This window comes from Helicoverpa zea, chromosome 23 (assembly GCF_022581195.2).
Source record: "Helicoverpa zea isolate HzStark_Cry1AcR chromosome 23, ilHelZeax1.1, whole genome shotgun sequence".
In the NCBI taxonomy this organism is placed as follows: Eukaryota; Metazoa; Arthropoda; class Insecta; order Lepidoptera; family Noctuidae; genus Helicoverpa; species Helicoverpa zea.
In genome coordinates, this window is record NC_061474.1 from 2869239 (window position 1) to 3421542 (window position 552304).

The following is a 552304-nucleotide window of genomic DNA, read 5'->3' on the forward strand; positions in this document are numbered from 1 at the left end:
TTCTGATGCAAAATATGTAAACTTAATCCTAGAAGAAATGAGGATCTATCTCTCGCAAGCGCTGCTAAGCGTGAGGTAGGTAATGTAGGATTCTGTAGCTTTAAAAACAAGCCCAGATACAAAGTGCAGATAAGAAATGGGAGCTTTCTCGATTTAATACCTCGATTTAAAAATGCTTTATGCGTCTGAAAACGTACAAATTACGCGTCGCATACCAGAGACATGCTTACTTTCAACTTCTGATCGCAAATACACCGTTCACGATGATGACTCATTTTATCATCCATCCAGCTATTCCCCAACTATGTTGGTGTTGGCTTCCAGTCAATCTGTTTGAGTACCAATATTTTGCTTGGAGCGACTACCTATCTACCTATCTTCAATCCAGTCAACTACACAAGACGATATCCATGGTAAGACTGACAGACTTTCTGGCTTCTGATTAGTCGCAGCAGCTGCAGAAAATATACAAATGACAGCTTTGTCAGACGCAAAGCATATATACATAGATTATAGCTGTTTCCTGTGAAAATTACTTACGCACCATACGTAATAATTTTCCAAATTGGCTGACTAGATCCAGAGACATCCACAACGTCACAAACTTTACTTCTTTTGTTTAGATAAATGGTCACATCCACAACACAACCTTGATCAATGAATCTATGCTACTGCTAAGTGGTAATCCTAATTATACTGTCACGTGAAAGAATGCACCTACGGGATAAGTAGTATTTTGACGATTCTATATTGCCGACGCAGACGAAGTTGCGGGCAACAGCTAGTCTAAAGAGTAAATACGGTTGTTTGACATATTTTCTATACAAAAGCTGTCAAAACGTCAAACATATTCTTTTGATAAAAGTTATCTGGCGATTGAGAAATCGGCCCTCAAAAATATATCAATAGATTATGAAAAGAATTTTAATTCAATAGAGCATTTTACTCATCAACACCATGTTTTGACTCTTAACCTAGGCTACATTTATCCCCCACACGGGAATCAAACCGACAACTTTACACGTAACTGTAGCTTCATTCATCTGACATTTAAAACTCATTTACAAGTCAAATGTGAGTTCAAATAAATTAACAGTTATTACTGCCTCGTAACCATTGTATTTCACAAAAGGGTAACTTTAATGGCTTTCGTTTCAACGTAAATGTTTTTTTTTTAACCATGATTTGGTTATGTGTACTTTCCTGCTTTGTATTAATTTTTTGATGTAAGGAAAAGTATATGTATGTCGACATATATGTGTGAATAAAAATAAGTACATTGTACATGTAAATTATCTTTGTATTATTCGGCTACTCTACTAACGGCCAGTTTCTTCATCAAAAGTTAAAGTTAAAGTAATGTCTAAAGTAAAAGTAACGGTCAAATACGTTTTTTCAAGGCTAAAGTGACAGCAAAACTAATAGAAAAATTGAATTTGACCGTTACTTTTACTGTAGACATTACTTTGACTTTTACTTTGGCTTTAACTTTTGATGAAGAAACTGGCTGTTAGTGCTCTCGAGCTAGCCATGTATTTTAAATTCTTTCGGGATAAATGAGCTATCTAACACTGTTTTTTTTTCTTTCAAATCGGATCAGTATTTCCTGTAGCGCATTCAACCAAAACAAACAAATTCTCTCAAAGAAACTCTTCAGCCTATATCTATAGTTTTTTTTCAGCTACAGCCATTTTGACTAGAAGTCCATCCATTCCAGTCCAGTTAAAAAACAAAGTTATTTTAACACCGAAAAAATAACTTTGGAAACTCGAAAAACAGAAAGTGACGAGCTAACTGAAAAATCACGTGCCATGCCGACACAGTTAACTAACAAACTGTTAAAAACTGTTAAAATAAACTATATAACTTTCAAACAAAAATTGATAGTTAAAACAGTCAGTCAACATCACGTTTGTTGAAATAACAGTTAACGTTAGTTTCAGTTAGAGCTTCACACTAGCGGATTTGCCGCTCAGTTCTCAGAATTACAACTACTACAAATTATTACATTTGTAACGGGCGACTGGTGGTATGTTTCGTGGGGCGAAAATCCGAGCGTATGTTGTGGTCTGTATTAGTTATAAAGCTAGCCTATAAATGACCTTTTTTTTTGAGATTGTATTCAGTTTAGACAACATCCGAGCAAGTTTTATTTACGTGGCCACCCTTCCAGGACAAACGCGCGTCAAAATCCGCTAGTGTGAAAGTGGTCTTATTGTTGCAGTGCTCTTAACATAAAATTATTACCTACCTATGTAATAAAAATTTGATCACGACATTTTGCCTTTATTTACCTGACTTTCGAAGCGTAAATAAGAAAACTTATTTACACTGCATTTTTTCATGTTAAGAAGTTTTTTTTAGGTTGTTAACTTTTTAAACTCATGCAAATAAAAATAAATATTTGAAAAAGCTTAAAAATTAAAACGTTTTTAGTAGCTAAAAGAGTTCTCTCGCTCGCTACGTCCTAATTTTGAAGTAACAATTAAGTAGTAGTGTAAGTAGTTAGTGGAACCGCTTAGTTAAGTTATGAACTAACTTAATTAACCCAGTTTTCTATACTTAGTCAGGAAATTGTTGGTTTTTGACGATATTTTTTACATATACCAATTTTTTAACTTGACCACTTTTTCGAGTAGGTACCATTATTAAATATTTTTTTTATGTAACCCTATACTGTTTATCATTTGCCTCCTTAAACAATTTCGTCAGAATTGGTGCAATTTATCGTCAAAACCGTCACAATAATGAGAAACCCTCAAGCTTTTTAATGCAATTTGATTTTTAAACGAAAATACTAATACGTAGGTATTTTTTTAATCGTGGGAAAACATACTCAAAAAATCAAAATATGTACCCAAATCATATTATAATATCATCTACCAAACTGCAACAATGACATCAACTTCACATTCCGTTTTTTTCCAATCAAGAGCAAAAATGTAATCATCATTTTTCAATACACACACCATTCTATTTTACACCCTATACCTACAAACATAAAGTTGGTTTTACACTAGTGTATAGAAACAAACAATTCAATATGTGAAGTCATTTGCGACGAAACAGATATTTAGGTCAAACGATGTGACGGTCTGTGTGTTCCTTGTTTGATATTGTTAAGGAGACACCATAAAAGATACAAGATACTTTATTTGTATAAACATGGGTGTATATAGAATTATGCAGGTAGTTATACAAAATAATGAACGTAGCCATTCATGATTGGCCTCGTAGGTGTACAAGTATAAAAAAATAAAATAAGGAACATTATTAACCATATTTAAGGTAAGTACGTGTTTGAAGACAACACATTACCCTCCTTTGTGTGGCGCAGTCGAGTAATAAAGTCTTCAGGTGCAGTGGTCTACACTCCTGTGCCTGGGACGGTACGTAAATTCGGCGTTTCTGAATGCTACTGAGTAGACAAATGCTAATGAGTTGTTAGGTGATTGAACCTTCAGCTCATTTAATAAGCAGATAAGGTCTTTTAGTAAAAAAATATCTATTGCAAATGTCGCCATCTCCATACTTCTAGGTTTTTTTTGTCATCTCATAAGTCGTATTATTTTCAGCCATATGGTCTTTCGGACAATCCATCTATTGTTTTTGTTTGCCGTATTTGGATTTGAGTATGTTACAAAAGCCATTTTTTAAGTAAATGTTTAAAATTTTGCTGTATCAAGTTTCAATAGGTAGCATTTTCTACAAAAAAATACATAAATTGAATAAGCGATTGCTCCAAAACTGATACCTACTGATATAGAGGTACCTATTCCTGAATAGTTTCGCAAAATTCACCAAATACTAGGAAATGCAACCAATGGTTTACAGTTCTTCATGCGAAAACACGTAGGTACTCAGTACCAACAAGGATTGTGGCATTACAAAGGCTTATTTGCAGTGCGTGCTCGGTTCATACGGGCCTTCACACAAGATGAAAATGAGAGAGAGATACCTAATTTCAGTATCGTTAAGTTGTTTTGAAGGGAAAACCTATAACTACGTACTAAGTTACCTAATATCATGAAGTAGGAGAAATCGCATATAATTGCCTCAGGAATTCCTACACTGATACGAAAAATTATGTCAGTGGTAGATAGCCCATTGATCGAGGAAGTACATAATATGATTTAAAGGTTACTTTTAATATGAGTCACAGTTTGCGGATGAACCCGCTGGTGGAAGCTAATGTATAGATAAATAATCTGCCAATAAAGACCCTGCCGTAAGAAAAATAATATTAGTTGTATACTGTTACAGCCTATCGTCCCACTGCTGGGCACAGTCCTCCTGTCACACGGAGAAGGATTGAGCGTTAATCACCACGCTTGCTCAATGCGGGTTGCTGATTTCAGACTATAGTCCAGGTTTCCTCAAGATGTTTTCCTTCACATTTTTATCAGCCATTGGTGTCCAAGATATACTTAGAAAGTACATACAAACTTAGAAGAGTTGCATTGGTACTTGCCTGACCTGGAATCGAACCCGAAATCGAAAGACTATTTGTTATTAATATTTTTTACTATTTGGATTATTTGCATATTAGTATTGTAATATTAGTATTTAAAATGTGAACTATTTACGTCATTTTGACTGACCTATTTTAAACTAATTAATTGATGTGATTAGGCTTGTTTTGAACCGTGATTCATTTGAAAATGAAATTAATGGACTAGATAAAACTGTAGCAGCTAATTTATGTTTTATTGATTTGTTAAAATTATGAATGGTTATTATTGGTTATATGAGATTGTTAAGTTGATTATGTCCATACTAATTAGAACTGCACATCATGCTGAAAGAATTAGTTTACCTGTATGCTGTGTGATAATTTAAAAATATCCAATTCCTAGATACAGCACCACGGGAAGGTAAAACTGATATGAAATTGAAATGGAAATAAATATGAAGACATATTTATTATTTTTATATTAGTGCATACAATTAGTGCGGAAAAGTAATTTACCAGACAAATGAAGAACAAGCAACATTGTTACTACTAAGTTTTTAGACCACGGAAGAAGGAAAAATAGCAGAGATGCCATTAGGAAGGTAGGTCAGGCGCCTTCTTGTAGGTCAAGCAACGTACGGTAGGTGTGATCGGTTGCTTACGAGACGCCCGGGTTCCTTGGTGATTTTATTTTGAAAGAAATGATCGGGATTACCCGCATTTTTGCATGCTACTTTCTTAGTAGATCTTTTTGTTATTTTTTAACGACGTCAAAAATCATCAAATGACCCCTCCCGCTATAGGTTAGCAGCGGTGAGGGAGTGTCAGACTCTTACTGACTAAAAACCGTCGTCTTCCGTCGTAGGCCTTTTATGCACCAGGGTCGCGGTAACTCTTTCGAACAATCCCGCAGCCCATGTTATAACACCATTATGAATATTATTACAACCCAAAAAATAATGTTTACGATTAACATCACTATGATATCATAATGACATACATTATTATCAAAATTAAAGAACATGGTATTATATTGTTCAATGCATTTGTTGATAAAACAACTAGGTAGGTACCTACTCTACTAGCTATTGAAATAAGTAGTAAGTTTTCTACTACTAGACCTATTGGGTGCCCGTTCTCATACAATTTAAATAGCAATTTTTTTAACAATAAGGATTTAGTTAAAACGAAAGACGCTATTATACATAATGCTAGAGTAATTGTTAATGCTAATATTAATGTTAAAATAGTGAATGATATTTTTTATTTTTGAAAAGATTCTTGGTTGTGATTTGAAACTTCAAATAGAAGTGAGCGTATACTCCTTAAATAAATTAAAATTACGGGCATGTGGCGAACTAGGCACCATATATCATGACATTGAACTAATAATTATGTGGCATTCATAGCAATAGAACAAATGAAGAGCATCAGTTGTTACTAAGACGCGGTTAGTGAACACATTTCGATCGATTTCTTTAAATATCTTGAAATATATTGGACTAGAAATATGTATTTAGTGTTGTGATATAATATTTTAAAATACCAAAAAAAATATTCATCAAAAAATTATCAATTAGCATTGATTTCGTATGGTGTCTCACAAGGAGACATTTTGAGGCCAACTTCATTTTAATTAATAGAAATAGTGGATTATAAAAACTTGAAATTGTGAAATATATTGTTGAATAATACAAAAAAAATGGTGTTTATGAAATACAGGTTGAATTTAATAGTTATTATAATCTTGTTGATACGGACAGTCAAAGTGTTTGCTAGAGATGTGAGCATACAAGAAAGATCTTTGAGAGCAGAATTTATTCAAAATTTGTTAAATAGACACCACAAATTAGAAGGGAAAATCAAGCTCTTGGGAGGTGCAAGTAAATATGAAGGTAAGCCAAAAAATGTGTAACGTACTGTTGTAACAGCATTGTAATATTATGGTATGCAAATAAATATTAATATGAATACTCAAGTAAAAATTGAAAATAACTTGTACCAGCTGTATGTTAAATAAAATTACAGTGAAATAAATATAATAAAAATGCCATGCCATGTATAGGATACCTATTGTAGGCTTTAAAATAGTTAAGTGTAATGAAAAAACAACATTCCTTTAAATGCTATATTCTGCCGCACTAATAATTTTGCAGCTATCGTCACACTTTTCTGGTATCTCTTGTTTAACATCCAAAATATGGAATTATTCACCATTTACATTGAACTTGAACAAATTCTCCTTCATGACGATTGCTAATGCTAGATCAGGCAGGCGTAAAAACAGATTCATAATTACCTCATTTCAGGCAATGTGTACATTTTCCACGCTGGTCGTTGGGGGGCTGTGTGCGATGACTCCTGGGATGATGAAGCCGCTACCGTGGTCTGCAGAGCCTTTAACAGAACTGGAATAGCTACTGTAGGAGGACAGTATGGAGAAGCTCAAGGTTTTTCATCGTTTTCTAGTATTTAAATAGTCGTCGTCGTCGTCCATCCCGGACATAGGCCTCCCCCGAGGAAGGCTACTTTTCTCAATCTTTAGCAACCAAAATTTTGTTTTCATTTTCGACCTAGAGTCCACCAGAAGTAGGGTTGTAAAATAGATTTCTTAAAGTTATTTATTTTCTATTCATTTTTTCAATTTCCCTTGAATCTTGGCCCATTTTATGCAAGGTACAGAACCTAGATCCTCCTCTAGAACCTAGGAATTGTCCCATTTATGTACTTACTTCATAGTAGTAACACTCTAAAATTCAAGTTATTTATTATTTGGTTTACTGAAATCAACTCTATGGAGCATTTTGCTCCCATTAGACCAACATCTACTAATCTTATACTTACTTATACTATTCCTTTCAGAAAAATTCTGGCTAGACGATGTAATATGCCAAGGAGATGAGTCATCTTTATCTAAATGTGTATTCAATCGATGGGGAGCAGCCGATTGTGAACGAGACGAGGCTGCAGGAGTTATATGTCTCGATGAATCTGATGCTCGGCTCAAGGAAAACTCTGCTAAAGATATAACTCTGCCAACGAGACAGCTGAGAGAAGCTTTGGATTTGAAAACTACTAAGTTAAGGCTGGTTGGCGGAAAAACTCTTAGGGAAGGTCGGGTTGAGGTAAGAAGATAACAATAAATTACTCAATGATAATGTTTTGCTGTAAAAATCACAAGGATTGGGATAGTAAATCGAGTATCAGGAACTATGCAAAAGTATTTAAAATTGTACATCAATTAGATAATTGTCTACAATCATTTTTTAATCATGCAATATATGAGGAAACTTTTACTTAAGCATAGAGTACTCAGACGCTCGAATGACAATTACCTACTTTATTGTAATCTAACCAAATTAAACGTGCGAATGTTCTAAGTCAACATAATTATATGGACCCACTCTTTGAAAACGTACAACTAGTTTGGAGTTTCGGAAAAGCTGTTATAGACCTATTTGCGATAAAAAATCGCCTTTGACTTTAATTAACCCGAATGGCAACTTTTGTAACCACATTTTTATATTCTCTAGATCTTCCACAACGATGCTTGGGGCAGCATCTGCCCAGACGGCTGGACTATATACGAAGCCAACACAGTCTGTCGTCACTTAGGCCTAGGGTATGCTGAACAGGCTCTGCAGACCTATGTCTTCGGGTTCTCAAGTATTGCGGTCAGTGGTATCAGCTGTGAGGGCAATGAGAAGAGCCTGTTTGACTGTAAGCTCAAACAGAAGGGGGAAGATGTGAAATGTCCTGGTGATATTGGTGAGTTTCTGTAGGCTTTTGTATCCTATTCATTTTATTTTTTTGAAATATTTATTAACTTACATAGACACATACTAATGCTTCTAGTCGTTAGAGATTCCATTTTTTAAACTTAGTTTATGGTCTAGGCGTTATACCATCAGCATTTAAGGTAGTAAAATCATCTGCTTTATAAACAGATTAGCTGTTCCAATCAGTTCCGAAGGGGTCCCATGTGAGGCACTTCGTCCCGTACAGTAAATAGTAACATACCTTATACCATATATAGGCTCTAGACTACCTGCTATTGTGCCTAATTTCATTTGAATCAGGTAAGTAAGTAGTTTTGGTGTGACAGTGTGATAGACAAATAGTCGGACAGAATTATTAATTTTATTAAGTGTGTCAGCTTCATGCATATATATTGCGAAATGAAAGCTTTTTATTTTGTAGAGCAAAATAAATAAAAAAATATTATTCAAGTCTCTTTGTACATAAAATTCCAATAATCCAACGATCGCACTACCCAGTTAAAATGTCAAACGTAACAGCGAAGATAAGACAATTAACACTCACTTTACCCCTAGAATTGTAAACTAGAATAGTAATTTAATATACTTAATGTTCATGCAAATTGAATCACGTTTGATACGCAAAGATTAGGTACATAGTTAATAATAATTTATAACGAGGTATTATTGTATTACTAGGTTATGCCCGCGAAATGCGTGCTTAGATTTTGAATTTCAGTCTAGATATTGAAGTGAAATATAGGTATTATGTAATACTACGAAATAATTATTTGTGTCGTAGCACATAAAATCTATACCGAGGTTTAAGAGTTTTGTGAGAGTGATCCTTCTTTATAATATTTCACCGGTACATAATACTTCTTCACTTAATAGAAAAAGTAGATTAACAGGTAGTTCTCTGAAAAAAATACTAGTAGCTGGGTATTGGTTACTTTAAATAATACTAGGAGGTGGTGAAAAGGTATCAATGGGTGTAACTGATGAAAAAAGCAGTTTTTAGCAGTTTCAATAAATTGTTTGGACTGTGAATTACAAATTGGGAACTACAATACAATTCTAGGATTTACCTCATAGTGAAAAGTCAAGGAATATTTTCAATAAGTTTGTAAAAAACTCCAATGGACATACCGCATAATATATATGTGGGAACGTCAGAAGGAGCCTCGCGGCGGTTCTGGCTGTCATCTTCCATCGTTTGTGTTGCAACGACCGGAATCCAAAAATAAAGGCACGCTTGTGTAGTCCAATGGTCCATTATTTGGTTTCCTCACCACTTTATTCACAATCGCACACAATCAGTAAGATGGAATGAGATTTCGAGCCAATAGGTTAGTATGTGCGCACTTCAGTTGGCACCTGTCACCAGAATGACCGCTGCCATTACTCGTCGTGACACTTACTACTCTATTCGGGGTTACCCGCTCATAATTTTAATGTTATAAACGCGCCGACACGGCCGTCCTGCATTATCACACGTCCTCGTGTGTACCGGTTTCATCTTACAGTCTACTCCGTTCGGCCTCCCTGACCCCTCAAATGACTCCCTTTGCTCATGTTATACAACAACTTACAGTGGTTACCAATTTGAAGTCCAAACGCAAAAAAAAATGTTTCCCTAAAGTCACACATTTCTGAAAGTCAATGCCACACGGGCCAATAGCTGCCACACAGGTTAGTCATTGCCACAGAGGGTAATCATTGGCACACAGGATACTCATTGCCACGCAGGCTATTCGTTGCCACACAGGCTAGTTATTGCTACACAGGCTAGTCGGTGCCACACAGGCTAGTCGGTGCCACACAGGCTAGTCGTTGCCACACAGGCTAGTCGTTGCCACACAGGCCAGTTATTGCCACACAGGCTAGTCGTTGCCACACAGGCTAGTCATTGCACACAGGCCAGTTATTGTCACACAGGCTAGTCGTTGCCACACAGGCTAGTCATTGCCACACAGGCCAGTTATTGCCACACAGGCTAGTCGTTGCCACACAGGCTAGTCATTGCCACACAGGCCAACGAGTCTCTTCCAGGTCACCTCGGTATCCGTCATTGGTACAACTTACCGCCAAATGTTACCAAAAATCTATAGTCTGATGCACATTCAATCAATCAATGACGCAAAAACTGAAATATTCTAACTTGAGGTTTTAATTTTTAACGCGACTGAAACTGCCTCTCAAGTTTATAAATGTCGTATGACAAATAACCTCAACATAAAGCAAAAACGGATCGGTCTCACCGGGTTTCCACTCAAAGTGCGTGACGCGCGTATGGCGCGCAGTACAGCGGCTTCACGTTCGCAGACACCACGAAGATGCACGAGCACCGACACTCTAAACTCACGATGACACGTCAAGCTCCGCAGGCAGCTGGGAAGCTCCATTCACGACCGTAATTTTGTCGCCATATTGCACAATAATCACCGTCTTTGTTGAAACATGAAAATTAGATAAATTCGGTTAATTTTCTAGCATACCTTCGATAACAAGCTTGACTTGTAAAAAAAAAATGGAAATCGATACCATAACCGTGGTTACCATACTTGTACCTTCGCTGAAATTCTTCATAAATCTTCTCCTAAAAACACCATTTTAAATAATCGACGTTCCATTTTTTTTTGAGTGGTTATTTAGCACTTTAAGGATTGCAATCTTCACGTGGCAAATTCTCCCGAAACCAATCTGTTCACAACCTTCTTGTTCTACATAGACAGCTCCATGAACATCATGTTGCAGTACGAGATGTTTCCACACAGGATTCTTCCTTGTGATAGCAGTATCTTATCAGACATAATTTTTTCGCTACTAGCGTTTTCAATTTTTTTTTGAACACGAAGCAGGGCAATCCTTAACACATGTGGGCGTTCGGATTACATCCCACTTCTGATGTGGGATCGTCTGAAGGAGCCTCGCGGCGGTTCTGGCTGTCATCTTCCATCGTTTGCGTTGCAACGACCGAAATTCAAAAATAAAGGCACGCTTGTGTAGTCCAATGTTCCATTATTTGGTTTCCTCACCACTTTAAGGCTCCAGCAGACCGGATGCGTATGCGTAGACGTAAGCGTAAATGTATGAGACAGGCCACACCGCTTGCGTAACGACGCGCACGTCTACGTTACGCAAGCGGTGTGGCCTGTCTCATACATTTCCATACATTACAACTCATGGTTACGCCGTAACTACGCGCGTGACTACGACGTGGTTACGCATACGCATCCGGTCTGCTCGAGCCTTTATTCACAATCGCACACAATCAGTAAGATGGAATGAGATTTCGAGCTAATAGGTTAGTATGTGCGCACTTCAGTTGGCACCTGTCACCAGAATGACCGCTGCCATTACTCGTCGTGACACTTACTACTCTATTCGGGGTTACCCGCTCATAATTTTAATGTTATAAACGCGCCGACATATATTTTTACCATCGCATGAATTACGAAATAAGAGGAAACTCCAAAAAATAATTATATTTACATTCAATTCGCGAAAATCCGATACAGGATCCGACTTATCGAATTATGAAAATTTCATCAGATTACCGACCTTACGAAATGAGTATAGGAGGTGAAAAGTTTCTTCTCACATATTTTCGCGGTTCTACCCGCTTTCCGATTGATTATCTTCCCGCTCCTAGATAAAAAGTAGTCCTATATTTTATGTCCTTTATCTGCCTAAAAATATTCAAAAACGGAGCAACATTTTTGGGTAAAAATAGACAGACAGATAGATAGACAGACCTAAGTTCTGTGATCGATATAGTAGGAATAGGTACGAAAGAAAATATTTTTAAAGATGTTTCGTACAGAGAAATAGCCTTTTTTTTAGGGGACCTAGGTATTTTTCTAGTTAAAATAACTATAAAACTTTGTAAGTTACAGAAGTAATGTTGTTAATATTCCTCTCGTTTACACACAAAAATAATAGTTTCTTCTCGTCTCATATTACAAAACGCCTACGGAACCCACACATATTGAAGGCGTTTACCTATATTTACACACACAGCCACGAAAACTTCCAATACATTATATCTCCTGCCATAAATATGATGTGTCATAGTTTTTCATCATTCTGACACATCTCGAACTGTAATGATAAGATGTAGGACTAGATTATTATGAACTTTCTCCAATGGTACAAGTTTTTGTAAAGGCAAGATTCCACTAAAATCGCGCACATTTGTTCGCGAACAATTAATGATGTGTACGCCTTGGCACTTATCCTTTTTTACCAGGCAACCTGGACTACAATGCCTGAAAACACCAAACTGCATTGTAAGCGTGCTCATTGTCGCTCAATTCTTCTCCATGTGAGAGGGGGCCTGTGACCAGCAGTGAAACGATAAAAAGGTTGGCAACTATGGCTCAATCAAAGATATAAAAAATGTTAGCACGCAATTCGTTACCACATAAACCCATTTGTGCTCCTTCTCAGTGAGGTACATTGCTACACATTGGTGGAATTTCGCCCTTAAGAATATTTGAGAGTCCTTCAAAGTTGGTGGAATAAGTTTTATGTTCTATTCCATCAATGTTCTTGATGTCTCCTCAAGTTTTGTGGTGTTGAAGTGGAATACTGATGCCGTGGTTTATGGTAAAAAGAAAATGTTTTTTTCCGTTAGTCCTTTGGTGTATATCGTTTTCTAGTATTTATGTATTGAGCTCAGGCTCCAGCTGTCGCATTTATCCTTAGATCTAGCTTTGAATAAATCATAACCATCTGTTTTTTTTTACTGTGACTGTTTTTTGAATGTCGTCATTACTCCTCAGCGTCTGTTCGTTTGTTAATGGTAAACTCAAAACGCACGGATGTTCATGAGATTTTTGCCACTAGATACTGATTGATGACGACAGTTTATTTTATTTATACCTGAACTGCTAATTAATAGGTACATAAGGCCTATGGTTAACTCACCAGAACCCTTCATCTAAGTCCAGGTCACGCAGCAGCCGTGGTATGCACACACTTCCTAGCAGACCTGGTGCTAGACACGCTGGCTATAGAGCGCTCAGCACACCTGGCAGATGTCATGATGTTCCAACTGCAGTGCGCTATGGAGGAGAACTGTCTCAGCAGGAGTGCTTATGAGGTCAGTTCCAACTATACTGTCGATCCTTTATCAAGTTGTTGGGACTCAATTGTAGATTTCCAATTATAAGTCCTAATAGATGAAGGAAGAGACAAGCATGCCTAGTGCAGTGAGTAAGAGCAAATACCACAGCTTTGGGGAGACCTTTATCCAGCAGTAGACTTTATCGGCTATGACGACGAATAGTTGAGTGGTGAGTAAGAGGAGCTCATGGTTTAGACAAGTAACTGAGGACGTATAGATAAGTGAGTAGGGAGACAAGCTGTGGCCGTGGTGGTGGTGGTGGTGGTCTGCACGCACTTCCTAGCAGACCTAGTGCTGGACATGCTAGCTATAGAGCGCTCAGCACACCTGGCAGATGTCATGATGTTCCAGCTTCAGTGCGCTATGGAGGAGAACTGTCTCAGCAGGAGCGCTTATGAGGTCAGAACAAATTGTATAATTGATCTTTCATTAAGTAACTAGGACAAATTGTATAATATATAATAGATGAAGGGACACGAATGCACCAGCGTGGTGAGTGTGAACAAATCACTCAGGTTTGGGGAGACCTTTGTCCAGCAGTAGACTTTATCGACTGTGACGACGAATAGTTGAGTGGTAAGTAGGAGAAGCTCAGAGAAGTTAAGTGAGGACGTATAGATAGAAAAGGAATAAGTTAAGTTAGTGATGAAGGAGCAGCCGTGGCATGCACGCACTTCCGCGAGCGCTTTTCGAGCGCTCAGCACACCTGGCAGATGTCATGATGTTCCAGCTGCAGTGCGCTATGGAGGAGAACTGTCTCAGCAGGAGTGCTTATGAGGTCAGTACACATGATATTGTATTATTGTATTGTATATACTTTGTGTCAATTTAAGTTCTAATAGATGAAGGGGTACGCATGCACAGCGAGGTGAGTATGAGCAAGTCTCCCCAGCTTGGGGAGGCCTTTGTCCAGCAGGAGACTTTATCAGCTGTGACGACGAATACATAGATGAGTGGTAAGTAAAAGGAACTCAGGGTTTAGATAAGTACGTGAGAACTTATAGATACTTAAGTAAGTAGTTTTGGGACGCCTTTGTTCAGCAGTGGACGTTTTAAATAGTTGAACTCTCGGTGGAAGGAAAGATGAGCAGAGATGCCATAAGGCAGGGAGGTCAAGCGCCTTCTTGTAAGTTAAGTAACCTACAGTAGGCGTGACCGTAGCAATCAGTTACTATTTTACTATCGAGGCGTTCGGGTTCCTTGAGACATCTGTCAAAGATTGGGCTTGATTGATTGGTGATTTGCTTCTAAAAAATATAAGTAGCTTCCAAGGAAGGCGTATGTGCTAGTAAAGTTCTATGACCCCTGATCACCCACATATTGGCGCGCTAAGACTCTTTCTGACAAGATTTTACGTTATGACATCTCCGCAAACTATTTTGTTCTTCATGGTTGAAATATACGTTTTCATTACAAAACTTTAAAAATATCAATTTAAATGTAAATGTGAGTTTGGAAGACTAGATAAACTTAGTCGCTACTGAATGAATTCGGAACTGTTTCAATCATATTTTATTTTTATTTATCAGGTCCAGAAATTAATTCCGGATTGGCAGTACGAAACCCGACGACTATTGCGCTTCACAGCGGGATCACTGAACGCTGGCAATGCTGATTTCAGACCTTACCTGCCGAAACATCTGTGGCAATGGCATTTGTGTCATATGTGAGTATTATGTCAATAAATTATTGATTGTAGAACACTTAGAGCTTTGAGCTAAGTAGCTTAGATTCTACTAATATTATGTATAATGTTGCGAAAGCTCAGATCGAGATTCCCACAAAGTGAATTGATAGATAGGTATGATAAGGGTCCGTTCAGACAGACCGGCTCGGAGAGGAGAGCAATAAATTCTTAACACGTTGAAAATCGAGTACCTAGTGTTTGAAGTAAGGTTTATTTTTGCATGCGCACTCCTTTTGTCTTTAGGAATGCTCGAAGGCGCTCGGTGTGAAATAATAAGAGGAGCCGACCAGCTCCGATCACGTACTTTTTCACGGTCTTGCAGACGTTTGGCTCCGAATGCATCTCACGCTGCCGATCGGAGCCGACTCCGGTCTGTATGAAAAGAAAAATGAGCCGGTCTGTCTGAATAGACCCTAATAGGTAGTTATGTAATCGTCAGAATAGCTCTCACTCCTCATGGATCCCCTAAAATACATATGTATAAGGAGTTGCTATATACCTAATCGCTACCAGCCATTAGTGGTTTTCAACAAATAAAAAAGTAATTTGGTATCTACAAAACTTATTTATGTTAAGGTACTTACTAATATTAAAAAATAAGAATTAATTAGTTTTATCTTACGAATTACAAAAATTTATCTCCCAACCTCCCAAGATTTAGTTAGAAATTAAAAAAAAATTGAAAGCCGATAGCTGCGTGATACATGATTTATTTTGGTAAAGAATGATGACCACATTTTATTTTGGTAAAGAAAGTATTTAATTTCATACGCTGGTGAAACCATGCAAAACCGCTAGTATTGGATAGAGGCCAAATATTCTTTGCAACAATCCATTCACACTGGAAGACCAACTTTTAGAAAAAAACCGGCCAAGTGCCGGTCGGAATCGCGCACGAAGGGTTCCGTATTTAGAAAATGAGCAAAAAAAAAACACATTTGTTGTATGGGAGCCCCCCAATATATTTATTTTATTTTAATTTTCAGTATTTTTTGTTATAGCGGCAACAGAAATACATCATCTGTGAAAATTTCAACTCTCTAACTATCACGGTTCATGAGATACAGCCTGGTGACAGACGGACAGATGGACGGACGGACAGAGGAGCGAAAACAATAGGGTCCCGTTTGACCTTTTGGGTACGGAACCCTAAAAGCTATTCATGTAATAATGACCTTTCACTTTCAGGCACTACCACAGTATGGAAGTATTCGCCACATTCGATGTACTAGACGCGAATGGTCAAAGAGTGGCTGAAGGTCACAAGGCCTCTTTCTGTTTAGAAGACAACACTTGCAACCCTGGTGCCGAAAGACAATACTCCTGCAAGAATTATGGTGATCAAGGTATCGTGAAAAAGCTTTAAGACAGTGAAGATATTGTACCTACTTATTGTAGTTTCTTTAGGGATCTATTTGATTATCTTTATCTATACTAATATGTATTACAAAGCTGAAGAGTTTGTAGTGTTTGTTTATTTATATTAACACTCTCTCGAATTAATGGTCCTGGATTGTTAAATAGCGTATTTATTGAGGAAGACTGTAGGTTTTATACCGGGGTGCGTGAAATAATTTCTTACAAATATAAAATGACGTCTACATATAAAATGTTGACTTTCTGAGTTCAAAGTTTCAAGTGATCTTGCACCCAAGCAAACATACATACATTCGCATTATTACTTTGACTTGAACAATGACTTTAATACGCCCACAGCTCTGTTTTAAGAATTGCAAAGATCAAAGCCCTTTCATAATCCGTGCAATATTAAAGATTCGATTTTATCAAAGTAATCTTCTCGGTCAATACAGAAAATTCTTAATTTAAGCATGAGGAGGCAGGAGCTGGATGCGAGAAGCCGAAAATCGATCTCAGTGGCATGCACTTGGAGAGGCCTATGTCCAGCAGTGGACTGCGATAGTCTGATGGTGATGATGATGATGAAGCATGAAGGGTTATTCAAACACCGTGCAGATTTTAAGATTATATTTTTAGGCTCTTTAATACCTAAGGTCATTGATCCTTAAAACTTCAGAAAATGATGTTAATGAAAGTTTTGTCTTTTCAGGAATTTCAGTGAATTGTTCAGATGTATACATGTACAATATTGACTGTCAGTGGGTCGATGTTACTGATCTGGCACCCGGTGATTATCGTTTTAAGGTAAAGTATCTCTTAAACCATTTTAACTTCTTAAAAAAAAATACACAAATCTATTAACATACATATAAGCTAAAGATTTTGTTTGTTTCTTTAAACACACTAATCTCAGGAACTCGACCGATTCGAAAAACTATTTCTATGATAGATACATAGTCCATTTAACGAGGAAGGCTGGTCCACTTTTTAATCGGGTGCGAAAAGTGGTTTTCTCGCGACGTGGGCGGTAACGTGGAGAACAGTTTGTACTTACTGTACTTATGTACATAAAAAGTCAGCAAAACCCGACTACTCACGACTAGACCAAGTACTATGTTGAAGCATTATAAGTTTTCAGCAAGCCTCGAAAACTGTCTGCCGACTCTCGAGCTTATTCTATATGACTTACTAGCTTCCGCCCGCGTAGAGTTCGGTTATATCGCGTTTCCAAGAGAATTCTTCAAAAGTCCGGGATAAAAACTATCCTATGTTCTTTCTCAAGGTCAACTCTATCTCTGTACCAAATTTTATTAAAATCAGTTCAGTGGTTTAAACGTGTAAGGGTAACAGACAGACATACAGACAGACAGAGTTACTTTCGCATTTATAATATTATAGTAGGGATTTTTAAACCCATTTGCAGTCTGTTCAATATATTTACTCAAAAATCGTCTCTAATTCTGATTTGATGGTGGGTGATATAACTTAACTTTGACATATCTTAACATGGACCTTAGGTGCCGTAAATTTTAATAGCGGTCCTTCGAGCATTATGGACAGTCTTACGATTCCTTGCAGTGCAAGTACTTGATGTATCGGTCACCAGAGACCTATTAAAATATAGAGACGGTCGTTACTTATAGCTACGTGTCACGATATACACATGCCATATTCAAATTGCACGCACAAGCATGAGAGTCCCGGGTAGGGCTGAAATTACTATGAGGGTCTTAAAAAAATCACAAAGCAGGTCGGAATTTATAATTGTAGATTGATACACCCGTGCGTCGAAGAGCATATTAAATCATCATCATCCTCCGAGCCTTTTTCCCAATCATGTTGGGGTCGGCTTCCAGTCTAACCGGATTCAGCTGAGTACCAGTGCTTTACAAGAAGCGACTGCCTATCTGACCTCCTCAACCCAGTTACCCGGGCAACCCGATACCCCTTGGTTAGACTGGTGTCAGACTTACTGGCTTCTGACTACCCGTAACGACTGCCAAGGATGTTCAATGACAGCCGGGACCTACAGTTTAACGTGCCATCCGAAACACAGTCAGTGGTGTCTAAGATATACTTAGAAAGTACATACAAACTTAGAAAAGTTGCATTGGTACTTGCCTGACCTGGGATCGAACCCGCGCCCTCATACTTGAGAGGTTGGTCCTTTACCCACTAGGCCACCACGAAGAGCATATTAAATAAATAAATAATAATTAACATTTATTACCTTAAAAACTATTTTTAATTTTAAAAATTGCTTTACCTTAAATGTTATTGTCAGTCTTGCACCTAATCTCTCTGTGGTCGAGTCAGGTTGCCGTTCCATCGGGCTATGAGAGTGAAGGAATAGAGAATGCACCTGTGTATGCGCAAATGCTTGTGCACTATGTCCTGTGCAGCTGGCACCATTGTCTTTATAGTTTTCAAATACGTTTTTTTTTGTTTATTTTTCCAGGTAGCAGTGAATCCTCATGCAAGAGTGGCTGAACAGAGTTACCATAACAATGCAGCGTCATGCACGTTAAGGTTATCTACTACTTTCGCCATGGTCTATGGATGTCAACTTGAAAGACCTTGATACTGGTTGAATTATACTGCTTAGTATTCAAAAATGAGTTTTATTAACCGACTTACGAATAAGAAGGTTCTCAGTTTAATATCAACTATGCTTATAGATATTGTATAAATTTTTGGCCTGCATTTAGTTTAAAAACAATTTTATTTTCAAAACATTTTTACTCTTGTGAAGTATAAAACTTAGCTGCATGCCGCATGCATAGTGCTATTTATTTTTGTTGAATGTAGATATCTTATTAGTATTTCGGGAGCTAGAAAAAAAAAACAAAATAATGATTAATTTCTATGATTTTATTCATGACTTATTAATTACTATCACAATGTCATTGTACAAATTAACAAATACATATTGAGCTGACAGAGATTACCTACTCCAAATTAACTTAAAATAACCTACAAGGGCATAAATTAAATGAACTTTCGCTTTATTACACTTTATGCACTTTAATGTTACAATTACAAATCCAAAAAAAGTAAAAACATTTTTTTTAAGATCCTGTTGTGTTTTTATTTTTTATAAAAAAAATTAGGTTTTGTCCATTCATTAAAAGCATACAACTATGTATCTATAACCTAATATTACTACGTAAACACAATATTTACAATTCACAAAACATTAAAAAAAAACCTTTACCTAATTCGTACCTAAATAAATACATCCAAGTTTTACATCTACATTTCTAAGGAGGCAAAAAACACAGAATTAGTTAACCAAGAAAAGCAGAATTTAGAAAAACATAGAGCACTTATTATGCCCAAAAAAATACTATTATGAAAACGCTCTTAATTTTGAAGACAATTTTTAAAATTCGTCGTTGTTATATATTATAATTATACCACATCATGCATTTTCATCAAATTGATGTATTTAAACCTTTCTTGCAAAATGTATGTCAAACAAAAATCAAAACTGCCACTCTATATTTTTCTATTCTATGGAAAACGGCAGGATATCTACTAGTGTACCTTTATTATATCCTTATAATAATACCTCGTAATTAAAAGGAAAATTCAAGTCGGATATACAAACCCACCCCTTTGCAATTTACCTGCACCAAAACGAAAATAGCCATAGATTATAATAGTAAGGTATAAATAGTCCAAAAATAGAAAAAAAAAACTTTTGAGCTGGTCCGTCTAAGAAAAAATATTCATAACTCTGGACCAAGTTTTAATATTTCAAAAAATTTGATTAGAATTCAAATCTAAACTTAAATTAATTGGTTTTCTACCTACTTCACACTCTGAAAATCTAACCCAAAACTAGACTAAGACATGACTAAACTAACTTCTACAAATCAAGCATTGAGCAAATTCACAAAACCCTTAACTATTAACCCTTGAAGACACTTCAGCCTTTCTTAAACTTGAGGAGTAGAATACTTGTGGTGAGATAGACTGCAATCCAGGTAGCTATGGAGATGAAGCCAGCGGAGACAGTTGGGGTGCTGATGCCCCAACCTCGTTGGAGCATGGAACGAAGACCCTCGGTGGATAACGTAAGGGGCAGGAAGTAGCTGATCCACTGGAGGATGAAGTGCATACCTGGAAGAGAATGAATGAATTAATAAAACTTTGAAATTAATCTGATACTTCTGATGATAGTTACTCTAGAGAGGCACGCTTAAATGATGTTTATCACTAAGCAAGTACAGCGGCAAGTAACTTTGCAATTCTGAAGTTAGCCACTTGATGTGTCCTTAATGTCAGTAGTAATGTGTTCATATTTTTTTGACTTTTTGTTATCAAAAGTACCCAACTTCGGACAAACAAAACTTCACAGCGAGATCTGTGTGAAGTACAGGACAAGAAGTCAAGTGACTAACTTCAGAATTGCAAAGATAACTCTACATTGCAACTTTTACTAAAAACGCTGAAGTACAGGTCTTACCTTCAATAGGCCAGATGATTCCACAAAGCAGCACCATAGGCAAGAATGAACCCAGAGCCAAGTACGTGGCTGTTCTGTCAGTGTCACAAATTGTGGATACCACGAAACCTGCAAACAAAAAATATATTTAATTACATAAAGAATAAGTCCAAAGTTGCTTGAGAAGCTCGTGGCTAAGTAACAAGAGCACTGTTTGATAAGGTCGCATAAAATGGTCAGTTTGCTAATGGGGACCATTTTGTCATGTCAAGTCCCTCCATGTTTCGGAAAGCGCATTTAATTGGTATATTCAGCAGTCATTTGAACATCTCTAGTAGTCGTTGCGTGTAGAAACCAGGTTGCCGGCTGAATAAAATAGGTGGAGGTGGTCACAAAGGTAATAGGGCCATGTAAAACGCTGGTATTCAGCTGCATTCTGTTAGATTGGAGGCCAACCCGACTAGTTGATAAGAGCCTAGACAGATGATTTTATATCGAGGTTACATCTGAAAGGTGCTATTCACATCTTCTTCAAAAAACCCATGATCAACTTACCGAAAGTCATGCCACAGAGTCCAGTCAACACGGTGAGGAAGATCACCCATCCTACTGGACCCTTGATGGTCAGGCCGAAGAGTAGGAAGCCCAGGAGTAGCACCATACCGGACTGGAGGAACATGATCAACATCTGAACGATGACGTGGGAGAACAGGATCTCGGTACCTGAGAAAAAATTATAAAATTCAGTAACTACAATAATGATGAGACAAAAAAATACTGAGTAAGGTCTGAAAAAATGTCAATAAAATAAGTGGTGCAGAAACGGTTTTATTGTGAGATTAATATATTTTTTTTATTATTTACAAACTGTACTTATAAACTTAAAATCACCTTCTATTATTATTACTTAAAATCTACAAACTAAAATAAATAGCCGAGTGTTAGGCGTCAAATATTTTAACTAGGTATTTTTTTCTTCGCATGGAGCGAAGGTAAATGATATTTCAACGTAATCTCGTTTTTATTTTTAATATTTTATTATTATATTTCAGCTATTGGAGTTATTAGATTTTTCGCGGAAAACTCACTTTTATTTTGCGAAAATGCCAACTTTGTAATTCTCCGAAAGTACGCCATAGGTTATTGACCCTTACGTTTCTCTCGACAAAAAAAAAACAAAACACTTCTAATTTTAATATCAAACCCACGAATAAAGATAAAACCTACCACCATTTGTACCTATACAACACCTTTAGAGTACCTGCACACCGCAAACTTTTAGTCGGCCGATAGTTTGTTTGAGCTCATAAATCAGTATGAAGATGAATGGTAGTATGCACATTACAGAGATCAGTTATTTGGCCGGTATCAGACCGACTGAAAACTTTAATGCCGACACTTCTAGTGATCCAAAGGCAGGTTTTTTTATTTTGGTCAAAAAGTAAGCATAGCCATCCAACGTGGCAATGCTGCCAGCCTCTTGGGTACACTTCCGGTGGGCGGCGATGATGAGGAGTTTTTTGATGCAATTTTTTAAATATTTATAGTAAGTGTACATATAATTTTATTATTAAGATTATGTAAAAAGTTTGCCAACCATCGGGTCAACGGTCGGCCGATTTTTTAGTCTGCAGTTTGTTATTCTTTACTCTTCAGCAATCAAAATTAATAGCTACATTAAAAGGGCTAAAACACCCAATTCTTTGCACGCGGTTATCCGCCCTTTCATTCCGTACAACAGTTTGGTCTAATAAAATTATATTGAGGTGAAAATGTTAGTTCTCGCTTAACCTTGGATAAGATAGGATGGCCTTGGTTAAATTCAGAAAACTTTGGAATTAATTATAATAACTATTTGGACTTTTTGTTGATGATAAGTAGTAAAGAAGTATTTGCTAGCATAGTTTTTGCGATATTTTTGGCTTATGAAAATATTCTTAAAATAATTATTTTAAAACTGATCCTATGTACGACACAAACTGATTACCATAGGTTCACCCGCGCCCTGAGGGAGCGATTTTCCCAACCAAATAATAAATAACGTACTACTCTCCCAAATATAATAACTTTCTATTAGAAAAAGTATCTTCAGATTCGGTTCCGTAGATCAAGATCTAAAACTACTACATCACAAACTGATAACTCACAAAATCGCATATAAGTATCGGTATCGATCACTAAAGCATAAATTTATTTATATTGCTAACTAAATCCTTCCGTTACAATAATAACATTAACCTCCTTATAAAGCCATCTTAAAACAACCATTCTTCAAACCCAAAACGAAAATACATTTATTTACCCCAAAAACAAGGGTAAAAAAACTTCCCCAAAGTCAACAGAGTTATTAATTTTTATTAATTCAACCGCAATAATTGGCCGGATAGGGTGAAAATCTGATTAGGAGTTTATCTCAAAGAGTAATTGGGTGCCACTTACAATAAGCCAGTTTTGAACACTGATTAAAGTTGGGTTCCGTAACAGACTTCTACACTGACTCCTGTACTATTAAACTAGTTAAAACAGTTTAAATAGGTTAGGAGCCTATGAGGAATGTGAGGCTAATTTGTTAATGTTTGTGTAAGATATTTTTGTGGTAGATTTATCGAATAAAATATGTATTTTTATTTTTTACTAGCAAACCACTGGTTCCGCATGAGTATCTATACTAATATTATAAAGCTGAAGAGTTTGTTTGTTTGTTTGTTTGAACGAGCTAATCTCAGGAACTACTGGTCCGATTTGAACAATTCTTTCGGTGTTAGATAGCCCATTTATTCACTCTGCTGCTTAGACGACAGACCCGTGTCGACGGCGCGCGTTGTTCCACGCACTCTTCAAAGAGATGTCAGCAACCCCAGCGGGGCCCAGCAGGGCCAAGGCCTGCCGGGGCTGCGGGTTGTTCGAAAGAGATACCGCGGCCCTGGTACATAAAAGGCCTATGACGGAACACGACGGTTTTTAGTCAGTAAGAGTCTGACACTCCCTCACCGCTGCTAACCCACAGCGGGAGGGGTCATTTGATGATTTTTGACGTCGTTAAAAAAAAAGATAGCCCATTTATCGAGGAAGGCTATAGGCTACTTTTTATCCGGGTTCGTGCAGAGGTTCACGGGATGCGGGTGAAACCGCTGGTAAAATATATTCATAAACCTTCCTTTTTAAATTCCACTACCTACTAGTAAAATCCGTTAATTTGTTTTGGAATTTATCACAAACAGACAGACAGTCGGACGTGTTGGAGATTGATCTTTATTGTATATCAATTCGATGTATTATTTAGTGGTCTCTTTAGTACATCTTAATAGCATCCTTTTCAACACAGAGAAACTTACATAATATTCGATGTCCATTCACCTTATCTATACTAATATTATAAAACTGAAGAGTTTGTTTGTTTGTTTGTTTGTTTGAACGCGCTAATCTCAGGAACTACTGGTCCGATTTGAAAATTTCTTTCAGTGTTAGATAGCCCATTTATCGAGGAAGGCTATAGGCTACTTTTTATCCCGGTACGGGAAGTAGTTCCCAAGGGATGCGAGAGAAACCGCTGGCAGAAGCTAGTTATGTTTATAAAACTTACCAGTAATTCCTGAAACTAATGATCTCTCCAGGATTCCTTCGTTTCTTTCAGCCAACATGGAGCCTGAAGTCAGGGCAACAGCTAAGAAGAACACAATCCTGTGGACAAGACATAGATTCTTAATATTTTCATTTTTTTTTATTGTAGCATATCTTCTGTGAACAACAGTACCCTTCTAGCTATCACGGTTTATGATATAGGTACATAGTCTAATCAGACGGACAGACAAAGAAGTCTCAATACCTTATAGCGTCCCATTCTACTTTGGTTAAAGAACCCTAAAAATCACCTTTAACAGCCGATAATCTTACAACTCAAAATTCCTATCATGTCTTACCTTAGACTAAAATTCTAGCCAACACGAAGACTCAAGTCTTCAAACCAAAGATTTTAAAACCGCCAGCAGTTTAAAAACTAAAAACTTATAAGCTATGATAAAATATGTTAATACTTACGTCAGAATAACACCGGGACCGGCGAAGTCTGTGAAGTTTGGTACGTCTAATCCGTAGATAGGCTTGTTGAACTGAAAAAATAGGTAAGCTTTAGAAAATCCTCACTTAAACTTATGTAGTAAGGTCTCAAGGATCTTGAGCTATAAATTAGCTTAATTAATTAGCTTATTAATTAGCTTAACTATTTATAAATCGACGCCTAAGCGAGAAAACCTCGTGAATTAAAAATAACAACTTTTTTAATCGGAAGATCGGATTCGAAACTGAATATTGAGCAAAAACTAATTTCCGAGGTTTTCACTCTAAGGCGACGAAATGCGAAAGTAAATATGTGCAAAGGTAACTGTGTGTTATGCAGAGACGATACGATAAAACGCCTGAATCGTTGGGGATGATATTGAGTGAGTGAAACCACGAGCATAGGCTAGTATTTAAAATCGGTTTAGTCTTTTTCTAAAGCGTAACCAAACTAACTTTTGCCATATTGAAGTTCATTCAATATTACAATTCATTGAACCTTCAGAATACCTAATAAGTATTCTCATTTTCTGAATGAAATTTATTTTAAGGAATCATAATTTATTAACAGTGATCTAACGGCCTTCCCTTTTGACTTATAAATTTTCAACAAAATAAGCCGATTACAAGGGAATTTTGATTAATTCAAGTTGGTTCATTCAAAAGCAATATTGACCAAACCAGTGGTATTATTTTCTGATTAGCAACCTGCTTTGGAAAGCAATACACCGTGTGGTTTGGTCATCATTGCTGATTTTGCGGGATCAGAATGGAGATATACTGTGTGCATGATTTTTGATTGGAATCATAAATTTACTGACGCAAAATCATTTTGCACGGTTACACAAACACACGCCCACACTCGCAGAAAGAGGAAAATACAGCCACACACACAGTGCAACACCAGCTTTCATAAAAATTGTATTAAAATCAATTTATCCCTTTAAAGCTAAGATGCATAAGATAAACACATAGCAATCATAACAGTAACAGAGTAACAGTTTTTACATAGTTATACCTACCCATATTTCTGTGTGGATCAGAAAAGTTCAATATAAAGTAATTTCTCATGTTTACAAACAACGTCAGTTCATAAAGAAATTGTACCTGTTCTTTTTTTAACTTCTTCTTTATTTTGATTTCATTAAGCAAGGTTTACTTAGATACTTACGTGTACAGGAATAGACATGATCCTGGGAGGCAGCTCGCAGACCTCGGCCAGATGCTCAGTGGCTTCCATGAAGGCTAGCTGCAGGTCTCTGCTCAACATCCACTCCACTTGCTTGTCTGTTAACAAGAGATATACAGATAAATTAGGTATATTAAAACAAGTTAGGCTACACTCTTGATTGGCGGCGATCAGTATTTTGACGCCATATTTTATTTAGATTATTAATTTAAATGATATATGGTTTTAATACATGGTTTTAAGTAGCTATTGTTAATTTAATACAGGTGGTGTGGTAAATCAAACAGCTGTATTAAAATTGCAGTTTTTCCATCAATTTCTAAACTCGATGTGAAGTTTTAAGCTACTTGTATGCTAAGGTTGTCAATTAGTGTTTTAACTTTTAATTAGTGAAATATGGCCTTACTACAAAAACTTAAACGTCTGTTTTACACTTGTCTAAAAAAATTATGGCTGCAAAATGAACCATATGTCAACGTCATAATTTAACATTTTTTTAGACAAGTCTTAAACTGAAGTTTAAAAGTTTTTGTGGTAACACGGATAGTTTCCATTTTAACTCAAACAGCCAAAAATAAGATGAAACATCTTCATCCCCATCAAGGGTTAATACCATCCACTAGTTACAGAAAACCACAAACAAACCCCTACCGACCCCATACATATAACCCGTTGCCTTCAGTAAACAAGAAAGCAAGGGGTATTTGTTACCCCCAGCAATAAAAGTCACCCGGAAACCTCTAATAACGGCACATTAATTTTAAGAAAACCCAAAACTAGGGGGTCGAAGAGACCTCGTGATTGACTGTTTAATTAAAGGTAGATAGATTTTCTGAGGGAAGACTGAATGGTTAAATTCATATTAAGTTTATGAATTACATAATTTGTAGACTCTTATGGCCTTACTACAAAAACTTTAACAACTGTTTTACACTTGTCTAAAAAAAATGTGGCTCCAAAATGAACCTTATGTCAACGTCATAATTTGTCATTTTTTTAGACAAGTCTTAAACTGACGGTAAAAAGTTTTTGTGGTAAGACGGTTAAGGTGGTAGTATGTTTTTAATATTAAGGTTTACAATGGTAAAGAATTGGATAAGCCAAACACAATGCAAACTTTTAGTCGGCCAATAGTTTGTTTCTGCTCATAAATCAGAGTGCTTAGTGCGAGTTTTCGTGAATTTTTTTACGGACTCACATGAGAGCGCGTATACTAAGATTTGTATGCAGTGTTGCCAACTTAGTGGATTTTCCACTAATACTGGTGGTTTAAGTCCCCTATTTAGTGGCGAAATGTTGAAAGTACTGCGGGTCAAGTAGCGAAATGTAAGTTTTGTGGTACAACTTTAAGGAGTTACTATGGAGATTTGAAGTCTCACGGAATGTCAAAAAAGCATCTACAAAACAAAAAGGTGAACGACTACTATATAATTATATTAAGTACTCATTCATTGGTCAAATGCGTAACTAAACAATTTGTGAAACTACTACGCCGATTATAATTTGTGAAGGATTCGGATCGGGTCGGATGAATTGCTAAACAGATGTAATGCTTTGTCTGTTTTAATTTTCTATCGTTGCCGAGTTACATCTTTGGATGATTAAATTGTTTTAGGTTACAATAAAATATAAACAATATTTTTTTAGTGGTGAATTTGGTGATTTTAAGTGTGGGATAAATTTTTGTTAGTGGTTTTCTGGTGGTTTTAAAAGTTGACTCTGGTGGTAAGCTTCTACAACTGTTGGCAACACTGTTTGTATGGAACAAAAACAGGTTCCAATTTTTGACACTAGGTGGAGCTGTTTTTGTTCCATACAAATCTTAGTATACGCGCTCTCATGTGAGTCCGTAAAAAAATTCACGAAAACTCGCACTAAGCACTCAGTATGAAGATGAATGGTAGTAGGTACGCCTATTACAAAGATCAGGTACATATTAATACTTATTTTTAACAAAGGTTAGAGATATCTGGCCGATATCAGATTGACTAAAATGTTTATGAACCTCTCTGTAAACACTGAAATTGTAAACCACAATACCGTGGTACCATAATAATGTGGGAATAAATAAAAAAACTCTCCAAGGAGGTTGAATGTGCTCTTTGGTATGTTATGGGAACTTTTTGGTAGAAAACTTATTACATACTCAAGGTTTGTTAGATACGAATAATTTATAAATTACCTTTCGTGTGTAAGATGTTTTACCTAACATTATGTAGATACGAGAATTCCACTCGCGTCCTAAGGGAACTATTTATTGCACCCGGATAAAAAGATAAAAAATGTAGCATTTGTGTCGCAATTTCTATTTATTATTATCAAGAAGAAACATTGTTTGTTAGTTTGTTTGTACCGTATAGGCTCCAAAACTACTGAACCGATTACAAAAATTCTTGTACTGTTAAAAAACTACATTATAACCGAACTACGTAGGCTAAAACAGCGGGAAACAGTTACTCGCAATATAAAATTCGCAATTTTTTTTTCAGACACAAAAACAATTGAAAAACGCAACTGGGAACATTTGTACCATTAATTCGAAGGTCTCTTAGTCCCTTCCGTAGTCGTGTCATCATAAACACCCCATTCGTTATCAATGAGTGCCAGTTGTCTTAATTTTCGTGGAGTACCACTTTAGGAAAAAAAAAAGAAACTTGAGGTAAAAGGAATTTTTCTCACCATTTTTTTATTGTGGAGTTTACCTTTTGTGTTTGTAATAAATATTTTGTGGTATGAGTAACCCTTTGGGAAATACTGTCATAATCTTTCATGTATTTTATCTTTCGCTAATATAAATACTTACTCATATTATGAATACCAAAATTAAGCATGTAATATACCCGGTTTGTTACTCTTTCACGCTAAAAGGCTATGTATGTCTGTTACGCAAAAATTGCGTGATGGTTTTTGATGAAACTTAGGAATAACATAGATTAATGTTATTTCAGTTTAAGAAACACATAATGACAAATTTTCATATATCCCTCGAGACGCATGCAGGCTACGTTTTATCTATCTATCCCTCGAGATGCGGGTAAATCCATGGGTGGAAGCTAGTAAAAAAAAGAAAACCTCTTTCCTACTGATTTTTATAAAAAAATATATATATTTAACTGAAAAAAGAGAAATAAAAAACCAAATCTAAATTGATTCCCATAATTTGCATGACCGTATCTACTACCATTCTAAATTAGACCCTACTAACAAGAATTTAAAGTCTATTATTTTTATAGCATATTTTAATAGGAAAAAAAACATCAGCAGAAAGCTCCAATCACAGTGATTAGGGTGTAAAAATCTTATTAAAATGCAAATTGTAGGGAAGCCCTTAATTTTAATCACTGACCTGCGTTTAATTAAGGCAGCGTACACAACATCCGTAAAATCCTTACTAATATTATAAATGCGAAAGTAATTCTGTCTGTCTGTCGCGCTTTCACGTTAAAACTACTGAATCGATTAAAATAAAAGGTACATAGATAGCATAAAATCCAATAAAAGGACATACTAGGCTACCCTTTAACCAAGTTCAGGAAGTAGTGCCCTCGAATAGTGGGTAAAAAAATATCCAGGAATCGAACCCATGACCAACTAGAACAACGAAGCTTATTTTACTAAGATAGAATTTTGAAATTAACCTTTTGAAATATCAAGAATTCTATTTCCAGTAAATACACACACTTTATTGAATAAAGTTGTAAATATAGATTTCTGTACATAAGCGTCTATATTTTGCTAAGACATCGCTTCATAACACGACATAAAATAATTCAATCATTCATTCACAACATCAGCCACTTAGCCACCCACATTTACTTGTAAACAAATTAACATGTTTTATTAGCTTAGGATCTCGTAAAGGGATTGCGCACATTCAAACAAACATGTCTGTTTGTTCGTTCGCTTGTTTGTGCCAAATACGGCAATATGGCGGATCCATGGAGTAACGAAAGATGAGTGAAGATGCCATAAGGCAGGTAGGTCAGGCGCCTTCTTCTAGGTGAAAATACGTACGATGGGCATGACCAAAACGATCAGTTAAAAGTGAACTAGCGAGGGCGTTTGGGTCCTTTGAGACATCTGTCAACGATTTTCGGTATTACAAAAAAAATTCGGGACCAAAGAAGGTGTATAAGGGCATGTCGTATTGCCGTCCCATCGTTGCTATGAAAGTAAAGGAATAGTGAATGCACCTGTGTCTGCAAATGCTTGTGCACTATAATATGTCCTGCGCAGTTGGCTAATCTCCTTACATGAGAACAGTCGCCGTAGCCGATAATCAGCTAGGAGGACATCATCATCATTAAAAGGGCAGAGACAGTTACGTTCCTCGTCCCTCGCTGACATTTTGGCGCGCTACTTTCTTAGGAGATTTTAAGTTATGACATCTCCGCTAGTCATTTTGTTCTCCATGATTTGTACCAAATACGGCATATGGTGGATCGGAATCCGCTCAAACGTTTCGACGCGAATTGGGACGATCATTCGGGTGTACGATTATTTGTAAGTATGTGGGCTATGTCTTTGAAAATTACGTACTTATGAGATTGTGTTACGTAGAAATGTGTTTTTCTTTGTTTCATTCCATGAGAATAATCAATATCATCAATGAGATTGATGATATAGGTAAACCTACAACGTTAGTTTTTAAAGATATCTGTCCTTTTATTTTACTTGTATATTAAACACACTCTTCTTGAACCATCTGTTCTACGCAGTTCCAACCTCATCACGAGGGAATTATGTCCCGCACCCGGACATTAACGCCTATGTCCCTTTTCAGGCTCTAGACTAACCTACGTACTAAATTTCATCCCAATCCATTCAGTAGTTTTGGCGTGAAAGCCGGCACAGACAGACAGAGTTACTTCAGCATTTGCTATACTTAGATATCGATAAATATTATTGTAAATAACTTCAGAAAATACAAATGCTCCTCAGAAAAATTACCAAACCATCGACCATTAATTAAAAACTATCTTTAAACTCTAATTAACTACTGACCCAATTATAAATTAAAGCAGAAAATTCAAAACAAACGTGGGTACCTAATGAAAAAATGTGAAATTCCAATACTGCATACAGGAACTCGAAGACACACGTTTGAATTACAAATGGGTACTGGGGGTGGGGAGGTTATTTTTTCATGTCTTTTGTTTGAACCCCTTCAGTATAAAATTTTAATTAAAATGGAGCTTTATGAATTTCTATGAGTTTTGTTTCATTGTTGGGGTTTATGAAGCTGACGAACAAAAATTATTTGCAGCAGAAGGGTTGTTTGGAAAGCTGTTTTTAATTTTGCGAGGTTTTTTGGTTGAAATTAGAGAGCTCGAAGAAAAGAAGCAAAATGTGAGTTTGTGGATCGATATAGAAAGGTTTGTCTGTGTGTACGATTGTAAAATCAAAGCCTCACAATTCGTAGGTATATCAGTAGATCTCAATCTACAGATTCAGTTTGTTTAGTCCGGGTTTTTACTACGTAATTATATTTCCTTCTTATTACATTATAATGCATGGGTCTCGTGTCATTTAGAGCTTATGGACAATGGAAGCCGACCCCAACATAGTTGGGAAACAGGCTCGGAGGAGGATGATGATGATGGAAAATATATAAATCACAAAATCTAGCTTATTCAATGAAACTGCTCATTATAGTTCGGCCATTCAGAGAATGCGTTCCTGACACGTCGCGATTGAACTGACGACGTAACTACATTCATTGATTATTGATATAATAATGTTGTTTTAATGCTCCTCAATTGTTAAAACGGTAAACAACCAGCAAAAATTTTTTTCATCGTAACTGCAACGCCATTGCAAAGTTACGTCGTCAGTTCAATCGCGACGTGTCAGGAACGCATTCTCTGAATGGCCGAACCATAAACTTCTACTATATAATCAGTAATCAGTATTCAGTCGTTAAGCACAAAAAAACAATTGAAAATCATCCATCTTCAACACTTTTTTTCTACTGTTCTTTCCAAACTTTTTAAATGTTAGGCTATTAGAATATGACTCACCAGTCTCATCCATATGGGCTTCCATGTCAGAATTCTTCACAGTCCAGAAGTTAGCGTGTCTTGGGTCCGTGATCCTCAGCTGCAAGGACTCGGAGAAGTTAGAGTGGAACACCAGCACTGCTCTCGCTTTGCCGTGAGCTGATTCTTCCATTGCCAACTCTTTTGATGGGTAGTATATCTGGTAGATATGAAAAAATATTAGTGCATGATATTTTTTCGAGTCCCAATTTCACAAAAATACTAAAATTTTCTTTAGATAATGCTGCTATCAAAAAATGCTACTGAAAATCACAATTTTAATGTTTTTGTGAGACAGTAGTGAAAATATGTAGATAAAGTAGTGAATTTTAAATATACCTAGTAATATTTAAAAAAGTTATTAGATCGTTTACTCAAATGAAACTTATAGTCCAATTTGAAAAATCCTTTTAGTATTAAATAGCTCACTTATCAAGAAAGTTTTCTAAATCTAGGTATGTGAAGTAATTATATCCGTGGAATGCGAGTGAAACCACTGTCAATAGCTAGAACCTATTCACATATTATAGATCTGATATTTTGTAATTTATCACTTACCAAATTCGATTGCCGTTTCGACAAAAAGTCCAGATACTCGCAACTGAATCTCGTCAAGTTCCATTCATAGGTGTTAGGGTCCTGAGGGCAGAGGTTCTTGTTGTAATCGCAGAGGGGTTCCGTAGAGTTGACTTCGTAGTTCACCACAGCAATGGGCAGACCCACTGGATAGTGACCGATGGCGAGGCAGAAGAATATCATCTGGGAGACTGGGAGGCCGAGGAGGAAGGCTAGAGCACTAGAAAAAATAATAATTGGATTAGCAATATTTTAATTTTCAACTGACTTAAATATAGAGGAGCTAAGGCAAATGAGGAGCTTCAACTGGCTAAAATAGCCCATCATTTATATATAACCTACTTAAAAAAAGGAGCTAAGCTAATAGTAAAGTTTCAGCTGTCCAAAATACCATATGGATGTGGAATGGTTTGTATTTCAATACATTTCTTACTTCAATTTTGGTCTTGAACGGATGTAACTATGAATCATCAGGGTAGGCCCGAAAAGATTCCAGATCTCAGATAGAACTAGTTGCCAAAATCGTATTATATAAATAATTGCTAAATCCAAACATAACCATATTTGACTGAATTTAAAATAAGCCTATTCAACATCGACTCTTAATTATTTCCTTACCCGAAATTCCTAAACAAACTCAAGAAGTTCTTCCAAATCAAAGCTTTCATATGATGCCACTTCATCGGCATGTAGCTCTCCATGCTCCTCCGAGGCTTCTCCTCAGGAGGCATGGCTTCAACTGGAGCCAGCAGCTCCGGAGTCACAACCACTCGACCCTTACTGCTCATGGACACGTTATCTCCAAACTCGCCTGATATTTCTCCGATTTCTGCTTCTTCTAAGTCTACTGCGGCAGGGTTCTGAAAGAATGTAGAAGAATTTATGAAATTGTAAGTTAAGTTCGCCACGTAAAGTATTCCGTAATTTCGCTGATAATTAATACTTGAATTCTTGCAACTAAAATTTAACATTAATTTAACATATATATTATAATTTACGTGGTCTCAATTTCAACAAAATTTATTAAATTAGGCACATTACGCCACTTTGTCGACTTCTACGTTGCTTATATTGATCATCATCTTTGACAAATCCACGTAGTTTCTCAGATTCCATAAGCTCTCTATTTTACCATGTTTCATCAAAGAACGTTTAATATTCACAGCATTACTTCTATTCCTCTCATCATCTCTCCTATTCTACTCACCGGTATAGCTGGCAGTTCCACTCTCTCCACAACATCAGCCAGAATGCTGGACCTTCTCCTCTTGCCCAAGTTCTGCAGCACCGACAGCTTCAAGAACACGTCTTCTAAACTCTCGCCCTGGTAGCGACGGATCAGTTCTGTTGGTGATTCTTCGGCTAGGAATCTACCTCCTCGCATTAGCCCAATCTGTGAGGAAATGAAAATAAACGTTAATTTGAAAGATTCGGCTACGAGTCTGCTTGGAAACCACGTTAGCATCGACTTCGAGTCCAACCAGTATTTTTTATGGACTGACTGTTTATCTGATCTCCTCAATATGATACTCCTTCTCTCCGTCCGTCTCCGTCTCTGGTGCCTGACTATCCACAACAATAGCTACATTAAATAGGTGAATCCTATTCAATGTGTTCCGAACCTAATTCTATAAAACCCTAATATTATTATTAACAACATTTCTCAGAACACCTCCCAATTTTTTTTTGTAAAAGCACTAAGAGATTAGCTGCCATGGCTCAAACAAACGCATTAAACATAATAAACAGCCCATAAATACATATTTTATGCTCTACTTAATAAACATGATAAATAATACCTTGCATTTTCAATCACAATAAATGTTCAAAGATTAAAATGCAAACAAAAACTATCACCTAACTACTTAGATACCTGAATGAAAATTTAAACGAAGTGTTTGTAAAACATTACTTACAATGTCAGCCTGTTTGGTTTCATCAATATAATGGGTCGTTATAATAACCGTAGTGCGACCACCCCTTGTGATCTCCACCAAATGGTCCCAGATGCTGCAAACAAAAACATTTTTAATAAATTAAAAAACTCTAACAAAACTACTAGTTTTAAGCACCAATCCATACTTACTAATATTATAAATGCGAAAATAACTCTGTCTGTCTGTCTGTTACGCTTTCACGTCTAAACCACTGAACTGATTTCAATAAAATTTGGTACAGAGATAGAGTTGACTTTGAGAAAGAACATAGGATAGTTTTTATCCCGGACTTTTGAAGAATTCTCTTGGAATCGCGATATAACCGGCCTCTACGCAGGCGAAGCCGCGGGCAGAAGCTAGTATTGAAATATTCCAAAATAGTTGTCCAACTTCGCAATTAATTCAGATTTTGGATAACGCTAAAGTTGTTCCATATCGTCAATTAAGTTAAGCTTGGTTGATTCCCAAATTAATGTTTTAAGGTATTTTTGCTTTTGAGGTAATTGAATTGAATTAGCAAACTTAAAATTCAAGACTTGGAAATACAATGAGTTTCAACTTAATTAAAATGCATTAAATTTAGCAATGTTCTGTGGCTTTAAAACAAATTATATTAATTAAGCATATTTCTTTAAATTACATTATATGTATAGCTTGCAAAATATTTTATTTAGACGACGACTACGACTATCAATACGTAGTTCTCTGCATCTCACAATCATAAACAAGCTCTATTCTTATAAAGGTTACAAGCAAACAAACCAGTATATATCGTATACTCAAGAAACAAAAAATCTGATATAAAGATGTATAGTTAGCGGCACGAATCTTGAGCTCTGACCTTCACCTGCGCAGAAGTAATTTATTGGGTCCCTTTTGTGGTATGAAGTGAGGCGCGGGGGCGGGCTAATGCGGTGATTGGCCCGCAGTGCATCGCGTCATAGCCGTCACTCGGGATTGGTTCTTTGCTAATAAATCACTTCTGCGCAGATGTAGGTCAGAGCTCAAGATTCGAGCCGATAACTATACCTACTGATATTCCATAAAAGTTTAATCAATTTGCCAAACATTATCTCTCAAAACGTAGCCAGACGGAACATATTGAAACAAATCTAATAAGTGAAGTGCTACTAACATAGCTTTAAGTTTTATTTACTAACAAATTTTGAACATAACATAGACCTACATATCATTATGTTAGTTTAAGGTCTATTCTATATCTATTTGCCATTGATGCATGATAATAAAGTTTAAATCAAATAAAATAAATCTTACCTCTGTCGTAACACAGGGTCGACTCCAACAGTTGGTTCATCCAGGATCAACAGCTCAGGGTCATGGATGAGGGCTGCAGCCAACGACGTCCTTCTCTGCTGACCTCCTGACAGGTTCTTGACTTGTCTGCAATTATCAATATTCTTTATTAGCTACTAGCGACCCACCCCGGCTTCGCACGGGATAACAGTATTTTCCCACTATTTAATGGATGCTATTTTACATATAAACTCTCTCTCTTTCCAGCTATTTATCCCACATTGTGGTGGGGTCACCTTCCCTAATTTGTCTTCTCCACTTCGCTCTATCTACGACATTGTTCTCGGACATGCACTATTTTACATATAAAGCTTCTTCTTTAATCACTCTATCTATAAAAAAAAACCGCAAGAAAATCGGTTGCGTAGTTTTGAGGATTTAAGCGTACAAAGGGACATAGGGATATAGGGACAGAAAAAGCGACTTTGTTTTATACTATGCAGTGATTATATAAGCCTTCAAGTATTATTAGATTCGGTTGGTTAAAATCGTTCAGGCTCAAAGATGTATTTTATCGATAGACTAGTTTCCGTTAGTGGTCCCATCCGCATCCCATAGAATTCACTCCACACAACCGGATAAGTGATACCAGATAAATTAGTCGGAATCGAGAAAGAGGGAGGGCGTGAGGTAGATTTACGAATATTATCTGTACACATTTTACATCAAGATAAAACCAGTTTGTCTTGGATTCGCTTTATATGATTTTTTCTGAAAATTTAACAAACTCAAAATCATATGTTTTTTTTATCTCAAATAGGCTTTGCAGGCTCTTATGAAACGTCACACTAGTTGCACGGTTCCAAAAAGTTGGTCTCATGGAGAAGAGCCGGCAAGAAACTCCAAGGACACTCTTTTAAAAAAGTAATATGTTCTGTAACATAACTAGACTGTAAACTGATAAAGTTGAGACTGAGAACGGTGAGCTTATACTAATTTTGTATACCTCGATGTAGCCGTGTGTACCTACATAAATACAAGGCGACTGTCTACTACTCATACATCAGTCTCATCCCACAAAATTCAAAAAAACCTTTTTCACTCCTTACCTAGTAGGGTTGGGAAGCTGCAACAACTGGATAAGGAAGTCAATACGCTCTTCCACGACCTTGGTCTTCATGTTGGCAATCCATCCGAAGTAGATCAGTGTCTCCCTGATGGTAAACTCTCCGAACAGTGCTATTTCCTAAAACAAAACAAAAAACTAATTGAAAAATGGGAAAAACAAGTGACTGTAGAACAAGAAAGTACTTACCTACCTACCAAATTAAAGATGTAGAAATCTTCAGTTCAGTTAAAAAAAATCAATTGTGTCATCCCATGAGAAAAGGTACCTTATGGACTTTGGTGCTTAAGTCATTTAGAAGTATTAATTTTACAAATTTGCTTAGACTATAGAAACCCCGCAGTAAGGAGATGTCATAGTGCAGGCAAATACGTATACGTATGGTGAACAAAGAGATCAGTTACGACAACTTTCAATGATTATTAGCGTTAGAAAAAATGGAGTTAAAAAACCTATCTAGAAAGGAAAAACTATTTCGTGTTTGAAATAACAAAACTAATTAATTTAAATAATATTACAAAAAAAAGGAAAGAAGACAGTAACATGACAGTTCCAAACCCACAGTATTTTATTCATTTAAAATTATTACACTGCGTAACAAAATTTATATTTAACTAAGGGTCTCAGCACACATATGGGATCGGAAAGGGATCGTCACCGTATCGCCTCGAGCCGTTCAGAATGGTTTGTATTAAACTCCCTACTGCAACGCACACTAATCGGAATAATAACGTAATCGCCTCGCCTCGGAACAGGCTCCGAACTTGAATTCCCGCGCTTACGGCTCATCGTCCCCGCGCTTACGTTTCTCCGTCCCCGCGCTTACGTCTCTCCGTACCCGAGCTCACATCTCTTCGTCCACCCTTTCCCCTTTCCCCTCCCGCGACTTGCCTGCTAAAGACGCCGCCATTCGCAAGGAGAATTTCATTCGTGTTGCGCGTCAGCCAGGGGGCGGCGAGGCGTAAGCGCGGTGTCGCCTAGCCGTAGCCGAGTTGACGTACAGGCGCTGCTGATACACTTTCGTTACGTGCATACAGTAGGTTGACGCCTGGTTGACAGCGAGGCGAAAGGCGTTACGGTTACGATCCCTTTCCGATCCCATATGTGTGCTGAGACCTTAAGGCATTTAAAACATATTCTACAGGTCAAGACTTTATTATTTAATCCTTAACCGGTTACATAATAACACAAACAATATTGTGTATAGTTTATATTATAATGCACAATATTGTTTCTACGACAAAGTGTTAAATATTAGTACGCCAATAACAAAACATACGTGGTCTCACCTTCATTGTATGGTTAGGATGGGATGGGATCACAGCGACAATAACCAAACAATCTATTTGAGATTTAAAACAATAAATAAGTCCTCAGCCACTTGCATCAGTAGAAAATCATAATATTTTGCTTCTAAAAATAGCTATAATAGTTTAAAAACCAATGAATTTTAAAATTATGATTCTGAAGATGTGTATCTAAAATCCACGGCTGGAACACAAAAAACCGAATCGAAATCGGTTCATTCGTTTAAGGACTACAGTGCCTCAAACTTATAACACTCCTCTTTCTGCGTCGGCCGGTTAAAACTGGGCATGATTTTCAAGTAAGTAGTACATTATTTAACGCAGTTAAAGCATCTCTTCATTTAACTTTTACATTATTTCCGACCCTTATCTTCTAGTTTTCAATATCTTAAAACTATAGTTTTAACAGATGGGTACAGATAAATGCAGAATTAGTTGATACGCGGTTAGTACTTCAATAACAAAATATTTATATTTTCTATTTATTTCCTCTCCACAAACAAAAGCATTTCTAAATTGTTTGACAATTTGAAAAACAAACCATTCAAACAATAATTGGCCACAAACAACAAAACTGTTGGAGTACCCGCACACTGACAACTTTTTAGTCGACTATTTGATCGGGCACTTGATAAGTATGAAGATGTATGGTAGTCATCATCATCATGTCGTCCAAGCCGTATCCGTCGTCGGCGACTTCTAAATGTCTAACCCGGGTCGTTGTTATGATAGGCTCTAATGTGGCTAGCGAAACCGAATTTAGATCTAAAGAGCTTTCTAGCGGGAAACGAAAAAAAGGTGGGCGTTACAAAGACGTGCTTAAACGCAATCTTGTGGCTTGTGATATTCCACCAGATAGTTGGGAGGAGCGCGCTCGTCTTAAATCGGAATGGCGTATGGTAGTACGCACATTACAATGATCATGTGTTTAGCCGGTATCAGATCTACTGAAAACTTTGATTAGAATCTTGATTAAAAAAAAACCTTGGTTTTCTTTAAAAAATATTTTGCCAACCACAGGGTCAACTGTCGGCCGACTTTTAGTCTACAGTATGCTAGCTACTCTTATATAACACAAATAAATTACTGACCACATATCATATGAATGCGCTTCGCCGATCACAACGCTATCATTTTATTTTTCACACGGCAATTTTCCGAATTGTTCCTATCAACCTTATTTCTTCCACATAAGGTCGAGTTTCCTTTAACAATATGCCATCATATGATCGCGATATATTAAGTAAATGGTATATGGACAAATAGCCCTAACATTAGTAGTAAGTTTGAAACAATAACAAGTCGTGTGTCTTCTAAGTTTTATCAAAAAGCTTGGAGAGCTCTAAAATTTTAACATGACAATCAATTAATCAGAGGATATTTTTCTAAGAGATTTTAGGTTGTATTCAAAGTGTAGTTCTGTCTTTTCTAGTCGTTAAAAGTTGAGAGGATGCATCAGCGTAGTAAATGTTATCATATTATGTCATTTCAATGCAGTTATGTTCATCAAATGACGCCCCTGCTGTGTCAGACTCCACCATGTTCCTTCTGGAGCCCTTCATTTACCAGGGCCGAGGTATCTCTTTCGAACAACACTCAGCACTGAGGTTTTCTTAGTTATTGGCATTTCAGTTTTTTTTTTTTGGGAAAGCATACGTTTCATCCCACAGAACATCAAAATATAGCAAAATAACAGTAAATAGTCTACAAACCTGAGGCATATACCCGATCCTGGGTCCAGGAACTCCACTGCCAGGGCTACCTGGCTTTCCTCCAAGCACCCAGATCTCACCAGAGTTGAGCCTCCGTCTACCCACGATACATGACAGTAAGGTGGTCTTACCACAACCTGATGCTCCAAGAAGACCGTATCTGAAAAGGAAGAGATATAAATTAAAGATTTTACGAGAATTAAGAAAGTGAAGTTATCATGTTAATGGATTTTTTTATAGTTAAGTTATTATATGCCTTAGCTCTTATGATTTATTTGGCACCTCGGGCGATCAATAGTGGATATTTATAACACCGGACGCAAAAGGAGCCAAAGTGAGATTTTGACATCTATGTAATTCCATCTATCTATAAATGAGCCCCGAACACTTAACGTAACATACAAAGATAAGCCCAGAATACAGCCAATAGAATAGACGGAAAAAACCTAGCTTTAGCTTTTTTCAAAACACATTCAAGATGAAATTTTAGTTTAAGCTAAACCGCCTAGAACTAATTTTAACACCACTTTTTGAGTACCAACATTAATTTCAATGGAATCTTTGATATATTTTTCTCAGTTTTTCCGCCTCTGGTCGCAAATTGAAAACATTATAGTTCGGCCATTCAGAGAATGCGTTCCTGACACGTCGCGATTGAACTGACGACGTAACTTTGCAATGGCGTTGCAGTTACGATAAAAATATTTTTGCTGGTTGTTTACCGTTTTAACAATTGAGGAGCATTAAAACAACATTATTATATCAATAATCAATGAATGTAGTTACGTCGTCAGTTCAATCGCGACGTGTCAGGAACGCATTCTCTGAATGGCCGAACTATAACGCTTTAGACTCACGCCATTTGCTTCAAATTATTTAAAAAGCTTCCTTGCCTATTCCACAGAATGCCAGCCGTTTGTCAAATTGAAAATGGCCCCTTTTGACATTAGATATCTTTGGCGCCATTTTCCTGGCATCTTATAAATGTAAAATGAAAAGGTGACCGTTGATTTTTAAATAAAAAATTACGATTAGGAAATAGCCAATTAATTACTTAGTAATACCAATTTAATTTAAATGTTTAATGTGGCTTAGCCAATGTCACTTTTCTTCGTAATACGTTTGAATAAATACTGGTTTGATTAAGCGCAAATTATTATAAGAACAAATCTTTATTACATTGAATATTAGAAATATATGTTTCTCGCGACTTCACCTGCGCTTCGGACCTTGTGCCCGTGCCTGGTAAAATACAGCCTATGTCACCGGGGATAATGTAGCTTGCCAAAAGTGAAAGAAGTTTTTGAATCGGTTAGGTAAGTAGTTTCAGAGCCGAGAAAAATAGAAAAATCTTGTTTATAATATTAATTTAGATGACGAATTACTCTATACTTGATTTCTATTAATTAAAGAATAATAACTTACATGGACCCCTTTGGCACGGTCATGTTCAATCCATCCAGGATGATGTTTGGGTTCTTCTGTGTGCCATATCTCTTGTGTGCTCTTCTTACACATACTGCTTGCTGTTTCCTGAATACAAAGAAAAATAATTAAATAACGTGATTTTCAAGATCATAGCATAGTCCCCTAACAGGTAAAAGAACATTTATTCTATACACAAGTAATATGCCTCCTGCTCTCCTGGATCGACGGCAATGACTAAAAATTTTATTGATTGATGGTATAAAAGTGCAGTTCCTTAGATTTTTGAAAACCACCTAGGTATACGGCTTATTTATCACGGATATAAATTATACAATACCAAAACCTTCCTCTTGAAACACTGTCTATTCAGTAAAAACCAACATCAGAATTATATTGTGTAGATTTTTAAGTTCTAAGCAAGGATAGATACAGACAACGGAAAGTGACTTTAAGTGATAAGTACTATTTTTTATTTGCCTAACACAAATAGTGCTATATTTTTTACGCTAATCTTACCTAGAAGCGACAGTAGACTTCTGAGTTTTGAACATCTTATGTCTCCTGGCTATCAGTTCTTCCTCTATGGTACTGATAGTGATCGGGGCCTCCGGGGCCCGAACATCCTCCATCGATATCGTGGCCCCCTCATTGTCGTATGCAGGCATTTTTTACTGTAACAAAAGAAGAAAGGATATCAATATTGGTTTTATTATCAAAAATATTGAGAATTGAAACGGTATTGAACTTAAAGGGTTTAAGAAATGTAGTGAAACAGTGGGCTCGAATATTACACAGAGTGGAAAGTGCATCACATACGCGATTCAATTGGTTCGTGGAGAATTTTAAAGAATTTCGAATTGTAATAATTTATTAATGCACGGTAAATTCACTGTGTACTTTTGAATTTTGTTAACATTAGCAGTTTTTTTTTTTGACTGAATAGTATATTATGTACCTACTCTTTATTTCAGTTAATATTATATTGTTTAATTGTGTTTAGTTTTACCGAACTGTAAGGAAAAACTGTATAAATGACCGCTAGATTTTACGTTAGCACTCAGACTGATTTTACCAATGTCAATGTCAAGGGTTGGATAGCCTTTCAAGGTAACACACCATATGCACGCTATTTGAAAAATATAGGTATACATAATTTAGCTATGAAAGTTTTAATTTATGTAGTCAGTTATGTAAGGTCGAATTCAATACCTGATAAAAATAAATAATCATAATGTATCAAGATATCCTAATTACTATCATTTTCAAGTCCTCCACTGTTTTAATACAACAGCTATATGTCTATAAAAGCTGATTAATTTAATTAAGTTGGTTCGGGCTTACGAAAACTTATTGATTTTCTTTGCTAACTGTCCTTACTGAAAGTCACGGAGACATTTTTTTTTATCATGTCAAATATATCAAAGAATAAAGAAGAAGAAAGCTAATATAAGTAAATACGAACCAACAAACCAGTTCATATCGAACTTTGGAACAATTCACAAAAAATCTCCCACGTACGAGAAGTGATATACGCTCAGGGTTCCGTATCACTTGCCCCAAATAATACCTACTTAGAAAAAGAATACTTATTTTATAATAAATGCTGAATATTGAAATATTTTTTCAGATCGGTTCAGTATATTAAGCCTTTGGGGTGCAAACAGAAAAGTCCACTTTATAGTATATTTAATACAGATTTATTCCAATTAGCACACACTGTTGTCAGAATTTTCAGTAAAATTGAAGTTTGTCCCGTGAAAAATGACAAAAGCAAAGGCTCCATTAGCATGGAAACTGAACTCTAAAAAAGCGAAAATTCATTAAAAATAACGAATACATGCCTTTCCGAGGTAAAATAAATTGTTTTCTATGGAATTTATTTATTAATACTTATGTAATATCTATAAATAAACTGTGTTGGTAATGTTCCGCCATTAAAAAGGTTAAGGCGCAAGGTCGTCAACCTTTTGACAGTAAGCATGTATTTAATCAGTGTTGTCAATTTTATTTAATTTATCGTTGTTTTACAAGGGAATTTAATAATATAATCATTTATTTGTTATGTTAAATTAAAATAGTATTGTTTTTTTTTGTTGCAATAATTAAATGAATTATGGCAGAACAATTTCTTAATTTTTAAAAGATGATAGAATATTAATTCCTATTACCTACTACTTTCTTTCTTAGTAAATTAATTTTAGTTTTAGTGGAACTCTGAACTTTAAGTTTCGATGTACGGAACCTATTTATTTGGCTAATGTATTCTCCCTCGTATTGTCTGTATTTCCCGTATTTTTGTCATGTCAGTTAGCTTGTGTAGCTTAATCCTTAAATTATATTACCTATAAAGTATTAACAACTATACAACATGTAACGTAATTAACGCACACCCTCAAACACCCCAATTAGAATATTATGTTATATTCATAATACATACACTGAATTTTTAATTTAACATGTATATGTGTTATGGACCATGTGATTAATTCGGGCATTATTAATAATGCCCGAGCATTATGAATAATGTCTAGCTTTATCGGGCCAAGTGATTAATAACTATCTTAACTTCATTATTTATCACATTGCACGGGCATTATTATATTGCTACATGACAGTTGGGCAATTTGATAATAAAGCAAAAAATTGAAGTTAGTGACGAAAACGTATCCCACGTAACAGTTGCCCGGGTAACTGGGTTGAGGAGGTCAGATAGGGCAGTCGCTCCTTGTAAAGCACTGGTACTCAGCTACATCCGGTTAGACTGGAAGCCGACCCCAACATAGTTTGGGAAAAAGGCTCGGAGGATGATGTGACGAAAACGTATCGCTGCAAAACCGACTCCACGTAGTCTTGTCTGTCCTACCCCTAGAGTGCAATTCAAAACCGCGTAAGTGTGGAGGGGCGAGGCGGCCTGCGAGCTGAGGCGCAGGTAGTTTTAACGCTCGCCGACGCGGCTGAGGCTGGCCGGCTGAGCCGGCCAGCAAGCCGAAGCTGCGGCGGTGAGCGTGAAAACCATCTGCGACGATAAGCTCGCATGGGACCGCCGGAGCCCCGCAGCACCGGAGCCGTGACAGAAGCCATGCTTGCTGCATGTTGCTTGCTTACATTTTAAACGTACTGAGTTAAAAAATTAGAAGCTAAATAAATAAATTTTATGATGTCATTTAATAGTATTTTAGAAGTTTACTGTTAGAATGCATGCTACAAATTTAGATGCTAAAAAATAACCATCATGCGGAGTTGTATTTAGAGCGGTTTACTTAGAAGATAACGAGTGGCTGAGATAGTATTATTTAGATGCTCGTTAATTGTGGCTGACTTAGTAATTTAGAAGGCAACATACATTATTCGGGGCGAATAATTATATTAAAAAGGAGCCTGTTTAATAAGCACCCTTTAAATATGACTTTCCTTAACTTTTAAATGCAAAAACTAGTGGATTTTTAAGGCAGAAGTCCTTCATAATTAATCCAAATCATGAGGCTGATTATTTAAGTGGTTTAATATTTAGTTTATTTTAAATTAAATGGCAATAACAATAAAAAAATGAATATAAATATGTTATTACTTTGCTTGTATTACTTTGCCCAAAAGGTCACGGGCAATATGTATAGTGCCCGGTCAATTTGATTATTTGAATAATTATTATCAAATTGCGCTCTCATATTGGGCATTTTTCATAATGACCGGGCATTGTGTATACTGCTCAATTTATCACTTGGTCCATAACATATGCATTGTTATTTACTAAATTAGTTATACCAATTCTTGGAGAACTTTTTGGTCATACTACTACGCACGCAAATATCGCGCCGCGCGCCGCTCGACTCGACACAACATAACGAAACTACGGAAAAAGCCGACAATACACGAAGTCTTATTACTTTGAGTCACGGTCTATTTGAATTTGTTTTGACTGTACAGGGTTAATATGACAATAATTTCCGTAGTTTTAATTATTTTTGGGATAAAAAATTACCTATATTAAAAATGATATAAATCGATTCAGTAAACGATTCTGAACAAACTAATTTCAGGATGTGCGTTAATTAAGTTACATGTTGTATACATTCAATTCTTACACAAACTCATTAATGGAAAGACAGATTGTAGCGAATTAGTTCATCACATTAAACTTGCTGTTCCCACCAGAATACCGCGATACCCAATCACCAAACCATTCCACATTCCATTTTACAGAACCAATGTTGGTAAACGCTCGCCTATGGCACGAATTTGCAGTGAATATAACTCTTTGTGCGGGAGCTCGGACAATTTTGACATTTTCCATGATCCCTATAATAAATTTAAGCGCAATGTAAATGCCTCCTATAAATTAAATTTTGCACAAAATTGACCAATTTGAATAGTACCTTGTCATTTGCCTCTATCGATTCTTCTTCTTTTTTTTTATTATTATTTTTGTTATGCATAGTTTGGTTTAGTTTAATTTAAGTTATTTTTAATTTGAACGTTGTGCGCACCTGTAATTAACATATTTACGCAGGACTTATTACAATTATAAACTTATATATGTGAAAGTATTTGTAAATAAGTTGTTGGTGTGCCTAAATAAATAAATAAATAAATATTATTATTTTACTATATTGTTGTCATTAAAACAACAAGAAAAGTCAAGTAACAGTTATAAAAATATAAACAATTTTCCTTTAAACAAAACAACAAGAAACGTTAGACATTACATTGCATTATTATCATTATGCGCAAACGCAGACTATTGTGAGGTTATATGTCAATTACTGGGCGGCCATTACTGTAAGATGACATTAGCATGCGGAAACTATTATTGTAAGATATGTAGGAAAAAATTGCATAACTGTAGGGTATTTTTTAAGTGCTTTTTGATGGTAGAGGGGATTTGTAAATGTCGCCTTATGTGAAAAGTAGATACAATTTTTAATAAAGTATCTATGGGTTATAGAAACTTATCTATGCTAATCTATGCATCTCTAAAGGAAAATATCATCTGCGTAGCCTTTTCCCAACTATATTGGGGTCGGCTTCCAGTCTAAACAAATGCAGCTGAATACTAGTGTTTTCATGGAGCCACTGCCTATCTGACCTCCTAAACTGTAAAGAAAAATAATTATCTAGAAAATAGATAAAATGAGTTTACTATTGATGATTGATACGATTAACATTAAACATTAATTAAAACAAAATTAATAAAATCATCGTCATCAGCTTTTTTTCTCAGTTACTAATACCTACATGCCTTAAATACTTCCTAAAAAACTATGTTTGTTACGGAAATACACCCACCAAAATTCTAAAAATAAAACCATATAATATAACATGATACATTAATCAATTAACAACTTCATCTATGTTACTTAATTGATCTTAATATTTCCTGAACTACGTATAATATGTATAAAAAGTTGTTTTGATCATCTTGGGCAATACTTATTGTGATCACTACAAAGTACGAGCGTGGAAAATAACTGGAAAATATTCTCCTATTACTGAAGATAACAAAGAAAACGGAATAAACATTGAAATGTCTCTAAGAACAAGGTTTTTCTGTCAATAATAGGAAACGGAAAACCCAATTGATCAATACGTAGTTTTTTTTTTTACTGGCTGTTTCCCGCGGTTTCACCCATCTATCTCCCTTTGGGATTTTTTCCCGGTGTCCAGATAAAATAGGTATATGCCGATGAGACCCAGAGATCATGAAGCTTCCCAAATAACAGTAAAAGAGTTTTTCAAATTAGTGCAGTAGTTTCGGAGTTGTTTACAAATAAAGAAAATAAATGTACTTACTTCATAATATTAATGTAGAAGTTTGTGAGACGATACAGTTTTTTTTTAATTAATTCTAAAGCTCTTACTTATGCATTTCCAAATGCCACCATTTTTTTGTCAAACCTACAGTCGTTTGTAGTTTATTTGTAGGTAGGTATGCCATTTTTGTGGATCGAATCAATTTTATGTAAAAAAAAAGAAAAATAACTTCATACAAAATTTCCATTCAGACTAATTCTACACCACATTTAATTCAAAGAACACGCAATTTACATGAAACACTAATAAAAATATTACAATGTAAATGATTTTCTTTGAAATATAATATTCTTCATCAGACCGATTAATTAACAGCCTAGCGGTCAAAGTCCGTGACCACAGACCGGTTGGTCCGACATGGTCTGACGTCATCAGAAATACCCAAACGCTTATCGAAATTATTTAAATCATGAATATAATCTGCTTTTTTATACTTTTTAGCTTTCGTCCTTTGAAAAAAAAACACGTATTTTAACAGTTATTAACGATTTTGAACCATTCTTTGAAGTATGAAAGGTTATGGCACCCAGACTAAAAGCGCTCGTACATTGCAAACTTGTAGTCCACCGATTAATATATTTATGCATCAGATTAACATTATAGGCTACTTATTATTGGCTTATGTTTAACTGATCACCAGAAATAGTAACAAATAGCAGACAAAAATAGTAAATGATCACCAAAATGAAACTCGCATTTTAATGTAAAATGATAACCAAAGTTTTAACACTTTGCTATCCCATTTAAGTGAAATTACTCCAAAATAAATCATGCGCAAGCCAAAAATAGTAAATGATCACCAAAATTAAACCACCATTTTAAAGTAAAATGATAACCAAAGTTTTTACATTCTGCTATCCTATTTAAGCAAAATGAGTCCAAATAAATCATTGTTATCCCAAAAGTAGTAAATGATCACCAAAAGTAGTGAATGATCATCAAAATTATACCAGCGTTTTAATATAAAATGATAATCAAAGTTTTTACATCTTGCTATCCTGTTTAAGTAAACTGACTCCAAAAAAATAAGTTCGGCCTGATACAATAAATGTAATTACATTATGGGGACCCTTTTCCTGCACTAGGGTGGAAAATTGTCTATTGCATGCCTCTAAACAGTGCGATAAGAGTGTGTTTTCGAGGGAGTGTATTGAGAAACACATTCTTCTTCTTCTTTCTCCTGCCCTGTTCCCAATTTTACTTGGGGTCGGCGCAATATGTCATTTTCTTCCATTTTCCCCTGTCACTCGTCATACTGACACTCACGCATGCATTGCAAGCCGGACACATAACTTAATATGGCATCATAATACTTTATTTGATAATAAGCCTACATTTTATGGCAATCACAGTGACTTATTTAGGCAAAAATAATACATTAATTTGGTCGTCAAGAGTTGGTGATCATTTACTAAATTTGGTGGTCGAATACAATTTAAAGTGAAGTCGTGACTAAAATAGCTGGTACTATTACATTTTTAGACTTTATTTTTCTGGTGTTCAGTAGATTTTTCTGGTTGCAAAACTAAGGGTATCAAAGCATTTTATGGTGGTCATTATATTTGTTCCCCTTATTATTCCATCCTCCGAGCCTTTTTCCCAACTATGTTGGGGTCGGCTTCCAGTCTAACCGGATGTAGCTGAGTACCAGTGCTTTACAAGGAACGACTGCCCTGTCTGACCTCCTCAACCCAGTTACCCGGGCAACCCAATACCCCTTGGTTAGACTATTGGTTAGGCTACTTATTAATCGAGTGCAATTTAAAGCCTACAAACTGAACGATGTCGTAGATAGAGTGAAGTAGAGAAGAAAAATTAGGAAAGCTGACTTCAACACGATGCATGATTTAGCAGAAAAGAGAGAAAGATAAAGCCCACAACTGCTGACAAAACGCAAACTATTTCTTAACAAAATTTCCTTAAAATCAGTCCAAATGTTTCTGTGAAAAGATACAAACTAACTTACATTAACGCTTATAATGTTAGAATAAGAAGCTAGTGTCTATTAATAACATTAATGACTATTTACAACAATAAGCTAATGTTTTACCGACCATAAATAAAAGACTACAGGCGGTCACACATAAAAGTTTTATCGCTTTTGAAACAGCACTTTGTTAAAGCCTTTTCGTTACTTTGTCCAATTTATAGTTTGACCAAGTCATTCAAGTATCAAGATTAGTTAGGCTCCTGTGGATTAAGTAGTAATATTATAAGTGATGTCTAGAGTTGAGTGTGCTGAAAACTGGGACTGAGTGCACTAAAAGAAAGGCCGTTAAGGACCCACTAATAGCACTGATCAAAAGGGACATTATTAAGCGCCAATAACCAGCAGTGATTGAAAACAACTAGACTGCATTTATGATTCACTTGAATTAAAAAATAAAAAACTGTATACATTTAAAAATTACAAAAGACTTTGCATTCTAGACACTTCAATTATTTCTATCCCCATTGTAAGTTTCTTTTTTTGTACTTAATTAATGTTTCCTATTTCTATTTGATAAAAAGCAATATACTTGCCGCTATTTATTAAAAATAAAGTCTCATCCAGTACTCTATCTATGTAGGTAAATACATTAATGAACCTGGTCATAAAGGCAGCGCAAAAAAAAACCTGGTCCCGGCAAATTACGTGAGCAAAAATAACCTGCAATTTAATCCCATAGTTCAGATAACTACTCACCCAACTACTTTTTGCCTATAAGTGCACATATACGTTTATACGTCATTCATGGAAAATTCTAAATTATACCTACATACATATATTGGTATTTCTGACGTCGAAGTAACGTCAGCAAATAACATAAAACCGGTTTAAACGAGTTACTGATTACTGAACATTGATCGTCGGTTCAAAAAAACGATAAAGGTTACCCCGGTTCAAGTTTTTGTCGTGCGTTCTGTTTTTGTAGGCTATTATTTGTTATTTGTGTTGTTGCGATGGTGGCTCGTGTAAGAATAATGTATTGTAGAGATATATTAAAGGAATTTATGGGAAATGGAACTAAAAAATCTGCGATTTTCTCGAGGGATTTAAAAGAATATTGATTGAACTGCTCGAGTACCTATGCATATTTCAGCACATGATTTACCTATTGTTCAAACTATGAAATATTTTACGAATATGTATGCATTTGCAGGGATAAATATTTATTTTACATCGATTATTATTTATAAATTATCATAGTATAATGTTAGTTGATATAGTTTAATATAAATTTATAGCCGATATGGTATTTTTTAATATATTATATTATAATATATTTTGATAAATGGAAAAACCGTACAAAATTTTTAAAAACACTTAAATCTTTCAATCACATTTTCATATCATACACACATAACACAAGACAGCACAGCTAGCATGCACAAACACAAGACTATTATTTGCTCGCGAGGCTGCGCCCGCGTCGTATCCCGACGCAATGACCTTTGCAAGCGGTAATTTCCACACTGAGATGCAAAAATAACAGAAAATATTATACGGAACGACAGAATGTCTTTCTTTATGTGTGAACTGGGTTTTATTTATAACTAAGTAGTATAAATATTTATGAAGTTATCATATGCATTTGTTGATTGAGTATTTTCCCACATGGCTATTTGACGTTCTTCTGTGACCTTAATCTGTATTTTGAGTACTCTTATAATCGTTTTCAAAATACGCATTATTTGGGCTCGTTTTGGTACATATTCACACAAATGTATGTATTTTATTTAAATACATACCATTTTAAAGAAGTAAAAAGTAAATAAGTGGCCAACTAAGTTTTAAGTTTAAAACACAAAGCACCTAGGTAATATAAAAATGTATACTGCAAGTCCAAGGAAATATGTATGAACCACAGAAAACGAAGTATTAGCTACAGGAAATCAGCCCCAGAGAAAATTACACAATATACCTATATCAAACGAATTCGAAGAAAGCCACTAGCTCCCAAAACCCCGTAAAATATCAAAGTCACATGAAAAGGATTTCTGAATGAAAGGCGGAAGTTTATTTTAACGAAATTCTCAATTAGTCTGGCATTCTCTCAAACTTGAAGTTGGTACAAAATTTTCGACTCCAACTAAGTTATACTTAAGCCACTCTCATACTGAAGGAACTTTACCAAGTATTCTTGGAGCACTTTGACAATTTCATTTTTATGAATGGAAACTTTTTCGGATATTGTTCGGATTTTTTAAATTCAAGACTTGCTCATACCAGAGGTTTCACCCACGTCTTGTAGAAACTACTTATTCCATGCATCTGAATAAATTCATTGGTAAACTACTTACCTATACTACCAAAACCATTTGTTAAGTTGGGCCAGTAATCCCTGAAATTAGCGAGTTCAAACGAACAAACTCTTCAGCTTTATTGTAGAAGTAATATTTGAGTAAAGTTAGGCCACAAGTAAAACTTTACAAGTAACTAGCCGTTTTCCCGCGGTTTCACCCGTGTCCCGTGGGAGCTACTGCCCGCACCGGGATAAAATATAGCCTATGTTACTAGCAGATAATATAGCTTTCTAATGGTGAAAGAATATTTAAAATCGGTCCAGTAGTTTTTAAGTTTATTCATTACAACCAAACAAACAAAGTTTTCCTCTTTATAATATTAGTATAGACTATAAAAAGGCAGTACCTAAACCCAAAAAAGATTCTCCTAAGAGTTTAAACAATGTTTACCTCTACTAACGCCATCTATCAAACGCAGCAAACAACGCTCAGAATCTTGGAAATTAGTTCAAAAAAATAATATATTCAGATCAAAGTCGTGGACTACCTCACAACATTTTTGATCTTATTTTCATATGTGTGTAGTCCTTCAAAAGCTTAATTAATGACTTTTAACTGCTTTAAAACTGGTTTCAAACCCGTTATAGACACATCTCACAGTTTTTGGTTTTGTTAGCATAACAAGTCCTTCAAAATCTCAATGACGTACGGAAAACGGCTTTCGAAAAAATATTAATTTTCGAAAAAAACTTGACTTTTGTAGCACGCTATAGCATTTTTTTTTTGTTTAATATTCGTCTTGACTTGTTGGAATTATGTTGCCATCCAAAATGTAAAAAATAAGTTGAAAAAATATCTTATGATTATTCGTAACTAGCTGTTGTCCGTGGTTTTGCCCGTGTCCCCTGGAAACTACTTTCCCTAGCCGGATAAAATCTAGCCTATGCCATATCATATCTTCTTACCAAAGAAATTAATTTTTAAATCGCTTAAGTGTTTTCGGCGCCTTTAATTACAAAAAAGATATTTAATATTCTTAAATAAAATATCCAAAATTACCCATCATCCTTGTATTTATCAATAACACATTAAAAGAAAATGACTATTCCGCTTATAAGGAAGAACCATTAAGAGTTGACACTGAACTTTATGGTCACCAGACATCTTCACCTTGACACAGATCGGCTATGGTTTCATAATTATGCAATTGATTGAGCCTCCAATAAATATGGGACCAATTATGGACAGATGGACAATGTAATTTATGTAACTACTGGCTTTTTTTATTGATGTATGTAATTTAAGGAGTCGTGTATCATCTGCCAAGCCTTTTTTCAAAAATAATTTACAAGGCTCATCATCATCCTAGCCCTTTATTTCCAAAATGACGTTGCAAGGTTAAACACAGGTTTTTATGGAATATGAATATATGTTCCCTTTTGCGACCATGAAATTTTTCTCGCGTATACAATGTTTAAATTATTTAATGTCATTTAGTATTAAAAAATATATATAACTTCGAAGGAGCGAGTCCAGATTCAATTTCAATATTTATTGAGCTAAAATGAAAATTAAAACAAATGTTTTTCTCCCAGTCTTAATAACGAACAGTTAAAAACGACTTATATATTCGATTCATTGGTTTAATTTACCCATTAATTAATAACTCATTAACATTATTACACTATTGAACTCACAGACAATCCATGTCTATGACACAATGATCATCAGTCGGCTAAGGAAACTTAATAGTTAAGTATAACCTTGAAATAATCCATGCGGAAACAAAATGGAAGTTATTAGCAAACAATGCAATAACATCTCTATTATAGTTCGGCCATTCAGAGAATGCGTTCCTGACACGTCGCGATTGAACTGACGACGTAACTTTGCAATGGCGTTGCAGTTACGATAAAAATATTTTTGCTGGTTGTTTACCGTTTTAACAATTGAGGAGCATTAAAACAACATTATTATATCAATAATCAATGAATGTTATTACGTCGTCAGTTCAATCGCGACGTGTCAGGAACGCATTCTCTGAATGGCCGAACTATAGCATTTGTAATTTTATAAAGGACTGTTGAGAACTATATCTTTAGATAAGTGCCCATCTTAAATAATAAAATAGTGTCCAGAAACTACTGAACTGAATTTAAAAATTGTTTACTGTTGAAAAGCTAGACTATCCTCAAGTAATATAGGCTATATTTTGTCTAAACCGCAGAAAAACGGCTAGTCTTACATAATAATATTAAAAGGATATTTTGCTTGTTTGTATTCTAAAGACTCTAAAACTTCTAAATTGATTTGAAAAATTGTTACACAGTTCGGTAGCTAGACTTCGACTACGACTTTGTTCGGTGATTTACTTTCCTTAAGATGCAAGTGAAACCGAAGGAAACAGCTAGTACGGTAGGAGCAGAAAGCTATTTATGTTTACTACATTCAGCTATTCTAAGCTGTATAATAAAAGTTCTGTATTTAATACAAACTCATTCAACTAAACAGCAACTGGATGACTGCATCCATTGAACTAGTTTAATTTCAAAATATGGCTTCTCATTGAGACTAGTTTGTAGCCCAATTTAAGTTAATTCATAGAGTACTTTATCGTTAATGTATACTTATGTTTACTAAACATAGACTTTTATTAAAAGTTAAGAGTACAGACTAAACAGTCGACCGACAGTTAATCCGATAGTTGACAATTATTTTCTTTAAGAAAATCCTGATTCCATTCAAAATTTTCAATTGGTCTGATACCAGCTAGGTACGTGGTCTATGTAATGTGTGTACTATACCATTCACCGAATACTTTACCCTGTTTTATTTAATTTCGATATGTACATAAATTTAAGTCCTTCCCTACTTATAACTCCAAAGATATTATGTAACTTTATACTTTTAAGACTAATTATCGCACTCGGAGCCATAAGATACAAGCTGCGCTTAGTTTGTGGCTCAACGACAATGTTAGCTATGTAAGGTTAATTTTTTCAATAAACATTATTTTATTTTTTATTTATTTTTATTTTATTCATCTTCATGTTGATTTATGGGTTCAAACAAACTATCAGCCGACTAAAAGTTTGTAGTGTGCTCTTAAAAGTTCATAACCTAGCAAGTATCAATTTGTCTAGTTCAAAAAGGTATACAATTTTGTAGCTAGCTACTTTCTTGACGACAGTTAGGTGAATTAACATTACAACAAATTGTAATTTTGATGATAAATTTATCGTTCTTTTTAGGATTTCGTACTTAAAGGGTTAAATGGGGCCTATTACTAAGATTCGACTATCCGCCGTTTAAAATATCACAGAAGCATGTTTTATTGTTGTAAAAATTTCAGGGGTTTTCCGTACAAAAAACGTGATTTCCAAATATCATGTAGATATTTTCAAAGATGGTATGGAACGGAACCCTCAGTACGCAAGTCCGACTGGCACATGGCCGATTTTTAACATTGTATAATAATGTACTTTTTATACAAACTGTTGATTTGCATCCGTGCCATAGTCAAGGACGAAATTATACTAATGATTCTCGACCCAAATCAACAAAAAAATTGGTACGTAATTTTTTTATTTTTTATTTTTTTCGGAATTCCGTCAATGTCATCTAGCCGTATTTAAACTTGGCGCGTGTGTTACTGGCCATAAAACCGTGCTGCACCCTCACACAAACGCAAACACAAAGCATACGCAACGATTATTCATAAATTTCATTCATAAAATTGGATTACTTCTGAAATACTACGACATTACAATGACAAAAAAAGTAGTGCATATTAGCTATTTCCCGTCTACTGTAATTCCAATCGATTATTTACGTATTTTATGTCCTCCTCCTGACGCATGGCACAAATGCAAATCAACACCTTGTATAGTATATTCATGTATTTTTGGAAATCTGTTTCCAATTAATTTTAAACATTATTTATTTATTTGGAGATGTAGTTAGAAGACATTATGTAGTTAGAAGATCTGGCGCTCTGAAACGGTCCACAAAATTCTCCATGTATTTACTTTCTCCGTTTAAAACTTTAAAAGGATGCCCTTACCAAAAAAACTACAAAATAAAAGAGGTCAACATTTTAATTGGAAACCAGTACTTATTAGTAAATTCGGTTGCTTCATCAAGCAGTTTGTGGTAACGCATGGCCACCGGTTAACCTTGTGTTCAGAAAGGCTTAAACAGTCATTATGTGGGGTTTCACCATATTATTGTAATCTGGTCGAAAACTTCCATTGGTTGTCATGAGTCATCGGCGGGACTTGGGTTTGTAAATAACTGGGTAGACTGTGATATTGTTAACATTACATGTATCTGCAAAAACCCCAAAAATTGTTACTAATTCTACTTTATAAACTACCGAATGGATAACCTCCTCCTTTTTGAGAAATCGGTTAAAAAAATCTAGAGTTTGTTTGTTTGTTAGCTTGAATGCATGAATCTGAAAACTACTGGTTCAATTTTGAAGAATATTACTGTATTGAAAAGCCCTTTAACGAAGAAAGGTATCCGGGTGTGCGAAAGTTCTCAGGATGCGAGTGAATCCGCTGGGGGAGCTAGTTATTTATAAAGATATGAATAACAAAATAAATAACCCAAGTATATTGCCAGTGACCTACCTGTAAAAGATTCGATCTATATATAGAATTTAGATCTACATAATAATGTCGAACCATTAAGACTTATGGGGATTATTTCAATAAGCACATACATCTTCAAATAATATCTTAATACAATATTAGTATCATTACCCCTCACTAGACTAATTAATAAGGTTCCTTACCCAGAAATGTGGTTAATTACTCAAACCTAGGTTCTAGTAATTATGGTACTTACGTCACAATATAATTAATTCCCGTGAGCAAACATTGAGTGGCTTCGTATTTAACCATGTGTAGTGGAAATGTATGCAATTAATATTACTGGGTTGCCCCTACTCATTATGCAGCTAATCTCGACAGGTTGCAAGACCTGGGTTTAAAAACAATAGTAATTACAGTCTCAGATAGAAACATCTTAACCGACTTTCCAGAAAGAATGATGAAACGATACAAATCAAATCATCAAATCCAATCTATTAAATCTTATTAAAATGTCAGTTGGATTATTGATAAGACCAACAAATTTTCTTAAACATTTTTGTTAACTTTTGTCTCAAAGTAGTTTCCGCCAAACATTTCACTCGCTATTTGGGGGAACTACTCAGAGGACTTGGATAAAAAATATCCTACAGCTTTCTTGGTTAAATAGTTGAGTAACCTTCGCGTTCAAACAAACAAACAAATAATTCTTCCTATAAGTATATATAAGTTTATTTTATTTTATTTTCAATTAATGTAAATATGTATATTGTGAATAATTAGTTATTAAAGACCGCTCAGGAAAAAAAAAAAAAAAAAAAATTCTTCCTATCTATAATATAAGTAAGCATATTATCTATCCCTAATCTATTTACCTATACCTGTATCTGTAGAAAAAGAAAATCTGTCATCCGAACCAACGCAGTCAAAATATTTAAGAAGTTTTATGAGTTGATAAAACCGAGCAAATATGTACAGCGTCACAAGATCAAAAGGTATCATGCCAAGTACAAGAACAATCCAGCTAATTAATTATGACAAGTTAATAACCCCTCGTTTTCCAATCATTTGTTGACGCATTTCCTTGTAATTTTGTCATAACAGTGACGAATCAATCTGGAGACACGATCTTAAAACTTTACTTTATATATGAAAATACAAATATGATTTGAATTCATAACTCTTTGTGGTGCATTCTTGTACATTTTTTCACTGACTTTCCGAAATAACTTCTTAATGAACTATTATTATATAAAAACCTATTTATAAACCTAATTATGTATGTATATTATAAACCCAAAAATGTTTGGTATGTATAAAAGTTTGCACCTCTTTCGCGAAAAACTCTTGGCAGGATTTTGATGAAGCTTGGCGATATAGTTAAACTATCGCTGTGCGGAAAGTTGTTAAATCTGCGGGCCAGTGGATACTGAGAACAAGCCAGAAGTAGTTTCTTAATATAATTATCATCAATCAATTCATCATCCTCATCATCCTCCGAGCCTTTTCCCAATCATGTTGGGGTCGGCTTCCAGTCTATCCGGATTCAGCTGAGTACCAGTGCTTTACAAGAAGCGACTGCCTATCTGACCTCCTCAACCCAGTTGCCCGGGCAACCCGATACCCCTTGGTTAGACTGGTGTCAGACTTACTGGCTTCTGACTACCCGTAACGACTGCCAAGGATGTTCAATGACAGCCGGGACCTACAGTTTAACGTGCCATCCGAAACACTGCCAATGGCGTCTAAGATATACTTAGAAAGTACATACAAACTTAGGAAAGTTGCATTGGTACTTGCCTGACCTGGGATCGAACCCGCGCCCTCATACTTGAGAGGTTGGTCCTTTACCCACTAGGCCACCACGACTACCCTCAACACACTACACTCAACTACAATCAATTATTATTATTAAATAAAAAACAAATAAGCACGGCTCATTAAATACCATACAAATGGTAATCCCATACAAACTGTTACGTTAACCGCTATAGTTAAGTTATGGGACTTCCAAATTAACTATTTGACACACCTGCTCACAGATTTAACTGCTGTGCTCTTATTAAATGTGGTTTGAAGTTTATTTATTGTTTTTCATAATGGTTAACGTAGGCTTGGAGATAGTGTCTTGAAAATCGGACTTGAAAAAGTGAAATGTGATATGCATTCATCATCATTTTACCTTATCAAAATTGGTTTTGGATATTCTTGCCATTTAAACATCTCTGGCAGTCAGAAGTCAAAAAGTCTGACAACCAGTCTAACCAAGGGGTATCGGGTTGCCCGGAGTGGAGGAAGTCAGATAGGCAGCCGCCCCTTTTAAAACACTGGTGCTCACCTGCGTCCAATCAGACTGGAAGCCGACCCCAATACAGATGAGAAAAGGCTATTCGGTTGACGAAACATACAGAAGTTTAATCAATAAACATCCGGGTACTAACCACGAAGAAAGTTGTTAACCCTCAAAAAGTCAGGAAAAGAAAGAAAATTGCTACCATTCTTTCCTCTATACTGAAGGTTAAACATATGATAAACATGTTTAAACTTTTCCTTCCGTATAGTAGATGAGTCAAACAATTTATTGTAGGTACCTATAGGTTATTTCCTGCAGACCAGTCTATCGTTTTTTATTATTATGTATTGTAATTTTATTGTCTAAGTGAATAATGTTACATTAGATTATTCACTTAGACAATAACAATAAACAGTGCATACATTAGATACTGCAATTTACACTGAGAGTGCTTTGTTTCTTTTTATTATACTTCCCACGAATTTGTACAGTATTATAGCTTTATTTGTAAACATATCATCTTATTATTCTTGCTTTAAAGACAGGATCTATTTAATCTGTTTAAATATAAAGAATATAACATTTTTGGGACAAAAATACCTATTCTAAGTAAACAATTAGGTAGAGCTATCAAAATACATTCTGAGTCATAATATAAAAATAGTTATTTTTGAGCAACAATGACCTTACTTTAAAAACATGTATTTAGATTTATTTATCTATACAAAACAAAATAAGACTGTCCATTTGTAATATTAAAATAAACGCATTTCACTAAGTGCGTAGACACGTATGCAGTAAATACAATATATTACATATGTGGATATGCCTACCAAAACATAATTTTTATTGAATTACAAATACAGTTACAAAAATACAATAAAAAATACAACTATTCTATTAAAAACCTAAAACTAAAAATGTAGTTATCTGCTCTTTAAATATCTATGTAATTTTTTTTATTTTTTTTTGTCTTTCTGTACGTCTGTTTCTAGCTAATCTTTGACTATTCTCTGCTCGATCCAGCTCATTTCATATTTAAACGCATTATTATTACAATGTCATGATAAAATGTCATTTGCTTGGCTATGTGTCATAAATCATAACTCATCTTAAGTCCGCTAAATAGGGTAACAACTTAGATAATGTCAGTTTCTACATACATACATTTGTATGTACTTTCTAAGTATATCTTAGACACCAATGACTGTGTTTCGGATGGCACGTTAAACTGTAGGTCCCGGCTGTCATTGAACATCCTTGGCAGTCGTTACGGGTAGTCAGACGCCAGTGAGTCTGACACCAGTCTAACCAAAGGGTTGCCCGGGCAACTGGGTTGAGGAGGTCAGATAGTCGCTCTTTGTAAAACACTAGTACTCAGCTGAATCCGGTTGGACTGGAAGGCGACCACAACATAGTTGGGAAAAGGCTCGGAGGATGATGATCGCGAGCTATGATAATTATCCAGTGGAATACTACCTACTTCAAATGAGATAAAAAAGCCATTAAGAATACTTAGGTAATTTTTGTCAGCCATCTTGAGTCAGCGGATAACAATTTTGACAAAAATCTTTGTAATAAATAGTCACAAATTATTTCAGAAAAAAAAAACAATCAAAAAAAACCTACGTAAATAAAAAGTTGGGAATAATACCCCTTTTTTTCCTCCCATAAGATACCCTAGACTAATAGTAAATAGCAAGTTTACTTCGAAGACTCGTAATTCGTTTGTTCTTCACCAAGTCACGGTCGTTACAAGTTATAAAGTCGAGTCTTGAACAACATTAACAAAATTACCCAACTGCTCACGTGTCTGTATAACTCACGTGCACAAACAACTATGCAATCTCAATAATAAGAGATAAAAATCTAGAAAATGGCCGCCATTTTCCTTTATCGGACAACAGAATAAATAAGGTATTCAGTTATGTATTTGTATTGTTGTTTACTTACTTTTAAAGTTACCTTAATTTACTAAGTTATAAAAAAAAACATATATCACAAAAAAATCTTGTAGTAGTTAACATTAATATAACTCTATCTTGAATTTTGTCATTAAATATCGAAATTATTCAATTTCTTAATAGTTATCTAAATTATACATACCTGTCCATTTTTATGTCAATTTATCAAAAAAGTCAATTTCGTGACCAAGCGTTAAACAAGCATATTTTTACTAAAAGTATCGCAATAATACTTAAGACAAAAGATTCACATTGACTTTGAAACTGGTAATAAATATCTTTAGTAAAAAAATATGGGTATTGGACAAAATTGCAAAAAAATCTTAAGCTTGACTTCAGCTAAAAGCAATTTATTAATACGTCAATCACACGACCTTCGATAAATCTAATATTAAGACATACATTATCGGTCCAATAAACGTCTTTTAAGATTTAAAAAAAAATTATACTAGCTTGAACATATTATTAAACCGTATTGCATTAGAAAAAAAAAACCTGTTTTTCACAAAATATTTGTCAAAAAAATCTGACATCACGTAACGAAAATTAGAGGCTTATAAAACTAAAAAAATCACTATTAAACAAAATGAAACATGTTTAAATAGACATAACAATAAAAAACCGCTATTTGAACGAAAAAATATAAGAAAAAAACTGTAGTTTGTGAGTGGCGTCTAGACATAGAGAACAAAATGACTAGCGGAGGTGCCATAACGGAAAATCTCCTAAGAAAGTAGCGCGCCAAAATGCGGGTGTGTGGAGAACGTTACTGTCTTCGCCCTTACACGCCTTCTTTGGATCCGATCATTTTCTAATCGTTGTCTCAAAGAGCCCGAACACCTCGTTAGTTCACTCATAACTGATCATTTTTATCATGCCTACCGAACGTAAGTCTTCTTTCCTCCTGCCCTGGGACCCAATTTTATTTAGGGTTGGCGCAATATGTCTTTCGCTTCCATTTTTCCGTATCACTTGTCATACTGACACTCACCCCCTTCCTATTCATGTCACCCTTCGGGGAATCCATCCATCTTTTCTTAGGCCTAGCGTACGTAAGTACTTGGCCTAAAAGAAGGCCTACCTACATTATGGCATCTCCGCTAATTCCTTACTCCGTCTACATCACTAGTTGACCGACTTGCTTCATGCTGCGATTCAGGGCATGAACACATTACTATTACACAATTATTACACGAACAACTCGTGTGATGATCGTATTTTTTGTTCAAATGCTAAGAATTGCGGATTCTGATGATGAATTGGGAAAGATGAGTTATCGGTCACTGTGTTTTGTGGACATTAAATATACGTTAACCCCGTTTTTCTAGACTTTAGATTTAAATGCATCTGAGAATCTTTAGATGTCTACTAAATTATTTTTGTAAGCCATTTTGGATTTAGCAAATCACATGATATTTTTTATTGCTCAGTTATTAATTATTACGTTTTGCCGGGCGCAATATAGTCATAGCCTAATTATTAGATGATACTATTTCAAACGCACTGCAGATCCTTAAAATGTTACCGTCTTACCACAAAAACTTTTAAACGTCAGTTTATGCCTTGTCTAAAAAAATGTCAAATTATGACGTTGACATATGGTTCATTTTGCAGCCAAAATTTTATTAGACAAGTGTAAAACAGGGTTTAAAGTTTTTGTAGTAAGGCCCATAGTCTTTTATATGCATGGAAAATCATCGAGTGACCCCTTCTGCTATCGTTGAAGTGTGAAAAAATTGAACCTTTACGTAGTAAAAACCCGTTCATGGTCCTTCACTTGCCCTTTTACTCCAAGGCCGAGGTAATTCTTTCGAATAGTACCATAACTGTGGTGAATTACCATTAATCGAGAGTGTTAGGCAATTTTTATGACTAACTAAAGGTACAAAGTACAAAGGTTACTATTGTAACTTAAGAGTACTCGAACACTGCAAATTTTTAGTCGGCCGATAGTTTGTTTGGGCTCAAAAATCAGTACGGAAATGAATGGTAGTACGCAAAGCAACGATCAGTATTTAGCCGGTATCAGACAGACAATAAACTTAGGTTGAATTCACGATTTTCTTAAAAGAAACATCGGGCCAACTATCGGCCGACTGTTAGTCTGAATTATTTACTAGGTAATAAGTGGCGTGCACTTGGAGAGGCCTATGTCCAGCAGTGGACTGCTATAGGCTGATGATGATGATGATGAGGTAATAAGTACAAAGGTTGCTATTGTAACTTAGCTCTAACTTAAGAAATACGTAAATAATTATTTCCTTTTCAAATGAAGTAGCGGTAAAGCGATTTGGTAATAGAAAAAAACCCTAATACAGTTTCGTAAATCGCATTGGAATTTGACCGAAATTTCGTTGAGCTGAATTTTGTCTGTGGTCGATTTTTTTTTAACATTATTAATGTTTCTATTTGAAGATTTTTCCTCCTAATTTTTTTACATGGATGACCTTTTTAAAAAGTGTCTTAGACGTAGCAAAAATATTGGAACTTTTTTCTTTAAGTTATCCTTATTTGGTTGACGCAATCATCAGACTACACAGAATAGTTAAATATTTATTTTTAGAACAGTTAAAAAAATGTGTTGTATCTGAATTTTATGAACGGAATATATTAACCTTCTCACATAATATGTTTAAGTTTAAAATTAATTTACATTTCTCATATAAAAGATCTCATAACAACACAGGATTTTATCTCGAAATAAATAAACTACCGAATATATGAATTTGTACTTGTTACCAAAATATCAGGAATTTAACTGAGTCACAGTTCTTTAAATGTCATCAGAATTTATTTTTAACTTTTGTTATTACGATATTTATTATACAAATAGATATATACATAAAATATAAAAAATATAAGTCCTTTTTACGCATTTTGAATCCATTCCATGTCTACAGGCATATATTTGCCAAATTATAAAATTAGTTTCAACCAATCAAATACCTACCTTCTTTGTACTCCTAAAGATCAAATCTCAAGTATTCTGTAATACGAACCTTATATTAAAGGCATTAAGTAATATACAAGCTGTTGATTTGCATCCGTGCCATAGTCAAGAACGTAATTATGCTAATGATTCTCGACCCAAATCAATAAGAAAATTGGTACGTATTTTTTTTTTTTTCGGAATTCCGTCAACGTCATCTAGCCGTATTTGAACTTGACGCGTGTGTTACTGGCCTTAAAACCGTGCTGCGCCCTCACACAAACGCAAACACAAAGCATACGCAACGATTATTCATAATTTTCATTCATAAAATTGGATTACTTCTGAAATACTACGACATTACAATAACAAAAAAAGCAGTACATATTAGCTATTTCCCGTCCACTGTAATTCCAATCGATTATTTACGTATTTTATGACCTCCTCTTGAAGTATGGCACAAATGCAAATCAACACCTTGTATTACAACATTCGTTTATCACTTGCAAGTAGGCACGCCAATGTTCGCCTATTGGGGCCAAGGTTTGTTCCAACGGAACTTGCAAACAAAAATTAAATTGTTTTTGTACTATTATGTTGGTTATGTCATTGGTTATGCGAAATTATTTAAACATAATTGAAATTGTTGGTTAATATTGTTGTTAATGTTTGTTATTTTATTAATAGTAAGTAACTTGAACAAAGTGAGTTCATCTGTCTAGGCTTTCCTCTACTATGTTGGGGCGGCTTCCTAACAGTCTAACTGGATATAGCTGAAGTACCAATGTTTTACATGAATCGAATGCCTATCTGAGTTCCATAATAGGCGGTTTTAAAAGACATTCTTGCAGTCTTGATGTGTAAAACTGGCATAGATGCTCAAATTAAGATCAATTTACTAACGCGTTTCCGAAACACGGAGGAACTCGTCATTACAAGATGGTCGGATCAACCGCGATCAATTTACTACTAGAACAAAATCATTTTAACTTTTGGACAAAATATTGGCCCAATATATTTTTTCATTTATGATAACATTAGCCGTGATGTTTTAAAATATGATCAAAAACGGAATAAGGACACTTGCCATACATCGATCGTTCAAGGATAAATATTAACAAGATGTAGTAATTAACTAATACATCATTAATTTATACATTGTAAATAGTTGCTTACCTAGGTAATTATATATAGATTATAAACTGGTCCGAGGAGTTTGAAATCTATACACGTGCCGATTGGTTACATTATAAGTTAATAGCTAGGTTAAGCTGCAGTAGCCATGGTCAGAACATGGATGGGGAATCAATGACATGGTAATTTATTACTTAAATAAAGACTCCACTTATGAAGATAATTGTAATGACAAAAAATATTTAAATAACCAGAAACATAGGTCAAATTAAATATTTTAATTTTTTTTTTTTTTTTTTATCGTCCCACTGCTGGGCACAGGCCTCCTCCCACACGGAGAAGGAAGGAAGAATAATATAATATATTATGCTATTTAGAATTGACTGCCAAGAAAGATCATATTACGATACTCTGTCTCTAAATACGGGAATAAAATACAAAATGGCCGACAGAACGGAATGAGCACTTCGCTTTCGTATTGTCTGAAACTAAAACTATGAAAATGTATTAATCGATATTACAAATTACCTGAGCGTCGAAAGCTATAAATATAAACTATGATCACAAAAGGTTTCCCCTAAACAAGTTGTTTATGGTTTTGCAACCCCATAGAATTTATGAGGGGTCTATTAATTGGCATGACTATCTTATCTTAAACTAACGGGATTTCAACTGCATTCTGTGTGTATAACATAAAATATAGCCTACATGGCAATGGTGAAAAAAAAATATAGCCCAGTTTGTAGCTATATTAAGGCGAATATTTTACAAATTGTTCAATAGTTTTAGATAATATTACGATTAGGTATATATTTCTTTTTTCTTTATGTCATGTGTAAAGTAATAAGGATCAGCCAGTGTGACAGGAAAAAATATGTTTTATAACCATAACGTACCGGAATAAATACATCGGTTTTTTTGCAAAACTACGTTTTTATGTTTAAATAAATATGGTGTCCAAATATTTGACCTTGGCTGCCGGAACAAACACGCATAAGTTAAAATGTTTAACAATTTGTACAATGAACAGGAAAAGTGTTACGAAAAATATTTTTTATCCTATTATCTGATATTAAAAAATACTACATTCAAATGCACACTCATTTTTTTAGTAATAGGTACTTATTAACTGTCTAATTTATTATCTGAACATTTATTTTTTTTTTGCATTTAAGATACAAGTTTACTTTTTCAGTTTTTGTAATGTAAATATTATATAATACTGGTACTCAGCTGCATCCCGTTACACTGGTTAGTAAAAAGCTAGGCAAATGATATGTAAATATCATATTACAAAATAAATATTTGCATAGTAGAGCAGTTTAATACCTACCTATAAATAAACTACCGACAAAATTAAGCCAAACTCCGAAGGTTAGATGCATCCTAACTTTCATTTCTGTCCGTTAGAATTATGAGTCAGCAGAACTAGTCAAACGTAAAGTATTGCACAAAATCTTGATATGCAAACTGTATTAAGAAATTTTAATGCTCCGCTTCTAAGATTTAATGAAGCAATACTTCTATATAAATTAGCTTAAAATATTTTAGTATGTATTAGGTCTTTGGTGAAAGAAAGGTTTGTTAAATAGAATCAGTCAGTATGTACTTACATAAAAAAATAAAGCTTTAGCAAAAAAAACGATAAAAAGCATTTGATGTTTATAGTACGTGTCTTTAGCTGCAGGTACTTAAGTACTTACCTTTAGCAAGGGAAAGCCCCGGTTCAATCCACCAAGACATATGATTTTTTACTAGCATATAAAAACGAAATACTACAGACTTAGAACTGTGCCAAGATTATATAGGTACTCTAATAAAAAAATATTCTGTAGAGCATAAACTCTTTAGCACAGTTTAGTCTTAAGATTTTATTTAATACATTTAATACCTGGCTGGACAGTTACTTAAATGTGTTGCATGTAATAGAATACGTTTTTAAACGGTAGTTGTCACTTCGCTCCCAGTCAAAATAAACCAAAATTAAAGTTTTTCAATGTTTCAATATAAAAGATCCCTGGTACTATGCAAAGAATATTCATAAAATATTGAAAGAAAAAAAAATACATCCAGCTTAAACAAAAATCACAGTGGCCTACGCCATCTTGTAACGAACAATTGTGATTCCCCCAAAGGTGAATGAACTACAATAAAAAAGGATTTTTGCGTACCGTTACTGGTACAAAAAATATCTGCAAGTCTTTGACGTTAAATAATCGAAGGTGCATTTGTTTGAAATAAGATTGGTATGGTTAAGAAGATTATTTTGTGGGTTATTAATGGTTAAAAAGTTGAGGGAGAAGTTTAGTTACTAACTACACTTACACGTCTGTTTTTAGGTAAGTTAAATAAAATCGAAAGATCCTGCAATATGATGTTTAATTTTTTTAATGCCTATTATTTAGCCAATAATACCTATTATGATAATAAGATGTTAAGTAAATAAATACGACATTAATTAGTGAAGAAAGGATTAAAATTAAGATTGCTATGGATTTTCTTTCTCAGAAGAGAAATTATTTACAGAAACTAACTACAAAATAGACTTTGTAAAACAATCCATGTCCTTTATTAACATATAGAATACTTTTTTCTATTTTATTTATAGGCATGTAGTTCCGATTCTCTGAAATATATCAAAATAAATTCAAGACAAAATAAAGAGCAATAAACCAATGTCGATCTCAACAATAATTCCTAGAACCTAAAATAAATTTATCCTGAAATAATATCTAAATATCTAGATTTTAGTTAGCCAACTAGTTTAGGTAAATTGTTATTTCAAAACTTTAAACTATTCTTGTTTGATTCATAAGTTGTTTTTGAATTCTTGTTGTTCTAGAAATTTTGAATAATGCATTTTAAATTAAACGTACTATAATTGTTTTTAGATTTTGTCAAAATTTCAAAATTCTAAAATCATGAATGCAAAAATACGAAAAGTAAAATATTAATTATCGAAACTGGTTAAAATAAAAACTACTCTTTACTTTTACAATTGCAACAACAAAATTGTGTTCCGTTATTTGAAAAAAAAATACTGATAAACAGTTAAATACTGATTATATGATGTGTGTCACTGTCTAAGTATTTTGGCATCACCTGTACCTAACTTTTATTTATTTTATAAACTTCGTAAGTCCATACCTAGAAATACGAAGTTTGTCAAACTCATTAGCAACTCGATGTTCGGATAAATAAAGCTGACTTTAAAGCTGAGTTTTTGACGTTGTAATCTCAGGAACAACTGGTCCAATTTAAAAATAATCTTTCACTTTCAGATAGGCTATTCATCGAGTAAAGCGCTGGTACTCAGCTACATCCAGTTAGACTGGAAGCCGACCCCAACATAGTTGGGAAAAGGCTCGGAAGAAGAAGATTCTATTCATCGAGGAAGGCTTTACTTGCCAATGGCTGGAGGCCTTAAATTCTAGGCACTCAGAGGGAATTGTCCGATTAATTGCGAGATACCATTTTAAGAAAAGTATACTTAGGCTACTCTTTATCCAGGCACGCGCAATAGTCTCCTCCACAGATTGCGAATGAAACTGGTAGTATAGCTAATTAATCAATATTTTTTCATCAAACAAACAGTTGAATATTACATGTTCTATGTATCTGAAATTCCCCAATGAAAAACCAAGCATTCCCCGTTCACAAAATACCTTTGTGCGCAGCCGGTTATGTTGGCCTTTTTCAATTTCACGTTTCGCCTCTCTTTGTGAAATACTGAAAGTTAATAGTTCTGTAGTTCTGTAGTTCTGTGAATTCTCATCAAAAACCATTGCTATGATTTTCATAACTGTTGGTTATTTTTAATTTGATTAAAATTTTGGACCAAAAAATGAGTGATACATTTTTGTCATTCAGCGAATAGCATTTTTATTCAAATATTTTCCCTTCAACAACACTTTTAAATATGGAGAATAAAATAACTAGCTAACCCAATTTCAGTTTAGTTAATACTACGAAAGGCCCACGCACTTCCTACCAAGAATTAGTCCAAAACAACGTATAACCAGATTGTAAGCAATTCTACAAAATTCAAATTCAGAATACACTCTCACGCATGCTTGGCTAACCCTTTTGATGCACGTAAAGTCCTTAAAACCTAGATTTCACATAGGTGCCCGCTTTTTGCAAAAGAGTATACTATTATTATCCCATCTGATCTTCAAATAAACTTTGAATAAAGCAATTCCATGTTTTTCTCGTTGAATCGTTGTTCTTGCAGGGACTGAAGTGCATTATATGCAAATAAGATCCCATTGTAATTTTAGTTTTCACAGAGGTCTTTACGTCTTAACTTAATATTATTTGAATGGAGATGTTTTAAATACAAGGTTGGTCCAAATCTAATCTCTGTTGAAATATCTCTTTAAGTTGTACTGCCAACTTAAACAACATTCAAGATTAAATTGTAATTTGTGTTTAGATGTGTAATTTAAATTTTATAAGTATTTCATTAATTTAGAAGCCAATGTTTTTATTTTTACATAATTCATACAAACTTAAGTTACTAAACAAAATGAAAAAAAATATATGTATCAAAAAATTCATCCGCATATCTGTCAAAAGGAAAACATAGGTACGCACTTATATGTAAGCATAAAAAGCGTAGAATACTCAATTAGCACATTTGCCAAATGCTAGAATGCATTTGGATTAGTATCATTCATGAATATCAGGATTTAAATCCGCCAAAATAAAGAAAGAAAACCACGAATCCATTTGTATGCAAATTATATAAAATGCAAGTACTTTAGACTATTTCCCACGGAGGAACGAAAGATAGCGGAGATGCTATAAGGAAGGTAGGTCAGGCGCCTTCTTGTAGGTCAAGTAACGTACGGTAGACGTGATCAGTTACTAGAACCACAGATTACTTAATAGTAACTAACGACGAGTTCGGGTTCCTTGTCAAATCAACACCAATTTTTTAAAAATTGGTCTTGATTGAGTGGTGATTTTATTTTGAAAAATAGTGGGTTTGTTCCAAAGTAGGCGTGTAAGGGCGGAGCTAGTAACGTTCCTCGTCACTCGAACACCCGCATTTTGGCGCGCTACTTTCTTCGGAAATTTTGCGTTATGACATCTCCGCTAGTCATTTTGTTCTTAATGCTATTTCCTTTCATAAAACATTTGAATGTGACACTAATGTTTTTTCCTTCCACGATTTTGTTACAATCTTTTCTCTGCATTGAATGAAAAAACCATAAGTGGGTAAACGATGCAAGTTCTATGGTTTTAGAGCCATCATTTGTTTTTAATGGCTTGATTTACTTAATTTATGGGTCTTAAACATCCTTAATTTTTGGAGCCAAAAATAGTAGAAGAAGCTTTTATATAGGAACTAGCTTTTTACTGCTATTTTGCCCTTTCTCTGGTAAAACTATTTGAAGTTCTCGGTTCGTCTTATCTTTAAATTCCACAGAAATCAGTTGAGCTATTTTAACATTATGACTACCATTAATTCAGAATTCCAGTAATGTTTTAGCTAACTTATGGCAGGTTTATCTAAATCACTATGTCCCGCCAGCGGATCCATTCGCTCATAGCATAGGTCGCCTTTAGACTTTCTCGATGAACGCTATCCAACACTGAAACAATGGTTCAAATCAGTAGTTCGTGAAGCAAGTCTACTCAATCAAACAAAGAAACTTTTCGGCTTTTTAATATAACTAATTACAGGTTTTCTCTTAAAAAATCACAATCAATCTGACAAAGTTACTCAGAAAGCAGCCGCTAAACATTTTATATAACTGGACGTAAGAAACAGCAAGATATCAGTGCTTAACGATCATAATATAATTAATGTGTACACGAATTATAACAGGTTGGAATTCACAACTCAAATGCTATTAGGAAAACTGGTTCTTCTAGTCTATTCTGTTTGAATACTACTAACTTAAGTTGACACATACATTTTGATAATGATAATATTGTCGTAGGCCCGGTATCCTATGCTAGGCCGAGATAATTCGAAACATAGTATTTGCGTAAAAGAGTAAATAAACATTGGAGCACATCCACATATTACCAACCAATCAATTATATTTTTTCCTAATGATTTTTATTTATTTATTTACAAGTGCATACTTAAATCTAATTCGACATAGTACTTACACATATTTCATTAACTATAACTTAACTATACCTTTATCCTTACATACTACACAGTATTTGATTATAAAATGTATTTAAGTAGATACTACTAATAAACAAATAAATGAAGTATTTCAACTACAACACTTTTAATGCTGTATATGGAATGCTCAAAATAAATTGGTTTCTTTAAAACTTCAAAAATTCCCATAACAGTTTTAAGAAACCGTGACATTAAAAAAAACCGAATACTCGTTTTGCGAATAGGTGGTATTTCCAAACATTCACGATTTTGCTGTGAATAACCATTTTTAAGTATAATAGGTTTGGCAACTAGGTGATAATTATTTTCTAAATAATTATTTTTTGGGATTCTACACCAACTAATGTTTGTCTATTTGACACAAGTCTTCCGAACTTCAAAATATTTTTTTGTTTTTACGTAAGTGGTTATGTAGTTCGGAGGATGGTGATTTATTTATTTATGAGAGGTAGCAAAGATGACAGTACCAAAGATGACAGTACATTACATTAAATTACCATACCAAACATTATGATGAGTTTGAGATTCTCACTCACCTTTATTCTTTCCGCGAAATAGCAAGTGTTTAGTATTAACTTAAAAAATACTTCCAATCGTCTTAACAAAAGGCTCAATACCATTTTCCTATCATTTCATTTAGCATCTGCATTTCATTCTGCGATAATCTCTCTCCGGTCGTGTCGGATTGCCGTCCCATCGGGCTATGAGAGTGAAGGAATAGTGAGTGCACCTGTGTCTGCGCAAATGCTTGTGCTCTATAATATGTCCTGCAGTTGGCTGATCTCGGCTAGGACGCCATTGCTATTTTGATTTTTATACTTCGCCGACACAACTTCTACACATAGTAATATTCTAAACACAAAAATAAACAACGTATGTCACAATTGCGTAAGTTCCAACGTTTTTATGTGACTCTGCTAATTTATTGTTTGGTGAGAAAACCTCGCTATTGTTTGGCGAAGTACGTACATTTAATGTTGAAGACATTTCTTAACCAATAACTTTATTGCAACTTCAATGTTGGCAAAATATTAAGTTTTACTTTGATTTGTTCCATCCGTATTTATTTATGTAAAAAAATATTTGTACATAATTAAAAAATATTATAAAATCGGAATCGGCGGTTGTCAGGGAAACAAAGAAAAACTTCCTGCATTTTATATTTACATATTACCTTAGGGAAATAATGTAATAATGCAGATTTCCAAGTGCATTGACAAGGCTAGTTGATAGTTTACTCTATAAATTAGTTTATATAAACACTAGATAGGTATTACTAGGTAGGTAAAATAAACTACTATCTGCACACCCGGTGGGCTATCTGACGAACTTTTCATATCAGATGAGGTTTCTGAAATTAGCTCTACTGCAAACAAACCAACTCTTCGGCTTTATTTTGTTAGTATAAATAATAAAAAATACCTTTATCATAATCTACTTTCAATAAACCTAAAAAATCTTAAACTAATTTTGATTTTGAAATCATCGATTACCCTTCACTTCACTGAACTCTTTATAAACCCTTTGATGGTTACCACAAAGGGCCCAATGTCATAACTAGATCGTTAGGAACAAGGAAATTATCGTTAGCAATTATGATTTTACTTTGAATGTTCACGACATTAAGGTAGCTACAGATGGGCGAAAAAACGTAGTTGCGTTCTTTTAGTAAGCAAGAGTTGCGATTCTTAAATAAATATTATAAGAATGACGAATTGAATAACTTATAAAAAAAAGCTATACTAAGCTTAACAATTTTAAATACATTGTTAAGCTTAGTATAGCTTTTTTTTAAATCGCTAATCCCAGAAAGAAGGTCCTGGTACAGTTCGAATTAAAAAACTCTTTTAGTGTGAGATGGCACATTTTTGATATGGTTATCGGAGCTAATGAGTAATTAAGGAAAAAAAAGACAAAAATAAAAGAGCGGATCAATAAACGATTAATTTGAATTCACCAGGTAAGAGTAAAAGCCGATGAAATCGACCTATGAGCAAAAGTTTATTGCAATATAATTTTTTATTTATTTCACCTTACCATAACCAGCTGACAACGACAAGAACTCTAGGAAATATTTAAAAGAATGTTATAAATCAAATGAGTATCAATGACGTCCTTTGGATCGAAACAGGTTCTATCCAATTAAATATTAAGAAAAAACTGCAAGTCACCGCCCAATCTCAATAGCATTCCTATTAAAAATTATAACCGATATCATGGCCAATATTTAAAAAAAAAAAACTTAAATATTCTAATAAATATAACTTGAAAAAATATGTACAAAAAAGTTTGACGTAATACAAATTATAGTTAGTTAATTAAAACATACAAATCTTGGACAAATGACGTATTTGTTACGTGGGCAATTAATCTTGTCCACCATATTATTATTATGTATTACACGGGTATTATAAAAATAACGATAACATCAAAAAAAAAAATGTGATTTTTATAGAACCTTGTTCTATGATTTTATCATATTAACGCACATTTTAATGCATGATACGTAAGCGGTTTATAATTATGACAAAACTTTACATCAAGATTGAATTTTATTTTTTCAACGATAGCCGAGATTTTGATACCGAAAATGAATTTTGAGTATTCTACCATCACTACGGGGGGACTACTTTCAAAACGAAGGTACAAATTAGTTTATAGCCTTCCTCCTCCATAAGGCTTTAAATCACAGAAGGTATTTTCTAAATTAGACTAGTAGTTAATATATAAAATATTAAGCTATACGAGTATTAAATTAGTACTAGCTTCTGCCAGCGGTTTCACCCGCATCCCGTGGGAACCTCTGCACGAACCCGGATAAAAAGCCTATAGCCTTCCTCGATAAATGGGCTATCTAACACCGAAAGAATTGTTCAAATCGGACCAGTAGTTCCTGAGATTAGCTCGTTCAAACAAGCAAAATTTTCAGCTTTATTATACTAGTATATAGAATATAGATAGAACTATGAATGGGTTCATGTATAGGTACACACTGCATATTAATCCTTTGTTAACCAAGCTATTAAGTATCTATTGTTAGACATAGGACTATCCTAACGTGTGACACGCCTTTTCTCACCTTTATTTATCTTCATTATAACTTGGATTACCCTATGACTAACCCTTCGACGAATAGATCACTAACGCAAACATTTGTAGTATTTGCTCTGCTGTTACGCACCTGCCCTTTTCCGTTACAGATTAAATTCGAAGATTCGAGATTTTTATAAGTAACGCTGTTGATGTGTGAAATAACCGCTCGTATCTGAGGCATCTAAAGTGCACCATTTGAGCATGGTGTACAAGTTGAGAAATGCACCAAATGCGTCAAACCCATCTAAAATAGCAAACTTATTTGGCAACAAAAACGCCCAGTGCAAACTAACCCTAATGAACCCGCAACAATAGTCGCAAGTCTGTAACGACTTTCCTTATTAAAAAGATTTTTTAATGTCATTAGGCAACAGTGTAACAATCGGCATTGTTTTAATTGCTCAGCACAATAATTGTTGAAGTACAAGTGAACTTGCTTTGTTTTGCTTGCTTTGTCTCAGGTAGTGCAGGGTCATTGTTGGTGGTTTATGACCTTTAAGTATGTAGGTATATAATATTAATATTGTGTGACATTTTTTAAGAATGTATGTTGGTATGTTTGTTACACTTTCACCCTAAAACTAATTGATAGATTTTGATAAAACTTGGCATAAATAAGGATTATGTATCAGACAATATGTTAGGCTACTTTTATCTATGTGTGTGAAGTAGTTTGCAGGTGAAAATGGAATAGATTGATAGAGCTCCCTCCGGTCATGTCGCGCGGCGGCGCGGGCAGTTAAGGAAACATACCTTTTTATAAGTACTATGTCGAATTAGTTTAAGATATCTGTAAGGGCAAAGTAACTTTGTGATAAATAAATAAATAAACGTCCCAACGGGTTGTGACAGTGAAGGAATAGGGAGTGCACACTCGTGCACTAAAATATGTTTTGCACAGCTGGCTGATCTCCTTATATGAGAACAGCCTCCATGGTCATTATAATTTTGTGGCCATCTCACCTAACACAAATGTCACAGTTTTCCGAAAATACTATTGATAAATCGAAATGCTCAATTTAGGAATTTACCAAGTTAGGAAGTCGACCCCAACCCAGTTAGAGAAAGGCATCACAGGATGTTGGTCATAAAACCAACACCTACAATGTTGAATAAGCTAGAGCCAAGGCGAACTACACATAATTAAGAATTAAGGCTAAACTAGATTAGTAATCATTTCTATGTTCTAGTAGATTGAAAACGTTTATAGGCAATTATTAAAATCATATCTTTATATATTTTCCAATATTTCAATAATCGGCAATATCCTAAAACGTTTTCATAAGTCTGACAAATACTACGCTGAAAACCGCATCAAAATTGTACAACCAATCGTGAGATAATTGCGTACAAGCATACGTATACATGAGTATATAAGTACTACTAAATTGAACTGAGAACCTCCTTTTTTTGAAAAGAGTCCACGAGGTATCGGGCAGCAAGAATTACTTTAGCATATTTTAATGTTGGTTAGAATTGCAAGAAACTATGAGACTGCTGGACTTCTAAGAAAATGTATGTAAAGCTGGACCCCTGTATCTTTCAAAATAGTTACTTACGTGTTACCAGTAACTTAAGTCATAATGTTACTACTAGTTAATACCGGTATTCTGAACTTAGACCACTTAAGACTACCTCAGACTCTGATACCTATATGCACATGGTTTCAGGTTGTTACAATATTATAGTATATATTTAAACATGTATATAAACATTTAAATTTTACATTGCACGATTATTTGAGACTTTCAATGTTATTAAACGTCTCATTAATTAATTAACTAGTAAAAAAAACATCATATTAATTACCGACAAAATATGACATTTAAATCTTAAAATAAATAGATAAGCAAGATTAACAAATTCCAACACAGACCTAAATAAAAAAAGATGGAACATCATAAAATACATAAATTGCTATAAAAAACCTTATCCAGACCAAAAAAGGAGGTACTTCAGAACAGGACTTTAGTAATTTTTCAAAACTGGTTTCGTATGACGCAGTAGACCCAAGACCTTACGAAGGTCTAGACCACGGAGTGAGGATGATGAACGGAGATGCCATAATGCAGGTAGGTCAGGCGTTTTCTAGGTCATATACGTACAGTGGGATCAATTACGAGTGGACTAACGAGGCGTTCGGTTTCTCTGGGACATCTGTCAACGACTTTTGGTATTACAAAAAATGATCGGGTTCAAAGACGGCGTATAAGGGCGAAGACAGTAACGTTCCTCGTCCCCTACACGCTTGCGTTTTAGCGAGCCACATTCTTAGGAGATTTTCCGTTATGGCACCTCCGCTAGTCATTTTGTTCTCCATGGTCTAGAACTAAACAGGTTGTAGGTACAAGTTTGTAAATACTAGGGTCTTTTATGTTAAGAATAAATATATTTTTAAACCCAGACGAAAAGAGAAGAGTTAAATTTTGACCTCTATATCTGCCCGTTTGTGGCACCATAGTTCTTAAACGGGTGAACTGACTTAGATGCGTTTTTTAAAATAAAAGTTGTGTTTTACAGCGGTGGTTCTAAGAGATTTTTTTGTAATCTGTGATAAAACTGAAAATATATTTTCTACAAGTCTAACAAGAAAATTGCGAATTATTTATAAAATTAGAAATACCTAAAGATATTTAAAGTATATTAAAGAAACTTGTTTATTTCCTTCTTAGAAAATATATTTTAATACAAATATTTTTACGTTACCTAAATTTTTATTAGGCTTTTCCTTATTTTTAAAATCCGTGTTTATATTAAAATCAAATATTATTAACATCCCACTAGATTTTTTTTCACGTGGTTCAAGCAAAAAGCAGGATAATAATTTTAATTTTTCGCGATTTTTTCATTTGCATGAAATCGCATGAATAATATTTATAATTAATCCTTACATTTTTTTTACCTGTTCTGTGTATATTATAAAGAGGTTTAATTTTTGAGTTTGTTAGTTTGTGGTTTAATCTCCACATCCACTGATTGATATTTAGAAAAGTTCTTGTAATTATTCGTCCCTCGGGACGCAAGTGAAACCGAGAAGCATAGCTAGTCAAAACTAAGATAAATTAAAGCAATACTATACGTAACTCATACGAAAGAGAGCATGGAAAAGGCCTCATACGAAAGAGGCCGTAGCTTTTTTTGCTTTAAAATGTTTTTGGGAGTCGGTTTATTTTTGTATTTTTTATTTTATTTTAAGCTCACTCACACAAGTCACTATCCGCATAAGTGGAAAGTTCTCAAGTTCGAATTGAGAACCTCCTCCTTTTTGGGAAGTCGGTTAAAAAATAACAAGAGGTTTTCTTACCACAAATTATTATGACCATGATCACCGGACGTACTTATGTGGAAATAGTGACGTCTCAACTACCAGTACGTAATATGCCAACAAATAATGTATTTGTAAGTAAACAATAATTTACTTGAAGGTCGATGAGGATTTTCCTTAAGATTATATACATTGATGGGTTTGGTTTAGATTAGGGTTATGTGTTAGTTAAAGGAGAAATGTATTTGAATTGATGTTGGGAGGACTTTTTTGTAGTTTTGTGAATGGAAATAAATTGGTCATTTAATATGACATGCCAGTTAAGTGTTCGTGAAAAATATAGCGTGTGCTATTTCTTTTCCATACATACTATTAATTTGCTCGATTTTTGAGAAAAAATCTTATTATTACGTTTAGATTAGGTTTTGATTTTTCTTAATAATAGTTAATCACATAAAAATCACCGCAGTACTTTTTGTCTTCATCGCGAACGGACAGACCAAGTTAAGGACTACGTTTTATATGAAACTAGCTTCTGCCAGCGGTTTCACCCGCATCCCGTAGGAACTACTTCCCGTACCGGGATAAAAAGTAGCCTATAGCCTTTCTCGATAAATGGGCTATCTAACACTGAAAGAAATTTTCAAATCGGACCAGTTCCTGAGATTAGCGCGTTCAAACAAACAAACTCTTCAGCTTTATAATATTAGTATCGATTATAGTGAAAGTTACACATAGATGATTTTGAGAACAAAAACATTCCCATTTACATAATCTGTAACTTCTTATTTTTCGGAATCATTGTGTAAGTGTAATATAGTAATATTTGCAGAAATAATCATCATTACAAATATAGCACCCACATTACACAAAGTCAAAGTCCACTGTCGGTCTGTCTGTATTGACTTTAAAGTCATTCTACAATGATCTTAGATGGCTCGGTAGTTCTAAGAAAAAATAATAAAAAAAAAACTTGTTTTTGTAATATCATGATGATTAAGCAGAATATTGGAGTTAGGATATTAAAATGCAATTTTATAGATGCTGTCTATTTTTCAAAATTCTGTAGGAGCAGGGAGCTACTTCTTGAACCCGGATAAAATATGTCACCCTATGTCCTATGTCACCGAGAGATAGTGTAGCTTCCGAACAGCGAAAGAATTTTGCAAATCGGCCCAGTAATTTTGTTTGATTACTTACTTAGTCTATTACTGTGTTCATAAACCAGATTACTGCTGTTTCTTAGTACCTAATACAGTTTTTTTACCTTTTAATACCTACAATAGGTATTTATTAACTTTATTACCTTTTATACATACATACAATATTTTTTTCATTTTTCTGCCAAAACAGGCGTAGATCTTTTTACCTCTTCGAACTTTTTAGAACAACAAGCCAATCAAATTACCACCTTATTACATTTAAAAGAAGCTACAACATCAATTGCCAATATCCAGTACAAAATAAAACGCAACTATTTCCCGATAAAAAGCTTGACTTTCAAACAAAAGCTTCACAAAACTGCTATCGTAGTAACCCCTTTTGAAAAAACTGTCAACATTTCAATGGGCTTAAACCCGTATGCATAAAACGTACGATAAACCTGCAAACAAAACTGCAATGAACAATTGCTTGGAACACTAAACCAACTGGAATCGAAGAGCACAAATCTCTACGCAAAAGGGTCCGTTCAGATAGACCGGGTCGGAGAGCATCGGCGCGCATTTTTCTTTTCACACAGACCGGAGCCGATCGGCTGCGCGAGCATTAAAGAGCATGCAAACGGAGCCAAACGTCAAGAAAAAATACACTATCGGAGCCGGTCGGCTCCTCTTATTATTTCACACCGAGCGCATTCGAGCATTCTCAATGACAAAAGCAGTGCGCATGCAAAAATAAACCTTACTTCAAATACTAAGTACTCAATTTTTAACGTGTTAAGAATTTGCTGTGCTCTCCGAGCCGGTCTGTCTGAACGGACCCTAAATCATCATCTACCTTACCCCACTATGTTGAGGTCCCACCACCAGTATTTTACAAGGAGCGACTGTCTATCTGATCTCCTCAACCCGGGCAACCCGATATCCCATAGGAAGACTGGTTGTCAGTCTTTTTGGCTTCTGAGTAATCGTAATTACTGCCAAATATTTTCAAATGACAGCCATGACCTACCATTTTATCGTGCCTTCACGCGTCTACTTTGGCCACCTAGTCTTCGTTCTTAACTGGACACCCTCTATATGAAATTGACTTTCAGTTAACAAGCAAGGGGCAAAGTAACCCAACAAATAGTGAACACTTACGCGTTTTCGATTCGGCAATAGCGTCTTCAATAGGTTGTACAATCTAAGAACAAATTGACGTTTGACTGCCAGCAAGAGTACCTCTGTGAGGCATTGTGCAAGTATTTACACTGTCGTGCAGAATTATTGACGAAGTGTGGGATGTCAAGGTGACTGCCATCTGACATCAGCCGTGACCGCTTCATGTTCTAGGAAGCTATTGCTCATTTTGTGTATTAATGTGACAGCTTTGAAGATTAAGTAATAAGTTTGCATCTTTATGAGTATTGTGAAGAAGTTAACTTGTGGATTTGTAATTAAGGAAACCTGGACTTTAAAGTCAGAAATCACCAACCCGCATTGAGCAAGCGTGGTGATTAACGCTTAATCCTTCTCTGTGAGAGAGGAGGCCGCAGCCCAGCAGTGTGACGGTAAAATGGCCGAACCAAATGGAGATAAAAACTAATTTTGATTCAGCTCTGACATTATTTAACTAAAGGAAAAAAAGTGTTTTGTAGCTGATCCAGTTTTGTACACAGCGCAACTTTTACCTAATTATACTCAATTATGAAACTGTACATTAAAAAGGTGTTAATCACCAGCCATTACCTAAAAACTAATGATTTATTATACAAGTAACAATTAATAATTTTATGCATTTTATCACGTACACATCTAGAATCATTGTGAACTGTGTCCGTCTCTACAGGGTTAATTTTCAACCACCATCCAAATTTTCAGAAATGATTTAGAATCGGTAACCTAATCAATTAATCAAATAAAAAAATATAAAAAATATTAGATGATTTTCATCATTGTCCGCTACTAAAATCACAACGTGTGGAATACACACAGTTCGGTTGTTGAACATGGCGCGCTTGCCTCAAGATTCGGGAAACGCACACAAAAAACAGCATGCACTACGCCCGACATCGTACTACCGGCACTACGCCCCCCTCCCTCATACCCCGCACCCCGCACAGCCCCCGGTCGGCCAAGCGCCGGTGACTTTTTGTTTAGTTGACCGTGACCTAGTTACGTGCGAACGTGTGCCATATTTTTGTCGCTCTCGCTGCATTTTCGATTCCGAATTCCGGTCGGTTATCATCGCACGACATGGCGACTTTTTATTCTAATGCAGAGTATTTTGAAATGGTCAGGTGCTACATTTTAAGTGGCGAAAGTTTAAATGGTGCGCAAAGAATGTACAGTGCAGAAAGTTTACCGCGTTTACAAAGACGAGGTATTAATTCGCGAGTGCCTAATAGACAAACAATTTTAGCCGCAAACCAAAGGTTGTTAGATTATGGGCAGTTTATCACACCAGCCCATGCAACAAGTCGTGGCGGTCACAACGAAATAACACCAGCAGTCGAAAATTCTGTACTCGAGTTTTTCGAACGTGACCCCTGCGCTAGCACTAACGACGCTGCTCGGCGCTTCGGTGTCAGTCAGTATTACGTGTGGAAGCTGCTGAATTCATCTGGTTATCACCCATACCATTACCAACCAGTGCAATCTCTTCACGATAACGATGGACCCGCTAGAATCGTGTTTTGTGAATGGCTGTTAAGAAACATTAATTGTAACATTTTGTGGACTGATGAAGCATTATTTACGCGAATCGGAATTTATAACAGCCGAAACGAACATTATTGGGCGTTAAGCAACCCCCACGTTATTAGAAATAACTACCATCAAGTGCGTTTTAGTGCGAATGTTTGGGCAGGTATTATCGGTAATGTTATCGTGGGACCGATTTTTATTGAAGGACGCTTGACGGGTACTAATTATTTAAACATGTTACGTGGTGTTATTGAAGACTTAATAGACGAGGTGCCACTTTCATACTACAACAATCATTATTATCAGCATGACGGTGCACCACCTCATTACACAAGTGCAGTGCGTGAGTTTTTAAATAATAAGTATGGCGATAGATGGATTGGTCGCGGAGGGCCTGTCCTATGGCCTGCCAGGTCACCAGATTTAACGCCACTTGATTTTTTTTTATGGGGTGAAGTTAAAAGACGTGTTTACGTTGAAGAAGCACAAAGTGTTGAGGACCTCCGTAGTAAAATAATAAATGCATTTAATGAAATTAAAAATCAAACAGATACTTTAAACTTATTAAAAAATAGTTTAGAAAAACGTGCACGTTTGTGTATTGATGATCATTACGTTTTGACAATAAAACACATTAAGGCGTGTGGTTATTTTGTATGTTCGACTAATAGATTAATGTTTTGACAGCGTGGTCGGTGATTTTGGCCTGAAGTGTAGCTAGAGATTACATAACGTATTTCTCTTTTTGGGTCTGTTATCTTAATATTTTTATTTGTAAAGGTTGGCTGGCAAATTTCTTCTGTATGATAATTTACATAGAGACCCCACTCGAAACAGACTAAAACAGAACTGTGGGCCTATAAGTGGAACGATGGTTGAAAATTACGATAAATAAAAGTGATTTAAGATCATTTATAAAGGTTCATCTTAAAGTTCTGTACTTACAGTTACCGGCACGGATGTCGGGCTCTCGGCGGAAGAGTGGGGATCGCTTTGCGCACCCGTACGCATAAGGCAATAAGGCAGTAAATCGCTTGTGCGCAGGTGAAGGTCAGGGCCCGACATCCGTGCCGGTAACTGTACCTATGTATATAGAAAATACCTACGCTAATACATAGTAAAGCTGAATCAAAGAGTTTGTTTCTGGCTTAGGTACTTCGTACTTTTGTCTTTTTATCGAAATAGTATATTCAGGTCCAGGGCTGAACCGTTTTCATTAGCCAGTTAACAAATAGATGGACACTATGTAAAACGTCGTTTTTACTCAATACTTATCTATTATAAAATACCTATAGATGTCGCTAGAATTACTGTAACATCATAATAATCTTGAGATCTAGTGATTGCAATGTATCCTACTTCGGTCATATTTCATTTCATTATGCGTCACTCAATTTATTGGTGAAAACCTCATGAAAATATGTACTTTCAGCTTATTTTGAGTTTGTCACAAACAGATGAACAGACAGACAGGATTACTTTGATATTTAATGTTTTGATTTGGTTTCGTTTTCCTTCTTTTCAGAAAATGTGTACGTAACAAGAGTCATGGCAAGTAGGTATATTAAAATTTCTCATCTCCAAGAAAAACCTTAAAAGTAATATTTTGAAAGGTTATTTTTATTTCTATAGCGTTAATTTTAGCAAGTCTATTTTAGCATTTCAATGAAATTCAAATTGCTCTGAAATATACGCATTATTGCAATGATTGCGATATTGATATTATTTCGTGGAATTAATCATTTCTCTTATTGCAATGTACCAACGAATGTCCAAATCGATGCATAGAAACATGATGGAATCAATATGTATTCATTTTAATATTTACATATCTAGCTATAAGAGCTATAAGAATCTAGCTTTTCGACATTTAATTTAAGTAAAAAAAAAAAACAAAATATTTGTATCGATAATTTTCAGATATTGTAGATCCTTAAGGTATTGTTTTATTGAATAATCCAAGATATACAATAGCTATCTTCCGCCAGCGGTTTTACCTGCGTCCCATGAAAAATACTCCGAGTTCCTAAAAAAGTAGCCTATAGCCTTCCTCGATAAACGCTACTTTTTATTAAATACAAACTGTGACATATCAAGATGATACCAAAATTATAAATCGTTTATTTGAAGGAGCTAATTTCAAGAATTTCTTTCTGGACCCATGTGAAAAATTCCTTCAGTGTCACACAACCCATTTATTAAGGAAGGCTATAGTATAGACTATTTTATCAGGTATCTTTGGAGATCAAAGGGGGTGGCCTATGTTCAGCAGTGGACGTCCCATGGCTGTGATGATGATGATGATAGACAATTTTTTACCGAGTACGATTGCCACGGGATGCGGCACTGGCGGAAGCTAGTTAGATATATTTATATTATGACCGATTTTAAATACAGACAAAACCGTAGGATTAAGTTACTTATATGCTGATAAATCTCTTTTGCCCACTGATGCACGAATTACGTGCGTTCGTGATAGGTCTGAGCCGCGTTTCGACACTGCTCCATGACTCATTGAAACAATGGCAATCGTTACCTATTGCGTTTTGTTATTGCCGTTGTGTTGTCTTTCGTAGGTCATTACATACAGGTACTTGTATTATAACTGTGATTGTTATTTTTTATCTTGAGAAGAAAATATTGTCTGTATGTATGTCTGTAGTGGTACTGGGTGTTGCTGGGGAGTTTGATGCTTTATTTCTTCTTCTTCCCAGTAATAACAGACAGGAAGTGGTAACAGACAAGAGTGGGCGTTTTGGGAGGCTAACTCATGTAATCCTGACGTTCGAAAAGTGCTGATATTCAGCCTTTTTTCAGCTTTTTGATTTAGACCGTAGTTTTTATCGATATAATTTTTTGAGGTTTTTTAGGATACCAATGCAATGCAATTTGGTCGGCGTTTCTATACATTTGACATTTTTATCATCATACACATACAGCCAATCAAAAAATTAGATTCAATCAATAAAAAACATCCCCCTTTAAGACTCAATTTCATCAAAAATGGTTCACTAGTACTCTGGAAAATATGACACAAACATTTGAATATATTGTGTTAATTGTGTTGTTGCAATTAATGGTTTAATTGCAATAAACTTCACTAAGGTTAGAGGATAAATTGAACTATAAACATAACAATACTATATAATTTGTATAACGATTAACTTCCATACGTCATTCTACATTAGGGCATGCAATTTCGGTAAAATCAAAATTACCGGTAAAAAATCGGTAATTAAAATATTTTTACCGGTTAACCGGTAAAACGGTAAAATTTGTATTTTTTAAAAAATGTGATAATAAATCAATAAGATTGGGTAGTCCAAAAGCAAACAATAATTAAAAATTCAAGGTATAAGGTGGTAAACATTTTTTGTGACGTAGGCCGTAACAAAAAAACATGGCAGTACCATCCGTACGCGATGTCGTCGACAAAATGCAAGAGAAACGGCTGCGATGGTTCGGCCATGTAAAAAGGAGACCACCTGAATACATCGCCAATGTTGTGTACTCAATCTCGATATACCCGGTCAAAGGCGCAGAGGCAGGCCGAAACGGTGGTGGTTGAGTGTCGTAATAAATGACATGAAAATCTACGAACTCGAAGAGGAAGATGTCTTGGATAGATTGAAGTGGAAGAAGAAGATACAGAAAGCGGACCCCGTCACAAGACGGGATAAACGCTAAGAATTACCATGAAAAAAAATCATTTTTTTTTCATTTACTTGAAAGACCTTTTTTATGGTAGATCGTAGCCATTTTATGGACCAGGGTTGCGGTAACTCTTTAGAACAATCCCGCAGCTCCGGCAGGCCTTGGCCCTGCGCGTGGAACAACTCGGGCTACCGACACGGGTCAGTTGTCTATGCAGACGTCGGAACGATGAGCCACCCAAACTCACCGTCCACAGACCGACGCCTGCGGTGACCGGGAGACGTCTCTCGACACTCGGCGCCCGTGGTGTCTTCCTGGTCCACTACAGCGGCTGGGATGAGAGGTGCAAACTCGCAGGCGCTCCACAGTCTCCTTCTCGAGCATGACTGCTTCGCAGAAGGAGGCGACGGCTTCCCATTCCCTCTCGCTCCGGACCATGGCTTGAACCAGAGCCGGACGCGAGAGGTTGCCGCTGCCTATTGGCTCAACGACGACACAGCGGTACCCTTCCCAGGCAGTGCACACCTGGACTGTGTGCTCCACCGTGTCCTCAGAGCTGTCCGCATGGTAGTGAAGTAAAAGCCCTTTCTCAATAAGGTCATAGAGTAGGTAAAATAAGCATAAGCTATATGTTTACCTAATAGGAGCAGACATCTATGAGGAAATTCAGAATAACCGAATGAATATTTGTTTAGATATTATAAATTAAGATGAGAATGAAGATTTGTATCTAACCTAGAGATAGTTAAGGAGCCACATAAGTTTACTTTCCTAAAAAACAGCAACTTTAACTTTCTTACAATATATATTGTATGCAATATTACGTTATGTTCAGGTTACATAATGAAGATTTGACGTTAAATAAACAATTGCTATATATTATCACAAAAACGTAAAAACCGGTAAATTACCGGTTACATAATATTTTTACCGGTAAATTAAAAATCGCGAAAATGGGCGGTTTTACCGGTAAAACCGAAACCGGTAAACCGGTATTGCATGCCCTATTCTACATGTCTAATTATAACAAATAAACTTGTCAAATATTTAAGGATTTTTTGATCGCATTTTTTCACCTTTTTAGCCGGTTAGAGCTCCCGCACATTGCAAACTTTTAGTCGGTCGATAGTTTTTTTGGTTTTATAAATCACTATGAAGATGAATGGTAGTGCGCACATTACAAAAGCCAGGTTTAATCGCTGCCTAGGGAGTGAATTTTATTTTTGTTCTAATTATTTAAATCTTCTTTATTATTAACTTGATTGAGAGGCTACACGTTTGAATTTTTCCATTCAGAATTAATGTTGATTGTCATAACAAAAATTCTTGTTTTTTTTTTCTGTTTTCATAAAAATTGCTGGCCAGGCTTTTCTTTAATTAAGAGACAAAAACTACCTCTATATGTAACTATGGATAATTATCTTAAATGTATGTTTGTAAAAAAAAACTTATTTTTCAACGTTTCGTCACAATGATTGTGTGGTAACCACCACAATTATCATTAAGGTATATCTGCGTCTTTAATGTCCGGTAATTTGTATAAATGACGATATTTTTTCAATAAACCACTACATAGTCATTTGAAGATCATAAAAAAAAACTTGACGGTCACCCTGTATATCCGTTTGAGGCTAAAAATAATATTAACCTCATAAATGCCGACGACATGGTGCTGCTGGCTCCATCGATCAGCGCTCTCAAAACGCTATTGTCGGTGTGTGAGCGTTATGCGGAGGCCCATGGACTTAGATATAATGCGAAGAAGAGCGAGTGTCTGCTGTTCAAGGCAGGCACTAAAAGCTATGATGTACCACCTATTACACTTGTAGGGACTGCTTTAGAGTGGGTCACTTCTTTTAAATATCTGGGGCACTGGGTCACTGCTACGCAGACTGATAATAATGACATTGAAAGGGAACGTAGGGCGCTGTCAGTCAGGAGCAATATGTTGATCCGTAGGTTTGCAAAGTGCTCAAGGGATGTCAAGAATACTCTGTTCAGAGCGTACTGCACATCTCTCTACACTTGCAGCCTATGGGTCGACTATACGCAGAGGACCTACAGCGCCTTACGAATCCAATTCAATAACGCATACAGGGCACTATTGAGATTGCCGCGACACTGCAGTGCATCAGGGATGTTTGCGGAGGCGCGTATTGATGACTTTCACGCTATCATCCGAAAGAGAATCGCATCCCTGATGTGTCGGGTGCGGGGCAGCGCTAACAGTCTCTTGAGGACTGTGGCAGATCGGACTGATGGCCTCATATTAAAACACTGGACAAAGACGCAAGTGTTGTCTACAAACCGTGCCCAGAAGTAGTGTTGAGTTGTGTACGTTTTTTAATGAATTGTATTTTGTTTATTTGTCATGACATGATTATATAAAATTTTTATTTAATGTGTTGCCTAAATGTATGTGTTTATGTACTAATACTAGATTATAAGCTGTGTATGTCTTTACTAACAATAATGGATTGTTTTTATCTGAATTAAAATTGATTATTATAAATAATCTTTCTTATCTAAATATTCTTTGAAAAAAACTCACGTTCAAAATTCCAATCTTCGTGAACACAAAAACATGAACAGTAATAATGTTATTACAAATAATTAAAAAATAAATGCACAACACAACACAAGCACTGCGGTATTATTAATTTAATAATATTCGCGTTATTATTTCGAGAACAGACCCACGTCCGATCTCCTCGAACGCTGGTATAACACTGAACTTGAATTTAAAAATCGAACACGCCCGCGCAAGTTGTGGTCTTGATTACCTTCAGATCGTTTACTTTAAAAAATGAACCTATAGGCCTAGAAAATAGGGTTTATAATTACTTGTGATAAATGAGTCTAGTAATCAGATGCTCGTCTAATAAATTAATTTATTTAGCGGATTTTCCACTTAAAGGCATTAATGTTGGGTGCTCTTTGTTGAAGATCTACTGTGATGTTTGTTGTTTGCGATGGTTCTTAAATCCAACGTATAGTGGTAATTTTTCCTAAAATATGTATAGAAATACTTAGGATAATTAAATACTATATACCTAATAGTTTTTTTTATTTTCTCTTATTATGGTAGATATTTTATTATCTTTATTTTCAATAATTTTACATTTTAATTAAAAACTACCTAAAACTAAAAGGCATCAATCAAACAAATATTAATTGTAAGTAGGTACTATGTCGAATTAGATTAAGTCTGTAAAGGCATAGTAACTTTGAGAGATGAATAAATGAATAAAAAACCTTCTCACTGTCAACTGGGATTTTGTTATCTGGCTCTTACGGTTTTAAAGACTTAGACTAGCCTAATTTCAAAACGGTGTTAGTTAGAACATTTTATAAAGGATGCTATAAGTTTGCCAAAAACTACAAAATACAGCCTTCAAAACCTATCTTACATCAGATACTAGTGCTTTATCTAAATTGCGAAGATATTTCATATTAAGCACGATTTTGCAATGTACCTCTACTATTGATGCATTTTCTCCTTGAATGTTACCTCTCTAAACTAAATAATTAAATTGAATTCAATCGAATCCTTTTAAAGCGATTTATATTGGTCCAATACTTACATGATTCCTTATTTAGAGATAGCCATTTTTGGAAGACATAGTATTTACGAAATCCTTAAATTTTGGAATCTCCCAAGGCTTATCCTGTGCCATTCGTGTCAAGGGATTGAAACAAATAAACATATAGGTATATTGTAAATATTGGTACCTAGAGTTAAATTTGCATAGTATACATCATCTGCCTAGCCTTTTCCATAACATACAATGACGTTTTTTTTCCAGAAAGACATCTAGTCTCCTCGAGTTTCGCAAAAAAAGTTTTCCGTAGGTACATAGCCGGGGAATAAACATACTAAATGATGTTTATAACGATAGAGTTTTTCTTTACGGTTTTATTTAGTATACACCAGCTGTTTCAAACGGTGTAACCGGAGTCCCGAGGAAACCACTTCCTTGATGCTTATAAAAAGCCTGCATGCATCTATATATTATTCTCACTTATTTTGTTTTTCTGTCCTGATCCTAATCTCTCTCCGGTCGTGTCGGATTGCCGTCCCATCGAGCAACGATAGTGAAGGAATAGTGAGTGCACCTGTGTCTGCGCGAACACTTATGCACTATATATGTTATGGACCATGTGATTAATTCGGGCATTATTTATAATGCCCGAGCATTATGAATAATGTCTAGCTTTATCGGGCCAAGTGATTAATAACTATCTTAACTTCATTATTTATCACATTGCACGGGCATTATTATATTGCTACATGACAGTTGGGCAATTTGATAATAAAGCTATATTTTATGCGGTGCGAGGGTGGCAGTTGTTCTAATAAATAAATCCTGTTACTTGCTACATATTTTATGATTATTGTTTTAAATTATATGTTCTATTTTAATGGGAAATTATAAGTCTAGGCACAAAACTATTAATTGGACAATTGTCATCTAATTTACTAACTCGGCCTCGTTTTTCTTGATCGCATTTTTCTTGGCTCGTTTTTTTATGGTAGAATTTAATTTGGATTCAAAACATTGTATTAAAAACTGAACTTAGTGACGAAAACGAATCGCTGCAAAACCGACTCCACGTAGTCTTGTCTGCCCTACCCCTAGAGTGCAATTCAAAACCGCGTAGGCACGAAGGGGCGAGGCGGCCTGCGAGCTGAGGCGCAGGTAGTTGAAGCGCTCGCCGCCGCGGCTGAGGCTGGCCGGGAGCCGGCCAGCAAGCCGAAGCTGCGGTGGTGAGCGTGAAAACCATCTGCGACGATAAGCTCGCATGGGACCGCCGGAGCCCCGCAGCGCCGGAGCCGTGACAGAAGCCATGCTTGCTGCATGTTGCATGCCTACTTCTATACTCTGTCAATTGATATGGGATGTGTTATATTTAGTTTATTTTAAGTGAAATGTCTATAACAATAAAAAAATGAAATTAAATATGTTTGTATTACTTTGCCCAAAAGGTCACGGGCAATATGTATAGTGCCCGGTCAATTTGATTGTTTGAATAATTATTAGCAAATTGCACTCTCATATTGGGCATTATTCATAATGACCGGGCATTATGTATACTGCCCAATTTATCACTTGGTCCATAACATATATACTAACCGTCTTACCACAAAAACTTTAAACGTCAGTTTATGCCTTGTCTAAAAAAAATGACAAATTATGACGTTGACATATGTTCATTTTGCAGCCAAAATTTTATTAGACAAGTGTAAAACAGGGTTTAAAGTTTTTGTAGTAAGGCCATTAATGTCTTGCGTAGATCTCTTTCGAAAACAGACAGAACTTTTAATTATAAATAACATTAATAATAATTCTTTAATCTAGTCGACATAGAACCCATGTTCAACATCAATTTTTTTTTAACAGATTTTAACAATTACAAATATCATTTTTTTTTTTACAAAATAAGATTATTAATCTAACGTGTTATATCAAAATGTTACAAAGATTTAATACGTGCTTAATTACTTCTGTCACAAGGTTGCATGTTGGATACAAATAATTATATTTCCGCATACATAATCGAGTTTTTATGCTGAATGAGCTAAAGAGGTTCAAATGTTCTGAACCTCTGTGAAGGTGAGCTGCTTGGAATTCGAGACTAGTTATAATTTATAATTATTGGATATTATTTTTATTAATAGTTCTTCTTCCTGGATAGTTCTTAATCCTTGTATGCATGTAGAGAAGTTTGTCTAAAATAAAACATTCACCAATTTTCAGACGGTAAATTCTACTCCGTATCAAAATCAAAAATCCTTTATTCAAACTTGGCTGCAAAACAGCACTTTTTGAACGTCAGGAATTTACAAAAGACAACCCCCAAAACGCCCACCCTTCACCACTTCCTATGTGTTTTTGCTGGGAAAAAGAAGTGAGACGCAACAAACTCCCCAGCATGTATTCACTTTTTTCGATTTTCAGGATTATCAATAGTTAGGACATAATTGCGAAACTGTATATAAGGTATCGTACATTTGTATAAACAATATCGCTTGTAAGTCCCGATTATTTATGAATATGTGTACAAATCGCAAAAGTTTAAAAACCTTTGGATCTAACTCTCGAAGTAGTTTCCAATTAGGTACGTCCTAGGCGTATTTTATTACCTTCTTGAGAGCGAACAAATTGAATTAGTCTCAAAACTTATTAGTTACTAAGTACCTAGCTTAGATATCTTCTACGTATCCAGACTCATTACAAAATTATGTTTCATTAAATTCGTGGTGGCCTAGTGGGTAAAGGACCAACCTCTCGAGTATGAGGGCGCGGGTTCGATCCCAGGTCAGGCAAGTACCAATGCAACTTTTCTAAGTTTGTATGTACTTTCTAAGTATATCTTAGACACCATTGGCTGTGTTTCGGATGGCACGTTAAACTGTAGATCCCGGCTGTCATTGAACATCTTTGGCAGTCGTTACGGGTAGTCAGAAGCCAGTAAGTCTGACACCGTTCTAACCAAGGGGTATCGGGTTGTCGAGCTAACTGGGTTGAGGAGGTCAGATAGGCAGTCGCTTCTTGTAAAGCACTGGTACTCAGCTGAATCCGGTTAGACTGGAAGCCGACCCCAACATGATTGGGAAAAGGCTCGGAGGATGATGATGACTTTTCAAGAGTCTTTTGTTTGTTTGGACGCGCTAATCTCAGGAACTATTGATTTTAAATTTCCTGGCCACTTTTATCCCGGTGCATGAAGAAGTTAGCGATGGTTTTGATGATTTCATTAATGTTCTCAAAGAAATGGATTTACCCATATTTTACGTTCCTATCTGTTTCAACAAAATCACTAAAATTCTTCTTAAAATACGCACAATCCTATTCTTAGAATTGTAAATACATATTATGTTTGACCGTGACCCTACCTCACAGGTTGTCTGTTATTTATGTTAAAACTTTAAAGGTGAACATAAGTTTATCATGAGATGAATTAATTAAGAATATTTTAATATGTAGCTTATTCACAGAATTAAACTTAGGGCTTTTACAAACAACCAAACAAACAAATAAACAAACTATTCACATAGGCCTATTTTTATCCTCATGCAGGAAGAAAGCCACATACTTTATGGTATAGGCACAGAGAAATACAAAAGGGCTGGATCCCGTAACCAATATTAAGATTTTAAAATATGTAAGTATAGAGCAAGATTAGGAGATTGCTTCGGGCGCACAAAATTCTATTTACTTACGGCAATGTTCTAAGTTATTCTTCATATCGAGTGAACATTAGGTTTATTATCTAACAAGCCCTAGTGTCGGAGTTTAATTTTCTCAAATCCACTGTAAGCCTCTGACTCAGTAGCATTCTTCCACCAACTCATCCTTCTACGGGAATCGGAAAAAATATACAATGATTAGTCAATATGGATATACGAATCATGAACTGACCTCATAGAAGTCCAATTTTCCTTATCCCTTAAACGCAGTGAAAAACCAATTCATTGTTATGGTCACAAGAATTTTATAGACACATACTTAGTGGGTATGCAAATTAACTCCTATACAGTTACCTGTATGACTAAGCCTTGATATGTGATAAGGATAAAAGTTGCATAAATCGGACTATCGAAAAAGGACTCGATAAGAATTAATTGCATTGCTGTTTCAACGTGTTTTTTTTTACCAAAATTATCTTCTGAACAAAAGCCATTCCTTCTTTCTTCTGTCTTGAAGAATCCAGGTGTTTCTGCTAAATCTTCCGAGGTCTACCTGGTCTGCCATATATTTATCCGTCTTGTAGTATTCACTTGGTGACGGTTAGTTCTGATTTTATACAATCAGGATACTTTTGGCTGAAATAAATTTAAATAAAGAACATTTGCATTGTTTTTTAATTACGTAGGTACCTATTTGAATGACAGTTAGTTTCAGTTAATAATAAACTACTTTGCATAATTGTAGTCAAATAAAACGTGTTTTTTTGTAAAGAGTCTCTGTTACCATAATTCAAAAACCGTTATCTGGTAAAACCATAAATTACAGAGTTTTTCATTTAAGAAAATCTTATATTCCGATCACGTAGTCATGATTTATAACAAGGCATATAAGAACATTGACCTTTGCCCTTGTAGGAAACCTGAGGGCAAATTATCTAAACAATAAAAAATAAATACATAATATCAATCATCTTGATCCTTGATGTGTCAGTCTTTTTGAAATCAGCGCCATCTATTATCAGAAGCTCAAACTATTATATAACATTGAAGGCTTTAAAACGAAGGCTTGAGCGGTTTGCTTTTAACGCCATCTATGTTTGTGATATAAAACTAAGCAGATGCAAGGCTGTATCAAAGCCTCATTGATTCGTAGTTTTCATACATTGCGATAGATGGCACTACAGGTATTTTTTTTTTCATTTATGAAAGACTATCAATATAAGTTTCCATTGCCTCTAATCATCATCATCCTCCGAGCCTTCTCCCAATCATGTTGGTGTCGGCTTCCATTGCCTCTAATCACTGTCGCAATAGTCTAGTTTGTGTGACTTTGGTCTCCTAAAAATATAACTTCTATGATTTATTCAATACTTGTGAAGTATTTTCAATTTTAACTGATATCATACCTCTATTATAGTAATTAAACTTCCGTAGGATTTTTAATTTGAAAAAACGATCATTTTTATGCTATCCTGAATGTAGGATTCATTCGCAGATTCTAATCCAAAATATATCTGAACTGGATTTTCAAAATTTCTATTAAAACTCCAGTGATAAATCTTATGGGTACCAAAGTCGTTTCGGAATAAATTTTTGACATCGCACACGCAACAATTTATCCTTGAAAAGGTATCCCACGACCGTGGGTTCAATAAAACCCAAAACAGTTAACAAAACCTGTTTTTAAATAATTTGCAAACTTTAGAATATTTTTGGTTACTAAATGGTTTAATAAAGGTTCTACCTGATTATCTAAGGCTCTAAAAAATGGGTGATATTATGTAGCTTTGAATTTTAATTTTAGTGTTTAATCACGTGTTTTGCACGCGTATATCTGGGTTTTCCGAAACCTAAATCGTTCCTTTAAATACCTTACATACATGAATAAACAAAGTAAAATTCCATGGGCAGATAAATAAAGGTCCCAAGAAGCAGGTAGCAAATGGTTTGTGCTCCCCCGTATCCCAATGGAAAAATTAGGCCCCGTTCAAAAAGGTCAATGAACTGTATTATTTTTGGAAGGACTTGAGCCTTCCAGCGCAGATATGGAACGTCCATAAACCACTTACAAAATTAGATAGTGAGTGCCTTTTTGTCACGGAACCGCTTAATTTAGACACTCAAATGGTATTGAAATCATTTATATTTTTTAAAGCTTAATGGTTTGCTCATTCATAAGCAATCTCAGGTGCTGGGTTGACTCGGGCTGCGGATTGTTCGAAAGAGATATATGTGATAGGTACATAAAAGGCCTATGACGGAACACGACGGTTCTTAGTCAGTAAAAGTCTGCTAACTCACAGCGGCAGGGGGCATTTGATGATTTTTGACATCGTTAAAAAAAGGTACTGGGTTGACTTAAAATGAAATCCAGTGGTCATTGGTCCGATTTGAGAAATAGTTTCAGAAAATAGTGAAATTACTAGCATAAAGAAGCTAGCCTTAACATTAGATATAATAAGCAGAATAGAGCTTTCAAAAGCATTTCGTCTTCTATAAGTCCTACGTACTGATTTATCTTTTGTTTCTTTGACAAATACATTGACTTATAGATAACTAATAAAATCAGTAAGCCAAGGTTCAAACACCTATATCAAATATCAACAAAATGAATGCCAAACCACTCATGGTTGCGGAAGTTTCAATTTCAACAGAGTCTTGCGAAAAATATAATTATATAATCTGTGCTGCGCGCCGGACAAACTATAAGTTCATATTTTATGCGCCGTCTTTAATGAGTTGAAAGATTTCAATGGTGATGACGTTTTTTTATGGTTTATGACATTCTAGCTTCAGCCCCTAGTTCGTTATGTTATGTTCTTTCCCTAGTCAACTCTATCTCTGTACCAAATTTTATTAAAATCAGTTCAGTGGTTTAGACGTGAAAGCGTAACAGACAGATAGACAGACAGACAGAACGTACAGACAGACAGACAGAATTACTTTCGCATTAATAATATTAGTAGGGATTATCCTGAATGGGATGGATCTATGAAGGTGATAGGATTTTTTTTTACCCGACTGCCAAAGAAGGAGGGTAATGTTTTTTAACAATAAGTTTATTTCACACATAGTTTACAATGTTAAACTAAGACTATGAAACGTAAAGGTTTATTAAGCTCAACAATATGAGTTACCCTGACTCCTAAACTAGGTATAGGCCTGTAACTTAGAAGTCAATGATTCTCCTATCAGTATAGAAAGTTTCTCAGTAAGGAACTATCAAAATGCATTCCAAACGAGTAATTTCTCTATTGCCACTTTAGGGCCGCGGTAATTAAAACTACAGTATCTATGCAAATTTTAGAAAAAATATTTGTTCAGAATTTTTCGGAATTTGAAAAGTTATTGAATAGTATTGAGAACCTATAAGTTCGAATTTTATGCGCCATGTTTAATGAGCGGATTTTAACGATTCTTTATTTATTTATTTCACAGTTTATATACACAGCTACACACAAAACACAGACAATAATAAAAATTACAAAGGCATCAATTATTTCAAAAGAAATCTCTTCCAGCAGGCCAGTTATGGGAGAGTTAGAATAAAAAACACAATACATACATACAATTAATAGTATACGCATCTATGACAAATTATCTAGGTTATATGTCGGATAGGCGAAACATCAGGATGGCACTATTGCCCGACATCAGCTAGGGTAATCGCACAAAGAGATAACTCAAAAGAACTCAAAACTCAAAAACGTTTATTCAAATTAGTCAGAACAAAAGACAGCCCCCAAAACGCCCGCCCTTCGCCACTTCCTGTGTTTTGGCTGGGGAGAAGAAGTGGCGGAACAAACTCCCCAGCAAAACATGTCTGTCTGTTAGGTTAGAAGAACCTCTACACTTTAATTTCAAAAGACACTTTACACACTTTACAATATGGATCTACAACGGTACTACTACACTAGGTACACTAGACGTGACGTAGGGCAGTTTCGAGATGTGTGCAACACGACGACTCAACGAACCCTGAGCTCCGTCGACGCCACGCTGACCACCACGACTCTGCCAAGCGCGCCAAAATGTTGTTTCACTAAAAGCGCCACCAGATGAGGCGCTTGCGTCTCGTTTAGTGTCCGTACTATTGACCGTCTCCGACATATATATGTCGCAGGGATATGATAAAAACGGGGATTTACCCCGTTCAATTCACTAGATTTGTTTAGAGAAAAGATAAAATCGTGTTGTTATTTTAACATAATCGGTGATTTGATCAAATCCCTTAGGGAATCTCCGTTTTTATCATATCCCTGCGACATATACATTCATCATGGTTTACCTAGGTGGAATGAAACTTTATGATCATCATCTGCCTAGCCGTTTCCAGTCTAACCGGATGCAGAGGAGTAGGTAGCATTATATGGGCTTTACCTTTACGTTGGTGATGTGATGGGAAGTTTATTAGAGGGAAAAGTGTAAATTAAATAACTAATAAAAAATTTATTGCGGTTTTACGAAATAGTAATATAATCAATATTGTATGGTCAAGCGATTTTTTACGGCTGCGAAGTACAAAGCACCTATTAAAAAACTGCGTAGTTCATTTCAAAAATTGATCCTTAAATCAATTATTCCAAGGTAAGCAGTTATTACCAATTCGTTTATGCAAACCTATTTATCATACGAAAAACATAAATATTTCATGACCAAATTATATAATATATTGCTTCCCCCAGTCGTTATATTTGCTGCATAAATAACATATGATAGTGTCAAAACTTGTCAAGTCGTGGTGGCCTCAGATGGGTAAAGAACTAACCTTTCAAGTATGAAGGCGCGGGTTCGATTCCAGGTCAGGCAAGTACCAATGCAACTTTTCTAAGTTTGTATGTACTTTCTAAGTATATCTTAGACACCATTGGCTGTGTTTCGGATGGCACGTTAAACTGTAGGTCCCGGCTGCCATTGAACATCCTTGACAGTCGTTACGGGTAGTCAGAAGCCAGTAAGTCTGACACTAATCTAACCAAGGGGTTGCCCGGATAACTGGGTTGAGGAGGTCAGATAGGCAGTCGCTTCTTGTAAAGCACTGGTACTCAGCTGAATCCGGTCATACATCGGAGAATTCAGAACCTTAACAGTTATGGTACGGTAGACTGCACATCAGTGGTAACTGTTATGCACCTTAACTAAATAATAATAAGAACGATTTTCCTATAAAACTGTTACCACTGACCTGAAGTTGACTGTACTTTTGCCACACTAAGATATCAAATAGGTTTCTGAACTCTATAGAAAAAAATGACAAACTTGAGATTGGTCATCTCAAAACTGTTTGCTAAAAACTTAAAATGATCACTTATCGTTAAACACACGAGTTAATGTAATGCTTCTTATAAACTTGTAAACATACATATTTACATAGGTATACATAGATGTGACGTCTGTATGTTCAGAGCTGTAAACTGTAAACAGTCTTAGATCTACAGCACATCCTATTCCTGTTTACCTATGTAAAGCAAATGTCTTCGAAATGCTTTAAGGTTTTATGACCCGAAATTGGATCTCTTGATTGTTTCGTTATCTCGTAGCGCAGCCAGCTACGTTTTCCAAAGAATCTTAAACCTGGTAAAGAATAGGTACTTCGTGGTACTCTTAACTTAGTACACGCACAGAAAGTTCTACTAGGTATCAAGATTTATCAACGTTGATTTGGATGTGTTAATGTGTGGGTGTTTGTTAGTACTCTTACGCAACATTGCACTATTCTTATAGCATGCATTCTGTAAGAAATTTGCAGTGTCATAACCTATAGGTAAGACAAAATATAATATAGGTACGCTAATATTTATTCGGGTGCGAGAACTGGTTCTCTCAAGTGAAACCACGGGGAACTACTGAACCGAATCAGATTGGATAGCAATAAAACCTTTTTCCTCGTGCTAAAACTTAATAAACCTTTTTCCAAACACAGAATCGAAATCAAAACCTCTAAGCGGAAAATCCAGAGAAATCTCGATAAATGCATGCCTAACTATGACCTATCAGTTCTAAGTATTAATGAATAGTTACCATTGACACTAAGTACTTTCTAAGACATTGACTAACCGTGAAGGAAAACATGGTGATGAAACCTGAACATAGCTACAAAAAATTGCTGAAATCATCGACCTTGAAGAGTCTTAGTGATAAATGTACTAGAAAACCTTATCTGTATGAATTTTTACACGATATGATTTCTTCAACTGAGAATATTATTTAATTTTTAACCGTATCGGCTATTTCTCTCATAGGAGAGCAGCCAGCTGCGCAGGACCTATTATAGTGCACGAACATTTGCGCAGACTCAGGTGAACTCAATATTCCTTCACTCTCATAGCCCGATGTGACGGCAATCCGACACGACCGGAGAGAGATTGGACGCATGACCAACATGCTTTCCGATGCATTGGTGTATCACCACCTACATATAGAGTTCGGACTGCTTTTTAAAGGTTAGGTACTTAAAGCCCACAAAGTGATTTTGTTTGACTTGTCTACAGTAGCCAGGCTTGGCGACCTCTAGACCAATGTGAGAGTCAAACACATTTCAGTGACTATAGTTACATCGTAAGGAAGTATCAGGGAAATCCAAACAGGTCTTTTTGCTATTTCAGGGTCTCGGTAATTAAAACTGCAGTTTGCTATTTTAAGGAGTTGGCGCTAGATAGGCGTAAATGGAAGGAGCTGCACCGATAAGAGCTGGGCTCTTTAATTGAGAATGATGGTGCTAATTTTAGAAAAATAATACCTAACTAAAAATACATTTATTTAACTGACCATATGAATGCATTTATACTTAGATTGATATAAATACTATATTATACAAGGTGTTGATTTGCATTCGTGCCATACTTCAGGAGGAGGTCATAAAATACGTAAATAATCGATTGGAATTACAGTGGACGGGAAATAGCTAACACGTACTGCTTTTTTTGTTATTGTAATGTTGTAGTATTTCAGAAGTAATCCAATTTTATGAATGAAAATTATGAATAATCGTTGCGTATGCTTTGTGTTTGCGTTTGTGTGAGGGCGTAGCACGATTTTAAGGCCAGTAACACACGCGTCAAGTTCAAATACGGCTAGATGACACTGACGGAATTCCGAAAAAAAAAAATACGTACCAATTTTCTTATTGATTTGGGTCGAGAATCATTAGCATAAGTACGTCCTTGACTATGGCACGGATGCAAATCAACAGCTTGTATAGCTCGCCTTCCTTGTGATTGGAGACGAATTGTGATCTGGCTCTGCTAACTTTAAATTTGTTTTGTCGCAGCCCAAAGTACTGATACTCCTCTAAATTGTGTTTATTTATGAGAAAGGGATATTTTAAACCGTATGGGTACAATATCTAAACAATAGAACGCTTTACACAAAAATACTGAAACTCTTAACATTGCCATCAATCATCAGCATAGACCATTTAGAGCAGGTGAAAATTTGATCCAATACGCATAGTTTTACAAAAATGTTTTGATTTAACAGAAAGGTACATTAATCATCAATTAAAACTGTATTATCAGTTTTTTTGAAAATCACGTCAAAAACTTTTCAAAACTCCCACGAACTTTCTACCAGGAATTAGTCCAAAACAAGGTTTAACCAGCTTCTTAGCAAATCTACGAAATTTAAATTTAGAATACACTCTCACGCATGCTTGGCTAACCCTTTTGATGCTAGTAACATACTACAGTCATAAAAACCCTTAGAAATACACTTGCAGTCCTTAAAACCAAGATTTCGCATAGGTGCCCGCTTTTTTTGCAAAAGAGTGTATATGTCTTAGATAGCCTATTTTTTATTGTTTATTTATTTTCAGTTTTGGATGGAGAGGAAGAGGAAGACCTAAGAAAAGATGGATGGATTGCTTGAAAGATGACATGTAAAGGAAAGGAGTGAGTGTCAGTATGACGAGTCACAGGGAAAAATGGAAGAGGATGACATCTTGCCCGGACCCCAAATAAAATTGGGAACAGGGCAGGAGGAAGAAGAGTTTTGGAAAGCACGATAAACTGGTGGGTCACGGCTAACATTTAACATCTTTGAAGCCAGTCTGACAACCAGTCTTTCCATAGGAGGTTAGATAGACAGTTGCTCCTTGTAAAACACTGGTATCCGGATCGAATCCGGGGCGCTTCGCTAGTTTCTAAGTTATACATATTCTTGTGCATATTTTTTTAGGAATTTAATATGACAAGGCTATCGACACATTATTTATGTTATTTATGCAGATTTTCATAAATAAATAATAAAATCATAAACGATTAGAAAAATACATGAAGGTGTAACACTTAAATAAATATGTTTTTTACGTATCCTTGAAACACGTTTTCCAAAATATTCTACTTGGTGATTTTTGAATTGCGGTTTTGTCATGTGGCTAAATTGCTTCGGTGGTTTCCAAAAAATAAAGCTGAGGAATTTTATTGCGGTTTTATTAGTATCAAAAGCCAAAAACCTTCAAGGAAACTATTAATTTTTATTACGGTCAAGGAGCTTACAATAAGCTTACTTCTAATTTAATTTACAATGTTTGTCTGATCAGCGCAACTGCTATGCACGGCTTTGATTCGCTGGTCAATCCGAATTTTGGCTCGTTTGGAAGTAAGTACATAGTTGGTAAAATAACACCATGTAAGACTGGGAAACTCCTTGACTGTTACCCAGAAGCAGCCCCTGTTTCACGTCAGAGGCTATTGGACGGAGTTGGAGTAAGGCTTGGTGGCTAGTGCACATGTATAAGATGAACAAAAAAAAACTAGAAATGCACTCAGCTGAATGATGTTCAGGACACTGCGAAGGCGAGTTCAAAAACTCTGAAGTTACAAGGGACTTTACTTCAATAAGAAATAAACAGTTTTTTTTAAGATGTCAAATTTACTAACAAAATACCAATACGCATGCGCAAGGCATCAACTTTAGAGGCAAGGGAAAAATTATTATTTAACGAAAACTGTTTCGCATCGCTTCTTCAAATATTTAGCCTATGCCTAAAATTCAAAACCATTCTTCAAAAGTAGGTTACAATACACAATACACCTAATTGTGTCATTAAAAATGCTAAATAGTTTATAAATAAAATCGTGTAGTTGCATTCCCATGTATCAGACATCAGTGCGTTTAGTACGGAGAAAGGTGTCTCATAGTCGTGACGTCACGCGCTGTCTTTGTGTAGACCTGTGAACGTTTAGATGTGGCCAATGGCTAGTTGTGATGATCGATTGATTAAAAAAAATGAAAATCTAGAATAATATTACATAGATCTCGGAGAGTAATGATGGGTATGTAATAGAATGAAGAAATGACAAATATATTTTTTTGATGGAAAAATACGTCGTTCAGAGATTTAAAAAAAAATGGTTACATGTTTGCGTTGAAGTGATACTAAAGATTTTTGCTAGCCGTGACAAATGAAAATCTTGTTCAAGAAGTTTATTTGAGGATCTAATCTTCTAAAGCCTTCCTTTGTTACTCGACAATGATATCAAAAATACGCATAGTATTCCTCCCTATCTTTTCTGCATTAATACATTCCAGGGATCAGATTTCACACTTTCCTAGACTTCTGATATAACGATGTAGATAACACAGTCTAAAAGTATTTGGCCTTGCTAGGACATAATTGTATAACTTAAATGATGCACTTAGATAAAAATAACAAGTCCTATATTTGGGTTTTTTACGAGGGTTATTTATTTGTAAATGTGGTTAAGGTGATTTCGGTTATTTTTTGTGCTATGTTTGCGTTAAGCTAATAAACAGTATAAATTAATGGGCACTATAATGGTCAGAATTATAAAAAAAAAATAAGCACAGAAATAGGTGGTATGTGCTGGGGACGAGCATAGTATACGTACTTTTGTCCAGGTGTTGGAAGTAGTTCCCTTTCTGAAGTAGCTTATAGCTAACAAAATTTAGATATTGTTTCTTTTGTTCTGTTGGGGAAAAAAATCTGGAAATTGTTATTTGCAATACCTATAAAATATTTTATCTTTACTAGCAGTAAAAAAAACTTTAAAAGGAGTTGTCATAATTATGTTGTCAGCTAGGTACCTACGTAAACACAGCGATCTTTTTCTAATTTAAGTATAAATAATATTCACAGACTTCTAGCTCCCAACCACCATTTTCCGCAAGTAAATATACGATAGGTAAGACTTAAACATAACAAATGACGACAATTTATAATTAAGGATTTAATAAATATACTTGTCGATGACAGTGTCCCCTCTCAAAGTTTATGGTTCTACATCGCCTGGAGAGAGCGATCTGCTTGCTGGCTGGCAGTGCGTTCTCGGTCTCGACTCTTGCGCGACGTTTAAAAAAAAACGCGTTCCATTTTCGAACCGCTGTCAAATCGCGCGCCGTTTTTCGTAATTATTTTTCACATAACCATCTGTAGGCCATCTTGGTTTTACTAAGAGTGATTTTGTAATTTTCTTTGATTTTTCGTGGTAATTAAATACAATTTTTTGTGCAAGTGTTGTTGTACGAAAGTAAAAGGAGGTGAAACGTTTGTTGCTTTTTCGGTGAGTTTGAACGTTCTCATTTTTATGTAATATTATTTTATTATACATCGATAGTGTTGTGAGCATACGATTACAATATAAAAAAGTATTTGGTAATAAAAATATTTTATGAACACACGTCACAAAATACTATTTTAAAAAAGTAATTTTTCTCCATGACAGATTAATCTCTATCATGAATACGTAGGTAATTGGCCTAGATTGAAACTTGTAATTAAAAATTCATGTCATAAAATTTAATTATTCGGTAATTGGATTTTTATCTCTACAAACAATAAATTTCATAACGTTTAACATAGCAATTAGAAACGAGCATGAATAATTTTCATTATTTCAGTCATTTTCGACGTTCCACTTACAAAAAGTGTTTCGCTATCTTAAAACGAGAGAGAATTTGTATATTTTGGTGACTCTTTTCGAATATGAAATGTCCTATTTTCTGGACTCTTAAATCTTTTTTATTTTTCTCACAATATTTTTGTAACTTTTGTCAATTAATTTCCCAATTCTCTTAGATCAACCTCAATCTGTTAAAAAGTAGCACATAAATCGTTAAGTAGGACGTCGTAACAAAAATACGACGCGCCGAAATGCTTGCAATATTGTCGATTCATAAAAACCTTCACTTAATTTTTCTACCGTAGGTGATATGAAAAAACTAAAATCTCAGTCCTATGAATCTAACTGCATATGTAGGTACTTACTCTATTTCAGTAATTCATTTTATGTATACCCACAGTGCTACAATAAACTGACTTTGCATTGCATTTAAAACAAGCCTTTCGACACAAGAACCAAAGTTTTGGTCATTGCCAGCCTATTTACTGCTGCTGCTACTTTTTTATCGGCTGGGTAACCATCAATATTGACAAGGCCTACTCACGATGTACGATAGTAAGTCCAACTAAAAACTGAAACTAAGGCTTTCTTACCAACTTACTAAGCCACCGTCTTTTCGCTGATTTGTATAAATCCACATTTGTCTAGTTATGTATTAATTTCTTCGTATTCCAATTACCTATTATCTACACTTAATGCTTGGTACAGTCAGCCACAAATTCCAGTGTCCTCTAAATTAGGAGTTCGACGTTCTCACGACGCGACGTTTTCCTCAACAGTTCTGATTAAATTGCGTAAACTAGTGTGATAACTTTTTGAAGTTGAATCAACGACCGACTGTGTAACAAGGCCGTTACTGCCACTGTTCAAAATAAATTAAAAAGTCTACTGCATAGAAATGCAGTAGACTTTTTGTGTAGTGCAGATGCACTATCACTCTTGTCTATCTACAAAATTACTAGACTATCAAAATTTCGATCTTCAAATAAAAAGGTTAACTAAGCAAAATATAGTGGCGCCTAAAAAACGCAACACCCTTTAGAACGCTTCCTAAGAATGTTTTTTTCTTCCTAATAAAGGTAGCAGATAGATTTGCTGAATTGCTCATAATTATTTGCTGTTGACTGTACCCTACTTCACTAGATTGCACATGCAAGTTAAGACAAAAATATAATAATTATGATCATTTATCATTTGATAAATTTAAAAACTAATCTGACCTTCACCTTATTTAAAGGTCCACACGGGGTCTCAGATAAAATTTAATTTATTTCGTCATCTTTTACTAATCCTATTAATTAACTCTTTTGGCTGTGTAAAACCGCTTGTCTTACCTTGTCTACTTGCTACTCAAATACTCAGCATTAATATAGTGGATTTTTTGTTTCGAAATATTTATCTCCTGGCATGCAGCAAAAATGCTGAAAATATGTATTCCATGCCTACCTTTATTCTATGCACCATCACTTGGCATATAAAAATTGACTTTCGGCCAGTTTCTTCATCAAAAGTAAAATTCAAAGTAATGTCTAAAGTAAAAGTAACGGTCAAATTCGTTTTTTCAAGGCTAAAGTGACAGCAATGACAGCAAAACGAATAGAAAAAATTAATTTGACCGTTACTTTTACTTTAGACATTACTTTGACTTTTACTTTGGCTTTTACTTTTGATGAAGAAACTGACTGTTTGTCAAAACTCTGCATTATCTCAATCAGAAATCGACAAATGACTGCCCGTTGAGACGTAGCATTTTTAATCGTCTTACGCAATCTAGGGCTGCGATAAGTATCTTAAAAATCTCAACGATTTTTAAGACTTTTGACAAAAACATGTGAGCATACACGTGACCAACCGTTTCACATAATATAAGGTAATAGATACCTATGATGGGTAAAGGTATGCAAATGGTCAATTTTATAGCTAGATAAAATATATTGTGTAGAAAAACCGGAATACAAAATAGGCTTTTTAGTCAAATATTACCAAAAAAAATTGTTGATATCGTTAAATAGGCCTCTAGCAGCATAATTAATTATTAAAACACTCAAATTAGTAATTATAAAAATCAAAATGACCCTTTTAATGTGTTTTTAGATTTTTTGCTTAAAAAATCACATCATTATTTATTCTTATAAGGCCTCTAATTAAATTCAGGCCGGTTTCGAAACTAGTTAAGTAGGTATGCTAAAATTTTCAAAAAACTGATCTTGAGAAATAGGATAATGCTGTTTTTTGATACATTATTTTATTTCCTCTTTATGTGGTTTGTAATAAATTGGCACGTGATTTTTTGTATCACGTTTTTATTGTATAAGTAGGTGCTTACTATTCTTTTCCATAATATTATGTATTTTAAAAATCGTATTATCTCAGTCGTAAAAATTCTATTCAGTGGATGAGTGACTTGCGATAACTTCAAGTGGTTTTGCATTTTCTTTAACAAAAGCAAGGAAGGGCATGGTATCCAACGTTATTACCTATGTCCACGTATATCTTTGCACCTTTTGAAGAAAGCCATTGCTATGTGACGACGCCCATATGCAGTAATTTTTTGTTTAGAAGTCTATCACAACACAATTTTTTGACAAGAATTCTGGGTTATTTAAAAAGCAATATATAGGCAAGACCACAGAATTCCGAGCTGCTTGTTAACCACCAACAAAGCGGCACAACCCGCGAATCGAACCCACGTGCCTCCTCGTGCACATAGTCGCACTATGCGACTTCTAAATCAACGAGGCCAGACCACAGATTACTAAATATGTATTTACAAGTATATAATTAGATTAAAGGTAGGTATCAGATGCTGAAATTGTTTATCTAAGAATAGATCGGTTCACATAAAAATGAAGGTAACCAAATGTTTGCTAAATAGTAGCAATTAATTAACTTGAAGGTTCGTTATTAAACAAACCTTTTCATCATGGCTTCCAAAATTGAAGGGCATTTTGTGTTTGCGTAAATTTATTTTGGTAGCCAGGTAGATTAAATATTTGCAAAAGGGTTTTAATCATTTTTAAATTGATGTACACAAAATTATTATACAATTTAGGTACTGTAGCGCGTTGCATGTTGTACCAGGATATTCTACTTGAATAAAAAAAAACATCAGCTTTTAAGCTTGTGTTTATTCTGTTCTGGAAAATTATCAAATCAATGTAAAAACCTATGAAAAATCGATTTTCAATCTATTTTATATTAAAAGAACATCATTTAAATGCCCTGTTCGGCTTTAATACGTGAAAAACCTCTACAGTACCTACTTCAAAGTCAAAGACCAAAACTGCTGAAATAAACGTTCTGTTTTCATAGACATAAATAATTTTAAGTCCACTTATGAAAGGTTTTCGGAAGTAAGTATATTCTTTATAGTCTTCAAAGCCCGTTCGGTTAGTTATTCAATATTTACAGTTCATCTAAAATTTACCATCCGTTCCACAAACGCTGCTAAATAGCTTATCTAAATCAATTATTTCGTAATCTTGTCCCAGTCGATTGTAATGTCTCAATAATTTTGATGACTTCATTGTAAGTGGTAAATAACCAATAGCTTCTCTATCAATCATTAGTAAAATTATGAATGCGAAAGTCACTCTGTTTATCTGACAGTCTGTCTGTGCGTCTGGCTTGCCTAAATTACTGAACGGATTTAGCTAAATGATAGGACAATGTGAAAAATGGAAGTGAAAAAAGAAACTCAAACTAATTCAAACTGTGGTCAATGGTGGTCTGAAACGCATGAGTCAAGTATTTTGTGTTTTCGTCCAAAACAACAATTTTTTCACTGTTACTTACATACATACAACAGGGGTGAAAGTTAAACTGTTAAGATTGAAATTACCGAAATTACAGTAATACGAAAACGTTGGACAATACTTTCTATACGTTTTTGAAGGAAAACTTTCTCACACATACCTTCTTTTAAGCTTCACATGGCATTCGTGTCAAATGTGTTTTAGAAAACAATTTCGTTAATTCGATGCAAAATAAGAACTTGCAGTAATATAACCGACTTTTTTTAAAATCAATATCTGATCTATATCAATCTGCTCTCTCACGATTACACGTCACTGCCCAAGTACCCTGGGCATTCTATGCGTTCGTGTTTTTTTACTAAGTAACTATTAAGGTAATCTATGGCCATTAAATCTTACTAAAATAGCAAAGGTTTGTAACAGTATCCACCTAACCAGTATCAGACCTTTGATTAATTTTTCAGAATTAGGCTTCACCAAGAAACGTAATTCCATGGGTTTATAGTCGTTCGCTACTTCTAAATGTCCATCACAAGTTGTTTTCACGTGATGAACGGGATAAAATATAATCAGGAATAATGTAACTTTCCAACATTGAAAGAATTTTCCAAATCGATTCAGTACTTTTAGAGCCTCTAGCTGTCATTGAACATCCTTGGCAGTCGTTACGGGTAGTCAGAAGCCAGTAAGTCTGACGCCAGTCTAACCAAGGGGTATCGGGTCGCCCGGGTAACTGGGTTGAGGGGGCCAGATAGATCAGTCGCTCCTTGTAAAGCACTGGTACTCAGCTACATCCGGTTAGACTGGAAGCCGACCCCAACATAATTGGGAAAAGGCTCGGAGGATGATGAGAGCCTCTAGGGTACAAACAATCAAAAAAGTGTTTGCTCTTTGTTACATCAGTATAGGTTTGTAAAGATAACTGTGCAATATAAAGTAAAACTATAGCAATTATGTATATCAATAAAATAACTGTGATCTTAAACAATGGAATACCAATAAACAAACAAAAGATGTTCTCACTTCTTTGTTAACTATTTTACTACTATTAGTCTATTGTTAAACGTTACACATCTTGTTTAGAATGCATGTGAAAAAAATGTTTTATGTTCCATAATCATGGGTTCCAATTTATACATAGATTACATTAATTAATTAAAGATGGTATCCTAATAAATAAATAATAGATGTAAACGCTATATATGGCAGCTGAAATAATGGATATATAATTTGGCAAAACATAACAATTGGATCAGAATCGTGAAATCGGTTGTACGCTACTTTTTATCCAAATGCGGGATTGTCTCCCAAGCAAGAATGTTAAAATCCAGCTTTAAAAAGATGGCCAATGCATGTGTTTTCAGACATATAAAAATACTATTTTGTGCCAACCACGCAAAGGATGCTTTTATGGTACTTATAACAAGATAGATGGCGTGATATTTTGGCCTATAAAATCGCATGTAACAAAATTATATTGAACAAGTTAATTGTCCCGCGGTTTTCCTTGCATTGTTAGTAGGGCCTGGGTGCAATAAACAATGTCTAGATGTTAGTTGGAAATACTTTGTTAGAGTTAAAATACTAGCTTCTGTTGGCAGTTTCATACATGTCCCTTGGGTTGGGAACTAATTCCCGGATAAAAAGTTGCCTATCTCTATAGCATTTCTCATTAAATGGCATAATTAACACTTAAAGACTAACTCTTCGGCTTTATAATATTATAGTAGGTATGTTTAAATACCAACATATCATCAAACTATAAATGAATAAATCCCCCATGAATTGTACGATATATATCATGGCGACTTAAAAAATGCCATGCAAACATTTTTTTTATCCTCCTCAACTACTCTACAGCACACGTTGATCAAACATTTAAGTATTCACATCAAGTATGATCTCTTGAACATCTGTGTTTCGTAAAGGAAGTCCAATAGTTTGTATGTCTGTCACGGATAAGTTGAAGTTTGCTAAACTTAGGACTTTAGCAGCTTCGGGAGATACATTGTGACATTTGTTTAGAATTTTGAAGGAAGATGATAGCCATGAAGAATAAAATCACTAGTGCAACTAGATTGACGCTTCGTAAGAGCTTTTATAGGCCCAAAAAAATTGACTTTGACCAGGTGATAGCTCTTTTACTTATCATCATATTCCTCTTAGGTAAAGTCCATTGTTAAGCTTAGACCTCCTCCAATGAGCGCCAAACCTATAGGTTTTGGGCGCACTTCGTCCATCCATCCATTGCTCGCTATACATACTCACAAGGCTAAAAAAATACTTTATGTCTTATTGAAGCAAAATGTTCATAGTATAGGTAATCAACCATACTCTGCTTATGTATTAAAACAGTAAATTAGCACAAAATGTAAAAGAAAAAGACAAAATTTTTGCTACAAGCTAGCGTCATGAATGTATTCGTCAGCATCTCACATTTCATTTACAAACAACTCGATTCACGAACTAGAACACGACGATTTCGTTTTACGAATGAATCATATACCTACATAATATTATTTTTATTTCTCAGAAAGTCTAGACTTAGAATAAATAAGACATTATTATAACGGAGCACCATATACAAAATATTTGTGAAATTTCTTTATTCATGTTGTGGATACAACTATTATGCTACTGAAGACAAACATTTCTTCGCCTAAACACTGAATATTTTTCATGATCTAGTAGATACTGTTAAGATACTTTGTTCAATCCAAATGTTTTCGCGATGTACATATTGTACATACTTCTTATATTTGGTTTTTGTACCCATAAAGACTTACACAATTTGCCAGGTCCTAACCCAGGCAGGAATTCGATACTCGTGTCTCAAACTCTGTCACCACGACCGTCTTAACGGTATCTAAATCGTCACCAAAACCTCTACCCAGCACCAATGAATAACCCAGCCGAATTGCCCAACATAACCATTCAAAACACGAGCATGGAAGTGTCATTAAACTGTAGGACTCCCCACAAAAATGTTGCATATCGTATTCTACGACCAGCGCCAGTGAAATTAACCTTGGTTCAACTGATGCGACTCACGTAGTCCGGTGTAACCCGCCCTTGAGCCAACTAAACTGCGGATATATATGTGTGTGCTTCGATTCTTGTGCAAATGCGTTTTATGTAGATGATTTGCCAATTGGGATTGTCAGACTAGCAAGTTGGGGGTAACTGGTGCAAAAACAAATGCTATATAGTGGTATTCTTTTTTAGAGCCGAGGGCTGTACACGATCTTTACGTATTTCTGGTATAAACGAAAGGCAGCTTAAATTATACAGTGTAAAAGTTTTTGAAATCTACGGTAAAAAATATTTAATTTTTTCGGATTATGCAAAATGATGTGATTGTATTCCGTTTTTTTTTTTTGTTTTGGTATCTCAAGTTATGACTGCGATTTTTTAAGTCACCTTCATCAATGAAGATTCCTGAATAAATTGTCACAATATACGAGTGCATTTGTGTACAAAGATTGAATAGGTAAAATATCCAATTTAAATTCAATAACATCTTTACACCCGGATTTTATTACATTCCTAACATTTACGACTTATAATTATAATCATAATCATAATCATCGTTTATTTATTTAACATAGGTAGAAAATACAGTTCTTAAATTAAAGTAAAAGGTCGCTATGTTATGCTCGGAAGCGTACAAATATTGTGGTTGCATGCAAAAAAACTTATCGTGCAAGAGGTATGCAAAAATTATTATTTGTATGTTAAAAAAATAAAAATAATTAGGTGTTATTTTATGTTAAGATTAGTAAAATAATAAATTATTACATAAGAAAGAAAACAAAAATACAATTATCTAATAAAGTAAAAATAAATCGGTTTACAGTAAGTTATCACTTAGAAATTCATCAATCTTATAATAACATTTTTCAATTAATAACGATTTTAATTTATTTTTAAATTGTGTTACATTTAATTAAATTGTCTTATCACATCTGGCAATTTATTGTAAATGCGTGGTGCCATGCCCAACACGCTCTTACTAACTAAGGCAGTCCTACAACACTGGTTTCTTAGTGAGTTTGCATATTGGCTACGAATAGCAACATCTCGCAACGTTGACACTTTTTCGAATAGCGCCATGTTTGTTTTGACAAAAACACTAATTTCAAAAATATATAATGAAGGTAAGGTAAGTATCTTCAGCGACTTAAAGAATGGTACACAGCTGTCATCAGATTTAAGCCCACACATTGCTCTTATGCATCTTTTTTTGTGCCTTAAAAATTATATCCTTGTATATCTTTGATATCCTTCTTAAAGAAGGATGAGTTTATTTGCTTAAAAGAGCTTATCTCAGGAACTACTGGTCGGATTTGAAAAGTGCTTTCAAGACAGCAATTTTTTGAGGCTATAGGCCACTATTTATCTGAATGCACGTATAGATCCAACGAAACGCGGATGGAACCACTGGCAGAAGCTGGTGTCCAATTATTCTCACAAACATCAAACACACTATAATATGGAAACTTACTTGTCTTTAACGACAGCTAATGAGGTATACAAACAATCCTTGAAGCCAGCCTTGATAATAAACTGCGAATTGTTAAAACCAATAATAGGTAAATACATAGATGTTAGATATTTGCTTTAACATATCGATGGGAAGAGACAATATAATATTTTTTTGCTTTTCATAACTTTACGTAAAATATAGTAATTTTATGTGATAAGAAATATCATTGGTGCGATTTCCGCATAAAGTCTTTTCCCAACTATGTTGGGGTCGGCTTCCAGTCTACCTGCCTATATGATCTCCTCAACCCAGTCACTAGAGCAAGCCGAAACCCAGATTTACTAGCTTCTGACTACCTTAAACGACTGCCAAAGATATTCAAATGACGTTTTCGTGTAATGTCTGATTACTATTTATTTTTGAAAAAAAGAATACTTAGATTATTTTTACGATTCCTCGAACTGATTTTTTGTAGACCTATAGTTATAGTTAGTTCTCACACCGAGAACGATTGAGCGTAGCAGAAGCATTTTTTATTAAATCTTCATCGTCGTCCATAGATATATACCTAACTTAGTTCGTACCTAATGAGTTTGCTCTTGCTATGCGCAAGAAAATATCATAATGTGGATATTAGCAAAGATTTCCGTTTCCTATACATTTTGCAGCAGATGATTTCCGCTATATTGTAAGAGAAAGCGTGTTGAATAATTTTGTTGTGGATGCTCCACATTGTGGGGTTTAACCGACTTTCAAAGAGGGGGTGTGTGTTTACATGTCTGATTAAGTTGGTACAAAAAGAAGTTTGGTAAATAATGCTGAATGCATTCAAAATATTTTTCTTTACTTAAAACTTAAAGGTTGTTTGAGACAAATAGCTAACCCACAAATATTTATTATCTTCATTTACCCCAAAATGCATATTTTTGGTAAAAACATTCACGGTTTGTGCTCAAAATTTTTTGATCTGTCAATATTCATTTAGGTTTGTGATCTTTACGTCCTACTGTGGATTTCAATATCCTGTCTCATCGTTCATTTGTTTGTCGTTCAATGTTGTCTTTAGCCCCAGACAAGCACAGACAAATTCTCTCTATTAGGGATAGTCAAAAAAAATCAAAATCAAAAAAGGTAAATAAAGTAGGCAAATGAACAGATACATGAGTTTATTGAAATCCGCTGCTAGACCTTCCCCTAGTTCAGGAGCTAGCCAAATCCCGATATATGTACCTCTTAAACTTACCCTTGTACCCCAATTTCCTAAATTTAGGGAAGCAAGAATAGCTTACGCATTCATACTTGCATCTTTGCTATAAATCCACGTCTACTTTCACAGTCGGAAACTCTGGTAGTCTCATCATCATCAGCTTATGTCCGCTAACGAGCGAACAAAAAATGTAAGTGCATAATAATAATAATTTGATGTTGTTTTGTAGCAATTTGCTTCATAAGCTTCGTGTCTTACGGAGAAAATATAATATGGTGCATCACGGAGACCTGTAACTTGGCAAATTTCTTCACTCTTAGGACATATTCTTTGAGAATTTTCTTCAAAAAATTGTCTGTACCATATCTTCCGAAACATCCTGATTGCAGTTATTATTTCTTACTAATGGTTTAACTGTTTTAGCTGAATTATTTTGCCACTAGCTGCTCATTTGCACCATCCCCTGCCCTACTTGTGGAAACTACTAGTGCACTCGTGTAAAAAATATCCTATAGCCTTTATCGATAGATAGGCTATCTAACACTGAAATATTTTTTTTTTAACCGGATCAGTTCCTGACGGATTCAAACAAACAATCATTATAATATCAGTATAGTCTGGATGAAGTAGCTTGCAAAACCACGACTTCGTCCGCGTTAACTCTTAATATATGGATTTACGTTGCAATTTTGGTAAATAAGTTCTAATCAGGCTATTTGTATAAAAATGTCATCAAAATTAATCCAGTTGTTTGAGTTTCAAATATAACAAAATACAAAATCATTCTTATAAGATTCGAGAACAATCCTGAGAAGACAAAACAATAAAGCATTTTCCAAAAGGACATCGTCATTCGTCAGTTCCGCGTTGCATCTTCCTTGCATTGACAATCTTATTGATCAAACTACAATTAAAAGTGTCGAGTAATTAACATGGTTAGCACGTTTACAGGACGTAAAGTGCATCCATTGTTTCGCTTTGTACTTACGTGGTCTTACAAACATGCTCTTGGTTTCCTATAGCTCTGAAGCTGGCATTATTTTAAAACTTACGAACTGAGAACCTCTTCATTTTTGGGAAGTCGGTTAAAAATTTCTCTATCGTGTCGAAATCTTAATTCATTACAAATGTTGATTCCGCACACTTAGGCAAGTTTACCGACCATATCAATACATACTCGTCCATTTTTCTTAAAACAACTGTTAACTTTGAAAATTGAAAATAAAAAAGTCTTCAGACTACTATTTATCCGGGTAAATGCAGCAGTCCCAGGAAACAGTAAACCCGCTGATGGACTCCGGTAAAAATAAACTGATGACTTAAACCAGGTTTTAAATCTACTACGTGCCTGCGCATACGATTAAGAACAAAATAATTACCTTCCTTCTAATGTGTTCATTGTTTAACGGTTAGATTTAAACCGTTAGCGATAACACATAAAAACTCAATGTTACATAACATCACACCTACTTTTGTAATGGTTTAGACTAAATTTCCGTATAGAAAAATATATTAATGTCCATTTTCACCTACATTTAGGGATCCCCTAAGAGCATTTAGTGAACACACCAAAGTTTAAGTGTCCCTTATAACCTTTAAATATAGGGGGAGCCGTTATTCTATGTGACGCTTAGTTAGTGAAAAGTTAAGAGATTCTTGGTGGAAACGGGTATGAGGCTATGCTCATACTCCTAATAATTTAGTTAGATGTTCTTATTTAAAATGTCCGACTGTCATTTGAACATCATTTAAATCGTTACACAGTTTAGATATATTTTCTCAGATAGTCAGAAATCAGAAGCCAGTAACTCAGACAATCAGTTTTACCCAGTATTGGGATGCCTGGGTAACTGGGTTGAGGAGGTCAGATAGACAGTCGCTCCCTATAAAACCACTGCTGACTCCGGTTAGACTGGAAGCGGACCCCAACGTAGTTGAGAAAAGGCAGATGATAATGTTTTTATAAAATGTGGATATTAAGCTTAACCACCTGCTTTCTGAGGGAACTATTTCCACACCCTCGACTGCCTCGTTGGTCTAGTGGTCGCAAGTGCAGCACAAGATTCCTGGGTCGGGCCTTTCACAATGCAGCCCGCAGTATGGAAGTTGGTGATTGATTCACCCGTGCATCGGAGAGCACCTAAATGTCGGTCCTGCGCCTGATCTCTTTCCGGTCGTGTCGGATTGCCGTCCCATCGGGCTATGAAAGTGAAGGAATATTGAGTGCATCTGTGTCTGCGCAAATCCTCGTGTACTATAATATGTCCTGCGCAGCTGGCCGATCCCCTTAAGTGACTGGATGCCATTATTTCCACACCCGGATAAAACGCAGTCCATATGCTTTTTCAGACTTGGACTATGTGTACCGGTTCAGTAATTTTGGCGTCAAAGTCAAAGTAGACAAGACAAAGTTATATGTATTTCGTAATATTAAGTTTAAATGATTAATTTTTTTGCGCTTCCTGCTTATAACACTAGGTATTCTCTATTTGTCTAACTCAAGGATTAAATCTAAGATTAGATTAAGAACTTTAAATACATAGACTAAAAAACTTTGAATGCATTAGGTATAGATATAATGAGAATTAACTTTTTAGGTGCTAAATTAATTATATTTAACCCAAAAAGAGCAACAATTTTTTCAAAAAATAAAATTAGTCATGCTTAAATCTAAACTAATATAATTAAGAGGAAACATCGTTTTGTTGTCACAGGTATCTGTGGAAATCTAAGGGAGAGGCCTATGTTCAGCAGTGGACGTCCTATGGCTGAGATGATGATGATGATGATGATGATGATGATGATGATCGTTTTGTTTATTTGTACCTTAAAGGCTCCGGAACTACTGACTTTAGTGAGACTAAGGAACAGCAATTCACTCTTATATATAAGATGATAAATATTATAGGTACCTAATATAAATATGTAATTAAAAAAATATACGTATGTTGACTAAACAAATACGAAATAAATACATTCTAGAACAATTTGAAATAAAAACTTTTGACTTTGATTTATTGCACAATCTTGCAATAATATACCTAAGACTTTTTGGTTTCATAGAGATGACTTTGCAAGTATTTAGCTAGGTACTAGGAAATATTTATTTATTGACCCACCAGTAATGAGCTAATGACTACACATTGAGCTAACTGATGACGAATCCGTCGGCATTATGCAGATAAATCAACTTTGTAAACACTACGCTAACCAATTCAATTGTTCATTGAAACAATAGTTTAAACTATGGCACGTATTAAAGACTAATTGGTTGTTTATTTATTGTATTTTAATTTGCTTTATTGCACTTATAAATGTTGTAAAACGTGATGTAACTGTCGTGTTTTGTTTTGATATGCATAGTTTGTGTGCAATGCTATTTTTATGGGGATCAAAAGTCAATTGTGACATACATATTATTAGTCATCATGTGGTATCCTGGGTTCCATTTTTAGATCTTTGACATTCCTTGGTCGGAAATGGTAAATGTGATAAATGGTCTAACCAAAGTATATCGAGTTATCATAGTAAATAGGCTGAGGATATTTCAGGGAAAAGGCTAGGCTGATGATTTATAAGAAGCATCGAGTTGGGAGCTCTGTTCATCTCAGGATTTATAATCCAGGGTGGTCTGTCTAAGACTATTTATCGGACTTTCTGGCTTCTGACTATCCATGATTACCCATCCACGGACCAATCGCGTCAAGCGTATATTAACCTTATGATCAAAAATGTGGCTACATATTTTGTGCTTTTAATCAAACGACTATTAGCTCTTCTACTGTTTAAAAAATAAATTCCAAAAACGTTAACCCAACCAGTTTTCGTAACACAAAATGCAGTAATATGACGAAAGCGGGGTTTCAGTCAGCTGCAAAAGTATCATAACAAAAGTGCAATTGTTATACATTGGCAACTGTAAGCTAGGAAACACCGTCGTATCGGATGTGTAATTTGAGTAACACATAACATGGGTAAGTACTGTGTATTGGCTTAGGAAGTATAGATATTTGATATTGCTATTACGATTTACTAGCTGTTGACCGCTGTTTTGCCTGCATTTTATGAGAACTCTGAAATCGGGTACCTTCATCTTTCCTCCTCAACTAATTTACCTGAGCAAAATACCCCGGCTTCTGACTGCCCATAATGACTTCCAAAGGTGTTCAGTGACAGCCAGAATCCAACAATTTAACGTGTCTGTCTTCCGTAAGATGGTCCCCACGGATCGACCGCGCTAAGCCTTGTTTACCCATATTTTAACTGATCTAAAAGTGCAAACAGTGTTTTAACCAGTGTCTAGCTTACTTCCAAAATTCCATTCCCACGGTACACTCAAGTGCATAAAAATGGACTCCACTGAAATGCATTGAATAACAATGATATCGGACAGTCGATAACTTGCAAACACACATCCCAACTCGCCCACAGATTTTTTTTTTTATATTTTGTTTAAATGGATATAACTAGCACTCAAAATATGGTATTGTCATATCCAAAAATTACGAATGACGACATCAGAACTATATTTGATATTGTAGCAAGACGATTACGATTCAAAACACATCCTTAATTCCTGCTTGAAAAAACCCGAATATTTAAGTACCTATGTCTGGGAAAACCCCAGACTTTGAAGGTATAAATAGATTTAGTTATTGTAACTTCGACAAAAAGAGGAACATTTTATTCAGCTGCATAAGTTTATCAATAAAATTTATGGTGAACTATATACTATATAGGTAGTAATTATTTCCTAGAATTTATAGAAATTAGTTTTTTGCCCCATATTTAGATTCAAAAGATCAAATCACCTCTTATGTTCAAGTGAGCACGAGTTCCTAGATCCAAATTAGTTTCACATAATAATATACTGGATTAGCTTCTTTAGATCAATTTGCTGTAAACTAAACTTTATCTTCTTGTTTTTAATTAAAAACATTCAAACCCTTATTCATTTATTTATTTTTAAATTACAATTACGTTAGTCAGATTATTATATTTTTACTCCTAACCCGGAATTCATAGCCCAAACTTTACATGTGTCAAAGACCATTTTGCCCACAAAGTTCCTTTTAAAGTTACGTTAAAAACTGTTGTATCACCGACCTCATCGCGTTATGAGTCGGCAAAATAAGATTTCGCACACGAGATGAACATATGTTGTTACGAAGCCGGAATTCCATAGTGAAAGTTGATATAGTAACATATAGTGCTTATTTCAACGGAATCGTATGAGCGTTTTGTATGTACTCGTAACTGTTAAATATTTTGGTGGTCTGTTTTTTTGCAATTGTGTGTAATGGTTTTAATTTGATGTTATTGTCTTCGAAAAAGATTCTTAGCTTATAACTTTATATGAATTGGCTCTTTCAGTTAAGTAGAGGTATTATAATATCCGCATATAAATGACCAAGTGCTTGACTTCTATAATTAAAAGTATAAATGAAGGGTACGATTTTTGTAAAGACCAGACCCAAAATTAGGTAGGACATAAATAACATCAAAAGATATATTTATAATCCTTTTTTCGTGTATCTGGGTTATACCAATACCTGAGACCCAAATTGTGTATGACGCATCACTTGTATACGACAAAAACATACTTATACAAATGGAAAAAAGGTTGCACCTTTTGACGAAGCGATAAGAATATTTTTATAGGTAAAGTTCTTGTCAAATAACTGGACAAACCGATTATACCCTTCAGTAAGATTGGTCGTCAAACTTTCTGGCTTCCCGTAATGACTACCAAAGATGTCCAAATGACAACCGAGACCAACTTATCAAACGTGCCTCTCGAAATACGGAGGAATTTGTCAAGATTGTCACCCATCCACGACCGCTCCATGCGTTGCTTCTAAAATTCAAAATCATTTTTGAACGTCAAAAAATACAAAAGACAGCCCACCCTACATCCACTTCCTATGTGTTTTTGCTGAGAAGAAGAAGTGGCACATCAAACTCCCGAGCAAAAACAATAACTTGGACACACCACTTCAAAAATCTCAAAAATTACCTCCATCAAAATCTTTTCAACCCACACAAACAAACAGACAACAGGTTCTAAATAATCGTAATTGAATGCATTCATGACGTAACGAGTTACGTTCCATTCGTCTGTAGGTCGCGCCAACCGGTTACCAGGGAGCACTGTGTCAAACGGAATGAGGTTACCGTAATCTTTACCGGTAATCGCAGTTTGAGAGTTATTTTTAACTGCTGTATGGTTTTAATCGTTCTTTGCGGATTTGCTTTGAGTAAGGATGGTGATTGACGATCATTTTTCTCTGTTTGAGAAGAAGCCTGTGCCCTACAGTGGGATGATAAAAAGACTGATGATGATGATTACAATAAAGGTATTTTTAACTTGGTTAGGAGTGGTTTTACCGCGCCGAAATTCTTCGCGCACCCGGAGACTGGTCTAAAGCATTCGTCGATAAACGTGCTATTCAACACTGAAACAGAAATTGTCTTATGGTCCCACGATTCTTTCTAGAAATTTGCAGGTTCTACCAAATAAACAAATCGACTTCTTAGGCTTTTAATACGTGCCTATTATTAAAACTACGGATTCTTCTTTTCCAAAAGGAACAAGAAAAAAAGTTGAATATTTTACACGTATATAACACGCCATGTAAAAGAAGTCCACGCCACGCGCATAGAAAATCAAGAAAGAGGGGGGAGTGGCGTGACTGCCGAGTGTCATGCTGTCTGCCGTCACTCTATTCTTCTATACATAATTTGTATACGTATGGCGAAGTTAATGTTACTCAAAGGTGAAGTATGGGTGTCAATTACCTATCTAGTTACTGGCTGCCCCGAGAGATCATCGGCCAAAGCAGCTATTCTTTCCAAAGGGACACAGGTGCACTAATTATTCCTTTACTCTCATACTCTGGTAGGATTCTTTTCAAGGAGTCCGTGGACACAGGTGCACTCTTTATAACCTTAGGTACCTACTCCCATAGTCCAATAGGATGGCAATCCAATGTCGAAAAAAGAATCAGACGCAGAATTAAGGATGTGTCTATAACGATTTTATTTATCATAATAAAATGTATTTTTCTCATTCTTTTAAATACATGCACAGTAAAAGCTATACACCTATGCACTAAATTACCTCTTATCTTGTTTTTCTTCAGAAACTTTTTAAGCTTTTTACTGCCATGTGTATAATTAATTTAAAAAACTGGAAATGCAAATTAAAAAAAGACTTAATTAGGATGACAGTGACGCACTTGAATATAAAGCAGTAGAGGATAACTACCTATTTCTTAGGTCCCAATAGTCATTTAACATCTTTGGCAGTCGTTACGAGTAGTCAGAAGCCAGAATGTATGACAACCAGTCTTACCATGGAATATCAGGTTACCCGGGTAACTGGGTTGAAGAGTCCAGATAGGCAGTTGCTCCATGTAAAATATTAGTACACTTTTAGACAGAAAGCCGACCCCAATCTACTTGCGAAAAGGCTATACAGATTTTAGATGGAATATCTCAAAGTACGACGATATGAATTATCGTTTAATTACAAAAAGGTACAAAAGCAAAGAGTTTGCGTGTTATATCAGTAGATCTTTGTGCCCGTTACGGTGGCATGGTGGCACGGTCGAATGCCTTCAAACCATAGTTTTGCATGCTGACCGCAAATGGACCTATTATGTCTGCCACGTAACTTGCAACAATATTTAATCGGGTGATGATTGCAAGTTAGTACAGTTACAAATAACTTGCAAAAACGACTCAGAGATGATAATTACCTGTAGGTACATGCATTGAGGAAAAACTATTACGAACATGCGAATCACGAAAATCAAGAATAATATGTAGGTACTTAAATTTTTATTTAAGCTTACTTCTACTTCCACCCACCGTTGCACCGGTTAACTGTAACGATAACCAAACCAAAACCAGCCTTGAAATTACCGTGATTTCGACAGTCCAATCTTGCTGACTAAATTAACCAACCAAGTTCCAACGTATTAAATAAATAAAAGTAAAAATGTAGGTTTCGTAGATCATTTTGGAACCTGAAAATTGGATCTCAAGATTCTGTATATGCAAATGGTTGATATAAAAATTGTGGCAGCTAAGAACATTAAACGATTGTGTGTGCAGCTGTTTTAAACCTTCGAGAAAAAACACCTGGTTCAATGTTTACAAAAGGGCCAATTCTCAAATAATTATCTACCATAATGCATTTAATTATACAGTTAAATTGTCAACAAAAACTATGACTAAGATTCAGTAATAGCGTGTTTAAATACACTTATCTTTGTTGTAATTGCAGCTAGGTATAATTATTGTTTTGCTGCTAAAATTTAAATACGTATTACCTAATAATACCCAACAGTGTTTTAATAATATAATCTACTATTTGAACTAGATCTTTTGACGTCAATGTTCTAAAATTATTACATAAATTAATAAACATTTAAAATAAGATATGCAGGAACGCATTAAGAGTTCAGCATGTCGATTCTATAAAATATCACAACTCACTTCGACATCACTCTCACTTCGACTTCGATCTAAAGGTAGAATTCCGTGGACGCGACAATAGTCAACCTTTGAAAATGTATGGCACCGTTGTCGAGGCCCGTGACAGTCGCGCGCGGCCGACGAATTTCGTAAGCTGCTCGCGGCATTGTCAAAAATTTAATTCTGGTTTTACTAAAATTCTATAGATGTTATTAAGCGCTAGACCATGTTGAGAAGCGTACGGCCGCGAGCGGCTCACGAAATTCGTCGTCCGCGCGCGACTGTCGCAGCCCTCGGCAGCGGTGCCATACATTTTCATAGGTTGACTTTTGTCGCGCGCGGCTGCGACAATCGCGACCCACGGAATTCTACCTTAAAGTTTCGTGATTGACATTGTCAAACTACACTAGCGCTTCACTATCGAGCGTGTTGACAAGTTGAACTAAATCAAAGTCGAGATTTTGACAGATTTGTCAAAATCTGTCTATCTATAGGGGAGGTAGGGGAGAGATGGGCAGTTGGGAGACATGATCAAATCAGAATAAAAGGGGGGTCCTTTTATTCTGATTTCTGATCATAGTTTTGTTTTTTTTTAATTGGGTAGTTTACGTTACCGACTGGTAACGGTGTTCATCCATAGACTATCTGTCATTTCTGTGAGTTGTCAAGAACAAACACTCGTAAAAGTACTTAAATATTTTGTTGCGGTTTCGGATCGTTATAAAGAGAAAACTAATGAAAGGTATGTGTATTTTCTATTATTAATTATTGATTGTCAAAATCTCCAGTTACAATTATAGTAAGTCGATGCAATCCACACCTATTATACCTTTAGAAGAGAGTACTACAGCAATAGTTAATGGGCCCCACGTTTTTATTTTAGTCTAATATGACCGGGACCACCTACGTAGGTTGACAGGTAAGTAACTATTTTTTATTTTCTAGTTTTCAGTGCACATAAGATAAAACCGTTTAACTTAAAAGTTTTTTTACCGATTTTTTTTTCATAAACTAAGTCAAAAGTGTCCAATGCTCTCTATGGTAGGGAGGCTTTTCTTCGTCAGTGAAAATTTGTGAGGTTATAAATCTGCGCGAAAAATCCTTTATAGAATCTTGTTTCAGGTACCGTTGCCAACTTGATCTAGAGACTATTATATTTAAAATAGTGTTTAAATAAAGTTCTAAGTGTTTTAAAGTGTTTTAAACAAACGGGGTGAGCTAAATAAAACCGTTTAAATATCTCGTAATGTTGAAACTGATTGTAATTTTTAGGAAAGCTCTTTCATTATATCTAGCCGAATATAAGAAATGGCAATAAAAGTTGATAATGATCTGTAAAATCTGATTTTTTATGCAATAAATTGTGAAAAAGTGCCCATCCCTCCCCTACCTCCCCTAAAGTATGAAATGACATTACGAATCGAAGTGAAATGCGAGTTGTTGATCGAGTTTTATAGAATCCCAGTACAGATTTCAAAACAAAAGTCTTAAATAAAAAATAGAACAGGATCAATTAACATTATAAAAGCTTTTATTTAACTTTATTATATGTAGATAAGACACAAAAAATTTGTTGACTCATGCTTAAACTGTTTTCTAGATGTCATGTTATATAATATACTGATTTGTTTTCGCAAAATTCATTGGCTGTTCGCAAGTTAAATCCTCACATAAGTATGCGCAATTTGCTCATACCCCTCCGGCACGTCCCTTTGAAACCCTTTTTTTGGTGGGAAATCATCAAATGATCCCGCTGTGAGTGCAGCGTGAGTGACTGTCAGACTCTTCCTGACTAAAACCCACCATATTCCTTCTTAAACTAAGGCTGCGGTGCCTAACTCTTTCGAACAATCCCGCAGGCTCCCCTGGTAGGCTTTGGCCCTGGTGCGCCCCACTGTCTTGATAATACCTGAAAATTGTTTCTGTGCAGTTACTCTCCCTAAGTAAATTTCGTGACAACAAAAAGTTTGGCGAGGAACAACACACTTAAAACCCTGCTACAGTGGATGATGATGTATTTAATTAAAAGTCCCTAAAAACTAGCTTTAACTCTATACGATCACAATGACAACTCCAGTTAATTTCTTTACAAACCAACTACTTAAACAATGCCTTGTCCTAGCTAGCTGTCACAGTACAATGACCCCAATCCTAACAGTATTGAGTAGACATTAGAAATTAGATGCGTGCGCGCAAGTGTTAATACTAGTAGTCTCGTTATTGGTGATTTATTGAGGTTATCAAAATACTTAGATATGTCTTTTTATTAGTAGTTAGTGATTGAACTGTTAAGGATGTTATTCTGTAGGCGGATCGGCGACGTCGAATTTTTAAGTTCAATTCTGCTCAAGATGTTTTTCTTCACATTTTTTAGTTCTTAGTGTTCAAGATACACTTGGAAAGTACATCAAACTTAGAAGAGTTACATTTGTACTTTCCTGACCTGGGACTAATACTTTTTGGCAGATGCTTTTTAGCTACTAGGCCACTAAAACTTCAAGAGTCAGTAGTTTTTACTCCAGTATCCTTGGCGTGGCTACAAACAATGAGATTGTTTATGAGGTGTTACATAACTTACACTATACTGTATAAAATATCGTTATTGTATTGAGTCACGCGTCTGTTTGTCTGTGTAGTCCTCATATTCTCTTAAGTTTTATGGTCATATTCATGACGTGAATAATATCTCTTGCATTTTTTATATATGTCACCGGAAAATAACAAGATCCGTAAGTTTATCAATTTACTAGGAAGTTTATAAACTTTCGTAAGATTCTAAACGGGAGATAAATTGTAATATTTTACGTCCACATTTTCGTAAATTTATCAATTTCCGACGTCATACGGTAAATTTATAAACTAACGAATATCTATTCGTAAGATTTTATATGGTTCGACCAATCACAGAAACTCTTTTAAATATACGATCTTTGAAATACGTAAAATAACACACTGCTCTCTGATTGGTCAATGTTCATAGAAGCAATGCTTGTGTCCATAGGGCGGCCGCGAGGAAGGAGAAGTGACACGTGACAGCCAACCAATCAGATCGCGCGTAGTGATATGTTTACTGCTTACTTTTTATTTTACGAGTGAGTTCAGTAAGTTTATCAATTTACGAAAATGTGGTCGTAAAATATTACAATTTATCTCCCGTTTAGAATTTTACGAAAGTTTATAAACTTCCTAGTAAATTGATAAACTTACGGATCTTCTTATTTTCCGGTGACATATACGTACCAAAATTATGGCATTACTAGTATTTTAGTTTAAGTACAAGAAAATACTACTATACTCAATAAATCTATATTTTACTACAGTTTAATCACCCATTCAAAATCGTTATAAAAATGTTTTGTTTAATTTATGAGTAATATTAAGCTATTTAATTAATATTAACCATAGTCCTAATTAAACAAAGGTGGGACAAAAAACAGTGATTTTGTCACACGGTATATTTTCTTAGATTTTCACAAGACACTTTAAAAACCACACCATTAAGGAAACAAAAAAAAACGTACCTACTAAGATAATTACTAGAAAAAATATTCTACTTAAGATACATTATTAGTATGTTTGAAACCACAATCCGAAACTTAAACCAACATTAATATTTTTGAAGTTATTTTTTGTGATCATTTACTGTTTTGAATTTATTTACCAATTCTCACAATGCCACACAAACACACACACACACGAACAAATTGTGAGTTGATGTGCTATTTTTTCACTCTGCTTGAAATATTTTACTACTACACTTTAAGATTTTTTATTTCCATTACTTAATAATGGGATACAAACCTAATGGTAGCATTAGCAACATTTTTTTTAACTTCAAAACGTCAAAAATATGTTTTTTACATACATTTCCAAGGGCCGAGTCAAATGTACATAGGTAATTATCAAGCATTAGTAAGTCAACAATGAAATAGGTACCTACCTACTTCTCGTGTTTTTATGCTCAAAAACAGTGTAAAACGTGTAAAAACAAATATAGCGAGATCTTGATGTTTTAAGAGGTTCTTAGAATTAAGTTTCAATGTTTGCATCGATTTTAACATGACTGGTCCCTAATTCTTAATTAAAATTACTCTGATAGTTTAATAAAGAACCCTAAGTATGTACTTAAGCCTAAGTTCAGCAGTGGACGGTAATTGGCTAATGAGACGATGATGAGGTACTCGAATTGTGACTTTTAAGAATTTGTACAGACGATAATTTATAATAATTAAAAAATATATTTTATCACAGTTATTGAAAAGATTTGCGTCAGATTGGCCGAGGTCAATGTACCTACTGTAAATAAAATCACCAGACAAAGTTCTCATCTCATAGAATGTTGCATAATGCATAGGTAATTTTAATAAAATTTAACTACAAAAATGAACAAAATATATTCCAAAAACCTAAACTGCCCGTTCACTAGTATTTTCGCCAAAAAAGCAAAGAGGTGAATACCCCATTAACGATCTCCTTTTACATTAATCCAAAAATGCATATTTTTACCAAAAAATTGCCACATATGAAATCTTTACGACCAAAACCAACGTTTGTAAGGCCAGAGTTGCTCAATAGAGTGGCAATCTAATTTTTCTCATGAATAATTGATATATTAATAGAACTTGTGATATGACCCCGTTCATTTTTGAATGTTTTTTGACCTCTGAACATGATAGTTTTGACTACCGAGTGTCCTTAGGTATTGTTAATTAAATTAAAAGTGAGATAATCTGATGACATTAGCTGTTTATTTTTGTCATTAGAGGATAAGGTCAAATACGTTTTATAACACCAAATCTTTCAAAAAAAATGATATCTACTTATATTTTTATCAGAATACGTTGCAGACAGACCAAACAGTCAGCCCATGATGAGAATTTTTTTTTAAGAAAATCTTGATACTAATCAAACTTTTCAGTCAGTCTGATACCGGCTAAATACCTGATCTTTGTAAAGTGCTTACTACCATTCATCTTCATACTGATTTACGAGCTCAAATTAACTAATTGCCAACGAAAAGTTGGTAGTGTGGACTCCTAAGGCTATGAAGCAAGATGATAGAGCCTTATTTTAACCCTTTACCTAGTTTCCGGCGTAATCTTTCGAGGAAAATAAGTAATTAACATATGAAAATACCACCCAAATCGCTTCCTTAAAATTCAAACGTGACCCAAATATGAATAGCCGCCATTTTGTACAAGTATATGAGGAAGGAAATAAATGTGTTACATTTTATTTCAATGCTAGTTATAATTTAGTTATCGAATATTGGTGTCACGATCGATTCAGCCGTGTTAACGATTTAGCGAATTAGATCTACAGAATACAATTATTCTAAACTTCCTCTATTTTGTCGATGGCATGTATTTTATGACTTTATACGTTAACTACCTGTTTACCGCGGTTTCACCTGCGTCTCGTAGGCATTACTGTCACCACCGGGATAAAATATAGCGTTTCAGTAAAATAATTTTTCAAATCGGTTCAGCAATTTCGAAAACTTTATGGTACAAACAAAAAACTGTTTCCTCTGTATTACATTAATACGGATAAAAAGTTTGAATGGCACGTTAAACTGTAGGTCCCGGCTGTCATTGAACATCCTTGGCAGTCGTTACGGGTAGTCAGAAGCCAGTAAGTCTGACACCAGTCTAACCAAGGGGTATTGGGTTGCCCAGGTAACTGGGTTGAGGAGGCCAGATAGATCAGTCGCTCCTTGTAAAGCACTGGTACTCAGCTACATCCGGTTAGACTGGAAGCCGACCCCGACATAGTTGGGAAAAAAGGCTCGGAGGATGATGATGATGGATAAAAACATTGGGTACCCATACTTGGAAATAGGAATGTTAGTTACACAGATTGCATAATAAATATCTATCAATTTCTGGAAATTGGAGATTGGGCAAGAATGTATGAAGTTTGGTCCAAATGTCCACCACGAACGAGACCTATATAATTAAATAGTCCACTTAATTTAGAGTAACTTTTACTAAGAAAGTAAAAAAAAAACAATGCCAAAAAAAAGTTATAGCCAAAAATGTATTCTTAATTTTCGGTAGTTTTTGTATGTTGTCATTATTATTTTTTATTTTATTCCACTTTCATTTCCGCACTTAATCTAAAACTAAGATGAGTAAGACACATTTGCATATAAACCCATATTTATTTGCCCGATGGATGTACGAATCACGAACCAATTGAGGTGCCAGAAGGGCTTGAATATACTCAACGGTGCCTGGATCTAAGATAGTTCGAAGTAACTGGTGGTGTCTTCTCTCTAATAATGAACAATTCTATTTTGTCAGAAGTTACAGAAAGTACGAAAATCGAACATCACGAAAAGTAATTGAAAAAATTAAATTGAAAAAATCTATAAAATGTTTTATTTTATTTTGCTATAACTTTTTTCTGGCATTATATTTTTTTTTACTTTCATAACAAAATATGTTCTATATTTAACGGGCTATCTAGCCATATAGGTCTCGTTCGTGGTGGACATTTGGACCGGAATCGCCCATTGTCCTTTATGCATAGGTAAGCTTTGCATAAATTGACCTCTAAAAGGCTGCCCTTCCACGTCTTACGTTTAAGTCCTAAAGTTTATTCTAGAAAACAGGTTTGTATCGTAATTTAATATTTTCAGTCACGGTCGCTAACCTGAACTGACTAGATATTGACGTAAGAGATAAGACCTAGACTAGGTACTTATTTATTAGTTTTATTACAATAGTTCACATATGTTAAATGTACTGTGTTTTCTATATATAATAAATCCCTTGAGGTAGACGGAGTCGGAAATCTACACGAAGTCGGAAGGTACACGGAAGTCTACCTTTAGACTTTCCGAGTACCACCCCAAAAACGACGCAATAATTTTCAAAGATGACATCTTCAATTCAATTAGTTTTACTTTCTTCCGTTTTTCCTCTTAATCCATAGTTTTACTTAATTACGTGCCTAAATCTCTAGCTACCTTTCCGAGGCTATTAACAAAGAATTTCCCTAATACACATATGAAGTAACATTTCTAAATCGTTGCACATAACAGCTTTGTTTCAAGGCTGACCTTTATAAACCGCGGCGACAGCTTTAACCTTATCTAATCAAAATACTTATTAAGTACCTAAACATATGTGTAAGGTCGACAAGCCACTCTCTTGTGGTCACCGAAATCTATGTATACTAAAATTATGAAAACAATTTTTTCTCTCTGTTTGTTTGTTCCCATAAGGCTCCGAAACTACTGAACTAATTTGAAACATTCTTTCACTGTTGTGAAGCTACACTCTTCCCGAGTAACATAGGCTGTATTTTATCCCGGTACGGGCAGTACTTACGACGGGACGCGGGGAAAACCGCGGGAAAACAGCTGGTGTTGAGATATTTTGAACGCATATCTTGCAATAATATTCATTATGTTATATGCAAATATTTCGTCTACGATATGATTTATGACTCAAGTATTTTTAAGCAGTTTGGTGCTATTTATAGTTATTTTTGCCCTTCTATTGCTGCCTTGGTCTATGATGAAATGTAAATGACTAAAAATAAAGTCGCAACGTCTTCTTTAAGTGAACTAATTTTGATATCGATTAGTGTTTCGGCATTCTCATTTAAATTATAAGCTGAAATGTCCCTTTATTTATAATCTCAGTAACTATTGATCCGATTTTAAAAACTCTTTCAGTGTTAAATAGCCCATTTATCACGCAAGAACATAAGCTACATTTGTCCTGATTGCTTCGGTAACGTCGCCAATTTAAACTGTATTCATAAAAAACCCAAGTTCCTACCTAACATAGCCTCATTATCTAAACACATAGGAAGCCCATACCTCTTCACTATGGATCCCTAATCACGTATTCAGAACTCCCTGTACATTGACCGTCTATCACACCGTGACGAGCCTTGCCTGTCACTTTCTCCGATCATACCGTGTGACATTTCAATTAGTTATAAAGTCATGTATGTACTTACTTATTAATTACGATGATGATGATAGTCGTTATAGGTAGTCAGAAGCCAGTAAGTCTGACACCAGTCTTACCAAGGGGTATTGGGTTGCCCGGGCAACTGGGTTGAGGAGGTTAGATAGGCAGTCGCTCCTTGTAAGACACCGGTACTCAGCTGCATCCGGTTAGACTGGAAGCCCAACATAGTTGGGAAAAGGCTCGGGAAATGATGATGACTTATTATGATAATGTTTGCGTCATTGTTTTCTTAATTTAGACGGTGTCTCTATAAGCCTAAGAACAATTAACCCATGGGTGACGTAGGTCAATTCATGAAGTTATTTTTGGCAGTCTTTTTTCGCATGAAGATTGGTGTTCATGACGGTACCAATTGGTTTAATGATGTAAACTGTAGAGAACTCAAAGCATAGTAAATGGGTAGATACTACGTACGTACCAAAGGTTGATTCATTAAATAAGTTTGCATATTAGTCATAAAAAGCATTCCGATATGTGGTCTAATTAAATAACATAACAATACAAAATAATTTTAAACTGTAATATTTTCAAAACTAAGTAAGTATCTACTTGAATTGCATAGAAAAGAACTTTGATCTTTGAAGATTATTCAAAGGAATATTAATTGTTATCTTAACTGAATTAATTATCCTTATTAAAATAAAAAAATAATTAAAGTTAATTAATTTAAAATTAGGTATAACTTGTTAATATTCTAGCCTATATATATTGGACTTGTTTTGTATAAATCTGATTCTTCAAACCTAACAGACAGACATGTGTTGCTGGGGAGTTTGTTGCGCCACTTCTTCTTCCTAGCAAAAACACATAGGAAGTGGTAAAGGGGAAATCGTACTTGTTAATATTCTAGCTAAGCCTATAATATTGGACTTGTTTTGTATAGGTAGATTTGATTCTTCAAGCCTAACAGACAGACATGTGTTGCTGGGGAGTTTGTTGCGCCACTTCTTCTTCCTAGCAAAAACACATAGGAAGTGGTAAAGGGGAAATCGTACTTGTTAATATTCTAGCTAAGCCTATAATATTGGACTTGTTTTGTATAGGTAGATTTGATTCTTCAAGCCTAACAGACAGACATGTGTTGCTGGGGAGTTTGTTGCGCCACTTCTTCTTCCTAGCAAAAACACATAGGAAGTGGTAAAGGGGAAATCGTACTTGTTAATATTCTAGCTAAGCCTATAATATTGGACTTGTTTTGTATAGGTAGATTTGATTCTTCAAGCCTAACAGACAGACATGTGTTGCTGGGGAGTTTGTTGCGCCACTTCTTCTTCCTAGCAAAAACACATAGGAAGTGGTAAAGGGTGGGCCTGTTGGGGGCTGTCTTCTATTTTTGACGTTCGAAAGTGCTGATTTATCAGTCTAATTTGAATAAACGTTTTTGAGTTTTATTGCAAATATGCTACTATCAATATCAGAAGATATATAATGAAGATAAGGGACATAGTTAAATTACAGTGTCTAGTTTATGTTATTCTAGAAACTATAAAGATAGTTTGTTTATCATTCGAGTGTTAGTTACACTCAGACCACGTGTTATAACGTCACAGAGTTATGCATTCGTGCATAACGTAATGCGTATATAGCAATATTTACCAAACACCTTTTTTTTTAGATGGCTAAACTCATAATAAATGGTATTTTTATAGAATCTGGTTATTTATATTGATTTCTAGCTATTTCTCGCTGGTCCTATGAATACTTCTTTCCGAACCTACTCGGCTAACGCGGTGTCCTGCGTGAGCGACGAACGCGACGCGACGCGACGCTGCGAACGCGACGAACGCGATCAACTCAAAGGAATTCCCTACATGCGGCCTATGTGACAGTCTGCGGCGAGACGCGACGTAACGCGTACTTGTTTTGAGGGCGACCAGACGCGACACCGCGAACTATTCAGAAGCGTTGATTGTTGTGGGACAAAAAAAACATAAATATTAAAGAAATCGTTTATTAGTACAAACAAGTTGGAAGATTGTTGCTGTCTGTACTTTAAATATGAACTTTCAAGCAAAATTGTAACACAACTTCTCCATGATTTGAGAAGTAATGACCAAAATCACGTAGGACATCTGTCGCGTATAGCATCGCGTCGCATTACGTCGCGTCGTGTTGCGTCGCGTCGCGTCGCGTTCGTCGCTCACGCAGGACACCGCGTAAGATATCGCCTATATTACTCGGAGATAGTGTACATTTCCTCCTCCGTGTAGTGTACTTTTCCGATAGTGAAAGAACTTTTCAAATTAGTTCAGTAGTTTCGGAGCACAGCTCTAGAAGGTACAAACAAGAATATGATTCCTCTACATTATATTAGTATAGATGTAGGTACACCTATGTACATGCAGATTAGGTATAAAAAGATCATCATAATTTAATTAATACCATTATATGTGAGGAATATAAATGTCAGACTAAAAAACTACTGCCTGTAATGTTTAACTTTCTTAGTTTTTATAGTGGTTTAATCATCATATAAAAGAGAAGGTTGAATCTGTTGGAAATCCTTCTTCTGTTATTTCACCTCATAATCTCTCTGGTATTTTGATTATATAATAATTGGCCAACTGTCTACCAAAGGTCGAGGAAAACCGCTGACCGCAACGTAATATCGGTCTTTGTGTTAAGGCCTATATCAAGTGAACCTCATTGTAACCAACTTCAAACAAAGGAGTTCTACATGTAATGTTCAAAACACCTCGCTTTCACTTCCCACGTCCTAGGCCTAACTTTTAGTACTAAGCAATGATTAACAAAAATGTCGTTATCCACTTGTGTCGACAATTTGCCGAGATACGAGGTCGATGACATAACTAAGGTTGGCTCACAGTGTTCCGGTCATCCAAGATCACACGTAACGCATTGCATCAAGTATCTACGAAGGTGCGCGTGTCCACTGATTCCGACACGGTTTTTACGACACGGATTTTTTGTGGGGGCCTAGTCGATTGATTTGTTGACAATTTATCATGGTCAGTTTTGTGCGAAGCAGCTCTCGGCTTTGGTCCATTCACGCCTCTGTGTTCTACTGTAACAGTACAGTCTTTAAATAAATAAAAACGGATCTTTAGAGTTTTAGTGAAACATAATGTGTAAACATAGTCTTGCTGCCGTGCCCTCAGATAGTTTTTGTGTATACGTCAAACTAAAAATTGGTATGCTAACTATGCCCCGATTATCTTATTTGATCTTTGATCAATCAATGTTTGAATCTTTGACGTCCGTATGGGGATGGATTTAAATAATTATTTGTATAGACAGTGTATGAATACTTCACGTCATCATAATTACATACAATAGTTACAAGTTCAAAGTTTAAGTTCAAGGCCTAACCATTTAATTGACAGAAATCTATTCTTAAACTATAAGCACTAAAAACATTACATATACTGCTTACAATCGCACGTGTTCTACAACTATTAATACCTAACATACCCAAACAAAACCATTAGATAATCATCATTACACAAATGGGCAAAAAATATTGACGCATTAAAAATCGACACGTCACAATTCCTACGACAATGGACAAGCGCATCAATCAACACGCACACACGTACATTCATTAAATAAAGGCTCGGTGTTCAAGTAAACACACGTTTACGTCTGTGTGCGTGAAGAAGGAGTTCACTGGGCCAAACTAACAGGTTTGTTCGCTTAAGTATGGATACGACCCCGTTTCCGTTGTCGAAGTTGTATGGGTAATGGTATACGATTATTGTATTAAAATTCGTCTACTAAATTTATTCTTTGTAGTTTCTGGATGATGTTAAATGGAGTGTAGGGGAGGTAGACCGAAGAAGAAATGGAAAGGTTGTCTGAAAGAAGACGTAAATAATAAATGAATGGATGTTAGTATGACGACTGACAGAGAGGAATGGAAGCGGAGAACATAGATTACGCTGATCTTAAATAGATTGGGAACAGGCACCCTGAAGAAAAAGAAGAAGACAATCCCACGGTTTTTATCACACCATTAGTCGATATTTATTTATTTATTTAATAAGTACAGTGACAGACTACAGGTTAAGACAATCAAGAAAAACAATAGTTAGCATACAGTACATAAATCTGAAGTCCAATTATTCCTGTACATAACATTCAAGTATTAATATGCTTCGTTAAAATTTACTGATATTCAAAATGTTTATGCACCGGCTTTGTAAGGCTTGACGTGCCTCATTTACCGTATCCTAAGGACTAAATTGATCTCCATACTAGGGAAATAAATCCGTTTCAACGTAAAAGCGTTATAAATAAATGGATTTCTTGCGCTCATTTACTTGAGATTTGTTTATTTATTACGGTTTTTCTATACGGTTATATTACAGAGATAAGTCTTAAATAGTCCTCTTAATATCCTCAGTTGACACAATTTAAGGCACACTTATAAAAACTATTCGCAAAGATGCGATCACACACTAACAGTGAGAATTGCGGACACTTATAAACGTGTTCTTACATTCGTAACACGGTTACGTAATAAATAACATGATGTGTGATAACACTCGGTCTACGATCTTGAATCGATACATTCCGTTGGAAAATTGGTGCCAATAAACTAGGTTTGATAAAAAAAGGAGGTCTTTAGTGGAATTTAAGGAATAGGGATGGTGTTTTGATAGCAGTTTCTTTCGGATTTACCCACTTCTGGTACTTTTCCCGTTTCTGGATGAAATTTAGCTAGTGTTACTCGGGAATAGTGTATAGCTTTCTAACAGTGAAATATTTTTTCAAATTGGTTCAGTAGATCCGGAGTTAACAAAAAATACTCCTAATTGTTATTGGTTGAGATAGTATTGGATCACTTTCTGCCAGTCCGCCGGGTGAAAAGTGATTTGTTCTGGTTAGATAAATAAGTCCAGACAGGATTCGGGCCACGACGACTGTTCTAAAAAGACAGCCAGCTGCGTAAGACATTACTTAGCGTTCGCGCAGACACAGGTGCACTGTCTATTCCTTCACTCTCATAGCCCGATAGGACGGCAATCCGACACCACCGGAGTGAGATGACGCGCAGGACCGATATTTACATGCTCTCAGATACACTGTTTTATCACTACCAACTTCCAGACTCTATATTACTATGTAAAAGTTGCTTATATTTACCAAGATAAGATATCATAAACATACATGCGTAATTTCGCCACACTCTTCGCCAAAACCACTGCTTACGTACTAAACATTTGAATGAAACGTCTATCATGCGTAGACAACAATCGCATTTCCTTCTAAATACTGTATTATAATTAGCAATGTAAATGTACACTCAATAAGGGGTCGCACTCACTGACTCACTGACTCATTGTGTCCTAAAACGTTGGAGTCTTTCTAGAAGATTCGGTAAGTCATCTCTTATGGAAATGCAATGCTCGCGCAATCATTTGTGACTATTGTGAGGATGAATATTAATTGATATTGTAACGTAGGTATACTTTTTTTAATGAAAGATACCTAAGTGTTGTTGAAAGGACCATTGGTCCTTTTCAGTCCCGAGGTTTGGTCTTATAACGTTGTAAAATAAAATAAAGTGTTATTTTAAAACCGCTTGGTTTACACTGTTCCAAAGGGAATTTGTTCCCGTACCCGGATAAATGCCATGTTTTATCAAAATCCGTTGAGCTGTTTTGGGCGTGAAGAATTAACGAACACACTCACAAACTCGCCTTTATGATATTCGTGTGACAGATAAAAGAACTATACCTACTGTTTCACTGCCATGTAAATATTTACAGTTTCTTTACATTTTTCGCTATCTAAAACACACAATATTTACACAGTTTTAGAACAAAACAAATCAAAACCATTGTTATCAACATCTGTGCAAACAAATCTATTAACATATAATAAGTCTGTATCTTTTATTGTAGAATTTTAGCAATGAATCATGTAGCTGAGGTGTCCGAGTGGTTAAGGAGTTGGACTTGAAATCCAATGGGTTCTACCCGCGCAGGTTCGAATCCTGTCCTCAGCGGTTTTTTTTAATTTTGATAATAAGTTTGTTTGGGGTAATCGATATTTTATTGTTGAAGCTGAAATTAATGAAGTTTTTTTTTTAAATTACTAAACAACTATTATTTTGTCGTTTTTACCAAGGCAATGATATTTTCTTTTTTACGTTTTTGTCTGGATAAGTGTTTGTCTGTAAAATGTAAACATGGTACAGTTACTTATGTCACGTGAACAGCAATTCAAATACATTATTTTATTTGTTCTATCCAAATAAGTTTTTAAATAACAGGCATAATTATTATATACCTTGCAACTTAGGAGGTTAAAATAAGTAAATTAATTTGATCACAAGAAAGTTATCAGTACGAATTATGAATCAAGCAAATGAAATCCCTGAAAAATAACTTTAATTAAATCTTTCAGTAACCCATCTTTTAGTTGGCCATTTACCGAGGAAAGTTACTTTTAAAACCGCTGGCAGCAAATGCAAAAGACGTCATACTTAATGTGAAAATTAGCAATTATTTTAATGCAATTATCTGTTCCGTGCAGCTCATAAAATGACGGACAGCCATACATAATTTCTTTATTACGAAACTGATCACATCGTATGTTCGTCATTGCCGTAGAATGTCAATTGTAATCATATGGACTCTTGAACGTCATTAATTAAAGTACCTACTGTAATTATTATCCGTACCTACATCAACGGTAACTTATGTGAGCGTTTGGCTAATGGTACGTACTTCTTTCTCCATATTAATAAAGTTAACATAATATTTTATGTATAAACAAAAAACATTTAAAGATTCCCACTCGCATCGGAACAAAGCTACCGGCGATCAAGGTTCTATAGAGAGAAACCTCCCGACGATGCATACCGTATCCAGAAGGACAGCTTTATACCTTTAATTATCAAAGTTAAAAGGAATATGATGATGTCTGATGAAAATAAATAACCTAAAGTTTACAATACTCTAGGCTGTACAGACCTGGTAATACACTGGTACTCAACTCGACTGCAACTGGAAAGCATTCAGTTAGACTGGAAGCTGACCCTAATCTAGCATGGGAAAAGGCTAGGCTGATGATGACTCTATATTATAAAAAAAAACTTGGTCCAAGCACCGAAGCTGAAACCTGGACCTTCAAACCGCGAAACTTATCAACACTATGACAAATTACATTATTTACACAACGATAATTAATGGATCTAGCAAAACCCAGTCTTTACAGATCTATATCAAAACCCAACAAATCCAACAGTTCTAAACACTAACAAAACCTATAATCAAGACTTCTAAATCTTCTCTCAGTTCGCATGTTCTAGAATTATCCGCAAACCATATAATTCACGAAATAACAGTTAAATGCTAGAAACCTTGGCAGCTATGTATAATTGCCACTTCACTACTATGTGGTACCGGATACTCATACAAACACTATGTGAATGCTCAATTGCCCACTTCCCTTTATTTTTTTTGTTGTCACTCAAATTTTATATGCATTTATCTTTAATAGTTGTGATTTGAATCTATGTATTATATATTTAAATGTAATTGAAGTGTAATCGCTACATTTAATTTTCAAAGAGATTTGCTATATATAAGCTATGCAACATGGCATAAATAGAATTTCCACTATACGTATTCAAAGACTAATTTTACTTTTTTAGCCTTCGAAGTTTTTAGCATTTCGGCAAATCAATGCATTGGCCATGCAGTTTATTTCGGAGACTATTGGTTGAATCAGATGCATATTTACTTCATTTATGACCGAATTTTTATCCGCTTTATACTTGGTTATCTCCTAAAAACTAAAAAAACCTCCGCGCGAAGATGGTCAGACGAACCAATAGTTTAACGACCCTTACAACATATATTATAGTCTTATAATAATCGGAACTGTCATACATTGTGATCAAGCACGCTTGCAGTTTTTCTTTACTGATGATTGATGATGATTACAGCAGCTCAATTTACTCATTACTTTGTCCAATATTAATTAATACAATCACCCTCAACATAATCAACTTGGCACAAAACATTGTATGCAAATATTCTACGGACTGCTAATCAATTGTGTATGCAACACACACCAAGATAACTCAATCGATTAATTATTAATTACCAACAAGGTCTGCAAGGATTTTACCATGTTAGTCACAGTCTTCAAAAACCCAAGTTTATGAGGTCACTCTTCTGGTCTTGGTTTCTTTTTAGCCAAATAAAGGTTAGGGAGCAGAAATAAGAAAATATATTTGACTACTTATAGGATGGTAACAATTTATATCTTACAACAATGACTCTTCCCTCCGTTGTTTGTAAATCATCAACACCAATCTATTAAATCTCTCACCTGTACCTACAAAATCTACTGGCAAAGAAATCACTAGCACTATTTACCACAATCTTACTAAGGGTGACCCAACCCTTCTAGTTCTCTAGAAGCCCAGGTTTCTTCGCAAAGTTACCTTCATAATTAGCAAAGTAGTGTAATAAGACAGTACCTATCACTCGGACTTTAAAAATATCACCAAAATTCAACAACCGAGCTACTTTTCTTGAATTTGTAAATATACCAAATAGCAATGCTACGTAATCTTTAATAATAAAATTCATTTTCTTTGTCAACAGAAATAAGATGTCATCAGTCTAAAGAAGACCAGCACACAATAATCCAAGATGGCGGTCTGTTCCGCCGCTGTCATCATCGAGAAAGCCAACAAGTACTATGGCAGACCCGACAAGGCGGACTTCAAGCCGGTGCTCAAAGATATGGACATGGTCGTCGATAGGGGTATCATGTAAGTATTAGCAATACAGAAATGAAGAATTAAGTTCATAAATAATCCTAGGATTTTTGGTAGGAATACAACACACGTAACCGATAACTCCACCTATAAACTTATTCCATGTTCAAAATAATGAAACAAAATAGAACATTACTTTGTTTTCACCAATGAATCGTTAATCACTATTTTAGTAAAATAAAAAAAGAAGGAATATACTATAGTACACATATTATCACATGTCTGTCTACACAGGAGCAAATTGTTTCATATTTTTGTGTTTGATGTTCGAACTATTGCAAAACCACTAAAAGGAAATGTATGTCAATATCTATTTACAATCTCCAAGAAATAATGATCTCTTTACTTGGGTGTTTCTGCAGATTAGTGTAACTTGGTAATATTACTAAAACCATAATTTGATCCACAGATACGGTCTACTCGGCCCTTCAGGATGTGGCAAGACCACGTTACTGTCCTGCATAGTGGGCAGGAGGAAACTGGACAGTGGCAATGTCTGGGTCCTCGGCGGCAGACCTGGAGAGAAAGGCAGCGGAGTACCCGGTCCTAGGGTCGGGTATATGCCTCAGGTAATTTTTCATTCATTTTTCCACCGCTAGACGCAGGCTGGAAATAGTCGTGGTGGCCTAGTGGGTAAAGAACCAACTTCTCACGTATGAGTGCGTGGGTTCGATTCCAGGTCAGGCAAGTACCAATGCAACTTTTCTAAGTTTTTATATATTTTCTAAGCATATCTCGGACACCAATGGTTGATAAAAAGATAAGGAAAACATCATGAGGAAACCTGGACTATTAAGCCTGAAATAAGCAACCCGCATTGAGCAACGTGATGGTTAAAGCTCAATCCTTCTCTATATGAGAAGAGGCCGCAGCACAGTAGTGGGAAGATAAAAAAAGGCGAACGAACGGACACACTAAATGCGGCTTGCTAATTTAAAACTTTATGATCTAAGTTTCCTCGAAATGTTTTCGTTCACCTTTAATCACTACTGTCTAAAATATACCGAGAAAGTGCGTATACCTACAACCCACGAAAAGTTGGACCTTGCCTGAGTTGGAATCGAACCCACATACTCATATTCAATAATTGAAAATCTCCTAATAATGACATGAGAACTAGATTCAGATCCCTATATCGCCTGAATGTATCCATTTTAATTATAAAGTCGTAAACGGCGACTTATTTGTGTTTATTATACTTAAGAAGGTAAAAACAAGATATGAGACTATTGAAATCAGGGCTTAGCTTTGACCATGCGTCAATAGGCGTCAATATTGTTTTAGTAGATCCAGAAATAATTCCATATTCAATATTTCGCATAAGTTACTAGTAACCTTCCTCTTTAATCACTCTATCAATTAAAAAAACCGCATCAAAATCCGTTGCGTAGTTTTGAAAATTTAAGCGTACAAAGGGACATAGGGATATAGAGACAGAAAAAGCGACTTTGTTTTATACTAAGTAGAAATATTAAAATCTTTCATTTTTCCATCCACAGGACATAGCTCTAGTCGGAGAATTCACAGTACGCGACGCAATATACTACTTCGGTAGAATCTACGGCATGCATATGGAGAAGATGGTGGAACGCTTTGAGTTCCTCAGCAATCTTCTCGACCTGCCCAGTGGAGGCCGGCTGATCAAGACCCTGTCTGGTGGTCAGCAGAGAAGGGTCTCTTTAGCGGCTGCCCTGGTACATGAGCCTGAACTCCTCATATTGGATGAGCCTACAGTTGGATTAGATCCTGTGTTGAGAGAACGGTAGGTTCTTTTGTTTTTTTAGAATATTTTTTTTAAGATTTCAAAATGCAGGTTCTATGTGACTTTCACTCAGTCCTACGATTGGTAGTTTATCATCTGCCAAATCTATGTGATTATTAATGATACTTTTAGTTGTTGCATCAAAGGACCAATATTTTCTAGTAGGTAGTGATTTCTGGGAAGAGTACTTTTATTCATAGGTGTAATAAATTAGCATGTTTCTTGCAAAACTCAATTCTTTGGAATGATGGTGATGACATGATTTATACCGATAGTTATGACGATATCTTCATGTTAAATTATAATTATTACCTACTACGACTACCTACTGCCATCTTAGTCTTTCTGTACCTACTTTTTTCTACACCATTAGTCAATGAAATATTCATGATATAATAAATCCTATTCACATAAAACATCGTATGTCAAAACGTTTTTTATATTGACGCTAATGATCATAATTATACGCATTACTTAATACTAAATAATGCCATTAGGTATGTCAAAAGGAAACGAAAATTATCACTTAATTATGCTTTAGAGGACATCGTTTTTTTTCCTAGCACTTTTTAGTCGTAATGTACTAAACGATTTTGTTTGTAAAGTATGATAAATGACATAGGTAGTTGAAAGCTTTGTACGACGGTAACTAATTGTACAAAAAACAGCTATACTTAGTAGGTATACATAAGTATATATGTTAATGTATACCTAAGTACCTACGCTAATGTGTATCGCTCTTAGAAGAGTTTTATAAGTAGCTAGACATGTTTAGGATCGTAAAAAAATCATTCGGGATCATTAACCCGTTGTATGTCGGAGCGCAGATATACACGTTACCCAATTGATTTTCTTTTGTTTTCAAGCAGTTAACCGATTATTGTGTTAATCAGATTGTTTCCCTGTATATTTCGGGCATTTTAACCTTTCTCACCTTATCCAGCCTTTTTCCAAATATATTGGTATCGGCTTCCAGTCTAACTGGATGTAACAGATAGTCAATGTTTTACAAGGAGCAGCAGGACTGATTGTCAGACTTTCTGATTCCGGTAATGACTTCCAGAGATGTTGAAACGACAGACAGGTCTCACCAATTTAACGTGCCTTCCCAAAACACTCCCTCTGAAAACCATATACACAATATACGGAACTCAACCTGTTACAAATAAACTTTGCTTTACGATTCAAGTGCTCACATTACGCAAGCCAACAAAAAAGTGTCATCTTATAAAAGACCGACATGTGAATCGTCTCATGTACATTTATCAGTATACAAAGAAACTAAATGCTCAAGGTTCAAGCACTTTGCAAAAAAATATTCAGTATATTTCCACTAGAAAATAGCATTGAAAAAATGGACATTTCGTCTTGAAAAAATATTTGCATTTCTCTTCTAGCTTACGTCATACAGCCGATAACTATAACAATCGTTACATCTTTTGGTACCTATTCATTTTCGAATCTATCTCCATATCTTTTTTTTTCATTCATTTCCACATAGATAGCTAACTCCAAAAAAACAAAAGCAGTACACACCCAGCCTAAAACCGACTTTTCTCAACCATAACAAACAATGCAGCCGAAACAACATAATCAGTATTGTTTCTACCGCGGATATCCATTGTTTTAATCACAATACCTTCCCCGATTACTGATAGCCCTGTAGCACACACAAATATTACGTCAAAGCGTCAGGCCATTGAATTTCTTTTGGAAAAGGTTTTCGTAAAAGGTATTGTTGACTTTACTTGGAATATGACCTTTGAGGATGTTGTTTAAGGACTTTTAAGCCCTTTATTTAGCACGTCTTTGGTTGCAAATTGCGTCATGTTATGACACTAGTGTTTGGCAGTGACTTCGCCTTTCCACCTTAGTATAAAACATGGTTTTAAGAAGTACCCGCTTTACTAATAGGTTTAGTCCACTGATTTTGTTCGGGACGGTGGTTTGAAGGTGGTACTTTTTTAAAACCACGTTTTATAATAAGTTAGTTTATGTCGGAAGAACGGATTAAAGGTATCTTGTAGCAGTCTCATATGTAGTTTATAAAGCTGCTTCTGCTTTAGCATTAGATAAAACAATTCTTGGATCAAAAGTCATAGCGATCTTTTGGGACGTTCTGACTAGAATTTTCTTCTTTTCTTCTGACCGACTTTTTTTAGGACGCATGCATCGCACTATTGCTTTCAGTGTGTTCTATTTTTCCCCTACAAAAAATTGGTAACCGACACCTTAGCTTATTAGAAAAATCCTATATATTTCTTAATTATCTTTAATTTAGATTTACCTAACAAGCAAAGGGCACTCATAAAATAAACAATGAATAATCCTTTAATAATACGCAATTACGTTGTCCTATTGTTCGGAAATATCATATTATGGTGTTTATTAGAAGTCACGTAGTTTCAGTTTTTATATGCTATTAATTCAGGACAATCATATAATTAAGTATATTGTATATGTACTTAATAATTATATTTTTATTGGTTTTAAGCATAGAAGATAATTTTCCTTTGTTAATCAACCATTCTCGTTGTCGTCAGTCTTCAGTCTAGTTTGATCGAATTTTTATAGAATCATACTTATTTCATTGTTATTGTTTAAGAGGAAATCATCAATCATCATCATCATCATCCTCCTAGCCTTTTTCCTAACTATTATGGGGTCGGCTTCCATTAAATGATATCTTTTATTTGTTAAAATACTTATTTAATATACATAATATCCTCAGTCGACCATGACACAAAATAATTTGAATTCTCATAATCATTTCGCGAGTATTTTATTTATTTATTTTGATTACACGATGCCTTGGAATTTCGCGAGGCTGCCAAAACACTTCATCATAATAAACTTAAAGTTCAACATAACGCTTGCCTTATTTCAAGGTGTTTTCTCTACATTGAAAAACGTGTAACCGTTAAATGCGCGAAACCTGAAAAAGTTTGATCAATGAACAGAATAATTTAAATAACTTTCTAGTAGGTTTATTTTTCCAAAATTCTTCATTAAAATATTGTTCCGTCTATTTTTTTATAGGTTAAACCTACGACAAACAGAAATTATAATATTTGACACGCAATACAAACAAACTATCTTAATATTAGTTACATACATACGTTAACTCTCTTGTTATGTTCGTAAATTGGAAATTAAAAATCAAAACTAGTTAAGATCAAAAAAATCTGCATAAAAATGGTGACGATGAATCGTTTTGGTCTTTTTCATTCAATACCATTTTTTTTTATTTTATTTAATTTTTAAGAAAAATAATGTAGTGTTTTTCGTTACCTACGCATCAATAAGGATAAAAAATTGAGAAATCGCATTTTTTTTTATTTCTTGATTTTGAAAAACATGTATTTTTCCTGGTTTTAAAACCATGTTTTACATTTATATACCTAATTAGTTATTTAGCATACTTGAAAAACAAGTGTTCAACATTCTTATGTTTTAAACTACATTGATTCTAGCTTTTTATGACGCCTTCAAAATCTTAATTAGCATTTCTTCCGCCAATAAAGTTCAACAACTTAAACCAATTAAAAATTCAAATAAAACTCCTTGGAAAGGACCTTCGCCAAAAGTCATATCTTTGCATATACAAAGATGACATAATAAATACGAATTACATAACAAATAACTTGGTAATAAAATAAATATTTAAAAACCTTGCTATTCAATGTCGCTGGGAAACTAATACATTTGACCCTTTAATAAATATCAATGCCTCACTAGTAATAAAGGTTTGGCGAATGCCAAATAATATGTATAAGTCGTAAAAATAAACCTTGGTCCTGAACCTAAAACGTCTTTTAAATACATTTTTTTTAGAAGCGAATAAAACTTCGCAAAATGATGTGACTTAATTTCTCTCTGTATTTTAGACTCTCTCTTTCTAAAAAGTCAAAGTTTCAAAGTCAAAAGTCAAATCATTTATTTCATTTAGGCTTTCACAAGCACTTATGAACGTCAAAAAATATAAATAAAGTTGATTCTAGTTGCCCATTCCAAAAGTAGCTCCCTATGGAGAAGAACGGGCAAGAAACTCCATGGTTACTCTTTTTAAAAATAATAGGTATTACAGCTTGTATGTATTGATACATACTATAATAACATGCAAAGATCATGTAGAATCACAATAGACAAAGAATATGAGAATAAATAATAAAAAAAAAGATTAAAATGCTACATGGTGTTCACATTTACAAATCAGTTTATATTTTTGTACAAAGTCACAAACAAACAATCAAAACAATAACACAATCTTACTAGCGGGTGTAATTTTAAATTCGCTAAAATTTGATACTGTCAGTGCGTCCTATGGAGCAGGACCAGCATGTTTCCAAGCATTTTTATCTTGAATATAATCTTCTAATTTATAATATGCGTTTTTACAAAGTGTGGCTTTTATATGAGCTTTAAACCGCATGTCATTTAGTTCTAGAATGTTGTCTGGTATTTTATTATAACATTTGACACAATATCCCATGAAAGATGTATGTACTTTAGATAGTCTAAACTGCGGGATAGCTATTTTATTTTTATTTCGAGTGTTATAATTATGTCTATCACATATTTTATCAAACAAATGTAGGTTTTTCCTAACATACATGATATTTTCATATATAAATTGGCAAGGCAAGGTCATAATATTAATGTTTTTAAACAGTTCCCTAAGAGATTCACGACCACGTAAGTTGTACATAGCTCTGACAGGTCGCTTTTGCAAGATAAATATGCATTCAATGTCAGCAGCTCGTCCCCACAGCAGAATGCGTACGACATGATGCTGTGGAAGTAACTAAAATATACCAGTCTAGCTGTTTCTACGTCCGCTAGCTGCCTCATCTTTCTAATAGCATAGGCGGCCGAGCTAAGACGACCCGCAAGAGATGTTATTTGGGGTCCCCATTGTAGTTTTTTGTCAAGAGTGATTCCCAGGAAAACTGTCTGATTTATAAATTCTAGTTTTTGACTGTTGAGTATTATGTCACATTCACTACTTTTTACATTTGGCAATGAAAATCGAATGCATTTGGTTTTTTTTTTTCATTAAGAGCCAAGTTATTTGCGTTGAACCAATTTTGGACCTGGATAATGGAATTGTTTACGTCGTCTAGGTTACGTCTACGCCTATCAATTGTTAAAAGTTAAAAATAAGAGAGGTATCATCGGCAAACAACGCATGCGGCAATCACTGTATGTGTGCCTGCATATGTATTTCTCAATTCGTTCTCAGACGCAGCAATTTGTATAACCTCAATAAGGTCTTCTTTCGAGCTTCTTCTCTCGGTAGCAGACGTTTTAGTTCTCATGAGGCAGAAAACTCTTTTTTACCTTAGAACTAAATCCAAACAATTTATTTAATAACAGCAATTTCTTAACACTGGGTGCTGTAAGTTGCTCATTGATGCACGTCAGCTATTATTACAAAATCAGAATCTATCTCGTCATTGTGATCGCAATCCGTTGAGAAATGGCGCCAATTTTACTGTTTACCTTTTTTATGGGCTGTACGATGTTGTCGTTGCCAAAACGATCAGTTAAAATGACGGCCCCTATCAAAAATGACATAATTTCTTTATGACATTGACAGCTGTCACCGTTGTACGGTAACAACCGACTGTATCACGGAATCCCGAAGTTCAAAATGCCGAAGTACTGAAGCCATAAAGTACACAAGATCGATGCACGTGACTTAGAATGTACGCTACATCGAAGTACTGAATTGCGAATGTTCATGATACCGATGTACGGAATATCGAAAGTTTGTTATAGCGAAGTACGTGATTGCGATTGTTCTGAATCCCGATGTACGGAATATCGAAAGTTTGTGACACCGAAGTACCTAATATCGAAGGGTTTAAAATCACGGAATCTGCGGTAATTGGTAATATCAACCGGAAATGCTTTAAATATCTTATTTTGATCAATTTCCAGTAAAAAATGCATTGCTTTAATGTACTTGTGTTAAATCTACGAGATCTTATGTTGTTATTCCACGACTTTGTTTTCGATTTCTGTCGTGGTTCACATTTATTCATCATTATTTGCCGAGCCTTTCCCAACAACCACACACCCACCTAACATTGTATTGAGGTCTGCATTATATATTATATACACTTTTTGTTTTCAGCATTGTATTGGGGCCAGGGGAGCATCAATGTTTTACAAGGAGCGACAACATAAGATCTCGTAGACCGACCCCAACATTGTTGTTGGGGAAAGGCTAGGCTCAATATAATGCAGACCTCAATACAATGTTAGGTGGGTGGGTGGTTGTTGGGAAAGGCTCGGCAAATAATGATGAATAAATGTGAACCACGACAGAAATCGAAAACAAAGTCGTGGAATAACAACATAAGATCTCGTAGATTTAACACAAGTACATTAAAGCAATGCATTTTTTACTGGAAATTGATCAAAATACGATATTTTAAGCATTTCCGGTTGATATTACCAATTACAGCAGATTCCGTGATTTTAAACCCTTCGATATTAGGTACTTCGGTGTCACAAACTTTCGATATTCCGTACATCGGGATTCAGAACAATCGCAATCACGTACTTCGCTATAACAAACTTTCGATATTCCGTAAATCGGTATCATGAACATTCGCAATTCAGTACTTCGATGTAGCGTACATTCTAAGTCACGTGCATCGATCTTGTGTACTTTATGGCTTCAGTACTTCGGCATTTTGAACTTCGAGATTCCGTGATACAGTCGTAACAACCGGACTAGTTCTTGCTAACAGTAACATTATTTTGAATCTTATTAAGTATCGTTAACGGAAATCGATAGACTAAAGGAGATGGCCAAATTTTCATAGAAAAAAAACCCAGAATCGACAGCAATGAAATGGTTACCAATAGGTTCTTTATGATAGACCTTTGATGGTGCCAAAAAATCCAGACTGAAATCCATGGGGTATAGGAGCTATTTCATATTATCGCAAAAATAGATTATGTTGAATATATGTTGATTTTAAAGATTATTAACATCAAGGGACATAAAAAAGCAAAGTAAACTAACATTATACAAGCCACTAGTAATAACCCCATAGTTTCAGAGTTGGCCTGGTGATTGGTGGTCTTGTATTTAACCACTCCAGATACGATTAAGCACCGACCTTACCTACTTGGAGAGGTTTCGCAGTTCCATGCAACCTTCACAACTGGCTATGAAATGTTTTTGGAGAAATTGTCTTTGAAAATCGCGCCATGTGACATTGTCAAATATAACAAATGACTTAGCAATGTAAAACGGTCCAATCACGAGTCTGCATTCAACTTCTAACGAACATCAAACAGTAAAAGTAAACTTTTTTGTGAACTAAAATCTTGATCGAAAAAACGTTATAAAAAGAGAACCCCATGGTTTTTAGATGATTTGAAATACTTTTTAAAATCCACAAATTATACTGAATCCAATCATACATATGAAGTTCCTGTCGACTCTGGGTGTTTTTTTGGCCATCTCCTTTTTATGAGTCTTTTAATTAGTGCAAATTGGCGAAAAATATATTAAAATATGACGTAGGTAAATAGTAATTTTATTACGTCTCCGCCATATTTCCCCATCATCAAAATTCAAATTATGGATTTGAATACGATTACCAATTTAAAAATTGCAGGAAATATTTCAGGTAGTATAATTAACCTGCAGTCAGAACGAATTATTTATACGAATTTAAAACAAATAATCCTTTTAATTCTCCTTGAAATTCCTTTTAATCCTTTTCTTTGCAAATTATGTACATAATTTAGCGAATTATATAATATTCTATAACCAGATAATTCTATATAAATAAAGAAAAAATCACAACGTTTGTAGGTGTTTTCTAACTATTCGTTATAATTAAAATAAACAAATGACTTCTGATCAATACTAAGGAAACAAAATATAAAAACAAATGTATTTCACTAGAACAGAATATTATCCTGTTCGTAATGATCCTGCACAAATTACCTGCACAAAATGCCTGCGCTCCTTTAAAAATAGATAACGAACAAAATTAAGGAAAAATAAACCATAAATTAAAAAATAATGTATTTTATGTATTATTGTTGATGTACCTTATTAAATAAATAAATAAACCGTGTAGTAATTAAACCAAGAAAAACAATCAACTTTAATCTTACTATCAGAGATTTGTATCGAGATTCAGCAAAGGCGCAACAGTTGCGCAAACGCACGTAATTGCGATCGGTTGCAAAAGCTGACAATTGACGACCGAGACATTGCCAAGTGACGAGGAATTTTAACTGCTGTTTTATACGTAGTTAAAACAAGACAAGCCTTAGGACAAATTATGGAATCAGGCTTTACTTTTCAGAAATAGGTATATGTAGCATTAATTCCGCGAGACAATAGCCTCTGAGCTTCAATTATATATATTTACTATATATTTTTCCTAATATTTTAAGACAAGCCTTTTCATTCCCCTAGAACCCCTTAATCCATAAAATATCATATGGAATCGAAACAGATTATATTGGGGCCAATTCGTGATCTTCATACTCACATCTTTCATGTTCTGGAGTGCTTTGGCTAATGATTGGTAGTAAGACTTTTCGGTTTCTTCAACCGATAAAGATGTTCAATTAGACAGCTAGGAAATACTTATTTCATGAAAATGGAAACAAGACGGTGACCTATTCACGGTTCAACCGCGCCAATAAGGCGTTGCTGAACTAATTAAATCTTAAATAACACTTTCCTTTTTGGAATGGAACACCTACTGGTAAGGGTTACTAAACAATCAACTGTTAAACTCTCCAACTTCTTTAAGCTGTGCCCTATATGGTCCATATTGTGTCTAGACTATAAAATGTACCACCTGTAAAACATATGGAATGCTAATAAAGACTATGGAATCCAGCAGTATTGAGTATTATCCAGCTTTTTTGAAGGAATATTCAATCAAAACATGATCTGTCCTCATAGAACCCAACCTAATTGCAATCCGTCGTGATGCCATCACTTACCATGTGGCAACTAGTCACCGTTTAGTATTCCTATAGCGTGACATCTGAACATAAAGATGGGTTGCAACAACCATTCAGGCTATAACAGTAACTATTTGCATAACTAGGATCACTGTGGGTTAGGTTAGATCACTTAGGTATGACAGCAAAAATCCGATGGAAAGTGTTACTGATTAGAAGAATTCCTAATTTTAAGTGCTAAGTAATGGAATCAAAAAGCAAACTTATAGGAAAGTGTAAAAAAGTCTAAAATAGATAGAGCCAAAAGTTGTCCCGTTGGTTGACTAATGGATAATTTTGAAGGTACTTCAAACTAGTCGACAAGCAGCCGTCCCAAAGTGTGCAGTGTGCGGGGGCTCAATTTAAAGAGCCTGTTGTAAACATGCTATGATATAACTTTACATCATCATCTTAAGACCAAGTTATCGTATGATCAAAATAAATTAACATAATCACATAGTTATTCACAACCATAGCTGGGCATTAACTCGTTAATCCGTTAATCGTTAATTAACGAAGTTAACATTTTGATTAGCGGATTAACTTTTAAGTTAACTTTAAAAAATGTTAACGGACATGTTAACTTCCGTTATTTATGCAGAAGTCCGTTAATCGTTAATCCAATGCCTACTGTTAATTTACCGCACGGCTTCGCGGGACGAGGCGCGAAAAGCAGGTTCAGACAAGTGCCGGGCGCGGCGAGCGCGGCGCGTGGCAGCGAGTGAAACACCAGATTTCAACCGAGTCAAAGGCCTTCTTATAGTCCACAAATGCTAGACACAGGGGCTGATTTTACTCCTCGGTCTTCTGTATAATCTGCCGCACTGTGTGGATGTGGTCTATGGTGCCTTCTTCCAAGAGACTGTACGAACACCTTTGACCCCCGATTCAGCTTAATTGCTCTTTCAATGTCAAGAGTAGGTATTGGAGCACCGGATTCCTCGGGGAACAGATATTTATAAATCTATTTATTAAATACAATACTGCTATACCCTCAAGCGCTGCAGTAGAACGTCTGTTTTCCACGGGTGAAGACATTTTAACACCAAAACGAGCCCCGCTTTCAGACGAGAACTTCAACATGTTAATGTTTATGAAGGGGAATATGCACCTTATGTCCAACGATTAAATTACACATTTATTTATTTACGATATAAAAATGCAATTTTACACGTAGTTAACGGATTAACGATTAACTTTAACTTGCGTTAATTCTTCCGAAATGTAACGCTTTAACGTTTAACGAAGCAAACTTTTTTGTAGCGGATTAACGATTAGCTAAGTTAACAATTTTATTAACGGTGCCCAGCTATGTTCACAACACAACACGGTTAAAGGTACAACAATGGTTAATAATTAATACCTTAAAATGTATTATTTTGGGCAATTAAAGGTAATTGTAAACCACATAGTAACACGTTAATTTGTTTTTGAACTGACGGGTTTTTTAATGTTTTCAAATAGTACCTATGGTACCTAGAATAAACCATATAGAGTTGAATGAAAAGCGCCGATAACCACGGTCAACTCTATTGGATGAGTGGTTATTTTAAGATAGAGAAGCCCCTTCGTGCAGTGGCTGATCTACCATAGTGACCACCGTGCCCACCGCCATTCAATATTGCCGTCCCGTCGGGCTATGAGAGTGAAGGAATAGTGAGTGCACCTGTCTCTGTGCAAATGCTTGTGCACTATAATATGTCCTGCGCAGCTGGCTGATCTCCTTACACGAGAAGAGCCACCATATCCGATAATCGGCTAGCTAGGAGGACATCATTAAACTAGAGACATAAGGCATACGTGTAATTCCTATTATTTTGTTTACTATGAAACAATGTATGCGCACGTGTTATTTATATTATTTAAAATCAATAGAGCTTATGCTAACACTTAGTGCAAATGTCATATTTGTGCATTTGTTCTTCAAACAGCACATTATTAATATCACGTGGCTAAGGTCCTTAGGTATGCTAAGAAAACATTCATAAAATTATACTAATTGGATACGACATATTGACAAGAAAATGCAACCACAAGTAGGAAACACTTAACTTTGTGTTTTGAACATCTTTTACAATTAGAACATCTTCCATTGCTTATGGTTTATAGTTTTAAGTACAAATGACTCCATTGATTGCAGACTATTTTACATAGTTTACAGGAAATTGTATATGCCATCAAACTTTTTTGTCGGCATATCTTCATACTGAATAGGAGTTCGAACGAACTATCGGTCGACGAAAACTTTGCAAACGGCGGAGGATCAACTTTTTCTAAGAAACCTGCAGACCCAATTCCAATCATTGTTATAAATATGAAGTACACAAAACAGTGAATATTTTTAGCAAACGCTCCAATTCCCATAGTTAGTGATATAAGAAACTGATTGAGATCAGTATGCAGAGTAACGATTCCCACTGTCTTTTAGTATTATGAAGTAACTCTAACCTAAATTACTTTACTGTTATGTTTTATGAAAATCATTTCATAAGAGTTGACACTTATTATTAAGATTTATGCCCCGCTTTCGCAGATATATACTGATGACAAGTGAACACTTACGTCCTAGTTGTGTTTTGTTGGAGTTCCAATTTTAGGAAAATCCTGAAATTATTGAATGTGTCAATCACGCTTATGACTGAAGGTTAACAAATTGCTTAGAGAAGCACATGTAATCATAACATGTCATTGTCTATGAAAATGCAATTCATTTTGCCAGTTTGATTACAGCTGATAATGGCATCCAAGCCATCCGGTCGTTCTCGAAGGAGATCAGAGATGAGACGGCAATCCAACACGACTTTACACATTACTTGAATCAAGCTTTTTATGTAAAACATTGCTACCGTCTTAACTAAGTTGAACATTATGTACTACACATAAATACATTAAATAGGTAGACTATTTAAAATTTTATCCGATTGGGTCGCTTTGCTCATGATTTTTTTAGATCAACTATTTTTCAAAATTGGCGAATAAAATGCGATAGAAGCAAAGACCACTTTGTCTAACTATTAGGGCCTTACTACAAAAACTTTAAACCCTGTTTTACACTTGTCTAATAAAATTTTGGCTGCAAAATGAACCATATGTCAACGTCAGAATTTGACATTTTTTTAGACAAGGCATAAACTGACGTTTAAAAGTTTTTGTGGTAAGACGGTTATGGTCTTACTACAAAAACTTTAGCAACTGTTTTACACTTGTCTAAAAAAAATGTGGCTCCAAAATGAACCATATGTCAACGTCATAATTTGACATTTTTTTAGACAAGTCTTAAACTGACGTTAAAAAGTTTTTGTGGTAAGACGGTTAAGGTTTAACTAGAGAACTACCTCTATTTATGAAAAATCTGACTCATAGATCTCGCCAAACTTTTTGTCGCCAAGAAGCATTGCGCAATTATGTTTTTTAGCCACATTTTATGTGTGTGGTCCTTTTATTGTTAAATTAAATATTGTATTTTATTATTTTCAGGATATGGGACTTCCTAGCGGAGCAAGCGCGCCGAGGGACCACAGTCATCATCACGACACATTACATAGACGAAACAAAACAAGCACACAAGGTGAGTGCCTTTCTAGTCTAAATCTAGTAATAAAGTAATCTAGTAAGTTTAATGAAATGTATAAGTATGTAATACTTAGATACTGATCTCTGAAGAAAAAATCTTGGGAAAAAAACCTTACCGCGTGATCAATTTCACAAAAATCTATTAACGAACTGTCAAGGGAGAAAAAAGTTGAACAATCATAGTTGGGGAACTGTTTTGAGAGAGACCTCCTTACTGCTTGTCTAGCGGGGGATAGGAATTTCTTCAAAGAGGAAACTCATTTCGGCTATAGTTACTTTCATATTTCTTCAATATGTATTAGTTTATTTAATCGGATGTTTTTTTAATTGAAGTGTACTGTTACTTTCATAGCTATTAATTTTGCGCGATCCTTCTTACTTTTTCCCTCCTGAAAGGTTTTGGGAAGTTATCAATTCAGATTCAAGCCTATGGAATCATTAGCTGAAAACCTGTCCACTATTAACCTACCTACTTAGTTCACAGAAAAAAACATCCTGACCCATTAAAGATTTTTCCGATATCACTTCCATTGTTTACATCTACGCAACTTCTCAACCGTCGCATCACCATCATGTTGTAATATAATATAATTGCCAACGATAAAACTTCCACATCAGAACCCTATCAAGGTCACCGCAGTAATTATGTTAAATAACCACTCATTATTAACGCAGTTGCAAGCTGGTGTAACGCAATCATTGATTTTAATTGGTTTCTCTTAAGCATTTGATAGCAAAGAAATAAAGGAAAGGCAATCAATTTTGTGTTGGGTGATGATAGACATGACTACGTGACAACTTTTTGATAAAGTGACCTTATAAGTAGGGCTACCATTTATTGGACACCAAGGACTTCATTATATTGGACTTCATTCAAGCCAAAGCTAGAAAGAGTATAAAATTTTCACATAATTTGTATCGACAACCCTCTCGCTCTCTTCTTTTGGTTGTTTACCGCCAGCATCACATAAAATTACAAAAAAAAAACATACTGAAATTAAATCAAATCAAAAAAATCTTTATCGTCAGGCTACATTCCACATGGATATCGACTGCTTAGTTCAATTAGGTCATGTATCCACAATTCTTTACTTTCTGATCCCTACCGTTCCTATCATCGTTACCCAAAACGATGTTAGGAACTACCAGACCATACGACCATACTTTAGCTAACCCACTGTGTTTCCAGATTGGTCTTCTCCGAGACGGTCAGCTCTTAGCCGAGGACTCACCAGAGGATCTACTAAGGAAGTGCGACTGTGACACCTTGGAGGAGGCATTCTTGAAGCTCGCGATGAGACAGCATGAAATGCCTAGAAGGCGGTCTAGTAAGTAGATAGTCTTATATAGCAGATAGATTTTACAGAGTTGGGAACAGAATAGACTTGACGTATTAATGAAATAATTTTACAAAAATATTAACTTATTTTAGCCTAATATTTAACTGGGTTTGAAAGAAAACACAATTCTCTTTAAAAAAAAACTTAGTTTATTTACTGATGACGGATTAAAATAACCTTCACAAATTAAAGTTACACTTGGATTGTTTTCTTTATGAAGATTATTTTTTCTTGACAAACTTATCATATATGCATATTGCACATGAAGGTATATTTTCCGAAATCAATAGCGAGCCGCCATAAAGTTTGGTTCCAACCAAACATATTCGTAATACCTTCACATGAACATTGCAGCGCTCACGGCATCGCCCGACGTGATCCCCGAGAGCGGGATGTGCAACGGCGTGGACAGCCGCTACCACTCGCGAGACGACTTCCCCACCATCACCAGTAGTACTGACGTGAGTATACTCATATACTGGGTATCACCCATACCTCTTTTTCTTCCCAATTTTATTTGAGGTCATGTGTATCCCCCATACCTAAATAGTAAAATACAGACGGCTACACATCAAGCTATAAGAAACTAGTACATGGTGACCGTTCAATTTGTAGAAAGATCAAATGAAGCGAGTCCAAGACAAATTGGTTTTGTAAAGCTTGATGTGTAGCCCTGTGTACCAAGATAACCTAATTAAAATCTTAAAAAACCTACCTTTGTTGTATCTAACGCCCTTTATTTATAAGAACTAAGGTATTTTTTTTTCAAATAACCCTTCAGCCTAAGCAAGCTTCGGCTCTTAAGAGATATTTTCTGTTTTCAAAGTTTAGTATTTTCTCTGTCAGTGTTCAGTTTTTAATACATGCGCTGCAAATGATTCCACCGTATTAAATGTTGACATGATGAATTTTCCAGGTATTAACAAAGAAAGAAAAAAGACCAAAGGATAGCAAGAGATTAACGAAGTCGAGGTATAAAGCCGTCTTCATCAAGAGTATACAACAGTTCTCAAGGCATCCAGGGTAAGTCTTTCAACCCTTACAACAATCAATACTTTAACGTTAGTACATCTAATATTAAAACTATTGAATTTGACAAATCTCACCTGTCTTTGAAAATGTTTTCTTCACCCTAAAATACATCGAAGTTTGAATATTAAGCTACTTTCTCGTAGAAATTCTCTAAGAATACGTCTTAAAAATATTTTGAAAGTCCAAATTCCAAGCTTTTGCTCATTATAGATTTTTACATACTACCAAAGGTAGTAGACCAAAGTTCTCAGCACACCTTTCTGAATAATATCTGAATTAGTTATATGATCTATGTATCTCTACAAATATCTCATGTAATAAATTAATAATATTTTTATTTTCAATTCCAGCGGTTTAATCTTCTCCATCCTATTCCCCATCATCCAAGTGGTAGCGTTCTTCGCTGCCGTAGGACACGACCCGAGAGATCTGCACATCGGTGTGGTCAACGATGAAGCTGCTTTTTCACCACGTATGTAGAAGTTATTTACTTTGTATTATTCTTGGTAATTACTGATGCAACAAGTCTTTCTTCATTTAAGTTCTAATCTTCATTCCTCTTCTTGTGGTTTTCCATTCTTCCATTCTGCCATTTTTCCTTTCTTTCTTTTCTTCGACCACAATTCTTCTTATTCTTTATTTTCTTTAACTTGATATTTATTTCTTCTGACTTTTATTTCTTAACAAACAATGAGTATTCGTCAATATTATGTAGTAACATATTGTAATGTTCTGTACATGTATATTTATCCACAATCCATTCTTTCTCTTGATTCTCCGTCTTCATAAGGTGCCTCTTCTAAATGTTGTAAACTATCGTTTCTATATTTCCAGTTGGACTAGACATCTGCAGAAATACGAGTTTAAAAACGGTGTCAGTATTGGAAGACGAAACTTGTGACCTCTACATGATGAGCTGTTGGTTCTTAGAGGAAATGGAGCAGAAAAAACTATTCCCGGTAAGTATTACTTTCGATAAAAAAAAAAAACAGTTTTTATATCTCGTCATCCTCCGAGCCTTTTCCCAATCATGTTGGGGTCGGCTTCCAGTCTAACCGGATTCAGCTGAGTACCAGTGCTTTACAAGAAGCGACTGCCTATCTGACCTCCTCAGCTCAGTTACCCGGGCAACCCAATAGATACCCCTTGGTTAGACTGGTGTCAGACTTACTGACTACCCGTAACGACTGCCAAGGATGTTTAATGACAGCCGGGACCTACAGTTTAAAGTGCCATCCGAAACACAGTCAATAGTGTCTACGATATACTTAGAAAAGTTGCATTGGTACTTGCCTGACCTGGGATCGAACCCGCGCCCTCATAATTGAGAGGTTGGTCCTTTACCCACCACGACCTATATACCCTTATATCTCGTATTCTATGGAATTTAGCGCACTGGTGATTGATGCCTTCCAACTAAATCACTTCTGCAGTTTGATCTCCACAGAGTTAAGTCTGTTTAGAGAGGGCATTAAAATAAAATTTTCGTTTGAAAACCATCAAAGAATTTCTATACATTTTCGATATATTCTTCAAATCTTTTTTACTTTCGCAGACAACATTCAACACAACAGAAGAAGCGCGGTTAGCAGTATCAACGGGTAAACTGTACGGCGCTCTACACTTCTCTCAGAACTTCAGTAGTGCACTCGGCAAGCGAGTGTCGGAGGGAGAGGTGGACGACGATATTGTTGATGACAGCAGCATCAGTGTGTGGCTTGACATGACGAGTGAGTGCTGCACATAATACAGAATTGACAATTTTGGAAATTACTCTGTCTACTGTCATTGAACACCTTTGGCACTTTTTTGTCGCTTTTTTGTCGCTTTGTCGTTACGGGTAATCCACCTGGGTTTCCCGGGTAACTAGGTTGAGGAGGTTAGATAGGCAGTCGCTCCTTGTAAAACACTGGTACTCAGCTATATCCGGTCAGACTTTAAGCCGACCCCAAACATAGTTGGGAAAAGGCTCAGGAGATGATGGTGATATCTATATTAGAAGTATTTTAAGGCAGTTTAGATCAGGTTAGGCAAGTTGTACGGCGCCCTACATTTCTCTCAGAACTGCAGTAGTGCACTCGGCAAGCGCGTGTCGGAGGGGGAAGTGGACGACGATGTTGATGATAGCAGCATCAGTGTGTGGCTTGACATGACCAGTGAGTAAACAGTAGCTAAAAGACCATCATCTGCCTAGCCTTTTTAGGGTTCCGTAACCAAAGGATAAAACGAGACCCTATTGTTTTCGCTCCTCTGTTCGTCCGTCTGTCCGTCCGTCCGTCCGTCCGACCGTCCGTCCATCCGTCTGTCACCAGGCTGTATCTCATGAACCGTGATAGTTAGAGAGCTGAAATTTTCACAGATGATGTATTTTTGTTGCCGCTATAACAACAAATGAAAAAAAATAGAATTAAATCAATATTTTGGGGGGCTCCCATACAAAAAACGTGATTTCTTGCTCATTTTTGCTCTGGTGCGGAACCCTTTGTGTGCGAGTCCGACTCGCACTTGGCTGTTTTTTTTCAACTATGTTGGCGACAGCTTCCAGTCTAACCAGACGCGTATTAGTCTCAGTACCAGTGTACCCCATGGATCGACTGCCTATCTGTTCAGTTACCCGGACAATACGAATTACTATATAAAAAGTAGCCACTCCACACAACTAAGTTTGGTCCAGAAAGATAATAGAAATTTGAAATTTTTTTTGTCATTTAGACTTATTTTTCAATACAAAAATACTCCTTATCTCATAATTTCTTCATATGAATAATTTCACCTACAATTTAAACTTATTTGAATTATTTTTCTCCACAGATCATCAAATATCGAACTTCATGAAAAGTCAACTGCACAAAGCGTATGAAAGTTTCACGAGGAGAGCAATGAAGGCTTGTGGAAGACCAGAAAACTTAGTACAGGTATTTTAGCTATTTTTGCTATAGTATTATTTCAGTTACGAAAGTTATTTCAGTCATTTTTATCATAAATGTAACTTTTGACATTGCTTGTTCTTAATTATACATATGTCCCCTCTATCCGTTTATAGGTCTGTATTATTTTTTTAAGTTATTATTTTTATTTATTTAACTATTTTATGCTAGTATTTTCGAGTTATTCCCAATTTGTCATTAGTACCGATTGGTCACCAACTATTTTTTCCATACATCAAATCCCAATTGGTCATTCGAGCAAAATAAATAATTTAATATTTAAATTTTGAGTTCCGATTCGTCACCCGCATAAAATTTCACGTCAGAAATAAAAGTGTTAGAAGAAATTTTAAATGAAAAACTTTGATGTAGGTAAAGGTATAGCTCTCATATAAATATAATAAAATTTACATTAAAACACAGGTGTAGACAACATGGGCATTTTATAAACCCGAAAATGTGACTCGATACTTTTTGTGCCGGTAATAAAAGTACCAGGGGCCCATAACTAGAAAAGAGATTGTATACATAAAAATGATGAATGATGGTGTAAATTGGTATGTTTATCTACAATAAGGAAAAAAACGTAAAATCCTGACACTCTTGACTGCTATACTCTTGTAAGTTATGCGGTCTTAGTACACGGTGGGCAGTTCCATGGACACTCGTTGATTGGTATATTACTCATCTGATTTATGCGATCCTGGTATTTTGGTTTTGGCCGTGCGGTGTGTGACGCCGTTGAAATCGCGATTTTATTAATAGCGTCTTGCCATGTTCGGAAAAAACATAACCAAAATAAATAAAAAAAAACATATTACAATATTGTAAAGCTTATCTTGTTGACAGTACTTTTTACAAAATAAAGTACGGATGACCAATTGGGACTAAGCAAAATAAAATATTTTATTGAATGACCAACTGGGACACGTTTTTTATGGATGCCAAATCACTAAAATGACGAATCGGGCATAACTCGTATTTTCGACATAAACTTTATTTTTTTTATTTCCAAAAAACACAAAATCTCTCGTACTAACTTAAAATAAGTAATTTATTTTAATGTTTTTTTTTTTTTTTTTTGTAAACCCGTTACGTTTCCGTTGGTGTAGATATTTTTTCACAGCTTGTCACGAAATTTTCATTAATTATTACACATATGATTTGATTTTTTATATTTTATTTAATATTTTATTTGTACCTATATTTTTTGTATTTATTGAATATTTATGCACCAAAAAATAAACATCCTTCTCAATTTTCTATTGCAAATAATATAAAATTTAATGCTTTTCAACTTATTGCAAAAACTACCCAAGTGTGAAAAATATTCAGAACTTCATAATTATTATTTTTATTGTCATTATTTATGCACAACAGCTTTGGACATTTTCTTATCGATCGCACACATCATCATCATTATGTTCATACGAGTAAGTATATGTATTTGACATCATAATTAAAGTAGGTGAATACAGGGAATAAATTGGCCAAATGGCAGTTTTTATTTTTTTATTTTATAGGTATTTAAAAAGCCAACCTAATTTAAAACCTTTTTTTGTCGTCTCGCCATACTTTCAATCAAATCAAATCTCTTTATTTTCAGGCTGGATTGGCCCATAGATAACCTTAAAGACTTACATACCTACATATTATATTATATAGACATTATTACTGAATAAAAAAAAACTTAAATCTATGTTAGAAACTTCAATCTGTAACTTCTTTCAATGCTGAGTCATAGACCAAATAAAGTTCTACAAATGACTAATCGCGTTGTCCTTTTATTCTTATTCGCCTTACTGCCCATTTCTAGTCATTCTATAATTTAATTATTTATACTTATATATGTACATTCTACAACGTTGGTTAAAGCCATCGGCGTCCTTTACCATCTGTGGGTAATGGAAAAATATATGTATTTTAGATAAATGATAGAATTATCTATGTATTTTAATACATATCTACTTAAATGCATGCATGCACAACTATAAAGTGCAGTAAGTAATATATATTCCATCAGATTCCAGTGCACTTCCAAAAGCCGGTGTACGGTAAGAGTGAACCGCAAGTCGTCAGCTTCATGGCTCCCGGGATACTCATCACGTGAGTATTACAAAAATACTACGTTATTTTTATTAAATAAAAAAAGAATATATCTAATATCTCGTGTTATTTTTTGTATCTTATGTATTTTCAAGAAGAGGGCAAGTTAAGTAGCGTCAAAAAAATCAACTTAGGCCTAAGCTCACCGTCAACAGAAACGTCAGGTTTTCTTAAAATAACTGTTTACTTCAAAAATTAGACGTCGAAAATCAAAGAAGAAAACTGACAATGACATGTATGTTAACGGTGAACTTGGGCCTGATTACTTTAACTTCGCCATTTAAATTATGGCACGTTAAACAAAACTAAAATAACCCGTCAAACGACCACATTCGCGAAGCACACATTTTCTCAAAAAATGGCTTAACAGATGTTTCGACTCGTTAAAAAAAACCTCTAGTAAAAAAAGACTTAAAAGTACCCCTTGGACTGCGCTGAAATACTGTATTTCCACTACATATTATTCTAAAATATCTTTTAAACACATTCCAGTATAATATTCTTCCTATCCGCGATCGTGACATCGACGCTGATGATCTCCGACCGGCTGGAGGGAGTGTGGGAACGCAGCGCGGTGGCGGGCGTCAAGCCTAAAGAGATGCTCAACGTTCATATTACGCTGCAGAGTACTATTATATTTGTGCAGGTAAGGTTTTAAATTGTTTTGAGATATTTGATTAATTTTGAGAAACGAGAGTAATATATAAAATTAAAAAAAAAAAAACACCCTTTTAGCACAGCCAGTCCGCCACTTTGGAGAGGCCACCATATTGGATTTGTAATGACGTTTCTTAGCTAGTCATGTATTGTCATCAGAACTCAGAGCTTGTGCAAAATTTCAAACCAGTAGAAGACCGGGAAGTGGGTCAAATTAAGATTCTAAGAATTTCTGTAAATACACAGATAAGCGTGTTAATAATAAAAAAATGAAGATGGTCTTATATTATTCATTAGCTGTTCCCCCACGATTTCACCCGCTTCCCGTTGAAACTACTACCCATACCCGAATAAAATATAGCCTGTGTTCATCAGGCATAATGTAGCTTCCTAACAGTGAGATAATTTTTCCAATCGGTTGAGTAATAACGGAACCTATTCATGTCAAACAATCAAATCTTTTCTCTTCATAACATTAGTTTAGAATAAGATTACAATCCCAAAAGTACCAATATAAAAAAGAAGTGCCTGCGCTATTATGCATTTTTTTTACCGATTTCTCCAAAAAAAGAGGATCTCAATTCGACTCTTTTTTATATTCTAAAGCATATATTTCAAATTAAATTTCTCCTCCACAGACTATAGAAATGATGGCCCTCGCATTCATCGGCTACGGCATCCCCTCAGTGGGCTCCAAGCTGATCTGCGGCCTTCTACTGTTCCTACAAGGCATCTGCGGCATGTGCTATGGCTTCCTACTGTCAGTCTACTGTCCAAGCCACACTATGTCCTTCTTCGTCGCTACTGGCAGTTTTTACCCTATGATTCTGTTGTGTGGTAAGTGGAACTCGTATTTTTTTGGAAAGTACCAGTGTAAAAAATTTAAAAATGGTATAGATCCATTTTTTTACATTTTTGAAGATGAAACTATTTGAATTTGAAAGTGTTATTTTCATGACTTACCGTCAAGACATAAGGGTTACTTTTTAACTGCGTGTCACTAGAGTGTTTGGTCAAAGTCATGATGATTATTTCAAATAGTTCAATGTTAGGTCAAAAGGTTCTTATGAAAAATTAAGCTAGTTGCACGGTTTCAAGGTGTTGGTCTCGTCGAAACTAACCGGCAAGAAAGACCATGGAGACTTAAAAATAAATACCTTACAATACATTTTTTTGAGTAATGTGAACATCACGTCGGAAGATGAGTTAGGTGACACTCACATTTTATAAACGGTACTTCTAGTGTAGGTAAAAATGGCAAAAAAAAACGTGGGTTGAAGTTATTATGATATACAATACAATTGATATACACTCTAGAAGTAAAAGATTCTGGTACAAGCCTGTCAAAAACTGTACCTAATTTTACATGTAGGTATTAATACTTATATTTTTCATTCCAGGTATCCTATGGCCTCTAGAAGGTATGTCCTACACACTTCGTATCATAGCCCTTACTCTCCCCTTCACAATTCCCTCCAAATCTCTCAGAGACATCATGGAGAAAGGAGCCTCGTTCGCCGACCTGTCAGTGGTCTATGGTTTCCTCACTACCATAGCGTGGATTGCCATAACTTTGGCTTTAATATACTTGAGGTTACGGTTCAAAAAAACGTAGTTTAATTTAGGAGTTTAAAACATCCGAAATGAGAATCGTTTTTTTTTTTTTGGAAAGTCGGTTAAAAAATTCAAAAATTGTAACTGTCAAAATTAGTTTTGGTTACATGGAGTAATGATAGGGTAAGAGAATATTTTGAGTTGGGACTTTTAAAGATTTATTTTGCTGTGTGTACAATTACAACAGGTCGAAGTTAAATGTATAATGCTTTTGTAATTAAATTGAAGTAAATGCTTTATTACAAAAAAAATATTTATTACAAAAGCATTAACTATACACAAAATGATATGTGGTAATCTGTTATTACATACTTTACCTTTGAAAGCTAAAACAGCTTAAGCTATGTACCCTAATGGGTCATTCATAGTTTCAACCCCTATCTAAAGGGTAAATAAGGTACCTAAACAATTACTAGGCACTGTTATTCTTGATAAATGTACGAAATACGTGTAACACAAGGCCTTAATATTAAGGTCGATTCACACATCCTCTGTATTCATACAGTAATATTGCTGAAACTAGTACGAACTGGTTGAGTCGAAAAAAACATACAAACCAATATTTATTATTAAGAATTATCTTAATCTTAATAACGAACGAATAGTACAAGTTTGCAATAACTTGCGCGTTTACACTTACAAAATGCAGCATTTATGTTCTTTTTATTTTTATTAAAGAGGTATCAAGGGTTTTTTGATGTGGTTGCAGAAAATTAACATGCTCAAGGGTTGTTCTTGTGTGAAATTAACCCCTCAAATGACCACCAACGAAGACGTAACGTCTGTGAGGAGTCACAAATTGCTGATAACTAAAGGATTGATGTTTTCCACAGAAATATATAAAATAAAGTATACAAGATAAAAAGCTATAAGCCTATTTGAGCATACTTATTTTTTATACATAATAGAAATAAATATTTTCAATTGCTCACACAACTTAGGTACTAAAGTATGTCTAGTGTGAATCGATCCTTACAATAACCGGTTTAAAACTGTGACTAATCTATATTTTCGGTTTAGTGGTTTTATTTAGTTTAATCGGGTAACTTTCACAATACCAAAATATTATGTACGTAAGGTAAAAAATGGTAGAAGATTATTTTTAAATTCAGTTTTTAGTGAATTTTATTGTGAAAGAAATCCTATCTGTCGGGTAGCTTGTATATAGCGAATAACTATATTATATTGTCTCTCTGGTGTTACAGAATATTATGTGATAATTTACTTAAATAATCTGTAAAACCTAGCAGTATATTACTGCTAGAAAACTTAGTTAAATCATGACAAATGATTATAAACCATTTAAATTGTATGAATTAAAAGCATATGTAAGCAATGTTGAAATGTGCACATTTTTTATCTTAGTCCTTATTTGGCCTTAATACAAGATTTTTTAAGGTGGTACTTTTTGAAAAAAATGCCTTAGCGACTCTTAATATTTCAATGTAATTAGTCATCTAAAATATTGTAATATTGAATGTATAAATCAAAGTATATTTTTCTGTACCGTTACGTAAAATTATGCCGTAGTTTTAAGCAATATTAAATTACCGTTAGTGGCACTTTACAAAATATACTAGAATACTAGGAAAGTATTTTAGTTGAACGCATTTCTATTGTTTAGTTAATAAGTATGAATAATTAGTATATTTTGTTGTTTTTCTTTCTTTCGAGAGAATATTGCCGATGTGGTGACGTGATACCATGTGATTTGGGTACTTATTTATGAATAAAGATTTTTTTTCTAATTTTCTGTTTCATTTATTATGTACCTTTGTTGAATCCTTACCATATTAAGTAATGTAGACTATCGCCAACATATATTGAGGGAAAAATACAATATGTCTAATGTACTCTTATGTACTCTTCTTATGTACTCCCTCATGTACTCCGTCTCTTATGTACTTCTCTTACGTACTCCTTTTATGTTATTCTCTTATGTAGTGTCTTATATACTCCTCTTATGAACTCTCTTATGTACTCCTTTTATGTATTCATCTTATGTAGTGTCTTATGTACTTCTCTTATGTACTCCTCTTATGTACTTCTCTTATGTACTCCTCTTATGTACTTCTCTTATGTACTCCTCTTATGTACTTCTCTTATGTAGTGTCTTATGTACTCCTCTTATGTACTCCTCTTATGTACTCCTCTTATGTAGTGTCTTATATACTCCTCTTATGTACTCCTCTTATATAGTGTCATATATGCTCCTCTTATGTAGTGTCTTATGTACTTCTCTTATGTACTTCTCTTATGTAGTGTCTTATATACTCCTCTTATGTAGTGTCTTATATACTCCTCTTATGTACTCCTCTTATGTAGTGTCTTATATACTCCTCTTATGTAGTGTCTCATATACTCCTCTTATGTAGTGTCTTATGTACTCCTCTTATGTAGTGTCTTATATACTCCTCTTATGTAGTGTCTTATATACTCCTCTTATGTACCTCTCTTATGTAGTGTCTTATATACTCCTCTTATATACTCCTCTTATGTAGTGTCTTATATACTCCTCTTATGTACTCCTCTTATGTAGTGTCTTATATACTCCTCTTATGTAGTGTCTTATGTACTCCTCTTATGTACTCCTCTTATGTAGTGTCTTATATACTCCTCTTATGTACTCCTCTTATGTAATGTCTTATATACTCCTCTTATGTACTCCTCTTATGTAATGTCTTATATACTCTTCATAAGAGGAGTACATAAGAGGAGTACAGGAGTACTTATGTACTCCTCTTATATACTCCTCTTATGTAGTGTCTTATATACTCCTCTTATGTACTCCTCTTATGTAGTGTCTTATATACTCCTCTTATGTAGTGTCTTATGTACTCCTCTTATGTACTTCTCTTATGTAGTGTCTTATATACTCCTCTTATGTACTCCTCTTATGTAGTGTCTTATATACTCCTCTTATGTACTCCACTTATATAGTGTCTTATATACTCCTCTTATGTAGTGTCTTATGTACTCCTCTTATGTACTTCTCGTATGTAGTGTCTTATATACTCCTCTTATGTACTCCTCTTATGTACTCCTCTTATGTAGTGTCATATATGCTCCTCTTATGTAGTGTCTTATGTACTCCTCTTATGTACTTCTCTTATGTAGTGTCTTATATACTCCTCTTATGTAGTGTCTTATATACTCCTCTTATGTACTCCTCTTATGTAGTGTCTTATATACTCCTCTTATGTAGTTTCTTATATACTCCTCTTATGTACTTCTCTTATGTAGTGTCTTATGTACTCCTCTTATGTACTCCTCTTATGTACTTCTCTTATGTAGTGTCTTATATACTCCTCTTATGTACTTCTCTTATGTAGTGTCTTATATACTCCTCTTATGTAGTGTCTTATGTACTCCTCTTATGTATTTCTCTTATGTAGTGTCTTATGTACCCCTCTTATGTACTCCTCTTATGTACTCCTCTTATGTAGTGTCTTATGTACTCCTCTTATGGACTCCTCTTATGTTCTCCTCCTATATACTCCTTTTGTGTACTCCTCTAATGTACGTATGTAACAGTCCTCGTATGTACAGAAGGATTTTTTTTTTTTGCCAATTAGATAAGATCTTTATTCTGTTCTTTATTTTGTGAACATAGGTAGGTTACAAGGTGTTGGTATAAATGTTTAGTTTCACTATGCCCTGCTCGTAGAGCGTACAGATATAATACTAGTTAATTAAAATTACCTAATACTAGTTAAAATTTATATGGTTACTTACATTAATCTTTCTAATATATTGAATTATCACTAACAAATCTTACTAAAACTATAATAAATCTAACAAAACTTATAATATCTCTACTAAACTTATAATAAATCATAACAATTTTAACTAACTATCATCTAAGTATTCTGAAATTGAATAATAAGCCTTATCAATTAGAAATGTTTGTAATTTTTTCTTAAAATCATTTAAACCTAAAGTTTTCAAAATTTTTACAGGTAATTTATTATATATTCTGGTAGACATGCTAAAAAAACTTTTATCAAAAAGCGCGGTTTTATGCGGTAATGAACTAATTTTTAGCGCATTTCGCCTGGATTGCGGTTTTGCGAACATATTAATATTAGTCTTGACAAAAACAGCTACCTCATAAATATATAAGCAAGGAAAAGTCAATATTTTTAAATTCTGGAAATGAGGCTTACAACTACTTACGAACACATTTTTTTTGTGCTTTAAATACATAATCAGCATTAGTGGCATTACCCCAAAATATGACACCATATTTAAGAGTAGATGCCACATAGGCATGATATGCTGTTAGTACAACAGATGGATCCACTACCCTAGCTAATTTGAATAATGCATATGAATATTGGTTTAATTTTGTACATACTGTATCGATGTGCGTCTGCCATTTCATGTCGCTATCAATCCAAATTCCCAGAAATTTGGTGCTGTTCACCTCTTCAATTTGTGTTTCTTTATATTCTATATTTAGGGAATGTTGCACTTCTTGTGGATACGTGACAATTTTAGTTTTTTTTTAAATTAATAATTAAATTATTTTTTCTTAACCATTCTATTAATAATTTGAGGGTAGTGTTGATAGCGGCCTCTAACGACTTTAGCTCTTTTTCTGTGAAAATGACTGTACTGTCATCAGCAAATAGAATCATTGGATGCTCTATTGATTTTGGGAAGTCATTAATATAGATAAGAAAAAGAAGCGGCCCTAATACGCTTCCTTGAGGTACACCAGAATGCACTTTCCTGTAATCTGAAGGGTAGTTTTTTACTGTTTTGCTAATAGGACATATGTTATCTATTTCTACTCTTTGATATCTGTCGTTCGAGTTCGGTTCGAGTGGTTAAGCGTTTATCTTTTATAAAACCATCGCAAGGTCTACACATTAGTTACAAAATGCTAAACTTATTATAATAAAGATCGTTCAAATACCTAAATAGTGTGCTTTTATTTGTATTATAGTGTTCCGTGTCACTTATTGATGAAAGCTGCATATGGAACGTAGTGTAAGTTTTGATCTGTCAAGTGTCAAGCCCAAGGTTGTCATTGCTGTCAAAATTCAAATTCGAACGAAACTTATTTTAACGATCTTTGAAAAGTTCATCGTCAGAGTGCTTTAGCATTGTAAACGGGAAATCCTGTAAGTACTAAGTACCTATTTTGTAAAGAACTAATGAGAATCCTTGTGCGCTTGTACAGTGATTGAGCCATGGAGTTTCGTGCGCTCGTACTTAATTACATGTAATTAAGCGTAGCAATTGTATTATTGCTTAGGTCAGTGAGTCGTCTATAAAAGCGAATAAAATCAAAGGACATCATTGTCTAGCTCCAAGACGAAGTAGTTAGAGATTATCCTATTACAGGTATTTTTTAAGCGTTCAGATAGTAGCAAAAATTAGTAACTTTATACCAAAGAGTAAAGTAATATATAGGGAAAAGAGAGCCCACTCACGTGTTATTCTTGCAACCCAATTTGACAATGCGCCATCTTTCTCTAAATTGGCCCCGAACTACCTACATAGCTATAGCTATAAAAATATTATAATTATGCATCATATTCATAACATTTTCTATTAGGGTAAGTAGCACCATATAACTATAACATTGGTTATCGTTATAGTTACATGGTGCTACTTACCCTAATAGAAAATGTCATCGTTAATATAGTAAAAGGTCGAAGGAAAACAAATAATTATTATATATTACTTTTTATTTACGCGTGTATGCGGAATGCAAAAAACCGCCATATTGATATTATTATGATCGGTTTTGTTAAGTTACTTGGAATACTGACACCAGGTCTTTTTAGATGAAATTTGATATTTGTGCTTTTTTAAACCGTATTTAATTTATTCGCCTATTTTATCTTTTTTTAAAGTGTCTAATATTTTCCTCATACTTTTCTCTAATTAATATTGCATAAATAATTTTATATTAACAAACAAAATCGATTATAGTGTAGTGCCATCTGTTGGTAATTTAAGGTATCTTTTAGATAGTAAATAGTTTCCGGGCCAAATAAAAGGTGGCGACTCTTCGTTTACTTAGCTGTCAAAATGTACGGAGTGTCCCCTCCCTGCTTTATACAAAAACACACTAGGAAAGGCTCAGATTAAAGGTATACTCGTTAAGCGTTCTAAAGTTTCCGCAAATAATGGAAACTACTTCCTAATTTTATTCTCTGAGAATAGTAATGGTATGGTATATAATGGTAACAACGTATTTTGCAGTGGATAATCCGTAAAGGTGTTAAGTTATAAAAGTTTATAACACCTAGCTTGCAAATTATGCATGATAAGAAGCTTTTGTTTTAAGTTAATACTTAGAAGTTTGTATTTGTGTGAGGCTATATATTTTACAATGGAACTCACTATATAACAAACTAGCATAAAAACAATAGATGTATGTATAATCCTATTCTGTATTACCTGTTGTTTTTAAGTATTTATTAATAATGCTTAGTTTTTGGTTTTTCAAAATTGTAGCAGGTAACAAGAATTATGTAGTGGGGGCCTACTTGCTAGGGTATAAAGAGTAGTATTTTGACATTTAATTCACTTTACTTTGATACCTTACAGTGATCAATTCACCTACCCCAGAAAAGGTACTTTACATAGAGACGGAAATTGGGCTTCAGTCGGCATCGAAGACCATAATCATGGTAAAACAGAAAAAGTCGAGCAAAACAGAGGAAGCAGACCCATATAGCACGAGGCTTATAATGAACTCTCAATTCTTCAAAATTGAGGCAAGGTTTAGAAACTTTCTGACACCGAAGCCAGATCTGATAAGCAACGAAACGGACCCACTGCCCCGCCTTCAGTACATGCCTGAGTACATAACAGATCTCATCTGCAAAAAGAAAAAGTTGAAGAAAAAGTGTGAACAAATGCCTCAGGACAACAAATATCTAGAGCGGTACAACAATGTAAGACAAGAAATAAGGACCTGGATTCGACTCCATGCAACCGTTCTCAAGTGGTTTGACATGATAACAGAGCCTGACCAAACTGGGAATAAAAATCACTTTTCTACTTCGCTTGATGTAGCCCGCGTTGAAAGTTTAATTAATGACTTCAGAGAGCATGAACACGAGCCTCTTCATATCGCTCGAATGATGATGACTAAAGAGTACACCAAAGACTTGATCACTGGAAAGGTATTAAAGGATAAATCGGAGGCTATCCACTTTCACTATTACTGGTACGCATTATTTGCAACTTATGAAGATTTCGTATTAGCACACCCAGATTATCGCGAGAATTTTATATGTCATAAAATAGAAAGAGACTGGTACAACATATTACAAAAGGAACATAAAAGACAGAAGTCAAGTTGGTCACATTTAGTACAAAAATATAATTTAAGAAAAAACCCTCGCTGAGTAAACCCCAATGATTGTACTTACCCCTACTTATAATAATTAAACTGGGTTTACCAATTTTATTGTCTTTAATTACCCACCTTTGTTTCATTTCTTACTGTGTATCTTTGCAATGTATTTTTGTTCGTGCTGAAATAAAAGTTTTATCTCTCTATTAGCAAAGCAAACCATTCAAAAGTAAGTTGCGAAGTGCCATTAGGTTTGGAGAGAACCGCACCTACCGTCCCAGGCCATGAAAATAAAAACTCAGTAAATTCAGATATAAAAATTTTATTATTTATAGGAAATATTTTGATTTAACAACAACTCTTTCCGTGTGAAGCGCCCGCGCCACCGAGCCGACGTAGATCATGGCACATTGATTTTAACTCCCTCTTTTTTTACCGCGAAATACCGAATCAGTAACCCTTAGCTATGGTAGTTATGAAATTACCGCCAGTAAATTATCAATTTCAACTACAGATTTAGATTTACGAGCCCAACAAAGTTTTCAGTACCAAGATATAACGAAAACATTGGTCCGGTAGCTTGTAGTTCGCAACGTGCGCCTGCGCAGGGACGCGAGCGCTCACACTGACAGCACGAGGTTTCGTTGTCAGCAAACTGTCCGAGGTTCGTCACAGCGCAAAACGGTACCTCAAAAAGAAAAAAAAAAGTCTATCCACATCATCATTTCGTCCGCAGACCACAACACACCGCTTATTGCGACATTATCACATTTATCAAGCATTATCTGTTGATCCCTCGATACAGGAAAAAAAACTGATTTTTTAATTCTGTGTTTTCACAGTTTTCGCCTAACTATAAACTAGTACTTAAATTATAGCTCACTCATCACCTGTTTCGCTCGCATTCTCGCTTCGCAACCACACTCTATACAAGATGTCTTTGCATTTATACTACAGAGCGACATATTTTACATTGGATCTCGCGGGGAACAGTCAATTCCTATACTATTTATTGCTTTTGAAGCAATTATATATTTTAAAAATAACACTCTTCCCCTTACAACCGGCTGAGACAATGTGCATTATTTGCAGACGTTTATAAGAGGAAACAGTTCAAGCTGCATAGGCATATTTTTAAATATCACACATTTTTTAAATGACATAGCGAAACAGCGTGTTCAGCTATTATCGGAACATCTAGAAGGAATTGACCGGCCCCTTACAAATTAGACGACAAGAAATAAAAATAAAACTTAACGCAGTTCCTATACAAATCGATGAACATAAAAAAAAATGTTGTGGAGATTATGGAGGGGGCCTGAATACACCCGAATATTAAAATAATGTTAGCCGTTACGTGTCTATGTACAGAACCAAATGATTGGGGGTCCGCCTTGCAAAACTATCATAACAATCGGAACACATGACTTATGTACAAAAATTTAGATAAGTACAGGATACTAGCGATCACAAACAGATGATAAACACACGATGCACGATTTATGGACATAACACTAGGCCTTTTGTAAAGGTTTGATTCAATTTCAAAATCCTATTGATATCTTTACGCAGACTTATAAGTTTTGCAGAAACAGACACCGCGGGTACGTTCTATCGAGCGACACTTCGACTTATCTCAATAAGTGGCTAGCTTCATAACACTACCATTTAACTATTAACACAGAATTATGTATTCTAGGAAGATTCCGCTCGATGCAACGTTGGTTTAAAGCCTCGATTAACATTTATTAAAACAAATTTTCAGTTACAAAATTATGTATAAGTGTAGATACATTAATCTAGCTGTTAACGAAGACACATGTTAAAAACAAATTCATATCGTATAGTCGAACATAATTTCCAAGCTTTACACAAAATACATATAATATTAACTGTACAGTTGTGACATAGTCTATCTGTTCAGGCCTCCATTCAACACTACATATTTACATTATATAATAACCATACTGTTAAGCTTCGAATCACAATTTTTCAATAAGTAATATACGCCGAAATTACAAATAACGGTAGTCTTGATGAGTTTAGTGGGTACTCATTTTGAAAAGTCTTTGTAAGTTTGAATAAAGTGAAATATTGAGACTATTTGAGATTCACAAATCTATAAGAAATATTAGCTTGACTTTAAAGAATGAAATAAATTGAAAGTATGAAATCAAAAAATAATTATTACAGAATGTGAAAAGAGGAAAAATAACTACTTCAAATAAGTACCGCGACACAAACACATCAAGACTTAAAAAAAAAACTTTAAATCATAATCGTAACAAGAAACGTTAATCGCCAATGATTGCAAAATAAAAACAAATCACAAAGAACTTAGAAAAATACATAATAATATTGTAATAAATAAAATATTATATCAATAAGTTCGAGCGTAAGGCACAATGCCCAACTTTGAACGGCTATATCACGCAGAAGTCTCAATTACGTATGTTAGCTGTCCTATTTGTACTGACATTGAGAATTTTATTAGAAAATGTTATTTAATCATTGATTTGACTTTTAGAGAAAACACTTAGCAAGGAGTTTTGGACGAAACTGTGAGAAACAACCAACCAACAATTTTAAGTAAGAGCATCAAATAACAATAGATAGGTATAGTTGCATCTCACGACACAACCACACTCAGACATTTTTGTTTATAAGACGCCTTTTACTTTACTTTTGACCAGACACAATGTCTATTAGGGCAGATGAGAAATTCCACATAAAGAAAAACGAATCCTACAGTTAACAAATAAGGATTTTTTTACAATAACTCACAATGACAGTACAAACCAGACTTTCAAATATGGCGGTGGATTCCTTCAAGTAAAACCATTCCGGTTAACATTACCTTGAGTTGACCGATCTTTCAGCGCAGCACTAATGTATGAGATCTGAACATTTGTGGAGAGATCATTCATTAAGCTTGAAGATATGTACGAATGAAACTGCTAAGTCTATTTAAATTATGGATTTCAAGATTATATTGTCGACGTTTACTAACTTAAAATGCGAAATTCATAAGATATTTTCAAAAAACAAAAAACTGACCGACCGCAGTTTTATGTTACCTTCATAATATACTCAAAAAATTAAATTCCTACATAATGGATACAGGGAAGTTACATAATTATTAATGACGTATCGCTGACAAAGAAAATCTCATACATATCATACAAAATGGAGACATACATAGTCTGCCGATCTCATACATTCGTTAATCCACGCCAAGACATTCGTTACACCTAACTAATCTCATACAAAGGATGTGTCCAGTCCTTAAAAAAGGATCGTTTTTAATGTTTAAACAATAAATACTTAATTACCGCTTAGAACCTTAAGTAAGAAAAGCGTATAAATTACTTTTTTTCTCAGAAAATTTGAATTAACGGACTTAGTTCCTATCTACCTACATGCTGTGTTATATTGTATGGGGCAAAGATATTACAAAATCACTGGTATCAGTATGAAATGCTTTTCAAAAGCGTATCAAGCTGTCTTATATTTTTTTCTCACAAATTTTTCTTGTTTCACAATTTCAAGATGAATGTGTAAATTGAAGAAACAAACAGGTCAAATAAACTCACTTTTTTGAGAAAACATTTGGGAAAGACATTGACCCTCGCTACAATAAAACACAGCACATACAAGGGCGGCTTTCAACGACTTAAGTTTTAAAGCAGATGCGCAAACGACGGATTCAGTACATAGATGCTCTAAATTATCGTATTTTTTACTTACATTTTAAAGTTTTAAGTGGTACGTAAAAATGGGATATTCTGTGTTTTTGATTGCCAAAACCTTATCGGTATTTCAGACCTTTTTAATTTTTTTTTTACTTTTATTTTTGACAAACAATGTCGATGTTTGTGTCAACTTCTGCCAATGAGGAGTAAAATGTGAGAACCAAGTAGGGGTGAACAAAAATAATATGGTTGGGACAATTTTAACTCTATCTGTATGCCACAAGATTATGTTGTCAAGTGACTTTATTATTTTTTAATGAATTGTAATTTACTATGTTCCCAGACTGAGTTTGGCAATCAAAAACATTAGAACACCTACATTTCTTCAGACTACAATTATTTAAATCAAGACCAGTTTTAAAGCATCATTCGGGCTAAACACTAAGGCGGCTAAACAAATTGTGATGCTGCTCCGATATGTGACGTCACGAAAGCCGCGCTTGTAAATAACAAGTTTTAATCGATATCGCCCGCACCGAGAACTCGATACATCGCCTATGTATTACAATGAGCTTAATGTGGAGAAAATATTGAGCACAGTATTTGTTAATCGTCAACTGAATTAGAAAAAAACTAAATTAACACGAATTATTCCCGCATGCGGTTTTGTGTTTTTCAAAAGGGTATTTGTGAGGGTTTTTACATCTAAATTTTTCAACAAGAAACGCAACATATCACTATAGGTACGGACATAGTTCCCGCATGCGGTTGAGTCCACATACAACACAAATTATTGCTATCATTGCGTATACGCACATTATAAGAGTAGTCCCGCATGCGGTGACACAGAGTTAATAACGCACAGAAGCGGCACGGCCACGCGGCGGAGTGCTACGTACGTATTTATTAGTACTAGTGCAAATCTGCTGTTGATTGATTACTTTTCTAACTATTTAGCGTATTACTATCATTGTTTTCTTTCGCAGTAAATGCTTTTGAATTCGCCAAACAATTAATTACCAATCGATCACCAAATAATCGACTAACTTTGGCTTACAATAACCGATTCCTTGTCTAACGATTACAGATTGAAAGGAGATTGGGCAAGAATGTATGAAGTTTGGTCCAAATGTCCACCACGAACGAGACCTATATAATTAAATAGTCCACTTAATTTAGAGTAACTTTTACTAAGAAAGTAAAAAAAAAACAATGCCAAAAAAAAGTTATAGCCAAAAATGTATTCTTAATTTTCGGTAGTTTTTGTATGTTGTCATTATTATTTTTTATTTTATTCCACTTTCATTTCCGCACTTTATCTAAAACTAAGATGAGTAAGACACATTTGCATATAAACCCATATTTATTTGCCCGATGGATGTACGAATCACGAACCAATTGAGGTGCCAGAAGGGCTTGAATATACTCAACGGTGCCTGGATCTAAGATAGTTCGAAGTAACTGGTGGTGTCTTCTCTCTAATAATGAACAATTCTATTTTGTCAGAAGTTACAGAAAGTACGAAAATCGAACATCACGAAAAGTAATTGAAAAAATTAAATTGAAAAAATCTATAAAATGTTTTATTTTATTTTGCTATAACTTTTTTCTGGCATTATATTTTTTTTTACTTTCATAACAAAATATGTTCTATATTTAACGGGCTATCTAGCCATATAGGTCTCGTTCGTGGTGGACATTTGGACCGGAATCGCCCATTGTCCTTTGACATAATTTACATGAAGCTAATATCAAATTTAGATCTCTATTCAACAAACGGATCGATTACTGCAACCCACAGTTAAAATCGACCGACAATCGATCCTAAAACTCTTAAAAATATCAACCAACAGCACATTTGGACAGTAACAGTGTAATATTGCGCAAACAAAGCACAGAGTGACGTAATTCGGGCGGGCGGGTATGGGGCCGCTAGAACTTGTCCTGGAATATGAATAGGTTGTTGGTGGCGGCGACGGCGATTATACTCTCGTGGGGATGCCATGCTGTGTGCAGGATTTTCTTGTTGAAGTCCAGACAGTCTACGCTTATCTCGTCCTGGGGGTGAGAAAGTCATGGTAAGTTTGTGTGCTTGCGAGTAAGTGGGGTTTGTCTGTTAAATTGATTTGATGGAATGTTAATAAAAGTGAAATATGGAGTTAAAGGTTTTTACTTTCTTTAGACCTATACTAGGTTTTTACGAAACATCAAAAGCTAGGTGCACGGTTTTGATGAGTGAGTCTTATGACAAAGTATTGGTATGAGAAACTCTATAGATACTTATTAAATAGTCATATTTGACTTACATTATAGATTGATATGGCGGGTAAATAGAGATTGTATTTTCTTTCAGAGTGCTAGAGAAGGCTTTTACATGCGGCCTTGGAGTAAATGCCCATATGTGTACCTACGCATTTCATACCACCTACTTTTTAATGTAAATAAAATAGTAATGAGTCACCTAATCTATTCCAAAGAGGGTGTATATCTGCTATGTAAATACGAGAGTAATTATGTTAAGAATACGGTACCTTCTTCCTCTTGGCGGTGGTGGCGACGCGCCTGGCGCGCAGGGGTTGCCGCGGGCGGGCGGCGGCATCTCTGGCCGCCTCCAGCGTGAGCTCCGGCCGCCGCGCCGCGCCGCACGCGCCCGCGCCGCACCCGCCGCGCTCGAATATCCTGACCACACAACTTACATTCACTAACAAGCCCCCAAACTTCAAAAGCAATCTATAAATGATATTTATTTTCAAAATAGTGTTTTGAAAGCGAAATTAAATAGGTAGAAAAGAAACAACGAAACCAATTCAAGAAAGAAAACTTCTAACGCTGTTGAGTCAGTGGCGAAGGGTGGTTTAATGAAATAGGGAAGCCGCAGCAAAAAAAAACTGGGGGGGGAGTACTCAGGGATGGGGGGGAGAGGTAATGGAGGTAATTTCTCAGTCCACCTTTTAGCACTGACTGAGAGACTGATAGTTTGAACATGTTTTCTCGAGGAATTCGGCAGATTATTAATATCTATAAAACTTTATTATCTTTAGTTAGGTATATTAATTACTAGAATCTGAGAAATCTTGGCACTAGAAACAATACATTTTAAGTATTTAATTTACAACGGCCTGTTAGCCATTGATATTTATCGTAGGTATTTATCCGTCAGGACGTTAGTAATTTTAATATAGACATAATATTGGTAGGTAATTCACCCGAGCGGCGTGCCCGAGTTTTATAACACGTTTTTATTTTCAAAACTTAACCTTGAAAAATAAGTTCCTTCCTAAAGTAAATAATCTGTCGGAAAACAGTCTAATGCGATAAATGCTATCCTAGTTAAGTTTTAAAAGTAGGTACACTAAAACGAAACCTGATGCCAACTGTCTACGTATTAAAATAACTCAATTCAACGAAGGTATCTCTATTTTCACTAGGTACACACGCTCTGTAGTACTGTACTTGTACTGAGTACTAGGAGTGGGTGATACAAAACGTATATAGATATTGAATCTATATATTGGTGCAATATCTAAAATCCGATATCGGCTTAATCTGAATCTATATATCGGGCGAAACACTATATTGCTCCAAAACGTATCCGAGGGCGAGTATGAGCTTGTCGTACGTATCGTATTAAACCGATTTACCGAATAAAGACCGAGTATACACGATGTGACACGATCTCTAGTCTCTACACCGACGAAATAACTTAGCAGCCGGCCGAGAGAGGGAGCGCGTGATTAATAAAACCAACGTAGAACGTAGCTTAATAATCCGTAGGTACTATTCTGAACCTTATGTCAAATGCAATAAGTCTGTTTGAAGAATTGTTTTAGTATTTTGGCAAGATTGTTAAAGGAATTTCAACTTTCTTTTAAAGTAATAATGATGCATATTACATTACATAATTTGCAAGGATTTATTAACTTCGCGCATGACGCTTGTTGTCCTCTGGCCTTGAACTAGAAAGCAAAGAAATTTTAAAATTCTATTTTTTAGTTTCGTGCTAGCAATTATTGAGTGAGCGCATTATTGTTGTTCCTCATTATTACTTACTTACGATTTGATTTTCTGTTAATTTGTGTTAGTTTAGTATTTAAAATAGTTTAATTTCTTAACTTGAGTATTAATGTGTGTAGGTATTAAGGTGTAAATAAAATTTAAGTGTAAAAATTAGAGTAGGTTAGGTACTTATATTGAAACATTTTGTGACTCGTGTTAAAAACTATTTTTAAAAATGTCTCGTATAAATTCGAGTATTTTATGGGACTATTTTGACAAAACAAATTTAGTGGACAAAAAAGCCAAATGTCGTGTTTGTGGTGACAGTTATAGTTATAAAGGTACGACAGGCAATCTAAAGGCACATTTAAAAAAAAAGCATTTAGATGCATATACGAGAGTTGCTACCGGGCAGCAAGATATTACGACTTTCCAAACTGCCTCAGCAAGTCAGATTATTGCCGCAGATTCATCTGCAACACCGTCAACATCGGCTACAATAACTACGTTAGCAAACCCAATCGCCTCAACTTCAACAGCAGCGAATCCAACAGTTTCACCCCCACGTCACGTAAGACAACAAGGTATAGAAAGATATGGCGCCACTAAAAAAATATCAGGTGACTTGAAAAGAAAGATCGACAATGATGTACTAGACTTATTCATAGATAGTTATCACCCCTTTACATTAGTAGAGGAACGAGCTTTTAAAAAAGTTATGCGCTGGATCCCTGGCTATCAACTCCCGACTAGAAAAACTATTTCTAACGTCATGATTCCTGCCTTGTACAATAAAAACGAAGAAACTTTAAAAACGACATTGGGTAGCATTGAACATTTGTGTCTTACAGCTGACTTATGGACGTCAAGAGCCAATGAATCGTATTTGGCTGTTACCGGTCATTTTATCACGGAGGAGTTCGAGCTAAAGACCATCTTGCTGGACTGTTCTAATTTCGAAGATTCTCATACGAGTGAAAACATTCAGAGTGTGTTAAATGATGTAATGAGTAAATATGAATTAACATTAAACAAAATTAATTTTATAGTAACTGATAATGCGGCCAATATTCAAAGAGCGGTTACTAACATCGGTTGGAAGCATTATGGATGCTATGGACACACGCTTAATTTGATTTTACAGAATGCCATTACAAGAGAGCAGACTCTACAGTCCGTATTAGATAAAGTAAAAAAAATTGTGCGCTTTTTTAAAAAAAACAGTACCGCCTTAGAGAAATTATTAAAAGCACAAACTAATGATCAGCCAAACTGCGTACCAAAACGTTTGATTCAAGAAGTTCCGACGCGCTGGAACTCCAGCTTTCACATGATACGGCGCTTCGTGGAACTGGAACATTGCATTAGGTCTACAGTTGCAGTCATCAGAAAAGACCTTCCCATTATTACCAACGAAGAGTGGTTGCTACTTGCCGAAGTCACAAAAATATTGAAACCGTTCGAGGACGCGACAGAATCGATGAGCGGCGAAAAGTATATGACTGGTAGTTCAGTCATAGTCATGACACGGTGTCTAATATCATCATGTGATAAACTCCTGGACGAAGAATTCTGTGATGTATCTAAAGAGCTAATTTACACTTTAAGGACAGGACTAATAACCAGATTCTCCAATCTTGAAAGAAGTGGAACATTTTCGGTATGTACATTTTTAGATCCTCGATACAAACTGGCTGTCTTTTCTGACGAAAATGAAATTATAAATACTAAGAAACGAGTCCAGGACTTAGTAAGTGGTATTATAGCGCAGGAGAGAGCGCGAGAAGAGGCACCCGTCTCGGCATCTGAGGACCACAATGCTGATAAGTTTTCACCATGGACAATTTTAAACGAAATAGTGGGAAAAAAGCAAAATGTCGGGACACCGGTGTCAAAAGCCATTAAAGAAATAGATGGCTATTTGAATGACGACCTGTTGCCAGTTTTCACAGGAACTACGTGGAACTGCCCTCTCGAATGGTGGCGCAAACATAAGTTTACATATCCATACTTGGCGAAACTATTAAAAAGATATGGAAACATCATGGCGACGTCAGTTCCATGCGAGAGGATCTTTAGCAAAACGGGACTAATTATAAATGATCGTCGCACTCGGCTGACAACATCAAAAGTAAACCAGCTCGTATCTTTGAACGTAAATCTAGATGAAAACAGATTTAAATAAATGCTGAACAAACAACGTAAATAGTTGAAAATGTAAAAAGACAATGTAAATAGTGTAAATATAAAAAGTTTGTATATATCATCAAATGAACTGTTAAATACGCCTGCATTATTTTATCGTTCGGCACCTACATTTAGGTATAATTTATTATAAAACTTTTCATAACAGACAATAATGCAGCCAGTCCTAAGCCTGGTAAAAGTATGAAGGACAGTTCATTGATGATGACGATTGTATGTTTTCTCTAACTACGTAATAGGCTTTTTCATCACGTGAAATTAGTGATGTTTAAACTTCAGCTAAGTATCTAGACAAAACCGTTGTTTGTAATTTAGCTCCTTAGAGATACATCGTATTACGATATTTACAATATCGCATGCCTAGGTGGTTCTCACTCACAATACGCTTTATGGAATGATACAACATCATGAGACGGATTACGCGTATCTGTTAATATATAGTTTCAGAAAATATATAGTTTCGAAATCCGATATCAAATATCAATATATAGTTTCGATTTGATATTGTGAAAAAGCTATATTACCCACTCCTACTGAGTACCAGGTCACACAGTGCGATCGCGGGGATTAGGTAGGGAGTAATGATACTGCCAACTACTTACTTAAACAAAATTATATACTTGGTGAATTCAAAAAAATATAAATTCCCAACTAGGGTCATTAAATCGCGGAGAATCTTAACACCGCGATTCAGGATTTGCATAAAAATGCACAACGCCATCTATGTTGACATAATGTAACTAAAACACTTAAACTAACATAAAATATTGTACACACACGAACTATGTTATTTCCAAATGATACACACACTATAGTTCGGCCATTCAGAGAATGCGTTCCTGACACGTCGCGATTGAACTGACGACGTAACTTTGCAATGGCGTTGCAGTTACGATAAAAATATTTTTGCTGGTTGTTTACCGTTTTAACAATTGAGGAGCATTAAAACAACATTATTATATCAATAATCAATGAATGTAGTTACGTCGTCAGTTCAATCGCGACGTGTCAGGAACGCATTCTCTGAATGGCCGAACTATAATAAATTCAATTAAATAATACAAAGAACAAATTGTTATAGTTCGGCCATTCAGAGAATGCGTTCCTGACACGTCGCGATTGAACTGACGACGTAACTTTGCAATGGCGTTGCAGTTACGATAAAAATATTTTTGCTGGTTGTTTACCGTTTTAACAATTGAGGAGCATTAAAACAACATTATTATATCAATAATCAATGAATGTTATAATTTTGTGCCAAACTGAGTGTCAAATAACTTGGTAAACAATATTTTTCTAAATCTATACTGCGCTATTACAAGGTTATGTCAGCGGTTTATATTTTGTAGTGCTGTGCTAAAAATAACAGGCAAGTATCGTAATCTGTTCTTATACAGTTATAATATAAAATAATACGTTTTGATTTTCTTTTTAAGAATTGGAAAATAATGGACTATAAGACTTAATTATAACGTTTATGAAATATAAAAATAAAACTATGACCAAACCGCATTTTTATACTTAGATTAAAAATGGTAACCCCAAATGGCGTTATGGGCCGCCATTTTGTGACGCTAAAACAGTCGTCCGTTGTCGTTTCGTGCGCATAGACCACGTTTTTCAAGTGTTTTCGATCTGTTTTTATTTGATTACCCGGCTTTTGTTAGACCGAGATATCAGGATTGATTCTGTTATTGATAATAATATAATTATACATGTAGGCGAAGATGATGATGAAGACACCACCTCCTCAAGCAAATCGGAGTCTGATTAATATTCTGTTCGCACATTCAATTCAATGTATTTGTAACAAAGAATAAATAAAACAATTTTATTATATGAATATTACCTTTTTTTGGTTTCCACTTAAATAACTAAAATATAAAACAAATGATTCCGCCAATTTAAAACGAAAATAATCTTAAAATAATGCGGCGGTTCATTTTGAAGGAACGGTAACGAACTCAGTGTTATGTTGTGCCCATCACTAGTCGTGACTAACTGATAGGTGTCAGGAACGCATTCTCTGAACGGCCGAAGTATAATGGTATTATCTAAAAAAAATAAGAACAATGAGAGTGAATTTGTCTGATTTGTTTGTTTACATATTTGAGAGCTCTAAGCGCTGTCACTCGCGCGTAGACAGATATAGCTACTCTACTCTTGACGCGTTCTTTCTCGTTCACTCGCGAGTTTTGATTGGCTGGAAGCCGCTCCGTGAGCCGGCTTACCGCTCGCCCATATGCCGCGAACATCGCGCGGCGCGGCGTGGATGACGTCACGCAAGCGTAGTTTTGTATGGAGGAGGAAGCCGCGGCTTGTTTAGTAGGAGCAAAATGTTTCAAGTAATTTATAGACAATTTTTTTTACGGTGGTAGGCGTTTTGTTATACCTACATATTTAAATTGTGTGGTTTAAATGATTATATTAATTATACCTATATTATAACTTATACCTATGCTATGCTTCTTTCTTGAAATTCGAAAGGGAAGCCGATGGGAATCGGCTTATAAGGACGCCTCGCCACTTCTGTTGAGTACAGCAAATAGTTTCCACGAGATGCAGATTAACCCGCAGTAAATAACTAGTTATGATTAACCAGTATAGCTTTATCTTTACCGCTCAGAACACCCGATACACTCAATTTTTCGTATAAATAATTATTATGAAATTCTTCTATGACACAATATATTCCAAAGAAGTGTACAAAGACCATTTCAACAGTCAAACCAAAATACTATTCCAAACATATAAATACCTATTAAAATACCTAAATTATATATTTGGAACTCATAAAATATCTACTACAAATACAAAACTATAATATACATACCTAAAGAATCCATTATAAGAGCCCGTCATGAGCCTCTGGTCGTCCCCACTCCAGCAGCACTCGAACTTGTCGAAGATACAATCGTTCTCGTACAGCGAGCACAGCTTGGAGCGCAGGTACTCGTGCACTGGGTACGTCTCCACCGGCTTGGTTTCCATGCGAAGATCCCAAACTTTTAAACCTAGGTAGTCGCGTGACATCATGTATCTGGAATTTGATGAGAGATATTAGTTGGTTATAGGAATCTTTATTTAGATTTTATATTATATAGTACATAATACTATTGCCTATAGTCCCTTTTTTAAGAATAATGGGTGTTGAATGTCAATGTTTCTTTCAAAAGGAAAATACAACTGAAACGGTATGTTTGATTATCAGGAATAGAGAATTGGAAGATTATCTCTTGAACTAAATTTCAATCATAACATCCTTCAAATATCTTAAATACGTCAATTTGGCGGGTCCCAACTGTCACCTGAACATCATTATCAGTCGTTACGGGTAGTCAAGATGCCAGAAAGTCGGTCACAACCACACAGTACGAGGTTACTGGGTTGAGGAGGTCAAATAGGCAGTCGTTCTTCATAAAACACTGGTACTCAGCTGCATCCGTTGAGGCTGGAAACTGACCCCAACATAGTTGTGAAAAGGCTCGGCAGATGATGATCATGACAAGAGCGGTAAGGTACTGACCTGCCGGAATTGCTGAGCTTGACGTCGCTGATGGAGGAGATGATCTCGGAGAAGAAGGACCTAGCGTGGGGGTCCTCGGGCTCCTCGAACAGCTTGGCGTGGCGGTCGCACAGCGCCGCAGCCCGCATGTCGCACAGCCTTATCGTACCTGAGAGTATAGGCATAAGGGTTATAATCGCTTGCAGTTTTAAGAACTGAATATAGGGTATTGTAGCTTGAGCCTTATCTATACTAATATTATAAAGCTGAAGAGTTTGTTTGTTTGTTTGAACGCGCTAATCTCAGGAACTACTGGTCCGATTTGAAAAATTCTTTTTATCCGGGTTCGTGCAGAGGTTTCCACGGGATGCGGGTGAAACCGCTGGCAGAAGCTAATCAGATCTATGGCGAACGAAATAAGAGTAATTTTCGGGGTCAATATTGGATAATGCACCCTGTATTCAATTCTCATTGGCAAGAAGTATTGAGAAGGCATAGTTAGAGAATGGATGGCGAACCTTCATTTACTAACGTGGAAGATCTGACACAAGCGATTTAAAAACTACTTTCACTGTTGGTAAGGCAGACTATCCTCAAGTTACATAGAATATGTGTATTTTATCTTGATACTGGCAGTATTTCTCAAGGGACGCTGGTAAACAGCTAACATATAATAAAGCATTGATAGCACTTACCCTTACTACTAGAATAGACGAAGAGATTGCATTCAGTCGGATGAAACTCCGCCGCGGTTATCACCTGAAACAATTCACATACAACATTATACTTACATTATTAACAGAGCAGATATCAAAACATGTATACATAATGATTTTTTTTTAAATTTAACAAAGATGAGGTGTAAAATAGTGATCAGATATTTTCTATCCTAATACATATATTTTTTACAATTTTATTGGAACAGACTAATATCGGAAAATACTGGTCCGATTTGAAATAATTATTCGAAAGTCCATAGAGAAAGGCTTTTTATACGAGTCCGCGAAGAAGTTCCAAGGAACGTTAAAACTTTTGGCGAAGCTAGTACATTTTATGAAGCCTCCTTTTTTAACATTGGTTAAAAGCGGTACATTATTCCCGCGCAAGAAATACCGGCATCTATTTAATTAGTTTAAGTGCACCTAGTGATGTTCTCATTATATTGTATAAACAATATATCGATAAATAAATAAACACGAGCTAATCAAATGATAAGTCACGATTAATACGATAACCTTTTGATAATATACTTGATACTTTGTAGAGTTCTAACAAGAAATGATAAATTATCAGCAAACGTGATATTTAGTGATTTCTGTTAGTAAATCAATCATGGGACTACATTTTAGTTTTTATCAATAGAAACATGATATTGATTTTTAATCTTATTTTTTTTAAGTTTTTTTTTTTTCTTACATCGCATTGACGTGTAAGAGTTTTATACTCGTCGTCATCCTGTGGGAGAAAGAAAAAGTACGTCGTTACACTGCTGAACCGATTTGGCTAGGAATTGGTAGGGATCTCAGAACTAAGAATAAATAAATATCAATAATATACAACGTTATTTTTTGTTTATGCGAAACCTGATACACCTATCTAGTATTTTTATATAAAGAATCTATGTACGAAATTTCAAAACCGTATCATGAAAAATCACAAAGTTATAAGCTTGTTAAGTTACGGGACTGTCCGTAAAAATACATAATCACCACAAAACGCACACATGCCGCGCAACGCGATAGCACTGTGCGCTCGCGCCCGCTATGAACTCGCCGTGACTTGTTGTGCGAGAATAAATACCTATTTGTGGTGTCCAACATTCAAAGTTTTTTAGATAATTTTGGGAAAAAATATAACATGGTGTAAAAACTATTGGAATCGATTCAGTTACTGATTCTGAACAAACTATATTCAGGTTTCGCACAAACAAAAAATAACGTTGTATATCGGTTACTTTTATCCCCCATCCAAGTACGGGAAGTAGTACCCTCGTCACGAGAGTGAAACCGCTAGTCTTTAGGACAGGCTAATTTCTTTTTAGTATCATTTCTAACGGAGAATGTTGACATCAGCCTCATAGTAAGATTCCTATCTCCAGTAAGCAAATCACCAGATACGTTAGGCCTGATTCACACCGAAATGGCAGCGATTTTAAGCGATACTGGTCTTGAGTTGAAAAGTTGATAATTTTTCACACTGCAAGTGCTGTTTCGTCGCTGCCGGTCGCTACCGTTCCGGTGTGACTCGGGCCTTATAGAAATCCACCGGTCACCCTATCCCAATAAACTAACCTCAGTAAGCTCCTCCATGTTAGCAGGCTTAATATCAACGATGTTGAAGCTCTGGTCCGTGATCTCCAAGTGCCACAGGTTGATGCGGAGATCGTCCGCGGACAGGTACGTCTCTTGGTCAGAGTTCAACGATATTGAGTTTATGTGGTAAGTGTGGGCGTTCGCGAATATCCTCCTGTGAATAACAACATTTTGTTAGCAAATATTTACTAATACAACAACCAAACCATAGTTGGATTTACAATTAGAAATAACAACAACTGTCCTAAGAGCTAGTGGTTTCTTAACTGCCGCATAAGTCGGTCAATCATAAGATAGGTATGTGTAGGGTGACATAACGAGACATCTTGTCATGTCATGAGGAGTTGCTCGGTGTTTCGTTAGGCAAGACAAACTGGTGGGTTATTTGAACATCTTTGGAAGACGTGACGAGTAGATGCCAGAAAGTCTGACAACCAGTCTTACTGAGGAGTCCTAGGTTACCCAGGTAACTGGGTTAACAAATTCAGACAGGCAACCCCTTCATGTAAAACACTTGTTAGCTGCTTACTAATCTCTAAACACCAGAGAAATGTGGTAGCCATCCCGTATGACAGTTGTAACATTTAATTTTTCTTATGTATTTTATTATTATGTGAAAATGACTTCCCAAAAAAGACATTCTCAATTCGGATAATGGTTTTTTGTTCTGATGCCCTTTTAAGGACACAGACAACTAGGTAATATCAGAAAGTCAACCCATGCTGAGCAATAATACGAAGTCCATCATAACAAAGTGAAAATGGGTTACTTTGTTCCATAGATAACTATTCTATATATTAAACCGATGGTCAGATAAACGCCATATTAAAAACATTTCATAATCCCACAGCTATACTCAAGTGTTAAGGTAAATATACTTGAATATATAATTAAATTAGACCTGGGTCGCTTATCGAACAGCAAACATTGTGAATATTAAAAGCTGTCTGTTTTGCAATATCGTGATAAACTACTATATAGATATGGGAAAAGGTGAAGTTTGCGTATATTTGTGCGTGATGATCATGAGGACTAAAATGGCAATTGATATATTTTTTGTGTCTAAGGTGACCTGTACGTATAAAATGTCTAACAATATAATTACGCTACCAAATTCTATCAAGAAATCTTTCTCCAATAGTCGTTATTTTAGGCGTTGTTTAAAGAAAAAACGGACATTTAAGTTGTCAGCGAATTTGGACCTTAGTTGAGTAATAATATGTTTGTTGATATTTATGCCGATTTATATCAAGTTGATCAAATTAAAGACGGATGAGTAAGCTTTAGGCCTCCTCCCCTACATCCGGCGTGCGCGTTGCTGAGTCGTGTGAGTATCGCGGCCACTGCTTCGCGTGCAGCCTGCTATGTACTTATCCCTCCTCGCGCGTGTTGTACCCGTCACTCCGACTCCTGCAGTTGTTGCTGCTTACCTAGGCGAGGCCTCGACCATGAGCTCGGCAGGCCGCACGGTGGGCACGCGCAGCTGCGTGACGCGCGCCGGCTCCCGCGCCCGCCCGCCCTCCTCGCGCGTGTTGTACCCCGTCACGCGCTTGTCACGCTCCGATACCTGGAAATTATTGCACATTAGTACATAATAATACGTCCAAGGCTCTCATATAAGCAAATCAGCCAGCTGCGCAGGACATACTATAGTGCCCGAGCAATCGCGCAGACACAAGTGCACTCACTATTCCTTCACTCTCATAGCCCGATGGGACGGCAATCCGACCGGAGAGGTGTCAGGCGCAGGACCGAGCTATTTCACAAAACCGTGCACCTCGCTTATTGACGATTCGTGAGAACCATTGACAGATCTGTCTATATGATATTAAAACCTTTGACTTTGATAATTGACAAGCATGCCCATAGTTACTATAGTTCGGCCATTCAGAGAATGCGTTCCTGACACGTCGCGATTGAACTGACGACGTAACTTTGCAATGGCGTTGCAGTTACGATAAAAATATTTTTGCTGGTTGTTTACCGTTTTAACAATTGAGGAGCATTAAAACAACATTATTATATCAATAATCAATGAATGTAGTTACGTCGTCAGTTCAATCGCGACGTGTCAGGAACGCATTCTCTGAATGGCCGAACTATACAATAACAGCGCTAAGCTAAATATGCACTACTAATGTTTGGTACACAATGCATCCTATCCCCATTAGAACTGCCATATTGGATGACGTCACAAATCGCGTCAATAGTTACCTCCGATCATCAAAAATAGGCCAGGAGATCATATACGAAGGAATGTCAGTCTCCAATTAAGTTTTTGCGAGCAAAGTACCAAATTAATTGCGCATTTTAAACAAAAACAGGGTTAATAAAATTAACCTGGATCAACTTAGGAATTGGAACTGAAAATGCTGAAAAACCAGAATTTTGGCTTAAAAATAAAATTCATTTTTGTGCCTGCATGGTGACCATTGATCCATAAATACATTTGGTAAACAGGACGATGGATAATGGATAAATCGAATCCAAAGGGCATGGACGCATGTATAGCGTCCACTAACTTAATTTTCTATGTATTTCTTTCTACCTTCTAAAATACTGTTATTTTACGTGATAAATAACTTCCCTGTCCCATGAGCCATATGTGATACGTACGATACTGATTGTTTGACTAATGTTTGCTTTGTGAACAGTGAAGTGGTTAAAGGCCACATCATTCCACAACCATAACTTTCACACTAGCGGATTTTCTGACAGTTTTTCCGATCGGATCATACAGCAAAACAATTGACAGCTACCTACTAGTTGAAACGATGACCGCACGACAGGATTTTTATGTTTAAAAAATCCGAGCGATAAATCCGCTAGTTTGAAAACCTTAAAAGCTAATATAAAAAAAGAAATAAAAAATCCATACATACAAGACTAACCTTCCACAATTTGATGGTCTTGTCGTTGGTAGAGAGGAGGAAGTGGGCCTGGTTCTTGCGCTTCAGCCACCGGATCTTGTTGATTTTCTCCTCGATTTCCAAAGACTTGAGGTAGTCGAATTCCGGCTCGTGTGACTGAAATGTCGAGTACACATTGTACTCCCCCTTTTTCGGCACGCATTGCTTTGATGCCGGGTCTCTCTGGAAGAAAAAACGAGAAAAATAAGTAACCCGACAGTTAGCAAGTTTCTAATGGGTATTTTCTGAATCAACAACGCTTAACAAGGTCCGTTGCTTGGACCATCTTGTCATGGCGAGTTCTTCCTTTTTTGGAAAGAATGTTAAATTGGCGTGAACATTTTTGGTCGTCATTACGGGATACATCCGTGTGACATAGTTGAATCTATTTACTGAAGGCGTGATTTTCATAAAGTTTTTCTTTTGCATCTTTGAACATTCATTCATTCAACAGTAATACAACAATCAATTGGTGACGAACCATATTTTTTAAGACATTACATTACATAGATACTTACCATAGCCACAAGTTTTGTCAGTCACAGAAGTGTTTATTTTGATGTAGGTATTTTTGAATGATGAGGTATTAAAAGAAGGTGCATAAATCATATGCGACCGCATTGAGAACTTTCTTCTCTTTGGGAAGTCGGCTCAAAAATGTAAGTAAACTTACCTGAAATATAACAACTCTGCCCCCTTTATCCCCGGTGGCGAGCAGTTCCCCGTCATGGTTGAACTCGACGCAGGAGATGAGGTCAGCCTCAGTCACATCGTCCTCCAAGGTGCCTTTCACCTGGCTGAAACACCATGTCGTCTCCCCACCATTGCCTGAAATGTACACCCACATTATTAGATTGATTTCCCCTAAAAGTGGGGAGATTTTGCGATTTTTTTGTGGGTTATTAATGCTCACTTTGTTTTTTTTATACCTACTTTATTCACAGACTCTAACAGTACAACCAAACTTAAGGAGGGAATTCTATAGGAGAAAATACGCTTAAAATATCCTTTAACTAGTCCATGTTCATTCATAACTTCAAAAAATATTTTCGTTGCAAATTCTTATTCTATGAGGGGATTTTAATTATTGTACTATATTTGCTACCTGCTTTAACAAATCCTACCTTAGATTATTCAAGAAGCTTTGAACTTATAAAATGCGCAAAAATGGTCATTAATAAGATCAGCTTTTGAGCAAGTTTTAACACCGACAAACATTTATTTATGAGTATGTCCTTGTTTTTATGGTAATTTATAAGTTTGTACAAATTCAAGAGCTTTAAAAAACCGTCAAAACTCGTTTGGGTTAGACATCATACGTAGTACAGATGTTAGTTGTTTTCATTAAATAAATCTGGTCCAGTTGGCTCATGAGCCAGTGTTAGAGACAACATATTTTTTAAATATCAAAATAATGGTTTTCTTTCAGGTATTATCAGGTACCTTTGGAATGTGTGGTTCTCCAAATTTGGATTGAAAATCTAGCTATATTTCTACACAATATTTTGTCAATTTAGTTGACCCTGCTTTTCTGACCGCTACAATATAGCTGACACTTTAAAGAGAACTCGCTTACACGAGATTTTAGCAATATCAATATGAAAACCTTACACGAAAAATTATTAGCAACATATCAATACAAAAAAAAAATCCTTACAGAAAAAATTTGGCAAAAATCTCGTGGATCAGTCTTTCTGACCACTTGAATAAATAAAGTTAGTAAAACACACTTAAATAATACAGACAGACATATTAGTAAACAAACGAGCACAAGAAATCGTAAATGCAATGTATTATACGAAAGAGAAACATCTCCAGATAGCGTTAAAATATAATCATTCCGTTTTAATTGTTACCAAAAGTTTTGTGTTAATTTCTCTAAGGTATTAAAAAATTAGAATGTCTAAAATAAACTACTTACGTAATATTTACGTTAATTAATTAAAATAAAACTGTTCTCTCAATGGTCTTTCTTACGTATCAAATCTAGATTATTCTTTTATCTAACCCGACTTAAGTACCTGAGTTCTATCGAAGAATAAAATGTTCCTATTTTTTTTTCCTATAATAAGTATCCACCAAACAATGATTACCATATAAGAATCAATTGATATTACTTTAGACACTATATGAAAAAAATATAGAGGCGTCAGCCAATTAGGAACATTTCAATCGGCACTTCGAACGATAGAAAAATTGACCCACTTATAAAAAACGTACGTACAGTCACAAGTCGTGTTCCAATGCACCCGACACGAGTGATGTCTCCAATTGGCGAAATTATCCTGAATCCTAATACGATGATTGGAATACCACGGTACTTCCTTCTTCTTCAACATCTCTACACTAACTTACTATACGAAACAACATTAAAAAACGCATTTTACTAATTAATTTAAAAAAGTTAAACAGTACAGTTCTGTAACATGTCCTGATGCTAAATGGTGGAAAGCTCTGGATTCAGGAACCAGTTCTTTGGAACGGTAATACTATACTCGTGAATGGGAACAGGGCTTGGTAACATTACACCTTTCTTTTGAGTGTTCGCAGGGTGGCTTTAGACAATGGACCCACGATGCTTGACGCGTAACAATTGGAGGAAGCACCTTGTACATGTGTATACGTAATAGAAAGATATAAATAGCGATGCAATGATAATTAGTGCTGGCAGTTGCGTGCAAACCGTGATGATAGTTCTTATATTGAAATACTTAGAAACTGTCCATTCTTTTTTGCGATTACCAGCTCTAGAAAGATATTTGTAATTTTCCGTTTGAATTATAACGTTACAGCTGCCATATTTTTTGTCAAAGAAGTTCATGTATTACAATATTATATACAAGACATTTAAATGTCTTTTGTGCATGTATTGTCATACAAAAGGGTGACTAAATAAAGTCACGCTTAAAATTCGACGTCAGACGACTGACGAGTGTTGTGACGCAAATCGTTCCGTAATGATCGACTTGACTGTCTGGATTTTTATAGACACACTAAATAATGGAAGTTAAGTTTATTAGCCTTATTTTGGGGTTGACACGAAAACTGTTTCTATGCTAGGTTTATAAGTAGGCTTAGTGTTCAAAGTATAGGACTAAAGGGACAGAATAAAGGTCATTCTGGGTACTAAAAATAGGTAACTTGTTAATCTAAAATTAAGATTCGGTACCTGCCTAAATTATTATTCAACAAGGGACGAGACTAAGCAAATAATAATAAACTCTAAAAATATTGTACGAAATACTTGTTCGTTAGACAAAATGATAATGACAGGGTACTGAGTACCGACTTGACTTTGACTTTGGATACATTTTATTATTACAACAAGTAGGTAAAACCATACATTTTGAGACAAGCAAGCCATACAAAATTCCATACCAATTTATTCGCCCAAGATTCTAGAAAGCCATACTATTTAATATCAATCTCCTTTGAAATCAAGATACGTTCAGGTCATCACAGTTCAAGGTCATTTGAGTGGCATACATACTTATCGCAGTGTAAACAGAGTTGGGTTGTTTACTTATAGATAAGATTGCGCGCGTCAATCTTCCTTCTAGCCTTCGGGAGGCAGGTGACCAGAATATTGATATTGAGGAAATATCGCCAATTATGTTAGAAATTGTTTTTATAGGAGCTTATGTTAGATTTGCTGTTTATTTTGCAATTTTGTAAAGGTCCTTAAAAATATATTCTATGTGACAAAAAACCCGACTTCAAAAATGTTGAACAATTGCAGTTTTGTCGATGGTCCTTTGGAAAATCTACTTGCTTCTAGGACCATAAACTTTGACTGTTCCATTATTTCCTTATTTAAAAAAAAGGAAGGTTATAAATAGGTACTTTTTCCGTTTGAATATTCGAAATGTTAAAATATTTCGTTGTCAAGCTAATAACAAAAATGCATACATATTAGATACTGTACGGAACTAATTAATTTTCTAGTCCACATTTCAGTTATTGCGTATTTCTTTGTAATGAATTTCCTCGAAGTAACGCCTGAACCTATTATGTTAACTTATCTTGTTGTCAATAGATAAAATTCTATTTGTGATAGAATACGTGTGTGATATTCATTGTTCAATGAATTTTCTATAGAAATGTTTTTAGGCGTCCTATCAATAGGAAGATAATAGATATTGTTGTGCAGGTAAAATATCTAATACACTGACTTCTGTTGTACCATACTGCTAACTTACGAGTTTTTTTTACATTTTACGTCATGTTGTAATGATATACAGCCTATTTTGAGCAAAGTTCAAGCTATGCTCTATCTTACTAAAATGATTAATATTTTTTTATGAATAATTTGTTGACTAATACCTATAAACAAGAAACAATTCAGATAAAGGTGAGATAATAAGTATATAAGGTGATAAGTACTGGTTACACTTGGTTTGTGCTAATGGTAGGTAGTTCTTTGTCCTATTTTTATCCTATTAGGCATATGTCAGATGAACTACAAACAGATATAGGAACTGGGCATTACAAGTACTATTTCCATTTGTTTACTATTTTTTACCGACTTCCCAAAAAAGAAAGAGGTTCTCAATCCTTCAGAATCCTTCTTGCTTTTATATGATATTTCTGTCAATTTCTGAAGGTTTTTTTCTTAAGAAAAATTTTGTGCTTTATAGTGTCACTCCTAACCTACAACTTGCGATATAAGATGTGAAACAAGGCCAGTCTTACTTATTATTCATTACACCGTTCATGTAGTGTGTTCTAAACTTGGTGTACTGCCAAATTAGCAAAGTATTAGTGCAATAGTTTATTTTCCTGGTGTCTTGTAGTGTCTAATCATTCTTAGTAAAGTATTAATTGGTGATAGATTAATTTTCTTAAAGATTTCATAGTATGATGTAGGTTATTTTGAAACAAAATAAGACCAATATTTTTATATAATTTGATGCTAAAACCTGAACAACAGTGTCATACCTACGGAACCAAACCGGATAATATTTATTGTATCTAAAATTCTAAACACTGATACCTGAATTTTAATTTCATAGATAATCACATGCACAAGTCATTATCACTATCATAATGAATTGTTATAATTTTATTTATTGTCATCATGTGTCATGTTTTCAAATTCACAAACATTGTAAATATTTAACCAACTTCTCAAAAGAGAGGAGGTTCTCAATTCATGTTGATGCATGTTTTTTAGTAATTCATTTTAATAGGTATCAATGATTGTTAAAGGCAACAAATCACTGAGTACCCAGTAAAAATGAAATACTACCAGACAATATACTTAAAACAATGATTTCAAAAACATATTAGTCTTTTTACACCCAAATAAACTATGTCATTTAAATGACATTTGAATGAAAATAAGGCATCGTTCAGACCAAACGTATTGTCGGCCGCTGACTGTGAGCGCGCGTTACGCAGTTTATTGCTTTTCCATATATATTGAAATTGTCGTTCACACCGAACCGACTATACGCTGTTACGTCGTCTGTTATAGCTGACTCTCAGTGGCCGATTATTTTACTACGCGACTATGCACGGCGGACGCGGATTGGCTACGCGGACGCAGTTGCCGAATAGCGCCGCTCCGCCGCGTACGCACCGCCGCGCCTCGGTACAGCACGTCGATGATTAGTGTCCCTTTTATATAAACTTAAACGTATTAAAGATAGTAACTCATCGAATGTTTTACTGTCATACGAAAATATTTCTTGAACTTATTTGGATAAAGTCTATATTCGAAATATAAAGTATGAAATTGACCAAGAAAACATTTCTTCAAATTTAAGGGATGTACCCACAATCACTTCTTTTTATTATTTTCGTCTTCCTCTAGAGCTTCGCAAATGGCAACTTTCTGAATGCGCATCATTTAATTGAAATATCAGTAAAACGTCTGATTTGAAAAAAATAAATTACGCTAGTTTTATCGTTTATAAAATACTACGAGCAACTTCAAATACTGAGCCCTTTTATGTGTAGAATAGTCAGCCGCTCAGCGTACGCATCTAGTGTGAACCTACACGAGCCTATTCTTTTGTTCACACATGTAGCGCATCGTACGCTATAGCCTATTGTCGGCTTGGTGAGTACGCGTACTGCAGATTGAGTCGACGTTCACACTGGGGCAGACAGTGAGTATACTCACAGTCAGCGGCGGACAATACGTTTGGTGTGAACAATCCCTAATAATAGCCCACTTATTTTCATAGATTGCTAGCGCATGCATAGTTGTACCATGAGTCCATGACACTTGATATGACAATTATGACACCATATTTTAAATTAATATGATTCACCAATCATATGCTACACACCTCTGCAAATGAGGAATATTTTTAGACTATCAAACAAACATTGTTTACCATTCCACCATTTTAACTAACTTCCCAAAAAGGAGGAGGTTATCAATTTGGATGTTTATATTGTTTGTGAGTTACCATTTATGGAAGATTACTGTCAAAAGATACACTAAGCTATACAGCCAGTGTTGCTTAGGATTACTTAATAATTATTTAAGGAAATCTTGTAAACTATGTCTGCCAATTTTAATGAAAATATCAACATTTAATGCAGATGTCCAATAAAACTATGGGGAAACTCTATTCATATAAAGGCTTACACATATGCTAACACAATAAACATTGCATGTTAGTCTACACATTTTTATTCCTATAACACCATAATTAGTTGCAAAAACCCTTCCAACCAGCAACATTTACAGGTATTAAAACCTTTTCTTTATGCAAACGAGCTTGAACATCACAAATGGCCTCAATCAGTCCCATTTAATGGCGATCACAGGTCTTAATTGATTCCAGTCACATAAACACAAGCATTAATTACCTCAGTAAACTATGGAACCTTCATATAATTCCTTATTAACCAGACAGTCCTTAATTGAAAGTAATTAAATCAGTGAGGCTAAATGTACATATTATGTAGCTGTTGCGTGAGCTGTTATTTTATTACACAATTGTTTTTCAGAAAGGATAGACAGAAGTGCTTATCCTTCATTATATTTAACCAGCTTCTTTAAAAAAGAGGGTAATGTTGGCTATCAAATGTGTGCAAACCCAGACCATTATCTCCTGGGCTTTTTCCAACATATTGGGGTCAGCTTACAGTCTTACTGCATACAGCTGGCAGGAGCTGGATGCGAGAAGCCGAAAATCTATCTCAGTGTCATGCACTTGGAGAGGCTATGTCCAGCAGTGGACTGTGATAGGCTGATGATGATAATGAGCATACAGCTGAGAACCAGTGTTTTATTTGTACCTACAATTTAGTCAAGGTGTTAAGTAACCAAATTGTATCTTATAAACCAAATTTTATAAAACAGCGATTTACATTACCTAATAATAATTTTCAGTTATCCATTTTCCTTGTCTGTGACATAGTAACGTTTAAGGAAACTGATACAATATTGTTTAGAGGTGTGTTTTATAATAAAGTGACCTCTGTAATAGAAACTGTGCAGTCAGTCAAATACAGCATTCCTTTGTTATATTTTGTTTTGAAAGCATATCTTTATGCCTCCCTTGAAAGTATAGTTGTGTTTATTAAGCATTTTTAACTAATTTCTTACTGGATTTATTTCACAAACTCCCAGTGGCATTTCTTCTTATAACAAGATAAAATATAGCCAAAGACAACTTAGGACAGTGTCAGATTTGAAAAACAAGTCACAATTGGGACTGTTTTTAAACGGTTTTATTTAGCTCACCCTGTGTTTTATTATTTTTTAAATAAGTTCAGTTATTTTTGAAGCCTTTAAAAATTATACACCTTTTTAATATTAAGGAATATTCATTCTTTCACAATTTTTTCCTTCATTTTTGTTGTTGGTTTATAAGTATTGAATAATAAATTTATAAGATAGATATCTTTGTAAACGCTTTTGTTTGATAGTGTCTCCACAAACGTGCGCGATTCTGTCTTAGAAAAATTTGTCATGTCTTGTCAAGTTGTGCTCTTAAAAATAAAACAAATATTATAGAAATCTAACGACTTTTAATTAAAATATTGCCGAATCCCAATAGGTTATGGGCCCAGGCACATAACTAGGCATATATTTTAATTATTAGTTCGTTAAGAGCAAGGATTATTTCCGATATAAAAGTGACCGTAAAATGGAGGTTTCAAACGGAATGAAAATCGAGAAGTTTGATGGAAGAAATTTCAAACAATGGAAATTTCAAGTGAAATGCGCATTAAGAGCGAAGGGATTAAATATAGAGAAGGCAAGACCTTTAGAAGCCGGTTCGCAAGTGCAGTGGGATAAAGATGATGGTATGGCCATGTTTATCTTAACCTCTTCGATGGATTTAAACCAGATATCGTTAATAGAAAACTGCGAAACCGCAAAACAAGTGATGACAAAACTAGAAGCTATCTATGAACAGAAGTCAGAATACAACAAGATGTTAATTCATGAGCAGTTTTATCAATACTCGTATAGTGCCAGTGACACGATGGCACAGCACGTGTCAAAGGTTGAAAGTTTGGCAAAGCAGCTGCGAGAGACGGGTGAGAAAATAAGTGACACCGCCATTATGACGAAGATTCTAAGCACGTTGCCATCAACGTATCGTTCTCTTAGACAAGCATGGTTGTCACTCGATGAAGATCGTCAGACCATACAAACTCTTACGTCGCGTTTAGTTGACGAAGAAGCCAGCCTAGCCAATGAATCGAGTAGTGAAAACGCGTTAGTTACGTCAAAAAGAAATTTTAAACCTAGAAATGAGGACAAACAAAAGACGTCAGAACCAACGTCAGAACAAAGAACTCACAGATTCGTGTGCTACAATTGTAACAAAAGGGGTCATTTCGCAAGAGAATGCAGGATGCCTAAGAAAAGGTACAATGAGAAGAAAACCAACAACATGGCGTTCAGCGCAGAAGGTTGCTCATCTGAACATGATGAAGACGCATGGATTTTAGATAGTGGAGCATCGAAGCATATGACCTACAGGAGAGAATACTTCTGCGAGTTGAACGAATCTCAATGCAACAATTCCGTTAAATTGGGCAACAAGCAGAGTATAAAGGTATGTGGCGAAGGAACTGTATTAATAGATAAGAAGGTTAATGGTACATGGGAGAGATGTAGACTTGAGCATGTGTTGTATGTACCTGATTTACGAAGAAATCTGTTTTCTGAAGGTGCAGCTACTAGAAGAGGATATGTCATAGTGAAGAACAATAAGAATGCTATGATAATGAAGAGCAATGTTGTTGTTATGTGTGCACAGTTGCAAGAGAACAATTTATATGAATTGGATATAAAAACAATCAAACAAGAATATTGTAATGTTGTGCAAACGGATATAAAAGTTTGGCATGAAAGATTAGGACACTTAAATGTCAAGGAACTTCAAAATATGTCAAAGAATGGTGTGATTCCAGTTACATTGAGCGGTGATCAGAATTTTGTTTGTGAAGCATGTCAATATGGAAAGCAAGCAAGACGCCCCTTCTTGAAATCTACCCGAGGTCCAACACAACCTGGTGAAATTGTGTACAGCGATGTGTGCGGTCCTATAGAAGAACCTTCTGTATCGGGTATGAAGTACTTTGTGTTGTTCAAAGATGGAGCTACAAGCTATCGCCATGTTTACTTTATGAAGCATAAGAGTGAAGTATTTCAATGCTTTCTGAAGTACAATGCCATTGTGAAGAATAGATTTCAGCGTGATTTGCAGATACTACATACAGATAATGGTACTGAATATGTAAACCAAGAATTCACATCTTTTTTGGAGAGTAAAGGGATAACGCATGAACGTACTGCGCCGTATACTCCACAACAGAACGGGAGAGCAGAAAGAGAGATGCGTTCTATCATGGAATCTGCAAGAACAATGTTATATGCAAAGGATATTCCTTTAAACTTGTGGGCAGAAGCTGTTAACTGTGCGGTATATTTGTTGAATAGAAATACATCAAGCCAGACGGGAGATGTTACGCCATTTGAACTGTGGCATGGAGTGAAGCCTAACTTACAACATATTAGAATATTTGGATCAATTGGTTATGTACATGTTCCAAAGGAAAAGCGAAAGAAGCTTGCCAAGAAAAGTGTGAAGATGTTGTTAGTTGGATATGACCACGACAATTATAGAATGTATGATCAAAATACCAAGAAGATTACAATATCACGAGATGTTAAGTTTGATGAATGTAGTATGCTGGAAGAAAGAAAAAGATATGTAGAAATGACAGTTGAACAAGAAGAAAAAGAACATTCTACAGTATCTACCCCGCTAAATGAAACCCAAACTCAAAATGTTGAACCTGAAGAAATATCATCAGATGAAAGTATGAAGAGTTTAGAAGATATGGATGAAAGTTATGTTCCTCCAAGAGGTATAAATTTGATGCAGGAAGAACCAAGAACCATCTCATTACGTCCTCGTCGAGACAAAAGATTAGAAGCAAATTTCACAGAATATGAACTTCCAAACAGTTATGAAGAAGCTATGAAAAGTCCAAATTCTCATCTGTGGAAGAAAGCTGTAGCTGAAGAGCTTCAATCACATGAAGAAAATCAGACATGGATACTGACCGACAAAAGTGAAAAGAAGCCTGTATCGTGCAAATGGGTGTTTGCTATAAAGAAGAATAGAGATGGAGAAATAGTACGATACAAAGCACGACTGTGTGCACGAGGGTTCACACAAGTCAAGGGCTTGGACTATAATGAGACCTTTTCCCCCACAAGCAGGTACGACTCGATTAGGGTGCTGCTGAGCATCGCTGCTAGAGACGAGCTTCACATCGAGCAGTTTGATGTGAAGACGGCCTTCTTGTACGGTGAGCTCTCTGAGGACATATACATGGAGGTGCCAGAGGGATTGAAAACTCAGCCTTCCAAAGTCTGTAAGTTGATTAAATCTATATATGGTCTTAAACAATCGTCGAGATGTTGGAATGAGAAGTTTAGTTCTTTTCTAACTAGTTATGGTTTCCAACCGTGTCCGTCTGATAATTGTGTTTTTGTAGGATGTTTTAACGATGTCAAAGTAATATTAGTTATTTATGTTGATGACGGATTATTATTATCGAAAAGTAAAGATGTTTTGTCAGATATATTAAATGGTCTTAAACAAAAGTTTGATATTAAGCTTTTAGAATGTAATTCATTTATTGGTATGGAAATAACTAGAGAAAAAGATTGTATAAGTATTAGTCAGAAACAGTATATTAAAACGATAATAAATAAATTTAATATGTTTGATGCTAAGAGTAGTAGTACTCCTGCTGATGTAAATGTACATTTGTCTAAGAATACAAGTAAAGAGTCTGTTAATTTCCCATATAGAGAAGCAGTGGGAGCTTTTCTATTCTTGTCGTCTGTTTCTAGACCTGACATAGCTTATGCTGTCAATGTTGTTAGTAGGTATGTTAATGACCCAGGTCCTTCACATGTTGTAGCTGTGAAAAGAATCTTGCGCTATCTAATTAATTCTAAAGATATGTGTATTGTTTATAAAGGTAATGGTGAATTAGTTGGGTACTCAGATTCTGATTTTGCAGGTGACTTGGACACTAGGAAGTCTAATACTGGTTATATATTTTTGATGAATGGAGGTCCTGTCACTTGGTCTAGTCGTAGACAAAGTACTGTAGCATTATCCACAACTGAGTCTGAGTACATGGCGGCAAGTGAAGCTGCTAAAGAAATATTATGGCTTAGACAATTTCTGTGTGACATCAAAGAACCACAAGAGTCAATTATTTTAAATGTTGATAACCAGAGTGCAATTAAGTTGATTAACAACCCTGTATTTCATAGAAGAAGTAAGCACTTAGATATTAAATATAATTTTGTTAGAGAAAATGTGGCAAAGAATGTTGTTGTTATTAAATATGTTGAGAGTTCAAATCAGTTGGCTGATTTCTTAACTAAAGCTTTGCCAGTACAAAAATTTAATACAATTAGAGATAAGGTTTTGAGAATTGTGTAATATGGTTAGTGTTTGTTAATTAATTAAAAGTTTTGTTTCTAGAGAAAAGTTTTAAGTTGTAGTAACTTATAGTGATGAGTGTAGCCTATAAGTTGTAAGTTGTTTTTGAGATATGTGCCTGATAAATTGTAACGTCTACCTTATAAATTTAAGTGGGAGTATTGAATAATAAATTTATAAGATAGATATCTTTGTAAACGCTTTTGTTTGATAGTGTCTCCACAAACGTGCGCGATTCTGTCTTAGAAAAATTTGTCATGTCTTGTCAAGTTGTGCTCTTAAAAATAAAACAAATATTATAGAAATCTAACGACTTTTAATTAAAATATTGCCGAATCCCAATAATAAGGCATATTTCTATTGCACTATGACCAAGGGTTTGACTAAGCTTTACCTGGGAAAGGGATATTCCTCATTATTGGAAAGAGATATGTATGGGTATAATAAGTAAAATTTGCAAATAACATATTAACGGATAGCTAAACATCTGCCTATAATGTTCAACTGTAGGTCACAAGTAACTTCTCTTAAACAGAAATTAGAAACTTCATAATTGACCTCCTTAGAGCATGCAGTTCTGGGAATAATTCCATTGCCTTTGTTACCAACTTTAGATATCAACAAGTATTAATAGTCTGTGGTGTTTATGAGCCATAAAACTGATGCCAGTCTGACCTAAATCAATGTTATAGCTTAAAAGAGAAATTTTCATGATATAATCTATAGATTTCTTTCTCTTTGTGCAAAATTATCGTTAAATCATAATTAATTACTAGCTTTGTTCTGAAGATATTGAGGTTATCAAAACTGACAATGACTGCACAAAAATTTATATAAATTGTAGGTTATTTTCATATTTTGTTTGCTCTCAAATGTTTGCATATAAATGTTATTGCAAATTATTGCTGCACAAGAGCAATATGACCTTTAAGTTGTTTATTCCAATTAGAAACGTTAATGCTTGCGTCTCTTTCTGACACAGCTGTTCAAAACTGTAGTAGGACATCTCACTTTTAACTAATTTAAATAATGTCCCGATGTGAATGTGATAATCCGGTATTTAGAGGGTAGATTATTACGAAATAACGTTATTTTCTACCCGGTGGACAAGGCAGGTTAACAAATTGATTAGAAAAAAACACTTTGACGAAAAGATGTACGAGTGTAGGCTTCCAAAAATTTGCAATATACGTAAGTGACAAAAAAAACGCTTACCTGAATTTAACTTCATTATTATACCGTAATGTCTTGATAAAGATTGATATCTTGGCAGTCGGCGATGACTAGATACTTGTTTCAACGAAAGTACGCTAGGTTTACGCTAAATACACAAGCGCAAAGAATTACAATCATATGTTCCCGCAAACATTCCGAGCCGCCCGCATTTTTATGTAACAGTGACGTTTTTTATCACAAAACAGACGCCGAAAGACCGTTGCGAGAACTTCCCCACATCTACATCTCTAGCAATAGTGAATTCAGAGAGCAAAAGGTTAAAACTATCGGCGTAAGTAATGATAACCAAACATTATACCAAACAAGCTATCGTCACAAGATGTAAACACTAAATACTAAAAACCAAACTAATGACAATAACATTGCATTTACCGTCGGAGTTCGAACGATAAAACATCTTCGACTTATTGCGATTCCCAAATCCGATTTCGCCCTTGACTAGCGGGCGCAAAAAGTCACCACTTACCGGCCATGACAAAGCCCAGCACAAAAACTTTAAGAAGTTCGATAGTTTTAGTACACAATCACTTGAGTGTTTTGCTAAAACATCACACAGATTTGCCGATTAAAACGGATTAGAATCATTTCAACATTACATCGGTAAAAAGTAATGGCGCTGAGAAATACATACAAATAATTACTGCAGAATTTTGTGTTGCCATACTAACATTCACAAAATCTACTAACCAACCGCTAACAGAGAATAAACAAGTCATGGTAACAGCAGTCATATCCTTTTATACGTTTTTATTTTAGTATTTAAAGGTACTTTTGAATTTATACACACACATTAGATTCTTGACCGTTATTTGAAGCTACATTTATCTTTACAAAAACGATCACCCTAATTATTTGCTTTGAAAATCTAAATTAAAAAGACTAATCATATGAAAACACTATTCATGGACACAGAAAAATTCAGGGCTGTATACTTTTATTGATAGAAACAAATAATCAGTCAGGCAAGTACCAATGCAACTTTTCTAAGTTTGTATGTACTTTCTAAGTATATCTTAGACACCAATGACTGTGTTTCGGATGGCACGTTAAACTGTAGGTCCCGGCTGTCATTGAACATCCTTGGCAGTCGTTACGGGTAGTCAGAAGCCAGTAAGTCTGACACCAGTCTAACCAAGGGGTATCGGGTTGCCCGGGTAACTGGGTTCAGGAGGTCAGATAGGCAGTCGCTTCTTGTAAAGCTCTGGTACTCAGCTGAATCCGGTTAGACTGGAAGCCGACCCCAACATAGTGTGGGAAAAGGCTCGGAAGATGATGATATTTTTATTGTCAAATCAAATTCATTATGCAATTTATGTACCTGTTCTATTTTTATATAAAATACTTTTCTATTTTGTATTTAATGCCACCATAATATTGGTTTCAATTATTTAAAATATGGAGTAACGACCGGATAAAAATAATCAAATTTTACTGAGAAGAAATTATGAATACAGAATTCTTTGCATTGGAACTAATTTGAAAGATGAACAAAAAAAACAATTCAGTTCTAATAAAAAAATGACTTTAATTGTTGTACTTTATTCATAGAAGATAATTAAATGGCTATCTGATCCTGCTTTAAAATCAATAACTGATGTGATGGTAGAATTATGTCGTAGTAGCAACACTGCGCCTCTAAATGTCAACATGGACGTTATGCGAAAAAAACAGTCATGAAAAAGCGCGCATTTCATTCGTCATCTCTGCTGCCATCTAGTAGCGACGGTGGAAACGATATCCTGTTTCACCGACGTTACGAATCATACGAATGTTGTGATTGGTACATATTCGCACAAACAAAATATTTCAAGGAGAAAAATCATGTTGTAAATTAAACATCTTTCTTGTTTACTGTAACACAATATTAGTATTCAGTTATCACAGTCATTTTTTTTTATCAGCATGCTCTAATAAAGATATACACATTTATTAGTTTATATAGGCGTTTCCGTTTTCCGGTGATCCATTTTAAAATCTTGAACTTGAAATAACGTTTATCGTCAAGCGGGAATGTCAATGTCATTTTTTTCGAAACATTTTGTGCGAAGTCTACAGGAAAACTAATATTGTTATAGAAATATTATAGAAAATACTACAAAATGAGTGTGGACGTGAAAATGTTTGACTCGGTAAGAATATTATCGAAATAACCGTAGATATTGCCGTTTATGATAGGCGGGATTTCCGCTCCTACAAAGCGAATACAGTAATTTACTTTTCTCCGTATTCCGTAGATAGCAAAAAAGTAGGTAATTAGTTCGGATTATCGTAAAAGCTTTTAACCAGAGAGGGTCATTCCAAGGTTTTTCCTCTATACCTTTATAAAAACTTAATAGAAACCAAAGACCCACGGCTTAAATTATTTAACCGCTGGCCCAATGACTTTTGATTTAAATTTTGACTGCAATCACAAAAAAGTTTATACTTATGCGTAAAGTTTTACGAACTACAACAGCCGGCTGCAAAAATGTGCACCTTTCCTTTGTCTGTCGACCATTTGCTAAGCGGAGTCGGGCAGGTGCATTAGCGAACACACTGCGAGAACCCTGACCATCATACATTGGACTGCGGTGGAAAATGGAACTAACTTTTATAGAACAATATTTGCCTGATACTTAAGCGAGTGGCGCCACACCTAGGTGTCAGGTTAAGATGGTGGATAGCTACCGGATAAGGGCGCCTTTTTCCAACAAAGCCATTGTAATTAGACGTCTTTTAACCGCATCTTCAATTAAATTGTCAAGTCAGTCTCTTAATTATTAAGTTTTTACACCAGCTTCCATGAGAAAAGGAGCTAAAATTATATGTGATTCGCAGAAGTTCTTTTCGGCCATTCAGAGAATGCGTTCCTGACACGTCGCGATTGAACTGACGACGTAACTACATTCATTGATTATTGATATAATAATGTTGTTTTAATGCTCCTCAATTGTTAAAACGGTAAACAACCAGCAAAAATATTTTTATCGTAACTGCAACGCCATTGCAAAGTTACGTCGTCAGTTCAATCGCGACGTGTCAGGAACGCATTCTCTGAATGGCCGAACTATAATTGCTATTTTCTCACATGCAATTAGTGGCTGTTGTTTCTAGAAAGATATACGGGTCGGTGTTATTTTTCTAACGAGCTACGCTTCACTGAAGTCTATTGTGTAAACAAGCAATTTAGAGCTGGATAAACCTAGGTCATTATAGACTTCCTTAATCCTACTAACCAGTATTTTAAAGCTGAAGAGTTTGTTTGTTTATGTTGGCTCAAATGCGCTATTGTTAGAAATTTCTAGTCCTATTTGGACAATTGATTCAGTATTATTTATATAGCCCATTTATCGCGGCTATAGGTTACGTTTATCCGAAAATAAATGTTTACGTTTATTTCTGGGCCTCCATATTTTAGGTGCTATTTACCAGAGTAGTTACCAAAGTAAATAGCACCTTAAATATTTTTTCAAATCGGCTGTGGTTCTGAAATAGTGCGAGTATAGAAACAAACCCTTCCTCTTTCTACTTACCATTTTTGTTTCCATGGTCAAATATGATGCTGAGCTTCTGTAAGCTGTTCTGTCTAGCTTCGGCAAACAACCGCCTCTTGTTCTTCGGCGATGGTTGGGTTGCTAACGGTGAAACTACCATCGTGGTGGTCGCCATCATATTGTCATATCAGCATGACACCGGTATACTGAGAACAAATGAGGCTGACTATAGATTCTGTTTGTGAGGGAACGGAAATGTTGGATAATGTTTCTACAATTGCTTTTTTACCCCCGGCGCATAAAGAGAGTGTTGAGTATCATTTTGACTACTTGTCTGTCCGTGGCACTTATCAACGTATCAACCGATTTCGAAGCAGTTGAATGCTTTTTTTGAGTTTAAGCGAATTCGTTTGTAGTTTCCTATCTATCTGGAGTCTGATTGACAACTACAATTTTAACTCCTGATATGACTAAATATTTGTATTCTCCCGAGGATGAAAAGACCTGACACAATCATATCTTCAGTTCACAATTAAACATTGACGTTTGTCCTCTCCCGTTCCTATTTCTGTCTCCATTGATTTGACTCTAATTACAAGATTGAGTTCAATGTGTAAGACAATGATTAAATTGACTGCTACATCAAATGACCTTCCGAAACGCAACTTAATCATTTCAGTACCTACTGAGTTGATGAAAGCAAGATTGAACTGGATAATATTACATGTATGCAGTTTCGAGCTGGATTTTTTGTTGAATGTTCTGTTCGAAATACTAAAAGACCTATCCTTCCTTATGTTTTTAAATCTTGGAGTTATTACTGCAACTACTAATTAAAGTGACCAACGTGACGAAAGGCAATTAAAGTGACCTCAACATAATCCATGTTCTGTGTAATTTCCACAAATTCATGCTGATTGTGCATAAAATAATTTAAAATGGAAATTTTTCAGCATAACCAAACACAAATGGCAGAATGAAACACTTATACTTTATGCAAACGATTATCCATGTGCGATAATGAGCACACCAAACAGTGGTACACAGGAATAATATTTTGCTACAGTTTAATAAAACTGCAAATACTTATACGTGAGTGGTTCATTAACAACGGTTATAATATGTTTGTGTTTCCTCTTATGAAAGTCGAACACTATGAAATATGTTGTGCGAAAAATTCGCAAATGGATAAGTGGAGTATTCGGGGTAGGGATGCCATTAATGTTGGGTTCAATGTCATATTTATTGCCTCAACGTGTTCTTATGTCGACTCTAATGTATTAAAAAAATATAGTAGAGATGTATTAGGTACAGAAGACAAATTCGTGTGAAAATTACGACCTCAAAGTTAACGATAATAATGCTACTATATTTGAGAACAATGCGTTTTGAAGATTCGCCGCAACTCCGTAAATATGAAGATAATTTCGTCACGATTCTGGGCATACAGGGGCCCGGTTCTCCTAATTTTACTTAAGCGACATACGATTCACGTTCGACTCGATTCGACTGCGATCCGATCCCGACTCGATTACGATTGAAGCGTATGTGGCATTCCGCTATTTTTTCTTTGATATAAACGTTTTTATCCTTTTCTGTCATTCAATGAATCATTTTGTTTGCAAATGATTTACGATTGCAAAATGATTGTACAGCAAACTACCGTATAGACCAAAATTACCAAAATAGCAGACCAATCGCACACCAATCAAATGTCAATCGAATACGATTGGTCTTTTATTAGTAGCAGAATGCCCGATATGGTTAAAAGTGCTATTGCGATCATATTGCGATTCGATTTCTATTCGATTTTGACATTATTAACTTAGGAGAATCGGGCCTCAGGTGTTTAATGGATGAGAAGTGTACGAAGAGTGGTACGGAATTCTTCTTGGTGCTAAGATATTGACACAGGAATGAACGTTGAGTCTTACAATGAGAGAAACACCATGGAAAGACAAGATGAACAGATGTTGTCAAGTTGTCAAATTGCAGATTCTGGCATCAGAGCTCAGAGTAAATTTATCAGTTATAAATGTATGAATGCCCGCATCTAAGAACACCATTGCACGTGTACTATATTTAATTTATTAATTTTGCAATATCGACAAGATTTACCAAGACAGCTAATAGAGATAAATCTTTAAGTTTAATTATTGTTTTGCCCTTGAATCGTATTGGTTCTAAATTCCAATGTATTTGAAAGATTCACATACAAATGCCATCAGATATTGATACCTTTTCTTAGCTACTCTATTGCAGAGTTTATTTTATTTTTGTTTATTGTCCCTTCATTTTAGTAGGTAATCGCTTCTGTGTACCTTTACCTACGTAAGCAAATATGACTATAGGTGGGGGACCAGACATAGTACGTTGTTATTTACTACAAACATAGTAAATAAGACACGAAACACGGAAATAAACGTAACTCGATCAGCTGACATTTATTCATCAGTAAATTGTATGTTTATGTCCACAGATGTATTAGTTGGATGATTTCCCTCGGGAATTGTAAACGGCGGATTATGTTATTGTCTTGCACGCAACTAACGAGCGGTTTGTGGCGTTTGTTCGTTTGTTCGTTTTAAGTGGCTAGAAACTATTGGAAGATGTAATCTTATGATGGAGTGGATTTATCCTTCTTCACACATAAAACCGCTCTGGGTTTTGCCCCAGAGGAAGTAAGAAGTGTATCTAAAATATCGTAACCTCCAATTTCCCGACACGTCAGCAATGTGATGAGTTACGATTGCTATCCATTTTTTCTGACCGTTCATTATGAAATTGGACAAGTATTGATCGCAAGCTTTTGCAAATAGAATCCACTATTGCAATCCTATTAATACGCCAAGCTGATGTTACTGAAACTAGATCCAATCCAAAAGGTCGGTCAACATAAATTACGAAATTAGTCCAAAATGAAGAATGTATCGAAGGATTAATTTTGAATGATACAAAATCATCATGGAGATTAAGAGGTTGACACTGTAAACAAGCTAACCAGAACAAGGTTGTTTAGCAGACAGTGATTATTATCAAACGAAAGCACACAACGGATTGTTGGCCCAAATTCAAGGAAAGTACGCTTTTGTATTAATAAAGTGACTAATTCTCACGTTTGTATGGCTTCACAGAAGAGTTAATTGGAGAATTTTGTACGGTTGCAGTGTGTCATCTTGTCGCAGACGTAAATAAGGTTAAGTGCAGTGATTGTCGCCTCTGACGGTGAAGTAGTCACAGATTCTATGATTGATTGCTGGGATTTATATCTACGTCACCTATTTGTGTTGATTCTTTAGTGAACTGTTGAATTTGATTTGTATGAGAAGCAAGGGATTCTAAAGACACCCATATATCTTGCTCTAATCCATAAAATTACATATTTAAGACAAACCCTGTATAGGTACTTGAATACCTGTTGGTCTATTCAGCGGCATACAATAATTAGAAGTTATATTTAAACTTCTTTAATGCTTAAAAATATGAACAAGTAAAAAATATGAAACATGTATTTAAAACTGGAGGGAAACTTCGAGAATATCAAAGAAGTAAACACATGAGTGCTCATTTTTTTGGTGCTTCAATTTATCATTTTGTCATATACGCCTATAGTATTTTTATATAAAGTTTGACGTCAATATAACCGGTCTAGGATTGATGTGGATTTCAATAACAAATAAAATGGCGTAATATTCTCTAAGATATGCGTTGTTAACAGTTACTTCATCGTACGGTGAATTAACATAGCTTATGAATTGGCTGATAAGAATTTGAATGTCCAAAAACGTATGAGGTACAATGTTTTTTGAAGCCTTCAACAGAACTTTTATTTCTTTGCTGTTGATCTAATTTTGGCATGTTTTTCTTATCATCATCATACTAAGTCTATTGCCACAGCTGAACTTAGGTCTTCCCCAATGAGGGCCAACCATTACGGCCTAGGGCAGCCCGCATCTATCCTTAAAATAATATAATTTGCAATATATTAAACTGCTTATTGATCTTCAATGGCATATTTTTGATTCCTCCTTACTTCTTCTTCTTCTTCTTGGCGTTTATCCCGTCTTGTGACGGGGTCCGCTTTCCGTATTCCTCCATATTTCTCTATCGTGAAAAACGTAAAAACGCAGAAGAGTAAGTCTTCTACGTTTTTACGTTTTTCCCGATTCATCATATTTCCAGAATTTTTCTGCAATCTTTGCAGTGTCGTTGACTCGTGCGCAGTTATTTTGGGCGAAACGAAATCGACGCTTTGCTCTGAATTAAACCTTGAATGAAATGTCATTAAGCTTGATAAATGTCGAGACTCGAGACTGCGTATGAAATATTATTTTCACTGTGTTTCAATCGCAGAGTTTTGTCCAAATTTTATCAGGATAATGCTTCATTCATGCATCTAAATAAGAAAAAATAAGCATCGCTAATTGTTAGTTGCTTCATCTTTAATAAATATACCCTGGATGATGATTCCTAAGACCCCAAGAACTCAAGAGAGTACCAGACCGAGAAACAATTACTTTCGCATATTGACAAAGATGCATAATTAGATTCGTACATACGAGCACTAAGAGACTCGTGTAAGAAATACAGCACGAGGCACGCAAAACACGTGGCAATCAAAAATTATGGTTTCACGTGACCGACATCTTATGACGCAGGCTCAGACAGAACCGTTTTGAAGCCAAGCCGATCCAGATTAACCTACATCCTTGTCCCCAAATATTATTTCATGTTCCAATTATCGATTTTGTTTACCTGTAACTAATCTACATTTTATGGACGCGATAAATTATATTGTAAGGGTTAGGTCAGCTTATCCCAATGTCAAATTGGAGTTTGGAAAGCTCATTGGGTAGTTGATATCGGTGACAGTTTTATCGTGATAGCAAAATCATATTTGTGATAAAGTGTCTTTATCATAATTTTTGGGTGGGCCACAGTAGAAGCTTTTTATACAAAAATCTATCTATCATTGCTAACCAAAACTACCAGAAGGCGAAAATAAATATGGAAAACTGGGTCTTTTACCAATGAGGTTCCTTTTCATCTGTTAAAGTAAAGCTTTGAACACCATTGGTCCTGTCCTGGATACAACAGAAAAACTATAGTTTGTCAGACACTTGACGTTCAAAGTGTTAAGAAGCCTGAAAACTTCTCCCTTATTAAACTTCTATTATACGCGATATATTTCGATAGAGCAAAGCCCTCACACGAGCATTTTCGCTACATTAATCCCAGGTTTGTCTTCACCACAAGTGGTTGTTAGCACAGCATTTAGAGAGACGAATAATTCAACAATGTCATCCCCGTAAGGACGATAATAATTACCTCAGTCCAATGATCGAACCCGTGGTTAGGGTTGACTGATATTACATAATTCATCAACTTAATTACAATACAGCTGTGTCTTCTAATGGACGAATAAAAGAAATTAATAAAGTAGAGGTACCTACACGTACATTTTGATTACAGAATTTATTCATGCTGACTAGGTCCATTGGTCTTTTTAGATTTATTTTCGCGCTGCGGCAATTTCTTTGGAATATAATTAGATTTAGATGAGATTTTTATGATCTATTGCAGGAGGAATGAAGGACTTATAACAAGCATGATCTGACTGAAGTGAAATAGGGGTGAATTGATGACAATACTGAAGTAATTTGCATGATGAAAAGGATATGAGAGACCTTTTCCATTTCATTTTTTAGACCTCCATGAATGTCAGTACCATGTGTTTATGAAACAAAGAATTTATAACAGATTTTCCAACCTGCAAACCCTAACATTTGAATTGCACATTGACCTGAATGCTTCATTTATGGGTGTAATGACATACAATTTAATGTATGTAATAATAAGTCCGTACCATTGTTTTTGTAACAATGAATAACCCACGTTTCATATTTTGTTTTAACTTCTTTTTCATAAGTATGAAGTTTGATGAATTTGTAATTTGCATTGAATTTTAATGCGACGTTTTCTAAACTGTTCTTTTTTATTTCTTTTTATTCTACGATGATAATTTATTCTGGTCTTCTACGATTTTGTATTGTAATATCCAATGTTATACCTAAGTCTTTAACTCATACCTCAACATATTTATTCGGAAAAGGGGCGTGGCACTCCGTGTGGCTTATGACAGCGGTTCTACTTCATATCAGATTCGTGCCGGGAATAATCAAATATGAAACGACTTGTGCTCAGAATAATAGAACAATAGGTACATTTAAAAAATGTTCTTAAAGGACGTCACATCATCTGCCCAGACTATTCCCGCCTGCTTTGGGGCTTCCAGTATTATGTGTTGCAGCTGAGTACCAATTTTTTTAAAGAACATCTATTATTCGTAAAAATAACATCTTTTGTTCTTGATGTTCATCATCTGCCTAGCCTTTTCCTAAATATTTTGAGTCGGCTTCTAGTCGAACCGAGTGCAGTGTTTTACAAGGAGTGACTGCCTATCTGGCCTCCTCAACCCAGTGAGCCGGACAACCCAATACGCCTAGGTAAGACTGGTTGTCAGACTTGCTGGCTTCTAACTTCCCGTAACGACTGTTCTTAATGTGGTCCAATAAAAATATCTTGTTAGTTCAATTTACCCCCATATGGTCGTTCATAATATTGTCTCGTAGCGACTAATTATTATTTCTCTGGTAAAGAAATAAACAGTAGAGAATTGAAACCAATTCGAACCGATTCGATGCGATGCACTACAGATGTATTGAATAATGAATTGCTTGTTAATACTATTGTAACGTATTTTCGCGACTCAATATACTTATTGTTAATTATAATAATCAGGTACCTACTTAAGAACCTAAGTCTAGACCGCTAAGAAATACCGGTTCAGAGATAGCTCATAATGTTGCACCAAGGGGTTTCAGGTAACCGAATATAACCTAGGATATACCAAGATAATTTTGATCCCTAGAGTCTTGATCCTTAGAAAAGCAAACATTTCTCTCGACCGTACCTGACGGAGTGTGTATTAATAAGATTTGCTAGACTTTATTTTTATTTTTTATCACTTGTTTCAGGAGTCCAAAGACCAACTTACTAGAGAGAGAGGATTGTGTCTAGAAAGTACGTTTTGTGTATATATTTTTTTTGTTTCATTTGTAGATCGTCATAGTTAGAATTGACACTGGAATATTGGTGTCGTAATGTAGTCAGGTCACCAGAAGCTATGCATTTACCATTTATTTTTTCTCCATCTTAAACAGATGAAGATCATTCTATTATAGATTCATTAGATACACATAGAAAATTGCATCAGGTGCATGACGCTGCAGGATTTAAAATCCATAAAAATCTAATTTATATTAATAGTGAAAGCCCAGCTTTTTGTACAAGTCATAAACAAACACTGACAGACAGAAGAAAAATATCAATCAGTCACCGGCCAAAGCAAAAACATTCGTCATTTGACCTTGTAGGTACCATTTTCGTTGTGACACTCATAACTGCCATTGTTATGCACCCAAAAATAATATGAACCGTAAACGGAGTATACTGATGATTGAAGACATAAAGGTTACAAGGCTTTCACCCCATATTGTCCTAATCCTGACCTTGAAAGACAATGTAAGCTCGGCCAAACCTTCTTGACTATTAAATATACACCAATCAACGGGGTAATTACTTATTCGTCAGACCCATTCTAATGAATTTATAATGGGTAAGTCTTCTGTAAGAAATTTAATTGAGTGGTGCTTAATTTAACAAGAAGTTCTTATTTGATGGAACTAAAGCGATTCAGTGTCAAAAATGGCAGAACAAAAGAGGAACTTGAAAAGCCTTACTTAGCTTATGTGATTTAGCTTGGTAATAGAAAAATTTTACTTATCAAAAAACTTCAATAACACATCAGTTGGTGTGTAAAAAAAATAATATTTGAAAGAAGGCTTAGGTATTATATAACAGAATTAGTAAGTATACCTATCGATGTTATAATATTTATGTAAGATATTTTATACGGGCCTTAGATGCCTGATACAAATAAATAAAAAAAGAAAATTACTAGTATTTATGAAAGCAAAAATCTAAGCTCAAAGTCCCGAGAGGGTTTGGCTATTTTCACAATCAGTTGAAATCAGCCATTCGGCAACTTCTACTCGGTAATATCGTAGTGCGGTACTACCCGGAATCAACCAAGAAGAAATTGCGGAAAAAAGCTGCGGACTGAAAAAACTACTAAACTTTCTTCTAGTAGTATTTAGCTCCATTTAGATGAATACTAATAGAAGAAAATATTTTAATTTTCAACTACAGTGATTTAGAATTAAATGGGTAATGAAATGTCGTATATACCCATAACATGGTATGTGTTCACAAAAAATAAAGATAGTTAAAGTACAACGAGAAATCCCACTCTATTTTTAGAATGACGATAAAAGACGGACAAAAGAACAAAGTAATTATCATCATGAATATGAATATAAGCATTGTCTAAACTGGTCATATTAGTAATCTTAATATAGCAAAATTATTAACATTTTATATGCCAAACTCTTTGAAATTCCTATGTAAGAAAAAAATATGTCGTTATAGTTACAATATTACGCGACCTTTTGTAATAATCATCTATTATGTTCTCAGTTACATAACTATGACGCTCTGAAGTTATGCGGTTAGAACCAGCAAAAAGTATTAAGGTAAACGTACCAATACTCGTCGGATTTCGGAAATCACTGACTTTGAAGCGCTACTGTGTGTTAAATATTCAATAGAAAATGACAATTTTTGCATGACATGATAGAGAATTTATTCGTTATTCTAAGTAACTAATGTTTTTTTAATCATTTTGATGGGTTTATGTACTTATTCAGGCAATCGTAAAAAAAGGGCGATTTGTACCAATAGTCGTCTGATTTGTACGGATACTCGTCAAATATTCCCAGTACTCGTCAACTTTTAATGCTAATGTAAACTCTCTGCTCTTGAACATAAAGTTCAAGTTATGTACATTTTTTGTGGTTGAATTTGTTAAGCATACTTGTGCCTTTGAAACATTAGATAGATAGATAGAAAATCAAATCCCTATTTAGTATTCAATAAAACAGATACTTAGTTGCATTTTAATTTATATTCCTAACTATCAAACGCTTGGAATCACAAAATCAGTCTATAAAATATGTATATGTTATATTTCTTAGTCATAATAACCATGGAGTCATGTGCATATTGTAGCACGAGTAAAATTATTACTATAAAAATATTTAAATTGTAAAATAAAATAATCAGTTTTCACAAAAAATAAAAGTCACATTCATTTATCATCATCTCAGCCATAGGACGTCCACTGCTGAACATAGGCCTCCCCCTTGGATTTCCACGGATACCTGTTGGGGGCGACCTGCATCCAGCGTCTTCTTTCGTCTGTCCACCTTGTTGGTAGACGTCCTACGCTGCGTGCGCTTACTAGTCCGTGGTCGCCACTCCAACACTTTTCAACCCCATCGACCATCTGCTCTGCGAGCAATATGGCCTGCCTATTGCCACATCAACTTGCTAATCCGGTGGCCTATATCGGTGACTTTAGTTAGTCTACGGATCTCCTCATTTCGGATTCGATCGCGTAGAGAAACTCCGAGCATAGCCCTCTCCACAGCTCGTTGAGCGACTTTGAGCTTTGAGATGAGACCGATAGTGAGAGACCACGTTTCGGTGCCGTAAGTCATCACTGGTAACACACATTGATTGAAGACTTTCGTCTTGAGGCACTGAGGTATGTCGGACGAAAAGATATTGCGTAGTTTCCCGAACGCTGCCCAGCCGAGTTGGATTCGGCGGTTGACCTCTTTCTCGAAGTTGGAGCTACCTAATTAGACTACTTGTCCTAGGTAGATATATGAGTCAACTACTTCGAGTACCGAGCTTCCAACAGAGACCGGGGTGGGCTCAACATGGACATTTGACATAATTTTCGTCTTGTCCATGTTCATTTTCAGGCCCACCCGTTGTGAAACTCGGTCGAGGCCATCGAGCATCATACTGAGTTCCTCCATCGACTTTGCCATGACTACGATGTCATCGGCAAACCGAAGGTGAGTGATGTATTCGCCGTTGATGTTGATGCCAAGTCCTTCGCATTCCAGGAGCTTGAAGGCGTTGGTTTCGCTGTATGGTCTCTTTAACACGATTTGTATTAAAGAGAGGCAGACCATGTCGCAAGGACTTAGGTATTCGTCTATTGAGCTGCCTATATGACTTCGCGTCGCTGGAATACTGCAACTGTAGCAAGCGTCGTTATGCCATGAGGTTTAAGGTTTGGTCGGTCAGTTTTTGTGGTCTATTTTTACGGCAGGGTCTAAAAAACTTAGACCCTACTGTGCGGACAGTTTCCACTAGCCCGTCTTTGATCTCGTCCACTGATGCTAGGTTCTCAAGGCAAGCAAAGCGATTAGAGAGCTCGAGTTGAAAGCTTTCGAATATGGGACCGAGTAGGTCGGAGCGTAGACTTCATCAGACTGGACCTTTCAAGTTGTTAAACTTGAATTAATATTCAGCGAGGCTCTTACGATTCGGTGATCGCTACCGGTTTTTACCCTATTGATCACAGAGACGTCGCTGAATACCCGTTTCTTATCGGTCATGAAAAAGTCTTTCTCGTTTCTCGTAAAACCATCGGGACTTAACCAGGTCCATTTCCTGTGAGGCGGCTTCTGGAAGAAAGAGTTCATCATGAAGGGTCCCTCTTTCTCTAGAAAGTCGGCCAGCCTCTGTCCCCTAGGGTTCCGTTACCCATACCCAAATTGCCCCACTCTCAACTCATCGCCGTTTTTCTTTCCAAACTTAGCATTAAAGTCCCCCATGACAACAGTGAAGTGGGTTTTGGAACTATGTATGGCTCTACTTGCGTCCTCATACATAGTCTCCACCTCATCATCGGAGTGTGACGAGGTCGGTGCGTACAACTGAATGACCTTCAGCGAATATCTTTCTGATATTCTGAGTATTAGGTATACCACCCTGTTCGACACACTGTCGATGGTTGTTATGTTGCTCACGAGGGACTTGTAAACGAGAAACCGGACACCACCTTGGGACTGTTGGTCGCCCTCCCGGTAGTAGAGCAAGTTACCAGACTTTCCCTCTCTACGGACCTCGCGTAACCCTATAATGTCCCAATGTAACTTGCTCAACTCCTCTTCCAGCTCGCAGATCCTTTCGTCAGTCCTCAATGTGCGTATGTTGTGTGTTACCAGGGCCAGTCATCGTGGGGGTGGGTAGCCGGATCTCTTCCGGGGATTCTTAGCTCCCACTGCTCCGCCGTTACCTTGACAGCTACCCGCGCCAGGGATAGCGGAGCTGCCGGGGACTGGGGGCCTGCTTGCTGTGCCTATCATAATCATAGTTTGCCGTTAATCGCCACGCTTGGCAGGCGGGTTGGCGATCGTAGTGAGGGTGTGCGGTACACGGAGGGCGTTGCTGCCCGACCTTCGGTTTGTCCCTTAGACACCCACGGGATGATTTGGGGGAACGCAATTCTAGGCCGGCGTTCCACGGCGGTTTAGAATTTCATTATTCTATTCTAAACAGCTTCCATGACTTTGAAAAGGCCCTCTTGCTTGTAGTTTCTTACAGTCATGATCTGCTATTAAAATTACAATCATGCAATCACTAGATACACTTTAAAATAAAAAAATCTTACTTAAAATTACTCTTTACCCATCAATATCGAATACGACAAGCAAAGAAGTGACAGCGCTGGAAGCTATGTCATCTAAGTTTTAAAACCGATTTTAATATTTTTTGCGTCAAAAGAGTTAGCTAGTTGAATGACATATTTTTTTTATACAGGCGCTTATTAAGGCACGTTAGGGAGACGCGGTACAATACGCGTGACGACATGCAGTTATTTCGAACAAAAAGCATAGTGTAAGAACAGTGAAGTCAAACAGAGTTTTATCAACAAATGTAGTCTAAACCTTAAATATGTTTGTTCTAGAGAGTTAACAATTTTGTAAAAGTCCCGATATTAACTATTTATTCGCATTTTGTACTGTAAAACACAAAATATCCTCAATATGACGAGTTTAGGTGCAACTTTTGAGCATGTCCCAGTACTCGTCATAATAATTCTAAAATTGACGAGTTTTGGGTCAAATGGGAGTTTTAAAGTACCAATAGATGTCACATTAAAAAAATATATCTTCTATGTTAAAAGTATTCCAAATTGCATATTACATCGTTAGCAAATAAACTTAACTATCTAATTAAACAAAGAAACATACCACAGACCACAGTGGAGTTATGTAAATCAAAATACAAAACCACGTGCTGAGTTTCACTTTTGACAGCTGAACTTCATGAAAAAACGATTTTGTTAGGGCACACACGTTTCGATTAACATATCTCCGATGCCATGACTGTTAAAACCCCGTATTGTCATTTAAATCGTGCAATATGTTATCAACAATACGTTGACATATAAACCGGCCCATTTTAAGTTCAATAGAAATAATAAATAAAAGTTTTGTAGATTGACTGACGACTATTGGGGCATGACGACTTCACCCGCGTTTACCTTAATTACTTTTATGTATTATATCCTTGCATAAACTCTGCGAAGACGCAGTTATTAAATCGCAAAATCCTTGACGTTGTGTTACGCATACAAATTTTCATTTGTTAAGAAAAAAGTCAAGAATTGTTATAAAAATATCTAAATACGCATCAGAATTTTCTACAATGTTTAGAAGGCATTTATTTTCAGGAGATTCAGAACAGTATTTAAATTGACCGAAAGACTTTAAAACAAATTTATTTTTATTATACTCGTAGATATATATTTTTTTATAAAAACTAAATAAAATCTGAATAAGTTTCCATCCATTTTCCGACATCCTAAAAAGTAAAAGGTCAGCCAGCAGCCTCGCGCCAGCCCGCCATTTTCGATACACCACATTTTTGCGGTAAACCATCTGTTAGCATTATCAGCCAGCCACAAAACCGCAACAGGTTATCCATCCATCAATAGCTTTAGTTTAATTAGCTTGATAAAATTCATTACATAAATTCAAATTCATTTCTTCAAACCTGGCTGCAAAACAGCACTTTTTGAACGTCAAAAAATTACAAAAGTCGGCCCCCAAAACACTCGCCCTTTTTCTTGCTGGGAAGAAGAAGTGGCGCAACAACTGACCGAGTCATGATAATCGCTAAAGACTTTATCGCCCATTCTTCTAGATTCTTGGTTGTAGAGGTTCATCAGCGTTCACTAGCAAACCAGCATAAGTATTGTTTAGTAAAAATGCTGCCGTTTGCACTCATGATGCTGTGCATAGGGATCCATTTGTCATTTCATTGTATTCACAACATTTTCACATTTTTTACATTACACAAACTAGGTTGTCAATTAAAATGCTTCTTCAGAATAATAAAAGCCATTTTCCACAGAGGATTGTGCAACAAGACCATTTTTCCTTGCCCTAAGAGAGTGCGCGAGGAGGGTCGCGAAAAAGGCAGCATACACTGCCGAGACCTGTCACCAAGAAACTGTTGAACTCATGGAGGCTATAGACAGATGTGTCAAGGATAAAGCTTTCGTCAAATTGCTTTAAACACCTTTTATAATAAGGGACTCAATTATTACAACCTTTTTGAGAGAGTACTGCGAGGTTAGCCAAGAAGATTTTCTATGATAGTATCTCAGATAGTATACGCAAAATATGGAAATGACATTCCAAACCACGTTATGCACGTTATGCCCACGTGATTTGTCCATTTCATATCCATAGAGTTAACGATTATAGAAAGTCTTTTAACCTAATCTTGAACGTGATACATCTGTAGTCATTCATAGCTTTTTGCTGCCAATCCTGGTCCCAACTCATAGATATATAAATACCTATATTATAATATTGTAAAATAGTTATTTATTAATAAATACTTATCTTGAGTTTTTCTAGTTTTTTTTGCAAGCTTATACTTTTTTAAAAGCTCTTGTTGATCTAGCAAAATTCGTTGAAGAAGTAATTGTTTAACAGTTTCATATAAAAGAGACAATTGAACGCCTTTTATGTTTCTGTGAAATCGATGATTAAGTTAGGCATAAAAGCTTTATTAGGTACAATTGGAAGAAACTTTTCTCGAGTACCTATATTGAAGGGCATTGTTACAACTTGTTGCTTTTCAGGTATTTAACCTTTATACAGAGATGTTCATTGTTTAGGAAAATATTATTTCAGTCAATTAGTTCAGAAAATCTGTAACAGCGAATCATTTTTACTAATATTACAAACGTGAAAGTAACTGTTTTTCTGTCGCGCTTTCACGCCAAAACTAAAGAAACGACGTAAATAATATTTGGTAGACAGATAGCTCAGAGCCTGAAGAAGAACATCGCCTTCTTTTTATCCAGGTGCGGTAAGTAGCTCCCTCGAAATGCAGGTGGATCCGTGGAGATCAGCTAGTTATCTATACTAATATTATAAAGCTGAAGAGTTTGTTTGTTCGAACGCGCTAATCTCAAGAACTACTGGACCGATTTGAAAAATTCTTTCAGTGTTAGATAGCCCATTTATCGAGGAAGGCTATAGGCTACTTTTTATCCGGGTTCGTGCCGTGGTTCCTACGCGATGCGGGTGAAACCGCTGACAGAAGCTAGTTATTCAATAAAGCATATACAATTATACATTGCCGTAACTTACCTTTGATCGATCGTTAAATCCTTGAACTTTATGCGTTATAACGTGATATCTTTTGCAGATAATCTGCACATAATATGAGAAATGAGAGATTCTTTAAGATGCAGCCATTATCCTTGTACATTATAACGCGGTAAGCGGAATATCAGTTGGTTTATGGGTTTTTAAGTACTTCATGGTAACTAACACCGTGCGTTATAAAAATCATCATGTATAAGTGCTTGTCCTAATTTTTTTATGAACTTATTATAAAAAAAAACAAACACTAGAACATAGGTGGTTCCACTTTTTACAATGGTCAAAAGTTCGAGCTATGTTCTGCCTAACTTGACATGCAAATATTTTTACTTGCAAAATAATTTAATTAGTTAAATTATAAAACTGTGTGTAGGCCTTTGTCCAGCAGTGGACATCTTACTACTGATACGACGACTACGATGAAGAAAGTTACAGTAAAACCTTATTAATTTTTGTAGACTTCATAACCTTTTATTTTTCAACTAGCTGTCCCCCGTGGATAAACTCATCCCCGGGGAACTTCTTGCTGTGTCCGGATAAAATAAGTACTATAGCCTAACTAAGTTATTCAGGGTTCTAGCATTCTCCCTAACAATGAGATTTGCAATAGCTCTAGTAGTTTTTTAGCTTATTCGTTACACCTTACTTACACCATACGTATTGCATAAAATCTCTCCTCTTTATAATAATATTGTAAAATGTGAGTTTATTCAATTTATAGTTTATTTGCTGTGTAAATAAACACAATACACACATATGATTGTGCGCAATAAACTCACATAACCTGCTTAGCTTGCCGGAAGCGGAGTAACTACAGCCGGAAGTCAGTCCCGCCTGATCGCCTGTTTACGAGGAAGAGAAAATAACATCTATGTTCTGTTGTATAGTCATCATACTCGTGTGATCTAGTTATGAGTACCTACCTATTTACAGAAGGAATTATCAAATATTATTATCGTTAAAATAGCGTTTTACCGCTTCAACGGCTGAATACTGAAACGCTAGTCAACTCAAAGAATTGCTCAAACATCATTCCATTTCTATTACTTACAGTCATGTAGGATTGTAGACCACTAACAAATACTAAGTAAGATTGGTATATTATATGTATTTATGTAGGTACTTCTCTAAATCCAACCTGCTAGCTAGAGCAACTCACTGTGAGCAACATCTTTGCATAAAATAATCTATAAAACATATAGGTTTCGTGTTGGTTACCTGAAATTTCTTGTACTTAGGTATAGGTAGATGTGTTTATTTGTAAAATAAAAAAAATTGACGAAGGTTTTTCTCCGAACCGAAAAATTCTTTCCTAAAACCGTGTTCTGCCAACATCATCTCAAATTGAAACCGAATTTCCAATTTTTCAATCGAGATACACGTGCATATAAGCCGGTCTAATTCCCAATCGTAGAACATATCGATCGCTAGTCTATATTCGTCTGCAATTACAGAACATTCCGATATCACCTTGATATTGCACCTGGGTTTATAACTGAGCTAGTTAATTAGTGGTAGAGGTTCCTAAATTATTAACGGCCAGTTTCTTCATCAAAAGTTAAAGTTAAAGTTATGGCTAAAGTAATGTCTAAAGTAAAAGTAACGGTTAAATTAAATTTTTCTATTCGTTTTGCTGTCACTTTAGCCTTGAAAAAACGAATTTGACCGTTACTTTAACTTTAGACATTACTTTAACTTTAACTTTTGATGAAAAAACTGGCCGTTAGTGTGAACTTTTTTGTATGTCACATCATTACATATCACCATCCCTATATCTTTACCACGATGTGTAAAAACGTGTCGTGTGTCTTTACTAAACTAATTTAGTAGTATTTAAGTAACTGGGCATAGGTAAGTACATATAAAAAAAAAAAACAAAGTTCTTTGCCGCATAAACTCAAACACTGCTGAACGGATTTTCATGAGGACTGACCACAGAGATGAAGAAAAAGTTTGAACTTAGGTAGTTACTCACGGCCAGTTTCTTCATCAAAAGTAAAAGTCAAAGTAATGTCTAAAGTAAAAATAACGGTCAAATTCGTTTTTTCAAGGCTAAAGTGACAGCAAAACTAATAGAACAAATTAATTTGACCGTTACTTTTGCTTGAGACATTACTTTGACTTTTACTTTGGCTTTTATTTTTGATGAAGAAACTGGCTGTTAGAAATCATTTACGGTACAGCCAGACTAATGTGATACGTTTTTGACTAGTGCGAAAATAATGACGCAATGGCTCGGGAAATCTGCTTTTGAAACAAGCCATGAACCAATGTGACTTTTTCAAAGTCGTTTGATTTTATTTGTTTATCTTGGACGCTACAGACTAACGCTGAAGCATTCCTTAAAAAAATCGACCGCTTTTACGCATTTACATTGGCAGATTCGAGAAACACAAACGCGTTTTAATGCAATTTCGCAAACACATACTTACACAAGGACTCTTTTTAAAAGGCAAATAAACAGGATAAAGTTAGCATAACTAAAACAAAGATTCGTTAATAATGAGGTAATAATTAATCTCGTAACAACAGCCTCAAAGAAACCATAATAATGTAGAAATATTTAAAATTGTTCATCCAACATTGAATATTCTACTTCTTACTCAAAACTCAAATTCCCTGAATTTCTGAGAGCCGCGACAAGGGTTGGCAACGCAATTTATTTCAATATCAAATAGCTTATATTATCCTCATTTTATTTACTTTCTTTCATAATAAACTATCAAGGAAAATACTGAGAATAAAGGTTGTTGACGCGTAATAAAAAGCACTAACATTTGTACCGTATAACCGCTGAAAGGGAAATTAAGTAAACTGCTTTCAACAGGTGCGTTGTAGGTACCCACTAAGTAGCTGAATAGTAGTTGAACCTAATTTCCTTAGTTTATGAACACTTTCTATAATGAAGTCGACTTTAAGTACAGGATATGTCTCGTTAGAAAAACCGTCAGATATTACCCCTTGATTTATCTTAATAGGTGCGTCCCGAAGAATTTTCATCGATGGAACTTTAACAGTAAACTAATTACCTAAGAAAACCTAGGTAATGACCAACCCTAACGAAACAAGGTCAAAGTTTATTTTTTTATTACTTAAGCATCCTCTTTTATTTATTAAAGAGTATTTACTCGTTCCAACTTTATAATCTGTGGTTCAAGTGAAACCTTTGAGTTTCTTTGATCTAGCGCGCTCTTCTGTTTTATTTAATTTAATTTATTCATTCGGTATTTGATGTTAATTAATGTTTTAATAATTAACATGTTTGAGGAGCAACTTTGCCAAAGCTTTAGGCAAACATTCTCGTGGTCTTAAAGAACTAACTAATTAATCGATAGGCGATAAATTGCAAAATTGAGAGGGAACGTGCTCTTAAAGTACTAAATGGTTCTTAGTACTTAGTAGCAAGAGCTCGATTTTTTGACTACATAAACCTTTGGGACGCAAAAAAAAACTATCAGTCACCTATTCTTCATAATTGAATGATTTATGAACGTGTTTTACATGACAGTAATTTTTCTCTGAGCTCTACCTGACAAGATTTCTCATTTAATTTTTCCGTCATATTAATTTATTCATCAGTTTCCTTCTCGCATCTCACGTAGCGGTTTCTACACGGAACTCTTAGTATATAAGAAGCACATAATAGATACATATACTGAGGGTACGTACCTATGTTTGTTTGTACCAAGGCTGTTCGTGGCTGGTCAACCTTGTTTGTAGAGTTGTGACTTGTCAAGATATCAACATGTTTACTTATAATGGTTTGTATACAAAAAAGCTGTGATTCATTTGTTTTTGTTGTCGGTTCAGTTTGGAAGGTTCGATTCTAGTGATTGTTTTGTTTTTAGAAGCTGTGCAGTTAGGTAGTACGTATTACTAAACCAATGCACTGTCCACGATGGAGACACAATAGTTTAATAATAGGTGTGTATCATATATATGACTCATGGGGCATGGAAATTATTAAGTATTGGATAAGTATTGGATTAAGTATACTCATTACAGGATCTGTATACAAAATAGCATGGTTCAAAAAACAAGGATAATTTTTATTTCAAATAGGTCTATGAAAGCTCTTCCGAAACGTCAAAGTTAGGTGCACGGTTCCAAAGAGTTGGTCTCATGGAGAAGAACCGGCAAGAAACTCCATCTGCTGTTTCCCGAATTCCCACGGTTTCAGATAAGTACCTAAGTAAGTATGTATCTACTCGTAGGTAGGTAACCAGATAAAATATAGAGAGAAAAGTGTATATTTTCCAATAGTGAGGAAAATTTTCAAATTAGTTCAGTCATAGCCTTTAGAGTGCAAACAAACAAAATTTTCTCTTTTGGTATGTTTCAGTAGGGTAAAGGCGGGATAGATGCCCCACTTTTTGAAATATGCTTATAATTTAATAAATATTGGTTCTACATTAATAACACCTATGAATGTAACTAGTTTAATCCTTTATGTTTATTTGTGATTTGTCTTTTTGGACCCATATACTAAACGTTTTGCAGATTTTAGCTTTTTGTAGACCTCGATTTTTGGGGATAGATGCCTACCCCTATGGATAGTTGCCCCACCTTGAAAATACTAGCGAGGATAGACGCCTACGGTGCGGGATAGCTGCCCTTCATACTGTTTAAGTATAAAGGGGTGACATAAATTAAAGTAAAGTGCCCTTCATACTTAAACAGTATGAAGGGCATTTTACTTTAATTTATTTGAAATGAAAAGTATTTTGCAGTTTTTTAAATCTTTTTATATTCATTATCAGATTAATTAAAATTAACACAATAAAATTCTAAAAGTATTTGTTCAACAAAAATAATGTATTTTATACATATTTTAAACCCTTATTATAAAATATTAATTATTTAGTTTCAACATACAAAATCATAAAAATAATTCTTTCTTAAAAACTAAAATAACACAATATACTTAGCATCATAATATTTAACCGGACAGTGCTTTAAGTTTTCTACAACTCGAGCAAAAATTTCTGAAAAGTCTACAGGTTTCATGTAACCAACACTGACACATTACACATTGAATCCAGTCGGATTTAGACTTTGTTTGTTCATAGTTTTCAAAGCATTCTATGCAGTTATTTTTATTTGTATCTTTAGGCTCATCCTGTCCATCTCTTTTAGTCTTCTTCACCGGCAAACCTTTGGTTTTCTATTCCTTAACTTTGTTCTTAGGTGAATCGTCTTCATCTTCACTGTTTGAACTGTAATTCATTCGTTATCAATAAAAAGTGTAAATACCTATACATGAAAAATATAAAAAATATATATTCAAAGCACTTATAATACATTCAGGGTACACGTGGTGTATGGAGGGATAGATGCCCCTAGGGGCACCTATACCGTAAAAAATCAGGGCAACTATCCTTTTTGACAGGGTTAGATGCCCTAATATTTTTTTAAATAAATAAATACAATAGAGCAACTATTTACATCAAAATGTGTACTTCATGAAACAATATACATACGTAATAAAAAATTTTATGGAATTAATATCTACTTATAAAGTTATACAACAGCAAATACTCACCTTTAAAAATTTTACGCTCGCTGTAAGTTCGCCGCGGAGATGAATTCACACACGAGCGAAACGCGACCTCACCCCTCGATGGCGCGTGGCTAATTTAGGTGCGGGGTGCTTGTGGCTTCTAGTTAAACGGTTGTTTCTTAATCGCGAGCATGGGAAGTTAGGTTTTTTAAAAATGGGGCATCTATCCCACTGCGGCATCTATCCCGCCTTTACCCTAGTAATGAATTCGATCACGTCCATTTACCTGTAGCTGCGTAATTCTATGAATAAGTAATTCCATGAATTAATGAAAATAATATTTTCTGCTGTAACAATTTTCCTGGATATTTATAATAACTGTTGGCTAAATAGGTCACCTGTTTTTAAGCAGAGCTTTTACCAAAAAATAGTAAGCATTTAATTCATTTATGTATTTTATCCAAAGAAAACAGATTTTCCACGTAACGATAACGTAATACACAAAAAAGCACCCACACAAATATGCATATAGGTACTACATTTTCCACAACTTAGAAAATACTAGCTTATTAATTTATCGAAAAGAAATAAAGTTTTTGAACTTAAACACAGATAGCACAAACTATCTTCTTCTTCTTCTAAAGACTGCTTATTACTTGACAATACTCATAGTTTCATACTTATGTATGACACTTATGATGTCATAAGTTAGTGAGTAGTGACACAATAGACCACAAAAAATATGGATGTTATGATCTCATAGCAGTTCAAGTGTGAATTATCTATTGTTTTCCTCTCTGTCGTGTCTATACCTACTCATATCATAGACCCCAACCGTCTTACCACAAAAACTTTTTAACGTCAGTTTAAGACTTGTCTAAAAAAATGTCAAATTATGACGTTGACATATGGTTCATTTTGGAGCCACATTTTTTTTAGACAAGTGTAAAACAGAAGAAAATTTTGTTTGTTTGCACTCTAAAGGCTATGACTGAACTAATTTGAAAATTTTCCTCACTATTGGAAAATATACACTTTTCTCTCTATATTTTATCTGGTTACCTACCTACGAGTAGATACATACTTACTTAGGTACTTATCTGAAACCGTGGGAATTCGGGAAACAGCAGATGGAGTTTCTTGCCGGTTCTTCTCCATGAGACCAACTCTTTGGAACCGTGCACCTAACTTTGACGTTTCGGAAGAGCTTTCATAGACCTATTTGAAATAAAAATTATCCTTGTTTTTTGAACCATGCTATTTTGTATACAGATCCTGTAATGAGTATACTTAATCCAATACTTATCCAATACTTAATAATTTCCATGCCCCATGAGTCATATATATGATACACACCTATTATTAAACTATTGTGTCTCCATCGTGGACAGTGCATTGGTTTAGTAATACGTACTACCTAACTGCACAGCCTCTAAAAACAAAACAATCACTAGAATCGAACCTTCCAAACTGAACCGACAACAAAAACAAATGAATCACAGCTTTTTTGTATACAAACCATTAGTAAACATGTTGATATCTTGACAAGTCACAACTCTACAAACAAGGTTGACCAGCCACGAACAGCCTTGGTACAAACAAACATAGGTACGTACCCTCAGTATATGTATCTATTATGTGCTTCTTATATACTAAGAGTTCCGTGTAGAAACCGCTACGTGAGATGCGAGAAGGAAACTGATGAATAAATTAATATGACGGAAAAATTAAATGAGAAATCTTGTCAGGTAGAGCTCAGAGAAAAATTACTGTCATGTAAAACACGTTCATAAATCATTCAATTATGAAGAATAGGTGACTGATAGTTTTTTTTTGCGTCCCAAAGGTTTATGTAGTCAAAAAATCGAGCTCTTGCTACTAAGTACTAAGAACCATTTAGTACTTTAAGAGCACGTTCCCTCTCAATTTTGCAATTTATCGCCTATCGATTAATTAGTTAGTTCTTTAAGACCACGAGAATGTTTGCCTAAAGCTTTGGCAAAGTTGCTCCTCAAACATGTTAATTATTAAAACATTAATTAACATCAAATACCGAATGAATAAATTAAATTAAATAAAACAGAAGAGCGCGCTAGATCAAAGAAACTCAAAGGTTTCACTTGAACCACAGATTATAAAGTTGGAACGAGTAAATACTCTTTAATAAATAAAAGAGGATGCTTAAGTAATAAAAAAATAAACTTTGACCTTGTTGCGTTAGGGTTGGTCATTACCTAGGTTTTCTTAGGTAATTAGTTTACTGTTAAAGTTCCATCGATGAAAATTCTTCGGGACGCACCTATTTAGATAAATCAAGGGGTAATATCTGACGGTTTTTCTAACGAGACATATCCTGTACTTAAAGTCGACTTCATTATAGAAAGTGTTCATAAACTAAGGAAATTAGGTTCAACTACTATTCAGCTACTTAGTGGGTACCTACAACGCACCTGTTGAAAGCAGTTTACTTAATTTCCCTTTCAGCGGTTATACGGTACAAATGTTAAAGTGCTTTTTATTACGCGTCAACAACCTTTATTCTCAGTATTTTCCTTGATAGTTTATTATGAAAGAAAGTAAATAAAATGAGGATAATATAAGCTATTTGATATTGAAATAAATTGCGTTGCCAACCCTTGTCGCGGCTCTCAGAAATTCAGGGAATTTGAGTTTTGAGTAAGAAGTAGAATATTCAATGTTGGATGAACAATTTTAAATATTTCTACATTATTATGGTTTCTTTGAGGCTGTTGTTACGAGATTAATTATTACCTCATTATTAACGAATCTTTGTTTTAGTTATGCTAACTTTATCCTGTTTATTTGCCTTTTAAAAAGAGTCCTTGTGTAAGTATGTGTTTGCGAAATTGCATTAAAACGCGTTTGTGTTTCTCGAATCTGCCAATGTAAATGCGTAAAAAGCGGTCGATTTTTTTAAGGAATGCTTCAGCGTTAGTCTGTAGCGTCCAAGATAAACAAATAAAATCAAACGACTTTGAAAAAGTCACATTGGTTCATGGCTTGTTTCAAAAGCAGATTTCCCGAGCCATTGCGTCATTATTTTCGCACTAGTCAAAAACGTATCACATTAGTCTGGCTGTACCGTAAATGATTTCTAACAGCCAGTTTCTTCATCAAAAATAAAAGCCAAAGTAAAAGTCAAAGTAATGTCTCAAGCAAAAGTAACGGTCAAATTAATTTGTTCTATTAGTTTTGCTGTCACTTTAGCCTTGAAAAAACGAATTTGACCGTTATTTTTACTTTAGACATTACTTTGACTTTTACTTTTGATGAAGAAACTGGCCGTGAGTAACTACCTAAGTTCAAACTTTTTCTTCATCTCTGTGGTCAGTCCTCATGAAAATCCGTTCAGCAGTGTTTGAGTTTATGCGGCAAAGAACTTTGTTTTTTTTTTATATGTACTTACCTATGCCCAGTTACTTAAATACTACTAAATTAGTTTAGTAAAGACACACGACACGTTTTTACACATCGTGGTAAAGATATAGGGATGGTGATATGTAATGATGTGACATACAAAAAAGTTCACACTAACGGCCAGTTTTTTCATCAAAAGTTAAAGTTAAAGTAATGTCTAAAGTTAAAGTAACGGTCAAATTCGTTTTTTCAAGGCTAAAGTGACAGCAAAACGAATAGAAAAATTTAATTTAACCGTTACTTTTACTTTAGACATTACTTTAGCCATAACTTTAACTTTAACTTTTGATGAAGAAACTGGCCGTTAATAATTTAGGAACCTCTACCACTAATTAACTAGCTCAGTTATAAACCCAGGTGCAATATCAAGGTGATATCGGAATGTTCTGTAATTGCAGACGAATATAGACTAGCGATCGATATGTTCTACGATTGGGAATTAGACCGGCTTATATGCACGTGTATCTCGATTGAAAAATTGGAAATTCGGTTTCAATTTGAGATGATGTTGGCAGAACACGGTTTTAGGAAAGAATTTTTCGGTTCGGAGAAAAACCTTCGTCAATTTTTTTTATTTTACAAATAAACACATCTACCTATACCTAAGTACAAGAAATTTCAGGTAACCAACACAAAACCTATATGTTTTATAGATTATTTTATGCAAAGATATTGCTCACAGTGAGTTGCTCTAGCTAGCAGGTTGGATTTAGAGAAGTACCTACATAAATACATATAATATACCAATCTTACTTAGTATTTGTTAGTAGTCTACAATCCTACATGACTGTAAGTAATAGAAATGGAATGATGTTTGAGCAATTCTTTGAGTTGACTAGCGTTTCAGTATTCAGCCGTTGAAGCGGTAAAACGCCATTTTAACGATAATAATATTTGATAATTCCTTCTGTAAATAGGTAGGTACTCATAACTAGATCACACGAGTATGATGACTATACAACAGAACATAGATGTTATTTTCTCTTCCTCGTAAACAGGCGATCAGGCGGGACTGACTTCCGGCTGTAGTTACTCCGCTTCCGGCAAGCTAAGCAGGTTATGTGAGTTTATTGCGCACAATCATATGTGTGTATTGTGTTTATTTACACAGCAAATAAACTATAAATTGAATAAACTCACATTTTACAATATTATTATAAAGAGGAGAGATTTTATGCAATACGTATGGTGTAAGGAATAACGAATAAGCTAAAAAACTACTAGAGCTATTGCAAATCTCATTGTTAGGGAGAATGCTAGAACCCTGAATAACTTAGGCTATAGTACTTATTTTATCCGGACACAGCAAGTAGTTCCCCGGGGATGAGTTTATCCACGGGGGACAGCTAGTTGAAAAATAAAAGGTTATGAAGTCTACAAAAATTAATAAGGTTTTACTGTAACTTTCTTCGTCGTAGTCGTCGTATCAGTAGTAAGATGTCCACTGCTGGACAAAGGCCTACACACAGTTTTATAATTTAACTAATTAAATTATTTTGCAAGTAAAAATATTTGCATGTCAAGTTAGGCAGAACATAGCTCGAACTTTTGACCATTGTAAAAAGTGGAACCACCTATGTTCTAGTGTTTGTTTTTTTTTATAATAAGTTCATAAAAAAATTAGGACAAGCACTTATACATGATGATTTTTATAACGCACGGTGTTAGTTACCATGAAGTACTTAAAAACCCATAAACCAACTGATATTCCGCTTACCGCGTTATAATGTACAAGGATAATGGCTGCATCATAAAGAATCTCTCATTTCTCATATTATGTGCAGATTATCTGCAAAAGATATCACGTTATCTATATCTATATCTATATCTATATCTATATCTATACTATATAATAAATCTGTAAAAAAACTGTGTCTGTACATTGAATATATTAAAAAAATAATAATTGGGTGCCGTTTAGAAACAGTAATGGAGCACAAATCCAAAAAAAAAAATCTGTCTGTATGTCTGTATGTCTGTATGTCTGTATGTCTGTATGTCTGTTTGTTTGTACACGCTAATCTTCCGAACTACTGAACGGATTTCAATGATTTTTTCTTTGTTGTATCAGTATTAAGCCTGGTCAACATATAGGCTATAATTTATCTTCGAAACTTGAAGACCTGATGCAGAACTCCAACAGACCAATAAAACTATAAGAGATACAAATATGGTGCCGTGGCAAAAATTGTTTCATTTGATGAGCATTTTCAGCTGAGATAATAAATTTTAAGATCTGGAACACCTGATGTGGAACCCCAAGAGCCCAGCTTCTCTGTACCATATACAGGTATGACGTTTTAGCAAAAGTTGTTCAATTTGATAAGCACTTTCTATTGACTTATACAAATTGAAGATCTAAAACATCTGATGTGGAACTCCAGGGGCCCAGCTAGACTATAGCATATAGAGGTATGACGTTTTAGCAAAAGTTGTTCAATCTGATAAGCACTCTCTGTTGACTTATAAAAATTGAAGATGTAAAACACCTGATGTGGAACTCCAGGAGCCCTGCTAGACTATATGAAGCATATGAAGATATGACGTTTTAGCAAAAGTGGTTCAATCTGATAAGCACTCTCTATTGACGCATTTTTCTTTTCTCTCTCACACAAACAAATAATAACGAAGATACAACAACGCTTGAATTTTGTGTTAAGTCACTGCTTAGTACAAATTTTACATACCTAGACGTGGCGTCACGAGCCCCCGCTCTCTAACTTTGTTGCGTTATATCTCATTATTATTTTGTATGTCTCTTCCAGACCTCGGGACTACAGAGTTCCGAATTTTTGGGAGGCAAACGTGGGGCCGAAGCCAACACGCTGAAGTCCTTTTGAGACAACTTTAATGAAATGGTGACACAAAACCGACGATTATTCCTTTATACACTATAGAAATGAACCCAAGGACAATCCCCGGTGGACGTCGTTAAAAAAAAAGACAATCCCCGGTTCTGTGCTAAACTATTGCTAACTATGGAGGAAAACTACTTGGGCTATTGTGATGGGATGTTAGTGGATGACAATGTATTAGGTAATGTATTTTGTTTATCTGTCCAAGAATAGTGAAGAAGTATGTGTTTGTTAATTTTTGTTGTTAGTTTTTAGCCTTTTTAGACATGTAGTAGGATGCTGTTGACCCCAGTCCTATGCAAACTCACGCGATCTAAAAAGAAGTTTGTCATTTGAAGTGCAATGCCTAGCTTTATAAAGCTGGGTACTCACTTAGCAGTGTAGCACGTAACGTATCAGATACGGTATCAAGTGAGTACGTAGGCACGAGCCCGCTGCAAGCCGCTCGCGCGTGGAGCGCTGGACCCTCGCAGTGACCCGCCGAGTGGCGGTTTCGCTGAGAACACAAAGGCGGCTCGCAGTGTGCTCGTGAGGACCGTGGACGAGCCGTACCCACTTGCAGGTTGATACAGTATCTGATACGTACGTGCTACACTTCTAAGTGAGTACCCAGCTTTAGACGCGCGGCACAGCTCCGATTTATTAACTAATGCGCAACGTTCCTTGAACCCTGGACAATTTGTTGAAAAAACAATCGAAGGTAAACTTTCTGACAAAGATATACATTCAAATTCAGATCGTAACTCAACTTTGATTAAGTAAGGACTTTAGATGTACATATAACCTCAACGCATTCGATTCTTCTGGTTATGCGGGTGTTCATGGGCAATAATCGCGTCTAGGGTCTCGTTTGCAATTTGCAAAAATTCATAAAACAACGCAACTTGGGGCTAATATTCTAACTAGACCATAATTGAATGCGATGACGACATTTATTAACCATTTGTTATTTAGATTATATCAATCAAGTGGGTCAAATTAAATTAATTGTTCATTTAAATATTATTTATTCAATTTTACTAATTGATTTCTGATTGATTCTCATTAGAAGTGCGTGTGCCTACGTGACATGGTGCCAGTACTTACGACTTAATTAATGACGTATTGTATCAATTTGATAGACTTATAAGCAACCCTGGCAGGAGCTGGATGCGAGCAGCCGAAAATCGATCTCAGTGGCGTGCACTTGGAGAGGCCTATGTCCAGTAGTGGACTGCTATAGGCTGATGATGATGATGATGATGATAAGCAACCCTATCACCTATGTATATGGAAAAGAAATACATATAATAACGATAACTACACAATCCATTCCTTGCCCAATTTTCATATTAAATCTACAATCCCCGATTCACCTACATTCCCACAATCAGAAGCCAACCAAACCCCTAATTAGCATTTCCACTAAAATTATAGATAATCCTTCTAAAACACGATAATCCGTCATCAATCCAATTTCAAGCCTCGCTGCACACCATTTGTCCTGACATCCACGCGGTGACGCTGAGACCACACGACTGCCCTCGTGGGTAGACACGTGTCGACTGACCTTCTCGAAATTGCACTGTCATAATTTCATAGCTGTAGTGCAAGGGACAGGAAGGGATGACAAGGGAAACTTAAGTATGTCACCGGAAGATAAGAAGTGTAAATTCCCTATGAAGTTTATAAACTTTTGTAAGATTCCAAACATGAGATTTGTAGTATTTAACATTACCATATTACAATTTGTCTCTCGTTTAGAATTTACGAAAGTTTATTTTCCTAGGAAATTTGTATCTAATAGGTATTCTTCGCTTATTATTTTCCGTCGTGGGGCTGACCATGTCTTCCTTTATGATGTAAGAATGTGCCCTTTTTATCCACAGAATGAAATTATTTGTATGTCCAATCTTGTGTATCAAAAACTCAATCTTAACTAGTCGAAAACAATAAAAAAGTGGTTTCAGGAAAAAGTTTAGGTAGGCTAATTAATCGGGGAAATACTCTATTGAGGTTTGTCCCGTTTAATCTATTAGATGCCGTAAAAAGGCAAATTAATTAATTGTATAGCGGACTTAGGTTTTAGTGCATAATTTGATAATGATATCGCTTTTTTGCTAGTCAAACTTGATTTTAAAAGATGAACCGGCTCTTTCCCGCATTCATTTTCCTGACTTTAAGCCGACATAAATGTACCCTGTATCCATTACAGGAAAATGTACCAAAGTTAGTGCAGTAGTTTTGCACTTTCGCTCGATCACATATCAACAAATAAATAAAAGGCCTAAGAACAGGACCAATCACATTAATCAATTACATTGCATTGCAATCTAAAATCTGTCCGCGTCACTGCAACTCAGTGCGCTATGGCAGGACGCCAAGCCTGATAGTTCCGCTAAGATATTTAATTTGCTCTGCTACAGGAAATCACTGCACTGGACAGCGAATACACGTGACCATGTTTTATTGCACTCAACATTACACGACTTGTATATGAAATTATGAGAAACTCGGAAAATCTAGTGACCTTGCTATTGACTGTTTATGTAGTGCTACAAAATACCTAAAAACTATTATTTTGTGGTAGTGCGCACATTCTAGGCCGATATCAGACCGACTAAATAATTTGATTGAATTCACGATTTCGTGCATAAACATTGTGTTTTTTTGTCTTTTTGGCAACTATACAGACAGTTTACCTAGTGGACAGTGCAGTGCAAGCTGGGCTCTTACTCAAACACAGAACTACTGAACTCGAAAGCAATAATTTCGAAAAAGTTTAAGACTTTAATTTTGTGCTTGTGATCCCCGTAGTTCAAGGTGGCAGTAACCTTTAGATTCTAATTTAGACACAATTTAACTTAAAGGAACATATTAGAAAACATCCAAAAGTATACGCAAAAAACCCTCAGTCAATCTCACAATTCATATGCATTTGGCGTAGACTTCAGAATCAGTTTTTGCCGCCAATTCCGTTCCGACCAAACGCAACCATTAGTGACAATATGGCGCCAACATCGTCACTGCATTAGCGTCAGCTAAACTGTGATAATTACAAACACAAAGTAGATATCTTACGATTGCAAAGACTAACAAAACGCGGAAACATTTCAGAAGGACTTTGCGAGGAAAACTAAGATACTTAGCTGAGTACATATCGCAAAGGGGATTGAAACTAGATCAAGGTTTCTTAAAAGAATGATACTCACGTCGTTCTTTTTAAACTAAGATAATTATTTTACAACTTGATTGATTGGCCATTTTGGATAGGGTGCGCATAATCTGAAGTTTTTATCATTTTGCGCTAATAAGACTTTGTTTTGGCGGTTTGGCAAGTTTAAATTAGATTTTTTTAGATAATAAATGATTAGCGACGAAGCTAAGTTCGATTTCCTCGGGCACCTAACTGGAGCAAGGAAATTACATAGGATAAGCTGACGCTCCTAGGAAACACTGGATACTCAGAATTCCGTCCGGTGGCTGGAAGCCGACCCCAACATAATTGAGAAAAAGCTAGGTGATGAAAGGTAGCGATGAAGTTGGATAGTATTGAAAGAATACGTTATCATCTATACCTAATGAGTATCTTGTTAAACACTAAAGATATAGTAAATTGTATGGCAGTTTAATCCCTTAAAGAAAGAATCGATATCTGAAATCAATGCTAGCTAGTTTCCCCTGACGCCATGCTGCGAAATAAAGTGCAGACAAATAATAACCAGGTAAGATACCTACAATTAATTATTCCATAACCCAGACACAGATAACTAGCATCGATCAACTCATAAACGGCTGACGGAACTAACATTATTACACTTGTTTTACCTTTAAAAGTCTAGCGGCCACAATTTATTGCAAGAATGTGTCTTGCGACAATAAATGTTTTACTGTGGTTGATTAAAAATGTACTTGGTCACATAACTGAGTCTATGGATAGACTTTTATAGATTCTAGAGTGTGTTAAGTATGAATGTGGAAGGATAGAGAGGCAGAGGTAGACCGAGGAAAAGATGGATTGATTGTCTGAAAGAGGACACGAATCAGAAAGGAGTGGATGTTAGTATGACGTCTGACAATGAGGAATGGAAGAAAAATACATATTGCGCCGATACGAAGAAAAGCATGGTATAAAGCCCTTAAGTTATTATTTAGGTACTGAAATATTCGTAAGGAGGTAAGGAAGCCCAAAAAAATTGCTTGCGAAGCAATAAGGACAAACGGTGAAAAATAATTGCGCATCACTTGTGAGATTTCTTAAGCTGATTGTCAGCAGTCGTAGGTAATAAGAATTAGGTATTATAAGGCATGAAATGAGTATTTAAAATAATGATTGTGCTGACAATGCTTGTGAGATTTATCTACACTCATATTATATTTATCACTAGGTAAATCTGAAGAGTTACGCTAATTTAGTTGAACGCAACTAAATTGGCGTGAGATGAGAAAAGTATAAATCCTAACATAAACTTTATTGGAATATGTTTTCTATCAGCCATTTTTAAATCAACCTTAGATGAAAACGTTAATTTTATTTACGTAAAAAAATTGCTGTTGTCTCCTATTGACTATACATAATACAGTTAATTGAAAGACCAATATAAAATGAGCGCAATTCACTAAAGTAACAATCGATGAAAATTGCAACAATTAATCGGTAACCGGAGTAAAGCGGTAATTGGCGGCTCAATCTAGTTTTTTCCGGTTACAATTAAACAATTGAACGTTACCATAGATGAAAAAACAAGTTATTGTTATGGTAGGCCACGAGGCAAACGTGGTTGTAATTCTAGACAATTATTTTTAGTTGGTCTAAGGTCATTACCTAATGTTTTTGCAATAATACATTTTCGGCAAGTGGTTTCAGAAGTCTTAAAACCTACATAAACTGTTCGGAAACAACAAAACATTCAAACCTTCAAAAAATCCGAATTCCAAATGTGCCAGCAAAAGTTTGATAATGAAGCATAACCAGGATTTTTCCAAAATTTCGTAGGTGCAGGTACTACATAGATAATCTCGTTAATATTTTAGAATGCAAACATTTGATATAAAGTTACTCACTCATAAAAGCCTGCACAGATTTAGATAAAAACTATCACTTCTTGAGATAGGAATATAGAATACATACTTAATTCTCATTTCTGTTGCAAAAATCGCAAACTGAAAACTGAAACCATAATTTTATTTGAAGGTTAACCACTACTACTACTACTGGTTAGATGAACCATTGTCTGCAACATAACCATACCATTAACCAGCATAACAAAGATTATCATAAGTCACAATACAAGCAAACGGCTTTATAATAGATCAATTTGTTCTAGCTTCCAACGCACCTATGTTTTGTGTCTGGTCAGGCAACCGTGAAGGAACTATGGTCTTTCTTGATTTATTACTTGTTGTTTCTTGTGATTACTTCTAGATATAGAGAGATATGTTGCCTAGTAGATCGATTGGGAAATCAGCAGCAGCCCAGTTTTTCCTTAACTATGTTAGTTGTTCCAGTCTAACTTTGTGTAGCTCAGTGCCAGAGTTTTACATGCATTAAATTAAATGGATATATAGATGATGGAAATAGACCAAGAGTAGATAGGTATTTCTGATTTTTAGACTGATAGAAACATGAATCTATTCAAGGACTGAATCTTTGGCAAATAATCTGCACCGACAATAATTTTTTATTCAGTCAAGTAGTCAATTTATGATACGTTTACTCCCTCATTTCCAAGAAAACTGCTTCCTTCCCCAAAAACAGTGAGCTTCCCCAGCGAGGTAAGCTCGAGGGTGCACACCCTTCGTTCCAGGAATTTTATAATGCCTAAGGGGAAACACGCGATTGGCTTAATTAAAAGACTGGCTTTAAAGAAGAAAATAGAACTGTCATTTGATAATGGCGTCTAGACCAATTGACGGCCACAGCGCCTGTTCTCTCTAAGGAGATCAGCCTGCTGCGCAGGACATATTACAGTGCAAAAACATTTGCGCAGACACAGGTGCACTCCCTATTCCTTCATTCTCATAGCCCGATGGGACGGCAATCCGACACTACCGAAGGGAGATCAGGCGCCAGGACCGATATTTGGTGTGATTGATTGAGCGATTGATTCACTTACTTCCAGCCGCAGCAGCTTTTTAAAACCTACAGCCTCCGAGCTTTTTAAAACCTACAAAGCGATTTCAATCAGCAATATCACAGACCACAGTAATATCACCATTTAGTCATCTGTGGTAATAAGCCCAAATTATTTGTTTACGCCTGACATAAACCACTTGTTATTAAATAGGTAGGTACTAATTAATATTTGTATTCCTAAGCATAAAATATTTTATAATCCTACAGTTATTTGCTTTCCTTCCAAAATAAAAGACTTCTTGATAACAATTTAACAAAACATGTTGATAGAAAATGAGGTTAAGAACCTTAGAGTACTCACTTACCTACTTAATTACAAAAAAAAAAACCTACTTTTTATTTTTGGAAGTAAACTAGCTAAACAATTTCGGCTACAATTTTCAATAAAGAGGTGTATCTTTGTGCTTTTTGACTTTTTATTTAGGTACAGGGGCCCTGGACACTAACCGAGCTCACAGTTTATAAGACCTAGAAGTAGCCTGAATATCGATTGGTCCTATAGGTAAGCAAATTTTTTGAGCACCTAAGGATTACACGTCTTGTGGGCAATAATTATTTACTGAGAAATTATTAGGTAAATCAGTAGTTTTGTTGGTCTGTTTGCTACGCATTTGATACAGTTGAAAACATTGACAAACAAAGAGTGGAACCGGAGAAAGCATAAAAATATTTTTCAGTGCAAGACACGAGTAAAACCGTGAGAAAAGACTAGATTTATCCATAACCTACATTTATAATAGATATTATCTATGCACTGAGAAGAAAAAAAAACTGTTAGTAACTACATCGTAATAGTAAATAGTTTGTACTAGAAAACAAGTCATATGTTGGCCTTATTGAAGGTAATCGTCTTTGCTAAATATAGGCGAACCATGATTGTCTATGATACGAAGCGACGCGTCGCTCTTAAGATTTTTTATTTATTCTATCATGTTTACACGGAACTACAATAATAATGTTTATTGTTAATTTATTTTGTGGATTGAGAAAAATAATCGATTTTTTTTATTTTATAGCCGGTACCTAATTAACGAGTGTTTTATTCTGTGATAGGTATGTATTTGTTAATTCATCGTGGTATGTATCTATTTAATGTACTGAATACATATACCTACCTATCCCGAAAAAATCCATTTAGTAGATAAGTAGTTTTTTGTTTTAAGTTTTTTGGCAATCGTCAAAGATAGTTTGAAGACGGAAAGTTAGACAACCACTGCTACTAGGTGCTAACTGGGTTGAGGAGGTCAAATAGGCAGTCGTTCTATGTTAAACACTTGAGCTCAGTTGTCATCAGTTTAAATATGTAGTAGGGAAAAGGTACTGACTGTCAACGGAACCTGTACAACTACATAATAAATGACACCACAAGCTTCGTAAATTATAACAATTTCGGAACTAAGACTATGTCCAACTTTCAGGGTAAGATCCCAAAGTCGTGAATCGTGCAGGAACCAAGTGAAGAAGCCACGGGCTGGGCTAGTTAAACATTCTCAAAGTACCGTGAATGTTGTATTCTCTCGTATGCATGGATATGAATGTCAATCATTTGTAAGGTCACAGCTGGACGCACTAACTGCGGATTGCAATAATCTATACGTAGTTTTAGGATTGGAGATCGAGTTTTGGCATTAGCTTCGTATAAATTATTTTAGATGCAAGTTCACCGACGACATAAACGACCGTTTTTCTAAAAATAACTGTTTACTTTGAAAATTGACCGTTAAAACTTTTAATAATCGTTAGTAACTGTAAGTCTTCCATGAATTTATTGCAAATGATGAGAGTAAATTGTGTCTTTGCTGTCCATAAGTAAGGAATTGAAACCATAGCACATTATTTCTAGTCTAGGCAGATAGTAATTATGAAGAGGAAGAAACAAAGAAAATACGTTTAATTTTTATTATAATTGGGTGGGTCGAGACACATAACAAATGTTTTCTTTTAAATGAGGCTGTTTTACTTTTTGGGAAATTCTCCTCCACTTTGTAGTCACCCTACTTATTCTCGAGTGTTATATTTTGTTTCACACGTTTTTCCTACAATTCAGTCGCAAAAAGGAGTTATTTGAATTTAAAATAATGCACAACAAAAATTAAAGTCAAGCTTTTATTTTAATGATGCATAATATAAAAGTAAATTGATCTAAATATCCTACATTAATTATTCAAAATTATTCACTTAAATAAACAAAGATGACATTTCTTAGATTGACGTCATTGAAAGCGCTATTTAAATTTTCACCGGATATTTCAAGAGACGATTAGCGAACCACCCGGTACGGGGTTCGATTCCCACAAGATATCAAATGTTTCCTAGTGTACCATCATGATGACTTCGGACTTATTTTTGTGTTCTTTAATTGAAAGCCTTTAAAGTCACGTATGTTAGTAGATAAGTTTGATTGTAAACGCTGTGCTAATCTCAAAATTGCTAAATCTAGATTTTATCTAGAATATACCAAGACATATTCCATTAACAGTAGTTTATTATTCGTCTGCCCAAACCAAAATAACTAAATACCTTGGCAAATAGTATAATCATGCAGAATAATCTTAATAAAACATTCATTCGAGTGTCCTAGATTGTTTAACATTTAAGATATTTTTAGATTGCGATAGAAATCTAATAGTAGAAGCTCTTTGATAGAGAGGGGACACTGCCTATATGTAGCAACAAGCAATGTGCAACAAGTCTGTATCGTGCCTTATCAATCTTTAAAACTGGATAAAAAAAATGTTTTGCTGACCGAATTTTACAAAACTTTTGTCAAACATAAATTATTTACGATAAAGGTATGTACCTGACACCTTTATTTGTGCTACAAATTCAGAGTCGCAGAACTACGCCGTAAACGCATTTTGAGGGACGTATTTTTGTTTCTGCCATTCAATTTATGTTTGAGTTTTAGTTACGTAGCAAATTCAGGCTATTATCATAATCCTGGTGACACTTGGTAATGAGTATTTTTATTAGAATCTAAATTAAAAACTGTAAACAATATTAAATGAAACACTTACCTTATTGGATAGTAGAAAAAACTCCTTGGATTCGATTACAGGATTACCACAAAATTCCTTTGCACATTTTCATTTGAATAAAAAAGAAACAAACAAAAAAGAGCGGGAAAAAATATAAGTCTGTCGCACTTTCAAGTTCAAGCGAACATGATGCACAAAATCACCTTTTTCTGTAAAGTTTTGATAGTTTATACACTCGTAACAACAAACGTAATGCGCGTGTAACCACAAGCATTCAATAAACGACAGTGCGTAAACAATATCGTGTTATGAATGCGGTTCTGGCGCGAACGTCCGAGGTTATTATCAAAGGCTATTGAACGGAGACTGTCTACCTCCAACATTGATATCAACGCCATCTATGAACTGTTAAAGAAATTGACGTATTTGTTCTGTACCCTCAACGTTCTTTGAACTCGTGAAAACTTGGAAAATTATTTGAATAAACACTCTAACTTGAATTATCAATGCAATTTATGTGTTTGGGTAAACCTTTGACACATCGTTAAGTGACTAAGTAAACAAACTCACGCACGCCAACTACGCTTTGGTTTTCCTCAAAAAAGGATGCAATATTAGGTATGACTGCAGGACACTGTATAAAAAAAGGGAACAAATATAATGACCACCATAAAATGCTTTGATACCCTAAGTTTTGTAACCAGAAATATCTACTGAACACCAGAAAAATAAAGTCTAAAAATGTAATAGTACCAGCTATTTTAGTCACGACTTCACTTTAAATTGTATTCGACCACCAAATTTAGTAAATGATCACCAACTCTTGACGACCAAATTAATGTATTATTTTTGCCTAAATAAGTCACTGTGATTGCCATAAAATGTAGGCTTATTACCAAATAAAGTATTATGATGCCATATTAAGTTATGTGTCCGGCTTGCAATGCATGCGTGAGTGTCAGTATGACGAGTGACAGGGGAAAATGGAAGAAAATGACATATTGCGCCGACCCCAAGTAAAATTGAGAACAGGGCAGGAGAAAGAAAAAGAAGAATGTGTTTCTCAATACACTCCCTCGAAAACACACTCTTATCGCACTGTTTAGGGGCATGCAATAGACAATTTTCCACCCTAGTGCAGGAAAAGGGTCCCCATAATGTTATTACATTTATTGTATCAGGCCGAACTTATTTTTTTGGAGTCAGTTTACTTAAACAGGATAGCAAGATGTAAAAACTTTGATTATCATTTTATATTAAATCGCTGGTGATCATTTACTACTTTTGGGATAACAATGATTTATTTGGACTCATTTTGCTTAAATAGGATAGCAGAATTTAAAAACTTTGGTTGTAATCTTACTTTAAAATGGTGGTTTAATTTTGGTGATCGTTTACTATTTTTGGCTTACGCATGATTTATTTTGGAGTAATTTCACTTAAATAGGATAGCAAAGTGTTAAAACTTTGGTGATAGTTTTACATTAAAATGCGAGTTTCATTTTGGTGATCATTTACTATTTTTGTCTGCTATTTGTTACTATATCTGGTGATCAGTTAAACATAAGCCAAAAAAAATGTAGTCAGGGACACAGCATCGTCAGTTATTAAGTATTATAACAGGAAATAGAGCAGCAAGCTCCAGAAATCCAATAACCTGAATAAAATGTATTACTACATTAACTTCAATACACACGCCTTTTATAGAACCAGTTTTATTAAAAACTAGCTGTTGCCCGCAACTTCGTCTGCGTGGGCAATATAGAATCGTCAAAATACTACTTATCCGGTAGGTGCATTCTTTCACGTGACAGTATAATTAGGATTAGCACTTCGCAGTCGCATAGATTCATTGATCAAGGTTGTGTTGTGGATGTGACCATTTATCCAAACAAAAGAAGTAAAGTTTGTGACGTTGTTCAGCCAATTTGGAAAATTATTACGTATGGTGCGTAAGTAATTTTCACAGGAAACAGCTATAATCTATGTCTACATGCTTTGAGTCTGATAAAGCTGTCATTTGTACATTTTCTGCAGCTGCTGCGACTAATCAGAAGCCAGAAAGTCTGTCAGTCTTACCATAATATGGATATCGTCTTGTGTAGTTGACTGGATTGTAGATAGGTAGTCGCTCCAAGCAAAATATTGGTACTAAAACAGATTCGGTGACTGGAAGCCAACACCAACATAGTTGGGGAATAGCTGGATGGATGATAAAATGAGTCATCATCATCAGCAGGCGCATAGGGTAGGATAGTTTCACTTACTCATGGTAAGGCTGACCACACATTAGGCGTGCGCGATCCTCGGGCGTGTGAGTAGCGCGGGCGTCGCGAGCGCGCTGCGTGAACGTCGCGTTTTGCTGCCCTGCGGCATGTGTGAAGAGTGCAAGCGACGCGCTCGCGGCGAGCACGCGGCGCTCGAGTTGCGTTCTTACCCCTTCGCCCGCTATCCCGGCCGCCCGCTAAACGCCTTAGCAGTTAAACGTCAAGGAGAGCGGCGCGTGCGCGCCGCGAGCGCGCTGCAAATGCCGCAGGGCAGCAAAACGCGACGCTCACGCAACGCGCTCGCGACGCACGCTCGGCGCCCGCGCTACTCACACGCCCGAGGATCGCGCACGCCTAATGTGGGGGAGGCCTAAGCCGGGACTCCACCGAAATGTTTGCATTAGTTCACGAATAGGCAAAATGTACGTATCTGTGAGAGTCCACTTCATGTGTTCGTACTTGAAATCTGCAGTTTTGCCAAGATTTTCAGAATGTACGCTCGCAATTTGTCATTTCTTGGTGGAGCCAGCAAATCAAAAGAAACATAAGTGTTGTATACTGTGCGTCACTACCGCACACCGGGAAAATTTCGCTCTTGCGGAGGACGTTCATATACCATATTTTGTGTCACACGTAAACAGGACGACAGTAAGTATCCACCGAAACACTTTCAAAGATCTGATGAACGAACAAATCAGACCTGACTTGGTCACCTGGGGCCAATCAGAGCTCTATGAAGCGATAATACGCTTTGGCTCCTACTGTTATTGTGGTTTCTGAAAATTTATTCACCTCATTCAACGATGAATGTAATTCTGATGGTACTATTAAGAACACTTGCTTAGCGCAGGAGCTGACGTTGGCAGGTCAACTCTTTTGACTTCTCGAATAGGATACCATTGGTTTTTGTGCAATGCACACCTGCAATGCATTCTGGATTAGGATAGGATATAGGTGAATAGGATTTGCAACAGAGAACAATTCTGTCTTTGTGATTAAATGATATCAAACGTAGTTTTATATAAAAGGTGTTTTTTAGGGTTTTTAGACTTGGCTCGGGTCTTACTGAGACTGTTCGTAATCGTGAACAGTGTATTTGCGATCAGAAGTTGAAAGTAAGCATGTCTCTGGTATGCGGCGCGTAATTTGTACGTTTTCAGACGCATAAAGCATTTTACGTGTGTATGGTATTAAATAGAGAGAGCTCCCATTTCTTATCTGCACTTTGTATCTGGGCTTGTTTTTAAAGCTACAGAATCCTACATTACCTTCCTCACGCTTAGCAACGCTTGCGAGAGATAGATCCTCATTTCTTCTAGGATTAAGTTTACATATTTTGCATCAGAAAAAATAATTAAGGTCTACTTAATACTACTCACTCAAAGTAATTTGTTTTAAGGCCACCACATTAGTGGAAGATAAGCTATATAAACTATGTTTATGAAAAAATCCTAATATGAACTCCATCTGTAACTTTAAATGATAATTAATTGTTCCACTAAAGTCATCATTTTTGACATAATGTTCAAAAAATAATTTAGATGGCAGCGTTTAAAATTTGGCTGAGAACTATTAATTTTCTTTCCATCAAGGTAATAATTATAGTTGGATTTTGATGTGGCACGGCAAACTGACAAACACTATTGAAATGTCTATCGAAAAATTACACTACGTGTTAAAATATGGTGAATTACGGAAAATACACAACTCCATCTGTTGAAATAATAATCCTCTATAAAGAATGTATGGTAATATTGTCATTTACCACCTCGCTCCTTTGACAAATTTGATGTATTTTATTTACCACAGATGGAGCTACTTTAACCTTAGCTAAACAAAATTTTCATATTTTTTTTTCTTCCGAAGTTACAAGGTGTGATTTTCTGTGTAAAGATTAATAATAGGCCGATCAACTAATATAAGTACAACATTCAAATGTACAGTTTTGACAAATAGATTGCGTGTCGTAATATTTTACATCTTGAATTCACAAAATTAATCATATCTTTTGATAGACTGAATCGATTTCGATGAAACAAAAACTAAGTAATACCCCAAGTTACGTAGAATTTTTGTATATAAGCATTGTCTGCATTTAATTCGTAGATTTTACGTGAATCCCGAACAAACAAACAGATAAACAGACAAAAATGATGGAAATGGGTTCTGTTAGTTATCCTTTAACATGCTGGCTATTTTTTTTGTCAATTTCTTCAATGTACAAAAATTACTTTTCTACAGATTTATTATATGTATAGATAACTTTTCTGTTATACACTATTGTGTGAAACTGAAATGCGGTGGTTGAGTGTCGTAAAGAAAGATATGATAAGCTGCGAACTCGAAGAGGAAGATGTCCAGGATAGAGCGAAGTGGAAGAAGAAGATACGGAAAGCGGACCCCGTCACAAGACGGGATAAACGCTAAGAAGAAGAATAAGACTATTGTGTAAAACTGAAACTACAAGACCTGTGTCGTGCTACCCCCATATTAAATGAAATACTGAGTAATGTTTTTTATTATTCAAACTAAAAAAAATATATTTCAAATAGGCCTATGAGAGCTCTTTCGAAACATCAAGTTAGGTGCACGGTTCCAAAGTTGGTCTCATGGAGAAAAATACATCATATATTTTCTATTCACAATCATATCAATGCCTTTTTCCACCAGTTACCAGGAAATTCAAGAAAACAATCATAGACAATCTTAATGTTATTTATTTAATAGAATACAACACACCATTTACAAAAAAAGAGATGTATTGAATCCATACAGCTTAGGACTAAGGTATTTTGGAGAACACTTCAAGTTATTCATTTATAGACTTTTGTGGCCAGAGTTTACTTTCCTGCGGCAGTCGCTAGTGGGTTTCTTAATACTAGGATCACTGAGTCTCCACGGAGGAACATTTTTGAGATAAACCTATCCTTGTTTACAGCTTTACCCTGAAATTAGAAACATAATTTACTTTATGTGATACTGGATACCAATATGTAAAGAGGAAATGTGATTCTTTGTTTTAATAGGCTCCATAAATACAAAACCAATTCTAATACTTTCATTTTTAGGAAGCTACATTTTCAGCGTTTAACATGGACTATATTTTAGATGGGTACGGGAAGAAGTTCCCCTCGGACGCAAGTAAAAAAATAAGGGATTTTTTTATTATTTTAGGAACCACATAATATATTGGGCCCAAATAGAAACAACAATGCATTTGCTTGGTTTGGTCAAGTCGTTCGTATCTGAGTAAATAGTAATATAAACAAAACTGAATCTATACATCTTAAAAAATGTTAGCAATGAAAAGTTTTAGGAACAAAGTTGGCATTCAAAAGATAACCTCCAAATACACTGTTTGTTTGTAAATATTTCGACTATGAACACGCTTTGGCGGAGACAAATAATCTGATATTGTTACCTTCTTGCCCTTGCCTAATCTTGGCACTTCCGTCCACATTTCCTTGACGTTTTCAAGGACCATGTTGCAATGCCGGTCGAACGCCTTCACGCGTCCCAACAACTTTTTGTTATTTCTGCAGTTGATCAGCACTTGTGTATTGTTCTTAACTGACTGTGTAAGAACTGAAAGTGGACCTGTACTGAATTCTTCCTCTTCAATTTTGGCTAATTCCTCCAAAGTCATCTCAGAGCGGGGCTTAGACGTTGACGCCCTGGAAATGGAATTTTGCGTTAATTTAATCACTCAAACACTGAAAATTCCAAGTATCCTCGTTTTGTAGTATATTACTTACATTTTGGAATGTTTTTATTTTAGTTTTAAATTATTTTTTGTAGAAATTAGCAAAAATACAAATCCCGAACAATCACAGATCAACGTATCCACAGATAACAAAACACACACGCTAACATAACTTTTTTATTTTAATGTCTTGAAATAGGTATCAGTCTTTTCGGCCAGTAAAATATATGTTGCCAGAATGACAAGATATTTAAGTACTGGTATCAAAAAAATGTAGAATGATGCTGAACTGCCGGCTATGTCTCTACAATGGGTCCCCCCCTTTATGGCAGAACTTTTTATGTCATAATCTTATTTTGCATACCAACAGTTGGCATAATCTTCATCATCCTCCGAGCCTTTTTCCCAATCATGTTGGGGTCGGCTTCCAGTCTAACCGGATTCAGCTGAGTACCAGTGCTTTACAAGAAGCGACTGCCTATCTGACCTCCTCAACCCAGTTACCCGGGCAACCCGATACCCCTTGGTTAGACTGGTGTCAGACTTACTGGCTTCTAACTACCCGTAACGACTGCCAAGGATGTTCAATGACAGCCGGGACCTACAGTTTAACGTGCCATCCGAAACACAGCCAATGGTGACTAAGATATACTTAGAAAGTACATACAAACTTAGAAAAGTTGCATTGGTACTTGTCTGACCTGGGATCGAACCCGCGCCCTCATACTTGAGAGGTTGGTCCTTTACCCACTAGGCCACCACGACTTTTTTTTTGCATAATTGCATATTTATATAGTTGGCATAATCTTCATTTCGCAGAAAATTGTGTGGCATACACTCATTTGGCATAAATTAAAAACGCATAATTTTGGCAAGCAGAATCATTTATAGGCATAAATTTCATATTCATAATAAATACTTAAATAGTAGAAGCATCATTTGGCATACATTTCATTTAAGTAGTCATTAAAAGGCAGAACTATCATATTTCAGAATGTTTATAGTCAGAATCATCTTGTGGCATAGTTTTGGATTTTTTATTTTCATGTACCTAAGAAGCATGCAAACAAGCCTGAAGCATGGAAGTATGCAAGCAGGCATGCAGCATGTAAGCAGGCATGCAACATGGAAGTAAGCATGCAACATGCAGCAAGCATGGCTTCTGTCACGGCTCAGGCGCTGCGGGGCTCCGGCGGTCCCATGCGAGCTTATCGTCGCCGCCTCACTCCTCGGCGCTTACGCGGTTTTTAATTACACTCTAGGGGTAGGGCAGACAAGACTACCTGGGGCCCGATTCTCCTAATTTTACTTAAGCGACATACGATTCACGTTCGACTCGATTCGACTGAGATCCAATCCCGACTCGATTACGATCGAAGCGTATGTGGCATTCCGCTATTTTTGCTTTGAAATAAACGTTTTTATCCTTTTCTGTCATTCGATAATGAATCATTTTGTCTGCAAATGATTTACGATTGCAAAATGATTGTACAGCAAACTACCGTATAGACCAAAATCACCCAAATAGCAGACCAATCGCACACCAATCAAATGTCAATCGAATACGATTGGTCTTTTATTAGTAGCAGAATGCCCGATATGGTTAAAACTGCTATTGCGATTCGATTTCTATTCGATTTTGACATTATTAACTTAGGAGAATCGGGCCCGAGTCGGTTTTGCAGCGATTCGTTTTCGTTACTAGCTTCAATTTTTAAAACAATGTTTTTTAATTGAAGGTTATAAAAGGCAATTTGCTAAATAAATTGAATCTAAATAAAATTCTACCATCTTCATAGTACTCCAAATGAGATTATACCAAATAATAGTTTCTCAAAATATACATTATGCTAAACGAAATAATGCGAAACTCTAACTATGCCAAAAGCAATTATGCGAAATAAAATTCTGCCATCTTAAAAGTATGCAACTGTAAATTCGGGAATATAAATGTTCGGTAAAACAATAATTATGCTAAATATTTTTTATGCCTTAAAAACATTCGTTGAAAAAAAATATGCCAAGTGTGTTATGCCAAATAAAATTCTGCCAGATAGAAGGAACCCGTCTCTACAATCTGTTTTATCTTACTTTCAACCTCCGCCGCATAAAGATGTTGTGATATTGCCTGACTACAAAAGCGCTCTTCAACGCTTGTTTTGCTTATATCGGAAGTTCAAGGTATGCCTATTCCTCAGATGCAATAGTTTGTCTTAGTTTATGGAATGCTTATTTACAATTTCCCAACAGAATGTCGCTGTACTTTGGGCTACTCCGCGCTTTAAAGATATTTTGAGTGAGGCGATCTTCACACTGCCCCGCATCATGCTGCATCTTGCGTGTCGACGCACCTACGCGCGTTCCTGCGGGAGTCCAGATCTGCATCATCGTGCGGGTTTTTTGTGCACTCACGCGCGTAGGTGCGTTTTGTAGATTCACGCACGGCGGCTCTCATCGAGTTCCATTTTCAAACACGTCACGCCCATTCAAAATCACGCGCGGCACTGCGGGATTCGGTGTGCCATACCTTGTCTCGCCCCGCACCTACACGCGGGGGTGCATGTTTCTCCGCGTGTATGCGCGTGATCCGCATGAACGCGCGTGGATGCATTTTCAGCGTGTTGGACTATGCGTGTTTTCCATACAAACGGAGATACTTACAAACAACGGAAGAACACGCATCCACGCACTACGCTGCATCATGCGGGGCAGTGTGATAATCGCCTTAGGCATTGACGGGGTGGAGATACGACAGATGTGAGCTATAATCGGGAAACTAAGGAACTCTACAAGGCCGGGTTCTTAGGTGATCTTCACACTGCCCCGCATCACGCTGCATCTTGCGTGTCGACGCACCTACGCGCGTTCCTGCGGCAGTGCAGATCTGCACCATCGTGCGAGTTTTTTGCGCACTCACGCGCGTAGGTGCGTTTAGTAGATTCACGCACGGCGGCTCTCCATTTTCAAATATACACGTCACGCCCATTCAAAATCACGCGCGGCACTGCGGGATTCAGTGTGCCATACCTTGCGTCTCGCCCCGCACCTACGCGCGGGGGTGCATGTTTCTCCGCGTGTATGCGCGTGATCCGCATGAACGCACGTGGATGCATTTTCAGTGTGTTGGACTATGCGTGTTTTCCATACAAACGGAGATATTTACAAGCAACGGAAAAAAACGCATCCACGCGCTACGCTGCATCATGCGGGGCAGTGTGATAATCGCCTTAAAATGGATCTCGATGAGAGCCGCCGAATCTACTTAACGCACCTACGCGCGTGAGTGCGCAAAAAACCCGCACGATGATGCAGATCTGGATTCCCGCAGGAACGCGCGTAGGTACGTCGACACGCAACATGCAGCGTGATGCGGGGCAGTGTGAAGATCACCTTAGACTCAAATCATGTTATCTGTCACGCAATGCTGTGATCCTATATCTAGGGAGGTGATTATTTTTAAGTTCGGCACGGATTATCCCTTAACAAATTAAAGGTAGATACATGATAGAAGTACTCTGCAAATAATTTTAAGAGACGGGATATAAATAAAACGATACACATTCATGAAATATTTTTATTTTCTTTTTTTTTCTTGTAATAATAAAGGAAAAATGAAGTATTCAACTAGCTTTTAGAAACTAATTTTGATTTAATAATTCAATACAATAATTATAATAATTCACAGTCTTGGAATAAAAATAAAGGCTAACTTTATGAATAGACTTTGCCATTTTCATTCAGCATACGTTTTTTCCTCTAGCAACACATTACGTAAACTTTAGTCCAAAGAGGAAATAAGCTAAGAATACAAGATGCGTACCGGGTTCCTTACATAAATTTCTTTGGTTATATTTACAAGTATTTATGTACTTCTCATTCAAAACTTATGTAAATTATCACAAATATACGATAGCGACACATTTGCGAAAGACAAAATAAATATGAATACAAATACAAACACGTTTGATATGAAAGTGATGATTATGCCAATATTTTTAAAATTTAATTTAATTCCAGTACGCACAAAACAGTTTTAACAAATGCTAGTTTTTTTGAAATGAGGTATTAACTGTTGTGAAATACATACAAATACAAAAGTCTTATAATTTGTCGTCTCTTCTGGACTCCAAAACAGCCAAGACAAAAATATTATTTCCACACTTCAACAAATAATGCTGTTATTTTTTGTTGCGGAATTACGACTCTCAGTATTAAACTCATTTTTTTAAATTTAATAAATCAATACATAAATATCATTTTCGCAGAAAATATATTGCAGCCAACTGGCTAAACGAATATATAGGTATCGGCACGAATCTTGAGCTCTGACCTTCACCTGCGCAGAAGTAATTTATTGGGTCCCTTTTGTGTAATGAAGTGAGGCGGGGGCGAGCTAAAGCGGTGATTGGCCCGCAGTGCATCGCGTCATAGCCGTCACTCGGGATAGGTTCTTTGCTAATAAATCACCAGGCCCGCCGCTAGCTGTTTGTTCGCCCGCGTGCAAAACTGATTATGCCGCCCTACGACTACATACGTTTTGACAAAAAATATATACGGGGGGGGGGGGCGGATCCAGGAGGTCCGGACCCCATTCATATCCATCTTACTTGTCCAACAGAAAAAAATATATACATGGACCGCTCTGATTGCAGAAAACCCACCTACTTTTGGATAAATAACTATTGCAATACATAACATACATTACACATAACTTTTTATTTACTTGAAATGTTCAGAGTAACCTAAGCAGTCCTAGGTTAGCCCATAAGCAAACTAAGCAATTGCTTAGGGCATCAATGCAGTGCAATCATTACTCAAGTGGGCCCTATGTATTGAAAGATTGTGATTAAATTAAATTAACGCACTTAAATATCTAAAACAATGTTTAAAGTCAGTAACATATGTTATTTGGTGGGTTTCCCGTTGAAAATTTATAAGGCACATTTCATATGTAAGGAAGCGCAAGCGGAGCGAGCGCGAAAATTTTTTAGTCTGGGGACACAAAACAAATAAAGACCACTGTAAATTAAAAAAGCAAAGTCAACAAGTAAGATATGCACAGAAGTGAAGTGCAAAAGCCGCGAGCGAAGCGAGCGCGATTTTTTCCTTAGAGTTTTCATGAAGTAAACATATTGTCATAAAAAGCCATAACGGACGTGCGCGAAAAAATTTTTTTCGGAATTGAATGCCTCAACAATTAAACAAAGATAAAATGCGATATCTGACATGGAGCCGCGAGCGCAGCGAGCGCGAATTTTTTTGGGGATGCAAAGGGTGAAACAGTCAAAATTTATAGGAGACGACCAAAGCTAGGGCGGCTTTTTCTGAAATTTTATTGGTTTATTTTTGCCGCCCCCTAAATAGCATTTGCCCCACGCTACGCCACTGGTTGATCTTAAATCGTTTTTAAGAATCTTTAATTTTGAAAATGTCCTTTCAACAGATGTACCTAACTGAAACCGGCAGTGTAAGTAATATTCTTAGCGCTATTGCTGTGTTCGGAAATATTTAAATCAAATCATTAGTAAAAAGATATTGTATTTTTTTTAATATTACGTGATAACTCGCTAGATTTGCCGCCCCCTAGGACGTGCCGCCCGCGTGCTGTGCACGCGCTGCACGCCCGCTTACGGCGGGCCTGTAAATCACTTCAACAAGATGTAGGTCAGAGCTCAAGATTCGTGCCGATAACTATACATGTGGTTGAATGACGCTGTCCAGTCAAAGGGCCTAGCTATTCCAGTTGGCTGTAACATCTATACCTACAAATTATAGTTGCTGGGAAAAATTAAAGAAAAAATTTCTGATCTATTTTCTGTTTTTAGCTATCAACAACTGTATTATGCATGAAATAATTTATCTAATTATTATATTTCTGTTCATACGCCAACAAAAATATTGCTTACATTACATCAACAAACTTGGACAATAATAGACAATCATTGAGGTTTTATTTGCGACAATCCAGCACCATAGAGTTTGTACCAAGCTGTGGCAGTGATTACAACTATGGACGTTATTATGCATTTATTTATTTATAAATTATTGCATTATACCAATTAAAGCATGTTATTGGCAGGGCCATGGTCAGAATTTTGTACAAAATAATTACTATTAATCAACCTTTTTGAGTCTTTTTTATACAAATAATGTAGTCAAACCAATTGAGCTGCCAAAATACTTATTTAAATTATCTGTGTCATAAAATTCTGACCACAATCCTGCCATAAATACATAGAAATGATCAGATTTCAATACTATAAAAATATGTTAATATTATATATTCGGTAAGCATGTTTGAGTTGCTGTAGCACCATTTATATAGTGGAATAAGAACGGGTTTATATAAATTATCCGTAAAGCATCAACACTCACAACTAAATACGTGCCTTTGCATGTCGCCGTGTAAATAGAAAAATGATGTATTAGCTGGGGAAAAGAAAGGAATCTGGGGGCACGGTAGTGCCCCAGCCAAGTCTCGCTAACCAAGATTCTGAAAATGCCATAGACTTCAAATGAAAATTAAGGTACAAAGAATTAGTCTATACTAGTATTTCAAAGTAGACAAAAAATTGAAAAACTCATTATACCTTAGGTACAGCCAACGAAGGTTATTGGAAACAGATACCGTTAAAAAAAGTTGCGTATTGCGGAACCCAACTTCGTTCTTGTCTATGAGTAGACAAAAGAACAAAGTCACGATTTTTATCATTTAAGAAAATCTTATGATTATTTTAAATCACCCCTATTTACAAACAATAGTTGACGTCTCAACATTTACACGGCGACATAATAACATAGCAAAGGCACAAATTCTCTATAAATCTCAAACACTATAGTCTTTATAAAAATACGAATTAAGCATTATGTACCATAAGACACTTCTCATTTATCATACCTAACTTAAGGGAATAGAACTAGCCTAATAATAATATTTACAGAGATCTCTTAGTTTATATTTAATCGATCCGTTGAAGGAGAGAGCACATTTCAACCTTGTATCGTGTTAACATCGTTTTATTTTGGACACACTTGCTTGCATTGCCCACAATGTGTAAGTAGCCACTAGCCACCACGCCATAAGTAGTAACATCATTAGCCCTTTTATTGTCCCACTGCAGTGCACAGGCCTCTTCTCATACAGAGAAGGAATAAAGCAATTACGATTTCCGACTAGTTTTCCTCTTGACGTTTTCCTCGACCCTTATATTGTCATTGGTGTGCAAGATAAGTTAAGTAGATATTTGGCTATATACCCATGTTCGAAATTTTAATATATTATGTTGTATTTTTTGAAGACAAATATATTATGCTATGTTAAGACGACACTAAGCTGAAAATTGTGCTAAAGCCTCAACACATACGACCATAGAGTTTTCAATAAAATACATACAAATATCTAGAAATATACTCTACATATATGAACAGATAATTCTTACCGTCAAAATTGCGTTTCGTTATTACAAAATATGAACACTTTCGTTTTATGCCTATATTCGTAAGTGAAGCAGTAATAAGTCATAAAAATAATTTCTTTGCTTTCCATTCTCGTTCTTTTAACCTTAATTACTCGACTATTTATTACTTTGAACATTCTTTTCGGACAATGAGTACAATCTTTGTAATACTTAATCAAATAGCTGCTATCGAATATGGCCACGGAGGAGAAAAGACTAGCGGAGATGCCCTAACGAAAAATCTCCTAACAAAGCAGCGCGCCAAAATTCGGGTGAGCGGGGGACGAGGAACGTTACTGTCTCCACCCGTGCTCCACCCTTATACGCCTTTTATGGGAAGCCACCCATTTTTTGTAAATCCATCTAGCGTGGAATAGGATGATTAAAATCTAACCCTAAACTAACATCGACCACTAGTGACATACTCAAAAGTAAAGTAAATAGGTACTCAAAATTAATAATTCTTTTAAAATAGAAATTCAATTAGAAAGTTTAAAGAAGCATTCATTTGAAATGAACGAAGAAAAAGAGAGATAAAAAGTTAGAAAATTAATTGTTATATAAGTATTATTTTGTGCAGAGAACTTGCCCCACAACAATTTATTTACTCCTCCAGAAATGAAATAGGTATCTAGGAACCATTAAACGGAGACTCGATGAAAAATCATTTTTATTCACCACGGGTCTAAAATACCCCCATGGTGTAATTTAAGTATCAACTTATGGCGTTGTGTTAGTTCGTCTACTAGCCACTATGGCAGCACAAGCACGAAAATTCGTTCTATTTGTTCTAGAACCGTGCTGCGATGACTGTTGTTATTTTCGATGTTGCCACATTACGAAATTCACCAAGAAAAATGGGAATTAAAATTATAGGGATAGTGTTTATCAAATTAGAGTTTTCACAACTGTATCATAACGGCGCATCCACTAAATAAGTAGCAGACTTTATGTGAGTCGGATGTTGCTCTGAGTAAAGGTACATTCAAAAAGTATGTACGGCAAGAGAGATATACATACCTATGTAAAACATTGCTGATCTATTCTAATATTATAAAGAGGAAAACTTTGTTTGTTTGTTTGGTTGTAATGGATAAACTCAAAAACTACTGGACCGATTTTAAATATTCTTTCACCATTAGAAAGCTATATTATCTGCAAGTAACATAGGCTATATTTTATCCCGGTGCGGGCTCGTAGCTCCCACGGTACGCGGGTGAAACCGCGGGAAAACGGCTAGTGATGAATATAAATAAATCTACATAGTTAGAGTTATGATTAATTTTAAGATAATTGCAGCTTTTTTAAATAAGACCTTTTTTAAGAATGGGTGATTGCATTTTCGATGTCTGGTAGCACTTAATTTTGTAACGGGTCTCTCTGTCTTGATGAACACAATTTTACTTCAAATATACGTAAGTCGACTACTTACCGAAAGATGGTGTTTTTATAATATAAAATTTTCATAATAATATATCATATGTTTTGGTTTGTAAATAATCTATAAAAAAACTTGTAGGATGCAAGGAAAAATGAAGCTGCTTTTTAAGGCAAAAATTGGTACCAATAATACATTGATACAAGATTGATACGAAAATAATACAAATTCACTTAGAGGTTCTAGAAATGCAGCTATTCGACGACAGATGTCTCTAGCAAAAAATATGTTTTAAAGTTAAAATATTACTTACACGTGAAATGTTATCCTATGGTATGTTTGAGTTTGGATCCTGAGCAATTTCTACAATTAATGATAGCGCATTTCATCGTTTTAATCGAGTAACAAATAAAATCTGTTGAAATTGTGGTAAAAATACAACTATGACAAGATGTCAGTTTGATGTAAAGGACGGTATATGGGCGGTGTCCAGCCACGCCTGCCGTGACGTTGTCGTGACGTATTTGACCTACCTGAAGGCGCGTGACCTACCTGCGTTAGGGCATCTCCGCTAGTCTTTTCTCCTTCGTGAATATGGCTCAGTCAAAAAAAGTTCCTGACAAAATTTCGATAAACGATATTTTCTAAACATTGCTTCACCGTTTATAAAGCTCAGCAACATATAATTTTATCTTTCAAAAAGGCGATTTCAACATTATATTTATTTTAGAGCCATATCTAAACGTAACTAAACATTTTTTTGGACAAGCAACTTACACTATAACCAGCCATTGCAAACCAAACCAAATTCAATACATACAATTTCGTCAATCATTTCTATTCTTCTTTAAAATCAGATCCTTACATACTTTGTTACGATACCGAGTCTTCTGTGCTAATGGCCATTTAAATATATTTACAGACTAGATAACTCAATTAAATTACACGTCATTTGTAAACTTTCATTTTTTTGTAACGGCAACCTCTTTGCCTAACGACTTTCTATTTTCGAATTTCTGCTGTAAACTGGCAACATTCGATGGTTTAGCCGTCAGTTTTGTTTGGTTAGGCTTATTATCCGTCCTTTGGACGACTGTTGGGGGCTTGGGAACTACTTTAGGTTTGTTCTTATTTAAGTTGTCCGCTATAGTTTTGACGGAGTCTACTTTTGAAATGGCACGGTTCGCGGGCGGAGTTTTATCTGTCACTTTGTTTAAGTTAGAGTTTGAGTTAACTGGTTTGAGTGGTGGCGTGATTTTGTTCGGTTTCTTAGGTTCTGTGGGCGCCGGCCTTAAAGGAGGTCGGTTGTCATTAGGCTTAGCCGTCACTGCTGGCTTTGTCGTCGCCTTTGTATCGTTTGGCAGCTTATTATTGTTTATCACATCAGGTGGCTTTACATTTTTCGCTTCAGGTAATGTACAGCTCGAAACTAGGTCTGGGCTATTCATTATTTTAGGAGTTAAGTTAGAATTTTTGATGACCTTTGGCGATTGTGGCACGTTTTTGAACGTGGATGTGCTTTTAAGAGCAGGTGGGGTCACTTGTCTTGAAAACGTTGGGATCTTAGAATTAGGGCCCGGGAGAGGCGGGGCCTTATCTTCTTCTTTGGGCTCATCCTTTTTTAAATAAGTAGGTACGTTGACAGCCGACGGATGTAAGTACCCACTGCTAGTCGTAGAGACATTAGATTTGGCTCCAGAATTGCTATAAACACTCTCAGGCGTTTTGTAATGTTCTGAATTCATGTACGTACTATCTCTATTGTTATCTTTATTTTCGGCCGCAGCTTTAGCCTTTCTTTCCTTCTCTTTCTTTCTAGAAAGAGTCGAAGCTGAGTATATAGACTCGAAGTTACGATTTTGAATTTCGTTTACAATCTCTCCTAGTAATCCCATGCTTTCAGTACTGCCGGAGTTTGAAGGGATTACTTTAGGAGTGTTGTACCCTTCGGGAGGTGGTTGTGGGATCGTTTTGACGGGTTGCGGAACGCCAGGTAGAGGCTTCGAACGTTTCTCGGGACTCTCTTCAATAACCGCGTAGATGTTGTCCATAGATTCTTCAGCTATATGAGCTAAGGGTGCCTGTTTTTCTTCTATACAGTCGACGTAATCTGTCTGCTTGATTTCAGGCTGTGGTTTTGGGTTCGGTGGTGGTGGGATTGGGTCGGAGTGATTTGGTAAAGGCGGTGGAGGGGCGGTAGGTCTCCCCACTACAGATAAGGGTCTCGGGGCCGGTGGCGCCGCCCTCATAGAACCAAAGCTTTGTAAGACAGGTTTCTGACTGGCTGGGGCTCGCATACTTTGAGCTCGATTCACAAAGGCCTTTGGATCATCCCCGTCTTCAGAATCTGAGACCACCGAAACGGATTTGACTGGTAACTCAATCTCTTTTTGCAGTATTGGATTGGAAATCTGCAAGTTTCTCAAAGCCCCTTTATCGACTTTTGAAACTTTAACTTGGTGATTCGGGTTTTTAGGTAAAGAGTGACTTCTTTCGACCGGATTTCTCTCTTTTTCCTTCAGTTTATCATGCTTATCATGTTTCAAGAATGATGCTATGCGGTTTAATGATATCCCTTCTTTGACTTTTTTAGGTTCCTCAGGGAGAGGTTTTTGGGGCACACCAGCGGAATGCATGCTTAACGGTCTTTTTGGAAAATCTGGGGTTATTGGTACTGTAGGAGCCGCTCTTATAGGCCCTAAAGTCTTAGACCCTTGTAGGGGAGATATAAGTTCTTTAGCCGTGCACGTAGAAGCTTCTAGAATGGGACTGGATATAACTGGTCTCGGGGGTGGATTAGCAACGACGGGTGGAGTAACATCCTCAGTTTTCTCATTACTCATTAAAGCTTTAATTTTGTTCTGTACAGTGCTGTTTGTGCGTTTAACTGAAGGACTGGTCTTTGGGCTAGTCTTAGCTGTAGAAGGAACTACGGGTAACGGTGGGGCGCTTCTTAGAACGGGTTTCAAAACCCCTTGGTTGACAATACTCTGACTGTTGCTCCCGCTTCTATGTACGGGCGTGATTTTCGCGCTTTTGTTTAGACTTTCAGCAATACTCTTTACAGGTTTATGAGTTATGGGGACTTCAGTTTCATCTTTCTCTGTGGGGGCGTTCTTTTCTATAGGGGTGAGTGAAAATCCTTTGAAATTGCCGAAGAAATTAACAGAAGGGTTGATATTACCAGGGGGGCTGCGGTCGGAGTCACTTCTTAGTAGACTGGAGCTCATATCGTCAGGGTTAGACAATGTATGAACGTTGACGGGCTGAGCGTTATTTTGAGTACTGTTTTGGAAATTGGCGGCGAATTTACTGGCGCTGCGCGAGAGTCGGTGTTGTAAGCTTGCTTTCTTTGGAGATGGGGCCCTGTGGAAAGGAGATTATAGTTTAATAGTGGTTGGAGAAATTGAGTAGTAAATGTAGCTGTGTGTGGTCATGCAAATTCGAATCTAAACTTTTTTGTTTTGGTGTTTGTGGTAACATCTTATTTTTTTACAAAATTATCAATTTACATCAACAACATTGTAGCTGTTTTTTTTTTTAAGTATTTAATTATCATCAGTTATCATCTTATAAAATAAAGTAGAAGTATAACCCCACAAGAAAATGTATAGTCATTGCATGTTATAGTTGATTGAACAATTTTATGTACAATCAAGTGATGATTTATTATATTAACTACTAAAGAATATTTCTACCATCGACAGAAAGCTGCAAAAAGCATGCATCACCAAAATACATGCCTCATGCGCCAATACTGCATTCTAATATAAATAAAAATGCATCAAAACGTGCAGTTATTGCCAATAGCTACATGCAAAACTTAAAACTAAACGCCATGCAATATTAACAAAGCTAAACCAGAGCAAATCACTCACCAAAGACAATGCAGAGACAACTGTCAAGAGGTTGTGTTTTTTTTAAGTATTGCCAGCTTTAATTATTACATTACTACAGGTGATAAATCTTTATGGACAGTATGTAAAATTGAGTTAAAAATTAGTTTAAATACAAATGAACATTGAATTTCAATAACCTTTCTATATATGTTGATTGCCTCAAACAAGTGAAGTCAAATTTCAATCTCCATTATACGAATTGAAAGATGGACTTTATTTATTTAGTTACATAGATATTTACAATACATATCAAAAACTATCCTAGTAAAACAAACAACTAAAAAGCGTCAAAAAATTCGTCCCCATCGCTGTCAACTGGGAGCGTGCCCAAGAGGCTGGCAGCATTACCTCGTTGAAAAATAGATACGTTATTGAAATCCATAGATAGACGGAAGAGTTAATTTGAAATTATTGATTAATAGTGGTAAGTATTTATTTGTAGTTAAAACTGGCAAAACTCCATGTGTTCTGAACAAACAATCAAACAAGCAATTAAAAAAGAAAATAAAGAGTATTTTATTAAATAGTGCATAACATTAACTACGATTAAAATATCTACTGTTAACTACAGTTAAACTAAGGTACGGTTAACTTAACTATTATTAAAAGTATTATACAAGAAGAAATAAGAGATTTTAGTAAGTAATTAATATTAAATTCGATGACAGATTTAATTAATAATATTATATGAAACAGAAAATTAATTATATTTTGTGACAGGTGACAGGTTATTTTTTTTTTTGAGATAGTAAGTTTGAGTGAAATGTACTGTACAACCAATGAAAGGTTTTATTTTGTGATTCTGTTATAATATTAATTTGGGTATTTAAATTCCTAAGTTATTCTACTAAAATTAAACTTAATTAGTATTTTCAAAACCCCATTTTGTTATGATAAAATAAAAAGACCAAACGTATCACAGACTATAAAACAAAAAACCCCATTCGGAAAAATAAGGAGTGTTTTTGGATGTGATTTCCACAAGTTAATAAATTAATCATGTAAAATAAATTATCACAATGTTAAAAAAAAAAAAACAATTTCAGTCAATTTGAGAATTCGGAAAAAATATGGAAATTATAAAAACATAATAATACTTGGTCAAACTTGTTCAGAAAGTAATATACTTAAATATTTTTAACTCTTGTGCACTTTACTTTTAACAAATACTTTTAACCAATTATAATTATGCTTTTATAATTTATAATCCAATCGAGATTCAATTTTTCAGTCTACAAACTTATGTAAATGTAAAAACATTTTAAACATGCATTCTACTAAAAACATCGACAACATCCACATCAAGTTTTTTTTTCTTCTAAAATTAAATGAAACCTAAGCATGCACCCTGTTTGTTTCCCCTTAGATTGTACAATAATTTTCTATACATTCACACATACCATACATGAAAAAATATTTTGTACTAGCACCAAAATTATACCCCATATACACTAGTGCAATCTCTATTTTACAGTGTGAGAGAAAGACCAAGAAGGTGCGTTAGTAAAAAAATATCGTGAGCATTTTATTCTTAGAAAAACATCCATAATATTACAAATACCTAAAAATATATATTTTTTATGATATCTTTGGTGTATATTGAATACATTAAGCCCTAATTGCTCGATGCAAACAAAATAAGAGATAATTTCCTGAAGTATTTAATATTTGAGACAAAATGTAATAGAAATATAACTCTTCCAATATCAGTAGGCTGTTTTTTTTTTTTATTATTTAAGCCTGGTTTTTATTACTAAGCATCTGTTCTAAAGCTAATTTTTTGGCGGCAACATTCCCGCCAACTTTGCAATGGACTTTCCCATTATTAACATTAACGTCATGGGTACCATTATCACCCGCGTTATGCATCCTATGCCGACTATTCGTCACCATCTCATTAGTGGTCGAAGCCAAACCCTGCTTTACTATAACGACATTAGGCTTATTTTCGCTTGCATTCACGTTAGGCTTCGGTTGCACAGCCGGCTTAATTTTAATATCACAATTATTCGCAATTTGAATATCGCTTTTATCAATTTTTTTGACAGGCTTCTTTAGCTGTATTTTAGGTTGATTTTTGTCTGGCAAATTTGGGGCTGTGGCAGGCTTTTTAATAGCTTTAAGTTCTTCTAAGTTAGAGTAAATTGGACCTTCTGGTTGTGGTGTTTCGGTGGAGACATTAGACATGGAATTTACACTATCGTTACGTCTGAAACTTTGAAGGAGGTTTCTTAAAGAGGACGTGCCTTGGAATTTAGTGAATTTGCCAGCGAAGAATCGTTTGGTGTTGCCAGTATAGAGGTTGTTTACGTACGATTTGCGTGGTTTCTTCCACCAGAGCAGCACGTTGTGGCGAGAGTAGTAGATGAGGAACAGCACCAATAGGATCGCAGGTATGATGCCCAGGAAGATCACGTACATAGCCACCATGAAGTTGCGTTGGACTGTAAGAGAGAAAATTGGTTTTGTTAATTTTATCCTCGAATATTTTTGGTAATTTTTGCGCAAAATCTGACTGCTTTGCGCTTAAATTTTTCGTAAACTATTTCACAGACTGGGAGGAAGAAGACTCGAAATAAATGCGTATACAATAAATGCACAGATTACATAACTGTAATGATTATATTCTGAACCAAAATGTTATAAGTAGCAATTTCTTTTGTCATTTCCTTAGAATTGACATTCCAAAATTGGCCAAAATACAGTCAAATTAAAAAAAATTATAAATGTAATATTTTTTTCTAATCTTCGAGCCTATATAGATAGTGTACAAAATTTGAAAGCTGTTAGCTGGGTAGATCTCTATTAAAAAATAAAAGTATAAATAATGCGGTAAAAAAATACTGATAACTTACTAGTAGGATCAGTAGCTGGACCCGAATCAAATGATCCACCCGGACCCGGCAACGCGCACAGTGGCGGCGCGAATCCCGCCTCGCAGTGACAGTGGCCTAAATATATATACAATAACAATAATAATACGCATGTTTTACCTTTATCTATTATACTTAGATAATGGTGTGATTATGGTGTGAATAGGAAAATGAAAATATATGAGAATAATTGACAATACGCGTGTTTATAAACAGAAGTATGATTGTAAAATATTGATTAGACGGCCCCAGTTGGTGCAATGGTCATTATGCTGGATAGTCGGGCATATACCGGATAAATATTTGTGTGTGTGTGGTCTGGGTGTTATATAATTTAGTAAAAAGTAAGTAGCGGTAACATCCATTGCACAAGCTATAAATAGCTTAATTGTCGCTAACCGATACTGTGTGAAATCTGTCTTGGTTTATATAAAAGCATGGCGTGCAGTTGTCTAGTCAAATTTTTCAGCTCAACTTTCTATGAGAACCTCAAAAATATTATTAATATATAACCTCAAATATATTATTCATAATCAATGTTTATGTTAAAGCGTCAACACGAAGCTGCGCATTTTGCGCAACTCTTGCGCAAACATTGCGCAAAACTACGTTGTGAATGAATTGTGAAACTTAATATGAAATTGTATCTTACCGGCAGAATTACAGACGCCATGTCCTGAGCAGTTGGAGGGACAGACAGACGACTCCATCTTGGCTATCCTGTCTCTTTCAGCCTGCACTGGGATACAACGTTGCTTCAAGCACATCTGTAAAAAAAACAATACAATACAGAAACCGCTTTTGGTATTACCCGCATCCCAAGGGAACTACTTCCTGTATATGGATAAAATGTAGCCTATATTTTATTCTGAGATGAAAATAAGCTTACAAACTTTAACATTTAAGATATTGGACGAAGTAACTATTAAGGTATCTATGATATTAGTTAGACCTAACACAAATTCCCCTTAAAAAATATTGCAACATTTAACTTTTAACCCTGAAAGCAGAAACATGTTTCATACATAATATGAAGGCATTAAAGCCATATTTAAATAAATACACACCATATCTTCGCCACACTTGGCTCCGTCGGGAACTAAACCAGGATCCACATCACTGAGACCCAAATCTATGATGGCTGTCCGACATGGTATTATTGTGCCTGAAAATAAATAAAAAAGGTTGCATTACACTTCATCATCATCATCATCAGCCTATCGCAGTCCACTGCTGGACATAGGCCTCTCCAAGTGCACGCCACTGAGATCGATTTTCGGCTTCTCGCATCCAGCTCCTGCCAGCCGTCTTGCGCAAGTCATCACTCCACCGTGCATTACACTTAAATGAAAATAATTGCTTACTTGGGGAAGTAATGCCCGTTTTCACCAACAACCTCTTACCGTTTCCCTATCTAAATGCTACTTTTAATAAGGACCCCTCCCAATTTGACACCTACCTAAATTCATTTTCACCACACTTATACATGGATCCCTTAAGTGACAGATTACTAGTTCTACAAACGATAATGCAAAGTCGATATTTTATCGATAAAATGATTTTTCTGTACTTATTAAGAAACAAACGTCTATCGAGTATATATTACTAAAGCCTGTGAGTTTTTTTTCTTGTGATGTTATTTTAATTTAACTTAAACTACATTACGCTATGTTTTTTGCAATAAAACAGTAAAGAGGTTTTCTATAGGTGAATTTTTACCTATGTCATTCGCGCGTTTGTCAAATTGACTGATGTGTATGTGTACATAGAGTGAGGTTAATTTTGGGTTTATTATTGTTGAATAGATAAGTTTATTTTGGCAGAGAAGAGAAAACGAGGATAAACCTTTCTTACAGAAGAAAAAGACAAGCTAGTGAAATTGCTGACGTCTCATAGAGACACAATATTAAACAAAAAACGGATGGGACCACGAACGAAGCCGAAAACAAAGCTTGGATCCAGTCACAAAAAATAGTTTTAATGCGATAGGAACCGTTTACAGGTAAATGTGAATAAATCTGTGTATAATAATATAGTGTATTAAGATATTGCCGTTCAACTGTGTTCCTTGTTTTACTGTCGGCTTCATTGTATTTTTGTTCTCCATGAGTTGATGGATTTAAGTATGGGGTTAAAATTATAGATTTATTATATTTATTTAGTTGCAGGTGGTGCGAGAAATTGGAAAGACGTGTAAAAACATGCTGCGCCCAGCCCACCCCAAATTGAATTGGTGCAGGAGGATGATGATAATGTTTGGTACATCATATGAGGACTATAATATTAAAATATTTGTTTACTATCTTTGTTTTAATTTACATAATTTATTATGTTCAATGTTAGCCTACTTCTTACCTCCAGAGGGTATCCCCTATCACCTAGGAGATAGGCTCCTCCATATTCACCATTTTCGAATCATTGGTATCTACTGCAGTTTTGGTATTTAAGGCCTATTCAAACCTGAGCGATATTCGCTGCCGCTGTGGGTAGAGGTAGATACCGCGCGGGTTTCGTTCAGGTATTTAGTATCAAGTATAGTTACCGGCACGGATATTGAGCTCTCGGCGAAAGAATGGGGATCGCTTTGCGCACTGGCTTCTGCGCAGGTGAAGGTCAGGGCTCAATATTCGTGCCGATAACTATACCGCGGCTAGAGCGACCTGAGCGATATTTACTGCCGCTGTGGGTAGAAGTACATACCGCGCGGCAGCAGCGGCATACATCCCGAACATCAACAGTAATATTATCGCATACCCACTGGGTTTTCTCTGTCGCAGGTGGTAGCGAATACCGCTTAGGTCTGAACAGTCATATTACCGCATACCCACAGGGTTTTCCCTGCCGTAAACGGTAGCGAATACCGCTTAGGTCTGAATAGGCCTATAGTTCTCCCGGCCACCGCGAAACTACATCAGTGATTATCAGATTTGCATCTGTTATGGTCTGTGTATTTATGGACATGCAGGACTTCCTATTTTTGAATAATTCAGCGACATCACGACCTAGCAAGTGCATTCATAGCAAGTGATAACCTATAATCTTATAAAAAAGTCATGATCATCGTACTTATTTCTCAGTCATCTGCTCTTTCACGTAAGATGGGTACGTGGTCTTCTAATGAATATTATTTTACATATCCACAACCTCCACAGCTTCTAAACTTTCTAAAAGTTTACGTTTCATTTCACTATCCATCGCCAGAAACGGTTCAAAATATGTTTGTATTCTGTCATGATAATGATAGGAGTTGTTTAAGCAGGCATCAATCGGGCTCCCAGGTTTAAGTGAAATTTTAAGGTTATAATTGACACCTAGGCTTTGGTGAAAATGAAATTCTTATTAAGTGTTCCGTAAATGCTCCCTAAATTTAGGTATTCGTTGGTGAAAACGGGCATAAAAGTTTGGAATGAGAGACTAAAAATACTTTATAGATATAAAAACTATTAGATAAATATAAAAAAAAAATTACAAGCATATAAAAAATTGTGGGTTATTATGGTGAACGCACGGTTTTCAGAGCCGAGGGCCTCGAAAGGATCGTTTCAGTTCCCCTTACAGAAAAAAACTAAACATTTATGAGCCGCGGTGATTTGGACAATTTGAAACGGCGATTCATGCAAACTGGAAACTAAACTAGGCTATATGTATTCTAAACAGACACATGATACCATGTAAATAATTCACAAAATCATTTCGTGTGGTGAGTTTGACTGCAGCATAGATAGACTACCATATCGTAACTATGTTTTTTTATGTCTATATTGACATATATTTAACGTTTGTGTGTTTTAGCTTACAATTAACTTCAATATTTTGATTAATATTATACCATTGTTATTGATGAAGACGGCAGCGAGCGTGGCGACGGACTCCATGCCGAACTCGAGGCGTTCGTTGAGGTGCCGACACTGTAACGTGCCGCACAACGCGTCGCGTACATTGCACTGTTTGTACGCCACGTTCAGACGATCGTAGCCGCAGTTGCCGCTCCTGGGGGGAAACAAAATGCTTGGGTGAGCTCTGGAAAGTTTGGTATTTGGACAATTTAGTTTGTACATCTTGTGAAAGGATCCTACTATCTTCGCGTGGCCTAAGACTGAGACCGTTTTTTCTGCCGTTATTTGGTGAAAATTCTGCAGATATAAAAAATGTTGTTAACTATAACAGATAATTACTTTATAAAAATCTTGAAAAACAGTTATCACTTTGACGTTACAACATCACTTTTATATTTTTTATGGCTTTTTTTCAACCACACGCAGTTATACTTTTTTAGGTACGGTACACCAATTTCAACATTTTTTTTCTTTGAACGAATTAAAATAATATCGACCTCGTAGGCCACCTAACAGACCTTACTAAATAACTGAAGAAATAAATGTGATATTTTTACCTTTTTATGTAAATAATGAACTAAATAAACACGGCACTAACTTGTTCCCTTTAACATTGGTGCTGTAATAACACTTTTCGTGCGAGCTCTCGCCGGTCGTACCCCACAGAAGCCGACACTGGTCAGTGTGAGAGCGACAGGATCCACGGACGCAGTAGGCCTTCTGTTAATAAGAAGATATAAAAATTAATATAAATAATTATGAAACTTGAACATATAGTAATTAGGATGTCTAAGTTTTCTATATTAAAGGTTATTGTATTGTTTTTGTTAATAATTTAAATGCCTAAGAAGTACTAAAAAACTATGAAAAATCTGCCTTCAAAAGTACCTATAGTAAAAATTATCACCATTAAGCATTTAAAATAAATTGGTAATTAAAGTTATTTTAGGGTATTTTTTGAGCATCACATATACATAAATAGTTACGATTACATGGCAACAATATTACGCGAAGAGATTATATTGACATTATTATTCTCTCAAAACCAAAAATCAAAGTGGAATCACTATATGACATGTCATCGACAGGAGAGAATAAGAAAACCAAAAAATACATATTAATCTTCTTACAAGAGCTATTCACCAAAAAAACACAAAACAGAAACTCCTGCCAACTACAATAAAAATAAAAGTCATACCTCTCCATCCTTCCCGCAGTTGGTAGTGTCCATCTTGAATACATCATCGGGACAATATTCCGAGTGTCCCGTACAATATTCGGGTAGATCACACTCTCGGTCCGCCGACCTGCATACTGTGCCCGCCGCTTTGGGTCGACACGTCTGGAACAAAGTGACAAGATAAATTACGGAATCAGCTGTAACTTTGCTGAAAACCATGTCATTAAATTATAGGTATTAACGCTCAATCCTTCTCCGTGTGAGAGGAGGCCTGTGCCCAGCAGTGGGACTATAAAAAGGCTGTAACTAACTTAATTTTATGGAAGATATTTAGTGTTAATACCGCAAGACGATAAAATGAGGCATGGATGGATGCAGGATGTAGTCCTACTCTCATGCGTCTCAGGAGTCAACATCTCCTGAAGACACGCCTTGGAGGGGCGAAAGACGTGCGGAGTATAGGTTCGGTTGCATAGCAACTAACTTGTTTATGCATATGCATGATGCCGCGTTAAAGTAGCACGGACTGTATGCCGCGGGTAGCGCATGTTAGTGACGCGACACTAGTAGTACAGTCAACTTCAGGTCAGTGGTAACAGTTTTATAGGAAAATCGTACTTATTACTATTGAGTTAAGGTGCACGACAGTTACCACTGATGTGCAGTCTACTGTACGACTCACCTGCAGGTCGCAGCACATGCCGGCGCCGCAGGTGGCGTTGGAGCGCAGCATGCACGTGCTAGGCTCGCAGCACGCGTGGCACGGACTGTACGCCGTGGGATCTGCCAGGGTCCCACAGTCACATTGTTCACCGGGTTCAACGAAACCATTGCCGCATGTTGGGGACTCGAATAGGCGCTTCGGTTTGTTCCTGGAAGATGATAAACGAAATTAAGTTTTCTAATCCGATTTTGAGTGGCTCTAGAATAATTAGAAACTCCCAAAGTAATTTAGAAGCCATTCATCATCCGCCAACAGGATCATAGCAACACGTCTTCTTTTTCCATACTTTTCTGTCTTTCATCACCCCTCAAGTTCACTGCTTCCACATAATTCATTCATCGTTTCTTTTTTTATATCCATCCACTTTCAAGCTTAAGACTTCTTCACAACACGAAACTAAACCAAACAAAACTTCTTACCTTAGACAATAATCCATGCCCCTCTCAAAAGCCAAGGCCAACGAATTCAAACTACAAGACGACCAGTGTATTGGCGTAACCGAAGTACTGGAAGGACTCATAATACACTTAGCATCAGGACATTGACACAAATCATCAGTGTCGTGTTCCATGCCGAAGTTATGTCCCATTTCATGAGCAATAGTAGTGGCCACTAGGCCTATAACCTCGGAATGGTTGGTGGAAACACCCCCAGAGAATTCGTAAGTACATATCGGACCTTTTAAAGCTTTGCCTACAACTCCATCGGTGAATTTTTGCCGTCTGAAATCATGAAATATAAGATTAAGAAACAGTTCTGGTTTGAATGTGGAAAACAATTTTACTTATTTTTAAAGGGAACTTTGCATAATCTTACTTTTTAATTCAATTTCACCAATGTAAAAAATTGGAAACATTTTTGACGATAGGTCTAATTTTAAGAAAGTAACAGGATTATTTACAATTTTAGTATTTAAGGCCATAGAAATAATATAAAAAATCCAAGAATATAAAAAAAATATATAAGTGCCAAATGAAAATGAAAATCTTTATTCGCGAAGACATGGTAAATACAAAAGGCGGTAAAACAAAATAAGTCTCTTAACATATCAAGATACCAACATAAAAAAACACAACTCACGTTAACAACTGAGCATTGTCATTAGGTATATCCTTAACGAGTACCGACTTCCGATACCCTAAGAAGTTATTGAGCGTTCTGTCTCCGTTTTCTTCTAGAACGATCTCGTCATTTTCCGACCACACCACCACGCCTACTAGGGCTATGAATATGTTTAGTGGGGAGTATACCTGGAAGAAAGTATATGATAAATTTTTTATCGGTTTATGTATTGTATACCGTGGCAATAAATGGCATGACGATTGATATCTACTAAGTTTTCGCTGAAATCTTCCTCCCAACACTACGGTCTTACGAATCTTATGCAAAAGCTCAATATGTCAATAAACAAACATGCCCAAAAAGTTTGAAAATAAATAATAAACTAATAACAACAACTTAGAAAGCATATTAGGATGCGTTTCTGCCAATCTCACTGAAAAACTAGATTTAAAGGAGCATCTTTTTAGTATATTAGCACATTAATTTTAAACAAAATAACTTACTTTAAATTAAAAGGTAAGGTTATAACATAATAATTCATCATCCTCCGAGCCTTTTTCCCAACTATGTTGGGGTCGGCTTCCAGTCTAACCGGATTCAGCTGAGTACCAGTGCTTTACAAGAAGCGACTGCCTATCTGACCTCCTCAACCCAGTTACCCGGGCAACCCGATACCCCTTGGTTAGACTGGTGTCAGACTTACTGGCTTCCGACTACCCGTAACGACTGCCAAGGATGTTCAATGACAGCCGGGACCTACAGTTTAACATGCCATCCGAAACACAGTCATTGGTGTCTAAGATATACTTAGAAAGTACATACAAACTTAGAAAAGTTGCATTGGTACTTGCCTGACCTGGGATCGAACCTGCGCCCTCATACTTGAGGTTGGCCCTTTACCCACTAGGCCACCACGACATATATATAACATAATAATTCGTAAATAAAAATAAACTAGTCTCAGAACTTACCGAATTAATAATATTAGCGACATCCTTCATCTGTCGATACACAGTCTGTATGTTCTCGCCATTAGCTTTATACTCCCGGTTGTCTGCAACCAGCACTAGCTCGACATACCGAGACAATTTGTTCGCATTGTAAGGCCCGCGGACTTGTGTGTCGTCTGCGTTTCTTTTGTACTGAAAATGTGAAAAATATCAATGTTTAACTTGTTATTTAATTATGTATGCACTAGCTTCTGCCAGCGGTTTCACCCGCATCCCGTGGGAACTACTTCCCGTACCGGGATAAAAAGTAGCCTATAGCCTTCCTCGATAAATGGGCTATCTAACACTGAAAGAAATTTTCAAATCGGACCAGTAATTCTTGAGATTAGCGCGTTCAAACAAACAAACAAACTCTTCAGCTTTATAATATTAGTATAGAGATGTGAATAAGCTTATGAAAGATATAGTACGTTTTGGCAATAAATATAGTCCATGTAAAATATTGCGCTGGGTGTAATCATTTCGAGAAGATTCTAGGTAGACCACGTTCAGCAGTGGATGGCAATTTGATGATGATTTTGTAATTAAAGGGGTACCTAAAATATTGGTTTAAACGTGCAAACGACAGATTTGGGAAACCTTATAATCATTTTACCGACCAAAGGAAATTGAATTGAAGACATGGTCATACATGGGATGACCCTCGTATAGAGAAATTACATGCAATGAAATTATGACAAAAGGGGCTCTGTTAAAATAACAATCAATTCTTTGAAGATTCATCCTACAGGACTTAATTACCAGTAATTAACAGACAACACCTTACGACATTACTAATTAACTCCTTAATGCATCCAATTGGACCTGCACTTGATAGCGGTGATTCAACCGGGGAACTATTTAAAAGTGTAACCGAGACTGCTAGCTTTCTCGCACCCGTATTCCGTGGAAACTACTCCGCATACCCGGACAAAAGGTAGCCTAAAGTAGTTACCCAAGGCAGATGTTAGTGTTCAGCTATTTTATAATTTAGACTTTTATCCATATCTACAATCCTCACTTACCCTGGTAATCCTACTCTTTTGCACATCCTTTTCTCTGTGGTACTTATGAAAGAGTTCCGGGTCATAGCTAGCATTGTGTGTCACTCCGCCTGCATAACCACAGTGATATTCATTGTTCAGATCTCCATGGTCGTATATGTAGTGGTTCGATTGGATTTCTGGTCCTGGAAAAAGAGAAAAGTTATAATAAACATCATAATTTAATTTAATGGAAATATAAATCCTGTATGACAATACAGGAAAGGCCAGGAAGACTTCTAATAAGAATCTTGAATAAAAGAACTTTTCCCATGCGTCATATAGGTACATATTTCTCGTGTAAATGATTTAGGAAAATGAGAATTAATTAAATTAATACAAAATGTATACCGTAGTCGGACAGAACATAATATTTTCAACAACATCGCTGAATCGCACGTTTATAAATTTAAAAAAAATATTCTTTTCAAGCATACCTTCAGCCGGTTCGATATATTTCATCCGTTCTCCATCGAACACGATCCCCCGTATGCCATGGCACGTAGACACTGCTACCCAAGAGCCTGGCTTGCCCCTCACCGTGCCTGAGTACTGACATAAGTCTATATCCTGAAACAATTTTGGAATAGTAATAAGTTTTTTTACGTCTCAGGGAAGAAAAATGCAGCCCGCAGCTTGGATGTTGGTGAATGATATGCCATAAAAGCCCAAATATATCAGTCCTGACATGTCGGACTTTTTAAGAAAATTAAGAGATTTTTAGTGGTGTGGATAAAGTTATAAGTTATGACAACACGCGTTTAGGTAAGATTGCCATCTCCCAATATATCCAAGCTTCTTCTCGATACAACAACTTGGGATATCGAAGTAGGGGCACTATTAGATAATACGCCTTTCTTCATTAATAATGGAAGAGCCATTAAACTTGATTGCAATGTTAATAACCGTTTTAAAGAGGAAGTCAAAGATTAAGGGACTGTCGAAATCATAATTAACAAAGCTTCGATGGTCACAAATTGACATCGCCGATTTACACTTGAATGGTTCTATCGGAATTCATGGTTAATGATTCACCCTAAATAATCAAGAAGCCTCACCATTCACTCTTTATCTTTCGCAAGAATTTACACAATAATCATTTCCAAAAAAATGTGCTTTTATATAAGTACCCGTTAACACCTCGTTTTCCGTTTCACCCGCGTCCCGTGGGAACTACTGCCCGTACCGAGATAAAATATAGTCTATGTTACTCGCAGATAATGCAACTGTCTAATGGTGAAAGAATTTTTTAAATCGGTCCAGTAGTTTTTGAATTTATCCATTAACAAACAACAAAAGTATTACTCTTTATAATAATAGTATAGATATTTTATTTTATATATCTAGGTATATACGTATGTATGTACATCTTACCTCTTTCGTAGGTTTGTAAGTGACAGTCTTGCCATTCTTCTGGTACCTAAGTACATGGTTGTCCGTCACTAAGTCGTGGTTCAGTCTGAGGTCCAGGATGTACTCCTGGCCATCTATAGGGACTGTTACTGTCACCTCTGAATGATGTGCACCGCTCTGTAATAGATAATGTTGTAATTATTAATTTGGTGGAGAGGAAGACACTAAGAATGAAGGAAATGAACAGCTTGACACTAAGAATGAAGGAAATGAACAGCTTGACACTAAATTATGTCGTATTTCAGAAGTACAAATCCTATTAACCCTAAACTATGCACGACCAAGATACCTATCTCGGTTTAAATGTGGCCAAATAACATAAGAAAATATTTTCATTCAGTCAGTTCTCACCGTTACGGGTTAAGGCTTTGTCCTCTTTTTGGGTAAGGTCAAATAAATTACTAGATATTAGATTCTTACGCACAAGTCTACTGCTGAACTAGCAACATGCCTCGACGCCACTTGAGAGAAAATGAAAACAGAAAAAAACTATTTAAGAATCTTTGCCAAGTTCAGCAATCGGCAAATGTAGTTTTGCATTTCATTTCCTTGGCAATTTGGAGAACATTTCCCAACGCCCAAGAAGTAACCACAAACAGACAAACAGAATAGACTCTGACGCACAAGTCACCACAATAATGATCGACAATCATGTAATTTTAAATTACCGTTAGAAAACTACAATTTTGCCGCCGGTCACTTATAGCTGACAGAGGTCGGTGGCTTGCCTTCTAAATGGAATTCCGTAGTTGAATTATATTGTAATACTTTTTTTATGGCGTTTAACACGCTATTCATGAGGGAGGTAAACCTTCACACGGCTTTAGCTGACATACATTATGGAACTTATTATAGGTCTCATTTATTACAGGTCAACTCAGGTAATATGGTCGTTACTCTCAGGTCACCTGAGAATTGATCTGGCTGTCCAGAATCCAGGTGCACAACTCGACTTAGCTTTGTTCCTCGACCTATCAACCTCCAAGTAGCCAAATTGCTGAAGGTTACAATGGTACGGTTCCAAATCAATTTCATAATAACCACAACAATCAAACAATCATTAAAATCAAAGGACAATGCCAGGGTCTGGGCTCAAAGTTTGCCCAGCAGTGGGAGTAGTTCCAACTGGTTCCATAGTGCACTCTGAACATGAAATCCAAATATTTTTGAAATCGGTCCCAGAGGTCCCGAGAAAAACCGGTTCAAATGTTCTCCATAGATAGTCACTTAACAAAGCCTGAGCCATTTGCCCAGTAGTAAAAGTGGTCGAAATAGGTTTTTTACTGCACTGTTAACACGAAATCTAAATATTTTGGAAATCGGTCCAAGAGGTCCCGAGAAAAACCGGTTCTAATGTTCAACTTGAACAGTCACTTTACAAAGCCCAAGCCGTTTGCCCAGTAGTGGAAATAGTTAAAATAGGTTCCTTACTTCACTCTTAACACGGAATCCAAATATTTTTGAAATCGGTCCCAGAGGTCCCGAGAAGAACCGGTTCAAATGTTCTCCATAGATAGTCACTTAACAAAGCCTGAGCCATTTGCCCAGTAGTGAAAGTGGTCGAAATAGGTTCTTTACTGCACTGTTAACACGAAATCCAAATATTTTGGAAATCGGTCCCAGAGGTCCCGAAAAAAACCGGTTATAATGTTAAACTTGAACAGTCACTTTATAAAGCCCAAGCCATTTGCCCAGTAGTGGGAATGGTTAGAATAGGTTCTTTACTTCACTCTTAAGACGGACTCCAAATATTTTTGAAATCGGTCCCAGAGGTCAAGAGAAAAACCGGTTCTCATGTTAGCCAGCCATTGTTAGCTAGCCATTTTAAGCAGCCACAAACCTAACAACCTTCTTTTCTTGAAATAACATTCAGATAGTTAGTGGTTTCACTGTTAACAGGATAAAATAACAGAAATAGACGTTTAAAGGTAATTGTTGTTTCTCTTGCTTTTCAGTCTCTATCTACTACAATCAGTCCTAAGTTCGTGTAGCGTCATGCAATTAATATCCGTAATGGCAATGGAAAAATCTTATCAGGACGAATTAAATAAGCTCGAACACGAGGTAGTAAATAGTTACCGTTGAGGAGTTCCCTCGTCTCACTGTCGTCTCCATCGGCAGGTCAGGTCTTAACCTCCACAGTTTTGTGGTGTCGGAGACATATACCCGAATGACAAGTTTTTTTTTTTTTTTTTTTTTTTTTATTATTTATTATTCAAAATATCAGATTTACAATTTGGTTACATAACAGTAAACATACCGACACAAACCATCGCGGGTTTAACAGTGGTATGTCAGCCACGGCAACTCGGTGACACATTTATACATAGGTATACATTATATATACATAAGGAGTTACTTTCTAGATCGCACTGCAATCTAGAAAGTACTTCTTTAGTATCTTTTGACAGTTTTTAGGATTTATTTTACTGCAGAGTTCAATGGGCAGGTCATTTAAATATGATGGTAGCATACATTCCCACGTCCTTGTTCCATAGATATTATTAGATTTAGGTATGATAAATGTAGGTAAATATGTTAAACAACGCAACGACTTTAGCCTTTCGTATTTACGGATATTGAGAATATTGTGACAATTTTCACTTATAACGCGTAAACGTACCTTATCAAATACATTAACAATTTGACAGTGCTTAAATAAACCCGAGTCATCATCTTGGAATTGCTGTTTTATTTTTTTGGGTACTATCGTTTTTAAAATGCGTAACTGTAACTTGTAAATGTCTTCAATATAAGTCTTGTATGTTCGTCCGTAGCTACTTAGGCCGTAATCAATTACGGAATCAGCCAATGCCAAGTACAATGTTCTAAGTATTTTATATGGTAGTTTATACTTAAGTATCGATAGTTTTGCTAATATAGACCTGAGCTTATTGCATACATGATCGATGTGCGGCCTCCAGTGGAAGTTACTATCTATTATCAGTCCAAGGTCGATATGTGCTTACAATTTCCGAGAGTTCCCTATTGTTTTAAGGTTTCTATCACCAGACCCTGGACCGAATAACAAAGGAACTATTTGGAAAGTAAATCCTTTCAAACAATAAAATGATTGTTTAAATCGGTTGGTAAACGACGGAGTTAATATGCACGTACTTACGTAAAAAGAATACAAACGAACTGAGTGAGAAACTCCTCCATTTTTTGAAGTCGGTAAAAAAAATTCTCGTTCAATACCTCGTATTTGTCGATTAATATTATAATGCATTTCAATTAAGGTAATAAAAGTGGAATAGTTAAGAGTTCGTAAGGATGTTTTTCGTAATATTGAATAAGAGTCAAACCAGTTTTTCTCAGGACTCCCGGGATAGATTTCGAAATATTTCGGTCTGGGACCTATTATAAGCCTATGGAACATAATACACTATGCAGTTACTGTGGGCAACTCTTGAGCCCAACTTCCATACAAAGAATAGCATTGTCCTTTACAGTCATTTTCCGTTGGAGCCATGACTCTTGTTGATCAGAAGTTGAGAACAATATTTACAATGCATAAACCGCAAATAGTTCGTTATATTCACGAACTTGATACGCTTCGCTCAAAGCATGCAGAAAGATTTAAAATCAACACTACAGGAATTCTAGTTAATATTACCTAAACTTGGATTTTAAATTGAAACAGTCTAAATGCTAACAATTACTTTAAGGATAATTAAAATTTAACTCCAAAGGAAAACCCACGTAAAATCCAAAGTTATAATGTACGTTTTGGTTTCATGTAACGTCCTCTAATAGCCTAATTATAAACACGTACCAACGGGAAATGATTGAGTATAAAATAGAAACGTACATAAAACTATAATTTACAACATTTATGAAAACTAGAAGTAGCGGTCTACGCTCCAGTTACTGATCATTCATAAAGCACCGCGACTATTAGACCTTTAAGATAATATTGACATGTACAAGGAGTCACATTGAACAGACTTGATTGCAGGCGTGTCTTCCGACAAGAGTGTGATTTCTCACAGTATGAAGCAAAGAGTTAAGATGAGGATGGCCTCGCTTGCTTTGACACCGCTGGTTCATTTGCAAAGATTGATTACTTTATAGGCCGTTGAAATAGCGAAACTTATGAAGTACAGGACTAGCATCGCTAACACAGATTATAGTACTTTTCGTTTGAATCTCTGTGTGAAATAAAACTTGTTGGAAAGCCTCCATTTATCTGTAAATTGATTCCCAAATAACTAGGGTCCATTTTTCCTTTCATGCTTTTTTACCAGCTCTAGCCATATCGTTACAGTTTAGAAGACTTCAATTTGAGTAAATATTTATATCCCTTACCGTGTCTCTCGTTGAAGATATCTCTCTTTTTGTTCTTCCATGATGGACTATAGGCTGAATTAGTTTGTGCTTGTTAAAGTCTAATGCTGGCTGTCCTGAAACAAAAAAAAAACTATTGTTAATACTGACTCAAATAATCTTCAAAACTTTCCTCTTTCTTTGCACGGAAAAGCACCGGAGATTGTCTACCTACTTCTCAACGGAAACAATATGTTTAAACAATCATAATAGATTATTGTTGCTGATTATTTAATTATTCACATTTCCCGTTTACCCTTGTACAAATACGAATACACGAAGGCAAGATTGAAGATAGAAGCAAAAGGCACAGGAAATACATTCACTTTGCCAATAAAATGATTCATTTGAAGAATTTTAATTTGCATCCATTTTTGTACCGTTACCGCAAAGCCTTTGTTTTAAAAACCGTGAAGGAATGGCAGATTATGACGATGTTTTAGATGCTTAGATAGATATTCTTTTTAATAGTCTTTGAAATTCATAACGCATAATTTTTACGGCTCTAATGTCATAGAACTCTTTTGATATGAAGACAATTCATTCACAATTTGAGTATCAGCGTTTGCAACAATCATAGACGCAGATGAGAGTTATATGAGACTGTTACGATTTAAGAAGTTATCACGTTTTGTGTTCTATTTACCACCACGGCGAGAAATGCACAAACATTTACAGACAAACTGACAATGAGCTATGAATTTGCTTTTAGAAACATTTGTTTGTATCACCGAACCAACCGAACCAAACATAGGTGCAATATGAATTGCAAGATTGCAAAACTTCGATCCTCTTCAAACAGTGTTCTTTTTCAACTTCATTGAAATCTTAAGAAAGAGGTCAGACAAGACCTGTAGTATCAATGACATCTTCAGTTTAATAAGCCAAGAACCCAGTTCACTTGACGACAGGTTTCCTCATCAAGTGCACAATAGTGCGCGCGCGCATCAGATTGACCAATCGCGTGCCAGCTAAAACTGTAGCTAGGTTAGATGTTAGATCAATGACCGGTTTTATTACTACGTCGGACACGGATGAATGAACATGTGTTGTATAATGTTAATTTGTCATAAAAAATTACAATTAATGTAATTAATTACATTTTTTTTGGTCATAATGCAAAATGGCGGTCTTATTTTAGGCACTAGTTTTTGCCTGTATGGGGCTTAATATAACAATTAACGGTTTCCATCCGGTTTTTTATTGCAGTTGTGAAACTCTCACTTGATATGTTTAATAATTAAATTGGACGTTAGTACTGTTAGAACATGCCTATCGAATGATGGGACTGGAGAAATACTTTGTCCTACTTTGGGTGGGCATTTGTAACCAATAATGTTTTATCCATGATTGTATTCTCCATACGATTTTACACACTTCAATGTCAAGGAACTATTTGTAGAATAAAACAAATATGCCTAAAGTGGGCACAGATCGCCGCGCGCGCACCTCACCTTCTATTGTACAAAGGCACATTGTTGTTAGCGAAAATGGTGTCAGTACCTCTTTGGGCTTGTATGTTCGTTTTATTGCGTTTTTCTACTATGCTGTTTTTATAGTTCGGCCATTCAGAGAATGCGTTCCTGACACGTCGCGATTGAACTGACGACGTAACTTTGCAATGGCGTTGCAGTTACGATAAAAATATTTTTGCTGGTTGTTTACCGTTTTAACAATTGAGGAGCATTAAAACAACATTATTATATCAATAATCAATGAATGTTATTACGTCGTCAGTTCAATCGCGACGTGTCAGGAACGCATTCTCTGAATGGCCGAACTATAGACTCAAGAACCTTGTGTCTTTGGAATAAAAAATTGCTAGTACATGTTCTTATAATTATACTTCAGATCATACCTATGTCTGTAATGGTTCAGAGCTGTTATTAGTAGAACGAACAGCGTCTTTTATGTAATCAAAAAGTCATAATAATGAATTTCGAATCAATGATTACAAGTTTAGTATCATACAAGTCATTAGCCGTATTTTCATCTTATTTGGAATAACTGTTAAAATAAATTAATCCAGTTTAATTAAGATCAAGACCGCAGTAATTGGACCGGATCTTACGCCGTCATAATAAAACGAAATCGACTTGGACACATTAATTATATTATTTAGGACTTAGTAACGAGACACGAATAACTATATCACTTAAAGGCAGCTATGTGTTGGTAACCTTAAAACAATTAGACCTTGAGATCTTAATTGTGATAGCGTAGTAACACATGGAAGACATCCTGACATGATACGCAAAGTTTGAAACAAAAAAGTCCGACCAGGCTATGCAGAAGGTGGCTTTTTTTAAGATCTCATAACAAATTGAAGAAGGGTGAATTCTAAGAAAGGAAATAAGAACTACAGCGACATTGTGCAAGGGGTTTGCAAATATAATTACTGATGCTATCAAAGTTAAGGGACTTCAGAATGAAATTATCTATGACGACCAAACGAACCGTGAAGAGACAATACACATATCTAGGGAATCCTAAAACTGGCCATGGTTACTTGCCATTCAAAACATCTGGTTTACGGAAACAAGTATTTGTAACTAAGTATCTAGGCACAATTTAGTGGATATTTACTAGTAAAGACTAGCGTATGTCCTAAATGGGCATTTACCACCACACGCATCGTGCTCCCGCCAGTTTTGGGCTGGCCCAGTTAAACGTGTCTATTTATAGCCTTCAAAATAGCGTGATGTGCGAAGCATTCATAGATTGACGTGACAATAAAATTGCTAATAGGCATATTGCTAAAACTAGTTGTTGATGGAAGAATGTTGTCTGGATTTTCCGCCAATTATTCTGCTCTTGCGAAAGAGCCAGAAAAGGTATGATGTTTACAGAATCAAAATGTGCAAATTAACAAATTGTTAGTACCAAAATAGACGAAAATGTTTTATTTGATTAGCAAGTTTTTGGTTCGATATTTTAACACGGCGTATTTAAGTAGGATTGTTAAGTATTTGTGTAAGGTAAGTACTTATCACCACTTACGTTTACTTATATATTATTGTATTTAGGAAAGCCCAGAATACAATTGGCAGTATACAGAGATTTGTCACCTTATATTCATATGAGAAAAACTTAAAGTCAAGCAGTTAACTGCCTACACAATTATCTCTCTCTCTACATAGATATATTTTACCTTACACTATCACTAAAAAGCTTTTTTCGATCATTTCGCCACATCCTTCTCTACAGAGATAAGCCTGGTTACACATCCTGCTACACATAAATTAGTGGTTATCGCCACTTAACAGATTTACGGAGATTAATATCAAGTTTACGTAAACGACTCGAACTCAAATTTTGGTCCTTAGATATTGGGTCTTTCCAGCCGTTTCATGTTCAATTTCATATTGCTGACGATAATGCCATTAAATAGGATTTTTTAGGCTTTATGCACCCTCAATATTCTTATGACAAGCAATCCTGAAGTTACGGCCGAAAAGTATATGCAATTTGCATTTTCAAGCCAGGGCACTTGGATCCTTAAGACCTTGAAATAGGGACTAAATTTGATCAGCACAACTTCCAGACTATGCAAATCAAAGTCATATTCGACAGTCCTTTAGCTTCGTAATCTAATTTGCCGATCCTTGCAAACTGTATTTTTAAAGTGGAAAGGCTGTTCCTAAGGAAAATTCTTCGCAGTATAGCAAAATCGATTCACCATGGGTAAAAATATAATGAAACTAATAATGTATTAGTGAAATAGCGTGAAGATTTTAATAGTGTTTCATGTTTTATATAACAATATTAAAAAATACTAATAAGTACCCGTGTACATAAAATATTTATCGACACAATTCATGCAAGAATAATTATTATTATAGTTGGTATTTAAAATAATTACATTTATTTTAAAACAATGACAATAATAAGTCGTATATTATTTGATTCGTATTTCTAGCACAAAGAGTTAGAGAATGGGCGGATGACGACACAGCATACAAACAACAATAACTTGATTCCTAGGGCCTATAGTCTGAGAGATATATTAAATTCCAAAGACACAAGGACACTAGGGCCTATAGTCTTAACGTTATATTAAATTCCTAAGACATAAGAAAACGTCACTGTAATTTTATGCATGCTTTTATTTACGAAATAATATCGTCTATAAGTATTGTCATGCCCGCAGCATCATCACATCTTTACAAACAACCCCTATGATTAAGTATGTGTTTTATTTAAACGGTTGTTTAATGTTATTCATAAGAATATGCATTAAAATTATTTGTATAATGCCCGTTTTCACCAACAATGTCTTAACGTTTGCCTAACTAAGTGTCACTTAGAATAAGGGCTCCCCCAATAATAAAGGTTATAAGGGACACTTAAACTTCTGTGAAAAAGAAATTCGTATTCAGTGTTCTCTAAATGCTCTTAGGGGATCCCTAGATTTAGGTATTGGTTGGTGAAAATGAGCACCCAAAAGAGCACAGAAAATATTTCTTTTTAATATTTTAGAAGACAAAATAATAAAAAAATTACAATCGAATCGAGATAGAAATTAACAATTTCAACCAGTGCCCTAATATCGTGAACAAAGATAATTATTAAGAAAATGACGTTCCTGTTTACGGAACACGTCGACTCGGTCATACCATAACAGGGCGAAACGTACACAAAGACAGAAATAGTTACGTTCCTAGTCACCTTCTGTGCAATCAACATTCTGCGCAAGATTGCCATAATATTACACTGATTTAAGCGCTCAAACTGGTTGCAGATTATAATATTGCCTTTAAGAGGACGAATTGGAATTTTTGGCGCCAAGGATGTCAATTTTTCTCAGTAAATACAAAACGGATCAAAATACAACTTGGTTACCTGAAAGTTCATGATATAAGCCTTATTTTGTTAGTTGTAGAAACATGATTAGGTAACTTTTATAACAGAGAAAAATATATCAAACATACCTCTTTTTAAAAAGAGATTCACATATTATGGGCAAACGGGACCGATTTAAGCCTCTTAACTTTTTTAGTAGTTGAGTATATACATACTCTTTAAAATGGTAGTAGGAATTTTTATTAAATTATCATTTCTAAATATTAAAATTACAAAACCATTTTGTCGCTTACGACTTTTAGTTATAAGCTAGCGCGCGTATTGTTATCCTCGCCCCGCTCAGACGCTCCGACCCCTTTTGGCGCCTTAGATGCGCGTGCCGGTTATGGAATTATTGTTGACCACTTCCTCGCCTTAATGTTGCATTTTATAATAAATCTAGATCTTGACAAGTGACAATCGGTTGATACAATATTACGGAAATTATGATTGACGCTAATGATTCTATGTCGTTTGATTTTGATTGATTGGGCGATAAAACAAAAACTGGTGCTAATCTGACAAATAAAGAAAATGATATACATAGCTACTGTCCTGTATCAACAAATCTATAGAAATAATGGTTGTTAACTAAAAGATACTTAAACGGCAAAACACTGATAGCACGCGAAGGACAATAAAATCGCAACAAACATCAATAAAAATCATTTTAGAGACACATCAATGGATTTTACTGCACAAATACTGAATTGAGTGGCACCGCCCCCGCCGCTTTTCAATGACATGATGATCATAGTCCACAATATCAAGTTAAATGATTTTCCAGTTACATTAGAATCGGAAACATATAATACTAGCCGTTTTCCCGCGGTTTCACCCGCGTCCCGTGGGAGCTACTGCCCGCATAGGGGTAAAATATAGCCTATGTTACTCGCAGATAATATAGCTTTCTAATGGTGAAAGAATATTTAAAATCGGACCAGTAGTTTTTGAATTTATCCATTACAACCAAACAAACAAACAAACAAAGTTTACCTCTTTATAATATTAGTAGGTATAGACAGTATAGACTATAATGTTGTCAAACTTTCTGTTTCAGACCCTTAAGAAAGCTTCGACAAGGACCAAATTATACCGCTTATTTTTGCAAAAGATGAACACCAGCAAATCTATGAAGGATGATGCACATTATGTTCGTGTACTGCTATTTTTTTTGAAACCGGCCGGCACCTTGAAAAACGGATCATTGAACACCCTTTCAAGCAAGAATAAAAATAAATAAAATAAATTTATTAAAAACACATAGTTCAACATGTACAAATACAAATAGCTCATTGTAATGGCAGAGACTCGTTGTAAGAGACTGAACTAACCTATTTTGGTCAATCTTTGCAGAGTTTGAAATAAAATACACTGACAGATTTCTAGAAAATGATTCTATCACTATTAATGAAATGTTTACGTGCTTCAAGTGTAGCATCTATTATCTCCGAAGTCGCATCTATATCTTGCTGCTACTCACTGGAAAGGATCGGTGTATTTTTAGACAGGATCTACACAACCCTCCACACTAAAACTATATTTACAAAATGACAGCCGTTCCTTGAATACGCGAAATTAATGACAGTTGTTCCGCCGCGTTTAGTTTTCATGTAGTAAATCATAACAAACATGGATTCTAGCTGTTAACTCTCACTTCTTAGCTTAAAAGCAATTTAGTGCTACATACAAATCTGTGGTAGCTTTCACACGATGTTATTATAGATAGTGAGTTTTCGACACAAAAGCATTTTCGCTAATTTTCAACCTTGCTTTGCAAAGTTCGTGATTTTGCAAGATGGAAGATGTATTTTGTCTGTTAGAACTTTACTTTAGAAGTAGGAAGCTTTGTATAATTTAAAAAACGTCAATGTTGGCGTCATTGCATCGCCAAGTGGAACAAAAAGAACCCAAACGAGTCATTTCCTACAGCTAACGTAACATTATTTAGGCAAGAAAGGGTGATAGCCCTAATGGTTACGAACCTAACATTTTAACCTGATCGCCAGACTAAAACCATCGACCTATATTAGCAAGAATAAGCCCAACTTCCGTTGTTATAACCCTCATTCTAAATCATAAACAAATCTCGAATGTTATAGGATAAATTTACGCATGCATGTAGTAATAATTAGTATGTTCAGAATTGGCTAGCGTATCCAAAGATTAACATCAACGCACTTCCGTTGTACATGAGTCATTGTTAACGGAAATCGCGGAAGACTAAAAGTTCGGAGTAGCTATCGTGAATACTAAGATATTAAAATCTCAAGTATTTGTACAGTAATCGAATTTATTTATTTATTTATTTCATTTAATCTTACAAGCTAACAGATGATACATCCAAAACGCTTATAAGACTAAACATCGGCAGGTATTACACAACCTCGTCATTATGTAGGTAGTAGTAGAATTAGTAGGTACACACATTACATTACATTATTACACACATTATATTGTCAGGAATGGTCATGGTAATACTAATTAACATAAATAATAATAATAAAAAAACAATCTGAGTCCATAAATAACATTAATATTAAAATAAAATACCAATAATAATAAAAAATAATTAAAGCAATACGCAACTGTCAATTATAATAATTAATTATGAAATAAATTTATGGAAACTTGATGGCTAGCAGTTATTTAGAATTCTTTTAAATTCTTTATACAAATGTCCTAATTCATCGGCAAATAAGTCTAAATCATGGTGCTGTGCAAGTATGTCCCCAATAATGCGGAGTGCGCGGTTGGTGGGCGCTTGCCGAGCGCGCTCGGTGCGTGCGCGGGGGGGCTCCAGCAGTCGCGGGCGGCGCCGCGGCGCTACCTGTCCCTGCGAGTTTGCTGACACGTTCCTAGGGACCAAGATACGGACACGCTCTAGTATTTGTGGACTATCGATCTTGTTGTGAATTATGGACAGATATTGCATGACCTGAGACATTGCCCTTCTGAATTTCAACGTTTCAATGTCCACCATGCCAGATACGAATAAGGAAGGGTACAAGTAGGGATAGTATAAATATTGTTTCTTATACATCCATCGAGCAAATTTGCGTTGTATTTTTTCAATAATTAGCACGTATTTCTCTTCGTAAGGATTCCAGACAACAGCACCGTACTCGAGTTTACTGCGCACATAAGCATTGTATAATACTTTTGCCACCCGTGTATTATCAAACTGTGACGCAGTCCTTATGACGAACCCTAACATTCTGTGCGCTGACTTACAAATATTGTTGATGTGCTTGTGAAAGTCTAATTTGCAATCTAATAGTAACCCTAAGTCCCTAATCTCTTTAACTCTTTCCAAAGGAGCGTCAGTCAACTTATAATTAACAATAATGGGCTGTGATTTTCGCGTGAACGTTATTGTTTTACATTTGAGATTATTGAACGGAAGGTGGTTTTCTTGGCTCCATATAAACACAGCATCAATATCTCTCTGTAATGTCATGGCGTCAGCGTCAGTTCCAATACCCAGAGTCAGTTTCAGGTCATCCGCAAATAAGAGACACTGTGATGTCAACACAACATCTGGCAGATCGTTGATAAATATCCCGAATAGCAAAGGTCCTAACGTACTACCTTGACTTACTCCTGACCTAGTAAAGTATTCTCCAGAATTATATCCACTGAGCCGCACATATTGACGTCGATTGTTAAGGTAACAGGAAAAAAAATTTAGAAGTTTTGGTACGAATCCAACAATAGCCAACTTTTTCATTAGGATATCATTATCTACTAGGTCGAAGGCTTTTTGGAAGTCAAAGTAAGCCGCATCAACTTGTCTTCGCTTATCCATTTGGGAGCAGATATAGTCTACATGTGCGACCAAGTTAGTGGTGGTTGAGCGAGCTGTACGAAACCCATGCTGACTATTATGCAAAAGGTGACAGATTTGACCTTTGATGGAATCACTTAGAATTGCTTCAAAGATCTTACCAAAAACGGATAGAACAGCAATAGGTCTGAACGAAGTAACATTTGCGCCTCCGTCACCTTTAGGAACAGGAGTGACTCGAGATAACTTCCAGCTCTCAGGATATCTTGACTGGGTCAATGAAAGATTAAACAAATACAGAAGAGGCCGCCCAAGAACTGCTATACAGTCTTTAACTAAGAAGACAGGAATGCCATCCGGCCCACCAGCTGATCGTGACTTGAGGCGTCTCACTGCCTTCTTCAGATCGTTTTCATCGACTGTCGTGATGGAAACAGGGGCCACATCCCGGTGTTTATCCGCATACGCAGCTTTTGCAGCAGTTTGCGGGTTTAGGTAAGGTTTCTCTGCATGAAAAACGGACGCAAAATATTTAGCAAAAGCATCGGCTGCGGCTTGATCTGTCACTTCAGTATTATCATACATATATGTATCTATATACCTTCTATTGTTTTTCTTCTCCTTTACATATTTCCAGAACTGCTCAGGATCGTCAATGATGTTTTTTTGTAGTACAGTCATATATTTCCGGTATTCGGAATCAATCAGTTTCTTAACTTTCTCTCTATAATATATAAACATAGCCTTATTAAATTCTTTGCCGTCTTTTTTGAATTGCTTATGATGAAAGTGTTTGTTTTTAATGGTTTTTATTATTTCTACGTTGTACCATTTTGGATATATGTATCGCTGATTGTTCGACAGTTGGTTTTTAATAGGCACAAACAAATTTATAATTTCGTATAGCTTATCGTAAAACAGCTGTACAGCACAGTTAATATCGCTTACTGTAAACAAATCAGACCAGTCTATTTCATTTAAAGCCCTATATAGACCCTGAAAATCTGCCTTACGCCAGTTCCAATCTATATTGGTATTAGAGCGAGGTGTCACTTGTTTTAGAGATGACACCCCCGACACCGTCCGAAAACCCGGAAATGTAATATTTATATCGAGCATAGGATGGTACTGATCGATATTTACCAAAGGATCTTCACTGAGAGATACCACTATCTGTTTAGGTTCAAAGTTGCCCAGCACCAGATCTAGCATACCACCGCGATTATTTAAGACTGTATTGTATTGCGTAAGTGAGCAGAATTCACAAAAAAGGTCAAAAGAAGTCTTTATATTGGTACTGCAAGAGTTTAAATTAAAGTCACCTAGGATTAGAACATTCATGTCGGGGTGAGTACATATCACATATTCTATACATGTCAACACATTCAAATATTGCTCATCCTTATAATTTGGTGGCAGATATACAACACAACATAAAATTTTTACATTTTTAAATGTCACAATAGCAAATATTAATTCTTTGTCATCAGTCATATTAACAATATCCGTAACCATTTTAACATTATAACGATCACGAATAGCGAGCAAGACTCCTCCCCATCCACAATCCCCTGGTCTATCTTTACGAACCACATGAAAACCTGATGGAAAGAGTTCACCATCAGCCACTGAACTCGTAAGAAAGGTCTCAGTTAATGCTATCATATCATATTCACTTGCCATAACACTATTAAGGAACATATTCGTTTTTGTTCTTAGGCCACGAACATTTTGGTAGCATATTTGCAGTTCATGGGCTCGCGGTTGACGCTTATTTGTTACTGTCTTTGGCACGAAAGTTCTGCCGCCATGGCTTAATGCAAATGTCTTCAGCCCAGTTTTCAGTTGACATTATATTTTCGATGCCCATGTCCGAAGAACTGCTGGTCCGATTTGTCAATTCTTTCAGTGTTAGATAGCTCATTTATTGTGGAGGTATGCTTCTATATCCTATAGGCTTCTTTTTTTCCTGGTTCCTGGTTACTGGCGGGCAAAAAGTATCAACAGGACACGGATGAAACCGCTGACGGAAACTAGTCTTGTTAATAAATATTATTATGATATGCGATTTCATTCCGTTTCTATCTGTGTAACCTTATTTGCATGTATTTACATATGTATTCAGATTATTGTATTTTATTTCAAATATTGAATCATTCATGAGTAGGTATAACATTGAAAATTGATTCGGTAATATATGAATGAATTGGTCTATTGCCAAATTGAGAAGGCACCCTTATATAGGATTTAGTAAAGCTCGTAAAAATATAGATAGAAGAAATAAAAAACCATATTAGGTCTCGTCAATAGGTTTAATAAAGACATCTAAAAATATCTATGGTCTTTTTTTTAATTCGTGTTATCCTATTTCGTTTAGTCTTCAGTGACGAATTCTAGTCTATTTCCAGCTTGGAACGTTTCAAAAATACAATATTTTATAACTTCTATCATACCCTGTCCTAACCGCAATAATTTTGGGTTAAGATTATTCAGTGCATTTGCATAGTGCAATAACAAATTCTAAGAAACGAAGTATGACTTATTATGAGTAACAGGAAACTTGCATAAGCGGTTGTGTACAAGTATGACTATTAGTGCATTTTAATAAAAATAAATTAAAGAACTTTATGCTCTATGGTTTGTGACATACAACCTCCTTCATCGATTCACTATGACAGTTTCACAGATAAATAATTCCCGCCAAAATGCTAAAGATTTCTTAATCCTCTTTGGTAAACGATCAATCGGCAAGTACGGGCATTGAATATGAATAGTGGTCCATAAAACCTGCACGACCCATTGGTCCCATAAAATAGACTCTGACTTCCTTTGCAGCTCGCACGTAAATCTTTGCCTTCAATTGCCATATCCCATACTTTATGGCTAAAGTTTATTAGAAACGGTGTTTTATATCTCATGGTAATAGAACCTTATATTGTAGATCAATTTTCAAACGATTTATTTACAGAAAAATTAACACCTCATCCGACATATTTTTATTTTTTGTATCTGTTTACCATAGGTCGGAAATACCGCGAGGCTCCGAAAAGCATTCAAGGGTTACTTTACATAATTACATGCACCCGTCCGTAACCCTCCAATGCAGTTGTGTGACGCGAAACGCCCATTGTCCCGGACTTTTGACAGCCAGCCAACCTTAACAGCCTTTGCCAAATACACCTGGTGCAAACGATTATGAACTTTGTATCAGTGCAATAGAGATGAAGGTGAGTGAAGAATCAATGTTGTCAGGGTGTCGTCCGATAGGTCAGTGACATGCGACTTTTAGAACTCTATTCATATGCGTCGCTCTGTAAACAGACTGACACAGAGACTGATATCGTTGTAGTAAACTAGAGTAGTGATAACCAATTTGTATACTTAGTACACAATTTGTATATTGAATAATTACTGTCGCGAATATTGACAAGTAATTAGATTACCTAATTAAATGTTGATATAATTTGAACGTTCACAACGTACTAGATCTTTTAATAACATAGAATAGCAAGTAATATATTAAAAAGTAATACGTTTACTGCAGTAACATAACATAAACCATAGACAACGGTCATAACCAAATGTAATGAGAATCCATGCAAAGCAAACAAAACGCATCTTTAAAAACAAACAACGTCTATGTTTGGACTTTTCAAATGTCGAATGGAACACGTGATATTTTTTTCAATAACCCCGCCTCACCCTGTGCCTTAAAAAAATAAAATATCAAATGCGTTCGCGCCTTTTTTAACTTTTTTACGCTCGATGACGCACGGTCTGTGAACTTCCTTCCATTGTGAGAATAATCTGAAGCCGGTTCGAGCTCGGCCTAATACGGTAGTCAAAAAAATAAGTGACAACCTATTTGTGGCTTGTGCAAGTCGCTCGATGCATCTAAGCTTGTATCCTTGAGGGTTTCATATGAAACTTTTAGATGTTACTTAAAACAGTTTTGTGTTTGAAATAGACGTTAGTAACAATAATTTAATTATTTTGATAGTATTACATTGTAGTAATAATTAACGTTAAGCAATTTATGAAATACAAAGTTTTTAATAAAAATGTTTTATGTTTTTCATTTATATTAATGCCAGCACAAAATGTAGCCACTCTGGACTTTAGCAACAAAGTTTCAGTACCAATTAATTGTCATGTAGGCAATATTTTTTCACATACATTGTCAGCAAAATGGTGTCATTTATATAATGGTGTAATTAAAAGTGTACATTCACGCAACAACTCATAATGAGTACCTTTGGGAGTTGACATTTTTAATTACATATTTAATACAGGCATTAATATTATAGCGGACGCTGGTGATGCCTATCCAAGTAAGTAAGTATACTGAGAAAAGGGATTGAATACTGAGAAAATCAATTTGAAGGTTCAATAAGGTTAATATTTGATTAAAGCCCTGCTAAAGTTACTGCTATCATTAGCCTTAAAACCAAGCAATATAATCCTGTTATTATCACAAAACAGGACCACAGCTATAGGTCTTTACGTAATACGAGAGAAAGTGAACCCGCCGACTGGACGACCTTGCCAATAATTAACGAGTAGCGAAAAAAACTTAAATGTGGTAATAACGTTCTGCATTACAAATTAAGATCGGGTTCAGTTTTTTAATGTGAGTAAGTATTCATTATTCTATTTATATTATCATTCATTATTTTGTATAATTATGACGTTGTTTATAATTGCTGTCAAAATTAACAGCGCGGAAATAAGGACCAATTACTATAAAGTTACTATTTGTGTTATTTGCTGCCGGATTGTTCAAAAAAGTTACCGCGGCCCTGGTACACAAAGGGCTCCAGAAGAAACATGGTGGTGGCGTTTAGTCAGCAAGAGTCTGACAGAGTCTGCTCAGGCTCACCAACGGCGGAAGGGGTCGTTTGAATTCTCAAGAAGATTTTTATAATTAGTGTATTGAATCGCTGTAGAATGCAGTTATGACGAAACATTACCAAAACAATTCCATTCAATGTCAAGATTTTGCAACAGAAACTTGAATGATCCAAAAACGATAAATACTTAATTTAATCGATTTTTATGCCCATTTTTTCCTGTCACACGCAACAAGTACAAGGCCTACAAACAATGGGCAAAAGAGACCTGACGAAATGCGTTTCAGTCATTGACGTTTATTTCCGAACGTATAATGCACCTGTCAGACGAACAAATGCAGGTTTGCGTTCGGATATCACGAGGAGTGTGTGACAACTGGGCGTATTAAATCGATTCTCGATGCTAATTCGATTATGTATAGGCTTCACGATTTCGCTGGATCGTGTCGCTGCCAGTATTGTTTAAAAATGAGACTGTATAATATAATCCAATGTCTCGGTCACGTTTGCTAATCGATAAAGGTTCGATTCTTTAATAAGCACTAAGTAATTATAGGACACTTAATAATTAATTCCTTCGCTGCAATTGTGAATTATTTAACGGTTAGAGGTGTTACTTAAGAAAGCATAAATGAAAACTAGAGCATATTCGAAATTATATGAAAACTGCCCTGAATAGAAATTACATTAGTACTCTTTCTCTAGATATCTTATCATGAATGAATCTGGATTGCCACCTAGTGAGATTGAGAAGTGGTTTTGCTTTCCTTTGAAAAAAAAACTTTAGTTAGACATGACAATTATTGATTGATAACTTATCAATGCAATCGTTAGGGTCCATTTAATTTCTTGTGTCAGAAAACTTAGCTGTTAGCTCCACATTCTCTAAACAGCCTTTCACGTCCTTTAATACTGTATCTGACTATGGTAGCAAGAAATCATTCTTATGGATGTCAAGAAATATTATTACTCTCACTAAAATCACCTTTCAGCTTCTTTGTAATGGCCAAGTAAGGGTATCCCATTGGAAAATCTAGTCATCTATTTGATCATCCCAGTTTTGTTGACCTAAATCAAGTCATGGATTTGTCACGTTTAAATGAGAAATGAAGGTGATATATTGGTCATCGGTGTCATTAGTTCCGTTTTACGTAGTTTGATAGACATGAGTCATAGGTACAAATCTTATGTGTACAAAGAATACTTCAGGTAAACAAAATTAGTAGAATTGCACAATCATGGATGAATGTAACAATGATCATTGATCAAGTGTTTGTATCTCGCATACAACTCATTTGATAAACTATACCATCGACAACAACGCAATAATTTGGCGCCAAATTCCACGTCAATGTCAACAAGACAGTTCTTATTTCTCAGTAAATTGTAAAGCTATTTAAAGATGACTATCAACAAACAAATTAACACCTGTATCTGATAAACACGTTGAGCAATATTTTATGAATGGATGACTCACTAGTTTTCCCGCCATCATTTTATACGTAGCAGTTGTTTTTTTTTCTAACATGTGACAAAGGCATTAGGTCGTTATGCAAGTGAATAGAGTTTATTACGTTAAGCGACCTTCTTTTGTTATGCAGCTTAATGCGATGTAATTTAGTGTGAGAGTCAACAAGTTATGCGGTTAAAGCCAGATAAACTGATTTTACTCTTCATAGACTAATTATATCTCCGATATATTCTTACAGCATGGAATAGCACATTTAGGGGAAAAGTTTTCGTTGAAACAATAGATACATATTCTCCATATAGACAGACAAAATACTTTATAAAAACTAGGAAAACCACTGAAGGCTTAATGAAGACTTATGGGAATCCCAAAGCGAAAATTATTGACCTACCAGCGAAAATGGGTTTACAGCCTGTAAACAAGCTCATAAAAACAATAGGCCTATGTCCCACTTACTGAATACTTCACACAACATGAATTGATGGTCCATTAATAGCCCATTATTTAATTAAACCAGCTGATAAGAACGACATACGTTAAACGAGTTCCGATTCCGCAACAGGTAAAATACAGGCTACTAGGAAACTGTGAATCAGTTTTATAACGGTCATTTATGTTGAAATTAATTAAGTTGTATGTACTTAGCTTTACAATAGCATACTTTGAACACTTGTTAATTTATAGCTGCCGGGTAAGCAGGAAATGCGATCGTTTAATACTGTTAGGCTAACAAGTTGACAACTTAATGTTGATTCAGAAGCAGATAGTTTGAAAAACGATGTTTTACTTCAATTACCAGCTAGAAGAAAAATATAGCGAAATACAGAACTACAAATCTATAGAAAAACCAGATATCCACCAGTATGATGCAAAACCAATTATTTGTGTTCTTTTGTACAATCGTGATATTTCTTGTTACGTGTTTTTATACTCAAGTTCAGCATGACTCATTCTCACCCATACAAATAAATAAGAACAACAATGTATACTGATTTATCACAAACCGAAACACTAGCATTGTTCTCATGTTATCACGGGTTATCGAGCACAGCGTTATGTATCATTTGTTCATTTAATTAGCAAATAAAGAAACTAATTGTTTTTATAAACATCGCTAATTTCCTTGTTTTAGTTTTATCGCTTTTTTTTAAGGTTCTAATAAAGATAACCTTTTGATCTCGTTTGCATGTTTGTTTTTAGAAGCGTCTATCTTCGTTGAATACTTACTGTAAAATATGGACCTCTTTCTTAAAGCGAAACAAACCTCTATGTTGTCTACGTCTCCATAACCATACTTCACACATTACTGTTTCAACGTCCCTACCTCACTTATTACTTACGTCAACTTGAACGAAACGTAAGTGCCCACATGCAGTGAAAAATATTAACCATAAAAATTTGTATCTTATTACAACCCATCGTTTACGAATATAAGACGCATAATAAGCCTACAGATGACCAATCGACATAATATACCAAAAAGAAGAAGCCAATAAGCATACATCTCTTAAGATCATGAATATACCTCTAGATCTTCATTCCAAGTTGTATCTTAACAAACTAGACCAGGCCAACACGACTGATAACCCAGTTGGAGCCATGAATTTCCTCGGCCCCGTTACACAAAGCCACCTGTCAACATTCGGCGCACGTCTGCTTACAAACAGTGAATGAATCAGCCAGTCATGGCAGAGATTCTCAACATAGTTTTATCTTAGAACTTTATATTTTTACCGTATATCTTAGAACACGGAACTTTCAACCTCTAAACTAAACCCTCAGATTACACTAGTTTACAAAATCAAACTTTTTGCCTGTTGCCGTGGATTTAATGGTTGGTAACATTCACTTATGTTTAGTTTTTATTAATTACACCCGCAAAAATTTTTTTGTAGCTCGACTTTACTTGTTATTGACTTTCTCTTTTCTGAACCTTTTTCAGTCGCTAAAGTACGTATTTTAGTGTAATTATACAAATATGTGAAGTTTTTACAACATGAGTAGTTCAAGGAGGCGTTGTTTGAACAATCCAAACCATGTTTGTTACTTATGTGGAAAATATGTGTTTGAGAAGAGTAGAAATGTCATCAGAGACGCTTAAAAATACTTATTTTTTATATTTTGGAATGTTGTTGGATAAAAATGACAAATCTTGGGCTCCTGATCGTGTTTGTAAATCGTGCGTTGAATACTTAAGATTATGGAAAAGTGGTAAAAGAAGTACTTTTAAACTTAAAACACGAACTATTTGGAAATAATCGAAAAATCATCTCGACGACTCTTACTTTTGTAGCGTGAACATAAACAGCTTAAACACCAAAAATCGAGCTAAATGGCAAAACCGAAGTAGTACATGTGTTCAGCTTCCAGTGCAGCATTCACCTGAACTTTCAGAGAATAAAAATTATATTGAATTTTGAAAAATTATAATGAAAATTATGTTGAACTTGTCGAAGACCTGCTCTTACAATTAAGAGATATGGGATGCAATTTGAGCATAAACTCACTTCCTCTTCAGTCATCTGGACAGATTTCCGGAAAATTTAGGAGATATGAGCGAAGAGCAGGGAGAACGTACCTATGCATCAAGATTAACGTGTCATGGAAGAACGTTATCAGGGTTTCTGGGATTTAAATGATGTCTGACTATTGCTGGTCTCTGATACGCCATTTCCCAAAGTCTACACATAAGAGAAGAGCTTTAAAGTCAAGTTTTTTGGAACTTAACAATTAATATAATTTTTAAACAAATATTCTTTAAGGTAAATACACGTTTTTTCTCTTTAAACCGCACTTAGCTGTATCTCAAAAACTAGAGCTGATAAAAAAAAACTACTAATAGTTTCAAATATGGTTAAATATGAGTAGTCAACAACAGCTTAAAAAATCCCGGCAACAAATGTACTGTAAACTAGTGTTATTGATCACATGAGGTGAAAATATAACATATTAGTTTGTCGACAGTAAACGATTGTATCCAGTCTTAACGATCATTGGCACAAGTCTGTCAAAAAATAGCAATGCCTGTACCCTGTTTCCTGGTATCGAGGTGACCACTTACTGTCATAGGTATAGACTGGATACCTCTCGATGGTAACGAGTTATTGTTTCAAGAAGTATTGTATGTTGAGCATCACTGAATTAATGAATCAATGGAGATCGCAGGATGTGCGTAGGTGGCGCTTACAATCAACGCGGTGGCGTTTCGCAAGGAACGATTCATTGATATTTCATTGCACTTTACAAAATTGGTGCTTTAGATACTTTTCGGCGGAAAACAACTTTGAAACACATTAAATAAAATTGTAGGTAACTCATGTGCACGGCATTACAAGTCGGTGTCTCGAGGTTACTGCCTGTCTTTATTTTACCATTGACTCTTCACAAAAAAACTCTCTTGTTTAGAATTCCACTTTTAAGAAAGGTCCCGAATCCGAGGGTGCCTTTTTGAAACTTGAAGAGTTGGCAGCGAAAGTCGTAAGAATTAAGACTTAGGGCATTCTTGCATTACCAAGGACATCCACTTCTTTCTTAAAAATCTTAGACCGATAACCCTGTTGAATTAAGCCAAGGAGCAGACAGAAGATTTCTGCGATGCAGCCCACGTCACCCACATGTCGCCAATCATGACATCACCTCTAATGATCCTCTCTACAACATCATCCTTTAACGCTGTTTCTAAAAATACTCCACTCCCTTCTTTGTTTTACCAGTTATTACTTCATCTATATTCAGGCTATAGTCAATGAACAATTTCGCGATATCTGGTCTTGCGAAATTCTCACTATCACGGCCCACTAAAGGGAAAGCCGGTCGCAAAAACAGTCGCCCTCGAAACTGAATCGTATAAGCCTTTGTATACGGCGAATTGATTCTATAGTACGCTATCGGAGACAAAAAACTAGGTAATGGAAGTAGGTGACTCGATTTTGTTCTACAATCTTGATAGATTCTTAAGATTTGGAGCATTTATTTCCTTTAGAGATGTTGATTCAACTTCTTTGACAGTTAATGTATTTCGCTTTGTTTTAAACCAAATGGCTGACACATGTGACAAGTATTGATGATTAGAGTCTTTGTAATAAATTGCCTCTACATCAAATTACATCTGAAGGCCAAGAGTTTGCAGATGATAAGCATAAATATCTTGAACTAAATCATCTTTATGGGCAAAAGAGCAGACAGCTAAATGATGTATATGGCTTCCAGTCTAGAATATTTGCACCGCAGGAAGTTTAGCCAAAAAAAACTCAGCCTTCTTAATCGGCAAATGGGAATCCCTCAAACTTGAAAGAATGAAACTGATTTGAAGCAAAGAGAAATAAACTACTCTCACCCAGGTTCTACACACCATGGTTCATATAGACGTTTTCCCATGCACCGTATCATCGCACCGTGACAAGAGTGCGTAACCAGCCCTATCGAGAAAACAAGCACATCCAACTATACTCGAGACTGTTTGATTCAACGCCACTTTTAACTGTAACTACATCGCGAATGCAACTAATTGTGGACAACATTAAGCCCTGTATGACTACACACACCATGACGTATCAAAAGCAAATCTCCTCAAAAGACAGTAAGGTTGATATTACATTGTTCGTGATGGCAGATATGACGTTACAGCGATCCTGATCCAGTCGTGAGTCAGCGTTCAATACGACTAGACGCAAGTTCTTGACCTCCCGTTATTATTCGTGGTTTCAAGTAACAGCTGTTTGAGACAATTTCATTTTAATATTATTTATGACTGGTGTTGATAATGATCGTGTTGCAAAATAGAGTATTAAAGGTTTATCCTGGCAGGCGGTGGTTACAACGTATGTAGACGATATTAAGATTCTCGCAGGATAAGACTCGGTAGACATTACAGAATAAAGGACACTCATTGGCTAGACACTTTATGAACTACAGACTGAAATGGTTGGTCAGACCGGTTGGCAATACATGCCTATTTAATTTTTACGATGACATTATTGATGGCGACTGGTCGCGAACAGGCAAGAGCTTACAGATTTAAAAACAAACCGCATTCTTTCACCCAATAAGGAAAAGATTCCCGGTACTGTTCTTGCGTTTTCATTCCAATATGATTGTAGAAAAATTGCAAGTCTGCTGTAGATAAAACAAAATTAGCTACGTTACCAGTTTCAAGTTACGGGACTATAATAATGCTGTCATTCTGATCTAGATTTTCACACTATCTACCGGCTGCATTTTTGTAAGTGACCGTTTAAAATCCGGTTCACATAACTCCACAGAAATTAGTATTCTCACATCATTCAACGAAAACTAGATCTTGGGACTTGAGTGAAACGTTAGCTATTTAGATTAAGTCCTTGTGTTACAAACATATCATTGGCATTTGAAAAGATAGGACGTGTTTATTTACACGAATGTAGAACATAGCTGTGAAGTAGAAAAGATGATATCTAAAAACTGGATTGTTCATTGTATGTAATACTCATAACATAGAAGATAGAAAATCTGTATTGCACTCTATAGATAAACCTTTACATTCATCAATCAGACAATTGATCACTGAACCATCAGACAGAAGATATACTTACAGCACAAAAGTATTTAAGCAATACAGGCAAAGACACAGTTCCGTCAAGACTGTTGCTTTCGCCATTAATTAGAAAAGTACAAAACTGTACACACTTTCCTGCAATTTTCTTTAACGACTGACACACATGATGCTTAAAGCCCACGACTTTACGAACGGCGAATTTGATGACTGATTACGATTAATCGCAATTTGTAAGCACTGACTGTATTGTGCCATCCGCTTCAAGTCTAACCAGAGAGGAGGATGCGGGTTTCTCAATCTGGATATGTACTAGGTTGACAAAAATCTCGAACCTAGCTAGCGTTTTTATTCCATAAACTACTTAATAAATAGTGATCATGTATTCTATAATTAAAATACAAGGGCATAACATGACTCTTCACTATTTGTAGCTAAAGTAAATGCCAGAAAACACATAAACGCAAACACGATTTAACACATGCAGACAATATCAGCTGGCTTTATTTTGCATGTCTGTAGTCGCAGCCATCTTTGTTTCCCCATGCGTCTGAGCCGGTCTTTATTATACACTTGCGCGGTTAAGCTTACTCATGCATGAATTAAAATGCCCGGATACCGTGTCGGAAACGTCTATAAATTAGCACTCCATGTGTAACTAGTTCCGGAGAACTGCCATGGTAAACTGGCATTGATTAGTAACTGTTACACGTGTGCTTTACTGCAGTTCCATTCTTAAACATTATCCTCTACTAATAAATGAGAGAGTCTATTTGCATGTTATATGTTTTTGATAACCAAGCAAATATTTTAATACACACATTTGATCAAACAGAAGAAGCTGTGATTCGAATTAGTATAACAGGAAGGTGAACAACATGAAATAACAAATATTTTCCTTACCACAAATAATTATAAACGTGCAACATGCATATTAAATATAATTGCTGACGATATTCATCACGCATGCGCTCAAGTTTAAATTTGGATTGAAACATGTTTTCCATAAATTCCAAATAACCGAGAATTCTTCCTTTTCCTGGTAGTATACATTGGTTTTCTATCAAATCGATACTTAATGCTCAGCAAAAATACTCAATAGGGTCTCATATTTCGTTTATTAATAAAACCACTTATCATCCAAATCACGGTTCACCGAATCATGTTTCAAATGGCGCCAAAACCAGCGGCCTCAACAATCAAACCACATCAATCAATTCAATAGAATCCAATCACGCGACCGAATGATCAACAATACTTACATACAAATTGAACGACATCCGTCCATATATAGCACCTGATTGAATCTATAATGAAGATAAAATTGGATGGTACAAGATCAACTAACCATTAAAATGGATACACAAACCTGACAAACCTACAAAAGAAGAAGACGGGACAGATATTGAAATGGGAAATATGGTAAAGATACAAACTGGAAGATACACACATAAGGAAGAAGTAGTGGTGATGAAGAATCGTTAGTACACATTGAAGCTTAAGAAGGCAAAGTCGTGACGTATGCAAACGTATCTCGTATTGTTGATATACAATAGAATATTTTAAGCACCTGTGAATAGTTTGACAATGAACCGGTTGGTAAGTGACACATTGTGAGAGGATAAAAAGTTTAAAGTGTGTTAGTAATGTGAGAGATTCTACCTCTACTTTTTTTTCAACGTGTTACAACGAACAATGTTACAGATAGAGAAACCGCAAGTTGCATTGTCGAAGATGGAACTAATAAATCTATAGCACAGTTTAATTTAGAAATAGCTGAAGAGAATAATAAAGTAAGTGGTTGTTAATAGACAAAGTAATGAAGAAGAATAAATCAACATTAAGTTCCAAAATCTTGAGCTCCCCTATTTGACCTCTGAGTCAGCTGACTAATCAATTTGATTTGTTTTTACATTCCCGTTCGCTATGGTAATTTGTCATGGTAATAAAATCATTGCTCGACTTAGAATGTAATGTAATGTTTCACTATGTTTGAACCTTGTTTCTAAAATATGTTTACGCTTAACAGAGCGAGACGTATACATATATATAATTTATGCCCCTGATTGTGTATCTTTTGTTTGTTTTTATTTTGCTTCGTATGTACCTTAGATATTATTAGAATTTACAGAAACAAAACACAAAGAAGTTGGAACGACGAGATGTTTAAAAATATTTCTTTGAAGTAAAAATAATTTGTAAAAGAGCTTTTAAAGTAATAACTCAGGAGTCCAAATAAGACCATCTCATAATCTTATTAATTGATGATGAAGACGATAGCTTCAAAGATGTTGGAACAAGATTGACTTTCTCTGCAATTGGCTGCACTACCATGTTGAGTGCAGTTGTTGCAACACCCAGGCGACCTTTTAACTGAAGTTGAAGCAACGATATATTATGCACTCCAAAAAGTCAAAATTGTTGCAAGTAAACCATCTCGGAGGTTTTTTGCAATTTAAGATGTTGGATGTAGTATACTTGCTAGAATTGGAAAATAGTGTAGTTTTACTCATATTTTAAAAGGACAATGCTATTCTTTGTATGGAAGTTGGGCTCAAGAGTTGCCCACAGTAACTGCATAGTGTATTATGTTCCATAGGCTTATAATAGGTCCCAGACCGAAATATTTCGAAATCTATCCCGGGAGTCCTGAGAAAAACTGGTTTGACTCTTATTCAATATTACGAAAAACATCCTTACGAACTCTTAACTATTCCACTTTTATTACCTTAATTGAAATGCATTATAATATTAATCGACAAATACGAGGTATTGAACGAGACTTTTTTTTACCGACTTCAAAAAATGGAGGAGTTTCTCACTCAGTTCGTTTGTATTCTTTTTACGTAAGTAAAAAAAACCGATTTAAACAATCATTTTATTGTTTGAAAGGATTTACTTTCCAAATAGTTCCTTTGTTATTCGGTCCAGGGTCTGGTGATAGAAACCTTAAAACAATAGGGAACTCTCGGAAATTGTAAGCACATATCGAATAAAAACTTGTCATTCGGGTATATGTCTCCGACACCACAAAACTGTGGAGGTTAAGACCTGACCTGCCGATGGAGACGACAGTGAGACGAGGGAACTCCTCAACGGTAACTATTTACTACCTCGTGTTCGAGCTTATTTAATTCGTCCTGATAAGATTTTTCCATTGCCATTACGGATATTAATTGCATGACGCTACACGAACTTAGGACTGATTGTAGTAGATAGAGACTGAAAAGCAAGAGAAACAACAATTACCTTTAAACGTCTATTTCTGTTATTTTATCCTGTTAACAGTGAAACCACTAACTATCTGAATGTTATTTCAAGAAAAGAAGGTTGTTAGGTTTGTGGCTGCTTAAAATGGCTAGCTAACAATGGCTGGCTAACATGAGAACCGGTTTTTCTCTTGACCTCTGGGACCGATTTCAAAAATATTTGGAGTCCGTCTTAAGAGTGAAGTAAAGAACCTATTCTAACCATTCCCACTACTGGGCAAATGGCTTGGGCTTTATAAAGTGACTGTTCAAGTTTAACATTATAACCGGTTTTTTTCGGGACCTCTGGGACCGATTTCCAAAATATTTGGATTTCGTGTTAACAGTGCAGTAAAGAACCTATTTCGACCACTTTCACTACTGGGCAAATGGCTCAGGCTTTGTTAAGTGACTATCTATGGAGAACATTTGAACCGGTTCTTCTCGGGACCTCTGGGACCGATTTCAAAAATATTTGGATTCCGTCTTAAGAGTGAAGTAAAGAACCTATTCTAACCATTCCCACTACTGGGCAAATGGCTTGGGCTTTATAAAGTGACTGTTCAAGTTTAACGTTATAACCGGTTTTTCTCGGGACCTCTGGGACCGATTTCCAAAATATTTGGATTTCGTATTAACAGTGCAGTAAAGAACCTATTTCGACCACTTTCACTACTGGGCAAATGGCTCAGGCTTTGTTAAGTGACTATCTATGGAGAACATTTGAACCGATTTTTCTCAGGACCTCAGGGACCGATTTCAAAAATATTTGGATTTCGTGTTAACAGTGCAGTAAAGAACCTATTTCGACCACTTTCACTACTGGGCAAATGGCTCAGGCTTTGTTAAGTGACTATCTATGGAGAACATTTGAACCGGTTTTTCTCGGGACCTCTGGGACCGATTTCAAAAATATTTGGATTCCGTGTTAAGAGTGAAGTAAGGAACCTATTTTAACTATTTCCACTACTGGGCAAACGGCTTGGGCTTTGTAAAGTGACTGTTCAAGTTGAACATTAGAACCGGTTTTTCTCGGGACCTCTTGGACCGATTTCCAAAATATTTAGATTTCGTGTTAACAGTGCAGTAAAGAACCTATTTCGACCACTTTTACTACTGGGCAAATGGCTCAGGCTTTGTTAAGTGACTATCTATGGAGAACATTTGAACCGGTTTTTCTCGGGACCTCTGGGACCGATTTCAAAAATATTTGGATTTCATGTTCAGAGTGCACTATGGAACCAGTTGGAACTACTCCCACTGCTGGGCAAACTTTGAGCCCAGACCCTGGCATTGTCCTTTGGCCATTAGATAAACACGCAAAAGTGACTTAGCACAAATAAACCTTCGCTGACATGTATCAAAAGCTCTCACCAGATCAAAGTTTTCGAGATCTAAAAAGCGCAAATCATTGCAATGTCGGTTTCCAATAAAGAATTGACATTTGACACAGACACAAAGCATAGTATTACTTTCAAACAATCAATTTGTGTGGCCGGTAAGTTAAGCTAACTGTTAACTTGATGCCACATTACTTAACTGTTACGAGAGCGGTGCTTTCTTACCCAACATACATTGAGGCCGCGTGAATCAATTCACATTATGTGAAATGATACACTTCAACTCTGCAAATCGCTTTTTATATGGCAAATAAGACTGAGAGGAAACTTTGAAGCACTCATTGTTGGAGGCAGTGATGATAAGGATAGAGAGATTTGAATATAATTGCAAATGCTTTCGACTTCAAGAGACAAAATCAAGCAATAAAGACAGCACCATGAGTCAGAGAGCGTGGCGATGCATAACCATCCAAACTGGGCTAACTGAAGACAATAGACAATGTATATGCCATTGAATTGTCTAGTTAATCTTAATGGCAACAATGCAAAGAATACGGGCACTGAACGCGACAGTTTGCGTTAAATTGAGACTTCCTCTGTCCTAGTATCTCGATAAAACAAGAGACAGGCAAGGGCCGAAGTCTACGCTCAGGGGAAATGCTCAATTTAAAATTAAGGATCGGTTTTACCTTTGTGTTTAGCGTAACTGCTTGTACCAATTAGTCTGGGACATTTGAACAATGAGCATTGTCGTTCGTTAATGAACTTCAGTACCTCAAGGCTAAACATCCATTTTGAACTGAACATTAGCGAATTCTCGAAATGTAATTGTTTGGGGTATGCACTGCAGCAATAGCAGGTTGCCTGAAGTTTTATTTATGGGCCGTACACCATACAATAGGAACAGTTGGAGGCCGGTCATATGCTAGCGAAAATACTACAGTGCTTACAGGTACACTGCAGGTCAATGTATCTAAAATATCTTGAAGGAATACGTTTAAAATGAAAGCTTCAGCTTTCTACGAAAGCTCATCAAATGCAACTGTAAAAGTTACTATTTAATTACCTGTCGTAATTACGTTTTCGTATCGTAAAGCCACTTCGTTCTCGGGATCACCAAATCAAAAAACCCAAACTAAATTCAGTTAAAGGGTGTACTAAAATTGTAATTCGTAATTCTGTTAATTAAAATACCAGACTAAAAGTACGTTTCCAGTCATAAAATGATCGTAAAGGAAAATGTGCATTTCTAAGGTATTCCAGATGAATCATGGGTCATCAAAAACTGTTTACGCAATTATAAGCTGTGTTAACAATACATTAGAGTTTATATCTGTATTTGTTTATTGTAAAGATGTCAGTGGCCTGGGAAGTTAGGGTTTTCAAGCAACCTGTCTTATCTGCTTTGTTATTCATTGAGCTGTGAATCGAAATGCGTTTTTTCCGCAAGTTTTTTTTTGAATTTAAAGTATTTAGTTTAGGAGGTAAATGTTTTTCTCAATGATGATTCATCAAAACAGCAACGGTTTTTGCATAAAAATAGGAATTTCTTGCTTGTTCTTTTTCAACTTCTTGGAAAATACGCGATGTTATGGGGAAACAGCAATTTAGTCTTTCATCTGACTGACCGTTACCATTCTTTCAAAGCACCAAAAGGACTTTTTCTACATCGGTATTTACCTCGGCACTAAGACACAAGCGGAGATTAGTAAGTAGCTCTTTAAAAGAAGTCAGTTAAAGATTTAAGACTTCACTTATATTTGCAGATGTGTGCAAAAAAGGTCACATTACCACATACATATTTCACTTAGCACTATAGTTCGGCCATTCAGAGAATGCGTTCCTGACACGTCGCGATTGAACTGACGACGTAATAACATTCATTGATTATTGATATAATAATGTTGTTTTAATGCTCCTCAATTGTTAAAACGGTAAACAACCAGCAAAAATATTTTTATCGTAACTGCAACGCCATTGCAAAGTTACGTCGTCAGTTCAATCGCGACGTGTCAGGAACGCATTCTCTGAATGGCCGAACTATAAATCAGTCATTTGTTGAAATACAAGCTCGTAACAGATTAGTTTTACAAACGCATGTTTTACTATGTAAGCAACAAAATCAGTTCTTGTCAACTGACAATCAATCAAACGTTCAACTGAACGGCAATTCTTTGACCGAGCTGACAGAAACCGGTCAAGCGCGAGTCAACCTGCGTGACCACTGCCTATAATTTTAAAACAGTTTCTACCTGGCTAGTGCCACGAGAAAATTACTAGCGAACCGTGTAAATGTTTCAAAAACAATGCTTTATAGAATGAATCATAAAAGTTATATTATGTGTCATGTTTTATGACTTTTATTATCCTACTGCGCAATTTAAGAGTCAGGGTTTTTACTTGTCATTAAGTAGGTATATTATAAGGGTGAAAGTAACTCTGTGCATGAGAAACGCTTCTTCAAGATAATAGCGATTCCATTTATTAAAAAATTGATTTAAACTTAGGACGCTTGAAGTTGTTCTTTGGGGGAAATACATAGGGCACAATGAAAAGGCAAAATAAAGAGACTTCATTGTTTTTAGAGCCTTTCTATCGTCCCACTGCTGGCTGCAGCCTCCTCTCACACGATAAGGATCGAGAGACTTCATATTATGGATTAAATAGAGCAACAATCTAAACAGTAGTAAACAAGTCCAGGGCCCACCTTGGCGACTTCCAGGAAACACTGATACAACAAATGGATATGATATTTCAGAATGCATTAACAGGATATCAACGGACAACCAACACGAGGAAAATGCAGATATGTACATTGTAAAATCACATCGTTGTCTATAAATTGTGCATCAAAGATTGTGGAGAAATAAAATCATGTTTGGGATTGTTTTACATGGGCATATTTTAGCTATTGATATCATTTGAAACAACATAGGCTTATTACATCCCTACTTCCTTAGAGGACAGCCATCATGTCGAGGATGTCACGATGAGGATGACTGCTGAAATAATGTATCGATAGCCTACGTACAATGGTTAATACTTTTAAATAAACTAAAACTTGAACGCCCCCTTACTTGCAACGGAACGAATTCTAAGTAGCAAAAAATGCTTGTTTTATTTAATCAATAAAAAATCTACTCTAAAATTATCACAGCCAAGAAATTCCAGCTTGTTTTTAAGAAATCAGGATGACGTCATCTGTCACACTTCAAATTAGCCGTTAAATACTGTCATGGCCGTCAGTGTCAACGCGACATTTCCGCGAAGATTTGGCGCCCAACCGGTTTTTATTTATGTAATAAGTTAATAACTGCTATTGATATGCGTAGAATTTAGGCCCGATACGCAATGTTGTAAGACTGATCCAATTTTTATTAGACTTTTCGTATGTTGATGATTGTTTTTAAAGACTACAATATTAGAAGTCTGCTATAATTTATAATTGTTTTAGCGTGTTTTTAAAAGGCAAAGGAATGTACTACGAAGCGAAAAAACGCAACTTAAATCAAGTTTGTTATCTAAGACTTGATGCAATCCTACTCAGCCGTGTAAACACTTGGAAGTTGACATTCGATATTTGTCACTAGAGTGCATCAATAAAAGATAACATTACAGAATGAATATCTTTGTATGACCCTGGGCTTTGGTCTCAGATAGACTGATTTTTGTGGTCATGTCTTGTTTCATTTATAAAACCACGACTACATAGTTGTACTGGATTATTTTGTAACTTAGTTTCTGCTGTCCATGATTAATAGTTACGATCTAACCGCTTTTTGGTGCAGCTGTCATTCAGTACAAACAACTGTATTTTCCAAACTACTTACTGTCCATAATTCGGTACCCCGTTAGGTCCTAGGACCAATAAAATTGACAGCACACTTCTACGAATTCAAAAAACAGACGAATTGAAAACTACCTCTTAATAAGTCTGTTAGAAAGCAGCTGCCTTAAAAATCTTGCAGTAACATCATCAGTCCCTTTATAAAGATAACGGTGGTAGGTGTTGCAACATCTGCACATCTTCCGTCTCTCTCTCGTGCACGACCTTAGCCGAACGTTTTGTTTTGCCCGCAAGTTTGTTTGCTTATTTTTTTAGAATAACCGTGTCATTTGAGAACCTTCGCACCTTTGTATATTAAGAGCTTGTGGCCCATCTGCGGGTTTCATTTAGGCAAACCTTTTTTTGTTTAATTTCGTGTAGGCACTCGCCCTTTTAAAGTTCTCTCCAGCTAAACAATATGTGGGTGTTATCAATTTGTTTTGTATGTACTTTGAAGGTGGTGGAAAGACCAAACAAGGTTATGAGATATGAGGTCTTTATCCTCATCCTGTTTCTCATTAAAATTATAATAACAATAAAAAATAAACTAGGAAACATTGCACCTAAACAAGGAAAATAAATACATATTTTCAAGCGAAAACATATTGATAAAAATATAATAAACAACCGTCAGCATTACCTACCGGTGCACACGGAACATGAATTAATAAACAAACAAGTTATTTCCATCATTCAGCAGAATCAGACTATATTAAGTGTAACAAAGTTGAATGCATTATAACTGGGCCTTGTTTAATTTCGATACACACCTGCGCTAACACAATTAACAAAGGCAGGTGTGTCTAAATACAGAAACTCAACCACCAATTAATTTATATTTTATGGAAAGTTATAACAAGCTTCGCAAACGTTCGAATGCACTCTTCTACATGGCAACACAGCATGCTCAGACGCGCTACGCGGTTTTAAATTTAGAAATGCTTTCCAACTGACATCTCGGTGTTTCAAAATTAGAATACATAGTATTTGACGGTCCCTTTTCTTGACTGCCAATACGAAATCGGGATACCGCTGTAATAAATGTAAACTTTTTCAACCATAGCCACATTTACGGTTGTAGAGCTTTTTATCTGGTCTCAATAAATTTTAATAACCGTTCCATATGCGATCATACGTTTTACATATCAACTTGACAACCACTTAAAACACTTCGTGCCGACTACATTTATTGGCAGTTACTGAACATTGAGAACACATTACGGGCTGAACTAAATCACACTTGTTTTAAATTGCCCCTATTTACGTTACGTACGAAGGCCAGAGACTGATAACGATCTATCGTTGCTAGAACTTTACCATTCACTTAAGCAGAAAGTTGGTGCAATTAAAACGCAGAGGTTAGATTTTAATCCATTGAGCGATATTTTTTGATTCACGCTAGATCCGCCAGTTATAAAAGGAACTTGTCAAGTTGTTACAAGCAAGGCTTTAGAAGTTTTTTGGATCAGGTCCATTAATATCCTTATAGGAGATCATGGGCCCTTCAAAAAAAAGGACAATGTCAAGGTACCCCAGATGGTCGCTTCCTCATTTCATTCTTCTACAATGGCATTGGACAGTCAACAGTTACTGAGTTAAGGCAAGTAACTATTAAGTAAACAGTGGTTCGGGTCTGCTCACTGAGCCTTTTGGTAAAGCTTGATTTAGAATAATAGCATGAAATTTCTTAACCATCAATAAAGGTAATATGCATGAGCATACTAACAGAATAAGACAGCCAGACCGCATTATTGCCGAACCACGGAAGAGTGTCGTTGTACCAGTTTATCGCAGTTGAGTATTGCAACACCGAGGATTATAGTATTAGTACCCGCTTACACTCGAGCCTAAACGCGTATCTTTAGAGATACAAACTACAGACATGATTTTTAACTTTATGAAAGAAAAATCTTCATCGTCATCCCAGCTAATGTTATGAATGCACATTAAAGAACTTTCTCAATAATTTTGTATCTGTAACGTTTTCACAATCAAACACCGGAACGGGTTTTCTTGGAATTCGTTACACTATTTAAACACGACCCGAGGAAGGTCGTATGATACTTTTTATTAATGTTATGAAATAGATCCGAAGTAAAATAGAAGCTGGTAAGTTATAAAAATTTAGCGGCCCGATAAAGTTTAAAGAAGTACTTAAGAAATAAAAGACAACCGTACCTTCTTCACTGCATCCAAGTTATAAAATACCCGAACCTTCCTCATGTAATTATTGGTGAAAATCCTATCGAAAAACAGACAGACAAGCCAAAAATACTCAGTTTTACAATGTGTAGTGAAGCTTAGATTTTCTTCAATCTTCTAATAGAGAGATTCAAATGAGAACCGCCTGCAATAGAAATTGTCGTCAAGGCATAACAGATTGAATAAGTAATCAAGTCTGGCCATCTGTGAACGATACACTTCTCTATGAAATTATTTATATGTGCTTCGTATCATATGTTTAGTATACAAATGTATATGGTTGTACAAATCGAAAATTTCAGGAAGTATTGTTGAAAACCGCGTGGTCACAAAAGTCAAAGTTTCAGCCGTCTATAGCCCGCATCAATATTCAAGCCTCTTCAAGGACTTTACATTGAGGGATAAAATTTTGCTTTACCTCGGAAATCTTAAGGATTATCTTCGATATTATATAAAACCACAATAAATAACAGTAAATAAATAAACACTGCTTTACAGTCTTAGCCGGAAATCGACCAGCAATTAAGCCTTTTCTGCCGACTCCTAAGACCAACTACCATAGTATGAAAATTACCTTCAATACAGACGATGTTAATTATTGCAAGAACAAACGCGGCGTTTTGCTAAAATCTACGTAACTTCGCACACTCGTAATTACTACTTACTAATTAGTTTCACCTTTAATGTTATGCTTTGCAAACAAACATACATATTTAAAACTAGAGTGTTTGGGCCATTAGGTATGCCATAACAATAATTTGTTACTGTCATTCAATTGCGTTTTCAAAACTAGTTTTTGTCACTTTCCACAAAAAATGAATGTTGTTTAAAAAGCCTGAGATTATTCTTCAAATTGGGTTATTTATAGTTAACTTAAAACGTGTTTTTTTCGTATGATAGTAGATGCTATTATACTAAAGGACTACGATTCGCTGACCACATTGTTTCAAAGGACCACTTTTGCAAAAGGACCAAAGTATTACATTACTTTGATAAATTGCAAACCTGTTTGCGAAGCCACAATTTGCATGTTCTGATGACGCATACGTTTAATTTCTTGTTTCATTTTCATTAAAATGTTTTAACTTTCGACCTTACAATATTGATTGACCTTTCATGAACTGGATTTGAAGCAGGCTTGTGAAGCGAAATAATTAAAAGTAAGTCACGCTCGTTGCTTAACATACTTACAAATATTAATTGATGCTACACTGCAAGTCAACCACATTTTTTTTTTGGGTAAATCTAAATTAAACTACATAACAAGTAGGATAGTTTCTGATAGAATTATAATAAACTCATATCACATGAAGTTCCAGTGCCCTGTTTTAAAAGGATCCAAATTAGCTTCATGTATGTATATTTGACGGTGATACAATTTTATTAGCATCATGTCCTGTATTTCACACCTGAAGGGTCTGGCCCTTTGGAAATAGGACACCAGCGTAACGGATATGTGATCATTGCCTGAAACATACTAGGTGATTTTGAATCAAATGGAGCTGCAGATAGAATTGGTAATATACTATATTTGGCTGATTAAAAACTCGTTTTGAAGCGCAACACAAAGAGTATTTTTTACAGCTACATACGCGGAAAATATAGATTGTAACGTCATTAACAAAGTTGTTAATTAACAACTAGAAAGGAAAGCTACAGTGAAAATTGATAATCAGTAGCGTTATAGCGTAATTATGGCTTTAATCACTACAGTAATTTTCTAACATGTATTACATGTGTTGTAATCAGAGTTTTTTATAAGCAAGTTGCACTTGGATGCAATTGAAATAGCCATTGATAGTAAAAGCGCAATGAACTTGAACAGACATACATGAATAACAGGAAATATGCTGCGACTTGGTGCAAACGCATTGCCTTCTAGGAAAAAATATATTCATTAATATTAATCAAGCAATTTGTAGAGCAAACCTCAGTGGCGCCTGGACATGTTCCTGTAATCCATCATGAATAAGAAAAAGAATGTGCTGTAGTTAGTACTGCCCTTTTCTATACTTCTATACTATTATAACAAAGAGGAAACATATGTTTTTTGGTTTGTATTCTATAGGCTCCGAATGTACTTGCTAAACCAATGAGGGTTTTCGATACTTTTTCTGCCGCCAGGCGGCGCTTCGTATGCGTCAGGTCCAAACAGCTGTCAAATAGTATGGAATTGTAGGGTCCGAACTTATTGTTTATTGAAATTCTGTTATATTGGAAGTGTTATTGATTTTATTATGGACTACGGTCAGAATAAGGTTTCCGAACTAAAAATTGAGCTAAGAGAGAGGGTGCAAAAGTCACTGGTACTAAGGAAAAGCTTGTTGAAAAATTTGTTAACACAATATGATTTAGTTTTTTTTATTTACTCAACCTCAATAGTAAAACAATAATGCAGTGCTTTAATTATAAAATAAAAAAAACACTAAAATCGTTCACTATTCATAGTAAAGATAAGCACTTTGACAGTTACCTGGACCTGACGACTCGGTGCTGCCACCTGGTGGACGCCATTTTAGAAAACCCTCATTACAATAACTCTTTCATTGTTAGAAAGCTACACTATCCATGCATAGCATAGGCTACGGGGTACCCCCGGTACGCAAGTAAAACCATCGGGGAATCAGCTAGTTTTAAATATATTAAAAATCTGGACAGGTCACTAGCTCAGATCCTGCGTGAATCAGAAAATAGCACACAAAGTAAGCAGCGAAAAAAACCGTTAAGAGCACGGTATTACAACGCGAACGAATTTAAAATGGCTGACCTTTGAAAGTTCTTTTGCAGTGAAATACTAAAATAAAGAATTTATTTCCAAGTTTCTGGCAACGTGACTCTTTTTGGATGATAAAAATAAAGTAAGGTATCTTAAGACTTTGAATTATCCTGGTAGAATGTCGAGGTCTGACTCGAAGGACCAGTTATGTTTCGAAATACAATACTACATTGTGATTTTATTTAGCCTGTGTTATAAAGATTCATACAACAACATTGTCTAAAAGATTTAGTCACCTCCTACCGCTCATATGAGTATTCTTAGCTTAATAAAAATACTCCTACTAATATTCTAGTTCCCAGAACTACGGGACTGTGCAATATCTCAACTCCTAACAGCTCTATGTTTAAGCTTAGACATACAATAAATCATACTAAATAATAGTGAACTAGGAGATCAATGAACGCTGTTTATTTCAGTAACTATGTAATGGATCTTTGTTTACCCATTAAACGTGGGTTGCCTAACTTTGGCGGAAAGCCAAGGAGTAGCATAGGCTGCTTCGCAACACTTACAAACATCCGGATTTTTTTGCTTTTACTACTGCTGCTACACTAGTTTGTAAACTAAGACTTGAGCTGATATAAACTCTTGGCTGCCAAGTCGTGTGCCATTGACCCCAAGAAATATCAACACAACGCCTGCGAAGACCAATTCATATCCAACAACCTCATCAGCTAAGTATCTTAATCCTATTTTACACCAGAACATTTATTATTATTGGCAGACCCTAAACTTGATTTATCAAAACAAAATGGATCTGCGAATTGAGGATTAACACCAAACCCTGACCATTCATCCGGATTTTTTTGCTTTTACTACTGCTGCTACACTAGTTTGTAAACTAAGACTTGAGCTGATATAAACTCTTGGCTGCCAAGTCGTGTGCCATTGACCCCAAGAAATATCAACACAACGCCTGCGAAGACCAATTCATATCCAACAACCTCATCAGCTAAGTATCTTAATCCTATTTTACACCAGAACATTTATTATGATTGGCAGACCCTAAACTTGATTTATCAAAACAAAATAGATCTGCGAATTGAGGATTAACACCAAACCCTGACCATTCATCAAACGGGGCTACACCTAAAGCAGTCTATTCCAGTAAAAACAACGTAGACTATAAATTACGGGGAACTATCGCGTGCAGATCCACTCCGAACCAAATAAGCCCCATCCTGCCCTAAGTCCTCATTTTCCAGGTGTAATTTACGGCCACAGGTAAAAACATTTCACCTAGCACCATTAGCTATCAATTTGGCTAATTGGTAGTCATCGTTTTACGGCTATATTTTTGGATGTGTAACTAAGTAATGGAATCTATCTACTGGGCTTGGCCTTTCGTTGTTAAGCACTAATTATGTGGCCCAATCATGCTTAGCTCTGAAACATTTTAGGCATAAAACTGTAAATTGGTTTTTGGTAACGTCTGACTCAACTTGCAAAAAAATATCAGGCGAACCCAAGATTGGGAGCAAAAAATTTCCAAGGCGTATAATTATTTTTGTATACCCTATTTTACTGAAGTTTCTAAAGCTGCTCAGATTTTAATTCAAAGCACATCAGAAGCAGTAATTATTTCGTCATTACGCTTAGATTAGAACTTACAGTCTTAGAGCATGTCTAGAGTAATAAATCTACCGTCAGCACATAAGTAATGGTTACGATATGAACTTATAATCCGAACTATTATTACGGTTATATTATAATCAATTTTGCCCGTTGAATGTTCTTGAGCAAGTAACATTCACAAATGAGGTTTACACGTGCGCCGGAGTTGAAGTTTCGCATACATCTAAAAACGGACAAAGGAGAATTTGTTTTGTATGCCACCTCCGTGAACATTGTTGGACCAATTTAACAGAGTTTTTTTTTAATGTATTCTTTTTTACTGGTTTTAATGGCTTGAGCTATTGTACTTTTTAGAGCTCTAAGTAACAGCGTAAAATTGCTGCTAATTTTAATTTTGTAGCCAATTTATTATTGGCTTCTTTTACTTTTACACCTTTGGACATTGAAATAAGTGAGAGAAAACTGAAAACGTTTGATACACCTTAAAATAATTTACTTGTTGCTGTCATTCCAAAGTCTTATTGAAGCTGATTTTGCACGCTCCACTTAGACAAAATATATTGTTACTCTGGCCTATTGAGGTTCGAATCAAGATCAAATGCCCTTATAACTTACTTTTGGTAGAACTGTTGAGCTTTTCATCTACGTCATTGGTAATTCTGGTAATCTAGTCCATTTAGTTAATCTAGTTCATTTCTTTGTAAGAAGCATAGTGCATATTCAAAAATCTGAAAGATAGTATAAATGAGACATTTCCTTAACTAACTTAATCATAAGAAAAAAATAAAATAAACAGCCTTACAAAAATAAATGAAATCCCACCCAAAACAAAAATGTGAAAGGCTGCCAAGTTCGATAATATGGGAATGTATTTAATACATTGATCGCCTCTTACTCCAAATTTTTTCGATAAGAACAGGACAAAATACATCCCACCAAAAACATTAAATGTAAAAAAAGCCAATCCTCTACGCAATCCCTCCACCGTAAAAAGTTTTGAGATCGCATAGAAGCCAAGTCCTGTTCAACTTTATTTGTAATAATAAATCAATATTTTGTGACTTATTACAAATAAAGTTGAACAGGACTTGGCTTCTATGCGATCTCAAAACTTTTTACGGTGGAGGGATTGCGTAGAGGATTGGCTTTTTTTACATTTAATGTTTTTGGTGGGATCTAATTTATTTTTTGTAGGTCTCTTTCTTCTCTAAGTATTTAACAAATTAAATTAACTTACATGCAACTAACTAAATATGTACACCTAAAGTAACACGTAAACAAACAACATTTTTTAAAAATAAACTAAAAAAATTCGAAATTGTCTAATTTTTTAATCGAATATCTTTTAGAATAAAAGAGATTTATTTCAGAGGTAGATGGCGCTATCACATGAAATTATTTGTTTTTTTTTAAGTACTACTTATACTATGCTATGTAACGAAACCATAGCGCGATTTAGACCAGGACAACGCCATCTATCGAGCGAGCATGCAGTATTTATCGCACTGTATTAATATGAAAGATTTTATCATTATTCATTTCATTTTAACCTAGCTTTTTTATTCATATGTATGTATATTTAATACATAATAACAATATACCACACTACGTAACAATAAAACAAATACATTTTGTACATAAATAAATAACAAAGTTATCAATGCAGTCAAAATTCATACACAATGTTCTTGAAAAACCGCAAATATAAATTTGTTTCCGATTTTTTTATTAAGTTTTAAGGTTTTTATAATTTTCCCTTTATATGTAGCTGATAACCTGTCTTGGTGGCAAATTTGAAGGTTCTCAGTTTGCTAGAAGTACCTTAGACTTTTGATGATCGGTCAGTGAGTCAGTGACAAAATGGTGTAACTTTGATCGCTCGTAACTCGTAAACTATTTATTCAAATGTCTTGTAATTTTGAGACTGAGCTTGTTCTAATACTTACTCTTGGTCATCGAAAACCTAAACTCCTAGCTTTGTTCACATGGAAGATACAGGGGGCTGAAATAGCCGCGAAACGGTTCGAGAAAAGATGGTACGGCCGTGCCCGCTTTGCTCGAGTCTTGGCTGGGGCACTGCCGTGCCCTCAGATATATTTCCTTACATGTAACGTCATATTTATTGTTTGGAATTTATATCACTTTAGTTATATTTATAATCTCTATACAGAGTCACACTGAACTTAACCCAGGGAACATGACATCACACGAAACCATTTTTTAAAGAAACCAATTAAAAGAAGCTTGGCGCCAGTTTTTTGATAATCAAATCGGTTTGGTATTTTCTTAATTCATCTCAATTGCTTCACAATTTCGAGGAAACAGAAACACGGATAGCCGGAGAAGTTATGAGTCTTTGTTTTACGAACTGAATCATTTATCAACACTTATACGCAATATTGCAATTCTAAATTGATTGTCGAGATTTCAGTGGTCTAAGTTATCAATTTCATGCCATTTTAAGTCCAAAAATGGCAACTTTATCATAGAATGGTCTGAACTCAGATAAAGGCTGTGTTTCCGAGACATTGACATATAAAGTGATTCAATAACTTACTAAGAGCACTTGAACGGATGTGTATAGTGGTTTTCGTCTCTCTCCTAATCTAGGTGTCCTCTATGGTAAGACAGTAAATTCTAAACCGGATTGCGAACTGTCCACGGCGAATGACACGAATACGGCCTTTGTTCTGTTTAGTTTTTTTCTTGTACCAGATATCCGGATTCCAGGACCAGTTTTCAATGGTCTTACCACTAAAAGAGTATTGTTTACCATTTCATTGCATACTTTTTGAATATTCACTCTCATTCTCCGAAAACGGACCAAAACTTTCCTCTTTCTTTTGCGCAAATAATTTTATAGTCTACAGTATGGTATGTTTATTTAACAGTTATTCATTATTCATGGCTTTTACCCTGAATTCACACTTTTCCTTGATGTCTGTTTGTCCTAAAATATTTAATTCTACTCATATTACAAACGGGAAAGTTTAAATATGGATGGATGTTTTGTCCCTGTTTCACGTAAAAACTACTGGATGGATTTTTATGAAACTTGGCAATAACACAGCTACTTATCGGAATAAAACGAGCCTATATGTAGGCTAGTTTTATATGTAGAAAAAATTACATCTATAGGTAATATGAGTCACCTTATCGTCAGCTGCGAATCTACTAGAACTCCGATTATTTCACGTACGTTCCAAGAGCATTCTTGGTCCTTTCTCGTCGAGGTCACTCAAGAGTGCATGTGTATGCAAACCTCAGGCCATATGTTTTGGCGCACATTTGTCAAGTCTTTATAGGGCAATGTCAGCAGTACGTGAGAATGGGGAAGTTATTGCTTCTGTTTGTTTGTGCGTGACTTTCTCTTATACACTATTGCTAGTATCTTTGCTGTCAAGGCTTTGTTCTAGTAGAGTTCTATGAAGAGCCTGTGGAAGGGCTTGGTCAACCTTATCACAAAAACTATATAAGTTCTTAAGAATAAGAATCTTTTATTTGTATGAAACACGGGGTACACAGATTATTTAACTATAATTATTTTTGGAAATTCTCTACTTAATATATTTATTGATTTTTTTCGCAAAAATTTACACACAACGGAAAGTAGCCCTTACTTTCCGCACAGCTCTTCACATTGAAGCTATTTCTTAGTAACAAAATGAAAACTCCCCTAGCGACATTAAACCGTCTAATAAGAACTTCGTCACAATCCACGCTTGGCCAAATACCAGATTATCCAACACGACTGTGACGTCACACAATTATGAAAACAATGCTAGCAATGTTTCATGCATTTCACGGCACTATTGACACACCTGTGATTTGATCTACGTAATTGAAACCTAAACTCCTAGCTTTGTTCACATGGAAGATACAGGGGGCTGAAATAGCCGCGAAACGGTTCGAGAAAAGATGGTACGGCCGTGCCCGCTTTGCTCGAGTCTTGGCTGGGGCACTGCCGTGCCCTCAGATATATTTCCTTACATGTAACGTCATATTTATTGTTTGGAATTTATATCACTTTAGTTATATTTATAATCTCTATACAGAGTCACACTGAACTTAACCCAGGGAACATGACATCACACGAAACCATTTTTTAAAGAAACCAATTAAAAGAAGCTTGGCGCCAGTTTTTTGATAATCAAATCGGTTTGGTATTTTCTTAATTCATCTCAATTGCTTCACAATTTCGAGGAAACAGAAACACGGATAGCCGGAGAAGTTATGAGTCTTTGTTTTACGAACTGAATCATTTATCAACACTTATACGCAATATTGCAATTCTAAATTGATTGTCGAGATTTCAGTGGTCTAAGTTATCAATTTCATGCCATTTTAAGTCCAAAAATGGCAACTTTATCATAGAATGGTCTGAACTCAGATAAAGGCTGTGTTTCCGAGACATTGACATATAAAGTGATTCAATAACTTACTAAGAGCACTTGAACGGATGTGTATAGTGGTTTTCGTCTCTCTCCTAATCTAGGTGTCCTCTATGGTAAGACAGTAAATTCTAAACCGGATTGCGAACTGTCCACGGCGAATGACACGAATACGGCCTTTGTTCTGTTTAGTTTTTTTCTTGTACCAGATAAAGGCTGTGTTTCCGAGACATTGACATATAAAGTGATTCAATAACTTACTAAGAGCACTTGAACGGATGTGTATAGTGGTTTTCGTCTCTCTCCTAATCTAGGTGTCCTCTATGGTAAGACAGTAAATTCTAAACCGGATTGCGAACTGTCCACGGCGAATGACACGAATACGGCCTTTGTTCTGTTTAGTTTTTTTCTTGTACCAGATATCCGGATTCCAGGACCAGTTTTCAATGGTCTTACCACTAAAAGAGTATTGTTTACCATTTCATTGCATACTTTTTGAATATTCACTCTCATTCTCCGAAAACGGACCAAAACTTTCCTCTTTCTTTTGCGCAAATAATTTTATAGTCTACAGTATGGTATGTTTATTTAACAGTTATTCATTATTCATGGCTTTTACCCTGAATTCACACTTCCTTGATGTCTGTTTGTCCTAAAATATTTAATTCTACTCATATTACAAACGGGAAAGTTTAAATATGGATGGATGTTTTGTCCCTGTTTCACGTAAAAACTACTGGATGGATTTTTATGAAACTTGGCAATAACACAGCTACTTATCGGAATAAAACGAGCCTATATGTAGGCTAGTTTTATATGTAGAAAAAATTACATCTATAGGTAATATGAGTCACCTTATCGTCAGCTGCGAATCTACTAGAACTCCGATTATTTCACGTACGTTCCAAGAGCATTCTTGGTCCTTTCTCGTCGAGGTCACTCAAGAGTGCATGTGTATGCAAACCTCAGGCCATATGTTTTGGCGCACATTTGTCAAGTCTTTATAGGGCAATGTCAGCAGTACGTGAGAATGGGGAAGTTATTGCTTCTGTTTGTTTGTGCGTGACTTTCTCTTATACACTATTGCTAGTATCTTTGCTGTCAAGGCTTTGTTCTAGTAGAGTTCTATGAAGAGCCTGTGGAAGGGCTTGGTCAACCTTATCACAAAAACTATATAAGTTCTTAAGAATAAGAATCTTTTATTTGTATGAAACACGGGGTACACAGATTATTTAACTATAATTATTTTTGGAAATTCTCTACTTAATATATTTATTGATTTTTTTCGCAAAAATTTACACACAACGGAAAGTAGCCCTTACTTTCCGCACAGCTCTTCACATTGAAGCTATTTCTTAGTAACAAAATGAAAACTCCCCTAGCGACATTAAACCGTCTAATAAGAACTTCGTCACAATCCACGCTTGGCCAAATACCAGATTATCCAACACGACTGTGACGTCACACAATTATGAAAACAATGCTAGCAATGTTTCATGCATTTCACGGCACTATTGACACACCTGTGATTTGATCTACGTAATTGAAACCAGGCTTTTATTTTGACCTCAATCTTGTTTATTTTAGTATTATTTTATTTTAGTATTACCGACATCAAAAAAGAAGGTTCTCAGCTTCACTTATATGTATATATGATTGCACGCGATTATCTCACGTTTGACTTAACCAATTTTTTTTTTCCTTTGTGTTTTTAATCTGCTATCAGTCTACTCAGACTATGATTAGATGCGTGGAGATACTAGAAGGGTATTTATAGTAATGGGGCCAGTGCCCAATTCTATTTAGTCAGGCAGCACAATGTCAGCTTTCTTGAGTCTCTTTAGATGGTTCTGCACCAGTTGATGCAGTTTTCAGCGTAGTAATTTTTCAGACTTGGAGAAGGTTTTTACAGAGTAAATTAAAAGTCTTAGCAATTTTACTTCAACTAGGTAGTCTGAAAGCTTCTATAGCTATCTATAGTTGCAAAGTTCACAAGCATGAAATGATCTTCTTAAAACCTTTCAGCTTAAATCTAAGTATCAGAAGCTTAGTGCGTTCCATCTTCCTCCCAAGTAAGTACCAGACCGCTCTATCTGCCTATTCTCATAATAACCAGTAACAAGACTACTATGACATAATGTTATCAAGTATTTAATTAATACGAGCCACCCACACTCCGAACATATAATTACTGCTACCAGTGTGTAGTAAAAGATATGTACTTTGTGGTTACAAGTTGCAACGTCTGCCAAAGATTAGCGTAAATAATGTAAATCAGATGACTCACGTTGTGTACATGTAGTTTTTCTTTATGAATCACTGTATTTTTATTTGTATGTTATGAATACAATCGTGTTTTCGTATTTATTGACATACTAGCTTCTGTCCGCGGTCTTGCTCACGTATTTTTGCTATTTTACAAATTAGATTATAAATAAGTAAACCACATTCCATGATAAATTGAACTAACTGGGTAACTGGGTTGAGGAGGTCAGATAGGCAGTCGCTTCTTGTAAAGCACTGGTACTCAGCTGAATCCGGTTAGACTGGAAGCCGACCCCAACATAGTTTGGGAAAAGGCTCGGAGGATGATTCCATGATAAATTGACCATTTAATACTGAAAGAACTTAGTAATTCCCGAGATAAGAGCGTTCAACCAAATAAGCAATCACCTTCTCTTCTCATCTACTGAATAATATCCTATCTTGGACTTCTCTAGACTTCAATCAATTTTGCCTACAAAGTTTCATCAGATGTTTTACTATCTTCAAAGAGCGAATGAATGTAGTTTAAAATGAGGTTATACATTAGCCATTGTTTATTCACATTTGTTCGTTATTAAAACGCTGAGTGGGTCACGCTAGTGCGAACGACCGACGGAATTTATTATGATTGTTTTCGCCCGGCTCGTTCATTGGTTACTATCCTATTTTGTGCTATTCAGGCCGCTGGAGTTCAGCTTTTATCGCACCTACTGTATTGTTTGGAATATTTTATAAAACATTCATCTATGGTAAGCTAAAAATGTAGTTCGAATGAGGAAGAAATTTTCGTTTATAGTAGACTAGCTTCCGCCCGCGGCTTCGCCCGCGCAGAGTTCGCTTATAACGCGTTTCCAAGAGAATTCTTCAAAAGTCCGGGATAAAAACTATCCTATGTTCTTTCTCAAGATCAACATTATCTCTGTACCAAATTTTATTAAAATCAGTTCAGTGGTTTAGATTTGAAAGCGTAACAGACAGACAGACAGAGTTACTTTCGCATTTATAATATTAGTAGGGCATAGGGATATTAGTAGGGATAGTTCAAAGTTTCTCCGTGGGACCGATAAAAAAATTAACCACTAACATTCGGTAGTTACGACACAATGTTGACAATAAACACATAGTAATTTCATAAAACTCGTGTTCTATCGGACGTGACGTCACAAAGAGGAAACGCACCGTGTCCTGACAGGGAAGTCATTATTCCCATATCGTCTCTAACAGAGTTACATCCAGAAATACTCATAACCAATGTAACAAGACCCCTTTTATCTTGCAACTAGTTAAACATAAAAGGATCAATGTAGCTGGTCGTATCTAAAAACAGCTGTTGACGAACATACTCTCCTTTTAAGTATTTTTATTTGTCACTGCAATGCTGTTGGTTTTTAATTAAACGAGTTTTGGAACAGATAAACGTCGGGAATAATTAAATAATGTATGTGGGGAAGAAATTATGTTGTAATTGAATAGGGGAAATAACACATATTGTTGGAGTCTGTACTCTTTATCAAATGAATAAAGAATCTGAACGGAAAGACATAGTCAGTCATTCAATAATTTACCTAGTTCCATCAAGAAAGTTGTTACATTTCCGCATCGCTAATAATCTTAGGACCAACCAAACTGGTCCTTCGAGCCGGATTCTAATTATCGAGGAAACTCAAGAAATTGCGTGTCTAGCTATCGAGGCGATGATTGTGATTAGTTAAGTAAAGTCAAGTATGAATTAATGAGTAGGAAGGTCCGTTTTAACTTGGAACTAGGGCTGCCATCCGTCCGGGTTTCCCCGGATTTGTCCTCTTTTGGAGGCCGTCCGGGGCCCGTCCGGGCGGGGTTTCATGAAGTGTCCGGGGAAAACCGGACACTTTTCATGTAAGGAAGCACCTCATTGAATTTAAGTATATGTTAATAGTAAATGGATTACAAATTAAGTATTATTTTGTTTAAACAAAATCGTACTCGTTCGGGGAAAAAATGTGATTTACGCCAAATGTCCGGGTTTTTAAAATGTTTGTCCGGGTTTGGCGAAATTCGAGATGGCAGCCCTACTTGGAACGCCTTCCGAATTCAGAATAATGCTGCTTATTTTTTTATTTGTTTTGCATTTCCTGCTTTATCCCCTTGAAACATTCCTACATTATATTTTTTATTGTTTCCATGCGTCCCTTAATTTACTAGCACCGATAGACGAAACGACATAGTGCATCAGTCACCGAGCCGTGCTCATAAAAGTCTACAACAAGCAATAACTATAAAAAAAAGTTAAAAAACAAACAGGGGATCACATCAATGTGTACACGACTCACGCGCATATGCTCTGACGTAAACCAACGGCTGGTGCATAGCGTTCCAAATTCGAAATTCGTTTTGGGCAATTTCTTTTCAATTCATATAGTATTCTATGATTCATCGAACGGAAAATATGCAACATCACGTGTTTTTGACGTTTGTTTCAGACAGTACGTGAAGGTAATTAGATTCTAATTTCAAATGCTTAAGGTTTTTCATATCACAAATGGCTAGTTAAAAGAAATGATGGCCAGTATTGAATAATAAGTGGAGTCATACAACAGTGGGCTATTAGCATATATTGGCAGTGAATCAGTGTATGCCAGTCGGAAACTGTCCATGATTCACTATGATGGCCAGTGGATGTGCAGAATAAAAAAATAAACGTTTATAAACACATCCGTAGGACGGACAAGGCGCTTACTTATCATGCTAATTGTGCTTTCGTACCTTAGCAACTTGGCTATATCAAAATAATATACAACCTCCCTTGTATGGATGGTTTAAAATAACTTCACGAGAATTGTTCAAAGTCCTACCGAATCTGCTAATTACGATATACATTGCTACCAAAACTTATTAATACAATTCAAAACAAATCACAAAATACTTCATTTAATGAATGAATAAGTTATCAACATTGATTAATATTTTTTTCTGCATGACGACACTCATTCTTGCAAATCGAATATCGTAAAGACACGCATTATGAAATAATCATATTCTGAATTCCAATTCATAATTTGAATGAATCGATGGACGTTTCCGATAAGTCAAGTGACAAGGTTCTATATAAGATCCTGGTACCTTCCAGCCAGTGTCATATGGGCAGATATGAACTTCCCCTTGCAACGGACCATGCAAACGATTAAAACGGCGGCTTCGATAATTTACGACTTTAGCTCAAACTTTTAAGGGCTCGGAATGTCAATGAACTTTGTTGCACATTTAATACGCTTTCCTGTTTGTTTCGTATATAGATAACAGACCGTAGAAGTTTTAAATAATATGCACATTTATTGCAGTATTAAAAATAATGAGCTGTATTTATTTTTGTAAGTTCTCCAATGCATTATTCACTAACTGCAAATTACAAAACATTTGCAAGGACTTATAATTCAATTAATTCAAAGTTTCAGTAGTATTTTTTTTACACAACACACAAAGCTCATGCTGCGGCAGACGGAAAGTTTTTAAATCCCCAACTAGACGCTAAGTTCACTATAATTGAATCCATTTAAGGCCCAATAGGACTGCACTAAATGTAGGTAGGTATCTATTATGTACCTTAAAAAAGGTGCGTTATGTGTGAAAAGGCCACTTTAGATGCGTTAAAGAGTTATCTAACAAACAGCCTAGTGTAATAACAATAAAGGAAGCAGGTTGTATTTTATGATGACTGCGGTATCAAACATAATAATCTTGTCACCACTTTCATAAAGTTGCGTAAGGATATTAGCAAAACTATATCGTGCATGACAGTTGCTGCGAAAATTATATCCTCCCTCTAAGTTCAAAAGGAACTTTTTGATACATTTATTTCATTGTAATCATCGGCACGAATCTTGAGCGCTGACCTTCACCTGCACAGAAGTAATTTATGGGGTCCCTTTTGTGGTATGAAGTGAGGCGCGGAGGCGGGCTAAAGCGGTGATTGGCCCGCAGTGCATCGCGTTATAGCCGTCACTGGGGATTGGTTCTTTGATAATAAATCACTTCTGCGCAGGTGAAGGTCAGCGCTCAAGATTCGTGCCGATGATTCTACATTTATAGGGATACCGAAAGTTTTGTACAATTGACAGCTGTCAGTTTTCGAGATAAAATACTCTTGTTTGTAAAATGTTAGGAAAAAAATGTAGCGTTAATTCCGCGAGACAATTCGAGACAATTTACGATATCCCGCAGAATTAACATCCGATTAAATAATTTACCGTTGTTTGTACTGACTGGCAGCCACTGAACTGCACCAAAAAACGGTAAAACTTCTTATTAAAAACTTCAGATTTTTTATGACAAAGGGCCAGTAAAAAGAAATTACGGAAGGAAAGGAATTACGGAATACGTGGGCTGCCTGTCTCTTTTGTAAAATTGACGAAGCGATACAAGTCACTCATGTTTTTTTTGCAGGAAGGCCAATGAATGTCCACTATTGAGTACAGATGGATGGGCGCGTAAATTTTTATCGTAGTACCCTCATTAACTAGAATTTGGCAATAACGGAACCGGACGACGGAAGTACGATACTGTGCTTTTACTGACATCTTTTACATTTATTGTTTCAAGTTAAAACGGTAGTTTGATGACTGTGAATCTAATCTTTAAATAATTGTAACTTTTCAAGAGATTGTCGGCGGACGGAATTTGTGACGTTCGCAGTGGTTTAGGCACCAGCCTATTGAGTACGAGCTGGGTTTCACTCCAGGTGGGGCAAGTACCAATCAACTTTCTCAGAGTAACTTTGACACTTTATCCTCAGAAAATTTTGACTTAAGAGAGTCTGATTTTGCCAAATTCAAATTGAGCAAATGTGGTGATTAACGCTCAATGTCTGTATGAGAAGAGACCTGTGCTCTGCAGTAGGACAATAAAATTGCTTAGTGATGATGATTACGACAGGAGCCAAAGATTAAAGTAAAATATAATAGGATCGAGCCAGGAGACAATTAAAATAATCCAGCGTTTATTACCTACTTGGATTTAAGTTTAAAATTACATTCGAGAGTCGTTTTGATAACAATGCTGCAATTAAGGTAAAATATAAGGAAAGTATTAATTTACTATTAGTTTGATACAAATTATACGAATTGATTTATATCATTTACTAGACTAATATTATAAAGGCAAAAGTTTGTGTGTGTTAGTGTACTTACATACTTCTTTAGACATAAACGGCTGAACGGATTTTGATAAAAGGATAGAACAAGGCAGTAACATCATACAACTGTACATACATCAGAATAGTTAAACATCTTCATCTATGCAGACTTTCCACAACAATGATGGGATAAGCTTCGAGTGTAACCGAATGTAGCTGAGTACCAGTGTTTTACAAGGATCTACTGACTATCTGACCTCTTCAACCCAGTTACCCGGGCAATCCCCTAGGTAAGACTGGTTGTCAGACTTACTCGCTTTTGACTGCCCATAACAACTGCCAAAGGTATTCAAATTCTATTGTCTAATGTGAGTTAGAGAGATGTTAAAATACATTGTCATAAAATAACAACTTAACATTTATATCTGTCCAGCTCGTTCAGATTATGAATGGAAAAAATCCTTTTGATATTTAATAAGTACTGCAAACATACATTTATATGTTGAACCAACTATTAACTTGTTGTATGCAAGACAATTGATTTTCTACTGTTTTATAATTAGCTACACATAAGCAGTGAATAAGTATTTTTTTGTGTTCTTTTTAATTATATTTAAAAACAAACAAAATATGTAAATAAAAATAACTTGCATTTATAACTAAATTGGATCTTTTGAGGTAAATCTTATCAAAATGAAGCAGCGTTGGTTGCTTAAATCATAATATAAACTACAATAATACATTTAAAGACAGTTATCAAATGTATTTATAACAGTAAGATAAGAACGCATCCATTGAACAGTAGGAATATGCAGTCAATGCAACATTATAAATTTGAATTTAACTTTAACTATTTTAAATAGTAATTGGAAGCTGCTAACAAAACTGTATTTTTTTAGTATAAGACTCCATTTTTCTTCATTTCTTTACTTACTTTTTTAATTTAATGACAAAAAAAAATGGGTAGAAAAGAAGTTTATTAAACAGACTACAAAAAACAATTAAGTTAAAGGACTTGTTATTTGTGTTAAACTTTTAACGCTTTGAGTACCTACGCCTTCGCTGAGTTTAAAATATCACCTTCAAAAAGGTATTTATTTATTTATTATGTCAAAAAGAAAGTATATATAAAACAATCTACATACCATTCATTGATGCAGAATAATTCTATAGTAGTATGCAGAGTTAGCTAACTTATAAATCTTAAGACTTACTTGGTTCCTGAGCTTCCGCAGCGCTCTTTGTCAGTGCTAATAATATTAATAAATGCACCAAGCACATAACACAAACATTATCACTTAACATTTTAACACGAAAAGTTAATTGTGACATAGTTCACATGAGACCTGCGAACGAAGCTAGAAAACAAACATGTTACTTAAAAGATAAGTTGCATGTAGAAGCAACAAGGCACTGCACATCATTCAATAAACACTAGTCCACATCGAACACAAGCTCGGCTTGCTTTGACTTTGTGACTTTTGTCAGAAACAAAAAATACAACAAATTGTAATGACAGACGCATGGACGTCACAGACGCAATAGATTAAACAATAAATTACTCTATGGCAATGCACAGACTATGGGAAGCATAGACAACTATAACCTTTTTGTAAACTTAAGTGCACCCTAGACGTTTAATTAAATTGCATAATGTTATGATATTGTATGCATGCACATGCTATTGTCGTGAAGGGTAAATATTTATTCAAAGGAGATCATTCAAGTCTCGAACATTTTGTACCGTCCCCAAAAATGAAAGTGCCGGAAGCAGGAAGGGGGGGGTGGGGAGTATATCGTAGACGTTCGATTAGTAAAAAAAATACTGTGGACGTTATTTTCCGTAATATTCAAGTATAGATTTTTTATCCACGGTACTTACACTTTAAACTCAAATAGCAGTCTGGGGGTTAACCGAAGACGTTCCTTATTATAGTAAAAAATCTTAAGGGCATCCTTGACAAGAATTGTACGATATTTTTAGCGGGGACAAAGCCTATCGGGGCTGCGGGATTGTTCGGAAGTATTACCGCGGCCCTGGTTTCCCCATGATGGGTTTTAGTCAGTAAGAGTCTGACTTCCCCACAGCGAGAGGGGAGTCATTTGATGACTTCCCAGGTTGAGCAGGAGTCGTTTGAAGGCAGTGGCTACCTTCTCCAGTTTGGGGCCGAAATGTAATGCTCCAAACATTGTGGGATTTTTTGGTATATTCAAAGTCAAATAGTAGCCTGGGGGTTAATAATTGTAGACAACTCTTGTAATAGTAAAAAATCTTCAGGACATTATTCTCTACTAGAATCGACTATTTTTTTCTTCTGGCCGGCACTTTCATTTTTGGGTACGAAATGAATGATCTCCTTTCATTAACTGGAAATCATGTGTTGTTTAATAATTTTCATATTGCCGCTTCTGTATAATAAACAAAACGAACGTCGTTCCAAAGCATTGACTTCAATGGGAAATTTCTTTTTGAGAAAAAAAAAAGTTGTACCTACTACGTGAGTGTATCTTTGCTAAGTTAAATAAAAACATTGCACGGTGCTCTTTGAGCCGAGACCCAAGAAATTTAGATTTGATGACTGACTTCTTTTCTCCTTTTATTCAATTTTCATTCCCTATTTTCTATTTTTTTATTGTTCATGAAAAAAACTTGTTAAGGCACACACTTACGTGTCGTGACGCACCAGAAGCTATCTGTTTTACATTTACATGGCGTCTCATTTAAGGAGATCAGCCAGTGCACGAGTATTTGCGCAGACACAGGTGCACTCACTATACCCCCACTCTCATAACCCGATGGGACAGCAATCCGACACTACCGGAAAGAGATCAGGCGCAGGGTCGACATTTACGTGCTCTCCGATGCACGGGTGAATCGATCACCAATTTCCAGACTACGGGCTGCTTTGTGAAATTTAAAAAAAACCCACAAAGCGATTTCGGCCCGACCCGGGAATCAAACCCGAGACCTCGAGCACAGCAACATTTAAATACACGTGTTGCGATTAGGACACGACAGACAAATATGTCTAGGCCTAAATGATAACCAATTATGAGTAGAACACGTGGTGAAAATATTGCCAATGAATTCTATTTCAGACATTACCTATGTATTTGTAATATTTATAAATTCAAGTTGGAGCTCGTCTGTAATTGAACCCTTACATATGAATGTTCAGGCTACCAAAGCTACCTAGAAACTTGAAATGATAACAATGGGACTTTACGAAGCCATTAGTACCTATTTGATACGAGCAGATAAAGGGAATTTAAAAACCACAATGTCGATAAAATGCAGTAGAAGAAAGTATGGTGGCATAAAAAATAAAATGGTAGCAATATTATATTTTAAATGCGTGAAAGTGTTATAATTAATCAGTAATGCGGAACAACGAACGCGTTTTTAGTATGCATTTTTTTATAAAAATAAAGCGAATCAGACAAAGAAAAGACTAATTTAAGAAACTGGGTTCAAAAGGCACAGTCAAAAGCAAATTCTTTACTTAGGTTAATATTTAAAAAAAATGTAGTGGCAACATTGAATATCTGTGACCGTGCTGTTGGCACTTGTCTATGGGTGGGACTTTTCAGTTTCCAGTATTTCTCGACTGATATCCTTCGTCGGATATAAAATTATATTAATCATTCTACTTTTGAAGAGCTTGCCGACCAGTCACGGAGTTTCTTGCAACCCCTAGAAACAACTGTGAGTATTTATTTTCCTTAAAAATATTTTTTACCAAAAAGTTTTTGAAACGGAACGATTCTTTGATGTTGTTCTTGTAATTTACTCATTTTGCAAAATGTAAAGATGATTTGATTTGGCTCTTATTACATTATAGGTATTTCACTGTGTACAACACCGTAAAATATCTTATATAGCTAGTTCCTCTGTTTACGAGAAAAACCGTTTATGAATAAACTTTGTAAAGACGTGAATAGAATCGGAAAAGTAGGAAAATATCTAGGAATGACTCATGTAAGCAATTGTTTCTAGTGAAACTGGAAACGGGTAAGGCAGTAATGAATATGCCTAATTAATTGTGCAATATCGTTTTTAGTTGTTTTTAGGTTTTTAGTTTTTCATAGATTGCCTTTTGTAAGAAATGCTTGATACATATTGACGTTGTATTTTTCTAAAATTATACATCGTGATATCTAGCTAATTATTATTATCACTATATATGTACCTAACTATGTATAGTAACTAGCGCCCCGATACGTGTTTCGCTATGTAAATAAATGAAGAACCGCTCGACCGATTTTGTTCAAACTTCACTCCAATTTATTGTTAGCTTGAATCGAATAGGCTGTGGAACAACGGCCTATTTGCATAATTCTTTCACAGTTAGGAAGCCATTCCGTAAAAGAAGTTTCCCTGAGAAATGTACCTACTAAAAAAAATGTTCTTACGTACTTTTACTTTGTCGTCAAACATTCTGATTTAGTAGGTGCATATATTACAAAGTAGTCTGTGCCAGCTGGTTTGTTGATAAGCAAAAAGGATGTTGGTATGATTATTATGATTAACTGCATGTTCACACTATACAATAAATCAGCATATACTTACCGACAAAATACTCTTAGGGCCCTTTGTAGTCAACAAAGAGGTGTCAACAAAGTCAGGTGTTTGAATCAAGAGTTATACTACGAATTTAAAGGCTAAACTAGGTACTGTTCATTAGAAATCAATGTATGTATAGTGTTGCTTTGTAAAGTGTGTGTGTGTGTGTGTGTGTAATGATAAGAAAAGCCTACATTGGGTTAAATCAATGTTCTCCGCACTTTTTAACTAGTAACGTAATCAAAAGATCAACTATACTCTATCCACGGAAGCAAGAGCTAAAAGGTAAACAAAGAATGACACTTTTTCAAGATGGCGGTATAACCCGACCGATGACAAAACGTCACATTTTTGTGTAAAATGTTCGCAGTATCTGTGATTTTGTCATCGGTCGGGTTATACCGCCATCTTGAAAAAGTGTCATTCTTTGTTTACCTTTTAGCTCTTGCTTCCGTGGATAGAGTATAGGAACTTATCACGGTAAAGAATATTTATACCTACTATCTGTTTGCACAATTTTATCGGAATGGATTCAGATTTTTTTTGCATGAAAGCCAAGCTCGTTGACCGTAATAATAAGTTTTTCATGCTCTTCGGTATGTGCCTAAGTCAAGTTTAGAATACGAGCGGTTAGAGAGTAGCAAATTCAGAACTTAACAACTTATCAAAAATACAGAATACTAATATTGTACTTCATTGAAGGTTTTTAGTTTCTGATTTCCATCTTATAAAATGACCAAATATGAGGCATCAGGAGGCTTTTTACCTTGGATCATACGCGCTGCTTGCAGATCGCAGATCGTGTTTAGATATTTGCTCATAGCATCTACAGCCATAAAACACTTACGTACTTTCTAGAAAGCGTATACCTACGCCAATTTCTTCTATGTACTCGATTCACCACTGCATGCCGGAGAAGAGGCAAAAGGCACGGCTGCAATTGGTCATAGTGGTTTTATAGACTATCATTCAGCACCATATACCGGAATCAACAATTCTTATACAATCCTCCGAGCGTTTTTCCCAACTATGTTGTGGTCGGCTGCCAGTCTAACCGGATTCAGCTGAGTACCAGTGCTTTATAAGAAGCGACGACCTATCTGACCACGACTTTTTACGACGAATTGTTAATTAAGTATCTAATAAAAGTAGGTAGATAAAGATAACTTTATCTTGTTGCAGATAACAATGACATACAAGCTGCATATGGACGGGGTGCTCACAGGAGCCCTGAACTGCTTCTGTCTGGCGTGCCACAAATTCCTCGAGTGTCAGACGGAAGCTACCCAGCACATCGCCACGGCAGGACATAAGGCATCCTTGGCCGCTGTACAATACTCCGATAAATTCAACAATGAACGAATAAGAAGGGTAAGTGTTATCCTGATCAAAATTAAAAAGCATTTATTTAATACTAGCTTCCGCCCGCGGCTTCGCCCGCGTCAAGTTCGGTTATATCGCGTTTCCAAGAGAACTCTTCAAAAGTCCGGGATAAAAACTATCCTATGTTCTTTCTCAAGGTCAACTCTATCTCTGTACCAAATTTTATTTAAATCAGTTCAGTGGTTTAGACGTGAAAGCGTAACAGACAGATAGCTTTCGCATTTATGATTTTAAAAGTGATAGGCTCAAATAAAATACAGCACGTTCCGAACGTCAAAATTACATGAGAGCCCTGAAAAGGCTTACCCTCCACCACTTCCTATGTGTTATTGCTGGGAAGAAGTGGCGCAGCAAACTCTCAAGCAACATTTGTTATTGGATTAGGCCTTCCTAACTACTGTAAAACTGATCATTCATAAATGCGAGTCTTGAATTTTACAATATCACTTTAATTAGGTAATTTACCGGTAAAGGGTAGGCAACAAAGAAAATCACTTATACATTAACATTATATCTTGAGAAACATAGTTAGCATTCAAGGCCTATCAATAAGCATGACGCAATTTTCATTTGCAGTTCAAAGGGGGATATTACTGTGAGTTCTGCAATGTGCTGCTGCCAATTGCTTCTAAAGTCAACTTGCATATTAGCGAAGAAGGCCACATGCAAAACAAGGGGATTCTGCTGTTAAAGCCGATGGCCGGTGCTGTGGTTGCATTTAACGACATTCTTATCGACGAACAATCCTGGCATGGACTTGTCGACGGAGTATGTTCGCTCTGCAATGCAGAGTTTGATGATGAGGCTGACCATAAAGCCGATGCAAGCCACTGCCTGAACTTGGTTCTGAAGCCCGTGCAGTTTGCAGCTGGCAATGCCATCTATCGTCATGTAAGTGTAATTTTAATTGTTGATTTAAATATTTATCAAACACGCCACTAATGGACAGTCAGCACATTTTATGGGTGGTTATTTTGGGAAAATTACTATTTAAAAACATCGATCAAGGTAACATGTGGCTAATGTTAACTTACTGTAATTTCAGCTGGACGATGCCACTGTCCAATGTCTAACATGCAACGAGTTGTTCGCTCTCGGAAAGATGCTGCAACATTTCGATGAGTCCGAGCACAGGGAATTATACGCGAAATGTCGCATCGAAACCAATGGGGTTAGCCACGTAACCGAAACCAAAGCTCTCCCAACTCCGGGGAACGATAACGAAGAGAAGGAATCCAATATAAAAAACGACAGTAATAACAACGAAAAATTACCAAGCAAAGAAAAACCAGTGATCTCAGAGTCCAATGCATCTAAGAAAGATTCAGATAATGGTCGTAATAAAATACCCTCCGCTGAAGAGAAAGCGAAAGTACTTGAATCCATAGTAAAATATCAAAGTAAAGGCATCAACGTGAATTTAGAAACAGACACGGTTTACTGTAAAAAATGCTCCGCAGTCTTAACATTTGACTTTATGGCTATAGAAGAGCACATTGACAGTCATTCTTCAGCTAAACCGGACTCCGATTTACTGTATCCATCAAACCTGGATCAGACTCTTAATAGAGTTAATATAAATGACAAAACAACAACACCTCGTGATGATAAAGAAGACGAAGATGAATTTGAAGTTATCAGAGTACCCAAGGTCGAGCGTGACGAGTCTCCTAACGTTGATGACATTGATAACGACGATGCCTCTTCGGAAGCTTCCACTGACACAATTCCTCCATTCAGAGCTTCTGAAAGATGTAACGAAGAGGAAGATCCTTCCGAATTTGCCAAAGAAAATCAAATAACTTATAATAGTGTCAATAACCAATCTTATTGTCGCATTTGTCAGGTGCATCTGCCAGCTTCTTTAAAATCTATGAAAGAGCATGTAGCAGGAGCCAACCATCAAAAAAATGAGGCAGCTTCGAAAAGGCAGGAAAAGCCGTCAAAGCTTTCGAAACTAGAAACGCGGCGGTTTATTGATGCGTCATACGATGTCAATGGAATATTCTACAAAGCCACTATTATAAACGAAAAATATTGCATTCCACATAATAGCTTTTATTTGCTAACGGAAAATAATTCAAGATTAAGATGTATTGTTTGCGAGGTGACTCTGCCTCTGCACGCAGACGAGGATGACCATATCATGACGAGACAGCACAGCATTCGATTTGGATCAGTGCCTTTCATAACATCAGAGGAAGATGAAGTTATTAGAGAGGTAAACTGAATATTTAATAAACATGTAATTTAGTTATTATTTAAAGCGGATAGGTTAATAACGTACATACCTAATCGAAAACGCCACCCACTGTTCAAAACTCATCATTTTGCTTCCAAACAATTGACAAACTAGCATTATTGACAAATAAATTTTATAGCAATTTGCACTATTTTCGCAGGTCCGTCCGGGTCTATTCCACTGCGGTTTCTGCGGCCTGGTAGTGTCGGGCTGGTCGGACATGAAGCAGCACCTCAAGTGCTCTGACCATCAGGACAACAAGAGAATTTGGGAACATCGCCTTATTCGTCATCTACCGGCCTTGCAACGTTTCAAATTACATAAACGCATGGAAGCCATGGCTTTGATGAGACTTTTCAATATGTTGTAATCTGTGTGATTATTAAGTAACTAGGTTATTGATCAGTGTTGTTCGATTTGAGATTTTATTTCAATTTAGGTATTAGTTCTCGCCAAATTCAATGGCGGCTCGCAACCAACTTCGGAGCACAGGTACGCACACAAGGCCATACTGCCTCGGCGCTCGACACCCACCCACCCGCTAGTACAAGTGGTTTCTGGGCTGCGACTCGAGCCGACATTGTTTAGCAACTATCAGCCTTACTACAAAACCTTAAACACCTGTTGAACACTTGTCAAAACGGATGTCATTTCAACGTCATAATCTGTTTTTTTAGACAAGTGCTCAATAGGCGTTTTAAGTTTTTGTGTTACGACGGTATAAGTTTTGTAATTTTTTGTTTTTTGAAAGTATATTTCATAGTCACGCTATAATGTTAAAAAATAAATCATTCCTGCTTTGTGTATTGACTTTTATGATGATAATATTATGTTGATTATGATTACCAATTTACTTTTGACTTATCACTTGTTTTTACTATATCACATTTATTATAAGAATTTCTAATACTTTTTAAGAATCCTTTCTTTGTAATATTTTATTCCTTATTTTTTTTATTTCTTACTTCTTTTATTTCTTTAATAAATGTATCCTCCACTAGTATGTTTATTTTATTGCTGATCCTATATGTGTTGCTTGGAAGTTTGTTGCGCCACTTCTTCCCAGCAAAAAAAAACAGAAAGTGGTGAAGCCCTTTTGACGGCTGTCATGTAGGTAAGTTTTCAACGTTCCAAGAGCTGTTTTTCAGCCTACTTTTAAACTTGAATGCAGAAGCACAATTTTCTGAATGAATATCGGTTTCGCTTTTCTATATCTCATCTTTAAATAGGGATTATCTACAAAACTAATTCGAGTTCAAAAAAAACAAAATAAAATATTTCAAGATTGTTTTAATCAATCTTAGCTTTGCCCCCTTTTATCATTATATGGGTGACAAAGTAAATAAACTCTACATACTATTTGTCGACTTAAGTTTAACGCAGTACAAAAAGGAATAACTTGACTCTTTGGAGTCGGGTAATGGCCAGCCATACTTATTTCCACTTTAGATACAAATGCTATGTGAACTACTTGTTTGCGGACTTTTTATACTATGTAATGCAGGGCAATTTGTCGAATATGATTCCTTTAAATGCCAACCAACTCACATTGTAAGCAAAAAGTACGCACACAAGCACATTTATTGCAATCTTGAGATCACAACGCACAAACATTCAAGACAACTTCGAAAATAAATGATAATTTAGTCACAATATATACAAAAACTCTCGTTTTAATTAGCTGTCACATCACAGATCAATAAGTATGGTATTGGTACATTATTTATTGGTAGCTAGTATTAAATTATACTCAAGAATTGTCGATACAAACTTTAGAAGGCTATATTAAACCTAATTCTTATAATACAAGTTAGTTAAATCCAACGGTAATAAAAATCGTTTTGGGAATTTCCCGCGCCGAGTAGCAAATGCGGAAAATACCTTAACTACTGAATGATAATTACTTGCATAACAGAGAACGTTTTCACATATATTTCAAGACTGATATTATGTAGTGTGAATAAGAAGAGTGCCAACAATGAATAATGTACCAAAACATTAACATCACGAGACAATTGGCTCCAATCTTTGAGCAACCTTCAGTACCATACAAAACGCATAACACACTAAATCACAATGTGTTGAAAATGTAACAATATCGCTTATCCGAATGGTATAAATATAACAATATTACGTTAGAATAACGCACGTCGTTGTTACCCCGGCAACTGTTAAAACTTAAACTACATATATCCATGTCCCTGTTACACAATGTGGTAATAAACATAATTGTTTGTTTGTATAACAATCAGTACATATAAATATGTATAATTATGAGTTTGGATAGTCCACGTTTTGTTACAGTAGGTCATGGGACGTCCTCTAGTCGCTATCAACAAATACTGCTATAGATGTCATTATTTGTCCCGACAAAATGCAGTTTCATTTTCGATAACACACGTATATTATAAATTATTAACTTTTCGCACGCATTGAAATATATATTCAGATTTAGAATGATACTTCTCGTCCAAGCAGAATTTGTTGACAGAGTCTAGTTGGCGAGACAACTATACCCAAGCACTAACACCCAGGGTGTCAAAACTACATTATATTACAATGAAATCATACTCCAATAAATATTGTACTCCCTTGACTGACATAAAACATATAATTTTGCAGAAATGTTTAAAACCAGACCATAAAGGGTTCCACTACAAAGTCTATCTTTGGTCAGGTGTAAGAAAACATTGCATTCAATAAATTTATAATAACTTTACTCGAGTGGCGCTTTTATGTCTATTCGCTTTGACATTTTACGCCGCACAAATAAGTTTTCGATTTTTTTGGCTTAATTTCGAGCCATCAAAGTCTTTACATACATGAAAACTATTTATTGTTACAATGAAACTTAATTTGGTACTATATGAGCAAAGTGTAACAATAACATTTATAGACAATGACATGTCTCGTCTAACAAAAAAATATTGCTAGGAAACATAGCAAAAGACACTACAAATTTAAACGATAACCAAGCAAGACGTCATACGACAATTCGATCACACTGAACCAATATAATGCAAAAGTCGTTTGAAATGCTGCCTTCACTTTAACACTACGCGAAAGGTATTCTCACTCGTCCTTTTTATACACGGCAGTGCCGGATTAAAAAAAACCTGGGCTTTTAGCGAAAACGGGGCCTCCAAAAGTCTTATTACAGTGGTACTTTTTACGACGAAATTCAGTCAGATCACTTGTGATGGGGGGCTCTAATTAACCTGAGCCCTAAAACGTACGTCATCCCAGTTCTCGTCTTCAATCCGGCACTGACACAGTTCACTAGTCACACACGGCACGGTTAGAGTTGTTCGAGCAGCGGCGAGGGTACGCAGAACTGCGTGACGTTGTGCGTGAGGCTGGCCCGCGCGGCCGGCGCGTCGTAGGGGGCTCGCAGGCGCAGGCGCCGCTCGCGCCCCGCCACCTCCACCGCGCCCCACTGCCGCAGCAGCCGCAGGCAGTTGCGGATCGCGTCCGTCGACACCGCCTCGCCTGCACACACAACAATATACATGTTTAAACTTTCACCTTATTTCTTCAGGAATAGATGTTAAAATAATACAAACACTCTTCAAAATAGCAAGACCTTTATCATTATTTTTTTGGTATGGCATCTCGCAGTTCAGTCTAGGAAGCCGTGTACTGCTTAAACGGACTTTAAAGAGACCTTTATTATAATGTCAAAATGCAACTTATACTATTTTTGGTAACGAAACCACAGTGTGCATTTAAACACGACAACGCCACCTAATTGCATTTGCGACATTTGCCGGGAATCCTGAACAATACGTCAATAATCTGAATAATATTCTGAAGAGTTGGCACGGTTGTATCGATCACCAACTTCAAGACTTTTTGTAACACACAAACTTCCAGGCTAAGGGCTGCTTTGCGAAAGTTTCTGAAACCCACAAAGCGATTTCAGCCCCACCCGGGAACCGAACGAAAGTTTGACAGTCATGTACCTAATTTGTAAATCATAAAAAAAACAGGTACATAACTGTCAAACTTCTTTGTTGTAACTAGTTATTAAGTAAATGCTATGGTTTCCTGTAATTGGGGGAACACAGCATTCAGTTCAGTATTATGTTTAATGTAAGTGATCTGTGTATCTTGTTGGAAATGCAAATAAATAAATAAATAATTCTTACCGTAAACCATCCTATTGTGCGTGAAGTCGTCGGTGAGCGAGTCGAGAGTGTTCTTGACGACGTCCTTCATGGTGCCGGCTTCTAAGTTACGGCACGTCGCGGCGTACGCTTCCAGTAGCGGCCGCAGAGTCAGCAGCAGTCTTCGTCTAGAATATTATAATAAGCTAATTTACACAAATATCTCCCGAGATTTTTCCCAATTAGGGGTCGGCGTCTAGTCTATCCGGATTCAGCTGAGTACCAATGGCGACTGCCTATCTGACCTCTTCAACCCAGTTACCCGGGCAACCCTATACCTCGTGGTCAGACTGGAGTCAGACTTTTTCCCAATTAGGGGTCGGCTTCTAGTCTATCCGGATTCAGCTGAGTACCAATGGCGACTGCCTATCTGACCTCTTCAACCCAGTTACCCGGGCAACCCTGTACCTCGTGGTCAGACTGGAGTCAGACTTTTTCCCAATTAGGGGTCGGCTTCTAGTCTATCCGGATTCAGCCGAGTACCATGGCGACTGCCTATCTGACCACTTCGACCCAGTTACCCGGGCAACCCTATACCTCGTGGTCAGACTGGACTTCTAACTACAGGTAACGACTGCCAAGGATGTTCAATGACAGCCGAGACACAGTTTAACGTGCCATCCGAAACAGTCATTGGTGTCCAAGATATACTTACAATACTTTTGGTGTACATAAAGAATATTATCTTTATTTAATTTAATTTAAGAGCCCAGCTCTTGTCGGTGCAGCTCCGTCCATTTACACCTATCTAGCGCTACAACCTTCCTTATACGTCACAACATTCACCTTCTCTTTAATTTGCTTGACGTAGCTGTACCTTGGACGAGTAGAAGTAAATAATAATATATTATGTTCTGTGGTACATTACCTCTCTGCGAGTGCTTCGGGCAGCTGCGAGACGGTGTAGGTGAGTCGCTGCGCGGGGTCGGGCCGCTCCACCACGTCGTCCTCCTCCAGCCGCGCGGCCATGCGACGCGACCACTGCTCCTCTTCTAGTAGCACTGGCGACTGCAAATATTGTATTTTAGTTTTAAGTATATGTGTTGTATAAAAATGCCGATTTCGGCCACGGCGGCTGTTCTCATTTAAGGAGATCAGCCAGCTGCGCAGGACATATTATAGTGCACGAGCATTTACGCAGACACAGGTGCACTCAATATTCCTTCACTCTCATAGCCCGATGGGACGGCAATCCGACACGACCGGAGAGATCAGGCGCAGGACCGACATTTACGTGCTCTCCGATGCACGGGTTATATGTTTATTTATAGTATGTTTAAAATTGTATACATATGGGATGTGTCGTACCTAATCACATTAAATCCTATCACATACAATATATATTATTCTATAATGAATTGAAAAAAAAAAAGAATAAATAGTATTTGTTTGACCAAGTGCTTACAATTCAAATGTAACTCGAAATATTGTCATAATTTGCATTCAAAAGTAGTTTCAGTTTCGGCGCAGCTATTTGCGTGACGACATAAAGTTTGGTGGCTCACCTTCTCCTTGACCAGCAGCTGTTGAGCTTCTAACCCATCGATGGCGTCCAGCATTCGATCCTGTATGCGCTGACAGGGAGCACACACTATGAACTCGTGACTCAATACTTCGCATAGTTGTAGCGATGCGTTCAGGAGATCTGATTGCCGGACCACGTTGGAAGATGATGAGCAGACTAAAGTTTCTAGGGCTGTGGCTGTGGAAGAAATATTGTTTGGTTATTTATGAGGTTGAAGCTCTAGTCAAATAATGCTTATTGCACGCAATGCACATGAGATTAGACAGTGATGACCAATCTTAAACTTTTAGAAATTTTTGCTATACCCATTTAATTATAGTGTAATTAATAGTAAAATAAACCAAAAACAAATTAAGTGTATGAAATTATTTTGACATATGAAATTATTTGTGTTCTAAAGCATTCATTCACATCGGCTCGCCGTTTTTTTTTAAACGAATGCACTTTAAATATTATTTCTTTCGATTGTCTTTTTATCGGCGGACTCGTCTCGCTATTGCAATCTTATGTGCGTTTTGTGTCAACTAGCCGGAACTGTCACGAAGTACGGCGCCTAGCTGAGTAATGTCAGCAAGTGTCCTCGCCTCTCCGCCCCACCGCTCACATACATATCTAAGGCGCGGCCAACTAGTTCCGCGCGGACTAGTCAAGTCATTATTATTATTTTTTATTTTGCTTAATATAATAATATAATATAATAATTTTCTCATATAATTAAAATTAATCAATTAATTCCTAGTCCAACTTGCATTGTATAACTTTCTCAGAGTTAAATATATAATCTTAAAATATTGTAAGCACTACATACCAAATGTAATACCCACTATGTTTTAAAAAGAGTAACCATGGAGTTTCTTGCCCGTTCTTCTCCATAGGAAGCTACTTTTGGAATGGGCAACTAGAATCAACCTTATTTATAACCTAAATGAAATAAATGATTTGATTTGATTGATTTGAAATTATAATACGCTTGCTTACCGACAATGGCGGGCGCGGCGTAGTGCGCGACGACGGCGTTGGCGTAGTACGCCAGCTCCAGCGACGCCGACACCGACGCCTGCGCGCGGACCGACGCGCGGGGCCCGCTGCCCGACACGCGGACCAGACCGCGGCCTAGCATGTCCAGCTGGGGGGAACAATATTATGTTATTAACCTAGTTTTTTGAGGGAAATACTGACGCATAAAAGCTATACAAGGTGTTGATTTGCATTTGTGCCATATTTCAGGAGGAGGACATAAAATACGTAAATAATCGATTAGAATTACAGTAGACGGGAAATAGCTAATATTCACTGCTTTTTTTGACATTGTAATGTCGTAGTATTTCAGAAGTAATCCAATTTTATGAATGAAATTTATGAATGATCGTTACGTATGCTTTGTGTTTGCGTTTGTGTGAGGGCGCAGCACGGTTTTAAGGCTATAGTTCGGCCGTTCAGAGAATGCGTTCCTGACACCTATCAGTTAGTCAGGACTAGTGATGGGCACAACATAACACCGAGTTCGTTACCGTTCCCCCAAAATAAACCGCCGCATTATTTTAAGATTATTTTCGTTTTAAATTGGCGGAATCATTTAAAATTTATATTTTAGTTATTTAAGTGGAAACCAAAAAAAGGTAATATTCATATAATAAAATCGTTTTATTTATTCTTTGTTACAAAGTTACAATCTGTATTTCTATGCAATAAAGTAAGTACATTGAATTGAATGTGCGTACAGAATGTTAATCAGACTCCGATTCGCTTGAGGAGGTGGTGTCTTCATCATCATCTTCGCCTACGTGTATATTACGTGTATATTAGGTATTATTCATAACAGAATCAATCCTGATATCTCGGTCAAAATCTTCCAAAATCAGGTTTTTAGAGCTCTACCTCACTGGGACGACATGGCGACGTCGCCAGCGGCACAGGTCTGGCTACTTCTGGCATCCAAATGTCGCCAAGTCGAGTGGCCATGACGCCTCGACAGTCAATTGTTTACGTCGTCGCTCAAGAAATTGCAAGCTGACTGGCGACCACATTGGCGACTGTGTGAGGGAGGTGCGCTTTACCGTGTACATTATAGTGGCTACTGTGGCCACGTCGCCAAGTTGCCACGGTAGCCAGAAGCCACATAGGGAACTGTAGCTCGTGGCCACGCCTCCAATTTGGCGACGTTACCAAACCGTCGCCAAGTGAGTTAGGTTCCATACATTTCAATACTAACTGCTTGGATACGTAGCCGGCGACGTCGCCATTGGCGTCCTAATGAGGCAGGGCACTTAGTCTTAGCGCACGAAACGACAACAAATGACTATTTAGCGTCACAAAATGACGGCCCATGATGCCATTTGGGGTTACCATTTTCAACCTAAATATAAAAATGCTACTTTCTTTCGCGCGTTCAGTTTGATCATAGTTTTATTTTTATATTTCATAAAAGTTATCCTATAGTCCATTATTTTCAAATTCTTAAAAAGAAAAACAAAACGTATTATTTTATATTATAAGTATAACTGTATAAGAACCATCAACCAGAACAGATTACGATACTTGCCTGTTATTTTTAGCACAGCACTACAAATATAAAGCGCTGACATAACCTTGTAATAGCGCAGTATAGATTTAGAAAAATATTGTTTACCAAGTTATTTGACACTCAATTTGGCACAAAATTACAGCATTCATTGATTATTATTGATATAATAATGTTGTTTTAATGCTCCTCAATTGTTAAAACGATAAACAACCAGCAAAAATATTTTTATCGTACTGCAACGCCATTACAAAGTTACGTCGTCAGTTCAATCGCGATGTGTCAGAAACGCATTCTCTGAGCGGCCGAACTATAGTAACACACGCGCCAAGTTTAAATACGCCTAGATGACATTGACGGAATTCCGAAAAAAAAAAACGTACCAATTTTTTTGTTGATTTGGGTCGAGAATCATTAGCTTAATTACGTCCTTTAATATGGCACGGATGCAAATCAACAGCTTGTATTTATGGCCCGTACATCGGAGCACGTAGATGTCTGCCTTGCGCCTGATCTCTTTCCGGTCGGATTGCCGTCCCATCGGGCGCAGACAGTGAAGGAATAATGAATGCGCAAATGCTTGTGCACTATAATATCTCCTGCGCAGCTGGCTGATCTCTTTATATGAGAACAGCCGCCGTGGCCTCGGACGTATTATTAAGGCGGGTCTACGTTAGACGAACCGAGCACGAGCGAAGCACAAGCGGTGCTGTTCTCGGCTTGTCGTTCGCGGCGTCTAGTGTGGACGTACATCGAACCTACAACAATCACTGTTAGCAAATCCCTTTGTGTTCGTTAAAAACCGACAACGGGCGGAACGCAGCCGAGCACGAACGAAATGCTCTTGCGCGCTCGTTAGAGGTTTGTAAGTTGGTCCACATTAGACAAATTGTGTTCGGCTCGTGCTCGGCTTTATAATGGCATAACTTATGTAATTGTGACTGCTGTATAAGTAAATCTACTGACCGCATGTCTGACAGCGTGGCTGGGCTCGCCGGTATAGCCTCGGTCGCGTCCGTCGGCCGCCAGCGCCGCGCCGCGCGCCGCCAGCCGCGCCGTCAGCGCGCCCAGCGTGGCGCCGCGACGCGCTTCCGTCAGTAGCACGTATGATAGCACGTTCGTGCACATTAGCGCTGTGGCTTGGGAGGCGTCTGGAAAACAAAATAAATAAATAAATAGAAAGAAAGAAGAAAGAAAAGCCATTTATTATCACAAACGACGCAAAAGCAACAAAACAAATAAAAATAATGACAAAACACACAGATAAATACGCTGCATTTTCGTCACCTTGCGAAAAAGGGACGCGCTCAGCATAAATGCTGTGCCTCGCGCACGCAGGCACGAGACAACAGCGCTGACCCGAAATAAATAAATAATGTCAGGACACCTCTTCACGCACGGTCGGTTAGCCCCATGATATGTTATTATAGTCCGCGCGGAACTAGTTGGCCGCGCCTTAGAATGTGAGCGGTGGCGCGGACAGGCGAGGGCACTTGCTATCATTACTTAGTTAGTCATACCTAATTGGATCTCGATCGTGCATTAAATATTTTTAACGCGACGACTACGTGGCCGTACCCCGCTAAGTGTTGGTAGATTGTATAAACAGTACATATCAATTGAAGTACTTTGGAGTGGCTGTGGTTGTACAGAATCTGCCTGTCCAGGTTCATATATACTGGTAACACTCACCGTACACGAGATGTCTGCCGATAGCCTCGACCATCATCTTGTGGTCGGTGCTGACGTCGGCGCCGTACAGGCTGGAGTGGCTGTGGTTGTACAGGATCTGTCTGTCCAGGTTAACCGCCAGGTTGTTGTTGGGAGGAGTCAGGGAACTCTCGATGGGAGCCTTGTAGTGTTGGTACTTTTGGAATGATGTTACCAGTTCCTGGAATAGGAGGTAAGTGTTAGAAATGTTGGTCATACATCATCATCGTTGATTATTTGTAGTTCTGATAGTCAAATCCTTAAGCTGAAGCTGCTTTTTCTCATAAACATAGTTGGTTAACTAGGATAGTATTTTGATGTTTAAGTAATTAACTCACACTGCAGGATTTTCCCTAGGTTATTTGAGAGCCAAAAATTATCGCAACATTTTTGTCAATTCTACCCAAAGAGAAAAAATTCCAGTCCAAAATGTCCAAATTCTCATTTTGGACATTTTGGACTCCTCAACTCAGCAACATCAAGCAATATACATACAAAAAACAGTTGAAACCTACCTTCAAAGAGATAGGCTGATTGAAATCCACTCTTATGCTTCCGTGATTAGTGTTCAAAGTCCTCCAAATGCCCCTCAGAGCTGACCAGAAGGTCTCCATTTGTTTGGGCATGCCCAATTGTTCGCGAACAAAGTTCCCGTCGACTAGCTTGTCATAGTTTAACGTAGCTGGTACTAGAAGTGCGTCATCTATAGTTCCGTCTAGGTAAGCGTCCATGATCACTGATAATATTCCCGCTGTGAAAGTTAAAATGGATTTAACAGATTTTTTAAATAGTGTTGTTGGGTAGACTAGTCTTTATGATTAGCATAGGAGATGAAACGACGATGTTTTTAATGAAGAACAAAACCAAATGTCGGCCAAGTTTACCGACATTATAAACGTCAGTTTTTTTTTTTTTTAAGTCAGATCATTTATTTCATATAGGGCTTTACAACTGTCTACTATGAATTTTTACGATCACCTTTCAAAGTAAACATTCGTTTTTAGAAAAACGGATGTTTATGTTGTTGGTGAACTTGGGCCTAAAACAGTCTTATTACAAATCGCGGCTTGATCAAAAACTTTTAAAATGGTCTTGGTTAAGCCACTTTGTAATAAAACTGTAGGTTTGGTCAATGGACTTGAATACTCTATGTATTTACATAATATTCTCTAGATGTCGGAATAAAGCGTAACCTTTTAAATGGTGAAATAAAGACAAAGTCGTATAGAGTTAGTGCTGATACCAAAAATCGTGTCACCCAACATACCCGTTACATCTGCTTGATCCAAGTACGCAAGAACATTTAAAATATATTAGTTGTGAACAATAATTACATAAATTGATTTATTACTACTAAGAATGGCCGTTTCACCACTTCAGGATAGGAATTATATTCAGATTCCAGTCTATTTGGATGCCAAAAATAATAAAGTTATTTGTCAGTCGCCATCAAGTTTGGCGATCAATGTCTATACATATATCAGTGCATAGATGCAGCGACTGTTGAAAGATGACATGAATAGGAAGGGAGTGAGTGTCAGTATGACGAGTGATAGGAAGAGGATGACATATTACGCCGACCCCAAATAAAATTGGGAACAGGGCAGGAGGAAGAAGAAGAAGATGGAGCGACTGTTCAATCTATAAGGTTGGTTGTCAGACTTTCTGGTTTCTAATCAAAGACACACAATTCATGTAAAATTAACTATACTTCCAGAGGTGGTGAAATTGGTCATCAGCTTATATATACAAGTCATTACTAAATAGTGTTTTACCTGAGAGGTGACGAATAAGGATTTGGATTTAAAATAAATAATACCTTTAGGTGTCTGTGGTTTTCCTGTCCTAGTACGTCCTCCTTCTATGAAGAACTCCAGATTGTTGCCGGCTGATAAACTGTTCAGGATATACGCCCTGAAAAAGAACATGAAAGTAATGTTATAATTGATATGATGCTTTTTTAATTTCACTTCACGTGAAGGGTAAACGTTCGTTACGTTTGCGGATGCGGGAAGTATATTCGGTCCAACCACTAGGCGCAGCAAATTTTAAATAATGTTTTGAAAAATTCTGACACAAGGGTATACCAGGTGATTAAACCTGCAGTTTAATAGATAAGAAGAAGAGACCAATAAAAAAGGAATGCATTTGGAGTATGTGGTTACAACACGTTACTTCGTTTAATGAATGCTTACCTAAGTGCAGACTTGTATGTGGGGTCACCGTGGTACTCGGAACCTTCAACTCTTCGCCTGATGTAGAAAGCACCACAACCTCGGAGGAACCAACTGGAACAATGATATAATACCATTACACCTCTTCATCCAACATCGAATAGTAGATGGCCTTGGTAAGTTTTTGCAAATTGTCTTTTTCTTCTATTTTTTATTCAGGAAAATCGTAAAATTTTCAATAACTGTCGGACGTAGGCCGAGCTTTACGTGTGCTAAGTCACCTGGTCGCTTCTTTCACATCATCAGAATATAGTTCGAAGTGAGATCTGTGTAGTGGCACGAAGACTAGAGGTAAAAGAACTTACCCAAAGGAAGGCATCCTCATATTATCGCCGGCGGCCACTAGAGGCGGCCTCAATCCCGTCAGATACAGAGTGAAGGTCATCAGGATATAGTCGAAGTGAGATCTGTTTAGACGAAGACTAGAGGTAAAAGAACTTACCCAAAGAAAGGTATCCTCATATTGTCGCCGGCGGCCACTAGAGGCGGCCTCAATCCCGTCAGATATAGTGTGAAGGTCATCAGGATATAGTCGAAGTGAGATCTGTGTAGGGGTACGAAGACTAGAGGAAGACCAGCTGCGTTGGCTCGGCGGAGACGCTCGACGCCAGCCACCCGGGTGCCGCAGCCGCCGCCCGCGACCCGGCGGACGGCTTTGTGACATACCCATGCTACGAATCTGGAAAAGAGGGTGGTGTTACTTTTAAAGTTTTAGTATTGCTGAATTGATGATTTAAAAGTCCAAGTCTCGGAGTTATTTGACTGGGAAACGGTGAAGGATTTGTGTTTTTGGGGTTTAAGGAACCTGCCGTGGCTGCGGAATTGTCCGAAAGAGTTAAAAGGACCCTGATACACATAAAGGGCTCCAGAACCAAGTTTCACACTCCCTCTCACTGCAGCAACAACGGGCGGGGTCATCTTTGATTTCTAAATAGGAAAGTTGGTAAAATACTTACTTGAGAACATTATTAGACATAGCCGAACTGATATCCTGGACGACCTTCAAAGCCTTTGCCTCCACTCGTTTCCTCACGGTGGCGTACTGAGCGCCGGACTGACCGGCTTCCTTGGCTTTACTGAGCTCCTCCTGTGTCGCTTCCTCTATCGCGCTCTCTACGCTGTCGTCTTTTAATACCTGGAAATGAAGGCAATTATGGTAATTTATTACATACTGCCTTGTAACCACCTTCCGAGAAAGGAGTTTCTCATTTCGATTGAGTACATTTTTTGAATATGGTCGATTTTTTGGGACAGGCTTCTTGCTTTAATTGACTTGAGAAGAGGGAAATAATCTTTTTCCGTTTAGTTTGAGCGTAAAAATCTTTTCAATAATGTAACGATTTTGTCCATGGGTATTTTAGGCTCTAATTTCTCACTATTTTGCTAACTAAAGATAGCTTTGAAAGTTTCTCCAATAACCGAAAAAAGGGGTTCACTAGTCATTGCTAAAAACGACCAGGGAAATGGGTTTCCTGCGAAATGATAGTCTTGACTGGTCTTCTTACAAGTTACTTACATTAGGAACAACATCTTTGTAATCGTAGTTGAAGAGGTTGCAGCATTGGGCTAGGTCACATAAGTAGCGGGAGACCACGCCACCATTCGCGAAGTTTTGTCTACCAATGTCTAGAATGTTGATTACTGCGCCCGTGTCTTTCACTTTGGGGTCCTGCCATGAGTCCTGGGGACAAAGAAATATGTTCATAAGTTTTTATTTATTAAAAATATATATTTGAAAAAAAAAATACAATTCGCAACCAGCCCTGGCTTTGCAGCTTAAGTGGTTAGTGAACAATTTGAATACTATTTTCTTCTTTAACACCTGTCAGTCTCTTTATTACATTTTTTTTGGAATAACACCGTAACTTCCCTGATGAATCAAGTTATCAATAAGTGTAAGCAACATGCAAATCTTGAAAGTAGTAAAAAAAAAAACAAAAGATTTTTTCCACAACACAGGCCGCTAAATACAGCTATGTAGTACATGACTTAGTGAGTGGAGAAGATCACCTGTAGCCTGTACTAGTTGGATACCTAAGTTTTTGAGTATATCACAAACAAACAAACAGATAGAATTTAGTCAGCATTAGAAGATTACATAGATTTATGTACCTAGGCCTCAAGAATAGCATTTAAATTATTCAGACTGGCATCATAAATAATGTGGTAACATTCAAATTAAGAATAAGATTTAATAAAGTTGGCACCAGTACTGCGAGCGCCAAAATAACTCGGATTATAGTCATATTATGAGAAATAGAATTAAGGGAAATGTATGCACAGCATTTAAACGTTTAGATAGGTGTTTGTTATTTAATAGCTTATTCATTCATCTACAGATACCTACTGTAAATTCTTTAAATTATAAAGGGTTTTAATGCCCCATATTTTCCATTTCAATTTCAATATTTTTTCTTAGAGCCTCAATAAATCATAAGATCTTAATTTCTCATAAATTTCTATAAAAATAAGCTCATATTTGAAAAAAATATTGCTGTTTATTTATAGCTTCAAATAAGATTTTAAGTTGTTGTTTTTTCTTTCTTTCACATCGACACAAATAATCAGGCAGTATTTTTTTCTCTTTTTGCTTACCTAGCTGCATTTTTCTGTTCTTGTATACGACTGGCGAGTTACCTAATAATTACCTAAGACACTAGTGAGCGTCCTACAATTCAATATTGGCAATAAGCGTTGCAGTTTTGATGCGTATAAAGTGTCTGATTTATGAGAAAACACGTTTCTATTGTCGAGGTACCATACTGTGAAAGGACAATGCCGGATTTTGTATGGACCCTGTCCCCACCCACCAACAGACTTGAAACTGGTGTCATCGGAAGCGCTTCCTTCGATAGATCATGATTATCAAAACGATTTACTCCAAATGTATGGGGTTTTGGAAATACACGACATTTTAATATCCTTAATAATCAATAAACGTTAAGTTTGTTAACCAATTACTCGGAGTTGCGTGGACCGATTCTGATTATTTTTGTTTTAATGCAAAGAAGGTGTCTCAACGTTAGTCCGATATAATTTTCATCGGGATCTTTTTAGCAACTTTTGAGTTATCACCGGTTAGAATGATAATTGGTTTAATGATTTTGTATGGACCTTTACTGACTCCAACAGAGTTGAACCTAGTGTCATCAGAAGCGCCTTATCCGATAGATATTTTTTTCTGTGACGACATACTCTAAATGTTTGGGGTTTAATGAATTATTTTTTATTTTTAAGTTATTCAAATCTCATAACTTTTTTTTTAATATGAACGTTTACTAGTCATTGGATACATGAAGTGGGCTGCCGTTGTAAGACGACTAAAAAGTCACGGTGTATACCTACTAACCTAACCTAACGTTACGTTAATTGTGGATACTAAAATGTCGAATATTTCCAAAACCCCATACATTTGGCGTAAATCGTTATGATAGTCATGATCTATCAAAGGAGGCGCTTCCGATGACACTAGTTTCAAGTCTGTTGGTGGTGGTGAAGGTGTCCTCACGTCCACACACACACATCCTACACTGCCTCTTCAAACCGATTATTTCAACCGATGATAACTAAAAAACTGCTTAAAAGATCTTGATGAAAATTACATTAGACTAACTTTGAGATAGATTCTTTAAAATAAAACTAAAAACATCAAAATCGGTCCACCCAACTCTGAGTAATTGGTTAACAAACTTGAAGTTAATTGATTATTAAGGATACTAAATTGTCTTATAGTTCCTAAACCCCATACTTTTGGAATGTGCCTCCATAATAAGAAATGATCTATTAAATGAGGCGCATCCAATGACACTACTTTCAAGTCTGTTGGTGGGTGGGGACGTTTTTAGGCATTGTCCTTTCTTTCTATTCCTACAGCTCAGCTACAGCAACAAATATTAATAATTTAAGCAATTGCAAATGAATACAGCACCAGTTTTGTGTGTCCAAATGCTGCAATAATAAGAAGTAATGAAGACCATATTTAATGTGCTTATGACTTTTATAAGTATACTCTGAGCAGTTGAACAAATACTGTGTTTCGTTGCTAAGTGCCTCGTTGGTCTAGCTGTCGCAAGTGCGGCTGCTGAGCGCGAGGTCTCAGGTTCGATTCCCGAGTCGGGCCGAAATTGCTTTGTGGGTTTTAGAAGATTTTCACAAAGCAGCCCGGAGCCTGGAAGTTGGTGATTGATACACCCGTGCATCGAGATACCTCGGAGAGCACGTAAATGTCGGTCCTGCGCCTGATCTCTTTCCGGTCGTGTCGGATTGCCGTCCCATCGGGCTATGAGAGTGAAGGAATAGGGAGTGCACTTGTGTCTGCGCAAATGCTCGTGCACTATAATATGTCCCGCGCAGTTGGCTAATCTCCTTAAATGAGAACAGCCGCCGTAGCCGATAATCGGCTAGGAGGACATCATCATCATCATAAGGTCACTACTAAACATTTACATAATTTTACTGGTTACCACGTTTTTGAAGTCAACAGTCAAGTTTGATATGAGAAAAATCATACCATTAGTATGTCAAATATAAGACATGATTACGTTTTTAAGTCATATTTTGTTGCAAGAAACATGTAGAGTTTTGGCATGAAAAGACATACATCTCTGTAAGTAAGTTATTAAGCCATGAGGGCTAAAAATAACGGAGAGAAACGTGTCATTACAGCCATACGCCATAGGTTATCGACCTGGCCTTGGCTGCATGGGGAGCAAATTGCAAATTATCGTATCAACACGTTTGGAAACCACCATCAAACGAGCTATGCTACGAGAATAGAAATCCATCTTGACAGGTACGTTTTTTAAACGAATATGACAAAAACGTGTGATATTCTTAAGCAGATTACCTAAACAATTAAAAGCAAAACTATTGAGTGAACACTCATATTGATTACATCATAAAGCGTTCAATGTCACGGACAGAACGCCGAGACGTGTGAAAAGACGCACAATGTCTTAAAGCAAATATTGCTGAGAACAAAAACGTGGTATCTGAGAGACGACACAAGTAATAGGGAAAATTTATATTTCGAATGTCAGGTGGGCGAGCAACAAAATTGTTGATCGGTTGTATAAATAAACTTAGTGGAAGACAAGTTTAATGTGCACGTGTGCCGTGTGAGAGATAACGCATGTGGCAGTAAGGGCTGTTTGAGAAACAACAATTAACACGTATTGTTATAAGAATGTCTTGTCTTCTGTTTGGGGTTTAATGACGAGTGAAACAGGCGCTTTTGATCAATGGTTATTACAAAAATAATGAATAAATTGGTCCTTGTCCCCAATAACCCAGAATGTTGACATTTCAATTTGGAATGCTGGAATTGAGAGATGCATTCATCAAGTGCTTGTACACTAAGCTCTGAGACATGCCATTGTCATCGCGAGGATTAATAGATAAGGTGTTCAAAGGCGTGGAATTTCGAATAATTGTACAAGGCGTCTTCTTGGATCGATAATGCATCGATTGTTTAATCGTATCGCAGGGGAGAGGTCGACGTACGAGTAGCGCGGGCGCCGCGCGCCGGTTGGCCGCCGCGGTGTCACGCCACCCGCGTCCGCCGGCTTTGTGTTTAAATTTGGAATATAAAGCGGCCATTTTAAAGAGCCAGTCGATCAACGATGAATGAATGAACATTGTCAACATAGATGCTACTTGTAACTTACTTTTGTTATCTACTTCTTTTATATAAGGTATTCGGTCATCTGTTAGTGGAGAATAATAAAGGTTATCAGCAGATGTATTTAGCGTATGTATGAGTCAGCTGTCTTTGATGAATTATTCAGAGGGAAGCTATGAGCAATAATTAATAACTTGAGTATTGGAATCGTATAACTCCACGTTTTGAAACACGTGTCATTTCAGACTGTTTGCTTTTATATCGCAAAGAAAATGATGTCACCTTGCACGAATATAACAAAAAATGTGATACCTCAGAGAGCGATAGAAAGTGAGTTTGTATTGTATAGGTAACATGAAACACTTGTATGTTCATTAACGTTGTGCCTTAATAGCTGGTTGAATAAATGTTCCTGTATTATAATTAGAAAACAATAAATAGACCAGGTCTTATGTAACTACATAATGAATCAAGTATGATCAGTCTTATCACGAAAAGGAGGCTCTTCAGGGTATCATAGACACGGCCGTCCCCTTACCCAGTTCCCAATTAATTTGGGGCCGGTGCAATTTTGGCATTTCTTTCAGGCTTTCAATTAAAAAGTTTAAGGCCTAAGGGGTACCTAAACTTAAATTTCCGTATCAGCACCTCTTTCCTTGTATTCCGTACACACAATCCTCAGTGACCATTGAAATACAAACTCATTAAACTAGACCTCGAAAATAAATAGATAGAGGAAGAGCAATAAGGAAAAAAGTTCTAACTTTGAATTTGAATTTTCCAAGCCTTGGGTGTGTTTCGCATATTGACTAGTAACGCCCGTGACCCAACCTTGGTCAGTTTGTATGACTTGTCAAGATATCTATTGAACTTACACCTGATACCGATTTATTATTAGAAAGCCGTATATTTCCACTTCCAACTGGATAAGAAACGTGAGAAACCGTCATATCAGTTAATTTATTTATAAATAAATTGCATGTTATAAAATTGAGGTTATTAAGTTAAATATGTCTGGTAGATAAAGGCTTATTATCTGAATGCAAAAATGAGGAGTTTTAGCGGATTTTTTACTAGTACAGATTTAGATTAAATTGTCACGATGACCACAGACATTTATGAAGATGGCGAAAATGCTAGACTATCATTTTGTTACATGTTACTACGTAGATACATTTTTTGTTTCGAAATCACCAAGTTCAAAATGTATGAAAGAGCTGATAAATATGTATGAACACAATGCTAGATGTCCCCGATATAAGATTACTTTTATAGGATACAATTACCCAGTTTTCATGTGGCAATACAGGCAATTCTTGTGTCCATTTCACAACTTTCCCTACAAACACAATCCCAATAAAATACCAAGTCACAGATTACATAATGTATATAAGAGCATTGTTTTTCTTTTGTTCGCAGACCAACCACATTCTATCGCATTGCAATCGCATCAGCATGTTTACGTAGGCGTTAATCGATTTACCGAATGCCTCACCGAATCCTTTAATCCGAGATGTTTATAATCGTAATCGATATAATCCCTTTTTAATGCTTGGCTTTAGATAAGTTTTCACCTTGTTTGAGCTGATTATTTTTATGACGTCATCAGTAAACGTGACAGATTGACGTTGATTGGTCCTCTTTGGAGGGAAAATAACTTGAGTTCACGACTTCTGCACTGTGATAGCAAAAAGGCTTAATTAATATTATCTGATAAACATGTAGATCATAAACATACAGCAATAGATTGTTAATAAATATTTACGATTTCTAGGTTTGTTTCTGAGAAAAGAGGTGCCTACATTTGTGTTCGTTCAGAATCAAAATAAAACCTGCGTATTATATACTGTATGCTGCTGTAAATTAAACAACTGGTGCATTATGCAATTGATACACTTATGTACGTACTTTTTGCAACTTTTACATAACGTACACTTGCCATTTGATATACACAATATGTATATGTATATGAAACTCATTTTTATTTTATGTTTGCAATCTTATAGCAGCCTTGTATCTTTTGATGTACATTTAGAAGTAGCACAAAAAGAGCAGATATTTATAAACAATTATATAAAATACTTTATTATCATTGGACTATGATCTCTTAATTAATTTTATTTGCAGTTAATTAGTATATCCCTTACATAACTCTTTATCGGGAGCTTGATAAAATGGTCGCAAACTTTGGACCCGTAAATTCAACCTTGGATAAATGCACGATGATATATTCCACAGTTACAATAATTTGCAATTGTTTTACATATTCTAATGACCGTATCTCTTGGGAACTACTTCGCGTACCCGGATAAAACTATGGTCTTCCTCGACAAAAGAGTTATCTAACACTGAAATAAAAGTTAAGTAGGTACAGGAAAAAAAACAAACTCTTCAGCTTTATAATATTAGATTTACTTATAGATTTGTTTATTACCTACCCAGTTTTCATGTACGACATGCATACTAATGTAAACAAACAAAAAAATCTTTTCGCTTAAGGAAAAAACATTGTAACGCTTACATACATCGTGTAAGATTAGTATCGAATTAAAGTTTACATCGTTTGCAAGGTATTTTACCTAAGCAGTCCATATCAAAGTGCAATGAACTTAAGGGTCGCAATATTATTATTATTTTAAAACGATATCATTATCTTCAGATTTTTACGACACCTTAACTTGTTTTTAAAATTCACGGTCATATTTAGGAAATCCTTTTTGCCTTTTTCGGATCGAAGAACCAAAACAACAAAGTATTAACTTTAGATAATTCTTTTCGAAGATATTGTATGTACCTACATATGTACTTGTCAAAAGACAAAGGTGTAAAGAACAAAGCTCTTTGTTGAGGAAACTCTTATTTGACTAGTATCTTTGTTTTACACGGAAACGTACCTTACGTCCTTAATGATTCGCACTTAACTATGTTTGTTTTGTTCGCCAAATAGTTTCAATATCGTATACTTGCAATTATCTGTATTTGAAGGTAAAATAGTTTAAGGTTTCTATTCACCTCCGAAATGTTCATTGATGTTGTATAATTTTATAATTTATACTGAATGTTAAATATTCTTATGGGCAGTTTCCTGCAAGGTCTGCGGGATTGTTCAATGGAGCTACCGCGACCTTGGTACGTTTATAAAGAACTTAAAGAAGGAATATGGTGGATTTTAATCAGTAAGAATGACATTCCCTCATGTCGCACCCACAGCAGGAGGAATCATTATAGTAAGGCAAGTACTTAGCCTAGTTTAAATTCAGCTATTAACAGATAATTTACTTCTTCTCCAGAACCACCTTCATCGCTATCATTAAAACTGTTCCTTCTAACTAACCTTCTTGTCGTCATTATCAAATTCTTTCTCACACAACAAAGCTCAAGTTCACAGTAATTGTCCTCAATCGAGGCATTTACTTGATTGTTCCAAGTCTTACACGAATACTGACGACATTCACGTTAACCTTGTGACTTTGATGATGCGTGGTTACGACACAGTAGCATCTTCGGGTCATGGGTTCTCGTTTGAGGACGGCAAGAGTCGCCGAAAATGTCCTTATTTGAGTACAGAAGTGAAGAGATATTATAAAATGCTGTATAATGATTGAAGATAATTTTGTGGGTGTAATTCTTTTTTATTGGCAGTGTATACGTACAATTGTCTTATAGTAATTACAGCTCTGAGGTGCTTATTTTTCTTTGCCTACCATGCAGTTTCGGCAGTTAATTCTAAGTCCAAAGACCGTACTAGAGGAATTATTAGTTCTGTGTGTGTATGTGTGTACTTCCGAAAGGCCCCTCACAGCTTGTAAACTAGCCGAATGATTTTGACACATGCCTCGTTACATGATCCGTTCAATCATTCTGATATAGTGAGTGTCAAGGGCGTCGAATCGTTATCCGTTCTATTCCTATATGCTTACTAAGTTTTTACTACAGATATGCTTAAGAACCTTAAAAAAAAAGTCGTGGTGGCCTAGTGGGTAAAAGACCAACCTCTCAAGTATGAGGGCGCGGGTACGATCCCAGGTAAGGCAAGTAGCAATGCAACTTTTCTAAGTTTGTATGTACTTTCTAAGTTTATCTTAGACACCATTGGCTGTGTTTCGGATGGCATGTTAAACTGTAGGTCCCGGCTGTCATTGAACATCCTTGGCAGTCGTTACGGGTAGTCAGAAGCCAGTAAGTCTGACACCAGTCTAACCAAGGGGTATCGGGTTGCCCGGGTAACTGGGTTGAGGAGGTCAGATAGGCAGTCGCTTCTTGTAAAGCACTGGTACTCAGCTGAATCCGGTTAGACTGGAAGCCGACCCCAACATGATTGGGAAAAGGCTCGGAGGATGATGATGCTTGTGAACCTTAAAACAATAATTTTCCCTTTGTTCAGCAAAGTTGATAGACGCAATATATTGCTAAAATAGTATCTTACACTGATATTAAAGATAATATCTTTCATGAAATACACGAGATATTTCTCAATTTATTGAAAACGTCTCTTTCGAATTCCCGTTCTGAACGTTCTCAAGCCTAAAAACATCGAGTCTAATAGTGTTGATGCTCGCAAACAAATAAAATGTGCAAATAACCCCATAAAGCATGTACTTGAACGAGGTCAATGTACGAAATCGCAAGGTGGGCGGGTCTGCGCGTACGCAACCGTTATTGAATTAATCATAGATGCTCCATAGATCTTGCTAATAAAAATACATAAACAAACGTAGCGGTTTGTGCATTTTATAGAAGTTTGTTGATGTGGAAAGGCAGTTAATGTTATTTTGCAGAAGTAATGCACAAACTCGATCTCTTAAATTGTCTCTTCATACAGCAGATATGTTTTAGTCTCACATTATGTTCCAACACGCTATATTTTTCTTTCACTCTCTCCCTGGTCATTTTTCGCCATCAAACGAGTTCATACACATGCGCATTCCTTAGTAATTCTGTCAATTTTCACATGGAAAATGCCAATAAGTAATGTGGCCTGCAGAACCCATTTACGCTCCTAACACCTCTCGCATATAATTTTCATTCCAAAACGACGTAATATAATATACAATAGCGCGTATAATCTTTCACAATAACTTTATTTAATGATACATAATGGTGTTAAGTTTTGAAACGAATGAACGCTATGTACGTTCTAAAATAAGATGACATAACAATGTAGGTGCTCTTGAACTCAATATTGCATTATTTGCGGTTGCAAGAGCTACATTTATTATATTTATGTAAATAATAATTTATACCATTTAGTATGAATCTTCGTTCCTTGTTACATATGCAACAGGTAAAATTAAATAAACTTCATTATCTAACTAAATTAAACATTCAAGTCATTCTACTGCCATTAAATTGATATTAGAAGAATACTAACTGAATATTAATTCAGTAAATGCTTATCCAGAATATTTTTAATCACGAAATTTTAGATCATAGCTGCGCAATTTCAGAATTTTCTAGTACCAAAAAATCTGGTACAGAACTGCTAATACTCGCAATCATGAATTATTATGTACTAGGATACTGGTTATGACAATGATGACTGATTATGATAGGACTGTATTAGGATTATGTCCTTTCAAATCCATGTAGCCTTTATGTTTTTTAACCCCTATCTTAGTGTACTTTGGATGACTGAGTACTGATAAAAGGAAAACACCTCGAGGAACAGAGGAAACACAGACTTTTATGTCCGAAATCGCCAAACCACCTTGAGCAACGTTTCATTCTTTCTCTTTTCGGGAAGAAGCCTATGTCCTTCAGTAGAACAAGTCTGATGAAGAAATTCCTCTAGTACTTGTACATACGCAGGTACTAGAAAGTGAACACAGTAGAGGTGTACCTTGACGCCTTATCTTTGCAAGTGAAGACGAAGCAGGTCGCCTCTCTAGTATTCACACCACGCACGGCCGCGGGGAGTACCGTAAGGTCGGTATTACATTGTAAATTACAAACAGTATGAAGATAGACAGGATCGAAGGACCAGTTTGAACAGTATGTTAAAATTAATCTTACTTATATTATAAATGTGAAAGTTTGTGAGAATGTATGGATGTATGTTTGTTATTCAATCACGCAAAAACGGCTGGACTGATTTGATTGAAATTTGGATGTAGATAGGTGATACACTGGATCAACACATAGGCTACTTTTTATTAACACACCACGCGGGCGAAGCCGCTGGCGGAAGCTAGTATTAGCATACATAGAAACCTATTCTATACTTATGAAATGCTGAAATCCACCAACGATTTGTTGTAGTTTCCTGCGTCGCTTTCGTATCTTTTATGTTACAAAATTTTAATGTTTTGTTTGTCCGCTTATTCTTTCACAGTTGGCAAGTTGCATTATTACAGGCTACATTTTATTCAGGTGGGGGAAGTAGTTCCCACGGGACGCGCGTGACAACACGGAAAACAGTTTAAAATAAAGTTGTTTGTCTGCCCAGTCGTAGTATACTGTGTACTATAGTACTTCTGATTTTCTTATTTGCATTACATTCCTAAGCTATGCGGTCCTCTGTGAATAAGGACCTCGAAATCCAAGACCTGCTAAGTTCTAAATCATCCAGCGAATTATAAAAAACGATTAACTCTATCATTAATTGCGTATTTTCCTCCTAATTGGTAATACATATGGTCTTCAATTATCTTTTGTTTTATGCTACTGCGTTTATAAATATGGAAGCTCATTAGCATCATATCTTAATATGAAATATCATTATCCTATAATGGCCGATCCCAGTAATCTAACTATCTGTTCATTGTCTACTAAGGGATAGTAGGAATTTGACATCTCAAAATTCTATCTCTAGTAAGAAATCAAGAGAATATTGGAAACGGCAATAATTAATGTTATTACAATTAGCATCTTCTAATTGCTAAATGCTTTATGAACAAAAAATACTCTCTTTTTTTAATGTTGTGCTGTAGAAAATACTCTATACTTAATTTGTAAGAATCAGAGTTTTACAAGTCTTGTGTAAATTGCTTTAAAGTCGTTTTTTTCTAGGAAAAGTTCGATATCCATCAGCAGAATTAAATTCTGTAAACCTTCATGTAGGTATAAGTTCAGTCGGTTTAAGACGTTTTAAAAATGGACATATAAATATGACATTTTACTCCAATTGCTTCCAGCTTCGAGAAAATATTGACCTGAACGACTTTTTTTTTAAACGAAAACTGGACTCTTGTTGTTTTTAAGGTGATGTGAATGTCATGTAGGACATTGAAACGAGATTGTTTTTTAAAAACCAAGTTAAGGACATATGTGATAAATATTGGGTACGGATTTTGGTTTTATTTTCAATAAGTAATAAATAAAACAATGATGAAAAAAACACTGTAAGGTTAATATAATAAAAACAATTTTGATCATGCGACAAAACAGGTTGACATCGGATAACAATATTATTTGGTCCTTTTTAACCTGAATATTATTGGTCCTTCAAGCATTGTAATAAAACAAAGAAGGTGCCTCCTTTAACAAAATATAAACATAATGTTTGACAAATTGCTATCTGTTATCTATCAGATATTATTATGTCATAAAATAAAGGAAAATCATACCTACTTAGTAGATAAGTGTCTAAATAGGAAATATAACAAAGAATGGAATCGTGTAACTTTATATCTATTTTTATTTAAATTTAAACAACCTGTCAAGGCGTTTTCATACGTGAAAGGCGTATGAAACCAACCTTAACCGAAAAAGAAGAATCGCAAATATTTTTGTATTGATTTTAATAACTTGTTCTCACTACAAAATCTACCAGACATATAAGTAAACCGAACATATTTTTCAGATTAAATAAATTCTGAGATAAAAATTGATGAAATTGAATTTTTTTGTGAAAGAAATTGTCGTCACAAATGTACCGATTTATCGTTAAATATGAACGATTATTTTGATCGATGCATTATTACCACCTAGAAATAAGATTAATAAGTTAATCCTGTAGATAACGTAATTATAATAATGCTTGTTGCTATCGAGATAATAAGGTTATCACTGGGAGAAATGTAGGTATTAATTAGTGATATGAGCAGGAACTAGATTAGGACATATTGTCTGCTCAGCCATGACTTTCAATAGTTTCAATGTACAGGTAGAATATTATAATATCTTATCGAATCTTACTTTCGTTCCAAGCTGGATAAAAGGCATTTATTTTATGCAAATTCATACAACATTTTCATGAATCATTCAATAAACAATATAAATGTATTTTTTATGCCCTTGAAAGGATAACAAAAATAATTTCTGTATTCCGTGGAATATTTTGCCACTTAAATTCAAAAACTCAAAAATAATAATTAAGTCCGCAATTTTTGTGTGGCAGTAATTTAATCAGACACCCATTGCTATATAATTATGTCACGTATGTATAGAAAAACTTGCCGGCACGGTATGGCTATAAACTGAAGTCAGCGACCTACCGTGGCCAATCATTCGGCGAAACGTAGACAGGAGAGGGAACTATTCGACAAACATTCTATGTTCCGTCTATAAATGTTGAAAAATATTCCACTACCAATATTTAATTAGACAAACATATTTATATCCTTCTCTTCATTGCATCAAGTCGCCAAACCTACACTCAGGAATTTCTCTTAAATAGAGGTGGGAAATATCGATTTTTCTATTCAACGTCGTCTCAGTCAGTTCGTTTGGCTTGTCCACTATAAATTATACACTCATCTGCCCAGCCTTTTCCCAACTATGTTGGGGTCGGCTTAAAGTTTAGGCGGATGCAGCTGAGTACCAATGTTTTACATGGAGCGACTGCCTATCTGACCTAGTCGACCCAGCTAAGTTGTCAGACTTTCTGGCTTTCCGTAACGACTTTCAAAGATGTCCAATTGACAGTCGAGACCTGCCCTCTCTGCTTCTCGAAAATAGTGCTGGAGAATATCGATATTTCTATTCAACCCCGTCTCGGTCGAATTTGTTTGGGTTGCCTAATTACCATTCATTAATGCTAATTGAAAAGAAAAAAACAGTTCAACACGATAAGGACACATAAGTACCAAAGCACTTGCAAAATCTGGGAGCAAAGCGCCATTATCAGTTGTTACAAAGTTCGATAGATAAGCAATCGATACATCCGTTTTGTCCGTACATCACAATGTGCTCGAAACAATGCCTGCTGAAACAAAGATATTACCATAACAAGGAAAACTCTTTGAAGGGAAAGTGACGTCATATTATGTCTGCTACAGATTAATAATGTTTGCTCTTGGATACTTATAAAGGTGAAAGAGATATTGTGATATAAGTATGCATTTATGACGTTAGAAAGTATGCACTGTAAATATGTACTTGTAGACGAGTAGAAGTTACTTATCAAGGATAGAAGTGAAGTGGGAATGTAAAATACTCGATAAATGGGAATTTATTTGACCACCTTTTTGGACAGACTGGTCTTTTGGAAAAAAAGGTCGAGATAGAGAAGGTTTAGAAGATTTAAATAGATGAAACTTTTAGTATTACCAACGCTAAGTACCCAAAGAAGTGTAATAACAATATCAATGATGATGTTAACAAATCGTGTCATTTAAATTCAGCGTCAAACGTCACACATAAAACAAATTCTAGGTCAAGAAGTCGGATAACCTTTAACTAAAATAGATTCGCTTCGAGTATCTGTTCCGGCACACAGGGACGTATAGAGTTCCCTTTATTAACCTCGGTGGAACTACTAAGTATAGTCTGTTTTTTAATCTCGTAGACTAAATTGACACTTGCAAAATGTCAAACTTTCTAATAATTTTGCTAGCTCTGTGGTGCAGTGTTGTACTTACGATACCGGTTCGTTGAATCGTAACTTTTTATCTATAATAGACGAATTTAATATTCATTCAAAGTTTTATATTTAAAATTCACGTACGTACACATGGCTGTACGACGTGCTACAAACTGCCAGGGATATCTGACCACGCAAAGCCATGCGTAATCATCAAGGATAAGCCCATTATTTCAGGATGACTTATTGTAAAAAGTTACGATTCAACGTACCGGTATCGTAAGTACAACACTGCACCACAGAGCTAGCAAAATTATTTGGAAGGTTGACATTTTGCAAGTGTCAATTTAGTCTACGAGATTAAAAAACAGACTATAGATAATTGTCTTCTTTTTAATGGCCAATGATTAGTGTAGATTAAGCTTACAATTCACTACGAAGTATGTGTTGTAACTCGTTTTAGAGGAAGAATACATGTGAGTAGAGTAACCAAGGAGCGTGAAGGGTTGTCTTTTGTTTTGACGTTCGAATAGTCCTGTTGATTAGCCTAATTTTGAGTTTCAACCATAGTCCTAAGGACCGTTTAAGCTTGAATTTGAGGACCACCATGAAAGTACACTTCACCAAGCATTTAACACGGCGGAAAATCATTTAAGGCTATCACAATGTTCAGTGCGCTCCAAAGGACCAGCATACAGATAAATTCTACCACCTTCATATTCCCTTACAAGGCGATCGAGATAAGAATCATGTTTTCTCGCAACGGAATTTATATTGTGTATTATACATTATCTATAAGTTATTGAAGTTCCATTTGTGATATGGCCATCAGAGATCGGTAACGGATACCGATGTTCTAAGGCCTTAAGATGACTCGCAAGGAAAAGTCCGTGGTTTAATTATGATATGTGTCAGTATAGTGTCCTTACTCGGACATGCTTGAAATTACTATGCATGTAATTATTATCATTGAATAATGGATATCGATACTCTTCCCGGTTTATATCAGTAAATCCTGCTGGGACTGCGGGATTGTTTGAAAAAGTTACCGCGGCTCTAGTACATAAAGGGCTTAAGAAGGAACATGACACTCCCTCACGCTGCACCCACAACGGGAAAGGTCATTGATGATTTCCCATCCAAAAAAAAGGTCAATTTTTTATCAAAAAAAACGGGAACTATACTCCTAAAAATTTGGAGAATTCGGATTGGGAAAGTTAATCTTAAATGCAAATATAAGAGTCATTGTTTTAAATTTTCGCTACAAAGAGGTTTGTTTATAAACAGATCTCATTCTTTAAATTAAATGGTGTTACTGGCACACACGATATCTGTATTAACGAAACTTTATACATATGCGCAGTTTGTGAGAAATATAGTCATTGACCGATTGCGGAAGAAAATGATCTTTGGAACTAAGTGATAAATGTTTAAATGTACTTTATACTTTGAACTGCGTAGTAAATATAGCAGCCTATATTGTCTTTATTATAATTTATTGCATTACTGCTCTATTGTTTGCATTTATATCAAGAAAGTCAATAGAAAGGTTTATGACTAATATTAATTTATTTATTCCAAGGTTTCTTCTTTTTTCATTTATTTATAGCATTTCATAAAGTCTTACCCCGTTTTAAATTCAAGTATGTGCAAACTATTGGTATAAGGTAAAGTCAAACTGGCATTATTTGCTAACTCGAGTTTGTCACGCTTTTGATATTCAGGGAAACAAAGAACAAAAGATATGTAAAGTAGGTTTAGAAAAGGCCATCGCGTAATAATCTACCGTAATCATGTCGTCTCAAAGGATCAGGGTCGGAATGGACCAAGATCAGAAAGGACCAAAATCAGAAAGGACCAAAATCAGAAAGGACCAAAATCAGAAAGGACTAAAATCAGAAAGGACCAAAATCGGAAAGGACCAAAATCGGAAAGGACCAAAATTCAGTACGTATTATAAAACTTTCTATAAAACCTCGATATTATTTATACAGTAAGTATTAATTGTTTTCACACATGTTAGAACAACCTTCGTTGCATTGTTATTAGGACAAAACACGCATACAGCCACCATGTTTCGATATAACAATACAAAATTGCTGCAATTCAGTTCCTGATATTATCATTTAGCGCCAAACACGCAAAATACTTAATTATAATACTATGTATGTACTAATTTAAAGTATAATCAAAGTCACAGTATCAAAGTTGACAACGAATCAAATAAACATTTCAGTGCTTTCTAGATTTCTATTCCAAACTAATTAAATACCTAGTTTACTAAGTATAATTTAAAACATTTGGTCAAATAATAGTGAAAAAAGTCGTGGTGGCCTAGTGGGTAAAGGTCCAACCTCTCAAGTATGAGGGCGAGGGTTCGATCCCAGGTCAGGCAAGTACCAATGCAACTTTTCTAAGTTTGTATGTACTTTCTAAGTATATCTTAGACACCATTGGCTGTGTTTCGGATGGCACGTTAAACTGTAGGTCCCGGCTGTCATTGAACATCCTTGGCAGTCGTTACGGGTAGTCAGAAGCCAGTAAGTCTGACACCAGTCTAACCAAGGGGTATCGGGTTGCCCGGGTAACTGGGTTGAGGAGGTCAGATAGGCAGTCGCTTCTTGTAAAGCACTGGTACTCAGCTGAATCCGGTTAGACTGGAAGCCGACCCCAACATGATTGGGAAAAGGCTCGGAGGATGGTCAAATAATAGTGTCTAATACAATTCAATTTCCGCACAGCTTCGAATTAATTTAAGAAAGTTATAATATTTTGAATAACGCATTGATGCATCATGTATGGCCGATACAAAGTATGTACCTATGTGTAAGGTTCAAAATCACCGTCAGTTTTTTCTTAGAACCACTGTTTATTTTGAAAATTGACTGTGAAAATCATAGCAAACAATTGTCGTAAGAAGACTGTCGCTTACATTGTCAGTAAACTTGTTCTCAAGTGCTTCAGTGAGACTAGGGTAATATAAATACATAGGGTTATATATAGGGTATGAACTTACCCTGGAAACCGGTGCACATCTTCCACACGCCAGTCCAGCTGGTGGTCTCATCTGCGGTTCAGGAGCCGGAATCACTGGTCCTTCCTTTATTCTGTATAGCGACGATGTGCGGCACTGTGAATAGACAATCATTATTGAAAATATTGTAACTGCTAAGTTAGTATTGGAAATCAAAAGGTTAAATGTTAGAGACAATCAAGTAGATTTGGAACAAGAAAAGATAAACTCTACTTCTAGTAAAATAAGGATAGTAAACTTCGCTGTGACCGAGTTGAAGAAATTATAAGACGTGTTTGCAGGTAAAATTGATACAAGAACCATACCAATAACATCAATGGGGAGGATGAAGAATAAAATACTTCATTTAGCCCATACTTCCGAACATTCCACAGAAAGTTATCGTATACTGCCAATACATTGTCCTAGAAAAGGGTCAACCTCTAAACGTACTAAGAATGTAAGTTGCCAATTAGCACATTTTCACATTTGCCAAATACACACAAACATCGACATGATCTGACTCACTTTTGAATATCTTTACATATACATATATATGTAAATAACGCATTATTTCTTGAAGAAGAATCTGAGGCAAATGAAGCAACACGGACTGTAGAAGTCCAAAAAGGTGATATGACTAAGTTATTTGCAAATTATACACGTCAGAATTTATTTGTGGCCGGAATGATCCCGTATGATTTAAACGATAACTAAGAGGTCTCTGAAGAAATTAGAGGAACACACTAATCAAGAGTTGGTATTTGTGCTGGTGTGTGTTTTAAGAGGAATTTCCTTTAAGACCAAGGGGCCCTACACCAAGTATAGCATAATAAGGAAATGGCAAAACGGCTAGAAGACTTGATAATTGTTCGTTCATGGTAAGCACCTGGGACACAATAACAATTTAAACGAAATGTTTTCCAGCTAAACAAGAAGCGATACTAAAACCACACGCACAGAACTAGGTTAGTAATACAAGTAAGATATAAAACATAATAAAACAGAATCACTTCGCAATCGTTTCCAAATTGTTGATGTTAAAACGTCACGTGACGAATGAGAGTTATAACAACAATAATATCAATGTTACTTCATTCGTAACCACTGGTTAACGTAACAGACGTGTCCAGGGCACTCAATGACACACTCATTTTGTGATTGCTTTTGTGATTACAGAAAGTATAAAAACGAAAGGACAGAAACCTGTATTTATATCAACCTGGCGGAGGCAGCAGACGAGTAAAAAAAAGAAATAATTACAATCATTTCGAGGCCAGAAAAGGTTTTTATGGCCAGAATATACTTTAATCTTCAAAAATACACGAAGTAGACGAATCCAAACATGATTTGTATTTTGGCATTAACTTTGTTGATACAATATGAAAAATGTTAAACTGCTGAAAATCCGATCAAATTAAGACAGAAGTTCGTTGCTCTAGATTTTTCAGATTTCCAAAGTGAACATAACTCACTTTGTGAATTGCTGAATTATTCAAATACTAAAACTGCAAATGATGACTAACAAAATGTCGTAGGAAGAACCGGTTGGGCCAAACGCGGGACAGAAATGGCTGGCTTAAAGGAAAGGCATATTATATGCAACCGTGGGAATGCACGGCTTGCTAATGATGATAGTGAATATACTGAGAAGTAGTAAAATAATATGTATCGTAAATATAGTTGAGAAAGATTAGAATAAAATGAAGTTGTTAAGCATTTTAATATTCACGGAAAAGCAATATAAAGGACACTACACGTTTCCGCTGAAGTAAGTATTTAATCAATATAATAGTAAAACCAGTTTTGATAAGCAAGCCATTTTCGGTATTTCATTACAACAAAGGAAAGCGGAAACTGTGGTACGAATACTAATACCCTAACGGCTACTGTTGCTTCAACGGAAGCAGTTAATGTAACATCTTCAATGGAAACTTTGATACGTAAATATTAAAATCAATTAATAAATACAAACGCAAACCTTATCGTTGCGAATCCAGATATATTAGGAACGTGACAATTAGAAACAGAATACTTCTACACAAAATAATAATCAAACGAAGAGATTCTTGATCTCCAGATGATTTAGGGAATGACTACAGTGGCTCGAAGCCTACATATTCAAGTAAGAGGATCAAGACCACCTTGACATTTTACTGTCAAACAGTAAAGGAAAACATCACAAGGAGACTTCTATTCAGACATCTAAATTAACTTTTCCTCCCCTCGGCTTCCCTTTGAGTTATCGAGATAATCAACACTGATGGCTTTTCATTCTAAAGAAAAGAGTAATTTAGACCAGTAGTAGGAGCATAAACAAGTCTACTAAGCCAGTGTGTTGATAAAACAAATACTCACAGCAACATCATTGTCCACTTTCGCATATTCCTGCTGCCTTTTACGCGCGCGCACCGCCTGTCGGAGGGAGGAGCTGGTGTCTCGGCCACACCATCCCCCCACCCTCTCGCCAACCACCTCCAGCATATCGGCCACACGGCTGAGGACAAAGAACAATACATTAAATCATAGGTCTCTGCTAATAGGTTTATAAAAAAAAAAACTTCATGTCCTCCTCTTCCTCGATAAACAACAATAAATTAAAACATAGGTCTCATTTACTTTTGCTTATAGGTTTACAAAACACTTTAACATGACCCCTTATGGCGTACAAAGCCATATTTGGACGCCGAACTTAACGATTTTCTTTCAGGATTTTTCTGAAAAAAAAAAAAAACAATCTTCGGCGTCCATATATGGCTTTCTATGCGGTAAGGGGGTACTAGATGAGGCCGGTATTTTCTATCATCGAAATAGACCCAAGTGGATCACAGGCTGCGGGATTGTTCGAACTACTATCGAGTTACCGTGGCCCTGGTACATAAAGAGCTTAAGAAGGAACATGGTGGGTTTTGGCCAGTAAGAGTCAGACACTCCCTCACGCGTCTCTTTTAATATCCAGACATGTATAGGAAGTGCAGATGAACAATGTAGTCTCGTGGCTTTGTAATTAATAACGAAAGCCATCAATTACGTCTCAGTAGGTACTTAAAACAAAGAGAACCTAAAACAATTTTCAAAGAAAATCAACATCATTGTGTTATACTGTAGTAATTAATTTGTTCAGTGTTTCATTTATATAACTTGCACGACTTTCTTGTAAATATTCTGGGCATATCCTTATTTTGAGAATACGTACATATGCACAGGAAGAAGTATTTTATTTAAACGATTTTTTATATTTTATTCTCTTTATTTGATAGTGACGTATAATTTTAACAATATTTTTCTATGGATTTTCCTAATTTGATAATTAGTAAAGGACCTAGGTCAATTAGTCCACTTTTAACACTTGAAAGTCATACTCAATCATCAAAAATTACGTACATAGGTGAGGTTTATCACCGACTAAAAAAATGATGAAATGTTTACGCGTTGATAAATCATTGCTTCCGAAACTCCACGTGACCCTGAAAGCAAACACGTGATTTTCGAAGATAACAATACTTAGCGATAAAAATTTTGCACAGATTTTCCAAAATAATAATTATCCGAAGATTGCATAAACGAAAGCAATATTAATCAGTTTATTTATTTACAAGGCACACCAACAACTTATTTACAAATACTTTCACATATATAAGTTTACAATTGTAATAAGTCCTGCTTATAATTACGACAAGGAAAGATGTACCGGTTTACTTGTCATAATAACCATAATAACCAAAAATAGAGATTTGGAACTTATAAGATGATCTTAAAATATTTTAGATCTGGGTCTAAGTTTGATATTGGTAATGTCATCTGTACTGGTATTTGTTTCCTCGTTGGTTGGTGTTTGTTGTATTAACTGCCTCGTTGGTCTAGCTGTCGCAAGTGCGGCTGCTGAGCACGAGGTCTCGAGTTCGATTCCCGAGTCGGGCCGAAATCGCTTTGTGGGTTTAAGAAGACTTTCACAAAGCAGCCCAGAGCCTGGAAGCTGGTGATTGATACACCCGTGCATCGGAGAGCACGTAAATGTCGGTCCTGCGCCTGATCTCTTTCCGGTCGTGTCGGATTACCGTCCCATCGGGCTATGAGAGTGAAGGAATAGTGAGTGCACCTGTGTCTGCGTAAATGCTCGTGCACTATAATATGTCCTGCGCAGCTGGCTGATCTCCTTAAATGAGAACAGCCGCCGTGGCCGAAATCGGCCGTGGACGCCATAGACTGGTATTTGTGCATGTGCATTAAACAATGACAATGTGTGAATGGAAATTCTTATCAATACACTATTTAAAAGAGCGTATAAACTATTTATGTGAGAAGTATTTAATCAAAATACAAGCGTGCATAAAGAATCGAAGCACTATGACAAAACATAATTAGTTGAAAAGTATCGTCACAGTCATTAACAAAACTACGTTTTATTTCTCTTATGTGCAAATTCATAATACAGTGTGAAAAATGTGAAACAAAGCCATGAAGAAAATGAATTTAACAAACTGAAAAATGTCAGATTTATTATTAAAAATTACACTATTTTCCGTGAAAATAAGAGTAAAGTTCATGATTCATCTGTAGGGAAGTTTTCAAAGGAAATTTTTTACGATCTTTATGAGAACACGCTAAGAAAATAACCAGATGACATATATGATACATTAAGTATAGTTTCTTTCGTGAGATCGTAAAATATAAATGGCGTAGAACATAAAAAAGAACTATAAAGTAATTTCAAATACAAAGCGCTATTTCAAACTGAAGGTGATTTACGTGACTATTTTTGTTTATGGTGTTGATGAAGATATCTGCTTTCAAGTTCAAACTCACGAGTGCATTTGCGGGCTGTTATTTGAATGGCAAGAAATTGACCTTATTTCAGAACAGAGAAGCTAGATTCTCTCATGGTTTAAATTTTTCTGCATTCCATCAAGATTTTAATAAATCTCAATTGAATATCAGGAAACATGCACAATTTGTCATATTTATTTTCAGTATCATTTCATTTACAATATTCTAAAGAACTTACAGCAAGTGTAGTCAACAATCAAAGTATCGTGCATTCAAAGAGTTTTTATATGAATACTAATGTGAATCGAAATGAACCATAACCTTCCTCAATACACAACACAAGTACACTACAATATAAACTTGTATGTGTATATAGAAGAACAATATATGGAACGAACAAAGATACAAAACTTTCCAACGCCTATTGAACTGTAATGGCTTGTTATATGATAATATTACATTTATTAACGCATTGTGAATATATAGTGCTCTGTAACCTAATAAATTACACAAATTGACTATTAGAGAAACAAAAGAAGATACGAATGGTAGAAGAAAGATTGCAATGTTTAAATTCTTTCTTTAATTATTGATTGAAAAAATCTTAGAAAAATTTTTTTGTTCAAACAATGAACGCGCTAATCTCAGGAACTACTGGTCCGATTTGAAAATTTCTTTCAGTGTTAGATAGCCCATTTATCGAGGAAGACTATAGGACTTTTTATCCCGGTACGGGAAGTAGTTCCCACGGGATGCGGGTGAAACCGCTGGCAGTAGCTAGTATGTACTAAAATTCGTAACACCGATGGATATTTATCAATTATCAAAGACATACTTTTATTCCCAATGTTTTCGTAAAACATCTAATCTTACCCTTTACCTAATGTTCTTGTTATGTGTACACAATGGTAATCAATGTTTTCTTTATCATTTTCAAAATACAATGTTATAGAGTTATCAACAGAATCATATTTTCTACGCATTTCCTTCATTGTTTCATTATTTTTATCGCTGTATTGTTTTTCTTTGTTTCAACATTTACATCGCGACGCACACTTTGTTTATAAATAAAGAGTGCGGCAGAATTTGAGGTCATTAACATCTGCCCAAGAATTTTAATATTATTAATTTGTAAAAATGTATAATTGAGAGTTCATTTATGTTATCGACACTTTTTCTAACGTTTTGTTTGAGCCTGAAGATAACATCCCGAATGAAGTTGCCGAATCAGAATTATACCTACAATGGATTCAAATGAAACACTCAAAATGTTATAGATTTTTATTGAGATGAGAGACAGAAATTCGACTAGACACAGAAAGCCAAAGTTACGCAAACTAGAGCAAGACTTTTTGAAAGAACGTGTTCATTTCAACGAGACCGCAACAAATGAGTTCAGTAATTAAAATAATAACTCTAGACAATTACACTACAACGGAATACAAACTAAAGTAAAAATATGTTTATAGACCAGAAACCGTTTATTCGTGTCTTTGGAAATGAGCAATTAGGGACCATCCCAGATATGAATCTAGTCGCGGTTTTAAGATTCGATCCAGCAATACCGGAGTAAGACAGGGTATCAGTGAAATATAAGCAATTATCTAGTTTTTATACAGCGTTCATTAAATAAATTGTATAGCAGTAAAGCAAGCAATCGCTTTGAACGATCGTGGGTAGACTGCAAGAGAGAGCAGACCAACTTTCCATTAACTCTCAATTATTATAAGTCCTAGCTAGGCCTGAGTTTTATAGCTAGATGTGGGATTCTTTCAAAAGAGTTTTCATGGTCCCGGGTTAGTTAAGGTTTTTTTTTAATATTAAACCCTAGAAGAAACGTAATAAATGGTTGTAGTGTTTTCGAATGTCATGAATTTTAATTCAATATGAATTTAATATTTTTTTTACGTATCAACTAGGTTAACGACTTTCCGTGGCTGTGTTTTGCCTGGTAAGAACACAGATTACTCAGCAAGTAGAGTTATTTCATGATTCCTATTTTCGAAGAATATGTCTAGGCTATTATTAAAATGTGCTAGAACAGTAGCTTTAATACATGAACAATTAACTAGAGAAGTAGGATGAAAAAGCTAAGTAACTACATACTAAATTGCAATTAAGAGTAATTAAACGCGGTTTTCGTTGTAACTTTATGCATTGCAGTTCAATTTAACTGTTCTAAATTATTTCTAATCTCAATCTCTTTTTGTGGTTGTAAAATCAAACTCATCACTTTTTCGTCATTCTGTTTTTATGTTATTTTCTTCCTTGACTCTTTACTAATATTTTTATAACAACTATTAGCCGAAAAAAAAGAATTAATTAAACTGAGAAAATAAAAATAGTACATACGCACATAAAAACTATAAGTAACAAAATTGACGCAAGCATTCTCAGCTTCATCTACTTACGAGCACAAAAAACAAATGTAACTCCAAATTAAGGAACATTTAAATTAAGTTTTTTGTACTATTTTCAGCTATGGGTAAATAAACTCCGAAAATAGGATCTCGCTTCGTGTCTGTATTGTCCTATGACCTTATGCTTGTTACTCAAAATACACGAAAACAATGGTACGTTTTTCCACGAGCTTGATTTTTTCTAACACAGTTCTAATTACTTAAATTAAATAACATAATAACTATTGTTTTAAATGATGATACTATAGGAGGTATGGGATTAAAAGAAATAATATACTAATTTGATATTGAAATATTTATTCTATACTTTAAATGGTACTTGGAAGCAATACGTCCGTCTAACAAGATCCCGTGACGCAGTGTGTGTAGAGTTAAATAAACAGTAGATTGTTCAGATAGAACAAAGAACAATGTTATCGAAAGTTAGGGGTATTAGTTTTTGCTTTATATAATCCAACACGCCCCCTCAAAAATTAATCCCTAACTTTTAGTCATTCGTTAGTTTACTATACAGTATCTAGTCTACAATTCAACATTACAAAGTGAATACCAACTTATAAATACGACGTAACATATTATACTTCCAAGTAAGGTCTGGGACAACTGTACAATAATGGTCCAACATTTGCTGCACAGGATCAGGGAAAACCCAGAAAAACCTGATCAGACCATTTCATAATGAAATTGTACTTAAATTAAAACTTATTCTATACCCAACCCTTTTCTCAGTCTTATAAAAGACACGACTGGTAAAGGTTTTGTCAACAAGTCTGCCAACTGGTTACCTGTGGAAATATAATTTAATTTTATTACATTTTTCTCAACTTGTTCTCTAGAGAAATGATATTTTATATCTATGTGTTTGGACCTTTTATGACTTGTTGGATTATTAGCTATGCTAATACATCCGTTATTATCTTCATATAAAATAATGGGCTTATTAATTTTTAAGTTTATGCTTTCTGCCAGAGACTTAAGCCATAATGCTTCTTTAACAGCTTCATATAAAGCCATATATTCGGATTCAGTAGACGAGACCGCTACTGATGTTTGTCTCTTTGTACACCATGTAATTGTATTTTGATCAAATAATTTAAACACATATCCAGTAGTGCTTTTCCTATCATTACAATCGTGGCCACCCCAATCTGAGTCGACATATCCACTTAGGATGTTATTGTAATTATTTCTTGTATATGTTAACTTCAAATCAATTGTGCCTTTGATATATCTTAAAACTCGCTTTAAGCATAACCACAATTCTTTATTGTTCTTATTTGTGTACCGACTTAAAATATTTACGCATGTACTTAAGTCCGGACGCGTACAAAGCATAATGTACATTAAACAACCGATCAGGTGACGGCATGGTGCGTCACACTTCTTATCAGCGTTAAGAGCTTCATAGTTTAATTTAAGCTCCATCGGTGTGTTTATAGGATTGCAATCACTCATATTAAATTTATTCAAAACGGTTTTAATGTAAGCACTTTGGTCTAAAGTAATTTTATCATGGTGTCTCTCTATTTTAATGCCCAAAAATAATTTGATATCGTGTAAGTCGGTCATTTCGAATTTAGTCATTAAATATGCTTTGAAATTATTCATTGTTTGCAAATCTGCACATGCTATAACCAAATCATCGACGTACAAGATTACGTAAATATTTTTAGAAATGTCTCCTTTACCTTTCATATATATACACCTATCTACTGGGGAGTTCTGAAAACCTATTTCTTTGAGACATTGTTCAAATGTTTCGTACCAACATCTAGCTGATTGTTTTAAGCCATAAAGAGCTTTGTTTAATTTGCATACGTAATTATCTTTACATTTTACACCTTCAGGAACTTTCATGTAGATTTCTTCCTTTAGTGTACCATTTAGAAATGCTGTTTTTACATCCATATGATGAATCAGTAAATTATATTGATTTGCGTAGCTAATTAAGAATCTAAAGCTTGCTATTCTAGCAACTGGTGCAAATGTTTCATTATAATCACTAAGATATTCTTGACTGAAACCTCTAGCGACAAGACGTGCCTTATATCTTGAAGGTTGACCTGAAACGTCATTTTTAATAGTGAATATCCATTTACAGTCTACAATATTTTTATTTGATGGTTTTGGTACTAATGTCCATGTATTATTTTTCTTAAGAGAATTGAGTTCTTCTCTGACTGCTTTTTCCCACTGATTCCTATCGTTCAGAGATTTAATTTCATTTAATGATTTTGGTATATTACTTGTGATGGATAACGCACTATAGACATCATAGTCATTTTCATTATATGATTTACGCGAACATGTTTTCAGTCTTTCACTTCTTCGTAAATTTAAAAATTCATCAGGTTTATCCTGATTTTTGTGTTTCAAACTACTCTCAGATTCATTTTCAGGTTCATTCGGTATTTCATGACTACCGATTTTTCGAATTTTACTTGTACTGCATTCATCAGATTGAGAGCTATCTGATTTAGGGCCAGAACTATGAGACTTATAAGACACTGATTTTGTTACGGAGTCATTATCAGTTTCGTCTTGGGAATATGTATTATTACTCCGTTCAGGTCGTAATGAAGGCCTAGATTCGATAAAATTAGTCTCATCAATTACAACGTCCCTTACAGTTTCATATTTTTCGAATTCTGTATTCCAAACTTTATAACCATTGGGTTCATAACCTACCAGTATTCCTTTCCACGACCTATTGTCAAATTTGTTTTTACTGGTTTTATTATGAACATATACAGTTGAACCGAAAACTCTGAGATTTTTAACGCTTGGTTTCCTATCATGCCACATCTCGTATGGTGTCTTTGATTGACTTAAAGCTTTCGTAGGCGTAATATTTATTAAATAAACTGCAGTTAAAACTGCATTTCCCCAAAAACGTTTTGATGCTTTAGTGCCATTTAACATAGCACGAGCTTTTTCTGTTATTGTGCGAACCATACGTTCTGCAACACCATTTAACTGTGGGGTCCTAGGAACTGTTAAATGATAGCTTATGCCTCTTTCTCTACAGTAGTTTTTCATTTCGGTGGATAAGTATTCACCACCGTTATCACTATAAAGATTTACTACTTTGAAATTGAATTTAGCCTCACTTTTAGCGACATAGTCTTTAAAAGCTGTAAACACTTCTGATTTGTAAGTTAACATATACACCACACAATAATGTGTGTATTCATCAACAAATAAAACAAAATAATTTCTGTTATCTATTGTTGGAGGTGTTATAGGACCACAAACATCTGAATGCACAATAAACAGAGGGCGTTTAATGTAACTTTTGTCTTTAACTTTATTAAAAGGCAGGCGAGTCTGCTTCCCATTTATGCATGCTTCACACAACTTATCATTTGGAGTTACGGTATTTATTTCATCTAAGTCATCAATCATATTATGACATTTTAACTGCAGGAATTTAGTTTTACTTATATGTCCTAGGCGTTGATGCCATAATTCATATTTATTTTCATTAACATAACATGCTTGGGAAGCGGATTCCCCTTTTATTACTGGTATTTTAAACTCTAGAACTATAAGATTATTCAATGTCTTACCTTTCATGATGATTTTACCTTCCTTTGTAATTTGTGTGCCTTTGTCATCAAATATTATGGTGAATCCTGCTTGCTGCATCTTTGATACCGATATTAAATTATATGGTACTTCGGCACAGAACAATACATTTGTAAGTATTCCTTGCACTTCTGTTTGACTGATAAGATTTATGTTTCCCCTTTTAGTTGCTGAAATAAATGTATTGTTTTTAGCTACTGAAATTTTTAAAGGAGGATTTAAACATTCAAACGATGTGAAGAGATCATCTCTATTTGTGATGTGATCAGACGCTCCTGAATCTAATAGGAATTTAATTGTCGAGTGGTCTTTTTCATAATGGTATGCGCTTGTCATGAACGCAAATCCTGAAAAAGAAGAATTCGAGGTCGTTCCCTCTTGCAGGGCAATAGTTTGGACTTGTCTTGTCCTTTCTGGGGCATTGTTTTGTATATTTGTCTGTCTTTTGAAATAGAAACAATCCTGTTTCTTGTGTCCTTTGCGTCCACAGTAATGACATTTCACAAATTTTTGTTTGTTTGTTTTCTTGAATGTTGTATTCTTCAAATAGTTTTGTTTTGTGCGATTGTATCTGTTTTTATTATATTTTTCTTCAACATGGAGTATCTTTAAACTGGTATCACGACTCTCGTTTTTTAATTTTACTTCGTGATCTAATAGTCTAGTTTTTACAAAACCGAGAGTGATATTTTCTTCAGATAGTGTCTCAATTGCAGTGATAACGCCATCATATGTATTCGGGAGAGTAAGTAATAAATGAGCTACTTTGTCCGTTTCCTCTAATTTAGCTCCAGCAGCTGATAATTCTGTCAGCAGATCGTCAAATGTTGAGAAGTGTTTGATCAAGGGTATATCGGCTTTTAATTTTAATCCCAATAATTGTTTTCTCAGCGCTAATTGAGTTGCTACACTTTTCCTTTCATAGATCGCGTCAAAATGTTTAAAAACTGCTTGAGCAGTCCCATTTTCATTAATATAATTAAGATATGAGTCCGCCAAATATTCGACTATAATACTTTTGGCTGCCTTATTATTCTTTTCCCACTCAGCGGATCGCGTTCCAGGAATTTCTTCGTCAATAACACTGAGCAAGTTTAACTCTGAAAGCAGTGTACGAATTCTAAATTTCCATACACTGTACTTTTCTCCATTAAAAGGCTTAATGTTTCTTTTCACTTTTTCCATTGTCACAACTTTATTTTTATTTACAACTATGCACTTTACTGTCACTACGCACTACTGAATGTTCTCACTACTAAATGTCCTTTTTCGCACTGGGCCCATAACCTATAGGAGGTATGGGATTAAAAGAAATAATATACTAATTTGATATTGAAATATTTATTCTATACCTTAAATGGTACTTGGAAGCAATACGTCCGTCTAACAAGATCCCGTGACGCAGTGTGTGTAGAGTTAAATAAACAGTAGATTGTTCAGATAGAACAAAGAACAATGTTATCGAAAGTTAGGGGTATTAGTTTTTGCTTTATATAATCCAACAGATACCATAAGATCATAATAATATAACACTTGATTTCAATGAAGGTAACATTTTTTATTCTATTATAATTAGCCCTTTTTCAACCGACTTCAAAAAAAGGAGGAGGTTCTCAATCGGCTGTATTTTTTTTTTTATGTTTGTTACTCGATTTCTCAAAGACCCCTGGACCGATTTCAAAAATTCTTTTTATATTTGAAAGGATATGCTTGTCATTTGGTCCCATAACCATCAGGTCAGGATCTGATGATGGAAACCCTGAGAAATCGAGAGCAACTTTCGAAAATTGTAGGCATGCTTAGGTTAAAAACTTGACAATGAGGTGTACGTCTGATAATACTATGCAACAGTGGAGGTTTGGAGCTGACCTGATGATGGAGACGAGAGAAGGTCGAGGGAACTCGACAACTGAATATGTAAACTACCTTGTGTTTGGGGTTATATTATTCGTATTGATAAGAACTTTCCAATAATCTAATGCGGATAGTGACAACTATACTTGTCACTGAAAAGCCAAAAATAAAAAAATAAAACCGACTCCCAAAACCCCGAAAAGCAAAAAAAAAACTATTCTTAGGTGCATCGCCCTAGAAGTCGGTGGCGAAATAAACATATAATCATCGACTAGACACCGAATTCTAGGCCGATGCACCTAAGAATAGTTTTTTTTTTTGCTTTTCAGTGTTTTTGTGTTAATTAAAAATGTTATTTTAATACGCAAGACCATATAAAAAATATTTTGTCTGTTTAGGATAATTCAATGATATTAAAAGTTCATGTTGCCGAGTACACACGACGACAACATTAAAGTACGTATGACGAGTGGCAGGGAAGAACGGAAGCGGAAGACATGTTGCGTCCCCAAATAAAACTGGGAACAGGGAGAAGAAGTTGCCGAGTACACACCTGGACGTGAAGAACCAGTAGAGAATAGCCGTGAAGATGGCGAGCTCGGCGGCGCCGCTGGCCACCCTGACGTGCTCCACCATCGTCCACACGCTTATCATCGTATCCATCTCGCTGCTGTTGTTCACCGACACTACATCACCGACCGTCCAGTTCCACAACGCACTTACTTCCACTATCTTGGACGAAATCTTCACTAATTTATATTACTCAATTTATAAATTCCACTAAAGGCTTCAGATTAACGCAACTAATCTTTGTCGAGTTCTATAAATATAATTAATTAAATAATCGACTTCAATTTCCGTGCAGAGGCAATACGTGTTGCCTCTGTGAAAGTCGGAATTGTATTGACAGTGCCCATGGACAGATGCTACAAAGTGCACTTCGCTGACCCATGTCCGTTGATTCGCCCGAAGCATTTGCGACGTGATAGATACCGAACGCAATAGCTCGCGGTGCGATACCGATATGAAAACAGTAATTAATAACGACCTAATTGCTCGGTGATACACTAATGAACTGTGAACGGGCAAAGTTACCGCGTGAAGGAGATCACGACTGATATGGATGGCAAATTTCGCGGTGGCAACGAGTAGGGAGGGAGTAGTACTTAAAGGACAATGAAGGGGGACATATTGAGTGGGGATTGGACCAATACAAATGTGATTCAACTCTAGTGCTAGATAATATTTAAATGCGTGATGATGTTAGATTAGGTGTTATCAAAAATGAGATTCCAGAACAAACGGCCAATATTAATGACTGATTAGAAATAATGCAAGTAATGAAAGGACAAGAAATTCTACTGGTGATAACAATCTTCCTCATTTAAATTAAAAGATTGAAGGTGTGTCGTACATGATAATAAAGTTATAATAAATTTGTAGGTTAGGGTCGTGACTTTACGATAAAAAAGTTCAGGTGCTATTAAATATTCCTTCAAAATTCATGCGTGGAAGATAATGTACATCGAATGTTCATCGTGTGATGCGTGATAAGTTAATCAAGTGTCAAATAGTCAAACTACTGAATAGCGAATTTATGACCATAAAAATCTGTTTTATGAGCTGTTTCAATTTGCATGTTATTTTCGTGAAATTTCGTAAGATACATTCAGATTGCGAGACTATTTAGCGCGTAGAATTTGTACTAGAATCTAGTACGACATTGGTGAATTTATTTCGCAGCTAAACTTGGATTCTAAGTACTTAATGCAACCGATTAATATGCAGAAATTTTCTATTAGGTGATTCACACCAACGTCCGATATTTGTAGTGGCTAAAGTATTGTATGCATACTTGATTAGTTTAATTTTAAAGTCTAGGAAATTCGTATTTTAGGAAGCATCTTCTTGGCAAACGCTAGGCATTTTGTCTTTAGTTTTGTTTTTGTCTTTAATGAATGATTCAATTTAGTATCAGCAGCTAATCATCTTTTGCACATTGGCAGTCCTCTGTGTGCTCTGAAGCGATAAGCGCAAATTATTTCTCAGTTATTGTGAACTTTAATCTAACCTCACCTAACACGCTACTGTAGCATGAGACACACCCATTGGTAGCTTGAGTTTTGTTTTCTTCAGCCTCTTTATTAAGATGGCGTCATTTATGCAAAAGTTGCAATAATAGATATGTAGATAATAACATGAATTGATACGTCGACGATTTATTGTCTAGAGCTGAGGAAACGGTTAACAAAATAATATTATTTAAATAAGTAATGTCTACTTATCAACGAATGCGATCCAGATTATAAAGTTGACTTTTCGGTTCTGCGAGGCGAATACTTAGTGCTTGCACAATGGAATGATTCAGACCAGTCATTGTACGCAAATTACAATTTGTACAGAACGGCTTCTGATTTGACGCAATCATACTTTATGGGTCAAATGCAAGTTCCTAATCATCTATAAATCATGACAATTTGGAAACTTAAAAAATACTCTTTTGCAACTTATCAAGGAAAATTGTTGGGATGTTTTCGCATTTTGCGAAACACTAAAATTTCCAAAAAGATTTAATGAGTCCGCAATGACATCGTTATGAGAACCCAAAATACTTGACTGTATCTAACAAGGTCGAAACTAGTTTTCCTTTGCTATCAAGCAAGATATCACTTTTATAATAAATGAACAAAAAGTGTTCTGAAAAGATAACTTATCAGACAGTACATAGACAGATACAAAGTCACACATGGTGAATTATTTGCGGTTCCAAGTTTATATGCAAGAAGTCATCAGCTGTAAAAATTCTTGCTTAAAATACATGACTGGAATGTGGATGAACAAAGTAAGGGCACACGGAGATTTATTTTGATTAAAAAAAACCGAGCTGCAGCACAAAGATGTCTTTAAGTATCATAAGGATCCAAAATTGCATAGAGTTTGACACTTTAACCTTTAAAACGCATCTGCAGACAATAAAGAAGTTGTTTTACTTATTCAATCAGGTTTATATGTTATCCGTCCACACGACGAACATTCTCAGAACTAGAATTTATAAACACTGGGCACAGGAATTCCATCTTTCAACCTTTCTTTATCCTATACAAGAGCATATTCTCATTATTCAGCATTAGAAACATGATTAATTTCCTCATTGCGTTCCATTTTATTATTAGTATGTAGTACGGTTAAAATTTCACACACCGCACCAACACTGCGGTCATGTAATGAATGCATAAATAATTGTTGATCAAGAAAGCGAAAATTCTACGGAAGCGGTCGCACTAATTGGAATGAAAATAATTCATACATGGTGTTTTCACGGACATTATTGAGCATTGAAGTAAATGAGTCACTTTTCTTTCATGTTATATTTGACCATCTAAAGTTAATGGGGTTTTGGATAAGAGAGAAGAGTGATAGCCGACTAATGTAAGGAGAAACCATCGCTAATCGAAGTGAAAGAGAAGAAGTATCAGTACAACTTTATACAGAAGCACTAGGAATTTAGTTTCCACAAAATAATAGAAAAGAGCTAAGTATGTTGATGTAAAAAGAAATTGTAACCATTTCATACTTCAGTAAACAAAGCGCATGGACGATATAACCGCTCGAATTCTATGCATCTTTATGAATGAGGTAAAACGAAGCAATCAGGTCGAAACTAATGTATGAGTATCATGCGGTCTGGTTGCTATTATCATTCAGTTCTCAAATAACCATTTCCAGCAAGCATTGGACAGGTAGCTCGGTATATTATCGTTTACAATACCAACTAGCTGACTGAAGGGGTGTCATTTAACGATTCCAAATAACAGCTCCGACGTTGGCACAGAAAGTGAAATCGACATGCAAGCATGAATGCCCGCGAATACTAGTGTTGTGAAAAACTGCATAGATTGTTTTCTATGCAAAAATTACTTCTGGATACATTACCGAATATTTTTCCTCAAAAAATATAACGTTACGCTTTGGAATGTAAGAAGATTAAGGTGAGAATTTTAATGATTTTGCAGCACTGCTTCTACTTGTAACGAATGGATAAAAGAATGCGAATTTTTATATAACACAATCGTGATCGTACATTCGAAGGTTCGCGGACGCGTTACGTGTAGTCGCGCGCACGGACAACGCAATACTGAGGCCAAGCAAGACGCCGCGTGCGCTCGTCACGGATCGCAACCGTCCTATTACAGTAGTAACAGTGATTGAGTTAAGGCGCAAAAGAAATGGGAGACTGCTCTCGGATCCAACCTTCGTCTGTTTCAAAGTGATAGACATAAAAATCTGTAAAATTTAATTCATGAAAACATAATTAAAAATGATCATAATGTTGCTAAAAAATAACTACGGGGAACGGAATGGAATACGAATATAAGTCAATGCTACGAATGAGAAAAAATGTGATTCATAATATAATATTAAGACAAGTTATACCGATGGACTTTAAACGTAAAATATATTAACCCGTGGTTCTTCATGTCCCACCTAAATCGTCAAACCGTAACTAAAAATTAGTAATAGAATAAAAAAAAATGTTAAATCGCAACTAAAACATACGCAAAACTATAGAAAACCTTTATTAAAAAAACTTGAGATCATAATTAAAACATTATTTAACCAGACAGCGAGCTCATTATAATTCATCTTAGCGACAAAAAATATATAACCTTTGATACACTATTATCACTAGTAACAGTCAAAACAGAAAATCATACGATTCGCGAATAGGTGACAAATTATCTTGTGATTGATTATTTTAACTAATCGAATGTTTTCCGTATCACCGGAAGACTAATGGGGGTGCTCAAAGATATTTATCAAAGTAATGTGTAATAGTGTTTACAAGTAAAGGCCTAATTTCAAAAGAACGGAAAAAATGGCTACATATATTACTCACACCGATAGGATAATAGATTTAATTTTTTATTACTTATGAGGGGTTCATTGCAAATTTTGTCATGCAAATGGAAATAAGCTCCTTCTTTACCTACCAAAGAGAAAAATGATGCTTGTGATAAGTTATGTGATTTTTGTAACCAGGCATATGAACCAACCAGCTAAAGCAACCGAAGAGACTAGAATTCGTAGAGGTAGAATTGCTGCTGAATTTGTTTTAGCGTTTAATAGGATTGCAAAAACAGAAGCCAACACATCAATTCATACAGTACAATATTTACATATTAAATCAGTTCCTATTCTATTTCCATGAAACGTTCAGGGAGTAAATGGTGTAAAAAATGCGAACACTCGAATGTTTATATTGGGATTAGAAAACATCTGCGTGGGTAATAATGAGAATACTAACACCGGTCTAGTTATTCAAACGGAAACATTACAATCTGCTGCAATTACTCGTATATTGAATGTTACTGTTTTGCCATGTGTTGCTGAAGAGCTTAAATCTAAAAGAAAATGGAACATAGAAATCTGAGAAGTCCATCCGTCTGTCACCAGGCTGTATCTCATGAACCGTGATAGTTAGAGTGTTGAAATTTTCACAGATGATGTATTTCTGTTGCCGCTATAACAACAAATGAAAACTAGAATAGAATAAATATTTTAGGGGGCTCCCATACAACAAACGTGATTTTTTAGCTAATTTTTGTTCTGGTACGGAACGCATCGTGCGAGAGTACGACTCGCACTTGGCCGATTTTTGTAAGCCTATTGGGGCTGATTACTTTCAAATAAATACTGGACAACGAAGAAGACTATTTGAAATACAAGTTTTAGGATTATCATCAAAATTCTCAAAGGTGTTATAGTTGTTAATGAAACAACTTAGACGGCATTTAACGATGACTTTATATTCCTTTTATCGACCCTCATATGCGGGTGTTCTTTATAGAACACAGACGTCTGGATAAAGGAGCAATCAGACGACATAATCCATAACAATTTGACTCACCGACCCAATTTTAAGAGTTGTACAATTTTGTACGACAAGCTTCAAGTAGTTTAGCTCATTGTGAAAGGTATTTAAAGCAGTGGATGGCAGTAGGCTGATAATTGGGATGATGTATCAATAATGTATGTAGAATGATAAGACTTTTGATATTTTTTTCATTGATGAATGACACGCTATCGAACACCATCTCACTTGTTGGTGAGCGAGCGACGATATGGTCATAGATAGAGCAATATAAAGTTTAATATTTAGAATAACTAAATTCTGTTTCTGTAATACAATAGTAGGTATGTTGCAAGACACAATAAAGATAGAAAAAAACCTGCCTTGTTTTATCATTGCAAATACTACGCAGTTTTATTTAGATAATTTACCTACTAATTATAAACTAGCAATCATTGTGAATTTGTTCCCATGTATGTTATTTGTTATTCTAAAGTCCGTGACATTCCGGTTATTATAATTATCTATTTTAAAGATTAAGGCAGCTTACTTCATAATGCGAAAATCCATCCTTTTCACTGTGATTATAATAAATGATTTATGATTGATTATTATTTTCGTGTACAATAATAATTTTTAACCGACTTCCCAAAAAGGAGGAGGTTATCAATTCGGCCGGTATGTTTTTTTTTTTTTTTTTTTTTTCTATGTATGTACATCGATTACTCCGAGGTTTATGGACCGATTTACGTGATTCTTTTTTGTTCGACTCGGAATAGCTGCCAGTTGGTCCCATAGTCATCAGGTCAGGATCTGATGATGGAAACCCTGAGAAATCGAGGGCAACCTTCGAAAGTTGTAGGCATACATAGGGTAAAAACTTGATACTCAGGTGTACGCCTAAAAGCACTATTCAACAGTGAAGATTTGGAGCTGATCTGATGATGGAAACCAGAGAGGGTCGAGGGAACTCGACAACTGAATATGTAAACTACCTCGTGTTTGGGCTTAAATTATTTGTATTGACAAGACCTTTGCAACAGTGAAGGTTTGAAGCTGACCTGATGATGGAGACCAGAGAAAGTCGAGGGAACTCGACAACTGAATATGTAAAATACCTCGTATTTGGACTTATATTCTTTGTATTGACGAGAACTTCCCACTTGTATGGATAGTGACAACTATACGTATCACTGAAAAGCTTTAAATAAAAAACTTTTTTACAAAAAAATTAAACCGACTTCCCAAAACACTAAAAAGCAAAAAAAAACTATTTTTAGGTGCATCGGCCTAGAAGTCGGTGGCAAAATTAACTTAGTAACATCCATTAGACACCGAATTCTAGGCCGATGCACCTAAAAATAGTTTTTTTTTGCTTTTTAGTGTTTTTACAATAACATTGACAGGCAACGTGCCTGTGAGGTTTTGTAAGGTCATTGGCACCGAGAATCAAACAAACAATAACTTTTGTTTGGATGAAGGCAACTTATCCAATTAACAAACATTGATAATTCCTTGAACACTGACACCAGTTTAAATTCTGTAAGGATCAAAGAAGACTAAATGACACAAATCGTTCGTTCACGAAATGTTCTATTTATTATCAAGAATGCAACCATTACCAAGCCCAATAAGGAATCAGCCTTTCCTTTTACCGGCATTACGAAAGAAATAATCATAATTGCGAGTAAACTCTTGGTTATTGTCACTACCGAGGTTTATTATAAGTGAATAACCTCAGAATGAAGGTCACGCGACAATCTTATTCTATGACTAAAGTAAGAAATCATGGCTAGGATTATGAAGATTAATTTCCATAAACCGGTTTGCGAAAAACAACCAAAAACAGAAAATAAAATAGAGACTGATTAGGAACATTCAAACGATTACACGGAAGTGAATGTCAAAAAGTATTGAGAAGATGTTAATCTGTTCGAAGTCAATTTCGTGAAATCATATGTTTCGCCATTAAACACATAAAGTAACTTTGATAATGACCTAAAAACCTTGACAAATAACGAAGCCAGACACGGCCATGACTCGTGACTATGTTGATCAATATTCACAAGATCAGACCGATGATTATCATTTTATGGTAATTGAACGTTAGTAAGAACGGATAATGAGAGCAAGCGAATAAAATTTGAATGAGCTATACAACCAAGACTAGTTTGCTCAAACTTAAATAGCTCAGGTAACGGATGAGAATAGTTACATCCAGAAATTAGTTCAGCTACTGAAAGCTGCAATATCTGATAACAAAATTTTGCTAATGCAATTTTCTGATCAAGAAATATGAGATTTGCTTGCAGATGAAAAGAAAATACGACTGGTCGTGGTCTTTGTAGAACTGTCAGTGTAAAATTTGATTGATCGATAGAGCTCCTATCTAAATCAACGAAGTAATACACTTCTTGTTAGCAACGGCCAGACCACAATGGGTCAACGAGATAGAATTACGAACTATAGTCGACGACTTTTCCGGTTGATCTAGGTCGGTATTATCCATTAGGACTGGCTATTTTTGGGTTTAGCGGGAATTCTTGCACTTTTAAATAGTGGCAAAGAAAGTATATAATCGTTACTTTGATATGTTCATAAGTAAGAAAGTAAGTGACATGACGGGTTGGCTAAAAAGAGTAATAAGCCCAATACCAAAAAAAATGTTCAGTAATTTATCACATGCTCAACTACGAAAATTCCAATGTATGTTAATACATCGTAATTGAAGTTATTTGAACTTGCTGTTATGTAAGCCGGTATTTATTTACAATATTAACCTCTTGAGGCATCAGGCGGCAAGATTCTTGTTCTCATGGGTCTCAACAAGGTTAACACCTTATTATATCGCTTGTCAGTTTAATCTTATATATCGTTTGTTGTATGACTCTATTCTCGTTGAGATCATTATCATTCTTCCTAGTTATACTCGCGTTAAAAAAATCATTATTAGATTATTTTCGCTACTGCAGTCGCAAAATTATCACACAAGAACATTATTGTGGTCCATCTTCTACTATGATCTTCAACTATCTTCATCCGGGGTTCAATACAAGTGATATGTCCAAACTTCAACATTTGTAATACCTACCTAATTATCAGTTTCTTTGTGTAAATATACAAGACAAATGAACTCAATTGCACCTTTATCAGTGGACTTTGTTCTGCCTGACAACAGCTCCACCTGCTGAACAACTTGTGGAATATTTTCGATTATTCCCAGCACTGATTTATACACAATACAAATATTTTCGTAAAAGATAAGTTGATCATTTCATAAAAGGATCTTTACTTTACTAACATACTTCGTCTGCAATTGCTACTCCACTTTCAATTTTGCTTTGTAAGCTATGTTGCTACTCTCTGTCTCTAGGCTAAACGTGAATCATGACAAAAACCATTTATTTTCGAACAAACTGAATCCTGAACAAATAAGGAGACTAACGTTTAATCGCATAAGAAATACACTGTTCCATGCAGTTCGTTTAAACGTAAAAACTTAGTGATTTAAATCAGCAAACTTGCTGGAACACTAATTGGAAATTAGCAGCAACTGCCCTGACCCGGTCAATTCCTTCTCAAAACATCAGCATCATCGTAAAGCATAATCCTTCAATTTCCAGGGATGCCGTGCAAGTGGTCATAAACGGCGTACAATTGTCATGTCGACTTCCAATGGACGGCCAATTGGCTAACACTGGAGTAATTGATGATCTCGAACGTTCTGTCATGCAACACAGAGGGCTGACCGATATTAACCACATTATACATTGTAGCCTCTATGCTCATAATGCCGGATTATAGTTGGTAGGAGTTGTGGATAAAGAGCCCACTGCAAGTTTCAGGCAACGATATTTTTTTGTTGGACCAAAAGTAAGTTTTCACCAATTAAAGCCTGTCTGTTAGATAATAATTTTTATCGTTGATTTGTGAATATGGAAAAAACATCAAATTAATCATTTACATATCTTAAGAAGATAAAGAAATGCATTGACGCAAAAGTGCATAGCTAAGGTTGTTATTTTTTGAGTGCTAAAGTACTTATTTAGAATTATCATTAAGCTAAATTACTCAAAATACAGAATGTTGAAATAATGATGACCATGCAGGCAACCATTTTTGAAATAAAATCTGCGGCCTACTTTTCAATCTCTTCCATTCAATGAAACCGTAACACCTGTGTTACCATAAACATGTATCTAAAGCTTATCTAGAATCTAGACAAGTCTAAGGGGCTTAAGCATATACCCCCTGTTTGACTTGCACCTTGGCCATTTTCCCACGTATCACTAAAAGAAAATAAACGGTTAATTAGACTGTAATTTCTTCACCACCGATCACGGTAGTCTCGTGGCATCATCATCTTTAACACCTAAGGTTTAAGGACTGGAATGGCATGTGCGGTTTTGCGAAACAGAATAATTGCTAGCATGTGGTGTAACAGAGCCGCTGTACCTATCTAATGACGTTAAATTGGCACCTCCAGTCTTTTTAGCGTTCCCTAGGAAAATTTAAATATGAATGAAGTCCAGAATAATCTAGAAGTCTATAGTGCTATCCTGGAGCAAGTATTAAAGGGAAGATGAAGGGAAATAGAACTATAACACGATGATACATATGACTAAATAATCAACATGTATGTGATGAAAAATTCGCATCACATGTCACGCCTATAATATGTAGAATATTACAAAAAAAAAATAATGCAATAGTTAATCAATAAGAAACACCAGAACCATATCAAAGGCAGTACATACGAATCCAGTTGAAGTAAAAAACAAGACATTATAAAATAAAACTTGTAATCCAATGGTCTTCTTCATTGGATTCCCGGAGGATCAAACTACATAGTGCGGTCCTCTTTAAGACTATTACTACTGGGCGGCCGATAGATGGGGAATAATTATATGCCCTTGGATATTGATGACGTATCCTCCTTAAGGATTGATGATTATAAAGGATGGATCAATTAGGGTATTATAAAAATAAAACCTTTTCAGTCCACTTGTTAATTTTAATATGCACGGAGGCTTCCTATGATTATCCTTGGGTCAGGCGATCGATGGGTTATAAACCGCAGATGGTTGCATTGCAATTATAAGACTATTCGGGTACTGGGACTTTCAAAACTTAACAAGTATTTGGTTCCATAATTTTCATCGCATATGAAGATTATGTGACATACACACATGCTTCTGCAGAATTAATTCCATCAAATTAAACTTTTTCAAAACTCCAAATGTTATTGCAATATTCTTAAACATGAACTTTTTGCTCTTCCGCTCCTTCAACAATTCACATCGTTTAATGGCGCATTATTAAAATTAAATCTTTTTTCATTTACAAGGGATTTACCAGGTACATGAACACTGTTCGTTATAGCTATCATAAAATGATAAATGTGCAAATTATTAAATACAATGGGGCCATTTTAATAATTAATGTCTTAAAAACTCATGTAGAAAAAAAAATGTAGAACCCGGATTCAGTTTCACGAGTTATCTGAGGTTAGTTGCATGGCCGTAATTTTTTTAAATATCTTACTTGATACTTATCTTTCTGAACTTAACGCACTTTTCGGTTTGAAGGTGTTTTCAAGTTCCTATTAATGATAGGAGGAAAAGAACATTTAGCCAGCTTAATTTTAACATTTAGCACTGAAGCGATCTAATTAGTGAGCAAGCGTGAACTGGTTATAAGATTTACCACGCAAATACGATAAACAGTCTAATGAGCTAGCAAAACAGATACAATCTCAACCATTGGTGTCGTTTATTAGTTACACTTTGGTGTCGTTTAGTAGACGCTAACATCCGTCCTGACCATCCTGTCAGGCTTTAGAGCATCTTCAAACTAGTCCAGATATTGAATGCAGGTGTTAAAGAAACGAGTCTATGTTTGAGAAGATATCTTGGTGAAGATAAAAACAAGTGAAGCTCAGAAATATTTCACTATAGTTCGGCCATTCAGAGAATGCGTTCCTGACACGTCGCGATTGAACTGACGACGTAACTACATTCATTGATTATTGATATAATAATGTTGTTTTAATGCTCCTCAATTGTTAAAACGGTAAACAACCAGCAAAAATATTTTTATCGTAACTGCAACGCCATTGCAAAGTTACGTCGTCAGTTCAATCGCGACGTGTCAGGAACGCATTCTCTGAATGGCCGAACTATAGTTACAGAATTTGCTATACAAGTAAACTTCTGTATTGGATCTTAAGCATCCTCGAGTGGTTCTCAATTTATAAGAATGGTCTAGAAATTTTCCACATTTTCTACATCGGAAGTATTACGTAAGCCTCTTAAATCTTTGTAGGTTTATTTGCTGTTCTGGACTTTGAAATGTCCGAATTAAAAGTACAAGGTCCATACCGAATTACCTACAGTAGTTGATAAGAAATTATCTTTTTTATCCCTAATTATCCTGCAGCAGGAGGATCTTATAAGATTATCGGAATTATTTTAAGATGACATGTTATAAATAGGAGTTATTTTATTATAATTTATAAACAATTTCTAGATAAACAACGTGGATAGATTAGTTGACGTCAATGCTGTTTGGATACAACGTGCGGGTAGGCACGAGACCTAGCTTTCTTTGAATGGGGCAAAGACAAGGGGTATATACTTTGATAAGATTAATTAACATACAGATAGCAAACGATTGATAAGACCATGTGTTGTGCTGGCAACAGGTTATTGAATGATGCAAAGGTCGAATACCGAAACCTGTTCTCATACTTCTTTTTCGAAAATAATTCTTATGAGGTTGATAATGGTCTTGTCTGACCTTCACACACGAAAATAACTGCAAGTCACCAGAGAACTGGAGAAAACTGCTACCAAAATTATATTTTCGGAACACAAATCTTGACTTGGTATATCAAGAGCGAATACAACAAAACAATTAATATAGGTAATTAAGATTGATAACTGCATGGACTTTGGACCCGATTGCTTCGACATTGAGCTGACCGAACAAACGCACAGGTCCGGTCGAACATTCCGTACTTCCAAAATAGTTTGAGAACGCACTCTGCCTACTGATTAATAAAACGTATTGTTTTATCAACTTCTAGTAACTCTACAAAACATGTAAGGATATTTGAACATAATTATATTGTTGAATCTCTGCCGTTCCCTGATTTCCAGCGAAATTGTTTCATGATAAAGTATATTTTTGTTTGTGTTATTTTGAACAGAAAAATGACGAAGTTTTGTTTGGAACATGCTGATGGGAGAAGCTCGATTTTAGACTAAACTTGGCAATTATATGCATTGCAATAATTAACATTCTTTCAAATATTATATGCTTTATGCTTATCGTAAATAATATGCGCAGGTGCTACCGATTTCTTTTTTCGGCAAAATAACGCGCAGTCAAATTGCCAAACAGCCATAAATTATTGCGTGCTTAGATACTTATAATTATAATCTAAATACATACGAGATTATTTTCTGGGTTATTTGGATTACAAAATTACGCACGTTTTAAAAAACAACGCAGTTTTGTAGCGATTTTTGTAAATATTTTTCTATTTTATTTATATTTTCAAGTCATTGTTATGTTTACACGACATTTATCTAACCACGTGTATGTTTTTTGTGTCCTTACAAAAAACTGTATACTTACTCTGTACTCGTTTATTTACTCTAAAATTAAATTATAAATTTAAAAAACCCCCGACCCAAAAAAAGTACGCAATTAAACCCTATAAAAAGCAAAAAATAACTTTAAACACTACGTAAGTACCAACTAAAGCATGTCAGACTAAACAAAATTTTGTCGTGTCGAGGGACCGCTCTAATTTATTAGCCTAACGTTAGAAGTAATTATATACTACTTATAACTTTGTATATAATTGTGTTTAGATACGTGTTTTTTTATACGAGTGTTGTAATTAGGTAGGTATCATTTGATTTATGTAAGTATTTTTAAAGGTAAAAAGCGGTCCCCCGACACGTCAAAATTTTGTTTAGTCTGACATGCTTTAGTTGGTACTTACGTAGTGTTTAAAGTTATTTTTTGCTTTTTATAGGGTTTAATTGCGTACTTTTTTTGGGTCGGGGGTTTTTTAAATTTATAATTTAATTTTATTTCATGCTTTTTGAAGGAGCTCCTTAATTTTTCCTTCCTTCATTTAATTTCTTTTATTTTAAGATGGGGTCGCTATATGCGATCACGGCCAAAGGAAGCTGTTTAACAATCCTCATGACAAACTGACTCTGAAAGAATTGCACAGATTAAGAATCAATAAAGATTCACTTTTGGTCATTTTAGATTTTCAGCAAAAATATAAATCGGTTTATCCGTTTCATTCCGGCATTCCAGGGTTTCATCCGTCACATCCCATTTCCAGCATCAGGTTCTCGTCAATTAGAATCATGAAGAGAACTAGTCAAGACAAATTCAACGAGCCCAAACTCGATGCGTTTACTAAAAGGCAGTTCAGGGTTACGTCTCCTATCTTCGTGCCCTAACAGCAGACCAGCTCAGTGGTGCCAGAAGATATTAGTGTTTCAAATTTCAGATCCCACATATGCTTGTACACATTCCTTCAACATTCCTATCACACCTATCAAACGAGCTGATGACCTTGAAGACCTGAACCGATTTCCACCAAACATAGCTAAGAACACTCCCGAATGCCATTCCTTTCAAACAAAAAAAACCGCATTACAATCGGATCATCCGTTTGGGAGCTACGATGCCACATACACACACACACACACACACACACACACACACACGTCAAACTTATAACACCCCGTCGTTTTTGCGTCGGGGGTTAAAAATAGGTTATGCCCACATTTAGAGCATTTGAAAATCATGTTCTTGCAGAAATACACGTGGTTTGGGAAACAGTATCTTTTGGATCAAATACATTGTTGTGATCAATTGATTTCTGTTTATCTTTGTCAGATTAAAGCTATATATATTAGTAATAATCTATCATAGTACCTATTCACTACATATTTACAGGATACTCCCGTTTATTTTGGCACTTCTTGCAACAGCACCGTGTATGCTTACTTTACATGTTAATATCAACAATGCAAGTACGCCTCTGTTATGTGTTATTTATTCAGTATCGTATATACTACACCTTTGTAAGATATTATTGTTTATTGAAGAGCAGTCTGATGAACATAATTTGAAATATTTACCGTGCAAAGTAAAGAGCCTTTAAAAATATGACCTTTTAAAAGTATAAGATTATTGTACTCCTTCCACCTTCTCAACTTAAAGCACAGGTTAAGTACCTATATGCATTTCACAAAATAATTTATGCTTTCATTTAATACTTTTTAATTGTCAGTTTAATTAACAAGTGTATAAAAAATAATTTAATTATGCCTCCATAAAGTGAATTTGCATACAATGCCAGTGCTGCACAAATATATTTTTTTTTACTTTTCCTCAAAGTAGTGGTCCAAAGGTACCAATTTTAATAATCAAAAAGCAGTTTTATTAATTTTAGATGCAAGTATATCTCAATCCTTCTCCGTGTGAGAGGAGGCCTGTGCCCGGCAGTGGGACGATGAAAAGGCTGTAACAGCAAGTAGGTATATCAAAGTCGTAAACACAAATCTCTAAGTTTTAAAATAGCAAGTCTGTGAACAATTTAAAAATAAAATTGTCTACAAAAGCTATTTCGTAATGCCAATACGCAGTGACGTCTGGTGTTATTTTAAGCTTTTTTTCCGCGGAATTTTGGCGGAACATAATATTTTTAGAGTCAATATGCACTGCGTATATTTGTGATGGATTTTAGGCCAGTTTTAAGCTAGGATGACGTCATAGGACTTTGTAATGCAGTGTCGCATAGCTTAGTTGCGACAGACAACACTAGGTATGCATTCGTTGATCCCTCCGTACTACAACCTTATAGAAGAAGAGCAAATGTTCGGTAAAGTAATAAGACAATCCTACATACAAGTAGTATCATTTTGCAAATGGAAACCCAATGTTAATCTACAAACATCAAAGATTATTTAAACGATAGCCAAACATTGAACGGCACGTGACACCCGAGCTAAACTTGACACAAAAACGTGCGGCGAAATGAAATCAGTAAACAATCTAAAACCCAAATATCAACGTAAAATCACCTGATATTGCACCCACACATGCAAGCCGCGCACGTAACGACAACATTATCGATGTGTGCACATGTAACCATTTATCACACATGTAAACATTCGTGTGTTTACACCGAGTGCGGGCGTACCAAATGCACTCGTGAAAATTCGTGCTCCCGATTCTTTTGAACTCGAGTCCAAATGCTTTAAAAAGCTTGATATTGGGTCACTGAACTGCAGAATTTAAAAAAGACTACACTGCAAGCGATTAATCACCTTCAAGTTCTACCTCAAAACTGAAATATCTCAAGTAGGCCATAAGAGATGGTGGACAAAGTGCATATTTTTAGACAAATCAGAATAAACTATTTGAGGAAATGATAACACATTTCATTCGCAAACGTCACTAGTTTTCATGCGACCTACTGTAAGGACGAGCAGTATTATAATATTGAATTGTAATAGAATATCATACATCAATAATTAAGACATAAACTTCATACATAATAATGAACCATTGTTTCGAAATTGTGTAAGACGAATGAACTACAGGCTATGTAGGTGACATAGATTATATAGATACTAAAGCGAGTGCTATTGTTTTGAGTATTCAAATGAAGCGGAAAAGTAAACATACGGTAGTGATGAGCTGCCTGTAAGGAAATTGGTAGATTCAGATTAACTGAAAACACAACGTAATTAATTTTAGGAAGATAAAGGCATTTGAAGAAGTTCTGTATGCAATTGCGAGTTTATTTACATTGATGACAATATTGAGGGGTCCAAAATCGTTACCAAACTGTTGATTAAAAAATAAATAATAAAGATTATGCAATAGGAATACTACTTGACATGACTAAAGCCTATGATAAGGTGCAGTTTAAAATACTTCTAAATAAACTACACGGGATCGGGATACGGGGAAATGCTTTAAAATGGTTTGAGTCCTACTTAAAAGATAGAGAACAAATTGTAGAAATAGAATATTATAACGAAAGCAATAACGAAATACAACATACCAGATCAAGCCGTAAAGCAGTGAACGCCTCTATCCCACAAGGGAGCGTTATAGGATGCCTTCTATTTCTCCTCTATATTAACGACCTTCCCAAAACAATCAACGGACCATGCGTGTTATTTGCAGATGATGTCTCCATACTCACCTCGTGTCAAAAAGTTGATAATATAAATGAAAAACTAAACTCTCTTCTTACTTCAACCTTTAGCTGGATGGAAAACCATAATTTAGAAATAAACTTCTCAAAAACTAAATTAATTACCTTCCACCCCCATCAAAAAGCCCCGATAAAATTAAACTACTCCTACAATACCACAAAACTAGAACAAGTCAATGAATTCACACTCCTTGGTTTAGTAATAGATACACATGTAAATTGGAAAGCACACATACAAAAAATTCGAGCAAAACTATCAAAATTCTTATACGCCTTACATCATCATCATCAATGATAGATTTAATAAAACTAAACTAGGTAATAAATAAGTACTGCAAACCTCTCCTACCTCTTTATGCTGTGCCCTACCGGGTCCATATTGTTTCCAATATATTGTTTAAACTTTATAAAAATACCACCTGTATTACATATGGAACGCAAATAAAGATTTGAATTTGAATTTGATTTAGTAATTAAGGCATCGTTCAGACCAAACGTATTGTCGGCCGCTGACTGTGAGCGCGCGTTACGCAGTTTATTGCTTTTCCATATATATTGAAATTGTCGTTCACACCGAACCGACTATACGCTGTTACGTCGTCTGTTGTAGCTGACTCTCAGTGGCCGATTATTTTACTACGCGACTATGCACGGCGGACGCGGATTGGCTACGCGGACGCAGTTGCCGAATAGCGCCGCTCCGCCGCGTACGCACCGCCGCGCCTCGGTACAGCACGTCGATAATTAGTGTCCCTTTTATATAAACTTAAACGTATTAAAGATAGTAACTCATCGAATGTTTTACTGTCATACGAAAATATTTCTTGAACTTATTTGGATAAAGTCTATATTCGAAATATAAAGTATGAAATTGACCAAGAAAACATCTCTTCAAATTTAAGGGATGTACCCACAATCTCTTCTTTTTATTATTTTCGTCTTCCTCTAGAGCTTCGCAAATGGCAACTATCTGAATGCGCATCATTTAATTGAAATATCAGTAAAACGTCTGATTTGAAAAAATAAATTACGCTAGTTTTATCGTTTATAAAATACTAAGTGCAACTTCAAATACTGAGCCCTTTTATGTGTAGAATAGTCAGCCGCTCAGCGTACGCATCTAGTGTGAACCTACAAGAGCCTATTCTTTTGTTCACACATGTAGCGCATCGTACGCTATAGCCTATTGTCGGCTTGGTGAGTACGCGTACTGCAGATTGAGTCGACGTTCACACTGGGGCAGACAGTGAGTATACTCACAGTCAGCGGCGGACAATACGTTTGGTGTGAACAATCCCTAAGCAGCCATTTAGAAAAAAAGGGTGATATCTACCTCTAATTTCGCAATAAATCTAGGAAGGAGCATCATGATGGAAACCAAATGATGGTGTCATGCAAGACATTACAGCTGGACATTAGCGGGTGTTTCGCAAATGATCGCGGTGCGCGTACGCCGCAATCTTCCGCCCTGCGCCAGCGCATTGCGAAACGTACCACTCACATGTCGCTGCGCTTTGTATGGCAGTGTATTAGGGATGCCTGTGTATTAACCAAAAGTCATTGGTACTGATATTGAAGTTTTTTAGAACAATAAAAATGTGGAAACATTGATTTTCTTGCTCAGCTCAAGATGACATGAAAAGGATTACAATTTTGGGTCATCTAGAACAGGAAATTCTCAAAAATATATTTTCATAAATCCGTGTACTCTTTGTTCCATTCAGCAACAAAGATGATTTCTCGCTGCCATCATGGCGATGGGATCCATGGATGGTTGATTTTCGTCAAATTGATACATCAAATGCAACCTAGCAACCCTATCTATTGTTATGTAGATTGTGTAAATTCATAAGCAATCGGTATGAATAATGTTAGTTGACAAAACAATGGAGAAATGTACGAGTACCTCTCACTTGTAGGATATGAGTAAACTAAAGCTCCTGTTTTCGATGTTTATAATTGCTATACCAACATAAGTAAACCCATTGTGTTTATGGAAATTATGTTATGTTATCTATAAACTGTAATAGCTGTTTCTACCTTTAGAAGATACCGATCCCTATAATCATACTCGTGGGAAAGAAAATTCGAATGATGGCGAATTTGATGCATCACAGTTACTAACTTTTGCGGGTAAAATTATTAAGTCGACGAAATGTATGTTGCTGGGAGCATGATCTCGGCAGGTGCATAAGTGCAATTTTGGATGTAATGTTGGAACAAGTTAAAGAATGTTGGTAGCCTTGTACTCTACGATAACTTTTTGAAGGTTGAGACACTGAGATGAGAAATCAAGTCTTTTTTAGCAAATCCCATATATGAGATTTTTAAACTACGAATCAGAACGAATTTAGATACGAGAAAGATGATTTGACAACTGCTAACATGAGAACTAAACAGTTGGAAAAATTTTAAAGAATCTTCATCTTATCACAAAACGCGAAACCATTTAAAATAGGCCGAATAAACATTGTTGTTATTAAAATAGAATTATGTAGGACTTCACAATAGAGTAATAACTTGTGCAGATCTCCATTTCGATAACATTTTGCGTCAGTCGGTTGAGGAATCAGCACGAGTTAGTAGCATGCGTGACCTTAGATAAAGGACTATTAACTGGGAATATTACAAAGCAAATGTTTGTACCCTTAGGGAGCAAGGTTCAGTCAATATTATAACAGTTCGCGATTAAAATTGTATTGTTTTGATTTAGTACTACTTTATTTGCTTGTTTGCGCATTTATATTAGATATTATGTATTAACGTTTACACGATCGGCATTGTAAATGTTCTATTATGTCGTTTTGTTTTGGATATACAAAACCCAGGCAGTTCTGCAACATGATTCTCATAAAATTTGTTATCCCACAGATTAAGGGTTGGCGTACTTCTAGGCATCATATTCGGCTCCATACAATTTTATGTTTGCACAAGTTCAAGCAAAAACCGATATTTTCAGGCGAATTTGCATGATAACAGATCTGATAGGCCAGAGGTTTTCTTACCTGCTTTTGCATGGTTCTGGACAGAATCGTCGGTTCATTTTAAGAGAGGCCTTAAAGCGATACTGACTGCATGCAGGTGTCGGTAAATAGTACACCCGGCAAAACTTTTCGACTTCTGAAAGAAATTCATTACTTGCCTAGCTGTTTACAAGTGTTTACATGTCATAAATAGTAGAAATCGGAGTGTATTTATCAATAAAAAAATCGCCATGTTTATGTGTTACCTCAATTACAGTTTCGAGACCATGAGATGACTTGATGACTGACTATCCGGATCGCGTGCTTGTCAATTACGGTCGTCATTGCCACTAACACCAAACACTTCCTGTGCTTATCTTTGTGTAATTAAAATGGTTTCTTAGAAATTTATAAGTAGGGTAATGAGGAACAATGAGATATTTATTGCTTTTAAACACACTTTTGTACATTTCCTACTCCTCACTAAGTAGACACGAGAAAATTGTAATAACGAGAAATTTGAATATTCCCTAAAAGCTCCGATTTTTTTTTCACTGTTGAAAGGCTACGCTATCTCTAAGTAGAATATTATATATATTTTTATTTCTTCTGCGTATGAGCAGAAATTCCCGAAATTGCAGGTAAAACGGCGGGAAATTCTGTGCTAGTAATAGTTTTGTCACAAATTATTTTGTAGTTTTGAAAAACTACTGAACTTGAACTGTATGATAATCCTACTTATATATCATACTTATATTATAAATGTAAAAGTTTGTGAGAATGTATGGATGTATGTTTTTTATTCAATCACGCAAAAACGGCTGGACCGATTTGTTTGAAATTTGGTATGTAGATAGGTGATACCCTAGATTAACACATAGGCTACTTTTTATCAACACACCACGCGGGCGAAGCCGCTGGCGGAAGCTAGTATTCATATAATTAATTAAAATTTTTGTTCAGATCAATAAGAATGACTTGAATGTTAGTTTAAAAATATCTTTCTAGATCTATTTAGTGGCATATTAAATATTCAATAGTTAAAATTAATATAAAAACCAAACAAACTTAATTATATGCAGCAACAAAACATTGCATAAAACAGATCTAATTACAACAAAACGGTTGGTATTTATGTTTAAACTGGTTTTATAATACATATTTTAATTCTTATTGAATCTTATTCGTGTTTGAGGATGATTTTGTAAATATCACAGTAGGGTCATTTCGCCTGTTCGCGTCCATTTAGTGCAGTTGGCAAGTTTGACGGCGATAATAAAAATGCTCCAGCACTCATTTTTATGTCAAATTTGTGTAATGTATTTGTATAATTTTACCCAGTTTACGTCCACAAAATCCAATTCGCGTCCACCCATAGTCCAGTTCGCGTCCAGCAGCTTAGAAAAGGACTATATGGGTGAAATTTTTAAGAATTAATAAAGAAAGATTGTATTTGAACAATTTCTTTATTTAACAATAAACTTAATTATTAAAAATCAACATATCATCATTTAAAATTCACTTTAAAAAATAATTCTTCTCAACATTGGTTTGAGTAACTTGAAATAAGGCAATTAATTTTGCAACTTGAAGAATAAACAGTAATCAGTTCTGTTAATTTTACCCAAAAATCACAGGGAATGCTTAAGATCCGCTTTTATTATAGTAAGTTTTTGACCATATTAAATTAACAAAACAATATAACAATTTTGTCTAAACATACAACTAAAAGAATTGTTGAGTCAATAAATTATCAGACAAGGTAGCATATTATTTGCATTTTTTTTTTCGATTTATTTTCCTCTCGAATATCATTTAAAGCTTTCTTTAAATCTTCTTCTGTGTATGTTGTCTTTTCCTTCTTTTTTCCTGTATCCGAAGAACTTATCTTAAATGAAATTACTCATATCAATTGATAATTTAATTATGACCACCTATATATCTTAATTTAAAAAAAATACTGTTTATTAATTGTATAATATAATTGTATATTAATATGTTAAACATACTTTTTTAATTATTTTTTATAAGCAAGTATTTAACGAAAACAGTGGACGCAATTTGGTTTATTATTATAGAGGATAGTTTTAGTTCGCGTCCATTATGGACGCAAAGTGGAAGTTTTGTAAAATTCGATGTAGTAATTCACGTCCACCTTATTTTATTCGTTAAATATAAAAAACATTACCAAATTCATGATAAACATTATACCTTTATTCATCATTAAACTGTAGAAATAGCTATCTCTCCTAAAATTCACATAGAACAATATAAAACTTACCATCAAACATGCCGCTGCACACTAATTTTCATCTAAAATTCAGCGTGTTTGCGCTTTCTTGTTGAAGAGCCTAGACTAATTATTTTTTCTAAAAGGATTGGTTGGACGCACAGACTTTTGTCTATCTGTGCGTGCCTCTTATACATTAACGTATTAGTGGTAATGACTTTTCGTTTGATTGGTGTGTTAATTGACTTGTTTTCGAGGATATTTAAAAGGAGATCGGCAAAATGGACGCGATCTGGGCGATGGACGCGAACAGGCGATCTGACCCTATTCATTTATTTGGTGATTTTGCTCAATTATTTTTAAATTTTGCTACTTGAAATTGGTAGAATAGCTTGGCTTTATTCTACAGCTAACTGAAACAGTTACTTCACAGTTGTTTCTACCTGCTTCTCGAGGGAAGTACTATAGGCATCTGGGTAAGAGTAGCCTTTGTCCTTTCTCAGGCTCTAGAGGCTGTTGGTGTACCATATTGGACCTACATAGTTTCAGTTGTTTTGGAGTGACAGTGAGACAAACAGATTTACTTTCGCATTTATAAGTAAGGATGGGGATTTGTTACTTAATTTAAATAGTTATTATTTTCAGATATGTAATTATGATTATTGAATCCATTGTGGAAATATTATCTCCTGTTGATAAATTATAAGGATCTGGAAACACTAATAGATCTCACTTTACAGCTAATTTGCCTATGTAAAAATAGAATTTTCTTAATGCAAACTTTGTATAATCAAAATGATAAATATCCTGTGGTTTTTGACAATGTTCTAAGTTTTTAATGTAACTTAACGGCTTAGCATGAGTGTGAGGAAAGTAAATACTTTCTGCTTTATTTATTACGAACTTAAGTTGTCAATCCCAAATTATATGCTGCTTTACCTGCTACGAATGTCTGAAATTCTTTGAGTATAGAGCAGGATTATTTTACCTTTAAAATGTAATATGAACTATATAGATTGTCACTAATCTACAATATTTTTGACAGTATTACTAGACCATGAGTGACCATTTTAGTGAAAAAATAGGAATTAATAAATGACTGACTTATTCCATTACCCAGATACTTTTCAGTCACACATTTTATAAAATATGAATATTAATTTCACAGTAGTAACACTTTTACTATATTTGAATAATAACTAAGTTTTTATTACCATTAATATGAGTAAAGTTATGGGTTATAAAAACCTTGGCAAGTACTTCCTAATGAAGTCAAGATTACCTTCAACATGCATGAATGTTGCGTCGAGAGAATAAATTATTGGAGTAACCTCAAAATGGAAAACCACGGTAGCTACTGTCGATTTCTAACTCAACAACGTTGTAGTTAGTGCCTGAAATACACTGGCTAAGGTCAGCATCAGCTGCATCCAGCAGATTATTGCAAATATAGAACATCTATAAAAAGAAACGCAAACTGCCGGGTTGTTTGTTACACAAAATTTACTTACCGAGATAACTCAGGTGCCAACTACTGCTCTCCGCCACTCGTTTCAGTTTTTAATTATTAACATGAAGTCACGTAGAGTTTATTTAAGGCAAAATAAGAAATATGTTTCAAATTTCGCACCGACAACAAAATATTTGTGTGTGAAACTGAAATGCAAATATTCAGTATTGCAAGCTTTCTAAGAAAATAATCCACGGTCACACTGACTTACATGACAAAAAAGTTGCAAAATAAGAAGCTTAGAATTTTAGTTGAAGTTATTTACAATGAAAAAATAATTTTCCGTTAGAACAACATATAATGCATACTAGAGAACTTAATTTGAGATTTATAAATAAATATATTTTTGCCGAGACTGAATAAGTTTTTTTTTTGGTAACTTTATTTAGATGTCAAAACAAATGACAACCTACGATATATTCCGTTTGATGAAGAATTCGATGTCTGAAGAAGAAAATTCGGAAAATACTAGAAATAAATAGTATTAAAACTATTAAATAATGAATAGACTAAAAGGGTCCATATGAAATTTCTGCATGTATAGCTTTCTAATTAACTCTGACATATGTAATTTTTACAATGGTCTTTTAAGTTTCTGCGTATAATCTAAAATAGTATTTGGAGATCCATTCCATGTAGATTTAACAGCAAAAAAAAAAGTATACAAGCGAAATCTTAAAGAAGTAAAGGTTTTTGTATATCAAAATCCATTTTTCGGATTATTTATTTTAAAATATAATATTTTTGGAGTAATAGTGATTAATAAGAGTGTTTTGTTTATTTAATTTAATCGAACAGTTATGCAATTTATAACGGAACGTTAAACTGATGAAGTCATCCCTTGTCAAAATTTGTGATAATTTATGTCAACAAAACAAATTTGTTTCTAAAATTACAAAGAATTCATTTAATTGTACGAAATGGGTCTTTTTGGGAAATCTCCGGAGAGAAATCCAAAAGAAATGGTAAGTCCATACAATGATTAAATTAAATTCCTGATAGATAAAGAATTATTTTGATAAATTTTAATAACATTCGCTATTATTTTAGGTGAACGAGTGGTCTCACAAACTACGGAAGGAGGGATATAATTTAGATAGACAAATAAGAAGTATGTACCTGATTAATTAATTTATTAACGACGTATTTTAGTAGTGCATGCATAGAGTTGTAACCTACTTGTAATCGCGTCGATAGGAATGCTAAAAACTGCTATCAAGGTCAAGAGCTTTCGCATGTTTCGTGCTAAATTTATTTAAAAACATTTTCGGAGGAACTCATTATGACATAGTTTTCCACGGACCGATCGTGCCAAGCATGTATGATCCTCAATCTGCAATACATCAATAATGCATAATTATTTAATTACTCAGTTCAAGTTAAATACAATGCAAGTCAGATGCTTACATTTGTGTTATCCAAAGAACTAATGAAATTCTTTAAATTGTTTCTGTCCTGACCCAACAATAAAACAGGAAGTCACAGAAACAAACACTTTCTTATTCCATTGTTTTAAAGCTGTTGTAATTCCACTTTGTTAGTTGCTTAATTTTGTTGTAACTCCCAACTGCTATAGAGACAAAAAATGTTGCTGATGTTAAAGAGTAGTAGAGAGGGTTTGATTTCAGGTCAAACAAATACCTATAATGTAACTATTCAGTTTTACATAACATGTAGTTTCTAAGAATATCTTGGACACCAATTGACTGAGTAAAACCTGGACATGTCTGAAATTGGCAACCCCTATTGAGGGAGAGCGGTGATTAATATTTATTCCTTCTCCTTTTGAGAAGAGGCCTGTTCCCTGCAGTTACTGTTACAGCCTTTTTATCGTCCCACTGCTGGGCACAGGCTTCCTCTCACAAGGAGAAGGAGGCCCTGCAGTGAAACAATGAAAATAACAGGTGTAATATTTTACTAAGACAAACTTATTTCCTTTATCCAGGTATACAAAGAGAAGAAGATAAAATCAAAAGATCTCTAAAAGAAGCCGCAGCTAAGAGTGATAAGCAAGTGTGCACGATACTGGCTAAGGAGATCATCAGGTCTAGGAAGGCAATCAGTAAAATCTACACCAGTAAGGCGCATCTTAACTCTGTTCAGATGCAAATGAAAAATCAATTAGGTAAGGCATTTAAACATAGCAGTAGGTTTGCTAGTCTGCTAATCAGTCTAGGTCTTGAGTTGACATGGTGTCAAATGGCTCACTTCAGATTATTAAAATTCAATGACAGTAAATGTGTATGTTGTTGAATTTCTTGTATTTTTTTTGGAAAAAAAAGAACAATAAAAATTTTAAATCTCAATTGTAACAAGATAATATGTACATTTCCTGATTATTTAGCAGCGATTCAAAAAAAAGTTGTATTTATTACGATGGAAATGGTAATTTTTCATATTTGTTCACAGCCACATTACGAGTTGCTGGGTCTTTGCAGAAGTCCACTGAGGTATAAAATTATTCCTTTATTTATCACATTAAAATTTTCAAGAATTTTTTAGAGTCGAAAAATTTCTAACCAAAATTGCATAGGCAGTTTCATTTAATTTTTCGCTTCACTGGTTTTGGCCTGACAGCTCAACGGACAGGCAGATTTTTTCACATAGATAACAAGAATTTTGTCAATAGTGTTAAAAAATATCTATCTTGCCAGGTGATGCAAGCAATGCAGGCACTAGTCCGCCTGCCGGAAGTTGCCGCCACGATGCAGGAGCTTAGCAAAGAGATGATGAAAGCTGGCATCATCGAGGAGATGTTGGATGAGACCATGTCCAGCATGGAAGATGAAGAAGAAATGGAGGAGGCGGCGCAGAGTGAGGTTGATAAGGTAAGTTAGCACAGATTTTGTGGATAAGGATAGTGCTCGCATAACTAAATGGCGGGTCCGCAATAAAAATATACATCGGATATGGATGTCGGTAAATGTCGGTCCTGCGCCTGATCTCTCCCCGGTGGTGTCGGCTTGCCGTCCCATCGGGCTATGAGAGTAAAGGAATAGTGAGTGCACTAAGTGCACTAAAATGGTTGATGTTAGATACTATGTTTTAATCTTGTAATTTTTGCATTTTGAAAACGTTTACTGTAGATACTAGGTTTCCGACTTTGTGTAACTTCGTTTTTGTCAAATTTTTGGGAGTTAGTTAGTAGTTATAAATTTGTGTAAATTTTAGGTAGTTATCCTAGTATGTGGAGAGTGGTCTTTAAGGTCGAAAAACGCAAAAACACGCTTTTTTTTTAATTTGTCAGATACTAGGTTTTGAAATTGCACAGCCGACTTGTGTCTGCGCAAATACTCGTGCTCTATAATATGTCCTGCGCAGCTGGCTGAGCTCTGTATAGAGCACAGCCACCATGGTCGACAATTAGTCTGGACGCCGCCATAGTTGTTATTATTCGTATTGTAAACAATTCTCTTCGGGAGGAATACGACTTTTTCTTACCAGTTCACTGTATGTACAAACAATTACTACGTATTTTCTCCTACCCAGGTGCTATGGGAGCTAACGCAAGGCAAGCTGGGCGAAGCTCCCGCCCCTCCCACAGCCGTCGCCGCGCCCTCCACAAGCAAGGAGGAGGAGGACGTCCCCGAGCCCACCGAGAGCGAACTGGATGAGATGCAGTCACGCCTGCAAGCGCTGCGCTCTTAGTACAAGTAAGTAGGAATATAATAATCTTTTGATATCTGACACTTACGCGAATATGAGACATTTAAATAAAACCACTTTTACGGATTTTATCGCGGTTATATTAATATTATAGGCAAGCTAGGCTAGGCTAAAAGTAGTTTTATTTAAATGAACAATCTGCCTTTCCCCAACTGGGTTGGTGTTGGCTATAGATAGTTCAACTCAGATTTGCGCGCGGCCCTATGTGTGCGTCGGCTTGTAAATATGCAACTTTCATTCGTGTGACAGTGACGTCGTCCGAGCATGACGTGTTCTTATCGCTTTTTGTTATGGGTACAGTCGTTTACGAAAATGTCTAGTTCTTCACGGAGTCAGGTAGCGTTTCAAAAAATGAAACAACATTCAAAGCTTTTTATTATTACATTTTACAGTTTTTCATTATTTTCTCATAAGTTTTTTCAAATTGACGTTGACAGTATCTAAGAAATAAATGAGGTGAAATATCTAAGATGAATTAAATACTCCTTACATATTTTCTAGATCTCGGGGTACGCGGACAATAAATAAAAGTGTGGACTAGGAATGTAAAAAGACGTATAATCTAGTATAATAATGTAAACAAAATGTGTGGGGAATTTAAAAAAATAATATTGCTTCGCATAATGTCGACCAAAATAAGACGAAAATAATGAAACTCATAAATGAACGTTTAAGTCATATTGATGAAGGGATGTTGGGTAATACTTGTCGACATGTACAAAAGAAAAAAGAAAAATACTATAGACATTTTGACATGGAGTCAAAATTTATAATTTACCTCGGTGAGAGTAGCGAATCCGAAAATTCATCATTTGATTTTTCAAGTAGCGATTCAGAATCATTATAAATAAATAAACATTAAATTACGTAATAACTGTTTTTCTTTAAACAGCCGTAACCCCTAAATAACTGTATTTGTACCCGACTGTACCTCTTGTCACGCACACAAAGTCACTGTGTATGTACAAGGGTTACCCACACATAAGGCCGCGCGCAAGACTGAGTTGAACTTACTATACCAGTTTTAGCGGATGCAGCTGAACTTGGGCCTATGTTTGCTTAGTTAACTGACTCCCGCAAAGTATAAGATTCGCAATCCATCTGGAGATAGGTTTATTTTCTGTGGAGTAATTTTTTTTTGAAAAATGTGTGTTTGAAGCCAATCATACCTACTTAACCATACAGAGGCTTGCATACTAAAAAACAAAATATTTCTTCCACAGATGTAAATCCACCGATTGTCGGAGATCAGATATAGGAAGGCTACCTCAAGCCATGGCGGAGTTGACAAATGCCTTAAGAACAATGTAAATATCGTTGTTGTATGTATATGTAATTAAGTTTGTACGCCGTACGAGAGATTTACAACTAATTCATAGTTATTATTATTGTTTTAATAGCGCTATTTGTATAACTGAGATCGAATAAACTTTTTTGGAAGATGTTGATTGTTATGCAGTTGCATTGATCAGGGGTAAACAATGCTAGGTTTTTTTGAGTTTTGGGTACTAAATTTGTATTCAGGAATATGCGTTAGATGTATGTCATAGTAGAAACCGTTTAGTTTATAATTGCACTGAAAGGTTTTTGGGCTTTTTACATCGAGAAAGTCACCTTCAGATGAAAAATCTTACCATAGCTATTCATTTATGAATGATTGATAGCAATGACAGAGCTAATTTTTTTCAGTTATTCTTTTGAATTCAAAAATCATCTCGTTTTGGCCTTCACGCAATATAAAATTTTTAGTAGATATTGTGTTCAATAAATTGTTGTCTCTTTGCACATGTATTGTAGTAATAAACATTTTCTATTTATTTACTACAAATACACTGTTGTCAGTTTATAGGTAATGTAACGCGGATATATGTAACTTTTATTACTGGCTAAAATCAAAAACGCCTAGGAGCCTACTAGTATGTATCATTTTGCACAATTGTAATTTCAAGCAACTAAAATTACTGACCAATAATTATGTGATTTCAAATTTAAAACGCCGGAAGACGCTGGATGCAGGTCGCCTCCAACAGGTATCTGTGGAGATCCAAGGGGGAGGCCTATGTTCAGCAGTGGACGTCCTATGGCTGAGATGATGATGAAATTTAAAACGACTATGACCATAGTTATTCGATATGAAACGATTTCGTACATTGAATGCGTGCATTAGCGTTATAAGTTCAGTTGTGATATACTTATAATTTTATAGCTTTTATAACGCTAGAGTATTGTATAGTGAGCGAGAGCTTCCGAAATGTTTTTATGTCTACTTCAGTTATTGAATAAAATGCACTAACTATTAGAAATGTTTTTTTTTGTGTAACCGAACCTTACTCAACTTTCCTCTGAAAATTATGAGCTAGACTTAACAGTAATTTATAATTCAGTGTGGGACAAAGATGTTGTCATATAAATTGAGCATATCTTTCCCCAAATGAAATCTATAACATAGTCATGTCTTAAAAGTTATTTCTGAACAGTTCTTCAATGTTGAGTAATTATTAATGATAAGAAATCAATTGTTATTTATACAGATGTCCTTCGAAGTACGGTACCATAATATTGTTTTTAACGTTTAATTTTGCCGTCAAACATTCAAATAAAAACCATGACTGCGTGTATAAGAATTGGCTATAAATATATTTCGTATAATACTATAACAATAACTAAATAAGTACAGTTATCACAGTCGGTCACAGCATCTTGGAAGAGAGGTCGAGTTCCAGTTGCATGTCTTGTATCGACTCCTTCTTGAGAAGCGGCTTGCGGTCACTCTCCTTTGTCTTTTTCGCGTTTTTCTTGTTTTTCGTTAGTCTGGGAACAATAAAATTATATTTTAAAATGTGAAATAACAATAATTTCCGAAAACTCAAATGAAAGCTAATTTTGGGGGAGAGCTTGGGTTTATCATTACAAATAAAGTCATAAAAGTCCCCGTCTAGTCCGATATTCGAGATCAAAAGTAAAGTTTGAGGATTTTTTCGAAATCGGTAAATTTTATAAAAAAACCCAAAACCAAGTTGTAGATCTTGAAATTCTACACCAAAATGGTCTTGGTGTTTTTTTCCTAAGAGGTAGGAGGTATTCGTGAGGTATTGATAAAGAGAGCACGTTATTTTCGGTCCTGCTTGTGATCTCTCTCCGGTCACGGTAGTGTCGGATTGCCGTCCCATCGCAAGCAGGGAATGAAGGAATAGTGAGTGCACCTGTGTCGGCGCAAATGCTTGTGCACTATAATGTCCTGCGCAGTTGGCTGATCTCCTTATATGAGAACAGCCGCCGTGGCCGAAATCGGTCTTGGACGTATGATGATGGCGCCACGGAGATGTCGCGAACGGCTCGGAACTTGCCGCAGTTGTTCAGTTGGAGACTATACACTAGACACACAGTGGCTACAGATGACACTGACCTGTTAACGACGCCGTCGGGCTGGTCCATCATGCGGATGATGTCGGCCTGGTCGGACGAGTCGAGCGGCGCCACGGAGATGTCGCGAACAGCTCGGAACTTGCCGCAGTTGTTTAGATGCTCGTTTTCCAGGCGGAAGAAGTTCCAGATGAATCGTCTGCAATAGAAATCAAAATAATTAAAAATAAAATTAATATTTAAGCCGATTGTGACTGCAAGATTAATATAAACACTAAAGGATTGCAAAAGTTTCCAGAAGAAATATGTAGGGGTTTTGTCAGTAAGTTTGATTTTCTGTTCGATCCACAGCAGCCAGAAGAGCCATTTGATCATTTTGTAACTCCCATAAAAAGTGCATATGAGAGAGGCTGACACCCCTGACCCCGTCATAAAAATCAATTATGTACATTATAAATAAATACAATTATAAACAAACACTATTTAGTACATTAGTTGTTTTGTTATAGTTGCACAGCAAGGCGTTAGGAACGCATGATATAAAGTTTTGACTATTATTTTATAACTTTTTATACCAGAAAAAGGTAATTATTATTTACCTGAAGACCTCAAGCGGCGCCAGTATAGACGTCATGGTCTCGCCGGAGACGAGCTTGTTCTCCGTCAGCACGAACGACACCGTCCAGATGAAGCGGAGCACGAAGTCTTCCACTATCGCGAAGTAGTAGAACTGGAATATGAAGATATTCAGGTTATTTACAGGTTTATTTAGAAACAAAAGAAATAGAGGCTAAAACTCTTAGAGCTGTGTCCTATATTGTTTCTAGACTGTAAAATGAACCACTTCTATAACATACGGATGACTTGAGTTCGCGTAAAAATAAAGTTACTGAGCTGACTTTGCATGTGCCGTTTAAATACTTAGAACCAAAAAGCCCACCAAACCTATCTCGTGTTCAAAGTATCCCTGGAGTCCCAAACTCTAATTTTCCAAATAGGTTCAGCTGTTCTGCAGTCAGAAATTCTGACAGTCAGTCTTATGCAGTATGTATTAGATTGAGCAGGTCAGATACCTAGGCAGTCGCCCCATGTGGCACACTGATTCTCAGCTGCATCCCGTTGGACTGGAAGCCGACCCCAACTCAGTTGGGTAAAGGCTAGGTAGATGATGACTTGATTTAGAGTTTCTGTAGAACTCAACCGTAAGAGGCAACTTTTCTTCTGGAATGTTACTCACCCCGGGACTATAAACGATCTCCTCCCTGAGGAACTTGTTCTCGGCGTTGGGTCCGCAGCTGAACAGCCCCCAGTCCATCTTCACGTCCCACGTGTACGTGTACAGGGAAGACACCAGTTGACACGCGAACCAGAGGTATAGGAACGGGTTGTCGTATGCGTCTGTTGATGTTGGGTCTGAGAAAGTAGATAGTCGTATGAGACATCTTATTTTTGATAGATCATTGATAATGATTTTTAAAAAATCCTAATAAATTTGATAAATCAGCTATTAAACCTCTTGTATGCGCTAATTAGAGAACAATAGAAAATCCATTGTGTCTCGCGTCGATGTGCGCAGCGGCATACAAGGCGGGTTAAATATTTTCCTCGATATTTTTGCCTCAAATATTATCTATTCAGGTAATTACAAAAAATTACTTGTTAAATGTTTTTAAATTATTGGTCACTAAATAGACAGCTCAAAACCTCCTTTTAGCTTTCCTTTGCAAAATTATTCTAGACCCCAGATTTCAAAATATTGAGAGTAAAATTAGTAAATCCGTTTAAAGCCACCTTTTAATAATCAGGAACAGATGTTTTTCTGTTATTCATACAAAGAAAGTCTACAGATATTAAACAAGAAAATACAACAAACTTTCCTCTACTCACCGCTATACAAAGTCCTGAGCGTCGCAAACAGCACAACAAAGAACGTAGTGGAGTACTTCCCAGCGTTAACCAGATGCGGGAAGGCTTCCCTGCTGTCGCGATACCGGCGGAGGCATTGGAAGAAACGCGTCCACGCCGGCACTACGTTCACTAGGGCTCGGGTTATTATGAACCATTTCGTTTTCTCAAATGTTACTGGAACGATAAAAAAGTTGGTTGAAAATTAAAAGAAATTATGGCGAGTACCTATATATTATGTACTATTAAAATTGACCTACCTATTTGCTGTGTGCGATGCAAATGTGCCTAATATTTAAACAATTGTTCGGCAGTTAAACACAATACAAAAAGAACAATTTAGATGTATCTGGTTATATATTAACCAATTCGTTAATTAAAATCCGTTATCAATTTAAGAGATAAAGATACTTATCTTTTTGTTTCTCTGTAACATCGTATCTTCTATTCATTGTGATTAACTAGACATTATTTCAGGGGATTTGAATGTATTTTGCCTGAATGGCAAAATTCATGTGGATTATAGTCATGTGGGATCCTTAACCCACTTTTACTAGATATTAGCCAACTATATTGATCCTGGCCGATTTCGGCCACAGCGACTTGGATCTGCGGTTAATTTTGAGAGCTTCGCTGGTGTGCTCTCCAGTGACTGACAAAGCCAATTTTTGCAGTGAATGTCCGTCCACATTCACTGCAAAAATTGGCATTAGCCAACTACAAAATAAGCCACCTTCACCTACCATTAACATTAAACCAGTCGCTCCCCGTAGTATAGAAGGCTATGAGATAGTGGAAGTCGAGGAAGGCCGCCACGAAGGAGTTCCACTGGTCTGCCAGCCAGAAGTCAGCGAACAGCACCGGCATGAATGGAGCCGCTAGGATACGACCCTGGAACAGGGAATATGGAGTTTATGAGACTAAATATCAATTTAAAAAAGTTTAGGTAATAAATTGGTGCGGAAATGCGTATTTAACATAGCAAAGTGTCTATAGGTATATAGTTCCTACATCTTGATAATGTAAGTTAATGTCGATGCTATATAATAAATATAAATATTTTGTTTTTGTTTGTACAAGTAAAAGCTCCGAAATTTCAGAACCGATTTTGAAAATTGTTCAACTATTAGAGAGCGACACTATTCTCGTGTAACATAGGCTATATTTTATTCGGGTACGGGCAGAAGTTCTCCAGTGACATGGGTGAAACCGTGGGAAACCGCATATTTAATAATCTCATAGTCTTATTATGTTACTCGGAAAACGGCCGAGCCCAATAAGAGGTAACACAAGAAAACCGATTGCCATTCATTTTAGTTTAGAGATATTTAATTGTTTTTCCTTTGACTTTACAAAAGAAGGGGAGTCACTTGTAAGACAAAAGCTATTAAGTTAACATTTTAGACAAGGGCGTCACAAAAATATTTCAGACACCAACTTAACATTGCAATTTGAACCATAATCCCCTAACCATAAGACTCAAAACATCAACAGATATCATACATTTACGTCACCATATTTCAATAAGCACAAATTGTTTGTCTGTGTCCACTAATAGTGCATTAGCTACAGTAAAACGCTTGTAATTAAGAAGTCAATCATGTTGACTTGCGGCTAAACGATTATCGTAAGAAGACGACTTTACTTGGCTTTTTTGTATGAAGTTATTTATATTGGAAACTGGTGTAACGACTTACTCTGCAGCAGAGATAAATATATTTCACTATGAACGGTTTACAACGCTAACCTGGGTTAAGCGAGGTATAAGTCTATCTTTGTGTGTAAATTTGTGACATTTTTGCTACAAAACTACTGCATCAAATAAGATAAAAAATTGCATTAAGCTCAGCCCAGACTTTGATAAACAGGAATTGAATAATTTATCATACCTACACCTACATATTTGTAATCTATACATATAATAAATCTGTAAAAAAACTGTGTCTGTACATTGAATATATTTAAAAAATAATAATTGGGTGGGGTTTAGAAACAGTAATGGAGCACAAATCCAAAAAAAAAATTCTGTCTGTTTGTCTGTATGTCTGTATGTCTGAATGTCTGTTTGTTTGTACACGCTAATCTTCGGAACTACTGAACGGATTTCAATGATTTTTTCTTTGTTGTATCAGTATTAAGCCTGGTCAACATATAGGCTATAATATATCTTCGAAACTTGAAGACCTGATGCAGAACTCCAACAGACCAACAAAACTATAAGAGATATAAAAATGGTGCCATGGCAAAAATTGTTTCATGTGATGAGCATTTTTAGTTGAGATAATAAATTTGAAGATCTGGAACACCTGATGTGGAACCCCAAGAGCCCAGCTTCTCTGTACCATATACAGGTATGGCGTTTTAGCAAAAGTTGTTCAATTTGATAAGCACTTTCTATTGACTTATACAAATTGAAGATCTAAAACACCTGATGTGGAACTCCAGGTGCCCAGCTAGACTATAGCATATAGAGGTATGACGTTTTAGCAAAAGTTGTTCAATCTGATAAGCACTCTCTGTTGACTTATACAAATTGAAGGTGTAAAACACCTGATGTGGAACTCCAGGAGTCCAGCTAGACTATAGCATATGAAGATATGACGTTTTAGCAAAAGTGGTTCAATCTGATAAGCACTCTCTATTGATGTATAAACATCGAAGATCTGGAACACCTGATATGAAACTTCAAGAGCAATACTACACTTGAAATGTATAGAAATGAATGTTATGAAATAGGTATGGTGAATCCTATCCTAAAATAATGGACACGTATTTTTCTTTTCTCTCTCTCTCACAAACAAATAATAACGAAGATACAACAACGCTTCGTTAAGTCACTGCTTAGTACAAATTTTACATACTTAGACGTGGCGTCACGAGCCCTCACTCTCCGACTTTGTTGCGTTATATCTCATTATTATTTTGTATGTCTCTTCCAGACCTCGGGACTACAGAGTTCCGAATTTTTGGGAGGCAAACGTGGGGCCGAAGCCAACACGCTGAAGCCCTTTTGAGACAACTTTAATGAAATGGTGACACAATACCGTCGATTATCCCTTTATACACTATAGAAATGAACCCAAGGACATTCACCGGTGGACGTCGTTAAAAAAAAGACAATCCCCGGTTCTGTGCTAAACTATTGCTAACTATTGAGGGAAACTACTTGGGCTATTTGTGATGGGATGTTAGTGGATGTCAATGGTACATGTAAAAATGGCAGGTGGAGACTCGCCACCTCACTTACTGGGCCCCCGGGAACCTGAAGCGTGAGGATACCTCGGCGGACTTTAAACACAGATTACGCGCTCCCTGTGCTTACCATGAGGCACCTACCCTCCGAGCAGGGCTACTAATCCTGCTCTAGCGACTCCACTCTGGACGGCCAAGCCAAGCCAGAGGCGTGAGACCTACCCCCGTCATGGTTCACTCCGACCGGCCGGAGATGGGGGATACTCTCCCTGGAGAACTCAGCATATAGTATAGCCCCGCGGGGTTGCTACTCCCCGTCATCAGCCTCAGATGTCCTGCGGTGCCTATATCTCATTATTATTGTCGTTATTATCTCAAGAGCCTTTGTCCCAATTATGTTATGGTCGACTTCCAGTCACGATGCAACTGAGTACCAGTGTTTTACAAGGAGCGACTGCCTATCTGACCTCCACAACCTGGTTACCCGCTCAACCCAACATACCTTGGTAAGACTTACTGGCTTCTGACTACCCATAACGACTGCCAAGAATGTTCAATGACAGCCGGAACCTACAGTTTAACATCCCCTCCAAATAACGGTTATTGGTATCCAAAATATACGTAGAAAGTACATACGAACTTAGAAAAGTTGCATTGGCAGGCACTTGCCAGACCTGGAATCAAAGACGCACGCTCATACTTGAGAGATTGGTTCTCTACCCACTAAACCACCACGACTTCCACTAAGTCACCACGACTTTGTCATCTATTTAATGTTTTTTTACGTAATAATACGTGTAACATTTTTGCCACATAACTTAAATGCAGACTTATTAGAATCACTACTTTTATCCCTATGATCACGCCTATTGCGGTTCAGTTCTCAGCGTTTTGTTTAGTCCAATTTAATTAAATATATGGAACGTTTCTAATGTTTATCCGTATTCCGTTGTTTTCAAGTCAACGGGCCCTTAAAATTCAATATCAGACGGTTCAGATCTTTGATTTTGCTGACCCCGTAGTCGCTGGCATAAGGGACAGGATCCGCGTACGAAGTCGCGGGCAGAAGCTAGTATAATATAAATGGAACCTTCTTTAATTAACTTAAAGATATAAAAAAATAATACTCACACATATCCTCAAAAACCAGAACCGTGCTTCATGTCGGAACACCTTCAGCGGATTCATAAGAAAGGCCAGCATTATTATAACCAACGCCAACGGGTTCACAAACGGAGGTATACTCAAACTCGCACTATATATAAAACTGAGTATACTTAGGGCCCAAATGACCCCAAAAATGGCTGCCAACTCCATTAAATGCTGTTCAGAAAGATGATTTCTGGGGTCTAACTCGAAGATTAAGACGTGATTGACCCCCGAAGACCGCCATCCGTATACGTTGATGCCGATTAAGAATATGAACTCGACTAAAAGGAATGGGCCTCGGTATAATCTGAAGGCCGTTTTGAAGTTTTCTGTGCCCCCTTCGTGGAATAGTGCTGAAAAAGAAATTTTGGTGGTTAGTTTTGTCTAGTTATCCTAATTAGTTGGTTGCCAAGGCATAGTCGGATACAAAGATTTTTGATTCGGATACAAATAATTTTATCATCAGCTTTTTTATCGTCCCACTGCATGGATGGATTTTAATGACTGACACTGTAAATTGTATATGGCTTGTAAATATATTGTATGCCTACTTTGTATTTATGTCCGCGAAACATTTCTCTTGGGACGCAAGTGAAAATGTAGACCAAAGCTAGAATTATATGTATAAAATTAACCATAAAATATTTCGATTTTTTGATGACCAGAATAGGCATTATTACTGCAGCGTCTCATTTCCTCATTCGCGTTTAAGAACCAGTCTACGCTCACAATATAAAAAAAGGATAATTATCGTTCAATCACATCACATGGTCAATGGCCGGTTATTGGTCAACTAATATCCCACGTAGGGGATTCCCCGTATACAAAGCTTTGATTGATTGTGACAGATCAATGAGTTAATCATCATTAAGTATTTATTATGACAGGTTGGTATGTAAAGAATTTGTGATACACATCGATTTCGCAATATACTAGATAAATTATTATTGACAAGATATTTATTGATATGTTATTGATGGACTGCTAATCTGAGCAACATGAAAAGTTTGAGTACCATATTTAGGGTATGTTTTAGTTCGTTTATTTTAAAGAGAGACCCTACGTCCATAAATAACTTTGCAATACTTAATCAAATTTAGCTTTGTGAGACAGGTTTTTGACACTTGAAACGGCTTTTTTTCGCTCCTCTGTCCGTCCATCCGTCTGTCACCAGGCTGTATCTCATGAATCGTGATAGTTAGAGAGTTGAAATTTTCACAGATGATGTATTTCTGTTGCCGCTATAACAACAAATGAAAGCTAGAATAGAATAAATATTTTAGGGGGCTCCCATACAACAAACGTGATTTTTTGCTCATTCACACTCGCGCACCATTATTAAATAATGATACGGAACCCTTCTTGCGTCGCACTTGGCCGGTTTTTTTTATAAAATAACCGAGAAATTCCTGGAAATTTTATAAGCTCCATAAATATGTATAATAAATAACTTGTACCGCATATATGAGATCACCTTTACACAATCTTGAAGGGGAAAATAACATTATTGCCAAAGGTAAGGACAGATAAAGATAATCCTCCTATCTTTATCTTTCCACATTTGCATAAGATCCTTTGGCCAGCTCAGATAAGTTGATTCAACAAAAATGTTTGTGAAAGAGATTTGTGTGTATATCTTTGTGAAATATTACGGAATCTTACGATAGCAGAGATAAGTGGAGATATTGTGTAATATATTGTACGCAGGACATAGATTTATTGTTGGATTAAGGAAGCTGACAATGGAGGTGTATAGTCTTATGTTTGAAGGTCATATCTACATGTTTACTACCTATGTATAAGGAAATTCTGCCTGCCTCGTTGGTCTAGCTGTCGCAAGTGCGGCTGCTGAGTGCGAGGTCTCAGGTTCGATTCCCGAGTCGGGCCGAAATTGCTTTGTGGGTTTTAGAAGACTTTCACAAAGCAGCCCGGAGCCTGGAAGTTGGTGATTGATACACCCGTGCATCGGAGAGCACGTAAATGTCGGTCCTGCGCCTGATCCCTTTCCGGTCGTGTCGGATTGCCGTCCCATCGGGCTATGAGAGTGAAGGAATAGGGAGTGCACTTGTGTCTGCGCAAATGCTCGTGCACTATAATATGTCCCGCGCAGTTGGCTAATCTCCTTAAATGAGAACAGCCGCCGTAGCCGATAATCAGCTAGGAGGACATCATCATCATCATATGGAAATTCTAAAGGATAACAGTCTGTCTGTTTCAGGATTACGGTTAAAGCTAAAGCAATGTGAATGAAATTGTGTACTCTGTGTATTTCTTGTTTCCAGCCTTAACACTAGGTAGCGGTGAAAGGGGGGCGTTTTTGGGGATGCTGTCCAACGTTATTTGACGTCAAACAGTGCTAATATAGGTAATTAGCCTACTGTCAAATAAGGAATTTGACTTTGTATGGAGACCAAATCCAGAAAGAATGATGACCACTTTTTTTTTGTCATTCATCAAAGTTATCAACACTTTGATTTATTAAATGAAAATTAATTATGCATATTTTAAAACCGATTAAATCAGGTATTAACTTATATCATTAACACTATCTATCAGCTATCAGAATTAATTAATTAGGTACAATATTAATTACCTAATTAATCACCATAATAACAAATATGGACATTTATTCATAATTAAATGTAGCTATGTTGTAATGAAATTACTCATTGATTATCCTCTAGCTAGAATCGAGATAAAAATAATAATCATGTACCTAATTGAATCAGAATAATTCTATGAAATGTTTATTTTTGTTACACACTTTCTTAGGAATCAAGAAATTAATGTTTAAATTAGATTAGCTTCCGCCACGTGGTTGCACCCGAATGCCATGGGAAATACTTCGCGCATCTGGATAAAAAGTAGCTATAGCCTTTCCGATAATGAATTCAATTCAATTCAATGTATTTATTTGTGAGCATAGGTATACAGAAAGGTCTTAAAATTAAACATGTTAGAGCTCTATGTTCTACCAAATGGAATTGGTGTAGGTACAAATAATTTTAATCCTATTGAGTTTATATAAAATCATAGTGTTTCTATTTTATCATTTAGAAATATTTCAAATATGAGCTATCTAACACTGAAATACTTTTTTGAATTGACTAATAGTTGTTGAGATTAGTGCATTCAAAAACAAACAAACTCTTCAGCTTAATAATATTTGTATAGATAAGATAGAGCTACCCGTTATTTGCGATAACATTTTTGTGAAAACATATTCTAAACAATGATATGACGTATGTATGTATATTGACTGGGTATCCGAGTTTTTATCTTTAAGATAAAATAAATAGTACATTGTTCCGGGTAAGTGCACGCGACAGAATATCAGCAATCGATCTTTTTTTGTTTTTTATAGAATCATTGATAAAAGGCACATGTAGAGGAAATTTATGCACCGAAGCCTTCTGCTTCTTAGCGAACATCTTGCGCTAATTTAGAGATTCAAGGAAAAGCAGATAAAGTACCTACTAAAGGGCGATATACCTAGATGGCTTGAAAACCAATAGCTAATCCTAACCAAGACATATAAGTGCTTAGAAAGTCCGAGGACCCAAGATCACCGAAAACAAAAATGTCAATTCAGTTATAACAACTGTTTATAAATTTTCACGTTCTAGTTTCAAAGTAAACGGTTGTTTCCAGAAAAACAGACGTTTATACTGTCGGTGAACTTGGGCCTACATAAAATATTGGAACTTTGACTTTTAAAGCTAATTAAAAAGAATAAAGAACTTACCAGACAACACAACAGTGATAAACAGCACAATAAAAGACCCCGAGAACAGTCCCACTTTGAAGGTCGTCCACGGACTCTGTTGCTCCCCTAAAGGGGGAACTCTCAACTTCTTCATGGCCTTCTGTCTATCGCCACCTTCCAGGTCATTAGTGACGGTAGCCTCTGTGTCACTGATCAGTCTGTCGATGTCCTTATTCGTGTAGAAGTGGGATGTTTCGACGTGTTCCGCTCGCCATTGTGCGCCATTGCTTACGTTTAGTAACTGCGAAAGACTGTTTGTTAGTTGGATATTTGTTTTTTTTGAGCAATTTTGGGAGTTGGTGGTGTTTTTGGGAGTAAGGGCCTAAAAGCTATCTTTGTGAGGATATACCGGTATCTTGGAATGAAGAATAAATTCTCTACCGTTAACATGATATTGAGGAATGCCTTTTTTAAAGTATGAAAAACGTAAACAGGCATTGTGATTGGATAATAAGTTATGAAAGAGTTGTCTCTAAAAAGCTTCATTTTTAATCAATGAATGTATGTATCTAGGTTTAAATTTTAGACAAAGATGGAACTTAAAAACGCTTTTATACTAGCGGATTTTCCCTAGGACTCTATCCGGTGGCCGTCAATTGTTTTGGTTTTCGGTTACAGCGCGTAAACGCGCGGAAAAGCCACATAAAAACCGACCTGATAATCCGCTAGTGTGACGTGTTAGCAACTACAACTATAGTGACATAGGGATCTATCTCATAGCAATATGCATAATATTGCTGGCACATAATCTATGAATGAATATGTCGTAAAATCTAAATGGCCTTTAATGTCTAGTGGATATTCAAGGCAAGAATATAATAATATCATGTTGCTGTGTATAATATCTAGTCAGCCAGGTAAATTCACCTTCGTAAGCGTATTTTATGAGATCAAATTCTTGAACTTGATCTCATAGAATACGCTTACCTACTTCTTTGCAAAATGATCGCACCTATATTCTAGCAAAGTCATTATAGTTTAGAGTTTAGAGGAAACCTCTGCGGTTTTGTGATTAGCTATTATTTCTACTTATACGGTAGGTGTCTGGTCTAGTAGGAAAAATGTTCGGAAAACCATCTTCACGCGTATTAAAACGACTTTCAGTTTGTTGGCAAACCACATATGTATCATTATCCAGAAATACCAAAATGACGATTCATTAAGAAAATGTTCCTCTTCACAATTATGCAATGTAAAGCCAATAAACTATTACTATTACTAATAATAAACCAAATTGCGGGAACAAATATTAGTAAACGATTACCAGTATCGTCTGCCCACCGTATACTTAGGATTATCCCCTATAAATAACCAGATAAAATCCTTATCAAACAAAACCTTACCTTATCGTGCTTTTTCAATATTTTTCTGAATCCGGTGTAGTTTAAATTCTGATAGTTCTGTAGAAGTATGAGACTTAAGTAAAATTCACTAAAGGCCAGTTTCAATTCTTGTACTTTCCGCCGTGGTATCGCTTTTTTGCCGTCGCCACTGGCTTTGGGTTTGATTGTTTCGAAATGTGATTTTAACTCGCTCTGTAGTGTGGCGAATTTTCTAGTGGCCTCCGCGAGTTTTTCTGAAATTATTCAAGGGGTTATTTTGTTTTTTTAAGTAGTACCTAGCGATAGACTGTTGACTGACTGGTCCGCGTAGATATTGCAGAGCATATCGAAACGTGCAGAAAAAACAATGAGCTATATTAGAGGCTGGGTCATTATTTTATAATCAGAATATCATTAATGTAATTTGGCAATTCTTGTGTAGGATTATCAATTTGATATAAAGGTTTGTTGCTGCTTTATTATACTATCACAGTAGATTAATAACAATTGAACAGTTTTAGACGAAATCTTGTTTGGGATACACATAAAGCGCATTCACATTAGCGGATTCGTCGCGAGTTCACTCGAGAGTTGTCACAAGTTAACGCTCGACAACAAGCAACTACCGATTCAAGCGAAAACGCTTGGAACCCCGAGACAAAATCCGCAAGTGTGAAAGCGCTCTTAGACCATAAGCTTAAAAACTTTTTATACAGTATCTGAAATACTGCCTCAAGAGGAGGCAAACAGTTTATACCTAACTACTCTTCTCACCTGAATAGAATGTGTTGATTTTCTTAAGTTCCTGATCACAGTAATGGAAGAATGTTTCGTCGAAGTTGGCAAAATGGCGGGAGAGGACTTCCGGCTCCACATTCTCAGCTGATGGCGCCTCCTCCACCGCTGTGTATAGCATCGCCTTCATCTCCTGATAAGGGTTGTAATATTTAATTTGTTAAACATATTTGTTAAAGAGAAGGGTAGCAAAACTAATTTATGATAGCTTTTAGGCCTCTGCCTCGAATTTTGCGGGCAGCGGGGCGGCAGCGGCGGCGGCGCGGGAGCGGGGCGGGCAACGGATACGTGTTCTCGAAACTAGCGGGCAGATCGCGTGGCACTATAGCAGTGTAGTGTTGTGTTTGCTGTTCCATATGGGTGTCCTCTCAAAGATGGCCGAAATAATTAGCTCTTGCACGTCCGAACACATTTTGATACGTCACAAAAAAAATGTATAACACTATGCCTACAATGCAGATGCCCAACGCGGGCGGTCACCGCTTGACTGGAGCGCACCGCTCGTTGCCCGCCGCCGCGCCGCTCCCGCGCCGCTGTATTCGAGGGCCGGTCCATATGAATATACGCGTAAGATCCTGCCGCTCCCGCGCCGCCGCCGCTGCCGCCCCGCTGCCCGCAAAATTCGAGGCAGAGGCCTTAACAATCTATTGGGAAGAATGGGGAGCAAAAGACACTAGGAAATGGTGGAAGGCGAAGATGTTTTTAGGATTGTCTTTTGTAAAATACTTTGAATAAATAACTGATCTATTAATGTAATTAATAAATGTCAAGACAGATTTTGGCCACAGTGTTTTTTGAAATGGACAGAACTACACCAAGGTGGCAGATGGGGGAGAAATTTTAAAGGTAAGATGCAATCCTGTCATCCTCTCAAGAACTTTATAGCTAAGTGGAAAAACCAGCCCTGATAATTACCTTTAAAGACTGCTCTTTTTATAACATTAGTCAGATTTTTCCTACAATATGCAATTTAACATTTTATCATCCTATAAATGAACAGGACTTTATTTCTAAAGTGAAAAATGTGCACAATTTCAACTCCATACATGCGAAAAAGTAGAGCAAACATATCAAGTTTTGATCCTAAAATATTTATTCAAAAATCTAGCTTACTCATCCTGCATCATCATGTTTCAGTAACAATGTCAAGCCATGCTTTGGTAACATGATTTATATATAAATATGCCGATTAGCATGTTTCTGAAGGCTTACAAAATCACTATAAACTTGACCTTCTCAAAAATTAGAGTTATACAAATGAAATTTTAAAATTAGAGCCTTTTATGTCATGTGTGTGTTAAAATGTAATTTCTGTTAGATGATTAGAAGAACAGCTAATCAAATTTTGATGAATTGCTAGGGGAAGAATTTGCCCCTGGATATACATGAAACTGCGAAAACAGCTAGTAGTATATATTAGAATTTATTTTTTGGAAACTTTTGTCTGAGCATATATTATAAAGAGTAAGAATTTTAAAAATTCCACTGTTGGAAAGCTACACTCTTAGCGAGTAACATAGTATATTTTTTCCAATACGGGCAGTAGTTCTCATGGGATGTGAGAAAATTACTAGTCTCAAATAATATTACACGGAAAAATTCCACATATATAAAATTTTTGTTTATATTAGGCAGTAAAAAAGTTGTTGTGGTTTGTTGAATATTCTATTACTTAGTTAACTTATCAGCAACAAAGTAAAACCTACATGTATTTGACTATCCATGAATCTCTTTGTAATGAGTTGTTTGTTTAACTGTAATTAACATGAAGAAAGCAGCTGTCTAGATTTAATATTAGTCAAGGGCATGTCACTTATTTTTATATTATTCCTTGACCCTGTTTCAAACTGCATCTCTAGGCTTCATTTATGTTCAACCATAACTTTGGTTAACCTAACATGGTCTTGTAAAAGCAACTTAAGTTTAAGTAAAAAAAAAGTAAATATCTATAAAAAAGAATTCATATCAAATCAGACTTGTGGTATTTTTCAGACTAAATTGAATGACTAAATAAGGAGAAATTATCACATAATATAAATTAAAGAGGGTAGATAGCAGTCAGGTAGAACGTAAATAGCAATGTCCTTATCTATTTTATAGACTACAATAATACTTGCCTCATAGTTTATGTATTGTTTACGCCACTCGGGCGTAATGTGTGCACTCAAGTGCTCCGCGAACTTCATCTTAGGGCTCTTCTAACACGACTTTGTCGTAACAACAACTCTTAAACACTAACGATATTTCACTATATCCAACACAAATTGTTTGCCATGGACAAACTCAGTTTACTTTCTGATAACTGCTAATGGTGACCTCATTGCACTGAACATATAGATTTGAGTAAACACTGGAATGATACGGTATTACTTATGAGCAAATTTTTATCTTTTTGTGATTTATTTTTTCCATAAAAAACTATGGTCCGTTTCTCATCACCTGAATGAATGAATGACACAACGAGACAAGTAGGTGATAAGTAATGATGTACAACAATTAGTTTATACTATATCTGATTGACGTGACGAGTTTTAGTCGATTATAATGCAATTTCAAATACAACCAATCGTACATCATATTTTCAAATAAATACTTACGTAGATAATATAGATGCGAAGTTCCATTGCTTATTTAAGTACAAAAAATGTATTTTTGGTTTTGTTTAGAGTATACTCAAAACTAAACGAGATGATTATCTACATGATTGAAATTCTATAATTTTGATGTATTCTTTTTTTTTTGGATCAGGATAAGATACAATTAAACTGTTTATGTAACAAATGGTTGATTTGGAACAAAAAAAATCAGACTCAATTTGAACAAAATAATGTTAGTGATTAGTCGATTAATGAATTTCGATTCGACTAATATTTAACACTGCCTTTTGATGCACTATTTTCACCAGCTGTTCATTTCAATCACAAGATCACAAGCTGTCAAGAACGTTTGACATTATATTATTCGTTCAGAAAACATCTTCAGATAACTTCATCCTAGACGTACTACAAAGGTTTAATTTTCTTAAATAATGGAAAATACATAACAATGATTATTCATTTATTATTTATCTTTATCAATTTCTAATTCACTAGTTGCGTTATCCTTGACTGGAAACAGTGCTTGATTAATATTCTCTGGAATAACTCTAGCCACTTTTCTAGGTTCTTTCACTAGTGTTTTAGGGCACTGCATTTCTGACCAGCTTATTGGCACCATACTGATTCCTTGGGGAGAGCCCTCCGCTGTGGCTATAACAACTCCCAGCTCATTTTCAGCTGTTGATACATGATACCAGTGGATTTCTGTCATAGGAAGCTGATATAGGGGTTAAGGAAATATTATCCAAAACTGAAATACAATGAGACAATAACAAAACTTTAAAAAGGATACAACTCTAGCCAATATAACATCACCAGGTCTGTAACATTTGTAGGGGTCCACCCTATCTTTCTCTGTAGCTTTAATGTCTTCTTTCTTCAGAATGCCCCTGTAAGGCCTCGCCAGCACTGAAGAGCCAACACAAAGTATGACACATTGGACTAACCGGGGATTCACTACTGTAACCTTTGCGGTCACTATGTCACCTGTTCTAGGCAGAATACTTGGTGTCCTTGGGCTCTCTACTGAAACCATGGTCACCTGAAAAAGGAAGTTTTGTAACTTTAGAAAGTTAGTAGGAAATGTATACATTTTTTGTTGCTTATTTTGAATAAAGCAGTTACTTTTGTTCTTCATTTCATGTTACCTGTTCTTGATAGTACAATTTGATAGTTTTCATTCAACTTTTCTTACTATAAAGTTACTTTGAAGCATTAAGTTTACCTGATTTTCATCCAGCTCTGTTTTAAGAGTTCCACACAAAGTTGCATAAATATAACCTCTGAGTTCGTATGTTCCTGGTCCAGCGACAAATTCTTTATTCGATGCACTGAGTCGCATGCCAGGAATACATAGTTTCCCGACATCCTTTAACTTTTCGGAAGAAGACATGCTGTTTCAGAGGTTATTTCAAACTTTATTCTTCTCAACTTTAAAGCACTGGTTTAAAACTGTTTGTGAATTGTCACATAAAGACGTTATTGACTGAAATTGGATAGTATTTAAGGGTAACAGTTGAAAGTAATGCTTAAAATAAAATAACGTGAAAACTTGTTGATAAACAAACAAGATTTGACTTTTCTAAATTTCTATGAATTAAAAAAAAACACCATTCATAAACAAAAAAGCTGTCATCGACAAAGAGCATAGAGTTTCAGAGCAGTAGCCGAGTTGGACTAGAGATGAGGCAAAATGCTCATGTTGTGCTACGCTTGAGCACAACTTTAGTTCAATTTTAGTACACAACAAAACATTACTGAAGTTGTAGTCACATTTTGCACGTAAGCAAGAATCATAATACTCAACTCCTTCAGCGAAGTTACCGCGATGACCTGAGCCCAAATACATGACACCAAGTCGATGTTGAAGTTGAATGAAAAATGTATTGTAAAATGAATAGATACAATAAGTCGTTTTCCTATGACATAAGCTACCCATAGCTTAAAACATTTGGAAAGCAATTTATGTGACATATAATGAACGAAGTTATCATAGAAATAACTGATACAGTAACAATGTAAGCATTTATTTAACTATGTAGTTAGCTATGCAGGCTATGCTACATCAACTACGGTAATAACGAGACATAATTTGCTAAGCCCCGCGAGCATAACTGAAGCTCACCTCTAGTTTTGTTGGACGTGTCACGTCAGCCGGTCGACTGACGTTTAATGGTGTAAAGCGATTCTGTTTTATGGGATTTTTCGTGAATATCTCTGAAATATACAAGAGATATGCTAACAAAGTTCGAAACTAAGTCGGCGAGGGTGAAAGGTATATCCTTTCATGCGAAGCGGCCATGGGTTTTGGCGAGTTTACACAATGGCGTGATTCAGCTGTGGGATTATCGTATGTGTACGTTGCTGGAGAAATTTGATGAACATGACGGTCCTGTGCGTGGCATTTGCTTCCACATCCAGCAGCCGCTCTTCGTGTCCGGTGGTGACGATTATAAGATCAAGGTTTGTGACGGGGATGGGTGATACAGCCCTAATTTTTACATGTATGTTTCGTCATGTTTATGACACGTATATTATAGCAGGCGTTACAAATGTATTAGCTGTGTATCATAACACTATACAGAAGTGTGTCTGTTCGACTAAGTATGCAATATTAACTTGAATAACCATGTTATCAGTTACATATTACACAGGTTGTAATCTCCTGTCCACTAAAATATGTATGAGTGTTTGTACCAAACAAGTTAAGCCTAGGGATGCAATAACTAATAGTCTATCTTAAAACGTTTTATATCTGTATGTTATGATTAGAAATATATTCTATAGAATGAACCACACTATTATTTTCGTATTTTATAAGGGCTAACAATCTTACAGTTTAACAGATGGTTTAGTTTAACTAATTGTTTGTCTGTTCACATTTACTTAGCATAATGTAAATGGCTATGTGATTACACATTCAGAGACTGTTTAAAACAATATCCTTTTACTGCAATTTGTCCTAGTAAGGTTAGCAGAAGTCCTTACAATTAAGTACATTAGTGACACATCGTGTTGTCACTTATCAGGGACGTAGGGCTCACAGAATTTGTTGCACTCTGTCTGATTAGCAGCATGTTTGTAGTCCTTCCTGCTGAAGCCAGTGAGACAGTCTCTCTCTCTCATATCTTTACATTAGTAAGGTAGATATGCAATAATATCTTATTCATGTTTATAGGTATGGAACTATAAGCAGAGGCGGTGCCTGTTCACTCTGCTTGGTCACTTGGACTACATCCGCACAACCTTCTTCCACCATGAATACCCCTGGATACTGAGTGCTTCTGATGATCAGGTAAGTTTTTTACTTATATCATTTTGTCATGACCGAATATCCCACAAATGGAGAAAGATAGCATTTATTACATCAATACATGTAATAACTTAAATAACATTAGAAATAAATAAAAATTACCTAGTTAAAATTAAGTAAGCATGTCATTGCACCTGTATTTTTTTTTTTTTTTATTATTTATTATTCAAAATATCAGATTTACAATTTGGTTACATAACAGTAAACATACCGACACAAACCATCGCGGGTTTAACAGTGGTATGTCAGCCACGGCAACTCGGTGACACATTTATACATAGGTATACATTATATATACATAAGGAGTTACTTTCTAGATCGCACTGCAGTCTAGAAAGTACTTCTTTAGTATCTTTTGACAGTTTTTAGGATTTATTTTACTGCAGAGTTCAATGGGCAGGTCATTTAAATATGATGGTAGCATACATTCCCACGTCCTTGTTCCATAGATATTATTAGATTTAGGTATGATAAATGTAGGTAAATATGTTAAACAACGCAACGACTTTAGCCTTTCGTATTTACGGATATTGAGAATATTGTGACAATTTTCACTTATAACGCGTAAACGTACCTTATCAAATACATTAACAATTTGACAGTGCTTAAATAAACCCGAGTCATCATCTTGGAATTGCTGTTTTATTTTTTTGGGTACTATCGTTTTTAAAATGCGTAACTGTAACTTGTAAATGTCTTCAATATAAGTCTTGTATGTTCGTCCGTAGCTACTTAGGCCGTAATCAATTACGGAATCAGCCAATGCCACACACAATTTACTTATGTTGCAAAACATTTTCTCTTGTCTATGATGTTTATTCAGTAGGCAATATTACCCACTGCTAGTAGCAAAGAAAACAAAAACTGTTGTAACTTTAGATGTAGAAACATCTACCTCTCAACTGTGTAATTATCTTGTGACAACTGTCCATACTATACATAAGTTGTAACTATAATTCTATTACTTTTCAGACCATAAGAATATGGAACTGGCAATCCCGACAATGCATCAGTGTGCTAACTGGACACAACCACTATGTAATGTGCGCACAATTCCACCCGACTGAGGACCTTCTTGTATCCGCCTCTTTGGACCAATCGGTTCGAGTGTGGGACTTCTCAGGTCTGAGGAAAAAAAGTGTGGCTCCCGGTCCTACAGGCTTGGCTGAGCATTTGAGAAACCCGCAGACAACGGACCTGTTTGGACAGGTATAATAAACCTTTTTTAAGTGTTGTGTGTGTTCTTATGTTTTGAGCTTATGCGATTTTTTTAAGAAAATGTTGTTTTGATATATTGATAAAAGTCAAAAGAAAATATTTTAATTTTCTATATAAATATTAAAGTATATTATGAAAACAGTAAATGGAGTCAAATATGTTGGATGTTGTTGTAAATTCAAATAGTAAATTATCTGCATCATGCTGTATTATGTGGTTTGAAATTGAAATATATCCTATACATCAACTAAAGATATACCAGGCATGTAAATGAATTGATAAAGTATTTAATAGACTGTTTTAAAAGTACTTTCCTAGCTGCTTATTGCATTTAAAACCGATGTACTATTTTTATGTATAATATTTTGCACACACACACACATCATACATAACATGCTCAATAATAAACTTTAAAATTGCAGATTAGATCCAAAATACATGGTTAATTTGAAAATTATATTTTTTCTATAATAAATTTGAGTTATATAACTCTATTACTGAGCACGCAAAAACAAACAAAATATAAATTATGTATGTATCTATATCGATGTTATAACACATCACCAATGTTGCTGAAAGCAACTGATTTTACAGGCTGACGCTGTGGTCAAGCATGTGCTTGAGGGCCACGACCGAGGAGTGAACTGGGCAGCGTTCCACCCGAGCCTGCCCCTCATTGTGTCGGCTGCGGATGACAGACAAGTCAAACTGTGGAGGATGAATGACGCTAAGGTACCTGATATAAGGGTGCAATGGACAGTGTTTTGGCATTTTCAACCTTCTTCATGTACATATAAGGGTGTTTTGCCATCTTGGGAGTTTGTGACAGGGTTTTCTGATTAATTTTTAATTAATACTCTAACTTTGATTATGGTAAAAGTCTTTAGGAACTAATAGGCGTCTATTTCGATCAGGTTTCGACACCAGCTAGCTGTAACTAAAACAATTTCTAATTTTGGATTTTGTAAATATTTCTCTACATAATAAACATACTGACATTCTGGTGACAAGTTCTAGTAAAACTATTAGACATTAGGTATTCGGTTTGTTTAATTTCAATACGTAAAGTCCTTATGTATAATTTGCAGAGGACAAATATAGACGTGAGATGATGGCGTTCTTCAGTCAAAGGGCTAGCTAGCTGTTTGGTAGAATTGCTATTTTAAGCAGTTGGCTGCAACATATACAGCAGCTTTTGATTCGGCATAAACATATATATGTGTATAAAATCAAATATGTAATCAAAAGCTGCTGTTTTGTTAGTCACTCTTCCTTTTTAATTTTAACAGATGGAGTTTTGGAGCTTGTACTTTTAAACTTCTTTAAGTTTCTTTTGTTAGATTAATCCTTTATCAGTCAGTTTTTCATATGCATAGGACCATTTACATTTTTATTGTAAATAATATCGGTTAGGATGTTTCTTTGTTCATAATTTTCCTTGGGTTTGGAACTTGTGCATGTCCTTTTTCCAACAGGGATCATTCTATGCTTAAAGTTTATAACAATAGGTATGTTCAATAATTATAATTGGCGTTACACATAAAGGTAAGCTAAATCATTACTTATTCACGATGGAGATTTTGTGGTTTAACGTTATCAAATTGAATATTAACATTCTACATATTTCTTTCTGCGCTAATTTGTAAAAAAAGTGCGTATACGCTCTTTGTTTTGTTTACTGTAATAAATAACAGTCTCTATTGTGGTGATTATTATTTAAAAATTGACAGAAAAAAAGTTTAAGTTACTGCTCTATCTGAGTTGCTCAACTGAAATTCTACTCCTAATATTTTCTACAATCAAAACTGTCTAGCAAAACCTCATTCAAATACAGAATTTAACAGTACTAGAAAAAGAAAGCCTAAGCAATGTGCAAAAAGTATTTAATCCTCCGAGCCTTCTCCCATCCATGTCGGGGTCGGCTTCCAGTCTAAACGGATTCAGCCGAGTACCAGTGCTCTACAAGAAGCGACAAAAAGTATTTAACAATAAAAAATAAACAGAACTAAAAGAAAGCCTCAGGCGCTCAATGTTCAAAAAGTATTTATTAAACCAAAAAAAAAAACACTACCATATCCAATCTCTGACTAGCACAAACATTTCAGGCGTGGGAAGTAGACACATGCCGCGGCCACTACAACAACGTGTCCTGCGTTCTGTTCCACGCGCGCCACGAGCTCATCCTCTCCAACAGCGAGGACAAGTTCATTCGCGTCTGGGACATGACTAAGAGGACCTGCTTGCACTCCTTTAGGAGGGAACATGAGAGGTACGTGGTTTATAAGAATAAGAATTTTTATTCCAAAAAAGTACAATTTCTGTCAATTAGCCCCAAAATAGGTAAAACCTGTATCTTGGCCGCTAATTTAGAGGGGATTTACTAATTAATACAAGTTTGACTTAAATACAATTTTAAGGACTTAGTATTGTGCGTGGATTGGAATGTGATCGATGAATTCCAGTTTTGGGGATGGGGGATAAATTTGTCGATATTTAAATTATCGATAGTCAGTACATACGGAAATACGTAAGGATGTAAATAAGGAAGTACTTAGGAGTACTTAAGGAGTACATAACATAGCACTTAAGGAAGCACATGAGGTAGTACATAGAGGAGTACATAAGTTTCTCAAAAAATAAATTAGCGGAACACAGGTTGCTGTGTCTGCGATTCAAACATCACGCCAGAAAGTCCTCCCGGGTGTAAGCTACCTCCCCTCTAATTTTCAGCTTCGACTTTTCAACCATTCTTAAGTTATAATTAGTGTAATTAAATATCTACAAATCTATCTCCCATCCAGAAAACTCCGCCGTATCGCTTAAACATAACTTAGTTTTTAAATAATTTTAATTTTAACAATTTATTTGCAGATACTGGGTGCTCGCCTCTCACCCGACTTTGAACCTGTTCGCTGCAGGCCACGACGCGGGAATGATATTATTCAAACTGCAAAGAGAGAGACCTGCTTACGCTGTGCATAACAACATACTCTTCTATATTAAGGATAGGTAAGTTACAAGGATTCTAAAATGAGCTTATTTTCGATATGTCTTTAAAATATGCATATAGGAGTGAGTTTTCAAATTGAAATTGAACACTGCTGATTTCATATTTATTTATATACTTATTTACAAAATTGTATAAAAGATATATTTACATTAACACTAAAAAATTGTGACAAAAAATTTACAATAAATTCTACCACATTGCTGTCGACTGGCAGTGTGCCCAGCTCTGCTTGTGAAGTTGGGAATAACTTGCATATTATCTCTTTTAAAATTAGATAAAAAATCTATACCTCGAGTTTTGCTTTGTGTTAGCATGTCTTTCAGAAATCTCAGTTGCAATACAAAAAATCTAGGAATGGCAGTATCCTGTCAAAACAGTACATAGTTTACAGAGTTTAAAAATTTATGTTATTTATTTTTGTAACAGGCAACTTCGCAAGTTGGACATGGCAACCAATCGCGACGCTCCTGTTATGCAAATCAAGGGAGGCGGCAGAAACCAACCATATAGGTAAGTTTTATCAACGTTTCGTCTGAATAGCGATGCAAGAAAGATATTTGTTTGATATTTTGACAGATTTTGTGTAGAAAATATGTCAAACCGCCATATTCTTTCATATAGAAGTTGACTGATGATTGAAAAATCGTCTCTAACCTGTATTTGTATGAAAAAATTAATATGTCGTAAAAGTTACGTGCCTACTCCAATGGAGTATAGATGCCGACTTATACGTCCTGCGCTGATTTTTTTCTTCTATGATATGTATGTCTGTTTACTAATTTCTGTCTAATGGTGACGTTTTGATTTTTTGTTTGCCAGCATGTCACTAAACCACGCGGAATGGTGCGTGCTAGTGAACTGGCGTATAGGCGACAACAGCACGTACGAGCTGTACGCGGCGCCACGCGACGGCGCCGACTCCCCGCCCAGCGAGCCGGCGCGAGGCCAGGCCACCACCGCCGTGTGGGTCGCCAGGAACCGGTTCGCGGCGCTAGAGAAGAACAACCAGGTATGTATGATGATGATGATGATGATGACCAGCGAGCCGGCGCGAGGCCAGGCCACCACCGCCGTGTGGGTCGCCAGGAACCGGTTCGCGGCGCTAGAGAAGAACAACCAGGTATGTATGATGATGATGATGATGATGACCAGCGAGCCGGCGCGAGGCCAGGCCACCACCGCCGTGTGGGTCGCCAGGAACCGGTTCGCGGCGCTAGAGAAGAACAACCAGGTATGTATGATGATGATGATGATGATGACCAGCGAGCCGGCGCGAGGCCAGGCCACCACCGCCGTGTGGGTCGCCAGGAACCGGTTCGCGGCGCTAGAGAAGAACAACCAGGTATGTATGATGATGATGATGATGATGACCAGCGAGCCGGCGCGAGGCCAGGCCACCACCGCCGTGTGGGTCGCCAGGAACCGGTTCGCGGCGCTAGAGAAGAACAACCAGGTATGTATGATGATGATGATGATGATGACCAGCGAGCCGGCGCGAGGCCAGGCCACCACCGCCGTGTGGGTCGCCAGGAACCGGTTCGCGGCGCTAGAGAAGAACAACCAGGTATGTATGATGATGATGATGATGATGACCAGCGAGCCGGCGCGAGGCCAGGCCACCACCGCCGTGTGGGTCGCCAGGAACCGGTTCGCGGCGCTAGAGAAGAACAACCAGGTATGTATGATGATGATGATGATGATGACCAGCGAGCCGGCGCGAGGCCAGGCCACCACCGCCGTGTGGGTCGCCAGGAACCGGTTCGCGGCGCTAGAGAAGAACAACCAGGTATGTATGATGATGATGATGATGATGACCAGCGAGCCGGCGCGAGGCCAGGCCACCACCGCCGTGTGGGTCGCCAGGAACCGGTTCGCGGCGCTAGAGAAGAACAACCAGGTATGTATGATGATGATGATGATGATGACCAGCGAGCCGGCGCGAGGCCAGGCCACCACCGCCGTGTGGGTCGCCAGGAACCGGTTCGCGGCGCTAGAGAAGAACAACCAGGTATGTATGATGATGATGATGATGATGACCAGCGAGCCGGCGCGAGGCCAGGCCACCACCGCCGTGTGGGTCGCCAGGAACCGGTTCGCGGCGCTAGAGAAGAACAACCAGGTATGTATGATGATGATGATGATGATGACCAGCGAGCCGGCGCGAGGCCAGGCCACCACCGCCGTGTGGGTCGCCAGGAACCGGTTCGCGGCGCTAGAGAAGAACAACCAGGTATGTATGATGATGATGGTGATGATCCTGATGTTGACGATGACGATGATGATGATGATGATGATGGTGACGTTGATGATGACGATGATGATGATGATCCTGATGTTGACGATGATGATGATGGTGACGCTGATGATGACGATGATGATGATGATGATGGTGACGATGATGTTGATGATGATGGTGACGATGATAATGATGACGTTGCTAAGGCATTAAACTTTTTTGTGCCAGCTAGAATAAGACGCCTAGCCAGATTGTGATTTTTTTTCTTTAAAGAAGAGTCAAATTGGTTGGTACGACTTAATCATAAAAATGTATATTCTGCTTCCTGTAGAATCTTCCAGAATACCTCAAAATGATTACATGCATTCAAAGATGATTTATTCCCTAAAAGTCTTACTAAACCTACATTTACCTCCAACAGCTGGTTATCAAGAACCTAAAGAATGAAGTCTCCAAGAAGATCTCGACCCCCACCTGCGAGGAGATCATGTACGCCGGCACTGGTATGCTGCTGCTGAGAGAACCTGATGCTGTTCAGCTCTTGGATGTGCAGCAAAAGAGGACTATTGCTTCTGTGAGTTTCTAGAATTTTAAAATCCAAAAAAACAAAATACCTCTATTTTCCGGCTGCATTGGCCCATAGATATATGTATGCCGTAAAGACTAACATACAATTATTATATTATACAATTTTTTTAACTAAGTTTATTAGACAAGCTAGTTTATTAGGGGGAATTATTTCAAGCAATTGGATAAGAAATAATCTTTTAAAGCTTAAGTTAAGCTTTATGGATACATAGCAGTAGGATTATATAATCCGTCATTTTACATTACGGCTAGCCGTTTTGGAATGGGATGGTTCAACAATCAGCTTGATTGTCGTTGCGCTACGTTCTTTAATATTTTGGGACATAAATAGAGTTCTTTTCGTTATAACCTAGCTCTTTTTTCTCATATCATCGAATCTATATGGTGAGGGACCTATGTAGTATGAAAGAACCAGATTCAAAATACTTATATTGCATAGAGTCAGTTTAGTATTCAAAATCTCAACTAAATTTTTTTCTGAACAAATATTATTACTTTCTTAACGTTCTTTATTTGTCACAGGTAAAAATCGCAAAATGCCGCTACGCAATCTGGAACGCCGACATGTCCCTAGTAGCCCTCCTAGGCAAGCACAGCGTGACGATCTGCACCAAGAAGTTGGAACAGCTGTGCACAGTCACCGAGGGAGCCAGGGTCAAGTCTGGAGCCTTCGATGACAGCACCCCGCAGCCAGTGTTCATATACACCACCGCTAACCATATCAAGTACTGCTGTAAGGACGGGTAAGACATAATATCATGTGCAGAGCCTTTTTCAACTATGTTAGGGTCGGCTTCCAGTCCAAACTGATGTAGTTGAGTACTAGTGTTTAACATAGGGCAACTGCCTATCTGATCTCCTCAGAATAGGTACCCGTTCAAAACTAAATCCCTTTGTAAAACAGGTTGCCAGACTTTCCGACATCTGATTACCCCTAAGAACTGTCAAAGACTGCCCAAACGACAGCCGGGACCCACCAATTTATCGTGCCTTCTTAAAAACAAAGAACTCATCATGATTATCACCCTTCCACTGATCGACCGCGCAAAGCGTTGCTTAACCTTCTTTTTGATCGACTCTCGCAGTTTTGACTTAGTCACGTCACGAGTTCTTAGAATTCAGTGCAATATAAAATTCTACTTTTTAACCTATAACATTATTTGTTACAGTGACTACGGCATCATCCGCACATTAGACGTTCCCGTGTACGCAGTGAAGGTGTTGGCGAGCGAGGCGGGCGCCCGGGTGCTGTGCCTCGACAGAGAGTGTCGCCCCAAAGTGCTGAACATCGACCCTACTGAGTACAGGTCTGTATTATGGTCATAGAGAATAAACTTGCGGAGATGTCATAATGAAAAATCTCCTAAGAAAGTGGCGCAAAATGCAGGGTTGCGGGGGATGAGGAACGTTACTGTCTCCGTCTCTAAAAGCCTTTTTTTGTATTATCAAAAATCGTTGTTTCAGAAATCCTGTACGCTTACTTAATTCACTCAAAACTGATCGTTTTGGTCACGACCACCATTCGTAGTTGACCTAAAATAATGCATCTGACCTATCTGACTTATGGCATCTCCGCTATATTGCCTTCCTTCGTGGTTCTTTATGACGATTAAAGGACAACTATTCGTCGCTAATCTAAATCTTTTGAGAACATATTCACTATTTGAACTACATTCGTTATTTATTAATACTATCTCCTATTATTGTTTAGGTTCAAGCTAGCGTTGGTGACCCGTCAATATGACCAAGTGTTGCACATGGTGCGAACTGCCAAGCTCGTGGGACAGAGCATCATCGCTTACTTGCAGGAGAAAGGTAAGTTTATAATGTTTATTATGTGTTTACAGCTTAAATAACAATGTTGTTGAAGGGAATGTTAAGGAATAAAAAAATAGTAGATAAAATTATGAAAAAATTGGAAATAATATGACGTTATATTCGCCACTAAAACTTTCTTTTGAATTTTATAGGATACTAGCTTTCGCTCGCGGTTTCACCCGCGTCCCGTAGCCGGATGGTGACAAAAACTATTCTAAAACCTACTCCCGGGTCTAAATTACCTCCCCTCTAATTTTCAGCCAAATCGGTCAAGCCGTTTTCATGATATGTCGTGACAACGGAAAGCGGGTTTCATTTTTATATTTAGATTTATATATAGATTTGAAGCAATTTTCAGTCACATCATTTGTTCTGAAGTAATATGAAAGGACTTCAAAATATTCGGTATTTTATATTACACATTAACGCGCTTTTGTTATTTTTGGTCTACTCGCTACAGTAACAAATGTCGTGCGAACATTTATTGAATTTCGGCGAAGCTGGCACCTTCGTTCGAGAATACAAGCTATTGGCGACAACGCGAAAAAAAAATCATTATTTGTATAAAACCATCCATCTTAATTTGTATAAAACCCCCCTATTTCTTTACCCAGGTTACCCGGAAGTAGCGCTACACTTCGTAAAGGACGCTCGCACCCGCCTCTCTCTAGCGCTGCAGTGCGGCAACATTGACGTGGCGCTAGAGGCCGCCAAGAGTTTAGACGAGCCCGCCGCCTGGGACAAGCTCGCTCAAGCTGCACTCGCTAGTGGGAATCATCAGGTATGTTATATCATCTGCCTAGCCTTTTCCCAACTATGTGTTAACTACCAATCCATAAAATCCTCTGTAAGACTGAGGTTCAGACTTTTGGCTTCTGACTATCAGTAGCGACTGCCAAAGATATTTAAGTGACGCGTCGTCATGACAAATGGTCACCCATCCAATAACCAACCGCGCTAAATGTTGCTTAACCTTACTATCCATCGACCCACGCAGGTGTGTTTCTGTATGCCATTTACAAAAGTTGCAAAGTTTCCGTGCACCTGGACCATAAAGAAATGTAGATGGATATTATAGTTCTAGCGATGACCACATGCAAAAGGCCAAAAAAAAAACTACATTTTAAAGGCCTAAAAAAAAGGTTTAAGTTCATTCATATTCCCCCTGCTAACTCCCATTGACCAGCATTGAGCAAGCGTGGTGATCAATGCACAATCCTTTTTCGTGTGAGAGGAGGCCTGTGCCCAGCAGTGGGACGATAAAAAGGCTGTAACTGTATATCTTTTTTGTAATTCACAGATAGTAGAAATGTGCTACCAACGCACGAAGAACTTCGACAAGCTATCCTTCCTGTACCTGATAACTGGCAACCTTGAGAAGCTGCGCAAGATGATGAAGATAGCTGAGATACGCAAGGACGTGTCCGCGCAGTTCCAGGGAGCCTTGTTACTTGGTGACACTAGGGAGACTATACGTCTGCTGAAGAATGCTGGACAGGTAGGAATTTTTAAATTAGTATAGTTTTTTTTTCAAATTACATAGTGGTTTGCTACTTAGATGGCTAACTACCAGAATTTTAAATTCAAAATAATATTTATTCCCCGAGGTTAAAACACATTAATTTTATACAAACATATAGTAAGTTCAACTCAGTCTTGCGCGCGGTTATGTGTGGGTAACCCTTGTACATATACAGTGACTTTGTGTGCGTGACAAGAGGTACAGTCGGGTACAAATACAGTTATTTAGGGGTTGTATACGGCTGTTTAAAGAAAAACAGTTATTACGTAATTTAATGTTTATATATTTATAATGATTCTGAATCGCTACTTGAAAAATCAAATGATGAATTTTCGGATTCGCTACTCTCCAAGGTGAATTATAAATTCTGACTCCATGTCAAAATGTCTATAGTATTCTTCTTTTTTCTTTTGTACATGTCGACAAGTATTATACCACATCCCTTCATCAATTTGACTTAAACGTTCATTTATGAGTTTCATTATTTCCGTCTTATTTTGGTCGACATTATGCGAAGCAATATAATTTTTTAAAATTCCGCACACATTTTGTTTACATTATTATACTAGATTATACGTTTTTTTACATTCTCAGTCCACACTTTTATTTATTGTCCGCGTACCCCGAGCTAGAAAATATGTAAGGAGTATTTAATTCATCTTAGATATTTCACCTCATTTATTTCTTAGATACTGTCAATGTCAATTTGAAAAAACGTATGAGAAAATAATGAAAAACTGTAAAATGTAATAATAAAAAGCTTTGAATGTTGTTTCATTTTTTGAAACGCTACCTGACTCCTTAAACGTTTTCTCCGTGAAGAACTAGACATTTTCGTAAACAACTGTACCCATAACAAAAGCGATAAGAACACGTCATGCTCGGACGACGTCACTGTCATACAAATGAAAGTTGTATATTTACAAGCCGACGCACACATAGGGCCGCGCGCAAATCTGAGTTGAACTATCTATAATTTCCTTGTCTGTATGTGTATGTATTTATATAATACATTGAAGAATTGTCCATTTATCATTCCAGCTTATTTACCAGTTTATGACTAATTGATAAAAAGATGGTAGAAATAAAGGGCTTTTTTATTTTTTTATTTTATTTTTTTTATTTCATTTTACCTAATTGATAGCACCTTTGGCACACGTTCTGAACATTAAATTGATAAGTGTCTTTAAGTACCTACTTTACACATATATTTGTTTTTTATTTAACTTCTTACTCGTAAACTTGCAGTAAAAATCCCCCACATTATTTAGCCAATCAATTAAATAACTCCAAACATGTTAGATATGTCCTTTGCTTATAATTCTACAAACCAACTAAAAATAACTACGTATGTAAATCTAATCACCTATATTTCTCCCACAGCTATCCCTCGCCTACCTAACAGCAATAAACCACAAACAGACCGAGGAAGCTGAAAACCTAAAGGCTATGTTAGAAGCTGCCAACTTGCCTATCCCGGAACCGAACCCCGATGCACAACTATTGAGACCACCACTACCGGTGCATAATGCTCAGCCTAACTGGCCTTTGTTGGCTGTTTCGAAGTAAGTTTTTGTTTATTTACTTATTATTTTAAAGTAATAACTACCAAAACAGGCTTCATTTAATCTAACGCGATTGTTTTTTTTTTAAACAGTAGTAAGTACTTTTGAATATTACTTTTGTATTGTCATTTTCTCGCAAATAAATGTTTTTTTTTTCAAAATCTCAGAAAACATGCTGTATTTGACTTTAACCCGACAGCCGACGTAAAAATAGAGGCGTTCTAAGTTTGATCGCTATCTCTGTGTGACTGACTGTAGCACTGTAACTTTCAAATTGTTTGTTGCGGTTCTTTAGAGATAAACTGGTTTTGTTCGTTTTTAAAATCAAGCGCCAACTCGACAATTTTGACGAAGTTAACAATGCACTCTCTAAGGTTGTTCATTGGTTTAATGTCAATAATCTTCTTTTAAATGAGTCTAAAACGAAGTTAATTAAATTCTCAACGCCCAACGTAAGGCAGTTACAAACTAATGTACAACTAAATGGAGTAGAGTTGAAGCCTGTTGAGTCAACGGTATTTCTTGGTTTGACCGTTGATTCCAAACTCCAATGGGGCCCACATATTGTTAAACTGTCAGGAAAACTTAGTTCCGCCGCCTATGCTATTAAAAAGATCCGTCTAATCACCGATGTGGACACAGCCAGAATAGTTTATTTTAGTTACTTTCATAGTTCAATGACGTATGGGATCCTCCTTTGGGGAAACTGTGCGGATGTTGAGACTATATTTATTTTACAGAAAAGAGCTGTTCGAGCCATTTATAATCTGGGTCCAAAAGTTTCTCTCAGAGAGAAATTCAAAGAAATAAATATTCTGACTGTTGCCTCTCAATACATTTTTGAAAATTTAATGTACGTTCGTAAAAACATAACTGACTTTGTTCAAATGTCAGATGTTCATAGCATAAATACTAGGAATAAACATAATCTTGCTGTACATGCTACTCGCCTCCACAGAGTAAGCAACTCGTTCATGGGTCAATGTATACGCTTTTACAATAAACTTCCCAAAGCGGTTCGTGATTTGCCTATCAAGAAATTTAAAAATCATATAAAATCCAAACTTTTGAAAAAAGGATATTACAAAATATCTGATTATTTAAATGATAAAAAAGCTTGGGAATGAGCTGCTCGCTTAGTGAGTGATATCTTTTCAAATGCCTGTGTATTGTTACTTTTGACATTTAAATATATATTATCATCAGATAACATTTTATTAATGACATTGTTTATTGACATTTATATACTATAATTGTATTTTTTTATTATTATTGTGAATGTGAGTATCGTGTATGCGAGAAACATTATATATTCTTATAACATAAATACTGTCTGGCGGGTTTGAGTATTTTTGAATGGCCTACGCAAATGTTCTGCAGATCTGGTATCGTCGTGTGACAGGTCGTTGAGCTCCCTAAGATATGGTTGAGCTACACGACGACTGATACATGCGTGCCGTCTGTTGGGACTGGTCAGCTCCAGCCTGATGTGGCTCTTTCCTCAAAAGGCCATTCCAGACCGCGTACATGGTGACACTCACACATGATATTACTTGATTTATAACATGTTTGGACTTTAAAAGAGACTATGACCCTTGAGTTTGTTTCGGCGTTTCTTCTCAGGGATCAGTCAGTTAGGAAATGCCGACCTCAGCGTTCTTAAAATGACGTGTAAAAGTGATGTAATGTCCAACTTGCAAAATAAACGATTTCATTTCATTTCATTTCATTGTTGTGTTGTACTGTGGATTTTCATACCGTGACTGTAAGACACTAGTCGAACGAGACCAGAGTCGACTGAGCGAAAAATTGTAGTACTGTTAAATACAGTTTCAAAAGATCACACGAGTTACTCGTCGTCCCATTTTCTCACCAAAAACTTTCACATAACTATTAATTTCTCAGGAGTTTCTTCGAGGTAGCTGGCGGTGCTCGCGCGGGTGCTGCTGCGAGCGGCGTGGCGGCCGTCGTGGCGGACGAGCCGCTCGAGGCCGCCGGCGCCTGGGGAGACGACGAGGACGTGCTGGACGAGAACAAGGTACCTGACTAACTTTATGGCGGCTGGGAGTTGCCAGAAGTTTCTTCAAGGCAGCCGGTGCTTGTTGGGAGACGACGAGGACGTATTATTTAGGAATCCGCTATTGTTAGCATCATATTTAACTTACAGACGCCTGTGACTTCGAACGCGGAGGTTTTTATAGTAGTCTCTAGACCTATGTATACCACCATACATTGTTTTGTGTTAATATGTCGAGGATTTATTACGGCAGCGTTTTTATTGATCTTACTACATCTTCAACAAATATCGTTAATGTACACAGAATAAGTACAGAAACTTAACTAATTATATACCTACTAAAACCTTCCTCGAGAATTACGCTATCGAGTGATAAAAACTGCTTGAAAATCAGTAGGAATTCAAGCACCGTTTGGCCCTATTGTGTTTTGCAGATAAATAATATTAAAAATGCAACTTTTAATAAAAATACCTTGTTCTCCACAGGTTGAGGGTGAAGAAGGTGAAGAGATAATGGAGGACGCGTGTGATGACGGCGGCTGGGATGTCGGGGATGAAGACCTGGACCTGCCTGAGGAGTTAGTGCCTGTTTCTGGTAAGGACGCTTGTATTATTTTGAAAAGAAATTAAATGTTTTTGTACGAATTTTTAGTGCATTGTTAACTGAAGATATTTTCTGGAAACTACTGCATTTACTACCTTTACAAATAATATTTACACTCTGCAACATCACTGCTACATATTCTACATTTAGGTTCTATCATTGCTACATATTCTACATTTAGGTACTTATCACTGCTACATATTTTACATTTATTACCACTGCTACATATACTATTTCTTAATCTACTATTTACTACTGTTACTTCACTTCACTAAAAATTAAAAAAAAATATCGTTAGTCAAATGAATAAAATAAACTTGTGCAGGTTATGTTATGCCCTCGAGCATTTTATATAGGTATTCGTAAGTCTTTTAATTCGTATTTGCAAATTATTTTTACAAAAAAATTACAAGTTTAGCTCTGGGTACAAACATATGTATATATTTACATACACTTCAGTTCCTACACAAACTTTAACTCGTTACACAAGCTAACGACATATTTCCTTCTCTAGCTGACATAGACGGTGGTGCCGAGGGTACGGAGTACTTCGTGGCACCGACTCGCGGCACCAGCGCGGCGCAGGCGGCCGGCAAGCTACGCACCGCACACGACCACATCGCCACTGGACAGTTCGAGATAGCTCTCAGGTACGCAGCTTTTTAACTGAATTTTGCGAAAATTTTGCGAAGTTTTCTTCTTTAAATAAAACATTTTTTCCCCATAAAAATTCATCTGAAGTGCGCGCATGTGTTCATATCCCTCCCATATCAGAGGGTGGGCCTACCACTCTCTTATACCTGGAATTGGTTTTTAACAAAAAAATTTGAGAAAATTATACTTTCGATGCAGTTTATTAAGTAAAAATCGGATGACGGTAAATAAGACAAATAGAGAGGCATTTTCGCAAATTGTAGGTTCAAATCATGTAATTAATGTATCACGGGCGCAGCGAAGCTGGCGCGCGATATTGGTAACGGTGGATAGCTTCGACCGAGATTCGTGCGTTTGTGTGTTACCCATCTTGCTACCCATCTTGTGATAACTGAAGGAAACGAAAGGAATTCTGTTTTATTCTGTTCCAGTCAATGTTGAACATAATCTAACACATTTTCTCTGTGCTTCCAGATTGTTGAACGAGCAAGTGGGCATCGTAAACTTCGAGCCGTACTTAGAAACATTCGTGTCGATGTTCGGTCGCGCTCGGCTGACGTTCGGCGCCCTGGCGTCGCTGCCGCCGCTGTCCGCACACCTGCACCGCAACTGGAAGGAGGCCAGCGGCAAGGACTTGCTGCCCGTAGTCAGTGAGTACATACTGGTTGCTATGGTGACACGTTCGGCAATGTTCGGCTGCGCTCGGCTGACGTTCGCGTAGTGTGTCGTACTAACATGATGCCAAAATAAAAGAAACTCTGAGAACCACATGATGGTCTGACCGTTTTTGAATCAGTTGACAGCCCCTGTCAGTCAGTACAGAACACTTTTATCCCTTAGAAACTGACATCTGTCAAATGCACAAAAGACGCGCTGGCACGACACATTTTTTGAGACATAATTATCCCAACTTTTCACCAAAAATATCCCCAACAAAGTAATAATTTCTACAGCTAAATTAATACATACCATTCTCTACTTCCAGCGACCAAACTGAACGACCTCGTAACGCAACTACAACAATGCTACCAGCTAACTACAGCGGGCAAGTTCACTGAAGCCGTAGAGCGTCTTCAGCGCATCGCCATGTCGGTGCCGCTGCTGCAGCTCGACACCAAGCCCGAGCTGACGGAGGCGCAGCAGCTCCTCAACATCGCCAGGGAGTACCTGCTGGGGCTGCAGATGGAGACTGCCAGGAAAGGTTGGTCCCTATCACTTGCCTCTAGCCTTTTCTGAACTATGCTTGGGTCGGCTTCCAGTCTAACTGGCTGCAGCTGAGTCCCAGTGTTTTACGAGGAACGCAACGCATAAAGCGGCTACCAATCTGACCTCCTCAATCCAGTCACCTGGGCAACCTGATACCTCTTGGTGAGACTATGGTTGTCAGACTTTCTGGCTTCTGATTATTCGTATTATTCGTAACGACTACCAAAGATGTTCAAATGGTAACCGGGACCCACACGTATATTGTTCCTTCCGAAATACGGAAAGCACGATATATTTCCATATAAATTACAAATTGGAGTCTATATTAGAGAAAGCATCTAAAGAACTCTCCTATATATTTAAACGCCACATAAATTAATGTCGTCCTTTTATTTCCACAGCAATGCCGAAAAACACACTTGAAGAGCAAAAACGCACGTGCGAAATGGCAGCCTACTTCACCCACTGCAAACTGCAACCAGTCCACCAGATCCTGACTCTAAGAACAGCTCTCAACATGTTCTTCAAGCTCAAGAACTACAGAACTGCAGCTTCATTCGCTAGGAGACTCCTCGAATTAGGCCCGAGGCCAGAAGTAGCTCAACAAGCGAGAAAGATCCTTCAAGCTTGCGAGAAATCACTTACAGATGAACACCAGCTTCTATATGATGAGCATAATCCCTTCAATATCTGTGGTATCAGCTATAAACCTATATACAGAGGAAAGCCAGAAGAGAAGTGTTCTCTCTGTGGAGCAAGCTTCTTGCCCGAACACAAAGGAAAACTCTGCCCGGTCTGTGGTGTAGCAGAAATCGGCAAAGATGTCATCGGACTAAGAATCTGCCCCCTACAGTTCCAGAGATAAAAATGTTCTTTATTTATAAATTATTATACAATTATATAGAAATTACTGTAAGATTATAGAATAAAAGTATTGTATCACGTTTTTTTGTAATAATTTATTTCGAATAACAGCTGATTACAAGAGACTTAAAACTAGAAACTTTTTATTGTCTATGATTGGAGATTCTATACGTCTACTGGTTTGTCCTCCTTAGTTCTGAAAAATAAAAATGAATTGATAATGTGTTATTCAAAAGATGTACATATAAACTATAAATACGTATATTCTGTACTATAAGCGAGAGAAACAATAAATTCTTGTCAAGCTTTAAATTGTTCTTAATATTTCCCATAAGTACGTACAACATTCGATAAAATATCTTATCAATAAAGTAAAGCAGTGGCGAGGCGTCCTTATAAGCCGATTCCCATCGGCTTCCCTTTCGAATTTCAAGAAAGAAGCATAGGTATAAGTTATAATATAGGTATAGGTATAATTAATATAATTATTTAAACCACACAATTTAAATATGTAGGTATAACAAAACGCCTACCACCGTAAAAAAAATTGTCTATAAATTACTTGAAACATTTTGCTCCTACTAAATAAGCCGCGGCTTCCTCCTCCATACAAAACTACGCTTGCGTGACGTCATCCACGCCGCGCCGCGCGATGTTCGCAAAATAAGGGCGAGCGGTAAGCCGGCTCACGGAGCGGCTTCCACCAATCAAAACTCGCGAGTGAACGAGAAAGAACGCGTCAAGAGTAGAGTAGCTATATCTGTCTACGCGCGAGTGACAGCGCTTTCTCAAATATGTAAACAAACAAATCAGACAAATTCACTCTCATTGTTCTTATTTTGTTTTAGATAATACCATTAACAATTTGTTCTTTGTATTACTTAATTGAATAGTGTGTGTATCATTTGGAAATAACATAGTTCGTGTGTGTGTTTTAGTTACATTATGTCAACATAGATGGCGTTGTGCATTTTTATGCAAATCCTGAATCGCGGTGTTAAGATTCTCCGCGATTTAATGACCCTAGTTGGGAATTTATTTATTTTTATGAATTCACCAAGTATATAATTTTGATTAAATAGTTGGCAGTATCATTACTCCCTACTAATTCCCGCGATCGCACTGTGTGACCTGGTACTCAGTACAAGTACAGTACTACAGTGTGTGTATCTAGTGAAAATAGAGATATCTACGTTGAAATGATGTATTTTGATACGTAGACAGTTGGCATTAGGTTTCTTTTTAATGTACCTATAGCATTTATCGCATTAGACTGTTTTCCGATCCGACAGATTGTTTACTTTAGGAAGGAACTTATTTTTCAAGGTTAAGTTTTGAGAATAAAAACGTGTTATAAAACTCGGGCACGCCGCTCGGGTGAATTACCTACCAATATTACGTCTATATTAAAATTACTAACGTCCTGACGGATAAATACCTACGATAAATATCAATGGCTAACAGGCCGTTGTAAATTAAATACTTAAAATGTATTGTTTCTAGTGCCAAGTTTTCTCAGATTCTAGTACCTAGTTAATATACCTAACTAAAGATAATAAAGTTTTATAGATATTAATAATCTGCCGATTTCCTCGAGAAAACATGTTCAAACTATCAGTCTCTCAGTCAGTGCTAAAAGGTGGACTGAGAAATTACCTCCATTACCTCTCCCCCCCATCCCTGAGTACTCCCCCCCCCAGTTTTTTTTTTGCTGCGGCTTCCCTATTTCATTAAACCACCCTTCGCCACTGAAGTAAAGGATACCATGGCTATAGAATAAAATATTTTTGGGAACCAGAAGTGTTAAATATTAAAAAAAGACAGATCACAACAAACTTAGGTAGTTTTTATTACAAACTGTTTGCTTGACTTGGCGTGTTCCTGGCCCATAAATGGGTAGGTATCATTATTTTATTGTATTTTATCACGTCTCAAAGTAGAGAAATTAAAAAACTATAAGCGCAACACATTTAAAAATGTGCGCAACAATTACAGAAGCCGCACAACTAATTATCTATAAGATCCAAATGACCATTTTCGACAACATCTGGCCTGGGTGACGGACACAAAAAAAGTATCTTCCTCACCTATTATTAAGCATATCCTGTATCTCATCGAAGGTCTTGCCTTTAGTCTCGGGCAGCAATGTGGCGGAGAATATAAACCCGATGCCACAGCACACAGCTAGGATCCAGAACGCTGTGTAAATACCGTAGGAGGCCGCTACGTCGCGGAAAAATCTGGTAATGATGACAAAAGGAGTTATAATTTTAAAACGGATCAGTCGATTTTGATGGATTGTAGTTCAGAACTATCGTTGACAAACCATCTTTGGTTACAAAAAACCGTCTCCAAATAGGTTCTTCTTTTAAGAGCCACGGTACAGACGGACCAACAAATTAGGGTGTTTATGTTACGCGAAATTTGACCGGTGAACAAACGGTTACTTTGTTGTATTTAATTCCGACCTGGTCTTCCCTAATGTGGTATTCTCTTGGTTTACTCCTGGGACGATTCATAGAAATCATAGAAGTATTTTAGGATTCTCTTCTTATTAGGGTCTATTTTGTTTGTGAGAGTAAATGGTAATTCTTTCTTTCTTTCTCTTTGACAAAATATGTAGAATTCACTTAAATACATTTTTTACTACTACAATAAAAGAAAATATCGTGTGCTCCACAACATACCTAGTCCACACAAAGCCAGCGAGCCAGCACATGAAGGAACAGATACCTCCTGCCAAGCACTTGGTCTTCACGGGGAACATCTCTGCCACCAAGATCCATGGTACTGGACCCACACCTAAGGTAAATAACCTTAAGTTAGTATTTTTAACTTCAGCAGTCGAAAGTTTAAATCATAAAGCTGAAGAGTATTTTATAGGGTGCTAACCTCAGAAACTACTGGCCTAATTAAAAAAATCGTTCAATGTTAGATAGCCCATTTATAGAGATAGCTCATTTATAGGCTTTAACCGGGTGTGTGAAATAGTTCCCATGGGACGCGGGTTGAATGTGGAATATGTTTTTTCAGATCGACCCAGTGGTTCCAGCCCTTAGCCCGTTCAAACAAACTCTTCAGCTTTATAGTAGGTATTCGTATAAGTTTCAGTCTTTTCTATCTTTTATTTAAGAAACAAACTCACCCAAAGTGAAGAGTATCATGTAGACGATGAGACACAGCAGCGGCAGGAACGCGATGGAAGTCACGTCGTACTTGTAGTACGAGTCCATCAGCGCGTACACGCCGATCAGAGTCTGATAGCATAAAGAAAAACATGAATTAAATTAAATACAAAAAGCGATAAATATGTCGGGAAAATAAGTATGATGGAAAATATGACACAGGGGCGGGTCCAGCTCTCAAAGTTGTACATCCATCCGATATGGCTGAACATAGTGGAAGTACATAAGGATGTATATGTCACCGGAAAATAACAAAACTTGTAAGTTGATCAACTCTCGGAAAATAAACGGCAGTTGAAAGTGTACCTACTATTTGACGGTACACTATTATCCGTCACTTCTTAATACACTTTTTTTATTGATTGGTCGACAGCATTCCTTACAAGGATTTAGCATGTGTTTATTCAGAGAGCTTTTAACCAATCAACGTACACCTTGCCTTTGTCGGGTGATTTATCGGCAAGACGCCGTAAATTAATCAACTTACTAAAATACATACGTTAAATTGTACATTTTAAATGCCTTTTATTATTTTCCGAGAGTTCATCAACTACCTACCTAGAAAATTGATCAACTTACGAGTCTTGTTATTTTTCGGTGACATATACATATAGGGACAGTATCTATATAAAGGTGTATTTAGGGAGTGCAAAAGTGAGTGTAGGTATAGAAGAGCAGATAAGAGAATACGAGAACATTTGTTAGACGTTGTATTTTGCGGAAACTATAGCCAGTTACCGATTTATGTAGGTTCGTAGAAGGATCCTCATCATCATCATCAGCCTATCGCAGTCCACTGCTGGACATAGGCCTCTCCAAGTGCACGCCACTGAGATCGATTTTCGGCTTCTCGCATCCAGCTCCTGCCAGCCGTCTTGCGCAAGTCATCACTCCACCGTGCCTGAGGACATCCTACGCTACGTAAAAGGATACCAATGGCAATTCTTACCAAGAATATAGTGAGTCCAAGTGACGTGGTCCACATCAGTAGTTTCCTTCCAAGACGGTCCACAACCAGCGGTGTGATACAACTCGTCACCACCTGGAAAAAGTGTTCTTGCAAAATGAGACATTATACCTGAAAACATCTTCAGCTTCTAGGCCACTGATGCGATGATAGGTCAGCAGGTGGAGTAAATAATACGAGTGGACTGTATAACATGTCAATATAATGACTTAACACAATTAACATACGAAATAAAAAGAACGCGTGCGCGCGTGCGAACTTTCAAAAGTGGTACTCAAAACACCACTTTTGAACTTCTACAAAAGTCTGGTATTCAGACGACCTATTCATATCATCTTTTATAATATCTTTCTCCCTCACCTGCACAACTCCCATAATGATGGTTCCATCAGAAGGCGACAGACTGGTGCCGACCTTTGAGAGAAGTTCCTCCATGTAGAACAGCAGCACATCTATACCGGACAGTTGCAGTAACATCGCGAGGAATACGCAGATACCTGAAGGAGGAAATATGAGGTAAAATATATGAGGTGTAGTTCTTGTCAAACTTTAGGCGGTTTAGAAAATTGAGTGACTGAAAGTGGTTAAAGTGTTGTTTGGGACCAAAGCATCTAATAGGTTATTGGGTTGTGGAAATCATTGACTGAAAAAGCTAGAAAAATAAAATTGGACGGGTGATCTTTTCGGTAAATAATCACGCCGAGTTTACAAAGATGTCGGATGGAATCAAATAATAAAATATGGCAACTAAAAAATCCTATTCCGTATATGTTTTGACCACAACAAAAACCAGTCTTTGGGTCACGTGAACGGTCTCACAGGAAAAAAATTGGGCACCTTCTGCTTCCCACTCTAAAAGTTCTTGAACTAAAGTACCTTGAAAACATAGCCCTTCTTGGTAGTTGGGTAAATAGTTTCTCACCCAAAGCCTTAACGTTTCCCCTGGAAGCCCAGAGGTCCTGTATCTTTGGCGGATCCTTGTACTCTCGCGTCACTACAGCTTGCTAGCCGTCTAGGTAGTTCTGGTTGAACCGCAGCTTTCGAAGTGCCGCGGAGAGATTGTAGGGTTGAATACGCTCCTTCTAAGCCTCCTAGAGTATCTTGCAATTCTTACCCAAAGCCTTAACGTTTCCCCTAGAAGCCCAGAGGTCCTGTATCTTTGGCGGGTCCTTGTACTCTCGCGTCACTACCGCCTGCAAGCCGTCCAGCTCCGCTTGAACCGCGGCTTTGGACGTGCCGCGGAGAGATTGGAGGGTTGAAGACGCTCCTTCTAAGTCTCCTAGTTTTAGAAAATTGATTTTGTGAGTTGATGGTTTTGTTAAAGGGATAACACATATTAGAGACACATGTGGAAAGATTGGATCAATATCTAAGAAAATATTTGGTAACATATCATATGTACCTATGTATTTTGATCAGGTCCTGGAGCTGGTTATGTTTCATTATTTATCACAAAAGTAGACCATGTAAAAGTTACCGGCAATCATACATTGGGTTAGGTATACTCCTTAAGTGAGGCTGGTATACTCTTACCCCTAATGCACCTATAGTTAGATTAATATTTATCAAAACGAAAAACTTTTAATAGCAGGTCCCAAGTCTGCTGAACCCTCAAGTCAGTCGTGATTGTATAAGTAGAAAAAAATCATAATCCAAAGTGATGGAAGCTATACATTATCACCTCGTCACAAATCATCAATAGAATATTCCTCTACCAAGAATTTCCTTACCTTTGTAAACCAAATAGAAAGGCGTCTCCGGTATGAACCAGGTACAAGGCAAGTACAGCAGCGACAGTATGCCCCCCGTAGCCGTCAGTCCCCAGTAGGAGGTGAACGGCCCGATGGCGTAGGCGAGCAGGAAACCCACGTTGATGAAGAGTAGGAAGAACGCGCTGAGAGCGCCGCGGATTTTGTCCTGCAGAATTGGTACATGTTCGGTTATGTAATTTTTATTATTGCTTGCTCTAAGGCCTAAGGAGATAAACTTGTTCTAGAGTGCAAACATTCTTGCAGACGAAGCACCAGTAGAAGATTTCTTAAACATGTAACTTCGACAAAAATCCAACCAAAATTCTTGTCCACAGAAATTCTTGGCTCCTATACATTGATTTGTAGCATTATAGTTTTCAGTAAACTTCAAGAACTCGCCTTCGAAAACAAATCATGTAGATAATTAGGTATATTATAATTAGCTTTACATCATCATTTACAACTAATCTTGTTAGTGTGTAATCAGTCATGATAAATAGCGCTACCAAACTAATTTATCCATTACCAGCAGTAATAGGAAACCCCGATCGAGTAATCAGCTGTAAATCAGTTAACCATTTATAAGCATTACTAAGTCCGTATTTACCTCAGCATAGGACAGCACGTTAATTTCGGTCCTGCGCCTGATCTCTCTCTGGTCGTGTCGGATCACCGTCCCATCGGGCTATGAGAGTGAAGGAATAGTGAGTACATTTGTGTCTGCGCAAATGCTTGAGCACTATAATATGTCCTGCGCAGCTGGCTGATCCCCTTGTACTTGTTATATTATTTACCTCAGAAATCTCCCCTATATAAATAGGCACGGTTGCGAACATCATCCCCGTGGCACAGCCCCACATGATCCGAGCGACGTACAATGTTGCCAGGTTAGTGGTAACGCCAGCCAGGAGCCACCCGAGTAGCAGGGGGATGTTGGCGCCCATGATTATCCAGCGCCGCCCCACCAGGCGGGACAGGGGGACGGTTATTAGAGGCCCTGGAATAAATTAGATTTTATGTAGGCAAAAACTACGATTCTTTGCAAGATCAAAAATTTACATTTAACCAGCGTAATATGGTTATCTGTTTGAACCAGAATCCTCTGATTGATTAGCGGACTGGATTCGGAAATTCAAAAGATACTCCTCCTAAGCCATTCAGGCCCGCCGGAAGCGGGCGTGAATGGCGGGCGAGCGACTTATCACGTAATATTTAAAAAATACAATATCCTTTTACCAATGATTTCATCTCAATATTTTCGAACACCGCAATAGCGCTAAGAATATTACACTGCCGGTTTCAGTAGCATCTGTTGAAAGATTATTTTCAAAATTTAATATTACCTATTAAAAACTATTTAAGACACGGAACTGAGAGAGGTGACACAGTCCGACTGTCAACCCTCTCTTTTCCACCCGCGTCCTTAACACATTAAATTGACTCCAAAATAAATTGACTGCTTACTTAAATGAATTCCTTAGAGTTATAAAAAAAGCGCTTGCTTCGCTTGTGGTTTTTTCTTTACATATTTTAATTTATTCTGCGCTCACTTTTTGAGTCCTCAATCTAACAAAAAGTTGAGGCACCAAAGTGACAAAAATCACTGGTGCTCGCTTCAGTCACACAGTTTCTTTTTATTTGTGCTTAATACAGAGTTTAATTAGAGGGTCCTAAAACCAACAATTAAAAAAAATATCTTTAAGGTGGTTTTTTTTATAAGCGGTCCAGGTACTTTTGTGACCCAAAACTCAAAAAAAATCGCGCTCGCTACGCTCGCGGTTTTTTCACTTTACAGTACTTTCTTTTAACTGCTTTGGGTACTTATATGTTCCAAACTCAAAAAATGTCGCGCTCGCTGCGCTCGCGGCTTTTCCGATTCACGGTGCTTTCTTTTAACTGCTTTGGGTACTTTTGTGTCCTATAACTCAAAAAATTTCGGGCTCGCTACGCTCGCGGCTTTTCCGCTTTATGCTAGTTTCTTTGAATTTGTTGGGGTACTTTTGTGTCCAAAAACTTAAAAAAAAATTAAGTACATATTTTTTTCTCTCTGCCAAATAAGGTTTTTCGAATTTTTCTTTTTTTTACAATACCCAGTATAATATGTAGTCGTAGGGCGGCATAATCAGTTTTGCACGCGGGCGAAGAAACAGCTAGCGGCGGGCCTGGCCATTCATAAGTCCAGTTTGGAAGATTTGCTATTATTATTATATTATATTAGATAGTAACTTCAGCTATACTTTCTTTGAATATCCTGGTGCTCATCATATCTGAGGGTCTTAGGAGCACTAAGCGTCAAGACTCGAAGCAGCTACTAACTGTCAAATGTCCAGCCAGCCCATTGCCATTCCAGTAGAGGAGAGATCTTACCCAAGAGTCCTCCGAGCACTAGCAGCGAGGCTACCCAGGACTCCTCTTGCAGTGTCGGCACTCGGGGCAGCGGCGAACTGTCGAGCCGCTGCAGCTGCGGAAGTACGGGGGACGTCCAGCCCATTGCCATTCCCGTGCACAGACTCCCGTAGCTTGCTAGAAGGAGAAATGATACTTGAAAATAAGTGAAGGCCACGTGGCTTGCAACCAAATAAAAAAACATAAAATTGACATCGATTCTCCTGTTCAGGATGCGATTGGGAGAAAGCTAAATTATGTATTTACTTAGAAACGAAAAATATCACCCGTTCTATACATCATTAGTCGGGAAAATCACTTTTTGCTGACATTAAATTCGAGTTCTAACTTTAGCAATATTTTCATGTTCCTACCACAATTGTTAAATCCATATCGCAGTTAGTAACTAACATTACCCTACTTCCTGACGTGTTTTGTCACGAGTGCATAGACCGTCAACTTTTTTTTCTTATGTTTATAATGACCGTCTTAAAATGATAATTCTCAAAAGCAATGTGAATAATTTAGGTCCCTAATCTGTGTGATGAAGGCCTTTGCCTTACATTGGGAATAACACCTATCTTAGTAAATTAAAGATATATCGTTGTATGCTTTTTTGTAATTGATTTAAGCCCCAGTTCATCAACCACGCAAACGACAGTTTTCCTGTTTTACTACGAATTTTTACTTAGATACGATTTTCAAAACGAACGTTCATGTTGTCGGTGAACTTCCTGATATCTCGTTAAATAAATCCACACATACATAATCTTTACTCCTTCAAATTAGAATTTAGCGTAACTTTAACTTATCAAGCAACCCGTAGGTTGACCATCTCATTTAATTCAAATACAGGTAGCTATTAACTCGATCAGTATGATTATTCACAAGGTCAATCTGTGCATTTACTTACATAACAAGTAACAACAAAGTATCTACATATTTGTAATAGATATAATAATAATAAAGTCCTTTGTTGCACTTTTTGTGCCTTATGATATTAATTAATTTACAGCTCAGGCTCAAGTTCACCGACAACGTAAACGTCCGTTTTTCACTAAACAACCGTTTGGTTTGAAAATTGAATGTGAAACTTCGGGATTTATCAGACAGGGAGCGGACACGCGGTCGAGCGTTCAAGCGGTCAGTTTTGCGTTCTTTGTGTCATATTCGTATAAATAAAAAGTCGTGGTGGCCTAGTGGTTAAAGAACCAACCTCTCAAATCACCAACCCGCATTTAGCAAGCATGGTGGTTGATGCTCAATCCTTCTCCGTGTGAGAGGAGGCCTGTGCCCAGCAGTGGGACGATATAAAGGCTGTAACAGTGTCATATTACGTTACAAAGATACACATACTGACACAGGAGGCGCGTGACCGCTCTCTATCTGATAGATCCTTTCATAGTAAACGGTTGTTTTAAAAACTGAAGTTAATTTTAGCGGTAAATTTGGCCGTAAATGGTCCCTTTGTACCTAAATGTTTTTTATGGCAACTGGTTCAAATTAAATTGAGTTTTAATCGATTCTGCCTACTAACCTTCACGTGGTTATCGCTCGTACGTCATTACCGAACTGTGTCTGTGTAAATTTTTCTTTAGTGTTTTTCTTCAGACAGATAATTTTCATTCTTTCTTATAATATTCGTTAGTTGGTACTTCGGACGCGCGTTAAATCAGCAGAAAAAAGCTGTATAGAACCACATTAATAAAGAAAACAAATTATAGCTGTATATAAAGTTATAATTTCTACATTATACCTACTTAAGTTAGTTAGGTCTAACAGAAAGGGTAGGTATTAGATTTATAGGTATGTATAGGTAATCTAAGCTTGGTTAGCTTGGAATCTCAAGTCCGCATTCCGCAGCCGTGCTAACTCAGTGTCATAGACGGATAAATCCAACGATTTTAATTATGATGATTTAACTACGCCTTTCAAGTCAGTTTAATAAACACACAGCCTTACTTATAAACGTGAATTAATAATAAGTAATACTTAAGGGCTGTTTAAGAAAATTCTTACTTATAAACGTTGCTTAAGCATGTCTTAACTAACATTTAAGCACTACTTAACACTTTAAGTAGTGATTAGTTAAAATGTTACTATAATAAGAAGGCGATTAGAGATTTTTATAAGTAAGGGGGTAAGCAATTTAAATAAATATTTGAGAAAATCATTGAAATTGTTTTATGCGTTTTCCTTAATAAGGTTCTATTTATGAGGTATGACTTTCATATGTTTTGGTAATTATATTTTTTGGATTAGATAATTAAATAAGTTGATTAGGTTCTCAAGAGTCGATATTATTTAAAACAGAAGACTATCAGTTGTTTACTAAGTTTTCATTTTTAAACCCTTATTTTTGTGAAGTAGTACATATTTATTGATAAATAATTTAATAAAAATACTTAAAAATAATACTTACCTAACGATGCCGCTAAGTATTGGCGCCATTTTAATTGGAAATGCTCCTTCAAATTATCGAACATACTATTCAGAACACAGTATTTAAACTTCGAACTATCTCCACAATTCCAAAGACAATTATCACTTTTTTCACAAACTCAAAAGTGGTTTTATATTATTGTGGAGTTATTTACAAAGACGTCTTAACAGTGAGCCATATCGGTATAATGTGATATACCGATCATTCTACGTGCAAATTCCCTTCACATTTTATTGTTTTTGTTACTTAGAAGAAAAAATATCGGCAATAGTTAATTGTCTTTTAATTCAGAGATAGTAAGCGATTGCTACTTTTTCGTAAGGTCAAGATGAAGGTCGTTCGAGAAAGGTGTTGTCTGTTTTAGATGCTAACCTTTGAGATTAATTATTTTTTTGTCGTTGGTACGGCCTAGTAAGACAATGATTTAATTAGCTGTTTTAAGCTGGAACGGGTGAAAATGTTTAACCGTCAAATCCGTAGCGGACCCCGATTGGGGTCTGAACATCAATGTCACCGTAAGCTCGGTTTAGACCCCAATCGGGGTCTGCGAATGAGTCATACACTTTCCTAATTATTTACGCTCATATTTATTTTCTTTCCAATCAAACCGTATTTGTGAGTACTAAATAAAATAACTAAATAAATTTAAACTATTTTGACGCATTCAAACCTTTCATATTTAGCATCCCTTTAGTAATATACCTTTTGAAAATCCAATCGTAATTACCGGGAATTCTGATCGAACTCGCCATGTTTGTTTACATTTGTTGTTTTTTTAAATTTGAAGACGCATAGACAAGATGGCGACGGTGATAGAAGTTTTGCATCGAATGATCCGATTCGTAAAATAAAGAATCGATTTAATAATTTTATATTATTTGATATTATAATATTACTAAATTGCACTTTTGTATACTATAATCTGAAAATAAATTAGGAAAAGTAAAATGACTTAATTTATTTTGAAAAAATGCTAGAAAATCAGTGGTAGAAAATACGTTGTAGCCGGAATATTTATTTTTTTCGGTTTTTAGGATTTCTGAAGACCGCAAATTTTGAAGACTTATTTATTTTTTCGGGTGTTTTATGTGCAGAATTCCTGTAGACCTGCCAAACTTAATGGCGGTTCGTTACTTCCGACTTTTTAACTGAGCGGCAAAGCTATTTGACGAGAGCTGTAGTTAGGTATAGTTATCGCAAAATTTTATGACGATTTTATTGTTTGAAAGGGCAAATAGGTAGTCGGAACTGCTACTCGCTGTTCATCGAAAGCTGGTCCAAGATGGAAGAAAGATGGCCGCCGCCGACTTATTTTTCTTTTCACAAATCTGTCAATACGGGTATCAAATAAATTGCATTGACTAGTAGAACAAGAAAGATTATTTTTGACCGACTAGCTATAAAGAAGCGCGGGGTCGCTACTCCCCGTCATCCGCCTCAGATCCTCAGAAGTCCTGCGGGATCATTAGGATCAAAAATATTAAGTCGATGCCTAGAGGAATGAAGCAATTTTTTTTCGCCACCAAAGGACAATGAGCGTTTTGATCTACCTCTCCTCTAGCATTAAGTAATACATCAATAGAAAGCTTGTGTTATATAGAGTATTTTCTTGTACCGCGGCGATTGTCATTTGTTAGTATTTAGGGAGTTGGACCATGTTTAGTGAAATAATAACTATGTCTAAAATCTACTGTAGCTTCTTAGGTACTGACAATTTGTTAGAGGTATTTAAGTACGAAATGTTCTATTTAAAAAGGCCTTTCCAGTGATATATAATTAATTACTAGAGAAGGAATCTAAGGACTTGAAACTAACTATCGATAAAAAACCTTAAACATGTTCTAACATCTAAAGTACTAAGAATTGGTAGGTAAGTATGTAAGTACAAAATGTAACGCTTAAAAAGACCTTTCAAATGATGTATGACTCATTACTAGAGGGGGAGTAGACCAACATTCAAACATCTCGCCCAATGTCCTTTACGCCGCGCAATGGTGGCCGAATCATTGTTGTGACTCACGCACACAAAAACCACGGTCTGCTCCGATAAAACTTTCCTGAAAGACCGTTGATGCTATCCCCGCAACCCGCGCGCCATTCCGGCGCGCCATCTGAATTTTATTCGAAATTTAAAATTCAAAGGTCTTATGGGGACACCCAGTATAAAAATTTTACCTATGCTAAAAACTTTCATAAAACTTTAATATTTTTTCTTCACAACAAAAACAAATTGAACCTATAATTTAAAATTAAGAAATAAAATTGAAATAAGTTTCTATTAAAAAATATATATAAAATTGGTATTCGATTATTTATAATAAACATCCGATTTAGGTATCGAATGCACACCGCTGATTGAAAAAAAAAAATGTACTCTGTTCCAAACTCTGCTTGTCTGTGACTTTGATCTTGTAAATTGTTCATTTTTATTGTGTATTTTATGTGCTGATTTTTTAGTTATGAATCATAAATAAGTGCACGAAATGTATTGCAACGGATTGAAAATGTTATAAATATGACGTTTGTGTTGTGTTTGAGAATGTGATGCGATTATTTATTGGTAAGTTTTCACCAAATTTGAAATGCCTAACTTTTCGATAGACTTAGAAACACCGTAATTATTATCTATTTCTGAATTAACTGACCCCATTTGACCTTCGCACGTTGTTGTCAAATAAGTGAGCTCTAAAGTTATAGTTAAAATACTTCTGATCAGGCATTACGGACTTAGAATTTATGTGTTGAAAGTTAGTACAAATTTTTGAGTTCCATGTCGCGATTCAAAATATCCCGCCGAATCAACGGTAAAGTCATATGTCAAAACCTTGTCGAGCAGAGGGGTTAATAACATCTTCATGCATTAACTCCTTTTGTTTTTCAAATATAAAAATGCTTACTACATTAGGACTAAAAATTAATATAATGTAAATTCAGCTCTCTCTCATTCTCAATTATCATTAGGTCTTAAAAAACAGAGTTACGCTTAAGTATCATCTTACTTAACAGTTTCAAAGGAAGCAAAAATAAAAATAAAACCACACTTCATCTAATCCAAAAGATTACCTATTAACAGTTAATCGTCTCAATTTCTTAATAAGCATAACAATAAGAAACTTAATCAACGCGAATAAAAACTAAACAGAAACAATTATAGAGATCACTAGACCTTATCTATTGAACATTACTATCACAAAACCGATCCATTGGAAAATGAACTCTAACTTTAAATACTTATGGTTTATTACTGATTAAAGAGTGATTAAAGGATATATTGTACGTATAAGATCTCAAGATCAAGGATAATTGATGTGGTCATTAAATTAGAATCTACTTTTAGAATGGAAGGGTTTATTTTTGAATGACAAATCAGAGTAATTTTGTGTTTGTATGAGGTTTTGCTGAATTGTTCTCGTTTTATACAGCTTAAACATTATAACTTCAGTTCTTGCTGAAGGATAAAAAAAAACTCACAGACTGAGTTGCCTTTTTAACAAACTATGAAATTGGTTTATAGTTCGGCCATTCAGAGAATGCGTTCCTGACACGTCGCGATTGAACTGACGACGTAACTACATTCATTGATTATTGATATAATAATGTTGTTTTAATGCTCCTCAATTGTTAAAACGGTAAACAACCAGCAAAAATATTTTTATCGTAACTGCAACGCCATTGCAAAGTTACGTCGTCAGTTCAATCGCGACGTGTCAGGAACGCATTCTCTGAATGGCCGAACTATAGTAGTTTGGAAGCCTTTAAGGTACAAACAAAGAAGACGGATCACAATCCATACAAAATTGCCCCACGTCCTATAACAATGTAACGTATCTCAAAAAAAAAAAAAAATTTTAAAAAAAATATGGCATACTCTCTAATTTATTTTTTTACACCTTCATACGAAAAAAATGCTTTGAAAATTGTTCAGGCGCTGTTATGAAAACATCGTTCATAGGACTATTTATGGACTATTTTATTAAATTATTTTTTTGTTTGATAGGGTGTACCTCACAGGTGGTCCCATAATCATCAGGTCAGGATCTGATGATGGAAACCCTGAGAAAATCGGGGCAACTTTTGAAAGTTGTAGGCATGCGCAGGTTAAAAACTTGACTATAAGGTGTATGTCTTATAACACTATGCAACAGTGAAGATTTGGAGCTGACCTGATGATGGAGACGAAAGAAGGTCGTGGGAACTCGACAACTGAATATGTAAACTACCTCGTGTTTGGGCTTATATTATTCGTATTGATGAGAACTTTCTACTTATGCCGATAGTGACAACTGTGCCAAAACTAGTGACACTGAAAAGCCAAAAAAAAACTTTTTACAATAAATAAAATCGACTCCCAAAAACAGGATCATCGGATCTTAGGAGAATCGGCCTAGAAGTCGGTGGGGAAATAAACTAAGGTACATCCATTAGACACCAACTTCTGAGGTAGTTCACATATTCCATTGTCAAGTCCCTCGCCCTTCTCTGGTCTCCATCATCAAGTCGGCTTCAAACCTTCACTGTTGCAAAGGTCTATTCAATACAATCAATATAAGCCCAAACACGAAATAGTTTACATATTCGGTTGTCGAGTTCCCTCGACCTTCTTTCGTCTCCATCATCAGGTCAGCTCCAAACCTTCACTGTTGCATATTGTTATAAGACATACACCTTATAGTCAAGTTTTTATCCTGCGCATGCCTACAACTTTCAAAAGTTGCAGTGGATTTTTCAGGGTTTCCATCATCAGATCCTGACCTGATGATTATGGAACCACCTGTGAGGTATGCCCTATCAAACAAAAAAATAATTTAATAAAATAGTCCATAAATAGTCCTATGAACGATGTTTTCATAACAGCGCCTGAACAATTTTCAAAGCATTTTTTTCGTATGAAGGTGTAAAATAAAAAATAAAATAGAGAGCATGCCATATTTTTTTAAAGATTTTTATCTTTTTTTTGAGATACGTCACATTGTTATAGGACGTGGGGCACTTTTGATCCATCTTCTTTAAAAAATGCTCTTATGTATGTTAGTATAGATATACCTAGTAAGGTTTAGGTAGGTATCTATATCTTAGTTCTAGTTAAATTGGTTGTTTTTTAGAACAAGTTCGATAACAGTATGTAGGTGCTTCATGGTTTTTAAAATCTAACTACCTATTCCTATATCATCTAGTCCTTTATACACAATACAAAATACAGGTTTTATGAATTATGTTTACTAAATCAGAATAATTGAGTCACGCACGATACTGTGGGAAGTAGGTACCTACCCTTCGTCAGTTCAAATACAATAATCTTAGTAAATACTGTGATCTTCAGATAATATGCATTTGATAAGCATGTGCAATGCCATGTAAACAATGCATTAAGTATATGAAGAAATATTATGTCACCGTCAGAATCGCTGTGACTGCTCAATCGACCAATTGCTACCATTATGGTTTTGGTAGCAACTCTCTAATATGTATTTCGAGTGGATCGGTGAGGAGTGACAGCGATTCTGACGGTGACGTTGCTATGTACCTACAACACTATTATTAAATCATGGGTAAATACAGTTCAATCATAAAATAAACTCTGAAAAAAAGGTTTAATTAATATAATCGTCAATCATTTTCGTCATCACTCTTTAATTAAATAAATATCGATATCTATTCATTTTCAATTGACCTAGGTATGTCAATGTTTGCATTGTTACTACAATTTGCGCCTGATCATGATTTATTCAAATTAAACGGTCTTGTTACTTCATTTAAATACAGCTTTTAAGGACAATAACTGTGGGTGGTAATAATGAAGTTGACAACATAACGTCAGCTTTGTTAAAAAAATGTTTAGTTTGAAAAAGATAGGTGCCTCTAATAGGCACCTATCTTTTACCTACCTAAGACGTCACATAAAATTAAAGAATCACACTACTTATTTAAAACCGTGAAAAGTTACTTATAATATGCCTAGTTGCCCTTTTTAAATTACCTATTTCATTAAGGTTAGGGCTAAGGCTAGGTTTTTTATTGGATGACCATCTTCTCCAAGTTTCCCAAGTTAGCTGAAGTATGACAAATCCGGGTGGCTGTGTAAGCTGAGCCCAATTAGCCGCTGTCAGCTGACAATGGCGGGCTTGTGCGGGAAAACTTAGCGTCGTCGCCATGTTGGAAAATTGCTCTATTCTTTATACTTTACACAGTTCCGTAAGTAAAGAAATAAGAACCACTAACTTTCAAAATATAAACAAAATATTCTGCCATTTGATTAGGTACTAAATGTATTTTGTAGTTGGATTATGCTCTTGAAATCTAGGACAACCAGATTGTAGAAAGTACTTACCTACTTAGTTTTGGGGACTACATATTAAAAATAAATAAGCTTATTTAAAATCTAGTTTGTATCAAGCTAATGCCATCTGTAGACCTTATCATATCACCATTGCCTACCTACGTTTCTTGAAGGTTATAGGAGTAAACTACCCATTCACCACTTCATTGATCGCTCGGTATGATACGTTTACTATATAGTAACATTCTGCAGATGTCGCTACGCACATAATATGTATGTTAAGAGAATAAAATCGTGACTTTAGGCTATCGGTGAAGTGGTTGAAAGCAATTAGACTGTCTGTCTTTTCAGCTCGATAAATTGTAATTTTTCATGCGCGGTCTCCGGTTTTTTAAATAATAATTTGTATCCTAAACGAATATGTAGAATCAAAAGCCAAGAAATAATACAAAAAAAAACACGAAAAACTAAGAGATTAATTAAGAGGACGAATTGGAATTTTTGGCGCCAAGGATCTCAATTTTTCTCAGTAAATACAAAACGGATCAAAATACAATTTGGTTACCTGAAAGTTCATGATATAAACCTTATTTTGTTAGACGTGAAAACATGATTAGGTAACTTTTATAACAGAGAAAAATATATCAAACATACCTCTTTTTAAAAAGAGATTCACATATTATGGGCAAACGGGACCGATTTAAGCCTCTTAACTTTTTTAGTAGTTGAGTATATACATACTCTTTAAAATTGTAGAAGGATTTTTTATCAAATTATAATTTCTAAATAATAAAATTACAAAACCATTTTGTCGCTTACGACTTTTAGTTATAAGCTAGCGCGCGTATTGTTATCCTCGCCCCGCTCAGACGCTCCGACCCCTTTTGGCGCCTTAGATGCGCGTGCCGGTTATGGAATTATTGTTGACCAATTCCTCGCCTTAACAAGCCGCGTTTTTACACGCATAGACAACAGAAAACGGATATCTTTCCAATCAAATCGAGGCACAAACGTTTGCAATCAAATGCTCTAACAATTTCCGGAGTGTACATGTATTTTGTTTTTTTTTTCGCCACTTCCAGCAAACGATCTCATTCCTTCCTAGTTTTGTTTTGTAAGCCGTGTGTTTCTGACTTCGAGCGTGTATCCAACAGGAGGTGCCGTGAGCCCAAATGTCTGTTTGAAAAAGCCGGATACATTAAGCGAAGGGGTTGACTCAACACATAGAGATATTAGGCAGTCATGCAGTTTGATTACATCGCTATGCACACACCAACAAAAAATTGGCAAACACAAGCACAAACTTGACATACAAAATGTCCATTCGTATGTGTAAAAATAACCAGCGGACTCGTAAGAGCAGCAACTCATAAGAAGTGGCAAAGGGTGGGCGTTTTGAGGGCTGTCTTTTGTAAAATTTGTCATTAATTATAAACTTACTTTACTAATACTTTGAATTGTCTTTGATTTTGGTCTTGTACTTAGGTGCCTTAAGCAGAGCTGATTCAAATCACAGTACAGCGCAAATCACAAAAGTCGTCTCCAGTTAGTTAAATTCTCTAAGACTTTTCGAAAAAAAAGCTGAACGCGATGTTGTGAGAGCGTTCACTAATTGATGGGCTTGGAGTTCGGATTCGTTGCGGTGTGTTCGTGTAAAGGCAGCGGATTAAAAACGGTAGGGACGCAACTCATGTTGCTTATTTGTGGCGGGAAATATTCCGCGAAGGGATGGGACGATAGTGGTAATGCGATTTTTAATGAGGAAACTAACTTTTGTTTATACATATAATTCGCGAATTTTAATTTAACCTGTAGGTATTTTTTGTTATACAGTAATTAGATATTATGGTATATATTCTTGAGATATAAAAAATAATAATTATTTATTGATGTCTACCTACACTAAAGTTCTGGAAGTATTTTTTATATTATCTTAATACAAAAATACTTAATTGCTTGCTGTTGCTCAACACTCAAATCCCCAAAAGCCCAAATAAATTAAAGCCCTTCAAAACCAATACATTGGCATTTACAAAAAAACTGAAATGTTAACTATCGAATGAAAAATCGGATACTTCGTTCCATCTTGAACACAAATTAATCGATTCGTTTTCACAACAATCGCACATCTGTAGAAAAACTCGATGTATCGAATCGATTGTCACGGCTGCCATGTTCGATATCTCGCCTGTCCACAGATGGCACTGCTTGGGAAACTAGAATCGAGAAGAATCGAGTAGAATCGATCAATGACGGGCACTGATTAGCTGGGTGATATTTAAACATGTGGTAGATTGAGTCAATTTAAATCTATTATTGTGTTTTAATTAGATTTGGATGGCTGGAACATGTGTAAACATGGAGTTATTTGGGAAAGGAATGGATATAGTGACGTGTGTATGCTTGCGACAGCTGTTTAGGATGTTGTATGTAAGTATCTTATGTCGGTCTGCTCTATGAAATTCAGGATTGCCTACTTGAACAAATGCTAATCAAAATGTAAGAAAGGAGATGGCCAAAAAAAAACCCAGAGTCGACAGAAACTTCGTATGTATGGTTGGATTCAGTATAATGTGTAGATTACAAAAAGTATTTCATATCATCTGAAAACCATGGGGTTCTCTTTTTACAAGGCTTTTTCGATGAAGATTTTAGTACATAAAAAAGCTTAACTTTACTGTTTGCTGTTCATTAGAAGTTGTGCATAGGGTAAAAACTTTACACTCAGGTGTATGTCTGTTAGCACTATACAAGAGTGAAGGTTTAGAGCTGAGCTGATGATGGAGAATAGAGAAGGTCAAGGGAACTCGGCAATGGTAAATATGAACTACCTCGTATTTGGGCTTATAATATTCGCATTGACGAGAACTTTGAACTTGAACTCAGAGAGCAAAAATAATTAAAAAAAAAGTAAGTTTTTTTTTAACCTTTAAGTTTTTTTTAAATTAACCTTTGCCAGTTCAGAAGTTTACACATAACAGGGAAACTAAGTAGGTAAGGTTAGGTAGGTACCTTATCGTATCTGGAGTGGTTCATGTCAATAGTGCAATGGGAGGGGGTCAAACTCAAGACCTTTTAATTACCAGGCAAACTCTGTAACTATGGTGATATTACTATTCACATGTATAATGTTAGTATACATTGTTTTTTATGGTCCTTTTTGGAAATAATCTTTAAAATCAACATAAATTCAACATAACCAATTTTTGTTAAAATATGATATAGCTCCTATACCCTATGGATTTCAGGCTGGACTTTTTGGCACTATCAAAATGATTCCTAAGATGATTCCTTAATGAGAATGAATGATCTATCATAATGAACCCATTGGTACCCATTTCGTTGCTGTCGATTCTGGGTTTTTTTACTATGAAAAATTGGCCATCTCCTTTTCTACTCGTAACTGTATTTTCAGGACCTATGTTTCAGTTTTTTACTTGAATTAATTCTTATAATTAGTCATAAGTAGTTATATAGAAATATTTTCCGAGTAGTAAAGTACCCATTTTTTTTCTTAGCTTTTTTTGTCCCACTGCTGGGCAAAGGCCTCCCCATCACTTCTCCACACATCTCGATCCTTAGAGTTCTCCCACCAGTCAGGGTTGTAAGTGTCCTAAAGTATCTATTGCTTCAAAATATATGAATAACAACCAAAAACTATGTAGCTAAGCTAAGCTAGTGACGATTTTGATTGAAATAACAATTATCTGTTTTAAAGCCAAACAATCAATTCTGTAACGCAAATCACGTTTAACATATAGCTATTTGATGTGCGGAAAATGAGTCTGTCTGTCGCCGCGTCGACGCTGAAATTTTTCAACGTCCCAATGAAACACGAAAGCAAATCATAGGTTAGTAATCAGTTAGGCGTGACACCTAATTTGTGTTCAATTTCAAATCTTAATAAGCCGTCAAAGCGTTCCAGAAATAGTTGACTAACTAATTACGTTCCGTTATAAGGGAGGCGGGCGACAATTGACAAATGTGTTTTGTGCGGAGCATACAATTAGAGACATACAATTAGCCGAGGAATGTATCCGAACGCATCCGCACCCGTTGACAGTTAGCTTACGTCAAACTTTTTAGCGGGAAAACAATCTTTTTGCGCAGACAGCTTAGGGGTTATTTTCCTTTAGTAATTACCCTTAAATTGAGTGTTTGGTTTACGAGGGGAGCCTATTTGGAGAAGTCTTTGTCTGTTCGGACGGCGATAAATCATTTGGGCCCGTGACGCGTCTGGTTGGCTGTATGTGACAAATTACCTTAGCGAGATCAAGTTAGGAGCAGGGGAGATGATAACTATTTTGGAATGGTTAATATGAATAGGGATATTAATTAGCACACCGCATCAATTAAAATGAATCTGAAACGTTCAGTTTCTTAATTTGTATGTTACATGGATGCTCTGTAAAAATGCTGAGAGCCAAATAACTTTAGAAAAAAAAGCAAGGAAAATTAAATTAAATTATAAATCAAGAAATAAACACAATTAATTAACAGAAAAAATACCTGACAAGTATTTTTAAAATGCAACAAAAGAAAACATAATGAAAAAGCGCGGCAATCGTCATGATCCCGACATACGAGCGCGCGTGCGTTCCATTACTCAAACGCATCAAAGCCGGGCTAACAGAGCAATAACAATCCAATCCGGTTTCGGAACGCGCATATTAATTCTGATTTATCCAAGGAACATTCAATTAACTGAGGAAGACGCCGTTTGTAATTTAGTCCAAAGATCTTGAGTAAAACGCGGGAGCTGTGAAATTTATTCGCTTTAGTGGTTCCGTATCCCACCTAAGTACATGATTTGATCATAAAGAGAGGCTTTTTCTCTTAAAACATCTGAGTAGTGTCAGTCTCTCCACTTGCCGTTAAATCAAAATTTATTTTGAGGTTTTAACGGTACTAACTTCCAAAGCTCCGCAGTATTAGACCATTTCAAAAGCTCTGATAAAAAAATACATTTTCGGATCATTTGATATCCAATCTTTCAGAAACATCGACTCATATAAAGCACTGTTCCTTTCGACATCCTGACTAAATGGCTATCCATCCATATTCATGCTTATCATCATCTGCCTGCTTCAAATCACCATAAATATAAAGTCAATCAAAGTAGCCAAAAGAAGTACATTTGCTAGCTAATTTTCAGATCAAATTTCCAAAATCAAAGCTTATTCCGCAATAAACGGAACCCCAAAACCGTCGTTGTCTCAAAACAGATTTGTTAAATACAAATTGGTTATTAAAATTCCCGGCGTGCGTTACGCGTGACAAGCAATGGCGGCGATGTGGCTGCACCTAATTTACTCATATTTATAGCTTTTTATTTCGCTACATTTATATTGTAGTATGCCAACGGTAACTCCAGCTATTAGATTTTTTTAGAATTATTAAATTGAGAAGTATTTTTACTCTGTGGTATGTTTTTTTATTGGTGGATAGGCAGGCAGGATTGGATTGACATTTTAGACTCAAGTGCTGAACAGTAACAATAGAGGAAAAATGAGGAGTGATTGTGAAACTGAATTTCAGGTGGAAATTAGGGAAATTCTGTTCTGAAGAAATTAAATTAAACCTACCTATGTTTTATTTTGAACTATTCCGAGAAGTGAAAAAAAAAAAAGATAACTCGCGTCATTCAAATACTCAAAATACCATTAAAATATATCTTCATGTAAATTTTCAAAGCCAATCATGTTTATACACATAATTTACATAAAAACAAGCTGTCTTCACGTATGTTCAGTTCAATAGTGTATGATTAATGTTTCTTTTCAGCTTTGAACTCAAAATCTAGGATCAAAGAGTCAAAACAAATTGTAATCCATGACAAGTTTATAGTGTTTTAACAGATACGTTTACATCCCACACTGAATGTCGCATTTTTGTATTCTTATTTAAATTAGATCAATTATTTTGTGAAGTCTATTATTAAAATGTTTGTCTCTTCGTGAGATATTTTAGGAAACGTTCTGTTAATATTTTTGATAAAATTACTACATAATAATAATCGTCGGCGTCTTCTATATGAGGATTATAGTTACTTACATTGAGATAATAAAAATCAATTTTCTATAATTTTGCCAGTTATAATGTTTGGAATTCTTTCACTGGTTGTACATAAGAGCTAATAAATTATAAAGACATAGATATAAATTGTTACAAAATACGTAAAATTTTTGGAAGACGTGTAGAATTTTCTTTTTGCGAAAACTATCACGATTATCATAATTGAGCTATTATTCTAATGGCACGTGAAAATAAAATGACTAAATAACACACACGGTTGACGCATTCTTTTCTAAAATACGGACGTAATCGAACATCAAAAGAATTTTCTGATAAAATATTCAAATTAATTTACGTTTGTTTTGACAGAATTCGTTAACGAACACTTAAAAAATAAAGTGTCGTAATGAATCCGGCTAGAATTTTAATTGGACCAGAGAGGCGTGGCTCGTTCGTCCATTTTTTTCGCATAAAAAACTTTTTAATTAATACCTCCAGTGAAACGGACAGCTGTTTTACGCTGTCACTTGTTTATGGTATTAATGACGAACATTTGTTAAATTCTGAATATGAACGTCAGAAAATTGAAGATTGAGATTTTTTGGCTCAGTAGATTCGTTGGTAAAGTTTTTTTTGCAATGTTTTTTTAATTTATTTCTTGAAATTATAATATGCAGTATTTTCGAGTCTGCAACTATTTTGGAACACTCTTCTTTAGTAATTTGGTGCCCAAAAATGTATTCCTTTAATTAACTCTGTACATGAGAGGTCTGATCCATCTAAAACCGGACCTCATTACCATTTTATCAGCCAGCATCAATAACACTTATCCTACAACAATCTCTACACTTTTTCCAACAAAGCGTGCAATAATAAACACAATTACTGTATTTTAAGTCCGTCCATTAGCGTTGTCGACTCCCGCGGCGCAGTGTTAGCGTGAACCGGCACGGTGTCAGACACAATGCTCTCCAGCTGGGTGCAAATCAAATAGATACGAGTGCTGTTCGATGGTACAGTCGAGTGTTTGAACGTTTTCCAACTAGACACACTGTGTTTTATTAGTAGTGATGTGTGAAAGTTGTAGGTGCGATTTTATGATGGCGTCCTATTCTGATAGACTTTTAAGTTGAATCTGTGGCAAGCTTAGATTTTCTACTTAGTTATTAAAATTTTCAGATGGGATCAATTCTTTAGTTTTATTTTATGTGTGTTTAAAACCTTTAAGCACAGTGTTTAACAAGGCATTTGAAAGCACGAGAAGGTGATGATTAGCCAAAACAAGGCTTGTTTCTACAAATATCCATAGACCATCAAAACTACCTAAATACTTACCTCTACAGAGCGTGTCACTCCAAAAACGAATGGTATCTATCAACCAAAATCCATTAACGACTATCTCCAAAACTCTAAGAAAACGTGTGTTAGGTATCGAGGTAGGATTTATAGAAAAAAGCTCAGTAAAGAGTTAGTAATAGCGAGGGAGCAGCGTGGGTCAATTGTGGTTACAATGGGAGCCGCGACGCCTATCATTCACTGATCTAGCAGACGAGATGGAATTTGTCACTTTTTATGTGAGATTTCGACATTTATACGGAGTGTTGTTAAGTTTTACTACTTATTTATTGACTGTATATTCCAAGTTTTTAAGTAAATGGCTTTACTGATGGAGTTTGCTTTTAGTAAACAATAATTAGGAGTATTTCAAAAGAATCGTCATTTACCTACCCTTTTCCCAATTATGCTGAAGTAGGTTTCCAGTCTAACTGGATGCAGCTCCACTGCAACCCAACCCCCCTTGATAAGCTTGATTGTCAGACTTTGGTGTCTGACTACCAGTAACGACTATACCAAAGATGTTCAATGACAGCCGGGACCTACTGCGAAAATAGCCTTTCAAATAGTGAAATTAAGACAATGTTACGTTGATTTCTGATAGATAAATATTAACTGTTGCAGGTAATGCCAAACATTTTATCAGTTTTACTTCTGATACCTATATGAAAAATAATGTATCACAATACATATCTTATATCCATTCTTAAAAGGAATTTACCTTCCCCAACTTTCCTAACCAGCCTGTATCCACCATCTCGTTTGATTGGAGTAGCGTGACGAACGACGCAGATCGTGCATGTCATTGGTGCTCTAAACGACAAGACCTTTTGCTGCGATTAGCCGTGTAAATACAAAAGCGAACAAAACTACTGCTTCTGGCTAGCTTTGAAGACTCGACAACATGATGGGGAGTCATTTGATGATGGAATTTGATGACGATTATTTGCTGAAAGGGATTTTGTTAATACCAGCAGCTCCCTGAAGCCCGCGTCAAGAAGGAACTTACTTCTAGCTTCTAGATAAAAAGTACCTAGTATATGTCCTTTCCCAGGTTTAAGACCTACCCAAGTATGGTAATCTAACGGCTACCGGCTTGACAGGTCAACGAATACGTAGACAAAGTTACTTTTGCATACACATATTAGGATGCTGAGGTTCATCATCGAATCAGGTTCATCGCCAATAGAAGCAGATGTGTCTTGAGAATTTGTTTTATAATATGTATTGATTTAATGCATCATGTATTTATCTTTCTCCAAACAATTAAAATGCGTTATTTATAACTTTATTATTTTAGATTTTCATTATTTTTGTTCATAGGTATTATATACCTATGAAGGTATTATATACCTATGAACAAAACACAAAAGCATTCAATGACTATAAAATGCCGCTGAGTGTATCATGAGCTTATCACTGTGGTGTGGGTATGGCATCAATCAGGTTATAGATAGCAGGGTGAGGGCTGTGTTAGGGTTGACAAGTGAGCCTTCAATGGGTTCTTATTCTCGTATAAAAATAGGTAATGCTTGTGATCTTTTTCATATAAAAAAATATTTATTTATACGCAAGTAATAGATTATTTCGATATTTTAATTTATTGTCCATTCAACATTTTGGAAGCATGGGCATAGAGCAGTGGATAAAATCATTTAAGACTTTTATTGAATAAATGAGGCACAAAATATACCTACTCTGTTTAGGAGTTGCTATATATGTATATTATTTGTACCCTTATCCAAATAATTATCGCAATATAATTGTTGGAATGCTGGTTGATAAGATATACATATTTCAGTCTTAATAAGCTTTACTACATTGACTACGCCGCGTAGCAAACGCTACGACATACAGACTACGCGAGTCACTACGCAGCGCTACGCTCTACAAAGACAATATTATTTATTGACAAAATTTAATTGTCATTTTATTGTAATACACATTTTTATATGACGTGTATTGATAATTGAGATACCATAATTAAATATATCATTATTGAATAAGGTAGATGCTAAAAGTTTAGGTACTTGAACACAGTATAAATTCTAATAACTAACTTTCATATTAAATACTCAGACATGTACTTAAGTGTCCTTTATCGTGAAACAAAAATACAATTCGGTGCTTAGATAAACGTGAACGGCTAAGGGTTGAAGGTCGTTAAAGGTAAACGACGCAGTACCACTTACACTCACAGTAAGTATACTTTCTTAAATATATTTACTACAAAATCATGACATCCCTAAAAAATGTAAGATAAAAATATTGTTCCAGATATCTGGTACATATAGTAATAAGGACTTATGGAAGTAAATAGATTGGCCTAGATGTACTTAAGAAAGGAAACCAAAGGTCTACAAAATTCATAAGTGAAGTTGTAATGAATCAAGAATACAACTTTTAATTGAGAATTAAGCAATAACTTTACTGCTGTATCACACAAATATTTATTTAGGCTTCAGATTATTCGCAATAACATTTTACATGAAAACAATAGCCTTAACCGTAACGTAATACGTTAGTAGGTTCACGCAAGTCGTTACGCAGCCGACTAAACAAACTGAGCTAATGGCGCAAATGGCCCGCGGCTCGCGCCCAAACCCATTAAGTTCAAAACTCAATAAACATCATTGTTTCAGCGCTTAACTAGGAAAATAAGCGCGCAGCCGCCCGGGGCCGCTTTAGCGCGATCTTCAGCTCGCCGCGACCTCTAATATTCATAAGTCAATTTCCTGGCCCATTAATACGTAACGAAGTAGCGCAAATGGCCTTATCGCTTGTGCGCGATTACTTGCCCGCCGCTCTCTTACATAATTCAACGTATTAAACGAAATTGTTTAAACCTTATTGCTCGATTACGTTTCTCCACCCCGGGCACGCCTCGTTTCCCGCCGCCAATCGGGTGACGAGATTCCACTTCGGTCCCCACTTTGGGCCCGTCCCCTCCTTTGATGTGCCCGCCCGTTTCTGTGCTCCCGGGTTCAGTAGTAGCCGAGTTGTGAGTATCGGATGTCGGGCCGGGCCGCACGTGTGCAGCTCGCAAGCGCACCCGCTCGAGCTCAGCTGACATCATAATTGACACATTACATATTCCCAAAAAAATAAACATTCTAATTTTAATTGAACTTTTGGACACCCGTGTGCAGTGAAAGTGTTAAAAACTGTGAACTGTCATTGAACATTCAAATGTTTCGAGTAAAGATTTTAATAAAATAGGCCTTGCTATGACGATGCTTGCGATGGCGCGAGGATCGGAGGAGCGTCGGGACAAGGCCGAGGACGAGGCTGAAGGGGAGACTGAGGCCAACGGCGAGGTGGACGTGGTGGGGGTGGAAGAGGCCGCGCCGGTGGACCTGACGCGGCGGCTGGGGCTGACCAGGCCCCCCGACAGGCCGGCCATCGCCTTCTCCGTGGAGAACATCTTGGACCCCACGAAGTTCACGGGCCGGTCGGAGGTACCGCTACGGTATGATGAGCAGTATTGGAGGCCACATTACGACAGGGATGACAGTGATTCCGGTGAGTAGCGGGTTCATTTAGATTTCAACGTTGTTATTTCGATTTCAACGTTTTTATTTTGATAATAATTGATTGGTGATGGAACCTAATCAGTGGGTTGGTAGATACCTAGTTTAATGCAATGCAGTTGAAGTCAATCTTATAGGATTCTATTTAGAGGTGTTAAAGGACAGCTGTGGTTTTGTCAGACAATATGTTAAGTCCGTTATAACCATATTGACTTTTCTACAAGGGTATATATATTATGTTGTTTTCTTAAGAAATCTCAATGCTAGGTAAAAAACTATTTTTTTTTCTAACACGAAAATTTTAAGACTAGGGAAACTATCCAGCTGTTACATTATTTAAAACAATTCCAATATGATTCGGGTTCATGAATTGGCAGTAAATAGGTCAATAGCTAAGTACCTCAGCACAAATTTTTTTTCCATAATAGCTGGAGTCTTCTAAAATTATTATACCAATTTAGAGTTTTCTTTTATCTAATAATAGTTTTATGTTTTATTCTGCACGTAGAATACGCCGACAATACCTACAATCTAAGCTCCTGGAAAAATGTAGAGCTTTAATTTAAAAACTGAAAGAAAAAACAATGGTCCTTATTTATCCAAACATCTAAAAATAATTCCAAGCTAGGTACACCAATATACCTAACTGGAATACCATCGTAACAACGTGTTAACCCTACACGGCACGAGGGGTTGGGCCACGGCTGTACAGTTAAGCCTCAACAGGCCGACGGCTTAGGGTTGGCTGGTAGCCACCGGTGGCTATATCTGGCTATATCGTGAACATTGTTGGCTCTAAGTGGCTATCTTGTATATAGGATTAGGAAGTAGGTATCGTACCTAAGTTTTTATCATGGAAACTTTTTGGATTCATTATCTGTCTCTAACCTTTTCGGTATTTCTTGTAACGGTACCGTGTATCGGTGCTTTGTGATTCTGTTAAACTGTTTATTTTGAACTTCCACTTTGAATAACCCTTTTTGGTGGTCCGGTAAAATGAATGAGGTGAAAATTACTGGTAAAAGTCTTTCTGTACTTGTATTAATTTTCTATTCAGAATATTCAGGTACGTACGACAGAATACACAATAAGAAAAACTACAAAAAGAGTAAAATATCATTTCAGGTGTTTCAATTATAAATTAATTTATACTTATTTTAAAAAGAATTTGACGGTAGGTAGGTATGTATACCTATGGATACGAGTACCTATTATCTGCTGTAAATATTTTCAGTGATGCAGATAGGTAGCCATGTTTTTCTTCGAAAAAACCTATGAAATTAGAGCTACAAAATACTACAGTAAATACAGGTAAATATTAATTACATATTTCATTTGCTTTTTGCGGTCCCGACAGGTATTTAAACATTATGCTTCAGAATAATTTTGACTTGTTTTTGCAGTTTTAATATTTAAGTTTAGCATTTAATTTTAGGAAATTTTGAGAAAAACCTGATTATAATGTGACTTATAAAATAAGACAGAACCTTGTCACGGCAATACTGTTCATTAAAAGAAAATTACTTTTATACCTAAATAAAAAGCTAGTCTATTACGATAGAAAGTGTTTAAAAAGCGACGAAACACAATACGTTACAAGTATCAGAATTTAATGACCGAGTGAAATGTGTTGCACGCTTGTTAACTTCTTCACAATGCTTTATACATCATCAAACACAATTTTATGGTCCCTTATTGGCTTTTATTTATTTTGTAGTTTCTAAATAGGTATCTAAATTATTACCACCGCTCAATTCATCATTACAGTAATACATGACCAAATAGTTTTTATTCAAGCAAAATGAAGTATTTAACCATAGTGTAACAAAGAAATTTAGAACGAAAGTTGTCGATTTATTCGTTTTGACGGGAGCTTGACTACTTATTGCGAAATGATGTGTTTTTGCTAAAACCCAGTGTAATATAACGACAATATATTTAAAAGACTTGGTGCTTGTAAAATGCTTAATCTTATTTATAGTTTTTGTCACAAAACAGTGGTTATATCCTCCAGACTGCCAGCCATTTTTAACTAGGATGATGTGTTTCGATTATTGGCACGTGGTGTGACAAATTGGCGGGAATTAAATCTGTAAAATAATTGAAAATACGCAACGCAAAATTGGTGTGACGGAAATCTAATAGACTATGTTTAATGCAAAGCTTTTATTTAGTAGACTAATGTATTTAAATGTTTTCAATAGGAGGAAATTGAAATTCTACGTGTTTCAATGTTTAAATTTTTGTCTTGTTCCACAATTATTTGGAACTAATAAAAAAGCTACAAAATGACTACCTGTATTCGAATTTTAATGGCGTTTCTGTCAAGATTTTCTTAAACGAAAAATTTAGGAAAACGTAAAAAAAAAATATTAGGTACCTACACTATAATTTCACTTACATTCATCAATAAGCACTCAAGTGCACTCAAGTTATTTCTGCAAACAAAATAAAAAGAGGAGTATAGTTTTATGTAAACTGTCTCCTGAAAACATCAAATACTATCTATAGCATAATTATTAGTTTTACAAAATATATAGCTTACTTCGTTAGTTTACTGTTATAATAAGGTTATTTTGAAACGAATAAATAATGTATTTATCTAAACGTTGAAAATTAAGAGAAATTCAGAAAGTTGATCCGAACGCACATTGTTAGTAAACATCGGATAATATTCTATAGAAATGCAAAAACGTGCATTCAAAAGTGCGCTAAAGACCGCTTTCCACAGTTTTCCGCTATTTTAGGAAAATAAAATAGACTGAAATATGAAAATTTTCGAAATCCCTACTAATATTATAAATGCGAAAGTAACTCTGTCTGTCTTCACGTCACGTCACGTCTAATCCACTGCACCGATTGTATTGAAACTTGGTACAGAGAAAGAGTTGACCTTGAGAAAGAACATAGGATAGTTTTTATCCCGGACTTTTGAAGAATTCTCTTGGAAACCCGATAAAACCGAACTCTACGCGGGCGAACCTGCGGGCGGAAGCTAGTACGCAATAAATCCGCAAAACTAGCGTTTTATGAATTTGCACATGCAAATGTATATAATCCGATGTCTTATAATTAGTAGAGGTAGATGCTAAAATAAATAAAGAATTTAATATAGAGGCAATGTAGCATGTATAACGTGCCGACAAGTCACAAAAGCAAGCCAAATAGAGCTTTCTGAAAAACGTTTTTGTAACACAAATGACTTACATTCGTATCACGTAAGTTTCTCGGAAACCATTACACTTTTCATTTCTTAAGTAGTGAATGTAATTGATTTCGACAACCTATTCGGTATGTAGACTGGTACACTGCAAATTAAACAGTCGGCCGATAGTTGACCCGACGGTTGGCAAAATGGTTTTATCAAAGAAAATCTTGATTCCCATCAAAGTTTTCAGTCGATATGAGGTCCTATAAGCACCCAATCCTTGCAATGTGCATACTACCATTCATCTTTATGCCGATTTGTAAGTCCACACAAACTATCGGCCGACTAAAAGTTTGTAGTATGCCTGCACTCACAGAGATTGCTTAAAAGTCGCTAAGAGCATGTTCGAATTGAAATATTTCTTTTTGAAAATAAATTAAGAGTTTATAGAGTAGAAGGCCTACAGAAAAAAAGGATTTCAGTACGTACCTATTTGAAAATATAGCTTTATGAATTAAAAAATTCAATCCAATGAATAATTTTTCGATACAATCATCAAATACTTGTCACATAGGCAAAAACCAACATGCTTACACGAAAAAAATTATCATTGTTTAGTTTACAAAAGCAAATATAGAGTCGTGACTTAAAACCTAGCCACACAATAGCAAAACAAAATGCTTATTTAACACAAAACGCTATCCAACCATCCAGGAACAACTGAACAGCCATTTTTATACATTTTCTCACTTATTATCTTTCTGATTGCCTACGTGACTTGAATCAACAAATCATATTTGCCGTCGATAACATTCATTATGCACCTTATCACGTTACAATAAAACTTATTATACATAGATTTTTGATTTCCGAATTGCAATTTTTAAGTTGTTTCTTTGACGTTTGATGTCTAAATTGAGTGGTTAGTTGGACCATGATTTTGCCGTTATTTCTGATTGAAAAACAAATTGATATGTAAAGTCCGGTGTATTGTGCATATAATTAGTTTATAGGCATTTGTGTGGCTGAAGATAATTAGGTGCGAACTAATAAGACTCTTTAATGATTGCAATAAAATGTCTAATATGATTGATATTGATTTTCATTGTTGTTTGATTGTGTTTGCATTGAGTTTGGACGTTTAATAACGTCTATATCAATGAGCCGGAGGTCCGGTATCAGGTAGTTATAGTTCGGCCATTCAGAGAATGCGTTCCTGACACGTCGCGATTGAACTGACGACGTAACTTTGCAATGGCGTTGCAGTTACGATAAAAATATTTTTGCTGGTTGTTTACCGTTTTAACAATTGAGGAGCATTAAAACAACATTATTATATCAATAATCAATGAATGTAGTTACGTCGTCAGTTCAATCGCGACGTGTCAGGAACGCATTCTCTGAATGGCCGAACTATAGTTATTTAATTTAAACCTTATTTAAATGGCGTTGTGGTTATCAAAAATAATTTCAGTTTAAGTAATCGCTGTTAGGCAAACGGCCAGGTCTATGTAGTAGTAGCTAGTCTATATATACCTACTCATTTTTGCGAGAGTTGAGCAAAGTGTAATGCTGTACTCATTTTTTTTACCTAGGCCTAGGAGATTCATTATTATCGAAAAAGATGCGGAGAAGCTAGAATAGAAATCGTACACACTTTTCGACTGAAAAGCTCACGTCTTTCAAAAAACCAACAAGAAACACCAAATTGATATTTTTTGCTCACTCGACTCGGATGTTAGAGGTCGATTCTCTTGATGAAACTGAGTAAATAGAACTGAAATTAGGGCATGCAATTTCGGTAAAACAAAAATTACCGGTAAAAATTCGGTAATAAAAATATTTTTACCGGTAAACCGGTAAAACGGTAATTTTTGTAATTTTTTTAAAATGTGGTATTATAACAATAAGATTGGGTAGTCTTAAAGCAAAAACTAAATAAATATGCAAAGTATAAAGGTGGTAAACGTTTTTTGTGTCGCGGGCCGTAACAAAAAACATGTCAGTACCATCCGTACGCGATGTCGCCGACAAAATGCAAGAAAAACGGCTGCGATGGTACGGACATGTAAAAAGGAGTGACACCTGAGGACATCGGCAGTGTGAATGTGATACTCAATCTCAATATACCCGGTCAAAGGCGCAAAGGCAGGCCGAAACCGTGGTGGTTGAGTATCGTAATGAATGACATGAAAATCTGCGAACTCGAAGAGGAAGATGTCTATTCAGGAGGATAGAGCGAAGTGGAAGAAGGAAGATACGGAAAGCCGACCCCGTCACAAGACGGGATAAACGCTAAGAATTACCGTAAAAAATATATTTTTCATTGAAGGGAAAGCCATTTTTTATGGTAAATCATCAAATGACAGAATCTTTCTGTCTAAAACCCATGTTTTTTAGTAGGTGTTTTATGGACCAGGGTAGCGGTAACTCTTTCGAACAATCCCGCGGCCCCGGCAGGCCTTGGCCCTGCTGGGCCCCACTGGGTTTGCTGACATCTCCCTGAGGAGCCTGTGGAACAACGCGCGCTGCTGACACGGGTCTGTTGTCTATGCAGACGGTGGAACGATGAGCCACCCGAACTCACCGCCCACAGACCGACGCCTACGGTGGCCGGGAGTCGTCTCTCGACCCTTGGCGCCCGTGGTGTCTTCCTGGTCCACTACAGCGGCTGGGATGAGAGGTGCTACTCGCAGTCGCTCCGCCGTCTCCTTCTCGAGCATGACTGCTTCGCAGAAGGGGCGACGGCTTCCCATTCTCTCTAGCTCCGGACCATAGCTTGAACCAGGGAAGGACGCGAAAGGTCGCCGCTGCCTATTGCCTCGACGACAACACCGCGGTACCCTTCCCAGGCAGTGCACACCTGGACTGTGTGCTCCATCGTGTCCTCAGAGCTGTCCGCATGGTGGTGAAGTAAAAGCCCTTGCTCAGTAAGGTCATAGAGTAGGTAAAATAAGCAATAAGCATTTGTACCTTGAATGAGCTGACAGCTATGAGGAAAAACAGAATAACCGAATGAATACAATTTGTTTAGATTTTATAAATTAAGATGAGAAAGAAGATTTGTATCTAACCTAGAGATAGTTAAGGACACACAAGTTTACTTTTCTAAAAGACAGCAACTTTAACACTCTTACAATACGTAATGTATGCAACATTACATTATATTCAGGCTACATAACAAAGATTTGACGTTAAATGAACAATTGCTATATTTTATCAGAAAAACGTAAAAACCGGTAAATTACCGGTTTCATATTATTTTTACCGGTAATTTAAAACTCGCAAAAATGGGCGATTTACCGGTAAAAACGAAACCGGTTAGCCGGTATTGCATGCCCTAACTGAAATGTAAGTAGTTAATAACGTAGCTTCTAAGCACGTCGCATATAAGCTCCGTAACTGCTTTCTAGAGGCGATTTTCCACGGCTGCGTGGTACAGTGCTTGTGACACACTTGTACCAAAATATAAATAGATGTGTTTCGAATACTTACCATGAACTATATTATTTTGTCATCCTTTTTTTTTTGTTTGTTTGCGATTCTACAGGATCTTCGCATGCTATATTGTATGCGTTAATACATAATTAAATGGAATACTTACAATTTTTACCTATTACTTCTTTAATGGGCAACTATAGAATCAATCTTATTTATATTTTTGACATTCATAAGTGCTTGTAAAGGCCTAAACTTTGACACCATGTCCCTTCCGGTCTACTCACTCGCTCGCGAACGTTCGTGAACATTCGTTTTTGCATGAAGATACGCTAACAGTGGACTCGAACCGACACGAATATAGTTTTAGTAGAATCTTGCCGCATCATCTCGTAACAATCGTGTTAGCTCTGATTGTGCGAGTCAATGAGGAAAACCACAAATTTTCACAAAGCTCAAAACTGACGTTTACAATTGTATGCATGTAGCCTTTTTAGTAGCACAAACGACGCCACAGAAGCATAGTCTCATCTAAACTACACAGGAAGGGTGCTGTTTTCTATTTTACTCACTATAAAAAGTTGAGTTGAGTTTGCCTAGCCTCCATCTACTGAATGGAATGGAATATTTTGTGATATCTATAAGTACATCTATTTAGTAGGTGAGATAGGATGTACATATTATACTCCCATAAATAATAGTTATAATAAAGATACTCTTATCAGAATCTCATAAGTAAGTATCTAAGTAGGTACTATTATGATGAAAACCTACAAGAACAGCATTTTGTTTAATTAGAAACTAATGATTCTACAAACCCCAACTACTTACTTTTCAATACTTCTTTGGCGAAAGACAAAAACCTGAATTGAAGTTAGGTCAGAAAAACTTAAAAACTGCTAATGTGACTAGCAATTTTAAATAGTGTAGTATAAGTACCTACCTACAATTTATTCTAAACAAGCAGTCAAATATAAATTACATAATTTACGGAGTATAATAAAAACAAAACTGATTCAACTACAGTTAATTTAAAATCAGAAAACATTACAAAAATAAAACACTTAAACGCCAACATTGAACTAAAAAGATTACCCAACCCAAATGATCTATTTAAAACGCCTATTTCATTTAATATAAACATCACTATTAATTTGTACTATAAAGTGGAGGAAATCATAATTTTTACTGGTATAGATGAGCGTTGTATGAAATGACGTGGGATCGCTATATATCATTGGGACATGGAGAACAAAATGACTAGCGGAGGTGCCATGACGGAAAATCGCCTAAGAAAGTAGCGCGCCGAAATGATGATCTTCGGGGGACGTGGAACGTTTCTGTCCTCGCCCTTATATGCCTTCATTGGACCCGCCATTTTTAGTAATAACAAGAATGATTCTCAGATGTCTCAAAGAACCCCAACGCCTCGTTAGTTCACTCGTAACTAATCGTTTTGATCATGCCCACGGTACCTAGTTGTTTTTTTTGACCTAGATGAAGGCGCCTGACCGACCAGCACTATTGCATCTCTGTTCATCTTTCTTTGCTCCGTGCATTGGGTAAATAAATCAGTTTGTCCGTTTCAGAGGTCGCCACAGCTGCTAAGTGTTGACAGGTCGGCTTCCTGCCTGACCAGGGTTGAGGGGAAATTCATTTAGGTTTATATCTATGTTTATTCGAATTCACTCGTACTTGGACGTATTATAAAATGTGAAGATTGTAATGCCGCATAAAACGGTTCTTGATTCATACAAATTATAAGCATTTGAATACACTGATCTGTAGAGCCAGGGTGTCTAGAAATGCCTATGAGGTATTCTTCTTTAATTTTACATTAAGTATGATATTAAATAATAACCATTAACATACAAACTAAAAGCCTATTTGGGAGACAAACGGCATAATGTAGGTATGATTCATAGCTAACATGCTAACCCTTCAATAACTTGCGTCAAGCGTAAAATTTGCGAATGTGGACTTTAGGACCAAAAGGTCCTATTTGCGAACGTGGACCTTAGGAGCAAATGGTCCTATTAAGATGAGATCTATTCGATAGCGATTGATCTATTATGTAGTTTGACCGGCGCTTACGCGATTTGCGCGGGCGCTTACGATAACGTCAAGTTACCGATTTGTGCAGTCATCTGAACTATCTTATAGGATTATGGATAATGGCAGGGGTGTAGAACGTCAGAGTGTAGATATTTTTCATAACAAAGTCATAAAGGTGATGAAACTTAACCTGCTTTAAAGTTGATCTATAAATCTTAAAATATTGGAGAAATCAGAGACTCCACGAACTTTAAAAATGAAGAAAATATTCGCCACCGAACGGACTTGTTCAAAACACAAACTCCGATATCCACGAAAACATTTCCACCGCGGAAAAAAACTTCCCATACAAACCCGCAAACAAGGAAAAATAAGACCAAGTCTGCAACTTGTGCAACTCACTCGCGGCGATTGGACGGCGAGAGAACGAGACAGTATTACCTTCCCCAACGAGAGAAAAAGAGACAGAACTAACCCTACATAGCTCGCGTCCCTTTGCGCAGCAATCCGTGAAATTAGAGTCGTCTAAACGAATCTAACGATTATTTTATTATCCCTTTTACGCTAAGATTTGTTCCTTGCTCACTCAAATAAAAATAAAAGGTGAATAAGGCGTTGTGAGGGTCAAGAGGCGGACATAAATTTTGGAAGCGTTTAGGGTCAGGATTGGCTTATTTTTCGGGCCTTTAGGTCCGGGCGGACGCCTCGAGCGGCTCGGATGAACGCGCCCATGTTATATTATATGACATCATTTATTTTGGAGATTACTATAATATTACACGCATGGTGAATAGGCGTTTTCGTGGGTCCTAATGGTTGTTAATAAGCAGTTACTATTCTAAGCATATAACAGGTATGTTTCAGGAGTTTCATTTCAAGAGAACATTGTAATTAGAGAAAGGAAACACTCCTTTCTCTAATTACAATGTTCTCTTTTAACGGTTAATTGCTGAAGTAAGAGACATAAATATAGGCGTAAATTTTTGTAATTTATAATATTTAATAAGTAGATACTTCGTGACTTATGGTAGAGCTTACACAATGTAATCTTTTAATGACATAAATTAATTTCTTTTACTTTGGTACCTTATACTTACTTTTGGTTTCTTAAACTTAGGAGGAGTACCGTTTAAACAAAAGCTACTCGTTTGTTTTTAACAGAAATAAAAACTTCTTAATTGCGGTTTGAGTGATCAAAAAAAGACTAGACCTAATTGTAACTGTTATAACTTAGATCTAGACAATGAGTGTAGTGTTATAGACTTTTTATCAAGTTCATCGACTGACGTTTAGTGCAAAAAGTTCCTCCTAGTTTTTGCTTGAATCACAGCACTGAAATAAAAATAGCTTTTGTATCGTCGTAGTCTTAAACGAAAGTTAATAATGCTTAAAAATAATAGAGTATTTGGTAATGTGATGCCCAACGTATCTACTTATTGTTGTACCTATGTGTGTGTAGGTATCTTCTTATGTTGTATCTCACATGGCGGTAGCTTTCCTTATCTTTCTTCTCCACTTCACTTTATCTTCAACATCACATTCTTATATTATTTACGTGGTGCTCCATCACAATATCTTATTTTTATTTATGCCTAGCGTTTTCCCAACTAGGTAAGCAACATGTGTTCGACTACCGATCTAACCTATGCAACAGAGCAGTGTTTTACATAGAGCATCTGCCTATTTTGCGTTATCTATACATATAATAAATCTGTAGAAAAGTAATTTTTGTACATTGAAGAAATTTACAAAAAAAATAGCCAGTATTTTAAAGGATAACTAACAGAACCCATTTCCATCATTTTTGTCATTTTTGTCTGTTTGTCTGTTTATCTGTTTGTTTGTTCGCGATTCACGTAAAATCTACGAATTAAATGCAGACAATGCTTATATATAAAAATTCTACGTAACTTGGGGTATTACTTAGTTTTTGTTTCATCGAAATCGATTCACTCTATCAAAAGATATGATTAATTTTGTGAATTCAAGATGTAAAATATTACGACACGCAATCTATTTGTCAAAACTGTACATTTGAATGTTGTACTTATTAGTTGATCGGCCTATTATTAATCTTTACACAGAAAATCACACGTTTATAAGTAACTTCGGAAGAAAAAAAAATATGAAAATTTTGTTTAGCCAAGGTTAAAGTAGCTCCATCTGTGGTAAATAAAATACATCAAATTTGTCAAAGGAGCGAGGTGGTAAATGACAATATTACCATACATTCTTTATAGAGGATTATTATTTCAACAGATGGAGTTGTGTATTTTCCGTAATTCACCATATTTTAACACGTAGTGTAATTTTTCGATAGACATTTCAATAGTGTTTGTCAGTTTGCCGTGCCACATCAAAATCCAACTATAATTATTACCTTGATGAAAAGAAAATTAATAGTTCTCAGCCAAATTTAAAACGGTGCCATCTAAATTATTTTTTGAACATCCATCCTCCGAGCCTTTTCCCAACTATGTTGGGGTTGGCTTCCAGTCTAACCGGATTCAGCTGAGTACCAGTGCTTTACAAGAAGCGACTGCCTATCTGACCTCCTCAACCCAGTTACCCAGGCAACCCGATACCCCTTGGTTAGACTGGTGTCAGACTTACTGGCTTCTGACTACCCGTAACGACTGTCAAGGATGTTCAATGACAACCGGGACCTACAGTTTAACGTGCCATCCGAAACACAGTCATTGGTGTCTAAGATATACTTAGAAGTACATACAAACTTAGAAAAGTTGCATTAGTACTTGCCTGACCTGGGATTGAACCCGCGCCCTCATACTTGAGAGGTTGGTCTTTTACCCACTAGGCCACCACGACTTCTTCTAATCTTTAATCTAAATTTTTTTTTGAACATTATGTCAAAAATGATGACTTTAGTGGAACAATTAATTATCATTTAAAGTTACAGATGGAGTTCATATCAGGATTTTTTCATAAACATAGTTTAGCTTATCTTCCACTATTAATGTGGTGGCCTTAAAACAAATTACTTTGAGTGAGTAGTATTAAGTAGACCTTAATTATTTTTTCTGATGCAAAATATGTAAACTTAATCCTAGAAGAAATGAGGATCTATCTCTCGCAAGCGCTGCTAAGCGTGAGGTAGGTAATGTAGGATTCTGTAGCTTTAAAAACAAGCCCAGATACAAAGTGTAGAGAAGAAATGGGAGCTCTCTCTATTTAATACCATACACACGTAAAATGCTTTATGCGTCTGAAAACGTACAAATTACGTGCCGCATACCAGAGACATGCTTACTTTCAACTTCTGATCGCAAATACACTGTTCACGATTACGAACAGTCTCAGTAAGACCCGAGCCAAGTCTAAAAAACACCTTTTATATAAAACTACGTTTGATGTCATTTAATCACAAAGACAGAATTGTTCTCTGTTGCAAATCCTATCCACCTATATCCTATCCTAATCCAGAATGCATTGCAGGTGTGCATTGCACAAAAACCAATGGTATCCTATTCGAGAAATCAAAAGAGTTGACCTGCCAACGTCAGCTTCTGCGCTAAGCAAGTGTTCTTAATAGTAGATACCATCAGAATTTCATTCATCGTTGAATGAGGTGAATAAATTTTCAGAAACCACAATAACAGTAGGAGCCAAAGCGTATTATCGCTTCATAGAGCTTTGATTGGCCCCAGGTGACCAAGTCAGGTCTGATTTGTTCGTTCATCAGATCTTTGAAAGTGTTTCGGTGGATACTTACTGTCGTCCTGTTTACGTGTGACACAAAATATGGTATATAAACGTCCTCCGCAAGAGCGAAATTTTCCCGGTGTGCGGTAGTGACGCACAGTATACAACACTTATGTTTCTTTTGATTTGCTGGCTCCACCAAGAAATGACAAATTGCGAACGTACATTGTGAAAATCTTGGCAAAACTGCAGGTTTCAAGTACGAACACATGAAGTGGACTCTCACAGATACGTACATTTTGCCTATTCGTGAACTAATGCAAACATTTCGGTGGAGTCCCGGCTTAGGCCTCCCCCACATTAGGCGTGCGCGATCCTCGGGCGTGTGAGTAGCGCGGGCGCCACGCGTGCGTCGCGAGCGCGTTGCGTGAGCGTCGCGTTTTGCTGCCCTGCGGCATTTGCAGCGCGCTCGCGGCGCGCACGCGCCGCTCTCCTTGACGTTTAACTGCTAAGGCGTTTAGCGGGCGGCGGGGATAGCGGGCGAAGGGGTAAGAACGCAACTCGAGCGCCGCGTGCTCGCCGCGAGCGCGTCGCTTGCACTCTTCACACATGCCGCAGGGCAGCAAAACGCGACGTTCACGCAGCGCGCTCGCGACGCCCGCGCTACTCACACGCCCGAGGATCGCGCACGCCTAATGTGGGGTTAGCCTTACCATAGTGAGTAAGTGAAACTATCCTACCCTATGCGCCTGCTGATGATGATGACTCATTTTATCATCCATCCAGCTATTCCCCAACTATGTTGGTGTTGGCTTCCAGTCACCGAATCTGTTTGAGTACCAATATTTTGCTTGGAGCGACTACCTATCTACAATCCAATCAACTACACAAGACGATATCCATGGTAAGACTGACAGACTTTCTGGCTTCTGATTAGTCGCAGCAGCTGCAGAAAATGTACAAATGACAGCTTTGTCAGACTCAAAGCATGTAGACATAGATTATAGCTGTTTCCTGTGAAAATTACTTACGCATCATACGTAATAATTTTCCAAATTGGCTGAACAACGTCACAAACTTTAGTTCTTTTGTTTAGATAAATGGTCACATCCACAACACAACCTTGATCAATAAATCTATGCGACTGCCAAGTGCTAATCCTAATTATACTGTCACGTGAAAGAATGCACCTACGGGATAAGTAGTATTTTGACGATTCTATATTGCCCACGCAGACGAAGTTGCGGGCAACAGCTAGTAAGAAATAAAAATTACTAAGTGATAAAAAATGTAGCATTCTCATCTTATAATTCGTGAATCATTATTTTGTGTAAAATGTCACATAAGCAGTAAGCACAGAAACATTAACGTTAATGTTGAATGATCAAATTCGTACCTACCTGTTTTCACACAATGCACCCAAACCACGGATGACAATGATTGGGAAATTGATCTATTACATAACAATAAAATACCAACGTCAAATCGGAAATACCAACACTTTCTAAAATCTAATCTCAACAAAAGCATATAATTAACGATTAATTAAACTTAATTATATTACTTAATCATCGAAACTAAGAACAAGCACAGATTATACAAGCAAAGACATAGACAAAAAAATCGATATTACTTCTTCGTGCGGAAACATTTGGAAAATTATTGCTGTTACGTTGTTTCCGGTGTTGGCGGAAATATCAGAGGCGTGTTAACGAGGGTCTTAATGTTGGCAACACTGCTCCCGTTGACTTTTTAATTACGAAGCTGGAATTACGTGAAAATGCCTAAAGCTTGTTGAGAATTCCAAGTAAGGGGTGACGGTTTGAATATCTGGTTTTATGCTTTTTGAATGAACTGTTAGAATAACAGATTTCTGCAACTGGATGTTTTAAAGTCTTCGATAACTAATGGGTGCTCCACCAGTTATTTTACTTATTTTATTATGGGCCTATGATAACCACTCATGGCGTGGTATAGGTAGGTAAGTATGTGAGGTAAGTATATTTGTAATGGTACAAAAAAATTGCCATTTCTCTAGTTCTATGAAACTTTAGATATAAAGAAATCTTGTAGGTAATTCGTTTCAACCCAATTAAATGTTGCTTTAACGTTAAGTAATTTACGTTACTGGTGATATGGTTCTCATTTCGAAATTCTAGTGATCTTCTTTTTACTCAATTACAACCGAGCTCTTTCCTTACCTACTAAAATCTGCAATATGCCAAACTCCTTTCAAATCCATGACAATCCTCCCGAGACAAAGTAGTATCTATCTAACTACAAACGTAAGCATGTACCGACATAACTGCGAACACGACACATACGCAGTCGACCAAGAATCCTGCCTAAATTACACATCTCCATTTTCTTCATTTAACAAATTGATGGGCTTTGTTTGACGACACCCAACAACCGAAAAACGATCTTCAAACTCACTGCATTAAGTTCAAAATACAACGAATTATATCCACCTCACTGTTGACGCTTACGCCCAAGAGATAAGACTGGGTTGGGTTAATGGATCCGTTATGGGATTTTTAACCTTAGTAAACAGGTATTAGGGATGATAATGCGTTGGTTTTGGGTGGGTAGGGGTGTGTGAGTGGGGTGGTTGCGGTCCAAGTTTGTAATTAATAAAGCCCTCTCGATTACAAGTGCCTTTCCTCGGCGGGATCTGGGGTTTGGGGGTAATGGCACCCTTGTACGGAACCCGTACTGAGTGGGTAACGATTGATATTGTTACGTCGAGCATAATGATTATTTAAGTAAGGGTTTTTCTGATTTAACTTGCATTCGGTGAAGAGGGAAACTCGAAAGTAAAAAAGCTTGTTTTGTTGTAATTTAAATAAGAGTTATTTTAGTATGTCGTAATACAGAAATAAGATTTAAAATCAGTTTAAAATAAGCCGGCGGTATTATCTTCGTGGGAAATCATAGAATTATGAAAATATATATAGGTAATAGATATTATACAACTTTTTATATACCTGAGTTATTTATTTAAAGAAAAATTGTCATGGTAGTATAAGCTGAAAGTCAAAGCTATAAGAGCTATGAGTCAAATGATAAGCTTTATTTAAAAATCAGGTGTATTGAGATGTTCAGGTATGAAATAATTCAATATCGTAACATTTTGCAGTGTGACACAAAGCCAGGCTTATGTCACCGAGCGGCCGAGCTTGCCGGCCGGCGTCGACAGTCTTTTGTTTTCATACTTTTGGTAATAACTATACGGTATATTGGAGAATATATTTTTTTATAGGAAATAACATTCTTTGGTACCTTTTAAGACTTAGTTATCCTCGTTAGATTTACCTATAGTTAATCTGCACTTATATTATAAGGCTGAATAATTTGCTTCAACGACGGGACTAAAATACTGGACGGTTTTGGAAAATTCTTTCAGAGTTAGATAGCCCATTTATCGAGGAAGACAGAAGGCTTTTCATCCGGGTGTGTGGAGTAGTTTTCCAGGGACACGCGTGACACCGCTCTTCTAAAACATTCAGAACCATAAGATTATTTCAGATCTTTTTCAGTATATAAACAGTTTGTTAGATCTTGTCGCAAAGTATTTTTTTTTACCTATTCTGGGACAATACTGTAATATACTGTGGTCTAGTAGTGTTTTCACATTTCCACATATAGAAACCATGTATCGCGTTAATTACCGTAGTAGTGCCAAAATCACGACTTGTCACCCTAGTAGCGGGCTTTGGTACCTACGTTCCGAAACATGCTTGTAAATCCACTCGCTGTAACAACGTGTTTACATGGAACGCATAAATGTAAGCTTTGCGAGGGGAATGTGTGCTAGTGATTGTTGGTAGTTTTCACATAAAATACATGAATAACTAGGTAGGTAGGATACATAGTTTAGTAAACTTTCAGTTCATAGATTCTAATGACATAATTGTTATGGTAGATATAATTTTTGTAATGACACGTTAAGGCAGAGGCTAGTAAATACAGACAGACAATAGTTAGATTGTTATTTGCTCACTTTTAAAGTCACTTTTAAAAGACACCGTTTTAGTTTTCACGCAGCTAGAAAGTCCTTCTCCATATCAGTCTTCTGTGGGTTTATTATCTACATAATTAAGTTTATTGTTTGCAACTATTTGACATATGTATAATAATATTGACAGAAGTAGGATATCAAAAGACGAAAAAACTTATGAAAACAGCGCAAGATATTGAGGAACAAACTCTACTCACATCCCAAGAAACAAATATACTGTCTTTAGTCTATGTCTGCCTTGCCAGGCAGGAAGATCACAATATCAATATAATTATTTATATTTCGACCTAATCAAAATCAACCCCATTTATTCTACGAACAACATCTCCTCGTAAATCACCACAATTTTAAAAACATCCTCTGTAATTAATGTCTCCATCTATTAGTGAGGGCGACAGTCAATTAAATATCGAGGTATGTGCATCCCAGCAACTAGTCACAAGACAGACAAATGATCTGCTTAAACTATGCACTTTGTAGGTCCCGGCTGTCATTGAACATCCTTGGCAGTCGTTACGGGTTACGGGGAAGCCAGTCTGACAACTGTCTAACCAAGGGGTTGCCCTTGTAATTGGGGTGTGGAAGTCAGATAAGCAGTCGCTCCTTGTAAAAAACTGGTACTCAGCTGCATCCTGTTAGACTGGAAGCCGACCCCAACATAGTTGGGAAAAGGCTCGGGAGATGATGAATCAAAATCAAAGCTCAAGCTTTATTCTACGAACAACATATCCTTGTAAATCAGCAGCCATTTTAAAAACATCCTTTAGAATTAATGAAGTCTCTATCTATTAGTGAAGGCGACAGTCAATTATCGAGGTATGCGCGTCCCAGCAACTAGTCACGGACAGACAAATGATCTGCTTAAACTATGCGCTTTATTTGTTCAGGAATTAGGCTTGTTGTGTAGTGAGAGGGAGATGTGCGGAGCGGGAGATATAAAAGTTAAAGTCAAAATTGTTTATTGAAAGTAGGCAAATTAAATTAGCACTTTTTCATAACAGAAAGTACAGACGGACAGAATCCCCTTATATCACTTGCTGGTGGCTTTCCCAGCAACACAACTGTGATCGCTATTTAATAATTTGGGTATTTACCAATATTTTACGATGACGGTGTTTTTAGTACTTGTATATTCTATGTGAGTAATCTATAAAGTTGATTCGATATCAGTAAATAACAAAATGACAAGCCAGAATAAGTTTTACGGATCTCTCGCAAGATATTATCTGTGAACAAATCCGCGCGAAGTACAGTTTTGATAAAATACTGTTCATTCACTTTGAACTGCGTGTATATTATCCACCTATGTATATAGTTTATAAATCAATATTGCTAAAACTAACACGCATTCCTTATGAAAACAGCTCAATCCATTAACCCAATGCAAGGAAGTCAATCCCCCTAAATACGTCAGCACACCAATTAAAATCAACAGCCATAATTAAAAGCTTAGCTATCACTACTACGGAGCCCAACAATACGTATTTAATTCTACGGACGACCGTCGCTTGCGCACCAATAATATATCTGTCGTCGCGACATCTGTGCCTTATTTTATCGCGTTAATTCGTACTGCGTGGCGTGGAATACCTTCTTTAAAACGAACATCTTTTAAGACACTCTTCTTTACAGCAATTTGAACTCTATCCTTCTTTAATTATAGTTGATATTTGCATGAAGGTGTATTGGTTGTTAAGATGTTAATGATTAGGTTTTCAAAGTATATTTTCCAATAGGGAGCTTTATTTGTTTGTTGTTAGATGTGAAGTATTCTCAGTCGATGTGTTAAGTTAAGCTGAAATAACATTTATGAGAAAGTATGTGGCAGTTCATTAATTGGGTTTGTATTAATTTGTGACTAACTAGCTTTCTGTTAACTTGTTTAAACAAATCATTAAGGTATTGTATATATACTGTATATATATTGTATATATACTACAAATATAATGCGTCCAATTCAGTTTATATTCAACACAAAATATTACTCGCTCTGATTTTCATATCCTGTCGTAGATCGTCGATTAATATTTTCTGCAGCTCCCGTAACGTTAGCACTACAGTCTAAAAGTATTAACAGATAGTTAACTGTTTCACGCATATTTACTAAATATCTGTCTACGTGTAAATTGACCGGATCGCCGCAGTTTAGCACCAATCAGAACCCCATTCTCAGCTTCCGAAACTCAAAACTAAACGATATAAAACCCACAGACAATTTCGCTAATATTTATACATCCCGTCCACCATTAAAATTCGCATTTTAGTAATTTTACTAAACACGAAAATGTCCCGCCATAAATTATATTTTAATGTTTCCGGACTTCGAATTTCTTACCGATGTTACCACATTAAAAATTAATAGCTGTTTTTAAACTATTTCGCATTGGCAACACTGGCCACGCGCGTCGACTGAGAAGGAAACGGAAATGTCCATTATATCATCTGAACTGAAAAACATGAATATTTTTTTATGAAAATGGCGTTATGAGGAAGCGATAAAAGTGTTTTATTTATGACGTCAGTTAAGAGTTCAGACTTTTAAACGGGTATTTAAGAAAATAATTAAGAATGGAAACGATGCATTTTCCTTAACGACAATTTTCCTTTTCTCTTATGGTTCTTTAACAGTTGGAAGCGTGTCGACTTATTTTAAAATCTCTTTGTTACAGTAAAAGACCACCTCCAACACTCAGACATAGAAGCAGACGAAGTGGAAACGGATGACCAGACCTCAAATCTTGACGACGACATCCTCACACAATCAGACTTGGATGAAAACGGGGACCCCAAGAGCCCCACCAGTTCGAGCTCCAAGAAAGGCAAAGGGGGGTCTTCTAGAGACTCTAAAGGGGGCACAAAGCCTAGGAGAGCTAGAACAGCCTTTACTTATGAGCAGCTGGTCTCCTTGGAGAATAAGTTTAAGACCACGAGATATTTGTCCGTGTGTGAGAGGCTTAATCTGGCGCTGAGCTTGAGTTTGACGGAGACGCAGGTGTGTATATTTGTTATGATATTTTTGAGCAGTTAATTTTTTGAAAGGATTTGAAGGTTTATTTATTACGGTTCCAATCAGAATGATTTCGATAAATCATTTATGTATAAAATCAAAAGCTAGGCGAGCTAGAAATAAAAACTTACGACGAAGTGTAAAAAAATCCTAGCCTAGATTTCAAGAAAGTGGGAATAGCTCATTCACCCCTTACTTACGTCTTTCTATAACATATATATTACACCAATAATAAATATATTATGACAATATTTAAAAGATGAATTGTTACAACAAATCATAATATAACTTTTCTGCTCAGGTCAAAATCTGGTTCCAAAATCGGCGCACGAAGTGGAAAAAACAGAATCCAGGGATGGACGTGAACAGTCCGACGGTCCCACCGCCTTCTGCCGGTGGCTTCCCATCAGGGCCATACCCTGGGGGCCTGCTGTACTCCCACGGGGTACCATACCCCTTCTCAGGACCTGGTCCTTATGCCCCGTACTTTCACCACTTGGCGGCGAATCACCACCACTCGCATGGCAGCCTGGGACATTCTCACACGTGATTGTGGCCGCGACCGGGGTCACAGGACCCTAGGGTCGACAAAGAAAATGAAACGAGTTGAATGGAAAATGAAAACAGTTGTGGACTTCTTAATCAGTGATGGACAATGTAGTGTTGCGTGCGAACACTTAAGAGCCTGTTCAATCAAATGTTTTTATTTTTTGTGTAGTCAGGAAATGGGGTCGTGCTTTGCCGTTTGATGCTCCAAAAACACAATTAGGCTTCCTGAAATGAATGAAAGTTTTTTTTATACCTCATTTAAACGATTATATGTCTCAACAATAATTGTCTGTATATTTACACACATGAACCGCCTTACAGCAATTTAAATTCGGTCTTTCAAAGTTTAATTGAGAATGTCACAACGAACATTTGTGAACAGACTTTGAATAAGTGACGAAACTGTATTATAATAGTGCAATTTATTTAGAGTACCCGCACACTGAAAACTTTTAGTCGGCCGATTTGTTTGGGCTCATAAATCAGTATGAAGATGAATAGTAGTACGCACATTACAATGGTCAAGTATTAAGCCGGTATTAGACGGACTGAAAACGTTGATTGCCCGACTATCAGCCGAATTTTTAGTCTTCAATGTGCGGGTACTCTTAAGGTAATATTATGAATCGATTGTGATACGTATTTAATAAGATAAATAAGGCTATTATGGTATTTATGTAGATGTTTCTACATAAATACCATAATATATGTTTCTACATAAATATCTTTCTTTTTACTGCTTCCACTGTGTAGATTTGTAACAAAACTAAATAGATGAATATTGGAAATGACATTGTATAAGTACCTATTGCTTATTTAAATACATTTTCCATGTTTTTCTTTAATTTTGACACTTTTCTGATCCGAACAAATTGATCTCTAATATAAGTTCATTGGATTTTAACAGAACTCGCTATCTTTTTCGCAATAGAAAAACATTTCCTACCCCTGAAAATATGGCTAAAGACTGTTTGAACTTTGAACGAATGAACGAAATTTCATATCCATTCTGAACATATTGTGAAATATTTTTACTCTCCAAAATCTGGTCCTTTTCCTTTTTCTATTCTGTAAATACGCTTCTACCAAAAATAAGCATTTAACTCGCTTATAATTTACATGTTTTGCAATTGAACACCAAAATTATTTATAATGTATGTAAATAGTTAATATTAAGTCATGTATTATATCATTAGAAACTTAAGAATGCTGGTGATTCCTATATCTGCTTTTCTAATTAGCAAATTTCTAATTCTAATTTTGGTTATTTATTTATTTGTCAATATAGTGCATTTTTATTCTGTGCTTCATTATATAGCATACTTTAATAATTGGTTATGTAAGATCACTCTCTTTTCTATAACATAAACTCCTGGAAATATTCAAAATGTAATCCACATGTTATTTCAAGAAAGCGAGAGAGTCACACTTGTGTGTGTACATGCACATTGTCTTTGTGTGACTCTGCAACTCGGCCACTACTGAGCGCTCTTGAACTTAGGTATGCTGCATACAAAGACAATTTGCATGTATATTACGCAAACAAGTAGATATAGCTCGCCCGCTTTTGTGACAAAAAATATCTATTCTATACCGGCCATCTGTAATTCCAATAATAATTGAAATTGCTGTATTAAAGCACTTTATTTATTTACTATACCTAGCTATTATAGTGAACATGTTTATACAAAACTAAAAAGTTTGTTCAGACAAGAGACGATATTAGAAAGACTTCCACTGGTTTATAAAATTATTTCAATATTTATAAATTATAATTCTTACAAATCAAAAGACAAGACTTAACTTTTGGTTGAGTAGTAGGTACGAAAGTATGCCGTAATACCCAATTTGAATAATAAAGTTTCAATGATTTTTCATCGCTTTTTAATTAGTTTGTCTACACTCGACATTTTTAATAACAAAATCACAATGTAGTTCTCACCTCTCGTCTGAACACACTTTTACATATAAATAGTTAAGTATTTGCTAATACGATGCTCAACGCTGTAAATATTTGTAATTAGTTCGGCCATTACATTAACTCGATGTTGACATAAAATAGTTTCAAGTTAATTTATACGTGTTTTATTTATTTCACAAACAGCAGTGTTATGACATGTCGATATGGTGCCATAGACACGACGGAAGAATCCTATTTCCACACTCATGCAGCTCAAGCCAATAAGCTTTGCTTTTCTTAAGCTATTTGACAACTTATACATGCTCAGTATTTTTTTTTTATGTTAGTAGTGGGCACCTTTTGAAAAGCAAAGATTTTCCACAAAATCTTTATGTACTAAATAAAAATGCTAAGTTGATTGCTACGAACTGTATTTGGATCAAATGTCCACTGCTGGACAGACACCTCGTCCGTTTTTTAACAGGGTGGCCAGTGGCCACCAGGGCCAGGGGAGGTTGGCCATTGGGGCAGAACAATGTACACTTCGTATACCGATAATATTGTACTCATGTACGCTCTTATGACATTTTGCCCAGCTTTAGACTTACTTAGAAGACTGCTGGATTCACCTAAACCCGTCACTTTAATAAATTACATGGACGCAAAATTCAACCTCTGAAATAAAAGTACTATTTTATTGATGCCAGTTTCCTCAGTCCTTATTTACACGATATCATACATTTATTATTTATTAAATTCATGAGAGGAGGAATAGGGGAGTCCTATCGCCTCGAGTCATCTTAAGGGGTAAAGTGGGGTAAATCTACCCTCGCCTACTTAAATATTAAAGATGAAAAATAGTGTACTATGAAAATAATATTACCTAGATAGTACATAGACTTGTGTTTACGAGTTTTCTGAAGACCAACTTGGATATTATATTTGACATATAATTGACAAAGTTTTTAGACAAATCCGTGCTTATAAAAGGAGTCTTTGTCAACATACTTAGTTTGCTTATACAGAGAGTAACTTAGTAGTATTAAATTCACCAGGATTAGTACAAAGACTTTTTAAAGGATAAGTAATAAGTAGGAAAGTTCTAACGCGTCTAATCATCAATGAAAATTATATCAATCAAGATAGAAGGTGGAGGGTGCAACTGAGAAAACTCCTTCCACCCTGCTGATACCAGAAAAAAGTTATGTAAGTATACCTTACGAAATCCGTAAGTATAACAAGGCAACACCGAAAATACCCCAAAAAACAGTCCTTGAAAATTGGCAAATACATCAAAGGCCAAATAATTGACACAAACGACGACTAGAAACTTTCACGCGCTCTCAAAAACCACATGATTGACATCTTTACATCCATCCATCGTGATTAACTAGCTAAAAATGTGTTGAACGGATTTTTTTTCACCGCGGCCTCCTTTGAGCGCATCCAAAATGGCGGCGAGTCATCTGTCATTTTTAATTGTATGTCAAACGGCGCGTACAGGATGGCTTGCCGACGAGCAGGCATTAAGTATATTTAGTTTATTGCGTTATAAACGAAGCTATTATTGGGCTCCCTAATTTGAATTTGGCTACTGTTCTCTGAAGCGGAGGTGGGGCATAATTTATTAGGTTTTAGGTAGTCATTGTTCCATTACCTACACATCGTTTTAGATAGAGGGTCGTTTAAAGATAGACTTACATTTTCAATGTTCTCTCGTATCAGTATGAGCTATTTCAACACTTCTATGTATAAAGAGCTTTTCTACCGTATTAATAGGAACATAATTATACCGTATTAATGGCCATTTTCAGTAAATAATTATCTCTATTTACTGAAAATGGCCATAGATATTATAACATAAAATAAAACTTCCCATCCTAATATCAACAGACACAACCAATAACCGCATACTGTCCCCATCATCTCTGAATCGAAACAGGAATCGTTTAGAATCGATATAATAATCGTTCTTAACCGGATTAGGATGTCGTTTGGGTGTTTACAGTCCAATGCCGGCTGTTAACGATCAGTGGGTTGCGACATCAAAGTAGAACCAGCCATCGACGTACAAATGACCGCTTTGAACGCCATTTAGGGTTCAGGATGTTTTATGTCTTAATTTGTTTAAGAACGTGGATATTATGTTGTGGTCTTATTTGAATAGGATGGGAGATAGAGGTACATGAAATGTAGAAATGCCATAAATTAATACATAGGTGAGATTTCCTTATGATTATGTCTTAGGATCCTGGGTTAGGATTAGATAGTTTAGGTTTATTTTAAACTACACAGAAGAAAGAGTCGATAATTTGAGACTTTGTAAGCAAATGTGCGATATGGCTTTAACATCTACATATAAATGTTTTCTTATTGCATCAAGAGCCGTACTTATACCATGAAAGTTTTCTGTGATAATTTTGGCGAAACCATCGCTTTTTATTGTTAAAATTAAGAAAATAATGATACTATCCCGTCTCGAAGGACGAAAGCTAATCTAAAACCTACGACCTAAAAATGACCCTACCAATAAAACCTACAAACACAAAATCTTAACCCTTTAACCAACAAGCGCCAGAACTCAACTGCACCGCATTTATTTCACAATAAACTATTTATATACGAAACGTTTGTTCAGAAATTCGACAAGAACAAGTGGCAATTAAAAGTGACAAATGGTATGAGTTATAAGTTTAACATGTCTCAAATAAGCAAATAAGGTCTCTTTTCGCTTGAGACACAGGTTTAACCTAGTTCAAGCAATTATAATGTTAGCACATATGTTTAGATTTTAAGAAATAATGTTGTTTAATGTGAACTTCGATAAATGAATAAATGATTTGATTTGATTTGATTTGATTTGATTTGATGTCGTGTTGTGGTTTCAAAGACATCACGCCGCTCTGTGATCTCTCCACTGTCCAGTTCACACTTGATGACAGCCAGATCATAGTTAAAAAAATATTCACCTTTTTTTTCCTTCTCTGCGCTAGTTTGGGAATGGTTCAAAATAGTTTTGATTATTAGTTAATATTTTAGGAGGAAATTGTTCTATTAAATTGATAGAAGAAAAAGCTTTTAATAGTTTTGATTAACTAACAGCTTATAAGTGGCATGTAATTGGACGGAAATGTGTAAGTATATCATTTCTTCAGACTTTCAGAAAGAAACTAGATAGTGTCAAAAGCAGTAAGATTTATGGAAATTTATTGCACCTTTTAAAAACGCTTTCGCATCCACGCAAAAAACAATCAATTAAGAACACTTTTTAATAGATTTAAACGGAACTTTAAATATAAGACGAAATTAGCACGACACTAATTGCGTTTACATTTGAAATGTGGCCATTAAACATTGGACCATAGACTAACATTCATAAATAAGGTTGTATACCTTGCTGTTGACGGTTGCCAGTAGTTAGAAGTTGACGGATGACATATAAAAAAAAGATAAAAGCGACTGGCCAGTAATGTTATGACGCGTGACCGTTGGCTGTAGTATAGCCATGTCGTCTAGTACATTAAAAAGCAATAAATGTTCCTAAGAAAAGTGTACGAAGACAATTTCGTAAAATATGAGTCGTCGTTTGTGGGTAAAAATAGTAATTCTCTTGCGATATGAACTATTAAAATTATATTTTTGGACGTTGGTTATGGTTAGTTCCGATGTGTTAGTTCGTTTGTTTATACTTTTTATTGGTTTTTCACTTTTACAGGGGCCCGATTCTCCTAATTTTACTTAAGCAACATTCGATTGACGTTCGACTCGATTCGACTGAGATCCGATCCCGACTCGATTACGATTGAAGCGTATGTGGCATTCCGCTATTTTTTCTTTGAACTAAACGTTTTTATCCTTTTCTGTCATTCAATAATGAATCATTTTGTCTGCAAATGATTTACGATTGCAAAATGATTGTACAGCAAACTACCGTATAGACCAAAATTACCAAAATAGCAGACCAATCGCACACCAATCAAAAGTCAATCGAATACGATTGGTCTTTTATTAGTAGCAGAATGCCCGATATGGTTAAAACTGCTATTGCGATCATATTGCGACTCGATTTCTTTTCGATTTTGACATTATTAACTTAGGAGAATCGGGCCCCAGTTTTCGTCAAACTCGATGGCGCATATGACCCATATGACCCATATGACGTATTTATTTATAAAAATAAACAACTATTTTACCCTATTAATCATTCAAACTTGATTTGATCTTACTTTTAACTTTCAAAATTATATTTCCTTCAGTTGATGTAGATAAAATATTGGTCAGGAAAACCCAAGATATTGCAACTAGGCAGAAAACAATCAAGCCAGCATTTTGTGCCCACAAAACCACTTAAACGTTCTTATAACGAATGCAATAAAAAGTTTATTTTAATATTAATTACGACCCTTTTAACAAACGATAGTGGTTGTCACTTCCCGCCAAACGTCTCGTTGTTTCATTTTATAATGTGATTATTTTTCTGAATTATAGACTTTTTGGCGCGAAACGTGCTGGCCGATTATTTTCGTATGCGTTATGAATAATATATAAATATTTCTGCGTACCAAAGAGGTTTGGAAATGTTTATGATATGTGTGTTCCTTTTGTTTATTATTAAAAGCTTTTGTGTAGTAATAAGTGGTTTTTATTTTGGTACGACGTTTGTCTGATTGTTTTAATTTTCTTTTATATTTTTACCCCCTTACTTATAAAACCTCTAATCACCTTCTAAGCAACATTTTAACTAATCCCTACTTAAAGTCTTTAGTAGTGATTAAATGTTAGTTAAGACATGCTTAAGCAACGTTTATAAGTAAGCATTTTCTTAAACAACCCTTAAGTATTACTTATATTTCATTCACGTTTATAAGTAAGGCTGTTAGGGTCAATTCCCACTGAAAGAGCAGCGGCCGGCAGCGGCCGTAAGAGCACGGAAAATGTAAGAGCGCGGCGCCGCGCGGCCCGCCGCGCTCGCGCTCAATCCCTTGCAATTACGGCCGCTGCCGGCCGCTGCCGGCCGCTGCTCTTTCAGTGGGAATTGACCCTTAATGTTTACTGGATTAAAACATAACAAGAACAGTATGAATGACAATAAATAAAAGGAAACAAAATTATAGTTTTGAACGACCTGAAACTAAACTGAACAATCTCTATTCTTGAAAATTGCCTATAATGGGCAAGACGACAATTTTTGAAAATGTGTTTTAAAATATTCTTAACTATCTACTATTTCTAAAAAAATAATTTTTCTGTAATTTATTAAATAATTATTGAAAAAAATTAAATTTTAATGAAATGTTAATTTATTCGCGCCAAAACGCAGTCACCGACGTTGACATTTGCTGTGACGTCAATCCTTAGCAAACTTGTAAACATTAGAGTCGAGTAACAAATAAAACATATTAAATATTATTTTAATATGAATTCTAAAGGATATAAGTGGTGTGCGGTCCCGCAGTGCACTAATACGTCAATAAAAACCCCTAACAAAGTGTTTATTTACGTGCCAAACGATAAAACGATGTGATATAAGTGGCTAACTCTTGCACGGCGAGATTCTAAAGCTGTTCGTCTTGATACATCTATTTATTTCTGCGTAGATCATTTTGACGTAAGTTTTAACGTTATTCCTTATATTCATAATATTCTGCGACATTGTTTTACAAACTAAACATTAATTACAAGGTATTCGGTAGTAAATCTAACCTCGAAATGTATAGAGCTTGTTTATCGACTTTATATTCACGATTGATTATTGATTACTTTATTCATTTTCCAGTTGCCACATGATATGGATAATTATATGGAATATCACATAATGGGTTCTGTGTCGAAAATTCGAATGAAACCAGGGTGTATACCCACTAAATTTGAATGCCAAGCAGATAGGAGAAAACGAGCATCTGATATGACCGAACGACCATATACTGTAAAAAAGCAAAGACAGGAATTAATTCAAGATTCTATAAAAGATCTGGAAGATAAAAGTATTGTAAATAAAGCTATAGAGTTTGGAGAGACATCATCAAGTTCCGGTACCAATCAATTTTGAATGTATGGTTCTTTGTAATGTACAAGCATAACAACAACTAAAAGAACTAGAAGTAAAAAACCTGTATAAAATGTAAATCATTAAAGTTTATATTCTGTTTATGTAAATTGTATCGCATGTTAATAGTAGAACCTAATTTTTAATTATAGTAAACAATATGGGTACAAATACTTTCATGTGTGAGGTACTAAATGTGTGTACTAATATCTCATTATATATGTGTATCTCATTATGGAACACCTTTAAAATCAAATAATTTCTTTGAGTTTTAATTATGGGGTTATAATTATAAGTTACAATAAATATTAATTTATGTGTTTGCTTTTCAGCTGTGCATGGAAATACAGAAAGTATTACACAAGAGAAAAATAAGTCTGCAAATAAATCCATCCAAGTTTACATCACACACAAATTCAGGAGCAAAGGAGCAAATTAGAACCTATGATTATTTAACCTCTTTTTGTATGATCATAATTAAATAGGAAAAAATAAAAGCACTAATTAACTTTGTTTGTTTTATTTACATATTATGACTAACTAAACAACACTTTGGTACAATAGTGGGTACACATTATGCTTCCATGAATGGACTAAGGCTAAAACAAATTCTGAAACATATTTGTCATCATATTGCACACAAATTATATTTACATTTTTATTTATGTTATAATTGCAATCTGCAACACAGAAGTAGCCTTGTTGACGACCAGACAAATACATTTGCAACTGCATCTGTGCATAATATTTTTTGGTTGGTTTCCCATTATTAACATAATTTTTGAGAGTCTTAGTACTTATCGGACATTTAATTTCTATTATACTCTCGTCACAGACCCCATCTGGTGATCCAGCTATCATGGGATATTTTTTGCTGATGAACAGGCCACATTTATTTATTGTTTTTCTGAGTTTAGATGAAACTGTTTCCCTGACTTCATCCTCCAACATTCTGCCACGTTTCATTGCATGTGTGTCTGGGATTCTTCCACCCATTATCTGAGCAATCAAGGTTCCATCATTGGTATTACATCTGGTGAATTCATATGCTCGTGAAGCAGTAATCCTACCATACCTTAGTTCATACCAAACACTACTTTTATTTTGTTGTCTTGTTTTTTCTTCAATAAGTTTAACATCTGCATCGGTTAATACAAGCTTTTCCAAGAATATGTCACAGGATTTTTCCTTATATTTTAATATTAGTTTGTGCATGGAGAATGTAATCACTTTATCAGGCACATAATCTTCCTGAAATTTGATCAATTCACAATTGTGAAGTTGCCTTTTCCTCCCTTCCTCGATAAACTTGTCTAATACTACACTATTTGATGGCAAGCTAGGCTTAGCATCAGATAAATCTTTTGCTGTCATGTATTTTATGGTAGTCCCAACTTTTGATAGCTTGGATTTCATCCAGTAGCATTCAACTGATGTAACAGATGGTTCTTCACTCCTGCGATGCACCCACATAAGAAAAGCCACGGCATGTTTGCAGCCTCCTTGTGATGCAACACAGTCGTGGCAATCCACCGAAACAACTGTCTCATTGACTTCGTCAACTACTAATGTTACTCCATATAACTTTCCATGGACCTTGTGTTCTGGACAGATTTTTGACTTCACCACGCACAGATTGCCATCGCGTTTTAACTGGACATAACTTATGGCATCATCACCGTACGACGGCCTGGAAGACCTATAACAAAAAAATAGGCGTGTAAATATAGAGTTACATACTTAATCGTAGATTACATACACAAAACATATTCTCATAACGAAAACATAACCTCAAATACTTAATATATCAAGTGATATTTTACAAAATATCTTCTAAATTTATAAAAAATTCATACAGTAATAATAGTACTTACGCTGCAGTTTTCACGTTTCTGAATTCTGCTGAACAGAAATCTTTGTTTGACGCCAGGAACTCTCCCAACATTAACAAATCCACTCGAGGCAAATTAGAACTGTTTGCCTTAGTAAATCCTTGTTCCATGGCTTAATTAGTAAAGCAAATTTAAGTAAGTAAGCAAAAGACCGATATAGATCTTATGATACTACTTTTAGCAATACTTTTAGTCAATTTAAACACTGATAAAACTCAAGAGATAGTCGAAACTCGAAATAAATTCGGTGACAGTGACAGTATTTACTAAGGGCTGACGTAACACTCTGTGATTGGCGTTTTAAAAAACATGGCGGATGGCAGTATTTTGTAATTTTATTTTCTCAAATAAAATAATAATCTCGTCTTAAATCTTAAAATGGAGACATTTTCCACCATACATACACAATATTTTATCAGTTAAACACAATATTTTAATGATTCCGTCTTACTGTCGTCTTGCCCATTTTCCCGAGCCTTTTCCCAACTACGTTGGGATCGGCTTTCAGTGTAACCTATTTAAAATAAAAAAAAAATTTCTCCACATTGAAGACAAATTCTAATTTTAAGCTCACAGGCATAATAACCCATCTTAATATTAAACGCATGTAAAATTGACATGACGTTTCAAATAAACGTTATGTTAAATTAAATGTACCTATTCGCGGCCATTACGGCCTCAACGCTTGGTCTTTTGATCCGGTCACACTGAGTCAAAAGCGATGGCTTGGTTGTATGACAAGTGCTGCTATGGTCAATATTTCTTATTAGTGGATGTTAAAATTAGAAAGAAATTAGCTAAGGGTTTTGCTGTGAAGGTTGGTGAGAAGAGCTGAAGGAAAAATTAGGTTAATCGTTTTTTGTGAATGAATTCAAAATATTCGATTTTTATTGGTATGTAATTTTTAGGATCAGTTTATATACGAATGGTTTCTTCATTCATTTTAATTGTGGGTTAGCACACCTACATACGCTTATGGATAAGCGAGCAAGTATAATATACCCGTGAGAAAGCCTCCGGGTACCCAGAAAAAAAATAGGTTTAATTTAGCCTTCTCGATAAATGGGCTATTTAATTCTGAAATGATTTTCCAATTTAGTCCAACAGTTATTGAAATTAGGGCGTTCAAACTCTGCATTGCATTGCAATGATATTTTCTTTGTCCTAATTTCAGAACCTTCAATCAATCAATCAAAACATTTATTTGTGAACCATAGGTAAGAACAGATCTTAAATATATAAAAAGTATGACTATGCTCTGCCAAGTAAGGTGGCGTACAAATATTCAGTAATAAAACTATAACATCATTACACTTGTTTAGAAATTATAAGTACATACAGAATTAAGGTACAATACATTTTATTATTATAGTATACAATAGATTAGGTATATAATAATTTGTCAATTATATTTAAGTAATTAATTAATCACTTTAATATTCATTATTTAGAAAATACAACAAATTAACATTATAATAATTATACTTAATGTTTACAGTTAACATTTAATACTTTTATCATCCAGGAAAGTTGCAATAGAATAATAACATTTGTCAATTAGGAACTGGAATACTTTTTTCTTAAATATGTTTACATTACTTTCAAGTCTAATACATTTAGGTAGTTTATTATAAATTTTTGGAGCCATTACAAATATACTTTCATGGAACAAAGTTGTATTACTATTTACTAGCCTCAGTGTACCAGCCCTTCTTAAACTGCTAACTTGTGAAAATTTATCTATATTACATTTAACAAACATGGCAGATTCAAAAATATATAGACAAGGCATGGTCAATATTTTAAGTTCTTTGAAATATGGCTTACAACTATCAGTTTCATGAATATTAACAATTGCCCTTACACATCGTTTTTGTGCTACAAACACTTTGTCTTTTCCAACTGCATTACCCCAAAACATTATACCGTATTGTAGTGTCGAAGAAACGAGACCATGATACGCCGTTAGAAGAGTTGCACGATTTACAGTTTTACCTTGCCTAAACTACAGGGATATTCTGTAAAATCATGAACCGCCATAATTATTTCAGAACTACATGATAACTACAGCATTACATGGGCAGCTGTTCAGTCATTAGCGCGTAATTAGAGCAATGATAATCGCTTAGCCGCGACCCGCTGCCTGAAACTAATTACCTACGTGTGTTCTCTTGTTTACGCGTTATATTTAGGATTTAAATGTCATAGGTGAAAATTATACATGAATTAAAGACATGAAAGTTCTGGTCTTTTCAATCTATGCGAGATCAAAATTTCAAATAGATTTGGTCCTTATGTGGAGAATAATGAAAATACCTACTTAAGTATATTTTTCTGGATAATTACGGCATATTTTCTCCTACAGCATAAACGTAAAGATATCTTCATAATAAACAGTTGTTCTAAGTATTGACGGCGAACTTGAGCCTGAAAGCTTCAAAGCCTTATTATTGAGACTTTACTTAAAAAAACTCCGTTTCCAGTTACACGTCAAATGCAAAGCTCATTTTCCTTAATCCATCATCAAAAAGTATCTAATGTACCTATCTTACGCTCATTTCACAATAAACCAATTTATCCAAGATGGCTGACTTGTCAAATTATCTAACAAGTAAGCGTCCATCGCAACGCAAACTGCATGTTCCTCTCAATGTAACAAACAGCTATATAAAACGAGTTTTATTTACTACTCTGTTTCACCTACAAATTACCTTTAAACCAACACAAGGGAAAAACAACTTTATGACTTCAACCTTAGAGTTGGTTTTTCTGTGGTGTCCCAATGAGATTCAGAGTTGTAAAATATTTTGTTGATTCCGCTTTATTGGATAGTTTTAACATTATTGAAGTGGCAATGTTCTCGTTTCCATATTTTTAATGCTGGATAGTTACATTATGTTTGCTATTTAAATAACTTCACTACACTACAGACGCGCTTTAGAAAACGTAACATATAATCTGCCTAGCCATTTTTCATCTATGTTGAGGTTGGTTTCTGGTCTAACTGAATCCAACTGAGTACCATTGTTTTACATGGTGCGACTGCCTATCTTAACCTCCTCAACCCATTTCCCAGGCAAAACGATATCCTGTCCATTGTAAGACTGGTTATCTGTCTTTCCGGCTTTTGACCACCCGTAATGACTAGGTACCAAAGATGTCCTAATAGAAAAAGTTACACATACTGGCCCAAAAGAGTATGTACATTTCCAAGCTCTCTTTAAAAGAAATGACTCGGTTTAATACAATCTTGTCCCAATCCATTGTATTCCGAAGTAAAAGCTTGGAGTAAATTTATCGGCGCGCAGTCGGCACTTAAACGTCACAAATCGTCAGTAATTGAGTATTCAATTCTTTAATAAATTGCCTCCGCATCCACTTTCAAGTTTTACTCGTGTGTTTTTGTCCATTGTGTTACGAGATTTCGCGGCTACCAGTTTGACAAAATATGCGACGACGTGTCACGTCTTTTCTTGTATAATATTGTAAACTTTTTCAGAAAAATATTAGATCCCCGTAAAGAAGGGCAGGTGTAATTGTAATTAAAGCTTAAAGTTTACTGAGTAGCCTTTTTAGATATCCTACATAGAACTAAGTAGACTCTGCCTATTTGAACGTGTTAGTCTATTTCTTAACTTTTTCTAAAATTCAATCAATTTTAAAACTAAAGACATTCTTTAAAACTTGTTTATTTAATGTTTAGATAAGGAATCAAGATATATTTACCTATAAAGTAAGGATGTGACGTTATATCAATGGACTCGAACCGTATCTAAGACTTCATTTAAAAGCTGCATATTTAGGCGAATCCTCAATGAGCTTTAAGCTTTTAAAAAGAATCATAGCGACGACTCTGTACACCCGCTGGCGAAGACGGAGTTATCTTATTGACTTTATTTTGACCAAGAAATTCGAACTGTGTGTTGGTAAATGGTTGGCAAGCGAAGTAGGTATGTAGTGAAGTCCACGTGTAGAAGAATTTATGTGATAACTAAGCGGTGTTATCAGAAATTCCTGAAATCCTAATAATATAAAGTTAAACTGTTTGTTTGTTAAAATTTATTATCATTTATTATCCGGTTGGAGAAATTGTGGCAGTTCATTTAATGAGTAAGGTTTTTTTTATCCGGGTGCAGAAAGTAGTTCCCACGAGACGTGAGTTAACCTGCTGGTAAAAGCAAGTAATGAATAAATATTAGACTAAATTCGCTATGTATCCTAATGGCAACTTTTTCCTGCACGTGTACACGGATAGAGTACAGCAGAATCTCGCGTTAAATCCCTACGAGAAAATTGCTTCCGACAATTTGCTCAGACTAAACTTTGTATTTTCGCACGCCCAATATACATTTACATAAGTCACTAATGTATTTTAAATTGTTCTATATTACAGTCTATATAATAAAGAGATAAAATAATAGGTAGGTACAATACGTATCTAAATGAAATTCTGAAAGATGAGTGTCATTTGTTTTACCAAAATGTTGGTCCACAGTTAGGCCCGGTTGTTCGAAGCTCGGTTACGTCAAGGTTAGGGTTAAATTCTAGCTACAGTAAAATTAACAGGGTTTAAATTGAAAAAGCGTTGTTGAACGTTAAAATTTCATAATAAAAATGTCAAATTAACCGTGGTCAAAATTGACAACGATAAAATTTTAACTTTAACTTTACCGTAACGTACGAACAACCGGGCCTTAGTGTGGCTGTTTGCTTTTTCATCATCATTTAATAACCATAAAAGTTAAAGTAAATTCAGTCTAATAATAACTAACCTAACTTATATCCATATCTCGTCGAAAATATTCGTCAAAGTATTACCTAGTTGCTCACCTAGAATTTTTTTTTTAGAAAATAATCACAAATCTTATAAATACGATTAAACCTCACAAGCCTGAATCCTTGGACCCCATGTGACGTCATCCCTAACACAATTTTCGCCCTTATTAGAGGTCCATCGAGGCGTGTTATTAAAATATAGATCACTGCTTAACATTACAATGGCGGATTAATGGATGGGTCGGCGTTGGCATAGTTTAAAGTGACACTTTAATTTAGCCGAGTGTTAAGGTAAATGGGGTATGTGTTTCAAAAACACATGTCGTTGGTTTTCTTGATAATTTCAAATATGAAAGTTGAAATTCGCTGGTACAGATTTTTCATGCTTTTTATTAAAAATGTGATGTTTTGGGAACTTGTCAATAACAACATTGGTTTGCATCAAACTTAGTTGTTTTGATTTCTGACACTTACGCGAATATTAGACATTTAGTCACAGACAAGATTGGCTACATCTTGAAGCGAGCTTCAATCAAAACCTACTTCGAGCCGCTGAAGAAGATCAGTTAATTCTTACCACCAGTCAAGTGTCATATACCTCTACAAGATGCGGGTGTATACAAGCTTGAATGTGATTGTGGTCTCTCTTACATAGGCCAAACTAAAAGAAGCATAGGGACCCGCGTAAAAGAACACATCGCCGATATCAAACACCGCCGTTCCAGACAGTCAGCAGTTTGTGAACACACACTAGACTAGGCCCAGCATTACATCAGATTTGATAAACCACAAGTCCTTGCAAAAGAAAAACGATTCCTACCTAGGATGATTCGCGAGGCTATTGAAATTAAAAAACATCCAAATTTCAATAGAGAAGATGGCCGGTGCATACCACCTGCTTGGAATCCCATCATAGAAACTATTAAATCAAAATCCAAGCCTACAACTGCTCGACCTAAGGATACAGTGAGCTCGTTTTGCGTGAATCGGATTGTCAATAATAATCAACAAAATGTAGGGTAGCTGTTTGTAACTAATATATCAAGACGACCAACACCTTAGTCTGCCCGTGACCATGGATGCTGTAAAGGATCCGAAACGTCGGGATTAAATAATATTAATATAACCGCGATAAAATCCGTAAAAGTAGTTTTATTTAAAAACTTATGGCCTTACTACAAAAACTTTAATCACTGTTTTACACTTGTCTAAAAAAAATGTGGCTCCAAAATGAACCATATGTCAACGTCATAATTTAACATTTTTTTAGACAAGTCTTAAACTGACGTTAAAAAGTTTTTGTGGTAAGACGGTTAGTTGTTAGTTAATATAAATGTTATAGTGACACGAAAAGTACCTAAGTAACTAATATTTAACGGCAAAACACTGCGATGCGATTCTCAGATATTTCGCTACACACCCTTACATCACACTAAAAAAATTACAAAAAAAAACCCCGAAGCTACCAGGCGTTCCAAAAATAAAGAAAATCCGTTCCGCTCGCGATGACAAAAGCCAATTCCGCTTTGCCGCCAGTTAAGCTATAACTACCCTCAATATCTCGTTCTACCGTATTAGCTGCTTACTCGGTCGTGTGATTAAAAATTATGCAATCGCGTGCGGTCCGCCGCGGCGGACGGACGCGTCGCGTGCTCTCCTATTGTTGCTTTTAAAAGCTATTTAAAACTGAGGTTTTAAATTGTTTTTGTGAGAATTTAGTTGGATTACTAGATTAGAGTTAACTTTAGGATGCAGATTTTGAGAATTAAATAAGATATTATTTGAGGGTAAGGAGTAATCATTTTAAGAAATGGTTATGCTGAAGTTTGATCATTTCGTTGAGTATTTTATTTGTATAAGATTTAAGAATATTAGCCAAAATATACATTGCTCAAAACCATTAATAAATCATGGGCGAATTCTTAATCTCATCATATCTTTCATATAAATAAACCCTTAGACATTCCTACATATATTTTATACATGTTCCTATCAATTAATCTGTATGAGGTCTTAAGATATACTTAGACATTTTATTGACGTTCAGTTGATCATCCTGTCTATGGACTACCACTATATACATAATTAGCCAGCTATACAATTTGCAATTTCACAAGATTACTCTTTACAAAAAAACACTCAACGTAAACAACATTCTAATTTACATAAGCTTCCTTTTCAAAATCACCCAAACAACATCCTACCTACAAAAGATGACCCCCCATGTTTTAAATGGCGGCTCCACGTACACTTTCCATATCAGGAGCAAGTCGATTTCCAAGTTGGTCGTGTCGGTGTTCAACCGTGAAATGGGTCCCTCTTAGCGTATATCGATTTAGGGGCTTGTACCCCCTGAATGGAATTAATAGACTCCGCCGCAACCTCCCATGACAACGCATTCAGAGATCTGAAGCTGGTTGATACTTTGTCAAGCTGTGTATTGATTTGTTTGAGGTTTTTATGTGAGGAGAAATCTATAGATACAAATATAATAAAGATAAATCGTTTTTTGTTTGTATCCTAAAGGCTCCGAAACTTCTGAATTCATATGAAAAATTATTTCACTGTCGAAAAGCTAGACTATCTGCAAGTAACATATATTTTGTCCAGGTATGGAAAGACGTCCCCCCCTGTGCGTGAGTAAAACCGCGGACAACAGCTAGTTCTTAGATAATATTTTGTTACTTAAGATCGCAAAGACCTACACATATGTTTAATGTCTTTGCTTAAGATTGCTGTGGTAGATTTGTAGTAAGGTTGAAACCTTTGAGTGGTCACGTCTGTCTTGTAAAACAAACTGCAGAAATTTTTGCCACCAATCCTGTCATCATGTAGGTACTAACTGTATATTCTAAACCAGCCGTTCCCAAATGGGGTTACGCGGAACCCTGAGGTTCCGTGACAGGCCCTCAGGGGTTCCGTGGAACATTCAAGATTTCTATATGGTAAATCGTTTCACTTTTGACAATATTAAATTATTATACATTTTCAATTAAATTGTTTTAAATATTGCATTCCAAAATTCCATTTAGGCACCATGTAGGTGGGTACCACTCGGAAGTGTAAGTCTCGTAGTTTTGCGACAAGTGTCGGGGGAAGGCCACGGCAGCAGATAGCAGCAGATAATTTAATTCCGTTTTTTACAAATTGTAGATTAACTTAATATAAAGGTCTTCCGCAATCGGCAAAAGTAGGTGTCGAGCGGCCAAGCGAGTCGGCCAAAAATCACCGCATTTTTTGGGCTTATTTCATCGCCAGGATTATACGTTTTCATACATTTGACAGGACGTGAAATGACACGGCATACGAGTATTTCTAGTGGCTATTTTTACCATGAATCAAAGTGTGACATTATTTCCAATTTTTGCACCTTCGCGAATCCGAAAATTTCGCGATCGCTTCGCTCGCGACTCCATGTTACGTGTGATGCTTTTATGTTCGTTTAATTGCTCAAGTACCCAACACCAAAAAAAATTTCGCGCTCTGCCGTCGAGGTTTCCTTTGATGTTTATTTTTTATTCCCCTGGTTCAGAAAAAGCAATAACGCTTTCTTCGCTAGCTGCTTATTCATTTGCATTTGCTTTTTTGTGTGGATATTGTACTTTTTGAGACCTTATTAATAATTTACAGTGGTTTTGTTCATTTTGTGTAGAAACTTAAACTAAAAAAAATTCGCGCTCGCTTCGCTCGCGATACCAGCTACCACGGACTGTCTTTCAATGCTAGCGGGTGCTTGGAACTTCTTCTTGTAGTTAAAAAAAATCACGCTCACTCCCCTCGCACCTGTACAAACCCAATCTATTTCTTTTTGCGTTTACTTTGTCAGTCTTCAAACTGAAAACTACATAGGTAATACACAAAATTTTTTTCTGGCTCGTGTGGCAGATAGCCATGCTACGCCTGAGTATAATGAATATGTCTCTAACCATATAACCATTTGGTGCGCTACCACGCGCCACGTAAGCCGTACTTATTTAAGTGTATTTACGTCTTTAGTTTACTTCTTACTTAAGCTAAGGTTCCGCCGAAAAATGGTGAAACGAAAAGGGTTCCGAAGCCAAAAGAATTCGGGAACCGCTGTCCTAAACTATAACATCCAAAACTAAAAGCAGTATCTAAGTACTATCTAGTTAAGATATTATCAACCACAACTTATAACTCGCCAGATATTACCTATCTAGATATGATATAACTTATAATATCCCAGATATTCGATCAGTAGAAGTGTCGCTCGTCAAGTCGCGAACTGCTTCGAAGAAACAATCCAATTAAAGCAAACTTGTTAACGAGCTGCACTGAACAATGTCAGCCTTTACTTGAAGTTCTGTGATTTTGGTCGCTAACTCCTCAAGTCCCAATTAATGTTTAGATTTGTGACCTCTTTTTTTGAAACAATTTGACGTTTTGATTGTTGTTTCTGGGCTTAGATCGAGTTAGATTCTTTCTTCTACATAACATACTATAAGTTTACACTATTTATGTTCCTATTAATTAAATTGATACATAGAAAATAACGTATAGCTCAGTACATGTATTATGATAAATTCACGAGATATGAAACATATGGCTATATAAGTTCACCAATGTCTTTGTCAGTAAGCAGGCTCTAAAGTTCAATAGAAGAAATCCAATGAACACTACCTGGCGTTGGAACTATGTACCTAGAAGCAACCAGGCTCGTCGAAGCAACTACTAAACATCAATTTCACCGGATTCATCACGTAAATTAAAACTCTTCATTCCACCACTCAATCACATCATTAAAACAAAGTTATCTCCCAAAACTTCCCACAATTTTTAGCTGAAACTCCCAAAATTCGGGGTAAATCCAAAAACCGTGTCTATATCAGCGGGTTGTCTGGCAATGGGAGCCACGGTGCAGGCTTTGTGATGCAGATAACCTTAATCCCTGTCTGTCGGCTGCGTGTCAACACCAGCCGCAGGATCGCGATGAGATGATGTGGGTAGGACTGGGGGATAGTATTTATTTAGATGAAAAAAATAGCCAGTACAGTAAAAGTATCTAATGTGACTTGAATCTAGTGTGACGATTCTAATGAACATAGTTTGTATTGACTAACTATTGCGTAGGTACATACAAATAATCACAATAGGTCTAGCCAAGAAAAATAATAAACACATCTTTTAACGAATAACTGCAGTAAAGTCCCTGCAAAGTAAAAATATGATCGAAAAGATATAATAATTTTCAGACTTGTAACCTTAGGTGTAGCAGGTTTGTTACCACAAAATTACATGAAGAATAACTTGGAAATTAGATAATGCTAAATCTCTGGCCTATTAAAGACTTGTATTATTTGAAGTCCAAACCATTTATTCTCATACAATCCACCACAAACGAAAATTTACTCGGAGCGTATCAACACTAAGACCAACGCTCCAAGCGCAGAGCAACAGTGCGAAAGGATTATGAAGGGCTGAGATAGCAATTTGCAGCGTACTTAATTACAAGATAAATTAGTATGTAAATTAATAGCCGTGTTCTGCTCCACGGTGGGTAAATATACCGTCGGTTTGAGTGTACCGAGTACGAACACTTCCGACAATAACTCGATGGAGAGACGTTCCGAGGATTTCAGGAATATTCGCGTTGTAAATAAGTTATGTTATGTTGCTTGTGTACAGTTGGGTAATGAAGTAGGTAGATCTTCTGTTGTTTTTGGTACTAGCTTGTACAGATTCAGTAAGAGCCCTAGAGCGCACTACGCACGATCAACTGTCGACCGATAGTAAGCCTCAATGGTTGGTTGGTTGGTTGTTGGTTGGTTGAAATGATTGGTTGACGGACGGACGGACGGATTTTAGTCAGTCTGATACATGGTTGAAAACAACGAGTAGCGTTGTAATACGCGTAAAAACTACCATTAATATACGTAATGACTATGGGCAATAAAACTATCGCCTGTCTTAAAGTTTAACGTAAGCTAAATCTATACTCTGCCTGCTAACGTAACGTAAGATCAAACCCAAAGTTAAACAGAACATTTAATCCATCACAAGTACCAATTAATCAAAGTATTGTTTGCCAAAACATCCCTCTCAATTAATAATTAAAGGGGAGAAAACAAGAGCAATTACAAAAATTATATTTGCACAACCCCGCATAAAGAACAATGTGTTTGTTCCTATAATATTTATAAAGATTTGATTTTGATTGCTATCGGCGCCATGTTTGTTTAGCTGTCAAACTTCGTGTGCACGGCGCATGCGCGGCACGCGACGCCCGAGTAACGTTTTAATCTAATAGGCCTAAGATTGCCTGATATAATGCCAGGGGTGAAAAAACACGATATTGTTTATTTTATGAGGATTCATCTTTATTAAAAATAACTTTTCTGTTTTGATTTTGATGAGTTCTCACGTTTTTTTTTATAATTGTAATTATTTGTCTGTGATCGTGGGAGCTCCGTTTTAAAATTATTTAGCCATCTAGTGGACATTTTTAAGACTTGATTGATTTATTTGCGTTATGCTTAGAGTAGGTCTTAGCTGATGATTTGATGAAGATAATGTTCTTATTTCCCATCTACTGAGTCATTGTAGATACAGCAAGAAGACTACCAAAAGCATACATAATTATTAATTTGAAGAGGATATACAGAAAAAGAAAAACTATATTTTCAGTCATATGTCGCAGAATACATCGTACAGGTCAATTAAGGAATACATGACACTTTAAAATGCCACATATCTAGACACACGGCAGTGTGTCCGCCAAGTTCGAGCAAAAAAAGCGACACACCGGCTGTGGGTTATATTACACGAACCATTTCGGGCCAAATTCGACCCCCCTATAACTCAAAATCTATTTTATTTACACAAATCAAATTTCTAGTATCTGTTGAGACCCCCTCACTTATCTAAAATACAAAATTTCATTAATATACCTATTGTAGGTCTTGAGATATTGACGTCAGAAAATCGCTATTTTTACTATACACTCACTGATTGACTGACTGACTCACTCATCAAAAACCTAGACCACTTCCAATGGTCGTATTGACTTGAAATTTGGCATGGAGGTAGGTCTTTATGTCAAGGTAAAGGGAAAAATCTGAAAATGGCCAACTGTGAGTCGGTTTCAAAATAATGAAGATGAAAATTTATACCCGGTGTAAATTTATACCCCTAAGGAACTAAAACGAACTAAATTTATCTATATTTATATAATATATCTTCGAATGGTCGTACCGATCTAAAATTCGTTACAAAGGTTTGTATTTAGTCAAAGTAAAGTAAAAATCTGAAAACGGCCAAGTGTGAGTCACTTTCGAAAATAACGAATGTGTAACTTTGATCCACGAACATAATATATGATAACATGTCATGTCATGTCAGTCAGTTGGTAAATCTAGTCCATTTAGTTAATCTAGTTCATTTCTTTGTAAGAAGCATAGTGCATATTAAAAAATCTGAAAGATAGTATAAATGAGACATTTCCTTAACAAACTTAATAATAAGAAAAAAATAAAATAAACAACCTTACAAAAATAAATGAAATCCCACCCAAAACAAAAATGTGAAAGACTGCCAAGTTCGATAATATGGGAATGCTTCGCCTATAAAAGAAGAGAGATCTGAATAAGTACCAAGTTCCATACACATGCCTCAGTTAAAAATAGTTACTTTTTAATGATGTTACTTGGCAAGTTTTAATATAAAATTAAATACTTGATTCATTGCGTTTAGTAGGTTTATAACAAGGTGTGTGAAAACTTGCCAAGTAACATCATTAAAAAGTAACTATTTTTAACTGAGGTATGTGTATGGAACTTGGTACTTATTCAGATCTCTCTTCTTTTATAGGCGAAGCATTCCCATATTATCGAACTTGGCAGTCTTTCACATTTTTGTTTTGGGTGGGATCAAATTCACCTCCATTATCCAATTCCAACCTACAGAAGCCGAAGCCAATTAAAAGAACAATAGGTGTAAAATAATACCCACAAACTGACACCACAGATGAAAACATTATAACTGATTATTATCATCATGGCAACACCAGGGGACGCACGATGCGTCGATAGATATAAGATATCAAATCGCAATTTGGCTAGAGATTGTGTCGACAGATCGGGATGGCCTTGTTTATTTGATTAGGACGGCTTTTTATCGTTGCATCTCCCCTAAACAATTTCTGTTTTGTTTGCGCTAGAAATTATTGTTGTGGCCGCAAGATATCACTGGTGACTGTGGGGTGTATTTTGAGGATTTTTTGATGAGTTTGCCTGTAGTGCAATCAGACGACGCAAACGAGATGTAACGATGTTGTGAAAGACACGCTTTAGTTAGGCTATATATATGACTAAATCAATGGCTTGTTAGCAGAAATTATCTCCCTGCTAAAAATAAACTTTCAGACTATGGTGATCGATGTCTGCTACAAATTAAAAAGTAAAAACCAGTTGTCAAATTGACAGCTAATTTAAAACAAAAACCGGCAGCCTATTAGCGCGCAATTAAAAGCTGCGTTCGCAATTTAAATCGGCCTATTGTTCGGGCCCTCCGTTAATTCAACAGTTCGGGTGCGTTCGCTGCACTTGCCCGATAGCTATGACATTCTCTTTAAAACATAATGGAATAAAGAAACAGTAAACTGGCGTCCCTTGTTGGGGGAACACTTCGTTATCGCAGGGATAGTGCGACGGGATAGCATTGATACTCGTTTTTTTATTTGTTGTATTTATTTTAATGTTTCACACTTTTGAATAGGATTGTAAAGATTTTGGTCGGATATAGTCAGTATATATATATATACTGTTTTACTTTATTTTTTATGTGTTGTGCAGGCAGATCTCTGATAGAAAGCCATTATAACCGCCCTTGGACACTATTGGAGCTCCAAGTGCCCTTCGAAAAGAAATAGGTACTTTATTTTCTCTGAGGATCATTATCATTGGTCCTACCTACCTTTCACGAAAGTTCATTCCGTAGTTTTCTTGTTCCAGGCGAAAATAGTTCAGTTAGATACTTTATTTTACATTATCACTCGACAATTTTGAATCTTTAGCTAAGTAATTAATAACGTTTATTTTTGTGCAAGCCGTCTTCATTTCGGCATTCAATTGATTTGCTACCCAACAATCAAAACGCTACAACGCAAGTACAAGCTAAGCCCATAGGTAGCAGGGTCATATTCAAAAAAATTGTATATTAAAACGTCCAACAGAGTTATTCTTTTTTAAAGAATAGCTACTAGCTAATTACTCTTAAAACAGAATAAACATTTATTTCAGCATTATGAAAAACAAAAATAACGCCCCATAATCCTCAATGAATGATTAATTTTAAAAGAAAACTACAACGTAGAACATTTGTTTTCATATAAGCAATGCGTGTCCACATTCTTGGCGCGACATTTAGAAAACATTTTATTATTCAATATTAGTATTTTAACTGACAAATAATTGATTTCTTAGCAGAGCATTGTGGAACCTGAAGGAATTTGCTAAAATTATCATGAAATATAACACGCAGAATTCAGGAATAATTAATTAAAGCAAGTCTTGATTTCACTTCATTTCTGTTATTCCTGTCTGTTACATTAGTCATTTTAATATTTTTGTAGTAGTTATCAAAATTATTTTACCTAAAACATTAGCAACTGAACTGTCAAAAGAATCGACGAATCAAAAATGTTCGGTAATTTTGAGAAGCGCAACAAGCACGAAATATTGTGGTGCAGTGATTATTCGACAATTAAAAGTTACTTATTACTGTGAGACTTTTAAAGTATCGGTAAGTACTTTTACTGTTTTATAACTCAGCTTAGAATAAATGTATATTGACACTATCACTGTACTATATAAGTTTCGTATAAAGTAAGAATTAGCATTGAAAAAGAGATTTTTTTAGATTAGACACAAGCAATTTATTCATATCGGTTATCATATCGATTACTTTTTTCTGTGACGTAACAGATATGAACGGTTAAGGTTTGTTCACAGTGTACGTACCGAGATAAAAACGTATTTAATCAAACCTACCACTTTTCTTTTTATTTTATAATTTTATAAAGGTATCTTTACGAAAAGTCGACATGAACAGAGTAAATAAAAATCAATCCACTAATAAAATATAAAACTCGAAAATGTTTTCTATCGATATACATTTTTACAATCGATATTTGCAGGTAACATCATGTATTATAATGGGATAAGTTTGGGATAGTTACCTACCTACGAATGGCTTTAGTTCGGGTATAAGAATTGCTGTGGGGTTTGTTTTAGAATATTTAATATTTATGTATTAAGGTTTTCTTTTCTTCACAGGCAATATGCCACTAACACCAGGTGGACGACAGCGAAATTATAGAGAACAATTCGAATACTATCTACTTATTTTCTTTTAAAAGTACGTCGTTATATACTGACCCTAATAATTCGTCTCTGTTACTTTTCCGTTATAACAATATAGCTTTCCTATCTGTTTCATATCTGTTTTTTACAAATTTTTTGAAAACGACCCAGCACCATTCATAACGAATCACCGTACAAAATGATATTATTTGTAACATAATCCGCGAACAACTACGGCACGAGATTGATATTACGCTGGGGTGTTATCGACATTAATTTATATGGATACGGTTTAAAAATGTATAATGGGTGGGACGCCGACGCTAATAAAGTCCCTTGGGCCGCCATGTTGCCGGCGACACTTTTTGGCGCGAAATAAAATACATATTTCACTAGAAATGCGTGTAAGCCATTTTATGACTTAAATGCTTATATTGCCACTGACCGTTGGGTTCAAGATCGTGTGACAAATATTTTGACGGGCAACACTGGTTTTGGCGCGAATTTGTTCGGATGCGTTCATGGATGATTGATCGGCTAATTGCAGAGGATGACGCGTGAAGACTCGTGCAGTCATATTTATATGTCATTACACACTATTCTGTTTTTATAATTAAATTCACACGAGAAAAACTCGGCATAATTCTGGGCTGATTATAAAAAAATACATGTCTAATGATGAAGATAGATCGATGTAAAATGCAGCCCAATTTAAATACATACGAAATAAACGGACCAGCTACAGATAAAGTTATAAATTAAAGTCACAGATCTAATAATCGAATTGCTATAGCTAATCGTCAGTTTGGCTCTAATAAAGGGGATTATGCAAATAATTTGTATTCGAATCACGTGTTCGTATACAAATCAAATGTTAAATATAATTGTTAAATAGCGTGTAAACATGCGCCGATTCTTTTGTATTCCAAGCTAGACAAACAGGGATCATTTTATAATTTCACTTTGGACGCCATATTTATTCATTCAGAGTCAACTGCGTGTAAAATTTAAATAAACGGTTTTGAGCTAATGCTCGCTCCAATTTTGACTTCGCTGACGTCGCGGTTTCGACGTCTTTATTCAAATTTCGAATAACGAGAGATTGGTTCCGCGCCAGTGGACGCATTCATATTTAAAATTCTGCGAGCAAATGTTTCAGTTATGTTATGTCAGAAGTTTTGTGTCAATTAATTAATTCGGCTGTTACGGGTGACAAATTAACTTTTAATTTGTGAGCTTGACGTGATTTATTGTAAATTTGCATTATAGATCATTATGATATTTTATTTGGCAAGCAAATATGTAGTTCATATTCTAGTATAAGTCTGACAACCAGCCGAACCAAGGGGTATTGGGTTGATGTACATACCTACACAATGAAATAGTTCATATTTGTACGCATACCTATAGCTTATATAAACTTTCATTATTTCTTTAAATATTGGCAAACAATACTTTTACACTTTTAAATAATTAACAATTATCGTTTTCGCTCTTACACCCGCATCAAATTAACATTTCACCCCCCAAATATACCAAAACGAGCTATAACAACGTCTAATTACGAAGCAAGAGGCAAAAACATAACACCTCTCTCCCAAACCGGTGATAAATCAAGTAAAGTAAAATATCTATCCTTTGGGACCGCTCCACGCTGTCAGATGACATAATAGGGTCTTTTATCGGGTACTGTCGCTATAACGACCTCTAGTGACGATCATTGTACACTATTATGTTTTTTGAAAAAAGAATAGGTATTAATTTGGGTGGGGTGAAACAAACAACGGTATATAATTGTAGGGAAGCTTAATTAGGCTGTAGATACATTTTACAGAAGAATAGAGCACCCTATACATTCCTGAGATTTCTAAAACTTAAATCACTCTTGAAGTTATGATAAAACAACAAGACATGGTGTTTAGGCAGTGTAGAAAATCTTGTCTTGATTGCCCAAACTCCATGTCTTAGCTTATGTCCAGGATTAAATTATAAAGATATAATTTATCGTTATAATTGTACGGCATGTCTAAAGTGTCCCGTTTATTTAATTAACACTAGATTCCTCAAAATATTACACAGTATGTACCCATTACACAATAAAACAATACTCAATCACCACATACCCTACAATCAATATTATAAAATAAACAATTATAAAACAAAAGAGATCTCATTACAACAGAGTCGACACGTGTCCATCTAATTCCGCTCGGCATTAAGACTCCCACAGGATTAGCAGAATCAATGAGCTGGTGGTGATGCCATCCTGAGGTAACTCGCGTTTATGATGATGCTTTTGCACCCATTTTCATTTTTAGATTGCTTATGCCTCTAACAGCCAACGGTAATATACAGTCGCGGATTTTTGGAAGGTGGACTTAGGGCCGACGTGCCGTTATAACTTTCTGAAGCTTTTTTGGGACAACGTTACTAAGTTTATTTATTATTTTTGATATGTACCCAAATATATACAATAATGTCTCACATCATCATCCTCCGAGCCTTTTCCCAATCATGTTGGGGTCGGCTTCCAGTCTAACCGGATTCAGCTGAGTACCAGTGCTTTACAAGAAGCGACTGCCTATCTGACCTCCTCAACCCAGTTACCCGGGCAACCCGATACCCCTTGGTTAGACTGGTGTCAGACTTACTGGCTTCTGACTACCCGTAACGACTGCCAAGGATGTTCAATGACAGCCGGGACCTACAGTTTAACGTGCCATCCGAAACACAGCCAATGGTGTCTAAGATAGACTTAGAAAGTACATACAAACTTAGAAAAGTTGCATTGGTACTTGCCTGACCTGGGATCGAACGCGCGCCCTCATACTTGAGATGAGAGGTTGGTCCTTTACCCACTAGGCCACCACAACAATAATGTCTCACACGAACGAGTAAACGTCCAAGATATCTCCCTGCTTTTATAATCAGAACCACTAATGCCTAAAACATTACATTGACTGAAACATAAAAACACCTACTCTGCCTACCATGTATTGCGATGGACTAGATCGTATATTACAAAGCTAAAATATAATTATAAAGTTTTATTCCATTATACCAAAATTAGAGACAACACAATTGAACAACCCCGCCACATTCAGCGTCGAATGGCTAGTCAGTAACAATACTACGGCATAGGGGTCCGCGTGCGATGCACAATGGTGACAACATTGATTTATAGTGGGCACACCTGTTGTAATGCTTATGTCTTGTATTAGCTGTAATGATGGTGGATATTTGTTAGAGCAAGGAACTGGTTTGCTAATGAAAGTTATGTATTTGTACTTTGATTAAGGACCGATTTTCAATCGCCACATAACTTTTATCTAAGGAATATGTTTGACGTTTTGACAGTGAACGTAATCATCAACTATGTGGAGAGCGACTTTACATGGAGCATAAACATCACTTAATACTTAATCTTTACTAATATTATAAATGCGAAACTAACTCTCACTACTTGTATGTTATTTTCACATAATGAAAATACTTGACAGGAGCTGTACATACATACCTACTTTTAAACAATGTATTCTGCAATTTTACGGTAGCAGGTTATTCTCATCTATCCCACCTTATTGTCTCTTAATATCATGGCATTTTCTGCAACAATAAAGCAACTGAATTAAGTGATTAGACATAGCTTGGTCCATAAGAGGGCTGCAAAGACATTCTTTTCGTCCACAAAAAAAAACATGAAAGAAGAAAACACAAACAAACATTTTCCCCGTACATCCTCATATTGCAAATTGGTGAAAACCTCATTTGACGCCGATACTGGCATAATAGAATCACATTATGCGGCTAGGGCGGGCCCCCCAGGGACGGGCAGCATCGATTCCAGTCGAGTCGAATAGTCGAATACTCGAGTTACTATTCGATTCTCCCAGCGATCCGTATCAAGTGTTTGCTCAGTTCATGGTAAAGGAGTGTAATTGAAGATGTCGGCTTTTATTTGGTTTGTTGTTAGTTGTTTGATTAGGGAAATTGGTTTTTAAACAGGCTCCAATGACCGTCGATAAACGGTAAAAAGTCTGGTTCGATCCAAGAGTCGAATCTCTGCCATGTAGTCATGTAAATATGAAGATCCTAGTATTACCTGTGCAAAATAATGCAGTTTTTATACGACTTCAAAGATAATAGGTCTAGGTTCCCAATTATCTACAAAAATAAAACAAAGTTGTTCTTTAAAACTTATAACTCAAGAACAACTGGACTGATTTCCATGGATTATTATTTATTTGATCTCTTCTCCCTGAATAGCAGAGATATTTATACACAAAAACAATAGAACGAAAACGGTAATGCCAAGTCTAAGCAGATATCACACTCAAAACCTTGTAAACACAAAAAACACCTTTTTAGTACATTCTTAAAATATGCACTAGTAAATCAATATAACCTAAACATAAATAGGTTCTAGTTAAGCGACAAACTTACTGGGCAGACCCCGCAGGAGACGCGAGGGGTCGTGAGGGGGTCGTTAAAACGTTAATCGAATCTGGACCTAATGGGATTTCTTTCTTGAGGGGCACATTGCTAAAGGATTAATTTATATCAATTTAAATGGGAGAAGGGATACAGGTTGGTTTTATTGGACAGTCGGTTTTTGTTTAAGGAAAATTCACAGTTTTTTTGGTCAGTGTTTATACCTGTTGGATAATATAATAATATTTATTCAGAACTCCTTTATATTATCTGTTATAATTTGTATAATTTAGGTACCCAATTTATTTATTTATGCATTATTTGTGAGATGACTGCAGGAGTACGGAAAATTAAAACACGCTGCGATGACACCAAATAAGGGCAGGAGAATGATGATACTGAATGTTGAGGAAGTATTAACAGGAAGTAGTGCAGGTACTAACTAACAACACATTTAAAATAATTTTAGTAGTTACCCAAAATATATCTTTAAATCAAAGCCTTAACACGTTAAATAAAAAAATCTATCTCAAGCTATGAATTTTGTTCCAATTTAATCCATTTGTATTTTCTAAGTGTCATAAACATAAGTTTGGACTATTATCAATCTCCACAACCACTCATACTAAACGTAATACTACCTAAATCGAGCAATCTATACCATTTTTTCTTCTGTTCGTTTTGTGAACACCCTGTAGGGTATCGCTCCCGGGACGGTCTAATCCGCTGCGTTTGTTTGTGTCCCGGTAATGTATGTGAGAGCGAGCGCATGACGACAAATTAAAAACATATACCCCGGACTATTCCCTTCCTGATCATGTCATACAAAATTGGTAAAAACGGAAGAATAACGACTTAGTTCGGGGAAGTCAATTGTGTCATTCTTCTTCTTACTGAGAACATGAGAACTAGTTTCTGTCTGTGATTTCACCCGGTCACCGCTCTCAGATAAAAAGTAGCCTATGTATTTTCTGGGCTATATTACTGCCAAGGTTCATTAAAATCCTTCTAATGTTAAAGCGCTAATGTGAAATGTTAAAGTTAAACTAATATCCAGACCCACAAATCACACTAATAGTAATAAATTACAGAGCACTAGCAAAATTCATTCTTGTTATGGTTATATTGGTTTTAATATTTACAAAGTTAGCAAAATCATGTTCCTCTCGTCGATTTTCTCAAATATTATTGCAGATGAACAAAGATCGAAAATAAAACACATAATAAGGTAAATAAGGTTTATTTATAAGGTATATTATTCTCAAGGGAGAATGTGCCTTGATCATGATCAACGTGCACTATTATTATTTCAATATTAAAAGAGTGCTTCGTCCTCCAAAAAAACAGTTAATAAACTGAAAATGACAAATATCGCAAAACAATCGTTCATCCGAATGAAGTCTAACATCTGTAAGAGCGGTAAGAACCGGTTTTTTCCGCCGCTATCCGCTTACAAAGAATCCAATCCGTGTCGGCTGCTTACTGCCGAGTGGTGCACACCACAGACATTGATTATATGCATTGCAATTGCGTCTAGTGTTTTATTTTAAAGATATTTAAGATGATTTCATGATGATGATGATGATGATGATGAAGTCCCTATAGGCCTAGTTTTTTTACAGAAGTATTTATGAGATTAACGATTTGAAAATCTTTTAAAATATAATCTTAAGCTGAAGAATAAAGTGTAATTTTAATGCAAAAACACACGAACATGAAAGTTGTGAACCTTCTCTTTTTTGGGAAGTCGGTTGAAATGAGAAAAGCGAATAAAACTTGCATTTAATATTTCTTGACTACGCTGCTACGTCGTAGCCGCTACGAACATCGTAGATCCGTTCCGGTTCATTTCTGATTACGATTTGTACTTTCGTAGTTGGTTTTATTACGAGGTAAATATTTGTAGGATTGTCCTACAATATTTATAACAATATTTTTTGTATGTATCTATTTAATTATTGTTTCTGTCATTTTATAACAAAAAAAGACAACGGTTTACAATTTTAAAGGCAGTATGTATAAAAACAAATTGTGTACGTTGAATAAAATACATATTCTGATAGTTCAAAAGAATATTCACAAGCCTATACATATTCGGTGCACAGCAAAGTTTCAAGTGTATAAAATATTTTGTATGAATATTTTTATTTCACAATATTGTGCCTTTTTTCATTGTTATGAAAAACATTTACAATATAAAAAGTCAACAAAGACTTTCCACGTAAGTCAATTCACATACGCTTAATAACACAATCCGCAATAATCGTTAAACTACCTCATATGCCTGGCCTCTATACACAACAGACCTTTTTACAAAAAAAAAGAAATCACGCATAAACGACCAAAAACATAACACTCGCGGCCCGCGACCGGCAAAGGCAGTTAACTGAACAGCCTAGTAAAATATTCACATGTAGTTATTCCATGCGGCCGGCTTCGGATCACCGTTGCAGATTAAACTATTAACAAAATGGTACCGCCACGTTTTTGAACCGGATCCCATTTTCGAATAACGTTTTGCATAGTTAAACGCGCCGTTTGCGCGCCATGATCTGCGCGCGAAATGGGTCTGTGGTAAAAACTTTTTGGTCACAAAGGAATATGGACGTGGATGTTATGAATGACCGATTTCTACAACTTTATTTTAAGCCTCGTTCTTGGTCTGTGTAGGTTTTTGTTTTCCGATTATTTGAAAAAGTGCTCTAAAATGATCATATGCATTTAGTATGATCATTGCAATGCATTTCATCTGCCAATTTAGTGCACAGAACAAAATTCAAATGTCATTAACTCCCACTAAACCAAATAAAACATGTTTTGTGTTTGCTAAAAAAAAGTGTATTTTAATGTCAAAAAGTGCACTCAGTTTAATTTTATGTTCACTTTTTGAGTGCAATAAAATACATTTGACAGCAAACTGCACAAAATGTTTACAACAATTTGATAAGCTCCAATTTTGTTCTCCATCCACCATGACAGTTTTGCGCGGTTGCCTAGCAACGGGCTTAATTGGCGGGAAATCGGCGAATGGATTACGTGACACCCGCTAGCGTGAAATTGTATAATTTGTATTATACCGTCGGCTACGTTCGAAAATAAACTATCATTCGATTTATTAAAATATTATGTCGATTGATACGCTTTTGTAAGTCGCTAGTTAATTTTATATTGAGATTTCCTTACTAGTTCTTGGTTGTTCTATGTTCAATGAGAGAAACACTTTATCGCAGAGACCACATCAGATTAGCACATGAGACTGGTACATACTGGTAGGAAAATATACTTATCAAAAGAAAGATTAGGTATAAGTGAATAGTAATTACTCACTTTAGCTAATAGGAAACCAGAAAGAAGTTTCGATTTCATCTTCTACTCCGTTCTCGCTATGGGTCTCGTTTTTATTGATCTCGCATACATCTTAAATAGGTCCCCTGTAAATAAAATACCTTAATTATATTTTATTAACATTTGTAACATGATTCTTTGTCTAACTATCTTCACCTCAGATTACTAAATAGTTACTACGTCTTACGTTGAAAGTAGTACCGCGTTTTGTGCAGTTGATAGCTGTAAATCAAGAGAAATATGTATATGTCGGAGACTGTCATTAGTACGGACACTAAACGTCACGCAAGCGCGCCCTCTGGTGGCGTTTCCGGTGAAACAACATTTTAGCGCGCTTGGCAGAGTCGTGGTGGTCGGCGTGGCGGCCGCGGAGCTCAGTCTTCGTTGAGCCGTCGTGTTGCACACATCTCGAAACTGCCCTACGTCACGTCTAGTGTACCTAGTGTTATTACCTAGTGTTGTAGTACCGTTGTAGATCCATATTGTAAAGTGCAAAGATTATTGTAACGTCTATCGTATGGTAAGGTTCTTCTAACCTAACAGACATACATGTGTTGTTGGGGAGTTTGTTCCGCCACTTCTTCTCCCCAGCCAAAACACATAGGAAGTGGCGAAAGGCGGGCGTTTTGGGGGCTGTCTTTATTCTTAGTAATTTGAATAAACGTTTTAGTTTTGAGTTTGTTTGAGTTTTGAGTTTCTTTGAGTTATCTCTTTGCTCGATTAACCTAATTGATGTCGGATGATAGTGCCATCCTGATGTTTCGCCTCCGACATATATTTTTTGGTACTGACTGACAGAACTCTGAACTGTTAATAAAATACATAACAGTAAAGTGACACGTGTAAAATCATAGACACACGTGCGTAAAAATATCTAAACAGGTACAATGACGTAATCCATGACGTCACAAACTAGGGTGGATTACAAACTATTGTGATACTACACCTGTCTAATGTATAACGAATCACTGGTTCAGAATATTTAAATTGGTATTAAGCGATGCGCTTTTTGAAAGTGCTCAAAAATTATAGAGCAATGGGTTTTGTGAAATTATGGAGTGCGCATTTTTAAGTCACGGTTTACATTTTTTGGGCAGGCTCTAGTAATTAATATCATTGCATTAATTGAAAATAAAGACGACGGTCAGTTTTTTAATTGTATCCATATAAGTTTGCATCACAGCGTTTATAATTCGATATGCTATTTTTCTTATTTCTTAGAAAATAAATAGTTTGTAACATTTTTATATTAATAATGAAATAAATATCACCATTTCATTAAAGTTGTCTCAAAAGGGCTTCAGCGTGTTGGCTTCGGCCCCACGTTCGCCTCCCAAAAATCCGGGACTCTATAGTCCTGGTAGAGACATACAAGAAATAAATATAAAAGTTTCCAAAACGCTGAATACAATGTATAAAATCATAGGCACCTATTGTTTATAATGGAGGTAATTATAATAACATAATCAACCCTAATTAGCGACCATATTATTGGATATCTATGTGAAATAGTAATCTTTTGTTATGTTCGTGGGTCTTGGACAAGTAAACACAACTGATGCACTCGTAAGTCTTGCACAATAAAACACCAAGATGGAGATCAACACACAATATTTAATGCGCAGAGTAACGCCCTAATCAACAGTTGAATAAAGTATGATTAATTTTATAATGTTCTACCCTCTTTATACATTTCACCATTGAGAGTCAATTTATTGATTAATTACATTTTAGGATTCAAAATAATTACAGTTTACTAATAACAGTGCTAAATTATTGGATGTAGGAATAATCAGAATGTAATTATGTATTTATAAGGTAAGTATCTATAATAATACGTCACATCCCTTGCGAGGCTATTGAGAGGTTGGTAACACTTTACAACAACTAATGATTCCCGGAATTATACAAACACTACAATTATCCATAATAACTACAATGTCATTTGCCAAAACAATAGTGTTTAGTTCTACCTAGTATTTAGTTAAAAATCGGCCGGTTATCATGAACCGGTCAGTAATACAATGAATACAATAGTATTAGCCAAAACACTACTACCTAGTACTTAGTCAAAAAAATTGTCATAAACACATTAAATAACCGGGCTAATTACCCGGGCGGTTATCACGGTCATTGTCTGCGCTGCGATTACGCGACATAAATTGAGCCGGGAATATTTAATAATAATTGGCTTGCCTTTGTTTAACGGGGTGGTGGCCCGCCCACGACCACCCAGCTACCGATAGCAGAAATCATCTGCAGGAATAAAGTTTTTTTTTTAATGTATTTGGTATTTTGGCACCTATTGCGTTGAAGGGAGTTGTGTTTCGGTATTTTCTAGTCTTAATTGCGCGTGGTTACAGATCGTTCAGATTTAACTGAGTATATTTTCTTTGGTGCAGTTTAGATTTAAAATGTAATCAAAATGCCGACATCTCCACAGTGCAATCGCAATATCATGTATTAATTTTAGATGGTTTAGTTCAACTTTTACTTAGGCATGCATTTAATGTAGCATTTAGGTACTTTTCCTACTGCGGCTTATGTTTTATTATATTTTATGTAAAATTTCTAATACTTAATTGTAAGTATATGTAGCTTGGAGATCCAAATGGTTCAACTTGTCTCTGTCTTTTCAGTTCATTAACCGCGATTTTTCATGCCAGATTTTTGTTCTAAATACATTTTTACCACTTATAACCCGATAAAAAATCTAAGATTTCCTACAAATTGACCAGCTCTATTTTAAAATATTTTATTTATTTTTCAGACCTTACCCGGGCATCCGGCTACACAGTTAAGCCGGTTATGAACGGCCGGTAATGACGGTGTCATTTGCGCGGTGAATTATAATTGGGCCGATAACGCCGCCCGGCCGACAGTAATAGACAAGTTAATTTAAACCTGCTATATAACGCCATGCAGTATATAAGGGAAATATAATGTACTGACATACTTTTTGTGCGGTTGGTAGGTACGATTTTTGCAGCTATGTAATGTACTGACATATTTTTTTGTGTGGATGCTACGTTTTTTATAGCTATATAATGTACTAACTATACTTTTTGTGTGGAGGCTGGGATTTTTACAGTGAATATGTTGGTGTATTTTTTTTTTAGTTTTCGTTGTGTTGTGAAAAGGTTGACGTTTATTTTGTAGTGCGTAGTGACACAAATAAAAAAATACGATGGGTGATGATGTCCTCCTAGCCGATTATCGGCTACGACGGCTGTTCTCACGTAAGGAGATTAGCCAACTACGCAGGACATATTATAGTGCACGAGCATTTGCGCAGACACAGGTGCACTCACTATTCCTTAACTCTCATAGCCCGATGGGACGGTAATCCGACACGACCGGAGAGAGATCAGGCGCAGGACCGACATTTACCACTGAGGTAATTACTAATTTCATATACTAAACAGCTATACTAAACAAAAATAACTATTCAAGGCATTTATGAATAAGTTGGCAATTCTACAATTATTGTTTATTGAACCTCGTTTTTTTTTTTCAGACAATATTTTTCAACCATTTTTTTAAATCGAATAAAACATTTATTTTAATCGCCACACAAAAACTTAACATCGTTTACAATAGCCAAACACCACAAATGTCATTACCAATCTAATTTACAACAATATAGGGTCCTAACATTGCCATATGCGCGCCTTGTAAACGCCTGTCATTAGAGGGTGCACTAGTCGGTGCAACTAGATGCAACTCTCTAAGGACTTGCAGTTATTGCTCCTCGTTTATATTAATGTCGCTAAATAATTCGGTATAATGTTACTAGTTGTGATTTGAGTATTGTTGTGCATATGTGACTTTTGCACTCGATGTTTTTTATTTTGTTTGTTTGTGGTGAGGTGATAATGTAAGGCTCAGGTTCAATGACAACGTAGACGAAAGTTTTACAAAATTAATTATTCAAGTGCTATGAATTTCGTAGCAAAAAGTTGATTTAAGGAAATCATAATTATCATGTATTTTTTTGAAATGTCGTAAAAAAACTGGTTGCATTTCACGACGAGGCCACTTTCATTCCGCCATTTGAATAGATTATTGAATGGTTACCGTTTTATAAAATTATTGTCTTATCCACTTTTGAGCGAATCACATACATAAGTATTCTAAAATAAAATATTCGTCGTATAACGTTACAATATAAACCGCTAATAACGTTATAATATAAACATCAGTCAGATTTCAGCAGCCGTGTAGTCACCAAAATGGAGTCGACGGAGCCCTTATAGGTCCTTTTTCCGGGTGATTTAAAAATAAGAATTAAAACAATTATTTATTTCACAAAAAGCTACAATAAGTATCATATACAATATTAAAGTTACAAATAATAATTAATCTGTCCCCCTTTTGATCTCTCTTGACATAATACACAATCATTAGAATGCATTATTTGTATAAAAGTAAAATAACAATAAGTTTGTAATCGTTATTAATGATAAAGGATTTCGTTACCGTTTAAAAAAACGAAGCTGCAATAAAATCTTGATTAATAGATTTCGGCTAAAACACGTGTCCGTTGTATCAATTTAATATGTTTAGATTGTTTAATTATAAGAAGAATCAGGTATCTCCGCCCCCTAATGTGTGCATACCTAAGCGTTTTTTTCACCTGAAATCTATGTATTGGTCTTTCAAAGTCAATTTAACTGGTTGTTCTCTCCGCATTAAGTCTTAAAATAAGCAATGACTATCAATTTTATTCATACTTAGCGTTTTTTTCCAAATGAAAAATAAAGATAAAGGTGTTTATCTACCTTTATAAATGCAATCTTTAGATGCAGGTACCTACTGTAAAAGACAAATGAATCTCATTTCTCGCTTCTAAATTCAAATTAACTACATCAATTAAGCGAGTAATATCGAGCAAAAGATTACGTAACAAATCAAAGACCCGAAATATTCCCCTACCTGCGCAGCGACGACAATACTAGCTTACCTCCTACCCTCTTCAAACCAAGGTCACATACCATCAAGAAACATCATTACAACCCTTATTTCTAAGAAAATAAGAACTATAATGCAAAGTTTTGAGGTTATGTAACAGTATTGTTAAGTTGGTAAGGCATTCCCGCCACTTCATTTGCGAAAATGTTGGTACGCCTGGCTAAGTGTTGCACGCTGTTAAATTAATGAGCCAATCTCAGTCGGCCGGGGTTGCCACCTCTATATTTTACAAGGTGGTAATGTGCCGTAGTGTGGTGCTTTAATATTGGCCTGTTTTAACAACAGCCAAGTACATTAAAGTAAAATTATGTTTGTAACTTTCGCTATTAAGGTGTGGGTTTTATTTTGATTTGTTTTGGTAATTGAGTTTCTGTAAATGCTTGAAGATTGTGTTACATATTATAAAAAAGCTAGTCCTTAAGTTTACGTGCATATTCACTAAGTACTAGGGCATGCAATACCGGTTTACCGGTTTCGGTTTTACCGGTAAAACCGCCCATTTTCGCGATTTTTAATTTACCGGTAAAAATAATATGTAACCGGTAATTTACCGGTTTTTACGTTTTTGTGATAATATATAGCAATTTGTTCATTTAACGTCAAAGCTTCATTATGTAGCCTGAACATAATGTAATATTGCATACATTACATACCTATTGTAAGAGTGTTAAAGTTGCTGTTTTTTAGGAAAGTAAACTTATGTGGCTCCTTAACTATCTCTAGGTTAGATACAAATCTTCATTCTCATCTTAATTTATATTATCTAAACAAATTTGATTCATTCGGTTATTCTGAATTTCCTAATAGCTGTCAGCGAGAAGGAGACGATGGAGCGCCTGTGAGTTCGCACCTCTCATCCCAGCCACTGTAGTGGACCAGGAAGACACCACGGGCGCCGAGTGTCGAGAGACGACTCCCGGCCACCGTAGGCGTCGGTCTGTGGACGGTGAGTTCGGGTGGCTCATCGTTCCTCCGTCTGCATAGACAACAGACCCGTGTCGGCGGCCCCAGTTGTTCCACGCGCAGGATCAAGGCCTGCCGGGGCTGCAGGATTGTTCGAAACAGTTACCGCGACCCTGGTCCATAAAATGCCTACGATTTACCATAAAAAGGGCTTTCACTTCAATGAAAAAAATGTTTTTTTTTTTTACGGTAATTCTTAGCGTTTATCCCGTCTTGTGACGGGGTCCGCTTTCCGTATCGTCATTCATTACGACACTCAACCAGCACCGTTTCGGCCTGCCTCTGCGCCTTTGACCGGGTATACCTATTGAGATTGAGTACACAACATTGGCGATGTATTCAGGTGGTCTTCTTTTTACATGGCCGAACCATCGCAGCCGTTTCTCTTGCACTTTGTCGGCGACATTGCGTACGGATGGTACTGACATGTTTTTTTGTTACGGCCCACGTCACAAAAAATGTTTACCACCTTATACCTTGTATTTTAAATTATTTTTTGCTTTTAGACTACCCAATCTTATTGATATAATATCACATTTAAAAAAAATACAAAAATTACCGTTTTACCGGTTTACCGGTAAAAATATTTTATTTACCGAATTTTTACCGGTAATTTTTATTTTACCGATTATGCATGCCCTACTAAGTACATTGACAATCAGATAGATTGGGTTTTGCATGTTCCATTCATGCTTTGTGTTTGTTACAACAATACATACCTATTTTCTTTCAATTTTCAGACAGTATCATCTTTTTCTTATAAATCGTATAAAAGTGGTGTTCACGTTCTATTTTAACAGAATTAAATTTTTATAACGGCAGCAATGTGAGTCGGAAATTGCAACTTAATTTCAACAGTTGGAGAATTGATTTCAGGAACTGTGGATTTCAGGACATTTCTGTTATAAGAATTGAAATAACACTGAAATGTCGACAAATAAAACTTTCCATTATCTTTCTTGAATATATGTACTTGTTGAAATGAGAATTACTACAAGCTCAACAAGAAACCATTCCGTAGCGTATATAGACTCTATTTTTCACATATATTCACAACATAAACTAGCATAATGTTCCATAAGTTTGTCACGTCACTAGAGGCTACGGTACTCTGTCGATACATAATTTAGTATGGTGAGGCTAACAATGGCCAGGTTTAGAGCAGCCGGCCTCTAATGAGACCTCTCGCGCCCGGAGTACGTAGCACCCGCGGTGCGAGCGGAGCGGAGAGCGAAAATTAAAAGGTTCCCGTTTCATGGACAAAACACTGAAGAGTATCTTAGAGAAAGTTATTCAGTGCATTTTCTTGTTACATATGTATTCATAAAACTAACACATATATTTTAAAACTAAACGAATACATCTGAGAACAGTAAATAATACACATCAATACATAATTATACCTGTTTCTATACTCCCAATCGTAAATCGACCTCTAGAACTTTTGATTAACATATAATCTACATATATAGGTATGTCATACTGTAGGTTTGTACAGTCTTCAACAACCAATTATGTGGTTCTTTAATATTATTCCATCTCTCAATCCGTCTTAATGTTTTCAGTTGTCATACTAATCCTTTAAAATCAAACAGAAAACACCTAAAAACTTTTAACCGCGCCAACTACCACTATGTTCTCGCCCTCAACACAACAAAGGTATCCAGGGTGTGGGCGGAGGGTAGTTTGCGACCTACAAATGTGGCAATTAGCCCACTGCTGACTAATGATCGCCAGACCGTGATTAAGACGAACCCGAAGATAACGAATACACCCAGGAAGCTTTTCGTGTGCTCAGCCGGTCGGATTAGCGATAGGAAGTAGGATTTAGTACTTAAATAAAGGAAAAATGTACTTCGAATTTTAAATCTACTGATTTCACCTGCATTGTACTTGTACTGAGTACCAGGTCCCAATGCGATCGCGGGGATTAGTAGGGAGTAATAATACTGCCAACTACTTAATTAACTTATATATTTTTTGAACACACATTTTATTATTTGTTTTGTAATGTCATCACTGTCATTTTTTCATTCACAGTCAACTGTCAAAAACAAAAAGGTTGTTTACAAAAACAGTTTAAATCCTTATAGGTTAGATACCAAATATAAATAGAACAAACACACAAATCATGGATAAACCAACGTACAATATTGTACATTCCGCCCACCAAGGACCTATTTCACATAGTCCTTACCATGTGCATTACACCGCCCACCATGAGCATATAACCAATATAAACGAAATTGAACTTGAAACGCACGTGGTGCTGAACTTAAATGAAGAATTAATTAAAAGGATTTAACATTATGACTACTGTGTCACGGGTAAAATGCATACCTTCGAAGTAGGTCTTTTTATTACTGAATTCTTCGTACGCAAAGTGACTACTCTCGTAATTTTGTCCATTCCGGGATGTTTTTCTACAACCTTGGCCAAGAGCCACTTGCAAGGGGGTAAGTCGTCCTCCCTCACAACAACGATATCCCCAATTTCAGGTTCAGGATGCGGAGAAGACCATTTGTATCTATGAAGAAACTTTTTAAGGTATTCTTGAGACCAGCGATGCCAGAAATTTTGCATCATTTTTTGAGTTAGTTGCCACCTTCGCAAATTAGTTACTGAAGAGGCTTCAAAACTATAGTCTGGTACCGTCACTAATGGCTCCCCAATGAGAAAATGCCCTGGCGTCAAAACATCAATGGCGTCTGCATCGGAGTTTAATACAGAAAGAGGTCTGGAATTAAGACATGCCTCAATCTGCCCTAGCACTGTCGATAATTCCTCGTAGGTCAACGTGGAATCTCCTATCACACGTTTCAAATGAAACTTAACTGACTTTACGCCAGCCTCCCACAATCCTCCAAAGTGAGGGGCTCGGGGCGGAATAAAATGCCACTTCGTCTGGTTCGTGGCTAATACCTGGGAAATCTCCTCAAGATAAGTTGATCTTTCCCGATTGAACAAATTCTGGAGTTCTCTTGACGCGCCGACAAAGTTTGTACCATTATCGCTCCAAATATCCGTACATAAACCTCGACGAGCGACAAAACGTTTGAAAGCTGCCAGGAATCCTTGTGTGGTTAAATCGCTAACCACTTCAAGGTGCACAGCACGTGTCGCCATGCAGATAAATAAACAAATGTATCCCTTAGCCGCATGATGACCACGCCCCTTGCTTGTCCGAATATTAATTGGTCCTGCATAGTCTACCCCACTACATTTGAAGGGTCTCGACGGACTTGCTCGAGCCTCTGGCAGCTGACCCATCAATTGTTGTGACGACCTCGCGCAATGCTTTACACAGGTAACGCATTTTTTAACTTGTGCCTTAATTACGGCCTTTGCCCCAATGATGTAGTAACCCGTGCTTAAAAAGGTCAACATTAACTGCGGTCCACCGTGGAGAGTCTTTAAGTGTGCGTCCTTTAAAAGAAGAGTGGTCAATGTGGATTTCTTGGGTATAAGAATTGGGTGTTTAGCGTTTTGGTTCAGGGTTGAGTTCTCTAATCTCCCTCCAACTCGCAATACATTTTGATTATCCAAGAACGGATTCAAGGATTTGAGAGGCCCTTTCAACTGTGCTAAACCTTTTTCTGATCTCAGAATCCTTAACTCGTCTTTAAAACCTTCCGATTGGCAATGTCTAATAGCACACTTCAAAGCTTCCTCTAATTCTTCAGTGGTCAGGTATGCACTGAATTTCATATTTTTCCGAAACCTTAAAAAACGTCTACAGTAAGCCACAACTCGAATTAATTTTGTAAGTGACGAATATCTATTCCATAACGAATTTTCAGCTACTGTAAAATGAACCTTTGTTTCTTCCAAATTGGTTTCTAATTGTTTTGGCTTGCTGTAGTTAATTTCTTCTTTATATAAAAAATCTGGACCATTGAACCAAGCTGAACACTTCAACAGTTGAGCCGGGGTAACACCTCGTGATCCAACATCCGCAGGGTTCTGACTCGTGGGTACATGCGACCACTGATTTGAGTCTAAAGTGGTCAATATCTCAGAGACACGATTGGCGACAAACGTTTTCCACCTGCTCGGGTGACTGTTGAGCCATGCTAGGACTACAGTCGAATCGGTCCACGCTCTGACATTTTTAATCGGTATTTCCATTACAGTAGCTACTTCAACAAGCAGTTTGGTAAGCAGTACTGCACCACAGAGTTCCAGACGCGGAATAGACACCTGTTTAATAGGTGCAACCTTTGTTTTGGCTGTGACTAAACTTACATGAGTGTTACCCTCAGTATCCACCACACGAAGATATACGACGGCCGCATATGCCAGCTTAGATGCATCGGAGAAGCCATGCAGTTCGACAAGATTATTGTCGGTGTTTGTTTTATGCCATCGAGGTACTTCAACTTTTGCTAATTGTACCAGTTCAGTAAGGTAAGTATCCCATTCAGTTATAATTTGGTTGGATACCTCCTCATCCCAATTTAATCCTGCTAACCAGAGTTTTTGAATAATGATCTTTGCTGTTATTACACACGGAGCTACCCATCCAAGTGGATCATATAATTTAGCAATATGAGATATAATTTTTCTTTTAGTTACAGGTCCCGGTTCCTGAGCTACATTGACCGCGTAGCGGAAGTTATCAGTTCTCTGATTCCAGGTAAGTCCCAAAACCTTAACAACCTCATCTTCTTTCAACTGTAACCCTTCTCCTCCTTTGTCTTTATTACTTTCCTTCATTCCCTTTAGTAGATCAACATTATTAGTCATCCACTTTTGAATTTCAAAACCTGCTTTACTCAATAATTCGTTCATTTCTCTGTAAATAGTCAGACCTTCTTCTATATTGCTACATCCCGTTAATAGATCATCCATGTAAAAATCACTTATTACTCTTCTAGAAGCTGCTGGATAATCCTTTCCTTCATCGTGTGCCACTTGTTGGAGTGCCTTCACCGCTAAATATGGAGCCGACGCAGTACCGAAAGTCACTCTTAACATGCGATATGTTTCCGCGTTATTTTCTGGTTCTTCTTTCCACAGGATTCTCTGGTTGTCTTTATCAACATCTGCCACTCTGACCTGCCTATACATCTTGACGATATCCGCCGCCATACATATAGGATGTTTTCTCCAGCGCATTAATAAGTGACGAAGTTCTGGCTGTAGCTTTGGTCCAATCATTAGCTTATCATTTAGGGAATATCCCTTTTTGCATTTACAGGACGCGTCAAACACCACACGTACCTTCGTCGTGTCTTTATCTTCCCTCACAACTGCGTGATGAGGTAAGTAGATTGTATCCCTTTTTCCTTTTTCGGCTTCTGGAACCTTTTCCATATGTCCCAATTCTAAATATTCATTTATTACTTGTTTATATCTTTCTTTCAGGTCAGGATCTTTCTTCAGTTTTCCGTGTAATGAATTCAACCTTCTCTCTGCTATCTCTTCGAATTCACCAAAGGAGTAAGCAGAAGACTGCTCCCGGAACGGCAGCCGCACCACATATCTACCATTTTCATCTCGCTTAGTAGTTGCCGCAAATAATTCTTCACACTGCTTTTCTTCTTCTGACATTATTTTCTTTTGATTAGTGGGCTCCGCTTCTAACTCCCAAAACCTTTTCAGCGCTTCTTTGTCGTCTACCTGAGTATGCAATACAACTAAGTTCGAAGAGAAAGAGACCGATGTGTCTACTACCCCAGAAAGTATCCATCCAAGTTTGGAGCATTGAGCTATAACAGATCCTTCTGAATTTCGTTTTAAACCTTCTTCAATAATTTGTCGATAAACATCAGCACCTAATAACACATTGATTTTATTTGGAGTATGATATTGTGGATCTGCCAGCTGTTCATTTTGTAGATCAACCCATTTTATAGCATTTACCTTTGTAACTGGCAGAAGCGACGTTATGGACTTTAACACATACGCCTTAACCTTAATATTAAAATTGGAATCCACCCTCGACTTTACATTCATTATAACCACGGATCTTGATGTTATTTCTTTATCTCCCCCGACTCCTTTTATTACATGAGTAGAAGGAATTTTCTTCAGCCCTAAATACTGCACTGTAGCTTCAGTGACCAAAGAAACCTGAGATCCTTGATCAATTAATGCCCTAACCACTTGGTAAATACCTGCTTTCGACTCAGCCCTGATAAGCGCTGTGGCTAATAACACCGTATGATTTGATGTTCCTGTCGAAAAACAAGTAACAAGCGGTTGCCCTGCTTCCTCAGCGTGAGAATCAGAGTGTTTGGTTACCATCTTGCATTCTTTAATGTCTTCCTTAACTGACGACGATTCGGTACTAGCCTGTGAGTTGTTATTCTCGGACCTCCCGCTAGAGTGAGAAGAAGAAGAATCACTCTGGGGATGCAGCAGTGAATGATGACGCCGCTTGCAGATTTTACATTTAACGATACTATTACATTCCTTTGCAGAATGATTTTTTCCCAAGCAATTGAAACAAATACCCTTCTGTTGGACAAAACTACGACGAGCGTCACAATCCATTTTGTAAAACTGTTTACAAAAACTCAACTTATGTGACTCTGAACAACAAGGGCACTGTATTCCAGAAACGTGTAAACTATTTACTTTATTTGTGTTACCGCTGTAATTACTCTGACCTTTGGAGCTGGATCCCGGTTTATTATCTAAAAATTCTAAAGCTCTGTATCGATTTGTTAAAAACTCAGTAAATTGAACAAAGGTGGGTAATTCTTCTGAAGAATTATTCGAAGTAATATTAAATTCCCACTGTTTGCGGGTTTCCGGATCCAACTTCAGAGTAATTATGTGAATCACAATAATATCCCATGTCTTGACATCAATGCCAAGATTTTCAAGTGCTTTTAAACAATCATTCGTGTTGTCAATTAATTCTTTGAGACCAAAAGCCGATTCCGACGTAAGATTTCTTTGACTTAGTAGCCTTTTTAAAATAAAATGTGATAAATACCGTTTGTTATTATAACGCGAGTTTAATTGTTGCCAGCAATGTTCATAATTAGCGTCTGAAATAGGTATTTGTCTGAGTAATTGTTCTGCTTCCCCAGACAAATATCCTTTCAAATACTGCATCCTTTGTACGTTATCTAAACTAGGATTTTTGTGTATGAGAGACACAAATAAATCCCTAAAAGTGACCCAGTCTGTATATTTGCCCGAAAACACCGGAATTACTATTTTAGGCAGCTTTACGTGACATTGTTTACTATTAAGCGCGATTTTACTTTCTTTTTTAATTTCCTCTTTACTCTCAAAAGACTCTAAAATAATTTCAAGTTCAATTTTGTATTGCATGTATGTTTCTTCTGTTATATTATACACATCTTTCTGTACATATTGACTCTGACGTAATTTATCTGGGTCATATCCTTCCAACAATTTATTATGACCATCTGTTAACTGTTCGTACATTTTTTCTAAATTTTCTAACCTTACTTTTACATATGGAGCAGTTATTCTGTCCTTCGGAGATTTTCTAAAGGTACTATATGCTTTACAGATTCTATTGTAAGTGTCTTCTTGTTTATACAATAACGACTCCATTTTTACAACTTATAAATACAACGGTTTTATCACAAATTAAACAAAATTTTTATTCCGAGATCATTCTTAAAAGACAAATACGCAATTGAATTAGTAACACTAAACTTATAAAACAATCATTAACAAGTGCTGAGCAAATGTGCACTCACTAATCAATTATTTATCTATACAAGTTTTCACAAGTTCACACCGAAACGCAAATAAACAAGTGTATTAAAATTTAAGAAACATCGGAAATAGTTACAAGTCCCAATAATATAAACATTAACTTTTGCCAAACAAACTAAAATAATTTACAAGTTTTTAAATAGACTTTGAAATTTGGGCATAGGTTCCCCGTAATAACACTTTTTGTAAATTATTCTAAGTCCTAGAATTATTTAAAACTAAAAGTCAATGTTCCAATAGCACTAAATTTCTTTTATGTTACTAACTCACTTTCACTTTTCTTTCAATTTCTAGCAACCGAATAAAAGAAATATGCAACTCACAGTTTATCCGGACACTTCACCGTTTACCTCCTGCACTTCACCAAGTTCCTCCAGGGGGTGTTCAACTCCTGGCTCCTCCACGGGCTTCCAACGCCCGGGCACCTCCAGGGAGATAATATCTCCCGGCTCCTGTTGTGACCGCGCCTCTCCTCCAGGGAACTCCAGCTCCCCGGTTCCTCACTGCTCCAACAATGCTGCTGGGCTGTAGGGATGCTCTGAACAGCGATCCACTGTCCAGTAGAGTGCGCAGCTCCGCACAGGCTGTTATACCAGCCCCGCCGATCACACCGGTGACACCACAATAACCGACGAACGGTTCACTTCCGACGCGAAGGACCACAATGTACTTGTACTGAGTACCAGGTCCCAATGCGATCGCGGGGATTAGTAGGGAGTAATAATACTGCCAACTACTTAATTAACTTATATATTTTTTGAACACACATTTTATTATTTGTTTTGTAATGTCATCACTGTCATTTTTTCATTCACAGTCAACTGTCAAAAACAAAAAGGTTGTTTACAAAAACAGTTTAAATCCTTATAGGTTAGATACCAAATATAAATAGAACAAACACACAAATCATGGATAAACCAACGTAAAATATTGTACATGCATCCTAAGGGAACTTGCACGACCCGGATAAAAAGTTGCCTAAATATGATAATAAACAAAAAAAGGAATAAATAAAAAATATAATAAAAGTTCTAACGTGTAAGCTATATTAGTGCCGAGTTTCATAAAGCCCAGCTCAACCGTTGGCGCGACAAGAATTAAAAACATACACACTCACAAACTTTATTTAAATAATGAACTATGTAGACTTGACAGCTTTCGGTAATAATTTAGTCTAGAAAAATTCCCCAAACGGAATTGCTATGCTATCTTCTCAAACAATAGCAACAGCCTTTACCAACACGTAATACGATCCCCAAGGATCATGGTTTCAACCACCCTCCTGAAGGTTGATAAGTAGTAGCATGCAGTCTTATTTGTTCACTTTATACAACAGTTTGTCTCCCTAGCAGCCCTATTAATATAACTAGCCGATACTGATACCCTGCAGGTAATTTGTGGCCGAATTAGGCTATCAAACATTTACTGGGACTAAAGGTATAGTTAATGGAAGCTGATCCCCCATTATTGGTAAGTTATTGGGATGGTTAGGCTCCAGTAATCTACAATCGGGTTAACTTAAACTTATTTGCAAGGCGTCTATTTTAGATTAATCTTGAATTCATCTTGTAATCTTGTAAAGGGTATGATTAAATAAGGGTATTTTTTTATTTAAAAATGATTCCATTATTTATTCATATTTACACAGATATTTACAAAAAAAAATCACTATAACTAAAACGCGTCAAAAAATGTTCTTATAATTTCTCTATCCAATAATCTTCAAGGAAATATTTGCATCTCCTAAACCATAGGTGTGAGCATAACTTACAAAAATTACTTTGTTAACCTATCAACCCATTTAAATAACAATTATTATCAAAATAAAAGAAACGAAAACAATTTCTAAAACCCCTATACGCTCTTAAAAAGCCAAGCAAACACACTCGTTCAATTTCAATGGCCGCCGATATCCAAGGGGTATTACAAATTGGTTCTACAAGTCGTTCTGTGCACCATCAAATCTAAAACTTTATAACAGCCTTATTCGTATGGTATTAAGGTTCATTTTAGAGTGAGAAAGGGGTAATTCAGTGGTCACTAGAAATTGGTGTGTGCAGTAGGACTCAATCAATTCGCAAGTCGTGTTTGGTCGGAAAAGAGCCCTTCTGGCTCGTATCGACGGTATTAGTTTACATATCAGTTCTTTGGAGATCTGCTATTATCTTTTTAATGGGATGTTACATTATCTTGTGCTTTGGGTGATTTTAGGCTATTTAAGGTTGTGCAAAATAGTTCCCTTGTATTTATACTACCTATGATATTGAAATTTATTAATAAGTAGCGGTCGCCCGCGACTTCGTCCGCGTACCATGACGCAAGGCTAAAAAACGGTTTCAATGCTAAAAAACTTAACTACAGTGTACCAAAACCGTACTAAAACTAAACAGCCGCTCTATAAAGCGCCACAAACCGTGCATATCTTCAGACAGTACATAAAACATGAAAACGTTCGTGCCGAATCTCGCGGCGTTATCAAAACGTTGCTAAAGGCAGGCTCTCGGGGCGGATCGACAAATAATTGATGACTGCATTAGAGACATGTGTCCGCCATCTTTAATTCAAGCGCGCGAACTCGGTTCCTGAACGAACGGCGCGAAATGGTGACATAATCTGTATGAATTTGAAAGCTGCCACAGATAAGGAAAGCTTAGTGTAGGGTTGTGAGAGTATAGTGTTAATAGCTTGAAACTTAAACAACGGTTCTATGGTAAAAAAATATTAGAATTTTGTTAACAGAGTATTAGGACGGAGTCAGATCTTTTATACAAAAAAAAATACATTTATTTCTTAATGCTCCAGAGGTACTCCAGAAAGAGTAATTTCGCATGCAACTTCATCCAATCAATGCACCTACGTCCCTAAATAAGTACCTACATCCTACACCTAAAACAAAGTTGACCCAAAATCTCGTACAAGTTGCCGGCAAAGCTTTTTAATTCGCACTCCCAGTAGGTGGACATAACGGAGCACCCTCTTATCTGGAGCACTTAGTAATTTTGTCTAATCCGATATACAAGTTTTAATACCCCGTCCCGTTCGCCCGCGGCTACAAAAAAGGGACTATGTTAAGTCTCGAAAAACTGCACGTTTTCACACGCTCATGCCTTGTGTTGGAGCCATGAGTATGGACCTTTTTGGGAATGGTCTCGTTTGTGTATTTTATTTGTGCGGAAAAAGAAAAAGTCTATAGAAAAAATCGTATTTCTGTATCATGTGTGAGCTTTTTATTCTACTTAAAAGATGTAGTTAAGGAACTTGTTTGAAATAAAGCTTAATTATTTTTATTTACTTATTGATTTATTTAATACTTCCTGCACTCAAAGTACAATGGTTTACTTATCGCCTTAGGTATTCTTTACCAATCTTCCTTATTGAGTTACTTATGTACCCATAGTTATGACCTCTTCCTAGATGTGTGCCAATTATGTACTTTCTGCCTTTCAATTCATTTATTCCCAGTTTAAAGAGTTCATTAATAGGTTAAGTACATACACCATAATTTAGTACCAGTGAGAATATGCATCGCTTTTCATTCTCCGTATTATTTTCCTCTCATATACTTCCGATTTTATTTCTAAAATTGTCTCCATCGTCTCACCCGTTAGTGTGGCGATCCTACTCCTGAATTACGAATGGAGATTCGAAACATTCATTCCGTGCCTCCGTCTCTTTCTGTTCCATGCATTATTAAGAGACGACGCATAATATAATTGAAGTTATTTTCAGCTGGACCTTCCGTATCGGGGACGCTTTTAAACGATTTAGCATTTTGGACCCCTTATCTGCGCCCTTTTAATTGACCTTAGATATCCCGTTGATAAGTTAAGGTAAATTTTGGACACTCAATGATTGAAGAGATAACACTTGAAAAAAGAAGGATATAAGTAAACTTAAGTATGTAATATTTTTCGCAAAAGCTCATGTATATTGTAAAACAAAGAAAATACATATTTTTTTGCATTTTTTTTCTGTAAAAATATATCTGCTAATACTAACCAAAAACAATAAAAGCTGAAACGCAATTAAAAAGCTCGTAAACTCGGAACGCGACTCAACTTCGGCACCCGACGAAAGTATAACAATGTTGTTTTTCGCATCGTATAAACCACGACCGCAATCTACAAAGAAACAAGTTCAAACTTGGCGCAGTCAGACTCAATACAAAGGGGAACGGGCTCCGAGCTCGTTACCATTCATAATTCACCGGGCAAACTCTTCGTACGTTTTCCCATTAGAAATTTTATAAGGTTTTTATTGCGACGCCCGTTTCGCTCTCCCGCCAAAAGTTCGCGCGCAAACGTTTGACAGTTCGCGAGCGCCAACCGTTAGGTGTGCTCACAAATTCATTCTAGTTTTTTAAATTTTAAAAAAGGTTTAGCAAAGAAATTGTTCCTTTGAGACGAGGATCGAGATCACTCTAGATGACGTGACTGTTTCAAATAAAATATTTATTTGTTTTCGTTTCAGTACACTAAGCGTTATTTTGACACCTTTTTGCACCCACGCACACTCTTACACGTAAGCACATCGTAAGACATCGATTAAAGCTAAACTGAAATTCAGAGACGATATTGAGAGGCTTCACGCGATGAAACACAGTCTCAGTAGACTAAATTGGTGAAATTAGGTAGCCAATTTTATGTATTGCACCTAAGCTGTAACATTGAGAGAGGCAATTGACAAAACAAGTTTTAAAAAGACACGCTACTTAGACGTACGTACAACATAGTACCCACCTATGAATATCGCGTCAGTAAAGAAACATTTCAGTATGAAGGCCCCATACTTTGTACTCCAAGACTCCAAGTTGATTGCGGTCCCAGCCATTCTCACCGAGCTGACGTCGTGTAAACTTTGATAAGACTTTTCAGAACTTTCGGAAGGGTTCGAGACATTTAGTTAACTTCTATAATGACCGGGCCTAACATGAGTTTAATTTTATGACAACCAGACGGCGGCAGTTTAGGGGTATAACCGAAAATGTACTATACTTGTGTAGTTTTACTTACATTTCTATATGAGATCAAAATTCGTTTAAGGTTTTGGGCGATGTTCTCAATTTAATTAAGTACAAAGTTATGACTAGACTTAACCAAAATTCAATGATAAGTAATAAGATTCTAAGCTCTCTTTATCATAAAGACTATTGCACCTGTTTCATCCATACTGTCATTCTGTTATTATATTTAAAAGTTTATTCCAATTTGAAACACCTTTTCAGATGCATTTGTATTAGAAAATGTCTTAAGCAGCTAAATGGAGACTCTTGATTAAGACACAAGATACTTTATTTCAAGACATTACCTCCCATCTACAATTCACCCGGAAAAGCTCATAGAATGACGTTCATTGTTTTCTTATTTGATATGTCAAGACTTTAAAATCCTTTCGAAATTAACAAGCAACTAATTATTTTAGAGGTATATCAGAAATAGTTCTACATATTCTCTTGCACATTCACGAGGTGTCGCTAGTTAGGTAGTCCGAGCCAGGTGTATTCAAAGAGCCCTAATCTGTCGCTCGCCGAATAACTAAATTCTGTCCCGATTTATATTTCTGCACAGATTTAGTTTGCTAACACTCCTCGTGTTTTCCACGTTCGCAGCAGACCAGGGTTGTAACACTGTCAGTTTTGCTTTTCCTTTAATATGAATATGATTCTCTGTTGTTGTTGAGAATTCTGTGGTTGAGAAGCTCGTATAAACTGTCACTTCTCAATAATACACGGAACAAAATAGTAATACACTGGAACTCAGCTACATTCAATCAAACTGGAAGCCGACTTCATCATAGCCTCATAAAGACTCGACAGATGCCATTTCCCAAATGTATTTTTAGGTCCGAAGCATCCGACGATGTTTTTTGTGAAACTTCCATGTCATCAATGATATCAATCTACATATTTCTTCCTAGAAACTGGTAAGTTACGTCAATTTTCTAGGGATTATTGAAAGCTTTTTAATTTGACTCATTGCTGTTGGAGGATCTCAACTCACTTGTCTTTACAGACTTCTATAGCATTTGACTATAGCTTGTGGAAGTAGTTAGATAAGTGTACAATCCAGATATTAGTTGTATCTGGATTGTACACTTATCTAACTTGAAAACACATTACACAAACACAACACACAACGTTCTACATTCAGTAGAACCAAAATTGAAAAAGTAGAGTTTATCCCCGAAAAATATTGCGTCCGCAAATAATTTTCAGAACCGCGGTTCAACCCTACGCTAGCCCGGCGACCTCTATTAATTAAAACGCTGTGTAAACCGGGCTTTATCGGCGCGCTGGCCACGCCACCCAATTAGGACGGCCGACGAGGCTCGCGCCAAAAATTATGCGGCTTATCAACTGCCGCGTAATTTTGACAAACGACCGTTCGTTCGGAAACACGCTTCGGTGGGCTGTGATCGATTATTTGTTGTATTGTTTAAATGTTGTGGCCGATTTTGGGTCTAATGGGTATGGCGGTGATTTGGTACAACTATTTCAGTGCGTGAGTGGAGTTTTTGGATTTTGTTGTGACTGAATTAGTTAGATTTTCGGTACATCACTTTATGTATCTGAAACTGTATATGATTTATAATATATTATGTTGCTTCACTACAAAAACGTCCCTGGTTTCATTGACTTTACTATATTAGGTCTGAAATGGAAAGAATTTCTTAAGCTTGTCACTCAAAAGTTCAAAATATAAATCGTCAATCATCATACCTAAACAGATGGGTAAGTAGATATCATGTCGTTGTCGTTGAATCTTGAGTTTGAATAAACAAAATCTTATCAAAATTACGGTTGATCATTTCATCCTTCGCAACCCCTATACATTCACCCCTTAGCTGGATTGCAGTATTTCGCAGGCGTCTATAACATCATACCAATATGCCATTCATCAGTCGAGGCGTTGCTAAACACCGGCGGCCGCGGGAGATAACCGCGCAGTAAACCGACAACAATGCCCTGACTCGCACTCAATAAAAGATGATAACACATGAAATATGAACTGACGACACCCCTCTTCATCTCACTAAAACCAACCCTAAACTCGACTCTATTCAACACGAATAAAGTTCCAATCGTGTTAACCCCGACCCCAAGTTATGATATTTCAAAAGCGAAGACAGTGTTAGCATAATAAACGCGCTCCAATGAAAACAAACCGCATCCAGCTCACGAATACAGCCAAATTTCCCAAAGAAAACATACCAAGTTACAACGTTTCGGAACGAAGCGGTGACGGCGCGAAACAAAAGCGCGGGAATCGCCGCCATTGGTGGAGGAGGTGGGCGGACTCCCGGATAATATGGCGGAAATATTACGAGCCGAGGAGGTATTCAAGGTGCACCGGGAGGAAGGGTGGCCCGGGGGACTGGAAGGACACCCCCCGGAGAGGTTAATTACCCGCCGGCCGATAAGGCAGCGGCTCGCTAATTACGTACTTATGGCGGACTGAAATTAAGTTATCGTCGGCGGGAAAACGACGTTCACTTTGTTTGCGTTCCGTTTTACGGATAATATGTATTCTGCGGCGCTCGAGAGTAATGGAACAAAATTGGCGGCTATTCAGTTTTATCTTTTATGTCTGAGTAGAGGAAGCGTAGCGTCGTTCTCAGATAATGGAATCATTGTTCAAACAGCGCTCGCTCCGGGGACTCTTTTTAATCGTTTAACTTAATTTTTGCTTTGTTTTATATTCAAACAAGCTTCGTCGATTTGCGTTTCATTAAAATATTAATCTGCCTTTTGATAAAGTAGCGAAAAGAATAAGAAAATCCGAAGTAACGCATGAATTTGTGAAGAATTTTATATTCACCGGAGTCGTTCATATTTTAAGTAGATATTAGAGAGATAGCGAAATATACTCAAGTGTGGCAAACAACACGACTGGCAGCTGAGCTCCCAAATAAAATGCGATAAAATAAAAAGATGCCGGCGACAAAACGTAGATACTTATACATGAACCAACTTATTTGCGTCACCAGCCAGATACCGTGTCTCTCTTGTTACTTCACGAATAAGGATTGAAATGGGCAAGCAGAGGAGTTCATAAAAAGCACATAAAAAGTTGTAAGTTTATACATATTTACCACAAAAGCGGCTCAGCGAGAGATCGCGGGATCTGTTCCCCGGTTTTATTTTTCCAAGCTCTAAATGGAGTCGGTGGAGCATTTAAATAAGCTTCGCCGCCTGAAGTATGGTAATGTTAGTAATACGCGGAAAGAAACCGCGCCGTTGCTTTCAGTGTCGGCCATTTTGAATTTCCTTTTATTTTAGTCCGCTGAGACATGATCCCTTGCTATGTGATTATTTGATAATGTACTCAGAGGGAAAAAAATCTTTTAAGACTAGAAAAGATGGAGTATTTTGATACACTTAACTACCTATTCTTCCTTAACTGTAAGAATTCTCATCTATTAGAATCTTTCCTTCTGAAAAAAATCTTACACATTTCATATCATCCAAACCGAAACATCGTTAAACAAAGAATACAATGCACTCATTAACAAAATACCCAATTAATTAAACCCAAAACGAATTCCGAAAGCGATTCGTCTTCATTCCTAATTATTCCCGAACGATTAATGAATGTAGCATGTAAGGACATGTTCTAAGGGAGCCATATGTCTTCACTGATCAAAGACACCGTTCGTTTTTTGGCTCATAATTAGTAACAAATTATGTAACAAAAACTCCTTGGTATGCTCCCTTCTTGCTGTGAGAATGGCGTGAACTGAGTCATGGCTCATCTCCCGTAACGCGTTGGGAATATTTAAACATAGACTTTGTAATGGAAGCAGTCTAAACTTGCATTCATCACTCATCTCTGTAGTGGCAGTTGGAAGTCGCGAACGATGAATGGCAAAGCTCGTGAAGGTATGCTTTTATCGTAGAAGACTTAATAAGGTTTTGTTTTGGCACTTGGTCTTGACCAAAATTTAAATAGGTACCTACTCTACTTTGTAGGAGTTTTGATTTCTTTTATATTGCACATGCCTGAGATTATCTCAGAAATTAGAAATACCTAATGAAGTAATTAAATTTTAAGCAGGAACTAAAGGAAAGTAGATGAAATCCATTTTCCTCGGCTATCAAAGTTTACGTAACATAATGTAACAAATCACTATAATACAAAATATAAAGATTGCATAACAAGGATATTCCTACATTATAATGAACACCGACACCATTTTCGGCGCTGCACCATCTAATCGTCGTCAGTCCTGAAGGCGTCACGTTCGGATGCACGCGCGGCGCGCATAACCGACCGTCCGGGCCCTCCTCCCAACTAATTCAAACTAATTAGCTTCCGTAAGCTGTAAATCTAACGAATACTGCGCCGACGTCATCGCGCGCGCTTTGATCACGCGCCAACTGAATCGGAACGCGACATGTGAATGAATGAACTGAACGATTTTTGAACGGAGCGTTTAATGTCAAATGTGGCGGGAATTCCGCCGACCCCGAGTTTTATGACTTCATTCCGGAGGTGCCTAGATACTTAACAAGAAATAGGCGTATACTTTTATGATGATAACTCGTAAACTTACGAATATGTTAGTTCAACATGGTTCTTTATTTAACTTTTCACCATTTAGGTAGGTACTTGAAAATAAAACACATAGATCGACATGTACATCAACTCAACTTACAATTGTCCCTCACCTGCCAAACCAAACCCAACTTAACCAAACCATGCATTAGCTTCAAATTAGTACTTACCACATTACAAACACATACAGCACCAAGCTCAAATCACACGGTCACGCCGTTAATCGTTCTATCATATCAATCAGTCGTCCAGAAACAATCAATTAGAAAGCGATCCCCTTTCAATTATTCCCCGCATCGGTACGTAATTGCCTCGCCAGCCCCACCTAGGGGCGGTCCGGGGAACCGATTATGTGTGATCGGTGATGGACATTCTATTGCCTTGATAGCACTTTGATGACGTAAGACGCGAGTGTAACAACAGTCCTGTGATTGATTGAGGTTGTATGGAATTGCTGAAGCGGGAGTGTCACCTTATCTATAGATGTGGAATTCTAATTGCTTCTTGGGAATGTCATTGAAAACCTCAGTAACTGTATACATTTTTGCAATAAATAAATAAATATATTGTTGTAGTCTCAATTGTACGATCGGCCCCTTATTTGGTATCCGTTGACTGAAAACTGAGACAATAATAATAATACAGTGCATTATAATGTAGGAATGCGGCTAGTGTATCAAGCTGAAAAATTAATTCTTGTGAGACTAATTAAGAACTCTATTTAATCAATGACATCTTGCATTCGAAAGATTTCCAATTTCTATTAGAATCTACCTATTTTCTCGCGTTATAGAGAATTCATTCAAACACCTTGCCATTTGTCTCTTAATCCGTTCATTAATCTACATGATAGAACTAATTAACTAAACCCAGTTTATTTTCACGATTTTCTAATAAAACATTTACATCACCATAGCGTCACGTTTCGCCACTTGAGACGTCGACAGTTTAATAAATAAACTATGACTTAAAAAATTCAATAGGCAATCTATATACTCCAGGTATACATTTCTCCCCAGCGGGGCCCAGCAGGGCCAAGGCCTGCCGGGGCTGCGGGTTGTTCGAAAGAGATACCGCGGCCCTGGTACATAAAAGGCCTATGACGGAACACGACGATTTTAGTCAGTAAGAGTCTGACACTCCCTCACCGCTGCTAACCCACAGCGGGAGGGGTCATTTGATGATTTTAGTCGATAAAAAAAAAAAAAAAAAGGTATACATTTCTATAGATATCAATATCAAAAGCTGAACCGTATGTAATTTAGTAGGCCTTGCTAATTTCAGGAACTAGCACTCCGTTTTGAAAAAGTCCTTTAGTGTTCGACAGCACAAACCTCAATTTTTTATTCCCATGTTCTCTAAGGACAAATTGCGGAATCTCGGGCAACCGCTAATTAAATATAAATATCCATGTTAATGTAATGTAATAACATTTCAATTAATGAAAACAGAGCTATTTCTGTCTATTGTAATGCAAGATCCCAAAGGCCATAGCGACACGAATACACCCCGTATGGTAACCACCTGAGTCGTCGACAGGCGTGATGGATGATGCTCGCTGTCAGTCCCCCGCTACCATGATCCGATCCCTGGTCAAGCCCTGCTGTACACTTAATTTAATTTAGATTAGCAACGAGCTTGACCGGTTCATTTTATGAAATAATTATGATGAAATGATTTAATGAAAAAAATAAATAGATCTCAGTGGCGTGCACTTGGAGAGGCCTATGTCCAGCAGTGGCCTGCGATAGGCTGATGATGATGATGATGATGATTTAATGAACCGTCTGCCTAGCTAAAAGTAAGAAGTAGGTAAGTAAGAACCTGTATCACTTTTAGGTATATGAAATAAAAGCCTTAACTACGAAAATGTAAGAAATATTATTGATACATACTTGAGATGCTTTTGAGACGTCGGATTATGTAATAAGAGAGATCTTTATCTACATATTTCCTCTATTTTTAACCCAAAATAAAACCTACACACATCTTCGAAACCAAACCTCTTTCGTCGCCCCAAAAAAGTAAGCAAAAAACGTCATTCGAAATCCAAAACATGACAGATGTCAAGTGACAGTGTCAAAAATCTAAAGCAAGCAAATATGGCTATACCGGTTTTAATAAATCTGTAGTAGTGGCCCTCGTGGTATAATGATACCCGAGAGTTATCATGAACGCTGTGACCGCCGCTGGTTTGGGTGTGGCAATTGTATTAGTAATACTTTTCCTTAGGTGGAAATGGAGATCTTTTGCTGCTAAGGTAGGCGTCACTACACTCTCGTACTCTATGTTCAGGTTGCCAGTAGTTGGAACTATGATAGACTTTACCTATGTGTGAGTGAGTTGCCGGGTTGTAGCTTATGACAGTTGGGATGGTCATCACTTGTGTTATGTAACAAGTAGTGGGTATTTTGGAGGAAATTCATATGGCTTCCTTCATAGAGCAAACAAACCCTAAAGTTGAGTACCTTCGCCCGTCGTTGTCATTACAATATACACCTGGTTTAGTTAAGATCGTAAATTCCTAGTTTTTTTTGCAAAATGATTTATAATCAGTTCCAATGTTCTGTTACCTATAACTTTAACTTACTTTTAAATATATGTTCAAATAACATAACAAATACATTTTTCTATAAAATTCGAAAGCAGACTTCCCATTTTCACAAAAACAACACCCCCTTTACAAAGCAACATTGTAATTTTCGGACTTTCTTCAGGAAATCGAAGAAGATGCACATACATATGTGCCGTGCGCGCCAATGCAGGTGGTGCACCGCCTGTGTCCGCACCACAACGTGGTGCAGCGCTACGAGGTCGAGGAGAAGGACTCCTTGGACGAACACCTCGATGTCCTCACCAGGAAACTCGCTGAAAAGGTAATACGTGTTCGAAAATGGTCAGAGATAGATTGAAATGCGGAAATCTGTAGGAAGGACTTTTGTTTTGTGTTCAATTATAAAACATATTTAATCTCAGGTTTCCGCATTTGCCTTTTTCTTCAGCATGTCTCAAAAAAAATCCTCAGCTTTCCCATTACTTACCGCACGGAAACAATGCGATTTCATTCATTTCAAGAGTGTTACCCCAATAACCTTAAACAAATTCTGGCTTCCAAAAAAAAACAAAATCCGCACATTATGACCGACAATTTCGAGTCCAAAACCCACGAAGGTGCGACAAGTTGCGCGGGCCACCCGCGCAACATGTCGCGCCTGGACCAACCACATGCTCACAGGAGGGTCGTCTCCGACTATCCAAGTCCAAGATTCGGGAGACCCAAAACGAAATCGAGAACCTGCACGCGATAGACCATGACGTCAGGGTCCGCTACCGGGAGATCATGGAGTCGCTCCGCAAGGACCTGCTGAGCAACGAGAAGGAGTGCAAGAGGCTTCAGGAGCAGATCGAGTGGGTCTCCCGGAGACGGGCCGAGCTTAAGGATGAGGTATGATCCCTATATTATTTACTTGTAATTTTGATATCAGGTAATTAAGAGTACCTAACTGAGTAGAAATCACTTGTAGTTTGGCACGACTTTAAGATTCTTTACTTGTCAGCTTTTGTAGTGAGTACCTAATTGTAATTAAGAGTAGCTTCTCAGGATGCACTTAAACATATAACATGCTAAGTAGAGCCGCTACATAATTTAGACGATATTTTTTTTTATCTTGTAATTATAACTGTAGATTTAGTAATTAACAAACTTTTTTGTACAAAATGAAACATTCTACAATCAAGACTGCATTCTTTAACGCAACCGCAAAAAATATCGGAAAGCCAATCTATGGTATTCATTCACAAGGATATTTTGCTAGAAATATCAAGTTCATAATTTGTTTTTTTCTTATGCTGTAGTTGTCCAACTAAACATTAACATTGGTCCGCCCTTAGGTCCGTCGAGGTCAGAGGTTATACGGAGAAGCAGCAGCAGAATTGGCGAGCAACCTTGCAGAACTGCAACGAGGCAGGGTGCCCGATTACCGGATCATAGACAAGCCGCAGAGACAACCCTCCCTGACTTCCCTCAGACTGCGCAAGGAACCACATCTACCTAGAGCCACTCCAGTCGGCTCCGTAGTCATCAAGAGTACTCCTCCGATGTCGCCAACAAATGTTTCACGAGGAGAAATAATGGAATGAGCTTCACTAATCTATGACCCGGCAAGTAAAAGTCCAAATCGTGGGGTGATTTTTTTATATTGATATTTATTTTTGGTTGTATTTATTTTCATATTGTTATTTATTTATTAAACGATTTAAATTATTTCTTAATTTTATTTAATACAACATTCTTTTCACTAAATCTGAAATGCGAGAGTGAGACCGTCGATAAGTACTAATCAACACATCGCAATCAAAGCGCAATAAAAAATAAGTGAACGCACGCATCAGAAACAATGACAAACCACCACAGCGCACTCGGAAACGACCCCCTTTTATTTTATATCTCTCGTTAATTCCGAGGGTTAAAATCCCCGAAAAAGTGAGCACTTGCCTTGTTTACAAGGTTTTAGATTTTAATTTAGATTGGGGTTGCGTCACTTTTGCGCGCGAAACGACGTAAACGTCAAACAGTATGGCGGGGAAATTGGGCTCTTTTCAGTTGTGCGATTAGGTCGCCCGGGACTTACGAGGGGCGCTCTCGGCGTATCCATTAAAATCGCATTCGTATGTGATCACCTAATACAATATCATCAAGTCCGTGCCGGGGGTGCTTTGTGAATAATTTCGCGGCAATCTGCTCCCGTTTGTATCGGATTTGTATAATTTCATAATTGCTACGGTTCAAGTAACTTTTTGTTGAGTCAATCTCTATGGACTTTTGTTATAAGAATTGATCGAACTTATTCATGACTCGTAACTGATTAAGGATAAAAACTTCAAGACTTATGATCCTTTAAGTAATAAAGTCTTATCTTGCAATCTCCACCGTCCTATACTTATCTTCATTCATAAATATTAGGGCTAAGTACTAAGGCCGAGGCCATAACTAATCAAAAAACTACCACACTAAAAAAAACAATTAAAAACCAACACCACATCTGTCGCGATTGAAACGCATGAGCATCACTTTTGTCTGTCTGTTTGTTTTCCTTTGCCTCACATTTGTTCCGCCGGGGGCGGTCCACAAACAAAACTACTTGAGCTCCTACTAATGTGTCAATCAATACAACATGCTTCTGGTTTACAAATTAGGGCTGACTCGATTCTATTTTCATTACGAAGGTAAGGGTGACGAGAGCAATTGAAATTACCATACGAAAAATGAAGAACGTAAGACGGTTGACTATGAGTGAATAATTAGTTAGGTACCTACATAATCTTCTTGTGGAATTGTTCTTGAAATGAGACACAATTAGGTAATTTGTTAAAAAAAAACGGCCAAGTGCGAGTCGGACTCGCGCACGAAGGGTTTAGTAGGGAAAGGTACGAATTTATAAAACGGACATAAAATCACGTTTGTTTTATGGGAGCCCCCCAAAATATTTATTCAATTCTAGTTTTCAGTATTTGTTGTTATAGCGGCAACAATAATACATCATCTGTGAAAATTTCAGCTCTCTAACTATCACGGTTCATGAGATACAGCCTGGTGAAAGACGGAAACATCGGAAACATCCATATTTATAACCTCCTCCTTTTTGGGAAGTCGGTTAAAACAAGTTTCATTACTTGGAACAATCTTTTAATGGATTCTTAACTTAAGTAATACCACCAATTCAGCATATTATTGTAACCGTCTTTATCCCCACAAATTAATACGTCTTCAAATAAGCAATCGAAGGCAACAATAAGGATGTAATCTCGTTCATAGACGATATAAAACCTCGTACGGCCGCCATCGCTGCAACGAAGTCTTTTGTCGCTGGTTTTCATTTGACGGCTCACTTGCTCGCAACACTGCGGCCCTGGTACAATTTAGGCTAGCTTTATATATTTTGTATTGTTTTCGGATTTGTAGATATAATTTGAAGATAAATAAATACAGCAGCTTATAATATAGAACAAGATGTTTCGCGAATAATTCGGTTTTAAGAAAATAATTAACTCTCTTGTATCGTATAATAATATGACTTTCTTCATTGTCTAATCTTAAGCTGAATTAATAAATTCTTCATGCCCAAGTTCACCGACGAAATTGACATAAGTTTTTCTTAAAGTAACGGTTTCATCATCATCATCATCATCATCAGCCTATCGCAGTCCACTGCTGGACATAGGCCTCTCCAAGTGCACGCCACTGAGATCGGTTAAATAACGGTTTACCCACTGTGAATTTTCTCGCTCAAATTTCAAAGTAAGCAATTGTTTTAAGAAAAACGGACGTTTCGCTTCGTGACGCTATCGACGAAAATTAGCCCGACAGTTTCGTTTTTTCATAAATCCCTTGATAAACCTACTAAATAATAGGCTTCTACTCGTACGTAAGAATTGCTCTTTATAAAATCAGTTTCAGGGAAAGACCTATAACTGAACCCTCTAGTATCTTAACCAATATTAAAACTACCATTACGTTTTATCTTAATACAAAAAGAAAATGTAAAATAATTGAATTAAATAATACGAAGTAGGCAAATTTTAATTCATGCAAATGTATTCAAGACCACATCTAATCTCGTTTAACAAGCAAAGGGTTAAATGTAACAAGCCATAAAAATTCCGCCAGCAATCTTAGCAAAATTAAACATTATTCCTAATTGTAAAACACTTTACAAGCGAAATTATCAATTTGTTCCAACGAATAATTAAATGGAGATTAAATGAGGTAGTCAGCGCCATCTATGTTTTCTCTATGTAACAGAGCTTTTGTTTTCTGAAATAGAATTTTCATAGATAAGTTTATTTTCACGAACAGATGTTAATAAATATAATTTTGAGATCACCCGAGGTGTTCATTTCATGTCACCACTTTAGAGATTTGATTTGTACGCAATTAAGATTAAAGGGTAGGTACCTACATTTTATTTACCATGATCAACATCACAGTCAGGATAATAAGACTTGAATATTGAAACCGTAGATGACTCTATCACTAAAGTTTGCGGTAAGTTATGTTACTTTATGTAAAAGTAAATTCAATTTTTACATAGGCACACATGTACCTACCTACCTATCATATCTGGTATGTGTAAGTAGGTATATACCTAGGTATAGTAACAAACTACATAACAAGCAAAACACTCCCCCGAGAGTTATTCCCGACAGTTTTTAAATTCGCTAAGCGACACACACGTACACAGTGTTTATGTTATAAACAAACCAACAAACATTTTCTATTAATATGAACATTTGCCGGACAAAAATCAACCTTATTTTCCAAACATTAAAGTCGCCGTATATTTTTTATAGTGACGTAGTTGCTGCTGTTATATCTACTGGATATTAAAAGTTACGCCACCCTTCTAAGTAGAAGCTTTTTTTCTTTTTGTCCTTAATGTAAAAAGAAAACGCGAAAAGTTTGGGGACGCGCCGAGTTTAAATTTTTCCACCCTTAATGCGCTTATTACGAGTGGGGGAAAATTTGATGGTTCTCAAACTTTTCAAATATGGACGAGGTTTTTATTGTGCCTATAGAGTTTTTATGCTCATTGTCAGGCAAATGAGGCAAAGAATATAATGTTACGGGCTTTTTGACAGCATTGGTAATAATAAAGTTATCTTCCAATATATTGAAATTTTGATAAAATTAAGGAAAAATACAACCTACTTACAAACCCCTATAGTAGTACACTTAGCATAAACAGTCAATGCCCGGATATACGCCATGTAATTATAACACGAATGGTTCCCACGTAAACCTTAGATAAATCCTCTAACAAATAAAGCAATTAAATAGATAACATTTTTTCCTAAAGCCACATTGAGATCCATCGTCTGGGTAGAAGAATCATCCACACTGCACGCCAGTACGGGTCGCCATTTACATTTTTATTTTATTTACAGCTGGCAATCGCGACGCACAGATAATTTCGTTCCTCTAACGGCGGATAGAATAAATTGGAAAGTTACAATAAGGCTTTGCCGTAAAACGGGAGTTAAGTAGACAATCAGGGAGGATTTTAAATTCATTATTGCGTATCCTCGCTAAGGACGAACGATTTACGTTAAAAAATATATGAAGGAACAAGATAATGCTATTCCTAAATCTCTTCGATTTAAAAAAAAGTCGGTTATAATTTCATAACGCCATTTCCATCAACAAATTGACTTGTAGCCTTTATTGTAGTTTCTAACGCATTATAAAATCCATTCAGCAATAACGTATGGATTAATCCTGTCTCTTCTAGGTTTCATAACGCAGCAACTCTAAATCCAGCTATGTTCTTCTAAACGAGGGTTAATAACGAACTAGTAGTAATCGACCTTGTTGACTCATTTTCATTTCACTGCAATTCTCAATTTAATCAAACTTGG

General features: G+C 36.0%; 21 protein-coding genes, 2 long non-coding RNA genes and 1 other non-coding gene across 34 annotated transcripts; 12 read left to right on the forward strand and 12 right to left on the reverse strand.

Moving 5' to 3' along the window:
• The first annotated feature begins 5869 nt into the window (after window positions 1–5869).
• LOC124641821 (lysyl oxidase homolog 2) lies at window positions 5870–19475 on the forward strand. The gene is made up of 9 exons (XM_047180052.1): window positions 5870–6348; window positions 6763–6903; window positions 7316–7578; window positions 7987–8221; window positions 13167–13318; window positions 14872–15008; window positions 16218–16375; window positions 17098–17192; window positions 18847–19475. Exons 1-9 carry the CDS (start codon window positions 6156–6158, stop codon window positions 18967–18969), a joined length of 1497 nt encoding a protein of 498 aa, XP_047036008.1. The 5' UTR covers window positions 5870–6155; the 3' UTR covers window positions 18970–19475.
• On the reverse strand, window positions 19245–87154 carry LOC124641820 (ABC transporter G family member 20). The gene is made up of 17 exons (XM_047180051.1): window positions 86971–87154; window positions 41978–42132; window positions 41459–41566; window positions 40034–40193; window positions 36998–37134; window positions 35910–36035; window positions 34614–34707; window positions 33905–34090; window positions 33316–33557; window positions 32680–32917; window positions 32104–32281; window positions 26066–26181; window positions 24877–24947; window positions 24422–24519; window positions 21394–21561; window positions 20860–20967; window positions 19245–20513 (listed from the first exon to the last, which is right to left on the reverse strand). Exons 2-17 carry the CDS (start codon window positions 42124–42126, stop codon window positions 20320–20322), a joined length of 2373 nt encoding a protein of 790 aa, XP_047036007.1. The 5' UTR covers window positions 42127–42132; window positions 86971–87154; the 3' UTR covers window positions 19245–20319.
• On the forward strand, window positions 86086–86742 carry LOC124641696. The gene has a single exon (XM_047179865.1). The coding sequence runs from the start codon at window positions 86086–86088 to the stop codon at window positions 86740–86742; it is 657 nt and encodes a 218-aa protein (XP_047035821.1).
• A 14733-nt stretch (window positions 87155–101887) lies between the features above and the next one.
• On the forward strand, window positions 101888–162907 carry LOC124641973 (ABC transporter G family member 23-like). Its single transcript, XM_047180254.1, has 16 exons — window positions 101888–102134; window positions 136979–137148; window positions 137564–137723; window positions 138654–138916; window positions 151388–151478; window positions 152673–152811; window positions 153178–153284; window positions 153740–153846; window positions 154206–154327; window positions 154690–154814; window positions 155411–155585; window positions 156667–156770; window positions 158806–158888; window positions 159381–159534; window positions 160184–160382; window positions 160946–162907. The coding sequence occupies exons 2-16, from the start codon at window positions 137027–137029 to the stop codon at window positions 161158–161160; spliced, it is 2166 nt and encodes a 721-aa protein (XP_047036210.1). The 5' UTR covers window positions 101888–102134; window positions 136979–137026; the 3' UTR covers window positions 161161–162907.
• Trnas-uga lies at window positions 134283–134364 on the forward strand. The gene has a single exon. It is a non-coding gene; the product is annotated as a tRNA-Ser (tRNA).
• Window positions 162908–166206: 3299 nt separating the features above from the next.
• LOC124642014 lies at window positions 166207–168590 on the forward strand. 3 transcript variants are annotated; one of them, XM_047180309.1, is made up of 2 exons: window positions 166207–166288; window positions 167727–168590. In XM_047180309.1, exon 2 carries the CDS (start codon window positions 167807–167809, stop codon window positions 168530–168532), a length of 726 nt encoding a protein of 241 aa, XP_047036265.1. In that variant the 5' UTR covers window positions 166207–166288; window positions 167727–167806; the 3' UTR covers window positions 168533–168590. The 3 variants fall into 3 exon arrangements, with proteins under 3 accessions (XP_047036265.1, XP_047036266.1, XP_047036264.1); XM_047180310.1 differs by lacking the exon at window positions 166207–166288 and adding an exon at window positions 167205–167266; XM_047180308.1 differs by lacking the exon at window positions 166207–166288 and adding an exon at window positions 167260–167344.
• A 5172-nt stretch (window positions 168591–173762) lies between these two features.
• Window positions 173763–239628, reverse strand: LOC124642013 (protein phosphatase PP2A 55 kDa regulatory subunit). Of its 4 annotated transcripts, none has more exons than XM_047180304.1 (11): window positions 239354–239628; window positions 203799–203965; window positions 187773–187927; window positions 187073–187282; window positions 185621–185757; window positions 184170–184344; window positions 182574–182637; window positions 181900–182047; window positions 181207–181413; window positions 174704–174851; window positions 173763–174230 (listed from the first exon to the last, which is right to left on the reverse strand). In XM_047180304.1, the coding sequence occupies exons 2-11, from the start codon at window positions 203935–203937 to the stop codon at window positions 174105–174107; spliced, it is 1509 nt and encodes a 502-aa protein (XP_047036260.1). In that variant the 5' UTR covers window positions 203938–203965; window positions 239354–239628; the 3' UTR covers window positions 173763–174104. The 4 variants fall into 4 exon arrangements, with proteins under 4 accessions (XP_047036260.1, XP_047036261.1, XP_047036262.1 ...); XM_047180305.1 differs by having other exon boundaries at window positions 173774–174230; window positions 187082–187282; window positions 239354–239626; XM_047180306.1 differs by lacking the exons at window positions 203799–203965; window positions 239354–239628 and adding an exon at window positions 200659–200955 and having other exon boundaries at window positions 173774–174230.
• Window positions 202285–217663, forward strand: LOC124642015. The gene is made up of 3 exons (XM_047180311.1): window positions 202285–202415; window positions 210797–210842; window positions 217161–217663. Exons 1-3 carry the CDS (start codon window positions 202386–202388, stop codon window positions 217322–217324), a joined length of 240 nt encoding a protein of 79 aa, XP_047036267.1. The 5' UTR covers window positions 202285–202385; the 3' UTR covers window positions 217325–217663.
• Window positions 239629–244280: 4652 nt separating the features above from the next.
• On the reverse strand, window positions 244281–245494 carry LOC124641855 (probable small nuclear ribonucleoprotein Sm D2). The gene is made up of 3 exons (XM_047180102.1): window positions 245337–245494; window positions 245003–245255; window positions 244281–244526 (listed from the first exon to the last, which is right to left on the reverse strand). Coding segments are annotated over exons 1-3 (360 nt in total). The 5' UTR covers window positions 245339–245494; the 3' UTR covers window positions 244281–244421.
• A 9224-nt stretch (window positions 245495–254718) lies between these two features.
• On the reverse strand, window positions 254719–324164 carry LOC124641766. The gene is made up of 17 exons (XM_047179961.1): window positions 323892–324164; window positions 275447–275541; window positions 271100–271255; window positions 270163–270295; window positions 269708–269871; window positions 268665–268835; window positions 267712–267881; window positions 267051–267353; window positions 266590–266779; window positions 265926–266069; window positions 265326–265447; window positions 264721–264881; window positions 261959–262056; window positions 261544–261658; window positions 260874–260969; window positions 260333–260462; window positions 254719–257485 (listed from the first exon to the last, which is right to left on the reverse strand). Exons 1-17 carry the CDS (start codon window positions 324007–324009, stop codon window positions 255082–255084), a joined length of 4770 nt encoding a protein of 1589 aa, XP_047035917.1. The 5' UTR covers window positions 324010–324164; the 3' UTR covers window positions 254719–255081.
• On the reverse strand, window positions 283039–284912 carry LOC124641768. The gene is made up of 2 exons (XM_047179962.1): window positions 284255–284912; window positions 283039–283164 (listed from the first exon to the last, which is right to left on the reverse strand). Exons 1-2 carry the CDS (start codon window positions 284832–284834, stop codon window positions 283133–283135), a joined length of 612 nt encoding a protein of 203 aa, XP_047035918.1. The 5' UTR covers window positions 284835–284912; the 3' UTR covers window positions 283039–283132.
• A 2074-nt stretch (window positions 324165–326238) lies between the features above and the next one.
• On the forward strand, window positions 326239–331866 carry LOC124642012. Its single transcript, XM_047180302.1, has 5 exons — window positions 326239–326383; window positions 328424–328612; window positions 329201–329515; window positions 329670–330845; window positions 331027–331866. The coding sequence occupies exons 2-5, from the start codon at window positions 328430–328432 to the stop codon at window positions 331234–331236; spliced, it is 1884 nt and encodes a 627-aa protein (XP_047036258.1). The 5' UTR covers window positions 326239–326383; window positions 328424–328429; the 3' UTR covers window positions 331237–331866.
• Window positions 331867–332139: 273 nt separating this feature from the next.
• Window positions 332140–397998, reverse strand: LOC124642124 (glycerol-3-phosphate acyltransferase 1, mitochondrial). 2 transcript variants are annotated; one of them, XM_047180439.1, is made up of 17 exons: window positions 377960–378162; window positions 374580–374846; window positions 363756–363894; window positions 361401–361514; window positions 344539–344703; window positions 343979–344157; window positions 343465–343701; window positions 342984–343076; window positions 342608–342702; window positions 341304–341539; window positions 340771–340969; window positions 340045–340229; window positions 337536–337683; window positions 336538–336734; window positions 335901–336040; window positions 335015–335160; window positions 332140–334355 (listed from the first exon to the last, which is right to left on the reverse strand). In XM_047180439.1, the coding sequence occupies exons 2-17, from the start codon at window positions 374687–374689 to the stop codon at window positions 334165–334167; spliced, it is 2574 nt and encodes an 857-aa protein (XP_047036395.1). In that variant the 5' UTR covers window positions 374690–374846; window positions 377960–378162; the 3' UTR covers window positions 332140–334164. The 2 variants fall into 2 exon arrangements, with proteins under 2 accessions (XP_047036395.1, XP_047036396.1); XM_047180440.1 differs by lacking the exons at window positions 374580–374846; window positions 377960–378162 and adding an exon at window positions 397848–397998.
• LOC124642125 lies at window positions 369313–372718 on the reverse strand. Its single transcript, XR_006985738.1, has 2 exons — window positions 372154–372718; window positions 369313–369369 (listed from the first exon to the last, which is right to left on the reverse strand). It is a non-coding gene; the product is annotated as an uncharacterized LOC124642125 (long non-coding RNA).
• A 656-nt stretch (window positions 397999–398654) lies between the features above and the next one.
• On the forward strand, window positions 398655–403811 carry LOC124642011 (charged multivesicular body protein 3). Its single transcript, XM_047180301.1, has 7 exons — window positions 398655–398811; window positions 398897–398957; window positions 399792–399971; window positions 400256–400296; window positions 400501–400674; window positions 401336–401499; window positions 402736–403811. The coding sequence occupies exons 1-6, from the start codon at window positions 398767–398769 to the stop codon at window positions 401492–401494; spliced, it is 660 nt and encodes a 219-aa protein (XP_047036257.1). The 5' UTR covers window positions 398655–398766; the 3' UTR covers window positions 401495–401499; window positions 402736–403811.
• Window positions 403812–404122: 311 nt separating this feature from the next.
• LOC124641979 (xenotropic and polytropic retrovirus receptor 1) lies at window positions 404123–419467 on the reverse strand. The gene is made up of 11 exons (XM_047180263.1): window positions 419122–419467; window positions 416984–417137; window positions 416231–416463; window positions 414867–415128; window positions 411104–411474; window positions 407524–407671; window positions 406763–406957; window positions 406113–406288; window positions 405475–405605; window positions 404919–405074; window positions 404123–404323 (listed from the first exon to the last, which is right to left on the reverse strand). Exons 1-11 carry the CDS (start codon window positions 419188–419190, stop codon window positions 404203–404205), a joined length of 2016 nt encoding a protein of 671 aa, XP_047036219.1. The 5' UTR covers window positions 419191–419467; the 3' UTR covers window positions 404123–404202.
• Window positions 419468–420044: 577 nt separating this feature from the next.
• LOC124641853 (exosome complex component CSL4) lies at window positions 420045–421208 on the reverse strand. The gene is made up of 3 exons (XM_047180100.1): window positions 420827–421208; window positions 420395–420643; window positions 420045–420319 (listed from the first exon to the last, which is right to left on the reverse strand). Exons 1-3 carry the CDS (start codon window positions 420992–420994, stop codon window positions 420065–420067), a joined length of 672 nt encoding a protein of 223 aa, XP_047036056.1. The 5' UTR covers window positions 420995–421208; the 3' UTR covers window positions 420045–420064.
• A 518-nt stretch (window positions 421209–421726) lies between these two features.
• LOC124641772 (coatomer subunit alpha) lies at window positions 421727–440528 on the forward strand. 4 transcript variants are annotated; one of them, XM_047179968.1, is made up of 22 exons: window positions 421727–422064; window positions 422780–422896; window positions 423887–424123; window positions 424727–424864; window positions 426238–426401; window positions 427004–427141; window positions 427569–427652; window positions 427962–428109; window positions 428221–429372; window positions 429800–429952; window positions 430489–430709; window positions 431136–431273; window positions 431678–431781; window positions 432399–432565; window positions 433085–433282; window positions 434690–434871; window positions 436777–436909; window positions 437375–437483; window positions 438007–438142; window positions 438621–438796; window positions 439132–439347; window positions 439754–440528. In XM_047179968.1, the coding sequence occupies exons 1-22, from the start codon at window positions 421837–421839 to the stop codon at window positions 440215–440217; spliced, it is 4803 nt and encodes a 1600-aa protein (XP_047035924.1). In that variant the 5' UTR covers window positions 421727–421836; the 3' UTR covers window positions 440218–440528. The 4 variants fall into 4 exon arrangements, with proteins under 4 accessions (XP_047035924.1, XP_047035923.1, XP_047035925.1 ...); XM_047179967.1 differs by having other exon boundaries at window positions 421728–422064; window positions 424712–424864; XM_047179969.1 differs by lacking the exon at window positions 428221–429372 and having other exon boundaries at window positions 421731–422064; window positions 424712–424864; window positions 427962–428151.
• Window positions 440292–451114, reverse strand: LOC124641773 (facilitated trehalose transporter Tret1-like). Its single transcript, XM_047179971.1, has 11 exons — window positions 450927–451114; window positions 448487–448642; window positions 446914–447116; window positions 446099–446285; window positions 445483–445647; window positions 444729–444865; window positions 444351–444443; window positions 443362–443473; window positions 442904–443018; window positions 442304–442456; window positions 440292–440412 (listed from the first exon to the last, which is right to left on the reverse strand). The coding sequence occupies exons 1-11, from the start codon at window positions 450988–450990 to the stop codon at window positions 440382–440384; spliced, it is 1416 nt and encodes a 471-aa protein (XP_047035927.1). The 5' UTR covers window positions 450991–451114; the 3' UTR covers window positions 440292–440381.
• Window positions 451115–467801: 16687 nt separating this feature from the next.
• Window positions 467802–488661, forward strand: LOC124641984 (homeobox protein slou). Its single transcript, XM_047180272.1, has 3 exons — window positions 467802–468096; window positions 487099–487421; window positions 487738–488661. Exons 1-3 carry the CDS (start codon window positions 467802–467804, stop codon window positions 487984–487986), a joined length of 867 nt encoding a protein of 288 aa, XP_047036228.1. The 3' UTR covers window positions 487987–488661.
• A 6501-nt stretch (window positions 488662–495162) lies between these two features.
• LOC124642032 lies at window positions 495163–496440 on the forward strand. The gene is made up of 3 exons (XR_006985729.1): window positions 495163–495493; window positions 495662–495936; window positions 496264–496440. It is a non-coding gene; the product is annotated as an uncharacterized LOC124642032 (long non-coding RNA).
• On the reverse strand, window positions 496436–498284 carry LOC124642031. The gene is made up of 2 exons (XM_047180329.1): window positions 497806–498284; window positions 496436–497630 (listed from the first exon to the last, which is right to left on the reverse strand). The coding sequence occupies exons 1-2, from the start codon at window positions 497931–497933 to the stop codon at window positions 496472–496474; spliced, it is 1287 nt and encodes a 428-aa protein (XP_047036285.1). The 5' UTR covers window positions 497934–498284; the 3' UTR covers window positions 496436–496471.
• A 31561-nt stretch (window positions 498285–529845) lies between these two features.
• On the reverse strand, window positions 529846–532877 carry LOC124641697. Its single transcript, XM_047179866.1, has 3 exons — window positions 532748–532877; window positions 530030–532405; window positions 529846–529925 (listed from the first exon to the last, which is right to left on the reverse strand). The coding sequence occupies exons 1-3, from the start codon at window positions 532875–532877 to the stop codon at window positions 529846–529848; spliced, it is 2586 nt and encodes an 861-aa protein (XP_047035822.1).
• A 13015-nt stretch (window positions 532878–545892) lies between these two features.
• Window positions 545893–548153, forward strand: LOC124641967. 2 transcript variants are annotated; one of them, XM_047180246.1, is made up of 4 exons: window positions 545893–546149; window positions 546607–546765; window positions 547149–547334; window positions 547781–548153. In XM_047180246.1, exons 1-4 carry the CDS (start codon window positions 546060–546062, stop codon window positions 548027–548029), a joined length of 684 nt encoding a protein of 227 aa, XP_047036202.1. In that variant the 5' UTR covers window positions 545893–546059; the 3' UTR covers window positions 548030–548153. The 2 variants fall into 2 exon arrangements, with proteins under 2 accessions (XP_047036202.1, XP_047036200.1); XM_047180244.1 differs by having other exon boundaries at window positions 545897–546149; window positions 547125–547334.
• The last annotated feature ends 4151 nt before the right edge of the window (window positions 548154–552304 follow it).

Excerpts from the sequence above, each read along its gene's own strand:
- LOC124641697 (XM_047179866.1), bottom strand. The coding sequence starts at position 532,877 with ATGGTAACCAAACACTCTGATTCTCACGCTGAGGAAGCAGGGCAACCG. Across the intron at positions 532,406-532,747 it reads CAGGGCTGAGTCGAAAGCAG|GTGCTGATGTTTATCGACAA; the intron begins GTATTTACCAAG and ends ATGTGTTATTAG. Across the intron at positions 529,926-530,029 it reads ACACTTAAAGACTCTCCACG|CATTGCGCGAGGTCGTCACA; the intron begins GTGGACCGCAGT and ends ACCTGTGTAAAG.
- LOC124642031 (XM_047180329.1), bottom strand. The coding sequence starts at position 497,933 with ATGGAACAAGGATTTACTAAGGCAAACAGTTCTAATTTGCCTCGAGTG. Across the intron at positions 497,631-497,805 it reads AGAAACGTGAAAACTGCAGC|GTCTTCCAGGCCGTCGTACG; the intron begins GTAAGTACTATT and ends TTTTTGTTATAG.
- LOC124641821 (XM_047180052.1), top strand. The coding sequence starts at position 6,156 with ATGGTGTTTATGAAATACAGGTTGAATTTAATAGTTATTATAATCTTG. Across the intron at positions 6,349-6,762 it reads AGGTGCAAGTAAATATGAAG|GCAATGTGTACATTTTCCAC; the intron begins GTAAGCCAAAAA and ends ACCTCATTTCAG. Across the intron at positions 13,319-14,871 it reads TCAGCAGGAGTGCTTATGAG|GTCCAGAAATTAATTCCGGA; the intron begins GTCAGTTCCAAC and ends TTTATTTATCAG.
- LOC124642014 (XM_047180309.1), top strand. The coding sequence starts at position 167,807 with ATGGTAAAACAGAAAAAGTCGAGCAAAACAGAGGAAGCAGACCCATAT.
- LOC124641984 (XM_047180272.1), top strand. The coding sequence starts at position 467,802 with ATGACGATGCTTGCGATGGCGCGAGGATCGGAGGAGCGTCGGGACAAG. Across the intron at positions 468,097-487,098 it reads CAGGGATGACAGTGATTCCG|TAAAAGACCACCTCCAACAC; the intron begins GTGAGTAGCGGG and ends TCTTTGTTACAG. Across the intron at positions 487,422-487,737 it reads TGAGTTTGACGGAGACGCAG|GTCAAAATCTGGTTCCAAAA; the intron begins GTGTGTATATTT and ends TTTTCTGCTCAG.
- LOC124642015 (XM_047180311.1), top strand. The coding sequence starts at position 202,386 with ATGAGTGTGGACGTGAAAATGTTTGACTCG. Across the intron at positions 202,416-210,796 it reads ACGTGAAAATGTTTGACTCG|GAGTCCAAAGACCAACTTAC; the intron begins GTAAGAATATTA and ends CACTTGTTTCAG. Across the intron at positions 210,843-217,160 it reads GAGAGGATTGTGTCTAGAAA|AGGATTGTGCAACAAGACCA; the intron begins GTACGTTTTGTG and ends CATTTTCCACAG.
- LOC124641772 (XM_047179967.1), top strand. The coding sequence starts at position 421,837 with ATGCTAACAAAGTTCGAAACTAAGTCGGCGAGGGTGAAAGGTATATCC. Across the intron at positions 424,865-426,237 it reads GGAGGATGAATGACGCTAAG|GCGTGGGAAGTAGACACATG; the intron begins GTACCTGATATA and ends CAAACATTTCAG. Across the intron at positions 429,953-430,488 it reads AAAAGAGGACTATTGCTTCT|GTAAAAATCGCAAAATGCCG; the intron begins GTGAGTTTCTAG and ends TATTTGTCACAG.
- LOC124641696 (XM_047179865.1), top strand. The coding sequence starts at position 86,086 with ATGGTGCTGCTGGCTCCATCGATCAGCGCTCTCAAAACGCTATTGTCG.
- LOC124642011 (XM_047180301.1), top strand. The coding sequence starts at position 398,767 with ATGGGTCTTTTTGGGAAATCTCCGGAGAGAAATCCAAAAGAAATG. Across the intron at positions 398,958-399,791 it reads TTTAGATAGACAAATAAGAA|GTATACAAAGAGAAGAAGAT; the intron begins GTATGTACCTGA and ends TCCTTTATCCAG. Across the intron at positions 399,972-400,255 it reads GCAAATGAAAAATCAATTAG|CCACATTACGAGTTGCTGGG; the intron begins GTAAGGCATTTA and ends ATTTGTTCACAG.
- LOC124641855 (XM_047180102.1), bottom strand. Across the intron at positions 244,527-245,002 it reads GATTAGGCAAGGGCAAGAAG|GGTAAAGCTGTAAACAAGGA; the intron begins GTAACAATATCA and ends TTCTAATTTCAG.
- LOC124641773 (XM_047179971.1), bottom strand. The coding sequence starts at position 450,990 with ATGTTCGATAATTTGAAGGAGCATTTCCAATTAAAATGGCGCCAATAC. Across the intron at positions 448,643-450,926 it reads ATACTTAGCGGCATCGTTAG|CAAGCTACGGGAGTCTGTGC; the intron begins GTAAGTATTATT and ends TTCTCCTTCTAG. Across the intron at positions 442,457-442,903 it reads GCTGGCTTTGTGTGGACTAG|ATTTTTCCGCGACGTAGCGG; the intron begins GTATGTTGTGGA and ends CATCATTACCAG.
- LOC124642012 (XM_047180302.1), top strand. The coding sequence starts at position 328,430 with ATGACATACAAGCTGCATATGGACGGGGTGCTCACAGGAGCCCTGAAC. Across the intron at positions 329,516-329,669 it reads GCAATGCCATCTATCGTCAT|CTGGACGATGCCACTGTCCA; the intron begins GTAAGTGTAATT and ends CTGTAATTTCAG. Across the intron at positions 330,846-331,026 it reads AAGATGAAGTTATTAGAGAG|GTCCGTCCGGGTCTATTCCA; the intron begins GTAAACTGAATA and ends CTATTTTCGCAG.
- LOC124641853 (XM_047180100.1), bottom strand. The coding sequence starts at position 420,994 with ATGTCTTCTTCCGAAAAGTTAAAGGATGTCGGGAAACTATGTATTCCT. Across the intron at positions 420,644-420,826 it reads CAGAGCTGGATGAAAATCAG|GTGACCATGGTTTCAGTAGA; the intron begins GTAAACTTAATG and ends TTCCTTTTTCAG. Across the intron at positions 420,320-420,394 it reads ATGTTATATTGGCTAGAGTT|CTTCCTATGACAGAAATCCA; the intron begins GTATCCTTTTTA and ends CCCCTATATCAG.
- LOC124641967 (XM_047180244.1), top strand. The coding sequence starts at position 546,060 with ATGAACGCTGTGACCGCCGCTGGTTTGGGTGTGGCAATTGTATTAGTA. Across the intron at positions 546,150-546,606 it reads GGAGATCTTTTGCTGCTAAG|GAAATCGAAGAAGATGCACA; the intron begins GTAGGCGTCACT and ends GACTTTCTTCAG. Across the intron at positions 547,335-547,780 it reads GGGCCGAGCTTAAGGATGAG|GTCCGTCGAGGTCAGAGGTT; the intron begins GTATGATCCCTA and ends GTCCGCCCTTAG.
- LOC124641820 (XM_047180051.1), bottom strand. The coding sequence starts at position 42,126 with ATGCCTGCATACGACAATGAGGGGGCCACGATATCGATGGAGGATGTT. Across the intron at positions 32,918-33,315 it reads AGTTTGTTTAGGAATTTCGG|TGCTCTAGCCTTCCTCCTCG; the intron begins GTAAGGAAATAA and ends TATTTTTTCTAG. Across the intron at positions 24,520-24,876 it reads GGTCCCGGTGTTATTCTGAC|GATTGTGTTCTTCTTAGCTG; the intron begins GTAAGTATTAAC and ends TCTTGTCCACAG.
- LOC124642124 (XM_047180439.1), bottom strand. The coding sequence starts at position 374,689 with ATGGATACGATGATAAGCGTGTGGACGATGGTGGAGCACGTCAGGGTG. Across the intron at positions 341,540-342,607 it reads AAAACCACAGACACCTAAAG|CGGGAATATTATCAGTGATC; the intron begins GTATTATTTATT and ends TAACTTTCACAG. Across the intron at positions 334,356-335,014 it reads GCACAATAGGATGGTTTACG|GCGAGGCGGTGTCGACGGAC; the intron begins GTAAGAATTATT and ends TTGTGTGTGCAG.
- LOC124641973 (XM_047180254.1), top strand. The coding sequence starts at position 137,027 with ATGGCGGTCTGTTCCGCCGCTGTCATCATCGAGAAAGCCAACAAGTAC. Across the intron at positions 153,847-154,205 it reads CAGTTCTCAAGGCATCCAGG|CGGTTTAATCTTCTCCATCC; the intron begins GTAAGTCTTTCA and ends TTTCAATTCCAG. Across the intron at positions 154,328-154,689 it reads TGAAGCTGCTTTTTCACCAC|TTGGACTAGACATCTGCAGA; the intron begins GTATGTAGAAGT and ends CTATATTTCCAG.
- LOC124642013 (XM_047180304.1), bottom strand. The coding sequence starts at position 203,937 with ATGATGGCGACCACCACGATGGTAGTTTCACCGTTAGCAACCCAACCA. Across the intron at positions 187,283-187,772 it reads GCAGAGTTGTTATATTTCAG|AGAGACCCGGCATCAAAGCA; the intron begins GTAAGTTTACTT and ends TTTTTCTTCCAG. Across the intron at positions 181,414-181,899 it reads AAGCTCAGCAATTCCGGCAG|ATACATGATGTCACGCGACT; the intron begins GTCAGTACCTTA and ends ATCAAATTCCAG.
- LOC124641768 (XM_047179962.1), bottom strand. The coding sequence starts at position 284,834 with ATGTTTATATATTATAGAGAGAAAGTTAAGAAACTGATTGATTCCGAA. Across the intron at positions 283,165-284,254 it reads TGCTGTTCTATCCGTTTTTG|GAACGTGTCAGCAAACTCGC; the intron begins GTAAGATCTTTG and ends CTTGGTCCCTAG.
- LOC124641766 (XM_047179961.1), bottom strand. The coding sequence starts at position 324,009 with ATGTCACAATTAACTTTTCGTGTTAAAATGTTAAGTGATAATGTTTGT. Across the intron at positions 270,296-271,099 it reads CTTACAAACCTACGAAAGAG|GATATAGACTTATGTCAGTA; the intron begins GTAAGATGTACA and ends AAATTGTTTCAG. Across the intron at positions 269,872-270,162 it reads ATATATCGAACCGGCTGAAG|GACCAGAAATCCAATCGAAC; the intron begins GTATGCTTGAAA and ends CTCTTTTTCCAG.
- LOC124641979 (XM_047180263.1), bottom strand. The coding sequence starts at position 419,190 with ATGAAGTTCGCGGAGCACTTGAGTGCACACATTACGCCCGAGTGGCGT. Across the intron at positions 417,138-419,121 it reads AACAATACATAAACTATGAG|GAGATGAAGGCGATGCTATA; the intron begins GCAAGTATTATT and ends AACCCTTATCAG. Across the intron at positions 407,672-411,103 it reads TCTGGTTTTTGAGGATATGT|GGTCGTATCCTAGCGGCTCC; the intron begins GTGAGTATTATT and ends TCCCTGTTCCAG.